The 426,643-nt window shown below is 48.1% G+C and overlaps 155 protein-coding genes and 1 non-coding gene across 156 annotated transcripts; 79 read left to right on the top strand and 77 right to left on the bottom strand.

Moving 5' to 3' along the window:
• Positions 1-308: 308 nt before the first annotated feature.
• Positions 309-3,160, top strand: EDB91DRAFT_1241414 (CwfJ C-terminus 1-domain-containing protein-like protein; the record flags this gene model as incomplete). The annotated part of the gene is made up of 12 exons (XM_041322073.1): positions 309-358; positions 418-593; positions 659-766; positions 818-915; positions 968-1,390; positions 1,453-1,642; positions 1,708-1,775; positions 1,825-2,101; positions 2,155-2,194; positions 2,247-2,459; positions 2,519-2,833; positions 3,028-3,160. 12 exons carry the CDS (start codon positions 309-311, stop codon positions 3,158-3,160), a joined length of 2,091 nt encoding a protein of 696 aa, XP_041184162.1.
• Positions 3,161-3,694: 534 nt separating this feature from the next.
• EDB91DRAFT_1241413 (pyridoxal phosphate-dependent transferase) lies at positions 3,695-6,138 on the bottom strand (the record flags this gene model as incomplete). The annotated part of the gene is made up of 15 exons (XM_041322072.1): positions 3,695-3,904; positions 3,958-4,122; positions 4,205-4,354; positions 4,403-4,457; positions 4,512-4,618; positions 4,674-4,793; positions 4,871-4,934; positions 4,994-5,067; positions 5,119-5,151; positions 5,204-5,216; positions 5,277-5,353; positions 5,423-5,568; positions 5,621-5,846; positions 5,894-5,959; positions 6,007-6,138. 15 exons carry the CDS (start codon positions 6,136-6,138, stop codon positions 3,695-3,697), a joined length of 1,638 nt encoding a protein of 545 aa, XP_041184161.1.
• Positions 6,139-7,426: 1,288 nt separating this feature from the next.
• Positions 7,427-9,385, top strand: EDB91DRAFT_1041785 (Ureohydrolase; the record flags this gene model as incomplete). Its single annotated transcript, XM_041312949.1, has 8 exons — positions 7,427-7,477; positions 7,538-7,557; positions 7,620-7,629; positions 7,684-8,018; positions 8,075-8,356; positions 8,414-8,540; positions 8,968-9,054; positions 9,116-9,385. The coding sequence occupies 8 exons, from the start codon at positions 7,427-7,429 to the stop codon at positions 9,383-9,385; spliced, it is 1,182 nt and encodes a 393-aa protein (XP_041184160.1).
• A 779-nt stretch (positions 9,386-10,164) lies between these two features.
• EDB91DRAFT_7556 (uncharacterized protein) lies at positions 10,165-12,276 on the top strand. The gene is made up of 3 exons (XM_041328296.1): positions 10,165-11,300; positions 11,355-11,515; positions 11,574-12,276. Exons 1-3 carry the CDS (start codon positions 10,290-10,292, stop codon positions 12,091-12,093), a joined length of 1,692 nt encoding a protein of 563 aa, XP_041184159.1. The 5' UTR covers positions 10,165-10,289; the 3' UTR covers positions 12,094-12,276.
• A 349-nt stretch (positions 12,277-12,625) lies between these two features.
• Positions 12,626-14,586, bottom strand: EDB91DRAFT_1091947 (acyl-CoA dehydrogenase/oxidase). The gene is made up of 10 exons (XM_041316724.1): positions 14,328-14,586; positions 14,193-14,276; positions 13,863-14,137; positions 13,740-13,814; positions 13,494-13,690; positions 13,345-13,435; positions 13,198-13,289; positions 13,053-13,147; positions 12,906-12,999; positions 12,626-12,859 (listed from the first exon to the last, which is right to left on the bottom strand). The coding sequence occupies exons 1-10, from the start codon at positions 14,463-14,465 to the stop codon at positions 12,741-12,743; spliced, it is 1,260 nt and encodes a 419-aa protein (XP_041184158.1). The 5' UTR covers positions 14,466-14,586; the 3' UTR covers positions 12,626-12,740.
• EDB91DRAFT_1091944 (inositol-pentakisphosphate 2-kinase) lies at positions 14,574-16,161 on the bottom strand. Its single transcript, XM_041316723.1, has 3 exons — positions 15,621-16,161; positions 15,301-15,570; positions 14,574-15,248 (listed from the first exon to the last, which is right to left on the bottom strand). The coding sequence occupies exons 1-3, from the start codon at positions 16,053-16,055 to the stop codon at positions 14,676-14,678; spliced, it is 1,278 nt and encodes a 425-aa protein (XP_041184157.1). The 5' UTR covers positions 16,056-16,161; the 3' UTR covers positions 14,574-14,675.
• A 286-nt stretch (positions 16,162-16,447) lies between these two features.
• On the top strand, positions 16,448-18,990 carry EDB91DRAFT_1241409 (heterokaryon incompatibility protein-domain-containing protein; the record flags this gene model as incomplete). Its single annotated transcript, XM_041322071.1, has 4 exons — positions 16,448-16,481; positions 16,547-16,785; positions 16,818-17,212; positions 17,286-18,990. 4 exons carry the CDS (start codon positions 16,448-16,450, stop codon positions 18,988-18,990), a joined length of 2,373 nt encoding a protein of 790 aa, XP_041184156.1.
• Positions 18,991-21,121: 2,131 nt separating this feature from the next.
• On the bottom strand, positions 21,122-22,550 carry EDB91DRAFT_1091934 (uncharacterized protein). Its single transcript, XM_041316722.1, has 3 exons — positions 22,262-22,550; positions 22,060-22,214; positions 21,122-22,000 (listed from the first exon to the last, which is right to left on the bottom strand). Exons 1-3 carry the CDS (start codon positions 22,428-22,430, stop codon positions 21,401-21,403), a joined length of 924 nt encoding a protein of 307 aa, XP_041184155.1. The 5' UTR covers positions 22,431-22,550; the 3' UTR covers positions 21,122-21,400.
• A 951-nt stretch (positions 22,551-23,501) lies between these two features.
• On the top strand, positions 23,502-24,018 carry EDB91DRAFT_1091928 (DASH complex subunit Dad3-domain-containing protein). The gene is made up of 3 exons (XM_041316721.1): positions 23,502-23,698; positions 23,757-23,855; positions 23,907-24,018. Exons 1-3 carry the CDS (start codon positions 23,582-23,584, stop codon positions 23,997-23,999), a joined length of 309 nt encoding a protein of 102 aa, XP_041184154.1. The 5' UTR covers positions 23,502-23,581; the 3' UTR covers positions 24,000-24,018.
• Positions 24,019-25,711, bottom strand: EDB91DRAFT_1091925 (WD40-repeat-containing domain protein). Its single transcript, XM_041316720.1, has 6 exons — positions 25,481-25,711; positions 25,338-25,423; positions 25,056-25,276; positions 24,822-25,004; positions 24,641-24,768; positions 24,019-24,588 (listed from the first exon to the last, which is right to left on the bottom strand). The coding sequence occupies exons 1-6, from the start codon at positions 25,551-25,553 to the stop codon at positions 24,089-24,091; spliced, it is 1,191 nt and encodes a 396-aa protein (XP_041184153.1). The 5' UTR covers positions 25,554-25,711; the 3' UTR covers positions 24,019-24,088.
• A 1,450-nt stretch (positions 25,712-27,161) lies between these two features.
• Positions 27,162-28,853, bottom strand: EDB91DRAFT_1091922 (white collar 2 type of transcription factor). Its single transcript, XM_041316719.1, has 5 exons — positions 28,487-28,853; positions 28,201-28,420; positions 27,743-28,121; positions 27,608-27,682; positions 27,162-27,552 (listed from the first exon to the last, which is right to left on the bottom strand). Exons 1-5 carry the CDS (start codon positions 28,815-28,817, stop codon positions 27,445-27,447), a joined length of 1,113 nt encoding a protein of 370 aa, XP_041184152.1. The 5' UTR covers positions 28,818-28,853; the 3' UTR covers positions 27,162-27,444.
• Positions 28,854-29,164: 311 nt separating this feature from the next.
• On the bottom strand, positions 29,165-31,207 carry EDB91DRAFT_1091910 (uncharacterized protein). The gene is made up of 13 exons (XM_041316718.1): positions 31,020-31,207; positions 30,720-30,961; positions 30,602-30,666; positions 30,459-30,541; positions 30,275-30,412; positions 30,187-30,214; positions 30,001-30,136; positions 29,926-29,943; positions 29,833-29,863; positions 29,697-29,766; positions 29,587-29,647; positions 29,505-29,537; positions 29,165-29,455 (listed from the first exon to the last, which is right to left on the bottom strand). The coding sequence occupies exons 2-13, from the start codon at positions 30,873-30,875 to the stop codon at positions 29,345-29,347; spliced, it is 930 nt and encodes a 309-aa protein (XP_041184151.1). The 5' UTR covers positions 30,876-30,961; positions 31,020-31,207; the 3' UTR covers positions 29,165-29,344.
• A 6-nt stretch (positions 31,208-31,213) lies between these two features.
• Positions 31,214-37,948, bottom strand: EDB91DRAFT_1091904 (kinesin domain-containing protein). Its single transcript, XM_041316717.1, has 9 exons — positions 37,868-37,948; positions 37,176-37,812; positions 36,707-37,124; positions 35,812-36,648; positions 34,934-35,757; positions 34,381-34,875; positions 34,212-34,323; positions 31,836-34,155; positions 31,214-31,776 (listed from the first exon to the last, which is right to left on the bottom strand). Exons 1-9 carry the CDS (start codon positions 37,911-37,913, stop codon positions 31,520-31,522), a joined length of 5,946 nt encoding a protein of 1,981 aa, XP_041184150.1. The 5' UTR covers positions 37,914-37,948; the 3' UTR covers positions 31,214-31,519.
• Positions 37,949-39,328: 1,380 nt separating this feature from the next.
• EDB91DRAFT_1091899 (WD40-repeat-containing domain protein) lies at positions 39,329-41,484 on the bottom strand. Its single transcript, XM_041316716.1, has 9 exons — positions 41,302-41,484; positions 41,081-41,240; positions 40,720-41,020; positions 40,478-40,655; positions 40,327-40,423; positions 40,141-40,197; positions 39,983-40,084; positions 39,561-39,936; positions 39,329-39,509 (listed from the first exon to the last, which is right to left on the bottom strand). Exons 1-8 carry the CDS (start codon positions 41,334-41,336, stop codon positions 39,646-39,648), a joined length of 1,221 nt encoding a protein of 406 aa, XP_041184149.1. The 5' UTR covers positions 41,337-41,484; the 3' UTR covers positions 39,329-39,509; positions 39,561-39,645.
• A 273-nt stretch (positions 41,485-41,757) lies between these two features.
• On the bottom strand, positions 41,758-42,657 carry EDB91DRAFT_1041804 (TIM-barrel-protein domain-containing protein; the record flags this gene model as incomplete). Its single annotated transcript, XM_041312951.1, has 2 exons — positions 41,758-42,432; positions 42,481-42,657. 2 exons carry the CDS (start codon positions 42,655-42,657, stop codon positions 41,758-41,760), a joined length of 852 nt encoding a protein of 283 aa, XP_041184148.1.
• Positions 42,658-42,822: 165 nt separating this feature from the next.
• On the top strand, positions 42,823-44,052 carry EDB91DRAFT_1040721 (uncharacterized protein; the record flags this gene model as incomplete). Its single annotated transcript, XM_041312883.1, has 1 exon — positions 42,823-44,052. One exon carries the CDS (start codon positions 42,823-42,825, stop codon positions 44,050-44,052), a length of 1,230 nt encoding a protein of 409 aa, XP_041184147.1.
• Positions 44,053-44,257: 205 nt separating this feature from the next.
• EDB91DRAFT_6807 (YT521-B-like domain-containing protein) lies at positions 44,258-47,495 on the bottom strand. The gene is made up of 8 exons (XM_041328080.1): positions 47,024-47,495; positions 46,831-46,967; positions 45,527-46,684; positions 45,310-45,473; positions 45,224-45,260; positions 45,051-45,169; positions 44,864-45,002; positions 44,258-44,813 (listed from the first exon to the last, which is right to left on the bottom strand). The coding sequence occupies exons 1-8, from the start codon at positions 47,286-47,288 to the stop codon at positions 44,463-44,465; spliced, it is 2,370 nt and encodes a 789-aa protein (XP_041184146.1). The 5' UTR covers positions 47,289-47,495; the 3' UTR covers positions 44,258-44,462.
• Positions 47,496-49,261: 1,766 nt separating this feature from the next.
• EDB91DRAFT_1325394 (Alpha/Beta hydrolase protein) lies at positions 49,262-50,461 on the top strand (the record flags this gene model as incomplete). Its single annotated transcript, XM_041325199.1, has 6 exons — positions 49,262-49,430; positions 49,497-49,515; positions 49,566-49,693; positions 49,752-50,037; positions 50,099-50,115; positions 50,163-50,461. 6 exons carry the CDS (start codon positions 49,262-49,264, stop codon positions 50,459-50,461), a joined length of 918 nt encoding a protein of 305 aa, XP_041184145.1.
• Positions 50,462-50,517: 56 nt separating this feature from the next.
• EDB91DRAFT_1041464 (PP-loop family-domain-containing protein) lies at positions 50,518-52,417 on the bottom strand (the record flags this gene model as incomplete). Its single annotated transcript, XM_041312927.1, has 4 exons — positions 50,518-51,260; positions 51,314-51,659; positions 51,714-52,258; positions 52,318-52,417. The coding sequence occupies 4 exons, from the start codon at positions 52,415-52,417 to the stop codon at positions 50,518-50,520; spliced, it is 1,734 nt and encodes a 577-aa protein (XP_041184144.1).
• Positions 52,418-52,993: 576 nt separating this feature from the next.
• On the bottom strand, positions 52,994-53,250 carry EDB91DRAFT_1031538 (SRP40, C-terminal domain-containing protein; the record flags this gene model as incomplete). Its single annotated transcript, XM_041312731.1, has 2 exons — positions 52,994-53,137; positions 53,191-53,250. Coding segments are annotated over 2 exons (204 nt in total), but the record flags the coding sequence as incomplete, so codon positions are not given.
• Positions 53,251-53,853: 603 nt separating this feature from the next.
• EDB91DRAFT_7053 (uncharacterized protein) lies at positions 53,854-54,626 on the bottom strand. Its single transcript, XM_041328156.1, has 5 exons — positions 54,521-54,626; positions 54,291-54,465; positions 54,152-54,237; positions 53,968-54,096; positions 53,854-53,918 (listed from the first exon to the last, which is right to left on the bottom strand). The coding sequence occupies exons 1-4, from the start codon at positions 54,537-54,539 to the stop codon at positions 53,990-53,992; spliced, it is 387 nt and encodes a 128-aa protein (XP_041184142.1). The 5' UTR covers positions 54,540-54,626; the 3' UTR covers positions 53,854-53,918; positions 53,968-53,989.
• A 38-nt stretch (positions 54,627-54,664) lies between these two features.
• EDB91DRAFT_1091866 (6,7-dimethyl-8-ribityllumazine synthase) lies at positions 54,665-55,846 on the top strand. The gene is made up of 3 exons (XM_041316715.1): positions 54,665-54,920; positions 54,968-55,423; positions 55,493-55,846. The coding sequence occupies exons 1-2, from the start codon at positions 54,715-54,717 to the stop codon at positions 55,392-55,394; spliced, it is 633 nt and encodes a 210-aa protein (XP_041184141.1). The 5' UTR covers positions 54,665-54,714; the 3' UTR covers positions 55,395-55,423; positions 55,493-55,846.
• Positions 55,721-58,253, top strand: EDB91DRAFT_1091864 (uncharacterized protein). Its single transcript, XM_041316714.1, has 22 exons — positions 55,721-55,816; positions 55,881-55,955; positions 56,026-56,064; positions 56,129-56,147; positions 56,198-56,276; positions 56,328-56,341; positions 56,392-56,487; positions 56,542-56,551; positions 56,607-56,630; positions 56,678-56,703; positions 56,754-56,779; positions 56,833-56,867; positions 56,922-56,946; positions 57,001-57,012; positions 57,070-57,085; positions 57,137-57,164; positions 57,214-57,320; positions 57,374-57,433; positions 57,499-57,526; positions 57,580-57,634; positions 57,698-57,722; positions 57,773-58,253. The coding sequence occupies exons 3-22, from the start codon at positions 56,037-56,039 to the stop codon at positions 57,852-57,854; spliced, it is 795 nt and encodes a 264-aa protein (XP_041184140.1). The 5' UTR covers positions 55,721-55,816; positions 55,881-55,955; positions 56,026-56,036; the 3' UTR covers positions 57,855-58,253.
• EDB91DRAFT_1091853 (Gtr1/RagA G protein conserved region-domain-containing protein) lies at positions 58,254-59,524 on the top strand. The gene is made up of 6 exons (XM_041316713.1): positions 58,254-58,350; positions 58,403-58,458; positions 58,507-58,675; positions 58,710-58,898; positions 58,994-59,363; positions 59,420-59,524. Exons 1-6 carry the CDS (start codon positions 58,339-58,341, stop codon positions 59,503-59,505), a joined length of 882 nt encoding a protein of 293 aa, XP_041184139.1. The 5' UTR covers positions 58,254-58,338; the 3' UTR covers positions 59,506-59,524.
• EDB91DRAFT_1260273 (calcium proton exchanger) lies at positions 59,370-61,776 on the bottom strand (the record flags this gene model as incomplete). The annotated part of the gene is made up of 16 exons (XM_041324403.1): positions 59,370-59,739; positions 59,787-59,854; positions 59,906-59,952; positions 60,007-60,046; positions 60,105-60,151; positions 60,202-60,291; positions 60,342-60,421; positions 60,469-60,512; positions 60,565-60,892; positions 60,937-60,958; positions 61,006-61,015; positions 61,064-61,112; positions 61,160-61,217; positions 61,268-61,293; positions 61,340-61,460; positions 61,513-61,776. 16 exons carry the CDS (start codon positions 61,774-61,776, stop codon positions 59,726-59,728), a joined length of 1,308 nt encoding a protein of 435 aa, XP_041184138.1. The 3' UTR covers positions 59,370-59,725.
• A 377-nt stretch (positions 61,777-62,153) lies between these two features.
• Positions 62,154-63,312, top strand: EDB91DRAFT_1076368 (uncharacterized protein; the record flags this gene model as incomplete). The annotated part of the gene is made up of 6 exons (XM_041314864.1): positions 62,154-62,214; positions 62,236-62,431; positions 62,483-62,549; positions 62,611-62,827; positions 63,068-63,103; positions 63,239-63,312. The coding sequence occupies 6 exons, from the start codon at positions 62,154-62,156 to the stop codon at positions 63,310-63,312; spliced, it is 651 nt and encodes a 216-aa protein (XP_041184137.1).
• Positions 63,075-64,427, top strand: EDB91DRAFT_1091840 (uncharacterized protein). Its single transcript, XM_041316712.1, has 6 exons — positions 63,075-63,103; positions 63,154-63,412; positions 63,468-63,600; positions 63,713-63,915; positions 63,968-64,034; positions 64,096-64,427. Exons 2-6 carry the CDS (start codon positions 63,336-63,338, stop codon positions 64,357-64,359), a joined length of 744 nt encoding a protein of 247 aa, XP_041184136.1. The 5' UTR covers positions 63,075-63,103; positions 63,154-63,335; the 3' UTR covers positions 64,360-64,427.
• Positions 64,428-65,976, bottom strand: EDB91DRAFT_1091839 (uncharacterized protein). Its single transcript, XM_041316711.1, has 7 exons — positions 65,661-65,976; positions 65,545-65,607; positions 65,334-65,492; positions 65,102-65,286; positions 64,972-65,080; positions 64,841-64,921; positions 64,428-64,784 (listed from the first exon to the last, which is right to left on the bottom strand). Exons 1-7 carry the CDS (start codon positions 65,832-65,834, stop codon positions 64,773-64,775), a joined length of 783 nt encoding a protein of 260 aa, XP_041184135.1. The 5' UTR covers positions 65,835-65,976; the 3' UTR covers positions 64,428-64,772.
• A 623-nt stretch (positions 65,977-66,599) lies between these two features.
• EDB91DRAFT_6171 (uncharacterized protein) lies at positions 66,600-67,955 on the bottom strand. The gene is made up of 6 exons (XM_041327901.1): positions 67,596-67,955; positions 67,446-67,536; positions 67,332-67,387; positions 67,011-67,274; positions 66,825-66,954; positions 66,600-66,762 (listed from the first exon to the last, which is right to left on the bottom strand). The coding sequence occupies exons 1-6, from the start codon at positions 67,872-67,874 to the stop codon at positions 66,731-66,733; spliced, it is 852 nt and encodes a 283-aa protein (XP_041184134.1). The 5' UTR covers positions 67,875-67,955; the 3' UTR covers positions 66,600-66,730.
• Positions 67,956-68,548: 593 nt separating this feature from the next.
• EDB91DRAFT_6282 (uncharacterized protein) lies at positions 68,549-70,686 on the top strand. Its single transcript, XM_041327937.1, has 7 exons — positions 68,549-68,908; positions 68,959-69,048; positions 69,103-69,208; positions 69,270-69,572; positions 69,620-69,883; positions 69,937-70,230; positions 70,280-70,686. The coding sequence occupies exons 1-7, from the start codon at positions 68,702-68,704 to the stop codon at positions 70,663-70,665; spliced, it is 1,650 nt and encodes a 549-aa protein (XP_041184133.1). The 5' UTR covers positions 68,549-68,701; the 3' UTR covers positions 70,666-70,686.
• Positions 70,687-73,044: 2,358 nt separating this feature from the next.
• EDB91DRAFT_1091809 (uncharacterized protein) lies at positions 73,045-74,425 on the top strand. The gene is made up of 2 exons (XM_041316710.1): positions 73,045-74,253; positions 74,325-74,425. Exon 1 carries the CDS (start codon positions 73,225-73,227, stop codon positions 74,080-74,082), a length of 858 nt encoding a protein of 285 aa, XP_041184132.1. The 5' UTR covers positions 73,045-73,224; the 3' UTR covers positions 74,083-74,253; positions 74,325-74,425.
• A 60-nt stretch (positions 74,426-74,485) lies between these two features.
• On the top strand, positions 74,486-75,214 carry EDB91DRAFT_1241387 (uncharacterized protein; the record flags this gene model as incomplete). The annotated part of the gene is made up of 4 exons (XM_041322070.1): positions 74,486-74,636; positions 74,692-74,786; positions 74,845-75,129; positions 75,182-75,214. The coding sequence occupies 4 exons, from the start codon at positions 74,486-74,488 to the stop codon at positions 75,212-75,214; spliced, it is 564 nt and encodes a 187-aa protein (XP_041184131.1).
• A 143-nt stretch (positions 75,215-75,357) lies between these two features.
• Positions 75,358-76,770, bottom strand: EDB91DRAFT_1076363 (CTLH/CRA C-terminal to lish motif domain-containing protein; the record flags this gene model as incomplete). Its single annotated transcript, XM_041314863.1, has 6 exons — positions 75,358-75,424; positions 75,473-75,627; positions 75,676-76,114; positions 76,170-76,270; positions 76,317-76,448; positions 76,510-76,770. The coding sequence occupies 6 exons, from the start codon at positions 76,768-76,770 to the stop codon at positions 75,358-75,360; spliced, it is 1,155 nt and encodes a 384-aa protein (XP_041184130.1).
• An 89-nt stretch (positions 76,771-76,859) lies between these two features.
• Positions 76,860-78,370, top strand: EDB91DRAFT_1091781 (uncharacterized protein). Its single transcript, XM_041316709.1, has 5 exons — positions 76,860-77,035; positions 77,093-77,229; positions 77,332-77,799; positions 77,857-77,890; positions 77,994-78,370. Exons 1-5 carry the CDS (start codon positions 76,865-76,867, stop codon positions 78,279-78,281), a joined length of 1,098 nt encoding a protein of 365 aa, XP_041184129.1. The 5' UTR covers positions 76,860-76,864; the 3' UTR covers positions 78,282-78,370.
• On the bottom strand, positions 78,371-80,575 carry EDB91DRAFT_1091780 (uncharacterized protein). Its single transcript, XM_041316708.1, has 4 exons — positions 80,334-80,575; positions 80,114-80,277; positions 79,674-80,058; positions 78,371-79,625 (listed from the first exon to the last, which is right to left on the bottom strand). Exons 1-4 carry the CDS (start codon positions 80,459-80,461, stop codon positions 78,407-78,409), a joined length of 1,896 nt encoding a protein of 631 aa, XP_041184128.1. The 5' UTR covers positions 80,462-80,575; the 3' UTR covers positions 78,371-78,406.
• A 77-nt stretch (positions 80,576-80,652) lies between these two features.
• Positions 80,653-84,006, top strand: EDB91DRAFT_1091779 (telomere length regulation protein-domain-containing protein; the record flags this gene model as incomplete). Its single annotated transcript, XM_041316707.1, has 8 exons — positions 80,653-81,327; positions 81,378-81,836; positions 81,889-81,942; positions 82,030-82,340; positions 82,363-82,726; positions 82,775-82,904; positions 82,961-83,514; positions 83,537-84,006. The coding sequence occupies exons 1-8, from the start codon at positions 80,682-80,684 to the stop codon at positions 84,001-84,003; spliced, it is 2,985 nt and encodes a 994-aa protein (XP_041184127.1). The 5' UTR covers positions 80,653-80,681.
• On the bottom strand, positions 84,007-85,923 carry EDB91DRAFT_1091752 (Aldo/keto reductase). Its single transcript, XM_041316706.1, is given in 14 exon segments — positions 84,007-84,156; positions 84,197-84,198; positions 84,214-84,244; positions 84,300-84,474; positions 84,524-84,537; positions 84,593-84,684; positions 84,741-84,808; positions 84,861-84,950; positions 85,005-85,130; positions 85,180-85,226; positions 85,287-85,337; positions 85,387-85,494; positions 85,554-85,658; positions 85,708-85,923. 14 exon segments carry the CDS (start codon positions 85,750-85,752, stop codon positions 84,085-84,087), a joined length of 1,026 nt encoding a protein of 341 aa, XP_041184126.1. The 5' UTR covers positions 85,753-85,923; the 3' UTR covers positions 84,007-84,084.
• Positions 85,924-85,985: 62 nt separating this feature from the next.
• Positions 85,986-87,366, top strand: EDB91DRAFT_1192062 (NdufV2, NADH dehydrogenase 24 kd subunit). Its single transcript, XM_041320548.1, has 6 exons — positions 85,986-86,153; positions 86,202-86,231; positions 86,285-86,508; positions 86,560-86,770; positions 86,820-86,951; positions 87,003-87,366. The coding sequence occupies exons 1-6, from the start codon at positions 86,049-86,051 to the stop codon at positions 87,042-87,044; spliced, it is 744 nt and encodes a 247-aa protein (XP_041184125.1). The 5' UTR covers positions 85,986-86,048; the 3' UTR covers positions 87,045-87,366.
• On the bottom strand, positions 87,137-89,133 carry EDB91DRAFT_1241380 (UPF0187-domain-containing protein; the record flags this gene model as incomplete). Its single annotated transcript, XM_041322069.1, has 16 exons — positions 87,137-87,209; positions 87,258-87,291; positions 87,345-87,371; positions 87,419-87,577; positions 87,631-87,698; positions 87,744-87,795; positions 87,849-87,895; positions 87,947-88,326; positions 88,374-88,442; positions 88,493-88,550; positions 88,599-88,604; positions 88,656-88,678; positions 88,742-88,867; positions 88,920-88,958; positions 89,007-89,039; positions 89,089-89,133. The coding sequence occupies 16 exons, from the start codon at positions 89,131-89,133 to the stop codon at positions 87,137-87,139; spliced, it is 1,239 nt and encodes a 412-aa protein (XP_041184124.1).
• Positions 89,134-89,527: 394 nt separating this feature from the next.
• EDB91DRAFT_1091735 (TEA/ATTS domain family-domain-containing protein) lies at positions 89,528-91,395 on the bottom strand. Its single transcript, XM_041316705.1, has 4 exons — positions 91,159-91,395; positions 90,866-91,093; positions 90,028-90,812; positions 89,528-89,963 (listed from the first exon to the last, which is right to left on the bottom strand). Exons 1-4 carry the CDS (start codon positions 91,328-91,330, stop codon positions 89,778-89,780), a joined length of 1,371 nt encoding a protein of 456 aa, XP_041184123.1. The 5' UTR covers positions 91,331-91,395; the 3' UTR covers positions 89,528-89,777.
• A 171-nt stretch (positions 91,396-91,566) lies between these two features.
• EDB91DRAFT_1192061 (uncharacterized protein) lies at positions 91,567-97,115 on the top strand. Its single transcript, XM_041320547.1, has 19 exons — positions 91,567-91,741; positions 91,789-92,013; positions 92,067-92,091; positions 92,152-92,255; positions 92,340-92,419; positions 92,470-92,504; positions 92,555-92,789; positions 92,843-92,960; positions 93,011-93,246; positions 93,304-93,427; positions 93,483-93,507; positions 93,560-95,082; positions 95,131-95,205; positions 95,254-95,508; positions 95,555-96,347; positions 96,406-96,491; positions 96,542-96,562; positions 96,618-96,733; positions 96,791-97,115. The coding sequence occupies exons 1-19, from the start codon at positions 91,628-91,630 to the stop codon at positions 96,999-97,001; spliced, it is 4,401 nt and encodes a 1,466-aa protein (XP_041184122.1). The 5' UTR covers positions 91,567-91,627; the 3' UTR covers positions 97,002-97,115.
• Positions 97,116-97,611: 496 nt separating this feature from the next.
• Positions 97,612-102,028, top strand: EDB91DRAFT_5074 (uncharacterized protein). Its single transcript, XM_041327517.1, has 25 exons — positions 97,612-98,066; positions 98,118-98,412; positions 98,463-98,711; positions 98,762-98,864; positions 98,916-99,034; positions 99,093-99,128; positions 99,175-99,284; positions 99,336-99,388; positions 99,438-99,451; positions 99,507-99,528; positions 99,589-99,592; positions 99,642-99,771; positions 99,822-99,858; positions 99,914-100,083; positions 100,133-100,382; positions 100,433-100,618; positions 100,679-100,776; positions 100,830-100,948; positions 100,998-101,094; positions 101,145-101,236; positions 101,286-101,454; positions 101,503-101,550; positions 101,605-101,664; positions 101,719-101,796; positions 101,850-102,028. Exons 1-25 carry the CDS (start codon positions 97,771-97,773, stop codon positions 101,904-101,906), a joined length of 2,892 nt encoding a protein of 963 aa, XP_041184121.1. The 5' UTR covers positions 97,612-97,770; the 3' UTR covers positions 101,907-102,028.
• A 662-nt stretch (positions 102,029-102,690) lies between these two features.
• EDB91DRAFT_1041726 (guanine-N(7)-methyltransferase domain-containing protein) lies at positions 102,691-104,114 on the top strand (the record flags this gene model as incomplete). Its single annotated transcript, XM_041312943.1, has 6 exons — positions 102,691-102,916; positions 102,968-103,198; positions 103,254-103,539; positions 103,614-103,793; positions 103,862-104,025; positions 104,080-104,114. 6 exons carry the CDS (start codon positions 102,691-102,693, stop codon positions 104,112-104,114), a joined length of 1,122 nt encoding a protein of 373 aa, XP_041184120.1.
• A 75-nt stretch (positions 104,115-104,189) lies between these two features.
• EDB91DRAFT_1091705 (uncharacterized protein) lies at positions 104,190-107,559 on the bottom strand. The gene is made up of 10 exons (XM_041316704.1): positions 107,407-107,559; positions 107,328-107,350; positions 107,125-107,269; positions 106,931-107,064; positions 106,152-106,872; positions 105,551-106,120; positions 105,206-105,499; positions 104,865-105,155; positions 104,499-104,813; positions 104,190-104,446 (listed from the first exon to the last, which is right to left on the bottom strand). The coding sequence occupies exons 1-10, from the start codon at positions 107,427-107,429 to the stop codon at positions 104,419-104,421; spliced, it is 2,544 nt and encodes an 847-aa protein (XP_041184119.1). The 5' UTR covers positions 107,430-107,559; the 3' UTR covers positions 104,190-104,418.
• A 206-nt stretch (positions 107,560-107,765) lies between these two features.
• Positions 107,766-108,724, bottom strand: EDB91DRAFT_1241375 (uncharacterized protein; the record flags this gene model as incomplete). The annotated part of the gene is made up of 5 exons (XM_041322068.1): positions 107,766-107,885; positions 107,935-108,309; positions 108,365-108,493; positions 108,550-108,618; positions 108,671-108,724. The coding sequence occupies 5 exons, from the start codon at positions 108,722-108,724 to the stop codon at positions 107,766-107,768; spliced, it is 747 nt and encodes a 248-aa protein (XP_041184118.1).
• A 1,080-nt stretch (positions 108,725-109,804) lies between these two features.
• Positions 109,805-111,845, top strand: EDB91DRAFT_4955 (uncharacterized protein). The gene is made up of 11 exons (XM_041327465.1): positions 109,805-109,885; positions 109,945-109,965; positions 110,017-110,142; positions 110,203-110,327; positions 110,424-110,487; positions 110,539-110,764; positions 110,821-110,871; positions 110,924-111,123; positions 111,197-111,409; positions 111,464-111,643; positions 111,693-111,845. The coding sequence occupies exons 2-10, from the start codon at positions 109,945-109,947 to the stop codon at positions 111,635-111,637; spliced, it is 1,200 nt and encodes a 399-aa protein (XP_041184117.1). The 5' UTR covers positions 109,805-109,885; the 3' UTR covers positions 111,638-111,643; positions 111,693-111,845.
• Positions 111,846-112,096: 251 nt separating this feature from the next.
• Positions 112,097-112,919, bottom strand: EDB91DRAFT_1091662 (uncharacterized protein). The gene is made up of 3 exons (XM_041316703.1): positions 112,793-112,919; positions 112,620-112,736; positions 112,097-112,559 (listed from the first exon to the last, which is right to left on the bottom strand). Exons 1-3 carry the CDS (start codon positions 112,873-112,875, stop codon positions 112,217-112,219), a joined length of 543 nt encoding a protein of 180 aa, XP_041184116.1. The 5' UTR covers positions 112,876-112,919; the 3' UTR covers positions 112,097-112,216.
• A 60-nt stretch (positions 112,920-112,979) lies between these two features.
• EDB91DRAFT_1212725 (HEC/Ndc80p family-domain-containing protein) lies at positions 112,980-115,497 on the top strand. The gene is made up of 8 exons (XM_041320768.1): positions 112,980-113,337; positions 113,394-113,805; positions 113,856-114,045; positions 114,097-114,191; positions 114,249-114,393; positions 114,446-114,999; positions 115,059-115,189; positions 115,248-115,497. Exons 1-8 carry the CDS (start codon positions 113,066-113,068, stop codon positions 115,393-115,395), a joined length of 1,947 nt encoding a protein of 648 aa, XP_041184115.1. The 5' UTR covers positions 112,980-113,065; the 3' UTR covers positions 115,396-115,497.
• A 1,181-nt stretch (positions 115,498-116,678) lies between these two features.
• On the top strand, positions 116,679-119,209 carry EDB91DRAFT_4605 (uncharacterized protein). The gene is made up of 12 exons (XM_041327340.1): positions 116,679-117,267; positions 117,326-117,512; positions 117,572-117,616; positions 117,667-117,851; positions 117,907-117,959; positions 118,010-118,124; positions 118,177-118,338; positions 118,386-118,494; positions 118,548-118,654; positions 118,705-118,721; positions 118,775-119,028; positions 119,087-119,209. The coding sequence occupies exons 1-12, from the start codon at positions 116,945-116,947 to the stop codon at positions 119,087-119,089; spliced, it is 1,560 nt and encodes a 519-aa protein (XP_041184114.1). The 5' UTR covers positions 116,679-116,944; the 3' UTR covers positions 119,090-119,209.
• A 315-nt stretch (positions 119,210-119,524) lies between these two features.
• Positions 119,525-120,969, bottom strand: EDB91DRAFT_1076351 (ribonuclease H-like domain-containing protein; the record flags this gene model as incomplete). Its single annotated transcript, XM_041314862.1, has 6 exons — positions 119,525-119,668; positions 119,747-119,803; positions 119,915-120,013; positions 120,077-120,253; positions 120,307-120,459; positions 120,529-120,969. The coding sequence occupies 6 exons, from the start codon at positions 120,967-120,969 to the stop codon at positions 119,525-119,527; spliced, it is 1,071 nt and encodes a 356-aa protein (XP_041184113.1).
• A 229-nt stretch (positions 120,970-121,198) lies between these two features.
• On the top strand, positions 121,199-122,410 carry EDB91DRAFT_1192052 (U3-containing 90S pre-ribosomal complex subunit-domain containing protein; the record flags this gene model as incomplete). The annotated part of the gene is made up of 4 exons (XM_041320546.1): positions 121,199-121,414; positions 121,469-121,619; positions 121,675-121,749; positions 121,798-122,410. 4 exons carry the CDS (start codon positions 121,199-121,201, stop codon positions 122,292-122,294), a joined length of 939 nt encoding a protein of 312 aa, XP_041184112.1. The 3' UTR covers positions 122,295-122,410.
• EDB91DRAFT_4680 (mitochondrial 54S ribosomal protein YmL31) lies at positions 122,336-122,954 on the bottom strand. Its single transcript, XM_041327362.1, has 4 exons — positions 122,807-122,954; positions 122,642-122,756; positions 122,467-122,586; positions 122,336-122,410 (listed from the first exon to the last, which is right to left on the bottom strand). Exons 1-4 carry the CDS (start codon positions 122,851-122,853, stop codon positions 122,378-122,380), a joined length of 315 nt encoding a protein of 104 aa, XP_041184111.1. The 5' UTR covers positions 122,854-122,954; the 3' UTR covers positions 122,336-122,377.
• Positions 122,955-122,980: 26 nt separating this feature from the next.
• EDB91DRAFT_1212714 (Pre-mRNA splicing factor PRP21 like protein-domain-containing protein) lies at positions 122,981-125,596 on the top strand. Its single transcript, XM_041320767.1, has 5 exons — positions 122,981-123,136; positions 123,190-123,496; positions 123,546-123,865; positions 123,916-124,341; positions 124,396-125,596. The coding sequence occupies exons 1-5, from the start codon at positions 123,001-123,003 to the stop codon at positions 125,538-125,540; spliced, it is 2,334 nt and encodes a 777-aa protein (XP_041184110.1). The 5' UTR covers positions 122,981-123,000; the 3' UTR covers positions 125,541-125,596.
• EDB91DRAFT_1091642 (uncharacterized protein) lies at positions 125,597-126,343 on the bottom strand. The gene has a single exon (XM_041316702.1). It carries the CDS (start codon positions 126,236-126,238, stop codon positions 125,804-125,806), a length of 435 nt encoding a protein of 144 aa, XP_041184109.1. The 5' UTR covers positions 126,239-126,343; the 3' UTR covers positions 125,597-125,803.
• Positions 126,344-126,353: 10 nt separating this feature from the next.
• Positions 126,354-128,007, bottom strand: EDB91DRAFT_1091639 (UBC-like protein). Its single transcript, XM_041316701.1, has 8 exons — positions 127,826-128,007; positions 127,693-127,769; positions 127,619-127,630; positions 127,418-127,567; positions 127,342-127,363; positions 127,246-127,287; positions 127,091-127,193; positions 126,354-127,040 (listed from the first exon to the last, which is right to left on the bottom strand). The coding sequence occupies exons 1-8, from the start codon at positions 127,851-127,853 to the stop codon at positions 126,722-126,724; spliced, it is 753 nt and encodes a 250-aa protein (XP_041184108.1). The 5' UTR covers positions 127,854-128,007; the 3' UTR covers positions 126,354-126,721.
• A 170-nt stretch (positions 128,008-128,177) lies between these two features.
• Positions 128,178-128,530, top strand: EDB91DRAFT_1041793 (uncharacterized protein; the record flags this gene model as incomplete). The annotated part of the gene is made up of 3 exons (XM_041312950.1): positions 128,178-128,224; positions 128,287-128,404; positions 128,459-128,530. The coding sequence occupies 3 exons, from the start codon at positions 128,178-128,180 to the stop codon at positions 128,528-128,530; spliced, it is 237 nt and encodes a 78-aa protein (XP_041184107.1).
• Positions 128,531-129,258: 728 nt separating this feature from the next.
• Positions 129,259-130,480, bottom strand: EDB91DRAFT_1233131 (uncharacterized protein; the record flags this gene model as incomplete). Its single annotated transcript, XM_041321076.1, has 4 exons — positions 129,259-129,400; positions 129,451-129,719; positions 129,770-130,319; positions 130,368-130,480. The coding sequence occupies 4 exons, from the start codon at positions 130,478-130,480 to the stop codon at positions 129,259-129,261; spliced, it is 1,074 nt and encodes a 357-aa protein (XP_041184106.1).
• Positions 130,481-132,875: 2,395 nt separating this feature from the next.
• Positions 132,876-133,640, bottom strand: EDB91DRAFT_1041310 (uncharacterized protein; the record flags this gene model as incomplete). Its single annotated transcript, XM_041312915.1, has 1 exon — positions 132,876-133,640. A coding segment is annotated over one exon (765 nt), but the record flags the coding sequence as incomplete, so codon positions are not given.
• Positions 133,641-133,817: 177 nt separating this feature from the next.
• On the top strand, positions 133,818-134,763 carry EDB91DRAFT_4560 (uncharacterized protein). The gene is made up of 4 exons (XM_041327314.1): positions 133,818-133,956; positions 134,010-134,132; positions 134,191-134,333; positions 134,393-134,763. The coding sequence occupies exons 1-4, from the start codon at positions 133,938-133,940 to the stop codon at positions 134,720-134,722; spliced, it is 615 nt and encodes a 204-aa protein (XP_041184104.1). The 5' UTR covers positions 133,818-133,937; the 3' UTR covers positions 134,723-134,763.
• A 301-nt stretch (positions 134,764-135,064) lies between these two features.
• EDB91DRAFT_1041344 (NYN domain-containing protein) lies at positions 135,065-137,641 on the top strand (the record flags this gene model as incomplete). The annotated part of the gene is made up of 4 exons (XM_041312918.1): positions 135,065-135,104; positions 135,158-135,391; positions 135,444-135,956; positions 136,584-137,641. The coding sequence occupies 4 exons, from the start codon at positions 135,065-135,067 to the stop codon at positions 137,639-137,641; spliced, it is 1,845 nt and encodes a 614-aa protein (XP_041184103.1).
• Positions 137,642-139,663: 2,022 nt separating this feature from the next.
• On the top strand, positions 139,664-141,415 carry EDB91DRAFT_4430 (uncharacterized protein). The gene has a single exon (XM_041327286.1). The coding sequence runs from the start codon at positions 139,897-139,899 to the stop codon at positions 141,226-141,228; it is 1,332 nt and encodes a 443-aa protein (XP_041184102.1). The 5' UTR covers positions 139,664-139,896; the 3' UTR covers positions 141,229-141,415.
• Positions 141,416-144,116: 2,701 nt separating this feature from the next.
• Positions 144,117-144,905, top strand: EDB91DRAFT_1091616 (uncharacterized protein; the record flags this gene model as incomplete). The annotated part of the gene is made up of 1 exon (XM_041316700.1): positions 144,117-144,905. A coding segment is annotated over one exon (789 nt), but the record flags the coding sequence as incomplete, so codon positions are not given.
• A 1,074-nt stretch (positions 144,906-145,979) lies between these two features.
• On the top strand, positions 145,980-146,634 carry EDB91DRAFT_1233130 (limkain-b1-type NYN domain-containing protein; the record flags this gene model as incomplete). The annotated part of the gene is made up of 4 exons (XM_041321075.1): positions 145,980-146,019; positions 146,076-146,300; positions 146,353-146,531; positions 146,569-146,634. The coding sequence occupies 4 exons, from the start codon at positions 145,980-145,982 to the stop codon at positions 146,632-146,634; spliced, it is 510 nt and encodes a 169-aa protein (XP_041184100.1).
• EDB91DRAFT_1091612 (uncharacterized protein) lies at positions 146,370-148,450 on the top strand. Its single transcript, XM_041316699.1, has 2 exons — positions 146,370-146,775; positions 146,825-148,450. Exons 1-2 carry the CDS (start codon positions 146,759-146,761, stop codon positions 148,428-148,430), a joined length of 1,623 nt encoding a protein of 540 aa, XP_041184099.1. The 5' UTR covers positions 146,370-146,758; the 3' UTR covers positions 148,431-148,450.
• Positions 148,451-149,818, bottom strand: EDB91DRAFT_1091608 (transcriptional regulator TACO1-like protein). The gene is made up of 8 exons (XM_041316698.1): positions 149,615-149,818; positions 149,490-149,561; positions 149,410-149,431; positions 149,252-149,358; positions 149,125-149,201; positions 149,007-149,072; positions 148,791-148,956; positions 148,451-148,741 (listed from the first exon to the last, which is right to left on the bottom strand). The coding sequence occupies exons 1-8, from the start codon at positions 149,705-149,707 to the stop codon at positions 148,502-148,504; spliced, it is 843 nt and encodes a 280-aa protein (XP_041184098.1). The 5' UTR covers positions 149,708-149,818; the 3' UTR covers positions 148,451-148,501.
• Positions 149,819-151,093: 1,275 nt separating this feature from the next.
• EDB91DRAFT_1091599 (sulfate transporter family-domain-containing protein) lies at positions 151,094-154,344 on the bottom strand. Its single transcript, XM_041316697.1, has 10 exons — positions 153,919-154,344; positions 153,810-153,864; positions 153,671-153,753; positions 153,557-153,619; positions 153,216-153,508; positions 153,014-153,165; positions 152,702-152,956; positions 151,849-152,650; positions 151,709-151,790; positions 151,094-151,655 (listed from the first exon to the last, which is right to left on the bottom strand). Exons 1-10 carry the CDS (start codon positions 154,033-154,035, stop codon positions 151,314-151,316), a joined length of 2,244 nt encoding a protein of 747 aa, XP_041184097.1. The 5' UTR covers positions 154,036-154,344; the 3' UTR covers positions 151,094-151,313.
• Positions 154,345-156,133: 1,789 nt separating this feature from the next.
• EDB91DRAFT_1091590 (WD40-repeat-containing domain protein) lies at positions 156,134-157,797 on the top strand. Its single transcript, XM_041316696.1, has 5 exons — positions 156,134-156,511; positions 156,570-156,836; positions 156,891-157,249; positions 157,324-157,329; positions 157,386-157,797. Exons 1-5 carry the CDS (start codon positions 156,258-156,260, stop codon positions 157,457-157,459), a joined length of 960 nt encoding a protein of 319 aa, XP_041184096.1. The 5' UTR covers positions 156,134-156,257; the 3' UTR covers positions 157,460-157,797.
• A 382-nt stretch (positions 157,798-158,179) lies between these two features.
• EDB91DRAFT_1241358 (uncharacterized protein) lies at positions 158,180-159,303 on the top strand (the record flags this gene model as incomplete). The annotated part of the gene is made up of 5 exons (XM_041322067.1): positions 158,180-158,659; positions 158,714-158,839; positions 158,891-159,018; positions 159,068-159,217; positions 159,270-159,303. The coding sequence occupies 5 exons, from the start codon at positions 158,180-158,182 to the stop codon at positions 159,301-159,303; spliced, it is 918 nt and encodes a 305-aa protein (XP_041184095.1).
• A 645-nt stretch (positions 159,304-159,948) lies between these two features.
• EDB91DRAFT_1091581 (uncharacterized protein) lies at positions 159,949-161,343 on the top strand. The gene is made up of 6 exons (XM_041316695.1): positions 159,949-159,975; positions 160,047-160,575; positions 160,630-160,755; positions 160,807-160,934; positions 160,984-161,133; positions 161,186-161,343. The coding sequence occupies exons 2-6, from the start codon at positions 160,096-160,098 to the stop codon at positions 161,217-161,219; spliced, it is 918 nt and encodes a 305-aa protein (XP_041184094.1). The 5' UTR covers positions 159,949-159,975; positions 160,047-160,095; the 3' UTR covers positions 161,220-161,343.
• A 9-nt stretch (positions 161,344-161,352) lies between these two features.
• EDB91DRAFT_1091577 (uncharacterized protein) lies at positions 161,353-162,337 on the top strand. The gene is made up of 5 exons (XM_041316694.1): positions 161,353-161,734; positions 161,783-161,827; positions 161,889-161,900; positions 161,951-162,073; positions 162,120-162,337. Exons 1-5 carry the CDS (start codon positions 161,402-161,404, stop codon positions 162,282-162,284), a joined length of 678 nt encoding a protein of 225 aa, XP_041184093.1. The 5' UTR covers positions 161,353-161,401; the 3' UTR covers positions 162,285-162,337.
• A 374-nt stretch (positions 162,338-162,711) lies between these two features.
• On the top strand, positions 162,712-164,405 carry EDB91DRAFT_4030 (uncharacterized protein). The gene is made up of 6 exons (XM_041327138.1): positions 162,712-162,975; positions 163,053-163,509; positions 163,570-163,695; positions 163,750-163,877; positions 163,932-164,081; positions 164,141-164,405. The coding sequence occupies exons 1-6, from the start codon at positions 162,968-162,970 to the stop codon at positions 164,172-164,174; spliced, it is 903 nt and encodes a 300-aa protein (XP_041184092.1). The 5' UTR covers positions 162,712-162,967; the 3' UTR covers positions 164,175-164,405.
• Positions 164,406-164,957: 552 nt separating this feature from the next.
• On the top strand, positions 164,958-169,256 carry EDB91DRAFT_1091560 (uncharacterized protein). Its single transcript, XM_041316693.1, has 6 exons — positions 164,958-165,220; positions 165,275-166,102; positions 166,155-166,829; positions 166,885-168,160; positions 168,211-168,787; positions 168,840-169,256. Exons 1-6 carry the CDS (start codon positions 165,108-165,110, stop codon positions 168,917-168,919), a joined length of 3,549 nt encoding a protein of 1,182 aa, XP_041184091.1. The 5' UTR covers positions 164,958-165,107; the 3' UTR covers positions 168,920-169,256.
• Positions 169,257-170,150, bottom strand: EDB91DRAFT_1091558 (nucleoside diphosphate kinase). The gene is made up of 5 exons (XM_041316692.1): positions 170,028-170,150; positions 169,856-169,970; positions 169,645-169,797; positions 169,502-169,592; positions 169,257-169,454 (listed from the first exon to the last, which is right to left on the bottom strand). The coding sequence occupies exons 1-5, from the start codon at positions 170,067-170,069 to the stop codon at positions 169,391-169,393; spliced, it is 465 nt and encodes a 154-aa protein (XP_041184090.1). The 5' UTR covers positions 170,070-170,150; the 3' UTR covers positions 169,257-169,390.
• An 88-nt stretch (positions 170,151-170,238) lies between these two features.
• Positions 170,239-170,976, top strand: EDB91DRAFT_1091556 (cytochrome b-c1 complex subunit 7). The gene is made up of 4 exons (XM_041316691.1): positions 170,239-170,413; positions 170,472-170,500; positions 170,555-170,674; positions 170,730-170,976. The coding sequence occupies exons 1-4, from the start codon at positions 170,278-170,280 to the stop codon at positions 170,820-170,822; spliced, it is 378 nt and encodes a 125-aa protein (XP_041184089.1). The 5' UTR covers positions 170,239-170,277; the 3' UTR covers positions 170,823-170,976.
• On the bottom strand, positions 170,977-174,034 carry EDB91DRAFT_1091551 (Transketolase, thiamine diphosphate binding domain-containing protein). The gene is made up of 16 exons (XM_041316690.1): positions 173,830-174,034; positions 173,725-173,770; positions 173,609-173,674; positions 173,552-173,557; positions 173,373-173,494; positions 173,193-173,321; positions 173,048-173,136; positions 172,975-172,990; positions 172,817-172,919; positions 172,637-172,767; positions 172,054-172,580; positions 171,932-172,001; positions 171,420-171,877; positions 171,338-171,367; positions 171,210-171,285; positions 170,977-171,160 (listed from the first exon to the last, which is right to left on the bottom strand). Exons 1-16 carry the CDS (start codon positions 173,927-173,929, stop codon positions 171,075-171,077), a joined length of 2,055 nt encoding a protein of 684 aa, XP_041184088.1. The 5' UTR covers positions 173,930-174,034; the 3' UTR covers positions 170,977-171,074.
• Positions 174,029-174,763, top strand: EDB91DRAFT_1192009 (uncharacterized protein). The gene is made up of 3 exons (XM_041320545.1): positions 174,029-174,268; positions 174,321-174,433; positions 174,484-174,763. The coding sequence occupies exons 1-3, from the start codon at positions 174,238-174,240 to the stop codon at positions 174,574-174,576; spliced, it is 237 nt and encodes a 78-aa protein (XP_041184087.1). The 5' UTR covers positions 174,029-174,237; the 3' UTR covers positions 174,577-174,763.
• An 11-nt stretch (positions 174,764-174,774) lies between these two features.
• EDB91DRAFT_1091548 (OPT oligopeptide transporter protein-domain-containing protein) lies at positions 174,775-178,683 on the bottom strand. The gene is made up of 22 exons (XM_041316689.1): positions 178,653-178,683; positions 178,117-178,594; positions 177,979-178,060; positions 177,830-177,924; positions 177,572-177,775; positions 177,366-177,519; positions 177,287-177,309; positions 176,996-177,236; positions 176,778-176,937; positions 176,578-176,727; positions 176,374-176,525; positions 176,236-176,321; positions 176,078-176,180; positions 175,955-176,023; positions 175,844-175,903; positions 175,674-175,786; positions 175,552-175,622; positions 175,425-175,498; positions 175,290-175,376; positions 175,167-175,235; positions 175,045-175,113; positions 174,775-174,989 (listed from the first exon to the last, which is right to left on the bottom strand). Exons 2-22 carry the CDS (start codon positions 178,282-178,284, stop codon positions 174,961-174,963), a joined length of 2,259 nt encoding a protein of 752 aa, XP_041184086.1. The 5' UTR covers positions 178,285-178,594; positions 178,653-178,683; the 3' UTR covers positions 174,775-174,960.
• A 653-nt stretch (positions 178,684-179,336) lies between these two features.
• Positions 179,337-181,373, bottom strand: EDB91DRAFT_1233119 (pyridoxal phosphate-dependent transferase; the record flags this gene model as incomplete). The annotated part of the gene is made up of 9 exons (XM_041321074.1): positions 179,337-179,477; positions 179,537-179,563; positions 179,618-179,815; positions 179,867-180,321; positions 180,375-180,824; positions 180,878-180,981; positions 181,033-181,217; positions 181,273-181,308; positions 181,359-181,373. 9 exons carry the CDS (start codon positions 181,371-181,373, stop codon positions 179,337-179,339), a joined length of 1,611 nt encoding a protein of 536 aa, XP_041184085.1.
• A 1,330-nt stretch (positions 181,374-182,703) lies between these two features.
• EDB91DRAFT_1091523 (DNA polymerase alpha/epsilon subunit B-domain-containing protein) lies at positions 182,704-184,794 on the top strand. Its single transcript, XM_041316688.1, has 6 exons — positions 182,704-182,804; positions 182,862-183,055; positions 183,110-183,231; positions 183,280-183,539; positions 183,595-183,820; positions 183,871-184,794. The coding sequence occupies exons 1-6, from the start codon at positions 182,785-182,787 to the stop codon at positions 184,618-184,620; spliced, it is 1,572 nt and encodes a 523-aa protein (XP_041184084.1). The 5' UTR covers positions 182,704-182,784; the 3' UTR covers positions 184,621-184,794.
• Positions 184,795-186,504: 1,710 nt separating this feature from the next.
• EDB91DRAFT_1040965 (high-temperature-induced dauer-formation protein-domain-containing protein) lies at positions 186,505-189,968 on the bottom strand (the record flags this gene model as incomplete). The annotated part of the gene is made up of 14 exons (XM_041312897.1): positions 186,505-186,723; positions 186,773-186,947; positions 187,001-187,020; positions 187,075-187,621; positions 187,674-187,876; positions 187,928-188,088; positions 188,143-188,233; positions 188,289-188,323; positions 188,370-188,493; positions 188,548-189,013; positions 189,062-189,596; positions 189,648-189,705; positions 189,760-189,792; positions 189,855-189,968. 14 exons carry the CDS (start codon positions 189,966-189,968, stop codon positions 186,505-186,507), a joined length of 2,781 nt encoding a protein of 926 aa, XP_041184083.1.
• A 1,345-nt stretch (positions 189,969-191,313) lies between these two features.
• Positions 191,314-192,649, bottom strand: EDB91DRAFT_1091515 (WD40-repeat-containing domain protein). The gene is made up of 5 exons (XM_041316687.1): positions 192,531-192,649; positions 192,354-192,475; positions 192,040-192,296; positions 191,680-191,987; positions 191,314-191,623 (listed from the first exon to the last, which is right to left on the bottom strand). Exons 1-5 carry the CDS (start codon positions 192,588-192,590, stop codon positions 191,375-191,377), a joined length of 996 nt encoding a protein of 331 aa, XP_041184082.1. The 5' UTR covers positions 192,591-192,649; the 3' UTR covers positions 191,314-191,374.
• A 34-nt stretch (positions 192,650-192,683) lies between these two features.
• EDB91DRAFT_1091511 (P-loop containing nucleoside triphosphate hydrolase protein) lies at positions 192,684-194,359 on the top strand. The gene is made up of 3 exons (XM_041316686.1): positions 192,684-192,827; positions 192,882-193,131; positions 193,180-194,359. The coding sequence occupies exons 1-3, from the start codon at positions 192,761-192,763 to the stop codon at positions 194,279-194,281; spliced, it is 1,419 nt and encodes a 472-aa protein (XP_041184081.1). The 5' UTR covers positions 192,684-192,760; the 3' UTR covers positions 194,282-194,359.
• On the bottom strand, positions 194,326-195,716 carry EDB91DRAFT_3332 (uncharacterized protein). The gene is made up of 6 exons (XM_041326890.1): positions 195,205-195,716; positions 195,073-195,144; positions 194,964-195,021; positions 194,824-194,912; positions 194,643-194,774; positions 194,326-194,590 (listed from the first exon to the last, which is right to left on the bottom strand). The coding sequence occupies exons 1-6, from the start codon at positions 195,347-195,349 to the stop codon at positions 194,370-194,372; spliced, it is 717 nt and encodes a 238-aa protein (XP_041184080.1). The 5' UTR covers positions 195,350-195,716; the 3' UTR covers positions 194,326-194,369.
• Positions 195,717-196,648: 932 nt separating this feature from the next.
• EDB91DRAFT_1076330 (autophagy protein Atg8 ubiquitin like-domain-containing protein) lies at positions 196,649-199,987 on the bottom strand (the record flags this gene model as incomplete). Its single annotated transcript, XM_041314861.1, has 17 exons — positions 196,649-196,724; positions 196,773-196,909; positions 196,985-197,053; positions 197,115-197,170; positions 197,227-197,255; positions 197,656-197,981; positions 198,034-198,117; positions 198,170-198,258; positions 198,313-198,471; positions 198,523-198,604; positions 198,659-198,680; positions 198,733-198,780; positions 198,833-198,988; positions 199,042-199,110; positions 199,166-199,385; positions 199,436-199,589; positions 199,727-199,987. The coding sequence occupies 17 exons, from the start codon at positions 199,985-199,987 to the stop codon at positions 196,649-196,651; spliced, it is 2,037 nt and encodes a 678-aa protein (XP_041184079.1).
• Positions 199,988-200,694: 707 nt separating this feature from the next.
• On the top strand, positions 200,695-203,769 carry EDB91DRAFT_1041811 (glycoside hydrolase; the record flags this gene model as incomplete). The annotated part of the gene is made up of 13 exons (XM_041312952.1): positions 200,695-200,881; positions 200,933-201,130; positions 201,188-201,273; positions 201,330-201,402; positions 201,454-201,590; positions 201,639-201,846; positions 201,886-202,210; positions 202,259-202,309; positions 202,364-202,992; positions 203,053-203,109; positions 203,164-203,492; positions 203,560-203,624; positions 203,679-203,769. The coding sequence occupies 13 exons, from the start codon at positions 200,695-200,697 to the stop codon at positions 203,767-203,769; spliced, it is 2,436 nt and encodes an 811-aa protein (XP_041184078.1).
• Positions 203,770-204,336: 567 nt separating this feature from the next.
• On the bottom strand, positions 204,337-206,520 carry EDB91DRAFT_1041728 (cytochrome P450; the record flags this gene model as incomplete). Its single annotated transcript, XM_041312944.1, has 13 exons — positions 204,337-204,526; positions 204,580-204,609; positions 204,660-204,782; positions 204,842-204,888; positions 204,938-204,978; positions 205,031-205,117; positions 205,171-205,273; positions 205,331-205,456; positions 205,509-205,758; positions 205,812-205,937; positions 205,997-206,130; positions 206,183-206,279; positions 206,339-206,520. 13 exons carry the CDS (start codon positions 206,518-206,520, stop codon positions 204,337-204,339), a joined length of 1,536 nt encoding a protein of 511 aa, XP_041184077.1.
• Positions 206,521-207,343: 823 nt separating this feature from the next.
• On the bottom strand, positions 207,344-209,698 carry EDB91DRAFT_1091428 (uncharacterized protein). The gene is made up of 10 exons (XM_041316684.1): positions 209,634-209,698; positions 209,476-209,584; positions 209,379-209,428; positions 209,185-209,320; positions 208,690-209,131; positions 208,507-208,639; positions 208,256-208,454; positions 207,947-208,207; positions 207,804-207,895; positions 207,344-207,746 (listed from the first exon to the last, which is right to left on the bottom strand). The coding sequence occupies exons 1-10, from the start codon at positions 209,661-209,663 to the stop codon at positions 207,681-207,683; spliced, it is 1,518 nt and encodes a 505-aa protein (XP_041184076.1). The 5' UTR covers positions 209,664-209,698; the 3' UTR covers positions 207,344-207,680.
• A 56-nt stretch (positions 209,699-209,754) lies between these two features.
• EDB91DRAFT_1091427 (uncharacterized protein) lies at positions 209,755-211,579 on the bottom strand. Its single transcript, XM_041316683.1, has one exon. It carries the CDS (start codon positions 211,460-211,462, stop codon positions 210,092-210,094), a length of 1,371 nt encoding a protein of 456 aa, XP_041184075.1. The 5' UTR covers positions 211,463-211,579; the 3' UTR covers positions 209,755-210,091.
• Positions 211,580-211,615: 36 nt separating this feature from the next.
• Positions 211,616-213,645, top strand: EDB91DRAFT_1091424 (beta-lactamase-like protein). Its single transcript, XM_041316682.1, has 7 exons — positions 211,616-211,729; positions 211,782-211,814; positions 211,868-211,981; positions 212,035-212,129; positions 212,178-212,451; positions 212,508-212,817; positions 212,942-213,645. The coding sequence occupies exons 1-7, from the start codon at positions 211,648-211,650 to the stop codon at positions 213,315-213,317; spliced, it is 1,284 nt and encodes a 427-aa protein (XP_041184074.1). The 5' UTR covers positions 211,616-211,647; the 3' UTR covers positions 213,318-213,645.
• Positions 213,646-213,981: 336 nt separating this feature from the next.
• EDB91DRAFT_1091416 (uncharacterized protein) lies at positions 213,982-215,742 on the bottom strand. Its single transcript, XM_041316681.1, has 6 exons — positions 215,702-215,742; positions 215,474-215,646; positions 215,325-215,422; positions 214,752-215,272; positions 214,143-214,699; positions 213,982-214,096 (listed from the first exon to the last, which is right to left on the bottom strand). The coding sequence occupies exons 2-5, from the start codon at positions 215,483-215,485 to the stop codon at positions 214,215-214,217; spliced, it is 1,116 nt and encodes a 371-aa protein (XP_041184073.1). The 5' UTR covers positions 215,486-215,646; positions 215,702-215,742; the 3' UTR covers positions 213,982-214,096; positions 214,143-214,214.
• Positions 215,743-217,955: 2,213 nt separating this feature from the next.
• EDB91DRAFT_1212642 (kinase-like domain-containing protein) lies at positions 217,956-220,173 on the top strand. Its single transcript, XM_041320766.1, has 6 exons — positions 217,956-218,685; positions 218,792-218,875; positions 218,933-219,281; positions 219,334-219,527; positions 219,582-219,768; positions 219,822-220,173. Exons 1-6 carry the CDS (start codon positions 218,449-218,451, stop codon positions 219,953-219,955), a joined length of 1,185 nt encoding a protein of 394 aa, XP_041184072.1. The 5' UTR covers positions 217,956-218,448; the 3' UTR covers positions 219,956-220,173.
• Positions 220,174-220,229: 56 nt separating this feature from the next.
• On the top strand, positions 220,230-222,758 carry EDB91DRAFT_1091386 (WD40 repeat-like protein). The gene is made up of 3 exons (XM_041316680.1): positions 220,230-220,574; positions 220,643-222,217; positions 222,270-222,758. The coding sequence occupies exons 1-3, from the start codon at positions 220,329-220,331 to the stop codon at positions 222,420-222,422; spliced, it is 1,974 nt and encodes a 657-aa protein (XP_041184071.1). The 5' UTR covers positions 220,230-220,328; the 3' UTR covers positions 222,423-222,758.
• EDB91DRAFT_1260097 (Extradiol ring-cleavage dioxygenase, class III enzyme, subunit B) lies at positions 222,530-223,528 on the bottom strand (the record flags this gene model as incomplete). Its single annotated transcript, XM_041324402.1, has 3 exons — positions 223,031-223,528; positions 222,835-222,973; positions 222,530-222,781 (listed from the first exon to the last, which is right to left on the bottom strand). Exons 1-3 carry the CDS (start codon positions 223,207-223,209, stop codon positions 222,530-222,532), a joined length of 570 nt encoding a protein of 189 aa, XP_041184070.1. The 5' UTR covers positions 223,210-223,528.
• Positions 223,139-223,923, bottom strand: EDB91DRAFT_2323 (uncharacterized protein). The gene is made up of 2 exons (XM_041326545.1): positions 223,581-223,923; positions 223,139-223,528 (listed from the first exon to the last, which is right to left on the bottom strand). The coding sequence occupies exons 1-2, from the start codon at positions 223,802-223,804 to the stop codon at positions 223,261-223,263; spliced, it is 492 nt and encodes a 163-aa protein (XP_041184069.1). The 5' UTR covers positions 223,805-223,923; the 3' UTR covers positions 223,139-223,260.
• Positions 223,924-224,726: 803 nt separating this feature from the next.
• EDB91DRAFT_1041910 (Extradiol ring-cleavage dioxygenase class III enzyme subunit B) lies at positions 224,727-225,896 on the bottom strand (the record flags this gene model as incomplete). Its single annotated transcript, XM_041312963.1, has 5 exons — positions 224,727-224,903; positions 224,957-225,095; positions 225,165-225,388; positions 225,441-225,571; positions 225,626-225,896. 5 exons carry the CDS (start codon positions 225,894-225,896, stop codon positions 224,727-224,729), a joined length of 942 nt encoding a protein of 313 aa, XP_041184068.1.
• Positions 225,897-226,071: 175 nt separating this feature from the next.
• Positions 226,072-226,168, top strand: EDB91DRAFT_t10. Its single transcript has one exon. It is a non-coding gene; the product is annotated as a tRNA-Leu (tRNA).
• Positions 226,155-227,604, bottom strand: EDB91DRAFT_1091375 (uncharacterized protein). The gene is made up of 10 exons (XM_041316679.1): positions 227,293-227,604; positions 227,182-227,240; positions 227,064-227,127; positions 226,956-227,008; positions 226,859-226,906; positions 226,703-226,803; positions 226,586-226,644; positions 226,442-226,537; positions 226,353-226,392; positions 226,155-226,302 (listed from the first exon to the last, which is right to left on the bottom strand). Exons 1-10 carry the CDS (start codon positions 227,301-227,303, stop codon positions 226,294-226,296), a joined length of 540 nt encoding a protein of 179 aa, XP_041184067.1. The 5' UTR covers positions 227,304-227,604; the 3' UTR covers positions 226,155-226,293.
• A 939-nt stretch (positions 227,605-228,543) lies between these two features.
• Positions 228,544-229,755, top strand: EDB91DRAFT_1332181 (uncharacterized protein; the record flags this gene model as incomplete). Its single annotated transcript, XM_041325392.1, has 4 exons — positions 228,544-228,794; positions 228,829-228,937; positions 229,165-229,302; positions 229,555-229,755. 4 exons carry the CDS (start codon positions 228,544-228,546, stop codon positions 229,753-229,755), a joined length of 699 nt encoding a protein of 232 aa, XP_041184066.1.
• A 604-nt stretch (positions 229,756-230,359) lies between these two features.
• Positions 230,360-231,354, top strand: EDB91DRAFT_1091370 (COQ7-domain-containing protein). Its single transcript, XM_041316678.1, has 3 exons — positions 230,360-230,804; positions 230,859-231,058; positions 231,119-231,354. The coding sequence occupies exons 1-3, from the start codon at positions 230,535-230,537 to the stop codon at positions 231,324-231,326; spliced, it is 678 nt and encodes a 225-aa protein (XP_041184065.1). The 5' UTR covers positions 230,360-230,534; the 3' UTR covers positions 231,327-231,354.
• Positions 231,355-231,901, bottom strand: EDB91DRAFT_1091364 (uncharacterized protein). The gene is made up of 5 exons (XM_041316677.1): positions 231,857-231,901; positions 231,785-231,795; positions 231,702-231,734; positions 231,536-231,646; positions 231,355-231,486 (listed from the first exon to the last, which is right to left on the bottom strand). Exons 1-5 carry the CDS (start codon positions 231,867-231,869, stop codon positions 231,433-231,435), a joined length of 222 nt encoding a protein of 73 aa, XP_041184064.1. The 5' UTR covers positions 231,870-231,901; the 3' UTR covers positions 231,355-231,432.
• On the top strand, positions 231,900-234,915 carry EDB91DRAFT_1091342 (uncharacterized protein). The gene is made up of 12 exons (XM_041316676.1): positions 231,900-232,155; positions 232,207-232,410; positions 232,470-232,539; positions 232,606-233,057; positions 233,111-233,420; positions 233,469-233,684; positions 233,748-233,791; positions 233,851-233,922; positions 233,979-234,167; positions 234,251-234,591; positions 234,643-234,751; positions 234,822-234,915. The coding sequence occupies exons 1-12, from the start codon at positions 232,030-232,032 to the stop codon at positions 234,843-234,845; spliced, it is 2,157 nt and encodes a 718-aa protein (XP_041184063.1). The 5' UTR covers positions 231,900-232,029; the 3' UTR covers positions 234,846-234,915.
• An 11-nt stretch (positions 234,916-234,926) lies between these two features.
• On the bottom strand, positions 234,927-236,224 carry EDB91DRAFT_1775 (phosphatidylethanolamine-binding protein). The gene is made up of 6 exons (XM_041326328.1): positions 235,808-236,224; positions 235,594-235,752; positions 235,455-235,536; positions 235,295-235,397; positions 235,213-235,239; positions 234,927-235,161 (listed from the first exon to the last, which is right to left on the bottom strand). The coding sequence occupies exons 1-6, from the start codon at positions 236,139-236,141 to the stop codon at positions 234,958-234,960; spliced, it is 909 nt and encodes a 302-aa protein (XP_041184062.1). The 5' UTR covers positions 236,142-236,224; the 3' UTR covers positions 234,927-234,957.
• Positions 235,904-241,869, bottom strand: EDB91DRAFT_1720 (uncharacterized protein). Its single transcript, XM_041326309.1, has 15 exons — positions 240,853-241,869; positions 240,718-240,801; positions 240,601-240,667; positions 240,224-240,547; positions 239,047-240,174; positions 238,686-238,991; positions 238,052-238,637; positions 237,944-238,003; positions 237,756-237,886; positions 237,542-237,709; positions 237,423-237,491; positions 237,287-237,370; positions 237,112-237,238; positions 236,768-237,057; positions 235,904-236,717 (listed from the first exon to the last, which is right to left on the bottom strand). Exons 1-15 carry the CDS (start codon positions 241,764-241,766, stop codon positions 236,244-236,246), a joined length of 4,812 nt encoding a protein of 1,603 aa, XP_041184061.1. The 5' UTR covers positions 241,767-241,869; the 3' UTR covers positions 235,904-236,243.
• A 120-nt stretch (positions 241,870-241,989) lies between these two features.
• EDB91DRAFT_1342000 (uncharacterized protein) lies at positions 241,990-242,627 on the top strand. Its single transcript, XM_041325740.1, has 2 exons — positions 241,990-242,161; positions 242,218-242,627. Exons 1-2 carry the CDS (start codon positions 242,140-242,142, stop codon positions 242,583-242,585), a joined length of 390 nt encoding a protein of 129 aa, XP_041184060.1. The 5' UTR covers positions 241,990-242,139; the 3' UTR covers positions 242,586-242,627.
• Positions 242,628-243,002: 375 nt separating this feature from the next.
• EDB91DRAFT_1341999 (uncharacterized protein) lies at positions 243,003-244,872 on the bottom strand (the record flags this gene model as incomplete). Its single annotated transcript, XM_041325739.1, has 4 exons — positions 244,073-244,872; positions 243,833-243,993; positions 243,257-243,629; positions 243,003-243,220 (listed from the first exon to the last, which is right to left on the bottom strand). Exons 1-4 carry the CDS (start codon positions 244,389-244,391, stop codon positions 243,003-243,005), a joined length of 1,071 nt encoding a protein of 356 aa, XP_041184059.1. The 5' UTR covers positions 244,392-244,872.
• A 74-nt stretch (positions 244,873-244,946) lies between these two features.
• EDB91DRAFT_1091325 (uncharacterized protein) lies at positions 244,947-249,030 on the bottom strand. Its single transcript, XM_041316675.1, has 16 exons — positions 248,875-249,030; positions 248,178-248,745; positions 248,028-248,128; positions 247,678-247,978; positions 247,217-247,629; positions 246,659-247,160; positions 246,498-246,604; positions 246,413-246,448; positions 246,313-246,363; positions 246,193-246,257; positions 246,077-246,144; positions 245,942-246,030; positions 245,827-245,894; positions 245,637-245,775; positions 245,453-245,590; positions 244,947-245,401 (listed from the first exon to the last, which is right to left on the bottom strand). Exons 2-16 carry the CDS (start codon positions 248,566-248,568, stop codon positions 245,042-245,044), a joined length of 2,829 nt encoding a protein of 942 aa, XP_041184058.1. The 5' UTR covers positions 248,569-248,745; positions 248,875-249,030; the 3' UTR covers positions 244,947-245,041.
• A 2,028-nt stretch (positions 249,031-251,058) lies between these two features.
• On the top strand, positions 251,059-256,686 carry EDB91DRAFT_1233100 (myosin 5; the record flags this gene model as incomplete). The annotated part of the gene is made up of 15 exons (XM_041321073.1): positions 251,059-251,199; positions 251,267-251,396; positions 251,448-251,685; positions 251,746-251,767; positions 251,815-252,009; positions 252,058-252,741; positions 252,794-252,847; positions 252,899-253,692; positions 253,745-254,172; positions 254,223-254,310; positions 254,362-255,517; positions 255,573-256,104; positions 256,159-256,280; positions 256,333-256,434; positions 256,480-256,686. 15 exons carry the CDS (start codon positions 251,059-251,061, stop codon positions 256,684-256,686), a joined length of 4,893 nt encoding a protein of 1,630 aa, XP_041184057.1.
• A 107-nt stretch (positions 256,687-256,793) lies between these two features.
• On the bottom strand, positions 256,794-258,009 carry EDB91DRAFT_921 (uncharacterized protein). The gene is made up of 4 exons (XM_041328795.1): positions 257,652-258,009; positions 257,276-257,606; positions 257,151-257,219; positions 256,794-257,097 (listed from the first exon to the last, which is right to left on the bottom strand). Exons 1-4 carry the CDS (start codon positions 257,954-257,956, stop codon positions 256,960-256,962), a joined length of 843 nt encoding a protein of 280 aa, XP_041184056.1. The 5' UTR covers positions 257,957-258,009; the 3' UTR covers positions 256,794-256,959.
• Positions 258,010-258,143: 134 nt separating this feature from the next.
• Positions 258,144-259,033, top strand: EDB91DRAFT_1040895 (vacuolar sorting protein DID4; the record flags this gene model as incomplete). The annotated part of the gene is made up of 4 exons (XM_041312893.1): positions 258,144-258,320; positions 258,369-258,524; positions 258,583-258,798; positions 258,854-259,033. 4 exons carry the CDS (start codon positions 258,144-258,146, stop codon positions 259,031-259,033), a joined length of 729 nt encoding a protein of 242 aa, XP_041184055.1.
• A 78-nt stretch (positions 259,034-259,111) lies between these two features.
• On the bottom strand, positions 259,112-261,981 carry EDB91DRAFT_1233097 (COG4-domain-containing protein; the record flags this gene model as incomplete). Its single annotated transcript, XM_041321072.1, has 12 exons — positions 259,112-259,204; positions 259,254-259,385; positions 259,435-259,536; positions 259,585-259,764; positions 259,817-259,987; positions 260,038-260,316; positions 260,365-260,601; positions 260,651-260,836; positions 260,893-261,098; positions 261,150-261,381; positions 261,431-261,556; positions 261,613-261,981. The coding sequence occupies 12 exons, from the start codon at positions 261,979-261,981 to the stop codon at positions 259,112-259,114; spliced, it is 2,313 nt and encodes a 770-aa protein (XP_041184054.1).
• Positions 261,982-262,141: 160 nt separating this feature from the next.
• EDB91DRAFT_1241321 (uncharacterized protein) lies at positions 262,142-262,840 on the top strand (the record flags this gene model as incomplete). The annotated part of the gene is made up of 6 exons (XM_041322066.1): positions 262,142-262,316; positions 262,375-262,422; positions 262,481-262,518; positions 262,569-262,650; positions 262,702-262,766; positions 262,817-262,840. The coding sequence occupies 6 exons, from the start codon at positions 262,142-262,144 to the stop codon at positions 262,838-262,840; spliced, it is 432 nt and encodes a 143-aa protein (XP_041184053.1).
• A 120-nt stretch (positions 262,841-262,960) lies between these two features.
• EDB91DRAFT_1241320 (uncharacterized protein) lies at positions 262,961-264,417 on the bottom strand (the record flags this gene model as incomplete). Its single annotated transcript, XM_041322065.1, has 6 exons — positions 262,961-263,256; positions 263,311-263,971; positions 264,024-264,123; positions 264,171-264,233; positions 264,284-264,355; positions 264,404-264,417. 6 exons carry the CDS (start codon positions 264,415-264,417, stop codon positions 262,961-262,963), a joined length of 1,206 nt encoding a protein of 401 aa, XP_041184052.1.
• A 206-nt stretch (positions 264,418-264,623) lies between these two features.
• EDB91DRAFT_1091262 (carbon-nitrogen hydrolase) lies at positions 264,624-266,503 on the bottom strand. The gene is made up of 11 exons (XM_041316674.1): positions 266,085-266,503; positions 265,876-266,035; positions 265,749-265,817; positions 265,631-265,701; positions 265,527-265,575; positions 265,400-265,474; positions 265,269-265,347; positions 265,150-265,219; positions 265,069-265,097; positions 264,963-265,018; positions 264,624-264,906 (listed from the first exon to the last, which is right to left on the bottom strand). The coding sequence occupies exons 1-11, from the start codon at positions 266,325-266,327 to the stop codon at positions 264,821-264,823; spliced, it is 987 nt and encodes a 328-aa protein (XP_041184051.1). The 5' UTR covers positions 266,328-266,503; the 3' UTR covers positions 264,624-264,820.
• EDB91DRAFT_1091253 (uncharacterized protein) lies at positions 266,493-269,105 on the bottom strand. Its single transcript, XM_041316673.1, has 16 exons — positions 268,808-269,105; positions 268,654-268,748; positions 268,554-268,594; positions 268,475-268,495; positions 268,387-268,425; positions 268,286-268,331; positions 268,220-268,229; positions 268,003-268,091; positions 267,744-267,949; positions 267,629-267,684; positions 267,493-267,574; positions 267,334-267,440; positions 267,200-267,282; positions 267,139-267,149; positions 266,984-267,084; positions 266,493-266,931 (listed from the first exon to the last, which is right to left on the bottom strand). Exons 1-16 carry the CDS (start codon positions 268,939-268,941, stop codon positions 266,784-266,786), a joined length of 1,269 nt encoding a protein of 422 aa, XP_041184050.1. The 5' UTR covers positions 268,942-269,105; the 3' UTR covers positions 266,493-266,783.
• Positions 269,106-269,461: 356 nt separating this feature from the next.
• Positions 269,462-270,716, top strand: EDB91DRAFT_1233092 (ATP-NAD kinase-like domain-containing protein; the record flags this gene model as incomplete). The annotated part of the gene is made up of 2 exons (XM_041321071.1): positions 269,462-270,538; positions 270,588-270,716. The coding sequence occupies 2 exons, from the start codon at positions 269,462-269,464 to the stop codon at positions 270,714-270,716; spliced, it is 1,206 nt and encodes a 401-aa protein (XP_041184049.1).
• Positions 270,717-272,015: 1,299 nt separating this feature from the next.
• EDB91DRAFT_1091242 (uncharacterized protein) lies at positions 272,016-272,779 on the top strand. The gene is made up of 5 exons (XM_041316672.1): positions 272,016-272,194; positions 272,247-272,288; positions 272,344-272,505; positions 272,562-272,689; positions 272,758-272,779. Exons 1-3 carry the CDS (start codon positions 272,084-272,086, stop codon positions 272,491-272,493), a joined length of 303 nt encoding a protein of 100 aa, XP_041184048.1. The 5' UTR covers positions 272,016-272,083; the 3' UTR covers positions 272,494-272,505; positions 272,562-272,689; positions 272,758-272,779.
• A 493-nt stretch (positions 272,780-273,272) lies between these two features.
• On the bottom strand, positions 273,273-273,831 carry EDB91DRAFT_1212599 (ribosomal protein S27-domain-containing protein). The gene is made up of 4 exons (XM_041320765.1): positions 273,770-273,831; positions 273,609-273,720; positions 273,444-273,554; positions 273,273-273,389 (listed from the first exon to the last, which is right to left on the bottom strand). The coding sequence occupies exons 1-4, from the start codon at positions 273,770-273,772 to the stop codon at positions 273,364-273,366; spliced, it is 252 nt and encodes an 83-aa protein (XP_041184047.1). The 5' UTR covers positions 273,773-273,831; the 3' UTR covers positions 273,273-273,363.
• A 65-nt stretch (positions 273,832-273,896) lies between these two features.
• EDB91DRAFT_1212596 (uncharacterized protein) lies at positions 273,897-275,469 on the top strand. Its single transcript, XM_041320764.1, has 6 exons — positions 273,897-274,142; positions 274,199-274,311; positions 274,360-274,535; positions 274,598-274,982; positions 275,039-275,149; positions 275,207-275,469. The coding sequence occupies exons 1-6, from the start codon at positions 274,017-274,019 to the stop codon at positions 275,436-275,438; spliced, it is 1,143 nt and encodes a 380-aa protein (XP_041184046.1). The 5' UTR covers positions 273,897-274,016; the 3' UTR covers positions 275,439-275,469.
• An 800-nt stretch (positions 275,470-276,269) lies between these two features.
• EDB91DRAFT_1233088 (fungal-specific transcription factor domain-containing protein) lies at positions 276,270-278,486 on the bottom strand (the record flags this gene model as incomplete). The annotated part of the gene is made up of 12 exons (XM_041321070.1): positions 276,270-276,365; positions 276,413-276,517; positions 276,570-276,667; positions 276,724-276,865; positions 276,915-277,019; positions 277,067-277,240; positions 277,292-277,315; positions 277,371-277,909; positions 277,966-278,138; positions 278,189-278,233; positions 278,290-278,354; positions 278,406-278,486. 12 exons carry the CDS (start codon positions 278,484-278,486, stop codon positions 276,270-276,272), a joined length of 1,647 nt encoding a protein of 548 aa, XP_041184045.1.
• A 1,501-nt stretch (positions 278,487-279,987) lies between these two features.
• On the top strand, positions 279,988-280,918 carry EDB91DRAFT_1241314 (uncharacterized protein; the record flags this gene model as incomplete). The annotated part of the gene is made up of 2 exons (XM_041322064.1): positions 279,988-280,221; positions 280,271-280,918. The coding sequence occupies 2 exons, from the start codon at positions 279,988-279,990 to the stop codon at positions 280,916-280,918; spliced, it is 882 nt and encodes a 293-aa protein (XP_041184044.1).
• Positions 280,919-281,004: 86 nt separating this feature from the next.
• EDB91DRAFT_284 (uncharacterized protein) lies at positions 281,005-281,796 on the bottom strand. Its single transcript, XM_041326710.1, has 4 exons — positions 281,726-281,796; positions 281,295-281,659; positions 281,164-281,239; positions 281,005-281,114 (listed from the first exon to the last, which is right to left on the bottom strand). The coding sequence occupies exons 1-4, from the start codon at positions 281,789-281,791 to the stop codon at positions 281,091-281,093; spliced, it is 531 nt and encodes a 176-aa protein (XP_041184043.1). The 5' UTR covers positions 281,792-281,796; the 3' UTR covers positions 281,005-281,090.
• A 21-nt stretch (positions 281,797-281,817) lies between these two features.
• On the bottom strand, positions 281,818-285,035 carry EDB91DRAFT_1091216 (P-loop containing nucleoside triphosphate hydrolase protein). The gene is made up of 19 exons (XM_041316671.1): positions 284,798-285,035; positions 284,662-284,739; positions 284,469-284,605; positions 284,289-284,417; positions 284,183-284,241; positions 283,904-284,123; positions 283,766-283,851; positions 283,572-283,704; positions 283,471-283,524; positions 283,177-283,425; positions 283,035-283,103; positions 282,915-282,983; positions 282,783-282,860; positions 282,641-282,731; positions 282,484-282,615; positions 282,412-282,443; positions 282,267-282,361; positions 282,185-282,217; positions 281,818-282,134 (listed from the first exon to the last, which is right to left on the bottom strand). Exons 1-19 carry the CDS (start codon positions 284,952-284,954, stop codon positions 282,086-282,088), a joined length of 1,950 nt encoding a protein of 649 aa, XP_041184042.1. The 5' UTR covers positions 284,955-285,035; the 3' UTR covers positions 281,818-282,085.
• Positions 285,036-285,057: 22 nt separating this feature from the next.
• EDB91DRAFT_147 (uncharacterized protein) lies at positions 285,058-286,037 on the top strand. The gene is made up of 5 exons (XM_041326231.1): positions 285,058-285,258; positions 285,307-285,391; positions 285,441-285,644; positions 285,692-285,762; positions 285,812-286,037. Exons 1-5 carry the CDS (start codon positions 285,094-285,096, stop codon positions 285,884-285,886), a joined length of 600 nt encoding a protein of 199 aa, XP_041184041.1. The 5' UTR covers positions 285,058-285,093; the 3' UTR covers positions 285,887-286,037.
• EDB91DRAFT_1091207 (Gar1/Naf1 RNA binding region-domain-containing protein) lies at positions 285,809-286,785 on the bottom strand. Its single transcript, XM_041316670.1, has 5 exons — positions 286,726-286,785; positions 286,611-286,673; positions 286,286-286,561; positions 286,220-286,228; positions 285,809-286,166 (listed from the first exon to the last, which is right to left on the bottom strand). Exons 1-5 carry the CDS (start codon positions 286,760-286,762, stop codon positions 285,934-285,936), a joined length of 618 nt encoding a protein of 205 aa, XP_041184040.1. The 5' UTR covers positions 286,763-286,785; the 3' UTR covers positions 285,809-285,933.
• Positions 286,786-286,930: 145 nt separating this feature from the next.
• On the top strand, positions 286,931-290,859 carry EDB91DRAFT_1076307 (P-loop containing nucleoside triphosphate hydrolase protein; the record flags this gene model as incomplete). Its single annotated transcript, XM_041314860.1, has 14 exons — positions 286,931-287,164; positions 287,218-287,755; positions 287,806-287,936; positions 287,985-288,061; positions 288,109-288,423; positions 288,476-288,678; positions 288,733-288,935; positions 288,991-289,147; positions 289,200-289,357; positions 289,420-289,589; positions 289,642-289,883; positions 289,937-290,315; positions 290,364-290,587; positions 290,642-290,859. 14 exons carry the CDS (start codon positions 286,931-286,933, stop codon positions 290,857-290,859), a joined length of 3,249 nt encoding a protein of 1,082 aa, XP_041184039.1.
• A 320-nt stretch (positions 290,860-291,179) lies between these two features.
• EDB91DRAFT_1241307 (mago nashi) lies at positions 291,180-291,930 on the bottom strand (the record flags this gene model as incomplete). Its single annotated transcript, XM_041322063.1, has 7 exons — positions 291,180-291,230; positions 291,281-291,370; positions 291,429-291,516; positions 291,563-291,626; positions 291,676-291,791; positions 291,840-291,845; positions 291,896-291,930. 7 exons carry the CDS (start codon positions 291,928-291,930, stop codon positions 291,180-291,182), a joined length of 450 nt encoding a protein of 149 aa, XP_041184038.1.
• Positions 291,931-292,024: 94 nt separating this feature from the next.
• Positions 292,025-293,193, top strand: EDB91DRAFT_1212584 (ribosomal protein S10 domain-containing protein). The gene is made up of 2 exons (XM_041320763.1): positions 292,025-292,143; positions 292,194-293,193. Exons 1-2 carry the CDS (start codon positions 292,067-292,069, stop codon positions 292,747-292,749), a joined length of 633 nt encoding a protein of 210 aa, XP_041184037.1. The 5' UTR covers positions 292,025-292,066; the 3' UTR covers positions 292,750-293,193.
• A 1,560-nt stretch (positions 293,194-294,753) lies between these two features.
• On the top strand, positions 294,754-296,108 carry EDB91DRAFT_1260009 (uncharacterized protein; the record flags this gene model as incomplete). The annotated part of the gene is made up of 4 exons (XM_041324401.1): positions 294,754-294,898; positions 295,371-295,428; positions 295,532-295,565; positions 295,615-296,108. 4 exons carry the CDS (start codon positions 294,754-294,756, stop codon positions 296,023-296,025), a joined length of 648 nt encoding a protein of 215 aa, XP_041184036.1. The 3' UTR covers positions 296,026-296,108.
• Positions 296,109-297,254: 1,146 nt separating this feature from the next.
• EDB91DRAFT_1031770 (ras-related GTP-binding protein) lies at positions 297,255-297,694 on the bottom strand (the record flags this gene model as incomplete). Its single annotated transcript, XM_041312736.1, has 3 exons — positions 297,255-297,374; positions 297,434-297,558; positions 297,610-297,694. Coding segments are annotated over 3 exons (330 nt in total), but the record flags the coding sequence as incomplete, so codon positions are not given.
• Positions 297,695-301,702: 4,008 nt separating this feature from the next.
• Positions 301,703-304,446, top strand: EDB91DRAFT_1241303 (uncharacterized protein; the record flags this gene model as incomplete). The annotated part of the gene is made up of 3 exons (XM_041322062.1): positions 301,703-302,023; positions 302,085-302,162; positions 303,961-304,446. The coding sequence occupies 3 exons, from the start codon at positions 301,703-301,705 to the stop codon at positions 304,444-304,446; spliced, it is 885 nt and encodes a 294-aa protein (XP_041184034.1).
• Positions 304,447-313,545: 9,099 nt separating this feature from the next.
• On the top strand, positions 313,546-314,016 carry EDB91DRAFT_1076300 (uncharacterized protein; the record flags this gene model as incomplete). Its single annotated transcript, XM_041314859.1, has 2 exons — positions 313,546-313,614; positions 313,687-314,016. The coding sequence occupies 2 exons, from the start codon at positions 313,546-313,548 to the stop codon at positions 314,014-314,016; spliced, it is 399 nt and encodes a 132-aa protein (XP_041184033.1).
• Positions 314,017-314,960: 944 nt separating this feature from the next.
• Positions 314,961-315,562, top strand: EDB91DRAFT_1041373 (uncharacterized protein; the record flags this gene model as incomplete). Its single annotated transcript, XM_041312919.1, has 2 exons — positions 314,961-315,197; positions 315,245-315,562. Coding segments are annotated over 2 exons (555 nt in total), but the record flags the coding sequence as incomplete, so codon positions are not given.
• Positions 315,563-316,050: 488 nt separating this feature from the next.
• EDB91DRAFT_1233081 (uncharacterized protein) lies at positions 316,051-317,269 on the top strand (the record flags this gene model as incomplete). Its single annotated transcript, XM_041321069.1, has 6 exons — positions 316,051-316,104; positions 316,245-316,626; positions 316,699-316,731; positions 316,759-316,836; positions 316,977-317,181; positions 317,242-317,269. 6 exons carry the CDS (start codon positions 316,051-316,053, stop codon positions 317,267-317,269), a joined length of 780 nt encoding a protein of 259 aa, XP_041184031.1.
• A 432-nt stretch (positions 317,270-317,701) lies between these two features.
• On the bottom strand, positions 317,702-318,307 carry EDB91DRAFT_1041894 (uncharacterized protein; the record flags this gene model as incomplete). The annotated part of the gene is made up of 2 exons (XM_041312962.1): positions 317,702-317,938; positions 318,002-318,307. Coding segments are annotated over 2 exons (543 nt in total), but the record flags the coding sequence as incomplete, so codon positions are not given.
• A 7,479-nt stretch (positions 318,308-325,786) lies between these two features.
• On the bottom strand, positions 325,787-326,122 carry EDB91DRAFT_1241298 (uncharacterized protein; the record flags this gene model as incomplete). The annotated part of the gene is made up of 1 exon (XM_041322061.1): positions 325,787-326,122. One exon carries the CDS (start codon positions 326,120-326,122, stop codon positions 325,787-325,789), a length of 336 nt encoding a protein of 111 aa, XP_041184029.1.
• A 1,472-nt stretch (positions 326,123-327,594) lies between these two features.
• Positions 327,595-328,238, bottom strand: EDB91DRAFT_1241297 (uncharacterized protein; the record flags this gene model as incomplete). The annotated part of the gene is made up of 3 exons (XM_041322060.1): positions 327,595-327,827; positions 327,885-328,047; positions 328,218-328,238. 3 exons carry the CDS (start codon positions 328,236-328,238, stop codon positions 327,595-327,597), a joined length of 417 nt encoding a protein of 138 aa, XP_041184028.1.
• A 2,241-nt stretch (positions 328,239-330,479) lies between these two features.
• On the top strand, positions 330,480-330,812 carry EDB91DRAFT_1036495 (uncharacterized protein; the record flags this gene model as incomplete). The annotated part of the gene is made up of 1 exon (XM_041312815.1): positions 330,480-330,812. A coding segment is annotated over one exon (333 nt), but the record flags the coding sequence as incomplete, so codon positions are not given.
• Positions 330,813-332,887: 2,075 nt separating this feature from the next.
• EDB91DRAFT_1076295 (uncharacterized protein) lies at positions 332,888-333,979 on the bottom strand (the record flags this gene model as incomplete). Its single annotated transcript, XM_041314858.1, has 6 exons — positions 332,888-333,025; positions 333,068-333,080; positions 333,132-333,249; positions 333,326-333,438; positions 333,784-333,941; positions 333,971-333,979. The coding sequence occupies 6 exons, from the start codon at positions 333,977-333,979 to the stop codon at positions 332,888-332,890; spliced, it is 549 nt and encodes a 182-aa protein (XP_041184026.1).
• A 6,103-nt stretch (positions 333,980-340,082) lies between these two features.
• Positions 340,083-341,031, bottom strand: EDB91DRAFT_1241295 (uncharacterized protein; the record flags this gene model as incomplete). The annotated part of the gene is made up of 3 exons (XM_041322059.1): positions 340,083-340,256; positions 340,317-340,508; positions 340,564-341,031. The coding sequence occupies 3 exons, from the start codon at positions 341,029-341,031 to the stop codon at positions 340,083-340,085; spliced, it is 834 nt and encodes a 277-aa protein (XP_041184025.1).
• A 1,284-nt stretch (positions 341,032-342,315) lies between these two features.
• Positions 342,316-343,902, bottom strand: EDB91DRAFT_1076294 (uncharacterized protein; the record flags this gene model as incomplete). Its single annotated transcript, XM_041314857.1, has 4 exons — positions 342,316-342,988; positions 343,040-343,160; positions 343,574-343,671; positions 343,724-343,902. 4 exons carry the CDS (start codon positions 343,900-343,902, stop codon positions 342,316-342,318), a joined length of 1,071 nt encoding a protein of 356 aa, XP_041184024.1.
• Positions 343,903-355,147: 11,245 nt separating this feature from the next.
• On the top strand, positions 355,148-355,670 carry EDB91DRAFT_1241291 (uncharacterized protein; the record flags this gene model as incomplete). Its single annotated transcript, XM_041322058.1, has 3 exons — positions 355,148-355,219; positions 355,271-355,462; positions 355,512-355,670. 3 exons carry the CDS (start codon positions 355,148-355,150, stop codon positions 355,668-355,670), a joined length of 423 nt encoding a protein of 140 aa, XP_041184023.1.
• Positions 355,671-371,655: 15,985 nt separating this feature from the next.
• Positions 371,656-371,964, top strand: EDB91DRAFT_1015305 (uncharacterized protein; the record flags this gene model as incomplete). Its single annotated transcript, XM_041312478.1, has 1 exon — positions 371,656-371,964. A coding segment is annotated over one exon (309 nt), but the record flags the coding sequence as incomplete, so codon positions are not given.
• A 6,069-nt stretch (positions 371,965-378,033) lies between these two features.
• On the top strand, positions 378,034-379,023 carry EDB91DRAFT_1076292 (uncharacterized protein; the record flags this gene model as incomplete). The annotated part of the gene is made up of 4 exons (XM_041314856.1): positions 378,034-378,129; positions 378,158-378,230; positions 378,263-378,735; positions 378,769-379,023. The coding sequence occupies 4 exons, from the start codon at positions 378,034-378,036 to the stop codon at positions 379,021-379,023; spliced, it is 897 nt and encodes a 298-aa protein (XP_041184021.1).
• Positions 379,024-380,941: 1,918 nt separating this feature from the next.
• Positions 380,942-382,701, top strand: EDB91DRAFT_1076291 (uncharacterized protein; the record flags this gene model as incomplete). Its single annotated transcript, XM_041314855.1, has 9 exons — positions 380,942-381,099; positions 381,142-381,219; positions 381,253-381,380; positions 381,530-381,536; positions 381,586-381,601; positions 381,759-381,778; positions 381,935-382,132; positions 382,195-382,267; positions 382,615-382,701. 9 exons carry the CDS (start codon positions 380,942-380,944, stop codon positions 382,699-382,701), a joined length of 765 nt encoding a protein of 254 aa, XP_041184020.1.
• A 2,865-nt stretch (positions 382,702-385,566) lies between these two features.
• Positions 385,567-386,682, bottom strand: EDB91DRAFT_1076290 (uncharacterized protein; the record flags this gene model as incomplete). The annotated part of the gene is made up of 5 exons (XM_041314854.1): positions 385,567-385,640; positions 385,729-385,745; positions 385,964-386,177; positions 386,414-386,483; positions 386,620-386,682. 5 exons carry the CDS (start codon positions 386,680-386,682, stop codon positions 385,567-385,569), a joined length of 438 nt encoding a protein of 145 aa, XP_041184019.1.
• A 1,468-nt stretch (positions 386,683-388,150) lies between these two features.
• EDB91DRAFT_1241284 (uncharacterized protein) lies at positions 388,151-389,419 on the top strand (the record flags this gene model as incomplete). Its single annotated transcript, XM_041322057.1, has 3 exons — positions 388,151-388,457; positions 388,516-388,842; positions 389,196-389,419. The coding sequence occupies 3 exons, from the start codon at positions 388,151-388,153 to the stop codon at positions 389,417-389,419; spliced, it is 858 nt and encodes a 285-aa protein (XP_041184018.1).
• Positions 389,420-389,993: 574 nt separating this feature from the next.
• Positions 389,994-390,392, top strand: EDB91DRAFT_1041824 (uncharacterized protein; the record flags this gene model as incomplete). The annotated part of the gene is made up of 1 exon (XM_041312955.1): positions 389,994-390,392. A coding segment is annotated over one exon (399 nt), but the record flags the coding sequence as incomplete, so codon positions are not given.
• A 1,592-nt stretch (positions 390,393-391,984) lies between these two features.
• EDB91DRAFT_1076287 (uncharacterized protein) lies at positions 391,985-392,745 on the bottom strand (the record flags this gene model as incomplete). The annotated part of the gene is made up of 2 exons (XM_041314853.1): positions 391,985-392,649; positions 392,697-392,745. The coding sequence occupies 2 exons, from the start codon at positions 392,743-392,745 to the stop codon at positions 391,985-391,987; spliced, it is 714 nt and encodes a 237-aa protein (XP_041184016.1).
• Positions 392,746-398,821: 6,076 nt separating this feature from the next.
• Positions 398,822-399,898, top strand: EDB91DRAFT_1241282 (uncharacterized protein; the record flags this gene model as incomplete). The annotated part of the gene is made up of 4 exons (XM_041322056.1): positions 398,822-398,860; positions 398,913-398,941; positions 398,997-399,210; positions 399,272-399,898. 4 exons carry the CDS (start codon positions 398,822-398,824, stop codon positions 399,896-399,898), a joined length of 909 nt encoding a protein of 302 aa, XP_041184015.1.
• Positions 399,899-400,739: 841 nt separating this feature from the next.
• EDB91DRAFT_1241281 (uncharacterized protein) lies at positions 400,740-401,859 on the bottom strand (the record flags this gene model as incomplete). Its single annotated transcript, XM_041322055.1, has 3 exons — positions 400,740-401,117; positions 401,168-401,697; positions 401,802-401,859. 3 exons carry the CDS (start codon positions 401,857-401,859, stop codon positions 400,740-400,742), a joined length of 966 nt encoding a protein of 321 aa, XP_041184014.1.
• Positions 401,860-404,417: 2,558 nt separating this feature from the next.
• EDB91DRAFT_1241280 (uncharacterized protein) lies at positions 404,418-406,260 on the top strand (the record flags this gene model as incomplete). The annotated part of the gene is made up of 7 exons (XM_041322054.1): positions 404,418-404,996; positions 405,050-405,195; positions 405,258-405,420; positions 405,475-405,485; positions 405,539-405,632; positions 405,690-405,890; positions 405,943-406,260. 7 exons carry the CDS (start codon positions 404,418-404,420, stop codon positions 406,258-406,260), a joined length of 1,512 nt encoding a protein of 503 aa, XP_041184013.1.
• A 4,432-nt stretch (positions 406,261-410,692) lies between these two features.
• On the bottom strand, positions 410,693-412,665 carry EDB91DRAFT_1076284 (uncharacterized protein; the record flags this gene model as incomplete). The annotated part of the gene is made up of 8 exons (XM_041314852.1): positions 410,693-410,910; positions 411,359-411,684; positions 411,729-411,878; positions 411,953-412,032; positions 412,083-412,205; positions 412,256-412,345; positions 412,394-412,498; positions 412,624-412,665. 8 exons carry the CDS (start codon positions 412,663-412,665, stop codon positions 410,693-410,695), a joined length of 1,134 nt encoding a protein of 377 aa, XP_041184012.1.
• Positions 412,666-416,941: 4,276 nt separating this feature from the next.
• EDB91DRAFT_1076283 (uncharacterized protein) lies at positions 416,942-418,322 on the top strand (the record flags this gene model as incomplete). The annotated part of the gene is made up of 7 exons (XM_041314851.1): positions 416,942-416,973; positions 417,001-417,143; positions 417,188-417,253; positions 417,610-417,723; positions 417,844-418,020; positions 418,062-418,202; positions 418,273-418,322. 7 exons carry the CDS (start codon positions 416,942-416,944, stop codon positions 418,320-418,322), a joined length of 723 nt encoding a protein of 240 aa, XP_041184011.1.
• Positions 418,323-419,501: 1,179 nt separating this feature from the next.
• Positions 419,502-420,955, bottom strand: EDB91DRAFT_1076282 (uncharacterized protein; the record flags this gene model as incomplete). The annotated part of the gene is made up of 4 exons (XM_041314850.1): positions 419,502-420,041; positions 420,091-420,138; positions 420,615-420,718; positions 420,838-420,955. 4 exons carry the CDS (start codon positions 420,953-420,955, stop codon positions 419,502-419,504), a joined length of 810 nt encoding a protein of 269 aa, XP_041184010.1.
• Positions 420,956-421,118: 163 nt separating this feature from the next.
• EDB91DRAFT_1040871 (uncharacterized protein) lies at positions 421,119-421,370 on the top strand (the record flags this gene model as incomplete). The annotated part of the gene is made up of 1 exon (XM_041312892.1): positions 421,119-421,370. A coding segment is annotated over one exon (252 nt), but the record flags the coding sequence as incomplete, so codon positions are not given.
• Positions 421,371-422,522: 1,152 nt separating this feature from the next.
• On the top strand, positions 422,523-424,876 carry EDB91DRAFT_1241276 (uncharacterized protein; the record flags this gene model as incomplete). The annotated part of the gene is made up of 6 exons (XM_041322053.1): positions 422,523-423,186; positions 423,532-423,641; positions 423,807-423,996; positions 424,051-424,125; positions 424,177-424,321; positions 424,399-424,876. 6 exons carry the CDS (start codon positions 422,523-422,525, stop codon positions 424,874-424,876), a joined length of 1,662 nt encoding a protein of 553 aa, XP_041184008.1.
• Between the last annotated feature and the right edge of the window lie 1,767 nt (positions 424,877-426,643).

Genomic DNA, 426,643 nt, shown 5'->3' with positions numbered 1-426,643 from the left:
ACAAGGGGTGCACTGGTTCAGCGCGCGGCCACGTGTGAGAGAAGTGTAGAATGTAAACCCAGTTCGATTCGCAATCAAGCTGGCGATTTGTAATTAGTACCATTGTTTTTTTTGTTTTGGAATGAACCGGGAAGAGCTCTGTGAACACCACTAAGTAGCAGCTGTATGGAAGACTCACGCTAAGTGATGGGCATGACATTGACAGGGGCGTTCGAACGCAAGCAGCGGGCTGCGGGGAAAGTGACAATCTACGTGTAATTCCCTTTTTTGTGTCACTGCAAGGACGGTCACGTGTTACGGAGAGTTTCATGGCGTCTTCCACCGCACCAGCATCGTCAAGTGCTTCACCCGTGAAAATGTAGGCTTTTGGTCCCCATGAACCACCAATAAAACCAATAACCAACGTCGCTTGTACAGACTCACAGTGGGCTCTGCCGTTGGGTCAATACGCGACCTTTTTGTGAAACTTAAAGCTATCGACGCGAAGCATGGTAAATTCGACTGTGTCCTCTGCATTGGGGACTTCTTCGGTCCCTTGAAAGAACCAGGGGCTTCAGGGGATGGAACCGATGAAACTGAGCAACTTTTGAACGGTGATATTGAAGGCAGGAACGCGTTTCATGAGTGGTATACCTTGACTGAACTGTTCCATTCTCAGTCCCTTTGAAATGTTACATCATGCAGGGAGAGAACCCCCTACCTGATTCTGTGATAGAAAAATACGCCAAGACTAGTGGAGAGCTATGCAAGGATGTATTTTTACTGAGTGGGTTCTGTAAAAGTTCCTTTAGTGGTGTAAGATTGACCAAGTTGCCAGACAAATCAGGGATCATAACGACCGCTCACGGTCTTCGGATAGCCTGTCTAGGTGGCATCTACAATCCAGGCATCTACACCACTGCTGAAGCCCCTCCCGTGCGTTTTGTGCGCAAATCTTTCAAGGTAAACACTAACTATCATATTCTAGGGGTTCGCATCCCCCTTCTTCTCCACCCACACCGTCGAGCGCCTCCTCTCCAATACTCTCGTTAAATCATCCTCAAAATCCCAATCCAAGAACCAAGCATACACCTCCCTTACCTCCATCCTCAACGCCTCTTCTTCCTCGCAGCTCATCGACATCCTCATCACCAACGACTGGCCTGCATGCATTACACAGCACTCATCAGCCCCTTTGTCTTCCACAGAGCTCTCCTCTGTGGGCGCCATGCCCCTGGATGAAGTTATTAGGAAGGTAAAACCCAGATATCATTTTGCTGCGTTGGGTGGCCGACCGCCACAGTTTTGGGAGCGGGAGCCCTTCGTGTGGGATGATGAGGCAGGAAGGGTTTCGAGGTTTGTAAGCCTTGGCGCGTTTGGGGCTGAAGCAACGGGTAGTAAGAAGCCCAGGGTACGCTGAATTTCAATAATGACGTCGAATCACTGAAACGAATCAAACTATGTTGTCAACAGTGGTTTTACGCATTTTCAATTGTCCCACCTTCCTCGTCAAACCCCGCTCCAGCTCGCCCCACAAACGCCACCAAGAACCCTTTCACTGAATTAGCTCCCCGACCCCAAAAACGGACACTCGAAACATTCGAAGGAGGAGAGAATTTCATATGGGGAAACGTCCCCCAGCCCGGCAAGCGTCTTCGAACAGGTACATACTCAACCTTATTCCACGCACCACCGATTTACTTTTTACCCTTCATCTAATCAATGTAGATGCACCGTCAGGTGAGGAAGGCAAGCCGCCGCCAGGGTACAAATGCCGGAGGTGTGACTCTACCGAGGTTCCTATTTCCTACCTCACCATGACCCGCGCTCACCTCCTACAAACAGCATTTTATCACCTCTTGCCCTGACCGTCAAAAACCTCCGGAAGGATACGTCTGCCGCATATGCAATACGCCCGGGCATCTCGTACGCGACTGCCCTACGCGCCACGCTGTGGGCGACACTGGTGGGCGAAAACCACGCCCGGGGTACGTGTGCCGCGCGTGTGCAAGCGAGGGGCATTATATTGAGGATTGCCCGGTTGCAAATGCGGGACAACGTGGTGGAGAGAGGGAGGGAGGGAGGGGGAGGGGGAAGAGGGATCCAATCAAGGAGATCGGACGTAAGCATTTCTCATTGTTTGAGGCGATCAATTGTGGTACTTATGGACTACAGCCGACGAATGCTGGTTCTGCCTCTCCAATCCCAACCTCGCGTAAGTCCTCTTCTCTTACATATCTGCTGCCCGTTAATCTCCGCTCTTACAGAAAACATCTCATAGTCTCCATCGGAAGTGAATGTTACGTGACGCTTCCAAAGGGTCAACTCATACCTACGCAATCCAACGCAGCCGGGAATAACAGCAGTATTAGTTCAGTCCCAGGTGGAGGCCACGTCCTCATCGTACCCATCTCGCACCAGCCGACGTATAGCACCATCCCTGCTGACATCGCACCTCCGATTTTCGAAGAGACTGAGAAGTGCGTATTCAATCTTTCATCCTTTCTTTCATTTTCAACCGCTAACAACCACTTCATAGATACAAGTCTTCCCTCCGCGCTCTCTACGCCGCCCACGACACGAGCGCCGTATTCTTCGAAGTCGGACGTCTGAGCACAAAAGGAGGGCATGCGCATGTACAAGCTGTTCCCGTGCCTACTTCGCTCGCGGGGAATGTGGAGCAGGCGTTCAGGTCTCAGGGAATCGATTTTGATGGTACGCTGGAAGACTGTCAAGGTGCAGGACTACCAGATTCCAGGAGGGGAAGAAGTTATTTCAGAGTGGACCTGCCTGATGGGAGGACGTTGGTCCATTTGATCGAGGATCATGCGCCTTTCGGGGTGCAGTTTGGTAGGTGAGTGGGTTGTGATGGTGTCCTTGTGCTGTTGTCTTTGCTTTTTTTGCCTTGTTTTGTGGGAATGGAGTTGGACATACGTGTTCCTTGTTTTTGTCTCCGTTCCCATTGCCTGGTTCTGTCGTTATTTTTGTTGCGGATGACGCTCTTGTATTTTCTGGCGCACGCTGATGGAATTTTGGTATTGTTCACAGGCAAGTCCTAGCAGACTTACTAGGCATCCCTGATAGGGTGGACTGGAAGGCATGTATGCTTCCCGAGGAGGAGGATAAAGCAGATGTGAAGGCATTCAAGGCCGCGTTCGCACCTTTTGACCCGTCGATGTGATCTTCACTTGTCAGCGTTCATTGCAACTACTTTTGTAGGGCACTGGAAACTGTGTTTATAATATCTTGTGCTTCGCCCTACCTTGGCCATTAACCTTCATTCGTCGAGGTATTATTTTCTGCCTTGCATTTGCGAATCAAAACAGATGTTCGCGTTGAATATCGGCTGCGCCGCAACCTACTCAGCCGGATATCATCGTCAACGAGCCACGATGTTGATCTCTGACATTTCAGCAGCTCTGATTACGTCGACTCAGTCTGAAGTGCACCTTCACCTCGACCTTACACTCAACTTCGTCATTCCCCCACGTTTCAAGGCCATAATAATAATGTCTTCTGACTCTATACAAGTCTATACAGTGAACGACTCTACACATAGCTAGCCTACCAACGCTCGTGCAAACAAACCGACATGCATCATGATTAATTATACTGTCCATTCTTTTTGCAGTTCGATTCTCAGTCACATCTCTAGCCATCCCAATACCAACGACGTACGACCCGCCGGGGGAGGAGGGGAAACAATCTATCGCGTTCAGATATGCTCCCCAGGGTTGCTCTCCAAGCTCTTCTTATAGCTGTGTCCCATCTTCCTCGTGCCTCCCTGTCTCGCAGCAGCGACCACCCGACCGATGGCGTCGATACCTGTGCGCCGTGCTGACGTCAGTATCACCGGACAATACAGTATGCAGAAAGATGCGAGTAAAAAGGATGGAGAAGGCATGAAAAGACCTTTGAGACGAGTCTAAGCGCGTTCAGACGCGAGAAAGGAAGAACCAAGCGCTATATCAAAGTAACAGTAAACCCACCCTTGTCCAAATCGTCGATAGGCGGTCCAAACGACAGCCGCACATAGTGATGACACGGGCTGTTGAACAGATTCCTGCGGTGCGCCGGGTTGATGTCGAAGAAGATGCCCGGGATCACGATCGTTTGCTCTTTCAGGAGCTCTTCAAAGAAGGTCTGACGTAGAGAGAATGAGTCAACGTTCGTTCATCCCCTTCCTAGGACAGGGAAGACGAGGATCTTAAGGAATACCACTCACCAAACCATTGTTAAGCGGAGGGGGTAGCTTCTCCAAGTTCAGCCAGATGTAAAACGTCGCTTGTGGAGGAACGTCTACGTCGAGATGGAGCGCGTGCAAGCGCTTCAGCACGTGGTCCCGCTTGGCTTTGAAGTGTTTTTGAAGGGCCATCTGTTTCACATCAGCTTATTCCTTTGTCATGTCTAATGATCGGCATACCTTCTCCACCTTGACACGGTCCGGCTCAAGGAGCGGAAGGGCCGCGAGCTGCATGCTACACAAGGGTTCAACGAATGCAAGGGAAAGGAGGGGAAAGGAGGGCACTCACGGATGATTCGCACCTCCATCAAGGAACGAACCCGATTGCGAGAGTGCGGTGATGAGGTTCTTAGGCCCGATGACCCAACAGATGCGCCAGCCTGGGAGACGCCAGTTCTACGATAGGATATGGATTAAGGGGGAGGGAGAGTGAATGAGTGTCAAAACACACCTTGGTCAACCCGTCGATGATAACTACCGAATCACTGTTTACATCCTCAACATACTCGGCAGAGGAGATGCTCTTTCCGATATCTTTGTCGTTTTCGGGGTAGATGTACCAGGAGTAGAACTATGAGTTTTGTAAGTGTCAGCGTTCGTTGAGGGTGAAGGAAGCGTTGGGGAAGTGGGTGAAAAGCAAACACATACCTCATCAAGAATGATCGTCGTGTTCTCCCGGCTGAGTGAAACGAGCTCTTTCAGTTCTTTGCCACTATAATCAAAAAGGATCAGCTCTGAAGAAGCGGAGAAAGAGGGGGGGGGGGCACGCACGCAATAACTTGCCCCGTCGGGTTCCTCGGGTTCGAGGCAATAACAACCGCAAGACCTTGGGTACGGATGTCTTTCTGTTTGCGCGTTCAGTCAATTTGTGTGTTTGAGTGACATGGGAGACGAACCTTGGTTTGTTCGATATCAAGACGATATTTATTCTATGTAGCGGGGTTCATCAGTTGTGATCACTTTTTAGTGGAAACTGCGTACCTTGGGATCCAGCCTATATTAATTCAAGGATTTGGTCGGTTTTTGATCGAGAAGAAAGAATAGAAACACGCACGCAGTAGGAACAGGGACGAGTCGTTTGAATGCACTTAGAACCTGGTCATAGGCGGTATAGTCTGGGATTTGGTATGACTATATGCGCGGTGTTTGGTTAGCAGAGCCGCGCGGAATTAGGAAGCAAGCAAGAGAAGCGACACGTACGCAATACACATCCCCAACGACAGCAGCGACACGGGAGAGCCCCGCACGTCCACCGGGCACGATACACACGTTTTCAAATGTATACTGGCTTGCTTTGCCTTTGCGATAATTGTCGTTGTAGAGATTCGCCACTGCTTCACGAAGGGCTAGTAGTGTCATGCGTCAAGAGCGGATCGCGTCCAAGGATGAAAAAGTGACCTTTAACACCCGTTGTGGGGGCATATTCCAAAGAATCAACAGGCAAGGGAATGCTCTCTGGGCGGGGTGGGGCATTTGGGATAGGGCCGACCTCTGGAGCGCCCTGACCCAAGTTTGCCCACTCGTGCGAATTAGCGTAGCTGAAACCATTCGCTATGGCGCGATCGGAACAGTAAATAACGCCAGTACTGCCTGGGTGCTCGATACCAGGCACGGTTTCTTCATCCTAAGGACGCGTCAAGTCACGTGATGTGGTGGAAGAGTGAAACTTACAGGGTTAATAGTCTGAGGAAGGCCTAGGATGCCCTTGGGCTGATGACCGACTTGTTGACGAAATATCTGGGGAAGGATTAAGTAATGATTGATGATGATTTCAAGACATATACCTGATGGGCCTCGGATTCTTTCTCATGATGGAAGATTTTCATGACGCCGTGAACCTGGTGGGTGAGAGATGATTTAGATGATTTTTTAGAGGAAGATTTGGAGGAAGAGAAGTGGGGAAGGTGAATGTGCATGACGGGCGGGATAGAGGAAGGGAAGCAAGGATGTTAATGAACTTACGACGTCTCTTAAAGATGGAGTTCCGCTACGCGAAGGGTATGCACTATTGGGTCTAGTTGAGGGTCTGGACATGATGTGGTGTAAACAGAAGATGGGCAGAGGGCAGCTTATAAGGTAACCAATAGCAGAACTGTTGCAAAGGTCAGTATTGATGTTATTTATACTATACTACCTCCCTGCTTCGCCCCTGCTCCTCATCCATTTTTGGTTGCCGCTGGCATGCCAATATCAGCGGGATTCGCAGAACGATCATGATCTTGCATCAATTTCTTGATATCCTGTGCCAGCCAGTGCCAGCCAGTAACAGCCCCAATAATAACTTTCTCACCGCGCGCCAGGTAATACGTTCAACAAGGTTCGACACTTGCCAGCGACAGCGAGCGCCGCAGTGGCCCCACAGAAGCCTACATAAGCTGCACCGCGATTGCCATAGCTAGACGCCTGGCTTCGCCTACCGCTTAATTAGTATATGTATCTAGCCGCTGCCAGCACATGAGTGATCTAGTGCGCTCCCACTGTTGCGCCAACCACCGATCGCGATTCTCATGACGCTTGAGCTCAGAGTTGCTCCGTCGCCGAACATCATCAGAAGGTTGGAGACCTGGCACCAGAGGGGCCTAGCCCTCTATTCTGACACAGCGTATGCTCGATACCGACTGGCTTATCTCGAGACGCCCAGACAGGTAAGTACTTGAACGCCAGTGGGAATGAGAATTCTATGTTCGCCCTCTAATCGCGAATTAATTATGTGCTCCCCAACTCCAAACCGACCTGTGATCATGAGGCTTGCCAGTTGGATTCAAGCTCCGACCCGAGTCTTGGATTGAGATCCCGCGTTGCCCGTTAATCTTACAACAAGAGCATTAATACTGTGAAACCTGAGAGGTACGACAGAGCGTTGTAATAGCAATCAAACTGCTAGCTCGTATTTTATTTTTCTTACTGAATGTTTAAAAGCTGAAATTTGACTATCATCGACACGTCCGATGATCACGATGAGCACCGCGCGCCGACCCGGGAAATACCGCCATGCAGTCGGATCTTGCTATCGCTCCCCATCGAGTCGCGCCGCTAGCCTTATAATAATCGCTTTCACATAGTCCGGTATACGGTGTTCTTCCTTGTCGTCCTTCCTTGTTTCACCTCAATATCATCAACCTCGACTACGATTCACCCGTCAGTTCTTTACATCCACTTTGACTGCTGACGCTTTGACTTACCAATCACTACTTTGCCTTTAGAATGTCACCAGTACCCTCCAACAAGTTTCTTCCAAGTCCCAAGACAATCGCTGTACGTGTGTTCTATTTGAATATTTTTCACCACGCCTGTGCTGAGTCCTTACCTCCTCAGATCTTAGGATGTCCGTTTAGGTGAGCATTTCAGTGCCAGCTGCACTCGCGTGACGGTAACCTTATCACGGCGCACGCCACAGCGGTGGTCAGGTCAGATCTTTCACAACCTCAGTTAAATCACTCAATCACTCACCTTCCTCTCAGCCAAAACTCGGTGTAGACAAAGGCCCTATTCACCTCGTCCAGGCAGGTCTCATCGACCAGATCGAAAACCTCGGATGGCGTGTCATCTTTGACGGGCACCATCAATTCGAGGATATTTCTCCTCCATCCAATAGCACCTTAGTTAATGCCGTCGATGATTCCGCTGTAGACGCACTAAACGCATCCATCGCGAGGCTGAAAAATCCTCTTTTCGTTGCCCAGGTCTGCGAGAATGTCGCATCCGCCGTACAGGCTCATGCCGAGAGGGGGCAGCTCCCCGTTACCCTTGGTGGAGACCATTCTTTGGCCATGGGCACTATCTCAGGCACACTGAGGTGAATCTCTCCGTTTAGACTTGAATCCTTCCACCGAGCTGATATTCAGTCCACAGAGCATACGACCAAGCGTGTGTTATCTGGATAGACGCCCACGCCGACATAAACACAATCCATAGCACCGACAGCGGAAACATCCACGGCATGCCTCTCTCCTTCCTCCTCAAGCTCAACCCCCCTGCGCCATCCCCAGACTTCGTCCTCGCCAAGTTCGACTGGGTTTCCCACCTCCCTGCCGAGCGTCTCGTTTACATCGGTTTAAGGGACGTGGAACAAGGCGAGAAGGAGATATTGAAGCAACACAACATCAAGGCGTTCAGTATGCACGAGGTTGACCGGTGAGTTTCGGTTTCGGTGTGGAGGAAAGGCGCAGACGCTGATTGTATTTGACGTAGCTATGGCATCGGCAAGGTGGTTGAAATGGCGCTCGACCATGTTAACCCGCAACGAGACCGCCCTATTCACCTGAGCTTTGATGTTGACGCGCTCGATCCGAGTGTTGCTCCTAGCACGGGGACGCCGGTAAGTATCTTAATTTTAATTTTTGCTAGTCAGTGCGTTGGCACGTATCTTTGAGTGGGATGGAGTTAGTCGTCTGGTCCGCGCCAATTTGGTGACCTAGTGCTTGCCGACCTTCCTTGCTGGGGATGTGTATTTGTGGTGTGAGAGCATGCACGGAAGTGCATATCATTCTCCACGCGTCTTGACCATGCGGGTGCTTGAAAAATGCGTCACAACGGGAAAGAAACAAGGGATGGCTTGTGCAGACGCTTTATATTGCGCATACCCTATCTCAAGGGGGCGTCTTGGAAATACAGATGCTTTGATCCGTGGCGTTTGTGGCGGGAATGCCCAAGCGCGCGGCGGGCAAACAATGTATTCCTAGGAAATTTATTCCAAGTCAAATCAAATGCCAAGTCAACGAGCAACACTAACCAAAATCCCAAAGGTGCGCGGCGGCCTTACCTTCCGCGAAGGACACTACATCTGCGAGGCGATTCATGAGACTGGGTTACTCGTCGCGCTTGACTTGATGGTACGTCTCTTACCTCGGCCCTACTCGCACGAACCTTGATGTAATGTTCCACCGCATGCAGGAAGTCAACCCCGCGCTTGCAGATGCTGAGAGCGTGCGGCAGACCGTCGCAGTGGGGTGCTCGTTGGTCCGTTCTGCTTTGGGTAAGTTGTTCATCTGCCATCACGTTGTTTTCTGTTTGCGCGGTTTGGCTATTGTTCTTGATTGGGACACAGCGCCAGACGTGCACCACGGTGTTCACATCGACTACTCGCAATGTGACTTACTAATCGCGCTCGTGATCTGTTTGTTGTACAGGAGAGACCCTTCTCTGAGTTGCTTGCAAATCTAAGTGCCGTAATTTAATGTGAATGTGGAAATGAGTGTTCTGATCTGGTGGCAGTAAGTTGTATCTGCTTGTTAAAGGTACAATGTCTGATTGTTCTGTGACAGAGAAGAGTGGTGTTCGACGTGTTGCCAAGGGGGGACTCGTGTGGCCCGTGGCGACCGGAGACGTGACTTGGACGCGTTGGAGAGATACGTACCTTTCCCGCGTGTCACATTAGTGGTCGGACATGATATTTTTTATTTGGATCAATAAGCATGCAATCTCCTGTTTAATGTGTTTTGTGTTGATAGATTTTGTCAATCAGATTTTCTGGTATACAATTCTCAATGCTAATGCAAACACGACGGATCCCTGTGCACGAAGAAAATTACATGAGCGAGGGAGGAAGGTATCGGTACCCCCATTCTAAATTCAGATCCAACCCGTCGCGTTCAAAAATAATTTGCACCGCTCTTCTCCCAGGAAGGAAACTTCTGAAGATCGACGATCAACGATCGACACGCCTAATTGAACGCTTCACATTCCTGCGGTGGGATATCCTGGTGGCCTACGTTTTTGACTATTGTTCACCCGAAACTCTACTTGTATGCAAGGATGGTGGATGCCATCCTTTGTGTGGACATCCGCTGGGTCACTGTTTGGCTTTGCCTGGGTAACGAGTTGTGGACCACAGCGCGAATAAGGAAGTGACGCGCCGCACGGTGGGCCATCCCCTTTATTTACTTGAAGCGGATGTCCCAACAGTTAAATACTGGCACTTGTGTTGTCCTCCTCCTCTTCATCACCCATCGTATTCTCTCTCATCCTGACTGGTACTGTCTAACTATACTCACTTCTTCTTCCACTTGTTATCTTCTACCACGGGCTAGGACCTGAAGCTATCGACATATTACTCTTTGATTTTCTCATGGACCAAAACATCGATATGACGGGCCCAAACACCATCTCCCACCTCGATACTTCCGTTAGCCCCTACTCCTCGGCTTTATCCTCGCAGAACAATTCACCCTTCGCTCCATATGCATTTTTCCCGCCGAACTCGACGGGTACAACTCCTGGGACCACTCCCGAATACGACGGCGTAAAGTCTAGTACTATTACTTACCACGATGCGGAGCTTCGTACGGAGCAACAGGCTCAACAAGTCTACGCCCACCCCCAGCATGAGCTTCAGCCCGAGCCCGAGGCCCAACCCCAGCTCCAGCCCCAGCCTTTTATCGGCTCTTACCCTCCCGAAATGTATAGTCCGCGGTACGTTGCACCTAGGCTGGCTCCCAACGCGCCCGCGTTCAATACCGGTGGGGTAATATATGGACAACAGACGATGATGCCTGGGTATGCCCCTTATCCACCTACCGCCTATCCCCCTCAGCAATATCTCGCACCCCCTCAACCATATCACTACCCCGTCCCTCCTCACGCTTATGCTGGGTATGCCCCGCCCCCTCAGGCTATGAACGCTTACCTTCCTTCGATGCAAGCTGGTCTTGCTCCTGCGGTAGCTGTGAGCCCTCCAGTCTCGGTGTCCCCTCCGCAGGCACAGGCTGCTGCAGCTGCAACCCCAGCTCCAGCCACGCAACCGCAACCGCCCACAGACCGTGATAGATTCCTTCAGGTTTATACGCCCGAACAACTTGACTTCATCGTCGCGACCGCACAGCACGTCTATGGGACCGATGCGCAGATGTCAGACACCTCCCCTACTGCCTCCTCCATGCAACCACAAATGCAAGGAACCGGTTACTACCAACATGTCGACCATTACAATCAGGGATTCATGCAGCAGCTTCCATCTGTAGGCTCCTCTGGGAGGAGTTCGGTGCGGCGCAGGAAACGCAGGGCGGCCAATGATAGTGGCGGCGTCACCAAGAAGCGGAAGAGAATCCGTCACATTCCGGTCGATCAGGACCCTGATTTTGTCAGTCAATTTTATTTCTTTGGTTCCCGCCACCCGCTAACAATTGTCTATCAGAAAAACGTCGGCACCAAGGACGGCAAAACCATCTTTCAATGCCTCCTTACTTCGTGCAATGGTATCCAAATGCAGGAAAGCAGCGTGCGTAATCATAAAACTACCAGAACGCATAAGCCAGAAGAGAGTGCTCGGTTGCCGTGCCTCGACTGTGGCCAACTGTGAGTATCTCGCTGCTTTCAAATGCGACTATGATACTGAGTTGTTGATTCTTACTAGTTTTAGTCGTTCCGATTCTCTGAATCGCCATCAGGATTCCGGGCAGTGTGAACTGAACCAGAAGAAATCTCAGGAGGTCTCTCAATCACCTCACGATGCATCTACGTCATCGGTCACGAACACCTTCGCGCCTCCACCCCCCGTCGCTGTTCCCGAAGAGGCGTTTACTGTCCAAGTATCAGCTCCTGCCACGATCTCGGTGCCACATCAAATCCCGCCCATGCCGGTGACCGCCGCTCAGAACACATGGTTTCTGCCCGCTACGCAATGTAGTGATGGGCGCTCTGTGCCCCAGCAACCCTCCGCAGCGCCTCTCCCACCGGTTACAGCACAAGATTTCTTTACCACCTCAGTAGAGGAAGATGATCTCTTTGGCTCCCCGGTCATGTCTGACTCTGTTGCACTGCCGTCAGGGCTTGTCGTAAATGATGACCTTGCGCTTGCTAATCCCTCATTCGATGTGTCGGTCTTCGACACCCCTTACGAGGAATGGTGCAACCCGTCGTTCGCTCCGCAATAATAGAATACAGTTGACGGACTTCCGTGTCCTCGTCGCTCGGACTACAGCATATTATCATTATGGTTTGGATTACTTTATATGTCATGTAATCTTGTTCTGTCGTATCCGGATCTTATACCGTCATTCATCGCACCTCACAATATGTACAGTAACATACGCAGGCACCATCATACCGTCACGATCTCTTACGAATGATTCTAGTATACCTATGCCATGAATGTATCTAGGACGAACTTATCAATCCTATGTCTATAAAACCCAACCAGTCTAGCATACTTAAGGAATTCTAACACAATCGCAAAACAACTCGGGGATGTATTGATCATACGTGGCATCTATAGGATCGCCTACTAGGACTTGTACTACTCATTGATGTGTTCGCCGCAGGCACCCTCGAAGCAAGTCATCGCAAGCTAAATTTCTCGCAAGAATTTTCTCATACTTACATGATTTCACACAACCCAGGTTCAAGCCTGAGCTCTCCATAATGTTTGGGAATCGGAAGGAGCGCGACATTACCAGCTGCAACGCTACCAGATTCAGAGCCATGCTCATTCAAGATCTTTTTCACATACATACATACATACTACTAACACATGGCATCAATTGTCCGAACTAGGGAGCCGTTCGAAAGCAGCCTGGAGGTATCATGATGATTTGAACTGCTCATTGAACTCCCGTCCTATCAGCATCCTTCTTATCTCTTGCGACCCGGCGCCCACTGCATACAACCTAGAATCGCGCAAAATTCGGCCCATAGGGTAATCTAGTTTAGATGTGAGTAATAGCCATAACGTTTAAATAATTCGAACCATTGATATATCCGTTACCGCCAAGGCATTGCATGCCTTCCAGCGCGACCTCTATGGCTTTCTCCGTGGAGTAGAGGATGGCACCAGCGCAGTCCTAGCATTATAAAATCAAAAACCAACAGCATATGGATTCACAATCTTGCTTACTCGGCGACTGATCTGACCACGGTCACACGCTCTTGCAACAGCATAGACATACGCACGGCTTGCGTTAATACTTGTGTACATATCCGCAATCTTGCCTTGAAAACATTAATCAGTCGCGATTTCGGTAAGAGCCTGGTCAACCTACCCTGCATTAATTGGAATGTTCCCACAGGTTGTCCAAACTGCTTGCGTTCGTGGACATATTCCACTGCATAGTCGAATGCAGCTTGCGCCAGACTTCAGCAAGTAATGTTAAGCAAATCGTCCGAAGGGTTTAATGAATCGCACCCACCCTAAGGGACCACCACTCAGGACAAGACGCTCGAGGTCAAGCCCAGACATTAAGACCCCTGCGCCTTTGTTAACCTGGCCGAGGACATTTTCTTTGGAGCAGCGAGAGTCGATGAGTTATCTACCATTGACTGCCGCAGAGAAACGTACCTTCTGGAACTTCACAGTTTTCGAAAACAAGTTCGCAAGTATCACTGCCTCTCATCCCAAATTTATCAAGCTTTTGGTGTGTGGAAAAGCCTTTGAACGTTCTCTCGATGATGAAAGCAGTGATGCCCTTAGACCCTCTCTCAGGAGCTGTTTTGGCGTAAACGACTAGTGTTGATGCTGTTGGTCCATTGGTAATCCTACAGGACTGTTTAGAACAATACACGCGTGACACGAAGAAATTATTACCAGAACTTGTTCCCATTCAGCTTCCAACCACCGTCTATTTTATCTGCCCTCAAGCTCATGCTGATTACGTCACTCCTAATTCACTGTAAGTCATCTCCAACCTTTGTAAATCAGTCAACTTGCCCGCTCCCAGGTTCGCTCATAGCCAAACTGCCGACTTTCTTCCCAGCGATTAAATCAGGGAGGTATTTCTGTTTTTGAGCTTCTGTGCCATGACGATGTATTTGGTTGACGCAAAGATTCGAATGCGCGCCGTATGATAGTGCAACCGAGCCAGAAGCACGGGAAAGCTCTTCCATTACCAATGTGTGGTGGAAGTATCCGAGGCCTAAACCGCCATACTCTGGCGACACAGTGATACCGAGCAAACCCATGTCACCAAGCTTCTCCCAAACGTCCTGACGGCATGCTTGAGTATGTCAACAAGGTCAAGAACACCTGTTTAATACTCACCGAAGGGAAGTTGTTGCTCTTGTCGATTTGTGCGGCGCGCGGAGCAACCTCCCGTTCAGCAAACTCGGCTACTGCATTGCGGAACTGAGTTGTAATACTGAGCTCTAGTTGACGGCGATGTTCTCATTGACATACCTCAGCCTGCTCTTCCGTGAGCCCTGCTATATCAACGTTGTAAGTTGAGATATGACGCGACCCTCGACTGGTGGTTATCGGTCGGAAATAACGGCGTAGGTGGCGCGCTGTAAGCCTGCCGGATGTCAAGGCTAGCATACTGGAAAGAGTTTTAGATCCTAAGATGAGCAAGGAAATAACGTTGGTTGCGTGCACTGAGCTCTCGACGCTTCTAAGTTCTCAGCATCGACGGATCATAGCCGTAAAGTCGAAACATACCACTGCTTTCGCGCGTCTATAACTTTACATAAAGGACTAATAATATGACATGTGTCACGTGAAAGAAGTGGAAAGCACTCTTATTATTAACTAAGTACTGTCGATGCAACGACGTTGGTTGCCTGAATTCTTGTAATGTTCTGCAATTCGTCTGTCTAACTTTTCCCACTTCCCTAAGCGATCCATGCTCTTCATATCCATGTCGATGATGGTGGTATCAAATGACCGTGCGGGACCAACCTGTGTCGTAGACGGGATCTGTAGTCTGGGCCGGATAATAATGGAGCAATCCTTAAACGTCGCCGAAAGAAGATAGGCCATGAGATAATGCCTGAGGTGCCCAGGACTGGGAGCCGCGTGGTCCCAGGAATGATAATCAGAAGTGTAGACTCTCACGAAGTCCTCCCATTCCTCCATGGAAGGATCAGGAATAGAAGATCCGAGACCATCACCAGGTAAATCTGGTGATGATTGTGTGTACAACTTGGATAAGCCTTCTACGTCGAGGATATCCAATGTTCGTTGCAAAGTCGACAGCAGGAGAAGAACGGGACTGTCAACTAGCGCCTGCATAAGAGAGGATGCGAATGACTCCTGGAGATTCTCGGTGTCAGTCGATTCGTCCTCCGAGAAGAAGTGTGCCAAAATCTTCATAGAGTCGTCCTATCAAGATCTTATCAGAAACCTTTGTCGACATGATGTGTCGAAAACGTACATCATCTGGTTTTGCCATTCTGCCACTGACGAAGAACCGTAGGTTATTGAGAGACCCGCCGCTCTCATACCATCCAGCCCACAAGGCACGTAGGGCTTTCCTAACGCGACTCTCGTCGCGAGAAAAAAGGTCTAGGGGACAATAGGTCGTGCAAACGTCCCCTTGCTTCACTCTGAAGCACGTGTGCATGCAAAATCTGCATGTTACTCTCTTCAGAGCGACAGTCTCAGGCGAGAGATGGCATTCCAGAGGTAAAAATCCCCATTTCGGCTGCAAAACAACCTGTTAGATTCAGATATTCAATTACCAGGGGCGACAACCTTGATTTCCATCGCAATCTGTGTGCCTCCAATGAGATCGGTGGCTAAAACACCCTTTTTCCTGTGAACATCAATCTGATCCGTCTGCCTTCTCTCTGCTGGACGATCGCCATCGTGTAGCTCAACAAACGATCTGAGCCACTCTTCATCAAGTAACACTACATCAAGACTCGGCAGAAACTCGGACGGGACGAGTTTTGAGATGATGTTCTCTTGGAAGGCGATCATCGAGTCGTCTGGTTGCTCAGTGTTGGTATTGAGCAGCTTGTTGTTCGATGCATCTGATGATCTGTGAACGACTTTGCGAAGACGTAGTACGTGACCAGAGAACTGGACATTGTAAGGTCCTCGATAAGAGAATACAATCGTCGCCCCGCCCTCAGAAACGTATGTCCAATCCCCAGGTTTTGTTTCAGTAATGCGTCTCGGTGTCATTGCAGAGCGGGCAGACTGGGCGGAGGTTGCAGATGTGCCTGCTGACAATCAACGCATTGGCGCTTCGCTTAGCACGTGCGCACGTTATTGGAGCTGAGCTTAGTTTGAACAAGAGTGCTGACTCTGCTGAGCGTTCCGCCTCATTATCGACCCGTGCCAAGGCCCGTGGCGGTACAAAATTCCACCCACCTCCGGGTAACCTCAAGTAACGCAACTCAACTTACAGTCTGTGTGGTCACCCAGCTCATCCAATGTATTGGCCTTGGTGGACCAGACATGGCTGGCACACACGTTTATCTTAGCGCTGATGCTCAATTTTTGATTTCACAACCTTCTCGCGGACACATTTCACCCCTGCCTGCCAGTAACTGCAAGGAGTCACTGCAACTCGTATGATTCCTCCCTTCCATAAAACAACTCAGTCAAGTAAGTATCATACCTCTACAATAGCTTTTTTGCCCTGCTTCGTCGCATATTGAAATACTTTTCAGGTGATCATGAAGGGCTTAACAGCCTTACAGTACTGCCCACTGGTGTTTTTAAGACTCTAAGCCCGGTCTTCACACATGGTTTGGCCCTTGTTGGAATTGTTGGAGGGTTCGCTCTTGGAGTTTGGCTTGTCTGGCTATTAGTCATCCGCACATGCAAACTCAAAGCAAATATCGCATCTGACGGGACCTCTGAATCCGCCCCTCTTCTAAACCCAGATCAAACAGGAACCAATCTTCAGGTGAGGAACTCGATGACATCCCCCTTACCCAGCGCGGTGGACTGATTGATGAGGGTGAACAGAGGGATCATACTTCCACGTTACTCTGTTCCATCTGTGCAAAAATAGATTTTTACAAGATATTCCTTGATGGCATTCCAGAGGATGAGGAGATTCCGCTCGATCTACTCTCATCTATCTTGGAAAAATCCTACCAATGCAGTTTCTGCCGTCTCATATCCTTTCACGTCCGTCGAACATTTGATGTTGGACAACTTTCCTCACGCCGATCTCTCAGTGATCGAATGTCGGCTGTTCTCGATGAATTGCGGTTGTCTTCGGGGGCCCTTTTATCCCCCACCCAAATTTCGTTGCTACCGCCTCCACATCAATATGGAGGGCCTACAGGATCTTTGGGAGAGTTATCCAGCTTCAAGGGCAACAGCAGGTTCGCTAAGGATTCACCTCATGGAAGAAGACGCTTTCAAGTTTGGGAGACCAACTGATCTTCATGGTCGCAGGGTGAAGAATACTGTGGATATCGATCTGGTGAAGAACTGGATCAAGCTGTGCCAGGAGAACCATGGAGATGAATGTCAAAGTGCTTGGAGAAAGGACGGCGAAGACGACAGGAAGCTGCCGGCGTTTGTGAGAGTGGTGGACGTAGTATCGATGGCCATGATTCCTGCACCTTCTGGCTGTCGTTATGTCGCCCTCAGTTACGTATGGGGAGGCGCTGGCACAGAGTATTGGACGACGAAGGATAATATAGCGGAGCGCTCCAAGCCTGGCGGGCTAAACACGACGAAATTACCTGAGACCATCACTGATTCGATTCTATTCGTTCGACAACTTGGTGAACGTTACATATGGATCGACGCTCTATGCATCATTCAAGATGATTTGCAGGACAAGCTCACTCAGATACACGCCATGGATTTGGTTTACGGTCTGTCTTATCTCACGATAATCGCTGCTGGCGGCACGACGGCTCGAGACCCTCTCCCAGGATGCCGTCCACGAACTAGAACACTACGACAGCATATTGAGGTTGTTCAAGGACTTCATCTCTATGTGTCTCCTCCAAGACTTGGCGAGGCTCTCGCTCTGTCCACATGGAATACACGGTGTTGGACCTATCAAGAGAGCGCGCTCTCCCGCCGAAGAATATACTTCACTGGGCAGCAAGTTCACTTTGAGTGCCGCGGTGATGTCTTCGCAGAAGACATTGTCGCCGAAAGCAAAGGCCACCAATTCTCTACCAGCTTTCTTCGGCTTTCACGCAGAGAATTTTTCCCTTCCGCAGACTCCTTTGGGAGTTACATGGAGGCCGTTAAGCAGTGTACACAACGCAATCTCACCGTGGAATCAGACATTGTCAATGCTCTCACTGGAGTGACAAATGCTTTGGCGATAGGTTTTGGGCTGGGTAAACCTGCCAGAGTCTTTCATTATGGAATGATGTTGACAGACCTGCATCACGCGCTTCTCTGGCAACACGATCCACACACACCTCGCGCTCGTCGTTCCCTTTTTGACGGAGACAGTTCACCTTGGCCTTCTTGGGCATGGGCTACGTGGCGTGGCGCTGTTGACTACATGACGGAGCACCGGTATGTGGGGATCGACACTAGTAGTGGCGAACCATCGGTGGCGGAAACGCTTGTAGGTCCTTGGCACATCGTGGACCAGAGTGGTGATACAATGCAGCTTGATGTTCGCCGGGTTTCCCGGATCGTTTCAATTCCCATGACAGAGGAAGAGAAATCCGGATATTCTTCTCCACGAGGGATCTTAGACCCAACGGAGCTGACACTAAGCATTCATCGACCACTAGAACCAGGCACCCTCATTTTCCGTACGACTTCCAGCCACTTTGGCATTACACGGCGAGGTGGTGAAGAAAACGAAGAAACAAGTGCATGTCTCCACCACGGTCTCTTCAATATTCTCTCCACTACATCTTCCCCTCCCACTTGGGTTGGCACTGTCGTCCTGCCATTGGACCCTGCCCCGCCGACTACTCTCGAGTTCATTGTCCTTTCCCGTACCGGAACGCGTGGCGTGTACGACGAAGAGAGACTTGTGAATTACCAGGAATGCTTGCTACATGTGATGGCGGTTAGTCAGAATGAGGGCTTGATGGAACGTGTTGGGTTGGGCGTCATCCATGAAGCCGCCTGGATTGCTTCAAGGCCGGAGGAGAGGGTAGTGTTTCTTCGATAATGGTTGCTGGTTTGTTGATTCTGAGTCTATCGTACAGTTACTTACGACCTTACAGCACCGTAACCTGGCAAGTTGTAGGAATTTTGTGTCTAACTTATGCGATCCTTCACATACCTCATGCTTTACACTTCCACCCTCTGTTTCGTGCGTCTAGCAAGCTTCGTATAATCTGAGTTTTTTAAGTTTCACTCGTTCGGAATGCGGCACCCGACCCCCTGTTCGGACTTCCAAAGAAAATTCAGCACCATCCAGAGGCATACATGCTCGAAAGCAAGTCCTCCAAGCATCTACTCGCGCTTCGCGCCCTGATCCACCACAAGTACATACGTGCTTCCTGAGGCACCCCTGACAGACAAATTCAAACTGTCGTCCTTAGCCGCGTATCAGAGTCCGCGCGCGGATTCTATACTGGCGACATCCTGTCACCAGCACTGACCCTAGAGGGTCTCGAATGTATTTGCATATTATATTCAACCTGTCACCGTTTCAGGAAGGAGAGCTGGATTCAACTAAATCGACGTGCATAGGCGACGGGGCTTATGGTCACTCGTTACTCGTGCAATCGCGCAGCTGCCCGAACCTAGGTAAAATGGAACGCCCAAGGTCATTATTCGCTGTCAACTTGGCCTTTCAAGGACAGAATGAAACTAATTGATCGGGTATGTACATTTTACTATGTCATCCGTATCCTTCGGCCAGAAACACCCTGCGGATACCAAGACTGAGAGAAGGCACCTGTCTGAACTGCCATGGAGGGAGTCCCTGGGTGAATGATGACATAGGCGCCTTCAAAGACTAATTGAAACTTCACCTCATGCTCAAGTCTATAGCGAGCGGGTCTTTCCACGACGTTATCCAAACGCGCAGCCCTTTCAATATGCTGCCACTGCCCAATTTAATTGTGGCTGGGCTATATTTCCTCCACGCAGACGTATTTGTTCATCGAGATCTCGAACCAGTAATGACGGGCATCTGACAATTGCAGACTTCGGATATACTCATCTAGCTGATGACGAGAATGGAGCAATCACAGAATGGATAATGATCAGGACCCCGCTTCATATGGCTCCTGAGGTCTAGTACGGCTACCATGGACAGCGAAGCGATCGGTGAGTACTATCTATTAATTTCCCCATGAGACCTCTCGTACATTTTCCCATTTCTTTCGGCCATTCTTTAGCAAGGACAAAAATAAAATATATATTTAAGAGGTACAAGTGGCCTAAGGGGCTTCGCGTGGGTGTTAGTACTTCCGTACTCGAACACCCATGGCTCAACATGGGATGAAACGCAGGCCGGTCGCTACCTGGTATGTCTTTGCGAGGACGGAAATTACTAAGTCTGACTGATGGAATACATTATCGTATAGGCCCCTCGGGTTCATGCAATGCCGGCGCATATCCGGATGTGGCTAAGCACTTAGCAAAAGATTACCTGCGCATTGTATTCCTGGACTTCAAGTTTCCGTACTACCTGTGCACCCCAAGTGGGATGACCGTTCATCGAAAAGAGACATTAAGCTTATCTTTAATTGTCGCTTATCAGTGTACGTTAATACCTGTCGATGACGCCTACATTGCCTACACTACTGTGCATTCTCCGATTGTCATTGAATGGAACGTCCCGGCCTTAGATCGCGGGTGTCGTAGCGGCATGCGCAGTAGTGAAACCATTCTGGAAGGCTCGCATTTGTTTAGTTCCGCTGTCAAACCGCTCTTCTCTCTTTCCTCATATGGTCAATGTCTTTGAGGTTAGATCCGTTCTTATCCTTAAGGGACTGCCACGCGCCTTTTTGTTTTCCAAGCACTGTGCTATTTTACGGGTGTCCCCAGCCGCTAAATCATTCATTCAGATCTGGGGATATTCGGTTATGTCTGCCCTTACACGTTTTGGCTTGGCCGCGCGAGATAAACAGATTGGCGCCCACGAAGGTTCAAAGGACAATTGCGTGGAAGCTCGAGGGGAGGAGAAGCTCTGCCTTAACTTTGTCATATAAGCCTTTCTAGCATCGGACACAATTGCGGACGTCTGTACCATGTATCAGGTTATTGGATTTGAGGACAATTGCGTGGAAGACTCAAGAAAAATTACGACAAGGCTCTGTCTTCTTGACTTTGAAATACACGCCTTCCCTTTCGCATCTGATACAATTACAAGTACTATTAGTATATCAGGGAATGGGATGAACGTAATTGCGGTGCCGTCGCGCAAAACATTTGAGGATAGCAGCCGCACTTGCAAGTTAGAGTCCGTCGCCGATGCCACGCAGTCCAGACATTCCCCGGAAATGGTTTCATGCCCCACTGAAAAGGGGATGCGACAAATGAATAAAGATAGAGCAAAGAAGATTGCCATGGGCGACAACCATTATGAAATACATTGAGTTGTTCGTAAAGATGTCAAATGCCTGTCACGCTCCACACATCTGTAACTTTCCGCATAGGCGCGCCAAGGGGCGGATTGTCCGTGTCCGGCCTCGCTCGAACTCTGCGATAGCATCTACACCATCCGTGTATGAGCCGACCGAGGAATCATCATCGTCATCATCCGTCTCGTCGTCTTCGTCGAGTTCCAGCTCAATATCAGAATCATCACCATCTTCAGGCGAACACGGTGGACAGCCAGGGCGGCTGCGCGCGGGAAGAAGCCAGTTGCTGTACCACTGCCCCAGGAATACTTTGATATCTGTGGGAAGGCCCAAGTACTCCACGTTGCGCGCGATCCCCTCCCAATGGACAACACCCCGATTTAGGCAGTCTTCCATGAGAGTCGTCTGACCAAAGTACATCCAATGAAAAACCAGATGTATGGAAGAAGGGTCAGGAACAGGGAGGAAGAGAGTGGGATGTGACTGTGGGGAAGGAAGAAGACAAGGGAGACGGCTTTCTGGAACATGTAGGGGACGATGTCGGGGTTGAGAGGTACCAGTGTGTATGAGATCATGGGGCGATGCACCACTGAAAAGACCTCGGAGAAATGATGACTGCGAGGAGAGGTAGTCCATGTGCAACTGAAAATGCACGATAAGGAATGAGCCCCTTCGATGAATAGCCGCATGACGTGACTCACTCTTAGTTTCATTCGAGGCACAGCATGGATAGCAGGTTCTGTTACCCGGTGACCAGTGGCATTCTGGTGCACCTGATCCCTTGGTGAGGGCTCTGGTGACGAAATGACTGAAGGGTCGTGTACTGGACGTGTTCGATGATGGGGAACAGGTACGACTGCCGACGTATGAGATGAGAACATTCCGTAAATAACGACGACGTACTGATAGTACAATCGGCTGTCTGTGGTCTATCCCAGTAGTGCGAGGCGAGGTTCCTCAGCTGATCAACGATATATTCATGAGGAACGTCGTTAAGGGAAGGAGGAGGGAACGGTCTCGGTGCAAAGGAAGAGGATGGGGAGGGATGTGATGTTACAGGGGGTGAATGCATGTGGGCGACTTGTAAAGAGAAAATTCAACCTGAATCAGGGTGTTTTAAGGGATCGAGGGAACCCATGACTATTGTTTAAGTACTAGGGGAACATGGTGATATTGTTGCGTCCAAGGAGGGGAAATACAGCTTCACCACATTAGGAAACTCTGAGCCAGTATACGACCGTGAGATCAACGCTACAAAAATATTTTTTGCATAGCGGTTGCGTGCGCTTATAAGTGTCAGCATACTTGAACAAAAGCAAATGTTTCACATCCAGCTAATACTCATTAGCATACAGTCCTCAGCGAGCGATAGAGCGGAACGGGTCTTTTGGTAGATGGGCGTCTTTCGGTTCGTTGGGCAGGGATACGTGTCAAGGTTTCAGGCGAGCATGGGTATTCAGCCTGAGGCTAGAGCAGGCTACTCGCACCTGAGTGGGCGCCCCAGGTACACTGTGAAGCTATGTACCGCTGGGGGGGATAACTGTTTGATCTTGTTACTTTTTTAGAACAAGGGTGAACTCCACGTCCGGACTTATGATGATACAGTACATGGTGCTTCTACCCTTCTACCCGCTTCTACCTTTCAGTTAGACTTCGAGACTGTAAGTGGCCACGGTGATGACACGTTAACAGTGAAATATATGCCTGGAGGGGGTCTATCGAATGGTACATTCCCGTTGAATTGGTGAGGCTATTTTACCTTGACATCATAACCATGGTGTCATCCAGGGGCTTGCCGCAGGGAGACTGGAGGTCGGCGTCAATTCGGTGTCAATAGGTATGTATTTTGCCGCCGGAGGTGTTTTAGTGGTCCAAAACAGGAACTTTGGAAAAACATATTAGCTCGACAATCGACAGTTCCCGAGTCGGTCTCGGAAAGACATTGCAAGGTAACGAACTCGGTAGTTTGACGTCGGTGTCAATAGGAATATTGTCTAACCCGCCGGGGTGACTTTATTTGTCGAAAAAAGAGAAAAACATGTTCGTTTATAGTAACGCGCGGCTTCAATTCGGGAGCAATGACCTTGTTTTCACATCCGCCGGTGGAGGTTTTAGTCGTCCAAAAAGGAACTTTACCGCTCATCGCACACTTGGCAAGACAAGACACGCTTGAAGATCTGAAGGTCATACCTGTCTGCGACGTCCTTTGTGGGTTTCATAAAAATGTTTGCGACGAGCGGCATATTCGACGTGAACCCGTATGAGTCGCACCCCAGTCTGACCGCGTTGGAGGCGGATGTTCTGTGGGAGTACGCCAAACTATCGCAACATGTGAAAGATGTGGGTCGCATCTTCGAGTAAGGAATGGGCATAATCCTGATCTGTGATGATATGACAGTTGACCGTTACTACGAAACAGCTATCCGAAGGACCAGATGAGAATCTTATTGCACGTCTGAGAGTGCTAGAGCGAAAAATGGGCCTGGTGTTGACACTGGTATGCCGATACCTCATCGCTTTTGTGATTCCAGGCTGATGCGGTTGCCAGTTCAAAGCATCAGTTTGGGGCGTCATCAACGAGCAGCCTGTCAAGGAGGTGGGATATCCGTACGCGACAACTGACACGACGCTACGAAAATGATACACATCCAAAGAGTAGAAACCTATACCACACACTTACGAACTGCATTATTCACCGTACAATTAATTGTACAACAATGTACTATGGCCTCAAACCCGCAACCCGCCCATCTTCCCAGTAAGAGCCGACACAGCATTAACATCCCAGATGACAAGCTTTCCATCCACGCCAGTAGTACTCACGCTGCTAACAATTCCCTCGCCGCTATACGCGTACGGCCTAACGCTCGTGATTGTGTTTTGATGCACAGTGAGCACTTCTGTGTCAGCAGCAGTGTCTGCTCCGCCAGTCTGTCCACGCGTATCCGCGTTCCTAAACGTGTTGAATGCTGCACTGTTCAACCTCCCAACAGTCCCAGTCCTTGCACCAGGAGCCTTTGATGCACTGGAAGCGGTGGTGTCATCCAAAGTGCCGACAAGGGCCCAGCCCTGCTCCGAGCCAGAGAAAACGACAGGCTGACAATCATGGCCAGCCGCAACCAGAGCATCTTCGGAAGTCCAGGCTAAAGTCACGTACGGCAAAGAGCTGATGCGAATATTGTAAACCATGGGACCACCAGGGTAAACGATATTGATAGAACTATCATGACCTGTGAAAATTGTACGTCGTCTTGCCGGCATCATGAACATCATACGACTCACTAGCAAAAGCGAGGATATCGCCAGAAGGAGAGAAGCCAACTGCATGAACCCATCCGCCTGCGGGGCTGGTGTATTCTCCGCAAATAGTGTTGAAGGGAAGCTTCTCGCCCCAAATGGTAGGCGATGGCCTAAAAATTAACGGTTAAAATTATGTCCGTCGTTGTCCAGAGCCTACAATCACCTCTTGTCTACATCTTTGATATAAGCCGAGAACACCCGTGCCTTCATATCGGCGCTCCCCGCTGCCAGTAAGACATTGTTCGGATGCCAGTCGACAGAAAGGACGGTCGATCTGATTGGTTTCTTGAGCTGCCTTGCCACCCACCAATTGTTCTCCGGATCAAATGAGCAAATGGCAATCGCCCTATGAACATCTGATGAAACCACATTATTTCCAAAGGAAAAACGTATGTACCTTGCACCACTGGCAACTGCAAATTTATCCTCGTTGGGGCTCCAGCGAACGAAGGTAGCCGCCCTGTTGATGCGAAGAAGTACCAAGGTAGGCTTCCACACCAGATTTCCAGTGAGCGGATCGGGAGAGAGGGACCAGACGTATGCATTACGGTCTTGCGAGGCGGTGACGATGCGGTTGGAGTTCGGGGCCCAATCAATAGACGTGATCAGTTTATCGTGCTGAAGAAGCAGTAGTAGTCGGTGCATGTTGATGAACCAGTATGGACTGATTAAAACACACCTCGGAGAGCGTCTCAGATAGAATCCACTCCTTGCCCTGCTTTGCGTAGATCTGGACATTATTGTCGTTCAAGCTCACAGCAACCTCTGTGTCGATAGAGACGTTCACTACTTAGCATTCAAAGAATCTATTGAAGGACGTACGACTGCGGTCCGCGTTGAATGCGTGGCACGTAACTGGAATTTTAGCGATTTGGTACACTTCTGGCGCAGACATGATGTCGTGAACAGATTTATGTTAATTAACAGCTTGTCGGCGAGCAGAGGACGGGCAGTCTACTCTGCAGATGGGAGTTAGGAAGAGTTGTAATATCAGTATGGGCACGTGATATTATGGAAACCCAAGTGCAGAACTTCGAAGGAGAACGACTATCTTCAAGTTCCTTCTATTTGGTCTACCTCCGGACACTAGCTAAGTTCGAACCTCTTCCTCCACCACCCAGCTTACTTGATTATCGGTCTCAAAGTTATTGCGTGTCAATCAAACTATCCTCAAACTGCAAGCCAGCGGCTGCCGTTGCAATGTCATAGGCTTCCTGCTCCTCGAAATGATTACTTCAGCTGTTCTTGAGACCCTTGGACGCTTAGGCTTATGGGGAAGGCGACGTTTTTACACCACATCGATGTTTAAGGTGATAACGAATTCATAGTTTCTGACGGAGCGCTGGAGCCAACTTGTGAGGTTGGTCACCATGTGCTGACGGGTTGTAGGATTCAGATGCCTCTAGTGCGGCGGGGCATCGTCAGTTCACTGCTGAGCGCTGAGAGCACGCTTTGATATTTTAAAGCTTTTATTAAGAACGTCGTCTCGACCCTAATCAGCCCATCGGTCAGATCTAGAGAGAATTCGTTGTTTTTTGCTGAACTTTATCACGAGTTCACCCTCCTTGCAGAATGGATTGATGAGGACGGCCTTCATCTTCATCCCAAGGTTGACCGTGGTTCTCACGCGTCTATGACGATATCTAGAAATAAAGTACTTGCCACAAGCCTATGCAATTTCACGAGCTCAGTTTAATCCAAACCTACGCGTGCGCCATACATTCGGTATCTTTCGGGTCCATGTTAACCAGGCCTCAGCCCACTAGTCCAAACCCAGATGCCGAAGTCAACGTGATGAGAGTCAACCGGCGGCCGATCGAGTGTCCTTGGTCCACGAGCTCCATAGATTCTGCAAAGGGTGTACGGCGATCTTGCTGATGGAAGTGCTCCCATGCAGGTGAATGGGTTTGGGTGATCATGAGTGATCGGGGAGTCCTTGATAAAAATAAAAACTCCTCGGTTTTCATCCAGACTCATGTTGAAGAACGTTATGGTTGACTGGCAGTGCCTTGTTCATCGGTCCGGAACTGACAGGGTTTTGATTGTATTATATAGCACTTTTAGCTTCAAATGTAATGTACAAAAATGTGATGACTCACTAGGGCCAGTAATAGGGCTCATAATCGTAAGTAAATAAGTACTTGCAAGTCCCTGGCAAAGAAAAGCCCAGGACTTGCTCAATTTCCCACCCGCGACCTCTTTAGGTAAGAAGTGGAAGTCATGGAGGGCAGGGAAGATTTACCATATTGTTATGTCGACATATAGACCCTGAGATCGCCCTGGAACATGGGTTAAACCTCTTGCGCGGCCCGGTCAATTGTAATCTCGCTAGTACTCGATCCTGCCCAGCCTGACCAGTATTCATCTCACAGAACTCAACGGAAACCAAGCCAATGTACTCGTTCTTTGTGCGTTCTTTGTCGGGACTAAGCCTCGCTTCGCGGACTTTGAATCTTAAGATCTTATCAACCAACGGAATCGCGGCGCGCAAAGTAGCCCAGATCACCACCTCTCACAAAATAAGATTCAAGAAACCGTATCCAAGTAAAAATCACACTATCTATGTAAAATACATATTGCATGTCCGTGTATATGAAGCGTCTATGTCGTGTCGTATACCGTGAAGTGGTCCAAAAACAACTCGGCTGGCTATTCTTTAACAAGATGCCAGCCGCATGCCACCAAACAGCCTAGCCCCTGACCCTCAACATCAACTAAGAGGAAAAAACGTCCGTGACAGGCTGTGTGCTGACAGGTGCGGCGTGCCGAATGGCACGGAACGGGATTCAAGTGCTGGGTCCTGCGCTAGGCTGTTCCTCATCCTGTTTAGTACGTACTTGTTTTGCCCATCGCAGACCACAAGCATTGCAAAGGGTTTTTGGCCCTTGTGGGCCCTGAGAAGATATTTGCAAAGTTAAACAGGAAAGATAAAACATGCGAGCGACAGACCTTGCGCCACTCTGGGGAATCTGTACGTCCACATGTAACACAAACGTACTGCTCTGCGGCGTGCATTTTGCGGATCTAGGACACCAATAATGGTCAAATGTTTATCCAGACAGACGGTTCCATAGTTATACACACCTTTTTCCTTCTGGCAGCATCGTCGCCATAATTGTCTTCTGTCGGCTGCGTTTGTTGGCCGACAAGAGCGTAGTTGCCATACGCGAGCACGTTGGGAGGGTCAGTGAAGCCCCGTAGTTGATGGTGATTTGCCTGTGTCACTAAGTCATCGTATGACATGCCAGTCTGATGGGTGGTATAACACGTGGCGGTTAAGTCGCCGACGGGGCGGAGGGTCACCGACTGTGCAGGTCCACGAGAACTGGATGGTGTAGAATACATAGAAGCCATTGATTGACTAGTATGGGCAATAGAAGGTGGCGGAATACGGATTCTAAGGTCTGCGAGGCGCTGCTGCAGCCGTTCATTTTCAGTCTTGAGCTCAAGGAATGTGTTTAACCTAGTCGGGTGTAAGTTCCATCAGACGGCCGAAGAAAGCGCACGAAATTTGACTTATGTATTGATGCTTATGCACTTACATTGCTGTATTCCGACTCGGATACGGTTTTCCCACTGCAAAGAAGCAGCGCGCATAGGGTTCATCATCGATGTAGTGGGGATAACCCTTCACTTCGAAAAGAACTTCCTTGGTGTGGGAGGCGTACTCATTTTGACACTTGAACCGAACATAGGATAACATTTCCGCGCGCGAGCGCAGTGATTGGTCAAACGACCCACGGAAAGCATGCTTATCCTCGCCTGAAGAGATGAACGACAAATGAGCACACGCGGATAACATGACGAGAACGCAACAATCATGTTCACCGTTGACGAAGTCGACAAGATCCTTGTCAATAAGTTCTGTATCTCGCCAACCCAGTAATTCTGAGACAGCCCTTGAGCAAAATAAGATCTTGCAGTCACTGGAGAGCACGAAAACAATCGCCTCTGACAGTTCGTGTATGAGAAGATCTGCCCAGCGTTTTCGTTTGGTAAATTCAAACGTGGACGGTATAGAGTTCGCCGCGTTGTGAGTGGAGCTGGGTGCGTTTGACATTGAAGTCACATTGGAGGATGAGCACGGGGCCGAGTCTTGTGATCTGGACAACGAGGCAGACCTATGCGTGGCATTCACGGGTTGTGAACTTAAGGACATGAAATTTTGACTCCGGTTGAAAGAGTAAGAAGTGAGATACTCAAGAATTCGCGAAACGGAAACGCCTAAATACCTAGCTATGATGTCATGCAGGTTAACGTCAATTTAATACAGCCGCTTAGCCTTATTTTGGTTACTCACTTTCCTTCTTTCGCTTTCTTCCGTTTTCCTCGTCGTTCTCGTAGCTTCAAATCGAGGACCTTGGCACACCTTTCACCTCATCTAGAAACAAATATTCAAAAGTCGAAGTCACCCTCGAACTCGTAGTCTCCGAATTCGTGTATCGTGCTCCCGTATTTCGCCCATTAGAGAGATTCAAACATTAGACTTACACTCACATCAGAGCTGGACAAGCAACTGTTACGTAGTTTATTTGTTCGGAACCCGGTAGACTCGCTCGCCCACCATAAAACTATGTATTATAGACAACAAATAGACAAGGCATTCGCCTGAAAGTACTCTAGTGAACTCTATGTGATGCTACTCCCAACATTGGCACCGACAAATCCAAGAATAAGAACATTGGCTTAAATAACGCAGTAGCCTCCGTCCACGCGAACTTCGGCTCCGGTCATGAATTTGGACGCATCACTTGCGAGGAACACGATAGCACCAGCCAAGTCCTCTGGTTCACCCATCTAGTTCTTGCAATCAGTACTTTGTCCAAATCCGCTAGGTTCATCTCACCTTGCCCATGGGCGTCAAGCTTTCCCAAGTTTTCTGCACCATAATCAGCTTTCAGCGAGGAGGTTTAGCGACATGCACCAACCTTCAAATCTTGGTCATGGGCGAGGATGGTTTTGGTAAGCTTTGTCAACATGTAGCCAGGACTTCATGACGTGTCAGCCAGTAGTCGGCAACAGGCAACGCAAGACGAACCTCAGTGTATTAACGCGCACGCCCTTCTTTGCCCACTCAACTCCCAAACTTGAAGCCATGTGACGCACCGCTATCAGAGTGATATCACATCAGTACCCCCTTGGGATTTCCAGGGACTGTAGATTGTGGGACGTACCCGCTTTCGAAGCATTATAAGGTGTTTGCGGCTATCCCCGAGAGATGTCGGTCAGATCCCGTTAACAAATTCCTTCCTGCATCATGGGCTCACCTGCGGAATGTTGATGATCTATACGGACACCGTCAGAATTTCGTGTCATAAGGACGTCTCGGAAGACCAACATACCGATGCGCTCATGCTAGCAACAAAGACGATGGATCCACCTCCCTGAGGAATCATGTTCCGAGCGGCTTCTCGCGCAGTAAAGAAGGCTCCATGAACATTGATGTCATACAAGCGCTTTATGCGGTCGAAGGGGTAGCTATGATGAGGTCGTCAGCTCCATGGAGTGCTCGGGACGGAGCTACTTACTCAAATGCGGAGTAGTTCTCCACAATTCCTGTGCATTGCATATTATTTCAGGTTCCTGGTTAGTGCTGCGGAAGACACAAGAATTGACCTGCAGATGCAACTACCGCATCCAATCGCCCGTAGGTGTCCATGACTTGCTCAAATGCGCGCTGCACAGATAACTCCGAGGACACGTCACATCCTACACCGATAACGTTGAAGTCTTCCGGAGTCATGTCGCTGTTAACTTGATGCTCTTCAGTAGCGTCCCAGGCACACAGCGTATTACAAACCGCATGCGTTCGATACTAACTCAGAAGCGGCAGCTTGCGCCTCGCTCTCCTTCAGATCAACAATAGCTAGTTCTGTGCATCCCCTAGAATCGAAAATGGATTAGTCCATCAAGGTAAAATGAAGGAGTGCTGTGAAGACGAACGATTGGATGAACGCACGACAGAATTCATTACCTAGACCTCTAGCAGCACCAGTAACTAGACAAACCTAAATAATAGTTAGACCACTTATACATCGAGCTTCAAAGGCCAACAGGTCACCTTTCCCTCAAGGGAGAACGAAGGGAGGACACGCGGAACACGGTTCGGCTTTGCTGGTGCGGTACTCTGGAATCTTACGCGGGGCTGGAGGGTGCGGGTTAGGACCATCGATCGCGGGACGGCGGGGACAGCACGAGCAAAAAAGTTGAAAGGCATAACGATGTGGGATCTAGAAGGATGGTGGGAGGAGGCAAAGTTCGACCGTTGGTTGAGAAATGGAATTTAAAGTGGCCGCGCCCAAACTACATAATAATCTCAGTTAAGCCGGTCCGACAAACACCACTTACGACATTTCTCCACCTCAAATTTTGCGGGGAATATTATACGGCCGCGGGGAATATTATCGGTACCAATGCCTTATAATATTCAAGAAAAATCCTCAGCGTTTGACGCGTTAATGCATAAACATGTCGAACTGGTATCATAGACTCATAGACAGCGTGGGGTATCCTACACAGTAGGTTCACATGATGGAGGACACGCACCTGACTCGCGAACGGCGACCGCCACAATTACAACACCGCGGCGTATCATAATCGGTAAAGATCCGAACTGTATGGTATTATAACATGTGTAGTAGCCAGTACGGACAAACATACTTGGGATACCCATAGTAGACGCGATAAACTAGCTCCACAGCGAAGGGGTATCAAGACACAAGAGACAAACGCAAAGACTGGTATAAAAAGCAAGGGAGGACTTGACGCGAGTGCAAAAATGATAGGCATAGAGGTGCGACAAGGATGTCAAGGCATGGATCGTAACAGCTCACTGGTCGCAAATATAACTTGACAAGAACGCTATAGACAGGCGAACTTCGATTTTCGTTTCTGTAGCTCCTCCATCCGTGAGTCAAGCTGCGCACGAGCACGTTCCTTCGCACGGCGTTCTTCGTCGAGGCGCGATTCCAGGGACTGTTTCTCTTCGACAATAGATTTCCGAACAGTGACGACCTCACGGCGCGCTTCCTGTAACTCGTTGCGAAGGCTCTCAATTTGGGAATTAACTGAGTCTCGTTCCCTCGCAAGCTCTGTTGCTTGCATACGCGCTTTGCGGACTGCGAGAGAAACATATTGGTTAATCCAAACGTCACGATAAGCAGACAAAGATACATACGATTCTTCTCAGAGTCGCTCAACGATGTCTCCAACGTGCTCACGAGATCCATATGAGTAGCCAAATCGCTCTCACAGTGAGAGAGCTGCTTGTTGAGCGTTTTGATCATCACCTCCTGCTCGTTGATATGCTTCGCCTGGTCCTCAAGCTTGGCCGCAATAGCCTTGGAGTCCACCTGAGGGCCGCTAGGTGGAAGTACGGAAGCAACTGATGTAGCAGGAGACTCGGCAGTGGAGTCTTTCGAAGACATAACAGAAGACTGGGTAGATATACTGAACTGGGATTCCTGAGTTTTTGGCGCTGGTGGCGGAGGCATGGATGGCGGGGGTGTGGGGGGAGGAAGCTTGCTGGCCATACCATTGAGACGAGTGAAAGAGATATTGCGATCAGGTGTTGCCCGGGGTGTCGAGGTCTCCTGAGCTACCGATGGGCGTGCAATCTGTGCTTGCATATCGCGCATGGCAGTCTCTTGCTTATGCCTCTCCACTTGTAAGTTGTCTTTCTCGTCCTTGACGCGCTGAAGGTTCTCTTGCATCTCAGCGATAAGGGAGCGATGTCTGTCAAGCTCGTCAACCAATGACTCGCGCTTGGATGCTTCCTGGATGAACTTGGCCTTCTCTGACCGGGTGTTCTCCAGCTCAGCCATCAGTTTGGTAACCTGCGTCTGAAGGTCCGCTTTCTCCGATCGTACACCAGCCAAGTCTTCTTCCAAGGATGCCATGGTGGTCGTCTGTTCGGACAGAGTCCTCTCGTGCTGTACACGTACTGCCACGAAGTCACTTGCGGCAGCTTTGTGGGCCTCAAGCTCCTGAACAAGCATGTCGTAGTCCTTGCGCATCGAGGTGCGTTCAGCAGAGTGCTTCTCCTCAAGCTCAGTTGCTGCCGAATGCGAGCGCTGCCGTTCTGCAAGCAATCCCCGTTCACTTTGTTCCTGAGCATCCTTGATCGCGACTTTGTGGGACTCCAGTTTTTGATGGAGAAGATCTTGATCCTTGCGGAGAGCATCACGCTCATCAGAGTGTTTCTGCTCAAGGTCGGTGATGGTGGCAGCAAGGCGTTCCCGTTCCTCAGCAAGCATACGCTCGCTCGCTGTTCGAGACTCTTCAAGGTCGGAAGCGTGCTTCTCTTGAGCGGTAATAAGGGACGCTTCAACTTCGGCGAGTGACATCTGGTGCTCATATTTGAGATTCGCGATTGCCGCTGCATGAGAGGTGAGGAGGGATGCGTGTTCATCCCGAGCCTTGGCAACCGCGTCCTCGAGGGCAGAGGTATGTGACAACTTGAGCTGAGCAGTTTCCTCCTCATGACCACGAGCGATTTGTAGCACCAACGCTGTATGCTGATCTGTCAGAGCCTGAGTAGCAGATTCATGCTCCTTGCGTAACTTCGCGACTGTGGCAGCAGCTTCTTCTTCTAGACGTGTTAGGGTCTTCGTGAGCTGCTCCACTTGAGCTTCCGACGCCTCCCTGAGGACAGCCATGGCAGTCGCATGCTCAGATTTCATATGCTCGCGCCTTGCTCTGTAGTCCTCTTCTTTGCTCGAAAGGAGACGCACATGTTCAGCCTTGAGTTTCTCCACGTCTTCCGCATATGCAGCCTCCTTTCTCGCAACAGCAGCAGCATGCTCGTCCTGAAGGTCACGGAGCACCGAATCACGAGACGACTCTGACTCTGACAAAGAGCATTCGCGAGCTTTCTCAGCCATGCGAAGTTCGCTAGCGTGATCCTCGCGCAGGCGCTCAAGCATTGCAGCGGCTTCGTCAGCTTGCCTCTGCAAAGCATCTGCGTGGTCCTTGCGGAGTTTAGTGAGCGCATTGTAGTACTCCTCTTCGGTGCGGTGGAGGTCGGTGGCTGCTTGCTCGTCTTTGGACTTCAAGACTTCCGCGTGGTCAGATTGGGAATTGGCCATAGCGTGCTGGTGCTCTTCGACGGTACGCTCGAGAATCTCCTTGGCCTCTTGAGTATGTCGCTGGAGGACCTCCTCGTGCTCAGCTTGAAGCTTTCCAAACGCACTCTCGTGCTCCTCCAGAGCCTTCGCCAGAGCTGTAGATGCTTCTGACAGCTGATCTCGCAGAGTATTCAGAGATGTCTCATGCTCGTCTTTCAGACGAAAGATTAGTTCCTCGACCTCGACTCCTTTCGCACGAAGAGCCTCCTCGTGTTCAGACCTTAGCTCCGCAAGCTCGGCAGCGTGACTCTCCTCAGCTTGTTTGATAGATGCGAGAAGCTCCGCCTCATGCTGCTTGACTGCCTCCAACTCGAAAAGATCCCCGTGGTGTTTGGCACGGAGACCTTCAAGTTCGGTCGACATGTTCAGCGCCTGCATGTCATCAGTGTCTGATATGCATGATAGTCAAGAGAAAGATTTCTGCCCACCTGATCCCTAGAAAGAGTAGTCAACTCATCGTGCGCACGTTGCACCTGAGCGAGTTGGCTATGAAGTGAATCAACGACTTCTTTGTGCTGAGACTCCTTCTGAGCCATCGACCTGGACAACGGACGAGGGATCAGAAAAAAAAGAATAGGATATAAACTATGAACATACAGCATAAGTTCATTTAGCCTGTCAAGCGATTCGTCAACATCATTATCAGAAACGTCGGCGTCGACATGAGGGATGAGACCGTGATGTAGCCTCATGCTCTTGCGAACAGCATCGAACTTCTGAATCGTTTTGGGCGAGAGGTGTGTCAAATTGTCCGCTTCGGTGGAATGGAGAATATGCGGTTCAGACGGAGTTGGCGTTATCTGTTCCTTTTCCTTCAGCGAGGACTCAAGAGCGCTAATCTCAGCTTCACGCTCCCTTAGAACCTCTTGCAAGCGCATAATCTCCTTCTCCATGCTCACCGCAGAGCGTTGTTCAGTGGGAGTGGTGACGCCATTGAGGTTGGAAAGAGAGATGGATAGGTTCGGACGGTGAGATGGAGAATACGAGATGGAACCACTGCTTCCGTGACTCGATACCGAAGGCTCTCGAGATCTCGCTGATGAGAGTTCTTGTGAAAGCGAAAGCGATTGTGGGACTGATTGAGGTAGTGACCTGCAAAAAAAAATTCAAACTCGATGAAACGCAGATTATTGCAGGAGACGAAACATACCTCCCAAGAGACTCTACGGAGGCCGCTTGCCTGAAAAAAAGACGTCGACCAGCTGCATCATATGGAGGATCGGCAAGAGCTTCTCGACTCTTGGAGGATGTCATTCGACGACGGGGCATCGGAAATTCCACTTTATCAACGGCTGAAGTCTCTGGTATCGTCGGATTGCTGAGTTTAGCTTCTTGAATCTGAGCAGCCAGATCAGCGATCTCCTGTAGGGCATCCTGGTACTTCTTGGAAATCGATGAAAGGTCTATCAGTGTCGCGGCATGAGTTTCTCGCAGTGCGATCAATTGATTATCGACGGAAAGGTCCACTGTAGCAGGTGTGCTGGCACCGGAAGTACCCACAGAATTGACTTTAGTGCTCGTGCCGTTCAAGGACTCGAGGCTGCGTTTCGCCAGCTCGACCTCACCAACCACGTCACCCAGCCGGATGCGATCTTCGTTGGCTTCCTTCCTCTTCCGCTCCCAGGCTTCCATCTTCTGCTCTAGTTCTTTAACCTTCCTCTCCCTTTCCTCGAGATCGGTCCGCCAACTAGCACCGTCCTGACTGAGATCCTCTAAGCGTGTCTTCAGAGCCTCCACCTCCTCTCTTCGACGTTCACAGTCGCTCTCGAGTCGCTCAATCGTCTGCTGCAAGGTCAGCGCCGATTCGTCAGAGCGGGCGAGGCGAGCTTCAAGGTCAGCTATGTACGAGGCTGAGTGCGATTCAGCCTCCTTATAACGGGAGACCTCGCGCTTCAGGTCAGTCAGCGACTCGCTCGATGACATAGACGTTTCGTCAGAAGACTTCATCTTCTCCTCAAGGTCACGGACATAAGCCTGCGTACAATTTGATTAGAAATATGTTTGGTTTAATATAAAGCCATCGCGAACCTCAGTTGATGCTTCCCGTTCCGTAAGCTTCGCCAGGCGGGTACGGAGCTCCTCAACATATAATTCGGTTGCAGAATGTCTCTCTGTGATCTGGGCAAATTCTTCTTCTTTTTCCTCCATCATCTCATTGGTGAGTCTCAACGCAGCCCGATTGAGGCCTAACTCGGCCTCCATCGCGCTGATGGTCTTCTCGTATTCCTCGATGACAGGTCCAACGATCTCTTCGTATTTAGCTGTACCGCCTACAGTCCCGCCAGATGAAGTGCGGTGACGCTCCCCAATCTCGCGACGTAGGCGAGTCAGGTCTTCTGTTCGCTCCACGTATTTCTCGCGCAGACTTTCGTAATTATTCTGAAGGTCTGACATCTGTGCAAGGATCTTTTTGGAGTGTCCATCCGGCACTGCCGCAGGGGAATGTGCGGAACTAGAAGGAATGATGGCGCCACCTTCTTTCATTTGTTTGACCTCCTTGCGGAGACGCGTGACTGTTCCTTGTAGCCATTCGATATCGTCCCAACCATCTTCCTTTTCATTGACAACCGCACGGTTCTTGATATTTCGGGCGCGGTTGGCATACTTCAGGGTATTGACAGTTTCACCAACGTTCCACTCTGTGGGACTGACACAAGCGATCATGAGAGTATGTGCATTGCCACCAAGCGAGTCTTGAAGGAGGCGGGTAAGCTTGGAGTCGCGATAGGGGACGTGAGAGTTAGTATGCGACTTCGCACGTGAAGGGTCACCGAGTGCCGAGATGACGTTTCCGAGAGCGAGGAGACCGCTGTTGATGGATATTCCCTCTTTGATCCGCTCGCCCGCAGCGGCGGTACGTTTTAACTGAAATGGAGGTTAGCATATCAAAATCTCGAGACCAAATTTGCATGCATAAACATACGCGCTCCGAACCAGCCAGGTCAACGAAGTGAAACTTGGACACTATAGTGGTCCACTCGCCGCTCTCATCATCATCTTGTCGGTTTTCAGAAGGGCGAAGACCAAGAGCACTTGCAGGACGCAGCCCTCCGCCTCGTCCCATAGCTGCCTGGAAACTCGGAGTCGCTGGCCTACCCATAGTAGGCGAGGACACTCTTGCACTGGGGGAACTGCCAGTGGTGTACAACGATCCAGGGCGAGCGAGACGCGACGGGGAACGACCGCCAGGAGGTAATGGCGAAGATGAACGAGGTGGTACGCCAGAGCCGGTGTATTTCTTCTGGGTCAATGTCAGAGAAAAGATGGCATGCGAACGAGACGATTGAGCGTTCATATCCGTCTCATTCGTTCTTCTTATTGAAGTGCCCTGGCGGATAAGGCTATAAAATCCATGTCCTCAGCTAAATCACTGCTAAAGGAAGAAGACTTACTTCATGACTTCATTGCTATTTCGCACTGATACTTCACGTAGGCCGCCCCAAATTATAGAACCGTCTTTCCCTTCTCTAATCTGTACCTCGCGCCGCAACCCAGTTGCCTCGTCGGAACTGAGCAAGTCGATCAAATCCTCGTTATACACTTCTATAAACGAGCCCTTTATGCTGTAATTCCAGGTACCGCCACGTTGTTCCTTAAGTTTTCTCGCCTGCGAGAATATAGTAGAGACAGCTCTCGGTATGATGCCCATGCCATTATTAGGATCCGAGGGGTCCGCATCAAGGTCCACGCCAGTCATGGTAAATGTCTTTCCGCTGCTTGTTTGTCCATAAGCGAGAATTGTACAGTTAAATCCTTCCATGAAACGCGAGATGAGAGGCTTGGCAGTGCTGGTGAAGAGCGAATGCTGGGTAACAGTTGGAGGATGAACTTGATCAAAAGTGAAAACCTGCTTTTTCCCGATAGAAGTGGATGGAGTTGCGACGGCAGTAGCAGAACCAGATGCAGTGGGGCTAGCGGAAGAAGCATCTACGTTCACAATAGTGGAAGACGCCGCATGAATGACCGTCCGTTGAAAACGAGCGGGAATGGATACAGTGTCCTGTGAAGTCGTTGGCCGTATGCGCAGAGCTGTAATCAGAAAATAAATAACAAGGCCATGAATAATAAAAAGTGTATAGCTCACCGACTTGCACGGACGTCGACGCGCCCGAAGACGACGAGGGCGCCATCGTAGTTATTGACGAGACTAGTGCTAGTGCTAATAGTAAGCACTTCGCACAACTTTCACAATGTACACACCAGTATAACGGACATTCCCGAATCGCTGCCGAAGGCTAATTTTAGGTTGACGCAATTAAGGTCGTGATACTTATGTAACGCCACGTCTTGAGCCGAGCAATGCATTTCTAGTACATACATACCTGCGTCAATCTCCTTGATCAGATCGATTCCGTTCTTATACTATGTTTACTCCTTCTCAGACCTGGGGTCATTTGACCTTGGCCGACGTGTCCATCCGTGGGGGGAGTTTTACATCGTGATCTGTGAAGGATATGAATTATATGATTACGTTAAATCCTATCTTGGCACTACTATTAAACAGTCAGTATTCGGATTGGTGACCTCTTCCCCACCGAGAACGAGAAGGTCGTCTTTCGCATTCAAGTTCATGATAGATGAAATAATGTGTCTAGTAAAATTTTAACTGTCAATCAAACTTTCACAATTGATCAAGTCGTGACGAGTCCTGGGAAACTGACCAACGTCTTCGGGGAGGAGGCCTCCGTTCTGATGGAACGGGAAGACCTGAGTGTGTCGATACAAATTCAACTGGTTCCCACGAGGTTGAATTCGTATCGACGCGTCAAGCCCTTGCCTAAAGATGTTCAAAGACGATAAAGTTCGTCTATACTCCGTATCCCTCTCTACCTGCCACGATGTACGTTTCCCCAAGGCCCTGGATCGACTCCTGGTAGGACGGATATCATGTCCGTTCATTTCCGTCTTCTCGGATGCGAAAGCTGCCACTCAGCACTGCCTATAATTCAGGTCAAAATTCTTGTTGCAGTCAACAAAAGCGTGCCAGTATCGTTCAATATACGTGAACAGCGTCGTATTTGCACCAGACAGCCATCGTGGGATGGCGAGGAAGCCGGGCGAGACAATTTTCGGGCAACTTCAAGTGGGCAACTTTGAAAGCTCAGTGTCATACTCTGGAATGTCAGCACGTAAAGTGTGTGTGGGGGGCATACCATCATTTAGGATAAAATGAGCAGGAAGAAGTTCCTGAAGGTTGAAAAGCGCGTACACTTGAAGTGTCATTCGATCAGATTGCCAGCGTATCGCCAGTGCAGACAATAAAATTACCCGAATATCTGACGTAGCCACTGAAGACACCGACCATCAGCTTGGAACCTTCCATCACTGGGGTAATTGTCACCGGCACCAAACTCGCCCCAGCAAGCTCGGATAACTTTGGGATCCACGTTGAAATTCGTTGGCGAGCCACTTGAGCACCCTGACGAAGTCAACTGGGTGGCTTTATCCGAGGACAGTCAGATCATGGAGAGTATTTTGATGCCATCAAAGATCGGGTATGGATCCTTACGAATTGATGGCACATAGTCTATCTGACAGTCATTCTGTCCCGTTTGCGAAGATCCTGAATTTATCTTGTATAGCTTTTACAAGGTCAATATATAGGAGTAATATGGGTATGTTGAAGGAACCGAATCTTGAGCCGAAAGAAGAAAGTCCGTGAATAAATGATCGTGAGGGATATGTCGTAAGGAGAGTCGTACTATGTGTTATGTCTAGTAGCCAAGCTAGTAGCGCCGTATCACTACCAGACACATGAGATAGGCGTCATGACTCACCAAGGTCTCGCAGAGGATAGGAATCAACGACGAAAGCGCATATACTGCCATTCAAAGCGTAGCTCAAGATCTCTGGGTGAATGTATCATGGAAGCCATATCTTGATCGTCTGGTCAACGCCAGCAGACGCGACTACGTTCACAAGCTTTTCCAGCTCGCCAGCCTTCGCATCCGTGCCGTTCGATTTCGCCGCCGTGGAAACCTTCTGCCGACCCCATGCAAGCGTTGCTACAAAGTGCGAGTGTGCCTCAACGGTTTTCATGCACCGCCCTGTGGACAGCTCCCACACACGTATTGTCTTGTCATCCGCCGCAGACAAGAGGAGCTTGCCGGAGGGATGGAAGACGAGTGCGCGCACCCAGTTGTCATGTCCAGCCTATGCGAAATCAGTAGGCGTCTGGAGCCAAAAGGGATGTACACACAAGGTTCTTAATCATCTGTCCGCTCTGGACGTCCCAAAGCTTGATATTCTTGTCTCGGGATCCAGTAGCGACATAAGCACCGGGACCCTTGGGACCCACATTCTGAATAGGGATAGCCTGAGATAGCGCGATTACTGCTCATGGTTATCTGGGCTTACTGGCAGGCCCGCAAGCTCGCGAATGGCGGTGTATGCAGCCACAGGTGCAAAACAAACCTGCTTCGAGCTCGTTATCATGCCCCCTTAGCTCTCCTTTGCATTCTCCAGTTAGGGGATCCCATAGTTTCGCAGTCTGAGGTCCCAGATGTAGAAGCAGGTTTTTTTTAACGAAACATGAGAGCTTACCTTGTCTTTTGACGCGCTTGCAAGCAGCCGACCGTCATCTGAGGGAACCGCGCAACGCACCCATTCTGAATGACCGGAGATCGTTCGTACTAGATGTCTTTTATCATATATAGAGTCAGCACTGGAATTAGTGCGAGAAAGGCATTCCTACGTTGATGCAACATCGAAAACGCGAATCGTGCTGTCTCGACTTGCACTGACGATATATTGATCTCCTGGCATGAATCGCACTGACGAGACAGAGTGATCATGCCCTGATAGTGTCTTTGTGTTCTTCCACTCATTTTCAGAGTCCCATATCTTGATAAATAGGTCAGACGAACATGTCACTGTGAACACCCTCACCAATGCGGATTCATCAGCGGTGCTCGCACGAAAGTACATGTCACTCACCGAGTAAGTGTCCCTTGTGGTCAAAATCGACATCATGGACGGCACGATGGTGTCCCTTCAATGTCCGTTCGAACTCGCCCGTTTCCCAGTCCCATATCTTCACTGTTGCATCCTCACTTGCAGAGGCTAATATCGAGTACTGTGGATGGAAAGCGACGCGTGTGATGTGACCTCTGTGGCCTGTCAACACGTGTGCAGCGGGGGCGCGGGGCACCCAGTCTGCTTGCATGGCGGCACGTTTCGATGGAGCAATGGATAGTTCTTCTTGAAGGGATGCATTTCGGGTCTCGAGATCCATGATCTGCGAGGTCACATAAATTCGATGATCGACACGATCATAAATGCACATCTCAGAACGCACCTTCTTCTGTAGCCGTATAACACTGGTCCATTTCTTCTCCAAAAGACCCGCATACTTGGCCTTAGGATCCGGTGTATACTCCACCCCAGTGTCCTCCTTTAGCGCATTGTACGCTGCTGTGAAATTGCTCGTATGCAGGTACTCTAGCATGGATTTATGTCTACATCGATACACGGTCACGGTCAGTAGCAAATAAATGTTCCGGTGCCCAGTTCACGCACAATTCTTCTTTTTGACGGTCTGAAAGGAGCGCCATTCTGATTGTGACAACTTGTGGGCTGCCTTAAGCTGAATGCTATGTAGTATGAGATAACAACGCGTCGACAGGCGTTGTCACTAGTAAACTGTAGACCAACTGTGGAAGATCTTGTTTTGCCTTGTTGATTCCATAAGGCGCGTCCGGGTCCGAACTAGATGGCCAGCTACCCCTGCATAGTAGGCTAACCATGATGCATGTATATCAATCATTCCTCAGCTATCTGATTAATTAATTTAAATATCTAGCGCTATTGGCGTGCAATGTCAGATGCCAGTTCTGCGTCCTGTCAGGCGCATGTTCATCGTGTCCGGGCAGAGGCTGGCAGACACCCTTGGCAATAGATTCACATTCAGAATCGTAATGCGGTCACTACGTATTTCACTGTCGGATATTTATCACGGTCAGTGACTCCTGACACTCAAAAGATGGTTCTTCTCACCAGACGGGTAGATAAACGGATTGATTTAAATTCCTGGGTCACCTCCTTCATGGCAGCTTCAACTGGCAGTCGCTCGATCGAACTAGCACCAAAGAAACCATGAATGCCCTGAACCCTTTCGATGATATATTTTGCGTCTGATGGTGTGGCAATGGGACCGCCGTGGCAAAGAACTATAATTTCGGGGTTGATCTTCACAGCCGCATCCAGAATCTCCTTGACCCGGACCACGCAATCATCAAGGGCCAACGCGGTTTTTGCACCGATAGTACCACTCGTCGTGAGGCCCATGTGGGCTACGATGACATCGGCTCCCGCCCCTGTCATACGTTGCGCCTCGTCGACATTGAAAACGTATGGTGTCGTTAGCAGATCAAGTTCGTGTGCCATTCGAATCATTTCAACCTCCTTCTCATAGCTCATCCCTGTCTCCTCCAGGTTCTGTCGGAATACACCGTCAATGAGGCCAACTGTGGGGAAGTTCTGGACTCCAGTGAAGCCCAGGCCTTTGACCTCCTCCAGCAGCTGCGACATATCCCGAAATGGGTCCGTCCCGCATATGCCAGCCAAGACCGCCGTATTTTTCACAACTGTCAGAGTTTCACGGGCCATATCTAGCATGATGGCATTCGCGTCGCCGTAAGGCATCAGACCCTAAACAATCAATCAGCTGGATTTAATGGATATAGGAAGACCACGCACTGCCAAGGATCCTCTACCAGCCATCCGGTAGCGACCGGAGTTGTATAGGATAATGAGGTCAATCCCCCCTGCCTCTTGTATCTTTGCACTTAGCCCAATACCTGCGCCCCCACCCACAATCGCCCGCCCTTGGCTGATGTGATCTCGCAGTCGCTTTGACGTTGTTATCTCCGCCATTGTGGACCACTGACGAGAATGGTGTCCAGCATTTTTCCACGGGCAAAACGAACAGGCTCCGTTTCGCATCCGCATACTATGACATAATCTAGGCCGGGCGGCGCCCCGTACTTATCGTCAAGACGTGTTGCGCGAAGGGTTCGCGGTCCCTGATCTACCTCGATGATGCCGATACCACCCACTGTCGCAGTTATAGGCACCTGCGACACCAAGTTTGAGGCTCTTATCTTCCTGAAGCGCGCAGTTCAGTCTACTGCTGTCTGCAATGCTATCCTAATTGACATCGGGTCCTATGATGCACCTGACTTGCGGGACATCGACATTCCCCGTTCAGATGTGCTGAGGGAACATGCAACCACTGTCTGTAGTACGCCATCCCGCAAAAAAGGACAGGAGATCATGACCATCGCATTGACGCAGCTTCTGGCACGTCTACACTCAACTCAGAGTATCGCGGGGGTCATTGGAGCGGGAGGCTCGGGTAATACGAGCGTCTGCACGAGAGCGTTTCGAGATGCCCTACCCATCGGCTTTCCCAAGCTTATGGTGTCCACCATGGCATCGGGGAACGTTTCCCACTATGTCGGTGAATCAGATATCACGATGATGTACTCTGTTGTCGACGTCGCCGGCATGAATACAATACTAGAAGTCGTCCTGGGAAACGCAGCGGATGCTATTTCAGGGATGGCGAAACGTTCTCTTATTCGGGCGGATTTGAAGTCGTCACGCCCGGCCATTGCAGTCAGTACGTTTGGCTTGACCACTCCCTGCGTGCAGATGGCTACTCAGAAGCTGGAGGAGTTGGGTTACTCTGTAATCGCCTTCCATGCCACAGGTGCTGGGGGTTTAGCAATGGAGAGACTCATCCGCGAGGGCCATTTTGTTGGGGTCCTTGACATCACCACTACTGAGCTCGCGGACGAGCTTGTGGGTGGCGTGCTCACTGCTGGTCCTCGTCGCCTTGAGGCAGCAGCAAGCTATGGTATTCCCCAAGTGGTGTCAGTGGGTGCCTTGGATATGGTCAACTTCGGACCAGCGGACACCATTCCAAAGCAGTTTCAGGGGCGATTGTTCCACTATCACAACTCCTCAGTCACTCTGATGCGCACCTCCCGCGAGGAATGCTCAAAGCTCGGCCAGATCATGGTAGAAAAGTTGAAGGGAGCGCCCACTAATAAGACACGCGTTATCCTGCCCTTGCGAGGTCTCTCTGGTATCGACAAAGACACAGGACCATTTCGCGATGCTGATGCGGACGGCGCTCTGCTGCACGCACTGAGGAGTGGTTTGCAGTGCCCAGTGGATGAGTTTGATGTGGATATCAATGACCCTTCTTTCGCATTGATGATCGCAGAGGCGTTGCACGAGCTATTGCGGGCAGAGGTACAGTAGGTTGTAATGTGGGGCAAATAGCAACGGAATTCCTGACTTCTGGAATACCGGTAGCATAGATAAGGAATAGCAGGCAAAACAATTACAATGTAGCGAACAAGCGGATATCCACGTCCATCAAAGTCCCATGTCCATGGCCGTTGTACAGCTGCAGTGTAAGTAGCAATTATGACAGCATATTCGGTCTCGGTGATGGTGCGACAAGGGAGACTATGGTTACAACATTGAACGAGAAAGAGAAAGCAGGAAAGATGAAGAAACTTATCATGGCGAAAAGGATATACAAACTAGAGAAGTACATTCGGCGCAAAAAGTAGAAATCTATATCCAATGTTAGTGATCGAGATACTTTTCACATTTCATTTCTCTGCGCGAAAGGGAAACACCATAAGATCGTGAAGACACTAGCTTCAGTATGGCACGCCGCCCATACTCATGAAGTTCTGTCCAGGGGGCCCAGGGCTGGGGTGACGCATGACACTCTGGTGCATGGCCTGAGTCTGCTGCATACCAAACGCTGGGCTCATCATCCCCATCCCCATTTGCATGGAGAGCAAATGGGGAGACAAAGCGCCACCCATAGCCGGCGACATTGCGCCGTACATAGCAGGAGTGGTCGCCATGTTCGCCATATTCATCGAGAACATAGTCTGTTGCGGGGGAGGGGATTGCGATGGTGGAGTGGGACCGTCGGACAGGGTCAAAGTTCCGCCTTGTTGCTGTTGCTGTTGATTCACTTGCATCTTCTGCATCGCCTGAAGCTGCTAGCGATGTGAATGCTAAACCCAAATGCAAACTTTCTATCACGCACCTCATAAAAAGCAAAGTCCTGCAGTAGAGAAGTCCTAGCAGGGTGGGTGTGGAAGATACGGAGCATTTCTTGACCAGCTTCAGGTAGTAGCTCTTGAGTGTCTCGAGAGTTTGTCACTGGCTTGCGTTCTTGAGTGTTGCTAACCAAACGGTCAGCAAAAAAGTTCTCCTGGTTGCGAGTAACTTACCTCAAGCGGATGTGCCTCAAGTTGGCGTTCGGGATATCACGAACAAAGATCCATCGCACTTTGAACACACCTTTCCACTTGTCGGACGCCCATACTGTACTGCTTCTTGTATAGTCCACCTAGACGGAAGATGAACAGGAACCTCTGGAGGGCTGAGAGTAAATAATACGTACTGGAGTTAACATTTCTGCCATTCCGCAAAAATGACCACTGAGGTGATGGTGAGCATGCGTTGGGATTGGATCGTCAAATCACTTGCCTAGCATTCACACTGAAGAAGAGGTAGATGGGACCCCTCCCACCACACTCTTTGAAGGCCTTGTCAAGTCTCTTGTTTCCGGGATCTGTAGAACTCCATATTTCGTACTTCAAAGATTTGTGAACATCATCTTCTGTATATGATTTGATGACAAAATAGCGAGCCTGAGCAGTATTTTTAATTGAGACGATGACATCCAAAGACAGCGACAACATACAAATCCGGGGCGGATATCGAAGTTGGGCGGATTATATCCCTTTCCAGCAATCAGCGTCGGAACGTCAACAGGGGTGTTGATGAACCCGGGAACGGGTTGGGCGTTGTTGTCGCCTTGCATCTGTCCCTGGCCAAAGGAATTCCCCATTCGGGGAGCTTGACCGCTTTGCTGATTAAGATACTGCGAAGGGATGGGCGGTACGCTAGGAACATTGCCTTTTTGGCCTTGGTTGTATCGATAGTTCAAGCTGGGGTTAGAAGTGCGTTGGCCAAGAAGCTTCTCTTTTTGTTCCCAAGCCGTAGCCCCAGTGACAGCCACTGCACGGTCGGCGTCGCTCATGGAACCAGCACGAGATTGGTGCATTTGCTGTTGAGCTCCAATAGGTTGAACGTATGCGGGCGCGCTGCCGGGCACCTGTCCGGGCTGTGCAGTTGGAGTCCTGCGCCCATCAGATTCAGTGTTCAACTGCAATTTGCGAGAGGAGCCATTGTTGGCACCCTGCACGTTGCCCGAGCGCATACCAGGGGAAAGTGCGGGGGGTGGATGGGTGGATTGAAACCGGGGAGGATGGGCAGTCTGTCCTGTTTGATATCCTGTATTACTGACATAGAGATTATGGTTGATGTCGAGGCTGGATAGAGCACGAGCGAGGTCATCAGGATTTCCAGTTCCTGCCGCGGAAAACGAACCACCAGGGGTTCGCCACTCCCCGGTGCCAGGAGTGTTCCAAGGAGAGGAGCGTCCCATAGGGCTGGTCGGATACTGTCCTTGACCTTGAGGGGCATATTGCTGCTGCTGGGGTGGAGGGGACCGGGAGGTAAAGTAGGAGTCCTCTTCGTAAGAATTGACAAGCTCCTGTTCCTCGATGTACTCCTCCTCGTTGGGAGGGCTGGGGCTATGTCCGACTGGGGGATGCCGTCCACTTCCTTGAAGAGTCCCAGCACGCTTGAGCCCTGAAGAGGACATTTGCCTGACACCGCTCTGAGCCCCATAAGTCAGGCTCTGGTGACGTCGCACGCCCGACCCTGCAGGAGGCGGCGATGGGACGTGCGAAGTTGAAAACTGAGGTGACAGAGGGGACGGATTGCCCGTAGACAACTGCGATTGGGCGTCAACGACGAGCTGATGCTGAGAAGACTCAGAGTTGGACATATCGTGCTGAAGGAATCGTGTGAGTATAAAAGTTGCCAACTGGGAAGTAATGGAGTAACATGGCCTGTATTCATGGCCTCGAACACCGTGATGTGGAGTTCACCAGCCAGTGGCGTGTATGATGTAGATGTAAATTAAGCACAAAGACTCACCTCGTCTTCATTCTGAAACGCTCTCATGTCGTTTTCCCAGTCTTCTTCATCGCCTTCGTGACCATCGATGGCAGATAAACTATTCATATTTCTTGGGGTGAGATTTCCCGTCTGTCGTGACCTTCGGCCATGGACGGCTGGAGAGCATACATGGTAAACGATGAACAGGCATCTAATATGTCTTTTCACATACCCTTATATTTGGTGGGGAGCGAGCTTTGTCGGTGCAACGAGGTTTTCTCTCCCACTGCGCCAACTCCGCCTCGCCAGTCCTCACCAACGAGCTCATCGTCATTCGAGAGTGGCTGCTCCTGCGCTTCCTCAGAAATGGGCGCACGGGCACCAGCCCTCGCTGAGCGAGATGATGCTGAGATTGTGTGATGACGCCGGACACCAGTTGAAGGAGGAGAGACTGGTACAGGAGGAGGGGAAATCGGATGTGTCCCCTGCGACGACATCGGGGATAAAATTTACGTCTTCTGCTCGGGTGATTTCTTAGGAGAGATCGACCAGAGAGCTCAGTAGATGAAGCGATCTAGCAAAAATCAGAAGAGAAAGACAAAAAAGTAGACAACGTGTGTAAGTTACTGCCAACTAGTCCAAACCTTCTCAGACGCAGTCCTGGCCAAATCATGCCGTCGCCGCTACCTCCGCACTATTCAGAAGCAATTCATTCCAATTTTTTTGCTTCTCTATGCATCGCAGAGCTTATGATATCAAGTAGGTATGTATATCAAACGAATCGTGAATGTTACTAGTACTGTAAGGTAAAGGGATAAATATTTAGGATTGTCCATGCGAATTTTCAGGACGGATATCTTGTAAGCTTGTGGTATTTCTGACCTGGGGGCAGGGTACCGGAACTGACGTGAGTAATAAACAGCAGGACAGTCAAAACTTCCCACACTGCAGCGAGAGGATGCCCTCCTTGCTTTGTTCCGTGTTGTTATTTGCCGTCGCACACGATGTTCACGAGCAACGAGCGGAAGCGAGATCATAGGAAGGATATAAACGCTGTAGGTTGAGCCAAGAATCCTGGTACCGCGCTACGTCAGTCAAGGTAATTCCGCCATACCTGAGTACTCCGTGCAGAGTAAGAATGAAACCGCACCCCAGAAAAATACAGATACCGGCTTATCGAGGGTATTATCCGTATCGACGGTACTGGATGTTGTACAGTACCATACTGTGCCGCACCAGTAAGGAATTCCCACTGCGACGGCTGCCATGAGAATAACTGTGATATCGAAGCAGACGGTCCCGAGAAAGGTTCTGCGCAATCTTCGCACTTAGAAAGCCCATCAAAGACGCCTCGCAGCGAGCACATAACACCACATACCGATCTCCCGCCAAGATGTAAGCCGATTCAGAGTAGAGAATACTAAAGAAGTTCATGTTGTGAAAAACTTCGTATGTGACTAACACGTTCGGATTTTCCCCATCTGCTGCAACAGTGTAAGGCGCGGAGGATGTCGAAAAATGCTGTAAAACGAACTAAAGGAGAAATTTAGTCGCTCGTGAGTGACATCATACTCACGGGAAGCGAAAGAACGATACACACAAAAGTTAGTCTTCATAATGAATAAGGCCAGTAGAGGAGCACAAATGGCAGCAAATACAATTGCTGCTGCAAGTGAATGAATTCCATATGCACTTACGTAGTTACATTCCAGTGATGCAGTGCGTGGGGGAATAGATGGGCGGCAGTTAAAGCTCTTCACGCCCACGTCAACAGTTATGACGCCCTGCGGCTTTGTGACGCAGTGGAACCATAACTTAAAACGCATTTAACATCAGGGCGGAGTTGACCCCGAGGTCTTGCGGGGCCTAAGTACATCGGGAGGATACCTTTCCGATGGCGGTGCTGAAAATTTTGCCCTCTCTTGAGCTCTGCGCAGCTGATCTGTAGTGGCAGCAAATCCATGTGTTTCTCGATGCGACGATCGTAACACTGCTGCATACACTGGCATAGGTCTAGTTGATCGTAGAAGTTCAGCACTATACATTCAAACTGCTGCGGCTGAACGTACCGCTACTCAAGGTTCGACAGGTTGGTACTGCGAGAACTAGATACCTGAGATGCAGTGAGTTAAGAATGGCAGTACTGACCGCATGTTGAACAAGGGGCTTGTGCCGCCAATCTGCTGCTATTGCAATTCGTAAGTAGATATTGTCCCATACGAAGTTTTCGAGCTCGAATCCGTTATCTTCTTATACACGGTTACGGTTCGAACGTATTCTTATTCTTCTATAACCGAACGGTGGTACATACGCGCATTGAATCACATGTACGTCGTGTCAGATCATGATCGGACTTTGAAATAGAGTCAACTAATAGCACCTTCATCCAACGGCTCTAACCACCCCGCACTCCTTGTCACTGTCGTGTACCTGTGAGGCGGCTGGCCCCGAGTCTATGCATAAGGCCAAGATGGACAATTACTCTATCTTGCAACTTCCAGATGGAACTCAGTTAGCCTACGAGGTGCTTGGCTCAGACCGCAAAGGGGCACCAGTGCCGCTCGTGTTCGTTGGCGGCGTCACATCCTGTCGGGGGGACACCGAGAAAATATCATCGCTGCTAGCCAAAAATCGACAAGGTGCGTGGTTACTAATAAACACCGAATGAGTAATATTAAGCAGTATATAATGTTCACTCGATACAGTGTTGATCTATGACCACAGGTAAGTTTTATAGACTACTTTCTCAATATATCTTATTTAGTGATGTACAGAGGCATGGGGGATTCTAGGGCTCGCAAGGATGACTCTTTTACTCTCGACACACTGGCAAGAGACCTTCTGTCTCTAATTAAGCATCTTCAATGGAGCGAGGTTGCTCTGTGCGGACATTCCATGGGAGGTAGGTCCAAGGAGGCAACTCAGATTACAATTTGCACCTGACATATAATTATGACAAGGCATGATTGTTCAGTGTCTTTTATTCTTACCCTTTCATCGCACGAATCCGACTCCCCTACATTTTCGTGTGACACACGTTGTACTTGCTTGTACCGCATTCACACCCACTCTGGACCCAGGATACGGACTAAAGTTCGCGCCCAGACCGAAAGGACCATTGACACTGGAAACAATCAGGGAAACGGTGCGCCTCAGTATGCCCCAAAATTATGACCCCGAGTGGTTTGCTAGTGAAGCCAACCAAGCGAGAATAGAAGAACTCATAGATCGCGGATTAATTGGAAGGTCGTGTTTCTGTCTTTATGCAAGATGGCCACAGTGCTGACCGAAAAAATGCAATATCCAGGCCATTCAAGACCATAGGTAATCTTCTCCGAGTTTATGTCAGCGCAGCGTTCATCCAAGCACAGTACAGCAACGGCGAGCAGTCTCCCGATTTGACTTCACAGGGTGTCATTCTCATTTGTCGCCGGACACACAATTCATGATCATCCACGGCGAACTCGATCAGATCTTGCCTTTCTCCAATGTTCAGGGCTTTTTGAAGATCATTCCATGGGCACGTACGGTGCCGGTAGGAGATGGAACAGGTTCAGTACCACATCATCGCTTCGGTCACGATTACATCGAGTACTTCGATCCCCAGGTTTGGTATGGCGTTTTCGAAGCGTTTTTGCAGCTCAGGGGTGGGGAGAAGGCTCGGATGTGAAAACGATTCAACACCGTTGTATGTTATGATTTGTGTGTAAAGGTGTAAGTTATGTATTAGGTCGCGTCCAACAGTCTTATGTATTCCATGGACACCCAGGGCGCACGCCCGAACGTGCCTATCTGTCCGTCATCCAACAGTGTAGCATGTATGGTATCTGGGCAAGAAGGTTGTCGCAGTACCACCTTGGGCCAGTAGAATTTCGTGTGAGGCCTAATCCGCACGTTCACCCCCGTCTCCTGGTATTTCCGTAAAGCGTCGACCAATTCTTCTGGAACCTGTGATAGATCAAAGCGCACAAGGAAACGGCAGTCAAAGAGGACCTCCAAAGAGGGGTTACCGCGATTTATGGCGGTTGCGAGGCGTTCTGTGACATCGACATCCAACTTTGGAGGCAGTGTTGCAGTGTCCAATACATGGTAGGGAACAGCAGGCAGTCTAGATGCCATCCATGCAAATCTCTCGCCTGGTTGTAACTGGCGGCCAAGACATTGGGTGCCCACTCGGAGTCGCTTCTTAGCGCTGAATATCGCAGGCTGCCAAAGCACTCCACCACCTGCAGTGAATGGTGGGGCACCATCAAACTGCCACAGTGTATCGATGATGCGCTGTATGCTGGTTCTGCGTCGGTTGCCGTCCGCGCGCATAGAACCCCATGGATGGAACGATACGTAGCGCATGACCCGAAGAACGAACGCAAGACGAACGGTTGGATCTACAACAGCAGGCAGTGCGTGCGAGGAAAGGATGAGAGTACTTGGAGGAGAAGGGAGTGTCAGGTTTTTGAGGTGGAACGTGACTATCGAAGCTATGAATCCCGATCCGAATGATACTGATGTAATGATTGCTCACCCTCGTTATCAACATCCTCGAGTCGAGACGAAAGAACTTTCACTGCCCCATGGAGCTGATGGATTCCACCTGTGAGATCCATTGGTGTGTCCTGCAGGTCAGCTGCAGCTACTTTTATTTTATCGAGGGAGCTAGCAATATGTTGTGGTAGCCCCGAAAGTGCAGACTGTGTAATGGTAAGCGACGCTGGATATGCATCAGAAATAAATATCACCATATCTTTGCCCTCTTCCTGCAGGGTTAGCATTTTCCGAATCGCATTTCTTAATGTGATCTCAGGTTGAAAATTTGTTGGGTCATTCACGTAATCGAGCTGATGTTCTTCACATGTAGCAAGGATCCTATCCTACATATCAGTTATCAACAAATCAAATTCAAATTAGTGTCAAGCAGCCCTGACCTTCCTGACCTCGAGTAGAGGTCTCACAATCCAACGGTTCAATCCATGGTGACCAACCCACCCAAGACCACCTTCTACATCCCCAGTACCCATGCCCCATCTGCGGCATCGTCGCATGCCTCCTGCGCCAAGTTCGGTCGTTCCCCTTGCGAGACGCATTAACGAAGTTTCTACTTGGTCATCGGCATGGTGCCCGAATGCGACCGAGTGTGCGCCAGTGTGCGTCATCCCATTAAATACGACATGATACCGTGCCTCTCGCGCGACTTGCTCTACCGGCTGACCAGCGACAGGTTTCGCAGAAAACGGTGGTGTTCCCCAGGGTATGTCAAGCGTCAGATGTTCAACCCCCATGGCTTCTGCATTAGATGCAGAGCGGGCTGCCATCAACTGTGAAGTTTCTTGGAGGTTATGGTTGACAGAGAGGGAAACAACTGAAGTCGGGATTGATTGTCTAGCCATGGCCTTTGAGCGCAAGTCGGTAAGCAACATATTAAGAAGGAACAACAAGCAGGTGGAATCTGGTCCTCCCGAGTTGCCAACGGCTAAGGTAAAACGGACTAGGTTGCAGCTATGTTATGAAATACGACAAAGAGAAACACACCGATCTTGGAGTTCACTGGCCAACCATTTGGAGGCATGCACCTCATGAACATCTGAAAGAATTCATTGAAGAGAATGGGTGCAGGACCGACACCAGCCATGGTGGACAGTACTTAAATTTGACCTTGAAACGGTGTAGTCACCTAGTCACCCCTAGGCAGACCAGATAGAAGGAAGACACTTGTTCTCTTCACGCGACTTGCTCTACTGGCTGACCAGCGACAGATTTCGCAGAAAACGGTGGTACACACCAAAATTTTGTCTGCTAAGGAACTGCTGCACACAGAGGATGGCGCTTGGTTGTGTTTGGTCTGTGGCTGTACAGCGGTTTAGAATCAAGTCTTTAGCCAATCTCAGGGTACAAGTAGTGGTAGACTGATGGGTACACAATTAGGGTCAGTACGTAGATGATACAACAACCAAGTAATTATTGTGTTCGATATCGACTAGCCCAAACAATGCCCAAACAAAGATTCTTACCTCCCTTAGTGCTAGTTCTGTTTCAATGCACACACGAAGGTATCGGTATAGTGTATTTGGTGAAGATTATGCGGATGGGGTGTCGGATTACAACCCATGCGATGCATATTCTGCCAGCGAATACATGTATCTAATCTGTGAACTTGATACTGTGACTTTGCAGCTGGCAAATCAATCAGGCAATGACTATATCGACATCGAAGGGATCGCATGCTCACAGTAATTTCTCCGCCACGATATGAACCTCTTTTCTTCTTGTTTTTCTCTTTCCTGAACCCCGCGCCTCGCGTAACGATCAAGTCTTGGTGTGCACGGTTACCGTAGTCATTAGTAGCACCACCCTGTACGATGCAAGGGGGTTAGGTCTCGCAGGTGATGCAAAGCTAGACCTCACCTTTGCTTCATACCCGTTGTCCAGGAGTTCCTCCGGAGGTATAATTTGGGGTTTTATCCTCGAGAATCGCTCGTTCACGTTTCGTGGCGGCTTGTTATTGCCATTATTTTTGTTCTTGGTCGAGATTTGCACACTATCGGTAGGCATTCGGGACCACAGCAGTAACTACAGCAGCTCCAGACTCAGACGTCTTTCGCTTTTTCGTCACCTGTATTTCCTCCTTCGGGGTTGACGCAACGTCCGTATTAGCTCTGGATTTGGAGGAAGCGACTTTGCCTTTGACAGGATTCTGGTTAGAAATTGGAGTGGTCTCTGCTTCAGACTCGGACTCAGAACTGGACGTGGTCGACTCCGAGTCAGATGAGCTTGACTCGGGGGAAGAGGAGCTAGATTCGGAGTCTGATGAATCACTATCCTTTTTTGGCGCGTCTTTGCGGGCTAGCTTTTTGCTGGACGGAAGCTCAGTTGTGGAGTTATCAGAATCCGAATCCGATCCTGAGCTTGAACTTCCTTTGATGGATGGTCCCATCTTGGGGACTCGAGACTTGACTTCAGAAACCTTGGCATCTTTCACAAGTTAGATGTAATAGCTGCCACTGATGAACGGAATATACCAGAGGAAAGCGTAGCACTCGTTTCGCGCTCTCCGCATGACAAAGTCTCAGGGGCCTCTTTACAGGCTTGAATTGATTTTTTGTCATCACTTTCACTTTCACTTGATGATGAATCTGTGGTTGTGTGAGAAGGCAACACATGGCGACAATAATAAATACATGCCTGTTTCATCCGAGCCTGAACTTTAGACTGACTCAGTTTCGGGTGAGCAAGATAAATCACACATCTCGGGAACATACGTTGACTCAGATGAACTGGAACTGGAATCAGAACTGGAACTTGTCGATGAGTCTGTCCGAATTTACATCTGATACGGTCTGTTTATACATGACTGGGGATAACGCACCATCGGAGGAATCATCTGAAGCTATCATCCATAGTAATAAAGCTTTTAAAAATAGCGACATGGAATACATACAGTCAGATTCAGAACTGCATTCTCTTGCTTGAGTAAAGGAAATATATCGGGGAATGTGAACACTCACGAATTGTCAGCAGCCTGTGACTCTTTCCACCGCTTTACTATCTCATCCAAGTGGGGACCTTCTAGTTTGAAATCGTCCTTTAGGACGATTACGCTCCTTGCAGCTTTCTTCACAGCATCAGCTGCCTTTGTCTGGGACTGCTTTTTCAGAAACGCATAGATCAGAGAATATGTCACTGTGAGGGACTATCTTTCAGTTTCTCAGATGTGCCAATGTGATGGCACGCCTACCTGCAAGGTTCCCGTCCATCACTAGCACTATGAGGATGACCAGCGGCTAGTAATGAGTTAAAGAAACAAGAGCTGGCAGCTCCCCGTAAGTTTAACTGAGAAATTTATGGCACTTTACTAGACAATGATAAACAGTGTCAAATACGACAACCTTATTTGTTAGTTTACCCCCTCATTGATCATCAACCTCGAATATGAGTTCAATCAAGGGCCCATCCAGTACTCAATTCGATGGCTCTAGTTTACGCATCGCCATCGTACATGCGCGATGGAACAAGACTGTCATTGATGCACTCTTAGCGGGCACAATCAGCAAGCTGAAAGCATGTGGGGTGAAAGACTCCAACATTATTGTCCAGTCTGTTCCTGGTAGTTTTGAACTTCCTTTCGCATGCTCGAAGTACGTATCAATGTTTCCGTCTAAGCATCAGCTCAGCTATTATACAGAGTGATTGCAGGGTCTCATGTTCAAGCGGCTACATCTTCTAGCGATCTGATCGGATTGAGCTTCGGTGGTTCTTCGACGTCACTTCCATCCACCAAAGAACATTCTGTTCCCACTTCAACTCTTGTCGGCATGCCAAATACTCCATTCGACGCAGTAGTAGCCATTGGCGTCTTGATCAAGGGCTCTACGATGCATTTCGAGTATATCTGCGACAGCGTTTCTCACGCCCTCATGAAGATCCAGCTTGACACGGGTATCCCTGTCATCTTCGGCGTCCTGACGGCACTCACTGAGGACCAAGCGTTGGAACGAGCTGGTCTCGGCAGAGGATTAGAGAAGGGCCACAATCACGGTGAGGATTGGGGACTTGCAGCAGTGGAGATGGGAACACACGGCAGACGATGGGCTGAAGGGATATTCCTCTGATATTGCCGGTCCGCAGCTCAAGCTCACTTGTACGTCAACCTTTACTGATCACCGAGGCTTTCCTGATAACTGAGGGAAGCGCTCTGATTGATGGAAAGGACCCTGTTGTGATAATCAGGATCGGTGGACTATCCCAAGATTTTCATAAGTAACAAGAGCTCGGATGCTGTGTCTAAGTTCAGATAGTTGAAAAACATCACATTGGCTATTGGAGGAAAAGACCTACCAGCGGCTCGCATCTCATCCGGGCCTCGCTCGCCATACCTAGCCAGACCCAGGCTCGTCTAACCCTGTATAATCACACTAGTGCAAGGTTGCCGGCAATAGTCAAATTGATATCCCCCCCAAAGCGTCATATCGGGTTAAATAATACGAGTAAGTGCGATAATAACGGTTCAGGTTGTTGTATGTACAGCATTGCAGTGTGTATTTGACCTTGTATCCAATTGCGTTAAGAAGCTAATTAACATTGCATGAACCTTGAAGTTGGCAAGCTGGGTGAGCCAGTTTCACACACGTCAGGGTCATTGAACACCCCATATATACTAGTCACTGTGTTATGTATGTACATGAATTTTGAAGTCAAAACCTTTCCTCCGGCAGAACTGCCACTAAAACACCTTCCTCCCAGCTCTCAGCGTTATGTCTGCGTTAGCAAGCCAGTTCATAGGTGAGAGTGTGGTGCAATATTTGTGCTTTAATTCCCTATTTACTGAGTACATGTTAACATTCAGGGTTGACCGTCTCTCTAGTGTCAGTCAGTCTCAATTACCGAACACATTTGACATCAATGGCTTTAATAGGCAACTGGGTATTGCTGTCGCCCAGGGATTCTGTTATTATCGAGCTTTCCCTCGTGACAAACAGCTGCTCAAGTGTCTCGTGAGTGATGCATAGCAGTATGACTTCCATTCTCCAACTGAGTAAATTTAGGTTGTCACTCTCTTGTTCGTTGGTCTACCATACTTATCATATACATTATTTCACTATGAGCCAGGATCCTGAATGCGTTCGCGACGGCATTGACCGGTTTTATGTACTGGTCGTTCTTCTCCTATTGTTTTCGAAGTTATTCTTCAAAGTGTCAGGCGTGGTGAGCTGCCTCACATGCATACTTGTGATGAATTTAGTTTTAACGCAACTGTAGGGACACGGCGGTGAGCACGATGCTTTCACTCTCAGATTGAGCATATCTGACTCTGCCTGTGGCAGGCGATGGTCCTTCTCTGTCTGGCTGTGAGTTCCTAAAAAGTACCGTGCTATCTATTTAACGTCCTTTCAAGTCTACAGTACCATTCATTGTGCAAAGGTACTGCGCCGATCGTTGTTATGAATGACGCTTACTTCTGGGCGGCGCAGTTTTTATTGTCATCGTGTGTGGATAAGTAAGTCATCATATGTTAGTTGTGTATCGTTGGTTAATCAGTTGTGTACGTAGTCAGCAACAAAAACATCTACGTCACCATACCAATAGTACGTATTCCATTGCATTGGCTAGATAGATGAACTAATATCGGCGAGCAATAGATTTTATTCTCAGTTTCGTCATATGGTGAGTTTCTTTGTCTACTACATCTTGACTGTGATTTATAGTCGTTTATGACAGCGCTCGGTTTGGGTTAGTTTGGGACGGTCTAGCTCCCTACGTGCGACTGACGGGTTTTTTTGCGTTCAGTAATTGTTCCACAGCAGTGAGTTTTTTCAGTTTACCTTCGAAGAACCTAGTTCAGCAACTATTACAGGAGCTCCGGGGCTTTCGCGAGCGATGGAGTATGTCTGAGTATATCCCTTAACGCTGTTTTGACGTTTTTTTTGGCAGCCACTCAAAGTATCTACTGCAGGGGCATTTCTGAGCGTTGTGTGTGACTCCATGATTAGTCTTTCCGTATACTTTTACCTGCGTTCTGGAAGATCTGGGGTCCGGCGGTAAGTTGGTGTGCTGCAACCGGATCGTCAAGATATTCACCAGTGCCATGTAGCATGGACACCCGTATCCCGTGCATAACCAAGAATTTTATCGGCACGGGGTTTCTTTCATGGTAAGTGTTGGATTGCTTGAATCTGATCACCACGAACTTTAAGCATCTTCTTCGTAACCTGACAGTTTGCTGGCCATCAGCATTTGCATCTTGGTGCGCAACATCAATCTATGTAAAACTTTTCTCGACTAAATGACGAACCCCAGTACTGGGTAAACGCGCCTGCTGCCATCGGAGGCGTAGCTATGGTTCTCAGAAATTGTGAGTGATGTCTTTTCCTGAGTCATCATCCTCCAAGAGTCTGAGATGGTGCGTATCAAACAGCCTACGGAAATTCGGTGCTGGCCATGTAGGTTAAAGAACGAGCCAACTATACATATCAACTCATATTACCACTAGACTCAACGCCAGGAAGCCAATCGACAGGTCTCAAATGATGGATGTGGAACTTCCAACGATTGCAGTGCATAATTCAAGATAAAGCGGCTGACCACTTCGCGAGTCGAAATTCCGGGTCCTAATGATTGAACTATGAAAACATCTTTATGCGTTCGTCGCACCCTGTCTCGTTGCTGACAAGGACAGTACGTCAAGTGACTCGTGATTTGTTAGGTCTTGCATGTAGCTCAACACTTAAGAGTATGCATATGTTTCAGATTCGTACCAAAGGGATGCCACCTAGAAGTTGGGCAATTCGTTATCTGAATCCCCATCGATATCTGGCGAATCCTCATGCTGGCAACCATGCCAGGGTGGAATAAGTAGTATTAACCGTTACGAATGCCATATAGAGGCTGAAGTGGTGCAAGTTTGAAGCTTGAAGAATATGGCTAATACGGCCAAGAGTAATTAAGAGATGTACCACGTGTGAAATCTATACTAAGCCTTGTGTTAATCATGACATCGACTTACTTATAGCAGCAGCCTCCATATATCATCAGTTCATCAAGTTATATCGCTGCGAAATGAAGAAAAAAGTGCGCCAGGCTCTCACGTCTACCATGCAGTATAGTCATTTGGTGACTTTAGGTGCTATTAATGGGAGCGTCTGGTAGCGGAAAGACTTCTATGCGGTCCATGATATTGTAAGACAGCACCATTTGCTTCACTTGGACCAGCTGAACGCCCCTCAGCTCCAACAACCCAGCATCCCTCACCTCCCGTCTCGGCGCGACGATTGACGTCGAGCAGAATCATGTCCGATTCCTAGGTGATCTCATCCTCAACCTTTGGGACTGTGGTGGTCAAGATGCCTTCATGGATTCATATTTGAGTGCACAACGCTCGATCATCTTTTCGCATGTCGGCTGTCATGATTTATGTCTTTGACGTCGAGTCCCGTGAGATGGAAAAGGATCTGGAGTACTATCGGGATTGCCTGGAGGGATTGTCACAGTTCAGCAAGGATGCGAACGTGTTTCTCCTTGTGCACAAAATAGACCTGGTGAGGGAGGCCGAACGGAATGCTGTCGTGCAACGCAAGGTGGCAGAACTCGAGAAAGCCAGTGGAGAGACACAGATGAAGGTGTTTGGGACGAGCATCTACGACTGAGAGCCTTTACAAGGTACCGGATATTCCTGTTCCTCTGCTATCGAGTTTACCACTGAGATTTGTGCAAGGCATGGTCAAATATTGTGAACACGCTGATTCCCAACGCTCGTAACCTCTCGAAACACCTCCGTATCTTTGCTGAAGCTTGCAGTGCAACCGAGGTGATACTCTTTGAACGCACCACCTTCCTTGTCATCGCAACGTCTTCGCGCACCGACTCCTCCGATGCTTTCCCCTCTGCCCCTGTTGCTCTTCATGCGCTGGACCCAAAGCGATATGAAAGGACTTCAGAGCTTATCAAAGCATTCAAACAGTCATGCTCACGTCTTAGGGAGGAATTCCGCTCTCTTGAGATGGAACTGGCAGAGTTTACTGCTGTGCTTGATGAAATGACCAAAAATACTTATGTTTTAGTTGTAGTCCATGACCCAGTTATCGGTGAGTTGTTGAGTTCTATATCGTCTGTTCCAGCTCATCCACATTCACGCGTGCAGAGACTGCAGCCATTAAGATGAACATTTGCATGGCGCGCAAGAAGTTTGAAGAGCTTCAAGGAGACAGCCTTATCTCAGACAAGTGACCCTTCACATTTACTTGGCGCTATGAATCTATGTATGCCGCTTCCCTTCGAGAGAGTCGTGCAATTTACCACATGTTTTGATGAAAGATATGTTACACAAATAAGTATGTTAATGGCTATCTTAGCCCCCGACGGACGAAGGAAATTTAAGGGAGTATTAGAGAGATAAGTCGGGAATGTCAATGTATTTGACCCCAATAAATATAGCACACATGTTGCTTTAGGCCACCCAAACTGAAATGCGATGAGAATGTGACTAAAGGCTTGACTGAACAACTTACAGGCAAGGGCGATGATCACATAGAGGGTAACCAGCATGAGACCTTCCATATAATTCGATTTGCCGTCCCTGAAAAAAGTGAGTGATGTCTCGATGGCGAAGGGAAAACTGGATACTGACATGATTAGTAGGTTGACCAGGAGGACAGATACAAAGACAACGATTGTCTGATAATTCGTAATAAAATTAGATAATTTCACGGAATGTGTGAATAAACAGACCTCGAAGTTCTGGAATTGCAACGTCAGGGGTTGACCGACGCTATAAAACAAAGAACAGTGAGAACAAAATTTCTCGAGATTGCGATATCTGATCGTACATCCAACCAACGATCACAAGAAGTGGCACGACGAAACAGGCGATTTGCTGCCCAATAGTCAGTTCAATCACTATCTAATGATAATGTGTGCACTTACAATCGAACTCCCAACGCAAATACTGATTGTAAGCTCGTATTTGTTCTTCATTGCCATCCAGACTGAAGTGACATGTTCTGCAGCATTGCCCTACAAACGATGTGGGCAGGTAGGTCAACCTGACATAACTTGAAACCTACCACGATCGGCAACAAGACAACACCAATAAAGGCCTTCGGAATGGAATAGCGCTCTGCAGTTTCCTCGATGGAGGCGACAACTAGAACAAATGAACATGAGGTCAAGGGAGCAAAGTGGGTCACTTACGATACTCAGCACAAAATGCGATGATGACAGTGACTGACAAAAGTCTAACGGATAAGCATGAGTGCACAATATAGCAAATAACTAAACCAAACGCACGCAACACCGGCCGCGGCCGTGCCCATACGAGGCTCCGTTTCCTCGCTGGCTTCTTGACTTTCCCCTGCGGGTGTATCGAGACGGAACAATCGGGTATGGGTTTTTAGCTGTACCTTTGAATTAGTACATGAGAGTAAAAAGACAATAGAACATGCCTGAAACCAAAGGTATGCACAGTAAACTGCCAAGAGCAATATGGCAGTTCCTCTGGATATAAAGAGCACACCAGCAGTGGGACATCCGCCTTCTTCATCGGGAACGCCGCAATGATGACCCTTTTGCAATCCGACGCGTGTGGTACTTGCATAGGCCGCAGGAATAACAAGCGCTATGGATTGTCAGCGAAACTCAAGTTGCAGAAGAGGTTCTTACTGATGCACGACAATGTCATAAGCTAGGCTTGGTTAGTGATAATTGCGAAGAACAATACAAATAACTTACGGATGCATAACTAATTACCATTGTAAATCAGTCAAGGATTTTAAGGACGAGGACGTACGTCTGAGCTCCAGTAATATTGAAACTTCCTTCTTCATGATATATTCCACCTACACAAAGTAAGTCCAAACTCTCCTTCAAAAACAAAGTTATTCACCGGCAAGGAACGAACAACCTAGCACGAGCAGTACGTTTGACAAAATCGATCCAAGCATCTGATCCAAGGTCATGATATCGCAAATAGAGGGCGTGTCGAAACACTCACGGACGTCTGGACGATTCGCAATTGACCTAGGATCATGATGAGTTACGAACAATGTCAGAACGGTGGACAAACCATTGAGTAAGGCAGCAACGCCGACGATGATCTCTACGGCATTCCCGAAAGATGCATTAAGGAGACCTGACATAGTGTCCCCTAATCTAACGGACAGCTGATCTGTTGCCTCGCCCAACAACTAAAAACGATGATGTTACCCTTTAGAGTCTGATGATATGAGTGGTTGTCACCTTAGCCAAGGGCACGATGGCCATGAAGCTGAACAAAAACCTTAGACCAGCGTCCCAGTCCAAGTAGTGAGAGAAGAAGCTGAGAGGTATGAATACGAGTAGGATGTTGAACCATGTCCCGAAAATGAAGAATTTGAACGACTCCGCCCACGACGGCTCACCCGCGCCCTTGAGGAAGCTGACGGCGCGACGAGTAAAACCTAGGTTTGTATCATCATTATAGCAGCCATTTTCGAGCAGCGGTGAAGTTTCTGTAGTGGGCATTGGATGATTTTGGGAAAATGGAGGACGTGTTTCACGTTGGCTCACGTTGGGATCTGAATGTTCCAAGAGACTCCTTTATGTACTCAATACCGTCACCATTGGCCATCGACCCATTGATGCCATAAGCATGACTACACGATGATCGCACTACCGCTGTTCTTTTTAGAAGCTTCGAACGATCTATTCTTTTCCTTGGCTTGTGGTAATTTCTATGGAATAGTCCATAGCAGCTCAACTTGGAGACAAGTACTGCCTTGCGACATCGCGGTGCATAGAAATGATGGTAACAGTTGAACCATAGCCATCCTGCTCAATCATTTAAAAGGTCAAGGCATCGTGTCAAGCAAGCAGCCAAGTACACAGTAGGTGCACCCACAATGATTTCGTTAACACTCTCTTCAGAAAGTGTTCGCCACACTGTCATCACCAATGAACAAGGTCAGGTTATTTATAAAACAGACACTCCATTCAGACTTGGCGTCCGCACTACGACGATTCACAAAATCAAGCCCAATGACGACAATTCTCGTATGCAGGACCAATTCGAGATTATGGGAGAGATCGAGTGGCACACATTCGCTTCCTCCAAGTTCCGTTTTGGTGGAACCGAAGTAGAGACGAAGAATTTCATTCCAAACAGAGGCTGGATGGGTCGGTAGGCACATTTTCACGAGTTCTGGGTCGTCATTAGTTGAAATTCTGGCAGGAAGCGCGTTTTTATTGGTCCAGATGGTCGCTCTTATCGCTGGGATCTCCAGGACAAAGTCGTTGTTGTTAGTACATTTTCACTCCCTCCGTTAACATAATACTTTGGTTCTCACGGTACAATTAAAGCTCTTTCTAGACGATGGGTCTCAAACTGAGGTCGCTCGCTATCATAGGGCGACGCTCGGAATTATAGGAAAGAAACGTAAAGCCACGCTGGAAGTATCACCTGCAGTAGCTCATATGATGGACACCGTCATCATGACGTTCATCTATGTCGAGAAACTCAGGATGGACGACGAACAGGCTACAAGAAATATTAATGCCGCAGCCTCGGGGGCTGGTGGTCCGTGAAATTGAGTGAGGTAGCTCAGGTACCACGTTTTAATGGATAACCTTCATGTTTTATTCAACTAATACCGTATGCATGAATATTTGCTCTTCGAGCGAGATCAACCTGTGCACCTTATAAGCCAAGTCCAGGCGGTAGGTCTAGTGTAAGAGCTGTCAACCATTCCTTTCAAATTGTGCGTCAGTGAGGTTGAGTGGTTATGTTCTCCTCTCAGTAAACTAGTTTCTGTCGCAGCACCTTTCATCATGATATCAACCAGTGGTGACCTCAGTGCGTCCACACTAAGCCCACACATTATGTTCCATTCTGACTATTACCAGACCATTATCAACATAGTACTGAAGGTTCTTTTGTGGAAGTCTTTTTCATATGCGGAAAGGTGAATACTTTCTCTTGTTGGCACAGCTGACACCCCTGACCGCAGCATTCTTGGCACTACTGTAATGACTACGACAGCTTGTCGGCAACAGCGACCCTAATTGAGGAGTAACATCGTACATTTATGGTACCTTTGGGCAATCTGCGCCTTTATGTCTGTGGCTTGTCATTGACACGAGAGAGCGCCTCGCCTCTCCAAAGGTGTGCATGTATACTTTTCTCACCGGCATACAATCATGTAGACGCGCCGCGGAAGTGCTGTCATTCGACTAGAAATTTCCAAGCTGGGCTGCTGGAGGCGGCCTGTTATGCACAGGATCGGCGGTAACAGTATCCATATAGCCACTGGCAACTGCCTTCCCCTCAGTCAACCACTTCAAAAGGTCCAGGTAAGTATGCGTGTTCAGTGCACAATAAACTAACTACGGACACCCCATGATTTCGTTTACTCTCTCCACTGAGCACGTTCGCGACACTGTCATCACCGACGAGGGGGGACAGGTTATTTACACGACAGACACTCCATTCAATTTTGGCTCCCGCACTACGACAATTCGAAAACCCAACCCAAATAATCGTATGTGGAACCAATTTGACGTTATGGGAGAGATTGAGTGGCACACATGGTCTTCCTCAAAGTTTCGTTTTGGTGGAACTGAAGTAGAGACGGCGGATTTTATTGAAAGCAGAGGATTCACGGGGCGGTAAGTAGCTTCCTACCACGAGTTCCGGATCGTCATAGTGACATTCTGGCAGGAAGCGCGTGTTCACTGGTCCAGATGGTCGCCCCTATCGCTGGGATCTCCATCACAGAGTAGTTGTTGTGAGTGTGCCTTTACGTCCTCCGTTGATGTGATACTTCGGTTCTCACTCTGTGATCTCAGCTCTCACGGAACGACAGATCTCGAACCGAGGTCGCTCGCTATCATAGGGCGACTCTCGGAATTATAGGAAGGAAACGTAAAGCCACGCTGGAAGTATCACCTGAGGTAGTTCATATGATGGACACTGTCATCATGACGTTCATCTATGTCGAGAAACTCAGGATGGACAAAGAACGGTCCTCAAGACATGCCCATGCCCACGCCGGCGGCTCCGCAGCCCCAGGGGCCTCCGCAGCCCCAGGAGCCTTCGGTACCGCATTCTAATTGATGACCTTAATGATTAGTAGTAGCCTTTTTTCTTTCACTAATACAACACCACAGCTATGAACAATGAACGGTTTTGAGCATTTGACTGACTGCGCAGCACGCTACGTATGTAACTCGGGTACCACATGTAGCAAGAATTGGAATGAACAAAGTCCATAAAAAAGGAAAGCTGATTCCCCGTAAGAGCGCTAATAGTCTGTCTATACCACCGCTGTGGTTGTATATCCATGGCCTTACCAGGGAAAGAGTATATCTCAAGAGCCATCGCAGGCCATAGCTGCAGTCTCGTTGGAATGGTATGCAATAATTGATAGTAAGAGTACACGAATAAGGTATCAAAAATACACGGAGCACGCTAATGTCACACCAGATGGAGGAGAAACTGAGTCTAGGCAATGTGGTACAAGGTATTAAGCAGCCGCCTGGAAGAACGAAGATGTGAACTCTTAGAAGTAAAGAGATGCGCACGAGAGCATACCTTTCTAGTTCGCGATGACGCAGGTTTTGCTTTCGAGGCAGGCTTCTTGGCGGTCTTGGTAGCTGCAGCCTTGGCAGCGACCTGGAGTGAATGTGAGGCTGATTAAACGCAGTGTCAACTCATTAGCGCACCTTCTTCCCTGTTGTCTTCGCGGTCGATGCCTTCTTGGCAGGCGCTGCTGATTTCGTTGCTGGCTTCTTTGCTGGAGCGCCAGCGGTAGTCTTCTTCGGCGCGGCCTTCTTGGGTGCTGGTGCAGCTTTATTGGGTGCTGGTGCAGCTTTCTTGGTGGCAGCTACGGAGCTCTTCTGTGTGGTAGGCTTCTTTGCCTTGAGTGCGGTGGTTGTCTCCTTCTTTGTGGCAGTCTTCTTGGAGGCGGTATCAGTCTTCTTGGCAGGAGCAGGAGCCTTCTTCACGACTGGCTTCTTTGCGGGTGCAGGCTTCGAATTCTGATGTGCGTGAGCGCTACGAACGCAAGATCGCAACGATCACATACCTCATCATCAGACGCTTTCTTCTTAGGTGCAAGCTTGACCTTGCCAGAGGGACCCTTGGGCAAGGAGAAGATGCCCGCCGTGGCGCCAGATGAAATCGCGCGGTTAAGTTGGTACAAGTTGGTGCCAGAGACCTCGATGTGGTAGGTTTCCTCTGCAAACTGTAGGCCAGCCAGTTAGTCATGACTAGACAAACGTAGAACATATGCGCACCTTCTTGATAGTCGCTCTTGATACGCCACTGCGAGCATCCTCCTTGTGAGCCATGATGCACCCCTAGATTGACTGATGAATTATATATTTGCGATGGTCCAATTGCACTGACGAACCTTAATGATGTCCTTCCAGGAAGGATGTGATGCTGCCTTGGGAGCAGCTTTGGGAGCAGCTTTGGTGGGGGCCTTCTTTGATGCGGGCTTCTTAGATGCTGGCTTCCTGGATTTAGACGAAGAGGCAGGAAGAGTCTCGATAGGGGGTGGGGAAACGGAAGTGTTGGAAGACATTGTTACTATTGAATGTAGAAGGGCTTATTGAAATGGATATGTAGCGACGTACTACAGAATTTGGGCGTGAAGGAGGCAAAAGTTGGAGTCGACCACTAAGGTAAGACAGCTACATTTATACACTCCCGCGTCAGGTCACGTGTATGCGCGTTTGTTGTTTGTTGATACAGAACGCGGTTCCAAAACCTTATTTGACAGGAAATTCAGCACCGCCACAGACATCCACAAGTAGTAGTGGCACTGTGGAACTAAACCAGGAACAGCCTGGTGCCGACATATGAGCCAGGCTATGTTGCAGTATGATGTTCTGCAGTGGAAAGCTGTATTTTGTGCATGTGGGTGGATCTGTGTGCTAAGGCCCAGCAAAGTTCCACAGCGTCGAAAGATACTATAGGTGTCTAGTCTAGAGTCGAAGTGATCTCGATGTCACCGCCTATGAAGACAGATCAGATAAGGACCTGGGGGAATGAATGGCTGGGAACGGGGCGGTATATGTCATGACTGATCTATGTCATAGTCCAATTTGCACCACACCAGCCCTTCTGAGAAACTCTTTGCACTATTCGAGACATACACAACCGAGTATCCGACATCAGGGCAACTCTCACACAACTACATCATCCTGTCAGAGCTGAAGTTTGTTGTCCAGATTGTAAAACTTCGTACATAATGCGCAGAGATCAGGGGGAATAGCTGATAGTAGATACAAGTACGATAAGATAGAGCATAGAATTGAATAGTCATGTCATCAAAAGTAAAACTCGTAGGAAAGCATGAGTGGGGCATCACGGAGATACAGCCAAGACGTAAAAGCAGCAAGGTGGACAAAAAACAGACTGGAACAGGAGACGAAAAGCAGCGAGGAATATCCGTGTTTGTGAGGAGATATCAAGACGTTAGCCATGATTCGCCAGAAAGTGCGTGAAATCTGTTAATAATGTGACCATACCAGGTGAGCACCAGTGACAGAAATATTGCATCCGATCCTACCATGAATAACATCCTTTATTTGCGAGAAGTCTTCTTGGCCCTCTGCTGCGAAGCTGCAGCCCTCGTAGTCCTCTTCGCAGAAGTTGCTTCCCCGCCTGGTCTTTGAAGCAATCGTTCGTCCTGTGACAGTCTAAGCAACGGCCACGTGTCAAAGATATTAGCGCTCATATCAATGATTACACGCACCTTCTTAGCTGTGCCTTGTGCTGTCGCGGCCTTTCTTCCAGCCGTCCTGCGAGTGGAGGAACCAGTCGTTCTTGCCTTCTTTGCAACGGAATGATATTTCTTTTCAGCAGTTCCCGACTTCGGCGGTGCGGCGGGCACGGTGGCAGCCGCCGGCTTCTTCGCCGCACGAGAAGTCTTCTTCGCCGCGGTCTTAGTAGCCCCCTTGATTGGAGTGACGTGAACTTCTTTCGCAACAGTAGAGCGCTTCGAGGCTGGCTTTGCGTTCTGCCAGGTGTGTTGAGATCAAGACGATGTGGCAAGAAGAAGATGAGGGTGACACACCTCTTTAGCTGCCTCGTTGTGCCTCCGAGGTGCAAGTTTGACTTTCCCGGAAGGACCTATATGGAATCGCGTAAAAAATAAGATGAAAGGCTCCGCGATAAAAGACAGACTCGCCCTTTGGCAGGATAAAATTCCCTTTATCGGAGCCCTGATGGATTGCTCGGTTAAGCTGGCTAGAAACCGTAGGGTTCATTGCAAGATGGTACTTTGAGTCGACAAACTGCACAATATCAGAGATAACTATGCAATATGGTGTGTGCTTACTTTCTTAATCGCTGGACGTGACACGCCATGACGGGTCCCATCGGGTGTCGTGGTGATGCACTCCTGTGGACAGGGGTTATTTTCACACATGTCAAATGAGCGCACATCACCCAGGATGGAATCTGTGTAGTAATTAGAATTATGACCCACGGTAATCATATCAATCCAGGGGGGATGAGTCGTATGATGCGACTTCGCAGCTGTCGTCTTCTGGGCAGATTTAGCAACAGGGTCGGCGGCCTTGGTCGAGGACTTTTTCATAGTTGACATAGCGCACATCGCTGCAGTGGCGATAAGGTAAAATTAGGACTGAGACGAGTGGATACTAGTACTGATCGAAAAGGTACTGAGGTGAGGGGGAAGAGAGGTAGCTAAAGAGGGGGAGATCCGGATGAAGTTAATGAGAAGACATAGGTCACGTGGTAACCAACGCCGCGCACGGACGATGACCACCTCAGTGGTGAGCGCCATCAAGTTAAAGCTGCGGAAGGTCACTCCGTCACAAGGGCATTCGTACACAGCCCATGCGATGTAGACTCAACGTAGTGGTCAGTGGTCCCTATGGTTTGCAGTCACATAGTGGAGATAACGACCATCGCCAGGGTCATATCGGGCAAAAAGTATTGTTTGCGAATACTTAGAAGGAATCGGGGGCAAAGGTCTACTAGATATACAGCACTAGTGCTTCTCGAAGTCTGATCATGATAAAGCTTTTGGAAAGCAGCGGTCTTAAGCGTGCTGACCGATCGCGAATTGGGCCGCTCGGGCGGCATTTCCCATAACCTAGTACGCCAGCCTAAGCAGCTTCAAGCACGACTTCCTAGGACTTACTAGCTATAGCTAGAGTAGTCATCTAGTCATGGATCTTGTATCTACTTAGTCTGGTTCGATGAAACATCTGAAATGTAAGGTTTGTGATAAAGCAGTGGTGCGCGTGAATATTGTCATGATGCCGGCCTAGACGCCGTCTATACACGTAGTAGGAGCTGACACGTCGACTCAAAGCTTGGCGTCTCTTAGCTGCTCTCGTCCATCTCGTATCTTGTTTGTGCATCTCAATTGCTATCACCTTCTGGTAGTCACCAGTACTATCAGTTTCGGTCGTTATGGCCGTCTCAGACTATCTCGTCACAGACGACCTTACCGTTCTTCTCGGCTTCATTGGGGTGACTGTATTTGTCCTCCAGAACCTCTACAAACCACAGCCGCTCGTCCACCCAATTCTCCTAGGCAGGCAGAGTGATGCTGGTCGTGTGAGGCACCCAGGCGAGAGCGCAGTCTACCGCAACTATGGGACAGGGCTCATGGGCAGGGTTCGTGGACTTGAGCTCTTTGCATCAGGCATCCGTTGAATCTCTCACAGTTCCCTATGCGACCTGACAAAGACGTCAATGTCGTGACTGACCTCGTGAAACCCGAATTTGATGCACCTCGTACACTCTGGTCTACCAAGGTGCGTTCGACTGTGCTTTTTCTTATACGCTCATCGTGCTATATTCGCATTCAGATCACGAACGCTCAGCTTAAAGCCCGTGTTTCGGCATTTGGGTCGGGGATCGCTAAGCTTGTCCCAGAGGAGTCAACTGTCTTGCTTTTGCTGAATGATTCCATTGGTACGCTCCTCCGTTTTGCTTAGCGCGCGTCGAGAATGGTTCAAACCGGTGTGCATTATAGAGTTTCTTATCAGTGACCTCGCACTCTCGGAGCAGTCCATCGCCTCCATTACCCTGAGCTCCCCCGAGTTGCTCACGCAAGTTCTTGAGAAGCACCCGCCTAACGCCATCATCACAGACGCGACTTTTCTGCCGCATGTTCTCGAGATAATTTACGATGCACACGAGCATCATCACAAGGTTATTGTGGTCGGCAAGTCGGACAGCAATATCAAACCCAAGGCTATGAAAGAGGTCGAAATACATTCCTGGAATGAGGTTGAATCTAATGGCAAGGTACCTCAAGCTCCAAAAAATAATCCTCGTATGCCCCTGAATTTCCATACAATCATTGTCCTGACTATTGTTCAGAGTCCGGTAGCGCACACACCGTCTCATTCTTCGAGACTCCATCGGGTGAAATGCGGTGTGTACAGCTAACGCACGAGAACTTTACTTCCGGTGTGACGGCAATCAAGGCGCTCTTCCCCGCGGCCATTAACCTCTCTACCCTCGATACCATCGTCTCTGGTCATTCCCTGAGTACTCCATACGGACGTGCCATTGCCTACACTGCTCTTTTTGAGGGCGCTAGTTTTGCGACTCTGCCTTCGACAGCAGTCTTCCATGTTGGCGGTATGTTCAAGCTCGAATCGATGTATCTCCATACCTAAAGGAAATATACACAGGTGCACCGACTCTGGATGTAACTGATGTCATCTCTGCAACCAAGTTCCCCATACCATCTCCTACAGTCCTTTTCCTCAAGCCTGGACACGTCCAATCACTTGCATCCGCAGTGATGGAGCGTGCGAAGAAGTCTTTCTTCATCTACCCCTTGGCATGGCGGCACAAATTTACTAGCCTCACAGAAGGATTCATTACCAAGGACAGTTTATGGGACCGTACTGTCTTCGGTGGCGCACGGGAAGCTGTCCTTGGTAAGATGGCTGACACAGTGAAGGCGGTTGTGATAAGTGGTGGTGTGTTTTGTTCAATTCCTGACAACAACAGACATTCATCCAATTCTAGGACCTCTACCATTTGACGCACTTGCGCCTGCTCGCGTGGCGCTCTCTGTTCCGTTGATCAACACATTTACGCATGGTTCTGCCACCGGTCCTCTCTTTGCCACGCATGCATTTGATCTTCAGATGCTTCCCTCCTCTTCTCCAGCCGCCGAACCTGCACATGTTGGCGCTCCGAGTGTCAATGTTGAGGCTAAACTCATCGCTGTCGATGACGACATGGTCGAAAAAGGTGCAGATCCCATTGGTGAAATTTTGGTTCGTGGACCGCCAGTTGGGAACATGCTGTCGGCTGAGGGTGAGGCTGGCGAGAAAAATGCGTGGGTACGCATGGGAGAGAAGGGACGCGTGATGACGAATGGTGCGTTCAAAGTACTTGGCTTTATGTGAAAATCTTGTTGTAGTATTAGCTACTTGCTAGCTTCGTTCGTCTAGAATTGTACTGCCGCGCTTCCTACTGTACCTAACTTTCGTGCTCTCAATACTGAATGTTTGGCAATGTAGTACTTCAATGAACCGACAAACAATCTTTCAGAAAATGCCTGCAAGGACAGGAAATACGTGCTCCTATCTTTTACATCCCCTACAAGATTTCTTTGCAACTGAACGACACTGTCGCACAGATAGAATTTGACTACTTTTATGCCTCCAGCCAGTCTGGCGTGAAGTATGAGAGGATCGGGGTAGCACCACTGCGAAGTCATTTCAGTGATCTAGAATACCGATTCCAATCTACTCACCTGTCAGGCATGCTCTTTGTGGTAATGTAGGTAATAAGATCGAAGATCCCGCAACAGCACCAACTACTAATTGACTTGGTAGCCATCCGGGGGATGGTCAGGTCCGAGCTGTGCAGCATCCGAACCGATGAGGAAGCGCAGGCTTCATCATCGTGTGGTGAACTTTATTCCACGATGAAGCCCACCCTTTCGCAGCTGCCCGTTACTAAAAAAGACGAGTTGGGCATTAGGCAAGAAATATCATGACGTATAATGATGAGAACAGTGCTCCGAGCATTTTGATAACTTGGGTGACGCAGTGACGGGGACAGATGCCAGTGGAACCTGAAAAACCTTGAGGCCACTCCTCAGTCGTGGTCCATGGGGAAATTCAAATAGTACTTGGGACGTCATACCACGTGATCGCATAATCGCGTGGAAATCATGCTACACCACCGTTCTCACTCAGTGGGTGTCCATGCAGGTCCAAAATAACCGGTCGACACTCGAAAGCGGATGTGCTGGCATTTAAATTTCATACAGGCTTCCTTTGGAGTAGCAAGCAGCATTGATGTCATTCTGGTGATCATTAGCCCCTCCACAAGCTGCGGTGACCTCGATCTATACGTCATGCATTCGGCCAAAGTATATAAGGCACAAGCAGCAAACGATACCTTTCAACGGTTCAAATCAGAACTTCATTGTGGATCATACCTGATTGTTGATTATGGTATATCGTTGTGGTCATATTTTCCATTCGACAAGTACTAATATCCTTTGTACACAGGGCTCAATATTCTCTGCTATTGGCGGTGGGATTAACGCCGTTATATCTGCCATCGCAGGAGTTATAATGGCCATCGTTGGGGCCATCACGACTGTATGTGTATGCTCCTGGACCGTCTTAATATCACTGAACAAATCATTCTTGCAGGTCATCGTCACTATATTTGACGTCATCGTCGATATTCTCTGTTGTAGATGTTTTGGCTCGCGTCGCTCAAGCAGGCGCACGGGACGTCAGAGGAGGCGTGGTGGTGTCTACTAGAAGACGAAATGTGTTGGTGTTTATTACTGTCTGCAAAGGCGGCTCGATGATACACGTATTCCCACTTGAGACCCGACTGTGTTTCTGTAAATATTCTACCCCCTTCTCCTAATTCTAGGTTGCTTCAAAATTGTTGGCCATCTTGAGATCCGTGGTAGACCGATGTTGAGCTCGTGGTTGCCTATGTGGACAATGACTCTTGCCATGAGTGATTCACCTTGTGTTTGAATGATTCTTGGGGAAGCACACTGATAGGTCAACACGTTTGGACTACTGAGGAGGAGAATGGGTATGTAGGGTTAGTACTTGAGACGGTACTCTCGACGTTCTGTGAGTGTTCCCTCAACCCCGTTAAACATGGAAAGTTACTTTGCGTTGAATGCTCGATTACAGATTTCACTTGCGATGGACAACGAGGAAAGCGGACCGTGGATTACTGAGATAGCGCAAGGATAAAGCTCGCCCCCATCGGCCAGCTCAGCATAGGGAAAAATGAAACCTCAGTATCGCAGTTGTCAGTCAACACAAACCGGCGTCAGTATTGTCTTTGAGGGATATTCTCGAAGGAACCCACCAGGTAATCATTGTCAATGATAACTGGGGAGACGACAGCCGTTTAATCTTGGTCGGCGTTCACCGCACACTACAATGATATCATCAAAGGACAGTGCCGCAAGACCAGAATAAGCGCTGCCTTCGATTGAAGGTTGATGTGCGAACACGCGCGCGCCTGATATCTGCCCATTCCCCACCCACAACTAAATATTCAGCCGATACAGATTGACGACACAGGGACGCGTGCGACACGGTTAATTTTTGGGGTGAGATCGCAAATTTGCAGTAGTACGTCAATGTGCACTGCCGCCGGGCAGGTTTCCTCAGGGTCGCGACACCAATTCGACGAGTCGCCCGGGAATCGGAGAACCAGAGTGCGCTTGGGCTGAGAAAACCACTTGAATGATTCGAAGTATACACGCATAGTCCAAGTTTACGTTGGCCCTGCCACGGGCATACGACAGCCACGGGCGGCAAACGTGAATATAAAGGCAGGAAGCTCGCAAAAAGGCTAGTGGGTGTTTCTTGCACTCACTGTGCCATCCAGGTCTTCCAGAACTCAGATTCAGTATTATGAGCGCATATTTACAAAAGTAAGGAAACCCTTCGTAGCCTCAGGATCAACACATGAGCTTACCATGTTTAAGGCCCAGACCAAGGTTAATAGCCCACCCATCGACGCCGTCTCCGCGGTTAGGTTATACCTCTGGTCAAAATGCAACGATATCAGCCCTGCAATCATGTATTGAGTACGTTGACAGGATAGACGATGTTTGCAAGGAAATACTGCAGATCCGCACCCACTTTGAAGAGCTTCTTGCCACCTGCCAGTCAGGAGTCACCGTGGGGGGTTCAAGCGCATTCAATGGTACCGTCGGCGTCCAAGCAATCGGCGATAATGAGCCTCAGACCATCGCGCTAGTTGCACTCGATATGCTCGATGTCATTCCACCATCGTTGACTTCGCTCGACCTCTCCCCCTTGCCACGGCCACTAGCACGCCATGTCCAACATTTGGACCAAGAGTACGGTCCTTTAGAATCTGTCAGTGTTGCGGGATCACTTTCGGATGCTATAGATCCTCCAGTCGGTCAAGGCAAGTTCGCTGTATTCGCAGCATTTCCTTCAAACGCTTACCATCTGCGACCAGACCCGGGCCTATGGCTCTGCGGCGCATCCGGTTTCATCGGATATGAGCTCGGTGCACAAACCACCCTGCCTCAGCATGGCACATACTTTGAGGGGCAGACCTTGCCCGATTCTTCAGTCAGACGCGACCAACTGCCTCTCCCCAAGGTGCAGGGTAGCCAAGACAAAGTAAAGTGCACCTGGCCTGGGTGCTTGAGAGTTTTCAAGAAGGATAACCACACTCGCCATGTGAACGACACACACCTGCGGAAGGTTAAAGCTGTCTGCGTCGGCTGTGGAAAGAAGTTCACGCGCTCGTATATGAAGAGGGACCATGTCTGTCGTGTTCGATGCTAAATATTAATGTATATTTTCTCGACCTACCGCTTATATTTTCGAAGCCATTTTTCAGGAAACAAGTCCTTATTTTCTAGGAGTGCCGATGTTCGCTTGCTATGAGGCCATCTGAACGCACTGGACTTCGAGTATGGGCTAGAGCACGGAGCATTGCAACGAAACTAGTACGAACTGAACATGAGAACAGGAAGAAAGTGTTGAGAAGTCAGAAGACTGAAGTAGGATCAATCAAGGCAACTGGCCTTCATGTTTTCATCACTGAATCAGACTGCTGATATCGATCAGAGGCCTAGGGATGTTATCTTGTTTGAGTGAAGCGTATACAGACGAGTTTCAACTTGTACAATGTAGGTGCTATAAACAACCGTCTACATAAGACTCATAGGCTCTTCATCTACTTACCATGGGCGGTTCTTCATCCAAAATAGCCCGTAAGCTACCCAAAGAAAAATCGTCATGGGCTGGCACTCGTACACCCTTGGAACAAGGTGGTGTTCAAGAAATTCGACGTGCAATGCCCTCGAGACCACTGGCATTCGAAAATAAGACGGACGGTACGTACGCCAGAACTGTCAGCGTCACTCATGGCCTGTTGAAACCTCGTGCTAGCGGTTGAAGTGGATGCCAAAGACCCCCAATTTATGTCAAAGCTGAGCCAGCTAGGCCCTGTACGCGTCGACCACCACATGCAGTCCGTCCGACCAGTGCGTGCCCTGTCCAGTATCGAGTGCCGCTCTTAACAAGGTATTGGATTCCTCACAGGCAGACTCCGTTCAGCAGATGTATCGTTCTCGCCTTCAGTCTGAAGTAGAGGCTTCGCCGTCACATTCTACCAGAAATCGCCTCGTGGCTGCATCGCTAAGCGACTTACTCGAGTCCCGGAAAACAATCAAGTCCCAAGCAGAACTTCAGGCCTTAGCAGAGCGGTATCATATCGACGTTGCGAAACTGGCCGAGCTCGCGAGGTTCATCAACGCACCCTCCGTCGACGAGAGTACGATAGTAAAAAGCTCGAATCAGGATGGAGAAGAGACTCTGACGATGATGGTGAGTCTACGTCAGGTGTTGTAGAACAGACAAGTGATATTGTGATATTCAGGTTCATTGGGTCGATCCGAAACTTGAAACCTGACACGGAGGTTCATGATATCTTGATTATTCCTAGTTGTGCCACATTTTATGTGATGCTACAAGTCTATAGTACAAATAGATATGTGGAGATGATGAACTAAAGTACAATGCAGACGATGAGAGGAGTGTTAGCCTTCTTAAACACTAGAAAAAAACGCGCAAAGCGTTCGCCTGTGTCGACTCCGCGGGGCAGTACGGACATTTGACACGTCTGAAAACGTCATGATTCAAGCGAAAGCAAAACCACACGAAGACGTACCCATTGGACTTGCACAGTTTTTGCAAACTGTCCTTCGTTATAACGTGCCCACATGTCATCATCATCGGGGGGTTATCTTCAGTGGATTGCTCCTTGGATACTGGGCAAGCAAAAATGGAATGATAACGGTTCTCTGGTGCGAGCTGAATTTCGATCTGAAGATACAATGAGACACAATTGACATCAACAAAGGAAATACAGACAGGTAACTCGTCGGTCTGACTCCATTCACTCTTACGCTCTTTCATTACTGTCCGGGCCTTCTCAATTCTGGCCAAGGCACCTCCACCGCCAATGTCACCTATTACTCTCAGTGGTACTTGGCGGCTCATGCCAAGACTCGTGCAATATTCCTTGGCGAAAAGTGGCTCGAGATCCGTATGCACCGAGTCTGAGGCCAAGTCTGCATACGGAGACCGCTGCAGGCGTTCCTTCGGGAGATACAGAACGGAAGTCATGAGTCTCTGAAACTCGGCTGCGTGCTCTGGGTAAAAGCTGCGCAATGTGGCATTTGCATACGAAATGGCAGGGCCAGCATCTAGTGGTTCTGCCAAGAGGAGGCGGATGAATTGGGACCGATGTAAATAGAATTCCAGCGGCGAAGATCGCTTTCGAAGAAATTCGCGGTTCTTCAGCGACCACCTGCAAGCAGTATACATGAGAAAAGGGAATGTGGGAGCCATGAAACGCGGCGCACTCTAATGCGGGTCCGATATCCTGTCTCTTTAATGCCAACACGATGCGGTGCAAGTCCTGGAATTGAGTTCGTAGCCCAGGCTCGATGAATACACCGCACTCCTGAAAATCATTCTAGTAAGTCTCAGACTTGCCATTATCTGCTTACTTGGATGAATGTTTCCGCTGTCGAAAACTGTCCGGTGCGCAGGAAATGTAGGGCAATTGTTCTTTCAAGAGCCGCTTGCGCACGGTCCGACGTGAAAAGAGGGTCATATGTCGGAAGCGGCTGAGTGAATTTCTGTGCAGCGAAAGTCGTGAGTTCATGCTTGCGACGTAGAGAATTAGCAGAGCATGCAGACCTTGTCCAGGGCCTTCCCAAGTCTTGCAATTCCATTATAAACCTCCTTCTGTCTCTCATCTATTTCTTTCTTCTTTGCTTCGACGGTTTGTGCTAGAAAGCCATAAGTGTCCTCTGTAACGCTCCCTGCCTTGATGCGATCCTTCACTTGTCGGAGAGAATGGAGAAGAGAGTCCAAAGAGTTCTCGATAGATGGTGCTTTCCCTTGGCCTTTCTCCGTGAGCTTCTCGAGCTTGGACAACTCTTTGAGTGGACCGTCCATGAATGTGCTGACTGACTTATCGAGTGCTGATACACAATAATGGTAAGTCACACAATGATATACTCCGTCACGCGCTGGTCCTGTCACGCCAATAATGCCTCGATTTCTCGTCGGTGATGAGCTGGGCAACATAAAATCGGTGCAGTATAACCCAGTTTTGCAAGAAGAATCGCAACCAGTCTTGAACACTCTTCATGACGGTACCGACACAGGCAGAAGAAAAGGCATCCAAAAACTCGCGTTGAACGTGGGGGAGAAGACATTGGTGCGTTCAGCCAGCCCCTCGCGTTAGTAAAACATCCCGAGTAATGCTGAAGTAAAGTTATCAGCTGCTCATGCAAATGGAGCGGTTTCAATTTTTTCTCTGGAAGAGGATAATCGACTCGAGTTACTTCAAGAATGGAAGGAAACTCGAATCAAAACTGATCAGTCCTTCATTGGTCTTGCTGCTTCGGGCGGGTGAGTTCCTGTATTCGAGTTTTTCGCTTGACGGTTCTGAAGCGGCGAAGCTCCGTATTTTCTTGTACTACCAACGGCGCCCTGCTAATGTCGACTTTGAAGGACGATAACAGTGGAGTTAGCCATAAACTTGCTGCCTTACCGTCCCGACTCTGCGGACTGGCGTCTCTCGCACGACCATCAAACATTTGCATACGGAGGCGATGAGGTGGAGGTATCTCTCTGGGATACAGAGCGTGCATTTGCTTCTCCGTCTGAAAGTTCAGCAAGAGATACACCAGTTAATGGTAGCAAAAAACGGAAACAAGGCGATGCACTATTTCCTGGGGAAGTTTGGCGCGCCAAAAACGTACAAAATGATTATCTCGGACTACGACAACCAGTTCATAATACGTGTTTAACGTACCTCTCACCGTCAACATCTGCAAGCCAACAGCATCTTCTTGCAGGCACGCGCCTCGGTGATATGCGTCGTTACGACACCCGTGCTGGGCGGCGACCTGTCGCTGTATTTAAAGGGATAGGGAAGGTTGGTGGTGTAAAAACAATCGAGAAGGGATTCTCAGAACAGTTGGTATTCCTTTGATTGATATCGTGGTTTGGCTTTATTAACCGCTACATAATCAGTGAGGCCTTTGTGTCAGACCACTGGCTCAAATGTGTATGCGGTTGATTTGCGTAATGGGAATATTTCATATGGGTACAAAGGTCTGTTCTCCTGATTGCATTTCTTAATCCTCATTGACAGAACATCTCGTATCTAGGCCTATCAGGGCACTGCCGTCTCACTGACTGCATCTCCATCCCACCTAGCCTCAGCCTCGATAGATCGATACATACGTATACACAGTGTCGTCCCGCTTCCCGATAAGGTTGGGCAGCACCCTGACAAGAAGGGTACTGTTTTGGAACGTGTTTTCGTGACGACGATACCGACGGTTGTTGTTTGGGATCAAGAGCAAGATGCTGTGCCCGTGAATGATGACGAACAGGAAGGAGAAGACATATGGGAAGGTATGAAGAATGTCGGAGAGGGCGATGAGGAGGCTTGAGTGGGCCCGCTTATTTTCAACAGTCTTAAGTAGATGCCATTCAGGAGATTGTAGCCTGCACATTAATACTACTACATTATAGAAGTTTGGACCGCTTGCTTCTCTTTTCCCATTCACCTTGGTTATCAGAGATCCAAGTACATCCCTGACCTGCTGCCAGTTAGTCCCCTAGGAATGCTCATATGGAGTCCACTCAGCACAATCGAGTCCTCGCTCGTCATATAGCCAAGTAAATGAGATCCCGGCGTCCGTATAAACATACCCCAAAGCCCCATCGTCACCTGGTCCACACACTCAAAACCAGTTGCAAGCCAGGGTCCATGTACGAGGTGCGCCAGCGAGTTCGCCAGGCGCTGTGGGAAGCTAAGACTCTTCCACATGGGGAAACCCCACTGCTGATATGGGGTGTGCTGAAATGAGGTGCTCGAAGAGTGCATGCCGGGATCCGTATCCCGTAATTGCATCACATATGGCTTCATGCGTTTGTCCCAGAACATAGAAGTGAAGTACTCTGATTTTCTGGATCCACCGAGCTGGAAGGAGTCCGCGATGACCTGCCTGCGTGTGACAAAGATGAGGTTCCAGGGGCGAAGAGGGGTCGGCTCGTAAGCACTGCCTCGTACAGTGTCCTGCACGAAACGAAGAGCCTTCGGGGATATTGGGCGTGGGGATCCATACGTCACCTGCATAAGCCACACCGTCGAGGCGCTGACATCAAACATGACCGCGTCGATACCTGGATGCACAAGGGAATGTTCAGGGGAGTGGAGAATGAAGGGATAGTTCTCGGCTAGGTCCGCAAGTTGGCCTTGGGTCCGGTAAGCCCATCGACGCTTGGGAGTCGCCGTAGAGTTGGCACGCAGGAAGAAACCTTCATCCGCTGGCTGATAATTCCACTCCGAATCGGGACACCGCAGCTCGAAGGTTCCCCCATATCTGAACATAAGGGCCACCACAGTCTGACGATAGAAGGTCTCACCCTCTTCTTTAGTGTCGAGCGAGTCGAGGAGGGTGTCGATGGCAACTTTGGCGGTGGATGGGTATAAGGAGACAATCTCTTCTGCGAGGAGCTTGCTGGCAAACTGCGACACAGGGTACGGAAGTGGTTCCGTACGGGTGTCGCCGGGTTGAACTGCAAACAGGCTGCGGTTATATTGGGATTCTAATTCGCGCAGTGTGGGATGCAGGCTCCAGAAAATATCGTGTGCGCACTCCAGCTCATCCACATAGTGATCGCCATAGCTGGCATGACGAGACACTTGCAGGCAGATATCCGCATTGGACCCGAAATGAGCGTATGTCCATCGCAGGCGCTTGGCGTTATGCCGGTCTGCAGTAAGTGCACTGGCAACGATTGTCAGTGATCGTTGGAATCATATCAAAAGATTTCACCTCATAGCGAAGATTTCGTCCCAAGTACACGGAGCCATCCACTGCCGAAGCGCAACATCATATCCAGGCGACCATTCAATGTTGAACCCCAGGCTGTCGGGCCAAAAGGTAGTGAAAATGGCCTTGCCGCACGTGCCCCACATCAGCGTCTGAGTGTGGTCAGTATTCGTGTGCGTGACGGGGTTGTAGTGTGTACTGTCAACAAGGTGCCATACGTCTTCGGATTGGAACAAGGGGTGGTACTCGTTGTCTTCCTCTGAGAGGGTGAAGAATCCGTCAGCGGTAAAGCACAAGACGGATGTGCCCGGTTGGTCTATCTGATAAGTTACCGGCTGGCAAGCAAGAAGTCGCCTGATGAGGACGTATGCTAGGAAATGCGTCTTCCCTGATGGCCAGTGGCCGCATTAAGCAGCAGCGCTCCTAGAAAGAAGTTGACTCACCTATACCCGCTGATCCATGAACGATGAAATTGCGCTCGATCGCAGAGATGTTGTCAAAGAACAACTCATATTCTGAACGAATGAGCATGGAGGTCGCTCCGTTTGGTAACACCGCATCAGGGTGTCGAGATAGATCGATAGAATCGAAGGTGAACGGATGCACCCTATTTTCAAACCACTTAGTATCATTTCAAACCTCATAGAGAGGAAACAGGCTAACTTGTCATATCCATTCGAATCTAAAACATTACACCTCAATCCTTGCCTCAAGACAGAGTCATCTTGCACCTGCCAAAGGACATGATAAAGTGCTGAGAGATTGGAGAGGGACACCTTGGAAGACGACATGATGATAGTGTTGGTCCAAAATGGATGGAGAGGAAGGAGGTCTCCCAGTCCATTCTGCAACCTCGGATGCGGATGTCAAACGGATGTTCCACTTGGGAAATACTTAGGAGTTTGTTTACCTGTATTGAATTGTGAAGCTGTTGACTAAGCTAATGATAATTATTGATCCAAAGTCAAGCACGTCAAGTTCCAGGCTGCGGTGATTTCTATGTGATAATCTATGGAAGAAGACACCTTCGCGCAGATCAAATCTGTGGTGGATAGCCTGCAATATCCTATAACAGACCTTCAAATTCTGTTATCCTTACTTTGTCGCCCTCTCGACTCCGTAGGCCTTCTTCCACCACAATGGCGTCGGTTCAACCTCGAGCCGCTCCAAGGACCACGAGCCCTTGACATCGCAAAAGCCTTTCCTCCCCTTCAAAGAGTCTTAATTGAGCACGTTTTGCCAACGTGGTCTACAGTCCTTGCTGACGAGGGTCATCTACCACTCGCTGATCAGTATTTCTGCCCCGACGCGTTTGCTTTTGCACTATCTGCTGCAGGAAATGTCGTGCTCTGCGCTTATTCCACATTGCTCTCTTCAGTGCTCACAGAGCAATCTATTAGACTATTAGCCAAGCTGTCGACTCAGTATCCTATTGACAGACTTCACACTGCTACTTTCGCTGGCAACGATATATCAGCAAGGAAATCGGTCAGATGGGATGACTGTCTCAGAAACGTTTCCGCAGTCCCGTTAAAAGCTGCCAATGCAGTCGGCACGCGAGGATTGCCCCTAGAACTTGAGCTCGCGACATACTTCAATGGCTTGAGTACCGGCACGGAGCGTTTAGTGTTCACTCTCTCCAGTTCGCCATCGCAGGGTGAGTCTTGTTCATTTTATATCTGATATGTACACATGACGTATGTGCAGATATGATAACGTCTGCCACACAGCTGTTGATGAAACTCGTAAACGTTGGCGTGTTTCCATCTTCATCATTCTTACCACCGTCCCAACCATCCTTCTTTCGCTCCACACTAGCCACAATCCGCGCGAGATTTAGACAGGACGATGACCACAGGTACTCCAAGTTCTGGACGGATATACTCCTTTCTCTTCCATCAACGGTTGCTCAGCAGACTATCTTCACATCGCTATGTTCTTCTCTGGTGCACTTACCCAGTAACCTAGGCATGACAGCACAAGAAAGAGGCATTGTCGTGCAAGAATCCATGTTGCTTCGTGCTATGTTCGGAATGCTCCAGCCAGAATCAGATGCGTGGAATGCTGTGCTGAGTGTCATGTTGACCCGCGATTGGAAAGAGAGCCATGCCAGAATTTTCGTCAGCTGTGTAGCCGGTGCAAAAACCGGTCCTATGAATTCTGAAGGTCGGTATTTTATTTAAATTTTCGTAGACGCGTGTCAATCATGATATTTTAGCGCTCCAGACCTTATTGGCATGTACTTTGGACGTGTGGTGTGCTTCAGAGCACTGTCAAGCACTCCCTTCTGTCGCGACATCATTGTGAGTTCGTCTTCATGTAAAGCTGATCTGGTGATTGATCAGTCTGCATGGATTAGATATTACATCACTGCTACTTCTCATTGTATCGTACTTTCCTCGTCAATCAGAACATGTGGTATCCACTGCGCTATCCCCTAGCTTCGTCGCTGCGGTCGGTCGATATATTGGTCATTTGGACAATAGCGTCCGCCGATGTGGGATGCTGGCAGCTGAAGTGGTTGCAACGCGTGCAGGAAAGAACTTGGATTTCGGAAACTGGGAGGGAGATGAGGACGGGAAGCCCTGGGCCAGAGATCTAAGAGCACTTTGCTCGGCTCGAGATATTGATTTTGACCCTTACGCAGGAGATGAATTAGAGCCAGTCACAGTGGAGGAGAGTCCTCCAACAGAAGAAATTCACCACCGCTGGTGTCCTGGAAGATGCTGAAATATCAGCGTTGAGGCTCACAAAGGCTAGTGTAAGCACGACCGGCTACGACTCAGACGACTCACTTACCGGCTACGCATCACCAACCTCCTCCCGTTCCGCGTCACCAACGCCCTCTGAGCTCGATGAGCTCGAGAAAGACCCTACTCTACGTGTCGGAGTCAAGAAAATTTCACGGCCTGTGTACCTTGCGCAGCTGGGCGAGTTGGTGCGAAGCACGATGGCGAAGCCCGGCGAAGAGAACCAGGAAGTCGATAAAATCGAAATAGCACTTAACGTCGCAGAAGAGCTGATTAGGAAAAAGAGGGATTATGGGACTGAACTTGGTGGGTTCGGGGTGACGTTATGTGGGTCAATGACTGACGGCTATGCAGAGGAAAACGCTGCTAATTTGATCTATGGATTTACTTCCTTGAACGATAACTACGAACTTGAGGGCTTCGAGAACAAGCGTCAGCGGGCCGTCAATGCACTGGTAGCATGCTGCCCTCGAGTTTCCGCCACGTAAGTCTCATTACAAGGCTTGGGCCAACAAATACGTACGACGAAATTTTTCACAGGTGCATCATCGAAGAATTTTTTAGCAATCAGTATTCTACAGAGCAACGCTTTGTCATACTCAACGCCGTCGTACTTGGAGCACGAGAACTAGCGTCGCTCCCAGTTCATTCCGCAAACTTGCAGCCTCTTGATGATCAGCGCACTGCATTTCCTAGCAAAACCTTGCCTCCTGCGCTTCATCAGAAATATCTCACTGCCAACGGTCAAGCCAGCGGAACTGTCCAAGGCTTGCTTGAGGGTGTCACCCGTGCAGCAATAGACAGAGGAAAGGAAGCCACCGCTGACAAAGTACCAGAGTTCGTACGAGAACGACAGTTGCGCGTACGAAGACCTCTTAAAATCAGTGAAGTGTCGCCTGGAGAAAGAGACAGTCGAGCACTCCTGCCAGGGCGAACTTCGCAACCTCATCGGACTGCATTCATAGATGTCGCAGCCGATTACTTCATTATGCCGTTCATCAACCGTTTTTGGGCGTTCCTCCGTAACGAGCAGATGCGTGAGGAGAGAACAGCGCACCGTGATGGTCGGTATCGGTATCACGGTGCTGGCACGGGTCTTATCCTCAACCCCGTTAGTGCTGTCGCAGTTTATGGGCTCTCTGGCGCTGCTGGTACATGCAGCGCAGAATGCTCCGCAATGGTTGTCTCTTATTGCGCCAGGTGCACTGGAGCTCGCGGTCGCGTTGGGCACTCGACCAATCTCAAGGGCGGTTAGCGATGACACAGACTCGATCGGACCACCTGGCGAAGCCCGGGGTAAGGAAGCTTCAGTGCTCACAGCCGCTCTTGAGCTTTCCTTGATTGTACTGGATGGTTGTCTCGAACTCGATGGGGGACGCTCGCTTGGTCTTGAGCACACCGCACTACTGTTAGGTGCTGGAGAGTGGGCTGGGAAGATTTTTGAGCTACTTGAGAAGGGAACCCTTGTGGAAGGTGGTGGGGGTTTACATGAGGTTCGACTGCGTAGGGCTGCAGCAGGGGTGCTGCTGAAGGTTGATGAATTAACCTCAAAATGGCGAAGGTCTATGGTTGATGTCCGATAGTCAATGAGTATGAAACACGTATTTCTCTGAGAATCTCTTGTTGGTTGCACAGATGTTGCCAATCTACGCTACTTCGATTATCTAATGCCAGTAATTGGCAGAGATAGCCTTGACAGAAAGCCAAGCATCTTCAAGGGCTTTCACAACTTCATCGGCTGTGAAATGAAGTTTAATCGCGTGATAAAGCAGTTAGAGCTGTGTCAAACTCACGCAAAAGGCCCTTTTCGAGATCCAAAAGGTTCTGAAAATGATTAGTTCGTGTGTGTTTAGCCAGAAATCATGACATATGACTATACCTGTTCTGTGTGCTTCGCACTAGATGCTCCAATAATGACTGCATCGCCAGCTTCACGAGACAGGTAACTGTGATGAGAGATCCACCGCAAAGCCACTTCTGGTACGGTTAGATTGTGTGCTTCAGCGATGTCGCGGATCGACTTGACAGTAGCAAAGTAGGTGTCATTCCAATACCTGCACATCGAGTCAAACCCAGGCTTCCTATCCTCGGATGGAGTTTTACCTATTACGATGATGCTAAGAAGTACAAATTAGGTTGGAAAACGAGGCAAAACAGGAATTCTGAAGGTACCTTGCCCTGAACTCTGCTAGGATCAAACCGGCTACCTGCTTCAGCCTGATCATCTTGGCTGATGTACCGACCAGTGAAAAAGCCTCCTGCGACTAAATTGGATGTATCTCAAGCTCGTGTATAACATCGCTAGGGGAAAAATGCATACGGGGACTGAAGGCATAAAAGCTTATACCATATTTTCGTAAGCAGGAGAACAGTTCTGGTTCTGCGGTTCTATGAACAAATGTATGAGCACGATGGAAGGGCGAGAAACATAATAGCAAACCTTTGTATCGCATTGTAAACGCCTTGGTACACTGTAGGTTGGATATACCCGTTGGATCTGCATACCTCCACCATTTGCGCTACTTCCCAACTGCGCAGAGGGAATCAGGACCTAGGTTTGGCAAGGACATTAGGAGATACTGACGACATGTAATTGCTAATGCCAAGAGTTTTGAAGTACCCTTCTTTGTGCAAATCATTGACAGCTTTTAGGGTGACCTCGTATGGTATGGTGCGGTCAGGGCCGTGTAGATACCACATGTCGACTTTGCTGAATAAATTTATCAAGACATGGGCTTGCAAGGGAGAGGAGGACTTACTTGGTGTTCAGGGCCTTCAAGGATGCCATGAGATTCTGGCGCAACCCCTTGAGTGTTCAGACGTAAATAACTTTGATACCGAACAGTCGGAAGTGGAAAGGTTTCACCTCTGGGGAGTGATCACACAATTCGCCCTCTTCGACGGGTCGGCCCATCCGCTAAGTGACATGTTAGCCGACTTGAAAGAACGGCAAAGATGGAAATTACGGCATGAGGGTAATGCTTGGTGTCCATGATCAAGTTCCGGCTCTGCCAGTTGAGTTTTCCGAGATATTCTTCGCTGGTACCGAACGCATAAATTCGCGCGGTGTCGACCTACATAGAGAAAATCAGCGTTTTAGAATGCAATCATGGCTAACGGATGTAGGACCAACCTCACTGTGGCCATGGCTCTGAAAGATGTCGAGAATGGTTTCCACGTCTTTGAGGTCGTGGACCCGAGCGCCTTCGGAACCTTCTACGCCAAAAGTCATAGCACCCTGAGGGCAACTCAGCACTATTATCAGTAGGAAGTAGCTTAATGCCAACCATCACGACCTTCAGGGCGCTTTTGGGGTTGATAACTGCAGACATGACCGTTAGATGTGAGCTGTCACGGGTTACGGATGTCCATAGCGAACGTGTTCCAACTGCTTATAAGTGGCGTCATGCCGAAAGCTGATAGATAGCACGCGTAACCTTCGGCGAAAGATAGCTGGATAAGCAGTGTATCCTTGTCAGACTTTCTGACCTGATGCACTAGAGCTTACTAGAATTGATATGACTTCACACAGGAGGCAATTTCCGGTCTAGACCGTGTGAATCTTAGTTCTCTCATCCTACTGTTCCGAACAAGGTGAAACTCATTACACTTCCGCTCGCTGCTGGACATGCTTGTAACCACTTTACTGAGGCGTTCGGCGGCTTCGACTCCTTCGGTTTTTGGGAGGGCCTTTTCGAACTCATGCGCCCGCCGCTCAGATGCATTGTTCGTGGTAGGTGCATCTTCCATTTTGAACTGAAAAGTTGTTAAATGTGGATAGCACCGCGACACCGAGTATAACAACCCGAAGGTATGTGTTCCAATTTGACGACCTTCATACTTTCTCAGGCTCCTTCTCTGTAGATACCCTTTGCGTTCACAGGGGACAACATGAAGAGGGCCGAAGAGATCATCTCCAGATATCCTCCGCAATACAAGAAGGCTGCGACCATTCCTCTCCTTGACCTTGGACAGCGGCAGAACAAGGGATGGACGAGTATCAGCGTAATGAACTACGTCGCAAAGCTGCTCGAGATGCCCCCCATGCGAGTGTACGAGGTCGCGACGTTCTATACCATGTTCAATCGGTGCGTCAACTACTAATCAGAGGTCTACTCTACTGACCACTATTGGTGCAGTGAACCGATTGGAGAGAATTTTGTGCAAGTCTGTACCACCACACCATGCATGCTGCGTGGCTCCACGGAGATTTTGGACACGGTGTGCAGCCAACTGGGTGGAATAAAACCGGGGGCCACAACAGATGATGGCAAATTCACCGTAATTGAAGTCGAATGTCAAGGCGCTTGCAGTAATGCACCTATGATGGTCGTGAACGATGATTTCTACGTTCGTCGCTTCACATTCCTTGGCAAAATGTGAGCTGAACTCAGTCTAGGAGGACCTGACTCCGGCAACCACAAAGAAAGTCCTGGAGGCGTTCGCAAATGGCCAAAAACCGAAACCGGGACCACAAAGTGGGCGGAAGACGAGCGAAAACTCTGCTGGACTTACTTCGCTGTCAACGAAGGTTGGTTCATGTCGTACGGGTGATATCATGTTATTGATTCTCTTTTACTAGCCCTACGGACCAGGAGAATTCTGCACGCCAGAATTTAGCTAGATATTCATAGAGCTGACTTTGATGGTGACGATTTGCATAAAAGACAAGAAAAAATCGTGAAGTCCACTACTGCCCATCATTGACCAAAGAGTTCAATCATCGCCTTCCCCGTCATCGTAACCAAGTACACCGTGTCCCCCCTCCGGAAGCCTTTCGATCATAAACCTGCACAAAAGTCAGTTACCAAACATGGGGCCAGGACATGCACCTCACTCTATCTCTTCTCTCAAGTCGTCACAGTAAGTGTCTGTGTATGTAATAAGTGAATGATAATGAGTGCTGCATTGCATTGAAACGCACCAAGAGGCAGGTCGTGCGGGTCATGTCCTGATACTGTTTTCAGCGACAACATTATCTTTGCGCAGGCCACTTACCAAAAGGCATCTCAATCTCATCTGCGATACCCTCGATGCCCATCAGTGTAAACGCAACCACAGTAACGATGGGGATTGTGCTCCAGCCGAGGTCACTGATGAGGGTCAATGGCAAGGCAAACAGGTATAAGGTTACACATTGCTTTAGATGGATTCCATCTAGATCCCGCATCAGCATCTGCCAAAGAGACAGCAATGAAGCTCGAGCTCACAAGGCGCGGGTATAGGGGTATTCGCCACCCTCTCCATCGAAGTCATTTGGTCGACCATCGATTGCACTCTGGACAAGGATAAGATGCGTTTAGGACTGACACATCTGACTTACATCCCACTCATGGCATTCAGTGCCTGGTATCGGCACAAAATTAGCACCAAGACTAAGAATCACGTCAGGGTATCTTACCTGCTGGACCAACCGTTTCAAGCAAACCTTCCCGCTTAAACCTGAAGATGGCACTGGATAGCTCATGAGCGATACTGTTGATATCGGTCAGTCGCTTTGCGGTGCATTAAGTTCCAATCACGAACATGAGGGGAAATGGCATAGACATTCGATCAGCGTAAGGATGAAACTCAACAGTTTGATGAGAGTCCGAAAGCAGCGGGGTGGTTGAACCTGACGCGGTGGTATGAGCCACGAGCTGCTTCTTGCTGCGCTTCGGACGAATTCTCTTCGTGGCATCAGGGTTGTTGCTTTGTTCTGTCCACAACTGGCGTCGTAGCATGATAGGAAGTAGGAGAGGAGCTTCCTTGACGCGTGCTATAACCAAGATCGTCGAATCGCGTGAACGAGGCGGGAAGGATACCGGCGTAGTCCTCATAACTGGGCCCGTCTTCATCGCGAAGGTAATGTTTGGACAGCATATGCAAAAGCTACGCAATATTGCAGAGTTTCTATCTTCTGACGTCTGAGTTGAGCAGCGGTAATATCAGAGGTCGGGGTTCTTCCGAGAACGTGTGCGGGATGGTTTTCAGTGGGAGGCAGCGAGACATTAACCCAAATGTTACGAGACAGGTTGCGAACCTAGAGAAGACTTAACGAAATTGGATACACGCGATCATTAGAGTTCCTACGTTAGACGTGATGGATGAAAAGCACTTTCGACCTTCCCAGTAACGGTCGTATGAAGTGCTAGGCTGAGATCAAATACTGTACTTGGTAACTTCACGCTTTACATACCCATTTCTGTAGAGAACTGTTAACTGGTAAATGTCGTGGACCACACATATAACTTACCTAAATACGAGAATCAAACCAACCTGGGGATTGTAACGTGCAGTCAGCATATACAGTTGGCGATGTCGGTGTTTCCTGTTACGCACCACCACAGACAACAGCGGCACCACCGAATTTGTCAACGCCACTCTCTTCCCTTTGGACCATGCATAGGCGACCAACGCTGCGAATATGGTGACAGTCAAAACTGGACCAATTATACGACCAATAATCTATATCCCGAGGATCTCAGTGACTGCGTCTTTTCTTGCCAACAACACGCACGCTGCCTTTCACTCGTAATACATCAGGGAGCCATGAGTACTACACGATGTCAACCAAAGAGAAACGGAAGAGCGAAATGCCAAATACCTTGCGCAGGTACTTCCTTTTAATCCTTGGGGACTACCATCCAATTGGTTAGATGAAGATGCATGACATTGTGGAATGTTACCTTGAGGGCTGCCAAGGTGAAATTTACACTCCTGCGCGACTCCATGCTGTTTACTGGCAAACGGTCCGAATACTGTGGCAGACACTGCGGTAGTCGAGCCTCCTGGCTACCTCAATGTACACGTGAAACGTGTTGGGCAGTTGACTTGCGGTCAGTTAGTAGTGCCTGAAGGAGAACAATATAATTAGTTGTTCACGGCAAGTTCACAGGGTGGTTACAATAAGGTCCTGATCATTACACACCGAATTTACCTCAATAATTGAATCCTGAGACCGCCCTCCCGCATGCCTGAGGCCATAGTCAACCATAGAAATCAAACAGTTTGCAGGAGGTTGTTACATGGGCGTCAAACGAGAGCTTACTAAACCGAGTAAGTACTGGTACACCCGAGTTAGTTTGCAGTGTTAAGTCAAAGTGTGAGACATTCTGAGAATCCGAGTTCACTCTACATCAATATTCAATATTAATGAGTCATTCAGTTGCGCTGACATGTCTATGCTATTTACTGATCCGGGCATACAAGCTGAGCGAAGGGTAATAGAACAGTACTAGTACTACAACAGGAGTGCGAATTGCTGGGTATTAATGTGTCCGATGCGATGTTTGCGGACCATGCTCTGATGCGTTTGTGTGATCGTAAGAACAGTAATACAAAGAACCAAAAAAAAAACACAAAAACTGCGGGTGCGTTACAAAGCGGGGTCGGGAGATAGATGCGGTGTACGATCTTCTGCATGCGCATACGCGACGGGATATATGGGAATCGGCTTGATGAGAAGAGGGGACGCGAGTTGTTCTTCCGCTTGAGCGCACGGGTCATGAAGAAAGTGAGGGCATGTCAGTTGAGCGTGCGATAAACCCAGTGGAAAAAAGTCCTGAGCATATGGAGAGGAAGTATGAGAGTGTGACAGCCTTCGAGTGTGGTGCTGGCCCTTGGACTCTGGGTGAAAAGTCGCTCATGTAGTCCATGTAGAAGGCAGGCGCGCCACGCATATCTGGGAATGACAGCAAAGGTTCCGCGGTGTGCGCATGGGGGGCATACCAGTCTGAGTCCACAGGTGAGCCAGATGTATCGGCATTGACCGGCCAGTTCCAGCTTCCGTCGACGTTCTCTGGCACGACCCTTCGCTTTTCGAGGCGCGTGATCTGTGGAGGCTGCAAAGGAGTGTGCAGGAGTTGGTCTACTGGAGTCAACGGGTAGTTACGATGAAAGTCCATCATGGTGAAGGAATCATCGTGAGTAACAACGTGATGCGGAACCTGACATCCAGGGGAGCAATGAATTTGGGAAGAGTGGAGGGCATTGGGCATTTCCGATTGTCGGGTGAGTGGGGACAGCTTGTTACTGAGTCGTCTCAAAGACAAGGAGATTTCAGGACCCGTGCTGACCGAATTTCCTTCCGTTGGAACCCCCATTGGCAAAGCCGGTACGACCTGTGGAACCATTGAAGAGTTAGATACCTTCTCCCGTTCACAGAACGACGAGTGATGCCTATTGTCGACGTGATAGTATGTGAAATAGGATCCATTGGCAGGCGTGGCACTCGGCTTTTGTTCTTCGAACCCATCCCGGACGACGTCATCGAAGGGTGAAGGGTGATTGGAGGACAAAGACAGAGACAGGGAGATGTTTGGACTTTGAATTCCTCCGGGAGAGGACGCCAAATCTTCTCGGTCAGAATGCTCCTGAGTTAGCTGCGACACCTCCAAGAACAATGCACGCTCTACGAAGCGCAATTCAGTAGGAAAGCATGCCAGCACTTCGGAGACAACAGACTAGTTTTATCGTTCTTGTACTTCTTCTTCAACCTTTGAAGATGGCTAGATACCTGCTTCCGAGTGCGATTCTTGCCGGTCTTCTCTAGTATGTACGACTGAATGAGTTGACAGCGACCGAACGACTTGACGAGGTGGGACGATTCCGCGTTTTGGTCTTGGTCTTCTTCTTTTAATATACGTACATATCTGAGCCGCCGCTTGCCCATTGGCGGGTAGATGGAGATGGCTTGGATACATTCTCAGTTACTATTCTACAAGAACGTCAATTTCAGCGACGGATGCGCTCCCTACCTTCCATGAATGCAGCGTGCACGTCCTCGCTCCAAATTTCGTCATACCTGGAGTGCTTGAGTTTTACGTCCGATAATGGTGTCTTGATACCGAGGGCAGTGGGGATATCAAGCACCTCCCATGACTCGGGCTGGAGTAACAGCGGTGCGGCTTCCTCCTTGATAGATTCCATTGATTGTTCCGGCTGAATGTCAGGTTCTTAGGTGGCGCAGGAGGGCGGCGGGCACAAAATGGAAGGTGTGCAAGAAGTGATCCAATCTGGAATCTCGTTGGAACTTGGCTTGAAATACATCTGCGCGACTGTCTCATTGAAACTCCGCATCAATCACATGATAGAAAGCACTCATCACGTGATAATTCAATATTATCTTGACGCGTTCTTACTTATGACTCTGTCTCTCACCGTGAACTTAGCACCAGAGCAGCAGAACAAGGATATTATCTTACTCTAAACTTTACTCTTGCGTGGATGACGGAGCTCGAAAGGGCTGTAGAGGCGCTCAAAGCTGCCGTCAAACACAATGGAATTGACAAGCGCGTCGGCGACGTTGTCAGCCAGTTTACGTCGTACCTTGTTCTTTTGGTGAGGAATCAGACTCATATCTAAACAGATGCTCAATTTTATTTCAGAAATCGTCCTCCCCTTCCTCACAATCAATATCGAAACTTCGTTCCATCCTCCGTCGATCACTCCTTCCCTTATATGCTGCCGTTCCCGGACCTGCGCTCCAACTTTCCTCTGCCGTGCTTCGCAAAGTCATCGATGACAAGTTAAGAAATGCTCTGAATGCACAAAATTCTCAGTTAAGCGCCTCGTGGAATGAGGTCGCAATTGCCCTTTTATCAGGTGTTTTGGTATGATCTCCCTCCTTGGGACACTGACTAGAACTCAACCGGGTCGAATCTAGGACTTTCTTGACAAAAAATGTGATGGTATGGCCTGTTCCTGGAGTTCCTTCCTTTTAGTGTCTGTCTAACCCCCGAACTTGGCAGATATGACAAAGGAAGCTACTGCATCAGCGTTTTATCCGACTATATGCACGCTCTTCTTTTACCAGGACACGTCCTTGACCATTTTACCGCGAACACAGACGACTGTGAGTGCTTACTACTTGATAGTGGTTTGATAGCAGCATATATGCGCTCATTTGTCGCATAATTTACGATGACTCTGTTGGTAGGCATATTCTCTGCTACACGAGACACTTGCCAAACATCCAGGCAACCAACGAAGGCTGCGGGATCATGCTGTTCTTGGAGGGTAATTTTTTCCTCCTGTCTATCTAATAATGATCTCTAACTGGTTTTTAGGTCGCTGATCGGCATCGCAATCTCGCGGTCCAAAGGCAAGTCTACATGAAGCTCGGTCGTACAAGTTTTGTCTAACTCTACTTAGACTACCTTGTGGTCGAGGCCCTTTTGACTATTGTGGGATGGCTGATCCCACCGACGTACGAAACTGAGCAAGGGAAGGCGAAACGAACAGAATTCATTAACGAACTTTTTGGCTCCGAGAAGCATTTCAGCTGCAGTCAGGAATTAGTTGGTATCCTCCAATACATTAGCAGCTCGCACTGGGAAGATACAACAATGAAGGTCATTGACGCTCTGGCCAGGAGCGATATCACATTGTGAGTATTCTGGTTTGGTGACGCAGGCCAGACTCATTCACTCCCCGGAGTAGCCCTCAACCATTTTCCTTGGATGAGGTTCATGTGTGCGGCAAAGCTTATCCTCAGGCGACTGCATTCGACCGCTTGTACCTGGATAGAGACTGCTTCCTTGCTAACGTTATCGAGCAGGCGAATATAACCACAACTCTGTCATGAACCTCGCTAACCATTATGACCAGGACGATGTTTGCGAGAGCTTGAAGATCTCCTACGGCCATATACGCTCTGTCACAATCGATATCTCAAAGGCGCCGCCGCCCAACAAAGCCATCGTCCATGTTGATTTAACAGCTCCACCAGTTATGGGAGAAGTGCCATTGAACATCCTGGTCGGTCAGAGCCTCTACTTGAAGTTCGACATTGAACGGGAAGATTTGAGCAGGCTCATGGAGGCTCTACGGAGACGCGGTGTGGTGAGTACAAGGAGGTTGTTGATGAACACTACACTGACAGGTGCAATTTATACGTAGGCCAAGCTCAGTTTCTTGGGTGAAAATCTTCCAAAGCAAACGAGCATACGGAGAAGTGTTGGTCTCGCCCATGGTATTAGACTTACGGGCGACTCTCCACCGCCACCGCATGGTTCACAGTATGAGGTTGTTATGTCAACTACTTCCCAATCCACGTACTAATACTTCCTCATATTGACAGGATAAAGTTAAACATGTCGAAAATGGTTAGGTCCATAGCGTCGGTTATCGTATCAATATTGACCTCGGAGCCGACAGTGTACGAAACCAACTTCCCGGATGATGCACGATCTGTTGCCGCCCAGTTTAAGCAAGAATCCCTGTCGGCGCGGCATGTACCATCTCCAACACCGGCTAAAACCAAGCCTGACGTTCTGGGGTTCAAAAAACATGCCAGCGTCGAGTCCCCCACAAAGACTGTCCCCAGACCTCGTCCTGTATCCAAGACTGCGAAAAAAGTCGCGCCACTTCCGATGACTCCGCCTCGCAAAAGTCCTGCGGTAGACATCACCCCTCATGCAGTGCACGTCTCTGTGTTTGGCGAAAGCAACGATGAGCTCTCGGAAATATCCGACGACGATCCTGCTCCCAAGCCCGTCGCCAAAGCTCGTCTCGTAGTCCATTCGGCGCAACATGTCAAAGCCGAACCAATTCCCAGTCTTAACGCAAAAAGCGACAGCATTCCACCAGTGCCTCTAGCCAGACGCATCGCCAAGCGGAGGTTGATTGTGGATTCCGACGAAGAAGAAATACAGCTCACGCCCAAGACCGCTCAGAGGGTGGCAGTTTCATCACCCAAGCCAGATACAAACGCGGAGACTATGACGACAGAACTCGGGAAGTCACGCCGCACCTATAACACGCGTTCTTCCACCCTGCGGTCGTCTAGCACTGTAGATTCCCACACAGATCATCCAGAAACGATTCCTATGGAAATCAAGAGGCTGTCCACACCACCTCGTGATGAGGCCATTCACCCAGGGCCAGCTGTGAATGAAGCCAAAATACATCTTGACGACGCCGCTTTCTTGAAGGAGGCTATACCCGATGCGGAATTGTTGCCGGAAACAACTGCGCACGGAATAATATCCACTTCACCTGTGAAAAAGAATCTGGCAACAGGAAAAGGAACTACGCGGCGTAGTTCTCCTTCAAAACTCGTAAACTCGCCCAACTTGCCAGCGAAGCTGGCAGGCACTCGGCGCAAACGGGAGGATGCGAATTCCCCCACGAGAGGAACCATGGCTCTAGAGGACAATCATCCACCTAAGAAGAAGGCCCGTAATACTGCTAGTGGCGACATCCAAACCATACGCGATAGCGAAGCGGCTACATTGCCCAACCCTTTCGCACCGTCAACGTTGTCAACAACTACCGCGAAGACTACCAAGAAGTACGGGAAGAAAGGGAAGGCGCCGTCGCCCATTCCGCCAGAGAACGTAGACTTTGACGAAGTTCCTGGAGCGACTTCGAGAGGAAAAACGAACGCGCGCGCTAAGGTTGTCAAGGCTTCGAAGCCGGTACCAAAGAAGGTTTCAGCCCCGATTTCCGGCAGACAAACCCGCGCGAGCGTCATGCGACGCAGGAACGAGAAGCGACCCGCGGTTGAGCTACCCACGGGGGTCAGCGCAAAGCTCGAGTCAGAACCTGAGATTGGGATAGTCGCTACGCCGGAACCACTTGATCAAATTGCGGAAGTGAAGTTTCCCCTCAATGATGCGACCAATGACCTTGCAGTGTCCCTCAAACCAGAGTCTGCATCAACAAAGGAAGTCGAGAAGGTTTGTCGCTTCTTCTTTTGATCACCCATTCACCTTATCGCATACAAGACGGACATGGGTCAGGCGAGCACGAGCACAGTCGCCTCAGAGAATTTGACCAACACCAGAAACACCAATGCAGTAGTACGTCAATCCATAAATGTCACCAACTGATCAACGTCATTATTTCAGATCATCGACAACAAAGATTTGGCTCCGGATCGTACTAATCCTACTCCCAAACCGAAGATGGCACCCTGGGAGGACCCGGTATTCATTACACAACATGCCTTGTCTGACGAAGTGAAACCTTTGGATATCAGTCCCCCAGATGAAGATCCGCTTGAACCCATCCAGGATGTCGCGTCGGAAGAGATTTGTGAAGCAGTCTTTGGTGATTTTAGTGATTATTCAGTATCATTGAAAGGAAGCGAGGATCCGATTCTTGTACGTGATGTTTTCGTGATATTATGGGCAGCTAACTGTTTCGCAGCCTGCCTCCTCAGATCCCCCTCCATTACAATTGACCCCACGTAAACCTCCTGTCTGTATTGACCTCACGCAAGACCCGACTCCGGTGAAGAATGGCCAAGAATCAGCAAAGCATCGTGGAGTGGCCAAGGATGTTCGGATGCTCATCAGTGAAGGCCTCGCAGAGAACTCTAAGAAGTCTGCTACATTTCCAAGCGCTTTGCATGTCACCCACGTCACCAGCCGTCAAGACGAGCACGGGACACGCACCGGAGCATCAAACCCGCCCACCGATGACGCCATGGGGGTCATCATGTCGCAAGATCTTGCTCCCCTGCTTAAGATTCCCCCTCGTAACGAAGAGCGACAAGAGCAGCTCGCAGCGTCGAATAACCCCCTCGTTGCCGTTAGAACTACGGATGCGGAAGGCTCTTTGACTAAGCCTCGCGATATGAGGTCCTCACCTTCCGCTCCAGTTCGTCGGAGGCAATCGGTAGTTTCTTTTGCATCACCGCTCGTGACCCGGCCCATTTCCAATGATGTTGTCCAGGCCTCCAGCATGACCCGCTTGACGACTAATGTTCGATCAAACCACCATGGGGCGTCTGGAAATGGGATCTACGAAGCCAACGCACGCCCACCCAAGGAACCGGTTCTGGACTGTGTCATCTCACTGGTTTCTGACGACGAGTTAGAATCACCTCCTGCACGAAAGCCGTCCTCCAATCGAGTACGATTTGAGGACGTTGGGTTACCATCTTCATTTTCCCCACTCACTCTTAAAACGGGTTCCCACCCAGTCAAGCAAATGCCTGGTGGGTACCAAGATGCATGGCAATTTGTGACGTCTGACACGCTTTCTTTGTCCTCTAGAAAAACGTGCAAAGAACTCGCCAAGGCAGAACAATCACCACAACAATAAGTCCGATGAGGGTGATGATATTCAGGGCATAGTGGACGTGAGGACAACCTGCTTAAGTTTCTGCCACATCGCTCATTCATTTTACAGGTATTGAGCGATATCCAGGCTGTGAAAATCCTGATTTTGCGACTTGACGCGTTCATCGTCTGACGTTCTGTCTTAGGTCATCGTAAAAGGCATCGCCAACAAGTTCAAAAGTGTCGACAGAGCCGTCCGCGCTGGGAGGGAAGAGCTCCTGTGTGGCGCAGTTGAAGACTTAGAGGCGTTGGCAGATGCATAGTGAGTAATTGATTACAAGCTGAAGTTGCTGACGAGTGTTCATTCACGACCAACCAGTGCAAGACAATTCAACTCCTTCATAGATCTGGAGGAGGGTTATTCAAAGCACCGCGTGGCCATGACACGTCACTGGGAAGGCTTGATCAAGTCCAGCGAGCGTACTCAAGACGATCTGAAGAAGGCCCTCCAGAAACACGACCGCAATGTTTCTTCGAAGATATTCCCGAAATCGCTACTTCCGCCGAACTCCAGGTTCTCGAAGCCTTAATGCCGTGTTTCCCGATAGTCGTCGACATGTATTATACCCACTTGTACCTTGCCCGAATCCTTTGTCGTCTAGTACTGCTGTTTGTACGAATCGAAGATCGTGTAATGTTTGATTTGGGTCAACGTGTGGGTATGACGCAGACTACGTACATGTATAAAAGAGAAGTTGCACAGAACCGTCGGAGGATCAGTGAAGTCTGGAGTGTATACGCCCACTCCTAAGCTGCCGCATTATTGACATGCGCTGATCAAGAGACGCGTGCCTGGCGGTACTCGTCCCTCACTGCTTCTTCATCGTCATGGGGATCGTGCGATGGTATCCTACCTAACCGAGTGCGTAGCAAATTGTGGTGCTGTCATGCAGGGGGTACACTTATTGATGGTGTTGATAACTTTGTAGGATTCATACACTTTTTCTGCTTGGCGTTTGAGCCCACGCCACGATCCAAACCTAGGCAGCATGACGCCGCACGCGGTCCATGGCTTCGATGGATTCCTCGCTTCCCGATGTAACTAGGCTTGGGATGTGGTGTATGGAAGGGGGCGGCGTTGTCCGTGGGTAAAAATCTGAGGATCATCTACACCCAAATGAAACTTCGTTGCTGGACCGCAGTCTACTATTAGACCTGTCTTGAAAGTTTTGCCGTCTAAGCATATGCAAACCTCATGGTTGTTCAAATTTCCAAAGGAACCTGCACCTTTCGTAAACTTGGAATTTGACACGGGTTCGGTTGCAATGGACAGCTGGTTCTGATTCAACTAAACAATCGATGGCGTCGATTTTTGGAAGTCTACGCATATGCGTGACTTTACCCCGGATCCGGTGTCTATCGACATGTGGCACTCGCAACGATACACAGTCTATCTTGCGCAGTTATCTTCTGCGATCATCTCATATTCTCAAAACAAGAAATTGTTCAACATCTGCTATTATGACCAGCCTTGCGAACAAGCCTGCCGACTCAGGTGGTTTCCGTCTTCCCCTAGACGTGAAGCCAACGCACTATGACTTGACTATCAAGACTGACCTGGAGAACTCAATATTCGAGGGTGTGGTGAAGATTGAGTATGTCCACACACACAATGTCCTTTGAAGATCCTTGATCAATCTCATCAGCCTGGATGTTAAGAAGGAAACTTCTACCATCGTCTTTAACTCAGCTGATCTGAAGTTAAACAACGCGTCATTGTATTCCGATGCCCTCAAGATCAAGCAGCTCGATACTTCTCCGTCTCTTGATGACAAGGCGGAACGTTGTTTACTTTCCTTTCCGACACCTCTGCCTGCGGGGTCAAAGGCAACACTGTCCATTGGCTTCTCTGGAGAACTGACCGGGGCTATGATGGGATATTACAAGAGCTCGTTTGAGCACGAGGGAACCAAGAAGTACTATACACTGACTCAGTTCGAAGTGTGTGTTCGATTCCACCATTTGTACACGCGCTTACGAATTGCTGCTAGCCCACCGCCGCCAGGCGTGCTTTCCCGTGCTGGGATGAACCCCTTCTCAAGGCGACCTTTGCAGTCACTATGATCTCACGCACTGACACTGTTAATCTGAGCAACATGTCTGTGGCATCGGAAGAAATCTACGAACCCCAAACGACCAAAATAAAGGATCCTTCTTTGGAAGCGCTCTTTTCAGCATTGACCACTGAAGATAGCCACAAAGCGCAATGGAAGGTTTCCAAGTTTGAGACTACACCACCCGTAAGTCGATACCATCTCGGCGGTTTTTTTAACTTAAAATCAGTCTACAGATGTCCACCTATCTGGTTGCATATGCCAACGGACGTTTCGCGTACCTGGAAAGCTCTTATAAGAGTCCTCTGAGTGGGAAGACTCGCCCCTTGCGCATCTACTGTAAGGACTCGTCCTCACAGAATCCCAGGTGCAACTGAAGTATTTTGATAGCTACTCCCGATGTGATTCATCAGGCTCAGTATGCCCTCGATATCAAGGCGAAAGTACTCCCAATCTACGAGGAAATATTTGACATCGAATACCCTCTCCCAAAGCTCGATACTCTGGTGGTAAGGGTTCTTTGAAGGATCTCCTTACATGCCACTGATGAGGTTTGGCGGTCTGAAGGCCCATGATTTTGACGCAGGCGCCATGGAGAACTGGGTATGAACCATGAATTTCGGCGTACTTGAGTACTCACTCCTACTAGGGCCTCATCACTGGACGTACCAGCGCCTTCCTCCTTGACCCCCAGAAAGCAGATATGGCTGCGAAGAAACGAGTCACTGTCTTTCAGTCTCACGAAATCGCTCACATGTGGTAAGTCTATATCTGTTCTTCAGAGGTTAGGTTGCGGAAACTTTGAATTAGGTTTGGTGATATCACGACCATGGAATGGTGGGACTATTTGTACTTGAATGAAGGTCAGTGTCATGTCACCACTTTTAATAACGTTGTTGAAATGCATCCTAGGCTTTGCAACCTTGGTAAGTTTAGCAAATATCGACTTGTATATCCTGTACTCAGATTACCCGCCCCAAGATGGGTGAAGTGATTATCGTTGGTACGTCTTGTGTTTACAGTACGTACACCACCCGCTGAATCCCCTGGCACTATATTCCAGATCGGTAAGGTGGTATACTCCGCTCTCGACATGATCATAATACCTTTTATCAGTGTGTATCCCGAATGGAAGGTTGACAGCGAGTTCATATCCGAGCATTTGAATGATGCGTTGGATCTTGATGCCAAATTGTCTTCTCATCCGATAGAAGTGCATTGTCCTGATGCAAACCAGATCAACCAGGTATGACTAGACTGTTATCGGATTTTGGACCGTCTCATACAAGCGATCAGATTTTCGACTCCCTTTCTTATGCCAAAGCAGGTTCTGGTAAGGAATTCAAATTGTCTGTTCACCACCGTGTCTGATGAACGACGCTTACAAGTTCTGCGCATGCTGTCCAACTACGTCGGCCAGGAGCACTTCCTGAAGGGTGTTTCGATCTACCTCAAGAAGCATCTGTACGGGAACACTGTCACAAAGGACCTGTGGCAGGGCATCTCAGAGTCTACTGGGGTAGATGTGCCGAAGATCATGGATAACTGGATTTCAAAGGCAGGCGTTGAAGCTCAATCCATCAACTTCACCCTGACATTTGCACCAGATCGGCTTCCCTGTCCTCACTGTCATCGAGAACGAGAACGGTATTCTTGTTCGCCAGGATCGTTTCCTAGAATCTGGACCTGCAGAAGAAAAGGACAACGAGACGATCTGGACCGTGCCTTTGTCCCTGCTGACTGCTAACGGCGATAAAGTCAACGTTGACAATTCTGTCGTTCTTGACACGAGGGAGAAGACGCTCGCCATCGACACCTCGAAGCCTTTCAAGCTCAACGCGGGGACTTATGGTGTTTGTAAGTCGAGTTTCCTTGCTGATGATGCTTTTACTGATGAATGATTGTAGACCGCGTGTTGTACTCTGATGAGAGGTTCGCGGCAATCGCTAAGGAGGCTGCCAAGGGCGATACTGTGTTCTCGCTCAACGACCGTATTGGCCTCGTGCATGATATCATGGCACTGTCCAAGGCTGGGTTTTGCAAAGTTAGCAGTGCGCTGACCATCGTTGATATTTTACACGAGGAAAAGGAGTGTGAGTGTCGCACACTGCAATTGGGCACAAACTTGACGAGCTTATTAAATTATCTTCTAGTCCTTGTGTGGGACAGCATCGCTCGGAACATCATTACTCTTGTGTCAACCTGGTGGGAGCATGAGGCTGTCGTCAATGATCTGGATGCTTTCCGTCGGGTGGGTCCATGAATCGCAAGATATCTTTTGGAATACTAATACGGTTTGTATAGGCATTATTTGCGCCCATCGTCCAACGGCTGGGCTACGAATACTCTCCATCTGAATCCGTGGACATCTCGCAACTGCGCACCCGCGCTGTCGGACAAGCCGCTGTTGCCGGAGACACTACGTAAGCGTTTATTGAATGGTAATCTGAGTGAAATCTGACGATGCCATAGCGTCGTGGAGGAGCTTAAGACCCGATTTGCGGAATATATGAAGACGAAGGATGATTCGAGGATACCTGCTGATCTGTTTAGGACGACGATCCTTGTTGTGCGTGAGATGTCGAGTAACCTTGTGTTTATGCTGAGTGTGATCTACAGGGTGTGAAGCATGGAGGTCGTCAAGAATATGAGTTCGCCAAAGCATTATACGAGAACCCAACTACGCCTCCTTCGAAGAGTATTTCCGCCATGTAAGTCGGATTTTAATTTTACAGGGCATTAGTCTGATATTTTCGTTAGAATGGCAATGTGCGGCAGCCAAGATGAGGGCTGCATCAAGGACACGTTCTCGTACATCCTCTCAAAAGCGCGGAATCAAGACATAATATATTTCCTGAACGGCCTCCAGATGATGAACTACCCCACGAGGCGCAGGTGTGCACAGTTCTTCAAAGATAACTACACAGAGGTAAGCTGTCCGTTGAGATGTCGAATAATTAACCTCAATTTTTCGTAGCTTGCCAAACGGTACGAGGGGAACTTTTCGTTCAAAGATGTTGTGTCGGTACGTCGTCGGACTGCTTTTCTGCTGTGATGCGCATGTTTAAGGGTGCATCAGTCGGCCTTTGGTAATTTGACCAAGGAAGAAGACTACCAGCAGATCGTAGATTTTTTCAAGGTAAAGATTTTTTTCCCGGAAATGAGAGACGAGCTGACGGATGGCGGTGATTAGGACAAGGATACATCCAGGTACAACCTTGCGCTTTCCCAGACTCTAGAGTCATTGCGTGCTTCTAGGTCGTGGATCAATGTGAGATATTTGCGAGGGAATATGAGAAAGCTGACTGATGCATGATGATATAGCGGTCCACGACTGACGTTTCGGAATGGCTTAGCGAATGGAAGAAGCGATCGCTGTGAGTTATCCGGTGCCTCGTTAAAGAGGAAGCACGGGGAGGACGCGTGAGACCGTATAGGAGTGTACTGTCCAGGGGAGCGAGCTAATAGTTACGTAACTGTGGACACTCTTAGTGCTAGTTTGTTGTTTGGCGCGGCGTTGAAAAAGTCTGTACTGAATCTTCAAGGAAGAGGAAGACGACGTCGACATAAACGTTATTAAACGACAAAGCAACTATCAAGACTTGGCTTATATTCTTAGGCGGGGATGCCAGCGTTTGATCCAGTACGAGATGCAGTTTTGAATTCACCAGTGACGCAGCCACAGGCACTTCCGCTACAACATGAAGGAGGCTATCCGGATCGTTCCCTGGAACTAATACCGTCCCCGACGACTTCATCACGTCCTTCTTCATCGCACGCGATATCCAGCCCGTCTTTGACACGTAGGGCAACAGATCTAGCTGTTTTGTTAAACTCTGAACCGGTTGAACCACGAACTCCCAGCTCTATTAGACCTTCTAGTCTATCTCATCTGTTGCTTTCCGATGATTTCGAATCGGAAAAATTGAACTCTGCACCGTCTTTTCAACGGAGATTGCCCCCGGCCATCGACATCCCCCGTGAAGACCACTCGTTCTCACGGCAGCTTCCCCCTGGCCCTTCACGTTCTTCACTCACTTCCTCTACTTCCCCCTTTTCTGATGTCCATTCTCGCATCCTTCCAACTTCCCCTTTGACTCGTTCTCCCATGGTCTCCTCAAATTCAGCACCGTCTCTTCCATCCCACAAAACGTCTTCTCCGACGATGCGCTCAACTCTGCCCTACAACCCCCGTCAACGTTTGACTCCCGCAGGCTCCGTCCTCGCACCTATGACTCAGGATGAAATACAGCTCTACAAAAATTATCGTGGTATTGGTGCCCAGCGTCTCATGAACAAACGTAAAAGAGGGCCGAGCGGAGAGCCCGACGATGTTCAAGAGCGTCCAGCCAAGAGACATGCTCGCGATGTGAAGATGGTCGTCGATCATTGTAAGCATCTTCTACCCTCCGCCCGATTTACCCTTAACGCTACTTTCCCAGACAACCTGCGACCGGAGGTTGGCGTAAAACAGCGCAAGGAGTCTCCCATCATCGGACTCAAGAATTTCAACAACTGGGTCAAATCGGTGCTTATTACGCAATTCGGTCATCCAGCCCTCGCTGCTGCTGGTCAAGGCAAAAGACGTGGCAAAGTCCTCGATATGGGCTGTGGTAAAGGGGGTGACCTCATCAAATGGGGGAAGGCTCGGATTCGAGAGATGCTAGCTGTCGGTAATACCCTTTCGTCATCCTTCTAACCTAGCCCGATCTGATTTGTCTTCAACAGACATCGCAAACGTGTCTGTCGAGCAAGCTCGACAACGATGGGAAACTATGCGCCCACCACGTTTCGACGCATCGTTCGCTGCTTTGGATTGTTATACAGAACCACTTACAAAGGCGTTTACGCCGCAGCAGCTCGCACAGCCATTTGACGTTGTATCCATGCAATTTTGTATGCATTACGCGTTTGAAACAGCGCAGAAAGCTCGATGTATGCTCAAAAATGCCAGCGAATGGCTAAGACCTGGAGGGGTGTTTCTCGGGACAGTTCCAAATGCCGACCAGCTCCTGTATGTCCATTTAAATTTAGCTTTTGGCTTGATTCTTCCTCGGGTCCCTGTTACTGAGCTCATTGCGTCAATAGCGCGCGACTGGACCAACTCCCATCTGACTCTGAGGATCTCTCTTTTGGAAATTCAGTGTACAAAATCCGGTTTGAAGAACGGACCTCGCGACCATTGTTTGGTCACCGATACTACTTTTATCTCCGCGACGCCGTTGAAAATGTGCCGGAGTATATAGTCGAATGGGACAATTTTGTACAGTGAGTCTCCCTCACGTCATCTGGACATGCCCCCCAACCTAAATTGGTATTGACACGACTTTACGTAGGATGGCTGCGCAGTACGGACTGCATCCCGTCTTCAAGAAGGAGTTCCATGAAGTGTTCGAAGAAAACAGGGAGCATGAAGATTTCAAGTCGTTGATGGTACGCATGAATGTGTGTGACGCGACCGGCGCCAGCTCGATGGATGATGAAGAGTGGGAGGCAGTCAGTAAGTTCCATCTTGTCCAATGCAATGTGACAGTACTGATAGAATGCCTTTTAGACATCTATATCGCATTCGCCTTTGAGAAAAGGTGATAGGCTTACGATCTATGGTTTCCATTTGTTATGATATCTTATGGCTTTCGTTCTCTGCCAGTTCATATACCCACTACATAATACGAACACCAATGATAATTGCTCCGCGTTATACAGAAAAGACCTACTAGGAGCCATGTGTAAAGATACGAAAGCGGTGCTTGTGGACGACAGAAAGACAGCATATAAATCGCCGAAAGAGACTTGTACGAACAGCAAAAAAAATAATCTGCGTCCCACTAACATTACAAAAAGATAGCGTGACATCGATTGTAAGGATAAAAGTGAAAAGTCGTGCATAAAATTACTCCTGACCAAATCCAACAGTTTCCCTGGTAGAGATGGTTAGCATGACGTAACATGGCTTCTACGATGAGGACTCACTCTACAGCAAGCGTGAGCTTCTGCTCCAGGCTAGCATAATCTTTGTATGGTGGAAGATCAATACGGTTGAAGCAGGTATGACTCTTCGGTAGCTGCGAAGGGTCGCCAGACTTTTCTATGGTAAAGCGGCGAGGTCCATCCGAGCCCTGAAGGTCCTTGAAGCCATTGACAGGAATCCTGGATGTGCCCGTGGCGAACTGAAGCAAGCGGGACTTGCGTTCAGGCGGCCAGCTGCGAATGCACTTCCAGAACCACTGAATGACCTCATCATTCATCTCATATCCGCGGTAGTCAGTGTGCTTCGTCCAGTCATCTCTGCAACGATATTCAGCCGAACGGCCGCACGACTTTAAGCGAGGAACATACACGTCAATCTCCGACATGCCACCAATCAGGAGCTCCAATTCGCGTTCGTCGAAGACGGTGATGAGGTCCTGTGGAATGAGCTCGCTGAAACCCGACATGAACGAATCGAATTGTTCCTTGACACGCTTTGAGATGCGATATTCGACAACGGCATCCACGTATTCCTTCTTGTTGTCCTCGGTCACGTTAACATCTCCTCCTCCTGGACGAAGTTCGATGGTGACCAGTTCACCGAAGCGCTCCTCGGTTGTCGTGAAAGTCTCATCGATCACGTCCGTGATGTCGTTCTCCCTGAACAAGTGTCGGGAGAAATAAAGACAAAATTTGATAAAGACACTTACAACATCCAGGTCAATCCACGATGCAACTCAGCATCGACAGATTCGAGATCTGACAGGGTCACCTTCTTCTTTAAAATCATCTTGTAGAAGCTGACAATGAAGTATGCATCGAGGAAACGACGATGGAATATTCCAAGACCGAGACAGCGACCGATGAACTTGAAGTAGTTCAAGTGCTCTGGGTTAACACCTGAAGCGGGATTGATTTGAAGCGTGTAGTTGTCGTGGGCGGAGTATTCAAATAGACAGTAAAATGGGTTGAACATCTCGTGCGACAGAAGGAAGAAGAACTCTCTGTAATAAACTCAGCAAATGCACAAACTTCAATAGTTCAGTCAAACTTACCTTGACAGACCGCCGTAATCAAGACCGTCTTCACCATCAAACTTAATCATGAGACGTTTCTTCAAATCATTCGGCGTCTGCCTCATGATCTCTGCATAACTATCCTCGAAGATATGGTTCCGCCGCACTTTGATCTGGCAGTTGCCTGGCTGGGCACGCATAGCAGGCTGACTTCGGAAGTAAATAAGCTTCCTCCTAAAGTCACGCTTATACTGCGGGACGTTGGCATCAAGAGTGGATGGCATGCGGGGATCGTCCCATGTGGTCGTCTTCGTGTTGTGGTCCACGAAATAAACACGTGCAGTGGAAGTGAGACGCATCTCCCAGCCAGAGGGTAAGGGACCCAGCTGTGATATGGTCTGAGGCTGCAAGGATGTGTTCTGTCCATTAGGGCCCATGACGCGGATGACGGTCTGACGCCGGGGATCGACCCAGGTGGTAGTGCGCGTGTTATGATCAACATAATAGGGTCGACCTTCGGGGGTGTACCTCTCCTCCCAGCCGGCTGGAAGACTCCCAGACCCAGCTGTCGTAGTATTCCCACCCGAACCAACGACCGCCGGCGGGGGGCTAGGTCGATGGGGGTTGCGCCGATGTCGACGAGTTGCGGTATGCATTGGCACCCGCAGCACCTGTGCTAGCAGCGTCAACCATGTCATCGGCGAGTACGCGGCGGGAGTGCTGGTCTCTCGCGGCATTTGTTTCGCTGTCCTGGTTGCTGTGATTTACAGTTTGGTTAGGTGATGGTCGGTTCCAAGTTGTTGTCCGGGTATTGTGGTCAACATAATATGTTCGACCAAGTGGATCAATGCGACGCTCCCAGCCGGGAGGTAGTGCTCCATATTGATCCACATTAGGGTTGAAATTTCTCTGTTGTGCGTTGCTGGCCGATTGGCCGGGAGAAGTAGCTAAAGAGGGTGCTGTGGATGGGGGTGCAGCAAGTGCAGCATGGCCACCGCCTGAGCTTATAGGACGAGCTGATGGAGACTGTGAAGACGCCTGTTCCGTCTCAGGGCTGGTCGCCGAAGATGGTATGTGAGGAGTCGGCATCTGCATCAACGGTGCTGCGACGGGCTCAGTGGCAGTGGCGTGTGAACTGGGTGGGCGAGATAGAGAATTACCAGTTGCTGGAGTCGCATTATGTGACAAAGAGAGACTCGATTCATTCATTCCCATGTCAGCTAATGCAGAGGTAACTCCTTGTACTTGGGAGGGTCCAGGGTTGCTCATGGGCTGGTTGATATTTGTTGACAAATAAATGATGAGCTTGCCATGAACCACGAGGTTATCATTGGACTTTTTTAGATCCAAAGTCAGCATTTCTACCAAATTGGATAAGATGAATCAGACTGCGCGCGTAAAGATGATTTAGGCACTTACCGTGACCCCCCAGCTCAAGATCAAGCACATCGCTAACTTTTACGTTGACCACGCCCAAAAACCCTTGATCACGTCTCTTGAACTTCCTCTGGTCAAATATCTGCACAGCTACCACCGAAGAGTCTTTGACGGTGCTGTGCGCACGGATATTTAGTCATGCACGTGCGACTGCGCTCGACCGGCACCAAACTTACATATCAAAACTCTCATTCCAGTAAGGATTCAGAGTCTTCTTAATGACGCTGGTGGTGTGAGTCTGCTCTGCATCTACGGTGATGACTGCAAAGGGGTCGGGTAGGCGGAAAACATCACGCTTAGACAGCCCATCTGCGGCAACGACTGTCCAAACCATGCAAAATTAGGGTCCTCCGATAACAATGTAACTGTAGAATCCTACCTGTAACCCTTATCTTCTTCCTGCTACAATCAGAATAAGAATGAACGGTTGATATTGAGATTTCGAATATCTGACTCACAGAGCATTCGCAGGCGTCAACATCAGGCTAAAAGGCGGGCCCGAGAAGGGATCAAAGCCTCAGGCGGTTTTATTCTTCGGCGGTCTAGGTTATGAGCAATGAGCTCGTTGTGTCGGGCGTTGGCGACGTCAGAAAGATGTGGGGAGACCAAACGATTTTCAGATACCGACTGTCGCACCGCCCATGCGGCAACCCCTCCGCATAACGTGACCTTTGCACTGCTTCTAAAATTCATGTCATCGATCATGATATCCATATACTTAGATTATCTGCCATCCGCCTCCAGTGCGAATTTACATTGTACTAATAGCAGGAGGTAGTAGTCTACTGTTGAAGGCTTGATCTATGTAATACAAGAGCTACCGACTGCTTGGGTCGTTACGTGTACGAGGTACGTCGACGTTAAGGTAATCTATTGAAACCTTGTCTTTCACCATGATAGGGTTATCTTGACTTCGTGTCCGCCGCGAGATAATTCCCTGCTTTCAGGTCAGCTGAACGCTGCAGCTACATCAGGATACTGCTCACTTGCAAATCACCCCCACTGGCGCTTGACTTTAGAAAGAAAGATTTTGCCTGTGAGAATGTCCCGCGAGGAATAGCAGGCCCGGGAAAACCTCGACTTGGATCCACTATCTCAGCTCTTTCTGGCCATGTTCCGGTAATACCTGACACGCGAGTAACTTTGGGCTCATGTTCTGCAGTGACAACATGCGAGTACTTCACGATATCTTGCATCGGATCTTGTTGGGTGGCAGAACTAGGTGTGTCCCCTGAAGGCGCGGCATCAGCGAAAGGATTATCGGGCATGCACACGACTGTGTCGGCCAAAGAGCTCCTGGGCCATCGGGCGAGCGATGCAAGTGACATAGTCCTCCGCGATGGTATGGATGAGCATTCGTCCTATTAAAATGTATCAGATGACACTCGTAGTACGTCTGGGAACACGTTTTGTCACCTTAGTTGCTGAGAATGCTGCATCACCAAAAGACGGCTCCACAGATGTCCTTGGCTCTGAGAACGAAACGTCACTTCCCGACTCTCTTGAGGTTCCGGACAGGAACAAGTTATTTCTGTTTCCTTGCACCTGTTCGGGCAAAAGGATCATTCGAAATCCCTACCATGCATATGTTGAAAACATACTTTATGTTTCTCATATTCGTACACGAGTTGGACCCTTAAGTTTTGCCTTCTAATCTCACTCAGGTGAGGCTGGTCAACGTTAAACGTCAGAACGAGGGACACCAGTGTACTGTAGGCTTACCGCTGTCTCAGGAAATAGCCATGCGTTCTCTTGAAGAGGACTATTCAAAACCATGCTGAATGATAGAGGTGATGGATTAAGGGGAGCTATTGACTAGCCTTGGCTGTACATTAACAACGCCCATTTCAAACACGACCGTCGGTGCAGAGGGTAGTCCGAATTGCAATTCGAGGTCACCGATGGTTATGTCCCCCCAGTTGGCTACCATACTCGTAAGCGGCGCCCACCCTCCACTTCAAAAATCGGGTAATCTGCGATTCGATAAGTGTTACCCACATCCCAAGGATTGTGCCTCTTAGTTCTAGACCTTCAAGTACTGGTCGAACGCACCATATGCTTGGTGGAATACTCACATCTATAGGTCATAGAAGGCAAAAGATGAGCGTGAGCTAAAATCGATCGAGAGAAGGTTTAGGTCGTGTTAGAACTTCCAAGACCAACGAATCGGAAGCAACAAATTGCCAGAAGTCTACATTGCTCCAAGTAGTGAGAATACAATCTGCGTGCCGCAATGGTCTAAAATTCGCCGTCAATGGGGACACGCGAAGAAAACTCGGGTGGTGAAAGATTCATTCGGGCTAACTGAAACACAGTCGGCACGAAACGGCCTGTGAACGTAGGGCGCCGATGTAAATACACGGCGATGACATGTTGAGCCCCCTTCATTCGATGATTATACCATCCATCATGGTATGGGAGTGACTCTTTGGCAGGTGCGGGATGTAAAGTGCGCTGAAGAAACGGCGAACTGGATGCCAAGGACCAGCGTTGGCGCATTTCACGTCACAGTGTGGGCTATTCAGAGCGCCGCATGTTGCCCAACATAGCACCACAGGAGACTTCCCTGAAGGTTCCGAAGTTCCGAATCTCACGCAATGAGCTACTGTCCGATAAGCTGTGAGAGTAATGGCGACCCGCTGTAAAATCAATACATACGATGCCATTGCCATGGTCACTAGGCCGGTGATTGTGATTCTATGATTCAGTGGAAGCTTCTCCTCCCAAGGACATTGTGTGACCGACTTTGTTCCACTGCTAGAGGAAGAATGACATTCTACAACGTTGTCAATTACAAGAGTCGGACGTACCAAGGCAAACCAAAGAGGTGGCACGCGCTGATCAAGCACGCCTCACCTAAAAAGAGCTCTTCATTAGGTCACTTGAGCCAATCTAGTTCCGCGTAAAATTCTGTTGCCCTACAACTTGGTCGAATTCGTAAGTTAATCCTCTTCATTTCTTCTCCTAATCCAACGAGTGAACAAGTGAACGAAAAGATGGACTTGTCGCTACAAACGGTAGATGATCGTGCAGATGTGGAGCCACACGAATACTGATACTTAGCACAGGCGCACCAACATGCAGCAAATGCAGAGGATTATCGCAGCCAAGGGTTGCTCATTCCAGCTTCAGAAGAACATATGAAGGCTGCAGAAGCGTTTCATGCTTGCGAAGAGAAGTCACAGGACGTGAATGTGCGTACATGAGCCCTTGGGTCATACCTAGTACCCCTAGTGACTTGCCATACCTCTTAGACAAAAACGACGCTTCGTATGTTATACAACGAACATATCAAAGCTGGAAAGGAACTGCAGAGGAGAATTGCGAAGCTTCGTGAAGAAAACCAGGACCCTACACTGCCGCAAAAGACCTCGCCAAGGCATGCACAGATTTATACGCACAAGAACGGGGGCAGCTCAAACGTTACCACTCACGCGCCCGTTCCTGCGCCCTCTCCGCCACTGCATGCCAGTAGTTCCAGTAGATTGCTAGACTCCCATAATAACGTTGACGAATCGTTCATGGTCCTGGGGCAACAGGTAAGTTACATCTATTCTACCCTATGACCTTTTACGACATTGCACAAACAGTCTGATCCGGGTGATGCCTTTAATAACTTTTGGAGAATCATGGAGGGCATGCTGGACAATTTATCTCAGCCAGTTGCTTTCGCCACAGCCCCTCTGGGTACTGAACCACCATCGGGAAAGAAGACCTCACGGCGAGACGGAAGCTCAAGTAGTGCCACTGATATCGAACAGCCCCACACATCTAAGTTTTTGACACGGCTGGGATTAGATGGTAAATTTAAATCGAGTAAGCAGCTGCCGAACCTGCATTACCAATAGCTATTTTATGACTTGCTCATTCAGAAGCGGACACCTTGTTTGAGGAGACGGACGAGGAAGTATTTGCGGACGAAGGTGAGTTAGTATATTGTCAATGGACTTGGCGTTACGAAACGAGTTCTGCAAGGCAATGAGCTATCAGAATCCTTTTACATGATTCCCTCGGATTCGGAACCGTCCCGGTCGGTTTTGAAGAAAGAAAACGCTTCTTTGAAGCAGGACCTTGAAACAATGTCCAAGCGCTTGGCGGCTGCTGAACGGATAATGCAGCTGCGCAAGGAACAAGATCACCAATTACGCGAAAGCATTGTGATGGCGCGGCACCAGGTAATTTTACACTCCTTCACTGATTTCTATCAGACTGACTCAATTGCCAATACTATTGCTTACCTTCTATCAGGCACAACGAGCAATGGGTGCCTCGACGGTAATGACAAGGCAATCCGGGCAGCAACCGGTAGTAGACCTCAGCGCTTTGAATATTAATTTGCCAGCTGTTCCCGCACCTGTGACAGCACTGAATGTTGGACGTGATCGGGAGGCGCAGCTACTTGGCCGCATAAGGGAGTTGGAGGAAGAAGTTCGAGTTGTTCGCACAGAGAACGACAAACAAGTGCGTTGCGAAGACATGTGTGACGCCTTTTTCTGCCACTGACTTCCCTCGCAGAAAATTACGATCGCACGCTTTCGTGAGCGATGGGAAAAGTTGAAAGAATCATCAAAGCGCAAAAAAGAATCCAAAGCTGCTGAGGCAGTGAAGATAAGTGTGGGTGAACGTATCGTGGAGGAACCTGAGGCCGAGCAAATGTTGGATGAAGCCTCAGCACGTTTACCGACGTAGTTGCTCGCACGTGTCTCTTGCAAATTTGTTGACCTGATCGCTGATGTATCGTTAGTCCGATATACCCTGTAGTTCTCCGTATGGGCCATGACCTTCCCGGCAGATTGGTGTTTCGATGTCTCGTTGACAGCGCGAGTAAGCGAGAGTTCTTTATACATGACGTATGCTCCTGGTGGAAGCATGACAGAACACGACACAGCCGAACCCATGTTTTTGTTCTCACTGTGGGCTAAGTTGTCACAGCGGAAAGAAGCCTTCTCTCATCAGACGACTAATAACCCAGAAAGTGAGATCGACGTTTCCCGACTATATCCATGCGGAAGGCGGCCCCCTGAAAGTGCACGGACACGAGGAAGCAGTTCTGACACTACCTGATAGTGTACATTTTTCCACGAGGTGCTCCATTAGGAGTGCGCGAAAAAAGGATGCAATCTGAGCCACCGATATCTATGATAGGCATTGAGTTTTTGAGAACACATTCATAAAACTCATGAGAGATCAAGCCCCAGGTATTGGCCTAGATCTGGAGATCGGTCCCGAGAAAGTTGGTTGAAATACTCGTTATGTAGGAATAATACTCTAGACTGCAAAAAGGTTGTAATCGACGATTCTCAAGGAATCTACTGCTCTATAGAAATCCGATGCGATGAGTTGATCCTGTTCCGCTGTGACGGCTCCATTTTTTCCAGGCCCCTGCCCTGTTTCAGCTGGAATGTTGAACGAGACGACGACGTCGTGGTTCTTTCCTTTCACGCGGAAAAGAGCAAATAGGGTGCGAAGGTGGTGAATTGACCCCGCCTTCTTTAGAACCTGCTGTCCGTCAAGCATGATGGGAGAAAGTTCACTGGTAGTGGGTCTTTGCACAAGGATATAATGATGTTCCGTTGCGTTATTATCCTCTGCTATGGCATCTAGATGGAATCTGCGATATCCTGCATCAGAGCTTCTTGTAGCACATGTGTAATGATAAGAGAGCACGAACTTCGCGGCCGCTTCCGGATCTTCGACATTGACTTTCTGCAGGATGTCAATGATAATGCTTGCACCAGAGTCACGGTACACGAATATTTCCTGGGAGTTTGGAATTTCCTGCGTGTCTCTGAGATCGCAAGTTGGTCAGTCAGTGGGGATAGGATATTCAAGAGTGGGCCATACGCGACGTTAATCAAGCCTATAGGCAAATCAGCCCTCAATCCGTTGTCACCAAAGAGATTCATTGGAGCATAGCGGCTGGACATTTTACGCAGCTATTGAATAGAGAACGTATGTAGCAGATAAGATCAGATGTAATATCATCAAAAGGGGTCGCCTATCTTTGGTGTGATCACGTGCATGCATAAACATTGTCTTGACTCTTGACCGCGACGCGCGACGCGTCGAGCACATCAAATTCATATCATATTATAACCACCATTTCTTGACAATATCATGTCGGAAGCGCTTCGCCGCTCTACCATGCAACCTGCCACTGACATATATGGCAACACTCGGTCAGGCCTACCAATGCCATCAACAGCAAAGAAAGCATCATCGTCTGCTATGCGCATGTCGCTCGCTGGGCCAGCAGCCCGCACACCCTACCTGCCACAGGGCGCTGGTTCTGGTTCAAATTCAGGACATGCCAGTCATCGGTCACAGAATGTGAATCCACTGCTGCAAAGTACGAGTAAACCAAATTATGGGCGTACACCTTTAACCAAGTAAGTGTCTTCTCCGATTTCGCCAGCTTTCCTTTCGAACTGTTTCCTCCTCTCAGTTCCTCTAGGAGGGGCTCAATATGGACAGGTGGTGCGTCTCTCGCTCCACCTTCCAGCAGTCAAACATTCAAGGACCCTCGACCGATTCGAGAGCGCTCGTATCAATCGAAAATGAAGCAAGAAATATACTCCTGGCTGCAAGCGACGGAATTTGACATCTCTATGCAAACACTGTCGAACATTACTGGCAAAGATTACCGAGCTATGTTTCAACACCTTGTGGCTATTGTGGACCCTGGATACCCGTTTGATACTCGCCTTCGCTTTGAAGACGAATTTCAACCCGCTCTCAAAGCTCTGCGATATCCGTTTGCCTCACAAATTGACAACAAGTGGCTGGCTGCTCCAGGCAGTATGCATTCATGGCCTGCTCTACTAGCAGCCTTACATTGGCTCGTTGAGATGGGAAAGGTTGTTTACACTTTAATAATAATCAACCCTACATTAAAAAATTGCTCTAGGCCCGGCTGAACTATTTGGAGAGCGAGGATGACCCCACACTACAAATTATTGACAGAATTCCCGAAGAGTTTAGCGACCCTATTCATCATCAGGCGCTTGCATTCGAATACTTTTCAGAAGCATATGTTGCTTTTTTTCACGGCGCAGATGTATTCCACGAACAGGACAAAGCACTGGAAGCTAGCTATGGTACGTCTTCTATCTTCCTGAAATCCCGTCCCTTTGACGATGTGATTGAAGCAAAGAAGAACGAGAGGGTGGTTGGCGACTTAGAGGAGAAGAAAGGACTACTAGCACGAGGAACGAAGGAGTTGGATGAACTTCAGTCATCTAAGGTAGGCTGCAGGCACGGTCATTTGGCGAGGAATGTCTGCTAAAAATTGATGCGTTAGGCACCTCTGGAAAAACTCCAGAAAATTCGGGCGTGCATCTTGGATGACCGAGCCAAATTTGACGACGTTTTGCACCGCTTGGAGTCACGGAAGAGACAGCTCACTGAATCGGTAGCTCGCGAGAAAGCGGAACTCGCTGCTCGATGTGCGTCCTGCAACCTCATAGCGGGTGAATCACCCTGAACTCTAAGTTTCAGCTCAAAACTTGGAGCAACTGAAGGCCGAGCATGAAAAACTTACCGAGGTTGTGAAAGTTCAGAACTTGACACCAGAAGAAGTGATTCGCATGAACACTGATCATGAAACACTGGCACGCAATCTGGAGGACCTCAAATACAAGATTTCTGAAGCGCACAAGACAGTCATGTCGCTGGAAGTTATAACAACCAACCGTGGAGCTGCAGCAGAAGAGGCACTAGATCTCTATGGCAATCTTCTATCTAGCCTGGGTTTGTTTCCCCCTCTCCCGCCCCCATTCGAGAACACCGACCTCAGGTTGGAGCTGAACACGGCCACTGCGAATCCTCAGCAGCTACTGCTAGGTTCTGATATCCGCAAGGTCATAAAACCTACACTAAGCAGCGTGGCCGAAATTAAGAGAACGGACCGAGCAGACATTGAAAGCGAGCGCATCAAGGTGGATCACGAACTTGATCAGATGACTCTGGAATGCGAGAACGTCGACGAGGAGGTGCGAGAAATTGAGAAGAAGGTGATGAGCCTGAATGAGCAGGCGGATGACCTTCGAGACGTATGTCGCATCTTCTCACTACTAAGTTATCCTCTTGATCATCTACCGTGTTGTGATAGGCTGCTCAACAAGAGTCTATGGTAAGCAATGCGGAAACTGCCCGACTGGAGAGAGAACTTGCCCATGCGCGCACGGCCGCTTTATCGAGTGGAATGGGGGTAAAATCAAGACTTCAGGCATTGCAATTCGAGTAAGTCGCCTGCTCCGCTCCAAGTAATCAAAATTTTCATTATCGTCTCCTCTCCCAGCTATCGAGAGCAAATAGCGAAGGTTTCACGAGTGAAAGATGAGACTATCAGAGCTATTGCCAAGAACAGCAATGAAATCGGTCTCTTTAAAGAAGAAGTTTCTGCGCAACTGCGGCGCCTCAGAGATTTTGTGGAGGAAGGGAACTGATGTGGAGTACCCCTGTTACTAGTACTGGCTGGCCGTCGTATTTTTGATGTATTTGAGGAATTGGTTATAGCCTGGTCATACGTACCAGATTGGATGCAAGAAGTTTGTGTTATTCGCGCGTCGCTTCTGCAACCCAACATCAGCTGCTCTCTGACTGCTGGAACACTTCCAAAGTGGGAGGTTCGGTGAAGTGGCACATCACTTGGCGTGTAATCTAGACTAGCATGCCCGGGGAAATCAAGCGATTCCTTTTTTTTCAAGCCTACGGACAGCTGCCATCAAGTATCGATATTTCTACGCGGTTTGGATCTTGGTTATGTGGTATTCGATTGCAGGTAAGCTTGTGGAGAACTGATGAAGTGTTGCGAAAAATAAAATTAGAATTGATTTCTCCGGAAATTCTACGCGAGGTTGTGCCACGTTGCGGACTCGCCTGTAGATCATTCGATTGACGATGGCACACAGATAATTAGTAGGTACGCGTGCATGCTATATATCAGATGAAGGATCCGATCCAAAGCAGTCTTCCAGATCTGGCAGACTGTTGTTTTAGATCCTTTATCTGATAACATGCCGTGACGAGTGGCATGTTTAACTGTTAACAGTGGCGTTTAAAGCTGATCCTAACGCTACTTGTTTCACTGAGAGTAGTATTGGTTTAAATGAGAACGTTCGATGACTGAACTTCGAGGAATGATAATGATTGTCTGAATGAAGATTTCCTTTTTGGTCACACGGAAACAATATTAGAAGATCATTCACTGACTATCATTATACAGGTTACGAGCAATGCTGTAGATCTATGAGGCTATCCCACGTAGACTCATCATTAGTTCTCAAGCAGTACAGGAGAATTTTCTCATCTTCGGCCCGGGCTTCGGACACTTTAAGCTTCCGTCTTCCCAAGAGTACCTTGCTGCTGAGCTTGGCTTGAATACACGTTCCGTGACCTTGCATGTATGTAAGCCTATCAGCAATAGCACATATGTAAGTTCATCCGATCTCAATAGTCTTCTCTTGATTGCGATAACTATTTCAGTTTTTGTCCGGCACCGGGCAAACTGCTGGAATTTTTCAGACCACTATCGGAGCTATGCAATGCACACAGTCATACAATGGGTGCCTCGAAGTGCATCCTCCGAGATGAAGTTATCACGTCACATCAAACAAGTGCTTCTAGGAAGCCGCGTAGGCGAAGACGCTCAGTTGACAGGGCCCATCATCGGTTGTCCTTGACACTTGTTCCATCCGGTTAGCCAGGTATAATAAGCCAATTGTATTAAAGGTGATTGGACCCATTTGGATGTCATCTTATCATTGAAGCACTGTGATCCTGTTCACGCCCTTCGTGTCTCTGGACGCCGGATGGTCACCCAGGAGCCGGAGTCTTTGCTGTGAACGCACCAGTGCGAACCTCCTACTTTTCAAATTGTGGCAACGTATTAATTCCGAGATCCACTTTCTCGATGGTCATTCTCACAAGTTGCCTTCTTGGAAACCCCTGGAAAGGACCCGCAATGCTCGAGACGATAAAAGGCATTGGGATTGAATGTCGAAAACTTCGCACTTCATCTTTTCCCTACGCCCAGCAGGTAGTTTCCCTTCGCGGCTTCAGAGCACAATGTCTACCAAACCTGCCTTGGCTTATAATGACGCAGAGAAAGGGACGCTGGATGTCCGCTCTCCTCAGCTTGCCGATCTCGCCAAGAGTGAGAAAAAGGCAGCAGACATCGATGTGTTCGCCGTGCAGTCTCTCAAAAAGGATGCACCGGTGACCCCCTCAAACGTCGCGAAGCCACCGCCAACCCCAAAACCGGCGAAGAAGAGGGCCCCCTTGTGGGTCCTCTGGGTCATCTGGTACAATAGTTACAGGTATGGGATTCTTCGACAACACACATAGTCGAATATTCATCCCCTCTATTTCATCAAGGCGATTCTTCACTGTTATTTTTATAGTGAACTGGATTGGAATCGGCTTTACGATCGCTGGAAAATGGCCATACGCTGCAGCGTATCCGGGTGCTTTGGTCGTTGGTAACTTGAACGTAGCGGTCCTCGTGCGTAACGAGATCTTTGGACGATGCCTGTATTGGTTCGTCAACACGTTCTTCGCTAAGGTTCGTGATATACATGTTTTTAGCACTTCCAATCGACATTGATGTATTTTCTATCATAGTGGACTCCCCTATGGTTCCGTCTTGCGTGTACCTCTACTCTGCAGGTTAGTTTGAACTCCAAATAATGAGTCGAGGAGCTGATGGTTCTTCGCAGCATCTTGGTGGTATTCACAGCGGATGTGCAATCTCCGGTGTGGCTTGGATCGTCGTTATGGTCGTGCGTCAGTACAAGACCAAGTACATGAATGATTCGATCCTCGCTTTCGGTACGGTCACCACAGTTATGTTATTCATCACAATCTGTGCCGGTCTTCCGTGGGTCCGCAACACACACCACAAGTAAATAGTTTTTCGGCTACTCTTTGGTCACAGCGTTTCTGACTTTGGCACCTAGTGTATTCGAGCGCAACCACCGTTTCTTCGGGTGGACTGCCTTGATTATGACCTGCAAGTTCAACCATCTCTAATGTACGAAAACACTGCTAATTTTTTCGAAGGGGTGCACACTATTGTGACCAATGCCTACGACATCGGGGACGGAACGTTCGACCGCATCGGTTTACACGTTGTCCAACAGCAGGCATTCTGGTACAATCTCGGAATGTCCGTCTTGTAAGTACCGCAATTTGTTCCTTTTCGATTGCGTTATTCATCGTGATTGCAGCATTGTCCTGCCTTGGATATGCACGAGACACGCCAAGGTCGACATCGAGCTGCCCTCTCCAAAGGTCGCTGTTCTCCGCTTCGAACGTGGTATGCAACAGGGTCTCCTCGCTCGTATCAGTCGCAGTGCTGTCAAAGAATATCACGCTTTCGGTATCATCTCGTAGGTGTTCAGTGATGTCGCTACGCGATCCTACTAACTCCTCACAGTGAGGGTACCCATGCCAAATATCATTACCTCATTTGTGGTGTGCAAGGTGATTTCACCAAGAGTCTGGTCAACGACCCACCGAGAAGGATCTGGACTCGTGAGCTGAAGGTACTACAGCTCAAAGGTTATTTTTCCGATCAGATTGCTGATCACTTTTTCAGTTCGCTGGTGTCTCCAATACATCAACGCTTTACAAACGTGGTATTCGTATCTGCACCGGAACAGGTCTTGGTGCTGCCCTTTCTACTTGCATCCAATCTCCCTACTGGTGAGTGCCTTTACCCTCGCACGTTATACTCTAGCTGATCACGTTAACAGGTACTTAATTTGGATCGGTAAGACAATTTGAAACGCAGGAATCCCATCATATAACTGACGTGTCGGCTAGGCTCCGATCAAGAGAAGACATTCGGCCCGACCATTAGTGGCCTCATTCACAGGCACGTTGGTCCGGAGCGTCTACTCCTCTGGGACTCCAAGACACGTGGTGGCCGTCCGCCCACCATGAAGATCTTGAAGGAGGTATACGACTCCTGGCAGGCAGAGGTCGTCTTCATCACTTCCAACTACATTGGTAACTCAGAGATCCAGCAAGGTTGCAAGGAAGCCGGTATTCCTGCATTCGGTACTCTTTGGGACTTCGTGAGTGATCCTCTAGAATGTTATTGCTAATGGAGCTGAAGAGCATATGCTTTGTCAGTAATTCTTCCGACAAGTTCTCTTGCATTGGGCGTGGGACGTGTCGAGCGCCAGACCATCCACGTCTGTTTCTCATCCCTGTGTATCCTCTGTACCTCCAGGAAATCTTTCAACTATGAATTTTCGAGAACCAAGTTAGCCGGCGCATCAAGGTTCCTTTTTTCCAACTGTGACCGCAAGTGGTGCTTGCTGGCGCATACGGCTTGGCCAAACAGAAGGAGCACCAATAGAGTTCGCTCGTCGAATGGACGCCTCTCATATTTATAAACGGAAACATCTTTATATAACTTTTACGTCACTGCCCTCTCATTTTTATAGCATGTTCGCTGTTGCGACTCGCGTAGCCATGTATTCCAAGTCTTATTCTGTCTTATTGGTGCCATAAATCATTAATTATTCGGTGGTAACAGCATATTCCTGGAGCAATCGCATTACATCATTAGAACATTAGGGTGTGCTCAAGAACCTCCCCAGGTTTTCCCATCCAATTCCAACGACGGTTTGTATTGATGGATGTGTTAGGTTCCAAACGAACTCCACGACGAGCGAGCTCAGTCATCACGCGTGCTATGTTGCGTGTGTCCTGTTGGAAGAAATGACAGTGTGAAAACGACCAAGAATATCAGCAAGGCGCAGTTCCAGGAGGACGATGAGTACTGACGTCGATACCGCTGTGCAGGCGGCCTTGAAATGCCGGTAACCCGAGGGCTTCCAGTTGCTGTGGTATGTTCAATGATCGAAGATGAGAACGTGCTGCGAGCTGATGAGAGTATCATGAATGTGAGTACTGCGCGAGTTCACGGCGACAGAATTGCAAAAAAAAAGTTACCTTAGCCATGGTTTCTGGATTGCCGGAGGCAACTGCCCAAACAGAGACAACCCTTCTGACATCGAGAACATCCCCTTTGAGCCACGGTGGCATAGGCGCCTGACAAGTAATAATCAGATGCATGATGATGTATTTATTTTACGTGGCTCGTAGATTACTGACTTTTGATATAAAACACTGCTTCACGACGAAATCCCTTACATCAAATGGTCCGTCGCTGCACCAGCAGAAGCGTTGTATAGGTCTCCCGCTCTTGGGATCGATCAAGCCATGACGAGCCAGAAAACGGGCAAACATCTTCAGAACCTTCTGGAAGTTTGGGGCCGAGTTGACTTGAGCCTAATTTTCAATATCATGACGCGAAATCATCAAAGCAGAAACATGACACGTACTTGGGTGATTCCCGTTAACTCCGTGCAGAACTGCGACAGTTGAGGTCTCCATGTGGGCTTGACAAAGCTGCGAAACTCATCTACAATTTCCAGCTGACAAGCTTTTCCTAGGTTCGATTTATCCTTCCACCGCATGAGACAGACGGGCCACTCCTATGTTGGCGTCACATGGTCAGGAACCTGTGTAACATAGACTCCATGCTAATAGTGGATAAGACGAACTATGATTTCATTAGGCCACTCAAAACCGGCCCCCTCTTGGCAGGTAGCCTCAACGTCTAAAACAAGGAAGGCCTCGTAAGGTTGCTTCACACGAGCATCTTGTTTCTGACTGATTGTCACGTTGAGATCTTCTTGATCTTGCGAAGATAACTTTGTTGAAGTCGGTCGGTCAGATATTTGAGAATACGAACGATGATACATCGGAGGGATTCCGTCTGAACCGTTTAGAGACGCTTGGTGGGAGGGAGAACTCCCGACAGGTGGTGCAAGTAGTGAAGAATACTCTTTTGACTGTTTTCCGCGGCGTAAAAAGACTATTACAGACCAGATAACAAACGAAGCGAGAATAAGTTTCCAGTAGGTGGTCAGAAGTTGAATTAGGGATGGGAGGAAGGTCATAAAGGACGACAGAACGTCGAGGTTAGGGCTTGCGAGCTGCATGGCTTTAGTCTTTAGGCGCCTAGGCAATAGACGCTTGTGGTATTATTGCGTGCTGTGAGGTCATGTATGCAAGTAAAGGAATTATTGAGCAGGCCTGCTTCGGCACCTTCCGACAACATCGCAGAGATCGCGGAAGCAGAAATATTTCTTAGGTTATTGGCTAATTCTCAAGCTTGTTTTCGTCATTGTTCTCACCGCTACCTCTTGCAAGCTTCCTCTCACAAGCAGCATGAATGGTCAGCGAGGCGATGACTTGGACGATGACTTCGTGCCAGATGAGCTCGTCGCTACTTCTGACGAGGAAGATAATGGTCCAGGCGATGATATAAGTGGTCTTCTCAGTGCGGATGAAGATGTCGAGGAAGCGGAGGCTACTATCAAAGAGAAATCAGCGACAGAAAAGAAACGCAAGCGGAGAGAAAAGGAAAAGGAGCGCAAGGCCAAGGTTCGTATGATTTATCGGCTCGTCGGTCCTTCACCGACACATTATCTTTCGCAGAAGAGGAAATTGGCAGAAACAGTCGAGGTTATCGAGCCTCTTTCAGTGGCAGCGCAACCTGCTCACAATCTTGCAGACTATTTGTCATCTATGCAAGCCAAAGCTTTCCCTGCAATGTCTGGGATAGAACTCGGGGACGTCATGATTCCCGGTGAGCTCAACTGCATTAGTCTTCGGAGGATGATCTCATTTTAACAACCAGACAGAATCATCGATAGCGGACACGACGCTATGGACGGGATCGAGATCATTAGACCATCTGGTTGAATTCATTATCGAAGGTACGTTTTCCAATCTTACATCCTGCAAACCTGTATTGATGTGTGTAGTTCTTCCGGCGCTGCACACTCGGCTATCGCAAAGGTCTAAAGTTAATGGAGCTCCCACCTTGCTGTTCATTGCCGGAGCCGCACTCCGAGTTGCTGATGCGACCAGAGTTCTCAGGGATAAGAGACTGCGTCGTGAGAAAGGTGCAGATGTAGCAAAGTTGTTTGCAAGGCACTTTAAGCTGGAAGAGCACGTTTCTTATCTCAAGAGGTCAAAAATTGGTTCTGCTGTTGGCACTCCTGGAAGAATCGGGAAACTACTATGTGAAACTGGTGAGCTAAATACTACCTTGGAAAACAATATGTCTGAAACTTTCTCAGACGCCCTCTCGGTAGCTCAGCTCACACACATTATCTTGGATGTATCATATCAAGATACGAAGAAAAGAAGCTTGCTTGATATCCCAGAGACTCGGGACGAAGTATTCAGAACTGTCCTTGGGGCGCCGAAGGTACTCAAGGGTATTCAAGAGGGGAAAATCCAACTGGTGCTTTTGTAGTGGATCCCACAATCATGAGGGAATTAAGTTTGTTAAAAGTACGATAACACAATCTATATGTATAATGAGAGGGAGCACATCGTTTAAAAGCCCTTCGGGTTGACTCTTAGTGTAAGCTAGCAAGTGCAATGTTTCAATATACAACGCGCGCAGGCAACAGGGACGAACTCACTCTGGTCCACTTGGGTACTTTGTGAATGCCTTTGCGATAGCCTCGTGAAGTCGCACTGAATACCGTATATTTATCTTTGGGATCCATCTCGTGCTCTTTGGGCAGCTGCAGTGCCTTTTCCTGAAAATACATTTAAGTCATATAACACATGGGGAGAACAAGGCGACTGGCTCACCAATGCGCCGCACTGTATTCCACTTGCTCTGACTGTTTCAATGACTGCGTCGACTTTCTTCAGACGAGCACGCGCATTGGCTTTTCGCGTGATTGACAGCTTCCATGGTGTTTTCCTGAACAACGGATGGTAAGAAAACGCTGCTGGATGTGCTACAAGACTTGCCAGAGTAGACCGCCCAGATTTACCGACGTAGGTCGGAAAGCAAACATTTTGTGTGCAAGTCAGTCAGTTAACTGGAAGCAACTTGAGTTATTGCCGACGTCTGCCGAGCCCATGATTTAAAGCTCCGATAAGACTTGGTGAACGAACGAGCGGGTCAAGGCTTCTCATCAACGTCGCCCACGTCGACAACAACCATGGCAGTAGAAACGCAAACAATGCCTGTCATGAACGGACACGCCTTTACTGGCGATGTCGAAATGACAAATGGCACCCGGGATCCTTCATTCAGGTTTACCAGTGGACTCATCTTGCCACCCCCAGAAATCAAATGTAAGGTCCTTCCATCATATAGTCTTCGTGCTCTGAAATTTGCCTCTTTGTAGCTGTTATCGACAGAACAGCATTATTCGTCGCTCGCTCTGCGAACCCACCTCAGTTTGAGGATAAAATTCGCGAAAACCAGCGTCAGGATCCAAAGTTCTCGTTCCTCAACCCCGCGGATCCTTATCATGCTTACTATAGGCATCGCATGGAGAAGATTGATGCGGGAGAGGAGCTGGAGGATACTTCACAAGAAAAGGAAAAGACGGACGGGGTAGAAGAAATGCCAGTAGTTCCAGAAGATCTCGGCGTTGAACCACCTCAGTCGCAGTTTGCTATGGATATGCCCAATGTTAGCCATATTGACTTGTGCGTCGCCTCCCATGTTCACAAGAACGCCACTAATGAATTATGCTAGAGATATCATGAAGCTGACTGCCCTTTTCACCGCCCGTCGCGGTCGGACGTTCTTGGCGACACTTTCGCAGAACGAGGGACGGAACTATCAGTTCGACTTTCTGCGACCCACGCATTCTCTCTTTGGTTGCTTCAACCGCCTCGTCGAGCAATACCTCAAAATTTTGTATCCAGGTAAGGAGATGTTAGTGGAGTTGAGTAACCGGGCGCAGGAGGGCGCGAAGGGGACAACCTTGGAGCAGTCAAGAAAATACGCCCGTTGGGAACGCTTGAAGAGGGAGAAGGATAAGAAGAGACAGGATGACCAGGAAGCAGAGAAACGTACGTCATTTCCCCTGGTCTCGACAAACATTTATGATTGTTTTCTTTAGGCGCATTTGCTGAGATTGACTGGCATGATTATGCAATCGTTCAGACGATCGATTTCACGGTTGCTGATGCAAATTCAGAGCTACCTCCGCCAATGAGCGTGCAAGAAGTGGAGAGCATGACGCTTGCTCAAAAGAGAATGGCCGCTATGATCATGGAAAATACTGCGGATGAGATAGAAGCTCACAAGGCTAGAATGGCCGCAGCAGAGGCCGAAGCAGCTGCAGCTGTCAGCGGCGCTGGGATTGGGGCTGTTGAAGATGAGGATGCCGCAATGGAGCAGAGTGATGACGAGGACGATGAAGCGCAACAGAGGAAGAAGAGTGAAGACGAGGAGAGACTGAGGGAACTTGAGCGCGCCCGCGCGATGCAAGCAAGTGCCAGTATCTCAGGACCCATGAAGATCAGGACAGATTATGTTCCAAAACGTATGTTATCAGTGTCATTCCTTCTGACTATTAACTTACCCTTGAATATTACAGTTGGTGCCAAGAAGGGAGCTACTCTCACGACGTGCACAATTTGTGGACAGCAGATTCCTGTCGACGAACTTGATGAGCACATGCGTATTGAGCTGCTAGATCCCAAGTGGAAGTCTCACCGTGATAATCTCGAAGCTCGAAAAGCCCAAGCATCCGAACTTCTGCGTGGTGCGAACGTAGTTTCATCACTCAAGAACTTGGCCCGTACACGTGTAGATATTTTCGGTGCTGAGGCTGATGAGGAGAGGCGTAAGAAAGAGGAAGAGGAAGAGAGGGAACGCCGAAAAGAGAGGGAGAAGGTTGTTTGGGATGGTCACACTGCGACGAAGGTTTCCACGATGGACAAGTATTCGACCAACGTCAACTTCGACGAACAAATTGCTGCCATCCATCGTGCAAAGGGTCTTGGACCCCAGGACGCCAATGCAATTGGCCCTGGAATTGGCCCTGTGTCGGCACCTCCACCCGCAATGACGGGTCTTCCTCCTCCTCATGCTTCATTACCTGCCCCTCCTGTGCAATCATCAGGGTCTGCTTCCTACTCTTCCGCTACTGTGTCATCTGGCCCACAACCAGCATCCGCATATCCCCCTCAGGCTCCACCAGTTATGCTCCCACCCCTTCACTATCAAGGCCTCGACTCTGCGCAACCGTTCGGTTACCAGCCCCCTGCTGCTGGCATGCATCCTTCTCGCATGGCTGGTATGATGGCTGGTGGTACGGGAACACCGCCACACGCGGGTATGGTGCGCAGCGCAGATGAAATGGAAGGATTAGAAGAGCAGCCTGCTATCAAGCGACAAAAAATCGCGAAACTTCCTGGTGGAGCCCTGTATCCCGAGGCAGACTGGATTGGAATGCATCCATACACTATATCTCTCTCTGTGCAACTTCCCAACGATCCGTCCAAGCCCGAGTGGAAGCTTGATGGACAGACAGTCACGGTGTCAGATCTTCCTCTCACTCTGTTGGTTTCGACGCTCCGTGATCGTATAAATCAAGTCCTGGGCAGCAATCTTCCTCTTTCGAAAGTTCGAATATCGTATGCGGGTAAGATGCTGACGAATACGAGTACTATCGCGAGCCATAACTTGGAGGATGACGATCTTGTCGTGCTTAGTATCACTGCTGCTAAAAAGAAGTGATCCCTTGCCAATCCTTGTACATTTATTTTGGTAACATAGCATGAATAATTCTATGAAGACGTGATGTGAGCCGTGATAATCGCTATATAATACAACACAGTACAAGTGAATAAACTAAACCAAGATGAAATAGGTTACAGTTGACCAGTGATCTAATGCGTGAACGATGTAGTGATGGAAAGACAAGCGCTTGGACAAATATACCCCAGATAATATCCAGATAAACATAAAACCCAAATAAACAACCCGCGATGACGCTGAACTCACACCCGAGTGTCCCGCGCGTCCGGCAATTGCAAGTCAGAGGACTGCAAGTCAACAGGAATAACGGTTGGTGTTGAAGGAGACGACCATGAACGACTCGGATACATGGAAGATCTCGGTGATAATGTGGCACGGCTCTGCTCCGAAGACGAGGGAGGCGTACTATCTTGTGATGTCTGCGCTGAAGTGACTGCCGACGACCCGCTACGTTTTATATTCTCCCTTCCCAATGGTACCATGTCTCTTAGCCATTCGTCATCCTCCCTAGAAGGTGACTTCAGGAGGGTTGATTTTCGACGAAATACGCTAAACGGTGACGACAGATGTGGTGAATCGGCGAGGGAAGGGGGTACTGGCGTGGGATCGCACTGCTTTGGGATATGAAGTGATACGGATCTCCCTTTGCGGGTGTTTCGAGAGGGACCTTCTGGCATTCTTGACGACAGCGACCTGCAGCAAGTCAAGAGACGACTTGGAAGAGAACGTGCTAGATGACGACTTGAAGTTTAAAGGCAGGGGGTCTGAAACTCGTTTGGCTGGTGCAGTCTGGTCCAGTTCATTTCATAAATATATCATACTTATCACGTAAGTGACGTCGGAGGTAAACCAAATATAGTATTAATAACTAAATAAAGCAAGATCTGGTACTAGATAAAGTTAATGACCCTCCGACCAGGCAACTTCCGGGCGCAACGCCTCCAAGCCGCACAATATAGAAAACTAACGCTCACTTCCCCAGGGAATCCCCGCAGCAGGGTCAATGACCAATTTATGATTCACCGACTGCTGGTCGATTCAACCCCAGTTATTTATCCGAGGTGTGTCAAGAAACCATCTAGAGCGTATAGGAGCGGTTAAACTATATACTTACAGAGTCCCGAATATCAAATATCAAATGCTAGTTGTGTCATGCCTCATCACAAAACCCGACGGCAGAGTAACGCTAAAACTAACACCAGGAGCACGCAGATAGCGGTATCAAGTATTAGGGGAGGCCGGTGCGGATTACGACGCATAAATTGCGCAGTTCCACGTATGCGATGTTGTGTCACTTCTTCGATCCTGTCGGACCGAGGAATAGGAGTGGGTATCACGCTCTGTTGAACAACTCTGACGTCTGGGGTGATGGTAGGCGGCGGCAATGACACGTTTTCATGCTTCGATGGTCCCTCCTCGGGGTCCGGGAGATGAGTAAGATTTGACTGGCTACATTGTGGACAGACCCACTCCCGTGACCTGAATGAGTGACGTTAGATCGCACTGGTGTAATCTAGGCCTATGCTTACAGTTGGGCCAGACGCTTGCGTTCCGAGACGGGATATTCGACGGAACCAACACCGGCAGCCGCCTGACCCTTCAGAGGGAAGAATCCTTGGAGTCCGATGATAGCTTATGCAAAACGTAAGGGGAAACGACGCTGACTCAAAATGTAAAAAAATACCTGTGCGAACACCCCATGCAGGCTGCCATTCCTCTTCGTGGTCTGGGGTGTCAAAGGTTAGTTAATAGCTCAATGACGCGACAGGGGATAACCCACAATTTGTAAAGCTGATGCATATCTGATGGAGGGTAACCTTAATGTAACTCTAGTATTATATAGGCAAAGGGCTTACCTTGGTATTCAATTCGAACCGCCCGTTTGGTGTGAGCATCATTAGAGAAGGTGGTCGGAAGGGGTATTCTGCTGGAAGTACTATTCGGAAATGGTACAGACCACCTTCGAATTCTGTACCAGCGGGGCCACGAAGCGTGCAATGCCATTCCTGCAATGTATCATTCGATATTCCAATACGCTACCGAGAGATGTTACATACAAAAATATCATTCTATGGTTGCAGATGCATATGTGTCAGTGGAGATAACGGGAGCGCGCGTAAGGAGCGCGCACCTCAAGAGGAACTGCATGGTAATCGGTGCAGGGATCATTTGCAAGTTCCCTCGCCTCTTGCATTATCCGCTTTACAGCTTTATGGAAACCAGTCAAACCTACAGTCATAGGTAAGTAGAATAGTGTAGCACACCGGAATTGTTCTTGTTGAGCGCAGGCATCGCCTTGACGCTTCAGCTGTAGCAAGAATAATGTGTAGACTTGCAGTTTACGACTATGCCAGTGGTCAAGTAAGCTGTCGCTTCAAGTTGGTGGGTCGTGGATATCACCCAAGGTGTGGACGTGTCGGAATTCAGACGCTTTGGCTATTGGCATTAACCTATTAGTACTGAGGTCACGTGCATTGAATTTTCAGGTGTTTTGCAGTACTGACAGTTACTTTAGTCTGCTCTCCAAACCCTGCCTTATTCTGCTTCCGCCTAAACCTAGACGTTGATTCTGGTGTGTAGTGTGGGTTGAGCATTGTTGGTAAAAAGTACGGCATAATGACGGTGCATATCGCCAAAGTCAAAGTTAGACCTCGCAAAAGTGCGTCGCATCATCCTCCCGGCGCAGGCCAATTAACCAATGTCATGTGCAGATCTACCCCCCGAGCGTGTGTGCTGTGGAGCTTTCAAATATGCTAGGGTGTTGGGCAGCAACAGGCGACATGTTAGCAAGCAATCAATGTCAAGCTGCGGCTGAGACTTTGTTTCAATGCATGCGAACGGCAGTAAGTGCTCTCTGGAACAGGCGTGTAAAACGTATTCACCGTCATAATTTGCAGCCTGTCCGCGGCAAACAACCTAGATCTTCGATAAATTACCACCTCGCTAGACTGGGCAGAAACTCGAAATAGTTTTACTGCTTCTATGATCTGTAGTTCCCCATGCCCAACAGTTCGTCGCGCAAGTTCCGGAAATGTTTGGTCAATGTGATCCTACGGCGTGGCACGGCGTTTTACTTGCTCGCGGTGAACGGGGAATGTTCCTTATTCGTTCACCAGAAAACTGTAGTCCCTCTTGAATGTGCAAGGACATACCATCGTAAATGGGTCCGGCGAATTGCACATATCTTTGGATATCGCGAACGTCAAGTCTATCTGGTTTTTCTCTAAGCTCCAGTTCTCTGAGGTCTCGATGATTTACTGTCCCTAACTGCGGCAGGAAAGACATCGTGAATTCTCAGGCATCATGTACTACGAACTTCGTTTACTGGGGTACACGCTTCCATTCGTCGTCGACCCTGCCATCATTATCCTTTTAACCATCGACGCTCACGCGTGTGCCGTCTGTTAATCCCCAGTGTCACTAGGTGTCACTAGTACGTATGAATAATTGACAGCGTTCGCGAGTCAGAGAAGTCCAAGCTGTAAGACTAATGTGTCGACGTCTGTACTTTATGTGCATAAATTACTGTTACATAGAAAGCATATGCATGCGAATGCGACTGAGACTACGATGTTATTGTAGCATAATACAGAACAAACGAGATCGCAAGAAAAGGAGAAAAAGAAAACACAAGACTAGATCGCGACGAGAGCGAGAACGAAGGCAAGACGAAAGATGCCAAAATACAATGGAAATACTATCGGGGGCTTTTCAATGGCTTCGGAGAAGACATCTGCGTAGGGGCTTGGTTCGCCATCTCTTGCTGTCGTTGCCATATTAATTCTGCCCATAAGGGATTCGGCGGGATGTGACCGACGAGCGCACGGAATACATCAAGCCTGACAGGAGATATGAGTCAGATTGCGTGCGTAAACAAGTTTAGACATACCACTTCGCCTTCTCGTCATCCGTGTCCGCAAAGAAAAATATTTCCTGATTTCCGGGAAATATGAGACGGAAGGAACGCTCAACCGCGAACATCCCGTCATAATCATCTACGGACCGAGCTCCTGGACTGACAGCGCTCGTACGTGTATCTTGGTTATCTTCGACCGCAATGGCTTTCTTGAGGTTGATGGTAGCTGTTGCCTTCTTGGTGACATCGTTAAATGCAACAAGGTTCGCGCCGATCACCCGAAGTCGTCGACGCCGCCATGTCTGCAGTGAAATTAAGTGACTATTTACAAATTGAAGAAAAATTCGCTTGCCATGCAATCTCCTCCATTCTGCGTCAGCGTACCCTCAAAGTACGTGACTTTATGCCAGGCGACATGTCTTAGACCTCGATGGCATTCTTCAAGACTCTGCGGAAGCTGATTGCTCAGAACGCCAGGTAGAGGTGGAAGTCTAAACATCTGTAACACGATCTCTCCCAACTCCATAGTAGTTGGACCCCCTGAAGCTTCAATGCGCTGTCCAATTAGTGGGTAACTAGTCTCGAATAGTCGAGTATCACATCTCGCAGCTACATCTTTGAAGGAAATTAATGCACGTGCGAGGGTTCCATCTTGTTTTAGGTACCGCGCGAGATTATCTGGGAGTTTAAAAGGAGGGGTAGGTGGAGGGGGTGTCGCACGAGGTTGTTTTTTAGGTGATGATGAGAAGAAGCTGAGCATGCCACCCCTAGACTTGGGTGCGGATATCGTGGGTTGCACAGGAGGCGCAGGTGGTGGCACAAGAGCTTGAGATTGGGCGTTGATGTGTGCATCACGACGGACTTTGAGGGTAAGCGTGAACTCCAGCTTGCTGTGTTCAATCCTGTCGCCGGATTAGCACGACTATTAAAATTAATGACGACGAACTTACAGCTCAAACTCTTGGTCGATGCGCGGATCTTTGGATAGACGGATTTCTGGAGTAGTGACAAAATGTATTCCGTTGTTCAAGGTACATGTGAGAGCTGTAGCTTGCTGGGGCATGGGCACTTTCAAGCCGCGAACACCAAGGACTGCAAACCAATGATCTCATGAGCTATAAATCCCTGAAGCATAGAATTTTACTGACCCCTGACAAACACCTTGCCGTGCGCTTTCCCAGGCTTTTCCATCGACCTGTATTCCTTGATTTGCTTGGAATATTCATTCTAGAACATGAAATATCAGAAAAATTTGTAGGGGAGAAAAAATAATCAATTTACCATGTCCGATGGCCGTCGGACGGCCTTCCATGCCTTGCCACCGTTCACATCACCAGCAAGTGACATATGAGAGACCTGCTCAGCATCTGCCGAAGCAAAAATCGCCTCATGCTCCCGGATGCGGTATTTCTGCTCAAATGTGAGCACCTCAACCTGGGTCAGGAAATTAATGCGCTCACCCCTTTCCTATGCTCAGGATCAAGTTTCTTCAACTCCTTGGAGATGCTGTCAGCCAGAAGGTCGCCTTCACTGTCAGAGATACCGAGATCGAGGAGCATATCGCTTTTTGTCAGGGCCCCAGCGTCACCAGTACTCCGACTCCGCCGACGTGAAGGTCTGCCAGCGGGCGCTGCACGGGGCGGGGTATAATACCCTAGCGACTCATCGTCGTCTCGTCTTCGCGCCGCACGGCGCTTCTCGAGTATAAGCTCCTCTCTATCACGTATGGCATGTTTCGATGGCGAATCAGGCCGCTCCTCTGCCAGCACGGGGCTGCTGAATGCCGGTGCAGTATATACTATCGAGTCCGTCGCCGCGCGCTGCAACGGTGCCGCCCGCGGCCGCACGACATGGTTGTCCATGGACATCGATGTATCAAAGTCCGTCTCCGTGCGCATGGACTCGTCACCCGCACCGAAGCTGTCGTCGAATTGCCCTGCTCTGGTGCCTTCTGTGACGGACTCGACGCGCATGTGCGTGAGCCTTCTCGGGCTTGAGCTGGCACTCGCCGTGCCCTTGACGTCATCCATGAGTCTATCAAGGGCGGAGCGCATCTCGCTGAACTGGACGGAGTTCACCGAGTCGCCGAGACCTGTGCCAAGACCAAGGTCGAAACTCGCATCAAGAGACAAACCCATGTTCGTAGGCGGTGGAGCAAGATGGGGAGGGATGGAGCTCCTTGAAGCGTCAAGATTCGGGGACCCCTGCTGACTTACTGCAACAGCCGCAGAGTTGAACGTGCATTTCTCTGCAGTTTGGATGGTCGCAAGCTCCGCGCTGATATCCGTCATCATCGACATCGACTCGACGCGTTTCTCTCGCTCTGGATCTTCTTCAGTCTCTGCATCAGCGATGATGATTTCCACCTGGAGAGAGTCGCGGGACGCGGTTTGTCGAGGCTGGGTATCGGTGTCTTGCTCAGCCGTACCGCCCGACACCAGAGGACTGTCCGCAATGGGGTGGCGCGCGAGGCGCGTCTGCATGTCGTCGTCGAGGGTGGAGTGCGTCTCGCCGAGCTGCACGGAACTCATAGAGTCACCACCGAGATCAAAGCTGTTGGTGAGATCAAAACTTGTATCAAGAGATGAACGAATGCTCGTAGGTGGTCGAGAAAGAAGTTGGGTGGGGCTCCTCGACCGTACAACGTCGGGATTCGGCGACTGTCGCTCTGCAGCTCGAATATTTGCAAGCTCGGTGCTGATATCCATCATCATCGACATTGACTCCTCGTGTTTCTCCTGTTCTTCGTCTTCTTCAATCTCTACATTGGCAATGACGTTGCCCACCTGGGGAGAGTCATGGCACTCGGTTTGTTGGGGAAGTCGTGCGTCAGCGTCCTGCTGAGACGTGCTGCGCAACGCCAGAGGACTATCTGCACTGCGCTTCCGCATGAGGCGCGTCTGGATATCCTCTCTACTGATGCGTGTCCTTGGGGCGCGCCCTGCGCTACCATCACCATCAAGGGAAAGACTAGGCGAGCTCGCGGACTCGCAGAACGGGGAGCTGATGCGTGTCCTTGGGGCGCGCCCTGCACTTTCATCAATGGAAAGATTAGGCGAGCTCGCAGACTCGCAGAACGGGGAGCTTTGGCGCGGAGCAGGCGACTCCGGGTGGACGGCTGGTGGAGCGATAGGTGAAGGGAGGTTTTGAGGGGAGCCTACGAACTGCGAGAGCTCAGAAGGAAGTGAGTCGAATATTGCGGCTGTCTGACCGCTGTGATCAGGATTGCCATAGTCATCTTCATCGGAATAGAAGGTATCATCTTGGCCTTCTTCGCGGTCCAACTCAAAGACGTCACCATCCGGGCAGATGGTTGGTGGACTGACGGGTGAGGGAAAGCTCAGAGGGGGGTCTACTAACTCTAATATCTCAGAGGGAAGTGAGCCGAATATTGCGGCTGCGTGTTCGCGGTGATCAGGATCAGGGGTGCCATAGTCATCTTCGTCAGAATAGAAGGGATCGCCTTCGCCTTCTTCGCGGTCAAACTCGAGGACATCACAACGCTCATCCCAGGTGACAGTTTTTCGTCTCTGGCGCTTGCGTTCGAGGGAAGGATGGTCAGCAGTTCGAGGACCATGGAGGCGTTTGGTGACGAGCGAGGAACGAGTGGGAGTGATTGCTCTAGGAGGATTCGCATTTCTAGCTGGAGACGGCTCAGGAATTGGTGGGATAGGGATAGGGGTGGACTTGGGGGGTACTGGGGGTGGTGGTATCTCTTCATCGGCGACATGACGTTTGAAAGGGCTCTTGGTTACAGGCTCTTTCTCTATGAGTCCCTGGTACACTTTGGACTGGCGGCGCTCTCGCTTGAGGGCAAATGGACGCTCGTTCTCAGCTTGGTCATGCATAGAGTCGGGACGGGGGCGTTTCTCGCCACTGACTCTGCGCGGCGTTGGTCTTGGGAAAGCGACGCTACTTTGGGAAGACGTAGAAGGTTTGGATGGTGTTGGGATTTGAGACTTGAAAGGAGATTTGGAGACAAGATTATTGTTTCTGAGATGTCTGTAACTGGAGGAAGATCGACGAGCAACAAGAGGAAAATTTGGTTTAGAACTATCCCGCTTTGAAATTCTAAGGGGCGTTGTTCCAGTGCTAGTTATTGGTGACGAAGATTTGCTCCAACCCATGGCGGAATTGCGAACGATAGATGATTGAACAGGATCAGACGAAAGAAGGCGATCCAGTGGTTGGGGGGACACTGTGGAATGTCTTTGTGCGCTCATCATGAGCGCTTGGATAATATGGCGTCGTCGCCGTCGTGAGCGTTGTGCTCGAGAGTGAGCTCGTCGTTGGGGTCGTTGAGCGCTGAGCCTCGGTTGTGGTAATGAACAGAGTTAAAGAACTCAGTCAACAAACTACCCGTGGGAATTCTACACTACGCGTCTGTGCACGTGATCGCGAAGTTCACCTTCAGCCGAGTTGGATGACATGCCAAGTAAAAACTTCTTGAAGAGGACTTAGCATCATGGCATGTTAGTATCTGGGCCTTGAAAGAATGAAGATAGTTGCTCCTTCTTTTAATGGTATATCGCGATTGTAGTAAGTGCTGATGTCTTAATGCACCGAAATCACTGTTATCATATCGATTTTAGCCCCAGCAGCACTTTTGGACTTGACGAAGACGACAGCAACGGTGAGGTTGCAAATCTTTCGACCAGCACTGACTTCTTTTCACGACCGTCTCCGATTCCAATACCACCTTGTACAATGTCGAGGTCGGTCCTTACCAAGCAAAACCCGTTATCAGTTGTGACAAATATGGTCATTTTTCAGAGTGTCAAACGCGACCCATCACCTCCTATGCACAGATTCACACCCACAATGTGTGTGCTGTAAAACTCATAGGGTGTTGTAGAGCAACAGGCGATACGACACTAAACGTCAGGCTGCTTATGTTTCGATACATGCGGACGCCAGTAAGTGCTCTCTCGACGAGTGTATTTCACAACCTAGCCTGCCCACGGTAATCACCTAGATCGCCGATATATTAATACCACCTCGCCAAATAGTCATCCTGCTTCTATTCGTTGTTCCCCACGCCCGAAAGTTCATGAACGTTCATGCATGTACCACGCGAGTTCCAGCAATGCTTGGCTTAGCCATTCAACATCATGAGACGGCAATCACAATGCGCATGCACCTCCCGTTCATTTTCTCGCTCTTGCTGAGGGGAATTTACTCGCTGAGTTATTGGGGGCATTCTAGCGAGCGAGAATCGAGAAGACCTACAGGCTGGCACTCACACGGGTGTGGGTTACTGGACCATTTTGTATTGAATGACTTAACGCCCGCGGAACATATTTAGGCAGATAATAGAAATGGGGTTTCTTTCTCGTAAGTAAGCGGGCATCGCTCCGTGCTGGGCGGACTTTAGTTTCCTCCATTTTCAAGTCAGCGCCGCAGTCAACACTCTTGAGGTGCGTGTAGAACAGCTTTTCAAGCGTGCATTTGCAGCATTGAGGTAACGTTTACTCCTTCTGACGACAGTGCAGTGACACAATGCGCACTGCGTGTGCAAACGCGAAGCTGTGCAACGCTAAGCTCCGAATTGGAAAGCGGTCCGCTTAACGTCACATTTGGTTCATACAAATTGGGCTCCTGTCCACACGAAATACCCCACTTATCCCCCCTCCCCAATGAGAGTTTCATGTCCAACCATAGAAAGGTCGCAGTGTTTTGGGACTATGGTGGGTTTCCACTTTAACGCTTCTGACAGCTCATGGGGTACATCCTCTGCCAGAAAATTGTAGTCCTCCGTTAAATTCACAAGGACATGCCATTGTAAATGGCATCCGACGAATTGCGCATGTCTTTGGAAACGTAACGTCGTTCAAAGCATACCTCGACATATCCTCGGTATCCTTGCAGTCTCCCAAGTCTGTCGGGTTTCGCTCGGACCTTCAGTCCTCTGGGGTGTCCATGATTGACTGTCCCCACAACGGCAAGAAAGACGTCGTGGACAAGATGATTCTCGGTGTGTATTCCGTAAGGCGTCCGTAGCGTGCACTATGAACTTTGTTTGCCAGTGGATATGCTTACATTTGCCGTCGATAATCCGTCACCGGCAACCATCATCCTGATAGCCGGTGACCGGGATTATGCTTATGCTGTATCAACCCTCCGCCTTCGACAGTATACCATCGTTCTCATCGTGCCTCCAGCGCCCAATATTCCCCAGTGTCTGGAGTCTCAAGCCTCTGTCGTGGTGGATTGGAACTTTGCTATACTTGGAAAGCGCACAGAAACCGATACGTCACCCGTGCGGCAACCCTATCGCAACCTCGACGAGGATATCGTCGAGCGGCTGTCACGCGAAATCCGGGAATTGAATGAGGATCCTGCTGTGACCCTCCTTTCTTCGGCTCCTCCCGCAACATCTGCCCATACGCAGCGCGTCAGTGCAGAAGAGCTGTTGCAGCCATCGGTGTCAGAACGGAATACAGGCACAGCTTCAGGTGGTGCTGCTCAGCCTGCCTCGACGTGCACGCCGAAGAAGGTTGCTGGCACAATCCCTCAGATGCCTGCACGTCCTAGGTTCGGTTCTGTGGCGTCGCGGACTAGATCCGCAACACAGTCGACGCAGACTATCCCAGACATCGGCCAAGGCTTAGCCTCCCCTTTTAAAGAGAACGATAAACTTTCAGATGAAAGTTCCGCAGACAATTTCGTTAGCACAGCTAATGAGATCCAGAATGCGACTCACGATCCATTCGCTAGCACAGTTGCCCAACTCGAACGCAACTCGAACGGGCCTGACTTATCCCCTGCCATAAGCTTCGGGAACTTTCCACCATCTCCAGTGCCTGCCGTCCCGTACAAATTGGGTCTGAAGAGCCCTCGCCTCGCCTCTGCGTCGCACACCCGCACCATCTCTGGATGCACGCCCATCTCGTACGGCGAGACACCCCAGAGAGTCGTGCCTCCTGCAGTGCCCTCGTCGCCTGCACCCTCACGCAGATGGAATGATGACGTTACTGCACCGCAGTCAACGAACACCGGCTCTGTCTCAGCCATTATGGACGATTATGTCCTTCCATCAGACGAAGCAGCGCTTAGGAATGCCTTTGGACTTGATGATGAAGACCGAGATGAAGACGAAGATGATGATGATGATGATGATGATGATGATGATGCTGGTGATAATGAAGACGACAACAGCGACGAAGAGGTTGCAGATAGCTCAACCAGTCCACCTCCGACCGAGGTCGATGATGACTCGCACGCGTATGTTGTGGTCTCTGCCGAATCGTTCTCCGATAATGGCTGGCGTGCTGGCATTGCGAACTCTCCTTCTGCCAATGGCACTTTCCCTACCACTCAGCCTTCTGTAACTCCTACGTCTCCGATATCATCGTCGGCATCGTCTCCGTCAACACCATCTTCGCTGACTTTGAGTGACTCCGATTCCAACGTTACCTCGTCTGACGTTGAGATCGGCTCCCAACAAGCAACTTCTGTTATCAGTGATAACAAAGACAATTCTTCAGGGTGTCAACCGCCTCTTATCGAGTCCGTCGAGGATAAGGTCCGACGCCTGACACCCTTACAATTCCTGCCGATGATCAATCTGCTTTTGCAGGCGAGGTCGAACGGGATTATGACGCCATCAAGGTCCGTCATCGCTGTTGACTTGCTTCGGCTCGACAAGGAGGTATACCAGCGCGCCGGCGTGACCAAGTTCGCGCAATACACCGCGCTAGCAGAACAAGCTTCTCTCATCGAGCTTGGTAGGAGTGAGGGCTCCCCATGGATGGCGCTCCATCCAAATTTGTTGAGACAGGACGTCGAGTCGGGTGCACCTGAGTCATCATCCACCCCTTCGACTGTCCATCGTAACAACTCTCCTACACCACAGGACAACACTCCTTATACCAAGACTCCAACTCCATCTTCACCTATGCCATCATCGAGCACCGCGTCGCCGAGACCACCCACACTAAACCCAGACGCTCAACCTTTTATGACAGCCGTACCGATCCCGCTTTGCTTCCAGCCACTCGTTACCTGCCTGATGAAAGTTCACAGTGATGGGATAATGCATCCCCTTCCTTCAACGGTTGGCCTAGTGCTTGGACCCGCGGTATATTCTCAAGCTGGCACGTCCAATCTGAGGGAGTATCTTGCTCAAGCGGTAGACCATGGTGTTGTGGAATGTGGATGGGCCGGTGGTAATGCGTGGGTGAGGCTTCATATGGATGTGCTGAGTGGAAAGCGTTATTGCTAGCTTTGTTTGATGTCTCTATGTGTTACGGTTCAACTCATTATCTGTTGTATTACTAGTATGTATACGTAGTGTGAATCAAGTGATTCCGTATGGTGCTGGATTCGTTCAACCATTCTGCACAATATGCCATACAAACACAAAAAAAAACAGTCGCCAAAGAGTCGCACGCACACTGGTCCCCGTTGCCGAGACGTATCAAGTTTCTTTTGGACCAGCTATGATAACCAAATTGGGTAACGAAGCGCAGATGCCACACGTTGCCGAAACCTTCGCGCTCGCTGTGAACAACAGCGAGCTTAATATGCCATCGTTCCAGCACATATTTTCATAGTTTTTTTCACTGTACCATATAGTATATCATCAAATAATAATATTTCCGCTATATGAGACCTCAGAAAGCTGAAAATTAGTGTACATGAACGTATGAATGCTATAGGGGAAGTATACACCCATCTCATGACCCAGGGGCCCCAGAGCATGAGTGCTTCCTCTACAGCCTTGCTACAGTAACCTTCTATAATCAATACTTCACTTTTTGGGCCAACTGCCCTTTCTCCACATGCTGTGTGCCTGTACAAGCTTTCAGAGGTCTCACACAGCGAAAATATTATTATTTGATAATATATTACATGATACAACGAGAAAAAAAAACACGAAAAAATGTGCTGGAACGATGGAAATTTTGAGCTCGCTGTTGTTGACAGCGAGCACGAAGGTTTCGGCAACGTGCGGCACCTGCGCTTCATTACCCAATTTGGTTATTGGAGACAATAAAATCTCGGCAACGATATGTGTACTTGTGTAGTGTGTCAACGACTCTGTGTTTTCGGTGAGTGCGGTACACTAATATTGTTATTGCCAGCACTGCAGCAAAGTCTGCCGAAGGCAGTATAACTAGAGACCAGGGTCGGGAGCTACCCATTGGCGCCAGTGGCAGCTTGCTTGCACTCAATCCTTCATAATTAGTGACTGGACACTAGACCCGTAATCAGTCTGGATTACGTCTTTGAGATGTTAAGAGCTTACTCATGGTCACATAGTATATATCAGTCTGAACGAGAGCAACAAGTACTTCGAGAGTCTTCGACGCATATGATCATAAGTACGTCCGGCCCGACCGGCATGTGGCAAATTTCAAACTCCTCGCTTCGCCCTGCCACGCCACTCGACTAGTCCGTGGTAGTATACGCCAGGCTGGTCACGAGCCTATAAACTGGACACATGAAACTTCCGATTCCAACGAGTGCGATGGAATGACTTGATATCCGCGGAAGACATTTGGGCTGGGCCTAGAACTTCGTAGGACTGCGTTTGGTCCTCCCTGCCAGGGCGCGAGCGCTGGAGGATCTAATGAAACTTGAAACAAAGAGAGTAAAAGTACATCCGGAGTGGTTCCGAAACCGTACTTACATGTGAGTGAATGCTGCGAGCAGAAGGAAGGGAGGAATAGAACAGGGTGCTCGAAAAATATTAGTACAGCTTTATAACGAGACGACGAGAACAAGACTACTGTAGCCAAACTGTAGCTACTACTGAAAAACGAGACGTACTTAACGGGACGACGAGGGCGAGTAATTCGAAGAGGCAAAGAGCCCCTTTCCCTCCGGTTGCATTAGGTAGAGGTCGAGCCGAGACTATGGCACAACATCATTATAGACTTATATATATAAAACTATTAAACTCTATGACTTTGCTTTTAAGTCGGCGACGTCGTAGAAGAAAGTATTTCGCGAGATGCCACCGTGGACATATGTAGAACAGAAGTTGCACTTGCAGCTCGAGTGACATGAGTGCAGCAGCAGCGAGCGCTACACGCCCCGAAATACTAGTGGAAAGCGGTCCGCTTAACGGCAGTGTGGCACTCGCGTGAATTCAGGACCTGCAGGCACCTTACCAGTCTTATCTCCCCACCAATGAACCATAGAAAGGTCGCTGTTTTCTGGGACTATGGTGAGTTTCTACGTAGCCACTTCGGCACCCTCATGGGCTATATCCTGCATCAGAAAACTGTAGTCCTCCCTTGAATTCACAAGGACATGCCATTGTAAATGGCATCCGACGAATTGCGCATGTCTTTGGATATGTAACGTCGTTCAAAGCATACCTCGACATATCCTCGCAGTCACCCAAGTCTGTCGGTTTTCGCTCAGACCTTCAGTCCTCTGGAGTGTCCATGATTGACTGCCCCCATAACGGCAAGAAAGACGTCGTGGACAAAATGATTCTCGGTGTGTGTTCACTAAGGCGCTCGTACCATGCACTGTGAACTTTGTTTGCCAGTGGATATGCTTGCATATGCTGTCGATAATCCGTCACCGGCAACCATCATCCTGATAGCCGGTGACCGGGATTATGCTTATGCTGTTTCAACCCTCCGCCTTCGACAGTACAACGTCGTCCTCATCGTGCCTCCAGCGCCAAATATTCCCCAGAGTCTGGAGTCTCAAGCCTCTGTCGTGGTGGATTGGAACTTTGCTATACTTGGAAAGCGCACAGAAACCGATACGTCACCCGTGCGGCAACCCTATCGCAACCTCGATGAGGATATCGTCGAGCGGCTGTCGCGCGAAATCCGGGAATTCAATGAGGATCCTGCTGTGACCCTCATTTCTTCGGTTCCTCCCGCAACATCTGCCCATATGCGACGCATTAGTGCAGAAGAGCTGTTGCAGCCATCGGTGTTTGGACCGAATACAGCAACTTCAGGTGATGCAACTCTGCCTGCCTTGACGTGCACGCCGAAGAAGGTTGCTAGCTCAATCCCTGAGATGTCTGAACGTCCTAGGTTCGGGTCTGTGGCGTCGCGGACTAGATCCGCGACGCAGACTGTCCCAGACATCGATCAAGGCTCAGCCTCCCCTCTCAAAGAGAACGATAAACTTTCAAATGAAAGTCTCGCAGACAATTTCGTTAGCACAGCTAATGAGAATCAGGATGCGACTCACGATCCATTTGCTAGCACAATTGCCCGATTGGAACGCAACCCGGACGGGTCAGACTTACCCCCTACCATAAGCTTCGGGAACTTTCCACCATCTCCAGTGCCTGCCGTCCCGTACAAATTGGGTCTGAAGAACCCTCGCCTCGCCTCTGCGTCACACACCCGCACCATCTCTGGATGCACGCCCATCTCGTACGGCGAGACACCCCAGAGAGTCATGCCTCCTGCAGTGCCCTCGTCGCCTGCAGCCTCACGCAGACGGAATGATGACGTTACTACACCGCAGTCAGCGAACACCGACTTTGTCTCAGCCATTATGGACGATTATGTCCTTCCATCGGACCAAGCAGCGCTTAGGAATGCCTTTCAATTTGATGACGAAGACGAAGATAAAGACCACAACAGCGACGAGGAGGTTGCAGATAGCTCAACCAGTCCACCTCCAATTGAGGTCGACAATCGATCGTGCGCGTATGCTGTGAACTCTGCTGAATCGTGCTCCAATATTGGTTGGCGTACTTGCACTACGGACTCTCCTTCTGCCAATGGCACTCTCTCCACCACTCAACCTTCCGTAACTCCTATGTCTCAGATGTCGTCGTCGCTGACTTTGACCTGTTTCCGATTCCAACGTTACCTCGTCTGACGTTCAAGTTGAGATCGACTCACAACAACCAAGGTCTGTTATCGGTGATAACCAAGACAGTCCTTCAGGGTGTCAAGCGTCTCTTGTCGAGTTCGTTGAGGACAAGATCCGAGGCCTGACACCCCTACATTTCTTGCCGATGATCAATCTGCTTTTGCAGGCGAGGTCGAACGGGATTACGACGCCAGCAAGGTCCGTAATTGCTGTTGACTTGCTTCGGTTCGACAAGGATATATACAAGCGCGCCGGCGTGACCAAGTTCGCGCAATACACCGCGCTAGCAGAACAAGCTTCTCTCATCGAGCTTGGTGGGAGGGAGGGCGCCGCATGGATGGCGCTCCATCCGAATTTGTTGAGACAGGACGTCGAGCCACATGCACCTGAGTCATCATCCACCCCTTCGACTGTCCATCGTAACAACTCTCCTACACCACAGGGCAACTACTCCTTATACCAAGACTCCAACTCCATCTTCACCTATGCCATCATCGAGCACCGCGTCGCCGAGACCTCCCACACTAAACCCAGACGCTCAACCTTTTATGACAGCCGTACCGATCCCACTTTGCTTCCAGCCGCTCGTTACCTGCCTGATGAAAGTTCAGAAGGATGGGATAATGCATCCCCTCCGTTCAGTAGTTGGCCTAGTGCTTGGACCCGCGGTATATTCTCAAGCTGGCACGTCCAGTCTGAAAGAGTATCTTGCTCAAGCGGTAGACCATGGTGTTGTGGAATGTGGAGGGACCAGTGGTAATGCGTGGGTGAGGCTTCATATAGATGTGCTGAGTGGAAAGCGTTCTTGCTAGCTTTGTTCGATGTCTCTGTATATTACTGTTCAACTTGTATTATCTGTTGTATTAGTAGTATGTATCATAAATTGAGTAGAGGGCTGTATTCATCGGAAGTCGAGATAGGAGCAACGTGTGGTGAGTAATAACGAGTGGGACGCTAATGAAACAAGTATGATCTCAGTCTTTTGGAAGAAGCTCGTGTAACGAGCTACGTACCTAATGAAACAAGTATGCTAACGACTCGTCAGTTTTCTTTCTAATCGATACGACGATACTATTAACTCACATCTCAGTCTCTTGGAAGAAGCTGAGATGCGCTCGTGCTACTGCTAGCGGTTATATAGTAAGTTGTGTAGAAACGTAAATATATCAGAACGAAAAAGTAACATATTGCAGGGCACGAGCCGAAGTCAGTGCGTCGCTCGTCAATGTCCGTTTTGGCTTGGGCTCGGACTTATCACTCTCTCTCTTCTACTATCTCGGATCGTTCGGTTTTCTTCGTCTCTGATCTCTCTGATCGCTCGGACTCTAACACAACGTTCTCTTCCAAAGTTTTGAGGCACTAGTAAGCAGAGTCCATCGTAAACTGAATGAATTATCTCTCGAATTACATCGGCGCAACAAAATCTATATAACTGGAGACTAGGGCGCTACGTCGCTAAGTAACTCCCCGAAATGGAAAGTGGTTCGGTCAAGGGTGGGTTGCTCGCGGGAGTCCACGACTTGGTACCTTACTAGTCTTATTTCCTCCTCCTCAATGAGAGTTTCATGTCCAACCATAGAAAGGTCGCTGTTTTCTGGGATTACGGTGAGTTTTTACGTAGCCGCTTCTGCACCCTCGTGAGGTATATTATTCATCAGAAAATTGTAGTCCTCCCTTAAATTCACAAGGACATGCCATTGTAAATGGCATCCGACGAATTGCGCATGTCTTTGGAAACGTAACGTCATTCAAAGCATACCTCGACATATCCTCGCAGTCCCCCAAGTCTGTCAGTTTTCGCTCAGACCTTCAGTCTTCCGGGGTGTCCATGATCGACTGCCCCCACAACGGCAAGAAAGACGTTGTGGACAAAATGATTCTCGGTGTGTGTTCACTAAGGCGCCCGTACCATGCACTGTGAACTTTGCTTGCCAGTGGATATGCTTGCATATGCCGTCGATAATCCGTCACCGGCAACCATTATCCTGATAGCCGGTGACCGAGATTATGCTTATGCCATTTCAACCCTCCGCCTTCGACAGTATAGCGTCGTCCTCATCGTGCCTCCAGCGCCAAATATTCCCCAGAGTCTGGAGTCTCAGGCCTCTGTCGTAGTGGACTGGAATTTTGCGATTCTTGGAAAGCGCACAGAAACTGATACATCCCCAGTGCGGCAACCTTATCGCAACCTTGACGAGGATGTTTTCGAGCGCCTGTCGCGGGAAATTCGAGATTCGAATGAAGATCCTGCCGTTACCCTCCTTTCCTCGTCTCTCCCCACACCACCTGCCCATACGCGACGTGTTAGTGTAACAGAGGAACTACAGCCACCAGTGTTTGAATGGAACACAGACTCAGATAATGTCACCCAGCCAAAATTGTCGCGCGCACCGAAGAAAGCCGCTAGCATCATCCCTGAGACACCTGGTATACGTCCCAGATTCGGGTCACGGGCTAGATACGTGACACAGTCGACGCAGACTGTTCCAAATGTCGATCGAAGTCCAGACTCCCCTCTCAAAAAGAATAATGCACTTTCAGATGAAAGTCTCGCAGACGATCGTGTTAGCACAGCTGATGAGATTCAGGATGCGACTCGCGATCCCTACGCCAGCATAATTGCCCGACTGGAGCGCAACCCGAACGGGCCTGGCGTACCTCATACCACGGGCCTAGGAAATTTCCCACCTTCTCCATTACCTATCGTCCCGTACGACGTGGATGCGAAGAGCGCTCCCCTTGACCCTTCGTTACACGCCCGCACCATCTCGTACGGCAGCGCGCCTCAGAACGTTGTGCCTGCCGTTGTGCCCTTGTCATCTGCAGACCCGCACAAATGGAATGATACTATCACTGCACCGAAATCAACGAACACCGGTTCTGTCTCAGCCGTTATGGACGATTGTATCCTTCCATCGGACCAAGCAGCACTTATGGATGCCTTTGGACTTGGCGACGATGTTCCAAATGTCTCGATTGGCAGTCCACTTTTGACCGGAGCCGATCATCCCTCGCGCACAGCAAACTCTGCTGAATCGTGCCACACTCCAAGCGATACTTATATTTTGAACTCTTCTTCCGTCAATGATTCTCCCCCTGCCACTGAGCCTTCTGTAACTCCCATGTCTCGGGCGTCATCGTCGACTTCGATCATCTCCGATTCCAACGTTAGCATGTCTAACGTTGGGATCGACCCACAACAAGTAACGTCTTTTAGTAGTGATAACAACGACGAATCTTTAGGATGTCAAGTGCCTCCTATCGAGTCCATGGAGGATAAGATTCGACGCCTTACACCCCCACAATTCATCCCGCTTATAAATCAGCTTCTGCTGGAGAAGTCGAAAGGGAACATGAAACCCTCCAGGTCCGACATTGCTAGCGACTTGGTTCGGTGTAACAAGGATGTATACAAGCACGCGGGCGTGACTAGGTTCGCGGAGTATACTTCGCTAGCGGCAAAAGCTTCTGTTATCGAGCTTGGTGGGGGGGAGACTGGCGGCGGCGGCGCATGGATGGCCCTGCACCCGAATTTCAGGCAGGAAATTGATGCACCGAAGTCATCCGCCCCTTCGATTGTCTATAATAACAATCCTCCTACATCACATGATGACATTTCTTATACCAAAACTTCATTTATAGCAAGTACGCCTCCATTGAGCATCGCGTCGCAGGGGACCACCGAAACTACACCGAAGTCCAACGCCTCACCTTTGTTGGCAGTAGTGCCGATCTCACTTTGCTTCCAGCCACTCGTCGTCTGCCTGTCCAATATCCACAACAATGGGCTAGCGAAACCCCCCTGGTCAGCGGTTGCCCTAATACTTGGACGCGCGGTATATTCCGAAGCTGGCACGTCAAGCCCGGATGAATATCTTGCTCAAGCCGTGGATGATGGTGTTGTGCAATGTGGAGGAGATGGTGGTGGTGACGTGTGGGTGAAGCTTCATCCTGATGTGTTGAATGGAAAGCGTTCTTGCTAGCTTGGTGTGCTGTATCCGTGTGCTATGGTTCAAGTATATTATCTGTTGTAAGACTATGTACCGTAAATTAAGTGTTTCCTAGCAGAGGGCTATATTCCAGGGAATTCGACAAAGAAGCCTTTCCTCGTCCTCTTCCAAAGCTTCGACGAGATTTCAGACACTGACACCACCGAAAGAATCATTTATCGCATCACATCGACGCAACAAAACTTTATGGTCAACAAAGTCTGTATAGCTGGAGACTGATCCCAGGCGCTACTATTGTGCTCAATCCTTCAAAATTAGTGACTAGTCCGACAAATAAAACTTGCGATTCTAACTAGAGAGACCCGAGAAGACCTGGACGTTGTCGCTGTGGGTGAATTGTACTATTTTGTATCAATGGAATGACTCGACGCCCGCGGGAGATATTTAGGTTAGACTCGGAAGTACATATTATAATGTGACTGCGTCGTCGCCTTCATGCTGCCACTGCTGGTCGGACTTTACTTTCAAGTCAGCGACGTAGTAGAAGAAAGTGAGTACTCCGCGAAATGCGTGTATGTCGAACGGCTTTTTCAAGTTGCATTTCATTTACTGTGCACTTCTGAGCGCTGCCAACGTACGCCGAGTGAGACGAGTGCAGCTCCACTAAGTAGTAAATTTAATGCGGCCGCCCCGAATTAGAATGCCGCAGGCCGCTTAACGGCACCCACCTCGAGGCTCGAGTTGCCTCGTCCATACTCCACGAGGCATCTTAGTAGTAGTCTTATCCCCCTCCTTAATGAGCGCTTCATGTCCAACCATAGAAAGGTCGCTGTGTTCTGGGACTATGGTGGGTGTCTGCGTTACCGCTTCTGACAGCTTATGTGGTACTACATTTTCTGCCAGAAAACTGTAGTCCTCCCTTGAATTCACAAGGACATGCCATTGTAAATGGCATCCGACGAATTGCGCATGTCTTTGGAAACGTAACGTCGTTCAAAGCTTACCTCGACATATCCTCGCAGTCCCCCAAGTCTGTCGGTTTTCGCTCAGACCTTCAGTCCTCTGGAGTGTCCATGATCGACTGCCCCCACAACGGCAGGAAAGACGTCGTGGACAAGATGATTCTCGGTGTGTGTTCACTAAGGCGCCCGTACCATGCACTGTGAACTTTGCTTGCCAGTGGATATGCTTGCATATGCTGTCGATAATCCGTCACCGGCAACCATTATCCTGATAGCCGGTGACCGAGATTATGCTTATGCCATTTCAACCCTCCGCCTTCGACAGTATAGCGTCGTCCTCATCGTGCCCCCAGCGCCAAACATTCCCCAGAGTCTGGAGTCTCAGGCCTCTGTCGTAGTGGACTGGAATTTTGCGATTCTTGGAAAGCGCACAGAAACTGATACATCCCCAGTGCGGCAACCTTATCGCAACCTTGACGAGGATGTTTTCGAGCGCCTGACGCGGGAAATTCGAGATTCGAATGAAGATCCTGCCGTTACCCTCCTTTCCTCGTCTCTCCCCACACCACCTGCCCATACGCGACGTGTTAGTGTAACAGAGGAACTACAGCCACCAGTGTTTGAATGGAACACAGACTCAGGTGATGCCACCCAGCCAACGCTGTCGCGCACGCTGAAGAAAGCTGCTAGCATCATCCCTGAGGCACCTAGTATACGTCCTAGATTCGGGTCACGGGCTAGATACGTGACACAGTCGACGCAGACTGTTCCAAATATTGATCGAAGCCCAGACTCCCCTCTCAAAAAGAATAATGCACTTTCAGATGAAAGCCTTGCAGACGATCGTGTTAGCACAGCTGATGAGATTCAGGATGCGACTCGCGATCCCTACGCCAGCATAATTGCCCGACTGGAGCGCAACCCGAACGGGCCTGGCGTACCCCATACCATGGGCCTAGGAAATTTCCCACCTTCTCCATTACCTGCCGTCCCGTACGACGTGGATGCGAGGAGCGCTCCCCTTGGCCCCCCGTTACACACCCGCACCATCTCGGGATGCGCCTCCATCTCGTACGGCAGCGCGCCTCAGAACGTTGTGCCTGCCGTTGTGCCCTTGTCATCTGCAGACCCGCACAAACGGAATGATACCATCACTACACCGAAATCAACGAACACTGATTCTGTCTCAGCCGTTATGGACGATTGTGTCCTTCCATCGGACCAAGCAGCACTTATGGACGCCTTTGGGCTTGGCGACGATGTTCCAAATGTCTTGATTGGCAGTCCACTTTTGACTGAGGTCGATGATCCCTCACATACAGTGAACTCTGCCGAATCGTGCCACACCCCAAGCGATACTTATATTTTAATCTCTCCACCCATCAATAATTCTTCCCCTGCCACTGAGCCTTCTGTAACTCCAATGTCTCCGACGTCATCGTCATCGTCGGCTTCGGTCATCTCCGATTTCAACGTTACCATGTCTAACGTTGGGAGCGGCTCACAACAAGCAATGTCTGTTATCGATGACAACAAAGACGAATATTCAGGGTGTCGAGCACCTCTTATCGAGTCCATAGAAGACAAGATTCGACGCCTTACACCCCCACAATTCCTTCCGCTGATCAATCAGCTTCTACTGGAGAAGTCGAAAGGGAACATGAAACCCCCCAGGTCCGATATTTCTACCGACTTGGGTCGGTGTAAAAAGGATGTATTCAAGCGCGCGGGCGTGACTAAGTTCGCGAATTATTTTTCGCTAGCGGAAAAAGCTTCTGTTATCGAGCTTGGTGGGGGGAAGACTCGGGGCGGTGCCGCATGGATAGCCCTGCATCCAAATTGGTTCAGGCAGGAAATTGATGCACCGAAGTCATCCGCCCCTTCGACTGTCCACAGTAACAATCCTCCTACACCACAAGATAACATTTCTTGCTCCAAAACATCATTCACAGCAAGTACGCCGCCATTGAGCACCGCGTCGCAGGGGACCACCAAGTTAGCTACACCGAAGTCCAACAGTCCACCTTCTCTGCCAGTGGTGCCGATCCCGCTTTGCTTCCAGCCGCTCATCGCCTGCCTGTCCAATGTTCATAAGAATGGGATAGTGAAGGCCTCTTTTTCAACGGTCGCCCTAGTGCTTGGATCCGCGGTATATTCTAAAGCTGGCACGTCAAGTCCGGAAGAATATCTTGCTCAAGCCGTGGACGCCGGTGTTGTGCAATGTGGAGGAGATGGTGGTAGTGCAACGTGGGTGAAGCTTCATCCCGATGTGTTGAGTGGAAAGCGTTCTTGCTAGCATGGTGTGTGTGATGTCTCTGTGTGCTATGGTTCAAGTATATTATCCGTTGTATGACTATGTACGGTAAATTAAGCATTTCCTAGCAGAGGGCTGTATTCCAGGGAAGTTGACACGCAAGTGACGTCCTCGTCTTCTTCTAAAGCTTCGACGAGATTTGAGACGCTGTCCTTTTCATCGTCTGTACTTCCTTGCTCTTCTAGTGGGGCCCATCTAACCTCCCTGACTAGTATTTCAGCATTGGCATTCTGCTGGATGTACTGACGAAGTCCATCTTCTAACTTGAGCAGCTCGTCAGGAGAGCATGCCAACTAGGGTTTGATGGGTTCAGTTCTCGGGAATAGAGAAATGGGGGCTGACCTCTATTCCGCGACTGCCACTAGCGTCATCTTCCCATTCATCGAAATCAAAGGCGCACTGAGTCGACTCTGCTGTGTTGAACAAGTCTTCTATGTCGTTTGGGTTGAGAGCTATTTTGAGGTATCCTCGCTGACGGAACATGAACTTGACTGGGGCCTGTCGAGCACTGAGTGGTGATATTGAAGTGAAAACACAAAAAATAAAGGCTGGACGGACCCATGACGGTTGAGCATTTCCCTCACGTTACTGAGGGTCCGGTTGACATTGTTGGTTCTACATTCTCTTCCCAGTCGTTCGGCTACATGGATATCGAAGAGTTCTGGTAGGAACTCACATGATGATGCCCACAGCGCCATGCATCATGGCTTCGTAAGTTACGGCTTGACCATTGTCGCTCTTGCTTTTGGAGGCCTAGAGAATTTGGTGGGTCTCAACAGCGGTTAATGAGCTTGTATACGCACCTTGACCAACGCATTCTCGATGTTCTCTTTCGGGACACCCGCGTCTTTTGCGCGTCGGACGGCAGTGGCTAGCATAGAGTTTTCTTCAGGAATTGGTGACCCGCCATCTAAATGCGGGACATAAGCTACTGGAGTGGACGTGCACGAAATATACATACTCCTGGCAGCAGCAAGAATGTCCTATTAGCAAACACGTGTAGCGCGTTCATTAGGACGACATGCAAAGGGAAAGACTTACGCGAGCAACTTTACCGTACAAAATGGACTTCTTCGCGTCTTCTGCACCTTTTCGCTGCTTGATTTTGGACCACTAGAAGGTTGGATATGACTGTCTGAAGGGTAAGAATAGAGAACAAGCCTAACTTTGTTATGACCTGAGAATGGTGTTGAACTCCTGGAAAATGATCGTGTATATGATGCGCGCGGCAAGGCAGTCGATAGCCTTGAGCGAAGCATTCAGCAAATCGTAATGTATGTCGAGACCAAGTTGGTATGTAGTGAGCAGTACTCCAACGGTAAGTAATTTCCGGGTACCTTCCGGTATTTCCCCGCCTATCGTGATAGTTCCGTGTCTATAACCTACGTACTCTACGTTCTCTAGGCAATAATGGGGTATCACAAAGGCGTTCAAATTTTTGCGATTTGACAGTCGACAGTCGCTCTCTGATTTGAATGAGTCAGAATGACCCTGCCGCACGTACGGCGCAAACATCGTCTTAAGCATTTCGCAACTTGTTTTGCTAATATTCCCTACAGTCAACGACGACTCACCAGTCAGAGGAAATCCGAGTCGTTCGTATGCTTTAGAATGACGACTATCATGTCTGCATCGTCGGTGACTTATCTGCAAGGGTTTATGGCTCTGACCTTGTCGTCTGGGACTTCATCGTCGCGGTGGCTGATTCGGAGCTGGAGGATGCCCACCATCACCTCCTGCAAATGGGCTGCTTTGAAAAAGATCCTGAAGGCTATCTCCCAAAAGCAAATCTCCCGAATCGAGTCAATCCTGATAAAGAGATTGGTTGGACGGGGGATCCCCCTCTGGCTTTGACTGCGACATCCTCTATCTTGTGCCTGCCAGCTTCCAGTGGAAACTCAATCTCAGCCCAGAAGAATTTGAGTCCACCACTTTCATACACAGTACACTCCATTGTCGCTTCCCCAGATTGGTGCCTTGCATCGATGGTAATGTGTATCGTTACCTCTAAGTGCTTGAGAAGCTGACTCCTGAACGCAGCTCTGATATCCGCGTACCACTATGACAGTATAATATCGCTCTATTTGAAGGTCGTTTACTTCGGTCCACGCTCCGTTGACGCCAATCTGCCGTTAGAGAATCGCTTTTACCTCGAGTGGATTGACAAAGTATGTACTACCAGGGGCGAAGTCGCAGTTAGTCGGCTGAGGCAGAAGATACGTCCCGGAAAGATGACTCCAGACAAGGCTGTCGCATATATACGGCTCATGATCTCATGATCGGCAAGATGGAGAAGAAACGGAGAGGCAAGATCGAGTTACTGGTCTACTAAATTCGCTTGGTGCCCTTTTTTAGTTGCCCTTTATTGAGTCACATCCGCCTCAGTCACGGTGTTAGGGGATCGAATTCGTACGATGTATTCGAAGGCATGACCGGGTGAGTGAGTGACATGATGATTTTGGCAAGGCTCTATGGTCGCGTAGATTCGTTCATTTCGATATTCCACGTTTAAACACAACTCTCAGTGCTCAGTTGTGACATGTTCCACAGTGTTGGTGTATGCCTAAGATGTAACATTTATGTCAACGTTTTTGTGTCTCAGATCTCAGCGATAAAAGGTAGCAACGGGGTTCCTGCCCTCAGAACATGACAAGAAGCAAATTCTATTCAAATTTTGCACTTCATGGCTGCGTAAAGAGGCCACATATGGGCGAAGTAGAATGATGAGAGCGACATCGATATGATGGTATGTACAACATCCAGACCACAAGGTCCTAATATAGGCACAGTTTATAGTACATCTTAGTACACTTCCGTGAAGTTGTTACATAGATCTTAGACTACTCAACCTCAAATTAAACCGCTTTAAATAGATTTCATCGGTGGAGTATCAGCTCTGTCGGCAGGTTTCTCTACACCAGCCTCCGCGGCGCGGACAGCACTAGTGAGGTCGAAATGGAAGAAGGGAGTTTCAATAGGGACGATAGGCACCGCTTCCGATGTAGGAGGAGGAGACTCGCTGTGGGCCTCCATATCTTCCAAGCCTGAGCTGGCGGCGTCATCCCACCATTTTTCACGGCGACCGCCACGGTAGGGTACAACAGGTGCGATTTCTCTTGACAGCTCGACTGCTGGGGTACCGATGCCGAAACCCGCGGCTACGAGAGCACGCCGAATCCAGGGGGAGAGGATGGTGGCAAAATGGAACTGTAGTGTTGCATTAACTAGACAGCGTAGCGGGGATCGACATCATGACTGACCTCTACAGGATGGTTTGCCCATCTCTGGACTTCGTTCCGTGTATCTATGAGAGCTTGGATAGCCGTGGTGTCAATATGAGATCTAGGAATGAGAAGTAAATGAAGTGACTCGCAAAGGAGACTGGAGTCAGAGCACTTACACTCCAGAGAAGTCTAGCACAACGGCATGAAGGACAGGTCTTTCGTTGTTGGCTGCCTCCGCAGCTTCGGAGTTACCACGAGTTGGTCCGGGATCATTCCAGGGGCGATCAGCCAAATGGATCGCGCCGAAGTCAATCCCACGTCTCATATTCTCCTTTACATAATCGACGATGGCGGAGTTGATGAGAGAGCAGTTGGGGTATAGGTAGCTTTCTTCGAAGCGGTACAGGATCACACCCGGAACGAGAGGGTCAACTTTGACATATTGGTTCGTTACGCCGTCCTTGCGCAACGGAACAAAGACTTCTCGTGATTCCGTTGAGTCACGTCTAAGGGTAACCTTCCCGAGGAAATATCCTCTAGGGTGTGCGACGCGAACCAGAAGGAGGGCGAATGACGCTGCGATGGAGGTATAGATACCGTTCTCAATCGATGAGAAGACGGTGACCAGAACTGCAGCCAACCAAATGATAAACTCGAGGGGGGAGACGCGCCAGTAAGAATATACTTGGGTAGGTGACGCGACAAGATCAGCGACCGCGTGGATAATGACTGCTGAAAGCCCAGCATTAGGGATCCAGTAAAATGCTGAGGTAAGGCCATAGAGAGCAACAAGGACAACCATCGCAGTGACAACACCGCCCAAAGGAGTCCGCACGCCTGACTTCGACTTCAGAGCAGAACGGGAGAATGATCCTGTCGCGGGATAAGCGTGGAAGAGAGTGCCGATCGTGTTCGTGACACCTATTGCGATGAGCTCTTGGTTGGGGTTGATTTTGTATCCATTAACCCGTCCAAATGCTGTAATTAGTGTGTCAAAAGGGCCAGATGGTCAGATGATTAGTGGCTTACATTTGGCGATGGCTATGTGCTCAAGGAGAAGAATGATGGTGGCGACAGGAATGTGTGGTGTGAGGGCATTGACGAGCTCGCTGTTGATAACGGGGGCGCCCACGTTTTGGAACCCTGCAGGTACACTTTGCAATATTTTAATTGGGTATTTACCAGAGGCGCTTTTATGGTCTCGGCAGTACAACCAAGCAGCGATCGTCAACACTATCACCACAAAAGCATTTCTTGTAACTGAGACGAAGAAAAATTGTCGACCTGAACAGATACCATTAAGAGTCTCATCGAGGAAACACCGCAAATATTACAGCTTACTTCTTCTGGGGTATCGCTTGGATAATTGATCACAAGTTATACGGATTGCGTAGAGTGCAACAAGGCCTGGGAGACCCCAGGCGGCATCTAGAGTCGTACCAGGAAGTCCCTTGAGGGTATTGATGATAACTTGATACGTGGCGGCTCGAGTACTATGGAGTGTGTCACAAAATGGCACTTCGCAGGGAATGATACCGCTTACTTGAACCCAGTGATACCCATGAGGCCAGGAACCTGACCTGCAACTATATTGATCGCAGATCCAGTCATAAAACCACTGACTGCCGGTGTGGGTATGAACTCGACAAGCCAGCCGAGGCGCAAGAGGCCGATCCCAAGCACGATAAATCCACAAACAAATGCCAGTGTGGTGGCTATCAGTGGGCTATCCCATTTACCAGGGTACTTTGAATCCACAGCGCTAATGATTTCAGCCACGGTTAGCGACATGACTGCCACAGGTCCGATAGAGACATCCTTCGAAGTCGCGAAGAACTAGAAGTAAATTGAGCGTTGCGAATACTCATTTTAGTGCGCACGTACGCAGTATACAAGAACGCCAACGAAAGATGAATATAAACCGTACTGAGGAGGAAGCGTCGCAATCTAAGAAGACTTGTCAATAAACGAGAAAGAGATTTGAGATAGAGTACTTACTTGTGCATATGACATTCCCTGTGGCACAAGCACCATTCCTACGGTAAGGCCCGCAATAAGGTCGCCAGTAAGCCATCCCAAGTCTGGAAACATCGGAATGAGTACAAGTAACATGTACCCAAGTAAGAATATGGCTCACTGTATCGCGTGATCCATCCAATGATTGGGAAAAGGCTGGTCAAGTAATTCACCGCCTGAAATGACACGGCCTGAATCGAACACAAATGAAAAGTCTATGAATGCCATACCCTATTCTTTGGGTCTTTCACAACGGTCTTCAAATAGGTGTCGGTGGAGATTGTGGTCACCGTCTGCTCGGGATATCCGATGATCCTATTGCCAACGCGTTTTGCTGTTGAAAGCATGGTTGAGATATTGGGAAGGCGGGGGATCAAGCACGCCGGCTCAAATGGGAATGAGAGGTACTACTCGGTATTTAATTCAGCGCTAGCGCTCCGAGTCAGCACGGACAAATGCAGCAGATACTGCGGCTTTCAGGTGATTACGTTCGCCACGTACAGTACTTCTGTGTTTCGAAGAGTGCACGATGATCAGAACGGGACAGTTTGACAGAAGCTCTGGATTATCCATTTTATAGACGGGAGTCCTAATCAATCCGTCACCTCCGTGAGGCATGTTACTGGGCGTCGATGTCGACTGAGCACGCCATTGATGGTTAAATTGACGATAGTTACTCCAAACAGACTCGGAAGATTCGGTTTGTTTCCACAATCGCTGAGTTGAAATTCGTCGACTGTTCTCAAGTCTGAATTATCATCAGGTAAGATACTGACGTTTCAACTTGGGGGCTTAGTACTTGGTGTATCGCCTTAGTATTTGCTGGGCATAGACACAATGTTTCTCAACTTCTCTCTCCATTTTCCGGTCCATAATGATTGCAAGTCCTTTATACGGTATTATTAGAGATTGTCGTGCTTTGATGATAAATGGTATTATCGAATATAGTACATAGCGTGATCCAGGGCAGTCCAAGGCTCCATAACGGTGCCTCCCGGAGCGGGTGTTCAGATTTGGCGTGACATTAGGCACCAATTCCGTGGGGTCGGTATGGAACATGTCAGACCGCGTCGTTCACATTGACAAACGAAGTCATACCACAAGTGAGGCCGCGGCAATATACAACATGGAGGCTGCATCCTATCTTGAGCCTGGGACTGAAGCTCGTATTTCAAAACAGTGTGGGAGTACCTTCAAGTTTGCAGGGGATGCCGACGGTCATCCACAATTTTACCGCACACCTTGATCAGAGAAAACCTTTCTTGGAAGTCTGAAAGTGTAAAGTACACTGCTACACAGTTCCTTTCGGGAAACATAAGTGATTATAACGTCAATACAGGTTCCCGCAGGTACATGCCAGTCACCTTCCTCGAGCCAAGCAGGTTCACCTGTGGCGCTGTGATAGCAGAAACATTGGTCCCATATGGCAATGAAGCATTAAGAACGGGATAATTGCCCCTTGTGCCATTCGCCACTAGTAGTGGTGAGGATTGTCTTGTTTTCGCAAGCAGCTGTTGACAGAGGCTAATGTCAGGTTGGAAGAAAGTTCCCGATGATCGCAATTCGATACTGTATGCGGGGGCTACATAGTGATGTTGACGTAGAACATGGCAATTGACAGGTTGCGTGAAATGTTGAACTAACCTGAATTCAGGGAAACCCTCTAATACAGTAGACTATCTCATAATGCATAGCGTCGGGACCACAAAATCTTTATGCATTAGAACATATGTCACATTTTGTGCCAGATTGTGACTTCGCGTGACTCCGCACAAAGGTGTAACACATCTACAGTATCTGCTTAACGAAAATAAGAGTCTATTGTAGTCTGCATTCCGTGAAGGAGCTTCTCACGTCGTAAGTGAGCTCGAAAAAGACGGATTTACTTCACGAAGTCCAGTGGAACTGTGGAGTCAGCATTTCCGAACTGGAGGCAGCCTCCTTCGAGCAGCTGACACAGCGCAAGCATTTCCGCGTGAGAGACCTCTGGTTGAGGGTCGTTTGGCGTGCGACTGTGCGAGCAGCCGGTTGCGCAGAGGTTGCTGGGGTGTCGTTGACCTTCGGTTTTTTTTAGCTGTCTTTGACAGGGTGGAGGCATGTCTCGCGGTTTTCTTCTGTCTACAAGCATTGTAGATATGTATGTGGGATGAGGTGGAATGAGTTCCTTCACAATGTACGTAGCCCCAGTACACTAAAAATATTGAACCGAACACGACCAAGGCTTGAAGCTATCCCATAATTAATGCATAATGACCATGCAAGTCTATGCATTATCCAATATGCATTATGGGACAATTTCTCACTGCCCCACAGTGGGACCATCCAAAATGTCATATGAGATAGTCTACTGTAGTACTTTTCGGGAGCAAGCTGCAGCTGTCGACCGGCCCTTGGCAACTAGCTTGTATAGTACTACTTAGAGTTACACCAGGGGGGTTCTGCCGTAAATGGTCACGTGTACGTGCTGTTTTCCTTTTTGTTAGACTTGTGTTGTACTCGCAAGTTGTCAAGACCAGAGCGCGGTGCGCCTGTATCACGAACAGATATCACGAATCTTCAGTAACGATCTATGTCTGCCCATCCAAAGCCCGTGCCTCTCGTGGCACCAGGACATACTCGCCCTGTCACTCACCTTTCTTTTTCATCGCTGCAAGACGATGGGACCTATCTTCTTGTGTCAAGCTGCAAAGATGGCAATCCGATGCTCAGAGAATGGACCGGGGACTGGATAGGCACATTTTTGGGTCACAAGGGTGCAGTGTGGTGCACCAAACTCTCTCCTGACGCTTCGCGAGCGGCATCAGGAAGCGCTGACTTCACTGCGTGAGTCTACCACCTCAATTACTTTATCCTTTCCCTATTAACTATGATTGAAATCAAGAAAAATCTGGGACACATATTCGGGAGACGTGTTGCACTCATTCCCTCATAATCATATTGTTCGGACTGTGGCAATCTCTCCGTCGTGTTCTCACCTTCTTACTGGCGGTCAGGAGAAGAAGGTCAGAATATTCGACCTTGGACGCCCTGACGCGGAGGCAGATTTCCTTGGAGACCTGGGTGTACCATCGCATGATGGAACTGTGAAGAGTGTAGTTTGGGTCGGAGAACATACCGGTGTATCCGCTGGCGAGGATGGTATCATCAAGTTTGTAGTAATAACTTGCCATAACAGAGCGTCACTGATGATACAGTTCCACAGATGGTGGGACCTAAGAACACGAAAACTTACTACAACTATGACATTCCCTAATCCGATAACCTCTATGGAACTATCCCCGCAAACCAAGCGTCTGGTTGTGACATCAGGAAAAACCGTAGCATTTATACCTGCTTTGCCTAGTGGTACCCCAACGCATAGTCTCAACTTGCCTTATTCGCCATCATCTGCATCTGTTCATCCTATCCTTCAAGACCGCTTTGTCACAGGCAATCTTGGTGACGAGTGGGTCAGGGTTCATGGAATGGATGGAGAAGAGAGGGAGATCTTGAAGGGGCATCATGGACCTGTCCACTGCGTAGAGTTTAGCCCTGACGGTGAAGTATATGCAAGCGGCAGCGGTGCGTTTTCTTCCTCACAACTGCAGAGACCCTTATCTGATAAGGCATTGATTACGTCACGACCCACTTTTCAGAGGATGGTAAGGGTTGTTCCGTTAAAGTGGCCCGGACAATATTGACAAGTATCATGTCACAGGTACAATTCGACTCTGGCAAACAACACCCGGGAAGGCATACGGCTTGTGGCAAGGTAATGCTAACGGTGGTTAAGAGAGAGCGGGAAAGGGATTCCGCACACCAACTAACGTCTTCAGATCAATTCTTTCATACATTGTCGACTAGTATGTGGAAATGTTCGTTGATCGAGCAAGGGGATACATAATGTAATGTCAAGAGGTCTACAATTCAATCATATCATACTGTTTCCAATCTGCATGACTGCCTTTATTCGACAGCTGGTGGTCTTACGTGGAATCGCAATCGAACTCCCAGTGTAGGGTATACTGTGACTACAGGCCTTCGTCATGATGGACGATCTCGCAAGAACGTACCACAAACGACTTGTGCTCGATGTTTTCAAATTATGCGCATTTCAACAGAGACAACAGATCTCCTAGACAATTCCTTCGATTCAGCAAGGTTCCCTTGTTTTCGGATCCGTTTGTTTCTCTCGCAAGTCATGTTTGATAAGGACGGCCATTTTCACTACTTTCGGTATGTGTCGAATGACTTCCCTACTTCTTCGCAATGTTCTTCTAGAGACTTTCTCACACATTCCACCTATGGCCCCTCGACAGCGCGACAGGTTCACGACACTATACCCCGTTGGGGATACTCGAGTGCTCGTCAGTCAAGGAAAATAGCTTGCTTGTGCCTTGAACGTATGTTGGTTATTGATATTAGGGTCAAGACTGGCGCTAGTGCTCACCTATAAAATGGGCTGTAAAATGCTCATCATTTCCTCTGTATCAGTGATAAGTGGGGCTAACTATGCTGAAGCCAATGTCCAGCCACTCTTGCCTAACAACCCTGCGACTCGCAAGGTTATCATCTATTAACAAGACTAGAGTCAGGTTATCCTCCTTGCACGCTACGTCCGCTACCCAAAGAGAAATTTTGGGAGACTTTGCATTAACAGACCGGGTTGCGATTGTCACCGGAGGCAACTGTGGTCTTGGGCTCGAGGCCGCTCTGGCGCTCTCTGTGGCCGGTTCGCGAACAGTATATTGTTTAGATCTCCCGGAGAAGCCAGGTGAAGATTGGAACGCTGCTCGCCAGATCGTAGAAAAACTTGGGGGCGCTGGAAGACTCGAATATGTGACCGCTGACGTCTGCGATCAGAAAAGGCTACTCAAAACGGTAGAAGACATTGCAACAAAAGAGGGGAGAATGGATATTTGCGTGGCAGCTGCAGGCACTACGGGGATTCCCCGTCATGTCTTGGAATACACAGAAGAAGACCTCGAAAAGGTGTGCCAAGTTTTTTATGCGATGGCAAGGATAGCCAAGTTGATTCCATGTGAGGTTTATGCTGTAAACATCAAAGGGGTGTTCTTCAGCGCCCAAGCTGCTGCAAAGCAAATTGCTCGTTTCCAGCTGCCGGGAAGTATTGTTCTCATTGCCTCCGTCGCTGGCAGTGTTGCTCTGAGGGTAGCTATTATTCGGCTTTTCTCGCTTGCATGCCCTTGACTGCACTCGCAGGATCCGCCAATGATGCCATACCATACTAGTAAGGCCGCAGTGATACAGATGGCCCGCAGCATGGCATGTGAACTTGCGCAAAAGAACATCAGGGTGAACTCATTATCACCAGGTTTTATTGAGACACCGTACGTTCTGTATCGCTTGTTCCAAAGTCCTCTAACCATCAGGCTGTAGCCTCCTGACATCGCTGTTTTCTGCGCAACCAGAGTTCCGTGCTGTATGGTCAGAGCAGAACTTAATGAAAAGGCTTGGCAAGCCCCACGAACTGCAGGGAGTTGTGACGTGGCTGGCACCCGACGCGTCGAGCTATTGCACGAGAAGCAAGTGCGTAAAAATCCTGGTTCTAAATGTGAAAATTGACGTACATGTTTCCTAGCATTATTGTCGACGGTGGACATACTGTATTGTAGAGTCAATATCGAGTACCAGAGTGTTCGAATCGATTCTATGTAAGTACTTGTAAGAAAAAATGAAGGTCTTCGAGAGACCTGGTCGCACATCCCCCCTCGACAAGGCGGCTAGTTCACGAGGCTAAGTCGCGACAGTTTGCTACTATGACTTTTTGCCTAAAAACAACGATATCTATCTAGTGCTGCTCGTATGCGCTATATTGCTTATTTGCAACACACTTCCACTTCCCTCTCCCCACCTCCTCATGCATATCTGCGGCTGTATCGACAAGAAGAAAACCGCTCACGCTATCGATCGAATTGGCAGCCTGCTTGGACATATTCCTTGCCTGATGCGATGTGCTCTATATAGCACAATCTCTAGTGGGGCCTCATCTCCACCACCTTCTTCCTCCATCACCAAGCAGTCATGGGTAACACAGCGAGACTCAGACAGTGGGTACAGACCTTTTTATCAACGTACAAGATTGCGTAATACCTGCCTCGGAGCGAACAGCCATTGAAGTATTGACGTGTGGCGTCCGAGCCGCACGGAACAGCATGAAGTGATCAACCGCGCTGAGCCAAGTGAGCCGATTCAGATGAACCTATTCTGAGTTCGTTACATGTGGCAGGAGCTGGCGAACATGTGGCAGTAGATCGGATGCTCGTCAGCCAGGGAGGTACTTCCGTGTGATTTCAACCATCCTTGTGATCGATCTCAGTTATACATATATAGACTGACACTACCGCTCACCTATAAGATACGCAAGGGATTTCCTGTACCAACGATAAGAGCTTAGAGGGCCAACCATGCTGAAGCTAATCGCCAGTCGCTCTTGCCTAACAACCCTGCGCCTCGCAAGGACGCTATCTATCAAGAAGACTGGAGTCAGGTCATCCTCCTTGCACACTACGCCCGCGATCCAAAGAGAGGGTTTGGGAGACTTTGCATTAACAGACCGGGTTGCGATTGTCACTGGAGGTAACCGTGGTCTTGGGCTCGAGGCCGCTTTGGCGCTCTCTGTGGCTGGTTCGCGTGCAGTATATTGTTTAGATCTCCCGGAGAAGCCAGGTGAAGATTGGAACGCTGCTCGCCAGATCGTAGAAAAACTTGGGGGCGCTGGAAGACTCGAATATGTGACCGCTGACGTCTGCGATCAGAAAAGGCTACTCAAAACGGTAGAAGACATTGCAACAAAAGAGGGGAGAATGGATATTTGCGTGGCAGCTGCAGGCACTACGGGGATTCCCCGTCATGTCTTGGAATACACCGAAGAAGACCTCGAAAAGGTGTGCCAAGTTTTTTATGCGATGGCAAGGATAGCCAAGTTGATTCCATGTGAGGTTTATGCTGTAAACATCAAAGGGGTGTTCTTCAGCGCCCAAGCTGCTGCAAAGCAAATTGCTCGTTTCCAGCTGCCGGGAAGTATTGTTCTCGTTGCCTCCATCGCTGGCAGTGTTGCTCTGAGGGTAGCTATTATTCGGCTTTTCTCGCTTGCATGCCCTTGACTGCACTCGCAGGATCCGCCAATGATGCCATACCATACTAGTAAGGCCGCAGTGATACAGATGGCCCGCAGCATGGCATGTGAACTTGCGCAAAAGAACATCAGGGTGAACTCATTATCACCAGGTTTTATTGAGACACCGTACGTTCTGTATCGCTTGTTCCAAAGTCCTCTAACCATCAGGCTGTAGCCTCCTGACACCGTTGTTTTCTGCGCAACCAGAGTTCCGTGCTGTATGGTCAGAGCAGAACTTAATGAAAAGGCTTGGCAAACCTCACGAACTGCGGGGAGTTGTGACGTGGCTGGCATCCGACGCGTCGAGCTATTGCACAGGAAGCAAGTGCGTAAAAATCCTGGTTCTAAATGTGAAAATTAACATAAATATTTCCTAGCATTGTTGTCGACGGTGGACACACCGCATTGTAGAGTTAATATTGAGTACCAGCGTGTTCGAATTGATTATATGTGCTTCAAGCTGTAAGAATAGTCGAGGACCTCGTGCCATGAAAGCACAGCCACTGTTATTATCTTATCTTATCTAAGTTTCTCCACATTGGTTCAACTCGTGTTCATTAACCTCCTCTTGAAGTACTCTGAGAGCTCCAGAAATGACCACATCACAGGAAACACCTTATGTACACGATGCTTCACCCAAAAGTAGTGATTCGCCATCCCCTACAATGATATACCACCGCCCGTCTCTGCATATATCTCTCCCAATTCTAGACATCGTCCACTCCGCTGCTGGAGGTCATTACTCTGGAGCGCCCGTGTCTGACGAAGACGACCAAGTTTTCACGTCTCCTGGAAAGCACAGTTCATCTATGGAAGGAGACGATATAGTTCGGGATCGCATTATGGCTGATCTGAAGGAGTTGTACTGTTGTCGGCCATCAAAGGAGATTTTTGAAAGAACATGGAGGCCCGATGCAGTTTTTGAGGTTGGTTTTATATTATCATGCGGTTCTACCTCTCACTCATTCTTGTAGGATCCCTTGGTCAAATGCGAGGGTTATGCGCAGTATGCTCCTCAGGTGCGAGTCTCTAAGTCATGCCAATAGAGTGCCAAGGCTTATTTCGAGTCGCTTCTCCCAGTGGTTTGCTATGGCGAGTAAACATGCTTTCAACTGAATGTTCCAAGTCTCACAGGGCTCCAGCCAAAGATTTTTTCAAAGTCAGAGACAATCTCGAGTCGGGTCATGTCGTTTACGCGCTTGCCGAGACATCTCGTCTACTCGCAAACGCAAGAGTATACCTTCCGGTATATTGGAACCAAGAAGGTTTGCGGTGTTAGCTACGAATCGTTTTTAGCTCACTTCTTGTTAGCGAATCGACTCTATCATCGTCGTAGAATTGGATGAGGACTACAAGATAATCCGTATGACAGACCAGTGGAGCGGGAAGGAGTTTTCATCCTGGTTCGTTGTCAATCTCGTCAGACGCGCGAATGCGCTCGTTACGCCATGGTTCGTTGGTGCACCCAAAGCTTGATCCCAGCGTACAGAAGATATTCGGACGTCGATTTTGATGCTACATCGTAGCTTGTAAAGTACTTAGGGCTTCTCTCTTTCGCCTAACTTAATCCATCGGTATTTTCGCAGCTCATCTCTTTGTTCCACCTTATGCTGAGGTGAATAGCATCCATAATATAGACTCAATGTAGCCACACTGACTTGGAGTCCGGCTCGTTCCTTGTAGGTACTCACTGTCATTATGTTGCTCCACATACAAGAGCGAGCTTCGTTTACATTACTGCGCAGAGATTTATGTTACACACTAGCTTGTAAAGTACTGCACCTGCGGATTCGATGTACATTAGCCTTAGGAGACAATATTGCATGATGGCCTGCTCACGTCTCGCACCTCACTGACATCATCAGCACAGTGGTTCTACCATCGATAAGTCGCGGGAACCGCAACCATTAGACTTGCTCTTTATCTCCTGTGGGAAGACTGTTCGCAGATTACCACCTCATGCTCATGAGGCCACTGAGAATAGTAATTTCGTTGTTCGTGCGCCGCATCTCGCCTTGACCATGGTCAGGTGAGCTTCCGGAAGCCTTATGGAGGTGGAGATCCGTGCAGTATAAAGCCCCCTTTTACGCAATCGCTTCCCCTAACATTTCTAAGATAATCTTCATCATCTATCATCGGTTATCAGTGAGCACAAAGCTATGTCCAGGTAAGTATTTATTTCGATCTGTCTATCGAGGAATGTCTTCGCTGCTGGTGTGGAAGGGAGGCTGAATTTGCCCTTAGTTCCCAATTCCCAGCTCAATCTACATCTCCTCTTGGTAAACTCGGTATCGAAGCCGCTCTCGAGGCTGCTGCAGACCCGTCTATCACACCAAAACCCAAGATCTTCGATGAGTTCGCACTGATCGATCGCGTCGGGCTTGTCTCTGGAGGAAATAGGGGTCTTGGCCTGGAGATGGCTCTTGCATGTTGCGAAGCTGGCGCACGCGTCGTGTACTGCTTCGATCTCCCAGAAAAACCATCAGATGAATGGGTCGCATGCAGAGATTACGTCGCGAAGTTAGGGAACAATTCGCGGTTGGAGTATTTCAGCGCGAACGTAACTGATCAAGAGGCCCTTTGGAAGAAGGTGGAGGAGATTGGTGATAAGGAGGGAAGGATGGACTTTTGCGTCGCTGCGGCCGGTATTCTCAGGTCCCACACTGACTGCCTGGAATACCCCGCGCAGGAGTACAGAGAGGTGGGTGGCTGTCGATGAGGCTATTATCGCATAGCCTTTGAGATTAAATCCAATGTGCAGGTCCTGGATGTCAACACCAATGGCGTCCTTTTCACTGCGCAGGCTGCTGGCAGACAGATGGCCCGCTTCGGACGCGGTGGTAGCATCATCCTCATCGCATCGATGTCAGGCAGTATTACCAACAGAGTGAGCCTCTTCCGATAACCGTTATGGTCGTGCGTGTATGCTGATCCCATTTAGGGCCACGCCTGGGTCTCGTACAACAGCTCCAAAGCGGCTGTCCTCCAGATGGCTCGTAGCATGGCTTGCGAACTCGGTGAGAAGAAGATTCGCGTCAACTCGTTGTCTCCAGGACATATCTACACTAGGTTTGTCTCGTGATTTAATTAAACCGCAACATCGAATAATGATGGCTGTGGTAGTATGACCGCAGCATATCTGGACAAGCAACCACACCTGTTCGATGTGTGGTCTAGCATGAACCCTCTGGGTCGGCTCGGACGCCCCGACGAGTTGCGCGGTGTAGTGACGTGGTTGGCGTCTGACGCATCGACATTCTGCACGGGTAGCGAGTACGTTGTCGTCGTTGAATTTCCTTCCTTAGCGGTCAATTTAAGTCTAAAATTTGCAGCATTATCGTCAGCGGTGGTCACCACTCGTGGTAACAGAACACTCAATGAAGGAAGGCTTGCTTGTTGGACATAGAGACAAAGCCTGGTCGTATTTGTAAAAAAAAAATAGGGTCGTGATTACAGACTTGCACCTCGCATGGACGTCGTATTCTGAAGCTCAACACTTCCTTCGATGCTGGGGCGTGAAACTGCGCAACTGGAGCGGTTATTCGAGGTCTATTTGAGGTGATTAATTCGGAGGAGCGAAGTGGGGTCGAACACCAACCCTAAGAAGTTAACAGCAGGCTCACGAGCACAGGTTTGCCCAAAGGATCAACGTAAACCCTAATGAACGTGGCAAATGGGCGAGAACCATCTGAGTGTTCTATCGAAGGAAAGTACAATATTGGATGAAAGGCGCTAGCCGGCCCTTAGCCAGCAACCAGTCAAGAGTGAGTTAATAGATGAATAGGTTTGCAGCCTTTTGCAGCTTGCTCGTACGGCGAGTCATCAGATTAGAAAGTGGCTGCCAAGGTGTCGAAATGGTGTGGATGCATAGCATCTATAGAGCATTCAGTCGCAAGGCAGATAATTATCATCGTGCGGTAGATAACAATCGTCCCATGTCGTAATTGAGAGGTATCGAGACAGCGCGAAAACGAGCATGCAGGTAGCCTAGTAGGTGGGCGTAACAAAAGCTCAAGCGAACCTGGGACACCGCAGGTTCGCCTGCTCGTCGTTCTAGCGGCAAAGTGGAAGTTGGTGATCCGGAAGTGACATTTTTGTGACAGCGTGACATATACTAAATTGGATCTAGATCTTGATCGGCGCAGCCAACGACTGCGGATTCTCGAAATGCGCAGTGGATGAGGAACAGGTAAGGATGCCCACAGCGTTCATACTGCGTCTCCTACTCTCATCCATATAATATTCTAACAAAGTAGCAGCCCTTTTAGCTTTCTGCTTCAAATAAGCTGCTAATTGGTCATGGATTCAACGCATGACCAACCAAAGCCCTCAAGGAGGCCAAGGGACCGTGATCCCGCTCAACCAACTGATTTGGCAGAGCGTATGATCGCTTTTCAGCGAAGAAATGCGGCGTATGTTTTATTTCATTGCTGATTATTCTTTACTGATTTTTATTCAACTCACAGTACAACTCGTCCTCGCGAACGCCCTGAGCGAACGCCTTCATCTCCGTCTGCTTCCCGTCTGCAACCCCCCGCACCGAACCCCCCACCTGTACCTTCCCGCAGTTTCCCCGCAGCAACCTCTCCACGTAAAACTCACCTCGCTCCTCATGTCATCGTATCCCGCCCAGAGGCAGACCCAGAAGATTTCTCACGACGCCTCAAGATATCTACCTCCCCTCGCCCCCACCGTGATCATTCAAAGCAGCCTCATCAGGGAAAATTGTTCAATCCTAACACAGACCCAATTCCAATGAGACGCACGGCCGAGCCAGAATCGATCTCCGACGTCACCAGCAGCTCTTCCCCACCCCGCAACACCCCCACTTCCCATCAAAGGGACCCACCGGCAAATCGCCACTTATTCGACCATCGTAAAGACGACCCTGTAAGATTTGCCGTTTCAGTTCTCGCCCGGCCATCATCAAATGGTGCCCGCCCTCCACCTACCCCGAAGTCTTCGGGGGACTATGTTTCCGCGTCATCGACATCTTCTTATGCCCATTCTATGACGTCAAGTTTCACGTTGTCTTCTGGCACCACCGATAACTCATCTGCATCATCCGCCTTATTTGACACCAAGCCTCGTGAGGATCCCAGCAACAATGCCTTTGCAGCACAGCTCAAAAAGCTGTACCGCAGTATATCCACCCTCGAAACAAAGATCCTCAATGAGGACGCCGATGACTACGTAGACGAAGGTCGTGTCCTGCTCCAAGGTCGGGGGCGCGAAGTCAGCGACGAAGACCTCCAGCAGCAGAAATGGATGAAGTTGATCTCGGACCATAAACGGTAAGTGGGTCTCCGTTTTCGGTTGTGATGTGACTGATTCGAGGGTGTGCAGACTCGCTGAGATGATGCATAACCTGATGGAGATCTCCCTCGCCCCGAGCGTGCCGGCTTCCCTCCGCGTCATTCCGGGCAAGTACAACATCATCATTCGTCTCTGGACTCACGCATTCCATAAACTCCTCGAGGCCTTGAGACGTGCCTCGTTTTCCTCGCCGCTCGCTCTCGAGCACCTTCAAGACTTCATCTACTATGCCTATACCTTCTACACCGGCCTTCTCGAGGAGCCTACACTGCGCTCCTTCCGATCCGGCTGGCTGGAAGCTCTTGGCGATCTTGCGCGCTATCGTATGGCCGTGGCCGCAATGGTTACCAATAACCAATTAAAAGGCTCGGCACTTACTACAGACGCTCTATCTAAAGCGGTCGCAGCATCCACAGACGATGAACCTGTTACAGCCAAGAGCAAGTCGCAGATGAGCGTCAAATCTTCTTCTGATCGTCCTGCTGCGCGGATAGACGACTCGCCGAGCCCAAGCGTTGGCATTGTTGCTGCACGGATGATGGATGTTGAGCCGGAGAAGCAGCGCTGGCGAAGTATCGCAAAGGAGTGGTACGCTCAAGGTCTTGCAGATACCCCTGGTGCAGGCAAGTTGCACCACCATCTCGGTCTGTTGAGCCGTGAGGTCGACAACGAAGAGCTACGCGCCGTCTATCACTTTGTTAAGAGGTTCGTTTTCCCGCGATTTCTATCTGCGGCATGTCTGATTAGTTGTTCTTTGTAGTATGACCACCCTTCACACGTTTTCTACTTCTCGGGAGTCCATTCTCCCCATCTGGTCATCAAGTGCTCAATCACGGCGGTCGCAACCTGATGCCCGCGTATCAGAACTCTTCGTTCTTTTGCACGGCATGTTGTTCACTAACATTCAACTTGACGACTTTTCACCGACTCTCGCTCGCTTCCTTGAACGCATCGAAATCGAGGGAGCCGAGGAACGCGAGTGGATTATGATGGCAGTCGTGAACATTTGTGCAGTGCTCGAGTATGGCCGTCCAGGTGGCGTGCTGCGCAAGATCGGTGGCGTAGGTGCTCGTGAAACTGGCACAGGCGGTCCCGCCATAAAAGTCGTCAAGAAGGGTCACGCTGCACCTGTACACCGTGAAGAAGACGGTGGAATGGATGTGGATGATGAGGGCGACCCGCAAGCGTCTCCATCTCTATCCGACGCAAATAAGCCCGTGGAACTGCCGGTATCGTTCAAACTCGCGATGGAACTCGCCTTTTCAATGCTCTCGTTTGTTCTCCGCAACCCGACTCGGAAGGCCTCGCCTTTTGCTCGTTCGACTCTGAACCCTTATCTCTCGGTCATGCTCACCTTCTTGGCTACCATCACGAAGCACGCTGAGACGCTTTCCGTACTGGAGCGTTCGATACCGTGGCACGATCTTGCCCAGTTCTTCGCCACTATCCCCCGTGATATTTTCGCCGCGCAGGGATTGAATATCCCAGCTGCTGGCGGCGAGCGGTGGGCAATGCTGACGAGTGGTTGTGCTCCGCCACTCCCCGAGGATTGGTGCCTCCGTGGGATGGAGTGGATCAGTCGAAAGGTCTTTGAGCGCGGATATTGGAAAAGTGGGGAGGAGAGACGTGTGGAGATTGAAATTCTGGATGTGGAGGAAGGCGGGCAGCTCACTGATGGGATCATCGAAGATGAAGATGAGGAGGAGGGTAATTCCCGTGGGGAGAGCTCTCGCGGGGAGACGAGTAAGAGATGGAGTCGACTTGTGCGATGTGCCGTTTGCTTGTCAGCTGCTGTCGATGGGTTTACTTGGGTGGAGGGCACGCGTGAGTGGAGGGTTGAGGGTGTGCTTGAAGCGAAAGTGACCCGGTGGCTTGAGGAAGATCGGCATGAACGCGAAGAAGAGGAGCGGAGGCGACGTGGTCGGCGTTGGACCGATGATTCCATGGATGTCGATGCCGAGGATGAAGACGCTGATGGATTGTCAGAAGAGAGCGAAGACGACGAAAACGATTCTGAAGAAGTCAAGGCTCTTAAGGTGTGTTCCCTCGTTTGTGGGTTTCGGATGGCATCTGATGGTGTTTATAGGCACGCCGGAGATACTTGCGATCTCTACTTGTTTCAAGTCAGCGCGCACCTGCCCACATACCCAAACAGCGGTCTCGCCCAGTCCGTTCCTGGAAAAATGCATCGATGCCATCTTTGAACATCGTGGCTGGCTATACTATTCTTGTACTGGATACGAACATCATCTTATCTTCCCTATCGGCAATCGCATCGATCATCGAGAGCCTCCGATGGACAGTCGTCCTACCAGTTCCTGTTATAATGGAGCTGGACGGTCTCTCTTCGAATCCGTCCAAGCTTGGCGAAGCCGCCCAAGAAGCCGTGGCCTATATCACCTCACACATCCGCTCGCACTCGATGTCCCTAAAAGTCCAGACTTCGAAAGGCAATTACTTGACATCGCTTAGCGTACGGATCGAGCAGGTTGATCTCACTGATGAAAACTCGTGGGATCGCTGCATGGACGATCTGATCCTCAAAGCTGCGATCTGGCAAGATGAGCATTGGGTGGACCGCTCAATGCTGTTGAAGAACGCCCCTCCTGTGCGTGATGATGCTAATGCCGTCAAGGTGGTGTTATTGTCCCTTGATCGACTCTGTAAGTCCTTTGATTTTTTGATATCGCCTACAACGGCTCATTTTGTGTGTAGTGCGTTTGAAGGCTCGTTCACGACAACTTGCAGCAGCAGGCGAGCAAGATCTTGCTGCTATACTAGCATCTGGGACATAATGCACGGTTGTGGCTTCATGACATCGATGTCATACGTTTTCCGCACGCCTGTTCAAGCGCAGCGGAATGTCTGTCAGTGGTAGTTGGGTCGAGGTTCCTCTTAGAAGATTGCATGTCTAGGAACACAGAGTACCTTTGGAGCTGTGCTCTGCATACTATGGCACGCCGAGAGGAAGTGTGTAGTGGGTGTTGGCACACACGAGTTTATCACATTATCATTTCTTGCACGCATACCCTCATTCTCATTGCATAACATACCTTGTTCGCGCTCATTATCTTCATCTATTATCTGTCCTGTTCTATTATTGTGTTACTAACAATTTTCTTGGATGTCTTTTGATGGTTTGGATCTCAAAATCGCGCGAAAGGTGATTCTCTAATGCCAACGTGGTGGCCATTTTCCACGTGCAGTCGGAATGGTATCTAGTTTACAACAATATTGGCGATTATTGTTTCTCCTTTTCTACATGTCTAGATCTCGAAGATCTTGGACTCATTGGAGCGCGAGTATTGAAGGGTGCCCTCCGGGAACCAGCTGCAAAGATGGTCAGAGAGAGTATCAACGCGATCTAGCGAGCTTACAGAGCGATCTCTTTCTCGGCGTTCTCGACGGAATCGGAGCCATGGCAGATGTTACGGCCAACAGCAAGGGCGTAGTCGCCACGGATGGTGCCTATGAGAAATTCAATACCGGTGTATGGCTTGATCACTACACAAAGACTAACCGGGGCCAGACTCAAGGGGGTTAGTAGCGCCCAACATGGCACGGCCGGTCTTCACGGCATCCAAGCCCTCCCAGACCATGGCAAAGACAGGTCCAGAGAGCATGTATGCGATCATACCAGGGAAGAAGGGCTTCCCGCTGAGGTCAGCGTAGTCTACACACCAGATGACGTCAATCAACGCGTCGGGAACCTGGTCAGATCCAGAACTCACGCTTCTCGAGATGCGTTTTGGGGGGAGATACGAGCTTGGCGGCGACGAGCTTGAACCCGCGCTTCTCGAAGCGGGCGGTGATCTCGCCGACGAGACCACGGTCAACACCATCGGGCTGGAGGACGACGCGCTCGATTCAGTAGATGATCATCTCGAGACGATGGATGGCTACCTTGACCATGATGTAAGTGCGCTCACGGATGTTGGGTGCCATTTCTGTTTTGTCTGAACGGAAGGATGAGGGGGTGATTATATCTGATCGCAGTCAAGATTTGTTGTTGGATTTTTATCTTTTCCAGATCTTATCTTTTCAAAAAATAAGTCTAAATAAAGTAGATGTAAATAGAGCCAAATAACATCCCGGGTGGTTCCGCTTCTTTGAATTGAAGTTTCGTGAAGACACCACTCAGCAAGCCAACGCGATGAACGCACTCGGCCCATCCCTCGCACCTTACATTCGCTCCTCGCGGTCACTCAAGAAATATGTGGCCCCAGTCGCCCATTGGTATGCCGACCTCATGGGCTACCGAAAGATGGGTCTCAAATATGATGACCTCCGTGCGTGTCTCATGTTTAGTTCCGGGATGTTCAACGCGCTCAATTGAGATTTATGCAGAGATGGAGGAGAACCCACAGGTTCAGAGGGTGAGTCGCCTGCATGCTTTTCTTGAGCATTCTTGACACCGGCTGGAATTGCAGGCACTCGGTCGCCTAACTCCGCGAGAGACCTATGACCGTGCCTACCGCTTCAAAATTGCAAGTGACTGTGATCTTCACCACGCACCTTTACCCAAAGAACAGTGGTCAAAGCCTGAAGATGTACGTTGACCTCTCGCAATACTGCGAAGTGCGTGGATGTTGACCGCTGTTTCAGGACAAGCGATACCTCATGCCTCATATTCAGGACGTCCTCAAGGAAGAAGAGGAGAGATTTGCCTGGGACACAATGACCGTTCAACGCAAATAGACATTCGCTTCCAAGTAGACTCGCAGTTGCGACTATCCTTATCCATACATTGATTCCATGGCGGCCACGTGAGACAAATAGGCAATTCATGAGATGTGACTCCTGGACAACCTGGTCCTTGAACCACGCTCAATCTATTTGAACAACGATCACTCTATTTGAACAACGATCAACTCTATTTCATTACAGGATTGTTACACCGCCTTTCTAATCTAACCTAATGGCAGGAATTTTTGTGCTGGACATAATGACCTACAGAGCCTTAACGAGAGGAGATATGACTTGGCCGCCCCTCTGTTTGTAGTGTGCGATGACCTTCTTGCTGACGGCGGCAATGTCTGGAACACAGTCAGTAACATCCCAACCGATGTTGACATGCAAGCTTACTAGTGCCAGTGATGCCAAACTTCTCATAAACCTTTTGGTACGGTCCTGAAGCACCCCATGCAGGAAGACCATATTGCTGCAAAGTATATGAGCTACTCAGCAAAACCTATGTGATCACGAAACCTCACCTCATGGCTGTATTTTTGCCAACCAGCGGTCTATTTAAAGATAGATCAGTAAGTGTATCACCATTAAAGATTCAAATATTACCGTGAGCGCCTCCAATGATAGAATGGGAGCGCCACTCCTGAGGACGCTGAGCCTGTATTGCTCGTCCTGCTTGTCGAATACCGACCAGCAAGGCAAGCTGACGAGCCTGACGTTGATACCCTCGGCTTTAAGTTTGCTTGCTGCCTCAAGGGCAATAGGAACCTCGCTGCCGCTGCTGACAATCGTCATATCCTCGTTGTCAACTTCGTAGAGCACGTATCCACCCCGCGCTGCACGCTCGATGGTAGAGCCCTCGAGGTTCGGCAGGTTCTGCCGGGAGAGCGAGAAGACGGACGGTGTCTCCTTGCTCCTGAGGGCAACGAGGTAGGCTGCGGATGTTTCGTTACCATCTGCGGGGCGCCAGAAGTCGAGGTTGGGGATTGCACGGAGGTGAATACCGGTTTCAATCGGCTGGTGAGTGGGACCGTCTTCTCCAAGGCCAATCGAATCGTGCGTGGCTTAGCAAATTGTCAGTAATAATGTCTGGTTTCTGAAAGATTCTATCTACTCACCAACCCAGATAACTTGATGTTTGCTGAGCGCGGACAACCTGACGGCACCGGCCGCATACGAAACGAAGTTCTAGAAGGCAGGTCAGCAAGAAACTTTGGCTAAGGCAGCAAGCACTATTTACCAAGAATGTGGCCACGAATGGCACAATACCACCATAAGCATGCAGACCATTGGCAATGGCACCCATACCGTGCTCACGGACACCATAGCGGATGTACGTGCCAGCGTAGTTTCCGAGTCCAGTGCTGGGGGGCTGGAAGTCGACAGTTCCCTTGACTTTAGTCAAGTTACTGCCTGTCAAATCGGCAGAGCCGCCCATGAGATCTGGGAGTGCGGGTGTGATCGCTGTAAGGACAAGCTCAGACAGCTTGCGAGACGCTTGAGCAGGATCGGAAGGCTTGTACACGGGGAGGGTCTGCTCCCATCCTTCTGGGAGTTCCCCAGAAATCCGGCGAGTGAGCTCTGCGTGCTCCTTGGGGTATGCCTTGCCGTACTGGGCGAGAAGGCTTGTCCATTGGGACTCGAGCTTGGCGCCGCGAAGTGCCGCTGCCTGGTAAGTATCATAGGTCTCCTTAGGCACGTAGAACTTCTGGTCGGGAGGGAATCCGAATTTGCTCTTGAGGGACTGAATGTCATCGGGCTTGAGAGCTGAGGGCAAAAATAAATCAGACGTGGGCAGTTGACGTCAGGAAAATTACACGCACGGGAGCCATGGACACCGTGAGTACCCTGTTGCTTTGATCCGTAACCGATCGTGGTCTTGAGACAGATGATGGTAGGCTTGTTCTTCTCGGCACGGGCAACGACAATGGCATCGTAGATTCCAGGAAGATCGCTGAGAGCCAGTCAGACACCAAAAATAGGGATGAGAAACCACCACATACTGGTCACCGTCATTGACATGGAGAACTTGCCAGCCGTATGACAAGAAGCGCTGCTCGACGTTCTCAGTGAATGCGACAGCGGTGTCACCATCGATGGAAATATCTATGATGCAATAAGTCACGGAGCCGAAGGGCTGACCAATGAGAATCCGACTCACGGTTATCATCATAAATCTGGGACGGAGCGATTAATAAGGGTAAAAAGAATCACACGTGAGATCATGTACGCACGACAATCAAGTTGCCCAACTGCAAGTGGCCAGCAATGGAAGCAGCTTCGCTCGCGACACCCTCCATCAAACAACCGTCTCCAGTGAAAACTGTGGAGATATAATTATGACATATTCCGAATACTCGGAAACGGAGAAATACCAACCATACGTGTAGTTGTTGATAAGGTCGAACTGGGGGCGGTTGTACACGGCACCCAAGTGTGCTTGAGCCATAGCAAGACCAACACCGTTAGCAAATCCCTGACCAAGGGGACCGGTGGTGACCTCGATACCTGGCGGAGTGTGAGTGGGTCTACAGGGGCTGTTTCATAAATAGCACTTACCATCAGTGTGGTGTGCTTCGGGGTGACCAGGGGTCAATGAATCAAGCTGCCTGAATGCCTTAAGGTCATCCATGGAGAGCTTGTAGCCCAAGAGGTGCAATAAGATGTATTGCAGCGCGCAGCTAGAGTGGGCAATAGTCAGTGATAATTAATACACCAGTTAGGGGTCAAGTGCATACGCGTGTCTGCAATGTTCATCAGCAAGTAATCAAATGCAGATCTGAACATAAACTCACCCATTAGATAGCACAAATCGGTCACGGTTGAACCACTTGGAGTTTTTGGGGTTCGCGTTGAAGAATCTGGAATAATCATATAGATATGCCAGGTGGACACATTCAAAGTTACTTGCCTTGTGAATAGGACATGGGAGACGGGCGCCATACCCATGGGTGCACCTTTTAGGTGTTTATCGTCGTTATCGTACACAGGTTGAAGCTGATCTAGTTGTGCTCACCTGGATGTCCTGAGTTTGCCTTGCCAACGACATCGGCAGCAAGGGTACGGATAGTCGCGACGGAAGTATTGTCAGTTGGCTCCGGAGTGAACTGAGACATGGTTGATGGAAGTGGGGGGAATTACGATAAGTTTGAGTTGCTGGGGTTAATATATAGGTGTTTGAAATTGTAGACAGATCTGAGTAATTAGTAGTGACCGGCTTGCGACCATGGAACCAATTCACACGTTAATTCTCGCGTTAACTCAGACTTAACTCTCTCGGACAACGGTTGTCTACGGAAAACACACAACCGGACCTACGCTCTTCTCATCTTGGTCTGTGCGTGTATCGTCAACACTGGTTTTCCATAACTGCCTTGGATCCCACTGTCATTTGGTTCTTGCTTTTTCATGCAGCATTTCTCAGATGCACCCGCAGTTGTCCGATAAACGAATAGGTACGGCGCACGGCGCACGGTTCCGGTATCTATCCTAACCCAAGCATCAAAGTCTGCAGGGAATTCATCCAGGCACTCGATGCATGCCATGTTAACAGCTGGGCGCGACTAACCGGTGGTTGCAATCAAGAAAAGGATAGCCTTAACCAGTGCCTTCGAAAAGAGGTTAGTGTTGCCTTTAGTTCACCCTTCCGAATACTGACGACATCCTTAAGCGTGTCGAACGCTCGACTCGTAACCGCACACAGGCCAAAGAACAACGTTTGAAGACGGAACAGGTTTGGAAGGAACTTCATCAAGATGATTAACTCTAGACTTTCCGCCACATCACACCTCTCACGTAGTCAACATACGCACGCATGTGTTTTCTGATATCGTCAAAATTGTCTCACAGAGACTTGACAAATGTTGGGATTCGTTCAAGCATCTCCCACCTGCAAAGGGAAAACGATGTTGCGAAATGGCCTCATCTCGAACAGTAATAAGAGAGCGCCCCGCCACGTTTACATGCAACACTTATGAATGCCTGACAAAGACAGGAAAGTCTCTCTTCCCCCGCATTGCCATGATGGTTGTGAAATTTCAGATACATGAACCTCTTACACTCTTACACTTCGATTCTATCATATCCCCCAAAAAAACAAGCTATGCTTCCCGACTATACCTCAACAAGACAAGGAGACCGAGCCGTGTCATGAAAAAGTGCTGGCCATGCAGTGGTCTGATTTTGACAAAATGACGATCAATCTCAAAAAATGATACAGCCATGAACTTACCGACACTCATAACACTAGGATCCGGATTTCCCCACCACGTAGGGAAGCTGATGGCATTTCCGCTTGCCCCTTACATGGCATGTATAAGTACAACTGTGCCGACTTGCGAACGGAGAACTCACCAAATACCGCAAAGTTAAGGATAAAGTAAATGATGGACGAACCTCCGTCCAAAGCGGCCGAGGTCAGATCTAATTACCGCTAGGTGGTCTGTTATGATAATCTCGAGCTGGCACATCACGCACAGTTGTATTTATTGTACCATCTTGGCTTCCTGGTCCTGACCCACCATTGCGTAGACAATCCGATGATTAACCCTGGCCACCACATCCCTATGATAATTGTCAATACAGCGAACATCGTACGATCTGCCATCGCACCATTGACTGAGTACGGCAGCCAACCCAGATACGTGAAAATGATTGGCATATTGAGGTAAGACCAGACCCGTTGTCTATATTTTGTCCTATCAGATTGTTCCAGAAATAATGCGGCAGATAAAATTACTTCGGGAATAGGCGATGCATAACATAGAACAAGAAAGGAGCGAGGAACCCGTATAGAAGTCCGAGAGGAATCTGGAAAGGGGTTGCGAGTCTGCGTTTACTACCATCTGGTCGGGAACTCACTTGAAAGTATGTTTTACCTGGGCTGTATAGCTCCGCACTCAGAGCGCCCCATGTAATAGCTGCTGAGTTGATCTCTTGCGAGACCCACCCTGACCATATGCGCGTTCCGATGGCTATAATCATTCTCCCTTGAGTTCGAGTAGAAACTGTATATGTGTGATATAGCGCACGGTTTATTAGATCGGCTCTGTGTGCATCTACGATACTCTTATAGAGGATATAGTTGAAAACTCAACCGAAACATTCAGCGGAATAATCCTCATATAACGCACGAAACTCACTGGCACCAAGAATTGTGCCGCTGGCTTGCGCGACAAAAGTGGCTCTGGGTGGTACTTTCGCATATTGCCCTTGGAAGGCAAACGTCAACTCTTGAGTCAAATCACCAAAGTGAAGGACAGCACCTAGCTTCAAATCGGAGAGCATGGATAATGTCTGATAACCGGTGTTGTAACCGTACAACTTCGCATACATGTTCTGAATCGGTTGTTGGGGATGGACGTATGCCTAAGCACATTTTGTCTGTATCAACCGCAACCGATAACGCAGAAAGACCACTGACAGCAATAACTTGCACAAAACCTCCAGTAGGGATCTGGAACCCTGTCACAGCAAATATAAAACCGAGGATGACAGCGAGAATGAATGCTATACAAGAGAACATGAGATAAAGTCGACCCCCACAGAGTCGACAACTCACCAATGACGGTAAAAACGAAAACAGACCACCACGGCAGGGTGTTGATGCCAACGTACGCCATACCAATCGCTAGGCCCAATGACACGATAAAAATAGAACCATACCACCATTGTGGAACTTCTTTGTACACTTTCATCCGCTGGAAGTGAACACTGGCTTGCGGCGTTAAAGAAAATACAAATTGGAGGAAATCGCATAGCGTACTCGTCAAAATCTTGCCCTGACTTCAAGAAGTTAAAGCCTTTGAAAGCCTCCCATAACTCCGTCCAGTGCCATAAGAAAATATGGGAAAATGCTGCTCCCATGGAAGCGTAGCTCATAAGCAAAGAAACTGCGTAGGTTGTCGTCATGAATCTGGGACTGATGTTATCAAGCATTCTTGTTATGATTATTTATGTACGCACGGGGGGCCAACTTCAGCGTACTTTACCGGGTCGAGTTGATTGTTGGAGTCAAGAATCGCGGATTGGTCGTACGATGAGCCATTACCGCTGAATAGTGCAGTTGACATGAACGGTAACCCTCTTGAGTACCCCTGGAATACGTCTCCATAATAGCATCCACCTAATAGTGAATCGACGAATGAATAGCGTCAACAAGAGAATGACATGACGTAACGCACTCATGAGGGCGTAGCCCAATCCCAATCCAATCCAGGAAGAGACTTGAGTTTGGAGAGGCCAATATAGAGGATACGCTTGTGTGATCAGGGTCCAGTCGAAGCTGAATGACAGCAGACCTAACCCTTCGTTGGACGATCCCGCACCAAAAATATTTCGAATAACAGCCGAGCGACCATTGTCAGCGAGGCAAATAACAGAGAACGCCGTAAGAAGAGGGAACATCCATGTCGGTATGATTTCCTGCGCATCAAATAATGAGATATGAGGGTGAACTATGTTGTTGCACTCACCCAACAGAAGATGGCCCAAAAGACTGAGGGGTTTCTTAGCATTCATGAAGTTCAAGTTGAAGATGATTAAAATAATCACCAATCCAGAAGTACTTCATCTTCTTATTGTTGAGTAAACCGCCAAAATGCATCGATTGCAGAAGAGAAATTGACGGGAGCTGATTCGGATACAGTGCGTAAGTTGGCCATACGAGGAGGGTTCTTAGGAGCCCTGCAAACCCATATCCAATCAACTGAACTGTATGGTCAATTTCAATGTCAGAGGGAGCAAGTGATCAGTAGCACCTGCGATGCAAAAGTTTGGAAGATCGCCGCTCCTGGATTCAGAGTCACGCCGTAAAAGAGATCGAGTGTTGCTATTATACCAATAGCAGTGGCCGTCGTTGACGCAGTGGACGCCATAATGGTGATGCACGTATGCTCTTTGATGTTGAACGGCCCGGGATTGAGATGCCGCCAAATCCCTTTCGAAGGCATAGCATAATGCATCTTCGTACAATCTTAATCACTTCAGACACATTGAAGCAAACTACAGAAACTCACCGCATTGCCCAGAACGTAAGATATGATCAATTGGAATAGCGACGAAACCATAGCATTCTGGGGCTTCCAATAATATATTTCAGATAGCACAGATCCTGTGATGACTTGAACATCAATTTGTGCCGAGATTAAGTTTCATTTCAATGCACCAAAAGTCGCTAACCCTATACCAAGCACCCAGAAACGGAAGGTCAGTACGGGAAGGTCAGGATTGTCCTCATCCGATATGATCTGAAGCAAAGTCAACATATTAAGCCGGCAACTGACTCGCCTGTTGTTAGACCTACCAAGTTGGTAATGTCTTCGGCACCACGGACGATGTGCTCAGACTCTTGCGAGGGAGCCTCTTCCACACTCTCTGCACTGTAGACATCGGAGCCCTTCAAGTCTTTCTCCAGGGGACTATCCTGGTGCTCAAGGACCTTTGACGGCTCCATAAGATGAGAGTTAGTCATACTATCTCCTGCAGAGGACGCCTTGGCAAGTCAGCTTCAGATAAGTATCGGTTCTTTATATACATGGCTCTCGAGCGAAACGAGAAGGTACAATATTCTCAGCCCGGGGTTACCTTGCTCGAGCCTAGGCACACACTTCCACTGATAAGCGGACCACCTACTAGTCAAGTGACGGATAGGCTAGCGCTTGGGATTGAAAATTTCCACGTGCACGCGACTTGGGTTTGCACATCTTACTAAAATATGTGCAGACGCAAGTACAGGACCAATAGGTGTCAGGTGAATCTTGTAACCTGGCGTTGGTACATTTCTAGATTGCACACACTTGAAATGGTAGGTTAAACAGCGTTAAAGCTTTCCCGACTCACGAAGTGGTGGTGGTTGAACAGGTTCTTTGGCATATTCTGTTCAAGGACTCTTGCTACATATGGCGAATTTCGTAATAAGCGGTCTCGGATCCAAATATTTAATATTACGACAATGATGCATACTTATAAACGTCGAGGGATACTTGGCCTACTCCGATAATCATTACTGCCGTAGGTCTAGTATCTTGCGCTCATCTATGTATATATCGTACTTACGATAACGGTCCGTCTCATGATTTCCACGCGCTTGTCAGGGACTCAGTGGTGCCTTCCGCGCCGTTGGGATATCTTATCACAACTCTACACACGATGCACTGTAGCCGTTGCTCTTGATAATGATAACACGTATAGCACTGCACAAGATCGAAGGGGGTAAAGTGCCTTGGAGAAGTATTCGAATTTTTCTATTGTGAAGTCTAAACACTGTCTAACTTTTCCCGGGGCTACTAAATACTGCTGCTTAGTACTTACTGCATATTACATGGGGTTTCCTCTCACTTGCCAATATGTCAATGACTTCCCAGAAGTGGATCGACCATTATTTGCCAGACAAGTGACCAGAGCCTGTTCGAATCGTTGCCAAAGTATGTCTCTATTCCTACACTCGTACATCTGAATCTGCGCCAAAAGTTATTGTACAATTCTCGCCACAGCGAATGTTTTCCCCGCACTTTACCTCAACACCTAACATTGCTTCGAGTACGTACCAGAGTACGCAGAGCCCTCATCCGTCTGACCAATACTTTTCCTATGGCTGTGGCTCCCAAGCAAGTTGAGGGCATGTGCCGAAGACGCGTGATCGATAAGGTCTTGAGTAACCTCAACCTGAACAATAATCATTCATGTCAGCTCTTGCACTAGTCAGAATATTATATGTGACTTACGATATCTTCAACCAGGCGGTCCACGAGCTAGATAGTTGATTTAGTAAAGCTCAGCGAGAAGATCGGGAGAATAACGCTGACCGATCCAGTCATATTCTCCTTAACAACGACCCGAAGAATTTGAACATGTTCCAAGTCGGGGGCAAGCTCGTAGTTCGGGACAATCCACCCTTTAGCTCGCAGAAGAGTCTGAATCCACTTCTGTTGGACTTCAGGGTATTTCTCCTGGAAGCTGTCGGAGAACCGGAATGACACAACCGGAAGACCTTCTTCATAGTTCTGGGGCGATAACGTCAGAAAAGTGTTGCTACCAAGCGGTAAAATGCTAACCTCCGGGTTTTCTTCGTCGAAGTTCGCAGTTGCGTGGGCACCCTCCTGGAGCGTCTCGGCTTTTAGTCGGTGTATGTCGCTGAGAACTGTGTACCAGCCGGAATTTTCGAGAGCACGACTCAAAAGCCTTGCATTCTTGAGGTCATCCTTGGCTACCGCGCGATATCCCTCAAATCCGAGGTGGATGAAGTTAAAGTATTGAGCAATGATGGGCGCAGCAGGACGGGAGAAGTTCAGTGAGAACGAGTACTCGACTGAACCAAGGTAATGCAGCTCAAAGATGAGGTCCTTCGGAAGGTACTCCTTGGAGCGCCATATCACCCAGCCGACACCTACGTAAGCCAGACCGAACTTGTGACCTGAGGTGTTGATAGAGACAACCCGTGGAAGCTTGAAGTCCCAAATCAGTTTTGGATGCGCAAAGGGCGCAATAAAGGCCCCAGAAGCTCCGTCGACTGGAACAGAGAGTCAGTGGACACGAAAGGAACAGAAGACGTAGATGCCTCACCATGGATGGGGACACTGATTCCAGTCCTCTTCTCATACTCGTCGAGAAGGTCCGACATCTCCTTTACGGGTTCGTAGTGACCGGTGTAAGTACTGCCGAGGATGACATAAACGCCAATGGTATTCTCATCAACGTACTCCATAGCTTTCTTGGGGTCGAGCCTATACTTGCTCTCAACACTAACCGGTACGAGGCGGCATTCGACCTCGAAGTAACGTGCAAACTTTTCAAGAGCGACTTGGGCATTCGCACCCATTACGATGTTGGGGCCAGGCTCATGTATGGACTTGCCCTCGGCCTTGCGACGCTCTTGCCAGCGTCGCTTCATGGCGAGACCACCCAGCTGTATGGCTTCCGATGAGCCAGTGGTGGCAGTCCCAACTGCCTGATGAGTCGATGGCGCATGCCAAAGATCAGCAAGGATCGAGATACACCGAGTGTGAATTTGCTCTGCAGGTCGTCGTCAGCGGTAATCAGTAATCGGATCACTATTTTTGACATACGCGTCATAGGGTACTCATCCTGATCTATCAAATTTTTGGACATGTTTTCCATCATCAGCTTGTTCGCGGGCTCTGGCATCCAGACATGAACAAAGGAGGCAAGGCTTTGGGAAAGGTAAGAAGACAAGATTGAATACGAGCTTTACGAGACTGACTTGAGACTGGGAGATCCATCAAGGGTCAGTTCGTCATGGATCAGCTGGTAAGCGGTCTCCGCGCCAGTCCCCTGAGAAGGAAGATGGAACTTGGGGATAGCTGCGGTCCCGTATCGTGCTCCATACGGGTGAGACGAGGAATTGGCGTTTGTACCAGTCAGATGGTGATGATGGTACTTTTTATCCTGCGCGCATTTCTGTCAGCTCGGATGTGATATAATTTGGTTGTGAACTCCTAACCTTGGACTCGCGAATGAGTTTGTCCGGGTTGATATGCTACATGGGGCTATTAGAGGGAAGCGTTTGAGCGTGGACAGAAGCCTCACCTTTGAAAGGGCCATCGTAACTGATAAAGGGGGATTGAAGGGGGAAGGGTAGATGCAACCATCTTATATATAGTTGGGTTGTGGGGAGTTCCAATTCTGAACATGACGTCCAAGTTATGGTTCTCAAAATAGATGACTCGTTTATGTCGCAGCAGCTGACTCGGAAGACCGAGTTTCATAGAATCATATTTGCATGACTTACTCCTTGAAGACGTCAGACCACGGTAGTCGGTCCTAGATTCGTGATCAGTCCATCTAAGGCGAGCCGAGACAGAGTCCAGACCCTTTAATTTCAGGTGTATGGAAACAACGCATTGTAAGTAGTATGAAATGTGGAGAGTAGACTCGGACTGGATGTGATTGCGCACCCCCATCTACAGTAGAGTCAGCGAAAAAAACCGGTTAACCCCGAGTTGCCAGTTGAGAATCTCGTACGCAGAGTATATTTGTGCTTGGCGCAGCCAGTGATCATGATGAGCGCATTGTGGGTGCAGAAATTGTTGCCAGCTTGGAGAGTTGGTCACTGAACGTTCCAGCTGAGGATCCCTCTAGACTCGTAGTTGACCGCAAGATAGGCTCTAACTTTAAACTTAGACTCTAATTATACACAGCGTAAGATTTCGGCAGTGGTTTGCCTACTCGCTTATTTTATACCCTTCGACCAAACGATTAGATACCAGACAGTGAACAAGTTCAACGTGAAGATAGTAGTGATACTGCATTTCAGATCAGTATGGGATCGGCTTTACTAGCACTTGCGTATTATCTTTGTCCATTCTGTTGCCAAGGCTGCTCCCTCCGCGCTTGAGCTTAAAGTAAAAGTTGTTCCCCGAGGAAAACACATATTGGTCGCCACGTACTTCTTCCAGCACACCCTTGATACTGCCAACAGGCTCGCCAGGGGAGCCCGCAAGCATGATTTTGATTTTGTCTGTAGCAAAGATGTTATCCGTCCAACCTTTCAAATTGCAATGTTGCCTGCATCCAGCAAGGTCTTCTCGTGATTCACAGCATCTGCGATATCGCACTTCCGAGGCAGAATCTGTCGACTATGGTGGAGATGACGGACTCATCAGTACGGTTCAATTGTTGTCGTATCATAAAGGGTCAAACATACTGCCATCACGTACTAGATCCTCCGAGTCGTGATCGTGCAGAGCGTTTCTAGGTCACAAGCGTTGTATAATAAGTTGGGACTGCGCTGATGAAATCGACTATCAGGTTATCCTGTTGGGTTGGTCATCGAATCGAGTACTACAGCGTGAAGATCTTGTAAATATAAAATATGAAAATATGCATATGTAGTAATCACTGTGGTTTTTGATTTATTCACAAATACGACCAAATTCAATGAACGCGTGCAGCGTCAGACTCGCGTCAGTCGCGACTACGTCTAGATTTGACTGCCTTTTAGCTACCGTCCAGGATGGCAATCCTTGAATCGATGTGGGTAACATTATTGTATGTTCATGGATTCGTCAGAGGTCTCATTTATCTGCGCAGACCAACTCCGTCATGTCCACTTGTTCGACTGACAAGCACCGTTGTTCCTCCAACTGAGATGACACCGTCTTTCCTGATCGACGCAAAGAACAAGTCTTACAGACACCAATACGCAAACATCTATTTCACACGTCTGCTAATGCTGAAAAATGCAGTGGAGAAGCGGGCTAAAACTAGGTGGAATGGACTGGCAGGTATGTCACAATAACTTTCCCCCCTTTTTGAACACTAACAGCAGGTACAATCAGGCGAACCGCTCTATGTAGCGCGTGTCCTTGATATCGTGAAATCTCAGCTGTGCTGGGTAATAGGTACGGTCTATATGGATATGCCACTCAAACCGAATGTTTTGGAAGACATTGGCCGAGATGTGAGTGACGTGACATGGTAGCCATCCTCAGAACTGATTTGTGTCAAGCATTCTATCCCGGCTCCACCCCCGCGCGAGAAATTTTACTGCGATGAAGACAGCGTTATGTTGGAAGATGAGTCGGGTCGTATCAAATTGGTCGGTGACCGTGTCGCAGAGGAACACCTAGTCACAGGCGTCATCGTCGCTGCACTGGGCATGGAAACATCCACAGGAGATTTTGAGGTTGTGGATATATGCACTGCAGGACTTGCATCATTTGCAGAGGAGGAAATTCTCGGCTCAGACGCCATGGATATGGATGTGGAGTAAGTTTATTATTTCCCATGTCTACAGCTGAACCCAAGATGCTTCACGACCTAGCTCTCCATCCACCCAAGATGAATATGTAGCTGTCATATCAGGGCTATCCATTGGATCATCCTCACCTGCGGATGCGCAAATCCAGATGCTTGTGGAGTACCTCACGGGAGAAGCAGGTGGCCCTGAGGATCAACAGTTGGCATCACAAATAACGCGGCTTATTATCGCTGGAAATTCGTTATCGCTTGCGGAATACGGCGAGGAGGGTGAAGACGAGAAGAAACCAGTGAGTCAGAATCACCTCTGCGTAATGACGCATGACCAAGTGTATATCAGAGAAAATTCGGCGCATCAGCGCAGGCAAATTTTTCTCCTCATCCGAATCTTGCGCTTTCCGCTCATCTTCACGATCTAATTTCTGCACTTCCTGTGCATATATTGCCAGGAGCGGATGATCCTTCAGGAGTCATTCTTCCCCAGCAACCTTTCCCCCGTGCGATGTTCGGAAAGGCTGCAGCATTTGAGGACTTCCACTGCGAATCAAATCCGGCCTGGCTTCGTGTCAGATGTAGTGATGAACCTGAGCCATTGACACCGAAAGAAGGGCAAATTTCATCTTCTCCATCAAGTCATCCGCCTGTCACTCGCAGCCTATTGGTGACCTCTGGACAGCCTATTCTTGACATGTACAAATACCTTCCAACCCCGCCCTCGAGCCTCGTGTCAATCGCTGCCTCAACCTTAAGATGGAGCCACGTTGCCCCGACTGCTCCGGACACACTATGGTGTCACCCTTATCGAGACCGAGACCCGTTTGTTTTGCGGGCAACTCCGGATATTTACCTTGTTGGCGGAATGCCCCAATTCGGCACAGAGCTGGTGGATTCAGAAGATGAATCGGGCGGGAAAGGAAGAAGTTGCAGAATTGTTCTAGTCCCTAGTTTCTCCCAGACGGGAATTCTAGCACTTGTCAATCTGCGGACTTTGGAAGTACGGCGGGTAGATTTTGGGGTCGAGGGATTGAGTGCGGGTGGCGGAGAGCAGCAGCCTTCAGGACAGGATGGAGATGATATGGCAGAAGGCTGACAAATTTTATTGGTTTTACCCAGTCAACAACGAATCGCGATTAAGTCCGGGGATGTCATGATTCTGCATCTGCACGATAATCGCGTTGATTTTACGCCACATCTGGTTGAGCGTCTTCTGATACTGGATTAATTCGGCAGGTGTAGTGTTCAGCGTCACGTGGAAAACCATCACCAGTAATTGTGGAAGGCTGTCAAAGGTCGTCCCCTTCTTCATCCCCATTTGTTGTTGAAAGCCGTTGTCACGTATAACGAACAGAACAGAACAAAACCAAAAGTATTTGTTCTGGGGCCCGCTTCAGCTCTCTTCAGCTTCGCCCACCGCTCCCGTGTCCATGGAATCTTTGATAATTAATCCAATAACCTCGGGGGAACGCCTGAAATTTCTTATCGGATGGCGTACTTCCTTTTTATGATGTTTGTCACGGTGGACAAATGCTGGACGTTCTTCTGCGTTTGTTTGATATGGTAGGCGCGGCAGCGTTGCCAGGGAATGAAGGCCACTCGACATAATTAGGCATACCGGATATTATCTGTGTCCTCGCGTTGATCTATTGATTTCCGATGTCAGGAATGTGACTCCAGTCCTCAACAAAATTCTCCCTTTCCAGACTGTGGGCGTCTTGAAGCTAATGGGGTGGCGTGCATGCCTTCCCACTTTGACCTTGCTTTGACCCACCAACAACGCCTACATAAAGTGCGTTGCTCCAGTGCTGATCGACCTCATTCCTCTCACTTACCCTTCTCACCTGTCCTAGGACTGCTACTTACTTACATCTGTGCATCATAATTCGGACGTCCATCAAGATACTCGTCGAGGCTCTGGGTCGATATACCCATCCTCGTAACGTTCATGCGCGCCGACCCGAGGTCTCCTCGCGGACGTCGAGCCTGCATGAGCCCGGTGGCGCTCCAAGACTAGCAACCTTGGCGCTGCTGTGCGCACTGGGTGCCGAAGCCGTGCATCGCTGCAATACGGCGGAGGTTCGAGGAGCCTGGTACAATGCGCCACTCCCCTCTGGAACGCGTCGGACTCCAACTCTGGACCCTACTTCGGTTGGACCCACCCTGCGCGACATGCAGCCATCGATTTTCACTACGATCTCCGACGCGACAACAATCTAAACTCCTGTCTCCCTCAAATACAACTCTTTCACGGGATTATCCCGGCTGCAGATATGTCACTCTCTTTATGCTACGTCTGCTTCGCGCTGTTCTTGTCTCCCACTCATGTTATGTCTGTATCTTGTTACCATGTATGTTTCATACACGAGACTGCTGAGGGCGGTAGCTTTTCCCCACTGGGGTTTTTAATGCACCCGTTCCGATGATGCATTCGCTGTGTCAACTCGGGAAAAGCTATATTCTTTCTTGCGTAATTCTCGGTGGCGATGATCATGAGGACAGTAGTGAAAGGTAAGTATACCAGCTCAACAGATGCTGAGCAACGGATTGCTGGTTTTTCTACTACTTGAATATGCATCAATGCATTAAGTATCGAAGCGACGCAGCGGCAGTAATCACTCATGCTAACGAATAAGGTGACTAATTGTTTGTGAATAAGAGGATTCGTTCCGTTCGGTCAACCCACATAGCCAACACGCCACAGAATCACCAGAAGAACTTCGAATCAAAAAACAAGCAAACTGTAAATGTGACAACAAAACACAAGGACGTAGCGAAGTGCCTATCGTAAGAGAGTACGTCGATGGAGTGTGGGTAAAGGTATGGCAGAAGCGTTGAGTGCATCGAATTCGATTATATATCGCGTCTACACTGCCTGCCGGGAAAACACACGCCTGGTATGATGTCCTTGAGGTACTACTTCCGCAGCGCCATCATAAATAGCACACCTAGTTACAATATACCAACAAAGCACGCAAAATTACTGATTGGACGAACGCTCGGGTCTTTGTCTGGTGGGCGAGAAGAGACCAACAACACTCGACATCGTGTCTGTGATTTGCCGCTGTTGCGTTTGTGTGTGCTTCACAAAAAAGAGCCGCACGTTCGTGGAATTCCATATCCCGAGGGGCGACATTCCGTGCACATAAACCCCTCCCCAGATCAGCGATGTCAACCAGACGATTGATGCGTCCGACCACTATTTTCTGGATCAGTATCTGACGCAACTCATGTAGAAAAGAACGTACCACAAATCGTCTCGGATATAATGTTGGTGCAGGAGGCAGAACATCCGTCAATGTTACGCTTTGCAAGAAATCAGTGATAGCGCCCGCTGTGTTGGCCTTCTGCCTGCCAGCTTGCAGGTTCTGGATCTTTGGCAAGAGCTCCGATATGACCAGCATCACAGTATCCAAAGGTAGCCTGTCAATGTCAACATTTAGGAGCCACTCGAACATCAGCGAGCAAGAGCTTACCCTTGTTGCCACGATGCAACCTAGTTTCATTGAAGTTAACGACGAATGTTATGTTAGTGTGAACTGAAACCCACCCATTCTTGAGTGGGTAAAAACCCATTCCTGCCAACGCCAACCGCAGCCATGCGATCTCCATTGATTGTGTCCGAGGACAGCGACCGCCGAGCCCTCATCTTGCCTCTCGCCTTTTCTGAGACAGATGTTATAGTTGCGGTACTTGTCGTTGGACTGTTCTCCGGAGGTGGTGAAGTGAGTGGGCGGGTCTCGGTTTGCTCTTGGCCAACCAGGCCAGCTTCAAGGTCCTGACGAGAAAAAGAAGTAGACTCGATATCCAATGCAATGGCGAAGGCGGGGTCGCTTTCATTCCTGAGAAGGCGTGTTTTCTCCTGGTGCGCACTCTCCGTAGACGCACGTTCTTGCTGTGGGCCATCCTTTCGGTCACGTTCCGCCTGACGAGCTTGCTCTTCCTTGATCTGTTGTACACGCTGAATCTCTCGAAGTCCGTGAGCAAGAGTGAATGTCCCTAGTTCTTCGAAAGTTTTTTGTGCAGTGATGATTGCGTACAAAAGATTGGGGTTATCAGAAAGATGATGGAATACTACTGAGTTGAAAACCTCAAGCCTTGTCAACCAGTAAGCGTCATGCTTGCTACTCCCATGCGACGATGACTCACATAAGAAAGAGAAGTCTCGGGTGGCTCTCGTCGGATAGGAGGAATAGAGGATTCGAGAACGAAGTAAAGAGTTGAAGGAGACGATTAGATGCGACAACAGACAGGTTTTTGAAATATGGAGCCGCATTCGCAAGCGCGATGATAAGTGCCGGGTATATGGAATTCAGGGACCCTGACGTAGTTGCAATGATAGAGTATATTGACTACTTGAGGGTTAATTTCCAAAAATGGAAAAAAGTCGTTTTATTGCTCACAGTGATCATGAAATCTGCAGCGGTCCCGTGAGATGTCCCCTGAGGCACCCATTTTGTCGGTATCTGGATCTTTATCGGTGACGACAGCTTGTTGCCGAATGCGGGCTCAGCCGATAGCGTTTGAATGATGTACGAGAGCGCTCTACAAAGGCCATGCTGCTCTAGAAATCATTTAGAATATATGCTTGCCCGAAAGACAACTAAAGAAGACGTACCTGGCTTGTCTTTGATCTCAAGGGAATAGCATAGAAGATACGCAAGAACATCAACTGCTTTGTCTGAGTCAAGCAGGTAAGCGCGGAATTTCTTAAAGAAGGGATCCGATATCAGATAGGTACTGTGGGAGAGACGGTCTACTAACCTTGTTGAGCTCAATGATCTTCCAGAACAAAATGACTGCACGGGGTCAGAAGAGTGAGGTGGATGTAAAAGACATGCGTACTAGTCTCAGGTACATAAGGAACCGACTTTCTGGATCCGGGTAATAGATTGTTCGATATAGCTAGCTGCTGCTCTAGTATGCCCACAATGCCGCTCAAGATAAAAGTAAAATCCTGCGTGCGATGCTGTATGCCATAAGCAACCATATTCTCGAACGAAATTAAAGGAGACTAATTTACCAATTTCGCCAAAAAAAAGCGGAAGGCATTTGTCTGTGCTGTCGGGGATGATGAAGCGGCGTCTTCACTCTCTGAGATAATGTCTCTGGCCGGACCACTCTGGAAATCCAACAAAACACACAAAACTTGCAGGCACATGCCCACAAGTGCCGTCCTGGAATCCTCGCCCTTGAAAACTAGGTGATTGTAAGGGACCTTGCCGGCTACACTGGCAATAGTGATGTCGTTGGTCGTGGCGGTGTTTATTACGGTGTTTAGCAGGGAGCAAAGCAATGTCAAGACGTCGCGTCGGGGCGTTTTCCGAACTACATGCAGAGTGTAGAACGATGGATGCGTGAAGAGAGTGGCAGGCGGGATGTATATCTGACGTGATAAAAGGACAAGGAGAAGCCGTAAGACCTCGGTTTTATTGGAGTCGTATGCATGATTTGGTCCAGGGTCAGTCGTCGAGCCTACACCCTTCTCCCTGGTGACCGTAAGTCAGGGATGTGTTTTTGAACCAACAATTTCATACCATATAACATAATTGATCTTGTAATGATCCACTTGTATTTTCGTTGGGAGACTGAAACCGCAACAAAACAGGAGATCGTTGAGGCAAGTGAATAATTTTTCTCCTAGGGAAGGTAGTGTTTTTGTCTGTTTCGGTTGAGGAGTCTGCGATGGCGTGCTAGAGCCATGACCACTTTCACTCCTGTCTTCATCATCCTCGATGACGAACTGCGGTGTCTCTTCTGCGGCTGTGGGCACAATTCCGTCGTCAGCTTCAACCCTCTTCCACAGTACCTCGAGCTCGAATGCGTTGGACTCTCCCTCCACCTCAAATACAACAGGCAGCACCCTTTGAAGGACTCGCAGACTGTTGAGAACCTCTTTCGTTGCATTGCGCTCTGTGCTCGAGGTCTTGATAAAGGAAGTGGCATATGATGCCACAGATGCTGGCGGTGCGGATGGGAAAGTGTGGTCAGACACAAGGTTGAATAGACGAGACGTCACAACTCTAATGAGGGTCGCTACATTTTCAGGCGAGTCCAGGAGAGCTCTACGAACTTGGAGATCTCGTCAGCCGTGCGCACTAAGAGTCAAATGCTGGTACTTACTGTCGTGAGTTGATAAGAGGGAGAAGACGTCAGAGGGTGTGTCAAAGAGGGTGATATACTATGATATACTTTTCAATTGAACGAATCGGACAATAAACTAGGATTCACCGACCTGGTCCCAATAGCTGTCAGTTTCAGGTATGTGCTGCAGTTATCAACTTGTCATTGTAGTCAAAGTCTAGATGGAAGCGGGAGTCACGAACTCACTCTTGTTGTATACAGTTTAGATATTCCTTGAGGGCGACTGCGGAACGCTAGCTTCGCCTCGTCAGTCAATAACCCAAAAGGTGCTGTTAGCGTATGTGGAAGTTTGGCGAACATTGCGATATCAAAACCGTCGGGACGATATGCACAAGATGCAAAGTTAAAGCCTAGGTCACCCCAGGACAGCCCTGCGTCAATTTATGCCTTGTGATAACCCGTGTGTGACGTCGGATGCTTCCGAGACTAGCGTGGCTGCGTGAGTTCACTCAAGTCTTAGTACCCTTCCAACTTGAAGCTCATCCATCGCCATTACCATTGCCGTCTGAAGACTAGTCGACAGGGCAGCAGGTATCATTTAACTGTCCGCGTAAACATGCACTTCGGGGTTCTCATTGAGAGCATAATCGGGACGACCGACCCCTTCAGGTCCTAGATACGTCACGGTATGCTACTAGGCCTTGACCCTCTGTATGAACATGTTTGCACATCAGGTGGACTGAATCACCATGTACGTGCGAGCAGCCAATTTAAAACTTTGTTGCTGATAAAAGGGATAGTCCATTCCATGCGAAAATGTACTACAGAGTAATCAGTACTTGGTTCTCTGCACACCGACTCCAGCTACCAGCAAGTAAGGATGTTTCCTGTTGTCAACCTTAGCACTTTGAAGTGAGGGCCAAAACTCGTCTCCTGGTCTTGTCGGGAACTTTTGTATTCTGAATCTGTGATGTCATTCTCAAATTCATAGACCCCAAACTGCAATATTCTCCTACACCGGTCGTGTATCGTGAAAGCCACATGTATTAGTTATGAAAGACCTGAAAACCTTTACAGGTCCGTCTTCCTTCAACTAACTACGGGTGACTAACATAGGTTACATATTCAACAATGCTGGGAGACTCGACAATACCGCAGTTTCGAGCAATCACACCTGGAGGCCTGCTTACTTGTGAATTCACTATCGCGATTCTGCTAATGGCTTGTCCTATCGGTCAAGCACTTGTGAGGTTTCTATCAAGCGAGATTGTGAAAGAACTGCCAGACGTGCAAATCCCCACACAACTTTCCGGCGATGAGGAAGGGATAGAATTTGAACTCATTTCGAGGCCAAGGCAAGAGCTGTTGGCTGCCATTCGTGTCCATCTGGAAGGGACATCGAAGATAGCCTGGTACTTGGACTCCACCAGAAGATACCTGAAATATAATCGTATACGGGTTCTCTGTGATGTCTGGAGTCTGCATCCGACATCCGAGTCAAGCAGAAATTAGCATTTGAGTCCCAGAGTCTCACCCGGAAGTGGAGGTGTGTCAGACAATTGAAGAATGGTTTGGCACTTGCTTACCGTGTTCGAAATGATCGATGCGGACGCCAATATTTGATACCTTGTGATGGCCAGTAAACCCTGACACGCAACATTGGACTTCATGAGCAGTGGGGATGTGCGTGGCACACATGCTTTGTGCATGGTTCAGATGAGCGAGCCAAAGTGTGCATTTCTAAGTAGTATGACATCCAAACACCCCTAACTCGACATGTCACTAACACACTCCCAAACGCCTCGCAGATTCTCCTTCCACAACGTGACTTTACCGTCACCACAGCTCACAGCGAGTATGTTTCCAGCGAGACTCCACGATACGCGCCATACAACGTCAGGGAACTTGCCTGCAGCTGCAGCACTAGGTGCTCCGGAGGCTGTTGATGGGTCTAGGGCAGTCTTCGCCCATAGAGAAGTTGGCGAGTCTTTTGTCCAGATCAATACTGTCTTGTCCTTGAAACAAAAATACTTCAGATGAAAATCTAGGACAGCTTCTCTCGTAAACGAACCTGGGATGCTGTCGCAATATAACTCCTTGGCAGACCGATGTTGGGTGCCCACGCAACGTCGCGGACCCAATCTGTGTGCCCATCAAGCGTCTCTTCGTCCACCCACGACTGCGTGTCTTCACGGTAGCCCCAGATCTTGACAAGATTGTCACAGCCCGCGCTGGCAAAACGCTTGAAGGGCGCGGCAGGCTGTGTACCAGGTTGTTGCGGGTGGATGAGTGATCCAGGTTGTGTCGCGGGTGCCCAAGAAACAGAGTTGCAGCCGATAGCATGGCCATTGAAGATATCAGCACCCCACTGACCGTCATCTGTTACCGGATGTTTGTCAGATATGTCAGCTGTGAATGAGGGGATGTATACCTTTGAAAGTAAGCACGGAAAGCTTGCCATCCGATGATGCGCAAGCCAGAATAGCACCAAGCTCATGGGGAGCCCACGACACGGAGTTCACTGAAGCGGTATGTAACGTGTGTTCCTTCACCCTTGCCCACCCACCGTCGGCCGCGCCTTGAGACCGTTCCCCCCATATCAACACTTTGCCATCGTATGAGCAAGAAGCAAGTATGTGTCCAAATTTCGGATGTGCCCAGGCAACCTGCCATACTGGACCCGTATGTCTGTCGGAAAGGATGCGGAATTATGAGAATATTCAACATGTAGATCAAAACACGAACCCTTTCAGAGTGTGCCCACTGGATTTCAATGGTTCCCCGCTAACAACGTCAAAGACCTTGACCGTTCTATCTGAAGAGCATGTCGCTAAACGCTTGCCGTAGTAGTCAAGCTGTGCATCATGCTGGGGTTGAATTTTGAGTACGCGTTCAGGTGGTAATATCAACGTTGTTGCGTACAATCATGTCTTCATGAGCGGTTTCAATTGGAACCGCTTCAGTCGTGGTCGCAGATGGCATGGTTGCTCGCTATGCAGATGGTGTTTGACAATGTGGACGTGTCGCAACAAGCTTCAAGTATAGCGGATCTGAGTTCGAAACCATAACAGGTACCATTATGATTAAGACCTAACACTAACTCGTACTTATATTGATATGATCTGCGCACTTTCAGAGTGACCAGGAGAGCGATGGAATACGTTTTATTATCCTCGTTATCCAGCCTGACCACTGGCCAGAAATCTTCTCTTGAAAAGGGTGTGTCTACAATGATCATTACACTTACACATATGACGAATTCAAGCTTCGTAGGAGGATACAAAAATCTATCAGACCTCTTACTGAGCACCCCGAGTGATATATCACGCGCCGCGCGCATTTCCCCACAAGTGGTCACTGGAATTCTCGAAGCTGTATGTCGAGAATGTGCATCGCCCATCAACAAAATCACAGACCTACCGCTGGAAGGCGAAGAGAAAATCACAACCGGAGATGCTGATTTAGATAGTATGCTGGGTGGTGGAATCAGAACGGGAATGCTCTGGGAAGTTGTGGGTGAAAGGTGAATACTTTGGAATGCCCATCAGCACAAAACGTTGAATGCTTTCAGTGCCGCGGGCAAGACACAGTTCGCCTTCCAACTCTCGCTGCTTGTTCAGCTCCCTCCTAGGTTGGGAGGAGTTCTAGGTTCTGCTTTTTATCTGACGGTCGCGTCGCAACTGCAAACCACGCGAATGGAACAAATCCTCAATACTCATCCGCTCTTGTCGCCTTCACTGTGTTCTTTCGCAAATATACAACATACAACCGTTCCCACTATCGACAAACTCATATTTGTTCTTTCTAAATCTTTACCGCAATATATGTCTGCAAATGACTCATCTTCAAAACCTCTCAAACTGATTGTCATTGATGCCATTGCGGAACTCTTCCATACTTCCAAGAGAACCACCACACAATTCCTAGTTGAGCGGTCCCGCAGACTATCTGAAATAGGGACGCTCTTGCATTCGCTCGCTAGCAAGCACCAAATAGCGGTCCTGGTCCTGAATGAGGTTAGCGATACCATCGACAGGGATACTGCTCCTTTGGATCGTGGGCAGGTCGGCTACAAGGATCAGTTCCGGTGGTTCGGTCGTGCAGACAGTGTCCTGGGGGAGGGCAGAAAAGAAGCTACGCTTGGTCTAGTCTGGTCGAACCAACTTAATGCGAGAATATTCTTATCACGAACAGGTCGCCGACGGTATCTTGAAGAGAGCGAGCGCCCGAGAAAAATCCAGAAGTCGACCTCAGCGACGTCATCGATCGATCCAGTCGGCGATGAACAGCCCCTGCTTATCAGGCGGCTAACCGTAGTGTTCAGCTCGGTGTGCGATCCTGCCTCTTGTGACTATATTGTTACTGCAGAAGGCATCTCTGTCATTCCTGGCTCTGTTGTTCCGCTTGCTGTTCGATCAGCGGTAGGCGCAGCTGTACCTGCAACGATCGCCCATGTTTCGATGACACCTCAGGGTGACTTGACTCGGACACAAAACGCTCAAGTAGCGCCACTGGACATCGGCTGTGTTGTGGACAGCACGGCTGTTAAGAGTAGATCTTCCACTCCAGACAACGAGCCAGGTGATGACGAATGGGACGCTTTCTGGGAGCGAAACGCTTTACCGGATTGTGCGTTTGAGGAAGCGGTGGATTTGACCCCTCGTGATACCTAAAACAACAGACCATCTGTGCATATGCTGTATCTTCATTAGCCAGTCTTACATCCATACATGTACATAATATATTAACAACGCATGTTCTCTATAGAGGGATATCAGTCCACCTCTCCTCGATGTGCGCCCTCTTTGGGTGTTTCGGGTTTCTAGCTGGATACGGAGTGTACATGTTGTCCATCTCAACATCTAGGGGATACTGTAAGGCAGCGAATTGTGAACTTGGAGCTTTGGTTATTGGATAGCGAGGCGAGAGTGTGGCGATACCGGGGTGTTTATCGATGTATGCGATTACGAAACCAATGATGGCTAGGTCAAAGTGAGCGACTGGCACGGAATCACAATATTCAACGAAACATACCAAAGATGACGGACATATACGAAAGAGCGAGGAGGGCATGAGCCATTGTACAATTGCAAGATTGAGAGAGGTCACTGCAAAGGCCTGTCGCCTTATTCTGGTGTGCACGGACTGTCAGGCCGATACAAGATGCTGATGATATGTATAAGAATGGCAGCAGCAGCATAGTCAGGTTACGTACTGAAATCTGCCAGCCACAAAGCCCCAAAGGTAACGAGATTTCTAGTGTTGGTCGCCTCTCCATGTCTCCTGCAATACAAGAACAATAACCTTATCGCGCCGTCAGCTTTCCGCATCTACAATGTGCCATGATGAACTCACGTAATGGGGAAAACAAACACAGCAAGACTGCTTGAAGTAGCGGCGAGGACCTCGAAGGCTGAAACAAACTGGTGTGCATGAAGACAAAATCTAGCTTGAAAGCACTCACGTCCTGCGGTTTGTGCAACAAATGCCAGCGTTACAATCACAATCGATGTGATATTGCAGATGCCAATAGCGACTTGAAAGAAACAAATGAGTAAACGTCTCGTGTAAGAAAAACAGAACATGATGGGCGTACGAAGTAAGAGACCACGGGACAGAGCGAATGGGAAGGGCATGGTGTCACAGACAACCGATGTAGATGAGGCGATGCAATGAAAGTGATAATGATTGAGCAGATCGAGCCTGCGGAGGGAACGTGTGTGATGGTGCATCTCAGCCATGTGTCCAGGTTTTATATTGGTTTCAGTCCATCACGAGTTGACTGTGGCTTTTCCGTGTGGACAAAATGAAAGCGGCTTGTGGAGGAAGGAAATTACCATAGAAGTGTATCACCATTGTTCTCGAAGGTGTGGTCAATTGAGCATAAAAGGCTGCTTCAAATCTGTGTGGATGGACCACAGTAGCCTGTGGTGCGTGGACCACCTTGCTGGCCTGGTCGATGACGCTCGGAGAAGACCGCACGAGTTTAATTACATACGGTGAAGCACATACCCATGTTAAAGCGCTGAAGGGTGCTCTGCTAGACCAGGTCTACTCAGAAACGTCACGAAGAGACCCGATACGAATGCACCCCGAAGATCGACATAACAAATGAACCTAATCCAGCGCGCCTTGCGTGTATGGTTATGAAGGAAGGGCATCGACTCCAGTGAAGTTCACAGCGGCAAGTCGTACTTGTGCTACCATTTGCCTAGATTGTTAGCCATATGTATATGTGCCACGATCAGCCATTCCGGCGTTAATTACCATGAAACTTGAAACGCCGAATAACATCAATAACGCCCCGGACCCGGAGGCGGGTGTCTGACGAAGCCTTTAAATACCTGGATCATCTACATTTTGTTGTGCTGCATACTAGCAGAAGCCTACGGGTCACCGTGTGTGCCAGGGTCATCGTGAATCCCAAGTGTGTGATGTCCCCAATTTCAAGTTGAAACTTGGAGACTCTCCAGAGTCACCTATGTGCTTCTGACTCCTGCAGGGACCGGACCATAAGCGCAATGCATTTTGCATGCGGCAGCAGTGCACAGCTATGCATATTTTGAATGCACGATGGTGAGCAAATTGCTGGTCGTCCGCGGTTTGACAATGAACCTGACCGGCTAAACATCCGAGCACCGCAAAATGTGGGGAGTCAGGAACTTATCGACCTCATGTTCGCCGGCTTCAAAGGGAGACAACCTACTTGCCACACGATATTTAATGACCTCACCAAAGGCCAGCCCGATCATGGTGGAACTTGCTTCAAGAGCACCTTACAGCTTATACGACATGTTAGAATGAATGATAATTATCCATATACAGGTGCAATCAATTCGATTTAAAACACCAAAGGCAATCGAGCCAGAAATGACAACTAGAGTACAGATGACGAGCAAAGCGGACGTAGGAAAAGGGTATGGAGATGAAGACGACGATAAGGCTTGGGTCCCAGATGAGATCAGACGCTTGCTGCCCAGGACGATCTATGGCTTTCCAAGGGCACCATCGCGAATGGACATGTATTGTCGAAAGCACGCTTATAGTTCAATCCAACCCTCCTCTCCAAAGGTGTTCTCGCCCGAATAACTGACATAAAGGAAATTGTCCTCGTCCCTAGAAAATGATGAGATCCGACTTGATAGCATTCTGGGGTTCGCTTACTTATGCTCCTCATAAATAGCACTCATCAGAGCTGCTGTTGGTGGAAGAACCTCGTCGACGAAGATGAAGATGGCCTTCTCTGGCGCAAGCTTGATACGCTTTCGGATGACGTAGACGAATTGCCCGACTGTCAAATCCTGTGCGGCGAGCAAAGGTATCAAATCGTCCATCAGCTATCCATCCGCACTCATGATAAGCAGCGTGATACGCACTGAAGGTACCAAATACTTCTTCTTGTCGATGGTAGGAATATCTGTCCGGTCGGCCTTCTCGCAAATTACCTAGAATCGATGCCACTCCTGTTAGGGACAGGAAACGTAGCAAAATGAGAGGAAAACTAACAGGAATACGGTCAGGATACTTCTGCCTGATGCGTTCAGCCTCCTGCTTGCGCTTCTCTGAGAACGTAGGACGCGTTAGTATCTAATGACTGTGGGGCAATGATAGTACGTACCAAACGGATGCTCATCCTTGAATTTAGACCTCATGACGAACGTTACAAGTGATGATCGAGTTCAGTAAGTGGTAAGAACTGACTTGTGGAGAGAAAGAAGGAAATTGTGGTGGTGGTCAGCGGTCAGGATGAAATGAGGATAGTCGCCTTGCCGCATTCAAAGCCTCCTCGCGGCTGTGACGCGTGACTCCCGCGTGACTCAGCTGTGGTGACGAGAGCAAACCCGCAGCTTACACGAGTGACGTTACACACGGGTACCCACGATACGGCAGTACAGCTCATTATACGAAGTGCCCCAAGTTAGGATACAAATGTAATTTAAGTTTAAGTATATAAATAAGTGAGTCCGCGATTTCCTTAATACCCGCTGGCAAAGTCTGTACGAAAAAAAATCCCAATTAAAGCCCTTCCAAGGTTTGTCACAATTACTGAGGTCCTGAGCCATTGCCCATTCCGGCGGCCATGCCCACTGCCATCGCATTGCCCATTTGCACCCCAGTCCCGTCTGTGGGTACGAAGACAGTCCTGTCGCCAAACGCTCGGACGCGCGTGACTTCCACTCTGCGCATCTCCATCCCGCGTGCGAACTGGTCCGTGACCTGAGCATCAGCAGACGCCCTGATGCGGATCGCTTCTGCATCGGCCTCAGCTGTGTGACGGATAGCTTGCGCCTGGGCAAGAGCGTCAATCTTCGTGCGCTCAGCTTGTGCTTTGGCGGCCGCAATGACACTATATGCTTCAGAATCGGCTTGCGTCTATTGCCAATACGTTTGTTATGAGCAGCTTGGAAGTTAAGTTGGTACTGACATTACGAGTTTGTGCCTTGATGCGAGCGACAGCCAGAGCACCTTCTTCCTGTTTAACTTTATTCGAGTTTTCTCGGTCGACATTCTACAGCATGTAAATGAAGGGGATGAATGTATCATAGAGGGATGAAACTTACGGCTGCTTCGACCTGCGCCTGTAAGGCCCTTGTTGTAAGCTTGTCCATGGTCGACGCAATTTCTCCCTTGAATTGTCGGTCTATCACGGCTACAGAGCATGGTCAGCTTTAGATTTTTCTTGTATCAAAAGCGCTACACTTACCAAGATCTTTCAAAATGATACCATACTCAAGTGCGGCCTCGTGCATCTCGTCCATGGCACGAGTGCGAAGGGCATCAAGGAATGCCGACGAAGGGTCCGTGCCGTCATCAAGGTTGTCAGGTCCAAGAGAGCGCTGCTTCACCATGGAGCTGTAGTCAACTAGAATGCTTGCGTCAAACCAAGTATGACACAAACTATTGATAGACATACGATGAGCGACAATCTGCGTGAGAATAGATTGAGTTTTGTCACGGAGCGCATCATAAGGTGTATGATAGCCATGTGTGGTGAGCTGCATATAGAGTGAGCGATTGGTAGCGAAAGTCAATTTGTGAAAAAGGCACACCTTCAGAGGTTCAATTAATTGCCTAGCAGTTTCATGAATAATTGAATATCAGATGTCTCATTTTCAACGCTCACCATTTCAAATAGATATTCAAGCCGACAGGAACTTGGTCTCTCGTGAAACTAGAAGCCAACCACGTAAGATAAGATATCATTGGCTGAGCAAAAGGCTTACATATCCTTCGTAGGCATCTCGAGCTGGTTCTCGCCGAGTGTATACAGACCACGCAGTGTGACGTTGGGATTTGTTATATAGTGTTGCCCAGCAGGGAGCAACTCAAGGTCGTCTCCCCGCTGAAGAATGGCGCAGTTGTTTGCCGGAATGTTCAAGCTGTACACCATGAAGGATCGGAATAAGAATATTGGAATAGGGAGTAAACGAACAATAATGCCACAACATATTCCTGTGCTTGGCCTGCGTTGACGCGACTCCGCATCTTGATCTCGGCCATGCTGATCAAGGTTCAAAAGCTAATTCACGAATAAGATGAGATACAGAGATACGCACGAGCCAAGGGTAGCGCCTGTTACTGTGTCCTTGATCGCGGTAGACAAATGTGTCTGGTCGACGATGGCCAGAACGTCATATGTTCCATCAATTGCATACGCAACAAATCCTGAATTTTTAACCACGAATATGCGATTTTGAGGATCGGAGACAACGGCGGCTTGATTTTGCGAGACCTGAACGACTGTTAAACCCTGAAATTCGACCGCGGTGTCGGAGACTGATGACCATATTTCAGTATGACATTGTGTAGAATATCGGCGCACGCACGTCCTTGGGTACCGCACCACTTGCGCGACCACCAATTACGGAGGGGAAATCCAGGGTATCGACCAGGTTTTGTCAATATCTTGGGAAGACCACCGTGTTTGATCAAACCGAGGGAACCTGGAGCAACTTCCCTGCCAATCCAGGACACCGGAGTCTGATATTGCGATGTAAGTCGCCTTTCCAAGTAGACATCACGCCGAGAGGTTCACCTTGTTTGATAAGAGACCAGTCCGTCCAGACTGAAAGGTTAACGTTGATGAAACCGAAATGTGCATAGATTGCGGTACTCACGCTCCGAAGTTGCCTGTCGATTTTCTCTAGTGCGGTGATGACGCCGTCCTTAGTAATGGGTACGAAGAAGGGACGTTCTTCTAGGGCATAGTCTGCAGTTTTGGAGAAATCGTGCAAAGACACCCCTTTTTTGGGATACGCGAAAGAACTATCATTACTTTTGTCGATACGGTCGTGTAGCAGGTCCTTGCGATTTACAGCAGAGGAAGGGCCGCCAACGACCGTAGTGTTATCTGCAATGCTGATACTGTCGAGCGCCATCTGTGTGTCGTAGGTTGTGTTACTAGATACTGATTAATTTTCCCCAGGTCATATATATATAGGGAGATATATATAGGGGAAACCTGGTGCAGCGTTGGATCCGGTGGTAGATTGCTGTGCACGAATGTTCATGCGCCCCTGGCGGCATGACAGTACAAATGGCTAATTATTGAAACCCGACATGGCGTCGCATAAAGGACTCTAAGTAGGCTCGGCTGGAGTGTAACACTAAGCTCCGTAGTTGCATGACTCACCTTCGCATGATAAGTGCGAGTCTTATGTAAGTGAAATTACATATCTGATAAATTTCAAAGTAGTCGGCTGACGACCAAATTTCTCTCCATTGGGCTATGGAAAGCCCAAATCGACCTGAGAACAGCCTGGCAATGACATCGTGGGCGGCCAGCCCCAGTGCCGATGCCAACGCGCAGGAAGGACCGGAATAATTAGGCAGGGTAAGCGGCAGCATAAATCCAACTCATACCATGGTTCGGTTCATCCTGTGATGATCACCGGAAGTGTTACGTTGATTGACTGTGTATACCGAAACCTGAAGGCGGGTCGTGTAGTCTACAAGGCTGAGCGCTGAGCGCTGAAACTCCACGTAGTAAGTAGTCGCGCACGTGACATTCGCGTAGCGAAGAGTTCGATTACTTACTTCAAACTTGGTACCAAGTACTATATTGTCACTCCACAGCTTGGTCGCAATGCGGATTCTATGGCTGCTCTTGCCACTGCTACCATCAGTATACCCAAGTTTTACTAACAACACAGAAGACCTGTTATGGGGAGCTTACAGACCCAACTTGTACTTCGGCCTTCGACCAAGGTTACCCCAATCCCTTATGACAGGCCTGGTGTGGTTCGGTACTCAGAACTATCAGTCTATAGCTAGTACGTGACCTACACATGTAACTGCGGCAAATAAACTAAACACCTCATTAGAGGCCCGGCATGCATGCGACCAGGGCGATGGCCTTGACAGCTATACCTGGACGCATTTCGATCCACGGCAGGGCGGTGTACAAATACTACAGGACAGTCAGAACAACGTTAGGATTACCACCGAGCTTTTGAAGGTTCCTGGCGGCTCGCATGGTGGTGGTTGGGCTGCACGGATCAAGGGAGTACCTATTGACCCCAGTACGCTTTTATCGTGAAGTTCCATGCTCGAGGTACGGCACTAATGCACACGACTAGTGCGTCCATCTAGGATTTCCACTGTATTTTATCTCGGCTTAGAAGGAATAGGCGGGGTAGATATGGTCACCGATGAGAGCGAGAATGTGAGTCCCAACGAAGTGCACGCATGACCAATCAATCAAATTAATTCAATTACAAGGGAATCGATGGACCTGTAGAATTCGCTGGCAGTACGCCTGACCTCGGTGATTTCACTCTCCGCATTCTCGAAGGTATGTTCTCTCGGTCAATACTTGACATGGAGCACTCCTCACCCTGTGCAGCGCCTGGAAATGAGGCTGTAACCACCGGCCCGTTGTCTGAGGATTTCGAGGAACGGTTAGGCAAAACTCACGTCGTGGGGTTGCGGCTTCCACCGGGACAACTTTGGACCGCGAAAGGCACGTTCCCTCTCTCGGAGGTTGTTCCAACCCGTTGACAGGCGATGTTATTAGATCACATCATACAGAACATCGTCGCCCGTGCAAGCCCGATTGCTGAGAAATACCGCTCTGCCGAACAGGCGCCTGATCCTTCATTTATTCTGCAGCTTTCTGATGATATCCTCACCGCAAGCAATCTTTTTGCAGTTCAAAAGTCGTTTGAGGGAGAGTTTCAGTTTGATGTCTTCTTCGAGAGCGCCAGTGCGAACCAGACGTTCGATGGTCTGGTCCAAAGTGCTTTTTATTTAAATTGAAACTAAACCCATACCACAGCGAGCACCATCGACCAAGGTATTGCGGCGATCGTAACGTCCTTCGACAGTCACTTTGATGAGACATTCCCAATTCCGTCGTCACACGCAGCCGATGACGTTACAAGTTTGAAGTCATTCAGCAAGGCCATCACGTCCAATCTCTTCGGCGGTATTGGATACTTCTACGGCACGTCCATCGTTGACAAAGGTTTCGCGTATGAATGGGATCAAGATGACGAGATCGATGACGAAAATGATGGAGATAGTGGTGCTCGGTTGACTGAACCACGTGCTCTGTTGACCGCTACGCCTAGCCGCAGCTTCTTCCCGAGAGGTTTTTACTGGTAATTGGACGGTAGTTAATGGTTGAGTTCACTCACTTACTTTTGCAGGGATGAAGGCTTCCATCTTCTACACATAGGCGCATGGGACACGGAGCTTAGGTACATTTGAAACCAGCTCTCTGTCGCATATTTCAGGTGTCTAACCACTCACAGTCTCGAAATCCTCAAAGACTGGATTAAGCTCATCGATGGCAATGGCTGGGTCGCACGTGAACAGATCCTTGGTGAGGAGGCGCGCAGCCGCGTCCCTGAGCAATTCCAGACACAAGTGCCTACCTTCGCAAACCCGCCGACTCTGACAATGGCTGTAACAGCCATTATCAATCAATTCAACGCTGCGCATGATGGACCTTCCGCCGCAGATCTTGGGATGGACTATGGCATGGGTGGACAAATGCCTCTTGCCGGCACTCTCAAGTCCACCGCAGCCCTTGATCGCACAGCTGTGCAGTCTGTCCTGCGCGAGATGTACAAGCCCTTGAAGCGGCACTATGAATGGTTCCGTCGGACGCAGCGTGGGCAGATTAAGCAGTACGGCCGTCGGGCGCGGTCACGCACGGAAGGGTACCGCTGGCGAGGACGCTCTGAGGCACATGTCTTGACGAGCGGAATGGACGATTATCCGAGAGGTCCGCCGCATGCAGGGGAGCTTCATTTAGACTTAATCAGTTGGATGGCCTTCTTCAGTCGAACGATGAAGGATTTTGCACAGTTCATTGACGAAGAAGATGATGCGGCAAGTTTCGCTGAGATTGAGTTAGCCATTATAAATAACATTGACGGTGATACATCCCCTATTTTTCTCTCTTGCAAGAGGAGCTGATTTTTGTCAACTGGTGCAGATCTGCATTGGAACGAGGAAAACGAGATGTACTGTGACGTTGGGATCGACTCGGACGGTGAGGTCCTTCCCTTTTGTGTGTCATGTAAATACCTATCATGCTCTCTCCTAGATGAATCCACCCATATCTGTCATCTGGGTTATGTTTCTCTCTTCCCGTTCATGCTCTCGCTGCTCCCGCCAGACTCTCCACACCTTGGGCCGATCCTTGACATGCTGCGTGATCCAGAACAGCTCTGGTCGGAGTATGGTATCCGCAGCCTGAGCAAGAGCCACTCCGAGTTTGGGCAAGGGGAGAACTACTGGAAAGGACCGATATGGGTGCAGATAAATTATATGGTGCTTGGGGCATTGCATAACACGTACGCGCGCGAGGAGGGACCATTCCAGGAGAAGGCAAAGGAGATTTATGAAGAGCTGAGGAGGAATGTGGTGAATAATGTGTTCAGTGTAGGTTTCTCTCGAAAGTGGCCTCTGCCATTGTTCTGTGATGCTTATCTTGGCGTAGGAATATCAAAGAACAGGATATGTATGGGAACAGTACGATGCTCTTACCGGAGAGGGGCGGAGGAGGTTTGTGTTCTGTCTGTAATTATTTATCTCTGGCGCTGATCGTTCATATCATAGCCACCCTTTCACTGGTTGGACTTCGCTCGTCACGCTCAGTAAGCATTTACTCTCTACCCCCAGGAAGTCATCTGATTTTCAACTCTTGTGACAGTCCTCGCGGAGAAATACTGAGTCGAACCCTATCTGATATTAGCCGAACTGTTGGGCGAAAAAATAGGCTACATGTAGGTATGTAGTTTGTATATACCATCGGCAGAATCAGTTGGGCCGTAAAAAATTACGATGGATACTGTTACGCTTGATGTAGCGATACCCGCACTTCCGCGACCTTGTGGGACAAGCCAGACGACAGACTGGAGTCAGATCAACCCACGTCACACCCTCCTCCATTCGTTCGTCAATGCTTTGTGAATCATTCCCGGCGGTCTCGTGCGGTCCGAAGTAATAAGTACCACATGCGCACGCCTTCCATGACCAGTACAATCTGATAATGTGGTGGGCTTTGCCGCAACTAGGAATAGTAATGCAATAAACCTGACTGGAGCTCCGAACACAAGGAAGGGCTCATCGATCAATGATGATGCCTATATTTGACGACGTATATAGATTACACAACTGGAGCTCGTAACCAAGCTGAAAACTGACATACTGCGAGGTCTAGATAGATGAACGAAATGGACATTCGTTCCAAATGTTTGTTGATGCCACCTAGGCGTCATTCGACCTCAGGATAATTCTGCATCATGCACCTGAGCTCTGCGTCCGGAACCCTCAACTTAAATTCAATAGGGCACGGGACATCTGGTATTGCCACATGCATAAACCCCACGTCATCCAACGGTTTCGTAGGATCCAGAGTGAGCTGGAAGGCCCAAAGAACAAGGAGCGAGTTTATAAACACCGATCTGACCAATCGAAATGAGCTCGGAGGATCATGTGTGTGAAAGGAAACATTAACCTGTCCGCGAGGTGTTGTCCGGGGCATACGCTGGAAGGAGGGACAGTCAAATAGAGTATGTCCTGAAAGACGGTACTTACCGCCGACCAAATCCGTAGAAACAGAATGTGAGATCGTCTCTCAGACGACCTTGCTCGTCAATCCAACGCTGAGGCTTGAACGCGTGAGGCTCCGGATAGACTTCTGGATCTCGCGAGATGGCCCTGACGCAGCAATTGTCAGGAGGTCTCAGGACCTTCGCAATTCGAAGGATGATGCTTACCAGTGGCTGCCGAGTACCGTGGTCCCGGCGGGAATGCAATAGTTTTCCTGCCGGTGGTTGTCAGATTATCCTTCGCAAGACACAATGTTCAAGAACACTTGCCCAAACCACGTCCTTAGTCGTCCGATGGGGAAATCCTAGAGAGTGAATGACGTAAACTTCAGGTACAGGACCGACTATGAAGCTCACCATTCGGGCCCAGCGGTCGCCATCTCTGAGCCTCAGAGATGAAAGCGTCCAGCAGAGGAAGGGATTTTTGGTCAACGAAGGTCGGTGCTTTGGTGGAGAAATAATTGAATCGACAGAATTGCAATAGGAAACCGAGCTACCTCGATGCCTTCCAATGACCGCATCAAGCTCGGCCTGAACTTTAGCTTGCTCCTCGGGGAAACATGCAGCCGCCATTAGCACTGTAGATATTGCCGCAGCAGACTGATACCTAATTTCAGCCACATATCATCGGGAAAAAAATAAACTAAGACACCCTACCGAATCGACTCCACCTGCAAACAAGGTGCCAGAAAGATAATGCATCTCCATCTCTGTCAAGCCATAGAGATGTTCATTTTCTAGCAAATATTTCCCGAACGAAGGGCTGACGTCTACATTGTTCTGCTGCAGAACGGTTGAGATATCGTGTGAAGACTGGCATATCAGAGACGCGTACTAATTGTTGTTTCAGGCGGTTCATCTGACCGGCGAAGAGTTTCCGGTTGCTCTTAAACTCTTGTTTTAATTTTTGGCCGTACCAAGGAAGGTATCTGAGCCAGGGGATCGTATCCACCAGGTAAGCACCAGGACGCAGGACTGTACGATATACATCCAGGAGCTGGCGAACCGCTCTGACGTCGGGATCGGTCACAGATGTGGGTGTGGTCTTCCCATAAGTGACTGCCATAATCGTCGTTACAGAATAACTTCAAAATATCTGTAAGTAAATATTATGGCTCGAACCTAGGTAAGCGCTCACGTTATCATGTGGTTCTGAAAGTTGTGTGGATCATCAAGAATGTTAAGGACCGTGTTCTTCGCGAATGACATCTGTAGAGGCTGATATGTCTCAGCTGCCTTAGGTTGGAGATGCGTATGAAGTGCTCTGCATCACGTTGCAAAGTCAGATCGGGGCTGCTCCTTCACATAATGTAAACTACGGACCTACGCATCCGACGAAACCTGTCCCCAGTGCATGAAAAAGCGATGGTCAGTCCGCCGGTAAGCATTTGCGCAGCAATCATGCGTGGACGATCAGCTAGCAATACGCCGTGCTTCTCCATAATATCCATCGCGGCCTGCAACAAAACGTTCAGCCCGGATATGACAACTCAGCGTGGAGGGACTGACTTTGTGACGGCCGATAATAACAATGTTCTCAGTCCCTGTGCGAATGGTAATCAGAGGACCGTACTGGTCGATCCATTTCGCTACAGTGAGAAATGCGCTGACCAGCGATGGAATACGAGTTAGTATTCGAAAAAAACGGTCAACGTGAAACTTTACTTGCGAGGGGGAACGAAGTGTCCCAGGAGTCTCCGATTGGGAGGGGAAGGTGGGAGAGGAAAGCCACTCTTTGACCCAGGAAGATAAACCCGAAAAATCACTGCTATCGCCCCAAGACAAGCCACAACACCGAGAAGGAGCTGCGTGTTGTCAGAAACGGGCAGGTCAGACAGCTGTGGCATGACTGATTGGAAGAGTTAGAAGATTGATAAGACAGACCTCATGGTTGAAAGTGCATTTATATGATGGACGGATTTTATTGCCCCAAGCCAATCGTAGCTACTTCACATGGCACGTATATGGTGTACCAGTGTTGGGGTGTGCTGGGCCGCTGGCGTACGATGGTTCACTGATAATCCGGAAGTTCATTTAGCTGCTCTGCTAAACACGGTGAACCAGCAAGAGAACCGGAGAACCGGAGATACAACCAAGTTGGGACCTCGACTCTTTTGGATCTTTACGCTAACTTCACGCTGTAAAGGGCGACTAAGAACGGTGGACCATTTGGCAGATGGGCCATCCCCTATGGATGTACGCAGTCGTTGAGTACATGGAACATTCCTCAGGCCTCAGGACATGCTCTACCGTGCCACGCGCAGCCCGTTGGCTGGGCTCCGTGAAATTTCGTGTCTGTTGATTAATTTACTTCCCATCATACCTATGTTTGCTCATAGTCGCTCACTTCGTCTTCCCACTGCGTAGCTTAGTTGTGTTGTGTTGCTGTCAACTTCCTGACGACATCTCCGGGATCCTATCTTCCGAACGTTGTGCACGACCAATCTGCAGGGGGTAATCCCGCACTCCTGTGGCCGCACGCACTCCTCACTGCGAGAGACAAAGTTGGATTTTATCGATTTAATAAACTCTGAAAGACCACCAGTCATAAGTATGTGATCACAGAAGGTTCCCCAATAATCTGAGGTTTTATGGCACACGTGACCGCGATAACACGGACAAATATAAACCTTATTGCACGTCTTCTTCTCGTGCGTGTGCATGTCCACAATCAGAACGCCCGATCGAGACCAGGTTCACCTTCAACAAGGCAGGCAAAGTTTCCACCAACGCAGTCGGTGGTTCCTAAGTATATGTAAACTTGCCAAACATGATTTGGATTTGTGACGAGCTACACATCTCTCGACATCACGTCTGTGTAGTCTATGTATGAGGTACCACACCCGACAGGTGGCAGCTTGTATTTTTCGTAACTTAGCTGTATTCCTAGTCCATAGATCACCCGTTTATTCAGTGTGGAGCTCGGTCGCTCTAGGGTCAAATGCCATTAGGTGTGTGCAACACATATCAGACCACAGCGGCAACGGTAAAGATGTCTAGAAGTAATTTAGAAGTGGACGGCCTTCCCGTAGGCAGCCATTGCTGCTTCTTTGAATGCCTCGCTTAGGGTGGGCTGTCAAAGGATGAACGTTAGTGTGTCACAGATTGAAGGGCATAACAAAATACATACGTGAGCATGCGTTGTCCGTGCGATATCTTCGGAACTTGCACCGTATTCCATAGCCAGAACAGCTTCCGAGATCATCTCACCAGCATTAGGGCCTAGAACACAATGATCAGTAACGTATGCTGAAGTCCCTCTATCAGACTTACCGATGATGTGGACACCAAGAATGCGGTCCGTCTCCTTCTCGCTAAGGAACTTCACGAAGCCCTCAGAGTCGAGGTTGGTCTTGGCACGCGAGTTTGCAGCAAAGGGGAATTTGCCGATATTGTATTTCACACCAGCGGCTTTAAGCTCCTGCTCAGTCTTTCCGACCCATGATACTTCAGGGTGAGTATAGACAACAGAAGGAATGCCGTTGTAGTTGACGTGACCGTGACCTGCCGTTATGTACTCAACAGCAGCAATGCCTTCCTGGCCGTCAGTTCTGGATCATAATACAACCCTGGTGTGCTCACCTTCCTCCTCAGCCTTGTGAGCAAGCATGGGTCCAAAAGTCACATCACCAATGCACTTGATGTTCTTCACCGAGGTGTTGAACTGGTCGTCAATGACAATGCGGCCCTTGCTGTCTTTCTCGAGACCGATAGCCTCAAGGTTGAGGCCCTCAGTGTACGGACGACGGCCCACAGCAACAAGGACGACATCTGCTTCGAGCTGCGGTAAACCGTTTAGTAACAAATAGCCTTGGCCACAAATTGTCACCCACCGTCTCCTGCTTGTCGCCCTTGGCAGACTCAGTGTTAATGATGACATTCCCACCTTGCTTGTCGGCGGAAAGGACCTTAGTGTTGAGTTTGAACTTGATACCCTGCTTGGTGAGAATTTTCTGGAATTGTTTACTTTGAGAACCGTTAGCTTGAGAATCGCATACCAATTTTCGTAAACTCACGCAACCTCCTCATCAATACCAGCACCTCCAATTGCGCCCAAGAACTCAACGACCGTCACCTCTGCGCCCAAGCGACTCCATACGCTGCCCATTTCGAGGCCAATGATGCCACCACCGATGACGACCATCTTCTCAGGTACCTTCTGCAATTCCAGGGCACCAGTTGAGCTGACGATTTGCTGTTCGTCAATCTCAATAGCACCACCTGGGAAGGGTGCAACCTCGGAGCCGGTGGCGATGATGACGTTCTTCGCCTCCACCTCGGTTGATCCACCATCGTTGAGCTCGACCGCGATACGCGTTGCGGACACAAATGATGCACTACCCTTGATGTAGTCGACTTTATTCTGCTTGAAGAGCATCTCAATACCCTTAGTGAGGCCAACGACGGATTGCTCCTTGGCCTGAAGCATCTGGGGAAGGTTGAGGGAAACGCCAGTAACTAATTTAACCGTGAGGAACGAGTCAAGAACAGTGCTCGCAAATTGTGCGTACCGTCAATACCGCGCTTTTGGAGGTCATGTTTCGTTTGGTGGTAGATGTGGGAGTTGTTCAACATGGCTTTTGAAGGTATGCAACCGACATTGAGACAAGTGCCTCCAAGGCTGCCACGCTTCTCTATACATGCAGTCTGATAAGTACCAGCCCGTCGTCAGTAATATATTCATGTTCCGTGATCCGAACAATACCTTCAATCCGAGCTGAGCAGCCTTGATTGCGGCAACATAACCACCAGGACCTTTGATGCTCGTTAGTTTTAGCTATTTTATATTTGCTGCAACTTACCTCCGCCAATAACGACAGCGTCATATGGACCCGAGGGCGTAGCAAGCCCCCGGTGAGAGTTCCACGCGCCGAGCTGGACAGTTGCTTTACGCAACTTCCGTGCAGCGTGCTGCAATAGCAGTCAGCGATGCAGAAATTCAAATAGCAAAGTTTTATACTTTTTGTGTTGCTCTCTGAAGCTGGAGCATGGATGTGGTGGAAGCCGGACAAGACCTTTGCGAACAAATTCTCTCGGTCGGACGGTGTCGTGTAAGTGTAGTGTCACGGGGTCACGTCACGGTCACATCCTATATATAACCAGCTTACAGAGTTATGGGAGCCCGAGATAACTTAAATAAAAGCGAGTAGGTATGGACGAGTAATAATGTAAGAACATCGAGGACATAAAATCGTGAGTCCAAGCAGCGTTTACATGATATACGAGAATGTTTGAAGTCAGCATAGAGAGTTGGTTAAGTTCTTTGTAGATGTGGATCGGTATCGTACAGGTCGTGAAATGAAGCACAGATAAATAAGAAATGGGCGAGGGAACCCGCGAGGCCCAGCCTACGAGTATGTACCCCTCCGGAAAGCCATTGACGATCGCAGAATTCACAGCATATAAAAAAGACAGATATCATCGCCGGAATATATCTAGCCCCGTGGTCCCCAAGTTCATGCTCACATCAAACTCCTCGGGATCGAACGCCAACGAGTCAAAGTGGAAGCTGTCGAGCCGCATCTCGAAACTGATATCCCTTGGGCGCGAGGGAGGGGGCAACTCGCCGTCGTCGACATCAAGGAGTTCGAGACTCCGACCGTACTTGCCCTCGACCTCTTTTCCGTAATCGTCGTCAACAAAATGCACAGCGGCGTATGGAACATCGGGATAAGAGTGTGTACTCGATGTTGACGCGGATGTTGGGGGGGATGTGGAAGAGGAAGGAGGCTCTGGAGAGAAAGAGAACATGCGGTGCAGCTCATTAATGGAGAAGCGCTTGCGCGATCCTTTGGTGGAGGGGCTGGGCGACGCCGAGCGCTCGTTTTGCTGGAAATCTTCCGAAGACACTGGACGCAAGTCTTTTACTGGATGTTGAAGTTCCTGTGATGAGATAGGTCGCTTCAAATCCTTGCTAGACTTGGATTCGGGTGAAGGAGAGCGTTGGAAGTCGGCTGAAGACACTGGACGACGAAGGCTATGGTCATATGTGGGTGCACAGGGAGTGAGGGGGCGCTCAATGAACTCATACGAGGGCCGAATGTCAGAGATGGAGGGTGTGGTGTCAGAGCCCTTGAGATAAGGCAATGATGTGGTTGTTGAGCTTGAGAGGATTCCCTCCGACGATGGGAACTGTTTCTGGAAGAGGCCCGACAGCTTGCGAATAGGCACTGGTGGCACGTCCTCTTGGGAGTGCAAAACGCCTCTGAATATGCCTGGCATGCTCTCAGTGGATGTCCAAAGGTCCTTGACATGTGGTTTGGTATTCGTTTGTTTGCCACGGGTAAGCGAGACGTTCTTTATGGATTGAAATGCGCGGGATGCACGGGAACGGAAAGTCTTTGAGCGCTTCAATTGTGGCTCCGGGTTTGACGGGGACGGCGGGACGTGATCTGCGTAGTTGGATTTATGGTCCTTTGAACGTTTGAGCTTGACGACCTCAATCACATCCGGGTCTCGTATCTCAGAGATATTGATATGCGGTGGACGCTGACGCTTCTCGGTCCTAGTGCTAGAGGTAGAACTCCTGGTCTGTGGGATATCCACTGGGCTTGTACCAGGCTGCTCAGGGTGGATGGGAACAGTGGGTTCTGGCTGGTGCAATAAGAAGGGTACATCGAATAAGATGTCAGGTTGGTTAGCAGAGGTCACATCAATAGATGCGCTATTCTCTGCAGGCAGGTCTGCGTCGAAACAGCACCAAGGGGGATTTTGGGAGTGCTCTTCTTCGGGGGGGATAACGAAGACGTGGGGCATACGGGGCTCGGAAGTGTCCATGAAGGAAGACATATTAAAGAGAGTGATTTGAATGAACGACAGCTGGTAACAAAACGATAGTCAGAACCACTTTGCAGTACTGCAGCAGCTGACGGTTCGATTGTAAACAAAAAGTCAGCCACATTCAACTTCAATTGCCTTTTAACGTAAGTAAGAACGGATGCAGATCATCATCCATCTGGTAGTCTACAACTCTCATGGCACGAAACATGAATATATCTTTCCTGGGCACATCCAGCGGTGGTGGCCCCTCAATTTCTCGAAACTGTTCTAGTCTTGGTATGCCACTCCACTTTGTACCATTTCATCTCGATCTTACATCATGTATTAGTCGCAGACGTTATAGGCGACGGCTCGCTATGGAGTGCGCTTTATCTCTTCTGCAATTCAATTGGCTGATTAACTAGCCGTAATCAGTGGTAGACTGTGCAGAAGGGACAGTGCGTCAATTTCAGATGCAGCCTCGCGGTCAAGGGGACCCAGTCCTTAAGGCATTCAAAGTGGCCAAGCTATTTGTCACCCATATGCATGGTTTGTCTCCTCGGATTTCTGGAATCCTTGTCTTTACCCTAGTGCCCTATTAGCCGACCATGTAATGGGGATAATCACTCTCCTTAGAAATGTTCTTCATCCGCCACTAACAGGCGCTACAGGCGACCTTCCACCCTCAGACAGTCCCGTGTGTTATACAGGCCTTTTATGATATCTATTTCTAACCTCTCAAAAGCCTCAGATCGAGCTCTACGGTCCTGCTGGCCTCCGTAAATTTGTTCGCTCAATATTTACTATGACCCTCACCCACACAGGGGAGCGCTATGTAGTTCATGAACTACTGACATCCAACGACACTCCCACTTCATGTGATCCTGCCGTGCTTCATCCGAGCGAATGCCCTGGTCAAGATTTCCTCTGTGATGACCATGGATTCTGGAGATGTGTCACAAGTGGCGCAGGTTATTGGGGTGAGGTTGTAGTTGATGCGGGACCGATACTGCATCGAGGTACGCAATCACCTCTAACAGCTCCTTGTACGCTAGTGCTAAATGAACCCACATAGACCCCTGCATAGGTTATATCTTCCACGAGCCTAACCCTCCGCATCGCAAGCTTGTCATTTTGGGTGACACATACGATGCTTCACCAATTATTCCGCTTATACAGCCATCCCCGACTACGCCTGTGTCACTCCTCATTCATGAAGCAACGGATACGTTTATTTCTCGACATATCGACCCTTCAGCACGACGAACCAAAGACGAGGTGGATAGCAAAGTCGCGGCAAGGGGTCACTCCACTCCAGTGATGGCTGGCGCATTTGCGAAACAAATCGGAGCCCAGAGAGTCGTACTGAATCATATTGGAAGCCGGTGAGTGCTTCCTCCTGAGTTTAATCCAATTTGAAGTCGCTCGTGTACTATTGCATCATTTTATTCATACGTCGCCTTCACGCCCACTTTCCGCCGAGCTGTTCATTTTCTTACGTGCCCACAGATTTCCCGCGCCTAAACAACTCAAAAACCCTCAAGATCCCCGTTTTGCCGTCATCGCCGAAATAAAGCGGCAAGCGAGCGAGGCGTGGGGAGATGGCGAAGCTGTTGTCGCTTACGACTTCATGCGTATTTCTATTCCTGCTGAGCCGAACGAAGAAGAATCTGCGGATGTGATAATGGAACTGGAGGATGATGTACTACTAGGAGAAGTGGTCGAGGTCGGTGAGTTGGCGCGAGGACGTGGGAGAGGAAGAGGGACTTTCAGAGGAACGAGCCGTGGGAGGTGGAGAGGTCAATGGAGAGGTCGTGGTCGAGGTGGCGGCGGCGGCGATGGAGATGGAGATAGAAGAAACGGCAAAAAACGCAAGTTTCAATAATAAGCTTCCACCGCACGCCTCCCACGCGGTTTTGACTTCTAGAGACTAATTTGGAGGGGTAAGTTGTACCGTAGCCGTAAGTAATCATGAGTTGGCTCTTAATCTACCGTTAGCATGATGGTACATCACCGCAGGCAGGGGACTAGACAGTGTTGCGAGTTTCGCGACTGAGTACGTTTATCCTCCTATGCCATGTCGAATCGTTCCGAGTCGGGCCATCGCAGCGGGTACAGGTACCGCTTGGCGTCTTATCCTATTTCTGATTTATACATAGCTTTGGATATAAGAAGATCGGATCAACGGTATATTATCAGAAGGTGTGCAAACAGCTAGGGCACGGTCTGCGGATGCAATCGCGGCGACTCGGATCCTCTATGCTCACAACTTACCTCTCATACAACTCCTGTACCTAAGTTATAGACCGATAATCATGGGGCGCGTATGCTATCGCCCAATCGCTCTAGAGTCTAGACGCAACTTGGATAAGTAACTGACTAGACTTTCGGTAGGCCCATCACTGCACTGTGCTGCCCAGTGGACGTCCATTTCAAATTCACGTCGTATGTCATTGTGAATGCTACTACTAGGAAAGGGTCTACTTGGCCCCCGGCCGCCCTCCGACGGAGGCGAAAGTACATTAATTTCACGGCGAATCGTGATCGAAGTCGAACACAAACAAAAAAAATCGATGCATATGGAAAATTTAAATAGTTCTGAGGAAGCGAGCAACATAGAGTCTATCGACTTCTTACCATTGCCAGTAAGTAAACGGATCCGGCCTGCTCGAGCTATAAATATATCGAAACTGTCAATCGGAAGAATTACCTGAATCCCCCCTTCATAAGCACAGCTGCATATATGTAGCGGTTCCCCCCTCCAGTGCCGTCAGCCGTCTTCCTACATCTGTCCTGGACGAACCTCCAACTGCAGCTCCGTAGAGATCCTGCCATTGCCATCGCCACAGCCCTTCATGTGTTTGCGCGCGGTATCGTCTCGCGAGTAAGTCATCGAGCAGGTCGAGCACTTCCAGCGGAAGAAATGGCCAACGACATGCCTCCTGAAGTTCCCCTTGTGTATGCGGCCGTCACACGTGCCGTCCCAGCAACAAGTCCAGGGTTCCGAGGGATAGCCGGATTTTGCGACCACGCGAGGATGAACGTGCACACGAGAGAAGTGCTCTAGGATATTGGAGATTTCGCCATTGATCAATGCCCCACATGGTTCACCTTGCACGTGATGTTGGCATCTAACGACATGCGGTATACTAGGCGGTGTGGGGTGAGGTGCTGGTCCAACCTCCCCCACATCGCCACCAAGGAAGGCTGGATGGTATGGCGCAGTAGCACCCGAGAAATGGATATCCTCCAAACCAGTCATGACACCTGCATAGCTGTTGGTGAATTCGATTCTATGCTCAGTATTAAAATGCCTGACCTTGCCCAACGTTTTCCAGCGCAAGTGCGCCGTGCACGTGTTGACTACCCTCTACGTGATAGAAGGGGAAGTCCAGCTCTCTATCGAGCCCCTTCGGTTCAATGAACGTACCACTTCCCGAGGCAGGAAAGTCGGGGCCCAAGGTGGACGAAGCGAAAAAATCGGCCCGCTCGCGTCCGTGACTATGCTCAGACGCAAACTGCACTGCGTCTGGTACGATATACTGGTCAGCTGTCGCGAGGCTCGAGGTTCCTGAGAGCTCGTTGTGGGGCCATGGGCCACCTAGAACAACGTCTTCATGGTGGAACAACTGCCTGTTGAATGATAGCGGTGGGTAGGGCGCATGGTCCTCCGCATTACCCATCAAGTTCTGACTAAAATCGCTGATTTTAGGGAAGCTCGTGAGTTCGTCATCTGCGTATTCATCGTATGGCGCAGAGTAGGCTGGCTGTAACGGCTGCCCATACATCAAGGGGTCGTGGAGGTATCCAGACGACGGCCAGAACGGTTCGTCGAAACTGCTAAAGACCGCATGATATGACGGATACGGACGAACATCAAACCAAGACGAACCTTCTAGAAGCAAGGTCGTTGGCATCATCTAGAGCAACGGAGTGGAAGTCTGCGGAGTGTACTTCAGCCACATTTTGGTCGCGAGACGCGTTGATGTCCTGTGGTGACCAATGAGTTCAAGACGCGGCGATCTGGCGGAAAGAGCTTACAGTTACGTCCATGGTCGGAGTGAGTCGTGTTTGAGTTTCGCTCTCTCCAATTCTCGCGTTTTTTAAAGACAGAAAGGCGCCTGTGAGCCAAGTAGTTTCAACAACGCGGCGGAGGCTATGCTTACCAGCTAGAAGGACAAGCGCTCCATAATTTGGACATGGCAACTTTTCACGTAGGTAAAATACCCGTGTTGAACGGGTATGAATTCATAATGAGCCGGTCGGAAGATTTACCGACTTGAGCAGCGAATCATCTCGGCGAAGCGATCGTCATACCCTAAAGAAGCCAAAAGACGCTCGCAATCGATACCTAACCTCGATACCACATCGTTTTGCATCACACGCGTTGAGTGCATGCACAGACAGATTACGCTCACCAAGATCTGGGTTGATACAGCAGGCTTCGCCGTAACTTCAAGTTTGGATGGGCGTAGCAACCCCAGTCTCGTGCCCCGCAGCTAATCTGATCAATGAATAGGGCACGTGCTTTTTTCATTCATTAACCCACCTTGCTGTTCTCAATCTTAAAGTCAGTGAGGACAACCCTGCCTAAGCACTGCGTTGATCTCGGATGAACGAGATAGGATGTCCTCGACAATGAACAGTTTGCTATGTTTCGCTGTGTTTGGTATACTGACTCAACATATCCGTCGACTGGTCTGAGAAGTGGCAAAGCACGGGTAAACAAAAATCTTTGACCCTAATAAAAAATAGGTAAGCATAAGCACGGAGAACGATATGTGGTTGTATTTGGTTTGTGATAGGCCTGCCAACTGGCCAGTCTACCCACTTGCGTGTTCACTGATAACAAATCGTGCAGGGACAATATCGACCGCGAGGTGTGAATAGTCAGTCCGTGCACGGCGTAGATCATGTGTCCCAGATTTATGATGATACGACTGCCGTTGTAATAGGAACGAGAACAAAAACTATTGACGATCAGTACTTACAACGATCACAAGTGCCGCAAGCCTCTCGTTAGGGTTTTCGGAGCTTGAAGTGACCGAGGGAAACAAGACGCGGTCTTGGATGCCACCCGTGGCAGTGAGTGCGCATTAGGGTTGTTTAATGAATATTAATCTTGAATTGCCACGGAGGAACATAACTGACTTGAAATCACGGTGAAGTGTTGGATGTTGAAGGGTGAACCACCTTGGCGACATCCCTGACTTGGAGTCCCGTTTTCCGATCAAGAATGCTTAACAGGCCTTGAACTGTCCACGATATTAGTAAGAGATCGGGGAAATTGTATGTAGCTCAACGTTATATGGGGTTACACGTGAATTGTGTCCTGCAATAAAGTTAAATATCGACCGGATGCTCAAGGATGCTCGTCACAAAAAAGCGCGCACAAAAGTGGAATCTTCCTTGAATAAAGGAGTTCATTTTCTGAACCAGAGACGCTGATTTCACTATTGAGTGACGGGTGTTTCTTCGACCCTCGAAAGGAATCACTGTATTGATCAATATCGTGCGCGCACAGAAAGTGGAGTCGTCGAGCTTCCCTCCTTGAATGAAGGGATTCACTTTCTAGATTCAAGACCCTGATTTCAACGGTGTTTCCCTTGAACGGAATCAATGTATTGATCGATATGCTCAACACGGACCACTTTAGTATCCGCCTCGGATAAGTTCGTGCGAAGCGTTCGTCCAGATGGCCCTCATGCTGGCCAACCTTGTGATTGAGGCGAGGAATAGAGCCCTGGAAAATCAATGCCGACGAACACCGACATTATTGAACTACTGGAATGACAGCTGAATCAGTAGCATGGCAATCACAACCATTTGGGTGGCAACTACCCGTTGTTGTTGCAGAGACACTGCAAGTACCCATGAGTTACGTACGGCCAGCTTCAACAGGATAATAGACTATGAAGATAAATATTAACTCGTGGGTCCAGATCAGCTTACGTGAGACTCTGGGAGGGCTCACTTATCAATTACTTTAGGGAACAAACTTGGTTAGAGTAGAACTTGCGGAACTATAGACTAGAGTAAAATCGCAAGAACAGTCCGCGGCCATATGTCAAGCGCCACTGCTGCGATAACAGGTCTGAGACAAACCGATCACGCATGGACAGCATGTCGTGACCCCTAACTTTCCTAATTGGACATGCTTCTTGGAGCAGTTACAATGATGCTCCGGGGGAGAAAGATGCAAAATATGGAGTGAAAAATTGCCCTGAAATGGGTGGATCAAATACGCATCAATATTAACGTGCTGCGGGTTTCGTCAAAACACCTATAGGCATCAAAAGGTGCTTCCGAAGAGCATATGATGATCTGCGCGGGGGTTCTGAGTTGCGCCTTGTTGGGAGTGTTTCAAACTGTCGGACTGAGAAAAAAATTGTATGCAGGGTCCTAAGAGCCGTTGTAATAGCTAACATGAGGCGGTGACTAGAGATGATGACACGAATGTCAGAAAGAAAGTTGACGTTGATGGGGATGGCGTACATGTATACGTTGTGGTTGTAGTAAAGGTATTGAATTGAAGAAGGTTGATTGAATTGATGTTTGTTAGTGCTTGTGCTTGGAGGGGGTCACAGGATCACCTTTCAAAGTCACCCTTTCTCCTGCTCGTTCACCTTCTTCCATCATCATCTATCATCCTTTGAAACTACCAACAAGCCTTCATTTGTATCCTCTAGTATTTCACTGAATCTTTTCCTTTTTTTTCATTGTCAGTTTTACTTGATTGCTTCACCCGTTTCTACCGCATCATCAACATCAAATAAGCGCTCGCTTCTAGTCGTGCCACCTGTTCCTTCCGATTTCCTCAAAAGATTGCGATTTTCAGCGAGGACAACCAAATGGCATCAAATGTTCCAATAAACGGTGTTAGGATATCTCGTGCGTTTCTCTCTTTTCTATCCACCATACTTTTCTACATCCAAATTTGGTCACCATGTGTTGTAATAGTCATCCCCCTCCCCGTCATTTCCCGTCTTTAAACCCTACCTCCTTCTGTCCCCATCATGTCTATGTCATCTTCTGATAATGAACATTTCCCCCAAATAGCCATCGATGATCCCCACAAGGTCGTCAAGGTCGTCGCCACAGACGGCAAAACATCAGAACAGAAGGAGATTGCCTACACCAATTGTAAAGTCATTGGAAACGGTTCTTTTGGTGTCGTGTACCAAGCCAAGCTCGTCGGGGACTCAAAGGAGGATATAGCCATCAAGAAAGTACTCCAGGACAAGCGATTCAAGGTAAGTACGACATGGCAGCGCCCTTTTGTGCTCGTCGTGATGTGGACTGCCTGTTGAAATGATGCTGATGAAAGGGTCTATGATATCTTTGGTATCGCGCGAATAGAATCGTGAATTGCAAATCATGAGACTAGTGTCACATCCAAATGTCGTTGACCTCAAGGCTTTCTTCTACTCCAATGGGGAAAAGGTTTGCAAATTCTCATACCGTCTTCATCTTGGCGCTGATTTGTAGTTTATCCGACAGAAGGACGAAGTTTACCTCAATCTTGTTCTTGAATACGTCCCAGACACCGTTTATCGCGCTAGCCGTCATTACACAAAGTTGAAGCAGCCTATGCCCATGCTTCAAATCAAGCTGTACATGTACCAGCTTCTCCGGTCGCTTGCCTACATTCACTCTGTGGGCATCTGCCATCGCGATATTAAACCTCAGAATCTCCTCCTGAACCCTGCGACAGGCGTTCTAAATTTGTGCGATTTCGGCTCAGCAAAGATCCTCGTTGCGGGAGAGCCAAATGTTAGTTACATTTGCTCGAGGTATTACAGAGCACCAGAACTTATTTTCGGTGCTACCAACTACACCACAAACATTGGTGGGTAACAATCTCATTCTGTACCGTGTCGGAGAGAGTAACACTGTTCCAGACATATGGTCGACGGGTTGTGTAATGGCAGAGCTAATGCTTGGCCAACCTCTGTTCCCTGGGGAAAGTGGCATCGACCAGTTGGTGGAGATCATCAAAGTTCTTGGGACGCCATCAAGAGAGCAAATTAAGACGATGAATCCGAATTACATGGAGCACAAGTTCCCTCAAATCAAGCCTCATCCATTCTCAAAGGTATCTCCGCAGTTAGTCGCGTTGTTACCGCGTGTACTTACGTACGTATGACAGGTGTTTCGACCACGCACTGCGCCCGAGGCGATTGATTTGGTTGCAAAGCTACTGGAATATACTCCCGGGGCACGTTTGAGCGCAGTTGAAGCCATGGTGCACCCATTCTTTGATGAACTACGAGTAGAGGGCGCAAGGATGCCGAACGGAAAAGAATTCCCCCGTCTGTTCGACTTTACTCGGGAAGGTAAACAACAACATAATATAGAATGTCGACGACCACTGACCTGTTCATGACAGAGTTGTCGGTACGACCGGACTTGAACCGACTCCTGGTTCCACCACACTGCGAAGCTGAGCTACGCTCACGGTCGATCGACTTGGATACATTTGTACCGATACCTCTGGATCAGCTGAAGATCACGCTTGATTGATTGAGAGGAAGGAGGCTGGTATCTGATTTTTGCGTGTCGTATAATTTCGATCGATGAGTGCGTGTATCCTGTATTGATTCTGTGTCGTTCACGTCATATTTTTGTTGAATTGATTTCCACGGTCGTTCAGTACCACTGTATACATGATGTTACTACTCTATGCCTGTCGTTGAGCAGATACTTTGTGCTGCTTGCTGACTGAAATTGCGTGACACAGGATATGTTGTGACGAGTGACGTTAAGTTGCGTGATGTTGCGTGAGATGCACGCGAGTAGGCAAGTACTTCCAAGAAGATTGTCATGAAATTATACTTCCACCGCTGGTTCTTAAAAAGCTTGAACCCTTTGATCTTTCTTTTACTGTTCACCAGTCATGGCGACACCCACGACTGGTTATGAATGCGATACCCTTCCTGCCCCTCGTCTCGCTTCAGGTTCAAGTCTTGATCGATCTTCTTCACCTTTCTCAAATTATCGATCTGTTTCTGCCGGTTCATCTCCGCTCTCAACCACACCAGATATTGAGATGCACTCCACTCCAACTTCCACAGCTCAGAGAAAGCTATGTGTCCGCCATCAGAGAATGGCAGATGAGGGTACAAACTTGAAGCTTCAGCAGGCATGTGTCTTTCCTGACTTGGCACGCTCCACCTGATGAGCTGTTCAGCTGCTGATTGTGTTCTACAGGCTCTAGATGCTCTATCTGTACAAGAGCGTGAAGCTGTTAATGCCATTTGGTCCGGGTTCTCTTCGTCATCACATCCCAGAAGAGAACTTATTCTCCAAGGCATTCTCACCATGTGCTGTTTCTCTCAGCTCTCCTTGCTAACGGAGCAGCTTGGTCAGCTGATCCGTATCGACCCATTCGCCGTCCTCCCCCGGGAGTTATCGCTCAGAGTCCTTGCATATCTCGACGCCACCTCTCTCTGTCGCGCTGCTCAGGTGAGCAAACGGTGGAAAGGCCTAGCCGATGATGACGTTCTGTGGCGCGGAATATGTGAACAGCACATCGGGCAAAAATGCCTCAAATGTGGATGGGGGCTACCTATTCTCGAACGAAAGCGCACCGTACGCATGAACTCAGCGTCTCCCTCCTCGTCTCCTCCTTCATTCCAACATCCTGACCCGTTCGTTCTCGGTTCCGACATAACCGACGCATTACCTTTCACACGACCATGGAAGGATGTTTATTCGGAGCGGTTAACGGTGGAGCGTAATTGGCGCCGAGGTCGATGTTCTGTCCGGACGTTGCGTGGACATACAGACGGTGTCATGTGTCTCCAGTTCAGCGAGACCCTGCAGCATCCATCCTTCCCTATCCTTATCACTGGCTCGTACGATCGCACTGTGCGTGTGTGGAACATCGAGACCGGCTTCGAGGTGCGCTGCCTCCGTGGGCACACTCGTGCTGTGCGGGCATTACAATTCGACGAGGCGAAGTTGATTACGGGGAGTATGGACCACACCATTCGAGTGTGGAACTGGAGGAGTGGGGAGTGCATACGTACACTCGAGGGGCATACGGAGGGCGTTGTTTGTCTTAACTTTGACTCTAACGTGCTTGCTAGCGGGAGTGTGGACACCACCGTGAAGGTGTGGAACTTTCGCACGGGTGAAGCGTTCACCCTCCGTGGGCACCGGGACTGGGTAAATTCCGTGCGGTTATGGGAGTCTAAAGAACCGACGAATACCCAGATGGCGTGCGGATCAAGTGGCGAGCCACGGATAGGCCAAGGCAAACTATTGTTTTCGGCTTCAGATGACGGGACCATTCGACTGTGGGACCTTGCACAACGGACGTGCGTGCGCCAATTCATGGGGCACGTTGGGCAAGTGCAGAGTCTGAAACTACTAGAGGTGGACAAGGCATGTGACGAGGGTGTCAATCGCCAGCAACAGCGCATTACGGAAAACAACTTCGCTCAAGTCACCCAGGTTGGGAATCCAATGAACCCCTTTGAAGTTTGCACGGTCATTACACACGATGGCGCGGATGCATTCTCCGTTTCTGGAGTTGAGAGCGAGAGCATGGAGGACATTCAGAGCCTTGATCGTGTTACTAAGGAATTGCTGGCAGGCAATAGTCGGAAGCGCGCTAAGAGGCCGGTGCTCATTTCCGGAAGCCTTGATAACACTATCAAGGTTTGGGACATCGATACAGCGAAAGCCACGCAGACTTTATTTGGTCACATCGAAGGCGTCTGGGCAGTGGAGAGTGACAAATTGCGGTTAATTAGCGGCAGCCATGACCGCACTATCAAGGCGCGTTTTGTTCACGAGTAATCATCTGCCGCCCAAACTTACAAGCTTTTAGGTGTGGAACCGCGAGGAAGGCCGGTGTACGGCTACATTGGTTGGACATCGTGGGGCTGTAACATGCCTGGGCCTTGGTGAGGACAAGATCATCTCTGGCAGCGATGACGGAGACGTCAGAATATGGTCTTTTGCTGGAGATAACCGGCCGTGATGGAAGTACATCCATATATACACCTTTCTTCTATTTCATTATTGTCACATGCTATTCCCTGGCATTTCATTACTTTCGGGTTATTTGTGTTGAATACCTTATTCCTGTCATTCATACTGTATGATTGGAATGTTCATTTCGCAGTGTAATTTAGCTTGTAGTACAAAACATGTGTATAGGATCAAATGCCGAATGCAATCGTCTGAAGTACCGTAGGTGACGCCGAGGACCTGAGCCCCTCCCTCCTCACCTGTGCCAGCTGCAACGTACAGCGGAACAAAATGGTCGGCCGTGGGGTGCGCCAGCGAGAAGCCATCGTGTTTCACGAGGTCAAACAGCGACTGCTTCCGTTCGTCAAGCTGTCAAGAATAACACATGAGCAATTCTGGAGAGACGAGCATGTGGGATAAACATGGAACTGGGATGCTGCTACTGTTAATGCCAGATCAAACATCTTCACGTTGGGTAACGCCAACTTCTCTGAAAAATGTTTACGATCATAAAGATTGTGGACAGACAGACCGCCTGCTAGGATGATGGTCCTTTCTTCTCTATGGACGAGACATCAGATATAGCTACAAAGGTGCGAACATAGAGATCTGACGAACCTGAGTTTCGATATAGCCTTTCTGACTGTCCAATTCTGTTCTGGGTCGTCAGAACTCTCGATAGATACTTGAACGACGGGCACGTCGTCGATCTTGTTCCCAAACATAAGCTTGAAAGGAACGAAGGCGCCGTGGTCCAATCCCGAGCTTGGAAGAGGCGGAGAAGATCCGATGTCCATCTAACCCGCGGCTCTCGTGGATACTTGAAAGCTTGGCTTCTTGACCTGCCTTCACGTCGATATCAACCGAGAGAATGACTTTCTGTCGATGTATCTCCTTTTTTTTTCTTTTTTTTTGAATCGAATTATTATCTTGTTGGGGTGTACTACCCTATGTAGGACATTGCTATCGAGGAAAGGGGGGTGATGTACCTCTTTGTACAACTGCAGAACACGCACGGCTAAACCACGGTCTCCTTTGGATTCAAATCTTTGTTGATAGAAATAGGGATCAAACCCGTAGTAGTCCATGAGGAGATTATATTTTCGTAATCCGTTACTATCAAATTCATGGTTAGCTAAACGCCCCCAAAGTGTACTGGAATCCGTACCATGCCACACCCCTATCGTTTCCTAGTGAGCGCTGAATATGACAATGCCCTTCGGCTTGTACTTGGCCCTCAAAGTAGGGCCAAAAACTTCGCGAGGTCGCCGTCTGGGCCCATGGCTGGGTTCCTGGCCTGTTCAGCGACGAGCATAGGGGACCCATGTCCAAAAAAAGAAAGCGGAGATTATCTCTGGAGTAGGGTGGAGTGAATCTAGCGTAGTTTGCCATTCACTCTGTTTCTTCGGAAATGACATTCTGAAGTTGAAGAGAGGACGGGCGTCGACGTGGCGAACTGCGGCATTGGTCCCCCGGCCGGGATCAAACCGCCTTACAGAATAGAACCTTCCCTCCGGGTGATTTGATCATTCTGTGGCAAAATGTGGAATGGAATTGGAATGGAAGGATGTTTGAAATCGATTTGAAATTGGAAAATTCGATATTCTATTCCGCAGCCCACATCAGTAAATTAATGCATTGTGGTTTGAACTTGCAGCCCGATAGCACGCACATAGCCACGAGCATCAGTGGTAGCAGCAGTATTTGTGAGGTCGCCGTGTGCGCCATCAGGAGGAGCGTATGTACGATCTGTGATGTTGTCATCGATCTCGTGCAAAATTGAGCTTGGATGCAACCCTGTAGCATTGGTTGGATTTCGAGAATGGTAGCCTGCACTCGCAAAGCTGGCGGGAGTCAGAAGCAGATAGCTGGAGGGTGCAGTCATTGCTTGAGATCACGAATGGTGGAACAAGCCACCAGTCGTTAACTAGATGTCATAGTATCATGTCGGCATGAAAGCCAGTATATTTTGGAAATTGATGACATATGAGGGACTCCGCGATGTGGAACCCACCCAAATTCCATTGGAAGTGAAGTATAAGAGTTGCATGCGTCGTCAATCATCTGTGTTCGTGAAAATTAATATTGAAGGGATTCGTCGGGACAGGTACTTACCAGCGATCTTGTACAAAAAAACAAAGTAACAGACCAACGACAAACAGAAGTTTATGTCGGCACATATCACTCTAGCCAGATTTAGCAGACGAGCAGGTTTGTTCGAAGTTTTTAAAGCTTCTTAACTAGAATGTCCGTCTTGTTCAATGTGTAATTTATCTTCTAGTGAAAACAGGTGGGTACATTCTTTTGCATAGCATCAAACGCCGAATGCAATAGTCGGAGCAGCATAAATGGCGCTGAGGACCTGAACACCCCCCTCCTCACCTGCGCCCGCTGCAACGTACAGCGGAACAAAATGCTCGCTGGAGGGGTGCGCCTGCGAGAAACCATTGTGCTTCATGAGGTCGAACATGGACTGCTTCCGGTCGTCAAGCTGCAAAGATTAACATGAGCAATTTTGGAACGAGATGAGTGTGCAGTATGAACCTCAGACTTGGATGCAGCCATTGTGATTGCCTGATCAAACATCTGCACATCGGGTGACGCCAACTGCTCTGCAAATTGCTTTAGATTACGAAGATTGTGGATAGTCAGACCGCCTGCTAAGATGAGGATCCCCTCTTCTCTATGAATACGAGACGTCAGATACGTCGAGTTTACAAAGGTGCGAACGTAAAGATGAGACGACACGAACCTGAGTTTCGACACAGCCTTTCCGACTGCCCAGTTCTGTTGTGGGTCATCAGAATTTTCGATGGATACTTGAACTATGGGCACATCGTCGATCTTGTCCCCAAACATCAACTTGAAAGGGACAAAGACGCCATGGTCCAATCCCGGGCCTGGACGAGGAGGAGATGTCCGACCATCCCACCCGCGGCTCTCATGAACGCTGGAGAGCTTGGCTTCTTTCCCTGCCTTGCAGCAACTTCAGATCGTTATGAAGCGAGAGAATGATTTTCCGTTATACTTCTTTGTACAACTGCACAACGCGCTCGGCCAAAGCGCGGTCTCCTTTAGATTCAAATATTTGTTGATAGAAATAGGGTTCAAATCCAAAGTAGTCCATGAGAAGGGGATTCCTATCTCCGTAATCCGTCACTGCCAGACCCAATATCAGCTAAGTGTTCCCTGAAGGTGAGCTGAAATCCTTACCGTGACGTACCCCTATGGTTTCCCAGTGAGCGCTGAATACGACAATGCCCTTCGGCTTATACTTGGCCCTCAAAGCAGGGCCGAAATCACGCAAAAAATTGGCGAGATCGCCCTCTGGGCCCATGGCTTTTAGCATAACTGGGTTCGAGGCCTGCCCGGCAATGAGACTCGGGGACCCGTGCCCAAAGAAGAAAGCGGGGATTTTCTCCGGAGTAGAGGGGAGTGAATCAAACGCAGTTCGCCATTCACTCTGCGTCTTCGGAAACGACATTCTGGAGTTGAAGATAAGAAAAGCGCCGACGGCCTTCAAAAGTGAACTAGTGACTGCGGTCACCGCATATTGACACGACAGTCGGACAAGTTGACAACCGCCTTCCTAAAGCCGTGTATGCAAAGTGACCTGGGGTCTGCGGATCAATGATGCCAAACATGGCAACCAGGCGATTGGTAGCGTGGCCGAGTTGGTCTAAGGCGTTGGATTTAAGAAACGATTTGAATCCCAATGGGCGAAAGTCCGCGCGAGTTCGAACCTCGCCGCTACCATGAATTTTTTTTTGGCTTTCACCAATTAATATTTTTGATCGCATGGTACTGATGCTACATGTTGTTGACATCTTTGGTACATGTTGTTTCGTTCTATGTAGTATTGGTATACAAAGAATGCTCTTTCAGAAAAGCTACTAGGGGATCAATACATAAGTCCAACAGAATTGTGCAGCATGCTTACCCCTTCGATATTGTCGTCTCCTCCTGGACGCTGTCGCACTCTGCGGCAGGTATAAGTGAAGTAGAGGCAGTGAAACAAACACCACGTACTTGCGGGTCGGAATAAATTGAGCTTTGGGTTCGTCAGAATCGTCACTGAACAGATTGCCAATAGAATCGTGACCGCCTGGCCTCGTTCTCACACGCCTAGTTAATTGCATTAGTAATTGCATCAGGCTGTTGGGGTTCTAATACCTAGTGGGCTTGAACTCATCTACAGCGTTGGGATTGCCTTGAGAACTGGTTTGGGCTTGCTGTGTGGTGGATGCTTTGCGTTAGATTGGAAAAGGAAGTACCAAAATGTTACTGCACCTTTGGCGGCGGCGGCGCAGTGGACAATGCATCATCTGTGAATTCTTCTGCAAGAAGCCTATTGTTTTCTGATGAGGAAACGGTGGGACTTGTGACCATCTCTGTTTATTCCGACTTTGTCAAGACCAATAACCGGGTCACAAATGCCAGAATCACCAGGTGACTGCTCTTCGGTACTCGTTAATTTGCCAAACTTGGCATACCCTGTAGATCAGGTGAGCACTTCTCATCGATAGACATCTCGATTACTCACGAGGTAGCTTCTGAATATTACTAAAGCCAGGATCGACGGTGGTTCCTGTGTATCTAGATGGATGCTGAGCCTCGCAAGTGTCGGGGTGACATCTGAAAGATCACTCACTTGAGGAACTCGACCAGGCTGCGCTTTGTAAATACAATGCTCGTGGCATCCCAGTCAAGCATTCCTATACTGGAACGTAAATCTGGCGCATTTCACGACGAGCCATGACTTAACACACCGAGGTTCATCGACCAGTCCTTTTCCTTAGACATATCAACAGCTTGCGAAGGGGTAAACCTGTGTGAACAGTTATACAGGGATGGTATCGTAGTTATTAAAAAACACGTACGTTGAGGTCATTGTGATGCAGATACAACAAAGTGAAGGTATCGGAACGTCAGACGCGATCTGAGTTGCTACCTATTCTGGTCATCCCCAACCGTGGAACTTTCAGCAGGAATCAATAGTCTCCCCTAGGCAGACTATAACAGAAGGAAGACACTCGTTCCGGAATCAGCACCGTGCCATCATCATTGCTTTGACAATGCTTTCAGTGGTTTTGACCGCATCCGTCTTGTTTTGTGCGACTAAGCTGCTGGAGTTACAATGTTGGCGGGGTTCTATGGCTAGACCTGACACGAGCCATAAGTATCCACTTTCTACATAGACCCGTCCAAGAATTAGGAACCTGGGGTGGAAATTCTGGGTAATGCGTGGCGCTGCGTGTGGATCAGGCTGGCGAAATTACGGCGAATTGGATTTTTCGAGGACAATTCGCTGTCCTTCAAGGGCCGCGACCCGCGAGTTGGGCCATTAATTTCAAGTGAGTACCTTGGATAGCAATTCAACCGCGCCTAATCAACTTAATCTGGAGTAGGAATTGTGGAACCAGGAAAAACTGCATCTGAAATTTACAGCTACAACATCAGGTACGACCAACAGTGTTGTCCGACATTGCGAAAGCTACAGGTTTTGTATTCGGGGTGGCGACGGCCCTCATGGGCAAAGAAGCGGTCATGGCTTGCACGGAGGCAGTGGATATAGTCATAGGGGAGCATTATAATTTATGACGAGTTTGTTCTCATTTTTTTTGATGTTGTGCCCGCAAGTCTTATGCTCCAAGGAAATTCAGCCAAAAGACTTCGTTACCATCATTTCATCTAAGCATCCCACTTTTGAAGGATGTTATCAAGGAATTTAGAGGTGACGAGTTGGAGAATGCGATATGGGGTCGAAAATTATGACTGCGCCAATGCCTCCCCTTTTTCGCTTACCTGCCCAAACTGCAATAACAAATTACAGTTGAACCTGACTTACTCACTTCAACTGTGGAATCAACATAAAGGGCATATTAAAGCATGTATTTTAATTCAAAAAGCCTGAACTAGAAACTGTCTAATGACGACTGGGGGCACACTCTATGGACCGAAGCATGACACGAAGAGCATCACAATATCGAATATTATGATATCAAACGGGATGGTTCCCTTAACCTTCCCCCAGATTCTTGATCATGCGGCAGTTTGGACGATTTGAGTAATATAGGTTCCATATCTCCGCGGTGTACGTAAGACAATGTTACATCGACCTTGCTTACCGGATGATATCCTTATTCGGGAGCGACCAGAAGGGGAAGGGGAAGGAGGTGGAGCGAACAGAAGGGGAAGGGGAAGGATTCGGGAAGGAGCAGAAGCAGAAGCAGCGGAAGGAGGAGCAGAATGAGCAGAAGCCGAAACAGAAGCGGAAGGTGCATGAGCCAGAGGAGCAGCTGCCGGAACCGCAGGAGCGGGAGAAGTCCTTCTCCAACCCCTTTGGGGGACCCGCGAATGTTCATTGCGATTTTGTTGCAAGGTGGCATTGAGGGCTTGAAGGTCAGATGAAACAGAGGGTGTTCTGCTCATATTGAAGCACGAGGACGAGAGGCGGTAGGAGCAGCAGCATTGGACCTCAGCGATGCAACTGAGCCAAAAGGAGAACTACAGAAGCACGCGAAGGTGAGCTGGCCTCAGCTGGAGCAGGCTTGGAAGTCATAGAAGATATCAGAGACGACAATACAGTGCCCCGCGACTTCGGTGTCGGAGAGGTGCCAGTAGTAAATGATGCCCTTGGGGGGAGCATGGATGTTCGTTAAGATGGTTGTGGGGAACCGGAAGGCGAGCTTCTAGAAGACGCTGTTGTCGATGCTGTCTTGCTGGCCGATTAGTAGAGGAAGTACTGATAGATCTTCCTCAAAGCTGACGGAGCAGACGCGATGGTTTTCGAAAGAGTAGGAGGAGCTGCAGAAGGAGCCTTGCTCCCGATGGCCGGTTTCGTGGCGCCAGATCCAAACGCGCCAGTGACTGCTGGCGTCTGGTTGCAGGTGCTTGCTCCAAGAGACGTCTGCGGGGGCTGACCTGCATGGGGGGTGGACGCAACCAGTTTGATGAAGTTACCCTTTACAGCTGGAGGAGAATTACCTAAAATATGACTGGGGCAGGTAAAGACATACTGAAAGATTGGGCGTTGTCCTAGGCTACCATGACTTGTGTGTTGGGGTTGTTAGACTTACGGCTAAAAACAAGGCGACAGTCAAACCGGCGAAAAACTCGTAGTACGCACCGTCTGTCTGCAGTTACCAAAGCGGTCAGTCACGCAGGAGGCGGCGCTGCCGTCCTCGTTCAAGAACCCACCAGCGATGAGACCCCAGAAGTTGAAGTCGCCAGAAGCAGGTTGGTTGATACCGCCAGTGTCTGGAACAGCTGCATCCCAGCTATCGCCAAAGACGAAGTGGTTGGCGTTAAAGCTGTGGTATGAGACCAACACGTTGCCCTAGATAGCTGCAGACGAGTAGATGGAGTAGCCGTGTCCGTAGCTGGACACATCAAGAAGGATCTGCTGAGCAGAGAACCCTGCAACAGTCCAGAGCTTGACAGCGGAAGTGGCAGAGGCAGTTTGCTCAGCAGCTGAGGGACATGAATTATCTAAAGGAGAGTTGGGGCCCACAACCGTGCTGAAATGTCGCCGTCCAGGTTGTTGTTCATGACCTCTGCAGAAAACATTAAACACAGTAATCGTGACCGTCAATAAATCTACCCACCGATGCAATCCAAAACTAGTCAGGTCAGCACGCCTAAAGCATAGACAGGAAATTGGCGGTATCCTGAGACGACTATGTATTGCAAGAAAGACCGCTGGTGTATTCCCAGTCAACGCCAAGAAGGATTATGTCGAATTAGATATTAGTATACATACTCAAACTCGACACCTTGGAAGCCTTAAGTGATGTACAGTTGGTTGAGTTGGAGATAGAAAGAGATAGACAATGAATACACAGACCGGCGACGGTCAGTTGTTTTGATTAGCACTACTAATAATTGGCAACAAAAAAACCAAACTTTGGGGCCTAATCATACACGCTGAAGGGGAATTAGGGTGTGGCTAAAATCTCGTTTCCTCAGTGATTGAAGTTGACTTTGCTCCGCAAGGTAACATCTCAAAGACGTAGTCCAGAGTCCAGACTGGTCACGAGTTTAGTAGGAAGTGCTATCATTATTGCTTTCAGTGGTTGACCGCATCTGTTTTGTTTTGTGCGACTAAGCTGCTGGAATCACAATGTTGGCAGGGTGCCGTTTCCAGGCTGCGAAGGCTCTACGACCAGACTTGACACGAGCCATCACATACAGAGCATCCACTTTCTACACGGACCTGTCCAAGAATCAGGAACCTGGGGTGTCTACCTCCCCGGACATTTCTCCAGAGCAGCGGGAAATTCTGGATAGCGCGCTGCGTGTGGACCAAGCTGGCGAAATTGCGGCGAATTGGATTTATCGAGGACAGTTCGCTGTCCTTGGCCACGACCCGCGAGTTGGGCCATTGATTCAGGTGAGCATCTTGGATAGCAATTGAACCACCTCCATTCAACTTAATCTGGTGTAGGAAATGTGGGACCAGGAAAAACTGCATCTGAAAGTGATGGACAAATTACAGCTACAACATCAGGTACGGCCAACAGTGTTGTCCGACATTGCAAAAGCTGCAGGTTTTGCGCTCGGGGCGGCGACCGCCCTCATGGGCAAAGAAGCGGCCATGGCTTGCACAGAGGCAGTAGAGACAGTCATAGGGGAACATTATGATGAGTTTGTTCTCTTTTTCTTTTGATGTTGTGCCCGCAAGTCTTATGCTCCAAGGAAATTTAGCCAACTGAAAGACTTCGAGTCGCTACCATCATCCCATCCAAGCATCCCACTTTTGAAGGATGTCATCAAGGAATTTAGAGATGACGAGTTGGAGCACTTGGACACTGCCGTCGAGCATCACTCTCAGCGAGCTCCTGCGCATGCACTACTCAGCGCGGTTGTTGGTGGTGGTTGCAAGGTAGCAATAGAGTTGTGCAGGAGATTCTGAACTACGTTATTCTCGATAGAAACCCAAATCAAATGATTTATGGTGAATAGGATACCTCCACGTTCACGGTACACGCTGCGCAGAGAATACGATATAGGGTCGAGAATCACGACTGTGCTAATGCCTCCCCTTTTCGCTTTCCTGCCCAGCTCCATTTCAACTGCAATAACCATAAGCAAATCACAAAATGAATGTAAAAAACAACGTACGTGTGTTTGGCTTGCTAGGTAATAGATCGCCCCGGGCACGAGTACGAACCCACACATCGTGACCCACGTTGTTCGTGGGGTGAATCTGAAATGTTTATACGCATCTTCACGCTAGAAATAGAGAAAACTTCAGAAAGACAGAGGTATACGGTTGAACCCGACTTACCATACGATTCCATCTTTCAATTGCGGGATCAACCTAAAAGGCGTATTAGAGCATGCATTCTGAGTCCAAGAATACGCACAAACCTTCAAAAAGCCTTGAGTCGTTTAAAAGCTATTAGTATCTCTCTTAGCATTGTTAAACCGTTAAGTACTCACTGGGTACGGCCATGGTCGTAGTTAATGTAAGGAGTGTAGTGTTGTTGTAGCTTATTTGGTTGCGCTACTTGCATGCGTAAACGTTTCTGCGGCCGCGAGGTTCATCGTGAATATCTTTTACTTCTTACCTATTATCATCTTTCGAGCGCAGCTGTGTTATCTCTTTCTGTTCCATGGCTTATAACCGTGACTGGGATAAAGGAAAGGACAACTGGGGCGACAGTGCGGCATGGACTAACGACAGAGGAGGTAGAGGAAGGGACGACGGGGATGGGAAGCGTAGGAAATTTAACAATGGCGTGCGTAGTCCTTATGCCAAACTTATGTTTCTCCTCATCCATGTTCATTAGGGCTACGATGCAAGTCATACGTACGAAGAACCCCACTATGACACCCCCTACAACCAACAGTCTCAGGGCAGGCCACAAGACTATACACAAGATCAAGACGACCGACACCAGAAAGGCTTTCAAGGCAAAAAGCGTCTGCTTCCTAGCGAACCCAGCCCCCATGTCATCTTCCTGGGATTGGATCCTGACTTCTCTGAGGCGGATGTTTGTCGACGCGCTTTACATATTTTCGAGTACCGAGCTGAATCTATGCTATACTTTAGCTGCAGGCATACCTGTCGAACAATGGATGCAACATTGAAACGGTCACCATTATAAGAGACAGATCAACAGGCACTTGCCCATTCGTATTCATATTCATGCCGTGCATTGACGTCTGTGACCATTGAATTTTTGAAGGTATCTCAAAGGGCTTCGGCTTTGCCCAGTTCGCGAGTGTTGAACATGCCCGTGCATTTGTGGATCCGCTTTTTCCGTTTATTCAGGTACCTCCACCTGCATCGCACGGCGCTTCAGCGACAGCTACATTCTATAAGGCGCTTGAGACCGGCATTCCCCACAATGGTCGACGGGTCAAGATCGATTACTCGCAAAGTGCTTTGCCTGACAAAGCCCGTGGTCGCCAGAATATGAACGATGGCACGCGTGACATTGGCAATACCCAAGGGCCAGTGCTACTGTTCCGTGGTCTAGATCCGCTGTCGGGGCCGCAAGCGATTGCTCAGGCCATGATGAATTCAGCAGGACCCGGGAAAAACGGAGCTAAAGGCATGAAACGGATTATCCTCATTAAAGATAGGGTCACGTTGGCCAGCTTCGGGTTTGCATTTGTTGAGTTTATCGACAATCAGGTAACATGACGAGGAGTAATACAACATTGGTTTCTAATCCTAGTTTATTCCAGTCTGCAGCTTCAGTGCTGGCCACCAGCATGTCTCCCCAGATTCATCCCTCAGGCTTTCGAATATCCGACAAGCCTGTCGCTGCTTCGTTTGCTCATCAATACTCATTCCAACCAGTTGACCATATGCTGCGCGACGAAACTGCAATTCCATCGTCCATTAATTTGGGTGGAGTTGAGGGTGCGTTTGTAAAGTATTGGGACGAATCCTCCATGGTCGCTGTTTTGGAGTTCAAAGTGGAAGAACCTGTACAACCCCAGGTTCAAGCCTCAACTGGACCCGTTAAGGAAAAGAAGGAAAAGAAGAAGAAAGGTGCGCCAGTGAACTCCTTTCTTTCGCACTAATTAACTGGGGAAATAGATGATGCCTCGAACAAACCTCCTGCACCCTCAGTATTGCCTATCTCGGATAAACCCGTCACGCTCAATTTTAACAGAGGTGCCCTTGGAAGCAAACCAAATACTTCCTTATCGACAGCAAAGGCTCCGGGGCAACTATCACTTGGTTTTTCTGCCGAAGACTTCGCCGCCGAGGAAGATGATACCGAGCCAACAACTTCCACGGACGATAGCAAAGGTTCTTTAATCTGTTCTCGACAAATATTGGCGTGTAATAGTTGACATTTGTATTGTGGCACAGTGGCCGCGTCGAAGATGGTTGCTCCGCTCATCACAAGCAAGAAGGTTCGTTTGTTCCCGCATCATTTGCCAGAAAATATTGTGACTTTCTATTCTCGTATCAGACTGTCAGCAATATCCAGAAATGGAATCAGGTTCAAGAAGAACTTAAAGACGACCAGAATGTTCATGTACCGGTTTGCAGATGTGTTGTAACACAAGGAACGAGCAGCTGATCATTTAGGTTCCACAGGCCAATCCCCCAGCTGTCGTGACGCCGACCGTGATCTCAACGGTGCCATCTAGAGCACCTTCTCCGGAAGTGGTCGAAACCGAATTCGAGTTCTCTGATACCACTGCATTGACATGCTTGCTTTGCGCCCGGCAATTCAAGAGCCTCGATCAATTGAAGCGTCACAATAAGGAGTCCGGTCTTCACAAGGCGCGCCTCTTGTTAACGAAGTATTATTAGAATAAGCTGACAATTTCTCCTGTTGGAATTTATCCTTCCTACCTATCATACAGAAGAATTTCAAGGACGCTAATCTTAGAGACATCGCTCGACAAAAAGCTGCAGCTACTCGTCAGGCTTCCGACAAGGCTCCTGAACAGCCCAAATATCGTGATCGAGCATCAGAGCGACGTATCATGCATAACCAGCCTGATGTACCTTTACCGGACAATATTGGCAGCGTGATCGGTAAGAAGAGACGACATGTTGAAGGACCGCCCCCGCCCCCTTCACCCCCGCCAGTAGTTCACCCTGGACAGGATGAAGCAAACGTCGGGAATAAACTACTAAAAATGATGGGGTGGAAGGAGGGTTTCGGTCTGGGCACTGATGGCGATGGCAGGGTAGACCCAATGTATGCATTGCTTATTTTATGGTTTGTCGCTACTAAATCCCACCACTCCAGTCAAACAAACATTTATGCACAAGGAGTGGGCTTGGGTGCCAGCAAAGGCAAGGAGCTGGGGAAGTATACCGATGGTTATGCTGGTTATGTCCACATGGCACAGGATGCGGTGAGTGTGGTCACTTGGTCAAAATCAATAGAAGACATGGCGCCTTGGTACTCAACTGCATCTCCAACAGGCGAGAGAAAGATTCGGAAGCTAGTAACACACGTTGCTTTGACGCATTTCAGCTTGGATATCCTATCGTACTGACGATAATTTATGATTCATATGATTTGTACACATCGAGTGATCAAGTGTGAGGGTAAAAGAAACTACAATGCTACAAGCCACAAAAACGGTGCGAGTAAGATGGTCAAGTAATTGCTTGATGACGAGATTGCGCCGTTGTGGTGAACGTCTGTGCTCGCAGATGTTGACGGACTGGACCCCCAAGCCATAAGAGCAGACGTCACGACAGGAGACGTAGGGGAGGGTATGAAAGAAGCTATCCCCTCCTGGACTGTAAAGTAGGTTCCCTTGATCAAATGGTTAGTGGTGCTGGGTGATGTGCTATTCGTAGAGCATACTGCAATAAGCGGTCCAATTTTTGAGGCCTTATTAGTATTCTGTTAATATCATAGATCTACATACGAGGAAAAGTGACCACACCTTAACATAATCCGCGAGGTGGAAAAATACCGGATCACTGCCTTGGGGGAACGCCGGCGGAGGCACGGTTGACAACTGCTGGGCGTAGAGTAGGATAACATAGCTGCAGGGATCTATATCAGAATCAGGACTCCTTCAAGGAAGATAAAAAATGAGTAACCGGTGTGGCCCGCTCCCGGAAGGCGGAGCTGGACCCCTGTATTGTTCTACCCCCAGGCTTCCGCGCATTGATACAGAATGGTCTGCGCAGACACTGCGTGAAACTCAAAAGATCATATGCAATTAGAGCGTGTTCATACCTTGGATAGTTACTCCATTGACGAGCCAGTGACAAATCTGACCACGCGTTTCATTATTCCCTGGAGCCCAGGCATCCACCATTACAACAGTGTATTTCTCATTTAACAAGGTTGTGACATTGGCGGGCGTGATCATAAGGTGTGGGGCAGTTTGCGTCTCTGGCAGTTGTAAAACTTGGCAAGGCAAATGCTACGGGGCATAGAATTCACTTACGAGCCTTTAGGAGGAGCTGACCCGGGGTTACGGCCCCAACACCGACGTAAGCTGCGGTCAGAAGCGCAGTAGGAATGAAGCTTGCCAGCAGGGATGGCACCAGACCAGCCCCCTGAAAGTGCGCGCGGATAGCTTCTATCTCTAATGCTGTATTGTTGGACTGAGATGCACGCACGAAAGACGAAAGGAGAAGCGAAGAGAAAAATATGCGTCCAGCGGAAGGTATCATATTCGAAGGGTATCTTATATATGGCGTATATGGAGTTCGTATAAAGTCGTTATGAGAATGGTCAGAACTTGGAAGTCTGAAGTCCAACTTGATCGGATCTAACATTGACAAACAATCCTTCAGTCAGGGTGAGTGTGTGGTGAGCGAGACTAATGCAAGCAGATAAAATACAGATAGAGATACATCTAATGAGGGCGAATGGAGGGATTATGGCATGTCCGAAAAATTCGAGTCCGCCGTAACGTCTGGGCTGCTGGGTAGGTCTGGTAAGCTTACTGCAGGGGACAGAAGGGCAGATTGAGAGTCGGCACCACCAAGGTCAGTCCTTCTCCGCGTCCGCCGTCGTGGCGCAGAAGAAACAGTAGGCGACGAGGGCATCGCCGTCCCGAAGCCATCGGCTTTGAGACGAGCCAGCATATCTCGTGCGACGTCAACGGTAGTGTCAAGTGGATGTACGAGAGGTTTAGTGTCTGGTTGTGGACGAGCCCTTCTTGCACGACGCTTAACCGTGTCTCCATTGCGCAGCTTCTCCAATAGATCGTCGAGAACCGAGTCATCTTCCTCTCGCGCACTAGCATCCTTGGCATTCTGGCGCAGTTGCCTCGTCTCTGCCATAGCTTGCTTCCGCTTCTCAACAGCAGCCTTCTCCTCAGCCGCGGTTTGGTTCTCCATCTTACATTTCTGCAAAATGTTAGGTCACCTCATTGTACTAATGTGTCGGGGCCACTGACCTTATAAGAGGTGACAAAAGTTTTGAAAACCGCAAAGAACTCCGGTGAGGTTACGTTCTTCTCATCCTCGCCATAATACTTGACTACTTCCATGAAAGTAGTGTCCGCGTGGTTTACATCATCGACAAGATATTCTATCCTGGAGGTCGCCTTTCCGACAAAGGTCCACATTTGGTTGCTGAACCCGTCATTTTGTGCTAGGTCGGTGTGATAGTCATTCAACTCCTGGCGAATACGTTTCAAACCATCCCGAAGTTCACCAAGATCCTTTCGAATATCCTGAGTGTTCACTGGAGTGCGTTATATGTCAGGGAATCTGGGCCTCTTATACAGCAAACACAAACCTCGGTAGGCTTCTGCGGGTTTGGCAAGCTCGTCTAAAAACTCTTCCATGGCTGGGAAATGTTTATGAATTGTCCGTTCGAGAAAGTGGAGAAGTGTCGTGTTGTTGACGGATTTAGTGTCAACAAGCTGCAGTGAGATTCAGTCAAGTCGAGAGGACGTAAGAAAAGGGTCTACCTTGTTGATACTGCTCACTCGGAAACCAAAGGCGCCTCCCTTAATCCCTGTGCCATTCATGTAGTTGCCAATCATGAGGATGAGCTGCAAATGTATTTTAGGCAAAAATAACGCTCTAGGCTCAGGCAGGACCTACGTTCAGAACTTCCTTGAAGTGCTTGGCGTGCAGCAAGGCATCTCCTGCTTCGCCTACCTTCCTGGCGCCCTGTGTGATCGCGGTGAATATCTTAAAATGCCCAGTGAATAACGACATACGTCATCTAGGAGTAGCCACTGCTCCTCGAACTTGCACTTGTAAAGCATACCCTCTATGCGGGGGCCAAGACGGTCAATCTGGATGAGTTTAACCATGAGCCGGTCGGAAGGGTGCAATCCAGCCAGTTCCTCAGGCTCGGCATTGCGGTATACGTTGAGTTTGCCAATCTAAACACAACTTAAGCAAAGTCAAGACAAATGGTAAGTATCTCACCTGTTCCGGAGTGGGAAGGACGCCTTTGAGCTCGCTCAAGAAGTTTTCAGAGCACATCTCCTGGTCGAATTGCTGTATGCGGCGTGCAATTTCCTCAGGTTCCATCTTCTTCACCCGCTGAATAAGGATCTCTGGAAGAGAATACTTTAAGTCGCAAGCTCAAAGATTCTGGCGCTCCAAGAACTCACCAACTCGCTTCTTCGTCTGTGGGTCAAGAACACTCTTCAATTCGGCTTGCCTCTGTCGAGCTTTCGGGGGTGTCAGCTAAAAATGACGAAAGGATATAGAGAACGCACCCATGAGATTGATCATCAACTGCTTGGCCTTAAAGTCTTCCTCCATTTCCATCCACACTCCATCGGATTGCAGTTTGGCGAGCATTTCTTTCTCTTTCTCAGGCTCTTCGTCTTTCCAAAGTGTCTTGCCAACTTGCTGTTGCGGAAGCTTGTCCCACTGCAACTGCTTCATCTTGGCACTAGGTGTAAATGGCATATCTTTGCGAGCAGAAAGAAGGATATTGAGGTTTGCACTAAGGAACATGGATGCTCGAGCGGAATTAGATGCAGAACTTGGGGTAGAAGAAACACCCTTCAAGAAAGAGGGTGGTGGTGGAGGAGGCGGGGGTGGAGGGGCACTGGAAAAGGTTGGAAGAGGAGGGAGATATCCAGGGGGTGGTGGCGGAGGAGGAGGCGGCGGCGGCGGCGGGGGAGGTGGGGCTGATTCATCATCGTCCTTCGGCGGTACTGGTGGCGGTGGTGGTGGTGGCGGAGGTGGCGGAGGAGGGGGAGCTGCAACGTCAGATTCCTCAGCGAGGGAGGCAAGCGGAGACGGTGTTGGACTATCCTCGGAGACAGACGGGACTCGCCCCCGGGATTGAAGTTTCTTTGCAAGCTGTTCAGTGAAGGACGCAGAAGTGGGTCCACGGGATACCTCTGATGAGCCGTCCGAGCTAACAGAAGTGGGTTGGGTATCATCGGTCAAGGCGGTGAATCCGCTACGTGTAGATTGACCAAACTCGCTCTCCGCATCATGCTCTTCGCGTAGCGATGACTCGTAATCACTGTAATCAAGTGCATGGTCGTGCCGGGGTGCGAGAAGATTATTGGCGCGATGTGAACGACGTAGTGATGGTGTGTCATCGCCTAGTATCGCACGGTTAGTACGCCTGGGCGAGCGATTAAGAGGCGAGCGGTTAATACTCCGAGGACTAGCGACAGCACCATCGTCCGGTGATAACTATACAATACCAATGAGCATTACAATCTTTGCTGATTTTCGTGAGAGATCATACAATTTTAGCATTCGCTACAAGCTGATGGTTAATTTGTTCCCGTTCGTCCGCCTCGTCAGCATCCATGAATTGCGACTCGTGGCCGTTAGGAACTCCAGATATCCGGGCAGCTTTAGAAAGTTGGGATCGGCCTCCTGAACCATTAGCGCCCCGTTGGGCATCGGACTTCCGAGGAGTGGCATCGTCATCCGATTCGTCGGTTTCGTCGTCTTCGCCGTCCCCCTGCTTGCTATCCTTCTTTTTCTTGCCGCGCCCCTCAAGGATGCTGATAGTCTTGGTTCGCTCGAGATGCTTATTCAGGGTCTCTATTAGGGTCTTCCGGTCCATCGTTCCAGAAGTGGAGTCAAGGATCTTCTCGTAACCCTTACCAACCTCCCTTAGCATTCTGAACAGTTCCAAGATTTGAGCTTCCAGTTGAGCAATTTGCTCTTCATACCCGACTCTCTGTGTCTCGAGTTGTCCTTGGAGACGCTTCGTAGTTTCTCGATGCGAATTAAGCTTCTGTTCGAGGAGAGCGACCTGCGCCTTGAGATTACCGACGAGACCGTCTGAACCTTGTGACATCTCCTCTTCAATGGCCTCCTTCTCAAGCTTTAGACGCAGAGCTTGAGAACGAGCTTCTGCAGCCTCTTGAACTGCATCCTGATATCGCTGAGAATCGTTTAACTGGCCGATAAGCCGTTGAACGGTGTGTCCAAGCCTCTTCTCTGCGGTGGCAAGTTTCCCATCCATGACCACGTCCGTGACCAGTGAGTCTAACAACTGATAGAGGCGCATCATATCAGGACCTTCCTCCCGGATGAGTAGCAGGTGTCGCATCATAGAGAGGAAGTACTCCTTGGCACCTGTGTTCTCCGTTTTATGGCGAAGGGCATTCCAGATGTCTTCAGCACTATTGAGGTCCCGAAGGATTTGTTCGTCGTACCGTTCCCGCAGATGCTTCTCGTCCTCTTCCAGTACAGACTGCAGCTGATGGAGCTGTATTTCCATGGGCTCAGTACCGATCTCGTGACATAGGGCAACGATACGCTGGAGACCAGCAGAGTCCATTAACGAGCGGTGGTGCAATCGTACGTCCAGGTCATCGATTGCGTCTATGATATGAACAATCACGAAAAGGTTGGTTGACTAGATACACGTTAATGATCCAGCTAGAACACAAGTAAAACAAACTCACCGCATAATCTGCGAGGGAATTGTCATGTCCACCGGCTTTGCGGACTTCCTCGCTAGCTCCAACCAGACTCCCCATCTTGCCCCTGCCCAGGAGCGCGCTCTCAAGAGATCTGAACCAATAATCGTAATATCCAGTCGTTTCGCCATTAGCGCCGCTAAGGGCTTCTAGAGCTGGTAATACCACTGAAAGAGGATCTGCACTGAAGTAGATGATGGAGAGGAGAACTTCGCAAATCACTTTGCGAGTTTGTAGATGAGGTGAATTGAGAGAAGACGCGATTTGAGTGACGACACCATTCAATTTTATAGCGTCGCGCACTCTGGGCTAAAGGATCTGAGCCCAATGAACAATGACGGACAAGGGGAAAAGAAACATACAGCGCTATTGAAGATAATCTTCAAACACTTGGCAATCTCATTCTCGAGGGGGGTGTCAGATTGGAGCCTATGCGAAGCTTTAGTGAAAAGTACGTTGGGTTTAAACAATGGCACTACCTCTTGGCACCCTTGCGACTTATGTGCATTAGCGCCTGCGCCAATACAGATGCGCCCTGGAGCTCAATGAAGCGTTCAAGCCAGCTAAACAGGCTGAGGTTATCAACAATTACAGCACATAAACTAACCTCCCACCTCGTTTCATGACTCTTCAAAGATACACAGACACTTGAGGCCTGTTTCGGTGTGATGGTGTTGTCGAGGAACTTCCTAATATACCAGTCTGGTGTTCCCTCTCCAAGGGAGCTTGCTGCACTTGAATCACCCTGTTTCCGAGCCTGTTCCTCTCGATTCTTTTCCTCCTGCCATCGCAATTGTTCTGCACCATACACCAACTGCCACTTCTGTTCAATGGTAAAAGGCTTCATCGTAGGGAGGTCGCGAGTCACTGATACGTGTTCAAAGAGAGCTTCGATATCTTCGTCTCTTTCTGGCCGGGGTAAAACGAATTCATCCTGGTTCGAATGAGGTTTATGGAAAAAATGTGACAGATGGCTGGAGTGAGTGTCGGAACTCGAGAAGCGAGGGGTGCGCTCCGCTTCGGACGAAAAAGGAATAGTGGACCCAGGACGGAGAGTAGAATGAGATACAACCGGTGAAGATGGGAGAGGTATTGAGCCAAAATCAGTGCCATTCGGACTACGTCTGCCAGATGAACCAGACGCCTCACTCCTGCGAAGTTTATGGGTGGGAGTCTTGGGTCGCTTTCCGGTAGTGAATGAAGCCACAGAATCGTTGTAAAGGGTGGAGGAGTCTGCTGCACTAAAAGTGGAGTCAGGTCTGTGACTGTTGGCCCGATCTCGGCTGCGCTGGTAAGCACTGTAATTCATCTCAGTCCCATTGTGAGTAAGAGTGGGGTTCGTGAGGGGAGCTGAGATAGTTGGATTTGAAGGTGCGCCCCGCAAACCTTGAGACACGGTTCCGACAGGCATTGGAGCCCGAGAGGTAGGAGCAATCTTGTCATAGGGAACAGAATGCTCGGAAAGATCACGACCTGAAACCGAGGTCTGGCGAGGTCGTGCTTTCTTCCTGCCAAATAACGTATCCATTGTTAAGAACGCTTGTGCTGGGCTTAGCCCGTCGATGCAGAGACCAGTGAAGGGGTATCTAGAAATAAAAAATAATTAAGTAGATGATCGCGTCTGTAGTACACTAAGCACTGTTGTTACTTGCAGTACTGAAGCAGTCCATTGCCAGCCACTTCCAAATAAATGACAACAACGCATCTATCTCGATTCAGACCAAGCCCCTAAGTTACTTGTTACTTCGATTGACCTACAAGACAATGGACAAACGTTACAAGACTCGTCACTCGTTGACGTGCTTTCTTTCCTTTACGCACAATCGCTAATTTTTCTTGTTCATCTCGTTGCTCTCATCATCACTCCTGCGCAGAACGGCCTATCCGATTGCTGTTCATCCATGTCTATCACATTTAATCTCAGTAAGTCGCACACGAGTGGAACATCTCCCGTAACTCATATTTACAAACTTTTGAAGGCACCATTGTCATGATCATCTTCGTCTTCATGGTTATCATTACCGTCCTCGGCATACTCTTGCTTGTCACCGTTCGTGTTCGTCGCCGCGATGAACGTCATGCCCGCCACTCGTGGTTCTCGAGATTTCCCCGGAGCAAGGAGAGTTCGGGGGATGACTTGACTGTCTTCGTCTCCCCTTCCCGTCCGACAATTGTTGGCCGTACCTCTACCAAGGGCTGCCCTGTGATTCATATGACCGTCACGCCACCTACCCCAGCGCAAATTCCCTCACGTTCACCCAAGGCCGACCCGTGCGAGACGGGTGAGGTTCACAAGTTGTCCCGCGATAGCTGCAGCGAAGGCGTGGTGTATGGATATGCTATGTGATGATCTCCGCTGTTTGTTAAAATGTTTTCACATACCCTCATTTGAGGGTTTGAAATATGAGCCCATCTGCATTCATGGACAAACTACGGTACAATCTCGTTCCTAATTATAAGAGATCTACATGAATTCGCAGTCGTGCGCGAACGCAGCAACCTTCGATGCAAAACTGAAAGAAAATGAAACCCATCACGAAGACGGGGATGTGCAAAAAATTGACGGACTCCATGGGTCATTAAGGTTGTCAGCCTTCGCCACTTGCCCTCACTGCCGCTAACCCACAGCGTCCCTCGCAAAGGACCAGGCTCATCCACTTTCGAAGCAAAAAGCTTTCCCCGCTACGGATCAATCCCAGCCACGCACCGCGCGAGAAGGGTGACACACGAACACTCACCCAGCCACCACTCATCTGGACTATCCTCATCGTTCGCACGACTCGGACCGCCCATCCACACTCGCCCACTGCCCATCACCCGCCTCCACGATGTACATCACAGAAGCCGCATCCAGCTCAGAAGAAGTTGTCAACCACTCAGCCGTCGCTCGCAGTCTGGAACGCACCGCTAGCAACTTTCCGACCACCTTCTTGTTCGTACACCAGTCGCAGTAAGCCAAGACAACCACAGCCTCCATGAGCCCTTCACCCGTCATCAACATGACTCATCTAGATCTACCTGTCTTGTGCGTAATCCCATCACCTGGGAAAGGAACATGCACACCACAAAGTTGTTCTATCACCGCTGAACTCGAGAACAAATCTCTGTCACCCCTCCCGTACGAAGGGTGATGCAGCTGAATGACAGTAAACTTGGGTTGTGAGAACCAAATCCATGGGTAAAAGACAAAAACAGACAGGATCGGACTGCAGAGACTGCGAATGGGGATCCTGAGGAGCCCGTGGTGCGGGCCGAACATAGATACGAGGAACAAACCAGTGGGTTGAAGGGCGGACGAAAAAGCAGAAGCGCGTTCGACAGACAAGGTCTTGGCGATGTTCCTGCTGACATAAGTCAGCTTCGAGCGAATGGTATCGAACTTAGCCTGAGCCTTCAAAAAGACAGCGGTCAGTAGCATCACAAATAAGGTTCCAGTCAGCGTTGAAGCGTGGGACCAGGCAAATAGTACATAGCAACTCCACAGCATGCCTCTGGCATGTGGGGTAGGGGAGCCGAAGCTGCAGGGACGACAGCAAAATTACAACCATAACGCTCTAGCCGAAGCAGTCTTTAGTATCACGTTCCTGTACGTACCACATTCGCGACCAAGTGCTTTCCAGACCAGGTTCCACGTCGCAAATCACCGCGAAGCCAGGCAGTTTGCTGCGCACGCCGGCGCTTTTGAGTCCCATGCACATTGTCTCGTTCCAAAGGACGACGGAGAAAACGGCACTGCTCACGGCGAGCAAGACATGCTAAAAGACGCCGGAGGTGAGGAGTGGGCAATCCCAGTGAGAGCACCCACAACTCGAGGAGAGAGTCAAAGACTCAGACCGCGCGAATCATGTGTGTTGACTTGTGGATATGAACCACGAGAGGTGAGGGCAGAGGCGTATGACGAGATAGCTGGTATTCCAAGAGCGGCACTGGGTAAATTGATCTCTACAGAGATCTGTGCGTGACCCAGGTTGCACGCCACAGGCAATTTGCCACAGAATGCGAACCGGTGCGTGATCTGCTCCTTCCTTTGTGGTTGCCAAATAGATACCGCGACGCCTCTCTGGCACTCGTTCCGCGGCGCGACCTCTGCCCACAGCATGAACCAACGCATTTCCGGCACCACCTTCCCTTTAAGCGTGGCAGCGTCAGACATACGAAAGTTGTTAGCTTTCTGTGCGTGATGTCAGACATGACCACAAAGGGTTCCCGAGGCAGCGCATGCGAAGGTCTGTGCGTATCCATGAGCGGAGGCGCTTCCGTGGTCGGCGACAAGCACGTTCCGAAGAGGCGATGAAGGCAGGTTCAAAAGGAGTTCATTGCAGAAGAAGTTAGCAGCAAACTATCAAATGCCCGAGGCGCACGTGAAAAACCACCGCCGAAACGCGGCCCGACCCCAAAACAATGCCGCAGTTGTTTGTGGTCCACGCAAGTAGAGGTATATTCTCCCCGCGGTCGATAGATATTAGGTTAGAATTCATCCCGTTAGGAATGGATATTTTGGCTGGAAGCAGCGATGAGCTCAATGGTGGCCTGGATAGCATAATGGTGCGAATGGACACCCGAGGTGGCCAGGGTGATTGGAAAGTGGACTGCAGACGCGGGGCATCGTCGAACTTGGTGGAGAGAAAAGAAAGAGACGTGTCACAATTTAAACTCATCGTGTTGTTTGGCATCATAACAACGCGCAAACCGCGTGACGTCACAATCATTTAAAACACGACACACGAAGTATTGTCCTAAAATCACATACATACACGGTAAAAATTCTAAATACGACGAATAAAATACCCTTCTTTACACGTGTCACACTGTACCAAACCATCCGTCACCGAGTGTTCCAGGTCCCTCTTCAGCGTTGTGAACACTCATTTCCGGCCAGGTTCGGGTCAGCCACGCCGATGTACCAAAAAGCTGGCGGCACAACTCCAACAACTCCTCTATGGTACCAACCATATCCCTCATGACCTCCCGTTCTGCAACTGAGTATGCCAGGGAGATGCCCTTGACCGACTCATCCTCGTCAGTGGCTCGTCGCATCGAGGCTTCTATTTGTGATTCGAGCGTCTCAAGTGCTTGTCTCGCAGATGGAAGGAACTGCGGTAGAGGTTGTCGAGCTCGAAAGACGTGTTCACTCGCGAACAGCGAGAGACAGACACAAGATATCTGATAATGGCGTTTGACGGAGTTCAGCAGGCAGAGTCTGTCGATACTTACAAATTCCCTCCGTTCTTTTAAGACTGATACAACAGTCTCTTTGCGGGGTATATTTTCCTGGATCTTTCTAAGACCAGTCATCAAGTCGAGGATCTTCTGTATCTTGAGAACAACTTCACGGTAGTGGCGCATTGGTTTCTGTGAACGAGTTAGTTGTAAAGATAACTCAGTATGACAAGCCCACCGGCACTAGACTGAGTTCGTCGTTTATAATAGTAAGCAGCGACGAAGATCGGTGAAGCGCGTTACGAATTTGAAGTTCCAGCTTCATTGCCTCTTGTTTGTCGTGTGGCGTGAACGCATATATGTTCCGAAACATCCCCCTGGAATTGGTTTAGGAGCAGCGTCAACTCATAAAGTGAGAAGCAACATACTGTCCGAGGAGAAGATACAGCTGGCTGATCAAACTCAATGTCCTGCTAGTCTGCTTCAGAAACAATACCTTCTCCGTATAAGCAATGAGGTTGAGCATGTATAAAATTGCCATACCCGGCTGTGACGAGGAAAGACGAGACTATTCATTGCCAATGCCGTGATGATGCCCAAGGCAATCGTTGAAGCCCTCATCCAAGCTAAGTCTGCGCAGTCGTGAGATAAATTCATACCAAAAGTGAAAATCAATACTTTGTGTGGATACGCTGGAATCCGGACTTAGGTATTGGGATAACACAACGGGAGGGAGGGTAATAGACCTGGAGGATGATCAGCATTGCGCATGGTGGGTCGAAAGGACACATTACGCGACGACACCCAAGGACGGGATACTGCTTTTCGTGACAAGCCATGTTATGGGTATATCAAAGAACTAGCAGCAATGGTCAAAAGATGCAGGGTGCTGTCAAGTTGTCGGAACTAGTTACCGTCACCATCACCACTATGCCAATAGAATTCCTTTTGCAGATAACCCATGTCTAAGAAAGTGCGGTCAGCGCGTGAACATGATAATATCGGAGAACACACAATATAAGCATAGATGGCTCCTAGAATGGTCCCCGACTATCAAATACATGAACACATGCCGCAAAATTTATGAAACGGGACTCACGAGACGCAAATAACCGACGCGCCAGGTCGCTCCAGTGTTGGTTTCAAGAACCCATACGTAGCTGATAATCATCCATTGGCCATGGATCCTCGAGAACCACTGAAAACCTAACAATGAAATCATGACCGATCGCACTTGACTGGAGACGCGAACAAACAAACCTGCTGAGTTGGAAGGAAGAAAAGCCGGAAAACTTAGCATGGCCACACCAATGGCATTCTTCATCGCGTGCCGCAAATGACTGGAATGTTGCGTATTTCGGATGATTTTTGACGCTCGTAGGCGAAGCTGAAGCACGACGGAATGGTTCCAAAGGCGTCGCGGTGTCGACAACAAACATTGTGGCAGGGATTTTGATGATAATTGTGGGCCTGTGGGAATTTCTTTGAGGGTAGGGGGATAAGAAACCTCTTGACTCTTCTCCTCATCCTGTTGGTCAACAAAAGCTATGCCTTGTCGGACTTCCTCGGCTGATAGAGTTGTCTCTGCTTCGGTAACATCATGAGCTATGTGTGTCCCATGCTCATCCATTATGAAAGTTCGGGGTGCAACACCTAGCCACTGCCATGTCAATCGCGGAAGCCAGAAGCGAAGTGGGGAAGCTTCATGGTGCACAGCAATGTTCTGAGCCACTTGCAGGATATGGCTCGTATCGTATGCCATCTGACTCGATCATTGGCTCGTTCAGCTTATGACAGTCCCCGGATATGATCACTTGCCTGTAACAACGACGTCGCGAACAGGCACTGATGATGGAGATGCGAAGGAACGGAGCCAGATGGGGAACCCGATTCTTCGCTCAATGTTTGAATAAAGTTATGCAGCTCGCTTTTAGCAGTGTGCCAAGCGAGATTGAGATTAATGGCAGCCGCGGTAACTGCATCTCTCTCCGCACGCAATGACTTTCGCCGTAGGGAGGCATGCGTGTACACGCCGATCACCAGATCTTCGACTGCTTTGAATGAAGACATAATAATTTTACCAAGCTCTATTGATGAAGCCTCGAAAGAAGGAGATGAAGCAGGTTGCGATTTGCTGGACCAGTCGGTTTGAACTGGCCGAGGAATCATCCCCCAGGATAACTCGCGGCGTAAGTGTTCAATGATGCCCAGCAGAGGCTTAAGGGACTTGACTATGGCATATCAACACGTGGAAATGCGTCTGTGCACAAGAAGCTCACCCCCAACACGCCCAATACGGAGCTCAAAGGCCGCCCGATAGTACATCTCATTCAGTATCACAGACCGGTGAACCAGCTGTACATGCAAATCCTTCAGGTCAGCGATTTGCTGGGAGGAAGGACACGTGAATGGATGATCCATGGACACGGATAAGCATTGGCGGAGAATTCTCAATGTCGACGCGACTTCTTCAATAAGGTGAGTCGAGGACCAATGTAAGGTCAGCACGCTAGAAAATAAGCAGACAGTCGCAGCTGTCAATGTCATCCATAAAAAACCGCCGGAGTCCGTGAGGACAGCCTAAGGTGACCATCAAACTACATGCAAGGGGAGGGGCACAGCAACGTACAGAGCGTATACCGATATTTTCGGTCAACAGGAATACAGATATGAAGCACGATATCCGCGCAGACAGATGGAGACGAGGAAGACGGCTTTTCGCCCAACCAGCTTCAGAAGGGCTTAGCTGAGTTCGCATAGCATGCGGTGAGAAACGAACCAAAAAAACCGATTGCCACAAGGAATACAGCTGGTATGAGACGCGATGTCACCGATCCCTGGCGTGGAAGGGTTGCAAGATATTTGGCGAAAGTCGATATACCAATACCAGTCAAGGCACCTGTGATATTTAGAACCGTGATTTCAAGCTGCTGTGCCAAATCCTCCTGGACGGAGAATACGAGCTCTTTTAAGCTCAGCACGAGGAAAGCCAATGACCCCCCCAGCTGGGAAAATGGATGAATGGTCACAAAAAGTATGCAGAGAAAGGTAGAGAGAACACGGGCTAATGCACGACGGGAGATACATCCTTTTATAAACTCATACCGTGACACCATCGACCGTGAATGAGGGCAAGGGAGACGAAAAGGCCAGATCGCCGAGATAATCATTGCATAAAGGCTTTTATAAGCCTTATAATAATATAAAAGCCTTTACGCACATGAAGCTTGTTTCGTGTGTAAAGTTTGAGGAAGACTAACCCCATCCCATGGCTTCTCTGCTGTCGTACAGCCCTCATATTCACAGCAATTGACGCGCGTGAGGTGCAGCATCGCGATAAGCCAACCCTGTGTCAATTCAATTTAGCATCTTCGCGCAGTGCCCGGCCTTCGCAGCTATGCGTCTTGTTCATACCGTAAACGCAGTTTTGCGAGACCGAGGAGACCTCTAAGCTGGAGGCAAAACTACCTACTTACCATGGAGGTCTTCGGCTGGGCCGCGGAGCGTTTGGACGATGGGCAGCCTGGGCTATATGAGTCAGCCACAATGTTAATATTATTATGACCGGTTTGGCTATATATGTGTGCGTCCTCCTGAGTGATAAGAATTGGGCTTTATAAACCTGATCGTCTCCAAGGGTTATGACCATTGATTCCACGCTTTTACCTACACCAGCGACAGATGACTTTCCGCAGCGTTTCTAAATCTAAATCTATGTTCTAAAGTCTCCCTGCCGACATGCCGCCGTCAAACGTCATTTTGCAGGTCCGCACGTCAAAAACACCCAGCTCTACTTGTATAGATATCTGGAAGAATGGGGGATAGGGCCCGGTAGGCCGATTCAAAACAATCCAAAACGCGTTCTAAGCATGTTCTAGACCCCTTCCAAACTCCGCGACGAGGTTATACCGACACTTCTCCGTAATGTGGGGGGCAGAACTGTTTTGAGTTGGTTTTGCCGGTAGAACTGGCAGAACTTTCGAAGTCTGAGTCAACCAACGGCGCCATCATTGTTTGCTCGTCTTTTGCCGTCACCATCATGATCCACAACATTGATCTCATCTGCAACTGCTCGTGGCATGGTTCCGTGGTCAACACGGAGCAGCTCCTCGAAATCAAAGGCACACCCTTCCAAGTTCCAACGCTTCCTTTCCATCGACACTTTCGAATTCTTGATTCCGTGGACAACATGGAGCAGTTCCTCGAAACCAAAGGTACGGCCTTCCAAAACTCCCTTTCCATCGACATTTTCGAATTCTTCCTCGCTCGCTCGCTCCTCGAATGCGGCAAATTCAGCGGTCACATCATCCGGTGAGATACTCCTCGGACTAGCCACGTTGTCGTTTAAATGTGCAGGCTCGGCAGGTGGCACTCATGCAAAGCTTTCTTCAAAGTCACGCGCGACTTTGAGATCAATGCCGGACTCTTCACGGGTGTTTTCAATATAGTTGGGAAGGAGGCTGTCACGACCTTGGATGCGTGTACCAGAGAGTCGTCATTATCACCGGAGTGATTACACTCCCAAAAATAACTGAGTTGTTAGAAACTTCCCAAGTGCTCGAAGTTGTAGTCTCGATCCAAATGTTCTGGGAAGCGGAGTTGAAAAGAACACCGCTGGCGCTTCCCAGAACATATCCTTGTGGTCATTTGGTTGGTTGGGGGATGCTACTCTTTGCTCCATCGTAAGTGCAACACGCCGAGCGGGCGGTGAAAATATGGATGCGAAGCATTAGCGCTAGCCAATGTGACCGGCGGTCCGGGATGCGACCATGGAGGACAGCAGTGACAAAAGTCGCGGATGCCGACAGCAGAATTTTCAGCTGATGAGGAACAATCCCGAGCCTCCTGAGAGTCTCCAAGCTGACGGAAAGCAGGACCCTGATAACAAGTTAATACCACACTAGGCGCGGCGATTGAACAAAATCTAACTTTGCTCATGTCCAAACCACGGCGCCCTAGTCGAGGCTGAGTCGCTGAAAATTTTAACCAGTACTTATCATAATCTGGATGACTTGGGTGACGAATCTCTCGTCTCCTTGTGGTCCGGCCATCCGAGTTCCTTGGCGAAGTCCAATAGTGCTGTCTCTGTTGTTCTACCCACAAACACGTGAGTCGTGGAGTTCACAATAATGACCGGTCTCAGAACTCCCGTGTTGAGCTGACAATGACTAGGACTGATCATGGGGCCGATTGAGTGAACTTGCAAGTAAGTATATGTATGCGAACCTACATGAACGTCGCAACGGTCGTGTGTGTTTTTCTTTTGCGTGTGTGCGTGTTGTTTTGGTATATGTATGAGTATGGTGTTATAAGTTATGAATATACTTATATGAATACTGCAGATGGCTTTCATTTCACCTTCGTTATGCCCATGGGCGGAAAAATTCCCTCGCTTGAGTACATGACTCCGCGGGTATCTGCTAGTATACTTGTCGCAGTCGATAGATTCGTCAGTAGACCAACAGTACAGTAGACCAACAGTACTATAGAGGTAGACCGAGCTTATTATAAGTTCCAAGTTTCACCTTGTTCATGGACCGTGGGACAAATTATTCAAATCAAGGTCATTGGGCCTCAATACACTATTCACAACTCGACCGCGTTGCAGCTCTGGTGCATGGTCAACGCAGCTCAAGACCATCACCTACGACGCCTTGGCAATGGCCGAAAACATCTACAGCAAGGGAACGAGAGTCTGGTTCGAAGACAAGGATCAGGCATGGATTTCTGCAGAGGTCACGTCTGTTACCAAAGGCGCTGACGATTCGATAAAACTGGCGTTTGTCGATGAACGGGGCAAGGTACGCGTCATATCTCCTGCATTCCAATTTGCAGAATTGCCGACATGCTTTGCAATGTGAATGACAGGAAATTGTCATTAATACCACTGGCAAGGATATCAAGGCCGGAAAGGAAGGCTTACCTCCACTTCGAAATCCGCCCTTACTAGAAACGGCTGATGATTTGGCTACCCTCTCACATCTGAATGAACCTTCAGGTATCCCTTTTTAATGTTAATCGTTAGAATCAGTGCTGAGTACTATTGAAGTCCTACATACCATTCGTAATCGCTATGCCCAACATAGCATCTACACGTACAGCGGAATCGTGCTTATTGCTGTTAATCCTTTTCAGCGAGTTACTCTTTATGGCCCCGAGATCATCCAAGCCTATAGTGGACGGAGAAGAGGAGATTTAGAGCCACATTTGTTTGCTATTGCTGAGGATGCATATACCGCAATGTCGAAGGAGGGCATGGGCCAGACGATCATTGTGTCAGGTGAAAGGTAATCTCCGTGCATCTTGTGGCTTGCTTGTATTACTGACATACTTGTATCGCTGTTTAGTGGTGCTGGTAAAACTGAATCAGTGTGTGCGGTGCTTGTTCATGCTACTGGAATTTTAAATATCTTCAGGCTAAATTCATCATGCGATATCTGGCATCGGTAAACCCTCCTGGTTCCCAAGTCAAAGCGAAGACAAAATTTTCTCTCGACGAATCCAGTGAAATAGAGCGCCAGATCCTTGCCACAAACCCGATTCTGGAATCGTTTGGAAATGCTAAAACAACTCGCAACGATAATTCTTCGCGATTTGGTAAATACATTCAGGCGAGTATTTTTAGTTTTCGGCTGCTGAGTATCTAACATGCTATGTAGATCCTCTTTGATGGCAAACAAGAAATTGTCGGCGCCCGAATCCGGACTTACCTGTTGGAGCGGTCACGTATTGTGTTTCAACCAACGACCGAACGGAATTACCATATTTTTTATCAACTGTGTGCCGGCGCACCGTCGAAGGAACGAAAGGATCTTGGCCTTGACACTGACGTGACTAAATTCCACTATCTGAAACAAGGAGGGCCGACTTCGACTCCGATAAATGGAGTGGATGATGCGGAGGAATTCCGGGCGACGCAACAGGCTTTATCGACAGTTGGAATCAGTGTAGAGAAACAGTGGGCGGTCTTCCGACTTCTCTCGGCACTGCTTCATCTGGGCAACGTGAAAATCGCTCAGACACGAACCGATTCGGTCATCGACGACGCGGATCCTGCCCTTCTTCTTGCTACTCGCTTCTTGGGAGTGACCTTGGCCGATTTCAAGAAGTGGACTATCAAGAAGCAGATCACCACGCGATCGGAAAAAATTGTCACCTCTCTCAACGCCGCGCAGGCAACAGTGGTTAGGGACAGTGTGGCGAAGTTCGTATATGCATGCTTATTTGAGTGGCTGGTTGCCATCGTCAATGAAAGTTTGGCTGGTGAAAACGGAGATGCTGCCGAGCGAGCTGAGATGTTCATTGGCGTGTTGGATATCTACGGATTTGAACATTTTCAGAAGGTTACGTCCTATCCTTCAGTGAATTCATGATGCTCAACTGTCGACATTGTAGAACTCCTTCGAGCAGTTTAGCATCAACTACGCCAACGAGAAATTGCAACAAGAGGTGAGCGTAAAGTAACTGCGATGTATTCATAGCTCAAAATCACCGTCGTAGTTCAACTCTCACGTCTTCAAACTCGAGCAAGAGGAGTATGTAAAAGAGGAGATCAACTGGACTTTCATCGACTTTTCAGACAACCAACCTTGCATTGATGTGATCGAAGGGAAACTGGGAGTCCTCGCACTCCTTGACGAAGAGTCGCGTTTGCCGGCGGGTAGTGACGCATCTTTCCTTCAAAAACTGAGCTCCCAGCTTCTGAAGCCTGCCAACAAGAACGTCTTTAAGAAACCTCGATTTGGAAATTCTGCGTTCACCATTGCTCACTATGCCCATGATGTCACATACGAGGTCGAAGGATTCCTCGAGAAGAACCGCGATACAGTTCCTGACGAGCATATGCTTTTGCTAGCATCCACGAAGAACCCCTTCTTGAAGGAAGTTCTCGACGCTGCTCTCGGATCTGTAAAAGCAGCCGATCCTCCACATCCCGGGTCACCCTCTCCGTCCGATTCAGGCAGCGGTGGTTCCCGTCGTTCATCCATCATTCCTGATCCCGGACGTTCATCGTTGGTCGCAGCGAACGCTGGCCCCAAGAAACCAGGAGCTGCTATCCGGAAGCCCACACAAGGCTCTATTTTCAAAGCCTCCTTGATCACCCTGATGGACACCCTCAGCATTACAAATGTCCATTATATCCGGTGTATCAAGCCGAACGAAGCTAAACGACCTTGGGAGTTCACGCCGTCTCAAGTCTTGGGTCAGTTGCGTGCTTGTGGTGTTCTCGAAACTATACGTATTTCTTGTGCTGGATACCCATCACGTTGGACTTATGAAGAGTTTGCGGAGCGGTACGATGATCACTGTGGGTTTGCGCGGTATCAATTGCTGATTTTTATGCAGGTATTACATGCTGGTACCCTCGACAGATTGGCAACCGATGATACAGCGCCTGGAGCTCAGGCCTCTCTGCTCACTTATTCTTGAGAAAACTCTCAACGACCCTGACAAATATCAGAGTGGTCTCACAAAGATTTTCTTCAGGGCTGGTATGCTCGCGGCATTAGAGTCCCTCCGCTCGGAAAAGCTCAATGCTCTTGTCACGGTTGTACAGAAGAACATGCACAGGCGCATGGCTGTGAAAAAGTACCAGGAGCTACGCCGAGCTACGATCAAAATTCAAACTTGGTGGCGTGGTATCTTAGCCCGTAGGCTCGTGGAGAACATTCGAAGAGATTTTGCTGCAAGACGCCTTCAAACTGGTATTCGCCGTTTCATTCAGAGGTCCAACTTCCTGCAAACCAGACACTCCATCACATTATTCCAGAGCCGTAGGTATTTTATGAATTCGTACAGCAGCATACTCAATCTCTCGCCACAGGCATCCGCGGTACCCAAGCACGACGACTGTACAGAGAGAGAAAGACTTCGCATGCTGCTATTCTCTTGCAATCTCTTTTCCGTGGAGTGTACGTCCGTGATTGTCGAGTAATGATCTTTTACCGAATTTGCTCCCCCAGACTTTATCGTCGCAGTCACAAGTTGGACATCAAACGTGTCATTTATTTACAATCTTGTGTCCGCCGGCGGCTCGCTCGGAAACAACTCAAGGCTCTCAGAGCTGAGGCCCGTTCAGTCTCGAAGTTCAAGGAGATATCGTATCGGCTAGAAAACAAGGTGGTAGAACTTACTCAAACGCTTCAGACACGCACGGAGGAGAAGAAGCTACTGCAGGCGCAGCTTTGTGAATTGGAGAAACAGATTCAGCAGTGGACATCGAAACACGAAGAGGCCGACGCGAAAGCGAAATCCCTCCAGACTGCGCTGTCAACCGCCGAAGCTGAACTATCACGCCGTGATGAGCTTCTTCAGGCAAAGGCTGATGTGGAGAGACGATTGGAGGAAGCTGTTGCCAAGGCTACGGAGAAGGAAACAATGATCCAAAAGCTTTCGGACGAGCTCGTTGCGCAGGCAGAGAAGCTGCAATTCCAGGAGAAGGCCTTTGTCAATGCCCCCTCTCGTTCCGTTGAGGATGGGTCCGTTATACTGACTCTCAAGACTGAAGTCAGTAGTCTACGGGAGCAGCTAAACCGCGCCAACGCCTACAACGCCCTCACAAGGAATGCTCGAACTGAAGCTCCTGTATCACCGACTTTTGCTCCGGCGCTGCGTATGCCTGATTCCGGTGGTCTCTCTAACGGTGCCGCCCTTGTCCCGCCCTCCAGCAATCGTCACCAACGAAGACACAGTTCTGCAGGCGTTGTTCAGCTCAGCCCAGCCGACATCCGCATGTCTGTTGACGAACTCATGCTCGATGTCAAGAAGAATCAAGCTCTGAACCATCGCGCAGTATCCGTTGCATATAACGGCGAAGACAATGTCCTTCGCATGCGTGCCAACGGCCTGGCAGACGTTCGCTCATTTGACGACCTTGCGGAGGAAAAGATTAAGCTTATGCAGGATACCAAACGATTGGATGAAGATGTTCTTGTTGGTCTCATTAGAGGCCTGAAAATTCCAGCACCAAGTCTTGCTACCCCGTCACCTGTGAAGGAGATCCTTTTCCCGGCGAATCTTATCAGTCTTGTCACCAATGAGATGTGGAAATACGGGTTGATACCGGAGAGCGAGCGGTTTTTGGCAAATATTATGGAGTCTATTCAAGCCCATGTGATGGTAAGATCGTTGTCTCATCGGGTATTTTCATCCGCTAATATGTTTTATCCTCAAGTCGTTCAACGGTGAAGATTCCATCATTCCCGGAATTTACTGGCTTTCGAATGTCCACGAGATGTTGTCGTTCATCTATGTGGCTGAGAGCGACATGCTACAAGGTATCGGACCTGGAGAAGAGAATGCTGTCCGAGAATTTGACTGGAATGATTACGAACGGCTTGTTACAGTCGTCAAGCACGACCTTGGCAGCTTGGAGTATAACATATACCACACGTGGATGCTAGAGACGAAGAAGCGCCTTGCCAAGATGGTCATACCCGCTTTGATAGAGAGCCAGTCTCTGCCAGGGTTCACGACGAGCGATGGCGGTGGTCGGTTGTTCAATCGCCTCCTTAATACAAACAGCCAGCCAGCATATAGCATGGACGACATCCTAGACCTTCTGAACAAGGTCTGGAAGAGTCTGAAGAGCTACTACATGGAAGAATCAGTAGTGCAACAAGTCATGGCCGAACTTCTCAAGCTGATTGGTGTCACGAGTTTTAACGACCTTTTAATGAGAAGAAACTTCTCCTCCTGGAAACGAGGTGCGTCCCTCTCCAACGCACGTCTCCGTTTCGTTAACATAAATTCTATTCAAGCTATGCAAATTCAGTATAATATCACACGGATAGAAGAGTGGTGCAAGTCTCATGACATGCCCGAGGGGACACTCCAGTTGGAACACTTGATGCAGGCCATAAAGCTCCTGCAACTGAAAAAGGCGCGTCCCAGACTTACTTTAGTCCGACCACCGATTGACAATCGTGGAACAGGCAACGCCCGCAGATATAGAGATCATCTACGATGTCTGCTGGATGCTTAGTCCGATGCAAATACAACGAATGTGCACGAACTACTACGTGGCAGAATATGAGGTATGACACGCATTCTACAATCAGTTTCTTCGCTGACTCCTCTAGAACCCCATTTCTCCTGAGATTCTACGTGTAGTGGCTTCACGCGTGCAGGCAAATGATCGGAATGATCATTTACTATTGTCTCCCGAGTCGGAAGAGGTTGGTCCATTTGAGCCTCCCTGGCCTCGCGAGGTGTCTGGCTTGGAGACATACGTTCCAGCGTACCTCAATGTGTCTCATCTCCGCAGACTAGCTGCATTGGTAGCTTGATTAATGTTTCGATCGTACTGGACTCCGACGTTTCTATAATACTATACCCTAAATTGACGTGATCTCGCATAAGTTACTGATAAAGCACCGACGTCATTGTCGATGCTGGTGTGGGGTGGACCCCATTGTTGTATTAACGATAATTCCTTTTGTCGTCAAAGTGTTTTGTCGCTCGTATATGCCCCGGCAGCTGGAATATTAGATAATAGGTCTATCACAATCGGAATTTCGTAAGAGGTAGTACGCGAAAGTATGTGGCACGAGGTCCGTAGATCAATTACTTCGACTAAGGGGCACAGTCGACAAGATTACAGTGCAGGTGTCCCCCACTTGTTCAGACAATAACTGATCATTTTGAAGGGGCAAGCAACCTGAGGAATCTGAGACGGTCTTCTCTATGAGGCACAGCGGCTAGCAGGGCGATAAGGTCATGGAGATCATGCTCTTGGGCAAATTTCACTAACCGTTTGATACGAGGAGGGAACCCCGAGATTTGCAGAAATCAGGTCCAATGCCCTGCCCGTGACCACAGACTATAAGAAAAAGAGTGAGATTACCCCCAAAGCTTATCAACAAGATAGATATTTGCCTTTCTGAACCAAAGTACGCGTTCCTGCACGGGCATCCCAGTTATCTCCAATCGAGCTTTGATGTGCAAGCGTTCATTAACAGGTACGGTGGATGATTTGTCCCTAGAGTCCCCCGCAGTAGCACTATGACGCATCTTCATGAGGGTAACTTTCTGTATTTGAGCTATTTTTTGGGGGTCTGTAGGAGGCTTGATTGTGCGTCGAACGGCTACAGGAGTATGTGAAGATGGTTTGGAAAAATGCCGCGCAAGGATATCTTGAGCATCCTTCTTCTTATCAGTCTCATGCTCCTGCAGACCTGTGCATGAATGTAAATCTGGGTGACGATGACTGGGCAGTTGAGTTTCTTGTATCAAAAGATTCAGGAAGACATACTCGATACAAAATGACAAAAGGCATTTGGGGCATGGAGCAGATGAAGCTGGGCTCGTTTCGACACCAACCTCTGTACTGATTGCACTTTCCAGGCTCGGTTTCTGACAATCTTCAAGAGCACATCTCTGGCGTTTTATGAAGGGCGCGTGTCCTTCAGAAGGCCCATCGGGTAACACACAAGTGTGCTTATCAGGGGAGATGTGGAACCTACAGAACACCTTGTTACAGTGACACTTGATCGGGAGGAAATCAAACTCGTGGCAAGATGTTAGATCGCAACGCAGTCCGACTGCATCAGGTTCCATAGTAGTGTACGTATTGAATCGCTTGAAATACTTGAAGTCTCAAGTACTAATGAACGTATTATGTAATTCAGTTGAAGTAGCTAATGCCAACGGTCCTAACAGCCGCGCAGCATTTCTGCAACTTCACCACCACCCCGATGAACATCATAGTGAGGTCCCCGTCCGAAATGTTACTTAAGATCTGCTAATGTTTTCAAAGGAAACTCTATTTGGAAGGACGGTCACGCCTGCTGAGCGATTGCGACAGCATCAGCGTGCATTGAGCAAAGCGCAACGAGAGCTTGACCGTGAACGGTCCAAACTTGAGCAGAGCGAGAAGAAGCTTGTGACAGACATCAAGAAGAGTGCCAAAGCTGGCCAAATGGTACCTCTCTTTTCCCTCCTCGTGCATCAATTTCAATGTTCTCAGTAGAATGCGTGTAAAGTGATGGCGAAGGACCTCGTTCGCACCCGGCGTTATGTCCAGAAGTTTTACCAAATGAGGACGCAACTCCAAGCTGTTGGACTGAGAATACAGACTCTAAGAAGTAATCAGCAAATGGCAGATGCCATGCGCGGAGCAACGAGGGTGCGTTTGGCGATTCTTCACGCGTTCAAACTAGCGTCCTGATTGACGCCTTTACCAGGCCATGGCGTCGATGAACAGGGGATTGAATCTCCCAGCCATCCAGAAGATCATGAATGAGTTTGAAAAGGAGAGCTCGATGATGGATATGAAGGAAGAAATGATGTCGGACGCTGTGGACGACGTCATGGAGGATGAGGCTGAAGACGAAGAGGAAGAAGGTGACAAGATATTACGAGAGGTTCTTGACGAAATAGGTGTCAGCCTTTCTCAGCAGGTAAGTTTGTGTGCTTTCCCTATCCCCATATATATTCACCCACTTTCATCTGCAGCTCACGGACGCCCCTACTGGTTTCGGCTCAATATCGTCACCACTGACGGAACGCAGACCGGTGGCACTGGGGGAGACACTTGGCGGAAGTAGCCCACCCAAAGGTGATGACGCCGTAGGGGCTGGTCCATCGGATGAGGATAGCCTCCAAGCAAGACTAGACGCTTTACGACGAGGGTAAACTTCGACTCATACATCCTGCTTTCGGTTTCACACTTTTCTGATTATCTCATCACGGAATATATATCTGTTGTGGTTTTTACACCTTCAAGGTTACGACACTTTTTGCATCCTGTAAACTCAAAGTCCAGGATATGCCTGATCCACTATAGAATCCATCCACATCTTCCTCCTGAATAACGACTTAGTGAGTGAGACGTTCGATTAAGACATTTACCCACGTTGTCCAAGTTCAGTAACGAACTGATTTGTTGCAAGCGCACGAACTTCTCCCGGATGTCTCCAAAGGTCGTTTGAGACGAGAGATATGCCATTATTGATCGAAGGTCACGATCGAAACGGACAGCACCCAGCTGTACTAATATGACCTTCAAGACGATCATGAATAAGCATAACGCCCACCTCAGAGAAATGTAGCGTCAAAATATACTTCTCCCAGGGTCGTGCAACGACATCGAGTGCAAGCCCGAACAACACGCGGTAATTACTGTCCGTGAAAGCGTCCTGCGCAATATGTCAAATATGCCCTGGACGTTGTGGCCAGAAATTAACCTTGTACCCATCTACCAATCCCTCCCACGTTTTAACAAACCGCTTCCGAACGATGTCATGTTGTTCTGCGGTAGCATAGGACTCTTCGTCGAGCACGTATGACACGTCTTTAAACACGTCTGGAATCAGAGTGCGCAATTTAGGTCTCATCAGCTGGTTGAAAAGCTGCTCTACGCCTGCCTGAAATATAGTTCAGCGGATTGATCCTGGGTTAGAATAATGAAGCACATACTTTCAGTGCTGAACGGAACTTCACCACAGATCCTGTTAAACTAGAAATTACCCTTTTCACGTGTGGTTGTTCTGCATCCAGGAAAAGTTGTGTTATTGTTTGGTGACCAAGTAGGTCTTTCGTCAATCGCTCCATGTGTGAAGAAGATATATCAAGGTCATTCAGGAGGATCTTGTGGACATGTCAGCGTAGAATCCTCGTCAACATGGAGAGGTGCCTACGATGAACGTTGTACGGCACTCTCGCTCAGATTTCTCCCCACGTCCACCACCGGCAGTGTTCCCTGCTGTTCGGTATACATCATCAAGCTTCCTCTTGATGCCGCCAGCATAATCATGGTCCATGATATCCTTCAAGAGATCAGTCATTCGCTCAATGTGCTTGAACGAGCCCGTAGACAAAACCCGTGAATAGACTGTCTTGAGAATGTAAAATACGTCGTCTGGCGTTGTAGTAGTGACCGGCAATTGCGAAAGGTCAGGGGTGGATAACCGGTGAGCCTCAAGGACACTTCAGTCCGAGGTGCTGATGTGTGAGAGAACAAATACCTTGTCAATGATAGTACGCGTGTACCACGTCTCCATCGGAACATAACAGGTCATGAGTAGTTCGTCGAACTCTTGATGAGAGCGACTGGATTCCACGAGTTGTAGTAGATCTGGTTGAATGGCAGACCCCCAGGCACTCAGACCGTCAGTGACTTGCGACTGAAGCCCTTCACGATTGGGACCTCGCGAAACAGGAGTGACGCGGCCGCTTTGAACAGCATCCTCAACATCTTCATCCTTGGCATTGTTAGTCTCGCACAGGCCTTGCGTGAACAATGATACGCACCTGTAGTTGTTCCACAAGAAACTTGCGGAAAAGGCACCATCGACCGCTCATACCCGCTATTTCAGATAAGAGTTTGTCGATCTCGCGAGGGTCCAAGTCATCATCATCCTGAGATGAAACCTGTGACGGTTGCTTGCGAGATGTAGCAGGTGCGATAGAGAAGGAAGAGCTGGACACGTCTAGAAGCTACTGGGCACTCGTTTGAAAATCATCATCCGATCGCACGGAATGAAATACTTCACCTTTCGCTTGACTGACCTATCTTCTCTCCAGTTGTCCAACGTCTGCCGCACGACGCGGTCGCATTCGTCGAGTAAGCGCTTGATGACGATCGTCATTTTATCCGCCCCGTAATATTTTTCAACGACCGGTTGGTGGTGATCAACTATCATGGCGACGCTTTCGAGCAGCGCTGTAAGTGCAGTCACAAAGTATAGTGGTGAGGAAGCTAATTAAATGTGTGAGAAGGTGGTTCATGTCCAAGCCTGAGATGGCGTACTTTTGGCTGACGTTGGAGCTCTCACTCGCACAAGATCAACCACGAATGATGCATACGCCTCAAGACCTTCTGCCTCCCAACCAATAGCAGGAAAGAGTTTGAAGTAACGAGTCGTGGCTGCAGCATCTCGCTCGCGAGATGCTTGTTCAAAATGACTCCTGAAAATGGACAAAAGCTGTTCTCGTGCGGCCTGCAGTGTTTGCGCTGGAGGCAAGTGACTCTCGGCTGTGGGCTGGTCGGGTTGATGAGAAGAGCGTGGCATGTTTCGAGTGGTTACTCACAACAACAGACTCTGCAAAGGGTCCTGAAATGACTTCAAAGGGTAAAGACATGGCACGCGCACAACATCTGGCGGCCGATTCCCAGTCTTTGTTTTCAATGCAAGACTGCAATTGAGCAAGAGAAGACTATATAACAGTATCAAATGAATTATCAGACGGGCGGACGGCATCTGGGGACGTACTTTCAGTTCCATTACTTGTCCCACTCGCTCAGCAGCCTCCCCAACACGCTTCATTTCCTCATCAAGCGAACGTACACGTCCACCCACGCGTTCTGCTGTTTGTGCAGTGGCCGAGACCTTGGTCGAGAAGTTCGTTGCTTCAATATGAAGTTCATCGAGACGCGGAACGAGGGCGTCTAACTGCTGCAACGACTTATCAATGGATTGGCGATTGGAGAGAAGCTCGGTTAGGGAGTTCGAAAGTTCGGTTTCGACAGATTGATACCACGACAAGCACGAGAGTATCTCATTTAGAGAGGTCAGAGTCCGTGGATCTTTGTGAAGTTGGAGGTCGTCTGGTGCTGTTATGTTCTCATTGACTGCACTCATGGAGTAAGGATAAAGAACTGCTCGGGTAAGGTATATTATGACCTTGGTGTAGTAGATGAGTCGGAGACAGAGCCTGATGCAGTAGGCTACTTACATGATATCATTGTCCGACATCTTGAACTTAGTTGCTTCTTCTCCCGAGACCTCCAGCACTTGCAAGATGTCTGCTGGAATTTCTGATATGCTCACAAATGTTGCTCTCCCAAAAACTCAGGCGACCATTACTCTTCGAGTAATCAAATCCTTCGAATACCGCACGGAACGAAGTCTTGTCTTACACAAGTTGAACCTTGAGATCACAACAGTTGGCGAACTCAAGGATATGGCTCGGCGAGGTATACCACCCTTATTAACTTCTCAGCATCTTCCGACTTGTTTCGTCCTTCGCTGTAGCTATTCAGATTAGTTCTGGATGGAAACCGTATCGGAACGTGCATCTAGGTTAGAGTCGCGACCTTTGCCTGATAGTATCGAAGAATGTTCAAATTTTGCGGCACAGATACGCTCAAGCTGTACACCAAAGCTCACGGTGCTAAGGTATGGTCCCCGAGCCATACAATGTTGATGCTAGCATGAACCCCTGTCAGACGACGAATCTAATCATAAATATGGACCACGACGACTGGATTTTCGACGATGACACTCGCAGGCTAGTTGAACTTGGTATTGGTAAGTCCGTCGAGTGGATGTAGATGATTCGTTGACTGTCCCACGTGCTAGAAAACGAGACAGAGATCAGCTTCTTCAACCATGCAGCCTACAAGGCGTTCAAAGAAAATCCCGAAGTAAGGTTCTTTCCGAAAGTTCTTCTTTCTCTCATCGTCGTTAAACTCAGATTCGGTGGGATGTTCCTCAGTAATAAGTGCCTACCAAGAAGTGAAGAAGTGCCAATGAAAATGCGTATTAAATGTAACGAGTGTAACAACAGATGCCAGGATCTCTAAGTGCAACAGATATCATGCTAATCCAACATGTCAAATCACTGATTTGCACATTGAACACGCGGCTCTCCTTCGTGGTCCTCGTCCATCGACTCATCTGACATAGCAGTCGCCTTAGACCGTGCGTCAGGCTCCTCCAGATCCACCTCCTCGAGATGAATATTCTTAAGGAATTTCTCGATCTCTGTCCGCGGTGGCAGTGCCCGCTCAAGTAAGGGGATAACGGCTGGGTCGATATGGTCGGGGAAATTCACAGTGAACTTCACAAAGAGATCTCCTGGTTCATGGTGTCGCTGCGAGGGCATCCCCTGACCACGTATGACCTTGATGGCATCTGCCGCAAATACCAGTGTCAAGTTCTATCATCGCCTTTTCGATGAATGCTTACCATTCTTGACCACCTCACCAGGAACAAAGTTCACCATGAGGGCGCGATCGTCGAGATGACGGATTGCAACTCGTCCACCACCAAGGGCTGTCAGTAGATCAATCTCCAGTTCCGTTATGAGATTATTGTCTTGACGTTTGAAGCGGTCATGCGGTTTTTCTTCTATGACGATAACAACATCTCCTGACTCGGCGTTTGGCGATTGGTCACTTTCTCCTGCGAAAACTATCGTCTGGCCGCCCTTCATACCCTTGTCTATGTGGACTTCCAAAATCTTCTTCTCTGGCAGGACTTTCTTGCCTTTGCAATGCTGGCAGCGATCCTTTGCGTTGATCATTTCTCCCGTACCCGAACAGTCGTCGCAGCCGGACTGTATCTGTTGGATCATGGGGCCCATCTGGCGTAAGGTGACCTTGATACCGCGTCCGTTACATGAAGTGCATGTTCGCACAGCACCCTCTTTCCCGCCGCGACCGTGGCACTTGGAGCAAAGTGCATTGCGAGTAAGGGCAAGCTTGGTGGTTTTCCCTTTGTAAAGGTCCTCAAGTGTGACGTTCACACGGTGTACGAGATCCTTGGTCTTGCGGGCACTCTGCGGGCGACCGCCACCGCCACCACCGCCGAAGAATCCACCACCGCCGAACAAGTGACTGAAAAGGTCCTAGGGGTCTAAGTCAGTCTAATGTCACCATCGATGTCGACCATGATCATACCTGGGGATCCATCCCACCCATTCCACCTTGCTCGGAAAGACCAGCTTCACCACGAGTATCGTATATACTGCGCTTTTGTGGGTCGGAAAGAACCTCGTATCTACAAAATTAGATGGCCGAAGTCTGGATATGTAATGTAGGACGTACGCATGTGTAACTTCCTTGAAGAGTTCTGGGTCACCACCTTTGTCGGGGTGTAGTCTCAAGGCTCTGCGGGACGGGTCAATGGAAAATCGCACTCGCCATGAATTTCGTCTCACTTTTTCCTGTATGCCTTCTTCAAATCAGGCTCTGAAGCGTCTACCTGGACTTCCAGGAGATCGTAAAACTTTCTGAGCTGAATATCAGCCACGGATTCGGTTGAATATCACTAGTCACACCTTTCTTTGACCATGACGGAGGGAAGGTAGCTAGAAGACAATGATGTGGTTGGCACAGAAGTGAACGTTGTTCAGGCGCTGTTTGACACTTTTTCTATGGATTCCGATTGCGCTGAAGAATCCTGTGGAACCTACCAGAATTTTCTGTAGCTGTGCACACTGCTGGCTTCTCTCAAAATGGAAACAGTCCTTTTTCTCGATCATTTTTTCACTGCCAAGTCCATGATCACAGCTTCAGCTTCAAGCAGTAGCTAGGTTAACAGGTTTAGTTTGCAGATAGTCGTTCCTTCTAATCAAGTGCATGTAAATAGGCATGATTGAGGAACCTCAAAAGTATTGTCACAGGCTAGTTAGGAGTTTTCTGACATATTTTTCAACTCTTCTTTCAGAAGACAGCATAATCATGCCTGCCGTCCCTCAAGCGCTCACGTCGGGATAGACATCAAAGCGACGCTGTTTTGTGACTGGTATTCCAGCTCTTACCTCCTGGAACGGTTCGGGATCTAGATCCAGTGTCAAATCAAGAGCTCATAAATAACGAGAACGATGTTAAATTCACCGATATCGGCATGCAGGATGGTCTCGTTTTCATCGGCCTCCACGAGAACACGGCCACTGAAAGTTTCTTTAGAGCGAAACGAAGTACATCAAAGGAGATGTCTTACTATGGGTCAACGACCATTGAGTGCCCCCACTATATATCTTGATATTTCAGATGTCATGATCACACAGTTAATGTGACGCACCGCATTGTACCCGGCAGTCATATCCCGTGCCGGGCTGCACATAGAAAAGAAAACTTGGTTATCAACGGCCCTGGAGGATACGTCAAGAACTATTGAGCACAGTCGGATAACCACGCTACCGAGCTCGTTGAAGGAGTTCCCAATGCAAGGGTCCAGTGGTAAGATTAAATGCCCCAGGATACACCACAGCATGACATCCTTGAGGGGTTGTGCGTTTTTCGTTCCTCATATAAATCATGGAGCCACGGACCTCGCCGTGCCGCGATCATCGCTAGTTCTTGGAACCTGACGTCGTAGCATAAACCGAGGCCAATACGTGCAAATTCTGAGCAGAGGATCATCAGGTGCGGCGCAAGTAGTTTGTATGGGGTTCGTACCAGTGTCAAAATAGTTCGTTGTCGTTCCTCCGGTTAATGTCTCACTCTCCTGCAGTTAAGGTGAGGTCCAGAAAGGGCGCTAAAGCGAGAACAAAAGAGCACACCTTGAATGTTATCTTCCCAGGAATATCGATGTCAAATAGATGAACCTTGCGATGTGATGCAACAAGTGCACCTACGTATGTCAGTGTTGAGTGCAGTAAGATCCAGGGAACTCGACACCTGTCGGAGAATACACAGTGCAAGTGTTGTAGACGTTATTCGTCTCCGCATCTCTCTCGGGTATCGAGCCTGTAAAATAAAACATGAACCCTCTACCCCCTTGCCACACGTTTGAGTGGGGTATGACCTCCGATGAGCCAGACTCCTGCCTCCTTCGCAGCAGAAGACAGCATTTTAACACTTTCGCTTACACTCGCTTGAACATCATACTCCTTGCCAGCAGTGTAGCCAATATTCTCGGCATACGCGGGGAAGTGAACATAGCCATAAGGCGAGTTGAAACATTCCTGAAATAAAATAAGATGAGATGTCAGGTAAAAAGAATTGACCGCATACTGGCAGTACGACAACCTGAGGCTTAGTGTCTGAATTGCCCTTTGCTGCCTTCATGATCATCTCACGAGCATGTTCAAGATTGGCTGCCTTGTCAGAGCCGATAGAACCGAGCTGGATCAACGTGAGAGTGAACGGCTTGAAGACCGGAGGAGCGACAGAAGTCATGGTGCGGTAAGTGAAACGTTTGAGGTTGTGCGATAACAGAGGCGCTCCTGATAGACGGAGGTGCGGAAACATACGCATGGGACTAACGGTCCTTGGACCTTCTCAGATCAGTGAGGCCCACGGGCTCTATATTACCACCCGGACCGGACCGGGATCCCGTTTGATTAGAACACTGAGTTGACAGCGAGTGGAACTCTCCTGGCGTCCATGTTCATCACTCTTGCAGCTGGTTTGAGGGATGAAGCTTGAAGAGCGAGAGAGGAATGCTCGCATATCTCATTTTTTTCGAACTGTTCAAAGCTTTGCTGCCGCGCAACTCAGACTGCTTAGTACTCGAAAGCAGGGCGCACGGGCAGACACAGTTGCCGTCCCGCGAATATGCGTGTCTATGTTGCAAAACAATTGACTAGTAGCAAAAGCAAGTTCTAGAAAGATGATAGTATGGAGCAAAGCAATCAATACAGCAAACACGAAGAAAATTCGTCCAATAACTGCAACGAGATCCGGCCTTGTGAATATGGTCAAAATCTTGTGCTATGGTTTTGGGGACTGGCTGGGTATGGCACCGTAACGAGGAGTCAGATAATTGAGCTCGGAGCGCTGAGTGGAAGGTGTTTCACGCAATAGGGGTGTCTGCTCGATGGACGAGGCTCGCGTTAGACTTCGTTCCCGCTCCACAATCCTTCGAAAATATGTTAGCAAAAGTTGTGGAATAACGACAATTAAGTGCGAACCCTCGCATCACAGCAGCAGTAGTTATTCGCTTCGCGCGTCTTTTGCTCTGGTTATCCTCGTATCGATCTGTTTCATCCACGATTTCTTCTGATATAATCTCCTGCAGAAAATTGTTATCCCTGAATATATCCTGGCGTCCAGGACACAGACGCACCTCAATGATGTCTAGAATATGTACATCAGTAATGGGACAAGGTTGCTTGGGAAGGACACACCTTCGAGCGTGATTACTCCAATTCCACCGCCTGCGATGCCAGGTGTCCGACTGACCAGTAGTAGGTGGGCACGTCCCGTTTGACTGCAGTGCATTCATTAGAGGCACTGCAGAAGTCCAAGTAAAAATCCTCACAAATAATCCAGCGCCTGGAAACAATTTATACTGGGATGTGCTTCTGGAAGAACCGAGAGCTTGAAATCGGAGGTTGGGAGAGCGCGCGCCGGATCATATACCAACAACTGAAAAACAAGTTCAGCGTCTAGGGGCACTGATATGTAACATCGAAATTGCCTTCTTGATGAGTAGAAGCCCGCGAAATGCCATTGGATTCCCGGGTTCATGTACAGGAAAACGCGAGTAGCCGCTTGTGAGACTAAACGAGCTATTAGTTAAAATGACAATAGAACACTGGAACCATCATATGTACATTGCGTCTACCGTTGCGTGATCGAGAATAGCGTCTGAGCTCAGCGTTACAACGTCCTACAGTTCCGAAACACGTGAGCAACACTGTCTTGTCTCTCGCTTGATGGAGTACCTACCTTGATTGGTGTCATGATTGTTTCCACATTCTTCGTATTTAGCTCCAGCACACCATTCAATATACTGATCTCGTCATCTCGTAGCGGCTCCTCTCCCGTGCGATGGAATTGCAGAAATGATTTGAGCTCAGCCTTTTTGTAAGTGTGAGCTTCATTCTGGCCCAGAGCGTGATCAAGGAGCTTCGCGATGGGGTATGCAACAGGAGCTATTTGCCATCCGGAGTTATTATGTCCTCAGGATAGCTTAGCACGTACCTACCAAACAAATACATAAGGCCGAGTACAAAAGGTGCGCACCGAGCGCCAATTACGAGGCCGTATCTGACGCTAACCGCCTGCGGGATAATTCTGTAGGAAAGTGTAATGATTGATCAATCGGATGTCACTGGACATGGAACACTGTACGTACTCTCTGCGGAAAAGAATAAAATTGCATGTGTTCAACAAGTCCAACTCGGAGAGGGGCGAGAACGCACCCAAAAATAACTGCAAGTGACACTGATCAACAGATAGCAAACTCAACAACCAACAAAAGAACATACCTATCGCCGTGGTCGATATTACAACGGCCGCAACGCCTCCACCAATCTAGCGCAATAGTATTTGTGAATCTGCGCGAAGCCGAACAATTGATTTTACCTACGGCACCATTGAGAAAGATTGGTAAACTTTCGTTGATGACCTGCGGGTATTGAGCTATTGTAGGGATAGACATCTGAAATGGCACTTACAACGTTGCCCAGAAGGAGCACCTACACCATGAGTGATCAATAAGTTATTGTGCGTACGTGCGTATCCCAACATACTTACTACTAATACCCAATGTCGTCCTTTCTGCATCAGTTTTAATACTAGTCATGTAACCAATAGTTATAAACTCAGGATGGGATAAGGTTGTTTTGAAACCGACCTTTCTGCGCATTGCGCTTCTCCTTCAAATCCTCTGATGACGTAGCCAGGACACGCAGGTGCAATTCGTCTAGCCCCATCAGTCCGAGAGTTAATCTATGAATGGTCAAGATTCAACAATAAACATGGCACATATCTAGACTGAACACCCTTACCCTGCAAATACACCTCCCGCAAGCACAAGGACGACACTGATAGCAATTTTCGACCAGAAGGTGGCTAAATCCACCGGATCTTCCGTTGCCTCGGCGGGCTCCATGAGCAGCGAGCGAGCGAGAGTAATGATCATGGCTAGGGAACAACCTGTCGTGTTTCCTAGGGATCCTGGGAGTAATCAATGCGGTTGAGAAGCCTTGGCAAAGTCCAATGACATGAAGATTCTGTTGGCAAGCCCAGTATACAGTTATCACTTGCGCCTCGGCCGTAATACTACTAATACTAAGTATGCCTTTGGTAACTAATATTTAGCGCCGCAGTCTGTTTAATTCAATTAAATAAATATTTGCTTGTGGGATTACATAATCGATTAACACCGATATTAACTTTTAGCGCACCCTTGTGAGAGCTCGACGTTTGGTCAGTTTGGTCACTACTTGTTTGGCTTAATGCGGCGTCCCGACCGGACCGATGATTAGGTTAGCTAGGCGTCCCAGAGGTTTGACTACTCAATCAGCAGACCTACTTATCTTATCAAGAGAATATCGACAGTGGAGGAGGCTTGCCCAACAACATCTTCAGGTTTGTGAGTCAATTCCCAACGAATGCAGTACAGAGAATTGTCACTTAGACTAACTACGTATCAGACTGCTATGACAAGTGGTCCACTGCTCGTGATATACAATCCCGTCTGTGGAGACGGCACTGCTGAGGCCTTTTTCAATGAGCACGTTTTTCCTCGTCTCGAGGAAGCGCATCTCCGAGTTAGCCAAAACGTGGCAACTGGAGCCGCTGGGCATGCTGGTACCATAGTGATCCAGTTCCTAGAGCGATACGAGGGCGACGTGACAGTTATCCTGGGCTCCGGCGATGGGACGCTGCACGAAATCATCAATGCACTCTCGCTTGTGGCACTAAAAGGTGTACGCGAGAGTGTCGTATCATCATCGGTTCGTGTGGTTCTTGTCCCGTGTGGGACGGCAAACGCTCTCTATTGCTCGTTATTCAAGCCAACCTCTATGCCTGAGAGCCCAGCATACAAGCTGAAGTCTCTTGAAGCATTCATCAGGGGTTCGAACGTTGTTCCTCTCACACTTGCTGTCGCAACCCTCTCTTCTCCGCCGAGCTCAAAGCAATCTTCTCCCAAGGTCGCTGTTTCAGCAGTAGTTACTTCCACTGCTTTGCACGCGTCTATTCTCCACGACTCTGAGAATCTGAGGAAAGAAGTGCCAGGCATCGAAAGATTCAAAGTCGCTGCGAGGAACAATATAACACAATGGTACAGCAGCCATGTCAAGCTCTTGCCTACGCCATCTGCCCGGTCCGTGGAGATATATGATCCAGACCAAAAGATTTTCGTGACCCACGAAGATTCAGATGACCACGGAATTGTGGATGTGTATGGCCCATTCGCATACTTTCTGTCTACCGTCAATGTCGATCGTTTGGAACCCGCTTTTAGAATCACCCCTCTTGCGTCAGAGATTATTTCGTCGGAAGTCTCGCTAGACATTGTCATGGTTCGACCTTGTCGCGATCCTACCTTCGTTATGGATACCACAGAAGCTCGAAATATCTTCGCGGAAAAATCAACGGCTGTGCTGATGGCAGCATATCAAGATGGTGACCACATAAACTTGAGATACACCGGTGATGGAAAGATAACCAGAGAAGGAGCTGGTCCCACTCTAGTAGAATATATCCGGTGCGGAGGATGGGAATGGATACCTGTGAGTTTTCCCCGCCTGGAATCTTCATACGCACGCTTACAGCAAGCAGGATGACATCGATGAAAGGGCTCACCTCCTGTGTTCAGACGGAGCTATATTCTCAATTGAAAAAGGTGGAAGGGCAGCATGTAGGACAGCAGTACCAGCGAATGGTGCAGGATTTTTGGTATATGTATAATTTCAAGCAAAGTTGCTCCGATTTCCATGTCTTCCGTAGACTTCGTTAGCCGATGCCGTACAATCGATCTGCACTGCACACCAAAGGAGAGAGATGCCTTTGTTCACCTCTGTGGCCTTGCTCAGCGTTAGATATCCTATCACTGGTATAGTTTTTTCACATGCCTGTGCTCATCGTCAGTGGGGACAAGGAAGTGAATCGTCGCGTTGGGTGCTACGGGAACGTTGCCTAAACTCAATTTCATTGTCGTCTTCACGTCCGCTGCGTTTTCCGTGCCCCAGCAGGCGTTGAAGGTCTCGGATGTGTTGAAGATGTACAATGAGGCAAGAAACACCCGGACTCTATCGAATTAGAGGTGAAAAGGGTAGCGTCCTCCTGCACCGTTTGACTGAACTCCGGCCTGATCGAACTTCCTAGGGAAGCGTCGATCAAAAATCAACCCTTGCCATCCATTCGCTCATATGCCGTCCATTTTCTTTAGCTATGGTATTCTCAAGAAGCGTGACGGTGTCATGAGATGGGACGACAGTAGGTTCTCGAATGCAGGCTTGGATTAGTTCATAATGGCTAGGGCCTATCCCGTTTTTGCCCTTCACGTATAAGACCACATCCTTGCCATCAACAAAGTCCCGGAAGGTGGAAGCTGAAGCGCTGAGCTTGCGAGCGGACAGCGGACACGGTTCGAGTACAACGACTTGCGAATGGAGGCGGCGTGAGACTGGGTGTGAGTGATGCAAGCACGGAGAAAAAGGAAAACTTGATAAATGGACGGTACCCAAACATAAAATACACCAATCCATCCACCTGAGATCGCATGGACGGGCCTGCGTGAAACCGAAGTTGGCGAGAGGATATGGGCTGCGCTAGAGAGAAAGCTAACCGGGCATTCCGTGAAGAAGAAGCCGTGCGAAAGGTCGGCGAAGATCGACGCCTGCAAGGTAGTAGCGACCTGGAGCCAGAAAGTAGATGGTTGAGTAGCTTGAGACAAGGGTGGTACTAATATCAGTGCTTAATGAATTGTGTTTACCAAAATAATTACCATTTACATAAGGCACATGCATGCCTAAGACGAGATGCTGGCGAGGTCGGCGTCGCAGAGGAGTAGAAGTGTATCCTGCAGAAGGTCAGGGGAGGGTGGCTAGGCTCGGGGGAGGTACTGCAGAAGGATTCTGGAGCGGATAATAGGGTCTAAGAGACCTTTATTATTCCCGAGAACTGCTCGAGGTAGCAAAGAAGCCGAGTGCCATCTTCGTTTTTCAGAAGTATAGGAGATTCCGGAACATGTTGTATTGAGCCTGCTATAACATGTTTGTCAGCCTTTGCCACTTCTTTACAGCAGTGCGCACTGTACACATTCTGCATTAGCGATGGGTGGTCCAAATCTTGAAGTCTTCAAATTTGGCCTATACTTGTTCGTACCCGTCATGGCATTGCTGCATTTCGGTGATCCTGCTTGGTACCATAATCATGTCCTTCCTGTGGGTCCTACTTTTGTTTGTGGACGAATTCATCATTGACTATTATCACCAGTATAAGGATCATCTATTCCCGGCCTCGGATAGGACTCACAGCGTGAGTTTTCTGGGCTTAATACAATGCTCTCTCAGCGTGCTTACGACCCATGCAGAAAATACCAACAGATCAAACCGCCATCCGAGAAGAGCTGGCAAGAATAAAGGCATACAAACTTGCGCGACGAATGGAGCGGGAGAAAGAACTTCAGATTCAGTCAGAGGCAGCTGCGCAGAGTTCAAAAGGATGGTTCAAATGGTGGTAGTTCAGGGCAGCGGTATGTCATCTGAAGTTCTCATCACGCGTGGCATTTACAAGTCACTTCACTTATAGTTGTTAGGTCTCCCTTGCTTCCTCCCAAATGCATGCATTTATTTCATCCAGGTTCTCCGTATTGTCCCAATGTATCTAATCCACATCTATCCTCCAATCTCATTGCTCAGGATGCAGAATAGTAGACGGTGAGTGCGTCACGTATTGTGTTCAACGAGTTGGTTTGGATTTGTGATTGGTTGTTTTTGGCGGGCAGTGGTCTGGCGGATCGGTAGCGAGGGTTTGGGCGTCGATTTTGTTTTTGTCTTGTCATGATAAATAACGTAGATGCGGCCATCAACACGGTACTCTTCAGACTCCCATTAGCTGGAATCCCCGCCCGTAATTGTAAGGGGGCTACACTGGCGATGGTCGTGACGGAATTTACTCATCATGGTGTATAGCAAGGAGCAAAGCAACGTCAAGATCGTCGCGTCGGGGCGTTTTTCGAACTACATGTCGTGTGTAAAACGATGAAGAGAGCGGCATGCTTTTGAACCAACGATGCATACCATATAACAATTCACTCACTGTATTGTCCTCGTAGACGGCGTCTCTTGTCTCTTGGTACTTGAGTGATCGAGCGCATCGTGGAGTTTGAGTTGTTTAAGGCCTTCGTCGAACTGACGGCATGTCTTAACGAGGCACACATTCGTTGGCTGACGCGGACATGCGGTCGAATTCTTTATTCGCGCTGCTGTTCTTGGCTTAGAGTGCTGCTGAGTCCTGACACATACACAAAATGCGAGAAACAAACGGATTGTGCAGAAATCAACAGGTGCTCGGTCACTACAATTCTAGTAGTATTTTACTAGTACAATATCTAGTTCTTTCGGCGGAACGAGCAGCCTGTAAAAGTGAGGTGAAAACATGCATCACAAACAAGAAAGCATGATGACATACCCTCCGTCAGTCTGGCCTTACCACCTGTAGGTTGGCAGAGGACACTTGCACATGAGCCGCAAAGGACTACTGATTGTGCGTGAGAGAAGACAGTGGTAATAGCAAAGCAGCCTAAAAAAACCCCATGAGATTAGGTGTCATCGGGTCTGAGGCGGCGGGGCACACCTGGACATTTCACATCCATAAAATATGAATTGGGTGATTGCACGAGACGCTTGAGCTTGTGCTGCTTGCGCTCATGCTCTGCAGAAGGGTTCAATAGATCAACGGCGAGAGGCTGAACAGATTGAGTGAGGATCTCGAATAAACAAGGACATGCGGCGTACCATTTCGACAACTGTTTTTGTTGTTACCGCGATAGAAATACAGAAAACTTGATGATGATCCTGGTCGTGAGTTAAGGTTTGAGCGGAGCTATAAGTGTCAATGATTAGCTGACTAAGCCACTAAGCTGCTTACGATTAATGCGTTGTTGCATGGTACATACGCTTGGTTTCTAGCTAGTACTGTAAACCCTGGCAGATACTACTTAATAGCGACATCCACTTGGATTCATTAACCTCGCGTCTGAGGATGGACAGTGCAGTAGTGAGGATCAATCACGGATCAGACGTCTTTGTTGTCCGCGCATGTTCTAATGACGACGGGGCGGACTTGTTAGCTGTCGCAGGGGAGCATTCAGTGGAAGTCTTCCGCGTAGTGTGTGCACTCCTAGCTATATGAACGAAGCCGTTGATTTATTTTTCCCTTTTAAGAGCCCACCTACCAGTGAAAGGGTAGCGTCTTTTCATGTTGGAAGGCGCATAACAGCCCTGGCGTGGTCGCCTCGATCCATTTCACCTAGTTCAAGTGATGACTGGGTTATCGAGTAAGGCGGTCCTTACTGTCTGCAAACATGAAGTTGACGCTGCCTCAGAATTGCTGCTGCTGCCTCAGACTTCGGTCTTCACCTGCTAACAAAGTCTTCGACATCTTCCGAGAACATGTTCGCGTTTGGTGGTGGTCTCAGCGGACATCACGGCAAAGTCAATGATATGTGCTTTTGTGGAGGACGTGATCAAGACAATGCGAGATATGTCGCAACCGTGGCAGGTGCATCATTCGTTCAAATCGCATAGTGAATATACTCTGAATACCAAAAATATTGTGCTCAGATGACAAAATGCTGATGGTTTGGGATCTACATCCAGCGCTGGATATTTCTTCCGGAATCCCTTCTCCACAGGTGTCAATGATTACCGACGCGTCGTCATCACCCCGTCCCCGTCATCAGCCAACTGCATATGGGATTTCGTTTCCTCACCCCCTTGTTACTGTGAACTGCCACCAATTCAGCAGCAAAGGATTTCTCGTTTCAGACTGCCGAGGTTCTATTTTCTTGACGGACTGGAGGTCTGATCCGGAGCAAAGTGAGCAGGGGAGCTGGAGGCATTCTAGCGTTATTGAGCTTGTTGAACCACACGCTTTGTCCAAGTCATTGATGGGTATTTCATCACAGTGGACGGGATTTGCAGCTTGGCGTCAAGATAACATCGATATGTCTGTGCACAATTGGTCCTGAGTTCGTCTTACGGCTGACTCTGTTTACCATTCAGCGTAGGAGCAACTTACGGCTCCCGCTTTTCCATATGGGACCTGTCTAAGCCTCAGGGTGGACAACCTTTACACACAGGTATCAGTTTTCCTGAAGGTGGTCACCAATTCCGGTACGTTTTTTTTGTCCATTGTTATTAATCATCAAAGCCCTGACTTTGGTCTGCAAGATGGTGTCCGACGAGTCCGGATTATTTCGCTGTTGCATCCCATTGTCCAACCAAAGGAGCTGTTATTCACGTTCACGACATGAATTACGTTCATGCACAACCTCACGTTATTAATATCGCTCCCCGCCCTCATCGGGTCCAAGATTTTGATTTTATGGCCAGGAGGGGCAATCCAGCGCTTGCGGTTGCATATGGGGTAGAAGTCGTTGTTTTCCCCATTGGTGTTGAGTGACCTTTCAATGAAGAATAACCATAATGAAGTCATTCATGAACCGATACCAGTGAGTTACTGAAGCGCAGCCAGAAAATTCCATGTATGAAGATAAGTAAGTGCAAGAGAAGCAACGCTCCAATTAACTAGTTCCAAATCCACTTTGGCCGATAGGTGGTATATGTACGTATGGGTTTTGGGGATAAACGCCAGCCGTGTCTCCGTAGGCAATATTGCGGAAACCGTCATTCGAGGGAACGGTGGTACCATTATCCCCAAAACCGAGTTCGGCTAACATACTGCGGTAGTAATGAAAGTCGGTTTCTGAGACATGCCCAATGTTATAACCGGACAGTTGACTTGAAGGGCCATACGACCCAGAAGTGCGACCTAATGCATCTGGATAATTCGGTCCTCCGCAAGAGGCGTTATGGCTACTTATATCAGGGGAGGTTTGCGCCGGGTACCCAGAATACGACAGTAAGGAAGCGGATGATGGGCATGTAAAATGCTCAGGTGCACATGGGGTAGTTGGGGAATAGGAACCTGCCAAATGAACTGTCAACAAATACATTGCTTAGTGTGGAGACGGCTTACTTTGCATGCTTGGGTCGATCGGGATGTCTTTTTGAGCGTTCTGTCGAGCTCGGTCTATGTCATTGCGAACAAGACTCCACAAAAACCGAGCATGGTAAGCAGCCGATGTTGAGGTGGGCGAAAGGTGGGAAGCTTCCTGATACGCATCGGCTGTTTTCGTGATCGCAGTATGGATCTGATGCGCTGCACCCTCTGGTAATTCTGATTGCAAGTCTGTATGAGTGTTAGAGCTACGGAGTAACTAAGGTCGACACATCAACGTTGCTCGATTTGAAGTTGCAAAATTATTACCTTCAATAGAAATATGGCAGAGTATGCTGTCATAACAGAGGTTGTCTCTTGTCCGTAGCGCTGCATAACGTGTTAATCGGTGGGAAATGAGCTAAAGTGAGACTTACCAAAACACCAAATTCTCTAAAGTCTTTGGATGCGATTCCCAGCACACTCAATGCATTTTCGAAGCACGCAGATAAGGCGCGGACATGACTATTCGTGCGGTTGGCCTGGGGGTGAGACAATATAGCAACGGCACATCGAGGTAAAATTGCGACTTACGGGTGGAACACTGGATTGAACGCCAAAACTATTCAAGAAAAGGCTCGAATAGAGGCAAAAGAAGTTTATGAATGAAAAGTGGAAGGACTCTCCGTTAGCTATCAACAAGATATGAGGCCAAATGCATCAGAAGACGAGATGTAGTGCTCCTTACCTTTTCTCATCTCATGGTCCCATGTAGTGTTCCACGAGGCGAGCTTCGCATTGCAGTTTTTCAGCACCATATCGATGTTGACTTGACTGTTTCCACCGTCCGCGAGACTCCGGTTCGTGTGGAACATGTCTGTAGCTTCGGTCTAATACCATCAGATTTTATCATACAGGTATAGAAAGAAAAGGTCTCACCGCTATACGACGGAGTTGTATGAAAGCGGAAACGACGACATCTTCGCATCGAATGGGGGACCCGCCCTGCTCATGCCAGGTAGCAGAATGCCTTATAAAGTCATCCTGCAGCGAGTGTGAGCCGTCGTATCTTAGGAGAGAAAATGATTTACTTCAGGAAGCATCCAATGCCGACCCGTCTGCATGCTGAGGCTCCGGTCATGCACAAAGAGGACAAGGTATGTCCTCTCTCGGTTTCGTCTTTCACGAAGCTGGAAGTCGCTTTCGTGAGCAGGAGGTTTTGCATGATATCGGTTGAGACCAAGCTCTACGGCCATCCGACACGCCTGAACAAAAACTATAAATTAAATTGTGGAGACTGATAAACAAATGCGTACATATCCAATATACATCCATGTCCGCTTTGACGAAGTTCAGCTTGAGCAGGTCGAGTCAGAGGGTTCAAGGCACACTCACATTGTCATCTTGTTCTCTCCAATAAGTAAGGCACGCAAATGCTTGGATCACTTCTACTCGTTTCCAACCTTCTGCGAATGCCCGAACTGCAAGTTCATTAGCAAGCCTCAGACAGTCCTTGTATAAGCTCGGTTCGAAGAATTTGCAGCCAGCCATTATCAAGGTAGTAAATAACAAAGGGCATTTGGACCGCACGTAGGCAACAGAATGTAAAGCTGGATCGAAAAGATTGATAAATGGATTTAGTCGAAGGAAGATTGCATCGAAGAGGATTTTTGCTTTGTTTTCATTGATTAGGCCGGCTGTGATTGGATCGTTGAAACCGACGGGAAGAGGCGCTGGGCGCAATGACTGAACGAGGTAAGGATCTCGAGACACATGGGGCATTGGTGACTTGTGTTCTGGGTTGAGGATGGTCCTGAAAAAGGAATTTTCCTTCCTGATCAATTTCGCGGGGAATTTCTCGTCACTCCGTTCCCCGTCGTCATCCTCCTCTGGATCAACGGTGCGTGAACTGACGCTGGAAGCGGCATATCCGTCTATGATAGTATGTTTTGAGTCACTGTTTGTAGTGTCTTAACGCAAAAGAATTTACCAACGGAACCATAAGCATCTGACGGCTGCAGTCCGCCAAACTGGGAGCTTTCTGTCTGAGGAGTACGCGGGTCGGCGGGGAATACCGTCGACAACGATGAGTCACTTTGCTTGAGTTTTGCTGTGTTCAATCCTTTCTCTAATCGTCGGAGCATTTTAGATGCTTCAGATAACCTTTGGAGATATTGAGAAGGAGTAGGTAAAGCAAAGAGCATTATCCTGACTTTGACCCGGGTTTACGCCCTCTGCGATGTTTTTCAAAGATACAACTTGTGGAAAAGGGATCAACCTCTTGCTGGACATATCGGAGGAATTCATGGCTTACTCTACGCCTGTTCGTTTGCACCTTTGACAAGACCTGAGACCATCTTCTGCCCCGACGCATTTCATCTATCAAGAAGTCAGTTGATTGATTTGTGTCAGCATCAATTGATCATGCACCTTCGCTGCACGACAAACGGTGCATGCTCTTGGATTCCGCACGATAGGCGGTTTTGAACTGGAGGGAGGCTTGATAAACATACTTGATTGAGGAGATTTGCCGTTATAGAATGTCTTACGCTGCCATTGACTGCTCGTCCACAAACTCTGGAGTGCCTTGCATTCCCACTTGAAGTCGATACGGTTATCAACGTCAACGGTGACTCGGCGTCTCTTTATCGACCGGGGAAGGGCCGGTTAATTTAGACTGAAATTAAGGTATAGAGAGGTTAAAATAGTATAGAGGACGAGGAGACACTTCCACAGACGATAGAGAGGAGGGCGAAGTAGAGAGGTAGGAGGATGAACAATTGAAAGTAGTAATACGCTGTGATATCGATGAAGCGGAGAGAGATGGGGAAGGGCACAGTCGCAGTGGGATCTGTCGCAAATAAAGCCGAGCGGCAGAAAGAAGTCGAATTGCCGAACGCGGCAATCATGAAAATGTCCGAATACAAACAACAAAATACATCCTTAATTACTTTTAAAGATGATCATACATGTCATCATATCCCGATACTCCTGGATGCTTAAAGAACAATCCTAAGGTGATTGCAAGTATATAGTGAACTATCATATGTACGCCCATTGGTATATCTATCGAGTTTGCGCAACTTATCATTATATGCGTGTCCCAGGCGTATCCTCGCGCATCGCCTTATCCTAACTTCCGAGAAGGAGGGAAAAAGCAGTTCAATGAACGCAAGTTGCCGAGCTTAGGTACAGGTACGCTCCCTCCGGACCATCGGTTATTTTTGGTTGACCGGAATTAGCCGTTACATTTATCTTACAATCTATATCGTTACTTGGAGCGTCGTCGGGATTCTTGGGTTCTTATGCCTTTGGGGATGCCAGGCCGGGACAACGTGCATGTAAGGTATTTGATTTTTTAGTGGGAGAAACCAGCAAGTACTCTTAAAATAACGACCAACGCGACTTGAACACGATGTGCTCCAATTGATCAAACTCCGATCTACACAGCTATTTTCGTCACAGCGGCTCGGTTTTCTTACTGGTCAGATACGTACATTGTGGGGTTGCGTGCGTTCATGCTTCAATATTAAATTGACCACAAGACTTTGTAATAAACTACTACAGACAATTGGCATGAGCTTGGCATTTGTATTCCGATCACAACTTTACAGGATTAAAAGTCACCTCTCACGAGGAACAGTACTAGCTGTAGATTATCAAATGCGCCCTCATCCCTGTGACTCCATCTCTGTCACAAAAGGTAAGGTACTGTGACCGCATTCCATATGTCCTACCTATTTATCCACCTTTGAAGTAGGATTGCGCAGCATAAAGTGTTCTCACGTAGGTCAAAGATGTCCATTTATTCCATGTCATATACACGAATATATCGATTGCGCGCGCTGGTTTTGGATCAGGGACACCTCGTGGCTAACACGTTCATCCATCCATTCTTTGTGACTGGTGTTCTGTACATCCTTAAATCGCATGGCCCTTTGTAACACCTTGTCGACGACGCATACAAGGTGTCGGTATGTTCACTCGGTACTAATCCCCGGTTCCCTTCGTCATGCCCTTACTCATCGGCAATGTGAACCACCTCACTCTTAACATCAATCGTGAGCAAATCGTTTCAACGAACTCCAGCACAGTTACGCCCACCACAAATACCAAGCACGCTACAGTGGTCTCCATCCCAGCAGTCGTCGGTGGTACTGCTGCCGGGATCGCCCTTGTGGTGATAGCAGTGGTGGGATGGAAATGGTTCATCAGACAGTCCAACAAAGGATCTCACTCGCGCAAGGTATGCTCCATGTAATTTTGATGTCTTGGTCATTCATCATGCTCAACAGCAAAGTATTACGACGAGACAAACCCAAACGACCCCTGACAAACTAAACGAGGAGGGCTGTGGCCCCTCGAGTAGTTGTGACGATACTGGGTGCTCAGACGGGAAAACGAGTCATGTAGATTCAGTACCAAACACAGTATCCACTGCATCCAACACCACTCCCGTCCAGCATTCCTTGATCATCGCTGCACCGTTGCCGGGACCACCAATAACACCCCCAAAGAATCCAGCTCGTGCTCTGCGACGTCCTTCTGATCAATTGAAAGAGAGCGCCGGACGTGGAAGCAGAACATCATTTGGGAGGGCTTCGAACAGGTTGTCTCATAAATCAACCATCAGCACTGCTTCGGTGTATTCTACCCAGACCGAGGAAGAACAAGTCCGCGTGCCCGTGGCTACCATAACAGCAGCCTTGGACCACACTTTCGGCACTAGACACCTTTCGAGACTTGATCATAGCTCCGAGCCGCACACAATCGGCGAACAGCAGGCGGAGTTGACAGTTCCCTGCTCAACACTGCGACATTCTACGCACAGCGATGCCAACCCACATCGAGTTTCAAATATAAGTGCTGGGTCACTGTGCCTGCAGCAAGGGGCCCAGTCAACAGATTCAATTGGAGTGGCATATGGGGGCGAAGAATCGTGAAGCACTGCTGCGGGGTGTCGGATTGGATAATCCAGAGGGCGAATCATGAAATTCCACGACTCAATAGTCATAGTATAGGGTTTACACACTATTAGACATGTATGAAACACGTCACGAACCACGCTATAAGTGTAGAGAAGGCTCTTGGTTCTTGACGGTGCCATTGCGACTATTACCGAAGAGAAGCGAGATGTTGCTGAGGAAACAGTGAGTTGAAACCCGAACGTCTGACCCGTTTTGCCTACCGATTCCGCTTGAGCAACGCTAGCGTTAAACTCGCTCACTTCTCGCCAGCAGTCCAAAGGAGTGGTGGGATTTTGTCTACGGAAGCGACAAATGAGTGAAAGGATGGGATAAACCAGTAGGATAGGCTCACTTATAGCAGAACACTACTGCTTCACCGCTCTCCTTCACCGCAGGATAATCGCTGAGCTGTTTCCTGGCCTGGAACCTGTCCACTTTGCTACGAATCTCTTCAAGGTCACCCATCAACGTCGTGCTATTCTTGACATCGCCCTGAGGGACCTCGTCGGAAGATTCTCCGCCTGCCGGAGACATTTCGCGGTCGATATTCTCCCTCTCGAGGGCGAGTTCGATTTCCTTCTGCACATTTTCCTCTTCCGCTCGCAGATGCTCCAATTCCGCTTGTATCCGAGCACGTATGTGGACGTCAAGAGTGGATTGTCGTTCTGGCGATGTGTCTGATGACATTGAATGATCTGAGAGGTGGTTCACGACATCCTGCGAGAACTTGACATTGTACACAACCTTAGGAAACTAGCTTTTAGGACAGCAAGTAGACCAAACCTGTATGGGAGTCTCGTTGTAAAAGACCTTTTCTTCTGTGTCCGCTTTGGACTGGCCAGCGCCCATGATTGACAAGGCTTAAGTACAATTGCGGTATTACATAGCTTATTTTGTATGGCGTTTCGGACTTTCAACTCGGGTCATGATCGGCAAGCCTTTAAGTTTCGATCACTTTTTCGAATGCACATTCTGTTCATTTACAACTCCACCTCTCACCAGCCCAACGCCCTCAATACTACCTCACAGTATGGGTGCGATGTCACCACATATTCTAGGCGAAACGAACACCAGTCTCCTCGCCGCAGGTCAATTGTGGGACGACACCATTTGATTGACTACCGGGACCAAGTCCCGTCCAAATTAATCCGCAGCATGCCTATGTTGGTATTTATGCCCATAGTCAAGTAGCCTTCACAAGTGTTGAGCGAGTGCAGAGTCACAAGGAGAAAGTTAACTCACCAATCTGGTTCGATCTCTGAGAGTATTCGTATCCTAAGAAAAGATGAACTTTGCAGCCCCTCAACCAAGCAGATAGACATACTGTGTCCTCTTAGTTTCTTCCACTTCGTGGAAGACGATCCACCCAGTCCGCGGCTTTCGAGTGAAAAGCACAGATGTAGGGTGGACATATAAGGTCTGTTTGAGTGAACAACGGTGAATATCATGCACTTAGCAGTAGTGCTCACTTTGTTTCCCTTCACCGACCGGTACGTTCCATCTGCAACCCATCGGGCACCATTGCGCCAATATCCACTGACCAGACACTTGCCGAAGCCGCTTAGCGTCACCCTCGCAGCTATGCAATGGTAAGTTGAAGCGAATCATGTATTTCTTCAGCTGGGACCGAATCGACACCGCTCTCGACATGGCACGAAAGTTGAGTGCATGAGCTTTGCACCACTGATGAAGATCGACCGTATTTAGTGAAGGCATTGTATGCTATTGAACGTAAGCAATCAACTGTCAAACATAGATAACACGTACCATTCAAAAGTGTCAAATGATCCTGTTTCAGATGTCAGTTTGCTGAATTGCAGCGGACAAGGATGGATCATACCCCTTCATCGGCTGTGAATTTTCGTCTCTCCAGTTCTGCAATCGCTCCGGGAGCACCTTCAGGTATGACGAATGCATCCTACGATGTATTTTGTTAAACATGATAGGGATATCGGACCAGCGAGGCGCTCACCTGTATTGAGACCATAGCAGCAATCGTAAGAATTTCTTCGCCGCAATTGAAATCTTTCGAAGCAAAAAGCTGCCTTTGATCAAGCCATGTAACAAAAGCCAAAATTATTAGCAAACGTACCATTCTAGCTATATTGACCTCGATGGGGCATTCTGCGACTCGCTCGCCAATCGGAGTAAGGAGGCCATCCTCCCCTAATCATTCCTGCAGCAAAGAGTCCCTCAAGGGCGCGGAGAATGCTTTCTGCTGGAGGTGCCGAGACCCATTCAAACTTCATAAGATCATCTATACCTAGCGACTTCAGCTGCAGGATCGGAGTGGTCACGTCAGTGCGAGTGATCTCAGGCGGCGTGCTGGTAGGAAGAGAAGCGAAAACGGATTCAGGATATAAACGATAGCAAATTCCCGGTGAGGTCCGTCCGGCGCGACCAGCCCTCTGTATAGCAGATGCTTGGGAAACTGGAACTGTCGACAGTGAGGCAAGGAACGTGGTTGGATTATATGTCCGTATCTGTTGCTGGTGAGATGGAGCGGTCCAGAAAGTAATGCAACTTGCCTTTACAAACCCACTGTCAACAACAAACTTCACCCCGTCGATGGTGACGCTGGCCTGATTACATTATGAGACGCCAGGTTGACACAAATGGTGGGACTCACTTCTGCGATGTTTGTGGCGGCGATAACCTTCCGCGTCCCTCGTTCTGTAACATTGAAAACCCTGAGCTGTTCTTCCGTGCTTAAGCCAGCGTGCAGGGCAAGAGGAATTATCTGTGTAGCTCCTCGTGGAAGTCTAGATAGCATCAGGGTTTGCATGAGCATAGGGATCATATGGGAGAAAAATGTATGCGTACGTAGGGATAAGTTCTGTGAGCTCCTCTAAGCATCTTTCTATTTCTTCACGTCCCGTCAGGAATATCAGAATGTCACCGGCACCGTGCTGCACAATAGGGGGTCATGTGGCAAAGAGCAAAAAGGTTCAGGGAACACACCTGCAAGTTAATATTCCATGCAACTTCAACTGCCTTCCTCACATAGTCTGGAGCGGGCTCTTGAAGGTAGGCAACCTCAACAGGAAACATTCGCCCTTCCAGACTAACAATGGTGGCTTCGTCTGGATGTGTTCCCGAAGTGAAGTATTCCAAGAACGATCTGGCGTCCAAAGTAGCTGACGACACTATCAGCCTAAGTGATGGGCGCTTGCGTCTAATTCTGTGAATCGCGCCATCTTAGCTAAGTAGCCGGGGGGAAAGCTTGTGTAATTGACAGACTTCTTTAAGACACCCAGCAGTAGATCTGTGTAGAGACTTCGCTCGTGCGCCTCGTCAATCTGGCAACTCAATGAGCGGATGCTGACAAGAGAAGTGCAGTACTAACCATAATAACGCTGTAGCGCGAGAGAAGAGGATCAATTAGCGTCTCTCGAAAGAGCATGCCATCGGTCATGTAACATATCCGGGTTCGTTCCTTGTCGCTGACATCCTCAAAGCGAATAGTATATCCAACCTATGAGAATACACGTCAGCAATGCGGAGGTACGTTAACTTGGTGGTGTACCTCATCCCCAAGAAGGGTACCAACTTCGGCTGCAACTCTGATAGCGACAGACGTTGCTGCGACGCGTCGTGGTTGGGTGCATGCAATGACATTACCTTCAGAAGCCCATCCCGATTCCAGGAGATACTGGGGTAGCTCTCAGCCTAGAGTAAGATGGAACTTGAATTATCTGCGATATTTGATGATTGCTCACGAGTTGTTTTCCCTGATCCTGTTTGACCGACGACAATTGTGACACCATACTTCTCTACACAGTGCAAAAGTTTTTGTCCTATAAAAGAAAGTTGGGTAGTGCTGAAGCGACAATAAGTAATAGTGAGTGAACATACGGTGTTTCCAAATGGGCAATCGTTCACGCTGCGCTTGTATAGAAAGGGAACCCTGCGAAGGCGCAGATTGAACGACATTTCCTTCCTCCTCTGTTGCTCTGTCAAGTGTGCTCCCAGGTCCTGCAGTTCCTGGCTTCCAGAATGTCAAGGTGGACATGATGGTTGGCGGGAAATGATCTAAGTATGCATAGATGAACGATAGATGGTTGTTTGGATCCAAAGGCTTTGCACGCAACGTACAAACAACCGACAATAACGCGCTGCACTTGTTCATTACATCGTTCTTTACCCTTCAAATGGATGCCCGAGAAGATCTACCCAAAATATCAGTGGAGACAGAACAGGATTGGCGACGTCTTCAGCGAAATATTTCAACCGCTTTTCTTGGTAGATTGGACTTGGAACTTCAGTCTCAAGATGCCAGTCAAGATAGGGATACATTTCTGCCTCACATAAATCAAGTGAGCAAAGCACCTTTCGTTCAAACATGATGTTCTGAAAAACGTTAGTTCCTTGACACACTTTTTGCGATAACTAGACCAAATCTCCGTATCAACGGACGGACCACCGAAGATCCATGCGATGACGAAGAAGGTGAGGGTTAGATGTTTGACAGTGAGTTAATGTCGCTCATGGGTTGTAGAGATGGAGCCTTTTGATGAGGCTCTTGATCGACATATTTGGTCACTCTCCGATCAGCGACTGAAGTGGGATAGGGAAATTGCAGGCCGCCGCCGGACACGTCCCACGGAAGTCGAAGCCCTGGTTCAGGGGGTTTACGCCCAGCATCGTGGTGTTGACATGGATACTGATGCGAATCAGAAATCAGAACTTTCAGATTTCGATGGTATGTGTGGAAGTTGAATGGGAGAACACCATCTAACTCTGCAATAGACAGCCAACTCGACCCGGGGATGGAAGATACGTTCGTGAATGCTGTTGCCATGTCGGCTCAGCTTTCTCAGGTAGGGTTCTTTCGACGCCTAATTCAATGTGTTACATTGATTTCTGCAGTCTATTTCCATGCAACATGAGCGGGTAAACAGATTCATCACTGTTTCGAGCGAGGTGAAGGCACTGAAACCTTGACATCTACACAAATACATGCTGGGACCAACATAATGCTGACACTATTATCACGATCCCCTGAACCCGCCTCTTCCACCTCGAGGAGCGTAACCTCCACCACTGCTACCACGGCCACTTCCTCCTCTGAAACCCCCTCCTCGGCTACCCCGGTCACCACCAAAGCCACCACCAAAGCCACCTCTTGCCCCACCCCTACTAGCGCCTCGTCCTCCCCGTCCTCGTCCACCAGGGGCCCCCCGTCCCCGTGGCCCAGCGCCCCTTGCAGTCCCGCGCCCGCGCTCTAGAAATGATCTACAGTGAATCAGAAGCTTATATAAGAGAGGAGAGATGTACTTGTTACACCTAGACAAATAAAGCTCAGGCGCAGAACTTGAGAGAGACATACAGAATACAGCATACCTGCAACTTTTGGTTTTGGGAGGAATCGCTCAATGGGCAACAGTTTATCCCCTCCGATGTATACTTTATCTCCTTGCTTGAAGCTGCTCGCAACCATCCCTTCTCCCATTTTGACTGAGAAGTAAACTTCATTGATAGGGCCAAGAATCTCGTCAACCTTGCCGATCACAGATTTGTTTTGGAGGTAAATGGGGGCATTGAAGTAAGGAACCCTGTCGGATATGAGAGAGGAGCACAACATCTCGTCTTCTACAGCATGCATAAATGTCCCCATTTCTGCAAACGATGAAAATTGTGACGCGAAATTGTGAGGGGAATGTCTTACCGACGACTGTAGCTGGAGGACCGAAATCGCGCTGCTGGAATCCTCCGCGTCCTCCACCGCGTCCTAGAAGAATCAGCCAAACTGGAGTCTCAGTAATTATAATTTGAACTCGTACCTCCACCTCTGCTAAAACCACTTGCACCTCGACTCATGGTGTATGAGGAATAAAAACAATGTGATTATGTAAGCAGTTGGATGTATGTTACCGCAGTGTTACCGCATATGCACGCATAAGTACTGTTTCGCGTTATTCACATCCAGCCTTTAGCTCTCCGGCCAACAAAAGCCTCCCCCCGACAAGCCTTTGTCACGCCTGTCAAATGAGCTTCTTTTTCCGCCAGCCGCCCAGCGTAGAAGGCGAATTCACTCTCAAAGATCCTCCAGACAAGGCTGGTAGCGACACCGTGCTCCTGAGCTCCCGATTGTGGGCATATTTGTCTACACCACAAGATTCTCGTGTTCTCATCATAATATCGTCGGGCGACTCAATCGCGCCCTTGTTAACCTTCCAAGATTTGGAATGTTTGACTTGTTGGGCGAACGAGGATCCTGATGTGCGTCCATTACATATGGTCATGTTTTTGTTTCATGTAATCATTGCCACAAGATTGAGTGCATCGCAATACCACCTCACTGGTCAGACCTGTATCCTCATATTTTTGGGACATTCAATAGTCAGCAAAAACTGTACTTGTCTCGTGCAGAAGACGTCTCGCTCTCCGAAGTGGTATTGACAGCCCAAACCCCTGACGCATACAGTTTCGCGTCGTCCCACAGCTCTGCCATGGAGGAATGGCTCTTCAACTCATCGCTGATAATCCGCACTGGTGAAGAATTGCATGTTCCCCGAACGTTATCTCTCTCAAATGGCGATGCATCTGAAACATCCCCCTCGGCGCTCTATCCATATCGCTATAAAATTGATGTTGCATATCCATACTCTCAAGGGATCATACGGCGAAATGTCACGCAGTTTGTGGTGACTTGTTGTGACCAGGGAGCAGAAATTGGAGGAGACTCGTCGACTGTTGGCATACACTCATCTGATGCTGAGCTAGCTTCGGAGCCGCTCGAGATCAGCGAATCTTTTCTCATCACTGCCGCACTACCGGCAGCCGTGGCTCATCATGCTGGTCCGTATGAGGGTGCGTATCCGCCGCTTTAAGCGTCCTGTTAACATAACTTAACGTTGCAGCCGCCGCAATGGACGCTTGTTTCCGTCTTCAACCGCTTTCGCGAGAGGATCGAGATGTCCCTAACAATGATGTCGCGCTGTACCTGCGAACCTCTGATTTTCGTCGAGTTGGTGTCCTTGATGGAGACTGGGTACGTTTATTACCTTCCTTTCTGCGACATTAAACTCACTGTGCTCAGGCTATTGTGAGCGACCTCGAGTCATCACAAGCAAGGTTAGTGCGGGTGTTTGCGCATGATTGCGAATCGGTGCCTTCGTGAGTTTTTGATATGTGATTTTATCCTATGCTGAAGGGATCCCCAGTGGTGTTGTGAAGGCTTCGCCGTCACTGGTTTCCAGCATCCGTGTGGACTCTTCCGGTCTGGTGTGGATTCGTCCAAGCCCTTTTGGTAACCGTCAACCGGCAATACCAGTCGCTCGATCCCTTACTCTTTCTCGCATTACATCACCTTTTTCCACCGGACGCAAGTTCGAGACTCTTTTTCTCCAAGAAATACAATCTTACTTCAGTTCCTGTAAACGCATGGTCAAACCAGGAGATTTAATTAATGTGTTCATTGATACCGACAACGCAGAAGTTATTGATAAACTTGACAAGGGCAAACTTCCAATATATTGGTGAGCTTGATCTGCACAAAACATTTGAAGCCTGCCTCATGTTTGGTACTAGGCGGTCAAGCGGTAACGCAGTGGTGTCCTTTGTCGTGGACAAGGTCGACTACGACCCTATCAATGCTGTTGATGACTATTGCATTTACCCCCAGTTTGCTCGAGGCGACTACGGCTGTTTCGTCGACTCCCAGCATACTCGAATCGTGCAGCTCGGAACACAAAATAAAAGCTCACCAGATATACCAAGCTATAATGCCCTTCGTGAGAACTTTAGCATTTGCGGCGTTGAGTGACGCGTCGTTGACAACCGAGTAGATGACGCTGGTACCAGATCAGGAGAATCATCTTTCTCAGCTGGCACAATGGATGCAATGACTCGTTTGTCGGATGCTCCTCGATTCAAGGGAGCTGTAGAATTTGGCATTCGACCATTTCTGCTTATTTCAGGAGCTCGAGGGTCCGGGAAGTTTACAATGGCTTCTTCTATAGCACGACGGCTTGGAATCCATATTGCAGAGGTGCAATCAACCACTGAGCTCCTCCTTCATGAGATTGATTCCTTCTAAACGATAGATTAACTGTTTTGCGATAATTTCGGAAAATCAAGTCAATACAGAAGGCAGCTTAAGAGCTCGAGTTGAAATGGCAAGTTCATGCGCACCATGCGCGATCGTGATTCGGCACCTAGACGCGCTGTCCCAGTCTACTCCAGCTTTGGAACCGGGAAAAGGTGTGCATAAATCTTCCTTAGTGCACTATCATCATCTTAACCAAAGCTTTAGGTATCACAATGTCACATGCCCTGAACGATTGTTTAGCAGACGTGGAGGTCCATACGCAATCCACGGGCAGCCAGATTTTCGTCATTGCAACTGCGAGTGACACTTCTAAGATCCCTGCTATCCTCCTCTCGCGCTTTACAAATGAATTTGCACTAAAGGTGGGACCACCATTGACTGCTCACACAAACACGTTGTATATCATTCGCTGTACCTCTTACAGGCTCCGACTGAGGCAGAACGATCGGGTATAATACGTCATTGCATGGATCATGTCAAGCTGGCTTCCGATGTTTCAGTGGCTTCTTTTGCCATACAGACTGCTGCACTAGTTGCCATTGATATATTCGACTTTTTGACACAAGCGGAGGTTATTGCTGTTAGAGAGTCACTGTGCGGTGAGAGCTTTTCGAATTAATAACCTTGCTGATCACGATGTCTGCAGTGACGAAATTGCTCGTCGAACATGGTCCCGGAGTACCATAGCTATTCGAGCAAATCACTTGGAATCTTCCCTTTTGAAGGCGAGGACGACGTTCGCTCAAAACATTGGGGCTCCGAAGATTCCTGCGGTCATGTGGCAGGACATCGGTGGTTTGTCGAGAGTAAAGAACGAGATATTGGACACCATCCAACTTCCGTTAGAGCACCCCGAATTATTCATCGAAGGATTGAAGAAGCGTTCAGGTCTGCATGATTTCTGGTTCCCATCTCAGCTACTGAATTATGGAGCCACACAGGAATCTTGTTGTATGGGCCCCCAGGCACAGGGAAAACGCTGCTCGCGAAGGCAGTGGCAACTTCGTGCTCATTGAATTTCTTTTCGGTGAAAGGACCCGAACTCCTGAACATGTACATTGGAGAGTCTGAAGCAAACGTTCGACGCATATTTCAACGTGCTCGTGACGCAAAACCATGCGTCATTTTTTTTGATGAACTTGACTCTGTAGCGCCAAAGCGAGGCAACCAAGGAGATTCAGGTGGTGTTATGGACCGTATTGTGAGCCAGCTTCTTGCAGAACTGGATGGTATGTCTGCTGGGGGTGGAGGCGATGTCTTCGTCATCGGAGCTACCAATCGCCCCGACCTATTAGATCCGGCTCTTTTGCGACCTGGAAGGTTTGTGGTAACATTCTCTGTGTAATCAGCCTTTCATCCATTCCTCAGGTTTGATCGAATGTTATATCTCGGAGTTAGCGACACGCACGAAGCTCAGCTTGATATCCTTCATGCCCTCACGAGAAAATTCAAGCTTAGTCGTGATCTCAGCCTTGCGGACATTGCTCGAGAGTGCCCGTTCCACTACACGGGAGCTGACTTCTATGCTTTATGCTCTGACGCAATGTTAAATGCACTAAACAGGAAGGTTGCCGAGCTGGACAGCAAAATAGGTTTGTCAGAACACTAAACACTCGATGTGATTTTTTTGACGACGCGCTGAGCAGCACAACTCAACAAACAATCAGAATTTCGACAACACCAACTAACACCTCAGTACTATCTCACTGAAATCGCCAAATCAGATGACTTGCACATTTTGGTTACTCAGGTGGACTTCATCCGTGCACTGAACGAGCTAGTCCCTAGTGTTAGTGCAGCAGAAATGCAGCACTATGCTACTATTCAGAGGAGATTCATGCAGGAAATTGTGGAAGATATGTAACTGATGGTGTTGTCTGTGTCTGGATGCCATAAATCGAGCTTTCTTGCATCGCATGTTAGAAGGCGTGTTGAGTTGGAGCACTAATCTGCAATGTCACAACATCCAAGAGTACTAGAAGATACCTTGGAGGTTTAGTGGCACTGGCGCATTGAGCCTAGATATAGTCTATTCATGCTCGCCAGTTCCGGAGGCAGAGGACCAATAAAATTGGAAAGTGATTTGAGCGACGTTGTGTGAAGGTGATACAAAGGTAACATTTTGTGGTGCTGCGTGAACATGCGCCGCGTCATTTCGGCCTGGCACAAGAGATACGAATGTAGCTAGATAGGCTTGATTTTGAAGTGAAGAGAAATAAGGGAGAATATCAGACACTACGCAAATGGTTATAAGATCGCGCGAGGAAAAGTAAGCGGAGACACACCTTCAAGTCTTGTACGAGGTAGTAAAACACGCGAAGTCCTTCAGGATCCTCGCTGTCTTGGATGTCAACAAGGGACCCGATTTTCGCAGTCTAAATGTGACGAAGTATGTATAAGGTCGCATTCGCAAGAGTGCTGCCAGTTACGAACCTCGAAAGCAATGTGGTCATTGCCTACGCGAATCTCGAGTTCTTGCTTTCCAACGATGTTCTTCTTCGGCCAGTTTGTGTCATCCTCCCTAAATGGCCAGTCAGCAGATCGAAAATAGGGCAGAGTATATTTACTTTGTGATTTCACTCGATTCCACAATGCGCTTGAGCTCCTTCACCACTAATGGCCCAACCCACACTAAGAACTTGCATCAGTACTCGCGAAGAATTCAAGTCGTATTACTGACTTTCTTTCCGGATCAAACTGTCATTCCTATAGTTCGAGTTGTTGGCATATCGAAGACGACCATGGGAGTACTCAAACTCCAAGAATTCATGACCGTGTTTTCCTGAATGGCCAGTGCTACATGAATGTTTAGCGACAAAACAAATAGGATGAATTATGATTTACTAGTATCTACAAACTCATTTCAGCCTAGTTATTTCATGAATTAGCAACACACTCACCTGAGGTAGAATGGGTCACTGTCATGGGAGGACATGGCGGTCTACTGTCGAGCCTTGTCCAATGTAGAACTCAGAAAGGATAGCAAGGGCGAGAAATGCGATCCGGCATTCGCCGGATTCGATATTTGTCTTCAAGTTCGAGAATCGTGACAGGTCTCTTCGCAAATAGCAATGTTGCCTCGACGGTCTCGTCTAACTCTACCAACTATAGCCAGATGGGTGCGGTTTAATGGCAGCAGCCACACAGCGTGCGTTTTTGCCCATCGCGTATCTTACAGCTGAATGATACTTTACGCAGTGCGCCTACTCGACAGCCAGAACCAGAGGCTCCTGCACTATTGACGGAAGAAGACTTTTCTTCCACAGTTGTTCACGGACGCAGTCTCTATCCTCCGCTATACCACCCCCGCATTCATTCAGTTCCAGTCGCCCAGCTGCAGTTCCGTGCATATCACCATCAATTTCTTGAACTGTACATGCATTTCGTGGGACATGCAGCTGCAGCATTAGGCATCCCAATTTCACGCCCGGTGTACTTGCCAACGCAACGCTCGCTGTGGACTGTACCTCGCGGTCCGTTCGTGCACAAGAAGAGTCAAGAGAACTTCGAGCGGAAGGTGCACAAACGTGCAATTAAAGCATGGGATGCAGACCCCGAAGTCGTCGATCGTTGGGTACGGTATATCACTCGACATGCGATGCCTGGAGTTGGGCTGAGAGTGACTCAGTGGAAGAGGGCACCTCCTAATATCGGACAACGGATGGTGGACGCGGCCGTGGGGCAAACTAGACTGGGCTCCAGTGCCGACAACATCAAGGTGTTGGCAAAGAAAATCGTGGAGCAGGAACTGTGATATTCATTTACGTTTTCTGACTTTTATCTTTCTCGCGTTATAACGAGGTCCGGATCTTTCTGCTAGCGTCGCTGCTATGTAGTCCTCTGAGGTTGCTAGTACTGTAGCTACCTGCGGGCGACGATGTCACAGCCACCGGTGCATGAGACACGACAAGAACATGGCATTAATATTCACTAGCACTGCGTAAACAAAACAATAGTCAGGCCGGAATAGTGGTACTCAAAACAACTTTTGAAATTGTTGAAAAATCGCTTAAATGTGGGTTAAACATTTTGAACCCCGGGCTAACTTACTAACTTAGAGCTCTATGCTTGATGGCAATTGGAACGCGGTGAGATTTCGAGGCAACGGAAGCGTTTGTGATTATGGGAAGGATGGTTAACTACGACACGGGGGTCAAGTATACACAGGACTGATGTGGTGGTGAGAAAAGGTTTTGGGTGTTTGGGCGAAAGCCCATCGGGCTTTTCCGGCCTGAAATAAGGGTCCGAACCTAGGTGTCAAGATGAGCTGTGATCCCCGGAATTAGGAGTGAAGTGACGCGTAAAGCAAAGCTTGATACCCCAGTATTAGGAGCGAAAACTCACTTGGCTGTTATTGCACTGGTGGCAGTGTATAGCTTGTGAATGGCTCCAGGGCTGGGGACGCTTGAATGTAGGGCGCTAGGATCAAAGTGTGGTCTCTAAGGTATAGTGCGAAGGCGTTGTGTTAAGGTCGTGCTCAAGGGGGAGGTTACTCAAAGGGCTTCGGCTTCAGCTCATGTGCTGTGCCCCTTACCCGAGTACGTGCCCTTAATTTCCGGTGGGCAGAGGGGAAGTCCGACAGAAGTCTGGGGAGTTCCAGAGGACAAACGTCGGTGGAGTTCAGTGGAACTCTGAAAGACTATGTGGGGGTGGAGTAAGGCTGCTACGGAAATCCGGAGTAGAAACAGAACAGAGGTTAGGCTACCCTAAGGTAGAGCTGGAGGATTAGTCCTAAGGTTTAACCCCTAAGACTCGGAGGTGGACAAGAGGTGAGACTCAAGTCTGGAGATTGCAGGAATGAGCAGAACTAAGATGATATTTGAACTGAGGAGTTCCAGAGTATTACAGGGGCTTATATACTGTAGGTATCATGTAAGTAAATCAGTCAGCAAAGGTAAGGGCTATGTATGAAGCATGTGGAAAGTCTATTAGTAAGTGTAACAGATCAAAGCAGTGAAGTCGGAAATGAAGTAAGAATGGAACAGATCAGTAAGCATAGTGGAAGAGGACATAACCGGTAACTGGAGCAATAACTAATCTAAAAGGAGTTAGGGGTGAGTGTGGAGATGAAGGTGGAGCACCAGGCAGAATAGCAGGATGGAGAACCGGACTTTAATGGAGTAGATCTGGAATTCTGGATCTGGAGGTACAGGATATGACACATTGCTGGACCATCTGCCCATGCTCTTCACCACTTCAAATGGTATTCCTCGCAGAAGGTATTCTAACATTCCTCCTATTCATAGGCCATGTCCTTTTAGGTCTGGGAGGCCAGCTATTGCAGCTGCTGATGCCACCTGTTTGATGAATTCTTTCTTTGACAGCGGCCTAGTACCTTTAGGATGCTTCCAAGCAAAGAGGTGAGAATCATTGCTTGCAGTGTTGACATGAAGATGATTCAGAAGCACAGCTTTAGGATCAGTTGGCCCATCCTGCTCTGCCCAAAAGGTGTCTTCTCCAGCTATGGGGGTGGTTTTAGTGCTTGGAATATGGAATTGGGTGATGGGAAAACCATGGCAGTCTGTTGATTCAGACATCCCTCTTCTTGAAATGTGTTTACTCAGATCAAAGTCTTTTACAATTTTTACAGTGAATTCGCCCAGCCTTGCGATCATCAGTGAATTGATGAGACCCTGATATTGTAGCTGTGTGAACTGTAGAAGGATATAATTCTGCTCCTACAAAATATGATCATTTATCCCATTAAATTTTTGAGTTGTAGATACATAGCCATCAATGCCTGTAAATTCAGAGTAACATGAGTGGTGCACAACAATGTGATGACATTCCTGCATTGCAGCCGACAAGGGGTGATAGCATACTGGTGGTGATCATTTTGAACATTGTCATTTGGCTTACTTTTGCTTTGCATTATAACCTCATCCAAGACATTCTCATGGGAAGTGCATTTAGCACTCGTCAACAAATGTAGAATAGCATGCGGTTTTGTAACAAAATTGTGACCTATGGCAATGAAGACCAACATAGGACAACAGTGCACTCCCCTCACACCTCTCGGATGCTCTTATTTTTTGTCATGCATTTTTGGAACTCCTTCCTGTGGGGGGTGCCTTTGGTACTTGTCAACAGATCTAGAGTAGTATTACATTTCATAACAAAAATCTAACATGCTGTCATTGCAGCAGCACAGAGTACTCCTCTCAATATTATAAACTTAAGATCTTTCTGAATAATGCCTCCCTGCAAGTCATCTCACTCTATGTGACCGTCTGCTGAACAGGAGGCATCAAACTCTGTGAAATGCAAATGAACCGATGCAGATGATGTAGAGGAGAAAGAGAACATTACCAGGACATGCAGAACATCGACAAGAGGTAGCGTGGGCCCTGCTTTGAAAATGTCACATTTTTGAAGATGGTGCTGAGGAGGAAGAGGAAGAAAATTCTCTCCTTGAGCCCCACGTGAAACCCTTGTCAGTGATGCAGCCCCCACCCACTGAAGACCCTCCTCAGGTCTTAAGCCGCGTCTTGTGATACACAAGATGGTGCTTGTTAACTTCACTTGGATGAGTGCAGTGTGGAAGTCCATTTCCGCAAGATCATAGACCTTGTACATTCCTTCACCCATGAAATTGGACTAAACTAAGTCCTTCCCCCAGCCCAGACCTGACACACATAATGTTGTCCCAAACTCTGCACTCATTGTCGCTCACACAGTAACCAAATCCAACACCTCTCAGTACACGCTCAATTCATGGTCTTCCACCTACACTGAGGTCCAAACACTCCTCCAAGGGTGCAGAATCGACCTCACACACAAGCATTTCCTTATCCTGCAGGGTGAAGTCGAGTCAATTGCACAGATGAAGCCCAAGGGCACTTCAGAGCATGACAACAGGCTGCTTGAATACCTCGAAGACATTATTGGCACTGCTGCGCTTGCTGATGTAGAATGGCTGGGAGAAGAGAGAGCCGAGAAGGTGGCTAGGTTTGAGGATTGCGGAGAAGGAGAAGGCGAAGTTAGACAAGGAGAGAAAGGAGGTGCTAGCATGGCTGAAGTTTGCGAATGAGCATGTGCGGGCTCTCAGCCAACTGTGGCAGTATTATCTGTGGAAGTGTTTGGAGAACAATGAACAATTTGCAACACAGATTGTGGGTGTTTAACTTTTCCCCCTCTTGGTTACTGTGCCTTTTGGTGATGTGGACTGATTGACTCGACACAAACTAGTTGAGTTGATAGAGATAGAAAAAATGAAACAAAAACTTTGAAAGAGCACAGGGACAACAGTTGTAAACAATGAGACAAGCATGGACTAAAACATATGATTGGGTTGTGGGGTAATCCAATTGGATGGTTTGCAATAGATGATAGAAAGAGATGCAACCAGATCGGATAATGTCAAAAATGCACTGCGGTGGTCAGTAGCAGTATCAACTGCTTCTCTCAACTCCATGACATCTGCATCACCTTCACTGTCTGTGTTTGGATCTGGGTCGGAGGAGAGAAGGACCTAGATGTTGCACTGTGTCAGAAATTCTTAATTTAGATTTCAACGGCTTGCAACACGTTTCAATGCCCAAATGCAGAACAAATCTTTAAATAGGTTGCCATAATAGAGTTGTAATTGTCATAATCATTTAAATATCAATTTCAAGCACAGTTGCAATTATGATGATTCATGACAATCATGACCACTGGCGTCACATCACATGGCAATGGTGGTTGAAATCATTGTTGCAACATTTATTGCAAAGTCATTGGAATGTACTGACAAGTCTCACAATGGCAATTGCAGGCTTACAAATTTCATTGTAATGAATATACATTCCTTGCAATACAAATTACAATTTATTCTATTGGGTAGCAATACATATTTCGATATTTAATTGTAATAATAATAATAATGTTTACAGCATGGGTATATTAGTAGTAGTATAGAACAATCACCAAAGACATACGAGTACATCATAAGCCAGAGGGGATGAGGAAATCAAAATTGAAGCATCGGAGATATAATATTAGGATAGAGCTGAAACACACTCATGAACATAACCATCCCACTCTCGCCAGACAAAACAGGACTCGCAGCAGCCCTCAAACTCCCAAATGAGATCCTACAAGTGGTGTGTCTGGACAGCGAGCAGAGATGTAGCAGGTGTACTCGGAGATGCAGTCACAGGAGATGCAAGGGATATGGAGATGGGAGACAACAGCCAGATACGTGATGGAGCTGATGGAGTTGCCGGTGGATATGGGATGTCTTGACGTTCTTCGTTGACAGTGTCCTCGGAGTAGTAGGCTGCTCTGAGAGCACCTATCCTTGATATGTTTTGCCATTGTCAAAAACACTTGTTTGACATTTGTCGCATTCTTTGCGGACATCTCCAGGAAAGGAATACTAAGCTGATCGGCAAATTCCTGTTAAGGTGGTTAAAATACCCCCAAACAAAATATTCTAAGCGAATACTTGCCTTCACCACGCTGTACTCCCCCACCTCTTTGCTGGTAAGATCACTCTTATTCCCAACCAGCAGCTTATTGACGCCCTCAAAGGCGTACTGGTCTATCTCCTGTAGCCATTGCTTGATGTTCATAAAAGTGTCTTATTGTCGGGGTAAGCATTCAAGTTGGTGTTTCAGACAAGCATTCTCACCATTATCAGTAACATTGTACACAACAATGATACCGTGAGCGCCTCTGTAGTACAAGGACATTATGGTGCGGAATCTTTCTTGGCCTTAAAAAAGTCTCGCATCAGCCCACCATTGCATGGAAGCTAATAGCGTATGAATGTACATGTAGTAATATCCCACTGAAATGCGTATATGAATGGTATGTAAGTAACAAGTTAATGTAAAATGAATCAGGCGACTTCACGGAGCAATGCATGTTGACTGCACTGGTGCATTCCATTGATGCACGTAGTGGTGGTGCCTGGCATTGATGAGCTGTGTGTCGAGAGAGCAAGGCAATGTTCCGTTGGCCAATTCAGATGCAAGTGAGCAGGACACGGTGGAAAGTGTGATTGTGTTGTTGCAAATGGTGCGAATAAATATAATAATACGACACTGTGTGATTCAGATATTATGATCAAATAGTGTTGGGATATTAGAACGGAGGGAAAGACACACTGACAACAACTAATAAATTTAAATGCTCTCATTATGGTCAGCCTTTGCATCTGAATCTGGCACATTAGAATCCATGCTGGACTGCCTGTATAGTGAGTGTCAGTGCTGAGGATTCAGAGTTTAAGTGTTTGTGGCAGGTTTAAAGAAAGTTTCAAGTCTAAGGATTACTGGTTGCGAGAGAAGGATTCAGAACTTAAACAAAATTTAAGCTCCGACGATTCTGCATCATTGGGTCCCCTAAGACAAGAATCAAGAATTGAGAAGTGAGTGAGTGTGTTAATAAAGAGTACAAAAACACGATAAGAGATGCAACGGCAGGAATATTGATGAAAATGGATAGAAACAAAGTGAGTTTATCTATTATGAGACCAAGTTGTGCAAGTTTCAGCCGCAGCTACCACAGCTGCCTTCTTCCCTCTAGCTCTCCCTCGCCCACATCCTTGCCCACGTCCACATCCACTAGCACTGCCCCCCATGTCCTCTGATTCAGCCTCTTCAACTGGCAAATTCCTCACTTCCAGATCAATGGTGTCTGGATCAGCTGGGGGTGAGAAGCTCTGGACTGTCAGCTCGGGGACCATGATGGGATCAGCTGCTTCAAGAGCAGTAGCTATCTGGACTGAAGCATCAGATTCATTGCCTGAATCACTGTCCATGTCGAGGGCTGCAAGTGCATGATCAATTGTGTCCATGTGGTCCTCCTGTTCTGCATGTTTGTGAGTTGAAACTTTTGCTGCTTTGAAGATGTATTGGTTGATGTTGGTGACAATTGCATCAGGAAAAGTGGTATTTGCACTAATTGCAAATAGAGCACTATTTATGCAAACATAGCATCTATATCCCTCAGGGCAAAAAAAGACAAGTCCCCTTTTCTAAATGACATATAGAGTCAATTAATGCAATTATTATGAGCCTCCACACTACAGTGGCTCAAAAAACTGTCCACATGTTTTCACATTTTTCACTATCTATGATATTGTGTGAGAATATACAAACACATCAAGGATATGCTTGTACCACATTGTAGTACTACTTCAGGGCTTCCAATTGAGCCTTATGGCATGGGAATCGGTCGAAATATGGTGGAGATATGAGGCTTACAAAATGATGACTCATGCGGACAGTTTTTTGACTCAAGTATTTTACAGTGATAATCAGGTATTCTAGTACATTGTGTGACCTCCCTTGGCTTTAATTACTGCCTCTATCCTTCTAGGTATACTCTTAAAACTATATCTAACTATATAAACCAGAATGTCTCATGTGTCATGGTCATAATCACCATGAAAGCCATCTCCTCTGCTCAAAGGGATAATATCCTCTCTTTGTCCTATGGTGACATCTCTGCTCATCAAATTTCCTCTAGAACTGAAGTATGCAAGTCTACTGTGGCCAAGTGTATCAAAGAAAGCCACATGGACAAGGAAAACTCTTGCGGAGGACATCCACCTCTGCTAATAAGAGGGCTATCATTCAACATATCACTACAGGAAAGGCTAATAATGCCGTCCAAGCCACCCATTATATCAATTCCACCATCACCACCACTGTCTCTTCACAAACTGTGAGGAATTTTCTCAAGGCAGCTCATCTCAAGGCAGTAACAAAGAAGAAATGCCTCTTCTCTCTATCAAACATAGGCAGAGAAGACTACCTTTGGCTTGGCCCATCAAAACTGGACTGTAGAGGACTGGAAGCATGTTATATGGTCAGATGAGACCAAAATCAATAGGATTGGGTCAGATGGGAAGGTATATGCATGGAAAAAGAAGAGGGATTTTCTAACAGACAGAGAGGTTAGTGAGACTGTCAAATTTGGAGGAGGTTCTCCAATGGTATGGGGCTGTATGGGATGGAATGGTGTGGGTATGCTTGCTGAAGTTGAGGGGAGGATGGATGCTGAGCAGTATGTAGACATTCTAAATGACCACTTACTGCCTAGCATAGCTGAATCAGGGATTGATGAAAAAGACATCATTTCCAAACAGGATAATGATCCCAAGCACACATCTAGGAGAGCCAGACAATTGTTTAAAGAACATAGTATCAATGTTCTTGACTGACCAGCACAGTCCCCTGATGTCAATGTCATTGAACATCTCTGGGGAACACTTAAGAAGAAGCTTCAAGCCTATGAAACCCCCTCTAAAGGAGTATAGAAGCTATGGGAGAGTGTAGCAGTGGAATGAGCAAGGATTACAGCAGATTATTGCCAGAAATTGATTGAGAGTATGCCTAGAAGGATAGAGGCAGTAATTAAAGCCAAGGGAGGTCACACAGTGTACTAGAATACCTGATTATCACTGTAAAATACTTGAGTCAAAAACTGTCTGCATGAGTCATCATTTTGTAAGCCTCATATCTCCACTATATCTCGACTGATTCCCATGCCATAAGGCTCAATTGGAAGCCCTGAAGTAGTACTACAATGTGGTACCAGCATATCCTTGATGTGTTTGTATATTCTCACACAATATCATAGATAGTGAAAAATGTGAAAACATGTGGACAGTTTTTTGAGCCACTGTAATTGCAATTCTTGCTCTTAGAGAGATGCCCTCAAAAATCAAGAAACCTGACTATTAATGCAATTAGTGCAGAGAGCTCATGTCATATCCCATACCTCCAGATCCAGAATTCCAGAACCCCACCACTAAAGTCCGGTCCTCTGTCCTGTTATTTCGCCCAGTGCTCCACCTTCATCTCCACACTCACCCCTAACTCCTTTTAGAATAGCTATTGCTCCAGTTACCGGTTATGTCCTTCTCCGCTATGCTTACTGATCCGTCCATTCTTACTTCATTTCCGACTTCACTGCTTTGATCTGTTATATGCTTACTAATAGACTTTCCACATGCTCCATGCATAGCCCTTACCTTTGCTGACTGATTTACTTACATGATACCTACAATATATAAACCCCTGTAATACTCTGGAACTCCTCAGTTCAAATATCATCTTAGTTCTGCTCATTCCTGCAATCTCTGGACTTGAGTCTCATCTCTTGTCCACCTCCAAGTCTTAGGGGTTAAACCTTAGGACTAATCCTCCGGCTCTACCTTAGGGTAGTCTAACATCTGTTCTGTTTCTACTCCGGACTTCTGTAGTAGCCTTACTCCGTCCCCACATAGTCTTCCAGAGTTCCGCCGAACTCCACCGACATTTGTCCTCCAGAACTCCCTGGACTTCCGTCGGACTTCCCCTCTGCCCCTCGAAATTAAGGGCACGTACTCGGGTAAGGGGCGCAGCGCACAAGCTGAAGCCGAAGCCCTTTGAGTAGTCTTTCCCTTGAGCACAACCTTAACAGCACCCTGAGGTGTAGGCTTGACTCTTGTTCCTGAACTGCCAGTGCTGGCACGAGTAGCTGGACGAGGGCCAGCTGAAGTTGTCTTCTTGGGTGCCATGGGTAGGCTCATGACCAGCCTGGCTTACTAATACCACGGACAAGTTGAGTGGTGAAGCCAGGCTGGTCAATCTCAGAGAAATTTGGCAGGAGGAGCAAGGAGTTTGAAATTTGACAGATGCCGGTTCTGCTGGAGGTACTTGTGATCATACAGTACTTACAAGTTATGTGTCTGCTCTTGCTCAGACTATATGCTATGTTAAGTTTCAACCATGAGTTCTGTACGACCTTTATCACTCGCTGCTCAAGATGCAATTGAAGATCTCCCAACAAACTTTATGAGTGCCCTTTCAATGACACAACACCAGCAAGTTCTCGAGGCCTTCTCGCAACTCGATTTTCTTTCCAAGGATTCGCAACATCCGAAATTGTTCCAGCTCAGATGCCTCATATCATTACTTTCTGCAAGACATGTTGTACTTCGAGCTGCAACAGGCTCCAGAAAGACCCTCACAATGATTCTGCCTTTACTTCTTTCTCCGGACAAGACAGCCATCACCATCACCCCTTTGAAACTGCTGCAGCATGATCATGTATGGTGAATTTACAATTTAATCACCTTAAAAATGTCAAATTTGTCCTTGTGAATCACAGGTTCAGGAGTTTGAGCAGTACGGCATTCCTTTGATCGCAATTAATTGTGATACTCCATCTGACAAGAATCTTTGGAATGTATGTGCAGTCATTGTCCTAGATGACTTTAGCATGATCTTCTCCTCCAGCACATGTACACAGGAGCTTTCTGTAACCTCATTGTTGCACCCGAGCAATTTTTTCCTGAAGGTGGTCATATTCCACGTCTCGCACTGATGTTAAAGGACCAGAATTTCATCAAATGAATCAGGTTTCTTTTTCATTGATGAAGCACATTTTATCATCACGGCTGGAGAGCCCAAGCCAGGTGAGAAGCTTGCATTCCGCACAGCATATGGCAAGCTTGCTGAAGTACTGCTACAACTCCCGGTCGATGTTCTTGTTGCCCTCTTCTCGGCAACTCTTCCTTGTGCTGTCTGCATCGCTGACAAAAGGATGCGTTGTAGCCACAGAGTGGTTTCTCGTAGTCACGCCGTGAGCAAAGCATCAAGGTCAAATGAGAGGAGTAGTTTGGGGGTGACATCTTTTGATGACATGCCAAAAATATCCTTAGCAGCCTCCATCTCAGCGTCAACCTCATTGGTGACTATTTTGATAGCAATTGGTCATAAAACAATACAAAGTTGCTTGCTCGCTCACTCATCAGCATCCAACACATTGAGAAACTGCACAAGGGCCTTGCTTCGAAAAAAACCTTCTTTCCAAGGTGGCATGGAGGTCTTATTCAAGATAGAGTGCAACATGAGGTCCATGACTGTCATCCGAAGCCCACGAAGGATTTTTAGGACCACAAGAATTTTTTCATCAATGTCGAGGCTCGAAGGATTGACAATCCAAATCAAAGGCTCAACAGGTGGCTGATATTGTTGCATGGGCTGGTGAAAGGCATGAAAAGGTATCATTTTATCGTCCTATTAGATGTAAAGTACTGTTGCTTGATGGACTATGATGTTTGAGAGGCATACAATACTTTGCTTAAGGTGCGAACGAAGGACTTGTGTCAATGCTGTACAAAATACAACGATTACCTAAATTGGCATCACCAGCATCTGTCAAATTTCAAACTCCTCGCTGCTCCTGCCAAGTTTCTCTGAGATCGACCAGTCTGACTACGTCAAGCACTTAACAATCTCAAAGACGTAGTCCAGACTGGTTACGAGTCTATGCCATGGGTGTGTCATATACCGGATCCGAGCACCTCCAATACCACCTGTGAACATCCCCACCCCTGGTCCGACCCCCTGTTTCCCCGTCCGCTCCATTCCTCCTTCCCCAACAATGCATGAAGTGCATCTCAGCAGGATTAGCCCTGCTACCTCTGCCTGACCCCATTCCGCTTTTCCAACACTACCCCTATGTCCTCTGACCCCATACCCCTTCCATCCGACCCTATCTGGGGTTCCTGCTCCTCCACCCAATCCTACTCCTACTCCCTCCACTTTTCCGACCCACAGGGGTCCTTCAGTTCCGCTCATATTCCCCCACCCGACTGTTAGTCTGTCCGACCATCCTCACCGGTCCACTCCTAGACTAGGAACCACTCAACTGGTCCTATCCCTGTTTAGTATCATAGTTCTGCTTTTTGGATCACCAGTAATCCCTAATACCCTAGTGATTCTGATCTGTCGTCGTACATACTGTTCCCCAAGCCTTATTCTCGTATGTCTCAGTCATCCTATTGTAATCCTGTAACACTCAGCACATAGCCCTCTGCTATGACTATGCTCATCACTTAGAGTATATAAACATATGTACATTTGTCTGTAGATACTCAGTCTGAACATTACCTTTTCTAAGCCCTGCTCTTCTGTTCTTTGACTTAGGCCTGATCCTAGTCAACTCCTGTTAAAGCCGGCCTAGGGGATTGACTCCCTAGGTCGGGCCATCCCGTTCCCCAATTCCCGTTCCCAAGTTCCCGTTCCCTAGATCCCCCGTTCCCCGTTCCCCGTTCCCCTTTCCCCGTTCCCCCGTTCCCCCGTTCCCCCGTCCCCGTTCCCCGTTCCCCCGTTCCCCCGTTCCCCCGTTCCCCGTTCCCCGTGTCCCCGTTCCCCCGTTTCCCCCGTCCCCGGTTCCCCCATTCCCCAATTCCCCCATTCCTCCATCCCTCCGCTCACCCAACTTCCCATGCGTCGGAACTAGACCCCGCACTCTCGCATCCGTCCCCTCCATTCCGCTCTGCTTTGGAACTTCAGTCCAAGCAGTTCCTTCCGCTCCGCTTCTACCATTGGTTCCGACCGCAGTAGTCTCCCACCTCCCTCCTGTTGGGCAGAACAACCCCCGCCCAACTTTCCTGCACTCACCTAGTAGTCCATCGGTCCTCCTTCAAAGGACCCCCGTTCCGACGTCCTGTCGGAACTCATAGAACTTGTGTCAGACTACATTCCAAAATTAGGGGCACATACTCGGGTAAGGGGCAGCAGCGTACAAGCTGAAGCCAAGCCCCTCAGACTCCGCTTTACCCCTGAGCACGGTCTTAACAGGGTGGATGAGGTTGGAATGGAAAGTTGAACAAGCGAAATGAACTTATTAAATATAAAATTGCTGAGCAGCCACAGCAGATGTACTAGCAATCATTCTCTGCCCATGCATCTATTTAAAGTATCAAATAATGGCAGGGGTAGGTCATAAATATGTGAAGTGGGAGTGATCTTTCCAACCATTGCAATCTTTCTCCCATGTTTTAAACCCACCATCAGTATGCATCACCAGAGATGCCCTCCTACCCAAATAATCCAAATTGAAATGAGTAGTTTCTCCTGACCTGAATATTGCAAAGTCCCCATTCCTGAGTTCTGCAACCAGCCCCTGCTCTCTCATCACTAGTCCACCACCAGTGAACTCCCCTACCACCAGCACTAGGCATAGTTCAAAGTCCTTGGCATCCCTATGTGCCACCATGCACACATTAATATTCACCACCAATGAGAGGTAAAGGTCTGACTGGAGATCCCTCAGCATTAGGCAGAATGTCTACCAGCTTGACCAGAACCTTATACTCATCGGGAAGGTGGACACGAGATCTAATTGACCATCAATAAATAATTGTTGGAGTCAAATTCCGACTCACCTCTTCTTCGATCCATTCAAATACTTCACCCAAATTAGCCTGGATGTTCAGGTACAGCTGCTGTTGAGTAAACGTCTCTTTGGACGTGTGAGGTAAAGTCTGTCTGAGGTTAGTTCTTCTCCCTCCAGCAGCCTCTAGGTCATGAGGATGGACACCCTGCAGCGCAGTATGACCCTACAAGAGCATCAGCATCTAGGACCTTAAGTATACTGTTTCAACTTACCGTCAGTCCATAGCAATTCCAGTGACTGAAGTGTGTACATCTAAAAGGCTCGTTCGCCTCTGCTTGCAAATTGATCTTGGGATCTTGACTTTCTTCGGAAACAGACGTAACAGTCCGATCCCTGAAAATGTCCAGGCCATCAAAGGCCAACTTGAGCATTGAAAATAAGGACAATCACATGCTAGAAGGTATACTGGTGCAGATAAGGGCCATCAGGCTGCCATCTGAGTTGCGAATATCCAAGGCCCCTGGAATGATCAACATCGGAACCACTAGAAAAGTATCCGCCGTTTTGACACCCCAGGATAGAAAGTAGACAGCTGTCTCAATCTATATGAGCACATCTAAACCAATAGAACAAGAGAACTCACCTTCTCCTTCAGCTCATCTATGTCCCTCATCACCATGCCCCCATCCTCCACTATCCTGCGCTGCTCTATCATCCATAATAAGTTCTTCACCCTGTCGTGGCTTCCTGGGAAGTGAAGGTTGCTAGGGTGATTATGATTGAATGTGGTTGAAATGAAAACAGCAGAGGAGGGCGTAGACCCTGTACAAGGGATGATGGGTGCTGGTGGTGATGCTGCAAAAGACGTGAAGAGTGGGGCCTCAGGCTGCTGTGTGATGCAAGTCCCACTTATACCATTCTCCAGGCTGATTGTATCCTCCCAACATGGTATGTAGCAGGTGTTCCAGTATTTTCTTGACCGCTTTGGAAGTGTATAGTTACTTTAGAAAGTTATCACATGAGTCTAACACTGAAACATTCCTGGCAATGATACTCACTTGATTGGTACAGAATTGATGAAGCAGTCAACATCTCTGATGCATGTACAGTCCAGCTGGAGAGAGATGGACTGTTAGGTACCATGCTGGCTCAAGAAGCAGAGGGGTCGGGGCTTGGCTTAAGCTCTTGCTGCTGTGTCCTTAGCCGAGTATGTGCCCCAAATTTGGAGTGGGTCCGACATTGTCCGACAATAGGACTGAGTGGACCATTTAGGTCTGCTTTGAGGGTCGAGAGGTAAGTGCTACTAGCAGTGGGCCAACTAGGAGTGGAGCGGAGGAGGCAGAGGATAATGTGGAGGGTGGAAAGAAGCAGGGGGAATACTTGATAGGAGTGGGGAAGGTGGAGGATAGTGCAGAGGGTGGAAAGGAGCAGGGGGAATACTTGATAGGGGCGGGGAAGTAAGGAGAAGACTTAGAGCATGGCTCTAAGTCAGAGTGGAGGGTCGGAGGTGACAACAAGATGAAACTTGTGTCCAGAGGAGGCAAGGTCCTACTGAGAATTCTCACAAGTAGTAACTGCAAGAAGACAAGTAATATTAAGACTGGGGAAAATATCTAAGTACAGGATATGTTATATACTTCTAAGTATGAGGCAGTGGTCAAGATAACTATGTTGTAAAGCTATGTACCAAGGATATAATTTGTAAGTACTTACACAGGCGAAGACATAAGTTGGAGCGGATATCAATATGTACGTGTCGGATCAGTCATAGGGCGGTAAGAGGAATTACCGGTGATCTGGAAGTAAGGGTCTATGTACTGAAGGGGAAGGTATATATCTAAAAGGGGAAAGCAGTTCCAGTTAAATGGAGACATTATGGAAGGGGGCTGGTTGGGTGGTCGAGCGGAAGCGTAGGAGTGGAATGCGGACTGTGATTGGATGGAGCAGAGGATGGATGGAGCGGAGGTGGTCAGAAAGTGGAGCGGATATTAATATTGGAGTGGTCAGATCAGGTATATGACATGGACCCATTGATCACATTGGGCATGCTCAAGGGAAAGCGCTTCCTCAATGCAGCAATAATAGGTATGATCTTCCCTTGAATAAGACACTGCATCTTCAGAGCTTGTGTTACTAGTGAGACTCCAGGTTTAACGCAAAACACAACATGTATGACATACCAGCATATTTATCTGGATGATGCAGCATCTTCCCAACTTCCCAAGATACTTCTGCAGGGGCAGTGGTGATGCTCCAGTGCATGTCTTTGGCTGCAATCAGAATTAATGCATAAATGGAACCGCCACCTGCCAAAAGCATGAACTTGACCCCAGATGAGATCCAGAAAAAGAAGCTGCTCCATGCTGGTCTCAACCTGGGATCTAAAGGCATTATCCTAGTGTCGTAGAATACTGTTATCGTAGAAATTGATGGGTGCGATCGTATGGTACTTTGAATTGCATGAGCACGAGTAATGCAAGAGCATGCCAAACACGTACCTCAGACAATTCACTGCTAGCTGCAGTCGGCTCACCATAGTCATGAAGCTCCATCCCACTCCCATCCCAGAATATGTATGACAATGTTCCACCAGACATAGCAGTCCAGCTCCAGTCTTTGGATCATTCTCCCTGGCTTTGAGGGTGCCAAGCACACTGGAGATCCATGAGGTGAAATCCATTTTATGAGAAGTGTCGAAGGACGCTATAGAACTGATGATCGCTTGAGCTGAAATGTTGGAGGAACGTGCGGTGTTCTCTCCAATGGTCCACCGTGCTCCTGTGACTAATGGGCCACCCCTCCTTGGGCAGTGTGGATCATATGGAACATGTGCACATGCACGGTTGGTTGCAGGGTGGAGCTGTAAATGGGTGAGGGCTTGTTTTACAAATTACAAATTGAAAAAGAACTCACCTGATCTGTAGGTGATTGCCCTTCTTGAACTTCTTCTTCAAATCTGCAAGCAGGAAAATAGGAAGAGTAATGCGATAACAGCCGGTCCTTCAACAAGGAGGCCTCATCATTACTTATCAGTTGCAGGGCATTCACAATGAGATTGACATCCTCTTTGGTCAGTGGAAATGTCATGGGAGACATTGTGTTCCAAAAAAAGGCGGGTTTCGGGTGGATGTTGTAGACGTTGAGCAGGGGTTCCCAAATTTGGTAATTCTAGACCTTGTAGCACCTTTGCACCCCCAACCAGTGCAAAATTCTCACACTTATAGCATGGATTGCTTTTACTGTGCATTCCCAAGTTCGACATAGGTCAGAGTCTTTGCCAGCTAGTCTTCCTAACCTGGTCTGCGCTGATCAAAATCGAAATCTATCTTTGCAATCAATGGGATCAGTGCCAGCTGAAATGATGGCTGCTGAGTGCACAAGGCTAAGTCCTCCCACTTGAAGCTTTGAAGCCTTCCATCAGATCAGTGAAGTTTCATACGATCCACTGCAACTTCACAGCATACAATGTGTAAGTAGAACATGGTGAGTAACAGCTCAACTGTGGTGATGAAACTCATGCATGGGAAATTTCTTTTCTTTGCAAGCCCAACCAACCCCACCTCCAAGAGATGATTCAAAATCGAGTTCATCATCATGTAGGGCCCAAACTTATGATCTTTCTAGCAGTGTAACTAACATTCTGCTCACCAGCACAACTCCATTTGGGGATATGGAGCCACAAACTTCATATATCCCTGAGTCTCCGACCCCATCATGCTGCAGTTGCAATTGCAGTTTGGCCGCTATGGGGCTCACAGATGTCCTTGGGATTTGTGTCTCCTGTTGCATGGTCCATTTTCCAATCCCAAATTCCTCAATGACAATATAATAAACCAAATGAAGCTCACCTTCATCAAGGAGTGCCAGTATCATGATTCATTTTCTGTGCTTAGGGAGGCGCTTGTTAGCAGTACTGTGGCCAGGCTATCGGACACTGACCTGAGGGACATAGCCCATGTTATGCATGACAGGGGCACCAAATCCCTGTGCGAGGAAACTTGTGCCAACGTCGAGGAGGGGAAGAAGTTTGTGGAGTTAGGTACCGTGCCAGGCTCAGGAAGCAGAGGGGTCGGGGCTTGGCTTCAGCTCTTGCGCTACGCCCTTAGCCGAGTACGTGCCCCAAATTTGGAGCGGGTCTGACATTGTCTGACGATAGGATGAGTGGTCCGCTTCGGTCCGCTTTGAGGGTCAGGGAGTAAGAGCTGCTAGTGGCAAGCCGACTAGGAGCAGAGCAGAGAAGGCGGGGAAGTGATGCAGAGGGTGGATAGGAGCAGGGGGAAGGTTTGGTAGGAGCGGGGAAGGCAGAGGATAATGCGGAGGATGGGGAAAGGGATAAGGGGAATATTGGTAGGGGCTGGAGAATTAAGGGGAGCACTTAGAGCACAGCTCTAAGTTGGAGTGGAGGGTCAGAGGGTCAGGAGGTGACAACAAGTTGAGACTTGTGTCCAGAGGAGGCAAGGTCCTACTGAGAATTCTCACAAGAGGTAACTGCTAGAAGACAAGTAATATTAAGACTGAGGAAAATATCTAAGTGCATGATATGTTATATACTTCTATGTATGAGGCAGTGATCAGGATAAGAGCCCATTCAGCAACCGAAAATTTGAATGAAATTTGCCCACCCAAATGTATTGGAAGTGTCTGAGATGTAAGCGGAGTCAGAAACCAATCGGTAAGATTGATTGTTATTGATATGTTATCACAGTATAACATGGATCCAGTACTCACTATGCAGCCACTGTTGAATCAGCTGCTGTTTGCTGACCCAATACTTGCTAACAGTCTTATTCCACATGGACCTCTCATTACTGCTCAGCTGCTGCCAGGAGCTTGACAAGCAGATCAGAGTCGCCAGGCAGCGAGCCGCAGTTTCGCAAACACATGCTTCGTTACATCGCTCTTCTCGTCAATATACTGCTTGCCGCCATAACACAAGTCTTCCTGCAACAAATCCTGGACGAAGCCTGAGCCCTATCACACCTCCACACTGACAGGGGAAGAGTGGGTGACAGAGCTGATTGTTGGCCACCCAGAGCGCATTAGCTGTGAACTTGGTGTAAATGCCCATGTCTTTGAGAGTTTGATCAATGACCTTCGAGGCCTTGATGTCTCGCTAGAGGAGCAACTGGCCATTTTTCTATACACATGTGTGACAGGATTGACTGTCAGACACGTCACGGAACGATTTCAGCGATCAAACACTACAATTTCTCGGTATGTTGTATGATCTACTAGTATATTTCACACCTGATACTACTAACTCAACTCTTTTGTAGGTATTTCCGCAAGATGCTAGACATTTTTGCATCCAACCCTTTCTACGCTATGCATGTACACCTTCCTGCTGAAAACACACCCGTCTCACGCACAATTCGTGACAACCCAAAATGTTGGCCATACTTCCGCAATGCTATTGGAACAATCAATGGAAGTCACATTCATGCATTTCCCCCCTCATCCACCCGCCACCTTTACTATAACTGAAAAGGCTTTGTCTCTCAGAACTGTCTCTTCGTATGTGACTTCGACCTCAATTTTATGTTTGCTTTGACTGGGTGGGAGGGGTCTGTTACAGATGCACGACTTTGGGAGATAGCACACAACGATGGCTTAAATATCCCCCTGGGGGAAATATCTTCTTGCTGACCTTGGGTTCCTGTCATGCTGGGAGCTATTGGTTCCTTACCGTGGTGTTCGCTATCATCTGGCTGAGTGGGGTCGCGCCAGCAGTCAGGTAAGCTTCTAGCTCATTTTTTCTTTGTTCGGCTCACTCAATACCGTTTTGTTTTTAGACCTGAAAACAAGGAAGAATTATTCAACCTTCGTCACGCATCTGCACTGTAATGTGGTTGAACACATTTTCGGTGTCGTGAAGTGACACTTTCGGATCCTTCTAATATCCCCTGAGTACAAAATCGATATTCAAGCCTGCATTCCCACAGCGCTTTGTGCTATTCATAATTACATCCACACTCATGACCCAGATGAAGCGCCTCTGCCACAGAGAGCTGTCTTCAATGACAACCCTGCCCATCAAGGACTCGGACAACTTCACAACGTTGATGATCACCCTCCAAACGACAGTGACAATGACGACATAAGTGCAAGTGTATTTCGAGATCGCTTGGCGACGCAGATGTGGGACGACTATCAGAGTATTTTATGTGAGTGAGACTTGTTAGATGTATATCACTTCTTAGATATTGACTGAAGACTTGGAGGATGAGGAAGACTTAGACAAGTACTATGGGAACGATGATGAGAATGATGCATAGATTCGTAGCAAACTTCTACTAGTACATAACAATCAATGGAAGCTATGGACAGTGAGAAGATAAGCAATACAAATGAGCTGACACAAAAACAAGTGATGTGAAGATGATTCGTGATGATGGCAACATTACAACAGCCCCAAATCCTGCCTGTTTGCCTGCCGGATCATAGATTGCAAGAACCCCAGACGCCTCTCAGGCTGGATGACCAAGTAAGAACTACATATTGTCGGGCTCCTCATGAATAGGTTCATGAGGACAAGTGTGTCATCTTCTGATAAACCCAGTTCATTTTGCATCATGACGAGGGCCCTCGTTCTTTCGTCCGACACCTGAGTCTCATCAGTAGTGGTGGTCAGCGTCGTTGTGAGACTGTCTGTGAGACGGTTTATGGAGCCCTGGAGGTTCATGAACGCAGCTGGTGCTGGCAGCCTCCTTGGCAGCCTTCTTGCTTGTGCCTGCATGCGAACTAGAAGCAGCCACGTGAGATGCTGCTGGGCGCCGCTGACTGCTGTGGCTTTTTTGAAGATGATGCCACCGAAGTTTCGATGGTGGAAGGGGGTGCCGAATGCAAGAGAATCATGTCGGAATGAGAATGTTTTCCTGTGCTAGAGGAAGAAGTGGGGGCAGGGGGGATGATGAATGAACTTCCAGCTACAGGTGGAAGGGCAGATGCGTTCTCATCCCATCTAAAGTCATCAACACCCCCCATGCTATTGCCAGCCATGTTGCTGACATCACCATACGTGCCTGGGGGGGCAGCCATGCTCATCTCGGCAGCCACTGGTACCTGTGCGGCTAATGAAGCTGGGTTATAGGCGGCCGTCCCTTGTGCACCACTACTGCCTGGTAGAAGGTCTTGCATGGCAGCATAATGTCTCCATCCGCTATTTTTGAACGACTTCATGGTCTTAAGCAGAAGGTGAGCACCAGACCGGAGACCAAAGTGTAGTTCAATACATACCTTATTGCTGTTACTGGCGTTGATATACTCGTCCCACATGCTTTCTGCAGCTTCCCCCTGAATATTGGCACTGTTCTCGTTGTCCCAGTGACATCCCAATTGAGACCGGCGATATTTATCGATGGCGCTGTATATCTGTTTCAACTATAATATGTTAGTGATGGTGGCTGAGCGGTGTGAGACTCAGATGGATGTGACATACCGATGCCCATTTGTTCTTGCAGTGCTCCATTGTCTTCACAGGGCCCCGCTTCCATAGTGAAGCAATATCTTTTGAAGCTGCAAGGAGTGTCACATCTTTGAAGGTGCTTGATCCTGCAATCTTGGATTTCTGTGTAATGAGATACTCCAGGAAGCGATTGGTCTCCTCTTCAGTCCAATAGGCCTTCTCTTTTGGTGCTTCGTCTTCTGGTTGCGCCATCTCTAGAAGTTATAAACTGAGTGCAGATGATGAAAGCAGCGATAGTCGCATAGATGCACTTTCGCTGCTGAGGATCGACTCAATATCGACTGATAGTGGTCATGGTCGGAGGGAGAGTATTTTCAATCTCCGTCATCAGCTTCTATGGTGCCGCTCCACCATACTGTCACACATTGGCAAATTTCAGTTCAAATTTCGGTTGCTGAACAGGCTCTAACTATGTTGTAAAGCTATGTACCAAGGATATAGTTGGTAAGTACTTTTACACAGGCGAAGACATAAGTTGGAGCAGATATCAATATGTATGCATCGGATCAGTGATCGGGCAGTAATAGGAATTACCGGTGATCCGGAAGTAAGGGTCTATGTACCAAAGGGGAAAGTATATATCTAAAAGGGGAAAGAGGTCCAGTTGAATGGAGAGATTATGGAAGGGGACCAGTTGAGCGGTTGAGCGGAAGTGTAGGGGCGGAATGCAGACTTGTGATTGGACAGAGCAGAGGATGGATGGAGCGGAGGGGGTCAGAAAGTGGAGCGGATATCAATATCGGAGCGGTCAGATCAGGTATATGACAGTGGAGAATTACCTTGTTGAGCATCATGACATCCCCAAAGATGACACTCAAGTGGTGACAACAAAGTGGTATGATGAGGTATGTACCTACCATTGGCGATAAGTTCGCGACCCATTGATGCAAACTACTACTTTGACAGGTTGTTGAATGTCGTCTCTACTCCAGAAACAATGGTCGTGAATTCAATAAGCTGTCACTGCAAGGAGGTATAATGAGTTGGTGGGAAACTGGATACTGCCCTGCTTTGCTTGGGGGTGACAAGCTTAGGGAGAAAGATGTGGTCAATTTCTTTTAACAATGTTTGTAATATCTGATCCTGTAGCTTGACTTGATATTCATGTGTGTCTCATAGACTGGTGTTGCCATGGATAAGACGATCATTGAGGTTCAGGGCTATGACATGGTCAAAACACTCAGTAAGGATGCACGGGAGTGGCGTGACACCAGCACCATGCTTGTCTTCCCCTTGAGTGGTGCTAACATCACATCTCGCCATGGGTCCGGGTCTCGCAAGCCCGACGCTGTCTTGATGAAGCAGGCACCTCACACGGACACCTTTCAGTGGGCCAACTTCATCTCTGTGATGGAAATCAAGTACCACGATAACTCAAAGCTCAACAGCAATACGATCAGCTACATGGGCGAAATTGCACATTTTGTTCTGACCAACCAAATCAATTGACGATACTTCATGGGTTTGAACTTGTTGGGTTCTAATCTCTCCATCTGCATGCACACCCATGGAGGATCAAGCATCACCGAGCCCATTGACATCTATCAGGACATTGAGAAGTACTTGAAAATCATCGCTTGGTTCAAGTACGCAGATTTGGAACTTTTGGGTTACAATACATCCATCTCGGAAAAGCCCGGGGGTGGCATAGAAATGAGGTGGCCGGCAGCTGAGTCAGACGCAGAATAACTGGCCGCTATGATTGTATCAGTCATCTACAACAGCCAATCCGGCATTGGACAATCTACCAGGGTCGTGGGAATTTCTTACATCCCCCCTGCACCCCCTGGTTTGCAACATTCAATTCCCCAAGTCGAGCACCTGATTTGCAAAGACATGTGGCAGAATATAAACCTTTACTCAGATGCCAAAATTCACCAGTTGCTGGAGGATAGTGAACGTGTTGATAAGGCTAAATTGAAGATTGGTGAGTGCAGAGCATAGACCTACAATCACATATTGATCTCAATGAGTCATTAGACGTCCCTGACACTATAGAGAAAACTACTCATGAAGTCCAGCTCACGAAATCATTGTACACACTCTGGAGCGCATCTCCCGGATGGGATGCTGATATCTACGGCAAGTATCCCCTGCACCTTCCCATACGTGACGAACAGTTCTCCTTGGATCCTGTCATATGCACCGACCCCAAGAGTGGTGAATTGCTCCCAGAAGACACCACGGGATCTATCTTGTGGGGAATGGCTGGCATGGTTGACCCCTTGGTCCACCTTCGCACTTTTTTTCACACCCCCGCCATAAAATGCACTTGGTTCTCATGTCGCTGGGAACTTCTTCATTGTATACTAGGAGCACTGCTAGGCAAGCATATACATTTGCCACTGAACCTGCCTTACTGATCAATCTTTCCAGGTCATCTTGAAGCTTACAGGCATGGGATTATACACCAAGACACCAGTGATAGCAATGTTTGGATGTGGATTCCTCAAATTGACGAGCGGTTTGCAGTTCCTGAGTGGATAAAAGAACAAGATGGCAAAACGCACTTCAGAATGGCAGTGGTTGACCCAGAGTGGTTTCCTAGGCATCCTGGGGTGGCTGGTAATTTTGGCTTAGCGCTTGACATGTTGGAGAGTAAGAGCGCTGCCAATGGAGTTGTTACCACTGTGTGTCCCTACCCCACTATTTCTTCTTCATAAACTCACTTTCTCAGGGAACATTCCCTTTTGGCACCAGCGCGGAAAATGAGGCTCCTGGTATCACACACAACCTTGAGGCCTATATCTACCTTATATGGCTCATTGGGGTGAACTTCAAGGGTCCATACAATGATGTCCAACATTGGCCTCCTCCTGTCGAGCAGCAAAGACCCATCCCCAACAATGCAGTGTCTATGTCGGAGGCAAACAGGCTCACTGCCGAGAAATTTGGCTGTGCTCCTATCGATGAGAAGCACTTCCCTCCTTCCACGGGTGTTAAGACAAAGAGTTTTGAGCATGGGCAAAAGTGGGTACCTACGACCTTACGATAGAGACTGTGAAGATGGACAAACTATGTCTGGATTCCTCGGATTTCATGGGAGTGCTTCAACCATATTGGAAGGTTGGCACACTTTGCAATGGATGGATCAAGTTGTACAACCTGCTGTGGCTGACGGACAATGATGGCCGGGCTGTGGAGGAGATGCACACAAAGTTGACCCATGCATGGCTCATCGCCGTGATAAGAGAGATGATAGCCGCCATACCCACTGCTGTTGATGGTGCACCAAGCCGGGAGGTGGTCTTGGATGCTCAGGAGAGGTATTCCGCCTCCATCAATCAGCTGGTAAATGTGCAGACATTGAAGATCCAACAGTTCCAACCTGTCAATGTTTATCTGGCTGAATACCTTTCAGGATCTCGTCAGGAATTACCACCGCCATCATCAAACCCTTCACAGGCTGCACTTTCTTCACCCACTTCTGAGCCGTTGTTATTTATCCCTTACATGCCCAACTTGAATGTCCCAGGGCCTCAGATGCAACCACCTACTTCATCCAAAACATTGTGGGTGAGGAAAATAGACTCTGGGGTGATGCAGATGTCTAACAAGGGTGCAAGACTAATACTCGTCCCAAGGGGATTGCTACTGGGTAGGACATCCTGGTGGATCTTGGAATACACAATCACTTCAATGTACCAAAGTTTCACTCAATGCTGCACTATGAGGAGTGCATACGTAATTTCGGAACTACTGATAATTATAATACTGAAATGTTTGAACATTTTCATATAGACTATGCCAAGGAAGCATGGAGAGCATCCAACTTCTGCAATGAGCTCCCTCAGATGACTCAGTGGCTGAGTCGCCAGGAGAAAATAGTCATGTTCCAGAGCTACATCTCTCACTATCAATCGGAGGAGGAGAGGGAAGAGGAGGTCAAAGAAGCTGTGGATGGAAGAAACCAGGACGTTGGGGTAGTGACAGCCAAGAGACCAGCTGCTCCCTCCCAGACCCTTTCCAACATCCAAACCAAGCATGGTTGTCCCTCTTTTTCATATCACTTGCGCATTTTCCTTAATAAATTTCTTACTAGAGGAGATTCTATACCCTGTACTCAAGTTGGCAATGCTTTTCTTCCTTTTGATAAGCTAGATGTTTGACATTCTTTTAAATTCTCACTAGATACTCTTGGGAATGACATAGATGGCCAGAAAGGTATAGATTTAGTCAGGGCATAACCAGGTAGAGGAGAGAGTTCAGGGAGGTTTGATGTGGTGGTGGTCACTCACAAGGATGGGGCTGAGTCTACTGGACTTCATGGTGCGCCTCCATATGTTTCTAATACTTGATAGCTCTAAAGCTCAGCATTTCTTTATTGTATTTAGGAATGAAAGTCAGTAGGCTGAGGCTTATATTCTGCCTTCCAGAAATAATCAGCCTTTATAATGAAGCTCCTGCAGTCTGGCCAAAGCACCATTTTGCATATGTAGAGTGGCTAACTGTGTCCCGTTCACCTGGCACCCATCACAATATGTACTCAGTTACCAAGCCTCTCCCTTTGGACACTACTGGACACTTGCCTGGTGATATTGTCCCTCTCTCTACTATACGACAGTCTTGTCAGCTTATACCACACTTGGGAGCTGGTGTAGGATGGCCTGAGGAGTGGAGATCTAATAGTGTACTTGATGCATGCTCCACTTTTTTGCTTAACAATTGGTCTAGTAAGTATGCGTATCAAATTCTATGGTAGCAGTGCTAGTTACATGCTATTGGTGACTATACTAGTTCTTTTCACCTACACCAAGTGTAAAAAATGCTTCTATATGACATCTATATTCAATTATATCCCGTTAGTGTACATTGTGGCACCATTTATACATAGAGTCAAATAAAACCAAAAATAGTAAAATCATGTTTTCCTGATGATTAGTGTCAATTTAACAAGGCAATCATCAGACCATACAATCGGCAGCCATCCTACCACATAGCCACTACCTATACCTTATCCATTTTGAATGTCTGTAGGTAGATTTGCTATTCAAGCGACAACTGGATAGCCCTTGGCAGTCCCAAATGACGACAGCTTCGTTTTATCAGTGTACAAAATGAAAGCAAGTGGCTTGCCACCTGGTGGAAGTCGCGACTACAACAATTAAAATAGAATAAAAAGGGGCCAAAATTACTATGTATCAATACGTACTTGGATATCCCAGAAGTCCTGCGCAGTGAACAGCTCGTCTACAAAGTGGATGAATGTTTTGCCATCAAACTTAGACAAGTGTTGTGCATCAAATGTGAAGTGTGGAAATAAGCTGGGGTCCCCAAGTGGATCAGTAGCGAGCTCCCAAAGATCCTGGTAGTGCACATCAAAGTCCCACAATTTGCCATCATAAGGTACTGAAATCACTTCTTTGGTGAACTGCGCTTTGAACGAGATTAAATTGAGATTAAATTATGATGCTAATCATGAAAATTAAATCACCTTTGTAATGTGGTGAGATGCTGCTTCCCACTTGTTATGAATATCTTTATGGTTCAAAAATGTAAACTTATCCTTCCCTATAGCGCATTGTTGACAGATCTTGATGAGCTGATCAGTCTGCTCATTGTTTAGCACAGCCTTGAGTGCGATCTCAGCAACTTTGAATTTGAACCTAGATTGGAATGGATACCAAGGCCATCTATCAGGTGGGACCAAAGAGGGAGCTGGACAATGCATGAATGTCTCAAATGAGTGAACTGTAGTTTTGGTGCCACTGTTTGGATGGTGTTCAATCTTGATGTCATCATGTGCAAAGGCCAGGAATGCGTCTGCATCAACAGGTTCAGGTTCAATTACAATAACATCTGGAATTCAATAGTGTCAATACTAATAGTGAGGTTGATGAAAACGCCTGTGAGACTCACAATTGTGCTGCCATGATCCAAGTCTGCGTCAGGACCATGCGTGAGGTCAGGAGGATTTCTGTTTTCAACTGAGAGAGCTAGTGAGCGTGATGTATTATAAGAAATTAAACAGATACTGTACTTTGTGCGGCAGATTCATTGGACCTATGGTTATTAGGTTGATTCAGGGCTGTCCTTCGCCCCTTGATTGCTGCTGGATATTGTAATAGTGTCAGCTTCAACACCGCAGTATGAAGTCCAAGAGCTCTTATCTTTCTCTTTCCGAATAGCGTCTACAATAACCTGATCTCAACATCTCTTACCCGCACATATCTCGCAGGCTTTTCGATGAGTAGTCCAGCCTCTTGGTTTGATATTTTGGTCACATATATCACACAGTTTTGAGTGCTCAGGGGCCATTTGGGTACAGAATTACAGAGGTTGGATTCAGAAAGAAAGAGCTGGCAGGCCATCAGGCATTGACACATATGCTTGTCATCGGCCTTGCAATACATTGAAACTCAGCCAGGAACATTACCTTGTTATTTCAGCATGCATTTCAATGACATCTAAACATAGCTGATTGCAACCGCTTTTGTAAATTTCCGACATGAGAGGTGTGTCAACTATGGAGTGATAGAATAGAGGGTGTTTCACCTACCAGAGGATACTGCACCCCGTTGTCTTCATCCAGGGTCTTCGTCGTCTGTTGTTATATATCTGATCTGACTGCTCTGATATTAATATCCACTCCACCTGATTCTACATCCTTCCCCGCCTTCTGACCACCTCTGCTCCACCCATCCTCTGCTCCGTCCAATCATTGTCCGCATCTGCTCCTATGCTTCCACTTGACTGCCCAACCGGTCACCTTCTATAACACCTCCATTCAACTGGAACCTCTTTCCCCTTTTAGACATATACTTTCCCCTTTAGTACATAGACCCTTACTTCCAGATCACTGGTAACTCCTCTTACCACTCGATCACTGATCCGACACATACATATTGATATCCGCTCCGACTTATGTCTTTGCCTGAGTAAGTACCTACAAACTATATCCTTGGTATATAGCTTTACAACAAAAGTCTCCTAATCACTGCCTCACACTTAGAAGTATATAACATATCCTGTACTTAGATATTTTCCTCAGTCTTAATATTACTTGTCTTATCGCAGTCTCTACTTGTGAGAATTCTCAGTAGGACCTTGCCCCCTCCGGACACAAGTTTCATCTTGTTGTCACCTCCGACCTTCCACTCCGACTTAGAGCACTGCTCTAAGTCTTCCCCCTTGCTTCTCCACCTCTATCAATAAACCCCTTTGCTCCTATCCACCTTCCGCACTATCCTCCACCTTCCCCGCTCCACTCCTGGTCGGCCCGCTGCTAGTAGCATTTACTTCCCGACCCTCAAGTGGACCAAAGCGGTCTACTTGTCCTACCGTTGGACAATGTCGGACCTGCTCCAAATTTGGGGCACGTACTTGGCTAAGGGTGCAGCACAAGAGCTGAAGCCAAGCCCTGACCCCTCCACTTCTTGAGCCTGGCACGGTACCTAACATCTGTGGTTTGTAGAGTAGTGATCACAGGTGGGGAGGGAGGGTCGTATGTCTATCGGCATAGGCTACACATGCCTCAGCTTCTTTGATGACACGACAAGCCTCGCCTGAGAGAGGAGCACCATTGATGGTTGTAGCTTGAAATTCTGCTAGTAGATGCTCTGCTTTTTCTAACCGCTTCTTTGCATTTCCAAGTTCTTTTGTAAGTCTATCATTGTTGCAGTAACTGTTATGAAGTAGATGTACAAGTTGAGCATGGGAATGATTATTTATTATTCCATTTGGTGAAGTTACAGAAGTCATGGGAGGTTCTGCAGACATTGTATCACATTGGTGAGGGAAGAGGATGTCTATGATGAATTTCATTATTATTGGAATGTGGGTTGATGGTTGTTTTGCTGCTGGTGAACACACCTAATATATTCTAAAAAGATTCATTCATTGATGACATTTTTGCTCTCCTTCACTGGTACTCACCATGACCTGATGCATTCAAGTTCAAGTTAAGTCCGAGTCTAAAACCTGACCTGTCCTTGGAACATTCGAGTTTCAAAGTTTGAACAGTCTTGTGAACTTGCCAATGAAATAGCGCATTGTCTCCAAAGTCACACCTGAAACTGTAGATCATGGTGTTTCTGGGAAGAACATCTACACCACGAAGGGAGTTCATCTGGGTTGAAATAATGGCCTTTTAACTAACTCACAATGTGGCACGCTGTGCTGCAATGATATCTTGTCTTGACAGCTGCCTTGGTTTAACTTCCTCAGTACTGTATGAAGCCTGATTGTCAAGTGACAAGACGATGATGATTGACAGGAGATTGCTTGGCAGAGAATGAAGATAGGGTCATCAATATGAATGTACTCTATGCTTCCAAGCAGCTGGCTGAGCAGTACCCACTTGGGCGAACAGATCCTCATCATCTGAATTCCGGATGCAATGCATGGGTAGTTTTCATCCCATCCAAGACACCACCACTGCCTTGGAGGTGCATGATCTCAAGGATAGTGATTCTTGTGTCTGACAAGGGAGAGGAAGGGGCCCATTTGTTGAACTTGCTTGTTTTCAGCTAGCTGGTGGTTAATATGAATGTCTGACAGACATATATATGCTTACAGATTGCAAGTTGCCTCAGCACCAATGATCTTTTGTATTTCTGCCTCAAAGTGCTTCTTGAGCTTCTGGTGCCAGTCCCACATCCACTTTTGCAAATCTGCACAATGAAGTTCACGGTTGCCTAGACCTTGCTCGTCGAAAAGTTTGGCTTCATGATGGAGACGCTCTACTGCAACATTGTAGACCGACTCTTCTAAGAGTTTATGTCGGGAAGCCAGGTTTACTGGGAGGACACATCATGCAAGGATAACCTGAGCCAAGTGGCTGCAGAGGTTATTGAGGTTGAAAGGAACTTCTTCCCAAGGCTGCACAGGTATTATATTCCCATTTTTGTCCAAGAATTCTTTAGAATGTCTGTAGAGATGTGAGGCGATGTGAGGGAGATGCAAGCGAAAGAACATTATACATACAGCAAGTCATATGACAGGCTTGACCTCCAGGATGCCCTCCAATAGAGTCTGAGACATGACTCCCAAGGAATTATGCCTGACTGAGCTCAGCCAATATACAAGGATGATTGAGATCTACTGTGGATTTGGAGAGGAGTTTTATGATGTCTGAGGCTTTTTCTGATGATGCCAAAATGCAATCAGCAATGATGGCAGTAAGTGAAATGTCTTGCTCTATGATATTGCTAAGGAGGGTTGTTGGCTTGGGCAAGTTGGAGAGGTGGATGGGCATGTCAGACTTGGGATTAAATCTAGAGAGAGTAGTCAGAGTAATAAAGTAAGGAGGTGAATGAAATGTACATCTCCATGCTAAGAGCATGATAGCATATGTAGACGTGGTTGGTGTTAAGGTTGTGCTCAAGGGGAAGACAACTCAAAGGGCTTTGGCTTCAGCTCGTGCGCTGCGCCCCTTACCCAAGTACATGCCCTTAATTTCCAAGGGGCAGAGGGGAAGTCCGACAGAAGTCTGGGGAAGTCCAGAGGTCAGACATTGGAGGAGTTTGGTGGAACTCCGGAAGACTATGAGAGAACAGAGTAAGGCTACTATGGACAAGTCCGGAGTAGAAGCAGAACAGAGTGTAGACTACCCTAAGGTAGAGCCAGAGATTTAATCCTAAGGTTTAACCCTAAGACTCTGAAGTAGACAAGAGATGAGACTCAAGTCCAGAGAAGCAGGAATGAGCAGAACTAAGATGAGAGTTGGACGTACAGTCAAAGGAATCAACCCTAAGACTCGGAGATTGACAAGAGACCAAGCTCAAGTCCAGAGATGCAGGAATGAGCAAGAATTAAGGTGATATTTGAACTGAGGAGTTCCAGAGTTTTACAGGAGTTTATGTACTGTAGGTATCATGTAAGTAAATCAGTCAGCACAGTAAAAGCTATGTCCGAAGCATATGGAGGGTCTATTAGTAAGTGTACAACAGATCAAGGAAATGAGGTCGGAAATGAAGTGCAAACGGACGGATCAGTAAGCAAAGCGGAAAGGTGTACAACCAGTAACCGGAGAGCAGTATTCTAAAAGGAGATCAGTGTGAGTCTGGAGATGAAAGCAGAGTGCCAGGTGGACAACAGGACAGAGAACCGGACTTTTGTAGGGGAGAATCTGGAATTCCAGATCTGGAGGTATTGGATATAGTGTCAGAGAAAATGGGGGTAGTGTCGGAGGAGTGGAATAGAGTCAGGTGGAGGTAGCAGGGCTAGTCCTGCTGAGATGCACTTCATGCATTGTCGGAGAAGGAGGGATTGAGCTGATGGAGAAACAGGGGGTCGGACTAGTGGTAGGGATGTTCACAGGTGGTATTGGAGGTGCTCGGATCCGGTATATGACAGTGGGTGAACTCTATCTGTACCCTTTTCCATGGGGTCCATAAAGGTTACACACATCCTTGTCCCACAAAGTTCTATCCTTGGGCTCCTTGACAAATGCCATATGGATGTAGGTCTCCAAGAAAGAGTTGTATATGCGAGACTCGAGAAAGGGCTCTGAGTTGTGGGGCTTGCTTCTCGAAGATCTGTTTTGCACAGGGAACATTGTGTTAGTTGTGGTGATTGAGCACCTTATGGTGCGAGTTATTTGTGTTATGATGTTGCTTTCCTCTATTGAGGACTCTCACTTAGCATGTGATGTGAATTCCTTTTACTTACTTAGGCAGTGTTTACACTTGTTTACATAGACTCGCCCATAGTAGCAAGTCCTGTGTTGGTTGCTCTTCAGCAACTGACACTGGACTATAGGTATAGTACACTCATTAGTTGTATATGCAGACTCGAGAAAGTGCTCTGAGTTGTGGGCCTCGCATTCTCGAATCTGTTTTGCACAGGAACATTGCACAGGTTATGCAAACATGCATCCATAACAACAAGCTGCTCCTGAGTCAGAGAATTGGCAAAGTAGAAACTGTTCAAAGCTGAAGCACAGTTGTCTGTTTGGAAGGGGTGTTGGTAGGATCATGTACAGCATTCTGCACTTCAGAAAGCCATTCATAGCTAGTAGGTCTCATGACTACCTATGATCATATTGATGGACTCATGAGCTCACTGACAACAAGGTGGTTTGCTGGTATTTCCCTCTGAGCCAACAGGGAAGGATAACTTTCTGGATGGGGGAGAGGGACTTGGTAAAATGTGATAGCAGGTGTATTTGCTGTCTTTGTAGGACTCTCGGAGTTGCAACATTGAATAAAAATGAGTAGGATGAGGAAGACATCGCCTAGATCGAGTTTGCCAAATCCTGAACACTATCATCCAAGTAGGGTTGTGACAAGCAGTCACCTACATATACTACTGGTAGTACATACTGTAGATTGACTACAGCAACTTGCAACTTGAAATGGACTCTATTGGCTGTTTCACATCTGCATTCATTTCTTGTCTGAACCAGCAGTATATCATATCTAAGGCTTCATCACATACTAAGATAGGCCACAGTCATACTTCACTTGATCACATGGTGTGACCGAGGTGGTGACATGATGTGATTTTGTGTTACTAACTACTATCAGTCACGGTTATACACAAATGTTATTGAAGTCGTGCAAAATGCTATCTGGAAGTACTTGATGGCCTCTGTACTTCTTCAATGCCCACGCTGCTTGCTTTCCGTTCAGTCCCTTGCTGTATGCATCCATTCAAGAGCTGAAAGCACATTGCATTTGAGATCAGTTTGAAGCGGGATAGTGACGATAAACCCGTTTCGCATATCCCCAACATTGCTCAATGAAATTAAGTTCACAATGAAATTTCAGAAGGAAAAGCACTGAAACTCCTCTTGCTTTGCATGCTCTCTCCAGATTTGACTTGACAGCAATGAAGTCTGGTTGGTTGTACAGCACCCGGTGTGGGTACAACAAGTGCAGCAGAGAGAAATCGATCTACTACACAGTTGGGTCTTTGCTGCCTGCTGCCTCGCTTGGGAACAAGTGTGTTTGACCCTAAAGGGGATTGCTACTGGGGAGTACTAGTCCCTGTCTAAATGACCCTAATCAACCCTCCCGCAGGTAGGATGAGGATCCGCAAAAATGCGGAACAAGCGGAACAAGTGGAACTTGCACGGAACAAGCGGAACCCAAGCGGAACCCAAGCGGAATGGAAAGGAATGAAACGGAACTCAAATGGATAAAGTGCGGAACATACTGATTTGTCGGAACTCGCAGGCGAAGTCGAAGGAAGTATATCACAAGGTTAGATTGATAGTGGGCATAAGTCAAAGCGATCCTCTAGTAAGGTGAAGGAAAAGTGGGAAGGTAAAAGATGGGATTCGATAAAATACCCCCAAGCCCTGAGTACCACTACTTAAAGGGAAGATTATTTTTAAGGAACACTGAGGTACAGGTAGTAAGTCTCTCAGGAAGTGGAAGTGAAGGCAGGCAGTGCACATGGGCGCAATACTCTGGAATAGGGGTCCGTGCCATAAGGGCATGTGTCAGTTTGATCCGGATAACGTTAGGAACAGCGGGAAGAGGGATACAGCATACCAATGGACCTGGAAGGATGGGGACAGGACATGTGAAGGTTGTCTGACGATGCGCGGGAATATCAGATAGTGCGGGTGGGTTCCGAAGGATGTGCAGGAATGCGGAACCCATTGGACGATGCACGGGAAATGCGGAATGTGCGGAATACGCGGAACTGATGTGAGATGATGCGGAAAGGACGAGGTTTTACACCTACAGTGGGGGAATTCCCCACACCGGCGACAGCAACAGTTTGTTGCTCCCTTTGCACACTGGAAGTTCTTGCACTCTGCAAGTAGCTTTGAGGTTGGCAATGTTGAAGAGTTTTCATTTCGGCATACTATTGAGAGGTAGTGTTGGTTCCGTCAATGGCTTCTGAAGCAGATCACCAAGTAGACTCAGATGACAAAGCACAATATTGAGCATGTCCTGAACATAAGAAAGTCATCTTCACTCTCAGTTTGAACTATATTACAATTTTAAAACCTAGGTTCTCTGAGGATGTACCTTAGCTAACATTCCTAGGTTCTACTTTAGCGAAAAAAGACAATTTGAAGGAGGAGATGTGATTCTGGTACTTTTGTCATGAAATGTCACGATCTGATCACATGATCAAGTGAAGTATGACTGCAGCCTATCTTATGACACCAGAAACAATGTTACAACAAGTTGAAGCCACAGAATATCATATTATGAGATTCTGAATAACATGAAGTAAGATAATAACTACCAGCCTATTAACTGCATTTTGATCAGAAGCTGGGACAGATGTTCTCTTCATCTTTGTCGTCAGGCTGGGCTCATGCTTTCTTCTTCCCTTTAGCTTTCCTTCTCCCTTTCGCAAGTTCTGCCTTCATGTGAGTTTTAGAAACACAGCTCTGAAAGGTATATGCAGTGCCCTCTGGCATCCCAACTGTCTCCTCGTAGAATCTAACACCAAAATGAGCTGGGGTCGGCAGATACAAGATACCACGATCCTTTAGTTTATCGGCATATTGAGGGAAGTTCATGGCAGGGTAGCGCAAGTGGACATTGGTAAGGACATTCTTGATATGCTGTGGCAGTTCCTCATTGTCGGACTCTTCGTCACTGTCCATGTAGAGTGCAAATGTCCTCTTGAGTGGTTGAGGAGCCATGCGACCTTCTCCCTGTTCTCTGGCAAGTACTCCATCAGAGATGTCATTGGAAGAGGATAACAGGTGAATGTGATTATGAATGATTGATGATATGATTTTGGTGGGCACCCTCTGGAGCAGTGATGTAGTTCGCTCCTTATGTGTCTTTCAAACTTTATTGAAGTGAGGCGTGCTGGGCAGAGTGACACAGGAGTTGTCTGGATCTCCAGTTTTGAGCTGCAATTTGTGAGCACCACATCATACTCTGTAGCAAATAAGTATCACAAACCAAATATCTAGCCCACTCCTGCAGGTCCTGGGTACATAGTGGGTAGTGCAGAGTGTTTGGCAGCGATGAATCCACCCAACAGAATGTGTCCTCTCCAAGTTGATGGTCGGAGCAGCGCAACTTACTCTTGACTTTCTCCAACTCCTTCATGTAGGATACAAGCGATGATGGACTCTGCTTGCCTGAAGAAGTGTTAGGAACCGTGCTCAGACAGAGAAGTGGAGGGGTCAGGGCTTGGCTTCAGCTCTTGTGCTGTGCCCTTAGCTGAGTATGTGCCCCGAATTTGGAGCGGGTCCGACAATGTCTGACAATAGGACGGGCAGACTGCTTTGGTCTGCTTTGTGGGTCAGGAGGTAAATGCTACTAGCAGTGATCTGACTAGAAGTGGAGGAAGTGCATTGGGACAGAGGGGAGTAAGGGGATTGATTGGTTGGGTTGGAGAGGTAAGAGCAAATACTTAGAGCAGCTGCTCTAAGTCGGAGTGGAAGGTCGGAGGTGACAACAAGATGAAACTTGTGTCCAGGAGGGGGCAAGGTCCTACTGAGAATTCTCACAAGTAGAGACTGCGAGAAGACAAGTAATATTAAGACTGAGGAGTAGCTAAGTACATGGTATGTTTTTAAATACTTCTATGTAGGAGGCAGTGATTAGCAGTCCTTGGTATGAGGCTATGTACTGAGCATAATTTGTAAGTAGACACAGGTGAAAAACATAAGTCGGAGCGGATATCAATATGTACGTGTTGGATCAGTTAGTCAAGCAGTTATAGGAAGTACCAGTGATCTGGGAAATAAGTTCTATGTGCCAATGGGGAAAGTATATACCTAAATGGGGAAAGAGGTTACAGTGGAGTGGAGATGATGCATAAGGTAACCGATGAGGTGGTCAAGTGGGAGCATAGGAGCAGATGCAGGAACTGACTGGATCAAGTGGGGGGCAGACAGAGTGGAGGTGATAGGAAAGCGGGAGGAGTGTAAGGTCAGGTGGAGAGGGATATCAATATCGTCAGAGCGGTCAGATCAGGTATATGACAAGAAGACATGACTGCCTTTCATTTGGTTTGCTTGAAGTCTTTTGGTACAGGATCCTGCAAGAAGTAACTACTGCCATGTCATGCTGACCACTTGTAACCATAAAAAATGTACAGTATTGACAACTTCAATCACAACTACCTTCTTATTCCTGCCAGAACTTTGTTCCACCCTCATGGCTTGAAAGCACTATCAATATCAAGTGACCTCAAAAGCCGATGAGGTGGGTCCATGCGGTGGGCAGTAGACAGGTGCCAGCCTAAGTGCTGAAACTCCTTTGGTACATCTATTGTAGCCTTGATGGCGTCAAATATATCGAGGTGGCAATCTGACTCGGAGTAAGACTGGCCCACATATGTGGTCCATTTATCTCTATCTGTGGTATGGAGAGGAACTCTGAACTCGACTGGTGCAACATGACATGAGGATCCCATCAGGCCTGAGTGAAATGGACTTTGCTCACTTTTTTTGAGTTGGACATTGTCCCATTGTGTGGTAAACAGCTCTTCATCCATCCCCTCGTAAAAATGCCAAATCGTGCACATGCTGCTGACCTCATCTTTGTCGACATTTGGTGGTTCTGGATGAACACCCAAGACAAAAGCTGCAGTTTGCGCATGGGTGTGCTAACAAGTAAAAGGAAATGAGTTGACCATTCTAGGGGTGCAGTATGTGACAGGCTTGGCAACAACACTCACTGTATCCGACTTTTATCGAAACGGTGAAGGCTCAAATTGGTGAGATGAGTACTACTGTTAATCTGGGCAAATAATGATGATGTGTAAGTATCACTCACCCAGAACTGGCAACTGAACATATTGGAGTTGTCAATGATGAGGTTTAGTCATGGTGAGAGACCTAATTATACTTACGGTAAGGTAGAGGTCTTGCGAATTCAACAAACATCACGTGCCCAGTGTTACATTAGAGTGACGAGGTTGAGAAATTCAAAATCAATCCAACAGGGCCAGGAAGCATAAAAGTAATTTATGCAAAATATGGGGAAAGCAAGTGTAAACTTTATCTATAGAGTAAATCAGTACTGCGTGGAGATGGTGAAAAGATTTTGAATTTTGAGAGCTTTCTGTAGGGTCGATTATATGTGAAAAACGAGTTTGAAGTCTGACGGAAATTCAATGCTGGGTGCCACCGTCTGTTGCACAAGCTGAAGTTCCGAGTCGTGAACCCATGGGGAGGCAGAAATGTTGTCGCGAGGCACAGATTGACAATGCTGCAGCTGCACATCAGTCAAAGAGGGCAAGATGAGACCGAGATGAGGCTGGGGGCTCACAGAAGGAAAATGTGAGTATTCTGTTTTGTTCTTAGTGGCAAAACATTGACTGTCTGCTTGGGAATAGAGAACATCTATCAATACTGTTGTTACCAATGAAAATGAGAAGCCTTACCCTCAAAATAAACTGGCTCCCATGTTACCTGTGAAAGCTGAGGTCATTTCTGAGCCGTGGCACTGGTTTAGGGATCATGTCAGACCAACCTCTGATAACAACGAGCCACCTGCTCTCTTACTTAGGTCTGATCATCGCACTGAGGCAGCCAATCCTAGCATCGAAGAAAATCATGTTGGCTAGTACATACATGTGCACTGTCACGTACCTGGCAGCCTGCGACACCACCCAGTTTTGTGCGAGGAAGTCTTTGATGAAGACAAAGATCTCATTGCCATATGTGGGATACGGTGGCGACAGAACTTGACGGATCCACCTCAGTTCGAGTTTGAAGCATTACCAGCCTGTTGTTAGGTACCGTGCCGGCTCAGGAAGCAGAGGGGTTGAGGTTGGCTTCAGCTCTTGCACTGTGCCCTTAGCCAAGTACGTGCCCCAAATTTGGAGCAGGTCCGACATTGTCTGACTGATAGGACAAGTGGACCGCTTTGGTCCGCTTTGAGGGTCAGGGAGTAAGAGCTGCTAGCAGCAAGCCGACTAGGAGCAGAGCGGAGAAGGCGGGGAGTGATGCAGAGGGTGGATAGGAGCAGGGGGAAGGTTTGGTAGGAGCGGGGAAGGCGGAGGATAATGTGGAGGATGGGGAAAGGGATAAGGGGAATATTGGTAGGGGCGGAGAATTAAGAGGAGCACTTAGAGCACGGCTCTAAGTTGGAGCGGAGGGTTGGAGGGTCGGAGGTGACAACAAGTTGAGACTTGTGTCCACAGGAGGCAAGGTCCTACTGAGAATTCTCACAAGAGGTAACTGTGAGAAGACAAGTAATATTAAGACTGAGGAAAATCTAAGTACATGATATGTTATATACTTCTATGTATGAGGCAGTGATCAGGATAACTATGTTGTAAAGCTATGTACCAAGGATATAGTTTGTAAGTGTTTTACCCAGGCGAAGTACATAAGTCGGAGCGGATATCAATATGTACACGTCGGATCAGTGATCAGGCGGTAATAGGAATTACCAGTGATCCGGAAGCAAGGGTCTATGTACTGAAGGGGAAAGTATATATCTAAAAGGGGAAAGAAGTCCAGTTGAATGGAGATGTTATAGAAGGGGACCGGTTGAGCAGGTCAAGTGGAAGTGTAGGGGCGGAATGCGGACTTGTGATTGGACGGAGCAGAGGGGGTCGGAAAGCGGAGTGGATATCAATATCGGAGCGGTCGGATCAGGTATATGACACCTGTCCAGAGGCTATTAGTTCTCATGGCCCAGGTGCTACATCCAATGATGATGAGTTGGAGACCGATTCTAATAGTGGTGATGGTGATGAGAGTAATGATGGTGGTGATGAGAGTAGTGATGATGGTGATAAGGTGGGCACGCGAGACTACTGTTGGGAACTGCTGCTGCCCCCAAACCATTGAGGCTGCAAAAAAAGCATTAGTGGACCTCCGAAACCTGCTCAAACCCAAGAGGAAGGATAAGACAGGCTATCTACACCCTAAACTCAGCCCTGTCCTTGAAGAATGTCTTCGGTCAATGAAAGACTTCCTTGTCCTATTTACCGACCTCAATAACATTTCAAACTGGGGCAAGGCAGCCCTGCAAACTGCAAATCTACTTGAAAGAGGTGAATATCTCGCGCGCTGCCTCTGTTGATGGACAAAGGCATATATCCAAGATCGAAAAAATTTACCTCTACACCAGCAAAACCACGCAATCTCACGCATCGAAGACGAGGAACTAGCAGCCAAAATCAAATTGCACCTGCAGAGTTTGGGGAAATATATTTGTGCACTGGATATTGTACATTATCTTGATGATCCCATTGTGCGGAATTGCCATGGTTTCAAGAAATTGATCTCTGTAAGCACTGCTCAGCAGTGGCTTCAGAAATTGGGTTATCGGTGGAAAAAAGAGAAGAGGGGGCAGTATTTTGATGGTCATGAACGTGACGATGTTGTCCATTATCACCAAAATGTATTTCTGCCTGCATGGGGAAGCATCGAGTCACGTCTACAAACATGGAAACAAGATGATCTCACATGCGACAACTCCCCCCCCCTCCCAGAACCTACCCGCCATATTGTTGTTTGGTTCCACAATGAATCAACATTCTATGCAAATGATCACCGCAAAGTTTGATGGGAGCATATCAAAGAAGATGCTCTACCCCAGCCAAAAGGGGAAGGTGCTTCGCTGATGGTTGCACACTTTGTCTCAGCAGATTATGGCTTCCTTCAGTCCTCAGATGGAAAAGAAAGTGCACAGGTTCTTTTCAAGGAAGGAAAATCGTGCGATGGATATCATTCCAGCAATGAAATTCTAAAGCATGCTGCCCATGCAATGAATATTCTTGAAAAACATTATCAAAATGAAGACCATATCTTGGTCTTTGATAATGCCACATGTGAAACGTGCTGACGATGCACTATCTGCCCGACATATGCCAAAAAAACCTATCGAAAACATGGGGCATAGATGTGACCGTAACCGATGACAACGGAAAGCCACTTATGCACTCTGATGGCAAACCAGCAAAAAAGAGAATTCCAATGGCTCCTGGATGCCTTCATAATGGTACTCCACAGCTACTTTATTTCCCCAAAGGTCACCCACAAGCTGGATGGTTCAAAGGGATGTAACAAATCTTGCAAGAACGAGGATATGACACAAAGGGTCTTCTAGCGGAGTGCAAAGGATTCAAATGCAAGGCAGGCCAAAAGGATTGCTGTTGTCGCCGAATCCTTTTCAATGAGCCCAACTTCATCAATGTTAAATCCCTTTTGGAAACCACATGTCATGCACGAGGCTTCTCAGTGATCTTTTTGCCAAAATTTCATTATGAACTAAATTTTATTGAGATGTGTTGGGGATATGCAAAGAGGGTTTATCGGCTCAATCCCCCCTCTTCAAAAGAGGCAGATCTTGAGCAAAATGTGGTGGCTGCGCTGGCTTCGATACCACTGTCAACCATGCGTCGGTGAGTGGTTTTTGTGCCTGGATTCTTCATTTGTCTTATTCCTTCTTTCCTTGAACAGATTTGCTATGCAATCCTACAGATTCATTGCTGCTTATAAGCATGACCTTAATGGAGCTCAAGCAGCATGGGCTGTAAAGAAGTATTGAGGACATCGGGTCCTCCCCGAAGGCTTAATGGCCTCCAATTCAAGGTAATATGTTATCCATGATCTATATACAGTACATATCACACTAGTACATACAGTATCTGCTACCTACCATCATTTTGTCTACTTACTGCACTGCTCTCATAATTGTGACTCCACACAGTGTTTGCCGCTCCGGCATTGTCATCTCATAAGTATGTCACACTATGGTCACATCATGTGATGTTTGTTGAATTCGCATGACCTCTACCTTACCATTTAACCATATGTAATACAATGAGGAACCTTGATGGGGAAGAAACAGAGACCCCAATTGGGAGATGTTAATTAACCTGGTAGGCAAAACAAATGCCAAATCGGAACCAACAAACATTTGAATTTTGGGGTCGTGGTAAGCCTGGCCCATTGTGATGTAACTCACGGGGACCAAGTGACTAAGTGCTACCAGCCTGAGAGATGTCAGTCACGGTCATGGGCAGCTATAGAATCACCCACTGGCCCAGGGCTGCCACTGGCAGCCTATCACCTGCATCAGCACGTGGAGGATGAAACATTAGTAAGATCTAGTTGAGACATTTTCAGATCAGATGGTCCATTCAATTAGGAGTAAGAACTTCATTGCGACATGCTCCGAGTAGACCCCTGAAGGTTTAGTTAGACAGAACAAGTTCTTCATATTCCTGTGGTAACTCGGAAGCCACCCGCTGGGGATGGCATTAGTAATGCCACAGGTGCCACTGAATGTGCATCTGGTGAACTTGAAGGATAATTTTATTTGGTAGGCTGTTGTGTGGTATGAAGTAGTGATGCCTGCACACCTACTAGTAGTAGTACCTGTAAGTATACCAGACTCATCAGTGAACTGGTGAACAGAGGAGAAATTTATGCACAAACCTAGTGCTGAGAACGCCTCCACAAATGATAACGAGTTGTTCAACCTCACAGCGAGCTCGCATTGCTTATACCATCCTCAGGCTGATATAAGAAGTTTTCATTGATGCCAAGGAAAAGGGGTGCTTTGGCAAAAACAAGAAGTAAATGGCCAAGAAGAACCCTGGTATAACTTCTTGGGTCGAACTATGATCAGACACCACAATGGCGAAAAATGAGAATGCATACTTCTGTGTGATCCCTGGGTACAGTTCAAAGCATTCATGGTCATGAGTAGCTGGTGTCAACAAACCTGTTAATGTTATCACCAATGATACCACAAGGAATCACTGATGACATCTCAGTTGTTTCATCATGTGTCTTGTGCAAGTGCTTTATGTCGACTACTGGCTTTCCATGATCAAGGCCACCTGTAGATATGACTGAGTCAGTACTCAGCTTCTTTTGCGTGATGATCCACGTGCTTGGACATGATTCTGTCTATACCTGTCAGGATAGTTTCGCCCATCACCATGATGAGCAAAACTAGAGCGATGTGTGAAACCCAGTCAGGAATAGGGTCCTGCGCCCTGAGACCCATAATAACTTGAATGCGTGGACTGTGAGATTCATGCAGTGACCGAAGAACAATCAACAAAATTGGGCGGGTCTTGACATCGAGGTCAGCTAGATAAAGTACAGTATTGACAATCTGCACTCCTCGAATTTAAGTTCAATCACTCACTCAAAGGTTCATAAAGTATGAGGAGCTCTGATTAAAGGCACTGCCTACTGCGCAAGACCAATGTGCAAATGATGCCAGAGCCACACAGGTATGTGGGTTTCGTGGAGGGTCTGAGAGGAAAGGTAAGGGTGAAGAAGTTATACATAGCCTGTGATCGAGGAGCCTAAAGTGCATTGTGATTTCGTCGATGCAGACACTTCAGAATATCAGTATGACGCACCCATGCCACCAAAGCGATAAATGTTGGACCAGAGAGGGTGATATCTTGCCACATAAACAACTTCCATCAGTGAACCAAGTCATGATTGCTGTCAAGTTTGGTGTCCTGGCATGTGCCATGACATGTTCCAAGTCAGTCAGTTGATGGTAATAACATATCTGGGGAATACATGAATATCTGAACTTACCAGAGACATGTTGGACTGTTGGGAACCTTAGAGACACAAGTATGTTGCTGTAGTACACCTGACTCAGAGGGAGTCATGGTATTCAACCTGCGAGCCCATTATCAGACTTGAGTTGTAATGTTGGAGGTCTCACAGGTCAAGAGAAACTAAGTTGTTGCTCATGGCCGTTGCACGAATGAAGGACAGGTTGGCCTAATTTCAAAAAGTAAAGTTAATGATCATTATTCAAGTTGGATAGTCTGAGTCACGGCATTGATGGTATAGTTTGACACAGTTACTAGTACTAATGCCACTGATCATCTCAAAAAGAGAGGTCATCATCCGACTCAACTGCAGGTGCTGACTCGTCCCACTCCCCTCCCTCAATACCGTTGCAGCCAAGGTCATGTTTGTCTTCCAATTTGGACTGCATGTCCTCCTCGCCTTCCAAGTCAAGTTGAAGATCAACATCTATCTGTTGGTCAATGTCCATACTATCACCTTCCACTGGTATTGTCGCTGACTCGAGGGTAGAACAGTCTCTAACTATCCTCCTCAAGGCTACTGGGTGCCCTATGCCTAAGTCAGTGTAACTGTCATATCCTGTACCTCCGGGTCCGGAATTCCAGATCTCCCCTACAAAAGTCCGCTTCCCTCACCCTATTCTCTGTCTGGCGCTCCACTTTCATCTCTGGGCTCACTCCTATCACCTTTTAGAATAACTGTTCTCCGGCTACCGGTTATGTTCTTTCCGCTATGCTTACTGATCCGTCTGTTTGTACTTCATCTCTGACTTCACTGCTTTGATCTGTTATACACTTACTAATAGACTTTCCACATGCTTCATACATAGCCTGTACCTTGCTGACTGATTTACTTACATGATACCTACAGTATATAGACTCCTGTAGTACTCCGGTACTCCTTAGTTCGAATATCATCTTAGTTCTGCTCACTCCTGCTTCTCCGGACTTGAGTCTAACCTCTTGTCTACCTCCGAGTCTTAGGGTTAAAACCTTAGGACTAAATCTCCGGTTCTACCTTATGGTAGTCTAAACTCTGTTCTGTTTCTACTCTGGACTTGTCTGCAGTAGCCTTACTCTATTCTCTCCTAGCCTTCTGGAGTTCTGCTGAACTCCTCCTACGTCTAACCTCTGGACTTCCCCTCTGCCGCTCGGAAATTAAAGGGCACATACTCAGGTAAGGGGCGCAGCGCACGAGCTGAAGCCGAAGCCCTTTGAGTAACCTTTCCCTTGAGCACGACTTTAACAGTAACAGATGAACATATCATGATCAACAAAACTAGCTCCAACAAATCAGAGTTGTTAAGTCACGAGGAGACATGCTGCACTCACATCCCAACATAAAACTCTTTCCAGTCATCTAGTTCATCCTTGGCTCATGTCAATGAGTTTCCATGGTGTAGTGAGGTTACACCACGCCCTGAAACAAATGCGGGAATCAAATGAGTTCCTTGAATCACTTGGCCTGGATCAAGGAATCCAAATGTGTCATAGTCCAACTCTTCCACAAAGGTCAATTTGGGCAGGCGAGCACACTGTATGCCTGACTGATGGTCTGACAATATCAATGGTGTGAGCCACCTGACATGGAGGACTGTGAAGTGCTGTTTCTCGGTTTGACTACCTTTGAGCCACATTGTTAAGGTTGTGCTCAAAGGGGAGGTTACTCAAAGGGCTTCGGCTTCAGCTTGTGCACTGCACCCCTTACCCGAGTATGTGCCCTTTAATTTCCGGGGGACAGAGGGGAAGTCCGATGGAAGTCCGGGGAGTTCCAGAGGACTAGTGTCGGTGGAGTTCAGCGGAACTCCGGAAGGCTTATGTGGGGACGGAGTAAGGCTACTACAGAAGTCCGGAGTATAAACAGAACAGAGGTTAGACTACCCCAAGGTAGAGCCGGAGATTTAGTCCTAAGGTTTAACCCCTAAGACTCAGAGATGGACAAGAGCTGAGACTCAAGTCTGGAGAAGCAGGAATGAGCAGAACTAAGATGATATTCAAACTGAGGAGTTCCAGAGTATTACAGGAGTTTATATACTGTAGGTATCTTGTAAGTAAATCAGTCAGCAAAGGTAAGGGCTATGTATGAAGCATGTGGAAAGTCTATTAGTAAGTGTAATGGATCAAAGCAGTGAGGTCGGAAATGAAGTAAGAATGGACGGATCAGTAAGCATAGTGGAAAGGACATAACTGGTAACCAGAGCAATAGCTATTCTAAAAGGAGTTAGGGGTGAGTGTGGAGATGAGGGTGGAGCACCAGGCGGAATAGCAGGATGGAGAACCAGACTTTAATGGAATAGATCTGGAATTCTGGGTCTGGAGGTACGAGATATGACACACATGTCTATATGGTAAATACCCAGTACACGAGCATACCAATATGGGTGGCTAGGTGAGGTTTCTCCTGAGAGCACCATAATATCTGCATTGGTTTTGGGGTTGATGGTATTGTCATATACCGGATCCAAGCACCTCCAATACCACCTGTGAACATCCCCACCCCTGGTCCAACCCCCTGTTTCCCCATCCACTCCATTCCTCCTTCCCCAACAATGCACAAAGTGCATCTCAGCAGGATTAGCCCTGCTACCTCTGCCCGACCCAGTTCCACTTTTCTGACACTACCCCTATGTCCTCCGACACCATACCCCTTCCATCCGACCCTATCTGGGGTTCCGCTCCTCCGCCCAATCCTACTCCTACTCCCTCCACTTTTCCAACCCGCTCGGTTCCGCTCGTCTTGTCCCACCCAACTATTAGTCCGTCCAACCGCCTCACCAGTCCCCTCCTAGACTGACTGGTCCTATCCCCATTTAGTATCATAGTTCTGCTTTTCGGATCACTGGTAATCCCTATACCCTAGCGATTGATCTGTCGCGTAACATACTGTTCCCCGAAGCCTTATTCTTGTATGGTCTCAGTCATTTCTATTGTATCCTGTACACTCAGGCACATAGCGCTTCTGCTAGGCGAATGCTCATCACGTAGAGTATATAAGATGTAACATTTGTCGGTAGATACTCAGTCTGAATATTAACCTTTTTCTAAGCCCTGCTCTCTTGTTCTTTGACTTGGGCTGATCCTAGTTCAACGTCTGTTAGCCAGGCCTAGAGGATTGACTCCCTAGGTTGGCGGTCCTCCGTTCCTCCGTTCCTCCAGTTCTCGTCTCCTATCTCCCTTCCGTTCCTCCGTTCCTCCGTTCCTGCCGTACTCCGTCCTGTTCCTTTCCGTTCCTTCCGCAGTTCCTTCCGTTCCTCGTCCTCCCGTTCCTCCGTATCCTCCGTTCCTCCGGCCTCCTCCGTTCCTTCCGTCCTCCGGTCCTCCTTCCTCCGTTCCTCCGTTCCTCCGTCCTCCGTTCCGGTTCCCCATTCCCCCCCGTTCCTCCGCTCATCCAACTTCCGGCATCGGAACTAAAACCCTGCACGCTTGCCAAATCCGTCCCCTCCATTCTGCGCTGGCTTTGGACTTCATCCAAGCAGTCCCGTCCACTCTCCACTTACTACTGTTGGTTCCGACCGACAGTAGTCTCCCCGCCTCCATCCTGTCGGGCGGAACAACACCCGCCCACCTTTCCTGTGCTCACCCTAGTAGTCCAGCGGTCGCATCCTTGAGAGGAGCCCCCTATTCCGATGTCCTGTCGGAACTCATAGAACTCGGTGTTGGACGTACATTCTGAAATTAGGGGCGACGGACTCGGGTAAGGGGTGCAGCGTACGAGCATAAGGCCAAGCCCTCAGACTCCACTTTATCCCTGAGCAAACGGTCTGAACAGGTATCATATTCATGGCCTCATGTCATAGGTCATGTAGTGCACCTGCATGGTTTGAACCAACTAGACAATATTGTTGGGAATGAATGACTGAATTGTGGTTCCCTCATTTGAAAATGTACAGTCACAATGACTGACATCCAACTTCTTCAGGCCAATATAAAATGTGATCCTTTGTTTGAAATGAAGTTCTGAAATCTGTCATAAGGTTAACTGGGCGGGTCAAACTGGGCCAAAAGTTTACCTTGGTAGCTGGATCGCCATCATGTTCTCTGAGGAATTTGAACAAAGAGACTGGATCATTTCGATTGGTTTGTGATAAAATATGGGTCTTTGGACAATGTTGAAGCAGGAGAGTCAGCCGATGATTGGTTGATCAAGGGAGAGATACCTGCTGATTCCACAACTCGCTGTAGCACGCGGTGCCTCCATTCGTGCTTTGCTAGTTGTGCTGGAGTATCTAATTTGCTAGTGAGGGGATAGAATGCCTTTAATACTCTGTGCACCAACTCCCCCTATCCAATAATATAACTTCAGAACTAACCTTGAGGGGAGAGACAATGCTTACAATCTGAGTGGTAAAAGAGTCTGTTGTACCCAAGAGCTTGATGGTTTGTACATAATCGCCCATTGTGTGAAACTTGTAGGTGCTCAAATTAAGCTTTGTTACTCATGGTCCCCCAGATTCTGAAGAACCATCATCAGGTCCAGCCCACTGGGCAAACCTTTGTTGGTGAGCTGCCTTCTCTTTTGGCAATTCCATGGTCTCAAAGACAGCACAGGTAAAATTGTGAAATTTCCGCAACTGCTTAGAGAGAATCATGAACGTCTCCTTGAGGAAACCTAGACTTGACTCTGTATGAATTTGTAGCTTTGCGAGTGCGTGCCACTGAGCGAATCTGTATAAAAGAGAATGCATGATCATATCATGGCTATCGGAAAACAAGCCTTCAAACACAGGTATTGCACACTGAAAAAAAGGCCATCAGCAAGCTAAGTAGAGAACAGTCAAGTGAAGTAAAAACAAACCTGTAATATGTCTTCAAAGTCCCGTGCTGCCAGTTTCTTCATCTCAGATGTGTTGTTTGCAAACATTTGAATCACCCCATTACTGAAGGTTGGAACTTGACTAAATCTATAATCAGACAGAGTTTATTATGTGGAGAGACTGTCCTAACCTTACCTACCTTGCATCTAGGGTTGCCACCAGTTTATCCCCCTGTTAAGGTCGTGCTCAAGGGAGAGGTTACTCAAAGGGCTTCGGCTTCAGCTCGTGCACTGTGCTCCTTACCCGAGTACATGCCCTTTAATTTCTGGGGGACAGAGGGGAAGTCTGACGGAAGTCCAGGGAGTTCCGGAGGACTAGTGTCAGTGGAGTTCAGCAGGAACTCCAGAAGGCTTATGTGGGGACTGGAGTAAGGCTACTACAGAAGTCCGGAGTATAAACAGAACAGAGGTTAGACTACCCTAAGGTAGAGCCAGAGAAGTAGTCCTAAGGTTTAACCCCTAAGACTCGGAGGTGGACAAGAGCTGAGACTCAAGTCCGGAGATTGCAGGAATGAGCAGAACTAAGATGATATTCAAACTGAGGAGTTCCAGAGTATTACAGGGGTTTATATACTGTAGGTATCTTGTAATTAAATCAGTCAGCAAAGGTAAGGGCTATGTATGAAGCATGTGAAAAGTCTATTACTAAGTGTAACGGATCAAAGCAGTGAAGTCGGAAATGAAGTAGGAATGGACAGATCAATAAGCATAGCGGAAAGGACATAACTGGTGACCGGAGCAATAGCTAATCTAAAAGGAGTTAGGGGTGAGTGCGGAGATGAAGGCGGAGCGCCGGGCGGAATAGCAGGACAGAGAACCAGACTTTAATGGAGTAGATCCGGAATTCCGGGTCTGGAGGTACAGGATATGACAAGAATTCATAATTAGATGATGATCTGCCATGTCTGGAGTTTGGCAAGTGTGGTACTCGAGGCTTAAGTTACTCACTTTTTCAACTTGCTTGAAGTAGGCTTCCTGAAGACTTGGAAGTTCAAGCTCGGTTACTACTACTCCATGGCACTCAAATTAAATTACCACTTTCCGAACAGTCCGAAATAAAAGATACATGATGCGTTTTAGAGTCAATCATCTAGTGGTACTAGTAGTAAAGGCTATACTTCTGGCATAGTACAAGAATTAAGACCTGTGACCAAGTGGAGATCGTCTGCCAGATGATAGTGCATATTTACAATGGTCAACAGGATCATCATCACAAGAAAGCATCAACAAACAACTTCTACTTTATTGTAATCAGTATTACGACTTGAAAGACCAGTATGTTAAAAATCAACTCACCTCAATCATTGATGTCAAAGTCAGAGGAAGCTGAATCAGCATGAGGTTCCTCTTTGGACTTGGAAAGACACAAAGCGATACCCTCAATTTGATCAAGGGTGGAGTTGGCAACAGAAAATGACCGAAATTCATGACTGTATGCGCCAACGCAGAAGTCCACATCAGCATCGAGCTCCTCCACACTACGTCATCCAACCAAGACCCTCCGGAGAATGGAAGCTTCCGCAGTGCTCACAGCATATTTTGCAAGTTCTTCTTCAATAGGCATTTCATGAAGTTGCTTGTCTTGGGCCTTCGCCTCAGCCACCCAAACCAATGCCAGAGCAGACAAACACTTGTATTCACAATCAGCTTCCTTCGCAATGAGAGCTTGATTAACAATGTTCTTGGGCATGAGTTTCAGGCAACACATGAGGATGTCTTTGCCCTGATATTAAATGCTTGTCAATATTTGTAAAATGGTGCACATTGGATTGATATACCTCTTGGATATCTGCTAGACTTATATCAGTCTCGCCAGGTTCAAGACACCTTTGAGAAAACCGGAGTTCCAATGCATTAGGCAGTAAACCATGGGGCTGCTCAAAAGGCCTAAACCTCTTCTGTGCACACCCCACAATGCTAGGCAGGCAGTCCATTAAGGGAGGTATGCGTGGGAATGTGAAGAGCTCATTTTCTGAATCAGGAGAGGTGTCGTCAGATGATGGTGATCGTTGATGTTTGGGGGGTGATTTGAGCCAGGAATGTCCTATTGTAGGATGGCTGCCATGTTTCTGAATCCTGTCATTGTGGACACAGTAAATCTGTGGTGGTTCAGGTGGAGAGCTAGGTGGAGTCTGAACGAGCAGTCGAGCAGATTGAAGTTCATCACTGCTATTATAGTCATGACTAGACCCTACAACAGAGCTTGGAGGAGTAGTAAGATAGACGGCGTGTGGCATACTATGCATGATTGCTTGGGGTTCCTTTGAAGTCGAAGAGCTGGTTCATAAACTAGTTGGTGGAATTTGAAGAATGGTGAGAAGAGTACACTTACTAAGTCTGTTAGATACCATGCCAACTCAGGAAGCAGAGGGGTCGGGCTTGGCTTCAGCTCTTGCACTGTGCCCTTAGCCAAGTACGTGCCCTGAATTTGGAGCGGGTTCAACGTTGTCCAACGGTAGGACAAGTGGACCGCTTTGGTCCGTTTGGAGGGTCGGGGAGTCAGAGCTACTAGCGGCGGGCTGACTAGGAGTGGAGCAGAGAAGGCGGGGAGTGATGCGGAGGGTGGATAGGAGCAGGGGAATGTTTGGTAGGGGCGGGGAAGGCAGAGGATAATGTAGAGGGACAAGGGAGGATAGTTGATAGGGGTGAAGTATAAGGGGAAGACTTAGAGCACGGCTCTAAGTCGGAGTGGGGGGTCGGAGGGTCAGAGGTGACAGCAAGTTGAGACTTGTGTCCAGAGGAGGCAAGGTTCTACTGAGAATTCTCACAGGATATAACTGCGAAAAGACAAGTAATATTAAGACTGAGGAAAATATCTAAGTACATGATATGTTATATACTACTATGTATGAGGCAGTGACCAGGATAACTATGTTGTAAAGCTATGTACCAAGGATATAGTTTGTAAGTGTTTTACCCAGGCGAAGACATAAGTCGGAGCGGATATCAATATGTATGCGTTGGATCAGTAATCGAGCGGTAACAGGAATTACCAGTCATCTGGAAGTAAGGGTCTATGTACCAAAGGGGAAAGTATATATCTAAAAGGGGAAAGAGGTCCAGTTGAATGGAGAGGTTTATGGAAGGGGACCAGTTGAGCGGTTGAGCTGGAAGCAGTAGGGGCAGAGTGCAGACTTGTGAGTGGAACGGAGCGGAGGATGGATGGAGCAGAGGGGGTCGGAAAGCGGAGCAGATATCAATATCGGAGCTGTCGGATCAGGTATATGACAAAGTCCATTTACTTATTAGTGAACTTTTGGCTCTAAATCATAGCATATATGGTATACAGTTGACTATCCCATAACAGTATAACGCCGGGACCCACCTCACACCTATACATTATCAAAGTTATACAGAAGGACCGATGTCACACATTGTGACTAAATGTGACGAACACATGTGACACCGCTTAACAGCATTGAAAATCTAAGGTGCTAGAGTACATATCTACTTAAAAAACGAGTCTAATGTCGTCTGCCTGCATGGAGTAGCTCCTCATGTTGTAATTGGGCACGGAAATGACGGATTTGCTATAACAAATCAAGTGTGTGTGTTGAGTCCTGAGAATGTCCATGCTGAAGGCATGCTCCTTCGAGCCGCTGACATAGTGCTAGTGCTTCTACACGGGAAACCTCTGGGGCCACATCATGATCTTCTTCTGAGTCATCATCAGAATCAGCTTCAATCACCTCACCCTGTTTCTTAGCAATCTCTCGACTGACTGCAACAACAATGGCCATGTCCCCACCATTCAAGTTGAACCCAAGGGAATCCCCGATTTGTTTTTCCTCAGCCGGCTCGAGCAGCTCGTCTAAGGATAGTGGTTCACCAAAAATGCGATTCCGAGCCTTCAATTCTTGAAGAGAAGATTTTAGTTCGCTTTTGAGGGCTGTAAGCTGAGTGGGAGGAAGCTGGCAGTGCAGGAATATGAATTTTAGGCCAGTCCTGGCGAGAAGCAACTTGTGCAAGATGTTTCGATAGGCCTTTTGGCCGCATCTGAATCCCCTTCGGCATCCATTACTGCCTTGAATGCAGGCCTGCCAATCTGTATCAGTATAAGAGCTGCCAAGGACTTCGTTTATGCGTGCCTCAGCTTCTGGAAATGTCATTTCAGACACTGCGAAGTCTCGCAGGATATCCCAAGTGGCTGGGTTCATGTGAGGCAAGGAACTCGGTGGCGGCTGACTGGTAGATAGGTTGTCCCTAATGATAAACTTGAGGTCAATGAGCCGAATGAAAAATAGAATGACCTACAATTGAATTTGGGTGTGATCCCAACAATGCTTTATTGTTGTTGACGAGACACCTCTCCATGCAGAACGAGCCATGTTCATCCCTTCAAGAAGATCAACTTTGTAAATGTTTTGTTCACCAGCTTCATCAAGATCAATTGCTTGTTCACAAAATTTTCAGCGGTACAGTGCCTTGAAGCAGCGGATTATTCCCATGTCACAAGGCTGCACGAAGGATGTCATGTTCGGCTCAAAATATTCAAGCTGGACGTTTGTCGGCTGATAAGATATTGTGTGCCCAGAGAAATTGTCGATAAATAGGCAAACATGCCGATTCTCACTGCGCATCTTGAGGTCAAATTTCTTCATCCATCTGTTTATTTTCGGTCAGTAACATCAAAAAATTTAAAATGAATCACATACTCTTCAAAAAGAATTGCCGTCATCCAGGCCTTCTTGTTGTTACAATAGTAGAAGCCAAGCTGCTCAGGGGATGACTTCTTGAAGCATCAAGGTTGCTTAGACTTTCCAATGTAGATTGGCTCAAATTTCTCACTGCCATCAGCATTGCAAGCAAGACCTATGGTGATGCGAAATCTTTCTTTCTTCTTTCCGCTCATTTGCTTTGTTGCAAGACCACAGTCTGGTGGTGCGCTAGATAATATAGTTGAGTATTAACCCCTGAATGAAAGATAACAGCACATACAAAGGAAACAAACTTGTTTCATCAAAGTTCCACTGATCCCGAGGCTGAAATTTTGACAAGATCTCTTGGCATTGCAGTCCGCTCTGCTCCAACAGCATCAAGGTCCACTGATCCTGCTTCCCCATGCCGTTGATGCTCACGAATTTTGTAAGCCTTGCAAAATGGTGCCAACCACCCATCTCCTAAGAGTTGTTCTTTTTCCAGCACTTTGAACAGTTCCTCGAATCGGCAACATTTTTCCTTTAGCATAGGTCCATTAACCTGTTCTCCCTTCTCCTCCATGCTCTTGACCCATAAAAATAACACCTGTTCAACATCTGGTCTGGTGACAATGCGCGGTCTCTTTGACGACAAAGCATTTGGATTGTCATTCAAGCGCGCTTCCACTTTAGGTCGTTCCTTCAGCTTCCGAGACAGCGTTGCCTGGGTGAAGGTCAATGCTCAGGACCGAAGACACTTGAAATGATTAACAACATCACATTGTGAGATTGTTGGGTGTGCATCAACATATGCAAAGACTGTTAGCCAATCCGCGAGAGTAAGGTTTTGGCGTGTTGTGTTTGCTACTGATTTTGCTGAGGTTGCTGGCTGAGTAGCTTTGATTGTCTTTAGCTTCTTTGGCTTCGGCCGATTATCGAGTGGAGGAACATCATGAGGTTTGCGCTTCTCAGCAGTCATTATGGAAATGTGATTTGTGGATTTCTTGGTTGGCATGATGTCGTGCATGGGGTTTTCATATGATGTGTGGACAATAGCTGGCACTGACAATGGTCCCCACCACCAAAAGTGCCGTCTGATAATGTATAATAGGCATGCGAGGTCAATACATTATACAATATACATTATGCATCAATTTTCTCACTGTCCCACAGTGGGACCATTGAAAACTCGATACAGTATTGAAAATATACACTAAGGGCGTATACATTATGGGATAGTCAACTGTATCAAGTTGTCAGATCTGTATTAGGAATATCAGCTGGAAGCTGTCTCGTCATATGAAGCCTGTGGGAATATGAAGTCATGGGCCCTTCTGTTTCAAGCTTTGTATATGCACCATATCTGGGACTGGGTCTCATCTAGGACGAGTTTGACCACTGGCATGGGTCAGGCGGTGTGCCATGACTTGACTCTCATATCAGATTTGGGGTGATCAATTGGGCCCATATTGATGGGTATGATAACTTTCGATCCATCAAGCCGAGGGATGATGATGAAGTCACAGTGGTGGCGCAACAAGCTGAAGTTGAGTCAAAGTTGAGTTATTTGTGACTCCTCATCGTTATGGTGTTTGTGATGTCCAACAAAGTTAGTATGACCGTCCACAATAGTGGCAAAACTGGCTAGCCTCAAAACTCAAGTTCTGGGTCACTGAAGTCACTGAGTCAAGGCTCTGATGAATTCAAGATCATCATCTGAAGTCAAGTCACAGAAAAAAGTTGCTTACACAACATGGTGCTAGGTTCATATCCAAGTCAGTGACCATATGTGAATGATCGTACTCAGATGGTCGTTCTCTGTAGAACTTCAGTCCGGGGATTGGCCAGTCTGTATGTCATAAATCTGTACAGACTTGATGCAGACTCCATGTGCAGGTTTGTTGTAAGTTCGATGTGTTGGAGTCTTTTGGGATTTTCCGGCCAGTGCACGTCAGCCACAAGAATCTGATTCAAGATCGTGCAAAATCCATTGTTCACGGTGGGATTCCGACAATTGGTGAGAAAATCATATCAATCACACAAGGAGAGCACTTGAAAGCAGTGGACATCATGGATTCACTCCTTCATTTCCTTCAGAGGTGTCAGCAGGTTATCTAGAGATGATGCCTGCACTGCTTACACTGGATGCACACTCTGAAAGTTGAAATGAATTCACAGATATGGAGTATGACTTACAGCCATAAGACAACTGCCTCTGCTGATTATCCTGTGTATTTAGGCAACCTACTACTTTCAGGACTGAAATGCCATCCACCTTTGCCATAATCTAATGGCCACCTCTCTCCCTTGATGTTGCAAGCTGTCCTCACAATTCAACACACTCAAAATTTCCATAAAGGTCAACAAAACTTTTCAGAACATCCACTCAATGCGATGAGAGTGTCATATACCAGATCCAACCACTCCGATACTGATATCCGCTCTGCTTTCTGACCCCCTCCGCTCCGTCCTATCACAACCCCGCACTCCGCCCTACACTTCCGCTCAACCGCTCAACTGGTCCCCTTCCATAAACCTCTCCATTCAACTGGATCCCTTTCCCCTTTTAGACATACACTTTCCCCTTCGGTACATAGACTCTTACTTCTGGATCACCAGTAATTCCTATTACCGCCCGATCACTGATCCAACGCGTACATATTGATATCCGCCCTGACTTATGTCTTTCCTATGTAAAGTACTTACAAATGATATCCTTGGTACATAGCTTTACTACATAGTTATCCTGATCACTGCCTCACATAGAAGTATATAACATATCCTGTACTTAGATATTTTTCCTTAGTCTTAATATTACTTGTCTTCTCGCAGTTACATCTTGTGAGAATTCTCAGTAGGACCTTGCCTCCTCTGGACACAAGTCTCAACTTGTTGTCACCTCCGACCCTCCGACCCTCCGATCCCCCGCTCCGACTTAGAGCTGTGCTCTAAGTCTTTTCCATATACTCCGCCCCTATCCAATATTCTCCCTTGTCCCTCTGTATCATCCTCCGCCTTCTCCACCTCTGCCAATCATTCCCCCTGCTCCTATCCACCCCCCCGCATCTACCCCTGTCTTCTCTGCTCCGCTCCTAGTCGGCCCACCACTAGCAGCTCTTACCCCCCGACCCTCAAAGCGGACCAAAGCGGACCATTTGTCCTATCGTCGGACAACGTCGGACCCGCTCCAAATTCGGGGCATGTACTCGGCAAGGGCGCAGCGCAAGAGCTGAAGCCAAGCCCCGACCCCTCTGCCTCTTGAGTCGGCACGATACCTAACAGAGAGGCTGTGATCTACCAGGGGCCGTGTTTTCCCCACTCCCTCAATAGATGAATGACACCTCTTCAATTTATGATTGGGAGAGAATTTATACCCCGACGCTCCTTGTCAACCTCCCCACCCCAGATTTCAGCATGCCTTATAATGTCATATCCTTAGCTGTACCCTCATGACATTGATTTTTGGAAGCATCTTTAATTTGCTGACACATAAGTGGATCGTGGTGGAGATTCAAGAATAATTGGGGCGAACAATAGTCCCAATGGGTCTTACCAGAAACCTCATATATCTTCCTTACTCCAATTGTCTTCTACCTGAATCCAACCTCCACCATGTCTCCCTCATCACAATAAAGACTTCAAGGGTACCATCTCAAGGTGTGTTGCATTATACACCTCAGAGTGTTATTTATGACGCTCTGGGCAGAGCGAGTTGGTGTCATATACCTGATCCGACCACTCCGATACTGATATCCGCTCCGCTTTCCGACCCCTCTGCCCCATTCATCCTCCGCTCCATCCAATCACAAGTCTGCATTCCGCCCTATGCTTCCGCTCAACCGCTCAACCGGTCCCCTTCCATAACCTCTCCATTCAACTGGATCTCTTTCCCCTTTTAGATATATACCTTCCCCATTGGTACATAGACCCTTACTTCCGGATGACCGGTAATTCCTATTACTGAGTCAGCACGTACCTAACAGCATGCGGATTCAGAAACACATGCAAGGGTATGAGAGCTCGAGCACAACTCATTGATGGTGGATGCCCTCATCGGATGCATCTCCCGAATGGTTGTTGCATTCATTGATAACATAATTGGCAGCCGTGTTCTGCTGAAATTGGACCTTAAACAAGTAGTACCGGTACATGGTCCCTCAAACATGGACAATACTTCTGAGTGGTGGGTGGTAGGAAACAAATCAGCATCAAGGGACAAGTGACTCTGCGTCAGCGCAGCAGGAAAGAAAATGGGGAACCACAGACTTTGCTCCCCTGTACAGCTGCACTGATCCACCAGACTGTCATATACCTGATCCAACCGCTCCGATATTGATATCTGCTCTGCTTTCCGACCCTCTCCGCTCCATCCATCCTCTGCTCCATCCTATCACAAGCCTGCATTCTGCCCTACACTTCCGCTCAACCGCTCAACCGGCCCCCTTCCATAAACCTCTCCATTCAACTGGACCTCTTTCCCCTTTTAGATAGATATTTTCCCCTTTGGTACATAGACCCTTACTTCCAGATGACTGGTAATTCCTGTTACCGCTCGATTACTGATCCAACGCGTACATATTGATATCCGCTCCGACTTATGTCTTCGCCTGGGTAAAACACTTACAAACTATATCCTTGGTACATAGCTTTACAACATAGTTATCCTGGTCACTGCCTCATACATAGTAGTATATAACATATCATGTACTTAGATATTTTCCTCAGTCTTAATATTACTTGTCTTTTCGCAGTTATATCCTGTGAGAATTCTCAGTAGAACCTTGCCTCCTCTGGACACAAGTCTCAACTTGCTGTCACCTCTGACCCTCCGACCCCCCACTCCGACTTAGAGCCGTGCTCTAAGTCTTCCCCTTATACTTCACCCCTATCAACTATCCTCCCTTGTCCCTCTACATTATCCTCTGCCTTCCCCGCCCCTACCAAACATTCCCCTGCTCCTATCCACCCTCCGCATCACTCCCCGCCTTCTCTGCTCCGCTCCTAGTCAGCCCGCCTGCTAGTAGCTCTGACTCCCCAACCCTCCAAACGGACCAAAGCGGTCCACTTGTCCTACCGTTGGACAACGTTGAACCCGCTCCAAATTCAGGGCACGTACTTGGCTAAGGGCACAGTGCAAGAGCTGAAGCCAAGCCCGACCCCTCTGCTTCTTGAGTTGGCACGGTACCTAACACAGACAAAGCTTTATCCATGCTCAGTGAGTGTTGTGTGGTCCCTATCCCATGCTTCAAAGTCCAGAGCACACCAAACACCAACTGTTAGATACCGTGCCGACTCAGGAAGCAGAGGGGTCGGGGCTTGGCTTCAGCTCTTGCGCTGCGCCCTTAGCCGAGTACGTGCCCTGAATTTGGAGTGAGTCCAACGTTGTCCGATGGTAGGACAATTGGACCACTTTGGTCCGCTCTGAGGGTCGGGGAGTAAGAGCTACTAGCGTTGGGCCGACTAGGAGCGGAGCGGAGAAGGCGGGGAGTGATGCGGAGAGGGGATAGGAGCAGGGGAATGTTGGTAGGGGCGGGAAAGGCGGAGGATAATGCAGAGGGGTGAAGGAAGATATTTTATAGGGGCGGAGTAATAAGGGAAAGACTTAGAGCACGGCTCTAAGTCGGAGTGGGGGGTCGGAGGGTCAGAGGTGACAGCAAGTTGAGACTTGTGTCCAGAGGAGGCAAGGTCCTACTGAGAATTCTCACAAGATATAACTGCGAGAAGACAAGTAATATTAAGACTGAGGAAAAATATCTAAGTACATGATATGTTATATACTACTATGTATGAGGCAGTGATCAGGATAACTATGTAGTAAAGCTATGTACCAAGGATATAGTTTGTAAGTATGTTACATAGGCAAAGACATAAGTCGGAGCGGATATCAATATGTACGCATCGGATCAGTGATCGAGCAGTAATAGGAATTACCGGTCATCCAGAAGTAAGGGTCTATGTACCAATGGGGAAGGTATATATCTAAAAGGGGAAAGAGATCCAGTTGAATGGAGAGGTTATGGAAGGGGACCAGTTGAGTGGTTGAGTGGAAGCGTAGGGCAGAATGCAGACTTGTGATTGGACGGAGTGGAGGATGGATGGGGCGGAGGGGTCGGAAAGTGGAGCGGAAATCAGTATCGGAGCGGTTGGATCAGGTATATGACACATGCTCACCACTCTAATGACTTTCGACATAGACCAACCCTAGCCCCTCATCCATGCTTGACCAATGCTACGGACTATGCATTAGACATGCAAGCATCAGATGAGGCACATATCAGAAAGGAGCATCACTGTTGACCACCTACCGCGGATGTCCAAGTTCATTTTACTCATGGCGTTCCTGGCTTTGACAAATGCAATGAGTGAGTAAAGTTTGACCGAACAGTAATCATGTCTCATTTATCTGTGGGAAGGCATTGGAGCACTATGAAGACCTAGCGGACATGCAGGAAATGCTGCGCATTAACATCCACCCGTGCACATCATCTTAGGTGCCTATTAGTATCTTAGGGGGGGGGGGGGGGGAGGCAAACAGATGCACTGGAGTGGACTCTACGGTCAAAGATTAAGTCTTTAATAAGCTTAAATCTCACATTTCATCTTCATTTACTCTTCCAATGATAGCATACTCCAGATCACTAAGATAGGGCATATTATATGTCTTGTGGTGCTTTGATTGCTTCTGACAGGCGGAACTTCTGAATCTACTATGCTAAGGCTTCTGTTGAAGATGTTCTGATTTGAATTTTGTGTCTGCAGGGCGAGCAGATTTTCCTAGTGGCCATGGGCCATGTATTACTATCAAGAAGGTGCATGGCATGGGACTATTTAATGATGGATGTGATGTTGCCGTTCGTTCAACTAATCTTATCCACCAGTAACATATAGTTATGATATGTCAGTCCCTTCAGTTCAAATCAAATTTCAAGGAGTCACTGGCAAGACCAGTTGCCACTGATCTACTGCACTTGGCACAGACTTCAACATCGATTTGTTTGCATCTCAACACTACCATGACAGACAACTTGAGTTCTAACTGGGCCTATAGCACTAACCACAGCCCTCACCTATGATGACCGATATCAGAACACCTCTCATCCAACTATCAGGTGGGATCCCAACCAAAGTGTCCCAGGCACCAACCCATCCTCAGAATACTCATTGCCCAACCTACATTGACTCTGTCCCCCACGGAAACTTAAACAATCAGTACAGCCAATCAGCAGCATGATGCTGATCCCTAGGGTACATCACATCCTCAGAGCATGTATGTTTCGACCTACAATGACTTGATGCCCCAGAAACCTCAGGATCAGTACATTAATCAGTTGCCTTGCACTGACCCTAGTACATTGTATTCTCAAAACATGCCACATTGCTTGATATACGTTGACCCAGGATTCAATGATCAGTACACCGATCAACCACCTTACGTTGACCCTGGTACACCACATCTTCAAAGCATGCATGACTTGGTGTATGTTGACTTGGGGGGCCACATGAACCCTTGCAACCAGTACACAGATCAACTGTATGACATCGTTCCCCAGGGTCTACCACATCCTCAGAACACGCATCACTCAATGTACATTGGCTCTGTGCCCCACATGGACCCTGCCAATTAGTATGCTAATCAGTGGCATGACGCTGATCTTCAGGATATATCACACCCTCAGAGCACACATGTTTCAACCTATGATGACTCGAGGCCCCACACGAACCCCCATGATCAGTCCACCAATCATTCTAACATCTCCAATGACCATCCTGGCCCTGGACAATGCATATCACTCTCGCAGACAACTCACTACCCACCTGCCCATGGATTAGATTACTACCACCATGTTGGTAGCCCCTATTATCATGCTCCCCATCCCAAAATGTCTTATGAACAACCTGACCTGTTAGCTCAGTCATCCGACTGGATGCATAGTGTATTTGATGTGCATAACACTGGTAATGGAGTTGAGGGAGGGCCTTCAATGGATCTAGAGCCTGCCAGACATCAACATGATTTCAACCATTTACACTACCACTGAACTTTGAATCAGCACACTCCGTATACCATATCTAAGATATGAAATGACCATCTCATCCCTCACAAAGTGGGGCACAGTGAGGGCCCATCTCACAGTGTGGCACAGAGTGTGCTGCCTCCTGTGCTAGATACCCAGCCTGTGACCATGCCACCCCCGCACCAACAACACTATCTCCTGCCATCTCAATTGTCTTCGGTCTCACAGACCTATCTTCAGTCAAGTCTGCAGCACTATTCCAAATGAAGTGCACTATCTTCGCCAAGTCTTTCTTCCTGGACACAGCCACTGTTGGGACGATGGCAAATGAGTGCATGGATGCCATGGTATTACATGATGGTAGGCTTTTGAAATTCACTATTTGGAACTGTCGCTGATTGACTTGGAGTGTAGACAATCTTGTCACCTGGTGTCATATCCTGTACCTCCAGATCCCCTCCACTAAAGTCCGGTTCTCTGTCCTGTTATTCCGCCCAGTGCTCCGCCTTCATCTCCATACTCATCCCTAGCTCCTTTTAGAGTAGCTATTGCTCCAGCTACCAGTTATATCCTTTCCGCTATGCTTACTGATCCATCTGTTCATACTTCATTTCTGACCTCACTGCTTTGATCCGTATACACTTACTAATAGACTTTCCACATGCTTCGTACATAGCCCTTATCTTTGCTGACTGATTTACTTACAAGATACCTATAGTATATAAGCTCCTGTAATACTCCGGAACTCCTCAGTTTGAATATCATCTTAGTTCTGCTCATTCCTGCTTCTCCGGACTTGAGTCTCAGCTCTTGTCTACCTCTGAGTCTTAGGGATTAAACCTTAGGACTAAATCTTCAGCTCTACCTTAGGGTAGTCTAAACTCTGTTCTGTTTCTACTCTAGACTTGTCCATAGTAGCCTTACTCCGTTCCCTCATAATCTTCTGGAGTTCTGCCAAACTCCCCCGATGTCTGACCTCCAGACTTCCCCAGACTTCCATCGGACTTCCCCTCTGCCCCTCGGAAATTAAGGGCACATACTCGGGTAAGGGGTGCAGCGCATGAGCTGAAGCTGAAGCCCTTTGAGTAACCTCCCCCTTGAGCACAACCTTAACACCTGGTCCAAGATGTTGGGCAGTAAATCAGAGGTGTCTAAACTCTCCAAAGCTTTTGGGACGATTAAGAAAAACATACAATTCCTCAGTTGTAGTGCAGTCCTTTGGGGATATGGTCTGCACTACTTATTGATGGAAAAACCAAAGAAGGAAGTAAAAGAGTTTGTCTATGGGCTCATTGAACACAACAGATTCCTATTTGGTGTCATCAATGCTAGATGTTGCTTCCCCCTGTCTTTTGCGTGAATGCTCATGTTATTTTCTCCAGATTCAAGGCACGAAAGTGAAAGTTGCCTTCGGAAATATCACAATTTGCTACTTTGTCCGGCAGCTCCTCTTCCATGACAGGAAGTATGTAGATTATATTGGGCAAGACCAGAACATTCAGCATCTGTTGAACTTTGTCGGTGTAGCGTTCAACTGGGTACTAGATGAACTGTCGACCGGCATGTTCAAGATTCAGGATTTTAAAATGAACAAGAAGACACTAAGTATTCCGAAGAGCTCAAAAAGCTATCAGTTTTTTAAGCCACTGTATCATACATGGCCAGTAGCTTCTTCCATGGTCCTCTTCCTTAGCTCATCTGGTGGCAGATCCGCATGGGTCCTCAAGGAATATTGTTCCCCTCATCATGATATCATCAATGATGGGTCACTGTTTGGAACTGTCATCACATCCTTCTTGGACTATCCCCAAAAGGCCTTGAGATCCAGCCCAGAAAGGCTCAGTGGAAAGAACTCATCAGTAATTAGCAAATGGCAAGTTCCTCGGACTACCCAAAAAAGGCTTGAGATTTACACAAGTCAGGCCAATGACATATTCCATTGGAGTCGTGACAGTGCCAGGGCCACATATAAGATGGTATGGTAGACTCTTTCACTTCTCATTCACTTTTCTGTACCCTTTCTGCACTTCTCCTTCTCGCCAACCATTTGACACTTCTATGTCAGTACCCGAGCACAACTCAAGCAACCCTCAGCCTCCAGATGTCTCCTTGTGTTTAGAAACTTCTCCTCACGCTAGGGCAAAGTGGAAAATTGCCACCCTCATGGAGGATATCAAAATTTTGAAGCAGGACAAGGCAACAAAGAACAGGTGTGTTATGTTTTCAACTTCCCTGAAAATTGCATTTAGCAATGCGTTATTCAATCACACAGGAAGACGACTTATTATGTGTCACAGGGACAAGTAATTCATCGTATGGTCATCCTTTACACTCCAATAGAGGACCTGATCACTGAAAATGATCAGTGTTGTGAAGAGAGAGACAGCAGCTCCACTACAGAGTAAGTCACTAGCCATGTTCATATTGTTGTGTTTACTGACAAAAAGACCAGAGAAGACCACCTTCAACATGGCTATATGTCATATACCTGATCCAACCGCTCCAATATTGATATCCGCTCCGCTTTCCAACCACCTCCGCTCCATCCATCCTCCACTCCATCCAATCATTGTCCACATCTGCCCTTACACTTCCGCTTGACCGCCCAACCGGTCCCCTTCCATAACGTCTCCATTCAACTGGAACCTCTTTCCCCTTTTAGATATATACTTTCCATTTTGGTACATAGACCCTTACTCCTGGATCACCGGTAATTCCTCTTACCGCTCGATCACTGATCCAACACGTACATATTGATATCTGCTCCGACTTATGTCTTTGCCTGTGTAAATACTTACAAATTATATCCTTGGTACATAGCTTTACAACATAGTTATCCTGATCACTGCCTCATACCTAGAAGTATATAACATATCCTGTACTTAGATATTTTTCCTCAGTCTTAATATTACTTGTCTTCTCACAGTTTCTACTTGTGAGAATTCTCAGTAGGACCTTGCCTCCTCTGGACACAAGTCTCAACTTGTTGTCACCTCCGAACCTCCGCTCTGACTTAGAGCCGCGCTCTAAGTCTTCTCCTTACTTCTCCACCCCTATCAAGTATTCCCCCTGCTCCTTTCCCCCTTCCACATTATCCTCCGCCTTCTCCACTCCGCTCCTAGTTGGCCCGCCACTAGTAGCACTTACCTCCCGACCCCCAAAGTGGACCTAAGCGGTCCACTCGTCAACATCAGACCCACTCCAAATTCAGGGCATGTACTCGGCTAAGGGCGCAGCGCAAGAGCTGAAGCCGAGCCCTGAACCCTCTGCTTCCTGAGCCGGCACAGTACCTAACACTATATTGAACTCACGAAGGTACTGCCGTGGCTTCACAAGACACTGGCAAAACTTGACCATGAAGAGATAGAAGATATGCTCAGGAAGGTTTGTCTCGACTTGTCACCACCTGTCACTTTTGTTCTCATCTCCAATTTAGCTCAAGCAAGGTGCGGACTCAGCTCGTGGTGATGACACTGGAACCCTCAAAGATTTTGTGGCTTCATGGGTGAATGTGGAGTATCATCCAACTCTGCTCATCAGGACTGATGATAAGCACCATTGAGGCTTCATCAGTGATGTGTGCAGTAGGCTACTCTGCCCAGCGGAATGGTGCTGGGATGACCCACTGTAAGTGATGATCATTGTTTTTCACCGTGACATGTTGCCAATATTTTGTCCAGTGTCAGGGCTGGAATTCATGGCTGTCGTTCATGTATGAAAATTATGAAGTGGACACCAAGAGTCTGGAGCGTGGTCTGATGAAGTTGAAGCTATTAGTTATGGTGAGCAGCCTGTTTTTTAAGACGGATTCATGATAACTTGTTGCATTGCAGGGGTTCAAGGCAATATTTACTTCTCCTTCCTCAGCCAATGAAGTGGATCGTGAATGGGATGGTGCCAACATTCTTGAGAACAACCAGCGTGCGGAGAGACAATCAGATCAAGCCAAGGTAAAGACTTGCATGGCCTCCATCATAGGTATGAGAAAGGTTACACCTCACGCAATTGCATACACTGCTTGCCAAGTCAGTATTAATACTCGCCTTTAATGGAAGTTGAAGCTGAATTCTGCAGATCCAATTCACACTTTCCTGCATCACCTCCTGGCACACTGTGAATGGAGACTTTGACTATCAGCTTTTCTGGAACAATATTGTAGATGTCTTTGAGGATGCCCCAGGTCCAGCTGTGCAAGTCAGGCTGAACAGACTTCTTGAGTGGTGGACCAGGTAACAGTCATCAATTGTCAGTGATTCACTGTGATTGCTCACCCCCCATGCAGAAAAGGTTTCGGAAGAAACCTTTGGCAGGACTTGATACCAGATGTTATTTCCAAAATGTCTGTCAATGTTCTTGCTTCCCAGAGACAGCAGATGGAAGATGCCACATTTGATTCTGACGAGCTAGTACTTCACTTTTTTTACTTATTTGTTGATCACTATCCTCCTTGCTTGGTTCAGTCCTACATAGTACACTGCTCCCTCTGCTGCTAATGTTACGATTAATCAGTCATTTTTATCATGTGAATGTCATCATTACTTGACGAAATTGTCATCTGGAAACTGGATGTGAGATTTGAGTACAATACGGTGTGATCTGAGTCTGTCCAACGAGTCACTTCTGGTTGTTTAGTATGCCATGACATCCCTTGTACGTGACATTGTCAAATATAAATATTCTTCAGCTCAGCTTCATGAGAACAACTAGGTCCTTAATGTGATGATGAAGCAGGTGTGTGTCAAATTCTACTGTAAGTTAGTTTCTAAATAAGACCAAATAACACATAATCCATACACAAGTAGCCTTGAGGTACTCATGATGCAACTCAGCAATCCGCAATATCATTGCATCCAGTTCTGCTGTAAGTGAGTTTTGGAGTCAGACCATGTAATGCATACAAGGAGGACGGTCTTCTTAATAAGAACAACCAGGTCTTTATTGCGACAATGAAGCAGCAGTGCATCAATCGTCAAATATGAATATTCCCAAGCTCAAATGGGAGGTTATTGTTAAGGTTGTGCTCAAGGGAGAGATTACTCAAAGGGCTTCGGCTTCAGCTCGTGCGCTGCGCCCCTTACCTGAGTATGTGCCTTTAATTTCCAGTGGGCAGAGGGGAAGTCCAGGGAGTTCTGGAGGACAAACGTCGGTGGAGTTTGGCAGAACTCCGGAAGACTATGTGGGGATGGAGTAAGGCTACTACAGAAATCCAGAGTAGAAACAGAACAGAGGTTAGACTAACCTAAGGTAGAGCTGGAGGATTAGTCCTAAGGTTTAACCCCTAAGACTCGGAGGTGGACAAGAGGTGAGACTCAAGTCTGGAGATTGCAGGAATGAGCAGAACTAAGATGATATTCGAACTAAGGAGTTCCGGAGTATTACAGGGGTTTATATACTGTAGGTATCATGTAAGTAAATCAGTCAGCAAAGGTAAGGGCTATGTATGAAGCATGCGGAAAGTCTATTACTAAGTGTAACGGATCAAAGCAGTGAAGTCGGAAATGAAGTAAGAATGGACAGATCAGTAAGCATAGCGGAATAGGACATAACCGGTAACCGGAGCCATAGCTAATCTAAAAGGAGTTAGGGGTGAGTGCAGAGATGAAGGCAGAGCGCCAGGTGGAATAGCAAGATGGAGGACCGGACTTTAATGAAGTAGATCCGGAATTCCGGATCCGGAGGTACGGGATATGACAGTTAGGGAACACCAACTTACCTTATTCTCAGTGATCCAGGAGGACAATCTTCTCAATGAAAACAGCTAGGTCTTTATTGTGATGACGATGAAGCAGCAGTGTGTCAAATTCTACTGTAGGTTAGTTTTTGAATAAGACCAAATAAGACATGTAAAGCAAGTGCAAGCTGCCTTGAGGTACTCATAATGTGGCTCAGTAATCCACAATATCATTGCATCGAGTTCTATTGTAAGTGAGTTTCAGAATAAGACTGCATAATGCATACAAACCATACCCAGGATGCTTCAATGTACCCATGATGACGAAGCACAACAGGATTCAAGATTGATGATTTTTAAAACTACAGTGGCTCAAAAAAGTGTCTCAATGTTTGCACATTTTCATATAATTGCATCATTGTGAGCCAGGGTGTAGGAATATAATAGGGCTATATGGACATGTCTGAATCCGTCGTATCCAGGCTTGAATCTGAGATATGCAGCGTGGGAAAGTGATGTCATGGAGCGGAGATATGGCTATTGACTTTATATCAAAATCATAGAATTAGACCACCTACACATGATGTGATCAATGACACATGTCTTAGAATATCATATGGGATGTGAAAGTATAAAAATAATAAAAATAAAGCCAAACATCAACCTTTTTTGGCATCTTTTATCACTGATTACACAAAATCAATTCAACACTCTTTCTACACAATTCAACCAAATTTTTATAGAATATCTCACATTTTACTTGTGTCCACTAAAGTATTGTAAATAAAACTTACTGTAGACACTATACAAGCCTTCAGAAGTTCATTGGTGATCACCATTCTATGCTTTTTACCTCTACTATTTAGTATGCTATTTGTTTAAACAGTACTGACAAGCCTGCAAATGCTACTCAAGTGACAAAAAGACTGTATAATATCTAGAAGCAGCTTATTACATTGTAGACACCATGTTGTGACATGGGGGTAAGTGATATCAAGGCTAGAATTAGGCAAAAACATTCCTTTCTTTTCTAGCACTACAGAAGAGGAGATTATAAGCTTCACTATTGCCATCCATTTGGCCTCAGATGATTAATTCCAGTTCTATCTGCTAATAGTATAATTTTTGTTCAGCTATTCATAGTACAGTACTAGTGATACATAGCAGTGTTTACTCTTACTTCTATAGTGCTAAATAAGAAAGGGATGTTTTTACATAATTCTAGCCTTGATATCACTTACCCCCATGTCACAACATGGTGTCTACGATGTAATAAGCTGCTTCTAGATATTATACAGTCTTTTTGTCACTTGAGTAGCATTTGCAGGCTTGTCAGTACTGTTTAAGCAAATAGCATACTAAATAGTAGAGGTAAAAAGCATAGAATGGTGATCACCAATGAACTTCTGAAGGCTTGTATAGTGTCTACAGTAAGTTTTATTTACAATACTTTAGTGGACACAAGTAAAATGTGAGATATTCTATAAAAATTTGGTTGAATTGTGTAGAAAGAGTGTTGAATTGATTTTGTGTAATCAGTGATAAAAGATGCCAAAAAAGGTTGATGTTTGGCTTTATTTTTATTATTTTTATACTTTCACATCCCATATGATATTCTAAGACATGTGTCATTGATCACATCATGTGTAGGTGGTCTAATTCTATGATTTTGATATAAAGTCAATAGCCATATCTCCGCTCCATGACATCACTTTCCCACGCTGCATATCTCAGATTCAAGCCTGGATACTGACGGATTCAGACATGTCCATATAGCCCTATTATATTCCTACACCCTGGCTCACAATGATGCAATTATATGAAAATGTGCAAACATTGAGACACTTTTTTGAGCCACTGCTACTGTCATATCCCATACCTCCGGATCTGGAATTCCAGATCTCCCCTACAAAAGTCCACTTCTCTCATCCTATTCTCCATCCTGGCACTCTGCTTTCATCTCTGGGCTCACTCCTATCTCCTTTTAGAATAATTGTTCTCCGGTTACCGGCTATGTCCTTTCTGCTTTGCTTACTGATCTGTCCTGTTTGTACTTCATTTTCGACTTCACTGCTTTGATCTGTTATAAACTTACCAATAGACTTTCCACATGCTTTGTACATAGCTTCTACTTTGCTGACTGATTTACTTACATGATACCTACAGTATATAAACTCCTGTAATACTCCGGTACTCCTCAGTTCAAATATCAACAGAGTAAGGCTACTGCGGACAAGTCTGGAGTAGAAGTGGAACAGAGTTAGACTACCCTAAGGTAGAGCCGGAGATATAGTCCTAAGGTTTAACCCTAAGACTTGAAGGTAGACAAGAGATCAGACTCAAGTCCGGAGAAACAGGAATGAGCAGAACTAAGATGATTCCTAGCCTTCCAGAGTTCCGCCAAACTCCCCTATGTCTGACCTCCGGACTTACCCAGACTTCTGTTGGACATCCCCTTTGCCTCTCAGAAATTAGGGGCACGTACTCAGGTAAGGGGTGCAGTGCACAAGCTGAAGCCGAAGCCCTTTGAGTTGTCTTTCCTATGAGTACAACCTTAACAGCTACTCCTCGTTAGTTCCACTAAAGACTTGTTCAATAGTTTTTCCAAGGATTCCATGAGATTGTAATGTACAAAAGATCGGACAAGGATTCAAAGCAAGCTATACATCAGCGGTCATCTGCTTTGAGGCACCCATGGGGTGATTGAGTAGTCCACAAGATCTTCAGATGTTTCAGGCTAGAAAGGCCGGAAGAGTTCAAATTGTAAAGATGTCAATAATTGTGTGAGATTACAGTTTAGCACTATCACTATGTATGCTTACAGTGCTACATCGAGTTTCGAACCATTTACAAATATTGTCGCAACCATGAACACTTTGAGCTTAATCAAACTTGTATGCTTTTGATTTGGCACGAAGAAATGATCTGATGAAGCAATGTGTTAATAAAACTTTGATATGTACCACTGTGGTGTTACTGTTTGTTTGTGAAGCAGAATCCTTTGAGTAGTAATATCTCATGTAGCACATATTGGAACATTGTTTACCCTTCATAGAATGTACCACTCCAAGTGATGGGCAACCATTAATCAGTCAAGACTGACAATATCTTCATTGAGAGGTAATACATACTCCTACATACAAGAGGAGTAGGTTCTGTTCTAAAATATACCAGAGCATCGTCTGTGCTGCATGAAATATAATTCTTTGAGTGATATTCGCCCAATACCCGTGTAACACGTACAACTCTGTTGTTATGGTCTGGTTATAACACACAGACTCATATCATTTGCCCTCAAGAGAGTTACATCAATGTCATCATCACCCCAAGCTAGTAAAAAAAAATTCAGTGAAAGCCAAATGATATGTGTCCGTATCACTGGGGATGTCGCCAAAGTGTATTTCACTTTAGTACATTGCAACCTTCTTCCTTGACCCTCTCAGTATCAGTCAGTATTAAAGTTCATGAATCTGTGCCCGCTCTTTTTTTCTTACATACATCCAAACTCAAAGGTTCTGAAATAAATAATGCCATTAGGCTGGCATGCTTGTGATTTCATCTTTCCTCGATAAGGCCAAATAATATTATGTGAAACCGGTCAGCAGATATATGAAGATTGTTGCAATGCTCTACTATATATTACTCTACATAACTTTCTCGTCTGTTCACCATTCATGTGCTGCATCCCTTACCCAAGTATGTGCCCTTAATTTCTGGGAGGCAGGAAAGCAGTCTGATGAGGTCTACAGATATCTGCAGGTCAGACACAGGAGGAGTTCAGTGGAACTCCAGAGGTTCAAGGGAAGTTAGAGTCAAGATGACTGTGGACACATCCAGAGTAGAAATGGAACAGAGGTAGACTACCCTAAGGTAGAGCTGGAGATATAGTCTAAGGAGTTGATCCTAAGACTTGGAGGAGGACAGGAGGAAGGACTCAAGTCCAGAGACACAGGAATGAGCAGGAACTAAGATGATATTTGAACTGAGGAGGTACAGAGTGTTACAGGAGTTTATATACTGTAGGTATTGAGTAAATAATCAGTCAGCATGATACAATTGGAAAGTCTATTAGTAAGTCTTTAATAGATCAAAGGAAATGAAGTTGGAAATGAATACAGAGAATGGATCAGTAAGCAAGATGGAAAAGAGTACAACCAGTAGCTGGAGGAGGGGAAGTCTAAATGACGATAGGCGCAAGGTTGGGTTTAGGCCTGGAAATGGAACAGGAGGGCTGGATGGAAATCAGGTTGGAAGTCCAGGTCTCCGGGTGAGGGTGTGGAGTTCCGGGTCTGGAAATGCAGAATATGACAGTAAGCATATGTACCAAGCAGAAATGAAAACACATATTAATCTTATCAAAGTACACCTTCTGTCCCTTGGCCTTTGCCTGGTCAAAATCTGTGGTGAACCAGCCCATAGCAGAAGGAGCATGGGGACCAGGTTCATAGAACACTGGCCCTTTGTAATGTGGCAAGGCTGACTTGACATTAGTAGGGTTTGCTTGATGTTGTTACAACAGCACTATATTTCTTTTCCCTTTCTTTTCTTACATACTCATCAAGTCTCATGACTGCTTATCAACATGTCCAACACATAAATGCTTAGAGCCTGTTCGATAACTGTCATTAGAACTCAAATTGCCAACAACACAATTTTGGTGTGGTGCAAGGATGTCGGAATGCAAATGGAGTCTGAAAGTGACAGGTAAGCGATAGTAATATGATAAGATCAAGTATCATATGTATATACAGTACTAGATCTTCAATGTTGCAACCGTTGAATCTCAATGTTCACTCAACCACTATTGATCCCACAGGATTGCCTTATACCTCTGCAGCTTATCCAACCACCAGATTAAACAAGGCTGGTGCGAGCAGCAGTCTACCAGCGCATTCTTTGTTATATCACACTGTTCGTTAACATACTTTTTGCTGCAACTGCGCACATACTCATCTTACAGATACCTGATGAACCAGAACCTTACCACACCTCAGCCTTATCTGGCCAAGAATGGGTTATTGAACTCATCATTGGCCATCCAGAACTGAATTCGTTGCAAGCTTGGCATCCATGCACATGTATTTGAGCATTTTATCAATGAGCTTCGTGCTCTTGGTCACACAGACTCACACCATGTCTCACTAGAGGAGCAGCTGGCAATATTTTTATACTTGTGCATGACAGGGCTTACAGTACGACATGTCGGAGAGCAATTCCAATGATCAAATGGCACAATTTCTTGGTAAGTCCACTCTCTATGTTTCAACTTTGATGCTAACTCTGTCATAGCTACTTTTGAAAGATGCTTGATATTTTCTCAAGCCACCCTTTCTACATGAGATATGTTCGCCTTCCTGCCACCGACACACCGGTCTCCACCAAAATTCATGACAACCCAAAGTGTTGGCCCTATTTCAAGGATGCCGTTGGAGCAATTGATGGGAGCTATATCCACGCCTTCCCTCCCACATCTCAATGTCACCTCTACCACAATCGCAAAGGCTTTGTATCACAAAATTGTCTCTTTAGCTGTGATTTTGACCTCAAATTTACCTTTGTGCTTACTGGTTGGGAAGGATCCACAACTGATGCACGTCTATGGGATGAAGCCCTTGGTGGGGGCTTAAAACTTCCACCTGGCAAGTATTTTCTTGCAGATGCTGGGTTTCCCTCTCATCCAGAGCTTGTGGTGCCTTATTGGGGAGTTCATTATCATCTTGCAGAATGGGGGTGTGTGAGTGTCAGGTAAGCTTTGATTTTTTTGAACATGCACTCAATTAATGTTGTTTTTCAGGCCAGTTAATAAAGAAGAGCTTTTCAACCTTTGTCATGCATCCACACACAATGTCATTGAACAAATTTTTGGTGTCCTAAAGAGATGCTTTCGCATTCTATTAATATCCCCAGAATACAGGATACAAATACAGGCGCGCGTCCCCACTGCACTCTGTGCCATCCATAACTTTATACGCATTCATGATCCAGACAAGAGGTCTCTCCCATGTGTTGTCACCATCAATGACAATCCTGTGAATCAAGGACTGCCTAATGATACTAATACTGGTGAGAATGCAGGTGCAGGTGCAGACACAGATGCATATGCAAGTTCAAATGTGTTCTGTGATTGCATGGCAACACAAATGTGGGAGGACTACAAGAGGTATATCGGGGAACACAATTTTAGCTTGATATTGATGAGGAGGATGATGATTTTGAGCATGAGGCAGAAGATGAGGATGTCTAACAACTCATTTGTATTGTATCCTACATGATTGACATACTGCAATTTGGTTGAGAATACAAAGCATGAAAACATAGTAATTCGTACACAAGGAGCTACAAATTGCAACCTTCTTTTGTCTGCTCAATGATACTTTGTAAAAAGGGTAAGCGCAGATCATTCTGGACAATTTGGATGTATGTGCTACAGATCATTGAGCTCCTCATAAATGCATGAACAAGGACAAGCTTGTTCGTCATTCGTCAAACTCTCCTCCTCTTGCATGGCCTGCAAGGCATGTGATCGGTCATCTGCCACACAACTCTCATTGGTGGTCCCAAATGCCATAGTGAGAGGGTCCGTCAGGTGGTTGTGTCATATACCTGATCTGACCTGCTCCGATATTGATATCCGCTCCACTTTCCGACCCCCTCTGTTCCATCCATCCTCCGCTCTGTCCAATCACAAGTCCGCATTCCGCCCCTATGCTTCTGCTCGACCACTCAACCAGTCCCCTTCCATAATCTCTCCATTCAACTGGACCTCTTTCCCCTTTTAGATATATACTTTCCCCTTCGGTACATAGACCCTTACTTCTGGATCACTGGTAATTCCTATTACTGCTCGATCACTGATCCAACACGTACATATTGATATCCGCTCTGACTTATGTCTTCACCTGTGTAAAAGTACTTACCAACTATATCCTTGGTACATAGCTTTACAACATAGTTATCCTGATCACTGCCTCATACATAGAAGTATATAACATATTATGTACTTAGATATTTTCCTCAGTCTTAATATTACTTGTCTTCTGGCAGTTACCTCTTGTGAGAATTCTCAGTAGGACCTTGCCTCCTCTGGACACAAGTCTCAACTTGTTGTCACCTCCGACCCTCCGACCCTCCGCTTCGACTTAGAGTCGTGCTCTAAGTGCTCCCCTTAATTCTCCACCCCTACCAATATTCCCCTTATCCCTTTCCCCATCCTCCGCATTATCCTCCGCCTTCCCTGCTCCTACCAAACCTTCCCCCTGCTCCTATCCACCCTCTGCATCACTCCCTGCCTTCTCCGCTCCGCTCCTAGTCGGCTCGCCACTAGCAGCTCTTACTCCCCGACCCTCAAAGCAGACCGAAGTGGTCCACTCATCCTATCATTGGACAATGTTGGACCCGCTCCAAATTCGGGGCACGTACTCAGCTAAGGGCGCAGCACAAGAGCTGAAGCCAAGCCCTGACCCCTCTGCTTCCTGAGCCGGCATGGTATCTAACAGATTGATGGTGCCTTGAAGATTCATTAGTGCAGCGGTGCTGGCAGCTTCCTTGCCAGCCTTCTTGCTAGTGCTCGTGCACAACCTGCTACTGCCCTGGGTTGAAAGCTTCAGTTTCTTGTCTGATAATGTATTGGACATCTGCAACATGGAGGTGGGAGCAGGAGGGGAGTGATCAAACACATGTTGGAATAAGAGTGCTTTCCTGAACTAGATGTCAATGAGATAGGAGCAGTAACTGCCATGGAGCTTGAAGCTACTGGCACCCCAGTGTTAAGATGTGGTAGGTTCCAAGTGATGGGTTCAGAGGTGATCTCATCACCAATCCCATCTGCCATGCTTTGACCAGCACCCACTGAGGCATTGCTAGTAGAGGAACCTGCCAGCATGTCCTCTGAGCCCATGTCAGCAATAGCAGTGGCAGCACTAGCATCAGCTAATGGGTTATATGCTGCCACCCCATGGGCAGCACTGACCCATGTCAGAAGTTGTTCTGTCTTGGCATAAAATCTCTATCTGTTCTTGAACTGCTTCATGCCTGAATTGATCTGTACTGAAAGTGAGTATTGAGTTTGATTGCCCAGCAATAATCACATACTGGGTTGACAACATAAGATGACCAAGTGTCTTCGGCAGCAGGCCCTTGAATGTTGGCACTGATATCAGGGTCCCAGTGAATGCCAGATCTATCACTGTATTTATTAATCTGGTTGAATGAACTTTTGAGCTAAGTTTAAAAGATCAGTATGAGAGTGGCGGAAAAGGAGGTGATGACATACCAATGTGAACTTGTTTTTACAGTGCACTCCAGTCTTGGTGGGGCCCTGTGTCCTGATATTCTTGGCCTCCATAGCACTAGCAGCTTGGTTGAATATATCGATCCTGAAGGATGTTGCACCTCCCATTCTCGATCTGTTTGTGATAAGGTGATCCAGGAGGGCATGGATCTCTTGGTCATTCCACTTAGTGTTCTCCTTTGATCCACTGTTGCTGTCAGCCTGATTTTCTTGAGCAATCTGCATGATTTGGGATTGTGTACACAGGATTATAGTAGATACTGCAGCAAAGACCTGCTGCCATTGCAAGATATTGACACCACCATCATCACTAAATGTAGTCATGGTCGGAAAGAAAGAGGTTTCAAACTCTGCTATCGGCGGCTTCTGTGCCACCACCACATATTCTCACATTTTACTCAAACAACAGTTGCTGAACAGGCTCTCACTGATATGCTTACTTATTATGCTTACATAGATGATTACTCATAACATTGTCTGATTGGTCAATCCAACATCATGCCATTTCTTATCTTTTTTTCTGATTGGACAATACTGTCTCCTTGTTCTCACTTACCTTGCTTGATAGGGTCATCTACCTACAGACCAGCCCTAAACTACCTTTCTTTGACATATGTATATTGCACTTCTTGTACTTTTGTATTCCTTAACTTGAATCTACTAGGCTTTCCCCTGATGACTCGAGTTCACTGATCTAGCTGCCTACAAGCAGACTAGTCTGAATACTTGATCTAGCGAGTCCTTGATACTTGACTAGCCAGAACCCTTGATCTAGCAGACCCCTCAACATCCAACTAGCAGAACTCACAATACACCTTAGCCTTGATCATCCTTTATTGGATCACTAAGGAAGAACTATCCAAGTTGTAACAGACGTAAGACTACATCAACTTACCTCACCCTCAGCTGCATGCCTGGTTAGTTGTGGTGATTGATCATCTTAAAGGATGTGTTTACATTTATTTACACATCTTTGGACTTATATAGTCAGTCTTGTGTCGGTGGCTCATTTGCAATGGGAATGAACATATGAAGGAGTCATCAGCAAACCAGTGTCTGGGTCATGCCTGCTACTTGGCAAGACAATTGTGAATATACTCATTACTGGTGCAGGATTCACAGGCAGCCTTTCAAGATCTCATGATGATGTCAATAGATCCTGCAGATGAATAAATATCAACCACTGAGGATGTCAAGCATCCATCCTGACAATCAGAATCATTGTGTGGCCGGGTGTTCAGTTGTGTAATGTGAATGATGGCAGAGTTTGAATATGTCATCCATCCATCAGCTGCTCATACATCTACACCCTGAACAACTGTTATTCTCATTTTCATTGCTCTATGCTTGCATTGGACATGCCTGACTCAAATCCAAGTGCTTCATTGACTCCTGCAGGTGATCATGGCCATCTGGAATATCAACCCATCAGTCTCAGTGTGGCAGATATTGCAGCAACATTATTAATGGCTGCATCATGCATCTGATGTCCTTATGAATCACCTACTTCAAAACTGGGCTTCAATGGGAGATCTCAGTGAGTCAATGGTGGTTATGTTGTAGTCCTTGCTGATATCACCAACAGACTTTTGTGACACCAATCCTGCAGTACTCCACTGCATGCAACATCATCTCGGTGATGCCAATCCCAGTAGCTCATATGCTGCTGTTGATCCCCCAGCAAACCTGGACTGAGTTTCTGGACCATGTTTTCATAGCCCACCCTTGCTTGGCTTGACGATCACACAGATCCTGCACATCATTGTGAACTATGATACTTCTTGGTGGATGGGGCAAACCACAATTCCCAATGAAACATCATAGTGATGGAATAGGGTGATGGAGTGCTGTGGATTTCACTATGACATTGGCTGGTAAGCATTGAGCACAATTCCCATGACAGCTGATGGATCAAGACATCCGGGGTGGTGTAGAAGATGATGGTACTATTCTTCCTGAGAGGGTGGTGGGACTTCGGTGGATTTGGGAACATATGCTGATATTGATGGAAGAGCAAAGGGAGGGCATCCAAGATAAGATGTGTTAGATTCAAGTGTACACTACCATCCTCGCCCAATTGCAGTGAGCCAGAGGGATGTTGTTACAGTAACATGAGTGTTACACATCATTTCATTCTTTGGACTCATCTAGACCTGGACCATGGTTATGATTCTATTTCCATCTCTTTTCTTTTTGATCTCGTTGTTTTGAAACACGAGAAGCTCTCGCTTCTACCCCTAGATCATAGAAGCTCCGGCTTCTCCCAAACCCTATGCCCTTACCACTATGCCGGTTCTCTTTCTTTGATGGGGATTCCCCATGCCCTTTGCCCTTACCATTCAACCGGTACTCTTTCCCCTTTTCTTACTTATGACTCACATACCCTTGACCCTTACCGATACCTCAGTAATACCTCTGCTTACCCTGTACCCTTACTGCTCAACCGGTATCTCACTTTACATATATATATCACTTCTCTTGTAGACAGATTCTCTAACTTGAATCTACTCGGTTCTCATCTGATACTTGTCATTGGGTCTGAACTTCTCTTATCTAAGAGAACTCCCTCTGTGCAAAGAACCATCTTCTCTTGAGATGATACTCTTGAGTTGAACTCCGTCTCTTGGATCGTATCCTCGACAAACTCCAATCAACTCTATGCAAGTAAGGGTCTCAACCCTTACTCAGACTTAGCACAGGCAAGCTCCTTGCTGGTTTAGCACCAAAGGCCACACTTTGAACGCCCCTTGCGGGTTTAGCGCGGCCAGATCTCATCTGAGAGGTTTCACGTAACAGATGTGGGACAGTGGATTGCAGGATTGATCACAGTCATGATTGTCCTCAGTGGTTCAGAGTCATATGATGGTAGTTTGCATTGAGCCTGTCAATATGTATATGTTGTAGAGACTTTCCATTATAAGTGGTACTCAAAATAAGTTTTAAAACTGTTGAAAACTCGCTTAAACACCAGCTAAACACGTTCAACTCTTGGCCAAAGCCTTGGCCGATGACCTAGAATTCAAAGTCAGGCAAGTGCGACAGGGCAGAGTTTCAAACAGCATGCCTCCTGCTTGTCAACATGTACGCCATTCTGCAAGACTTTGAGCTGACACTTGAGTGCACTCGAAGGCAATGGATCCCCCAGCACCTTCTATACCATCCTCTGAGGGACATTCTACCAGCATTTCTGAATGATCTGGACCCAGACTCACCATCCAGTGGCAGAGTGAAAGTGCCCTGACTGATGTATTGATAAACTATCTCACTGCTCACCCTGCTGATTGCAGGATACTCTTCTATTCCGATGGGAAGAAAGCCATTTCCCCTGTTGATGACTGGCCCTCGGGCTCGGACAAGGGGCAGATTTGCACCATTATCGCCAAGGTCATCTTTACCGGCCACCCAAAGTATGGCTAGGCATACCAGCACAATCAGAAGAAGTTCCGCAACACAGTCTCTAATCGCATCACAAAGTGAGTTCTCGTTTTCTTATGTGTACATATGCTGATCAAATCCCTCAAGTCTCAGATCAAAATACAAGAAGCTCAAGGCCTGATTCAGCGAGACAGGTGCTGGTGTAATGCCACTTGATGGGACAGCTTCAAAAAATTTGCTGGGTGAGTCTTTTGTCCCGTCTGTTCTTTCAGTGGGCATATTAACCTTTGTAGACTCCGTTCTAGTGGAGCTCCAGTGGTACATGGAGCTTGACAACATATGGTATGCCAATCCTTCAATGGCTGCCAAAACTCATTCATCCAAGCCCGGTATCGACCACGCTGCCATCCATTGCGAGGCTTCTTGAACAGGACAATACACCATGGCTCCAATGGATATGCACTATCTGCCCAAACCCAATGGTCGTCAGGCAGAAGGTCAGCATGCTCTTCATATAGGCAGGTAGATCAAAATGCAAATGCATTGTGGACACTCCCAGGATGACCAAGGGAATAGTCAACAATTAGGAGCTTATGAGGCAAAATTACAGCCTGAAATTGAATTGATTTTGAGCACATAAAAATAAAATAAAATATACTTGACAGCCCAGGGAATACTTGGATTTCCTATCAAAAAATGTCTCCCTGTAATAGCCAGGTTTAGCAAAAAGATCCATGGTTGAGCCATCAACAATTAGTGCAATTAACCACAGACCCAACACTCACACCCGTCCACTGAGTGACATCCTGAAGAGTAATGGCATTGCCATAGTGGCCAGCCCGATTCAGGAAAATGGCAAGCTGAATAGAGATAGGGAGCTGAGGATTGTTGGACCTGTTTTGAAAAATAGGGTGACCGGAGATATCATCAAGAATATCATCAAAAATCTCTGGGTTGACTCGAAGTTTCTGCCGAAACAACTTGGGGCAGTGTTCTTCATGGTGAACCAGCATATGAAGCTGAGGAGCTTGTGGGGGAGGCTCATTGGGCTTGTGTAGTACATGTGCCCTCTCAACCTCATCATGTAAAGCAGCAATGGTGTCATGGAGCCTGTCATAAGGCAAAGCACAATCATTGGAAGATATGGAGCTATCACTGGAAGAATCCGAAATCCCTGTCATAGGGGAGAGGGATGAGGGGGATGAAAGGGAGCTAAAAGACAGATTGATAGTGCTAATATCATCTGAAGTAGAAGAAAGCGAGTCCTCGGAGTCGGAGTCGGAGTTGGTGCCAGAATCACTGTCGGAGTCAGACCAATCGTCCAGAATATTCTGGTACTTTAGTTTGGCCAATGAAAGTGTAGCCTAATCCACAATATCCAAGATTTCTTTACGTGTAGATTGACAAGGCATAGTTACAGTCAGACAGAAGGGGGGGGATCAAAACTCCTATCTATTCCATGCATATGTGACGTAGTTTGTGTCAGAGTTTTAATTTTGGAAAGATCCAAACTTTTCTTTCTCGCGCTGAGCATGTTGCTGCCGTTGTCAACCTCACTCTCAAATGTCGATGCTCACTCGTAGCACTGAGCTGGACATCATCACATTTCCAGGTGGCATCCACCTAAGGTAAGTTTTTTTCATTTATTTCAAGTTGCAGCTAACTTTTATTTTACAGGAAATCTATTCTTGTCCGGCAGGTCCCATACCACATGACCCCCAGTGCCTCATCTTCGAGCCGCTCCTCCACCACCTTCTACACCAGCCTTCTAGAGGAGCTGTCTTTGCATTCATTCTGATCCGGCTGGCTTGAGGCTCTTGCCAATCTTGTGTGCTATCATATGGCCATAGCTGCGATGGTTACTAATAACCAATTGAAAGGCCTGGCACTGACTACAGATGCTGTATCTAAAGTGGCCACGGATATCGAGCCGGAGAAGGAGCACTTGGGAAAGAGTTCACCCTTCACCTGGTATTCTTTCATTTCCCTACCTATGGTACCTAGTATCTTTCTCCCCCTCCTCCTCCCCCCCCTTAGTATTACTTGGCTCGTTCTGTCCGGCTTTCCCTACCTATGGTACCTGGTGTCTTTCCCCCTCTCATCCTTCCCCCCTTAGTACTTGGTTCATTCTTTCCGACACTCCCTACCTATGGCCAATTTGCCCTGTGTACTGAGTATCAAGAACCAAGCACTGAGCACCAAGCACCAAGCACTCCTGGTCCCTGGTGCTTGGGACTGAATCCTGCCACTGAACTACTCAAAGGTCCTTGATACTCCATACTTACTACCTGGTGCTTAGTACTCAGTACTTGATGCTGAATTCTCAGTACTGTATACTTGGTACTCAGTGCTTTGTCCTCAGCTTCCATCCAGCATTCAAATTCTTCAATCACAGTTCAGATGCAGATTGATATTGCAAGATACAGCAAATCTGGACATAATGAAGAGAGAGAGAAGAAGTTGCTTGATAGGTCTCCTCCTGGCCGTGAGGGTACCAAGTTTGTGGACATGCCTGCCACAGTTCTCGATGTCACCAGTGCCATGATTGTGTGGTATCTTCCAGGTGCACTGATGGACATGACCTAGGTATTTCACCTCCCTTATTGCCCAATGGATCCAGAATACTAAATATACTAAAGGAAGAAATTTGAAAGGCCTTGCAATTGCTGACTCCCAAGACTGTCTCAGATCTGGAGGTATCTGCTTCATTGAAGGGTCCACTCTCCAAGGATATCCTCAGAGCTATTGCAAGGCCGGCAGCTATTGCATCAGCTGCACTCAGGGTCATGCATCCTCGATAGTATTGGGCAGGCATGCGAGCCTTTTCAAGCCTTGGTGAGTTGGCAGAAACCAAGAATCTACAGAAGATATCAGAGACCCTTGAGCTCTGGGCCTCCCTTTTCAGTACTCTCTCCATCATGTCTAATTGGCAAACCCCCTATCATCGAGACTACTTATCCTTTCCCAAGTGGTTTGATATTCTCACAACTGTGGAGAATTATTCTAATGCTCACATGAGCATGCCAAGCCTTCAGCTGAAGTTTATGTATGATCCTGGGGTCATGATAGCATTTTCAGGAGGGATTGTCAGGCATGGTGTTCATGAACTAGCAGGGGATCAGGTTGCTTGGGCATGGTACATGAGGGATTCTGTCCATATTTTTCCAGGTGTTCCTGCATGTGGATGGACAATCATGGATTTGGTAAAGACTTCATCTGATGAACATCTGACAGGCCAGGTCATTAGTATATTCATGAATTCCATATGTATGAGAAAGCGATTGAGCACCACACACTGAGTCAGTCCCAGGTCCCAATCACCCATCACCAACCACTCAGGCCTGAGTACCGAGCACCAACATATTCCAACATCCAGTATCACCCAATTAATATTATCTGCCTTCCTAGCCCATGATCGGCCCATCCATCTGTATAATGTACAGTCCCATTGTGTTAGTTATGGTGATTGAGCACCTTATGGTGTGAGTTATTTGTCTTATGATGTTGCTCACTCTATTGGACTCTGTCATATCCTACATATGCGCACTCCTAAATCACTATCAGTAATACCCCTAACCACGATCTCCAGAACTCTGAAAGGGAGCTAGCCTACACTTCACCTTCCCTGCTTCTCTGCTCCTCTGCTCCTCCACCAGTTTCTGGACTTCATCCACCTCTGTCCATATCTCAGTCCACCTGTGCCCATATCTCCAGTTCCTGTTCCCATGCTCATCAGCCCATTTCCTTCTCTTCCATAAGCTGGACCTTTCCCTTTCTGGATATCCCCTGTTCCTCTAGCTATTGGTTACGTACATTCCTATTCCTTCTTATTGTTCCATTCTCCTAGTTCATTTCCAACTTTGTTTATATGATCCATCTTTTATCTTAATCAGCTTTCCATGCGCTCCGCACATAGCCCCTGCATAGCCTTGGACTTTGCTTACTGATTCTCCTACATGATACCTACAGTATATAAGCTCCTGTAACACTCTGTACTTCCTCAGTTCAAATATCATATTAGTTCCTACTCATTCCTGTGTCTCTGCACTTGAGCTTTATATACCGGGTCCAAGCACCTCCAATACCACCTGTGAACATCCCCACCCCTGGTCCGACCCCCTGTTTTCCTGTCTGCTCCATTCCTCCTTCCTCAACAATGCACAAAGTGCATCTCAGCAGGATTAGCCCTGCTACCTCTGCCCGACCCAGTTCCACTTTTCCGACACTACCCCTATGTCCTCTGACACCATACCCCTTCCATCCGACCCTATCTGGGGTTCCACTCCTCTGCCCTATTGGTCCACCCGATCCTACTCCTACTCCCTCCGCTTTTCTGACCCGCTCGGTTCCACTCATCTTGTCCCACCCAACTATTAGTCTGTCCGACCGCCTCACCGGTCCCCTCCTAGACTAGGAACCACTCAACTGGTCCTATCCCCATTTAGTATCATAGTTCCGCTTTTCGGATCACTGTCATATACCTGATCCGACCACCCTAATATCAATATCCGCTCCACTTTCCGACCCCCTTCCACTCCATTCATCCTCCGCTCTGCCCGATCATCGTTTGTATCCGCTCCGCTCGACTGCTCAACCGGCCCCCCTCCATAACATCTCCATTCAACTGGACCTCTTTCCCATTTTAGATATATGCTTTCCCTTTCGGTACTTAGACCCTTACTTCCGGATCACCGGTAATTCCTATTACCGCTCGATCACTGATCCAACGCGTACATATTGATATCCGCCCCGACCTATGTCTTTCCTATGTAAAGTACTTACAAATGATATCCTTGGTACATAGCTTTACTACATAGTTATCCTGGTCACTGCCTCATACATAGAAGTATATAACATATCATGTACTTAGATATTTTCCCTTAGTCTTAATATTACTTGTCTTCTCGCAGTTACATCTTGTGGGAATTCTCAGTAGGACCTTGCCTCCTCTGGACACAAGTCTCAACTTGTTGTCACCTCCAACCCTCTGATCCTCTGCTCCAACTTAGAGCCGTGCTCTAAAGTCTCTTCCATATACTCCGCCCCTGTCCAATATTCTCCCTTGTCCCTCTGCATCATCCCCTGCCTTCTCCACCTCTGTCAAACATTCCCCCTGCTCCTACTCACCCTCTGCATCAACCCCCATCTTCTCCGCTCCGCTCCTAGTCGGCCTGCCGCTAGCAGCTCTTACTCCCCGACCCTCAAGGCGGACCAAAGTGGTCCATTTGTCCTATTGTCGGACAACGTCGGATCTGCTCCAAATTCAAGGCACGTACTCGGCTAAGGGCGCAGCACAAGAGCTGAAGCCAAGCCCTGACCCCTCTGCCTCTTGAGCCAGCATGGTACCTAACAATCACCGGTAATCCCTATACTTCCTATACCCTAGCGTTAGCTGGCCTAGGGGATTGACTCCCTAGGTCGGCCACCCTCCAATCCTCCAATCCTCTGCTCCTCTGCTCCTCTGCTCCTCTGCTCCTCTGCTCCTCTGCTCCTCTGCTCCTCTGCTCCTCCAATCCCCTGTTCCCCATTTCCCCGTTCCCCCATTCCCCCATTCCTCTGCTTGTCCGACTTCCCGTGTGTCAGAACTAAACCCTGCACTCTTGCATCCGTCCCCTCCATTCCGCTCTGCTTCAGACTTCATCCAAGCAGTCCCTTCCACTCCGCTTCTACTGTTGGGCGGAACAACCCCCACCTGACTTTCCTGTGCTCACCTAGTAGTCCGTCAGTCCTCCTTTAGAGGACCCCCGTTCAGACATCCTGTCAGAACTCATAGAACTTGTGTCGCACTACATTCCAAAATTAGGGGCACGTACTCAGGTAAGGGGCACAGCGTACGTGCTGAAGCCAAGCCCCTCAGACTCCGCTTTATCCCTGAGCACAGTCTTAACACCTGTCCATCTTCAATTCTACTCCTGGACTTGTCTGTAGTAGTCTTACTCTAGTTCTTCCTGAATCTCTGGAGTTGCACTGAACTCCTCCTACATCTGACTTCTGGACTTCCCCAGACTTCATTGGACTGCCCTCCCACCTTCTGGAAATTAAGGGCATGTACTCAGGTAAGGGGCACAGCACATGAGCTGAAGCCAAGCCCTTTGAGTTCTCCCCCCCTTGAGCTTGACCTTAAAAAACTCTTACTTAGCATGTGATGTGAATTCCTTACTTACTTAGGTAGTGTTTACACTTGTTTACATAGACTTGCCCATAGGTAGCAAGTCCTCTGTTGGTTGCTCTTTAGTAACTGACACTGGATTTTATTCTAACACATCAGCCCATCTGTCCATACAATTGACAGTTCCATTGGCCCATCCATCTCTATAATCGACAGTTCCATCAGCCCACTAATCTACCTTAATTTACTCATCTAAGATGGAGTTTCACACTGAATGGGGTCATTGATATTGATATCTGATGATCCTCTCTTGCATTTTTGCTGTGGTTTCATTTGTGTTGATTTATTGAGTAGTCACTACCTGAAGATGAGCTGCTGAACATGGAATATGAGGGCTCTGTGCTAGCCATGATAACAATAGATTTTATATACCAGATCTGACCGCTTTCAACATCACTTGTAGTGGGTTGCCTGACCCTGTACTATCCTGCTTTACCCTCACTTCTTCTCTGCTCATCTCTACCCATCCAGTCAGTCTGCTCAGTCATGCCAGATCAACCAGTGCTCCCACTTGGCTGCCTTGGTTAATTACTTCCCATACAGGTTCCATTCAACAGGACCTTTCTTCATTAGATATATAGTTTCCCCTTTCAGTACATAGCCATCCCTTTCACATCACTGGTTATTCCTATAGCCATCTGATTATTGATCTTTGTCATACATATTGATATCTGCTCTGACTTATATGTTTTCGTGCTGTAATCCTACTTACAAATTGTACACTCAGTACACAGCCTCCTTACCTAGAGTATAGAACATCCTGTACTTAGTCTGTATTCCTCAGTCTTAATATTACTTTGTCTTCACCAGTTTCTACTGTGTAAATTCTCTGTAGATCCTTGCTCATACTCCAGACACAAGTCTCACCTTGTTGTCACCTTCTGTTAGATACTGTGCTTTGATGAGGAAGCGGAGGGGTCGGGGCTTGGCTTCAGCTCTTGTACTGCACCCTTAGCTGAGTAAGTGCCCTGAATTTGAAGTGGAGCCAATGCTGTCTGACAATAGGACAAGTGAGTGGAGGCGACAACCAGGTGAGATTTGTGTCCAGAGTTTGAGCAAGGATATGCAGAGAATTCACACAGTAGAAACTGGTGAAGACAAAGTAATATTAAGACTGAGGAATACAGACTAAGTACAGGATGTTTATGTATTCTAAGTAACAAGGCAGTGATCAGTAATACACAGTAGAAGGCTATGTGCTGTGTGTACAGACTGTAAGGATGATTACACAAGGAAAATATAAGAGTTGGAGCAGATATCAATGTCTACAACACAGATCAGTAATCAGACAGCTATTAATAGGTACCGTGCTTGGATGGGGACACACAGGGGTCAGGGCTTCACTTCAGCTCTTGCGCTGTACCCTTAGCTGAGTATGTGCCCTGAATTTGCAGCAGGACTGATGTTGTCCAACAATAGTACAATGTTATTTGTGGTGATTGAGGACCTTATGGTGCAAGTTGTTTGTGTTATGATGTTGCTCACTCTATTGGACTCTCACTTAGCATGTGATGTGAATTCCTTACTTACTTAGGTAGTGTTTACACTTGTTTACATAGACTTGCCCATAGGTAGCAAGTCCTCTTTAGCAACTGACACTGGACTATAGGTATAGTACACTCATTGGTTTACACAACACAATAGCAACTGATGCTGGACTATAGTCCTGTTTACTCTCATTAGCTCACTTGTGGCTTGGTTCTCTCAGTTATTCTAACAGGTTATGAGCCCTGCACTTTAAGGACCTCAAGTCATTCATTCCTCATCCAACTACTGCTCCACTCCACCCCTGTCACTCCCTGTCCTGTCCATTGTCTTTCTGACCGTCCTGCATCATCATAGACCCTCCTACTTGTCACCCAGTCCCTTGCTATGTGACTATCACTCAACTCAGCTCCTCTAACTATCTTTTCTGGAGATCAGAGATGGATTCTTTGTCAGTGGCTGTGAGAAGCATCCTGCAGACTCACAGGCTAACCAAGTTGCTGGGGAACTCTATCTGGCTTGCCCAGTTGTTAGATACTGTGCCGACTCAGGAAGCAGAGGGGTCAGGGCTTGGCTTCAGCTCTTGCGCTGCGCCCTTAGCCGAGTATGTGCCCTGAATTTGGAGCGGGTCCGACATTGTCCGACGGTAGGACAATTGGACCGCTTTGGTCCGCTCTGAGGGTCGGGGAGTAAGAGCTACTAGCGGTGGGCCGACTAGGAGTGGAGCGGAGAAGGCGGGGGGTGATGTGGAGAGGGGATAGGAGCAGGGGAATGTTGGTAAGGGCGGGAAAGGCAGAGGATAATGCTGAGGGGCGAAGGAGGATATTTTGATAGGGGCAGAGTAATAAGGGGAAGATTTAGAGCATGGCTCTAAGTCGGAGCGGAGGGTCAGAGGGTCGGAGGTGACAACAAGTTGAGACTTGTGTCCAGAGGAGGCAAGGTTCTACTGAGAATTCTCACAGGATATAACTGCGAGAAGACAAGTAATATTATGACTGAGGAAAAATATCTAAGTACATGATATGTTATATACTACTATGTATGAGGCAGTGATCAGGATAACTATGCAGTAATGCTATGTACCAAGGATATAGTTTGTAAGTATTTTACATAGGTGAAGACATAAGTCGGGGCGGATATCAATATGTACGCATTGGATCAGCGATCGAGTGGTAATAGGAATTACCGGTCATCCGGGAGTAAGGGTCTATGTACCAATAGGGAAGGCATATATCTAAAAGGGGAAAGAGCTCCAGTTGAATGGAGAGGTTATGGAAGGGGGCCGGTTGAGCGGTTGAGCGGAAGCATAGGGCAGAATACAGATTTGTGATGGAGCGGAGGGGGTTGGAAAGCGGAGCGGATATCAATATCAGAGCTGTCAGATCAGGTATATGACAGACTTCCTGCTAGTGGGTTAGTGGCCTCCCTGGGAAAATTTGAGGTCCTGATCATGAAGCCCCCTCCTAATGGTGTGGGTAGGCCACAGTCTAAGTTAGCATCATCTAGCTTGGGAAGCGCAAGGAACCATCCCTCCTATAGAGTCCTCAACTTCCTCCTTCCAAGTGAGTGTGGTATTGGGTATTTGAATCTGAATACTCCAGCCCCGATGATCTTGCTCTGCCCATTGTCTACACCGGTGGTGCCTCCACTCCTGTTGCTGAGTGCTTCATCTTGTCTAGTGTGGGGTGTTGGTAAACTGATAGTGTGCAGAACCTGCGACCGCTGATTAGCAAGTGGTTGAGGATCCTGGTGTGATCAGCCAAGTCATGGGGGAAGAGGCAATCCATAAGTTGGAATTAGCTTGTTTGTGGTATTGTAGCTGACCCATTGGGCAGACTCTCCCATGCAGGTGGATTTGGAAATTAATCATGCAGTGGTTCTGGAGGATCCACCCACTCCTGCCATGCTGGCATTGATACATCAACCTTCGCGGCACTCCCTGCCACCATCTTTGCCTAGTGTGACCTCCCCTACTCCTCCCGTGACTCCCCCAGCTCCCACACCTCTGGTTCTGGAGGATCCAGCTGCTCCTGCTGCGCTGGCATTGACACATCTACCTTCACGGCACTCCCCACCATCATCTACTCCTGGTGTAACCTCCCCTGCACCTCCCATTGCTGAGGACCCATTTGCCCACCAGAACACCTTAGTTGCCAGCATCACAGTATCTGCAGACTTTGAGAACCTTGGGCGACCCATGAAACTGACTGCGGTCCACCTTACCAGGTTGTGGGACATGCTGGGTCCCCTCATAGACCAAACTGCCGTTGAATGTGTGCTGTTCACTCCAATGGACAACTACCCATTGGTAAGGGCCATGTCACCTGTGTCCCCTCGGTAGCTGCAACATCTAAATGAGCAAGGTGTCGTCATCCTGGTCAACCAGGCCTACAATCGTGTCATCACATCCATGATTGCACTCTCCATGCTTGGGATGGATCTGTGGGCCACGGCTGAGAACCATGACATTATCTATCGCCATTATTTGGACCTGACTACCCCAGCAACTAAAGAAGGAGAAGAAGAGCAGGACACTGAAGAATGGGTGGGGTTTGCAAATGATGGAGAGGATCGTGAAATCCCCAAGGATGCTTGAGGTGGGCATGTAGAGTACATCAAAGTCATTCATTTGTGCATCTGCATTTTGGGGATGCCCTGTAGCCTCTGCTCAATATAATAGAGTTGTTCATTTGTGCTCCCACAGCTGAAGTGTGAAACAGTTGACTTTGGGAGGGAATGATTGGACTGTGTAGAGCAGGCTGCATTGCAAGTTGGAGGAGACTACCCACAAGTTGACTTGGCACAACTGCAAGTGTATTGGTGTCATGCATGACATCTATACAACATCTCATCTCCTTAAGGTGGGCTTGCTTTCTGTTACAGTAACATGAGCATTACGGTTTATTTCATCCTCTTTGTTCTGTCGACCACTGACATGTGGCTAAACTGTGCAGACTCATCTAGACCTGGACCATGGTTACGATTCTATTCTTACCTCTTTTCTTTTTGATCTCATTGTTCTGAAACATGAGAAGCTCTCGCTTCTACCCCTAGATCATAGAAGCTGCGGCTTCTACCAAACCCTATGCCCTACACTTGCCTTTACCAGTGTATCGGTTCTATCTTTGATGGGGATTCCCCATGCCCTTTGCCCTTACCATTCAACCAGTACTACTTACCCTTTATAGTATGTGACTCATACATACCCTTGACCCTTACCAATGCTTCAGTACTACCTCCACTTAACCTGTACCCTTACCGCTCAACTGGTATCTCATCTTACGTATATATATCACTTATCTTGTAAATAGATTCTCTAATGTGAATCTACTTGGTTCTCATTTTGAACTTGTCTTTGGGTCTGAACTTCTCTTACCTAAGAGAACTCCCTCTGTGCAAGGAACCATCTTCTCTTGAGACGATACTCTTGAGTTGAACTCCATTCTCTTGGACCATATCCTTGAGAAACTCCAATTGACTCTACACAAGTAAGGGCCTCAACCCTTACTCAGACTTAGTGCAGGCAAGCCCCTTGCTGGGCTAGCGCTGAAGGCCACGCTTCAAACACCCCTTGCTGGGTTTAGCGCTGCCGGATCTCATCCAAGAGGTTTCGCGTAACACTTTCTAATAAGCTCCACCAACATAGGTATGGCAATCAAACAATTTAGCAAAATTTATGCTGGGGTAAGTGCAAGAACAGCACACCCCTGCTGTGGCTCCCCGTGGAGACTGTGTTCATGCAGACCACCTGGGCAATTTGGCAAGAGACAATCCCCATTGGGAGCTGTGAGAGGTGGGTCTGGCAGAATGGCCAGGGTAAGTATCCTGCATGTCAAATGACAAGGGTGCACACACCTGGCATGGTTCCCCAGTACCAACTGCCTAGGCGGTCTACACACACCTGGTTCCCATGGGGAGCCGTGCTAGGTGTGTGCACCCTTGTCATTTTATATGCATGATTCTTGAGGTGCCTTAGTGAGCATCTCATCACATGATCATATTGAATATTCCTCTGCACTGCATGGATGCTGTGAGCACATGTAGGACATGTCCTCTTCTCAGGATTGCCTGTGGTGATACTCACCTAATGGATGTATCAGGGAGTGATGACAGCACAGCTGCCACTATGTGTGCATGGCAATCAACCAACCCAGTCAACCTCTGACTGTCTGTCACCCTCTATGAGACATCCTGTTAGACCCACAGCACCCAACTTGACATTTGACATGAGGCAGTTGCTACAGTGATGCAACTCCAATCCATGGTGGACCCTCGTTTCAGATTGACAGATAAGTGACTGACAAACCAGAAAATTCCATTTGGATGCTTGCTCACCAGATCATGCTATTCATTAATTGTGGGATCATTGGATCACTCACTTCAATATATAAGTCAACAGTTGCCAGAAGAGCTCAACCAACCCAACCCAACCCAAAGATTGATCCAAATTGTATGTCATCCCATCCACAGCTCCTTGCTGTGATACTAATACATCAGCTGTTAGACACTTCACAATGAGCAGAAAGCTGCAAAGCAGTGTACTCTGTGCATTGCTGGCAGCAAAGTATTTTATATTTGCTGATGAAGAGACCCTACAAGACATGTATGGCCTTGGACCAGAGATGTTTGACGTCAAGAACCCGCACCTCACCAAGCATGAGCACAAGGCTCTGTAAAAGCTAATCAATGCTGTCAATGCTGCTCCCAACCTGAGGAAACAGTACAATATCCTGGAGGAGAAAGGAGACTCACCAATGGCTGCTGGTGGAGCTGTCCTCACCAAGTGGTTCAAGTAGCAACAGGTATTGCCTGCCATCAGTGACAGGATCGACAATGTGTGGGAGGGGTTAGATTCCTCACCACTGCATCTCATCCAAGACATGCCTGGCGACAATTTCCCCAACATCCATGATGCAGACGACATCAAAGAGGATGTCATTCAAGCTATATTCAGTGAGCACGTGATGTCCTGTGGGTTGTGAGGCAAATTTTGTGAGAACTGTGGAACCATCATCCATCACCCATGGGAACACCACCGCAAACAATACACTAGAGTGAAGAACAGCATCCACTTGCAACCCCACAATGACCACAGCACTTAGTCTACTGGTAAGAGTATTGATCAATCTCTGATGCCCCAACCAAATCGTACCTGCAGGATAATATTTCAATGGGTTTGTTGAGCTCTATACGACCTCAGGATGACATGAGAAACGCCCAACAGATGCATAGCAAGGACGACTGCACTATATGCATTATGTCATGTTTGGCTGCATGTATTCTTGGTTTATTTTCGCAATTTTCTCTCCTTGTGCTCCAACTATCATGTAGATGCCTCTCTGTATGGAGAGGTGCGCTTCTGTTGTACTTCAAGAAGTCTGCATGATGGGGTCACTCCCCCTCTTTCTGTACATGAGAGAGTTTCTGGGCTGTACATGCCTGGTTGGGTGTTGGCTGGATTGGCTATTTTCGCATCTTTCCCTCTATGTGCTCCAACTGTCATGTAGACACCTCTCTGTATGGAGAGGCATGCTTCTGTTGTACTTCAAGAAGCTCTACATGATGGGGTCGCTCCCTCCTCTTTCTGTACATGAGAGAGTCTCTGGGCTGTACATGCCTGGTTGGGTGTTGGCTGGATTTGTTTTTGCATTTTCCTGTCTTTCTGATGATGTTCTTGTACCAGGCGATCCTTTGACGAAGGCCAGGTAAATTGTTTTTGCTTTTGTGAGGTTGCTGACATGTAAGGCAACTCTATCTATGTCCACAGTGAGGCACAGGGGTCTCAGGAATCTGCATCCCTCGCAATCATGCATTATTGTCACTTTTTGAGGTGCCGATTGGTGAGTTTGTTGAACTTTTGACTTTGTCGCCCATCAATGATGTGACCTTGAAGGCTGGGTAGAGTATTTTCGCTCTTTTGAGGCACCAATGCATGGTTGCTGTTTCAGGCATGCAACAGCATATTGGGACAACATCAAATTCCTTTCCATCTCTTCGCGACCACTCATTCCAGCTTTCTGTCCCTTGTGCTGGGTTATGCTCTGGGTCATTGCTCGACTTTAGTGCAACCTTTCACTGAATTCACCCATAGCTCGCTGTACATGAAGTGTGATTGAAAATGGTTCTGTGATTATGTGCATAGAGTATGTAGCTATACACCCATGTAATTATTACCAGGTAAATACAGAAAATGAGGGATGAGCAGGCATTGCAGCTATCACAAAGTTTAGGCATGCAAAATAAGCGACATCAGCGCGATGTTGGATGCCCTTGATGCCTGATGCCAGTGACTCTATACATTGCTGCAGAACGATGAGATGAAGATGAGGTTTTTTGTTTTGACCTCTCGAGTCATGCGACGAACCAGGGTAAGAATGCAGCCCATCTCACATGATAGGGGGGACAGACGCGAATGCAGAAGAGGTGATAGCAAGGGGGGACGGCCATAAAGGGATGGGGACAGCCATAAAGGGAAGGGGACAGTTGCATAAGGGGGGGGACGGATGCTAATGCGGAAGAGGTGATGGCCATAAAGGGATGGGGACGCTCCCACAATGGAGAAAGCACGGATTTTGATCGAAAGAAGGGCAGAGGTCCCAAAAAAGGACCGTGCAAAGGGGGATGAAGGGACGCTTACATGAGAATCGTCCCAATAAGGCAGGAGGGGGGTGGGGATGTTTTGACCCCTGCAGATGCTGAGCACATATAGATAGACTCCCCTTCACCACTGCTACAATGTTTCTTATCTTCCCATCCTTCCCTTCCTTTCTTGAACCACCCATTTTTCACTATTTTCCTTATGACTCCCTACCATCTTAACCTATTCCTGTCATAACATCACCATGAGAGGTCCCCTTTGCTTCCCTTGGGGGTAGCCCAAGTAAAGCCCACTACCACTGGCACAACTAGTAAACAGGCAAATCAGGTGGAGGAAGTAAGTCAGAGGTGGAGACCGTCAAAAGGATTGGAGCTAAGATTTATTGCATCAACAGGAAAACAGGTCAACACTTCAACCATGGCTTAAAATCAGAGCCCAGGAGCAGAGGCCACAACAATGCCACACTTGTGTCCACAGCTTAACCAACATTCTCTCCAGAATTCTCACAATAGAAATAGAAAATAGAGAACACAAAGTAATATAACATTGACAAATCTAATACAACATATTTTATATACTCTAGGTAACAACGCAGTGATCAGTAATGCATAGCAGAAGCCTATGTCCTGAGTGTATGATTCATAAGTATCACTGCAGAGGAAAAACATATCAGTCTAACCAGATGTCCAATATGTCCCATCAGTCATCAGACGCCTATAAGAATCACTGGTGATCCAAAAGCATAGGCTATGTACTGAAAGAGTATGTATATACCTAAATAGGGAAATGGGCCCAGTTGAATCAAACCAATATAGGAAGTAACACATCAGGCAGTGGAGCTGGTGCACTGCTTAGACTCTGTCAACTGAGCAGACCAACTGGGTTGGCGAGGGAGGCATGCATCCAGATGTCAGTGGTGTCGGAAGAGATCCCATCAGGTATATGATACCAGTGCAGCTTAGTAGAAAGTAAATAATATCATGCAACAGGCTTGATTGCAATGGAAAGTCGGATCGTACCAGCTACTAAGACTGGACTGAAAAGAGAATATACAAAGGGGACTTGGAATGGGTTGATGCATGCCTCATACCTCCATCAAGTCATAGGCAGAGGATGATACATGATGTCGAAGATCATTCATTAGAGGTGGAGGAGTATGCATAAGGGCAGAGGACAACGAATGAAGCCAGAGGAGACTCATATAAATCGTGGTTGCCACAGCACCTCCGACTTGACTGAACCTTTGCTTGCCATGTACTCCAACCTTGAGCTTAGTCTCAGCATTCTCTGCTTCTGTCTTCCCACAGTGTCTGTAACACTTTCTATGTCGCACTCAGTGTCTCATAGCCTTACCTCTGTCGGAGCATGTTCGAGTTGATCTCCGCCCAACCCTCCTATCTGTCCTTTGAAGTCAAGGGTGCTGTGCTGACATAAGGAAAGGAGTGCAGGAGCTGAAGCTAAGTCCTTCTGTAACCTCCTTCTCACCTATCAGGCACTGTTGTAACAACAGGGACCCTTATCGGATACATCAACTATGATGAAGTACCTACCATAAGATAATGGGAGCGACTGGATGCACACGAGATTGGGGAACTGAGGAAGGGGATGGCCATGATGTGGTGCTGTTGGGAACCATGCTTGGATGGAGAAGGGGAGGCATCAGGGGTTGGCCTCAGCTCTTGCGCTGCACACTTAGCCAAGTATGTGCCCTGAATTTTGAGCAGTACCAATTTTGTCCAATGATAGGAGGAGTGGACCGCTTTGGACTGCTTTGAGGGTTGGGAGATCAAGGGTTACCAGGGGTGGGCCCACCAGTAAGGGGGCAAAGAGGCAAAGGAAGCAAGTGGGAGGCGGAAGGGATCAGAGGGGATTGGAGGTAGAGTTAATTGGATGAAGGGTAAGGAACTGGCATATGACAGGTACACACCACTTGCCACCTAAATGAGGATGGAGCCGGTGTGCAAAGTAAAGCAGGATGAATGTCATATTTCTGAGTAGGACTTGCAATGGGCACGAAAGCCACATGACCTATCACGTAACATACCAAATGGTGTAAAGGAAGGATTTAACACTCTGTGATGATGTATGAGTAGCATTCACAACGGTTGCATGTGCGAAAACACGAACACATGGCCAAGCATGTATGATCGAATGTCGCCTGAATGGTCTGAGTGATGTATTGCGAACATCATGTTGCATAGAGTCAAGATGACAACCATTGCAAATGTGGAGTATACTGAATATGCAGTCGCATTGTGAGTTGGACCTTTAATAAGAAGGTGGTCGGAGGCTCCACAAGACCAAATACTGGTAATGGAGCAACTGTTAAGGGTAGCTCCTAAAAACCCGCAGCAGGTTCCACATCACCATGACCAATTACTGGCATGACCAAATATGACCATTTTGTTGGGAGCAAGCCATGTTCCACCTTTTTAACAGTCCCCCCTTTTATGGAAGCAACATTGTGGTGGAAGGCTTTCCTCATGAAAGTTCATATGTGGTCATGCCAGGAATTGGTCATGTGGAACCTGTGACCAGTGTTTAGGAGCCAGCCTTAACAGTCGCCCCTATTAAGATGCTTTCCTTCACATTACCAGTATTTGGTAATGGGGAACCTGTGACCCTCATAGCCTTACCTCTGTTTGAGCACATTGGAGTTGATCTCCCCCAGCAAGAGTGCAGTCCTCGTGTTGTCGCACTCACATCTGTTGCAAGTGCACCTACAGAAAGATCGTGCTCACTTGAATCATACACAATGATGCCCCACTTCCCAATTCCATCAAGAATGCTTTTGATGTCACTCATCTCATCTCACATCTCGTTGAAAGTCTTGATATGATCTTCAGTGAGATTCTTCAGCATCAATATCTTCGCTCATTTCTTCTCAAGCTATGCATACTCATCCTCAAGCTGCTGCACATATCAGTGAAGCACTGACAGACAATGCTGTCCAGACGCTACAACAATTTCGTCCTTGTCCTTAAGCTCAAGTCGAGGTACATCGTCTGGGTCGTCAAAGTTTGCTGCCAGCTCCAGTCCAGTCTTGATTTGCTTCGTGTCAATGATGATCGGAATCGTGGCCTTCATCTTCATCAACATGATCCCAGAGGCCTTGAACAACAAGATTAGCTTGTTCGTTTCCGCATCCTCTTCTAGTCAGTCATTGTATACTCGTAACTTCAGCCGATTACTGATTGTGAGCAGATCAATCCATACAACGCCCGCCTTGCATTTTGCAACCTGTGTGTCAAGTTTCTGCGTCTGCTTCACTATGTTGTTGCCATCCTGCGCTCAGATCGGCCTCTCATCCAAGTGCAGATTGAATGCTGCTCTGCTCTGATAGGTGTTGTATTAGGAAGTAGTAGTTAGTTCTATATTTGTCACTCACCGCTACTATTGTTCCCCCAGCCTTCTTTTGCACGGTACTTTTGGAGGCATCTGAGGTCCTTCGGTTTATTCTATACATTGGTAGATGTGATGATGGTAATCAATAAGAGTGCAATTTTCTTTCACCCTCATTTTCTTGCCCTATCCCCTCAACCTTTAGCCTCATGTTCTTACTATTACCAGGTTTGTGAACATCACGTGACATACCATTGCACTCGAAACGGTTGTGAGTGTGACAGTATAGCTACTACAGCCGTGCTGCAGTAGCATTTGCAACAGTTGCGAGTGCTAACTAATCTTAATGCCTATCTCTATTTTACAACCATTTCACTCCTCACTATACTGTGATTATTTGTAGTTATGAACAATATATATAGATTTTTTTTCCTTTTAAAAGCCAAAGTCCTAACAAAACCAGTTATTTAACAGAACCTATTTACAAAATCCCTATATAATTTGAACAAACTCCTTCATTTTTCCATTCACCCCCATTGATGATGGGAATCCCTGCTGTCGCCTACACCACAGTTCTGGAGGCAACACAGAACACTGTTGCATCTGACTGCCTAGCTGCCCTTTCTGGGGAGACAGTGTCTGACCCTACAGGGTTTTAGATCAGATTCACAACCTTGGGAATCAATTGGGAATGGTCCCAGAGTGGGTTATCAGCCCCCTCTGAGATGGCCACATTCTTGCATATGTAAGCAGTACCACCACCACACTCTCCTAAGATCCATTTTTGCAGCCTTCATAACACTTGCTGGGGTTGATGTAGCACTTGATTTTGAGGTTAATCAATGCTCTGAAAAGGATGGTCCAGCCAGATTTGCACAAAAAATCACATTCTAAAGTTGACCACCCAGGTCATGCTGGCCCCCCCCCCCACACATCGATTTTTACAGCCTTCATGTGACTTGCCTGGCATCATCTAGGACTTGTTTCTGATGTTATGGAACCCTCTGAAGACGATGGTCCAGCCAGATTGGCCAGAAAAAATCAGGTGGTTGAGATGCCCAAGGTCCCCCTCCCCCCCATTCTCCTATGTCCAGATATTATGTGATGACTGATGCCCCAAAGGATGTTCCTGGTGTTTTTAACCTCTGTAATTGATTGGGGATCATCCCAGAGTGTTTCCAGGCAGTCTGGATTGACATGTGCCAGTTTACCTCATACCCCCACAAAGGTCGATTTTTACAGCCTTCCCATGACTTGCCAGGACTCCAGCAGCATTTTTCCCAGGGGCTCTTGAACCCTCTGAACACGATTTTTAAGCCCGATTTGCCAGAAAAAATTGTGTTCTTCAGATATGCAGGGTCCCCCTCCCCCCCTGCCTGACATATGTGGCTGTGCCTCGATTTGACACAAACCCCATGCTGTAGGGACCTGTCCTAGGGTTTTTCAAGCATAGGAATCATTTGGTAATGGTCCCAGAGCATCCCGAGGTCATCTATGGCGTCATATGGTGGGTGGGCCAAAATAACAGTATTTTGGCCATATCTCCATAACCAAACCGCCGTTTTTCTTGATTCTTGGCTCATATCATTCCTGGAGGTACCCTCCATGAAATCTACCAGCCTGAAAGAAGATGTTTGTCAAATTTGAAACCTATTTCAGTTTTGACCCTATAAATATTAATTAAAAATTTAAACAATGCCATGTTTGAATGCTCACATAATCATGAACAAAATGGCTTGGCCCACATGAATGATCGTCCTTTCTATCTTAACCTTCAACCACCATGTTCAAAATGTACGACCTACACTGCTGGATACGAGGTACTGAACCACACGAAATTTTCACTTTAAAAATTTCACCGTTGGACACTGTTGATGCTCTGAAAACCATGATCAAGGATTCTCAAGGTGTTGAAATGTGTGTGTCTGCATTGCAATTGTACAAACCACATAATCCGGTGGCTGAACCATATGAGGCAAATTTGAGCAATGTGATCCTATCTACACTTGAGCCACCATTGCTCTCAACGCATCAGATATCAACCCTGTTTGAAGGACCACCTCCAAAAGATCACATTCATATCATAGTAGGTATGTAGTGGCTGCAATACAAGCTTGGCCATGCAATTAATTAATTCCAATCCTCAAGATGCACCAGAACTCCACATTCATTGCTGGTTGCGAGGTAGCACTGGGGAGCAGAGATTTGATGTCTTTGTCAAGTCAAATGCAGAAATTGGAGCCCTCAAAGATGGCATCAAGGCAGTCAAATCAAAAATCAGAGATGTAGACCAAAGTCGCATCAGCTTATACAGAATATCTGCATCGGAGGACAATGTTCGGGAGAGTCTAGATACCATCAATGCGAGTCACTTGCTCGAGGTGACAACAGCATTCCCTGTATACCATTATTTCTTGTGCATACCAGTTCTTGAGCAGCTCCACATTGTAGTCCAAGTTTACTCTGAAACCAATAGTGAGTTGATGCATTATCTCATTGAATCAAATTTCACAAATTTATGGATGGCAGGGTCGACGAGTCCTCCTCAATCTATGCACCCTATCTCCATGGGAGTGGATGCAATCCGAATCACACAGGGAATCCTTCCTTGCCCATACCAATAATCATTTCCATTCAAAAGGAAAGAAACAATCACAATCTCCTTCTGATACCTCCTATCCTCCATCGTTTCATGAACAACAGCTGGACACAAAGATACAGATAGCCTGTGGTCGCCCTCAGCGAGGTCGAGGAAACCATTCCTGCCACGTTGCTGCATCCAGCCTTCAGCCAATTTATCGATGACAGCCTAACTCACACAGTGACAGAAGAAGACAACAATCTCATCGGCAAACTTGCCCATGTCATGTCAGCACTGTATGAAAATGAAAACAAGCGAATAGATGTAGTTAGTGAGGTGCTCAATGGATACCACCTTCGCTTGCGCTTGAACCACAAGGTTCAAGGAACTGCATATGAAACGGATGGAGACATGTCCATCGACGTTAATAACCATCGTCATCCTTATGTCATTGTCGAATTCAAGGAATGAGGCGGCAAAATCCAATCTGGAACCATACTTGCAGGCTCTTATGTACTACCTGCAGTCAATGAGAATGTACGCACCCAATTTGTCTGGGTCTACCCTACCCTGTTTTCTGGTTGTCATTTTCAGTTCGTGTCAAGATCTCCTTTGTTTTAGAATATGACATAGGAACTCATTGTTTGTCCAGGACCAATCATTATATTCACAGGTGCTGTCTGGACGTTGCGTCCTGCTGTTCAGATTCTTTCCACCCCTCTTATCTTCAATTTCCATTCCTCGGATAACTACAATCATGTCACCGCTGCGCATCACATGGCTGCATTCCACAAAGCTGTCCGAACCCTCTAGAGCCATTATGACACACTACCTCCTGATTCTGAACTTGTCAGCAAGCTATCCCACCCCACAATCTTCCCATATCTGACAAGCTTTACATCTCTCGACTGACAACAGCACCATTGTCTTCAAATATAGGGAGCATCTCAATGAAGATGGGGGAAAATCAAAAAGACTCATCTTTTTCGGGACCCTCAATGAAGGGGATGCTGAGGTTGCGATATGCATCAAATTCATCTGACATTATTCACGGGATGCTCATATGCATTGCGCTCAAGCAGGCATTGCCCCTAGATTACGAGGATTTGAACAGCTTCCTGGAGGCTGGTACATGGCAGTGATGGATAAACTTGTTGCATACAACATATTGGCCGACTTGCCCATTGGCAAATGCATCCCCCAATGTGTGTTCGATGCTATCAGGGAACAGCTGAAGATGCTTCATGCTCACCAGCTGGTCCATGGTGATATACGCGATACTAACATCTTGCTCAAGATGGATGACAGGACAAAGTTCATGATAATCAACTTCAACTGGGTGGGGGTAGAAGAGGTCGTGCGATATCCGGCATTTGTGAATTACAGGGATATACAAAGACCAAATGATGTGAAAGACGGACAACCCATCCAATGCAGCTCATGATGATGCCATGCTGGAATTTCTTATTGCGAGGTGGTCCCAGAAGTAATCCTATGAGAACACATAGAAAGAAGACAAACATAGACCACCTACTAGATGGTTGTAGATACATAATGCGAGAATGATGCATACCCTTGAGAGTCAGTGCTACTGATGCTGAGTAGACCTTAGTTCGCACATTTGTGAGCAACATTTCAACCATACATTCGGAATAATGAGCAGTCACAAAAGGGAAGAAGGAAATCATGATTGACCCATCTTGAATTACACGCTGTTCCACGACACAGCTAATGTTTCTCGTCCGGCCACAGGACAGGGAAGTGAGAGATGCGTCCCAGGACAATGCACTACTCCAAAGCCACCAAGCAGTGTGGTGTCATACTCCTCATATGGAGGAGACAGTTTCACGATGGAGTCACGCATGACCAGCACTGTTGCCATTCTTTGTCCCTGTGACGAGGCAGCATGGACGTCCCAGCTAAGAACCATGCTCAAAGGGGGGTCAAATCCATAGGGCTTGGCTTCAGCTTGTGCGCTGGGCCCCTTACCGGATATATGCCCCTAATTTCTGAAGACTAGAACAGATGTCTGGTGAAGTCTGGACAAGTCTGGAGGCTGAACTAAGAACAAGTCTGGCAGACCTCCGGGGGTTGAAGGAGAAACTAGGGTAAGACCACTTCGGACAAAGTCCGGAGTAGAGGCAGGATAGAGATAGACTATTGTAAGGTAGAGCCGTTGGGAGGAAATGGCAACAATGAATGTTGGCACCACTCGAGCAGCGGCACAGAATGTAGCCCGCAATTTGTGCATCCCCCAATGTTACCTTAGGTTGTTGGAGCGTTGGAAGGCCATCCTCCACATTTTTGCTCCCATAACAGAGGCAACTGCCAAAATTGTGGAGGAAAGTTGGTTGCCCCTTCTTTTTGGGAGCACGCCTTGACAGTTGATCCTATGCAGAGGCTTACCTTCATACTGCCAGTATTGCGTCTTGGGCAGCCTCCAGCCATCAATATGGAGGAAGGCCCTCTTCCACATTGTTCAACCTTCCTCCACATTGTTGCTCCCATGAAGGGGGCGAGTGCCAAAACACAACCGGCACTGGTGCTTCTTTGTAGAGGCAGTGTGGACGTTCCTGTTAAGAACCATGCTTAAAGGGGGTCAAATCCAAAGGACTTGGCTTCAGCTCACAGCATATTCAGAGTCTATGATTGTATGTGATAAGACATAACATGTGGGAGGAATATACGACAGCCTGAATGTAGTTGATGAATCTGAGAATGTATAGATTTTCACCATCCGATACACCCTGGAACATGAACATGGAGGATCTGTGGAGACCCCAAAGACTTGAGTGAATCGGTGCGATCTCCAAATCTCCAGTTTATGGAGCTTGAATTTGAAAGACTTTCCAGCTTTCGTGATACAGGCAGCTTGCTGGATCTTGCCTATGTACCAATTATCTTTGCCCTTCCATTGTCCAATAGTTCCTGGGTGAAGAAACAAGGCAGATGGATATAGGAGAGGGAAGGCACCAGGAATGCTCCTTGGATCAATGCACATTGGTGATAGGATATGCACACTAGGGTGGTTGCTTGTTACCAGTCCACAGAATCCTGTAGTACAACATACACCGAGTCCGCCATCTTGCTGCACAACTTTATGAGTTCCCAAATACACTTTGTCCTCAATCTTGCCCCTTTCTGATCCCTGTTGCGCCTGAGGCTGGTATCGCTGTGTTTGAGAATGTCGAATCCTAACTTCATGACACAATGCGACATATCCTCCAGGTTACTCATCTCTGACTTGATGCATCTCTGCTTCGATTTGGAGCTGTGGTCGTCGAAGGTTAGGCAGTCAATGGTAATATTTTTCGCCTCCAGCTCCAGTGCCCGGGCAAGCTTGATTATCCACCATACTGTATTGCAGCTACCATGTGCCTCTGCCATCGCCTGATGGATCGCATCCCACCTGCCTTCCCATGTTTCCATTGCACTGCGCTGCTCCCCATTCTGCCCATTGTCGTCTTTTGTTGGCTGCATGCATGCGCCATCATCGCGAGTGCACGACAACTCTGAGGTGTCTGAACCAATTTGGTGAATGCCCCTCCATACTATCTGCAGGTGCCGTCTGATGCGCATGTTGACCATGCGAGTGTGAGTGTCGCCCTCATTGTCAGGGTCTACTTCATCTTCCGTCGTCTCGTCGTCACTCTGGAGCATTTCCTCGAGGAGCAACTCAAAGCGGGGTGGTTTTGAGGCAACTGCCATGCGATGTCAATAATCATTAGTCCATTGTCAACCCACTCACCTGGGGCAGCTGGAATCATCTTGATCACAATACCACCAGTGCTGGGCATGATCTGTGATTTATCGAGACTGAGACATTATCTGTAACAGATGGTGGATGGGTTTGAGATGGGTGTTTGAAATGATGAAGGGTAGCAAGCCAGTGAGATTATATTGGACAAGATGGTGGTGGTTATTTGTACTGTGGCCAGCGGACATTGAAGTACCTGATGTCTGATGTTGGGACGCGGTGTATTGTGGAGTGGTGCATGTCCACCAATCAAATCTGCCACAAGTAAAGTTCTTCTGCTTGTGCCATTCCACACATGGTCAACCATTGTGCTACAGACCTACTGTGGTCTCCCACCTGCAGGGGCACACATCGACTACCATTGTCCACTGCCAGGTTTTTTCTCATTCCATACCATTCTACAAATGATTTTCCGGTATATCACCTGTGGGCTCCTGCACATCCTCGCATAAATCGCCCTCTAAGGTCCACTATGTGTGATGTCGCCATTCTGGATGAAATATGAATACTAAGTCCATTCCACTCTCCCTGTGCATGAAATGCTCAGGAGGGCGGAAGAATCTTGCAAGAAGTTGGCATATGAGTTGAACAATTTGAAAGGTGGTCTCACAGACACGGCTAGCTATGATTAATTACATAGTTATTCATATTCTGCTTCCTTGTTGAGGCTGTGATGGTACACCTAACTGGTAATGATCGGCCCACAATGGGGGAGAAGGACAATCAGGAACCGAGATCGGATCTCAAACATTCATCTCTGGTAGCTTGATAGGCTTCATGTTCAAAGATTTAGAGTCATTTTTACATCAGGGCTCGTGTCTAATCCGATAATTTGGGCTTTAACTGTACAAGAAGTGCATGCAAGTTACATTGACCAGACCCTGCTCACCCTTCCCAACCAACAACCCTACACACCCCAAAGTGCACCGTTATATCAAAGTCCAGTGCTGTCAAGATCGACTGAATCAACGCCAATGATGTTGATAGCCTTAAGGGCAGGAAAAGCACCACTTTCGCAATATCTGATAAGATGTTCTGGGTTTGGACCAGAAAAATGGGCAGGTTCCACAATCCTCAATGGAAAGGCTTATAAGATTCGGGGCACGAATCTGTTTCAGCACACGGATGGCAAGCTCAACATCCCCATACCCAGAGCCATATCCCAGGCGAAGCTCTTCGAGGTGGGGAAGCAGTATGGCCTTGTGATTGATTGGTAATCCCGACAGGGAAAAGACCATCAGCACTAGTTTTCTAAGCTGGGGACAGGATGAAAGAATTGCTGAAAACTCGTTGCCAGTTGGACAGCAACCACGCCCATAAAATTGGGACAACTCCAAGACATGCAAGGATCGAAAGATGTTTGTGTGCATTTGGTGGGAGAATGATGGCCAGTTTATAGGAACCCCGTTGAGAGCCGGACGACATAATCTGGGGAGTGGGGAAGACTGTGCACAGATATCTTGAGGGAATAGGGCATCCAATGACATCCCAGCAGCGACTAGCTGGGCGCGTGGTACTGACCACCTCGGAAGGTGATCTAGAGGTTCAAAGGAGTGAAACTCCTTGAGCACCAGAACTTCCAGGCAAGTAGCACCTGTCAGAGTAGGTGTACTCAGCAGTTTAAAGGCGTGTGGGATGAGTCGGTCCCAACATTGGCAAAAGATGGTGAGAGATCTCCATCTTTTGATCTCCTTGAGCAGCAACTCCATGATTCAGGGAATTATGGAGGCATAGGCAATGCTAAATCCAGAAACAGTCTGAGCGTGTGATGTAATGTCTAGAGACGGGTTGAGAGCTGGGGAAGTGAAATAGATAAGAAATTGAGTGTGGGAAACGTCAAAGCTCAAATGCCCCAAACATCGAAAATGGTCAGTTGGTGTATCCTTGGCTATGGGCAACCAATTCAAACACTTCTATGCCACATCCCTCCCACCAACACTCTACCCTCAGGGCAGTATGCAGTATAGGTTCCTTAGGTAGTCCACCATGTATCCTACACATTTTTAATGAAATCTTCAACCTGTATCATATATAAATGTGACTTTGTGTGAACAGATGTCAATTGTCACTTTTCACACGTATATTGTTTTGCTTGTCATTCACTCAATCCTGGATGGATCTTTCTAAGCCTTTAAGGCTATCATTTACCATGTGGGCTTTTGATCAGTAGAAATATCCCCTTTACATCAGATCTCAAATTTCTGGCCTAAATATCACTGATCCTTAGCATAATAAATGTAATAATGACAGTCTATGAGTAACTTGGATAATCTGTGTAAGGGTAGGGTGGTAAAACATATCAAAATGTCACAATTGTGATTTGTCAAGTGTTGTTCCTATGGAAGGATCATGTAGGTGTCCTGGTCTATCTATATGATGTATCTACTACCAATATACATAGAAATAGACGCCATACCTGGGTGCTTGGTGCTCAGTAGTGGGTACTCAGTGTGCTCAGTGCTTAGTTGAGTACCAAGATATTCAGCATTGAGTATCAAGTACTGGGAACTGAGTACCAAGTACCAAGTTTTGAGTATTGAGTAGGTACTGAGTACCGAGTATTCGTATTCAGTGCTTGGTGCTCGGTATTCAATTTTATAGACCGTGGGAACTTTTTCGATGAAAATCAAAGTTGTAGCCCATGTCAAGGGGAGTCTATCCATAGTCTCATGACATCAATAGGTTAAGATCCTAGTAAGATATAAGCAAAATACTTGCAAATGGAGTGTTCAAGAAAGCACTTTGACCATGGGAACTTTTTAGATAAATATCTGCCCGGTGCTCGGTGCTCGGTAGTCTGTGCTTGGTGCTCGGTACTCGGTGCTCAGTGCTTGGTGCTCGGTGCTTGGTGCTTGGTGCTTGGTGCTTGGTGCTCAGTTGAGTACCAAGATATTCAGCATTGAGTATCAAGTTCCGGGAACTGAGTACTAAGTACCGAGTACCGAGTATTCAGTGCTTGGTGCTCAGTGCTCGGTGCTCGGTGCTCGGTGCTCGGTGCTCGGTACTCAGTGCCCGGTGCTTGGTTCTCGGGACTCGATATTGTAGACCGTGGGAACTTTTTCGATGAAAACCAAAGTTGTAGCCCTTGTCTAGGGGAGTCTATCCATGGTCTCATGACATCAATAGGTTAAGATCCTAGTAAGATATAAGCAAAATACTTGCAAATGGAGTGTTCAAGAAAGCACTTTGACCGTGGGAACTTTTTAGATAAAATCAAAATTGTAGCCCTTGTCAAGGGGAGTCTATCCATAGTCTCATGACATCAATAGGTTAAGATCTACCAAGATATTCAGCATTAAGTATTAAGTACCGGGAACTGAGTACTAAGTACTGAGTACCGAGTATTCAGTGCTCGGTGCTTGGTGCTCGATGCTCGGTGCCTGGTGCTCGGTGCTTGGTGCTTGGTAGTTGGTACTCAGTGCTCAGTGCTCAGTTGAGTACCAAGATATTCAGCATTGAGTATCAAGTACTGGGAACTTAGTACCGAGTACCAAGTTTTGAGTATTGAGTACTGAGTATTCAGTGCTTGGAGCTCGGTACTCGATATTCTAGACCGTGGGAACTTTTTCGATGAAAACCACAGTTGTAGCCCTTGTCTAGGGGAGTCTATCCGTAGTCTCATGAAATCAATAGGTTAAGATCTACCAATATATTCAGCATCAAGTATCAAGTACTAGGAACTGAGTGCCAAGTACCGAGTACTGAGTTTTGAGTATCAAGTAGGTACCGAGTACCAAGTATTCAGTGCTTGGAGCTTTCGATGGCAGGGATGGAGCACACACCCTCGAAAATTGTGGATCCCTCTGCCATCGAGGGTCTCATATTTGAGCTGAGCCAAGTTCAACTAGCCCTGGACCCATCACCTACTCCCCCAACTGCCAGAGACATTGTGGTGCCGGATGATCCATGCAGCCTTTTCCCATAATACGATTCTGCTGATGACATGGATGTTGAGGTCAAGGTTGAAGTTGAAGGTGGTGATGAGGGTCATCTGGGTGAGGTTGAAATGTCTACATAATTTGGAAATCATTGAGTTCTGGGTAACATCTATCGACGTCTGGGTAACTAATATTGAGTTCCGGGTATTTCATAAATTGAACAAATCACCAAGTACCGAGTACCAAGTTCCAGACACCGAGTTCTGGGCATTGAGTTCCAGGCATTGAGCACCGAAACATGAAACTAAAATAAAACATTTCATAAATTGAACAAATCACCAAGTACTGAGTGCCGAGTGCCGGGTTTTGGCACTCGGTACTCGATGCCCGGAACTTGGAACTCGGCACTCGGTGCCCAGAACTCGGTACTCGGTACTTGGTGATTTGTTCAATTTACGAAATACCCGGAACTCAATATTAGTTACCCGGATGTCAATAGTTGTTACCCAGAACTCGATAGACGTTACCTGGAACTCGATAGATGTTACCCAGAACTCGGTACTCGGTACTTATACCAATACCTAGGCCTATCTGTCTATATGATACGTATCTGGGCCCACCCGTCTGTCTAATATTACCCTGACAGTCGGCCCACCCGTCTATGTAATATTTCCCTACGTCGGCCCACCCGTCTATGTAATAAATAATTCACCTCACCCTCGGCCCACCCGTCTATCTAATATTAACCCACATCGGCCCACCTGTCTATATAATAAATATTTCACCTCACCCTCGGCCCACCCGTCTATCTAATATACCCCTATGTCGGCCCACCCGTCTATGTAATAAATAATTCACCTCACCCTCGGCCCACCTGTCTACCTAATAATACCCCACGTCGGCCCACCCGTCTAAGTAAAATACCCCACATCAGCCCACCCGTCTATCTAATATTTCCCTACGTCGGCCCACCCGTCTATGTAATAAATATTCCACCGCTCCCTTGGCCCATCCGTCTATATAATAATATTTGCTATACATCTCTCCTCAGGTCTATAATATTTGTCAATCCTACTCTACATATTACCCACATGGGCCCACCCATCTCCATAATAATATTTCTCCCGGCCCATCCGCCATCGTCGATGATATATATAACATCAGCATAGATGGGCCCACCCATCAACATCGGAAATAATATTTCTCCCGGCCCACCCATCAACATCGGGAATATACATAACATCGGCCCATAATCCGCTGGCCCGTATTACACGGGATATTATGTAGGTCGGGTGACCCGTATAGTACGGGATTTGTCACTGAAGGGGCTCATGCGTTGGCAGTCGAGTGGGTGCCAGTGCGGCTAAACGTGTTTCATATCATTCTGCATGACCTCATTCTGATTACTCTTTTGCGATGCATGTGTAGTTTCATGATGTAATCAAGCTTCAGGGGAAACACATGTGTGGTTTCACGACACATTGCATGTCATTGTATAGTCCTGAATTCATGATTGATGATTGCTTATTTGATGGCCTTATTAGTGAACATGCATGGTGCATGCATGGTTTCACAACACATTGCACGCCGTTGTATTTCTCTGGATCAATGATTGCTTATTTCATACCCTTACTGGAATTATAAATGGGGGTGGTATGCATGCCAGCAGCTTTGCCGTTCATTCTAACAGAATCTCGCCGTGATCCCTTCACTTTGCAACAGGTATGGAAAACACTGATCGTCAATCAGCAGTTGCCTTCAATGTCAAAGTTTGTCAATCCCTCCATCCATGTAAAGGCTGAGGACAAAAAAACAGGTCTCCTCCAACACCCAGCCACCCATGGATGCCCTAATCATCAAATTGTGTACAGATGGTGACATAGTCCCTCTAATCCACAAGGCTTTGGAGAATGAAGCCGCACAGATGCATGATCCATTGCAAGGTCGGGATCTAGGGCAAGTCCTTCATAGAGGCTTCAGTGAAGGGCCTGGAGTTCTGGCACCCAAACATGACATTCCCAACAACCGTACTACCAGGGTTTGGGGCATCGTCCATGAAGACAGCGAAGTCGAGATGCAAGGGGACTCCACGCCACATAGGAATGGAACCCATAAACAGAAAGGGAAATGAGCTCGTCGTTGACTGCAGCGCGCCCAAGATGTGACAATCTATAAGCAAAAGTCTAAGCTAGCCAACAGACACCTTGCAAAGTTGATCACCAGCAAAGTCTTGGTGAAATGCCTACCAATCACTCAAGGAGCATACATTGGGAAGCTGTGTGAGTCTCGCTGCAAGGCCATTCAAGAGCTTGACTGCCTGCTGCAACAGGGATTCAAAGTTGTAGAATGGGATGGACGGTAGGTTATATATGTAGTCTATTCCATGAGGCAGGCTCATCGATGGATGTGACAGCACCCCTCATGTTTTGTTGGACAAGGAAGAATGGATCATCAGCATCCTTTCTGGACAACCCAAGGATGATCGCTGGCACGATACGGTAGCTGCAGCCTGCACTGCAATGAAGGATGCAAGGGACCATTGCATCTTCACCGATGATGACATGAAGCACCAAAGAGGTGTCTATCCTTGCCTTGCCATTGGAGTGTCATTTGGGGGTGGTCAACAGGTGATTGTGGACAAGAGATGCTTGGACGGATGAGCCGCTAGCTCAACGATGCAGATTCCAGGAAATCTTGTGCACACCAAGGGAAACCAAGACGTACTGTGATCCGATGGTTGGGTCAGGCGCAGTCTCCCGGGGCAAGAAGCGGGCGCGGGCGGGGACTCCTTCTCCGTGCGGAAAAGGAAAACAGAGGCAGGCGAGCCCGAGTCTGATGGGGCATATGTCCTCTGGGCAAGGGACCATGCTTGGTGAGGACAAGAAGGAGTACCTCTATGATGACCAGGCCTGGGTGCAGGCCACCAACGACATTGTCAACAAGCTGAGTCGGACCAACGTGTTTCTGGGGCGGAGCATCCTGATGTTGGAGTGGAGCGTGTGGGTGGTCGAGGGGAGTCGGGTTGCGATGGAGCGGGGGGTCTCTGCCATGGAGAAATTCATGGAGGGGCAGGCACATTTGCAGGTGCTGCTTCTGAGGTGCTTCGGGTCTGTGGGTGAAGGGAGTGAAAGTCGCAGGGCTGACTATGGCGCGGAGAGTGCGGAGGAGGAAGCGGCCTCTGACGTGGAGATCCAGGAGGTGCAGGGGCCTGCTGTGCCTATGGGTGGGAATGAGGGGGTGGAAATTGAGGTGGTTGTGGAAGCGGGAGTGGAGGAGGTTGCGGAGGCGGCTGAGGACACCGAGATAGTCATGTAGTCGTCCGTCTGCTCACTCCCCACCATATACAATGTATTGTTTTATCCGTCAATCATACGTTTGTTGAGGTTGTGCTGGTGGCTGATTTGTGGGACGGAGCGGATATTAATAAACGGCAACTGAGGGGTGGATGAGCGGGGGAACAGAACAGAGCGGAGTCCCTATTCCCCCCTCTGGGCGGACATCCAGCATCGGATAAAAAATAAGAAGGATTGGTGGGAGGAGTGGAAATTACCGATTTATCTGATTCCTCTAGTGCGATGTGCTAGGATTTGTCGGGGATTGGATAATAGTCGGTCCGAAAAGAGGAGATACCAGGCGGAGTTACTACAGAGTATCGGGCAGACCGATGATGGGGATGTCGGGGGAAACGGCATTCCATGTGGAGTCAAACGGATGAAGGTGCTACCCAATACCTTGTTGACCAACAGGTCATAGCGGGCAGGTGAGCGGTATCCTAGAATGAAAAAACAAGATGAATCCGAAGTGGGGCATACAGAAATAGTACCGGATGTAACTCCATTGGTGAGGACAGCAGAAGCGGAGGGAAAGAAGCGGATGGAACGGTGTGGGAGCGGGTTGTAAGTATGACATGAATATCGTAAGGTTAGTCTATGCGTAGCGGAGGAAAACTTTCTATATATGGAGATAGGTAGGAGACATAGGGGTTAATATCAGATATCAACAAAGAAGTAAGGGAATACTCTGTCTGAAGGGTTGCGATAGTCGGGGAAAAATATACAGGAAATCTAGAGAAGAGGAACTGATGCGTTGCGGAGTTGCTCTACCGCACAGCGGACCAACGCGATCCTGGTATGGTGCGGAGGCGGGTACCTACCGACTACTTGTCGGACTCGGTAGGAACCTCCTGCTTAGGTTCGGGGGAAATAGTTGCAGCGCGGGCCTTTGCTGCACGAGAGGAGGACTTGTTACAGTCCCTGGTGGTATGACCTGGCCCGCCACAGAATAGGCAGAACTTACCGTCCAATCGCCTCTGGCGTTCCTCCGCTGTTAATCTTCCGTCCTTCCCAAATTTGGCGGTTAGGTCGGGCGGGGTCGAGCTAGAGGGGGCAGCCAGTTTAGATGCGGACGGGGCGGAGTAGGAGGGTTTGGGAGGTCGGTTGGAGGAGGGCGCAGATTCTTTCGTAGGGGGTGGTGCGGGGGTCTTGGTTTCACGGGAGACTTCCCCCTTCCGTTCCCAATAGTGCGCGTCAATTATCTGCGTGAGGGTTTTGAATTCCGAGAGGGTGGAAGGTTTTCCCTGCCAACTGATTTCATCTTTGATGCGGGGGGCTCTAAGGTGCGGAGCTTGCGAGGATCGGAGCCGTCAAATGTGTTGGGCTCGCGGACCCTGGATTTTGATTCCTCGGGGGTGAAGCAGCGCTGAGAGCTGTGGGTGAGGTTGTCTATTGCCTGTGAAAGGTGGAGAAAAATAAGGTTGCGGGGATCATTGACCGGGAATCTGTCAGCGGGACCCCCTGAGGGTTCGTTGTCTGGTTCTCCTCCTTCATCGTCTGACAGGGGGCCGCCTGAGCCGCCGGGGCCTCCCGACCTGACAGAGCTGACTGAACCTCCTGGCACTCTGGGGCCGTTGACAAGTGGTCCGCTTCGGTCCGCTTTGAGGGTTGGGGAGTAAGAGCTGTTAGCGGTGAGCCGACTAGGAGCGGAGTGGAGAAGGGGGGGAGTGATGCGGAGGGTGGATAGGAGCAGGGGAATGTTGGTAGGGGCGGGAAAGGCGGAGGATAATGCTGAGGGGCGAAGGAGGATATTTTGATAGGGGCAGAGTAATAAGGGGAAGACTTAGAGCATGGCTCTAAGTCGGAGCGGAGGGTCAGAGGGTCGGAGGTGACAACAAGTTGAGACTTGTGTCCAGAGGAGGCAAGGTCCTACTGAGAATTCTCACAGGATATAACTGCGAGAAGACAAGTAATATTAAGACTGAGGAAAATATCTAAGTACATGATATGTTATATACTACTATGTATGAGGCAGTGACCAGGATAACTATGTTGTAAAGCTATGTACCAAGGATATAGTTTGTAAGTGTTTTACACAGGCAAAGACATAAGTCGGAGCGGATATCAATATGTACGCGTCAGATCAGTAATCAAGCGGTAATAGGAATTACCGGTGATGAGCGGAAGCGTAGGGGCGGAGTGCGGACTTGTGAGTGGAACGGAGCGGAGGATGGATGGAGCGGAGGGGGTCGGAAAGCGGAGCAGATATCAATATTGGAGCTGTCGGATCAGGTATATGACACGTACACCCTTCACAATGTTTTGTTGCTAGTGCAACATATCAAATTGAATTGAATTGAATTGCCCTGCTGCACAGCATGTACATGAGTGAGGACGGCTGCATTGTCTTTGAAAGTTCCAGGCAGCAAGGGTAATGGCGCACAGAAAAGTCAGAGCCCCATGGCCCCTACTTCACACCATAGTGCCTGGCTAGGCCCAGCAGAAGTTCTGCAGGGGAGTGAGATGAATCTAGGACGATTATGTGCCTCTGTCATATACCTGATCCGACCACTCCAATATTGATATCCGCTCTGCTTTCCGACCTGCTCCACTCCATCCATCCTCCACTCCATCCAATCACAAGTCCGCATTCCGCCCCTATGCTTCCGCTCAACCGCTCAACCGGTCCCCTTCCATAAACCTCTCCATTCAACTGGATCTCTTTCCCCTTTTAGATATATACTTTCCCCTTCGGTACATAGACCCTTACTTCCGGATCACCGGTAATTCCTATTACCGCCCGATCACTGATCCGATGTGTACATACTGATATCCGCTCTGACTTATGTCTTTGCCTGTGTAAAGTACTTACAAAGTATATCCTTGGTACATAGCTTTACAACATAGTTATCCTGATCACTGCCTCATACATAGAAGTATATAACATATCATGTACTTAGATATTTTCCTCAATCTTGATATTACTTGTCTTCTGGCAGTTACCTCTTGTGAGAATTCTCAGTAGGACCTTGCCTCCTCTGGACACAAGTCTCAACTTGTTGTCACCTCTGACCCTCCGACCCTCCACTCCGACTTAGAGCCGTGCTCTAAGTGCTCCCCTTAATTCTCCGCCCCTACCAATATTCCCTTTATCCCTTTCCCCATCCTCTGCATTATCCTCTGCCTTCCCCGCTCCTACCAAACCTTCCCCCTCCTCCTATCCACCCTCCGCATCACTCCCCACCTTCTCCGCTCCGCTCCTAGTCGGCTCACCGCTAACAGCTCTTACTCCCCGACCCTCAAAGCAGACCAAAGTGGTCCACTCGTCCTATCGTTGGACAACATCAGACCCACTCCAAATTCGGGGCACGTACTCGGCTAAGGGCACAGCGCAAGAGCTGAAGCCAAGCCCTGACCCCTCTGCTTCCTGAGCCAGCACGGTACCTAACAGCCTCCAACCGCCAGACCTTGCAGAGCACTCCCAGTATTATTAGAAGGCCTTATCTGGGTGCAGGGGGGATGCCATATAAAGCAAGAATGAGTCCCAGCAGCAACCCCCCCAGGCAGTACAGCCCAGGAATGCTCAGCCTGGTAAAGGGCGGAGGGGGCACTGCCCCGCCTAACATAACTCTGGAGTACACCAGATGCACCTGCCATGACAGGCAGGCATATGTTAGACGGTTGGGACTGCAGATCAATACATAGATGCAAGTCCAAACCCCATTAAAAGCAGAACTGACTTACTTAAGTCACAGAAGGTGGGGCGACAACAATGACATTGAAGTCCCAGCAACAACCCCTCCCAGGCAGTACAGCCCAGGAATGCTCAGCCTGGTGAAGGGCAGAGGGGGCGCCGCCCCACCTAACATAACTCTGGAGTACACCAGATGCACCTGCCATGACAGGCAGGTGTATGTTAGACGGTTGGGACTTCAGACCAACACATAGACACAGACCGAATCCTATTAGAAGTAGAGTGACAAGGGGACTTACTTTTTCAAGCATATTATAGGTGGGTGGCACGCGTGATGTGGACGGATGCAGAAGTAAGGAGCAAAGAAACAAAGCAACAAACACGCAAATAAAGAAACAAAGAAACAAAGAAACAAAGGGAGAGAGAGAGAGAGGGAGAAACTAATAAAAAACCATGACCAAACAAGGGCTTGTAGATGGTTGAAGAGAGAAAGAAAGAATGAACGAAAGAAAGAAAAATCAACCACAACCAAACAAGGCCAGACAAATAAACAAACAAACAAACCTCAATCATGTGACATATCAATCACCACCAATCATCACTTGGTTAGCGCATTATTTATGGGGAAATCATTCTTTCCTACCGGGAGATTGGGGTCTGGTGTAATTTGTCACGTTTTGTCCAATAAATATCACTATATAACAAATGAGATGCAAGGAAATTCACGTCCACTGAGATGAACAATGGTCAGTCCGAACACGTGTATTCTTACCAAGGGTTGTGGCAATGCCGCATCAGGTATAAAACAAAACACGGCCATTTACACCATGCTTCTTTCTTTCCTTCCATCATTCCATTTCTCCACACCATGCCTCCTAAGAAAAACAGTAAATCTACAGCAGGTGGCCACTTCTCAGGAATTACTCGTGCAGGGCCGGGAACCGTCGACATTGGCAGCATGGTGCCTCAGCACAGCATTGCTGGGACGTCTGTCGAGATGCCCAGCAACCTAGGCCATGATGGGCAGGTGGTCAGATCCACCGAAGCCCGTTCCCTTACCACAGCCGTGTCATCCGGCGTCCAACAAACTGAGGCCAGTGGAAAATCCAACAATCCCTCATTTCACGCCATAAACATCGGCAACTACTGCCACTTCTGTTGCGACCACATCCAACAACCATACTGCCATGAATGCGTCGATTGCGGCGGCATCATGTGCCAACAGTCCATTCCTTGGGGCAGCAGCTGCATCTATTACGGAACAGTGGATACCACCAAGGACGCTCCACTGCCCTATGCTGTCCTGGGATACTGGATACGGAAGAAAGTTAAGATGGCCTGGCCCATGGCAATCGTCAGCCTGAGTCTGGAGTCCCTGAAAGACAACTACCTAGCATCAACGGTGAGATGTGAGGTAGAGTATCACTACAAGGATAATCGTGAGAATGTACATGTAACTAACGTGACTTCGAGGCAATGCTGAACATTCTGTATTCTTAGCTGTTCGTGAAAGAGTTGCACATGCGCGGGGGTGCGCATGTGACCCAGTCCAGGAAGCTTGCTGAAGGCGTTAGCTTCATGAAACATAACATTGAAGCTGGATTTCCCCCCAACACATTTGTAATCGTCGACACCCATTCCAACAAGTACAGCGGAATGCTCCAGCACACTGGAGGGCACACCGGCAGCACCAACACCACGATCACAGAGAAATTGTGACCACGTACCTCGGCGAGGAGTTCCTGAAAGGCACGGCAAACGCTTCGCTTGCTGCAACGAGTGACGAATCCGTCATCACCACAAAGACAGGCAAAGAGCCATGGTGCAAGCTCACCCCCAATGCCAGAGGGGGCAGAAGAGTACTGATGCTGGTAAGCTGCGGCCCTGCAATCAGGGTTCACCATCACTTCAATTCCATGGTAAAGCTGGTGGATAAGTACGTCTCATCTTCTGATACATCCACCACTCACTCACCTCACTATCCCTCAGAGACATGTTTGATTTTGTGCTGGGGTTCAGTGGATCAGGGATGTTGCCGTCCTTCATATCAACAATCATGAGATCTCTCATTGTCGAGTGTGGGGTGTTCGGAGGCACAGACGTCTAGGCGTCGTTTTGCAACATGATTGCTGCAAATCAGGGCATCTTGAATTACACTACTGCTGTCCTGGTGTATGCCACCACCACCAAAGGCAAACAAAATGTCGAGTGTCATCAGATAGCGAAGAATAGCCCTGGGCGCCATGCATTTGGCACTGAATACAGGTCCTGTGGCACAGCAGGGTGCAATCTGTCTGTGACAAACATATGTGTGTACAATCGCAGCACAGGTAGACCCAAGGTGAGTGCCTAGTGCTTCAAGTGCATTTCAACGTGTTAATCATGATGACCAGGTGAGTCTACTGTGCTTGAAGTGCGGTTGGACATCTGTGTGGGTGAGGACGGATGAAGACAACGAGCATTTCAAGAGGGTTCACCCAGTCCTGGCACCACAAGTCTTCTGGCACCATTTCCCGCCTTCCACAGGCCTACAAAACTTTTTCGTAGATCTCACCGACAATAACAAGGACAAATCATCTCAATCATGCAGGGAAAAGGAGGGCAAGAGCAAAGGAGGCAAAGGGAACGCAAAGAAGAGACGTCATGCCGTGATGGACGAACACATGATGGAGGATGAAGTCAATCCTATTGCCATGGATGTCGATGCATGAGATGCGCGCACGTCACAAGTAGTGAATTGCATGTATTGATAGCATACTGTGCGATAAAGTGAAGCTTGCTACTCTGCACATGGCTGTCAAGCCGCATACTGGACGATTCAATTGTAGCTAAACAATCTGGGTGTCCAATGCACCATCATAATCACCCTGGTACCATACTATTAGTTTAACGTGCAAAACCCATCGGGGTATAAATCAAGTGCTTGATGACACAGAGCCGTGGATATGTCAGTTTCTGGGGTGGGGACTCAAAGTGGATCCAGCATCGGTCTGCTCACAATACAACACCTGTGATTTCACTGGAGTTTTACAGGAGTTTATATACTGTAGGTATCATGTAAGTAATCAGTCAGCAAAGTAAAAGCTATGTCTGAAGCATATGGAGGGTCTATTAGTAAGTGTACAATGGATCAAGGAAATGAGGTCGGAAATGAAGTGCAGATGGACGGATCAGTAAGCAAAGTGGAAAGGTGTACAACCAGTAGCCAGAGAGCAGTATTCTAAAAGGAGATAGGTGTGAGTCTAGAGATGAAAGTGGAGCACCGGGTGGACAACAGGATGGAGACCCGGACTTTCATAGGGGTGAATCCAGAATTCCAGGTCTGGAGGTACTGGGATATGACAGCTACCTGGAGTATATAAGATATCCTGTACTTGGCCTAGGTTCCTCAGTCTTAATATTACCTGTCTTCTCCAGTTTCTACTATGGGAATTCTCCGTAAAACTTTGCTCAACTCTAGACACAAGTTTCACCTTGTTGTCACCTCTGCTCCTCCACTCCAACTTAGAACCATGCTGTCATATACCAGATCCGACCACTCCGACATTATTGATATCCACTCCACCTGACTCTATATTCTTCTGCTTTCCTCTCACTTCCACTCCACCTGCTTCCACCCAACCCAGTCAGTCCCTGCATCTGCTCCTACACTCCTGCTCGACCGCCTCATTGGTTACCTCCTCACATAGGTTCCATTCAACTGGACCCCCTTTCCCCATTTAGGTACATACATCCCCTTTCAGTACATAACTCTTACTTCTTGGATCACCGCTTATTACTATAGCCATCCAATTACTGATCTGTCTCATACATATTGATATCTGCTCTGACTCATATGTTTTCCTTGGTAATCCTACTTACATACTGTACACTCAGCACATAGCATTATGCTATGTATTACTGATCACTGCCTTGCTACCTAGAGTATATAACATATCATGTACTTAGCCTGTATTTCCTCAGTCTTAATATTACTTGTCTTCTCCCAGTTTCTACTGTGGGAATTCTCTGTAGGACTTGCTTAACTCCAGACACAAGTTTCATCTTGTCATTGCCTCTACTCCTCTGCTCCAACTTAGAGCTGTGCTCTAAGTCATTACCTTTACTTCCCTCTATCTAATAATCTTACCTCCAATCCCCCTAATCCCTTCCACCTCTCTGCCTGCTTACTAGTCAGCCTACCTACTAGTAACCCTTTACTTCCCAACCCTCAAAGCAGATCAAAGTGGTCCACTTGTCCTATTGTCAGACAACATCGGTCCTGCTCCAAATTTGGGGCACATACTCGGCTAAGGGCACAATGCAAGAGCTGAAGCCAAGCCCCAACCCCTCCACTTCTCCATTCCAAGCACGGTATCTAACAGATAGGGTAGAGTCAGGCAGTCCACTTCAAGTGATATTGGGAGTGGTCAGAACTGGTATATGACAGCTGCTAGCCTTGGTACACAGCCTGATGACATCCCATTCATGTTTGGACAATGAGAGGAGCTGCTGCTGCAGTAAGTGGTTCCAAGTCCAGACTCAGAGACTTGGAGCAGTGATACAGAATCGTACTTGAAGTGTGACTCTGAAGATGGTAGTCATGGCAAGGTGGAGCCAATGGAAGGGTTTGAAGAATTGGATGACTGTGTAGTGGTCACAATCATAGGCTTGTATTGCAATGATGACTTGGAGGCCTTGGATGAGTCTGAGCTGGCAGGTGCAATGGTTCCTGATGACAATAATACATTGCAGCCATGGCATTCGAATTAACATGTGCATGCCACCAACAGTTGAAGCCACAGCTCTGGCATTGGCTGACCTGAAGAAGTCACTCTGCCCATCTCTGGCGAGTCATAACAGACCTGGAAACAAAGTAGCCAGCTGTAGTACATTACTTCAGAAGCAGCTAACATGGATGGAATACTTTCTATGAGCCTTTGTGAATGGCAAACCGTGGTCAGCTGCTGCACTCCAGACAGCACAGTTTATCAGCAAAGGCCCATACATGTCCCAACAAGTAAGACAGTGGTTAAAAGCATTTATCCAGGATTGCAAGGACATTCCAGTAGCCACCGCAACATCACATGATCCGGACCTTATTAGCTTGTCATTCCCAGTATGGTATGACAAGCTAATAAGCTCGGAAGGCCTTGTATCCCTATACTGCCAGTAATTACCCCAATAAATGCTTTTATCTTACCTTCGCAAAAACAAGGACTTAGTCAACTGTGAGACCAGTCCTTTGCTGCCGAGTATGACAAACAAAACATACCCAAAACGGCAACAACATCACGCAACCACTGTTCGTCATTGCCAGCAGCATCCAGGGCCTTTGTGCTCATCATCATCCACGACGAGCTCAATAACTCGCTTGTTTCTCAGCCGTTTCTTTCACTTTTTCTTGTCACTATGTTTATCACATCCACCACTCACTCGCCCCTAGCGTTTACGCATTACTAAATGATGCAACTGACACGTGTCTGCAGTGGTATTTCCACATACTATAGTGACCTATGTCCGTATTAGACGAGACAGCCAAGGGACATAGAATCCGTGTCAGATGAGGCAGCGGACATGGGCCAATGAAGTTAGTATCCTCGATGGTGACAGATGGGCCAATACCTATATTATACTCGATGGAAATGGATGGGCCCATGAGGCTAGTATTGGTAGTGTATATGAAATCAATTTGTGGGCCCATCTCAAGTGAGTCATTTATACAATGGGCCAAAGGAAGGATATCATTTAGACAGATGGGCTGAGCCTCGGAAGTGTATAATTTAGACAGGTGGGCTTATCTCTAGTGAGTCATTTATACAGATGGGCCGAGGGCAGGATGTCATTTAGACATATGGGCCAAACCTCGGAAGTGCATAATGTGGACAGGTGGGTCCATCTCTAGAGAGTTATTTAGATAAATGGGCCGAAGGCAAGATATCATTTAGACAGATGGGCCGAGCCTCAAAAGTGGATCATTTAGATAGGTGGGCCCATGTCTGTATGATATCACGTAGACAGGTGGGCCGGGGGCAGGATATAATTTAGACGTATGGGCCGATGGAAGTGTATGATTTAGACAGGTGGGCTGAGGGAAGGGGAGAATTTAGACAGGTGGGCCCATGTCTGTGCAGTAAGGTGAGCGAGATATGAGCATCATATTATTTCCCAGGTGTATGCGAGGCTCAGAGGTTCGATGTTTTTAATATCGGGTGGCGATGCTGTCAGTCATCGTCACACAAATAGCCCATGATTTCAGGAGTCGGTCAGAATTTAGATCATCTCAAACAGATAAGATATCAGCGAGATATGAGCATCATACAATGTACTGGGTGTATCTGAGGCTCAGATATTCGATGTGTGTAATATCGGGTTGTGATGCCTTCAGTCATCGTCACACAGATAGCCACTGATGTCAGGAATCTGAGAATTTAGATCATCTCAACCCGGGTATCAATGACATCGAAGTAGCTTTGCAAGTGTGCATGACTGACAGGTCTGTGTGGTATCAGGTAGATAGATGTGCCAAAGGCAGGATATCATTTGGATACATGGGCCGAGGGGAGTGAATATATCATAGACAGGGTAGGCTGATATCAGGGTTTCTTGTAGATAAATGGGCCAAGGGCAGGGTATCATTGGTGGGCCGAGGGCAGGATATCAATGACATTGAAGCAGCTGGTAAACTGTGGATGACTGCCAGCAGTAACCTGATTCAGGTTTGATGAGGCATTCCGACGAGACTGTTGATATATACATCCAGCCCTCCAAAGACCCTGTTCCTCCAAATCAATATCATCAGTGCTGAATATTTGAAGGTAGTGTTGTGGGATTCCTTCACACCTACTCATCAAGTCTCGGGGCCACAATTAAAACAAACTGAAGTGCTCACAAAAACCGAGGCTGTTCTGATGTGCATATGGGTCGACGTTCAGGATTGGTGATGAGGATCGACAAGCAAAAATAGATTTGTCCCGCCTCGAGGATGCAGGAACAACTTAGAATTGTTATACTACTGTTCTGGTGAACCACAGGGTCCAATATGTATGTAAAGGACATCATATATACCAGAATTGTCCATAGATCAGGCTACCGAGGAATCAGTCAAGACATCGACATGATCTGAAATATTGAACAGAGAAATACACCAGCATACAACAATCATTAGACCTCGGGTGTGGCAACGATCTCATCCACTGGTGTCAACAGTGGGGTCAACAGCGGGGCATCAATCTCATCAACCATGGTCACCGGTGGGTTGACCACCCCATCCATCTCGATGTTGTCATCATCATACTGCCCAAGCGATTGAAGGGCCCCGGTCGCCTGTGACTCCATGGGAAGAGGTGGGGGAGCTTCGAGAGGAGGAGGTGGGAGTGATACTGAATGAGTCCGAGGAGTGTGAAGAACATTCCGATCAAGGATAAGGCTTGGGAAGTGTTAGTTGTGGTGATTGAGCACCTGATGGTGCGAGTTATTTGTGTTATGATGTTGCTTCCTCTATTGGACTCTCACTTAGCATGTGATGTGAATTCCTTACTTACTTAGGCAGTGTTTACACTTGTTTACATAGACTCGCCCATAGGTAGCAAGTCCTGTGTTGGTTGCTCTTCAGCAACTGACACTGGACTATAGGTATAGTACACTCATTAGTTTACACAACACAATAGCAACTGACACTGGACTATAGTCCTGTTCACTCTCATTAGCTCACTTGTGGCTTGGTTCACTTGGTTATTCTAACAGGAAGGTCATCCAGAGCCTGCGACGGATCAACAGTAAGATGGGTGATGCCGAAAACATTGTTGAGGAGATTATTGATGGGGGAACGAGGCTTCAGTGCATGTGGGCGAGGCGAGGATGGTCCAGCAATCATGGGGGACGGTTCGATCTTCACCAGCACCTCCTCGATATCGACCAGGGGGAAAGATGGAAACCAGGCAGCTACCTGACGGCAAAGGCCTTCATGCAGCCAAAGGAGGGTGTCAATCTGGCCACCTTGATCTTGCACTCTGGCCTCGAGAGTGATGATGCGGGCCTGCAGAGCCAAAAGCTCGGTCTGCGGTGGGGCCGGGGGAGCAAGACCAGGGTTGGATGTCACTGTACTCGAACGAGCAGGAAGTGCAGGCATCAGGACATGAGACATCACTGGAATACTGTGAGTATGACAGAGACATAGTGTAATAGAAATATGACCAACCAACTGGTGGAGGCCGGGCAGTTGATGTGGTCAATGCCCGAGGGGGTGCCTTTGAGGGTGCTTTTGAGGCAGCCCGCGAGCGAGACCTTGATGCTGTCCTCGTTGATGTCCGTGTTGGTGTCCATGAGGGTGCGGGCCTCCCTTGACCATCTCGAGGGACAGTAAGAGGCTTGTCAAGCTGGGCCGATCAACACTTTACCTTCCTCCAGGTGCATGAGACACACGAGGCTAAGGCATCGCCCTTCACCCTGTACCAAGTCTCACACATCACTTCCTTCTTCTCACAGTCTGTACATGGATCATTCTGCAGAAGTTGTCAGGTGGCGGCAAAGATACCACAAGGCGTGAACTCACCGGGCCAGGGACATATCGTCCAATCATGGGGCCAAGTGCCAGTGTGCCTTCAGGCCGAGAAGACACCTTGGATGGCATCGATGACATTGCTGGCTTGTCTGACGTTGACCTGTCTGATGTGGTCTGCACAACACGTCAGTCAGGAAATATTTGAACAGGATATGGCTGCTTACCAGCGATGCAGGACATTTGCTCAACGGGCCCCACATGGCCTTCTTGCCTAGGGAAGCAGGCGATGTGATCGAGCGAGAGCCGGATGCAACCTGACATTGTCAGCAGGGAAAACAGAGAAAGTGACAGTGAAGCCATACCTGACCTGGCCTCTTGACAATTGTTGTCCCCAATGTTGCATGCTCCTGCGCCCAATGCAATGCATGAGCACCCGGTGTCATCATGTTAGCATCAGCAGCACATACCTTTGATCCAGAGTCCAATCGACATTGGAGTCATCGATGAACTCCATCGACTTTGGGACCTCTTCCAACTTTGTTCATTTGCGAACCTTCATCGCTGATGGTGGAATCAACCTCTTCTCACCCACCTTCGGGACGGCGGTCTTCGAGGCCTTCGATCTCAGGCCCATCGAGATCTCTGGCTCCTCATCCTTTGCCTTCCCCTTCCCCTTGTCCTTCACTGATGATCTGATCAATTGCAGAAGCAGACTTCGATGCAAAGGTCATGTCATCAACAAAGACAGGCAAGATGATCCTGACTTCACCCTTGACATAGATATAGATGCTGGCATCAGAGTAGGACTGGGTGAATCCAATAGACTCGAGAACAGAGCGCATTTTCTTGTTCCAGCGATTGCCACCTTGCTTGGTTCCATAGATGCTCTTCTGAAGAAGGCAGACCATCTTCTTGGGATCACCTTCAGCAAAGCCTTCAGGTTGTTCCATGTAGACGTCGCAGTCCATCTCCCCATTGAGATAGGCATGTGAGATGTCGATGGAGCGAAGGTGGAGGTCATGGATGGCAGCCATAGCAAGGACAACACGAATGGTGGGCATACGCACAGTTGGAGCAAATATTTCGACATAGTCAAAGCCAGGACGCTGGTTGTAGCCCTTGGCAACAAGTCTGCCCTTGTAGCGCTCAATAGAGCCATCAGCATTGCGCTTCACCTTGAATATCCACTTGGAGCCAATGACCTTGATTCCAGCTGGTCTAGGTACGAGTTTCCAAGTCCCATTGCTGCGATGAGCATTGAGTTCCTCAAGAGCTGCTTGATTCCACTGCTCTGCATCAAGTCGAGTCAATGCCTCCCTGTAAGACAATGGCTCGGTGGTAGAGCTGGTAGACAAGGCAAGCTCAAATCCTTGAGCAAAGTCAGCATCCTCAGTCTCATCATCAACAACATCAGTTAGCTGAGCTGGAGAGAGCTTCCACCAGTCTCTGGGAGGTTGCCTGTTGCGTCGAGGGAGTCTGGCACCAATGCCTATGGGAGATGGTGGTCTAGGAGGTGGATTGGGACGAGCTGCAGGAGGAGGAGTGACTGGATCAGGAACAGGGACGACAGGAGGGACATCAGGAACTGCTGGAGGCACCACATCTCCCCCTTGATCCAGTGACTTATCAGAACTGGACTCATCATAGTCAGAGTCAGAGTCAGAGTCATCTGGATGAGGAGGATAGTAATATGAGGGCGCTGCTGGGGGCTCAGAGGTAGTCTTCGACTGTCTGGGAGGATGGGGAGCATTGACAGGAGGTGCTGGAGCGATGGGAGCTGGAATGGATGGACTGGATGGGCGCTTGGACAGAGGGAAGTATCTTTCATCAAAGTCAGCCCTTTCACAGATGATTGTCTTCTTGGAGGTGGGGTTGTAGAACTTCCAGCCCTTGTAGCCAGCAGGGTAGCCAATGAAGATGCACTTTTCCATGTGGGAGCCAAGTCCATCTCTCTTGTCCCTCTGGACGTGCACATAGGCAGTGCATCCCCAAACTCGAAGATGTGAGACATCAGGCTTATTACCATGCCACAGCTCATAGGGTGTAGCGCTGTCTACAGCTTCGGTAGGGCATCTGTTCCAGACATGGACCAGAGCAGCAAGACACTCGCCCCAGAAGGCCTTGGGAAGCCCAGACTCGTCCAGCATAGCAGTGAGTCGCTCAGAGAGGACTCTGTTAGCTCTCTCAGCAACCCCATTCTGCTGTGGTCTAGCACGAACAGTGTGCTGCCTCTCAATGCCACACTGGGTGGTGAATTCAATGAAGGCATTGCTCATGTACTCCCCTCCCTTGTCATCTCTGAGGATCTTTAGCTTTCGCTCTGACTGGTTCTCAGCATAGGCCTTGAATGTCTTGAAAGCCTCAAAGACATCAGATTTAGCTTTAATAGGGAGCACAAAGCGAAATCGAGAGAAGTCGTCGATGAACGTGACCCAATAGCGATAGCCAGAGAAGCTGGGGTAGGGGACCTTATGGACATCGGTGTGGACAAGCTCCAGAGGTCGAGTAGCACGCCATTGAGATGAGGGGAATGGGTTTGCATGCATCTTGCCAGCTAAGCATGGCTCACAGATGGGATCTGGCATCTTCTTCGAATCTAGCTTGAGTCCAGTGACCATGTCATGATCAATAAGCTTCTTGACACCTGCTAAGTGATGGTGGGCGAGTCTCCTGTGCCATAGGTCCAAGTCCAGAGGTAGAGTGGTCGCTGCAGAGGCATATTCAGAGAGAGGGATGGTGGAGCCATCTAAGAATGCTGCATTGCTGCTGCTGATGGGTGCAACAAACAATGTGGTGCCTGCAGGACACTGAAATGACATCTTGGTGGAGTCAATGGTGACATGGAAGCCACTGTGGCGAGTGAGGTAGAGGACAGAGAGCAGGTTGTTGCGAAGGTCAGGGACATGCAACACTCTTGAAAACTCGACAGGTCTAACGCTCTTGCCATCAATGACTGGGTTGAAGACCATAGTGCCAACACCAGCAGAGTAGACAAAGGTGTTGTCAGCTAGCTTGATAGGGATGCGATTGGGAGTGTAATTGCGAAGCCAGTGACGATGAGGGGTCATGTGGGATGTGGCACCTGTGTCTGCATTCCAGTCGACAGTAGCATCAAGTTGAAGGGGACAGATGGTGCTTGAAGGGTCAAAAGAGCGAAGACAAGCAGTGCCAGCAAACTCAATGATAGCAGAGTTGATAGGAATAGGAAAGGAAGTGGGAGAGGGCGATGCAGTGGGGTCTGTGAGACTCTGAGTCTTCCTGGAGAGCTTCTTGGTCTTCTTTCTCCTGTTACGACGCTGTCTAGAGTACAGGGAGGCAAGGGTAGACCAGATAAGCACAGGATGATCTTCAATAGCATCAATCTGCGACCTCATCTCCAATGGGCAAGCCAGATAGAGTTCCCCAGCAGCTTGGTCAGCCTTAAGGTCCCATACAGCCTGTGCCTCAGGCTGTGAGTCTGCAGGACGCTTCTCAGAGCCACTGACAAGCAGCCACAAGCCCTTGGAGCGCAGGTAAGACTCCATCTCTGATCTCCAGATAAGATAGTTGGAAGAGCTGAGTTGAGTGATAGTCATGGGCGACATAGCAAGGGATTGGGTGGCGAGCAGGACGGTCTAGGATGATGCAGGACGTTCAGGAAAGCAATGGATAGGACAGGGAGCGACAGGGGTGGGAGTGAGGGACAGGGGGTAGATGACCAAAAGGGGCTATGGAAAATTTCAACAAAGCCACTTGGTTGAACTACTCAAAAGCAACACAATGGGTGTTCCAACAGTCCAAATGGTGCTCAGACACAAAGATAAGGGTTTCCTGGGGCGTAGAATGCGATGGAATACACTAGGGAAGGAGTGGAGCAGTGGTTGGATGAGGAATGAATGACTTGAGGTCCTTAAAGCGCAGGGCTCATAACCTGTTAGAATAACCAAGTGAAGCAAGCCACAAGTGAGCTAATGAGAGTGAACAGGACTATAGTCCAGTGTCAGTTGCTATTGTGTTGTGTAAACTAATGAGTGTACTATACCTATAGTCCAGTGTCAGTTGCTGAAGAGCAACCAACACAGGACTTGCTACCTATGGGCGAGTCTATGTAAACAAGTGTAAACACTGCCTAAGTAAGTAAGGAATTCACATCACATGCTAAGTGAGAGTCCAATAGAGGAAGCAACATCATAACACAAATAACTCGCACCATAAGGTGCTCAATCACCACAACTAACACTTTGATGTTGAACGCTGGGTCGCCTCGCTTTTGCCATTTGATGGCCCTCGATGCCCATGGATGGACACCCACTCGGACATCATTGAATCCGATTGAGTGCCAGTTCGGCGACCTCGAGAAGCCTCCAGTGACCGAGTCGCAAGCACCCTGCAATTCCTTTGCACAGGACAATATAGCCCCAGGGATGCATGTGGCACCTTTCTGATCTCTGAAAAAGGCACTCTATCGTGGCACGGTAACAGTCAGATAGCAAAGAAGTCAAAACAACATAAACACACTCACAATGGCTGCAGCCGTCCGTTCGGCCAAACGGATATGAACCACCTCGGGCTCATCATCCATGACCCGAGCGGCCTTGACTAGTTCAAGCACAGCCTCCACCGAAGTGGTGAAAGCAGGAGTCATGGAGTCAACTTGGGAAGACATTGTTGGGACTTGGGATAGATCTGGATAGATGGCTGAATGTGGATGTATGAAACACAAGGCAATTGAAGAACAGAACAGTGGAAAGAGGGCCGATAAATGTTCTTAGTGTTTACATTTATTTGTGCAATGTTGACCTTCTCGGCAATTCCCATCAAGACATGCACAAGATGATTTGCAAAGACTCATCGATTCCAACACCCATGGCAACACATCACCCAGTACAATTTAATGACCCCATAATCACAGGTGTCAATGAACCAATCACATGGAATTCGAGCCAATCATCGACTTCCATAGGTGAGTACGATCTTGTTCTCAGCCCAGTCTCCATCTAACACCATTCGAAGTGGGATTGAGTGCATCGACATCTGCTGGATTCAAGGACATAGATTTCTTGATGGGTTCCATTTACCTTGGGCCGGAGGATGACCTCCCGGTGCCATCTTCAGTAAATGCTTCATCAATCGGTATGATCCATTCCTTCTCCTCACCATGTCCTAACGCTTCTCAGAACATATCGATCTCAGTCCCGAGGATGATGGACCCGAGCCTCACCCTGGCTGGACTTCGATGTTTGGTGAGTACGTTCAATGGGCAATGCCAGATGGAATTCATGTAGACCAGCCAGGACACTTCCCCAGACATTCAATCTGGGGCCAGAGGAGGATGCTCCGGAGCTTCACCCTGGGTGAAAATCCATCATAAGTTTGTGCATCGCATCGATCACTTGTTGGTTGCTAATTTACTCGTTGTGTCAGCCACTGTGGGCAATACTCCTGTGTTGCCTACCCATTCAAGCTCATCGGTGTTGATGGCGGATGTTGAAATGACCGAATCGTTGATGCCGGCTCTTGATGTAACCACGGGACCATCCAACCACCACCTGGATACCATTTCATACCATTTCATCCCTCATCACTCAATTGTACAAAGATATTGGTCACTGCACACCATCGACATCAAAACCCACTTCACCGATGTCAGAGCAGGAGTTGCTTCGCATGTCAAAATCGATCCTGCACATCAACAGCCTCGATGACAACACTTGTAAGTCAATTCAATCATCATCCTCATTGAACCTCATGGGCCTCAAAGTTTGATGTTCCCATGCACACTTCTATCATTTGTTGGATGATGACCACACAATCCTGGAACCATCGCTGCAAGATATCCTTGAACTTGAGCGACCTTTCCACACTGCATTCACTGACAATACGGACAAGCTCCATCGGGCAACGAAGGATCTCAGGCAAATGGAGAAGCAGAGGGCGATGAATCTCGAGCTACTCCATATGCTCGATCACTTCATAACGCAGGTCCAGGATGACTGGCATACACAACAGGGTATATCACATAGTTAGCAGTTGTATAAGATGTAGCTTTAGATACCATGAGCAAAAATAATTGTAACAGGAGCTGGGGGACCAGATTGATGAACTCCACCATCATCCAACCCTTCACGGGCTGCACCTTCTTCATCCGCTTCTGGGCTGTGAGGGAGTCCCTGGAAGCATACATCATCCCAGGTATGAAGCTCCAGTCACTCAAGGCATACATCATCCCAGTGGAGTAGCTGCTTCGATTATCATTCTCCAGTGAAGGAGTCTCTCGAAGCATATATCATCCAAGATAAGTACCTCCCTTGATGATGAGTCTGCAGTGAAGGAGTCCATTGAAGCATACATCATACCAGGTAAGTAGCTCCTTCGATGATCATTCTAATCTGACCACAGATCAACACAATCCATGTCACTTCACCATTATCATCATAGATCCAGAAAGTGGACCTCGGATGGCAGGAACATCTTGCATAGTGTATATCCTATGTGGAGACAATTCTGTAATGCTACACTAAAGTGCTGCCTTTGCCTCACCTCGATTGAGTTACCCGACCCCAAAATACCTCTGTTTCCTTGGCAACAGTCTTGCTCCTTGTTGTCCTCGACTGCTTTGTGGCGCGAGGTGATATGAGCTGACCTTCCACTGCCCGTTGTTTGCCACCAGCCCTTTTACCACCCTGGCTGTTGATCTTGCAGCTTCCACTGGATCAACCAGCTCACCCTGACCGTTCTTCCACCTTTTAAACTTGAAGACTGGTGGAACTCCGTTCTCCTGTCAATCATACCAGAAATCGAGCAAGGCTATGGTCTTGGTGGTCTGCAGTTTCAGTGGGTCCTTGACCTGGACCAATATTGTGTTAGAATAACCAATTGAACCAAGCCACAAGTGAGCTAATGAGAGTGAACAGGACTATAGTCCAGTGTCAGTTGCTATTGTGTTGTGTAAACTAATGGGTGTACTATACCTATAGTCCAGTGTCAGTTGCTGAAGAGCAACCAACACAGGACTTGCTACCTATGGGCGAGTCTATGTAAACAAGTGTAAACACTGCCTAAGTAAGTAAGGAATTCACATCACATGCTAAGTGAGAGTCCAATAGAGGAAGCAACATCATAACACAAATAACTCGCACCATAAGGTGCTCAATCACCACAACTAACATATTGTCAGGGAGGTACCGACTGGATATGAAGTCACCCTGGCATTCCATGATGGCTCTCCAGGGAACCACACTCTTACTGCAACGTCCTTTGTTAGTGTCAGAATGTGAGCTGCAATACATGATCGAAGACAGCTCACTGTAGTTTTCAGTGAGAAATGACCGGACTATGGCTTTTTTCTGCTCGAGCCTGTTGCCAGTTGTATCAGGCAACACTGGTACACGTCGCCATCAACCTCCAGCTCAAAGGCCAGTTTCTTCGTCTTCTTCCTGAAGCCAACATCTCGGATGCCTCCACCCTCAGCAGCATCCACACCTACCAAAGTCATGGACTATTCAAGTCAGGTAACTGTTCCTCGGCATACTCCTGCCAGACAGGCAGGATATTTGACCAGTCCTTCATCTTCATAAAGCTGTCCCCTCTGAACTTATCATTGAAGTCATGTGTTCCACACAGCACCTCGCCCTTCTCATCCTTCCAAGCTGTAACCATGAAGACTCTCATCCCACATTGCCTCCACATCTCCTTGGTGAAATGTTCGATGTATGTTGGGCCTTTCTTGGTTGCAACTGAGGCCTGGATCTCTGGGGGTGGAAAGTCATTGGACCATTTTTCAGCGGTCTCCTTTGCGATCTCCATCTCGTTGGCAGGCATCTTGTCGACAACCTTTTTCACAGTTCCCTGGTAGTATTTGAACATCTGAGGATTGCCTGGCTTCAGCCCAGTCTCATCCTCGATCCTCTGCAGCACCTGGTCTCTCTTTTCATGAGATACCACCATCCTAGCAGTCCACTTCTTCCAGTACTTGATCTTATCTCTCCTCTGCTTTACCTTTGTGTGATTGTACAGCCAGGTGCGATAGATCTGGATGCCAGCGTGATCAGCACAGTATGTGTGAACACCATTCACTGACCTTGCGCCTCTTCTTCAACAGTTTGTCATTGAGCTTGGGACTGAAGAACTGCACCACTCAGCAAATGGCATTGAAGATGTTTTTCTGCTCGTGTCTCTTTGCTGAAGCCCATGTATCCTGTTGAGCCTTGAGTTCAAGAACCTCGGCTTTTCTCAGGGCTTGATTGCTCGGAAAGGCTGTTTTCGGAGGTCGTGGCATAGGATGTCGAATGTATGGCAGTCCAAGCAATGTTACAAGGAATTTTTAACGATCCTGAAGTTTGGTTCACTTAATTCAGAGTTCCAGTCTAGGTCGGATCAGTGTTTGTAAGGCATAGGTATGAATGAATGAGATGATGCAACAAAATACATATTGTATCTTGCCTGTCGCTTCATCCTTGCCATGGGGTCACAGATAATTAAATGCAATCCTCGCATGAGATCACATTTGGTGGCCCTCATGGGCAAGAAAGGCAGGCAAAAGTGGAAGAAGGTGCCTCATCCAAAAAAAACATAGAACAGCAGTGCAGTCTCCCCTGGACACACAAACAGTGCAACCAGTTGCAGGTCCATCCATTTCGAATGACATGGGTGATGAAGTTCAGGAGCTTGACCACCAGGCTTTCCACCCTCTGCCACTTCCAAGCTCCCTAGCAAGTGCATTCATATGGTATTTGCTTGCAGATGGCTCATTACAGCAATGTCCCAATAGAGTCAGAATGACTACCTCAGGCAATGGCTCCTAAAACGAGATTCTTATGTGCATCACCTGCTCGATAGAGAAGCTCCTCCAGTGCACAGGAATTGCTTGATCTGCGGGCTCGATGGAGTGTACAAGTGCCAGGATTGTCTAGGGCGATGCTGGGCTGATCATACATCTGGGTCATGATGCAACAGGATGTGCAGCTGCTGATGATCGCTGGGATATTTTCAATCAGGAGGAATCAGAAGATGAGATGATCCAGAGGACACTCCATCAATGTCAGCTCCTTGGGTACAAGCTCAGAGGTGCAGAGATGCTCATCGTGGACAAGTCCGGGGGTCCATTGACTGCAGATTCGATGTTGCGAGTGTCCTGCAGCCCAGAAGCCTGACATACAGCTCTTTCGGGCAGGACTCTTTCCAGCATCCTTCATCAACCCAAAGACTGTGTTCACCTTTGCTGTGCTAGATGACTTTCTGTTGGACAATTTGGAATGTGGCACATCAGCAATGAACTACTACAGCAAGCTTCAACGCAGCACTTCGAGCGCATTTCCGCACCTTGTGCTGGTAACTCGCCATGATCCCTTTCCTGTGTGATCTGTATTGATGGCATGAATGCAATGGGATCGGTACAGAGAGCTCATGAGAGTGGCTTGCCAGTGGAGGCAGCTGAAGGCGTACAAGTTGTTAGAATAACCAAGTGAACCAAGCCACAAGTGAGCTGATGAGAGTTAACAGGACTATAGTGTTAGAATAACCAAGTGAAGCAAGCCACAAGTGAGCTAATGAGAGTGAACAGGACTATAGTCCAGTTTCAGTTGCTGAAGTGTTGTGTAAACTAATGAGTGTACTATACCTATAGTCCAGTTTCAGTTGCTGAAGAGCAACCAACACAGGACTTGCTACCTATGGGCGAGTCTATGTAAACAAGTGTAAACACTGCCTAAGTAAGTAAGGAATTCACATCACATGCTAAGTGAGAGTCCAATAGAGGAAGCAACATCATAACACAAATAACTCGCACCATAAGGTGCTCAATCACCACAACTAACAGGTTAATCATAGGTCAGATGACTTGACTTCCCGTACATAGCAAGTGTTAGTTGTGGTGATTGAGCACCTTATGGTGCGAGTTATTTGCCTTATATCATAACCTATTGCTCCAGACTTGCCTGTATTGCCAGACTTGACTTACTTACCTTATTAAGCTGTGTTTACATATGTTTACATATCTTCGACTGTAGGTAGTGAGTCTAGTGGTCAGTTGTTCCTCAGCAACTGACACTGGACTCTAGGTAAAGTCACTTCATAGTTTACACAATATATAAGCAACTGACACTGGACTCTAGTCCTATTAACTCTCATTAGCTCACTTGTGCCTTGGTCCTTCAGTGATTCTAACAGGTTATGAGCCCTGCGCTTTAAGGACCCTCCAATCACTCATTATTCAGCCAAACACTACTCCATCCCATTCCTTTCGGTTTCCATCGCATTCTACACCCTCAAAAGCCCCCAGCGTCGCATTTGAGCATAGTTTGGTCCACTGGAGCATCCATAGAGTTGTTGTTGAGCTACAGTCTGTGTCAGGACCCATAGTGCGCATTTTTCGCTTGTTTGTGCTACTGCTACCTATCCCTACACTCCCTGCTGCCTATCCCTACACTCCCTAATACATTCCCTCGCCTCCCTACGCCTCCGCCGACGTCCTGCATCACCTATACCACTCTGCTCGCCTCCCAGCCTCTTGCCATGTCTTCTGAAGATTCCAAGTCCCCCATCCATATCACCAAACTCACTTCCAGCAACTATCCTACCTGGAAGGGTGAAATGAAGGCTTATCTTCGCACCAAGGGCTTGTGGCTGCTTGTCAGTGGGACAGAGAAGCGCCCTGCAGACACTCAAGCTGATGCTCAGGCCAAATGGGATGTCAAAGCGGACAAGGCTGCTGGAGAACTGTACCTTGCTTGCTCAGTTCAGCAGAGGATGCACATTGATGCTGTCCAGGATGACCCTGTCTCCATATGGTCCACCCTCGCTTCAATCCATGTCCAGCAGCGTCCTGGAGCTCGCTTCAACGCCTGGGACGACTTCTTCTCTATTAGGAAGCAGCCTGATGAGCCCCTAAGCACCCTCATTGCTAGGATAGGAGAAGGCATGAGTAAGATCCAGGAGCTTCGCCCAAAGGACACTAGCAAGCCCTATTCCATCACTGACTTGGATGCTGAACTAGTCTGTATGACTATGGTTCGCTCCCTGGGTGAGGAATACAACCATTTTGCGTCCTCCCTCATGCTACTCAAGTCCTTGGACAAGGAGGAGCTCAAGTCTGCCTTCCTAGCAGAGGAATTGCAGCGCAAGCGTCGTCCTGAAGGTCCTACTGGCGACTCAGCCCTATTCACATCCTCAGGAGAATGTAGATGTGGCACTAACATTACCTGCTACTGTTAGTTGTGGTGATTGAGCACCTTATGGCGCGAGTTATTTGTGTTATGATGTTGCTTCCTCTATTGGACTCTCACTTAGCATGTGATGTGAATTCCTTACTTACTTAGGCAGTGTTTACACTTGTTTACATAGACTCGCCCATAGGTAGCAAGTCCTGTGTTGGTTGCTCTTCAGCAACTGACACTGGACTATAGGTATAGTACACTCATTAGTTTACACAACACAATAGCAACTGACACTGGACTATAGTCCTGTTCACTCTCATTAGCTCACTTGTGGCTTGGTTCACTTGGTTATTCTAACATAACCTTAGCGCTTCCACCTGGTACTGAGCATCAGAAGGCCCCTGCAATGATGAAGGACTTGTTGGAACGCTGGAAGGACATGTTGAAGGATGAACGTGAAGCCATAATGGAGGACGCTGTTGGAGACCTTAATGATCATTGAGAAATGAAGGAGCTATCTCAGCGAAATATCGCAGTAAGCTCTTTTCAAGATGGTAAATGAACATTAGCTTGCATTGATCATGAGGTATGAACATCAAATCTTGTACCAACTGCACATCTGACTCATTCTTTAAAATTTTAGCTTGCTGCTTTACATGCACTGACAGGCATGGAGATAATCATGCTTGCTGTGCACTCGGATGTTGACCACTTTAACCAACCACATGTATTTCATACCAAACGTGCTCGTGACTTCTTCACTGCATGTTTGAAATCTTCAGTCCATGACATTGCCTTTAGACTGGAGGGTTTTTGTGTTGCAGGTGTGAAAGGTCAGCGTAATCTTATTCTACAGGCTTTATTCAAGACTAATATTAGTGTTCTAGGTCTAGCCAGAACACACATCAAGGAGGTCATACAGTTAAAGAGGCAGATAAGCGAGTTAGTCTTGCAAAAACTTCGTTAGTTTTTCATTATGTTGCCTGTATGTGGTCGACTAATTTTCTACTTAGAGACTGTTGCTGCACCGCAGAAGGTTTCACGAATGTACTATCAAAACTTCAACACTAACATTACGGCTCAGTACCACATCATTATTGAGAATTGGCCGCTGGCAAAATTCTGTGCCCCTGGTGATATTAGCTCATGCAATAAGCTGTCAGTCCTTTGCCGTGCTTGGGAATCCAATGCTACTCGATTCCGCCGCCTCACTAACACTGAATTCGAACTCTGAGAGGAGGATCGTTCCAGGCAGCATTGGCGCTACAGAACGAAGCTACCATGGAGGGCACTCAGAACAAAGCTACCGTGGAGGGTACCCAGAATGAAGCTGCCATGGAGGGCACTCAACCAAGCTCACCCAAGCACCCACTCAAGTCGTCACCAGTCACTACAGACACTGCACACCCCAACAACACTGACCTGCAGACTCAACCACAGCCAGATGCTAACCCTCGTCCTTCTGGTTCCTCTCAACCTCGTGGATGCAAACACAAGGCCCCATCCACAGAGGTCCTGAACACCGTGTTCTCAAGCAACGGTGATGGTGTCCCTGTGCAGAAAAAAGTTTGGAAAGAGAGATCTGACAAAGGCAAGGCATGTGGACCATGGAAAAAGGTTCCTGCTGACGTCCCACAAGAGTCTGAGGTTCCTCCCGCATCTGCAGAGAGATTATTGTGCCAAGGACCATCATATTTTGCCCTCGCTGCCTGATACTTAGCCGTTTTGCCACGTTATGTTAATTACTATATGAAATTGATATATTTTCATGTGCAGTGCCCTTGTTAAGACCGTGCTCGGGCTCGGGGTAAAGTGGAGTCTGAGGGGCTTGGCTTCAGCTCGTACGCTGCGCCCCTTACCCAAGTACGTGCCCCTAATTTCGGAGTGTAGTCTGACACAAATTCTATGGGTTCCGACAGGACGTTGGAACGGGGGTCCTCTGAAGGAGGACCGACGGACTACTAGGTGAGCGCGGGAAAGTTGGGTGGGGGTTGTTCCGCCCAACAGGAGGGAAGTGGGAGACCACTGCGGTCGGAACCAACAGTAGCAGCGGAGCGGAAGGAACTTGCTTGGACAAAGTCCAAAGCAGAGCGGGATGAAGGGGACAGATGCCAGAGTGTGGGGTCTAGTATCGACATACGGGAAGTCGGAGGAGCGGAGGGACGGAGGAATGGGGGAACTGGGGAACGGGGGAATGGGATGGAGGATCGGAGGATGGCCGACCTAGGGAGTCAATCCCCTAGGCCGGCTTAACAGGAGTTAACTAGGATCAGGCCCAAGTCAAAGAACAGAAGAGCAGGGCTTAGAAAAGGTAATATTCAGACTGAGTATCTACAGACAAAGGTACATATGTTTATATACTCTAAGTGATGAGCATAGCATAGCAGAAGGCTATGTGCTGAGTGTACAGGATTACAATGGGATGACTGAGACATACAAGAATGAGGCTCGGAGAAAAGTATGTACACGACGGATCAGACTCGCTAGGGTATAGGGATTACTGGGGATCCGAAAAGTGGAACTATAATACTAAACAGGGATAGGACCAGTTGAGTGGTTCCTAGTCTAGGAGTGGACCGGTGAGGCGGTTGGACGGACTAATGGTCGGGCGGGTCAATACAAGCGGAACCGAAGGATCCGAGCGGGGAGGAAAAGTGGAGGGAGTAGGAGTAGGATCGGGCGGACCAATACGGCGGAGGAGCGGAACCCCAGATAGGGTCGGATGGAAGGGGTATGGTGTCAGAGGACATAGAGGTAATGTCGGAAAAGCAGAATGGAGTCAGATGGAGGTAGCAGGGCTAATCCTACTGAGATGCACTTTGTGCATTGTCGGGGAAGGAGGAATGAAGCGGACGGGGAAACAGGGGGTCGGGCCAGCAGTGGGGATGCTCATAGGAGGTACTGGGGGTACTTAGATCCGGTATATGACAGCCCTACATTGATAACATACAAGTGTGATAAACATAGTGACAAGAAAAAGTGAAAGAAACGGCTGAGAAACAAGCGAGTTATTGAGCTCGTCATGGATGACGATGAGCACGAAGGCCCTGGATGCTGCTGGCAATGACGAACAGCAGGTTGTGTGATGTTGTTGCCGTTTTGGGTATGTTTTGTTTGTCATACTCGGCAGCAAAGGACTGGTCTCACAGGTTGACTAAGTCCTTGTTTTTGCCGAAGGTAAGATAAAAGCATTTATTGGGGTAATTACTGGCAGTATAGGGATACAAGGCCTTCCGAGCTTATTAGCTTGTCATACCATACTGGGAATGACAAGCTAATAAGGTCCGGATCATGTGATGTTGAGGTGCCAGTAGCAAAGTACAGTGGCAAATAGACTAAATTGGGATTGAGGATGAAGATTTGAAAGAAGAGATACTTGTTCATCTCCAGTCACTTGGGAAATATGTGTCTGCCATGGTGATTGTTGATTATCTTGCATGGCCTAATATACAGCAGCATTTCAAACTCACAAAACTGTTT

This window comes from Suillus paluster, assembly GCF_016628075.1.
Source record: "Suillus paluster strain FC165 chromosome Unknown EDB91scaffold_1, whole genome shotgun sequence".
NCBI lineage: Eukaryota > Fungi > Basidiomycota > Agaricomycetes > Boletales > Suillaceae > Suillus > Suillus paluster.
Note: the sequence above shows the minus strand (reverse complement) of the source record. Positions and strands in the feature narration are given on the sequence as shown.

Bases quoted from the DNA above. Each gene is read 5' to 3' on its own strand.
- EDB91DRAFT_7556 (XM_041328296.1), top strand. From the start codon at position 10,290: ATGGACCAAAACATCGATATGACGGGCCCAAACACCATCTCCCACCTC. The intron at 11,301-11,354 runs GTCAGTCAATTT...ATTGTCTATCAG, and splicing joins TCGATCAGGACCCTGATTTT to AAAAACGTCGGCACCAAGGA. The intron at 11,516-11,573 runs GTGAGTATCTCG...GATTCTTACTAG, and splicing joins TGCCTCGACTGTGGCCAACT to TTTTAGTCGTTCCGATTCTC.
- EDB91DRAFT_1091947 (XM_041316724.1), bottom strand. From the start codon at position 14,465: ATGCTAGCCTTGACATCCGGCAGGCTTACAGCGCGCCACCTACGCCGT. The intron at 14,277-14,327 runs GTATGTCAATGA...ATTACAACTCAG, and splicing joins TCACGGAAGAGCAGGCTGAG to TTCCGCAATGCAGTAGCCGA. The intron at 13,148-13,197 runs GTAGGTTGACCA...AATGTTTTCAAG, and splicing joins AACATTCCAATTAATGCAGG to GCAAGATTGCGGATATGTAC.
- EDB91DRAFT_1091944 (XM_041316723.1), bottom strand. From the start codon at position 16,055: ATGACACCGAGACGCATTACTGAAACAAAACCTGGGGATTGGACATAC. The intron at 15,571-15,620 runs GTTGTCGCCCCT...GTTGTTTTGCAG, and splicing joins AGATTGCGATGGAAATCAAG to CCGAAATGGGGATTTTTACC. The intron at 15,249-15,300 runs GTACGTTTTCGA...AGATCTTGATAG, and splicing joins GAATGGCAAAACCAGATGAT to GACGACTCTATGAAGATTTT.
- EDB91DRAFT_1091934 (XM_041316722.1), bottom strand. From the start codon at position 22,430: ATGCATTCACCCCCTGTAACATCACATCCCTCCCCATCCTCTTCCTTT. The intron at 22,215-22,261 runs GTACGTCGTCGT...ATACGTCGGCAG, and splicing joins GACAGCCGATTGTACTATCA to TCGTACCTGTTCCCCATCAT. The intron at 22,001-22,059 runs GTGAGTCACGTC...GTGCATTTTCAG, and splicing joins TGCCTCGAATGAAACTAAGA to TTGCACATGGACTACCTCTC.
- EDB91DRAFT_1091928 (XM_041316721.1), top strand. From the start codon at position 23,582: ATGTTTGCGACGAGCGGCATATTCGACGTGAACCCGTATGAGTCGCAC. The intron at 23,699-23,756 runs GTGGGTCGCATC...ATGATATGACAG, and splicing joins TATCGCAACATGTGAAAGAT to TTGACCGTTACTACGAAACA. The intron at 23,856-23,906 runs GTATGCCGATAC...TGCGGTTGCCAG, and splicing joins TGGGCCTGGTGTTGACACTG to TTCAAAGCATCAGTTTGGGG.
- EDB91DRAFT_1091925 (XM_041316720.1), bottom strand. From the start codon at position 25,553: ATGTCTGCGCCAGAAGTGTACCAAATCGCTAAAATTCCAGTTACGTGC. The intron at 24,769-24,821 runs GTGATTGTAGGC...GTTAATTTTTAG, and splicing joins ATCAAAGATGTAGACAAGAG to GCCATCGCCTACCATTTGGG. The intron at 24,589-24,640 runs GTGAGTCGTATG...CAATTTTCACAG, and splicing joins CGATATCCTCGCTTTTGCTA to GTCATGATAGTTCTATCAAT.
- EDB91DRAFT_1091922 (XM_041316719.1), bottom strand. From the start codon at position 28,817: ATGTCCTTAAGTTCACAACCCGTGAATGCCACGCATAGGTCTGCCTCG. The intron at 28,421-28,486 runs GTGAACATGATT...TCATCTCTTCAG, and splicing joins TCTTGTCGACTTCGTCAACG to GCGAGGATAAGCATGCTTTC. The intron at 27,683-27,742 runs GTGTGTATAACT...TTGGTGTCCTAG, and splicing joins ATGCTGCCAGAAGGAAAAAG to ATCCGCAAAATGCACGCCGC.
- EDB91DRAFT_1091910 (XM_041316718.1), bottom strand. From the start codon at position 30,875: ATGCCTTTCAACTTTTTTGCTCGTGCTGTCCCCGCCGTCCCGCGATCG. The intron at 30,542-30,601 runs GTTCGTCTTCAC...TTTCGATTCTAG, and splicing joins TGTCGTGCGTTCATCCAATC to GGGATGCACAGAACTAGCTA. The intron at 29,648-29,696 runs GTTCGTCTTGCG...CACGTCATGAAG, and splicing joins GTGCGCGTTAATACACTGAG to TCCTGGCTACATGTTGACAA.
- EDB91DRAFT_1091904 (XM_041316717.1), bottom strand. From the start codon at position 37,913: ATGGCGCCCTCGTCGTCTTCGGGCGCGTCGACGTCCGTGCAAGTCG. The intron at 36,649-36,706 runs GTATGTTTATGC...CCTCCATTTCAG, and splicing joins ACCTGGCTGGTTCGGAGCGC to TTAAAACGTACCGCCGCTGC. The intron at 35,758-35,811 runs GTTCGCGATGGC...AATTGTACGCAG, and splicing joins AACGGGAAGCATCAACTGAG to GCTTATGTCCGTGACCTTGA.
- EDB91DRAFT_1091899 (XM_041316716.1), bottom strand. From the start codon at position 41,336: ATGGCGCTCCTTTCAGACCGTCAAAAAGAAGAATT. The intron at 40,656-40,719 runs GTGAGTGACATG...GGGTGTTCACAG, and splicing joins CCACAAGGGACACTTACTCG to TGACATGTTCGTCTGACCTA. The intron at 40,085-40,140 runs GTAAGCCCAGAT...ATCCCTATTCAG, and splicing joins GCGAGCTTGCGGGCCTGCCA to AATGTGGGTCCCAAGGGTCC.
- EDB91DRAFT_6807 (XM_041328080.1), bottom strand. From the start codon at position 47,288: ATGTCGTCGCAGGGGACACATCCGATTTCCCCTCCTCCTGTACCAGTC. The intron at 46,685-46,830 runs GTGAGTCTTTGT...CGATTCCTTCAG, and splicing joins CGTTTCAGAATGAAGACGAG to CACGATATGTCCAACTCTGA. The intron at 45,003-45,050 runs GTAAGTTACTCG...CCGTTTGGTTAG, and splicing joins TTGAGGCACATCCGCTTGAG to CAACACTCAAGAACGCAAGC.
- EDB91DRAFT_7053 (XM_041328156.1), bottom strand. The intron at 54,238-54,290 runs GTGAGTGTTCAC...AAGAGAATGCAG, and splicing joins TCACAGGCTGCTGACAATTC to TTCTGAATCTGACTGTATGT. The intron at 54,097-54,151 runs GTGCGTTATCCC...AAATTCGGACAG, and splicing joins TTCAGATGATTCCTCCGATG to ACTCATCGACAAGTTCCAGT.
- EDB91DRAFT_1091866 (XM_041316715.1), top strand. From the start codon at position 54,715: ATGAGTTCAATCAAGGGCCCATCCAGTACTCAATTCGATGGCTCTAGT. The intron at 54,921-54,967 runs GTACGTATCAAT...GCTATTATACAG, and splicing joins CTTCCTTTCGCATGCTCGAA to AGTGATTGCAGGGTCTCATG.
- EDB91DRAFT_1091864 (XM_041316714.1), top strand. From the start codon at position 56,037: ATGTCTGCGTTAGCAAGCCAGTTCATAG. The intron at 56,868-56,921 runs GTACGTATTCCA...GGCGAGCAATAG, and splicing joins TCTACGTCACCATACCAATA to ATTTTATTCTCAGTTTCGTC. The intron at 57,527-57,579 runs GTGCGCAACATC...GACGAACCCCAG, and splicing joins CCATCAGCATTTGCATCTTG to TACTGGGTAAACGCGCCTGC.
- EDB91DRAFT_1091853 (XM_041316713.1), top strand. The intron at 58,676-58,709 runs GTCGGCTGTCAT...TTTGACGTCGAG, and splicing joins GCTCGATCATCTTTTCGCAT to TCCCGTGAGATGGAAAAGGA. The intron at 59,364-59,419 runs GTGAGTTGTTGA...TCACGCGTGCAG, and splicing joins AGTCCATGACCCAGTTATCG to AGACTGCAGCCATTAAGATG.
- EDB91DRAFT_1091840 (XM_041316712.1), top strand. From the start codon at position 63,336: ATGGTACCTTTGGGCAATCTGCGCCTTTATGTCTGTGGCTTGTCATTG. The intron at 63,916-63,967 runs GTAAGTAGCTTC...ACATTCTGGCAG, and splicing joins AGCAGAGGATTCACGGGGCG to GAAGCGCGTGTTCACTGGTC. The intron at 64,035-64,095 runs GTGAGTGTGCCT...CTGTGATCTCAG, and splicing joins TCCATCACAGAGTAGTTGTT to CTCTCACGGAACGACAGATC.
- EDB91DRAFT_1091839 (XM_041316711.1), bottom strand. From the start codon at position 65,834: ATGTCTTCCAACACTTCCGTTTCCCCACCCCCTATCGAGACTCTTCCT. The intron at 65,493-65,544 runs GTGCGCATATGT...GCTGGCCTACAG, and splicing joins CAAGAGCGACTATCAAGAAG to TTTGCAGAGGAAACCTACCA. The intron at 65,287-65,333 runs GTATGTGATCGT...CACGCACATCAG, and splicing joins AGAAAGCGTCTGATGATGAG to AATTCGAAGCCTGCACCCGC.
- EDB91DRAFT_6171 (XM_041327901.1), bottom strand. From the start codon at position 67,874: ATGTGCGCTATGTCAACTATGAAAAAGTCCTCGACCAAGGCCGCCGAC. The intron at 66,955-67,010 runs GTGCGTGTAATC...GCCGTTGCTTAG, and splicing joins CACAAGGCACAGCTAAGAAG to ACTGTCACAGGACGAACGAT. The intron at 66,763-66,824 runs GTAGGATCGGAT...CATTATTAACAG, and splicing joins AATAAAGGATGTTATTCATG to ATTTCACGCACTTTCTGGCG.
- EDB91DRAFT_6282 (XM_041327937.1), top strand. From the start codon at position 68,702: ATGGCCGTCTCAGACTATCTCGTCACAGACGACCTTACCGTTCTTCTC. The intron at 69,884-69,936 runs GTATGTTCAAGC...AAATATACACAG, and splicing joins AGCAGTCTTCCATGTTGGCG to GTGCACCGACTCTGGATGTA. The intron at 70,231-70,279 runs GTGTGTTTTGTT...ATCCAATTCTAG, and splicing joins GGCGGTTGTGATAAGTGGTG to GACCTCTACCATTTGACGCA.
- EDB91DRAFT_1091809 (XM_041316710.1), top strand. From the start codon at position 73,225: ATGAGCTTACCATGTTTAAGGCCCAGACCAAGGTTAATAGCCCACCCA.
- EDB91DRAFT_1091781 (XM_041316709.1), top strand. From the start codon at position 76,865: ATGCCTCGATTTCTCGTCGGTGATGAGCTGGGCAACATAAAATCGGTG. The intron at 77,800-77,856 runs GTTGGTATTCCT...CTACATAATCAG, and splicing joins GAGAAGGGATTCTCAGAACA to TGAGGCCTTTGTGTCAGACC. The intron at 77,891-77,993 runs GTATGCGGTTGA...TCTCGTATCTAG, and splicing joins CAGACCACTGGCTCAAATGT to GCCTATCAGGGCACTGCCGT.
- EDB91DRAFT_1091780 (XM_041316708.1), bottom strand. From the start codon at position 80,461: ATGTCGTCTTCCAAGGTGTCCCTCTCCAATCTCTCAGCACTTTATCAT. The intron at 80,278-80,333 runs GTTAGCCTGTTT...GTTTGAAAATAG, and splicing joins GATTCGAATGGATATGACAA to GGTGCATCCGTTCACCTTCG. The intron at 79,626-79,673 runs GTGAAATCTTTT...AATCGTTGCCAG, and splicing joins GACGAAATCTTCGCTATGAG to TGCACTTACTGCAGACCGGC.
- EDB91DRAFT_1091752 (XM_041316706.1), bottom strand. From the start codon at position 85,752: ATGTCTGCAGTTATCAACCCCAAAAGCGCCCTGAAGGTCGTGATG. The intron at 85,659-85,707 runs GTTGGCATTAAG...AGTTGCCCTCAG, and splicing joins GCGCCCTGAAGGTCGTGATG to GGTGCTATGACTTTTGGCGT. The intron at 85,227-85,286 runs GTGAAACCTTTC...TGAACACTCAAG, and splicing joins TGTGTGATCACTCCCCAGAG to GGGTTGCGCCAGAATCTCAT.
- EDB91DRAFT_1192062 (XM_041320548.1), top strand. From the start codon at position 86,049: ATGCTTGTAACCACTTTACTGAGGCGTTCGGCGGCTTCGACTCCTTCG. The intron at 86,154-86,201 runs GTAGGTGCATCT...AAATGTGGATAG, and splicing joins GCTCAGATGCATTGTTCGTG to CACCGCGACACCGAGTATAA. The intron at 86,771-86,819 runs GTTCGTCGCTTC...AACTCAGTCTAG, and splicing joins TCGTGAACGATGATTTCTAC to GAGGACCTGACTCCGGCAAC.
- EDB91DRAFT_1091735 (XM_041316705.1), bottom strand. From the start codon at position 91,330: ATGGAATCTATCAAGGAGGAAGCCGCACCGCTGTTACTCCAGCCCGAG. The intron at 91,094-91,158 runs GTAGGGAGCGCA...AATGTATCCAAG, and splicing joins GCACGCTGCATTCATGGAAG to CCATCTCCATCTACCCGCCA. The intron at 90,813-90,865 runs GTCTGTTGTCTC...TGCGCTTCGTAG, and splicing joins GTACAAGAACGATAAAACTA to AGCGTGCATTGTTCTTGGAG.
- EDB91DRAFT_1192061 (XM_041320547.1), top strand. From the start codon at position 91,628: ATGACGGAGCTCGAAAGGGCTGTAGAGGCGCTCAAAGCTGCCGTCAAA. The intron at 95,083-95,130 runs GTTTGTCGCTTC...ATCGCATACAAG, and splicing joins CAACAAAGGAAGTCGAGAAG to ACGGACATGGGTCAGGCGAG. The intron at 96,563-96,617 runs GTGAAAATCCTG...GTTCTGTCTTAG, and splicing joins TATTGAGCGATATCCAGGCT to GTCATCGTAAAAGGCATCGC.
- EDB91DRAFT_5074 (XM_041327517.1), top strand. From the start codon at position 97,771: ATGGCGTCGATTTTTGGAAGTCTACGCATATGCGTGACTTTACCCCGG. The intron at 99,772-99,821 runs GTATGACTAGAC...ACAAGCGATCAG, and splicing joins ATGCAAACCAGATCAACCAG to ATTTTCGACTCCCTTTCTTA. The intron at 101,455-101,502 runs GTAAGCTGTCCG...AATTTTTCGTAG, and splicing joins TCAAAGATAACTACACAGAG to CTTGCCAAACGGTACGAGGG.
- EDB91DRAFT_1091705 (XM_041316704.1), bottom strand. From the start codon at position 107,429: ATGTTGACGCCTGCGAATGCTCT. The intron at 107,270-107,327 runs GTAGGATTCTAC...TGGTTTGGACAG, and splicing joins GAAGAAGATAAGGGTTACAG to TCGTTGCCGCAGATGGGCTG. The intron at 105,156-105,205 runs GTAAGTGTCTTT...ACACTTGTTCAG, and splicing joins CGTGGATTGACCTGGATGTT to GGAGAACGACATCACGGACG.
- EDB91DRAFT_4955 (XM_041327465.1), top strand. From the start codon at position 109,945: ATGGACTTGTCGCTACAAACG. The intron at 110,765-110,820 runs GTAAGCAGCTGC...TTGCTCATTCAG, and splicing joins AGATGGTAAATTTAAATCGA to AAGCGGACACCTTGTTTGAG. The intron at 111,124-111,196 runs GTAATTTTACAC...ACCTTCTATCAG, and splicing joins TTGTGATGGCGCGGCACCAG to GCACAACGAGCAATGGGTGC.
- EDB91DRAFT_1091662 (XM_041316703.1), bottom strand. From the start codon at position 112,875: ATGTCCAGCCGCTATGCTCCAATGAATCTCTTTGGTGACAACGGATTG. The intron at 112,737-112,792 runs GTATGGCCCACT...TTGCGATCTCAG, and splicing joins ATAGGCTTGATTAACGTCGC to AGACACGCAGGAAATTCCAA. The intron at 112,560-112,619 runs GTTCGTGCTCTC...AGGATATCGCAG, and splicing joins GATCCGGAAGCGGCCGCGAA to ATTCCATCTAGATGCCATAG.
- EDB91DRAFT_1212725 (XM_041320768.1), top strand. From the start codon at position 113,066: ATGTCGGAAGCGCTTCGCCGCTCTACCATGCAACCTGCCACTGACATA. The intron at 113,806-113,855 runs GTTGTTTACACT...AAATTGCTCTAG, and splicing joins GGCTCGTTGAGATGGGAAAG to GCCCGGCTGAACTATTTGGA. The intron at 114,192-114,248 runs GTAGGCTGCAGG...TTGATGCGTTAG, and splicing joins ATGAACTTCAGTCATCTAAG to GCACCTCTGGAAAAACTCCA.
- EDB91DRAFT_4605 (XM_041327340.1), top strand. From the start codon at position 116,945: ATGTCGAAAACTTCGCACTTCATCTTTTCCCTACGCCCAGCAGGTAGT. The intron at 117,617-117,666 runs GTTAGTTTGAAC...GGTTCTTCGCAG, and splicing joins CGTGTACCTCTACTCTGCAG to CATCTTGGTGGTATTCACAG. The intron at 117,852-117,906 runs GTAAATAGTTTT...TTTGGCACCTAG, and splicing joins GTCCGCAACACACACCACAA to TGTATTCGAGCGCAACCACC.
- EDB91DRAFT_4680 (XM_041327362.1), bottom strand. From the start codon at position 122,853: ATGTTTGCTTTCCGACCTACGTCGGTAAATCTGGGCGGTCTACTCTG. The intron at 122,587-122,641 runs GTGAGCCAGTCG...ATGTATTTTCAG, and splicing joins GAATACAGTGCGGCGCATTG to GAAAAGGCACTGCAGCTGCC. The intron at 122,411-122,466 runs GTGAGTTCGTCC...TGCACTTGCTAG, and splicing joins AAGTACCCAAGTGGACCAGA to CTTACACTAAGAGTCAACCC.
- EDB91DRAFT_1212714 (XM_041320767.1), top strand. From the start codon at position 123,001: ATGGCAGTAGAAACGCAAACAATGCCTGTCATGAACGGACACGCCTTT. The intron at 123,866-123,915 runs GTACGTCATTTC...TGTTTTCTTTAG, and splicing joins TGACCAGGAAGCAGAGAAAC to GCGCATTTGCTGAGATTGAC. The intron at 124,342-124,395 runs GTATGTTATCAG...TGAATATTACAG, and splicing joins GACAGATTATGTTCCAAAAC to TTGGTGCCAAGAAGGGAGCT.
- EDB91DRAFT_1091642 (XM_041316702.1), bottom strand. From the start codon at position 126,238: ATGCCAGAAGGTCCCTCTCGAAACACCCGCAAAGGGAGATCCGTATCA.
- EDB91DRAFT_1091639 (XM_041316701.1), bottom strand. From the start codon at position 127,853: ATGCCTGCGCTCAACAAGAACAATTCCG. The intron at 127,364-127,417 runs GTAAGCCCTTTG...ACCCTCCATCAG, and splicing joins GGTTCGAATTGAATACCAAG to ATATGCATCAGCTTTACAAA. The intron at 127,041-127,090 runs GTAAGCATAGGC...TCACTCATTCAG, and splicing joins CGCAAGCGTCTGGCCCAACT to GTCACGGGAGTGGGTCTGTC.
- EDB91DRAFT_4560 (XM_041327314.1), top strand. The intron at 134,133-134,190 runs GTCGGTCCTTAC...GTCATTTTTCAG, and splicing joins CCACCTTGTACAATGTCGAG to AGTGTCAAACGCGACCCATC. The intron at 134,334-134,392 runs GTAAGTGCTCTC...GTAATCACCTAG, and splicing joins TTCGATACATGCGGACGCCA to ATCGCCGATATATTAATACC.
- EDB91DRAFT_4430 (XM_041327286.1), top strand. From the start codon at position 139,897: ATGCACTGTGAACTTTGTTTGCCAGTGGATATGCTTGCATATGCTGTC.
- EDB91DRAFT_1091608 (XM_041316698.1), bottom strand. From the start codon at position 149,707: ATGCTTCGCTCAAGGCTATCGACTGCCTTGCCGCGCGCATCATATACA. The intron at 149,432-149,489 runs GTAAGTCTTTCC...GTTTGCTAATAG, and splicing joins TGTACGGTAAAGTTGCTCGC to GACATTCTTGCTGCTGCCAG. The intron at 148,742-148,790 runs GTCAGCCCCCAT...ATCAAACCCTAG, and splicing joins GTGGCAGTCGCGGAATAGAG to TTGGCATGCTCTCCTGACGA.
- EDB91DRAFT_1091599 (XM_041316697.1), bottom strand. From the start codon at position 154,035: ATGCTTTCAACAGCAAAACGCGTTGGCAATAGGATCATCGGATATCCC. The intron at 153,166-153,215 runs GTAAGCGGTATC...CACACTCCATAG, and splicing joins ATGGGTATCACTGGGTTCAA to TACTCGAGCCGCCACGTATC. The intron at 152,651-152,701 runs GTAAGCCACTAA...CACTAATTACAG, and splicing joins GCACATAGCCATCGCCAAAT to CATTTGGACGGGTTAATGGA.
- EDB91DRAFT_1091590 (XM_041316696.1), top strand. From the start codon at position 156,258: ATGTCTGCCCATCCAAAGCCCGTGCCTCTCGTGGCACCAGGACATACT. The intron at 156,512-156,569 runs GTGAGTCTACCA...ATTGAAATCAAG, and splicing joins GGAAGCGCTGACTTCACTGC to AAAAATCTGGGACACATATT. The intron at 156,837-156,890 runs GTTTGTAGTAAT...ACAGTTCCACAG, and splicing joins GGCGAGGATGGTATCATCAA to ATGGTGGGACCTAAGAACAC.
- EDB91DRAFT_1091581 (XM_041316695.1), top strand. From the start codon at position 160,096: ATGCTGAAGCTAATCGCCAGTCGCTCTTGCCTAACAACCCTGCGCCTC. The intron at 160,756-160,806 runs GTAGCTATTATT...CTGCACTCGCAG, and splicing joins CTGGCAGTGTTGCTCTGAGG to GATCCGCCAATGATGCCATA. The intron at 161,134-161,185 runs GTGCGTAAAAAT...AATATTTCCTAG, and splicing joins AGCTATTGCACAGGAAGCAA to CATTGTTGTCGACGGTGGAC.
- EDB91DRAFT_1091577 (XM_041316694.1), top strand. From the start codon at position 161,402: ATGACCACATCACAGGAAACACCTTATGTACACGATGCTTCACCCAAA. The intron at 161,735-161,782 runs GTTGGTTTTATA...TCATTCTTGTAG, and splicing joins GGCCCGATGCAGTTTTTGAG to GATCCCTTGGTCAAATGCGA. The intron at 162,074-162,119 runs GTTTGCGGTGTT...ACTTCTTGTTAG, and splicing joins GGTATATTGGAACCAAGAAG to CGAATCGACTCTATCATCGT.
- EDB91DRAFT_4030 (XM_041327138.1), top strand. The intron at 163,696-163,749 runs GTGAGCCTCTTC...GATCCCATTTAG, and splicing joins CAGGCAGTATTACCAACAGA to GGCCACGCCTGGGTCTCGTA. The intron at 164,082-164,140 runs GTACGTTGTCGT...TAAAATTTGCAG, and splicing joins ACATTCTGCACGGGTAGCGA to CATTATCGTCAGCGGTGGTC.
- EDB91DRAFT_1091560 (XM_041316693.1), top strand. From the start codon at position 165,108: ATGGATTCAACGCATGACCAACCAAAGCCCTCAAGGAGGCCAAGGGAC. The intron at 166,830-166,884 runs GTTCGTTTTCCC...TGTTCTTTGTAG, and splicing joins GTCTATCACTTTGTTAAGAG to TATGACCACCCTTCACACGT. The intron at 168,161-168,210 runs GTGTGTTCCCTC...TGGTGTTTATAG, and splicing joins AAGAAGTCAAGGCTCTTAAG to GCACGCCGGAGATACTTGCG.
- EDB91DRAFT_1091558 (XM_041316692.1), bottom strand. From the start codon at position 170,069: ATGGCACCCAACATCCGTGAGCGCACTTACATCATGGTCAAG. The intron at 169,971-170,027 runs GTAGCCATCCAT...GTCGTCCTCCAG, and splicing joins GCACTTACATCATGGTCAAG to CCCGATGGTGTTGACCGTGG. The intron at 169,798-169,855 runs GTGAGTTCTGGA...TCTGGTGTGTAG, and splicing joins CAAAACGCATCTCGAGAAGC to ACTACGCTGACCTCAGCGGG.
- EDB91DRAFT_1091556 (XM_041316691.1), top strand. From the start codon at position 170,278: ATGAACGCACTCGGCCCATCCCTCGCACCTTACATTCGCTCCTCGCGG. The intron at 170,501-170,554 runs GTGAGTCGCCTG...CTGGAATTGCAG, and splicing joins AGAACCCACAGGTTCAGAGG to GCACTCGGTCGCCTAACTCC. The intron at 170,675-170,729 runs GTACGTTGACCT...CCGCTGTTTCAG, and splicing joins AGTGGTCAAAGCCTGAAGAT to GACAAGCGATACCTCATGCC.
- EDB91DRAFT_1091551 (XM_041316690.1), bottom strand. From the start codon at position 173,929: ATGTCTCAGTTCACTCCGGAGCCAACTGACAATACTTCCGTCGCGACT. The intron at 173,675-173,724 runs GCAAGTAACTTT...TGATTATTCCAG, and splicing joins TCCCATGTCCTATTCACAAG to ATTCTTCAACGCGAACCCCA. The intron at 171,286-171,337 runs GTGAGGTTTCGT...TATACTTTGCAG, and splicing joins GGCAAAAATACAGCCATGAG to CAATATGGTCTTCCTGCATG.
- EDB91DRAFT_1192009 (XM_041320545.1), top strand. From the start codon at position 174,238: ATGCACCCGCAGTTGTCCGATAAACGAATAG. The intron at 174,269-174,320 runs GTACGGCGCACG...CAAGCATCAAAG, and splicing joins GTTGTCCGATAAACGAATAG to TCTGCAGGGAATTCATCCAG. The intron at 174,434-174,483 runs GTTAGTGTTGCC...GACATCCTTAAG, and splicing joins ACCAGTGCCTTCGAAAAGAG to CGTGTCGAACGCTCGACTCG.
- EDB91DRAFT_1091548 (XM_041316689.1), bottom strand. From the start codon at position 178,284: ATGACTAACTCTCATCTTATGGAGCCGTCAAAGGTCCTTGAGCACCAG. The intron at 176,526-176,577 runs GTACGCTATGCG...GCCGCAAGCCAG, and splicing joins TCAGGGCAAGATTTTGACGA to TGTTCACTTCCAGCGGATGA. The intron at 175,623-175,673 runs GTGAGTTCCCGA...ACCCCTTTCCAG, and splicing joins CAGGTAAAACATACTTTCAA to ATTCCTCTCGGACTTCTATA.
- EDB91DRAFT_1091523 (XM_041316688.1), top strand. From the start codon at position 182,785: ATGGCAATCCTTGAATCGAT. The intron at 183,056-183,109 runs GTATGTCACAAT...AGGTACAATCAG, and splicing joins TAGGTGGAATGGACTGGCAG to GCGAACCGCTCTATGTAGCG. The intron at 183,540-183,594 runs GTAAGTTTATTA...TTCACGACCTAG, and splicing joins GCCATGGATATGGATGTGGA to CTCTCCATCCACCCAAGATG.
- EDB91DRAFT_1091515 (XM_041316687.1), bottom strand. From the start codon at position 192,590: ATGCCATCTGCGACCACGACTGAAGCGGTTCCAATTGAAACCGCTCAT. The intron at 192,476-192,530 runs GTACGCAACAAC...ATTCAACCCCAG, and splicing joins CCGCTCATGAAGACATGATT to CATGATGCACAGCTTGACTA. The intron at 191,624-191,679 runs GTTCGTTTACGA...TTTTGTTTCAAG, and splicing joins ATATTGCGACAGCATCCCAG to GACAAGACAGTATTGATCTG.
- EDB91DRAFT_1091511 (XM_041316686.1), top strand. From the start codon at position 192,761: ATGGAATACGTTTTATTATCCTCGTTATCCAGCCTGACCACTGGCCAG. The intron at 192,828-192,881 runs GTGTGTCTACAA...CAAGCTTCGTAG, and splicing joins GAAATCTTCTCTTGAAAAGG to GAGGATACAAAAATCTATCA. The intron at 193,132-193,179 runs GTGAATACTTTG...GAATGCTTTCAG, and splicing joins TGGGAAGTTGTGGGTGAAAG to TGCCGCGGGCAAGACACAGT.
- EDB91DRAFT_3332 (XM_041326890.1), bottom strand. From the start codon at position 195,349: ATGGCTGAGATGCACCATCACACACGTTCCCTCCGCAGGCTCGATCTG. The intron at 194,775-194,823 runs GTACGTAACCTG...ACATATCATCAG, and splicing joins TTTGTGGCTGGCAGATTTCA to CATCTTGTATCGGCCTGACA. The intron at 194,591-194,642 runs GTATGTTTCGTT...ACTTTGACCTAG, and splicing joins GTATATGTCCGTCATCTTTG to CCATCATTGGTTTCGTAATC.
- EDB91DRAFT_1091428 (XM_041316684.1), bottom strand. From the start codon at position 209,663: ATGCTCCAGCTTCAGAGAGCAACACAAAAA. The intron at 208,640-208,689 runs GTGAGTTTACGA...CGGTTCTCAAAG, and splicing joins GGTATTGATGAGGAGGTTGC to TAAACAATTCCAGAAAATTC. The intron at 208,208-208,255 runs GTGAGCACACCA...ACGGCCAGGAAG, and splicing joins TCACAAGGCTGAGGAGGAAG to GCATTGCTGCTGTTGAGTAC.
- EDB91DRAFT_1091427 (XM_041316683.1), bottom strand. From the start codon at position 211,462: ATGTCTTCCTTCATGGACACTTCCGAGCCCCGTATGCCCCACGTCTTC.
- EDB91DRAFT_1091424 (XM_041316682.1), top strand. From the start codon at position 211,648: ATGGCACGAAACATGAATATATCTTTCCTGGGCACATCCAGCGGTGGT. The intron at 211,815-211,867 runs GTGCGCTTTATC...AGCCGTAATCAG, and splicing joins AGGCGACGGCTCGCTATGGA to TGGTAGACTGTGCAGAAGGG. The intron at 211,982-212,034 runs GTTTGTCTCCTC...GTGCCCTATTAG, and splicing joins ATTTGTCACCCATATGCATG to CCGACCATGTAATGGGGATA.
- EDB91DRAFT_1091416 (XM_041316681.1), bottom strand. The intron at 215,273-215,324 runs GTTCGTCTTGGT...TGCGGTCTTTAG, and splicing joins AACGACCTTGCTTCTAGAAG to CAGTTTCGACGAACCGTTCT. The intron at 214,700-214,751 runs GTCAGGCATTTT...ACAGCTATGCAG, and splicing joins GCTGGAAAACGTTGGGCAAG to GTGTCATGACTGGTTTGGAG.
- EDB91DRAFT_1212642 (XM_041320766.1), top strand. From the start codon at position 218,449: ATGTCTATGTCATCTTCTGATAATGAACATTTCCCCCAAATAGCCATC. The intron at 218,876-218,932 runs GTTTGCAAATTC...TTTATCCGACAG, and splicing joins TCTACTCCAATGGGGAAAAG to AAGGACGAAGTTTACCTCAA. The intron at 219,282-219,333 runs GTGGGTAACAAT...ACACTGTTCCAG, and splicing joins CAACTACACCACAAACATTG to ACATATGGTCGACGGGTTGT.
- EDB91DRAFT_1091386 (XM_041316680.1), top strand. From the start codon at position 220,329: ATGGCGACACCCACGACTGGTTATGAATGCGATACCCTTCCTGCCCCT. The intron at 220,575-220,642 runs GCATGTGTCTTT...TGTGTTCTACAG, and splicing joins CAAACTTGAAGCTTCAGCAG to GCTCTAGATGCTCTATCTGT. The intron at 222,218-222,269 runs GCGCGTTTTGTT...ACAAGCTTTTAG, and splicing joins GCCATGACCGCACTATCAAG to GTGTGGAACCGCGAGGAAGG.
- EDB91DRAFT_2323 (XM_041326545.1), bottom strand. From the start codon at position 223,804: ATGGCAAACTACGCTAGATTCACTCCACCCTACTCCAGAGATAATCTC. The intron at 223,529-223,580 runs GTACGGATTCCA...TGAATTTGATAG, and splicing joins AACGATAGGGGTGTGGCATG to TAACGGATTACGAAAATATA.
- EDB91DRAFT_1091375 (XM_041316679.1), bottom strand. The intron at 226,645-226,702 runs GTGCAGTAACAT...TCCACCACACAG, and splicing joins CTGCGCCGCCGCCGCCAAAG to CAAGCCCAAACCAGTTCTCA. The intron at 226,393-226,441 runs GTACGTGGTGTT...TACCTGCCGCAG, and splicing joins CAATTTATTCCGACCCGCAA to AGTGCGACAGCGTCCAGGAG.
- EDB91DRAFT_1091370 (XM_041316678.1), top strand. From the start codon at position 230,535: ATGTTGGCAGGGTGCCGTTTCCAGGCTGCGAAGGCTCTACGACCAGAC. The intron at 230,805-230,858 runs GTGAGCATCTTG...AATCTGGTGTAG, and splicing joins GAGTTGGGCCATTGATTCAG to GAAATGTGGGACCAGGAAAA. The intron at 231,059-231,118 runs GTTTGTTCTCTT...AAGGAAATTTAG, and splicing joins ATAGGGGAACATTATGATGA to CCAACTGAAAGACTTCGAGT.
- EDB91DRAFT_1091364 (XM_041316677.1), bottom strand. The intron at 231,647-231,701 runs GTAAGTCGGGTT...CTCTATTTCTAG, and splicing joins TTGAAAGATGGAATCGTATG to CGTGAAGATGCGTATAAACA. The intron at 231,487-231,535 runs GTACGTTGTTTT...TGGTTATTGCAG, and splicing joins ACCTAGCAAGCCAAACACAC to TTGAAATGGAGCTGGGCAGG.
- EDB91DRAFT_1091342 (XM_041316676.1), top strand. From the start codon at position 232,030: ATGGCTTATAACCGTGACTGGGATAAAGGAAAGGACAACTGGGGCGAC. The intron at 233,058-233,110 runs GTAACATGACGA...AGTTTATTCCAG, and splicing joins TTGAGTTTATCGACAATCAG to TCTGCAGCTTCAGTGCTGGC. The intron at 233,792-233,850 runs GTTCGTTTGTTC...TTCTCGTATCAG, and splicing joins CGCTCATCACAAGCAAGAAG to ACTGTCAGCAATATCCAGAA.
- EDB91DRAFT_1775 (XM_041326328.1), bottom strand. From the start codon at position 236,141: ATGTTAGATCCGATCAAGTTGGACTTCAGACTTCCAAGTTCTGACCAT. The intron at 235,753-235,807 runs GTAAGTGAATTC...TACAACTGCCAG, and splicing joins TCAGCTCCTCCTAAAGGCTC to AGACGCAAACTGCCCCACAC. The intron at 235,162-235,212 runs GTATGCTCTACG...CATTTGATCAAG, and splicing joins AAATTGGACCGCTTATTGCA to GGAACCTACTTTACAGTCCA.
- EDB91DRAFT_1720 (XM_041326309.1), bottom strand. From the start codon at position 241,766: ATGGATACGTTATTTGGCAGGAAGAAAGCACGACCTCGCCAGACCTCG. The intron at 238,004-238,051 runs GTGCGTTCTCTA...CACCCCCGAAAG, and splicing joins GTTGATGATCAATCTCATGG to CTCGACAGAGGCAAGCCGAA. The intron at 237,887-237,943 runs GTGAGTTCTTGG...ATTCTCTTCCAG, and splicing joins ACAGACGAAGAAGCGAGTTG to AGATCCTTATTCAGCGGGTG.
- EDB91DRAFT_1342000 (XM_041325740.1), top strand. From the start codon at position 242,140: ATGTCTATCACATTTAATCTCA. The intron at 242,162-242,217 runs GTAAGTCGCACA...AAACTTTTGAAG, and splicing joins GTCTATCACATTTAATCTCA to GCACCATTGTCATGATCATC.
- EDB91DRAFT_1091325 (XM_041316675.1), bottom strand. From the start codon at position 248,568: ATGATTATCTCGGCGATCTGGCCTTTTCGTCTCCCTTGCCCTCATTCA. The intron at 247,161-247,216 runs GCAAGTGATCAT...TGATCGAGTCAG, and splicing joins TCGCGACGTCGTTGTTACAG to ATGGCATACGATACGAGCCA. The intron at 246,031-246,076 runs GTATTGATTTTC...ACGACTGCGCAG, and splicing joins TTCCAGCGTATCCACACAAA to ACTTAGCTTGGATGAGGGCT.
- EDB91DRAFT_921 (XM_041328795.1), bottom strand. From the start codon at position 257,956: ATGGAACCTGATGCAGTCGGACTGCGTTGCGATCTAACATCTTGCCAC. The intron at 257,220-257,275 runs GCAAATATCTAT...TTTTTCTTATAG, and splicing joins GCGTACTTTGGTTCAGAAAG to TCTGTGGTCACGGGCAGGGC. The intron at 257,098-257,150 runs GTTAGTGAAATT...TCGCCCTGCTAG, and splicing joins TTCCCTCCTCGTATCAAACG to CCGCTGTGCCTCATAGAGAA.
- EDB91DRAFT_1091262 (XM_041316674.1), bottom strand. From the start codon at position 266,327: ATGCGTATGTTTCCGCACCTCCGTCTATCAGGAGCGCCTCTGTTATCG. The intron at 265,475-265,526 runs GTACGAACCCCA...TCCTCTGCTCAG, and splicing joins AACGAACTATTTTGACACTG to AATTTGCACGTATTGGCCTC. The intron at 265,220-265,268 runs GTAGCGTGGTTA...CGTATCCTCCAG, and splicing joins GAACTCCTTCAACGAGCTCG to GGCCGTTGATAACCAAGTTT.
- EDB91DRAFT_1091253 (XM_041316673.1), bottom strand. From the start codon at position 268,941: ATGATCATTACTCTCGCTCGCTCGCTGCTCATGGAGCCCGCCGAGGCA. The intron at 267,575-267,628 runs GTACATATGATG...TAGCTCGTTTAG, and splicing joins CACGCAACGGTAGACGCAAT to TCTCACAAGCGGCTACTCGC. The intron at 266,932-266,983 runs GTTCGCACTTAA...ATATTTTCGAAG, and splicing joins ACTGCTGCTGTGATGCGAGG to GATTGTGGAGCGGGAACGAA.
- EDB91DRAFT_1091242 (XM_041316672.1), top strand. From the start codon at position 272,084: ATGGGTGGTCCAAATCTTGAAGTCTTCAAATTTGGCCTATACTTGTTC. The intron at 272,195-272,246 runs GTGGGTCCTACT...TATTATCACCAG, and splicing joins ACCATAATCATGTCCTTCCT to TATAAGGATCATCTATTCCC. The intron at 272,289-272,343 runs GTGAGTTTTCTG...CGACCCATGCAG, and splicing joins CCTCGGATAGGACTCACAGC to AAAATACCAACAGATCAAAC.
- EDB91DRAFT_1212599 (XM_041320765.1), bottom strand. The intron at 273,555-273,608 runs GTGTGCCCCGCC...GGGTTTTTTTAG, and splicing joins TATGGATGTGAAATGTCCAG to GCTGCTTTGCTATTACCACT. The intron at 273,390-273,443 runs GTATGTCATCAT...TCACTTTTACAG, and splicing joins TAAGGCCAGACTGACGGAGG to GCTGCTCGTTCCGCCGAAAG.
- EDB91DRAFT_1212596 (XM_041320764.1), top strand. From the start codon at position 274,017: ATGGACAGTGCAGTAGTGAGGATCAATCACGGATCAGACGTCTTTGTT. The intron at 274,536-274,597 runs GTGCATCATTCG...TATTGTGCTCAG, and splicing joins ATATGTCGCAACCGTGGCAG to ATGACAAAATGCTGATGGTT. The intron at 274,983-275,038 runs GTCTGTGCACAA...TTTACCATTCAG, and splicing joins CGTCAAGATAACATCGATAT to CGTAGGAGCAACTTACGGCT.
- EDB91DRAFT_284 (XM_041326710.1), bottom strand. From the start codon at position 281,791: ATGGGCGCTGGCCAGTCCAAAGCGGACACAGAAGAAAAGGTCTTTTAC. The intron at 281,660-281,725 runs GTTTGGTCTACT...AAGTTCTCGCAG, and splicing joins ACAACGAGACTCCCATACAG to GATGTCGTGAACCACCTCTC. The intron at 281,115-281,163 runs GTAGGCAAAACG...CTGTTTCCTCAG, and splicing joins GCGTTGCTCAAGCGGAATCG to CAACATCTCGCTTCTCTTCG.
- EDB91DRAFT_1091216 (XM_041316671.1), bottom strand. From the start codon at position 284,954: ATGTCCACCTTGACATTCTGGAAGCCAGGAACTGCAGGACCTGGGAGC. The intron at 282,984-283,034 runs GTACGTTTGCTA...GATCAAAGGCAG, and splicing joins AGGTCAATATAGCTAGAATG to CTTTTTGCTTCGAAAGATTT. The intron at 282,732-282,782 runs GTATGATCCATC...CATCTGAAACAG, and splicing joins AATTCACAGCCGATGAAGGG to GATCATTTGACACTTTTGAA.
- EDB91DRAFT_147 (XM_041326231.1), top strand. From the start codon at position 285,094: ATGGATGCCCGAGAAGATCTACCCAAAATATCAGTGGAGACAGAACAG. The intron at 285,392-285,440 runs GTGAGGGTTAGA...CATGGGTTGTAG, and splicing joins TCCATGCGATGACGAAGAAG to AGATGGAGCCTTTTGATGAG. The intron at 285,645-285,691 runs GTATGTGTGGAA...ACTCTGCAATAG, and splicing joins AGAACTTTCAGATTTCGATG to ACAGCCAACTCGACCCGGGG.
- EDB91DRAFT_1091207 (XM_041316670.1), bottom strand. From the start codon at position 286,762: ATGAGTCGAGGTGCAAGTGGTTTTAGCAGAGGTGGAG. The intron at 286,674-286,725 runs GTACGAGTTCAA...TGATTCTTCTAG, and splicing joins TGGTTTTAGCAGAGGTGGAG to GACGCGGTGGAGGACGCGGA. The intron at 286,562-286,610 runs GTAAGACATTCC...CATCGTTTGCAG, and splicing joins TCCTCCAGCTACAGTCGTCG to AAATGGGGACATTTATGCAT.
- EDB91DRAFT_1212584 (XM_041320763.1), top strand. From the start codon at position 292,067: ATGTTGCCTCGACGGTCTCGTCTAACTCTACCAACTATAGCCAGATGG. The intron at 292,144-292,193 runs GTGCGTTTTTGC...TACTTTACGCAG, and splicing joins AATGGCAGCAGCCACACAGC to TGCGCCTACTCGACAGCCAG.